This window comes from Sminthopsis crassicaudata, chromosome 2 (assembly GCF_048593235.1).
Source record: "Sminthopsis crassicaudata isolate SCR6 chromosome 2, ASM4859323v1, whole genome shotgun sequence".
Classification (NCBI taxonomy): domain Eukaryota; kingdom Metazoa; phylum Chordata; class Mammalia; order Dasyuromorphia; family Dasyuridae; genus Sminthopsis; species Sminthopsis crassicaudata.
In genome coordinates this window covers 347,090,301-347,628,388 of record NC_133618.1, presented here as the reverse complement: position 1 = coordinate 347,628,388, position 538,088 = coordinate 347,090,301, and the positions used below count along the sequence as shown (strand labels likewise).

At 34.0% G+C, this 538,088-nt stretch overlaps 1 protein-coding gene across 4 annotated transcripts; it reads right to left on the bottom strand.

Moving 5' to 3' along the window:
• Positions 1–165,436: 165,436 nt before the first annotated feature.
• On the bottom strand, positions 165,437–424,526 carry LOC141556502 (mirror-image polydactyly gene 1 protein-like). Of its 4 annotated transcripts, none has more exons than XM_074290702.1 (9): positions 353,229–354,073; positions 352,136–352,215; positions 327,805–328,032; positions 324,439–324,574; positions 322,397–322,502; positions 286,268–286,397; positions 234,018–234,051; positions 233,589–233,759; positions 165,437–165,527 (listed from the first exon to the last, which is right to left on the bottom strand). In XM_074290702.1, the coding sequence occupies exons 3-9, from the start codon at positions 327,882–327,884 to the stop codon at positions 165,456–165,458; spliced, it is 729 nt and encodes a 242-aa protein (XP_074146803.1). In that variant the 5' UTR covers positions 327,885–328,032; positions 352,136–352,215; positions 353,229–354,073; the 3' UTR covers positions 165,437–165,455. The 4 variants fall into 4 exon arrangements, with proteins under 4 accessions (XP_074146803.1, XP_074146802.1, XP_074146800.1 ...); XM_074290699.1 differs by lacking the exons at positions 352,136–352,215; positions 353,229–354,073 and adding exons at positions 416,019–416,177; positions 424,416–424,526 and having other exon boundaries at positions 165,438–165,527; XM_074290700.1 differs by lacking the exons at positions 352,136–352,215; positions 353,229–354,073 and adding exons at positions 416,019–416,177; positions 424,300–424,402 and having other exon boundaries at positions 165,438–165,527.
• Positions 424,527–538,088: the final 113,562 nt, after the last annotated feature.

The window sequence follows — 538,088 nt, the reverse complement described above, 5'->3', positions numbered from 1 at the left end:
ATTGGAAAAGATAAAGAATTCCCAAGAAAGTAGGATTTGTGAATAGGAAAAAGAAAATAACTCAGTAAAAAAAATTTAGTGAAATGGAAAAAAATTCCACAGAGCAAAATAATTCATTTATAAACTCAACTGGACATATACAAAAAGAACTAAAAAATGTGAATAAAGAAAATAATTCATTAAAAATCAGGACTGAATAGAAATGAATGATTCATTGAGACACCAAGAATTAGTCAAGCAAAATAAAAAAAAAAAAATGAAAAGCTGGAGAATAATGTCAAATATTTACTGGGAAAATTGACAGACCTGGAAAATAGATCTAGGAAAGATAATCTGAGGATCATTGGACTTCCCGAAAATTATAATGAAAAAAAGAGCTTAGATTCTATTTTACAAGAAATCATCAAAGATAACTGTCCAGAGATAATAGAAACAGAAGGGAAAATAGGCATTGAAAGAATTCAACAAACATCTTCTGAAAAAGACCCCCCCCAAAAAAAAATTCCACAGAATATAATGGCCAAGCTGCAGAATTATCAGACTAAGGAAAAAAATATTGCAAGCAGCCAGGAAAAAAACAATTCAAATATCGAGGTGCCACAATAAAGGTCACTCAAGATCTGGCTGCATCCACATTAAAGGATCAAAGGCCCTTGAATCTGATATTCTGAAAGGCAAAAGAATTTGGAATGCAGCCAAGAATAAACTACCCAGCCAAGTTTAGTATTTTTTTCCATGGAAGAAGATGGACATTTAATGAAACAGAGGATTTCCATTGTTTCTAAGAAAAAACAAAAAAAACAAAACAGATCTAAACAAAAAATTTGATCTCCAACCATAAGACTCAAGAGAAGCAGAAAAAGGTAAAAGGAACTCTTGAGAACTGTATTTTTGTTGTGGATGTACAGAAAGTCCACATGCATAATTTGATTTTACTGATATAACAGAAAAAAGGGAAGTAGAAAGGGAAAACGGGAAAAGGGGAGATAAAAGGAGGGAAACTACATCCCAGGAAGAGGCAAAGGAAATTTATCATATCTGAGGGAATTTAGAGAGGGGGAGGAACATTGTGTGAATCTTACTCTCATCAAAGTAGGCTCAAAGAGTCAAAAATTGACATATTTGTTTTTTAGAGAATTCTCTCTCACATCATTAAAAGGGGGGAGAGGAAAAGGGAAAAGGAATAGAGTAATAACAGAAGGATACAAGAAAGGGCAAGGGACTTAAAAGGAGGAGGGATACTAAAAAGGGAGGGCTGTGTGACACAAGTGGGGCCCATAAGTTTAGTACTGGGGAAGGGGTTCGGGGAGACATGGGAAAAAAAGCATAATCTGGGGATAACATGATGACAGGAAATACAGAATTAGTAAGTTTAACTGTAAATGTGAATGGGATGAACTCTCCCATTAAGTGGAGGCAGATAGCAGACTGGATCAAAAGTCAGAACCCTACAATATGTTGCTTACAGGAAACACATTTAATGCAGGGAGACACTTACAGAGTAAAGGTAAAAGGCTGGAGCAGAATCTATTATGATTCAAGTGAAGTCAAAAAAGCAGGGGTGGCCATCCTTATCTCAGATCAAGCAAAAGCAGAAATTGATCTAATTAAAAGGGATAAGGTAGGAAACTATATCCTGCTAAAGGGTAGCATAGACAATGAAGCGATATCAATACTAAACATATATGCACCAAGTAGTATAGCAGCTAACTTCCTAAAGGAGAAGTTAAGAGAGTTGCAAGAAGAAATAGACAGCAAAACTATAATAGTGGGAGATCTCAACCTTGCACTCTCAGATCTAGATAAATCAAACCATAAAACAAATAAGAAAGAAATTTGGAGGTAAATAGAACATTAGAAAAATTAGGTATGATAGATCTTTGGAGAAAACTGAATGGTGATAGAAAGGAATATACTTTCTTCTCAGCAGTTCATGGAACCTATAAAAAAATTGACCATATATTGATCATATATTAGGACATAAAGATCTCAAAATTAAATGCAGGAAGGCAGAAATAGTAAATGCTTTCTTCTCAGATCACAATGCAATAAAAACTACATTCAACAAGAAGTTGGGAGTAAATACCCATAAACTAATTGGAAACTAAATAACCTCATCTTAAAGAATGATTGGTTGAAACAGCAAATTATAGCAACAATTAATAATTTCACCCAAGATGACAATGATGAGATATCATACCAAAATTTGCAGGATGCAGCTAAAGCAATAAGAAGGGGAAATTTTATATCTTTAGAGGCTTACTTGAAAAAAATAGAGAAAGAGAAGATCAATGAATTGGGCCTGCAATTTAAAAAGCTAGAAAAAGACCAAATTAAAAACCCTCAACCAAATACTAAACTTGAAATTCTAAAATTAAAAGGAGAAATCAATAATATTGAAATTTTAAAAAATACTATTGAATTTATAAATAAAACTAAGAGTTGGTTTTATGAAAAAGCCAATAAAACGGATAAACTTTTGGTAAATCTGATCAGAAAAAGAAAAGAGGAAGATCAAATTGTTAGTCTTAAAAATGAAAAGGGGGAACTTTCCACCAATGAAGAGGAAATTAAAGCAATAATAAGGAGGTACTTTGCCCAACTTTATGCCAATAAATTTGATAATTTAAGTGAAATGGATGACCTATCTCCAAAAATATGGGCTTCCCAGATTAACAGAGAAGGAAGTAAATTGCTTAAATAGTCCCATTTCAGAAAAAGAAATAGAACAAGTTATTAATCAACTCCCTAAGAAAAAATCCCCAGGACCAGGTGGATTTACATGTGAATTCTACCAAACATTTAAAGAACAATTAACCCCAATGTTATATAAACTATTTGAAAAAATAAGGAATGAAGGAATCTTACTAAACTCCTTTTATGACACAGACATGGTACTGATACCTAAACCAGGTAGGTTGAAAACTGAGAAAGAAAACTATAGCCCAATATCCTTAATGAATATTGATGCTAAATCTTAAATAAGATACTAGCAAAAAATTTAGAAAATCATCCCCAGGATAATACACTATGATCAAGTGGGATTTATATCAGGAATGGAGGGCTGGTTTAATATTAGGAAAACTATTAGTATAATTGAACATATTAATAATCAAATTAACAAAAACATGTGATTATCTCAATATATGCAGAAAAAGCATTTGATAAAATACAACATCCATTCCTACTAAAAACGCTTGAGAGTATAGGAATAGATGGAATATTCCTTAAAATAGTGAGAAGCATATATTTAAGACCATCATTAAGCATAATATGTAATGGAGATAAACTGGAACTTTTCCTAGTAAGATCAGGAGTGAAACAAGGTTGCCCACTATAACCATTACTATTCAATATTGTATTAGAAATGCTAACCTTGGCAATAAGAGTCGAGAAAGAGATTAAAGGAATAAGAGTAGATAATGAGGAAATCAAACTGTCATTCTTTTCAGATGATATGATGGTATACTTAGAGAACCCCAGAGATTCTAATAGAAAGTTATTAGAAATAATTCACAACTTTAGCAAAGTTGCTGGATACAAAATAAATCCACATAAATCCTCAGCATTTTTATACATCACCAACAACATTCAACAGCAAGAGATACAAAGAGAAATTCCATTCAAAACAATTGTCAAGAGTAAAAGAGAGTAAAAGAAAAGTCAGGAATTATATGAGCAAAATTACAAAACACTTGCCACAAAAATAAAGTCAGAATTAAATAATTGGAAAGATATTAAGTTCTCTTGGATAGGCCGAGCAAATATAATAAAGATGACAATAATCCCTAAACTAATCTATTTATTTAGTGCTATACCAATCAGACTCCCAAGAAACTATTTTAATGAACTAGAAAAAATAACAACAAAATTCATATGGAAGAACAAAAGGTCGAGAATTTCAAGGGAATTAATGGAAAAAAAGTCAGATGAAGGTGACTTAGCTGTACCTGATCTAGACCTATATTATAAAGCAGCAGTCACCAAAACCATTTGGTATTGGCTAAGAAATTGACTAGTTGATCAGTGAAACAGGTTAGGTTTACAAGACAAAATAGTGTACAACTATAGCAATATAGTGTTTGACAAACTCAAAGATACCAACTTTTGGGATAAGAATTCATTATTTGAAAAAAACTTGGGAAAAGTGGAAATTAGTGTGGCAGAAATTATATATGGACCCATACAGCACCATATACCAAGATAAGATCAAGATGGGTCCATGATTTAGGCATAAAGAATGAGATCATAAATAAATTAGAGGAACATAGGATAGTTTACCTCTCAGATTTGTGGAGGAGGAAGGAATTTATGACCAAAGGAGAGCTAAAGATCATTATTGATCACAAAATAGAAGGTTTTGAGTACATCAAATTAAAAAGCTTTTGTGCAAACAAAACTAATGCAAACAAGATTAGAAGGGAAGTAACAAATTGGGAAAATATTTTTACAGGTAAAGGTTCTGATAAAGGCCTCATTTCCAAAATATATAGAGAACTGACTCTAATTTATAAGAAATCAAACCATTCTCCCATTGATAAATGGTCAAAGGATATCAATAGACAATTCTCAGAAGATGCAATTGAAACTATTTCCACTCATATGAAAGAGTGTTCCAAATCACTATTTTATGACAATTCTGAGACCTGTCAGATTGGCTAAGATGACAGGAAAAAATAATGATGAATGTTGGAGGAGATGTGGGAAAACTGGGACACTGATGCATTGTTGGTGGAGTTGTGAAAGAATCCAACCATTCTGGAGAGCAATTTGGAACTATGTCCAAAAGTTATCAAACTGTGCATACTCTTTCATACAGCAGTGCCACTACTGGGCTTATATCCCAAAGAAATACTAAAGAAGGGAAAGGGACCTGTATGTGCCAAAATGTTTGTCACAGCCCTTTTTGTGATGGCTAGAAACTGGAAAATGAATGGATACCCATCAATTGGAATATGGTTGGGTAAATTGTGGTATATGAATGTTATGGAATATTATTGTTCTTTAATAACCAGTAGGATGAATACAGAGGCTTGGAAAGACTTACATGAACTGATGCTGAGTGAAATGAGCAGAACCAGGTTATCATTATTCACTACAGCAACAATACAGTATGAGGATGTATTCTGATGGAAGTGGATATCTTTGACAAAGCGAAGATCTAATTCAGTTCCAACTGATAAGTGATGGACAGAATCAGCTACACCCAGAGAAGGAACAATGGCAAATGATTGTGAACTGTGTGCATTTTTGTTTTTCTTCCCAGGTTATTTTTACCTTCTGAATCCAATTCTTTCTGTGCAACAAGAGAAATGTTCGGTTCTGCATACATATATTGTATCTAGGATATACTATTACATATTTAACATGTATGAGACTACCTGCCATCTAGGGGAGGGGATGAAGGGAGGGAAAGGAAAAGTCGGAACAGAAGTGAGTGCAAGGGATAATGTTTAAAAAAATTACCCATGCATATGTACTATCAATAAAAAGTTACAATAAAAAATACTAAACATATATGTACTGAGTAGTATAGATTCCAAATTCCTGGAGAAGTTAAGAGAGTTGCAAGAAGAAACACACAGCAGAATTGTACTAGTAGAGGATCTCAATTCCTTCTATCAGAACTAAACAAATCTAGCCAAAAAATAAACAATAAAGAAGTAATGAGATAAACAGAATTTTAGAATAGTTAGGTATGCTACCTTTGGAGAAACCTGAATGGGGGTAGAAACGAATCCATTTTCTTCTCAGCAGTACATTGAACCTACACAAAAAAATTTACCATGCATTAGGCTATAAACCCCTCAAAATTAAATGCAGAAAGGCAGAAGTAGTAAATGCATCCTTTTCAGATCATGATGTAACAAAAATTACATGTATTAAAGAGCTGGGGGAAAATAGACCAAAATTTAATTGGAAATCAATTTAATCCTAAAGAATGAGGGGGTAAAACATCAAACCATAGAAACAATAATTTTATCAATAAAATGACAATAATGAGACAACATACCAACATTTATAGGATGTAGTCAAATAGCTATTAGATGTTTACTTGAAATAGAAAAAGAGAAGATCAATGAATTGGGCATGCAACTGAAAAAGTTAGAAAAATCATAAATTATAAACTCCCAACTAAATAACAAGTTAGAAATGTTGATACTCAAAGGAGAGGTTAATAAAATTGGGAATAAGAAAACTATTGAAATAGTAAAACAAACAAACAAACAAACAAACAAACAAAAAACAAACCTAAGAGCTATTTTACTTAAAAAAAAAACAAAATAGATAAACCCTTAGTTAATTTGATTAGAAAAAAGAAGAAAACCAAATTACAGTATCAAAAATGAAAACTATGAATTTACCACTAATGAAAAAGAAATTAAATCAATAATTAGGAGCTATTTTTCCCAAATGTGTGGCAGCAAATTCAACATTCCAACTGAAATTGATAAATATTTACAAAACTATAGATTGTCCAGATTAATAGAAGAGAAAAGAATTTACTTAATCTCATTTCAGAAAAAAATTAAACAAGCTATTAATCAACTCTCTAAGCAAAAATGTCCAGGATTAGATGCATTTACAAGTGAATTCTTTGAAACATTTATAGAAGAATTAATTCCAGCACTACAAAAGGTATGACACACATATGGTGCTGATACCTAAACCAGACATGGCCAAAACAGAGAAAGAAAATTATAGACTAATTTTCCCTAATGAATATTGATGCAAAACTCTTAAATAAAATTATTAGCAAAGAGATTACAGAAAGTAATCCCCAGGATAAGACACTATAACCAAATAGGATTTATAATGGGAATGCAGGACTGATTCAATATTAGGAAAACTATTAGCACAACCGACTACATCAATAGCCAAGCTAAGAAAAAATCATATGATTATATTAAGAGATATAGAAAAATATTTTACAAAATCTAATATCCATTTCTATTAAAAACACAAAGGAACATAAAGAATAAATAGAGTTTTCCTTAAAATAAGTAGCATCTATCTCCAAACATCATACATAATGGGGTAAACTAGAAGTAGTCCTGGTCAGATGAGGGGAGAAACATGGTTGCCCACTATCACCATTACTATTCAATATTGTACTAGAAATGTTTGTGTTAGCAATAAGCAAAGAAAAAGAAATAAAAAGAATTAAAGTAGGTACTGGGAAAACCAAATTATCACTCTTTGCAGATGATATAATCTGTATGATTCTGTAGTCAAAGTAAGCATATTTCATAAGTCCCTCATTAGTCTCTTCTCTCGGCCCTTAGATGTATTGGCCTATTTTTATTCTCTTCTCTCTTTCATGCTGTATGGATTACTAAAGGAATTTTCCTGAGTGAATGCCCATCATTGGAGAAAGGCTGCATAAATCATGGTATTCAATGTTACAGAATATTATTGTTCTATAAGAAGTGATCAGCAGGATGGATTTTATAAAGATCTGGAAAGACTTATATGAACTAATACTAAGTAAAGTGAGTAGAACCAAGAGAACATTGTATACAGCAATAGCAAGATTATGTAATAATCAGTTTCGATGGACTTGACATTTTTCAATAATGAGATGATTCAGGCCAATTACAATAGTTTTGTGATGGAGAGAGTCATCTGCATTTTATTTGCATATAGTTAATTGTATGTAAGTAGGGACTCCTTTTTTTTTACCTTTTTATCTCTATTGAGTTAGATATATTACTGCTATAAATTATTTAAGGATGCATAAAATAAATGTCAGAATAAAAGATACTCACTCCTCTCACCAGCATCTAATCCTCTTCCTCATCTTCCTTCCCCCTTCCTCATCTTCCTCGTCCTTGTTCTCTTTCTCCTACTTTGTTCCTATTTACCTTCATTTTTCAGTAATTGAATTTCAATAATTTTGCTATCCTATTAAAGGATTAAATCCCCCTACAGAGTTACAATTGAAAGGGAGTTAGATTTGTGGTAATGTTTGGTTTTGTGAAAAATAATTAAAATAAAAAAGTTTGATTTTATAAAGTTTATTTACTTCTTCATCTAAGAAAGTACCTAAAGGAAGAGTTTTTGTCATATCCAGGTTTTAATCCATGTTATGTTTTTATGTGGTGTGATAATTAATGTGAATAATTGCTTGATCTTATGCTGCCTTTTATGTTTTTCTGGTTGACTCCGATCTCTATGAAGTACAATGGATTTTCAGACACAACTCTGGATTCTTGAGACTTAATTATTTCCTATTAGATAAGCTTCTTGAGGATAGGGACTTAGCACAGAGCTTAACACAGTCACATTATTAAATGCTTACTAATTGAAGAAAAAATGTGAGGGAACTCGGAGGGCCTGGGCCTAAAACACCTTACTTTTATTTTCAGGGATTTTAAAGTTCCCTTTCTGGAACAAAGTTCCCTTTCTGGAAACAAAGTTTCCCCACTTTGAATATTTCTGAAGGGAGAACTCCTTTCTTGGAGACTCAGAATATAGTGATGCCAACAACACATGTTATCTATGCATTTTTTTTTCTCTCCATGTTTTTCTAAGAGGCTACACTGCAACAAAGTTTGCTGGACAACCTGATCCCTTATTACATGTCCATACTTTTCCCATTCTTTTTTGATTCAGATATGAAATTGAAGTCTTGAAATTTCTCATTGTATTTTTTTTATTATTATTTTCAAGTCAGGTGTATATTTAAGAGTTTTCTTGGTAGAGATGGAGGCAAGATGGAGAAATAAAAGCAGAAACTTGCCCAACCTCTCCCCCAAACTGCTATAAATTTCTTTAAATAATAACTCTAAACAAATTTTGGAGCATCAGAACACCTAAAAATATGGGGTAGAATATTTTCCAGCAAAAGACAACTTAGAAACTCAGCATAAAAGGTCTCTGACACTAGGGTAGGAGTGCCAGTGCAACCGCACACCTGAATCAGTGGCTGGCAGTACTGGAAACTTCCAGAACTTTCAGGTCAGAGACACCAAAGAAGACTTGAAAGGTCAGCAGAAAAGGTCTGTGAACCCAGAGTGGGAGCCCAGTATGCCCAGTATGCTCCCTGGCCCCAGCTTCTACTAGGTCCCAACATCAGTGAACAGCAATCTGAATCTGAATCAGCAGCAGTGCTAGAGGCTTCTGGACCTCTCTTAGTCAAGAGACACAAAAAGAACATGGAAGGTCAGTGGAAAGGGTCTGTGGCAACTAGATGGGAGTCTGGTGTGCATTCCCAGTGCACGCCTGATCAGTAGAGCTCAGTCCTCACTAGCACACTAGATATTATAGTTACAATGGGGCAGGGACATACTTAACAACTCCAGGGCAGAAAAGAGTGCTTGTGCTCAGATTACTAGAAGAAGTTCTGAAAATAGCTGCACAAAATCCCTGAAGCTTAGCACAGTGCACCCTCCACCATAGAAACAGAACCCTACTTTAACAAAGAGTTAAAAGTAGAGTAATAAGCTAGGGAAATGAGCAGGAAACAAACAAAAAAAACCCAATAAAGTTTCTGACCATTGAAACCAATTTGGTGAGAAGGATCAAAACACACACTCAGAAGATTATAACAAAGTCAAAGCTCCCACATCCAAAGACTCCAATAAAAATAAGAATTGGGCTCAGGATATGAAAGAGCATAAAAGAGACTTTGAAAATCAAGTAAGAGAGGTGGAGAAAAATTAGAAAAGAATTTAGATACAAAAGGCTAATGAGAGGAAGAATGCCTTTTTTATTTATTTTTATTAATTTTATAATTATAACTTTTTTTGACAGTATATATGCATGGGTAATTTTTTACAACATTATCCCTTGCACTCACTTCTATTCTGAATTTTCCCCTCCTTCCCTCCACCCCCTCCCTTAGATGGCAGGCAGTCCCATACATGTTAAATATGTTATAGTATAGTCTAGATACAATATATGTGTGCAGAACCGAATTTTTTGTTGCACAGGAAGAATTGGATTCAGAAGGTAAAAATAACCTGGGAAGAAAAACAAAAAAATGCAAACAGTTTATACTTATTTCCCAGTGTTCCTTCTCTGGGTGTAGCTGATTTTGTCCATCACTGATCAATTGGATCTGAGTTAAATCCTCTTTTTGTTGAAGATATCCACTTCCATCAGAATACATCTTCATACAGTATCGTTTTTGAAGTGTATAATGATCTCCTGGTTTTGCTCATTTCATTCAGCATCAGTTCATGTAAGCCCCTCCAAACCTCTCTGTATTTATCCTGCTGGTCATTTCTTACAGAAAAATAATATTCCATAACATTCATATACCATAATTTACCCAACCATTCTCCAATTGATGAGCTTCCATTCATTTTCCAGTTTCTAGCCACTACAAAAAGAGCTGCCACAAACATTTTGGCATATACAGGTCCCTTTCCTTTCTTTAGTATTTCTTTGGGATATAAGCCCAGTAGTAGCACTCCTGGATCAAAGAGTATGCACAGTTTGATAACTTTTTGGGCATAGTTCCAAATTGCTCTCCAGAATGGTTGGATTCTTTCCCCAGTTTTCCCACATCCCCTCCAACATTCATCATTATTTTTTCCTGTCATCTTAGCCAATCTGACAGGTATGTAGTGTAATCTCAGAGTTGTCTTAATTTGCATTTCTCTGAACAGTAGTGATTTGGAACACTCTTTAATATGAGTGGAAATAGTTTCAATTTCATCATCTGAAAATTGTCTGTTCATATCCTTAGACCATTTATCAATTGGAGAATGGCTTGATTTCTTATAAATTAGAGTCAATTATCTGTATATTTTGGAGATGAGACCTTTATCAGAACTTTTAATTGTAAAAATGTTTTCTCAATTTGTTACTTCCCTTCTAATCTTGTTTGCATTAGTTTTGTTTGTACAAAAGCTTTTTTTAATTTGATGTAATCAAAATTTTCTATTTTGTGATCAATAATGATCTCTACTTCTCTTTTGGTCACAAATTCCTTCCTCCTCTACAAGTCTGAGAGGTAAACTATCCTTTGTTTCTCTAATTTATTTATGATCTCGTTCTTTATGCCTAAATCATGGACCCATTTTGATCTTATCTTAGTATGTGGTGTTAAGCGTGGGTCCATGCCTACTTTCTGCCATACTAATAAGAATGCCTTAAAAAGCAAAATTGGCCATTTGGGAACCGAGGTACAAAAGCTCATTGAGGAAAATATTCCTTAAAAATACAATTGATCAAATGGAAGCTAATGACTTTATGAGAAATCAAGATATAATAAAACAAAACCAAAAAAAAAAAAAAAAGAAAAGAAAAAATGTGATATATCTCATTGGAAAAACAACTGACCTGGAAAATAAATGCAGAAGAGATAATTTTAAAATTATTGGTATATGTCATGATTTTTAAAAAGACATCATCTTTCAAGAAATTATCAAGGAAAACTGTCCTGATATTCTAGAACCAGAGGATACAATGGAAATTGAAAGAATTCAACTATCACCTTCTGAAAGAGATCTCAAAATGAAAACTCCCAGGATTACAGCCAAATTCTGGAATTCCCAGGTTAAGGAAAAAGTATTGTAAGCATCCAGAAAGAAACAATTCAACTATAGTGGAGTCACAGTCAGAATAACACAAAATTTAGCAGCTTCCACAAAGGCTTGGAATATATTTCAGAGAGCAATGGAGCTAGGATTGCTACCAAGAATTACTAACTCAGTAAAACTCAGTATAATCCTTTAATGGAAAAGTTGGTCTTTCAATGAAATGGAAGATTTTCAAGCATTCATGATGAAAAGGCCAGAATTGAGTGGAAAATTTGATTTTCAAAACAGGACTCTGGAGAAGCATAAGGAGGTGATCAGGAAATTTATATCATAAATGACTTAATATGGTTTATCTGTTTACATTCTTACATGATACTTGCAACTCATTAGAACATTCTAATTATTATGGCTTTTAGAAAGAGAAGATGTAAACAGAGAGCACAGGTATGAATTGAATATGAAGGAATGAGATCTTTTTAAAAATGATGAAATTAGGGGGTAAGAGAGGAATGTACTAGGAGAAAGAGGGAAAAGTGAAATGGTGCAAATTATCTGTCAAAAAAAGAGGCAAGAAAAAACTTTTTATAGTTGAGGGGGAAAAGGGAAGGACAATTGGCTCAAATAGGAAATAACATACATATTCAGTAGGATTATAGAAATCTACCTCTCTCATTGGAAAATAGAAGGGTATGGGAAGGCGGGGAAAGTGATAAAAGAGAGGGAGTATTAGGAGAGGGAGTGTTCAGTAGCAAAACACAAGAGGAGGGACAGGGTGAAAGCAAAGAGATAATAAATGGGGGAGGATACAATTAGTATTAGTAAATGTAAAAATATTTAAAAGCAAGTTTTTCTGATAAAAGGCTTCATTGTTCAAACACAGAGGGAACCGAGTCAAATTTATAAAAAAATTAAAGTCATGCCCCAAATTATAATCAAAAGTTATGATCTGTGCCCAAAGGGCTGCAAATTTGTGTACATCCTTTGACCTACTGATAGGGGTTGAGGTCCCTTTAAGATTCCTTTCTGATTTCCGAACCCCTATGGCTGAATATCTGGGCCCAACCCTCACCAGATCTGAGCTGGCTTGGGTTTTCTCAGCCCCCACAAACAGTTTCTTCCTTATCTGAAAAGCCCTCCAAGAACTTGGGGTATCGCCCACAATATCCTTTTAGGTACAAAAGAGCCAAGCTGGAGCTCTCTCTTTGCAGGAGCCCTTTCCCCCAACACATGGTATCCTTCCAGCTATGTAAGGGTTCCTGCCCGCACAGTGGCCACCTTTGGCCCTGGCATCTTTCTAACTGAACTTTACTTCAGAATTTCTACAATAAACCTTTTATTTATCAATCTAGGTTTTCGGGCCTGTAAATTCATTTACAGGGGATACTGCACCTCATAGGATCTTTGCGCCGACCAACGGGGTTCCCCCTTTCCTTTCTCTCATCACTACTAACATCACTATTAGGCATGAATACAAAAGGAGTTTTGAAAAAAAAAAAACAGAAAAGGAAAAAAAAGAAAACGACCCATATATACAAAAAACATCCATTGCAGCTCTCTTTTCAGGAAAAAAAATAATTAGAAATTGAGGGGATGCCCATTAATTGGGGAATAGCTCAATAAACTGTAGTATGTGTTTGTGATAAAATATTATTGATCTCTGGGAAATAATGGAAAAGGAAAAAAAACCTGGGAAGTCCTCCATGAACAAAGTGAAATATACTATATACAAATACCAATGTTCTAGGAGGACCAATTGAAAATGACTTTGTTATTCTCAGTAATTCAGCCATCCATTACTACTCTGAAGGACTTAAAATGAAAATTCCTATCTATAACTAGAAAAAGAATTGTGTCTGAATACAGATTGAAGAATTCTCTACTTCTTTATTTCTTTTTAATTTATTTTTTTGAAGATGTTTATTTCCATTAGGATGGGAGATCTATGTTTTCTTTCACAACTTGACATTTATGGAAATTTTTTGCACAACTTCATATGTGGTTTCTTAATTGTGGATGGGGATTTAAAAAAATTGTTTTGACTGTAACTGGGGAAAAACATTAAATAAGTAAATAGATGGATAAATTTTAAAAAAGTTTTGTTGGAATAAGTGGAGATATTGAGAGTTCTTCTTCCAGGTTAAGTAGCCATCTTGAAAGAAATCCATTGTTGGAGTTTGCAAGGCATGAGATGAGCTGATACTGACTGAAGAGACCAGGACCAGGAAAACATTTCACATAGTAGCAACAAGATCAACCATATAGACTTAGCCCTTCTCAGCAATTCAATGATCCCAGACAATTCCAATAAACCTTGGCTGGAAAACACTATCTGCATCCAAAGAGAGAACCATGGATACTGAATGTGGATTGAAATATACCACTTTCACCATCTTTTTTCTTCTGTTTGTTTTCTCATGGTTACCTTCTCTCCCGCCCTGTCCTTGCTCCAGTCTTTCTCTTCCCACCTGGAAATATGCAAAAATGAATGCACAAATATAACCTGATTAGTGAGAGTCCAGTCCATCATTATATGTGCATCATTTCTTACAGAATACTAGTATTCCATTACATTCATATACCACAATTTGTCCAGACATTCCCTAATTGATGGGTATCTTCTCAATTTCCAATTCCTGGTACCACAAAGAGAGCAACTATAAATATTCTTGTACATGTAGGCCCTTTTCCCTTTTTCATGATCTCTTTGGGGTACAATGACAGAAGTGGTATTGCTAGATCAAATGATCCCATCTTTCTATACTTTAAGACACCTACACTTATTTCATCATTCACATCATAATCTATATCCCTTTCACCCCTCATTTCTTTCGCAAGCCATCATCCCTGCCATATCATCATTCATTTTCTGGCTAATCTTCAGTCTCTTCAGTAAGAAATACTTGAGTTCAAAACACATACTACCTGCATGACCCCAGGCTTACTCTCTGTTAGCCTTTCATTCTTATATCTATCAAATGGGACTCATAATAACACCTACCTCCCTGGATTGTTGTGAAAATCAAATGAGATAATGTATGTGTATATGTGTGTGTGTGTGTGCACATATCTATCTATCTATATCTATATATAAAACAATTAACTTTAACACAAAAAGTGTATCTTGTATGTGCATCTTTAATCAGTCCTAGTGTAGGCCCTCATCACTTCATACCCAGAGTACTATAATAGCCTTCATGTCTCATATCTCTCTCTATTCTTAGCTCTTCCTCCCTTCAGCTAACAAAGTGATTTTTCTTCAATAAAGTTATGAACATGCCATCTTCTACTCAGCAAATTTGAGTGGCTTTTTGTTATCTCCAGAGTCAAATATAAAATCCTCTGTCTTTATAATCCTTTATTCACCTGGCCCCTTCTTTCACTTTACTCCCATCCACATTCTCAAAAAGATCCAAATACCCTAAACTACTTTCTATTTCTCACACAAAATGCTCTATTTCCTTAGTCTATGTTTTTTTTTTTTTTTTTTACTGGTTTCACATAGTTCATGATTGTAGTCTTCTCCTTCCTTACCTCTTCCTTGACTAAGATTTAGCTCAAATTCCATATTCTGTAGGAGATCTTCTTACTACTCTTTCTTCTTGAATGACCTTTCACTTATACTATATATATATATATATATATATATATATATATATATATATATATATATATATATATATATATATATATATATATATATATATATACACACACACACACACACACACACACATATACACATATATCTATACATAGATATATGTATATATATACATATATATTGTATATAAGTTATATACTATATATATATATATAGTATATAAGCTATTGCATATTTTTTCTATATTAGCATTTGAGATCTTTGAGAATTAGGACTATGTTTTTGCCTTTCTTTGTTTTGAGTGACCTGGGCATTCATAGGAGACACTGAATAGCTACTTCCTCTTCCACTTCTTATCCTCTAGATTGCCTCAGGTCTATGAAAAGTTACTCCTGGGGGCCTTCTAGGTTGGTGGCTGGTAAATGAGGGTTTTCCTATTTTTCATTTTGGGTATTATGAAATGAGTTTTACAGGATGAACATATATATAACTCTTGAGAATTTTATTGGTTATTGGAACAGTCAAAGAGGTCATATATGGAGGACTGTGATCTGGCTAACATTTCTTATATTTTCTTTCTCCTCAAACTCATTTTTTTCTTATGAACTTCTCTATTTCTTTTGAAAGGTACCACTACCTTCTTTTCTATTCATTCATTTATTCAGATTCATAATCTTGTATCATCTTTAATTCCTCACTCTTCTTCACTAAACATATCCAATTCATTACCAAATTCTATTTTTTTTCTATCACCACAGCATCATTCATATCTGTTAACCCTCCCTCTCTTCACAAATCCATCACTGCACTTCAGGCTCTCCGTACTTCTTGCCTATACATTACTGCAATAACCTTTTGATTAATACATTGTTTAAATCACCCCACCTTCAATCAATTATCTCATGTGAATTTGAATTTTTAAAGCTCAGGTTTGACTATATTACTTATTTATTCAAACTACAATGGCTCTCTATTGATTCTGGAATCAAATATTATTTCATTTTTATCTTTTCAAGATGTTTATATTTGTGTAAATTTTATGGTTGGTCATTGTTACTATAGAAATGTTTGCATAGAATTTAGTATATATATATATATATGTGTGTGTGTGTGTGTGTGTGTGTGTGTGTGTGTGTGTGTAATATACATATTTTTTTTAATGATGGAGTGGTCATCAAAAATGTCTTGATACCCCTGTTCTGGATGCTCCTTTCTCCAGATTGTCCTGTAACATTTCAGTAACTGCCAATGTCTTTCTTAGGTAGCATTTTAGCCAACGGTGTTTTGTTTGTTCAGTGGATCTTGTATACCCTCTAATTTGAACACCTGCTGAATAAAACTTGTCTTGCCAGCAAAATTTTTTAGAATTATGCAATCTCCACCCAGTCAACGGCAAGCAGTTGGGTAGAATTTCTTCTATACCTTTCAACATACTTAAGAAACAATTATAGCACTGACTGTATAAAAATATTTGCCAACTGTAATGTTAGTGAAGCAAGTTTAATCAAGTGAACTTGACTAATATTTTTATTAAAGAACATCTCAGTTTTTAAGAACTAAATAGATACTTTAAATACTATTAACCAGATTAACTTTAGTAATTCTTCAAGGAAAGAATTTTCTCATATATTTTAATGAAAAGTAGCTTAATTATATGCTTAATTTATAATAATACTATGTACTTGCATCCTGCCTATCTACACAGAGAGAGAAATATTTGATTATAGATCTATAATTTGGAGATAAGGATAGAAATTAGGCTTTGATTATTCATTGGTATAGGGCTCTTTCAGAAGAGTAAACTTCTTCTACCAATGCAAATAAGCACTTTCTTTGTCACTTTGTCACTTCTTTAGAGAGTGGCCTCAAGTACAGAGTGACCTCTTGTACAGAGTCACAAAATCAGTATATGTAAAAAATCAAAACTTGAACTCAGGTCTACCTGACTGAAAGGTTAGGTATCTATCTTTTACACCATGCTGCCCATCTAGATCCAAAGCTATAGCTTATATTTTTAAAAGTTTAAACAATCAAAAAAAATCTGTCACTATTGGATCATGAATCCACTTTCTTCAGATGCCATTTATTTTTACAATAAAAAAGGAATTAAGCCCTAAATGTAGAACAATATAGTAAAATTCACAGAAAAAAAGATGAAACAACCTTGATAAGTTAAAAATGTTAAGCATAATTCTAGACAATATTAATTTTCAAAGTATTCATTAAGTACCTTTCCACAGCTAGCCCCTAGCCTTTACCATATCATCAGGGACATATCAACTGACCCATAAATTTGAGGCTGAAGTCTATAATAAGGCCCTTTGCTGCTAAACAGATTTTTCTGACACACAGCAACACTTAATATTTTCCCATGAAAAGTAGCAGACATTGATTTTGTTTTCTCTAATCACATGGAATAATGTGGGGTGGAACGGGCAAGAGAAGGTTCAGAACCTGCTGTATTTGATATAGATGTGGCCCTAGGTTAGAGGATTTTCAGTAAAAGAAAAATACTATCTGGAATTCCCTCCATGCCCTTTCTGTTCTCACTGTAAAAACTAGGAAATTATTACTAAAGAATGAGAACTAAAGAGAGAAATTGGGTAAGGGGGCCAGGATGTATTTGCAATATGCAGTGCCAGTTCTGTCCCCCCATAAGCTATTTTGGGCAAAACTCCAGACTGATTTATCTGAAATTTGCAACTCAGGAACAGACTGAAAATAGCTTCCAGATTAGCCTTGAGAGGTAACCAGCAGCCAAAGTTGGGGGAAGGGGAGAGTCAGAAAGTAAATGAGGAGGAAATATTTTAAAAATAGTTGAAGCACAAAAGATTCCAGGAAAAAGTAATGAAATAAAATTTCTGACCATAAGCAGATAAACCAATAGAACAAATTCTAAAATTACAAAGATGGATAAATACTAAATCATAACAGATTGCAAAGCTCTCTTAACAAATACCATATGATAAATTTAAGAAAACCAAATCTTGAGGCAAGGAGGATTAACAGTAAAATTCAAAATGCTTGAAAAAATGATATACATAAGAGAAGAAATTAAGAGAGAGCTGGTTAGAATTTAGAGAGCTGGATACAGAAATAAAACAAATAGTAGGTTAAGGAAAAATAACCAAACATGAGACTAAAACTTCAAACTCCAAGGAATACAGTAATTAAATTGAACAATTTCAATGACAAACAAGTGGTAATTCAACTGGCCAGGATATCTTCAAATAAGAGGAAAATAAATTAAAATAACAAAAACTCTTTTGCAAATATTAGAAATTGCAGAAGAAGTTCGGGGGTAGTGGAGCCAGGATGGCAGAGTAAAGCCAGGAAGCAATATGAACTTTCTTAGTTTTCCTCAAAAACTAAATGTAACCAAGCCTCTGAACAGTCTGACAGAATGAAACCACTCTCCACCTTAAGACAGATTGAAAGGACTTCAAGAAAAGTCAGTTTCACTGGGGTGATTTTTACCCAGTTCAGACAGTGTCTGGGAAAGCCAGTGAGAGAGTCTTAATCACAGCAGATCAGCAACTAATCTCAGTTCTCACTTACTAGCAAAGCAGACCAGTGGGACAGCCCCCAATTCAAAAGTATAAGGCAAATTGCCAGTCTGGGAAACTAGGCTATTTCCTTGGGAGAGAAGGTAGGGTTACTCCCTGCTGTGAAAAAGACACCAAACACAAGGAGTCCTTATGCTCAAAGCCAGGACTCAGAACACTACAAGAAGCTTGGTACAACACCCTCTTTATGCCAGGATCAGAGCTCTATCATAAAAGGCACAAAAGAGGAAAAAAAAAAAGAACAAAACAGAAAGTGATCAAGAAACAAAAAACCCTAACCATAAAAAACTATTAGGGGGACAAGGAACACTAAAACACCAATACAAATGAAGAGAAAATACCCACAGTGGAAATCTCAAAGAGTGATATGAATTGGTCTCAAGCCTAAAGATGCTTTTTGAAAGTGTTCATAAAAGACATGAAAGGACAAATAAAAAAGGCAAAAAAAAAGTAAAGGTAGAGTCAACAGCTTGGAAAAGGAAGGGAAAATATTGTTTGAAGAAAATAATTCCTTAAAAAATACAATTGACCAAATTAAAAAAATCCACTGAAGAAAACACCACCTTGAAAAGTAGAATTAATCAAATGGAAAAAGAGATACAAAAGCTAACTGAAAAATCACACATTAAAAACTAATATGGGGCAAATGGAAACTAATGACTCTATGAGATATCAAGAATCAGTTAAACAAACTAAAAAGAAGGGGAAAACGAAAGAAAATTTAAAATTTAAAATACCTTATTAAAAAATCAGCTGACTTGGAAAATAGATCTAGGAGAGACAATTGAAAAATTATTGGTCATAATCAAAAAGGAGCCTGCATAGCATTCTTTAAGAGATCATTAAAAAAAACTGCCCCCATATTCTAGAAACAAAGGGAGAAAGAGTCATTGGAAGAAACCATCAAACACCTCTGGAAAAAGATCCCACAAGGAAAATTCCAAGGAAACATTATTGCAAAACTCCAGAATTGTTAATCTCAAGGAAAAAAATATCACATGCTTCCAGACAAAAACAATTCAAGTATCAAGGAGCAACAGTCAGGATTTCCCAGCATCTAGCAGCATCCATAATAAAGGACTTGGAATATCATATTCTGGAAGGACCCGGGGATACAAGAATTAACTAAGAATTAACTACCTAGTGAGACTGAGCATCATCTTTCAGGGAAGAAAATTGATCTTTAATGAAGTAAAAAACCTTTAATCATTTCTATTAAAAAATCTATAACTCTTGAGAATCTATAACCGAGAATCAGTTATTGGGGCAGTTAAAGAGGGCATACATGGATGGAAGGTGTGGATATGAAAGGACTCTGATGTGATGCTATCAAAGAAAAAGACATTAATGGGGGAAATAATGTACTAATGGGAGAAAAGGAAAGGAGAAGTAAAATGGGATAAATTACATCGAATGAAGAGGCACAAAAGACCTGTTACAATAAAGGAAAAAAAGGGATGGGGATGAGATTTGTCTGAATCTTAATTTCATCAATTTTGGTTCAAAGACAGAATAATATAATCACTCAGTTGGGTAGAAAAATTTCTCTTACCCTAGAAAAAAGTAGAAGAAAAAAGGAGAGGCTGGGTAAAAGAGAAGGCAGAAACATTAGGAGAAAGGAGTAAGAGAAGGGAAGAGGAGTGGTAGAAGAAAGGAAAGGTAGAGGTAGTGTTTTAGAAACAAAATACTACTAAAAAGAAACAAATTGGAAAGAGAACAAACGTATATTCAGGGGAAAAACAGGATGAAGGGAAATACAGAGCTGGTAATCATAACTATTTATGTGAATGGGATGAACTCCTATAAAATGAAAGTGAATAGCAGAGTGGATTAAAAAAAACACAACCTTGCAACATGTTGTTTACAAGAAGCACATTTGAAACAGAGAGATACATACAGAGTAAGGGTAAACTTGGAGCAGAGTTTATTATGCTGCAAGTGAGGCCAAAAAAAGTAGAGTTAGCAATTCTGATCTGAGATAAAGCAAAAGTAAAAATAGATATAATTAAAAGAGATAAGAAAGGAAACTCCAACTTGTTTTTTTTTTTAATAAAGCTTTTTCTTTTCTTTTATTATTAATGCTTTTAATTTTCAAGAAAGATCCATAATTTTCAACATTCACTCTTGCAAAACTTTGTGTTCCAATTTTTTTATGCTTTTCTTTCTCATACCATTTTCTAGATGACAATCTAATATATATTAAATATATGAAGTTCTTCTATACATAATATATATACAAATTTTCACAAGAAAAATCATATCAAAAAGGGAAAAAATGAGAAAGAAAACAAAATGCAAGCAAACAACAAAAGTGAAAATACTATATTGTGATTCACACTCAATCTCCATACTCCTCTCTCTGAGTGCATATGTCTCTCTCCATCACAAGGACACTGAAACTGGCCTGAATCACCTCACTGTTGAAAATGCCACATCCATTAGAACAGATCATCATCTAATCTTGTTGTTGCTGTGTACCATATTCTCTTGGTTCCACTCACTTCATTTAGCATCAGTTTATGTATGTCTCTCTAGGTCTTTCTGAAATAATCCTGCTGATAATTTCTTATAGAACAATAATATTCCATAATATTCACATACCACACTTATCCAGCCATTCTCCAACTGATGGGCTTCCTACTACAAAAAAAAGAGCTGCTATAAACATTTTTGAACATGTGAGTCCTTTTCCCTTTTTTATGATTTCTTTGGGATACAACCTCAGTAGGAAATTCCATATTGTTAAAGGGCACCAGAGATAATGAAATATTGATAATAAATGTAAGTGGTAGAGAATCCAAATTCTTAGTATTCATCCATTTTACTTAGATTATCAGATTTATTGGCACACAGTTGGTCAAATATCTCCAGATTATTGATTTTATTTCCTCTTCAATGGCAATAAGCTCACCCTTTTAATTTTTGATACTGGAAATTTGATTTTCTTCTTTCCTTTTTCTAATCAAATTAACAAAAAGTTTATCTATTTTGTTGATTTTTCAACAAAAACAAAACCAACTGTTATTTTTATTTATTATAATTTCAATAGTTTTCCTACTTTAAAATTTATTAATCTACCCTTTCATTCTCAGAATTTCAAATTTGATATTTATTTGAGATTTTTAGTTTGTTCTTTTCCTAGCTTTTTAATTGTATAACTAATTCATTAATCTTTTTTCTATTTTATTCAAGTAAGCATCTACTGATATGAAATTTCCATAAGAATTGCTTTGGCTGTAACCCATAAATTTTGGTATATTGTCTCATTATTGTCATTGTCTCTATGAAATTATTGTTCATTCTTTAGGTTTAGATTATTGGGTTTTCAACTAATTTTTCATCTATTTTCCCCAGGCATTTATTACATGTAATTTTTGTTGCATCAGGATCTGAAAAGAATATATTTCTGTCTTTCTGTGTCTGATTTTGAGATTTTTATGTCTTAATACATGGTCAATTTTTATGTAAGTTCCACGTATCACCAAAAAAAAGTATATTCCTTTCTACCCCCATTCAGTTTTCTCCAAAGGTCTATCATACCTATTTTTTCTAAAATTCTATTTATCTCCTAAATTTCTCTCTAATTTATATTGTGGTTCAATTTAATCTACTTCTTATAGTGTGAGTTTGAGACCTTCCTGGTATGTTCTTGCTTTCTGTTTCTTGCAACTTTCTTAACTTCTCTAGGAATATGGATATGATACAACTCAATGCATATATGTTTAGTATTGACATTATTTCATTTTCTATGGTATCCTTTAGCAAGACATAGTTTTCTTCCTTATCTCTTTTAGTAAGATCTATTTTTGCCTTTGCTTGATCTGAGATTAGCATCACTATCCCTGTTTTTTTTAAAACTTCAGCTAAAGTTATAATAGATCCTGCTCTAGCCTTTTACCAATTTTTTTGCTCTTTATGTGTCTTTCCACTAAATTCATATAGAAGAACAAATGATCAAAAATATCAAAGGAAATAAAGAGAGGAAATGTAGAAATGAATGAAGAGTAGAATATTAGGACCTCAAACTATATTATAAAGAAGCAAATAGAAAAACCATTCAATTAAAAATCAATTAACAGAACTAATTAGAGAAAAAAATAATTGAATTCATTAAACCAGTATTTAACCAATCTAAAAGCATAAATTACTTAGGAAAGACTTCTGTATCTGACAATTATCTGAGAAGAATTGCAAGAAAATTAGAAAAGTAATCTGGCAGAAATTAGGTACAATCTACATCCTTAATCTTAAATATTCTAAATCACATACCACAATAAATTCAAAATAAGTGGGACCTGATACTCCACCAAAAATGAGAATAGAATTAAATGATATACTTTTCACAGTTATGATCAGGAATATGAATAAAGGTTATAGGAGAAGACAACTAGATCATTTCAACGTGAATTTGAAATTTTTTTCATTAATGAAATTAGTAAGGCTAGAATAAGAAAGAAGTATATATTTCAGAAAAAAAATGCTTTTTGTATCAAATTTCTCTGGCAAGAATATGATATTTCAGATACATAGGCAAAAATCATAATTATCAAAGGTAAAAATAAATTTCTTACTGGGATATCATCAAAGAATATAAAAACTATTTTTAAAAAATTATAAATTATTAAAAAGTACATGAAAGGAAGATCCAGATCATTAATAAAAGAAATAAAAAGCAACATTCAGTTTTTACCTCACATAAGCAAATTAATGAAGAAATTGGCAAAAATATTTAAAGATGGTAATAGTCAATATTGGATCAATTGTGAGAAGACAAGCACACTGATGCAGTTAGTGGAGCTAACCATCCATTTTGGAATTATGCTAAGAAAATGACTAAAGTATCCATATTCTTTGATTTAGAGATTCCAAAGTAGAAACATACTCTAAGGAGGAAAATGACAAAAAGAAAGGCTCTATGTATGTCAAAATATTTAAAAGGGAACCTATTCTACAAAGAGAGAAAAACCAGATCCCAGTTAATTAGTATGTAAACATAACAGAATATCACTTTGCTGTAAGAAATGGTGAATATGATGAATACAAAGAAGCATGGAAAGAATTGAATAATGAATTGATGCGAAGTGGCAAAATATTATGTACAACAACTTTTATAATGAAAAAGAAAAGAAAAACAACACTAAAACTGAATGTTAAAAACTATAATGACAAACCTGGTGGGAGATTATGGTTGTGGGAATACTGCATAGGATGTCAGACTTTTTTTCTTTTTAAATAAAGTGGTGAGTTTTGCTCAACTTTTTCTTTTTTTCTTCATTGTAAGGATAGCTTTCCAGAAAGGGGAGTAGAATAGGATATATTAGGAAATGTAGTTGAGACAAAACCAAAAGACATCAAAAAAAAATCCCCACACATATTAGTCATAGTGTTTTAAATTAGTAAAGAAAAATGAATTTTAATAGCTTTTTACTTTTCCAAAAACATGCAAAGATAGTTTTTAACATTCACTTTTGTAAAACGTTGTGTTCCAATTTTTTTCTCTCCCATTCCACCTTCCCTAGACAGAAAGCAATTTTATATAGGTTAAACATATATAATGCTTCTAAACATATTTCCATATTCATCATGCTGTACAAAAAAAAATCAGTTCAAAAGGAAAAAATGTGAGAAAGAAAAAAAGCAAGCAAACAAAAAAGGTGAAAATACTATGCTTTGATCCACATTCAGTCTCTATAGTTCTTTCTCTGGATGCAGATACTCCATCACAAGTCTTTTGGGATTGCCTTGAATTACCTCATTGCTAAAAAGAGCAAGGTCCATCACAGTTGATCATCACATTATCTTGTTGCATGTACTCTTGATTCTACTCACTTCACCTAGCATCAGTTCATGTAAGTCTTTCCAAGCTTTTCTGAAATCAGCTGGCTAGTCATTTCTTATAGATAATATTCTATTGCATTCATATATAACTTATTCAGCCATTCCCCAACTGATGAGCATCCATTCAATGAAAAAAATAATTTTTAAGTTGTGTTTAGTACTCATCATCTTAGTGGGTAATCATAACATATTCATACAGTAATGCATTAGCAAAAGCTTGTATATTTATGAACACATTACATACAAGTATTAAAAGCTGTTACTTGGTGTCACAAAAGCCTTAGTATGGCTTTAAGATTTAATACTTATTAAAGCTATTATGTGACTATTGGTGAAAGTCATACTGGCAACAATCCAATGTAAATATCAACTCAGTGAAAGGTTTCAAATAAAAATTTTCCAAATGTCACAAACTTTTTTTCTCTATGAAACAGCTCTGCTCCAATCTGAAAGTTAAAAGATGCTAACTATCTATCCAGATTTCATAAAAAGCAAACAGCAATATTTTAGCTGAGTGTATGGTGAATCTTTAAAAAACATATTAATCACCCTTTAAGAAAAACAAGTGAGAAAGTCTTCCTTAAATATAATAATTTAAAACTATTGTTGTTGTAAAAAAAACCCTAAAGTTAATTATATTGGAATACCAAAATAAATAATTTTTTAAAGAGATGATAGCACACACAAAAAAATTTATGGGATGACAGAGATCAACAAATTGATTTTTCTTTATTTATCTAACAAAAGAATAAATTTATTCATTAAAATTCTGCATATACTAGTCTTTCTGGGGGATTAATGCTTAATGTGGGGGAAGTGCTCAGGTATCTGAAAAACAATAACAAAAAAGACACCCTCATCTTCTTTTGAATACTTCAAAAATTGTTAACATAATTGCCCAAGACACATTGCTGAGGATTTTAACTATTATATGGAAATACTCAAATGTATTTTAGTAAAGCAATGTTACAATAAAAAACACTAATAAAGATTTGAAAAAGTTAATCTCTGGATGAGTATATTGTGTTCTGTAGCCATTCAATACTTCATACAGAGACAACTGAGAAAGACAGAGACAGAGACAGAGAGAGACAGGAATAAACTGCTCACAAATATTCTGCAACATCTCCCTCTTTTTTAAATTGTATGTTTAAAAAAGTTGCAGCAATTATAGTTTTGTTAATTACCAGCTGTTGAAACAGATGTGTTGACTATTTGTATTTGCCAACAGCTGGGTGGGGAGAACAATTGATGCTCTCTAAGACCAACAACCAGCTGCTCTGTAATAATTACATCTAATCAATAATACCATCAGGAATGATAAAAACAACAAAAAAGCTTACAAATTTATTTCTAATAACCAAGGTAGTTTTAATATATATAAATAGGAAATATGCTTCTTGAGGAGGTGAATAATATTAATGTATTACAGGTGATTTAACTCAAAGACCCAGCAGAGTTCTTATCAGTTCTTAATTTATCAGCAAGCATCCAGGCAATTTATAGGAATTACAGAAACTTTAACATACAAATAAATCAAAATGGACAAAGGAAAATAAAACATTGGCTTTTTTTTACCCATTTAATAATTTTCAAAATTCAAGTTTTAAGTTATTTGAAGATAAATCAAATCTGCTATTTTCTATATTTTATCTCTGATGATGATTTGAAACAATAATTTTCAGCTAATTGATAACAATATTTTTCCTTTTGATATGCCTCATTGTCAACTGATTTTTCCTAATAGCTATAATTCCCAAGTGATTGATAATATCACATCTTAAACTTCAAAATATGAATTGAAATAAACCAATTAAGGTGCATTTTAAAATGTTTCCAAGTATCTGCAAGGAAAAAATTAGTAGCCATTTTGTTACATAAAAATTTTCAGGTTTCTAATAGTGGTAGGCATATAACTATGAATAAGAACCATCAGAATGGCTTACATTATGAAAACAGGCACAGTCATGATTTTTACAATGCTTATTTTACAATATTATTTGTACAATGCTTTACATTTCAGTATTGTTTACATTAAACTTTCATGTTAAAAAAAGGCAACAATAGAGAATCACTCAAACTATAGACAGTTCATCTCAGCCCAATAAAAGATAGGTCGACTGGATCTCTCACCTATTCTCCAATTAGTCTTCTCTTAAGGACACTGCCTTACTGAAAACAAGAATTAGAGTTGGTTGATAATACTCCTTTCAAGGAGATTCCTTAAATCTCTGTTGAGTCATCATAAGCAGCTTATACTCACAGATTTAAGAAGTCTACAAGTATATCAGTTTTTCATTAATCAACAAGCATTGGACAATTTATAAGGAACTGTAGAAACTTTAATAAAAAAAAAGAAATCTAAATTATCCAGCATTTAATATATGTTCCCCTTATTTTGAGAATATCATGAGGTAGGCATTCAGGAAATTAAAAATAAAAATGTGTATGGCAACTCTAGGCTTTTCTTGTGATATAAGAGCTCCTAGAAATAGGAACAGTTTAATATATACATAATTACCAACTAACAGAACAGAAAACACATTTTTAAAAAAGAAAACTACTTTTTTGTGTATGAATTAATCCTACCCCTACCATGTCTCCCACTGAGTTCCTTAAATCTCAAACAATTTAATTTTAAATATCTATATCTCTTGCTATGTGTAAGCTTAATTAAGTTAACAACGTTCACTTAATTAAATTGTTGAATCAGGATAAAACCTTATTTTTACAGGTTTGAACTTGTGAAAAAATTTAGATAATGTATTGTTACCCAATAAACATTTATTAAGAAGCTACTAAGTCCAGGCAGAGTATTGTGTGAGGGATACAAAGAAAGGAAAATGTATGGTCCCTGAAGGCACTAGAATCAATGCACTGTCATCAACAACAATTGTAAGAGTAAGAAACAAGTTTTGGGTTTCTGTCCCTGCTTTGTTTTTTGCTTTTAGCTTTTTTGTCCAAGTAGAAATGATGGAGAAGTAATTCATAAGATCATAGCTGATGGGGAAATGCAAATTAAGACAATTCTGAGGTGCCACTACACAACCTCTCAGATTGGTTAATATGATAGGAAAAGATAATGACAAATGTTGGAGGGATGTGGGAAAATTGGGACACTAATACATTGTTACTGGATTTGTGAACTGATCCAACTACTCTGGAGAACAATTTGGAACTGTGCTCAAAGAGTTATCAAACTTGCGTATCCTTTGATCCAGCAGTATTTCTACCGGGCTTATATTCCAAAGAGATCTTAAAAGAGGCAAAGAAACACATATGTGCAAAAATGTTTATGGCAGCCCTTTTTGTAGCAGCAAGAAACTAGAAACTGAGTGGATGTTCATCAGTTGCAGAATAGCTGAATAAATTATGGCATACAAATGATATGGAATACTATTTTTCTGTAAGAAACAATCAGCAGGATGATTTCAGAGAGGTTTGGAGAGACTTACAGTGTGAAATGAGCAGAACCAAGAAATCATTGTACATGGCAACATTATATGAGTATTATATGATGATTAATGCTGATGGATGTGGCTCTCTTCAACCAGTTCCAATAATCTTGTGATGAAGAGAGCCATTTGAACACAGAGAGAGGACTGTGTGTGGTTTACAACATAACATTTTCACTCTTTTTGTTGTTTGCATTTTATTTTCTTTCTCAGTTTTTCTGATCTGATTTGAATTTTTGTGTAGCAAAAATAACTGTATAAATATGTATGCATATATTGGATTTAACATATATTTCTACCATGTTTAACATACATTGAATTACTTGCCATCTAGGGGAGGGAGTAGGAGAAGGGGGGAATTGGAACAAAGGGTTTTGCAAGGGTTAATGTCACAATATTATCCATGCATTTGTTTTGAAAAAGAATAAGCTTTAATAAAAATTTTTTAAATAAAATTTTAAAAAATGAGATCTTTTAGAGAGAGGGAAAAAAACACTGTTGTAAAGATTTTTCCCAGCTTTATACTTCCCTTTTAATCTTATTTCTGTTAGGTTTGTTATGCAAAAACTTTTCAACTTAATGAAATCAAAGTTATTCATTTTGACTTTCATAATGTTCTCTAGTTCTTCCCTGGTCATAAATTTCTCCCTTTTTCAAAGATCTTATGGGTAAATTTTCTCTTGCTTTCCCTAATTTGCTTATAGTATTATCCTTTATGCCCAAGTCATGTACCCATTTTGACTTTATTTTGATATGTGTGAGATATAAGCCTTGCTAAGTTTCCAATATATTATTTTCTAGTTTTCCCAGGACTTTTTATAAAATAATGAGTTCTTATTCTAGAAGCTGGAATTTGGAGGGGGGGTTATCAAATATTAGATTACTCTTGTCATTAACTACTGTGTCATGTATATCTAACCTATTTTATTTATTTACCAATCTATTTCTTAGCCAGTACCACATGGTTTTGATGACTGCTGCTTTATAATATAATTTTAGGTTTGCTATGGCTAAGCACCATTCTTTGTATTTTTTCATTAATTCTCTTGATATACTTGACTTTTGTTCTTCCAGATGAATTTTGTTATTGTTTTTTCTAGTTCTATAAAATAATTTCTTGTAAATAATTGGCAGGATTTATTCTTTACCTATTTTTCCAAATAGTTTATCTAGTATTAGAATTAAATTGATCTTTAAATGTTTGTTAGAATTCACTTGTGAATCCATCTGGTCCTGGAGATTTTTTCTTAGGGAGTTCATTAATGGCTTGTTTAATTTCTTTTTCTAAAATGGGACAATATAGATAATTTATTTCTTCTGTTGATCTGGGAAATTTATATTTTTGTAAACATTCATCCATTACTTTTGTTATATCTGAGATCAAAATTGCTATCTCTGCATTTGTAATTTCAGCTGAAACATAATAAATTCTGTTCCAGACTTTTACTCTTTGGGTTTCTGTGCCAACTGTGTTTCTTGTAAACGATATATTGTAGGACTTTTTAAAATCTACTGCTATTAACTTCTGTTTTATGGGAGAGTTCATCCCATTCACATTCAAAGTTATGACTATCAGCTCTGTATTTCCCTCTATCCTATTTTTTCCCACTGTATATATTTTTGTTCTCTCTTTCCACAATATACCTTAGAAGTGATTTTTTTACCCACTCCACCCACTAGCTTATCTACTATTACTTCTCCCCCTTCTCTTAGTAGTGATTTTTTTTAACCCACCCTACCCACTCACCTTATTTTCTACCATCTCTTCATCCTTCTCTTACCTTTTTTCCTAGCTTTTCTACTCTTCCTTCAATCCCACCCCTCTTTCTCCCCCTACTTATGTACAGACATAGATAAATTTCTATACCCAACTGAATAATTAAGTCATTCCCTCTTAGAGCCCAAATTGATGAGATTTTCAGAAAATGTTCATCCCTCTTCCTTCTCTGCCTCTATTGTAATAGCATTTTTGTATCTCTTCCTGTGATTGCATTTGTCTTATTATACCTCCCCTTTTCTCTTTTTATAGTACAGATATTTCCCCACCATTAATGTCTTTTTTTTTAGCATCACATCAAAATCCATTTACAACCACATAACCTCCCCCACCACCATCCATGTGATGCTCCACTTTTGTCTGCCCCAGTGACTGATACAGTTTTCAAAAGTTACAGATGTTATTTTCCCATCTAGGGATGTAAAGAGTTTAGCCTTTAAATTATATCTATCTATCTATCTATCTATCTATCTATCTATCTATATGTATATGTATATGAATATATATATATATACGTATATGTATGTCCATCTATCTCTCTATATATGTATAAAACTATGTATTTATCTATCTATATAATAGATATGTATAAAACTATGTATCTATATCTGAATCTATCTTTGTTATTTTCCAGTTTACCCTTCTATGCTTCTCTCTTTTTTAAAAAGATTTTTATTTTCAAAACATATTTATACAAATTTTTTGCTGCACAAGAAAAATCAGAAAAGGAAAGAAAATGAGTAAGAAAATAAAATGCAAGTGAACAACAACAAAATGAGTGAAAATGTTATGTTGTGATCCACATTCAGTTCCCACTCTCTGGGTGTAGATGACACTCTTCACCAGAAGATCACTGAAATTGGCATTAATCATCCCATTCTTGGAAAGAGTCATGTTCATCAGAATTGATTATCCTATAACACTGATGTGGCCGTGTACAATGATCTCCTGGTTCTACTCATTTCACTTCACATCAATTCCTTTAACTATTTCCAGGCCTCTCTGAAATCATCCTTCTGATTATTTTTTATGGAAGAATAAATAATATTCTATAATATTTATATACCATAAATTCTTCAGTCATTTTCCAATTGATGGGCAGCCATTCAGTTTCTTGTCAGACAAAAAAGGGCTGCCACAAACATTTTTGCATATGTGGGTCCCTTTCCTTCCTTTAAGATCTCTTGGGGATATAGGCCAAATAGAAACACTGCTGGATCAAAGGGAATGCACAGTTTGATAACTTTTTGAGCATAGTTCCAAATTCCTCTCTAGAATGGCTGGATCTTTCACAGTTCTACCAACAATGTATGAGTGTCCCAGTTTTCCCACAATCCCTTCAAACATTCTTCATTATCTTTTCCTGTCATCTTAGCCAATCTAAGAGGTGTATCTCAGAGTTGTTTTAATTTGCATTTCTCTGATTAATAGTGATTTAAAGCACCTTTTCATAGGATTATAAATGGTTTTAATTTCTTCATCTGAAAATTGTCAGTTCATATCCTTTGATCATTTATCAATTGGAGAATAGTTTGAATCGTTATACATTTTAGAAATGAGGCCTTTATCAGAACCCTTAATGAAAATATTTTCCCAATTTTTTGCTTCCCTTCTAATCTTGTGTGTGTTAGTTTTGTTTGTATAAAAACTTTTTAACTTAATATAATCAAAATTATTTAACTGTTGTTCAGTTATGAGTCTCAGTTCTTCTTTTGACACAAATTCCTTCCTTCTCCACAAATCTGAGAGGTAAACTATTCTATGTTCTTCTAATTTGCTTATAATGTCTAAATCATGAACCCCATTTTGACCTTTTTTGGTATGTGGTGTTAGGTATAGGTCAATACCTAATTTCTTCCATACTAGTTTCCAATTTTTCTAGCAGTTTTTGTCAAATAGTGAATTCTTATCCCCCAAACTGGGGTCTTTGGGTTTGTCAAATACTAGATTTTGCTTGCTGATGCATCAGATGCTTGCTGATGATTTTAAATAGATGCTACTGATCATTTTGAAGAAAAGTGCATTTATTCCAATGCTCCCTAGTGTTTTTAATAGGAATGGGTGTTGGAATTTATCAAATGCTTTTTCTGCATCTATTAAGATAATCATATTATATAATATATAACAGCCAGAATGTTGATGTGAGACAAAAAGAGAGGTCCCCATATCAAAAAGAAATTCAATGATCTTACCTGCCACAATCAAAGACACCTGAGTTTGGCTATCATGTATGAGGAATACTGGCCAAACCCTGAGCCTGTCACTCCTGGAACTGAGGAGATTGGAGGGCGAAGCCTGAGGTGGCAGTTTTTCCCCTTTCTAGGCAGTTTCTCTTCCAGTGCCCCTCCTGGTTGCATTTAGACCAAAGGCCAGGAGGTTTCCTCCATGCCACTGCATGCCCAATGGTCCTATCTGTTATACCTGAAGCACAAACTCCTATGTTTCTTGGACATGGCAGCAGCCAAAATTTGGGCCTGTTCTTTATCACTCTGACTCTGTGGTCTTTCTCCTTTGCTGCAGTTTGGTCCTTGTTATTAAAGACTCCAAAAGCTGTTTCTAACAGCTGGGTCTGGGGGCTTTGGGGGCCCAAGGCTAATTTCTGCAGCTTCCTCCATATATCTGGGGCATATTGGTTAATAAAATGCATGCTGAGGACAGTGGTTTCCTCTGGAGAAGTGAGGTCCAGATTAGTATATTTTTTTAGAGCTTCTACAAGGTGGCCCTGAAAGAGTGCAGGATTTTCCTCAGTTCTTTGGATAATTTCCCTAAGTTTATCATAATTAACCTGTTTCTTAATTCCCCTCTTCATTCCTTCAGTAAAATAGGTTAAAAGATGATTCTCCTCTCTCTATCACTACTTACCTCCTAGTAGTTCCACCTGGGGTCTGAGACAGGGAGAGCAATAGCCCCTGGGGGTTCTACCAGAAGAAAAGGATGCAGCCATGTCATCTCCAAACTTTTGGGTCAGATCCCAGATTCTTTTTTTCTCCTTTATGGGACAACAGGAGGATATAATGATATTAACATTTATCCAAGAAAGATCAAATTGGAGGGCAATGATCTCAAACCCCTCAATATACTTGGTAGGGTCCTCAGAGTAACAGCCAAGTTTTTCCTTAATTTAGGAAAACTATGACATTGAAAGGGGCACCTGTACCCTGAGTGTACTTCCTCAAGAGTCTGCTACTTCTCTTGAGGGGCATGGATGATAGAAGGGATGGCTGAATCGGGATCCTGAGGAGGAGAAAAAGGGGTCCCACCCTTTGTATGAGAAAGGCTAAAGAGTGGGGGCTAGGCAATTTCAGAATCTTGTTCAGGAGATGAGGGAGATTGAGTTGAAGAAATACTGTTGGATCCAAGGTTCTGTCTTTGAAAAGAGTTGGTTCTGAAAGGGGTTTTCATGCCTTCTGATAAGGACTGCATGGACAATCCTGTGTCCCTAAAGGAGTGGAAAGGAGGGAGGTATTTAAAAGATTAGTATCTAATTTTTATTCTCCTCCAGCAAATTTTACCAGCAATGCTGTCTTAATTTAGTATCTTGAGACAAGTCATGAAAGCTTGGACATAGGGAACTTCAGTCCACTTGCCTTGCCTTTAGCAAAACAAATCAAGCTGCTGGATAGTGCTATAGTTAATTGAGCCATTAATGGGCTATTTTTCTTGTTTCCCCCAAAATATATTGAGGTCAGGAAGTATTGTAAAAGAAAATACTTACTTCTGAGATCTTTCAGACCAAATTTGTCTGTTTTTTAAGAGACAGCTTAAAGGAGAGTCTTTAGGGATAGAGACAGAGGTGGATTGTGCCATTTTGTCACAAGTCATAGATTTTCCAAATCTTATAGTGTCCCATCCTTTCTGGCTTCCCTAAAGAGGAAGACAGGTGACAGAAGTCCCCTGGTTAAGGATACTTCTGCTAAAAGATGCAGGAACTCCAAATCTAGGCATCCCTAGTAAAGGAGGTCTGCTGAATGTAGAGCTCCCAATAGCCCCAAACCTTCCCAGGTATTTGGATTGTCTCAGCTATAAAATAGACAATAGAGGCAAGAGGAGGCTTACCTCGGCCAGGAGGATGTAAAATTTCAGGGATCCCTGTAATGGGCTACCAAATGTTGAGGGGTGTGATACTCTAACAGCAATGGGGTCCCCAGGCCAGTGTTGCAGATTTTGTGAAATAATTTGCAGTCCCAATCAGCAAGTGAGGTTTGGCAAAATGGGTTTATTCTAACTGAAAAACTCTTGCTCTCAGTGGGCTTCTTCCTAATTAGAAAGATAGTAAAGATTGAGGCACAGAGTTTTGATTTTATTTAGCCTTCTTTGATTTGGGATTAGGGGCTAATTTCCAAATCAATAAGAGTGGTGATTGTTTCCCAGACCAATTGGAGATGGGAATTTCCTGTGGGAACCAGGTAGTTTTCCCAGAGCTGGAAGGGATTGAGATTTAGGATTTTTCCAACCCAGGCCCATCCCCAAAGGATCTGGGGGACACAGTTCTATTACATCAATAAGCTTTGACCATTTATCAATTGGAGAATGGCTTGAATTCTTATAAATTTGAGTCAATTCTCTACATATTTTTAGAAATAAGGTCTTTATCAGAAACCTTAAATGTAAAAACGATTCCCTAATTTATTGCTTCCCTTCTGATCTTGTCTACATTAGTTTTGTTTGTACAGAAACTTTTTAACTTAATATAATTAAAATTATTTATTTGGTGTTCAATTGAGTTCCAGTACTTCTTTGGACACAAATTCCTTTCATTTCCACAGATCTGAGAGGTAAACTATCCTATGCTCTTCTATTTTGCCAATAAGATCACTCTTTGTGTCTAAATCATCATGAACCCATTTTGACTTTATCTTGATATGTGTTGTTATGTGTGGGTCAATATCTAGTTTCTTCCATACTGGTTGCCAATTTTCCCGCAGTTTTTGTCAAATAGTGAATTCTTATCCCCAAAGCTGTAGTCAAAGACTACTAGTAGTAAAACGCTTGGCAATTGTCAATGCTATAAAATTACCCATGCATATATCTTGTAAATAAAAAGCTATAATAATAATAATAAAAAGACTACTACTAGTAGTATTGTCATTTTTATTATATTCACTTGGCCTATCCCTGAGCATTTTTTTTAATCCCTGAGCATTTGATATTTTTCTAATGTTTAGATCTGACTTTATTTGTGTGGAAAGTATTTTGTAGTTGTGTTCATATAGTTCCTGACTTTCCCTTGGCAGATAGAGTCGCAAATATTTTATATTATCAACAGTTATTTTATTTGTTTGTTTGTTTGTTTGTTTTTTTGCTGAGGCAATTGGGGTCACATAGGGTCACACAACTAGGAAGTGTTATGTGTCTGAGACAAGATTTGAACTCAGGTCCTCCTGGTGCTCCATCCACTGCATCTCCTAGCTGCCCCTTGACAGTTATTTTAAATGAAATTTCTTTTTATATGTCTTGCTCCTGGACTTTGTTGGTAATGTATAAAAATGCTGATGATTTATGTGGATTTATTTTGTATTCTGAAATTTTGCTAAAGCTGTGAATAGTCTCTAGTAGTTTTTTAGTTGATTCTCTAGGGTTCTCTAAGTGTACCATCATATCATCTGCAAAGAGTGATAATTTGGTTTCCTTGTTACTCTAATTTCTTTAATCAGTTTTTCTTCTCTTAGTGCCAAAGCTAACATTTCTAATACAATATTGAATAGTAATAGTAATTGTGTAATTGTGTAAGTAAACTTGTTTCACTCCTGATCTTACTAGGAATGGTCCTAGTTTGTCCCCATTACATATGATGCTTGCTATTTAAAAGTGGTTTTAAATAGATATTACTGATCATTTTAAGGAAAAGTCCATTTATTCCTATACTTTCTAGTGTTTTTAATAGGAATGAGTATTGGATTTTATAAAATGTTTTTTCTGCATCTATTAAGATAACCATGTGATTTTTGTTTGTTTATTAATATAGTCAATTATGCTAATTGTTTTCCTAATATTAAACCAGCCCTGAATTTCTGGTATGAATTTTACTTGGCCATAGTGTATTATCTGGGGATGATTTTCTGTAATCTTTTTGCTAATATTTTATTTAAAATTTTTGAATCAATATTCATTAGGGAGATTGTTCTATAATTTTCTTTCTCTGTTTTCACCTTGGCTTAGCTATCATACCATGTCTGTATCATAAAAGGAATTTGGTAGGATTCCTTTTTTCCCTACTTTTTAAAATAATTTGCTTAGTATTAGAATCAACTGTTCTTTAAATGTGTGGCAGAATTCACATGTAAATCCATCTGGCCCTGGAGATTTTTTTCTTAGGGAGTTGATTAACAGTGTGTTCTATTTCTTTTTCTAAAATAGGACTATGTAAATAATTTATTTCCTCTTCTGTTAATCTATGTAATCTATATTTTTTGGTAGATATTTCTCCATTTCATTTAGATTATCAAATTTATTGACATATAGTTGGGCTAAATAACTCCTAATTATTGCTCTAATTTTCTGTTCATTGGTGGAAAGTTCTCCCTTTTCATTTTTGAGACTAACAATTTGATTTTCTTCTTTCCTTTTTCTGATAAAAAAAATAATTTCTATTAGTTTCCTTTATTTTTGTTTTTTATTTTTTCTTTATTTTTCTTTATTTTCTTTATTTCTCTATACTCTATTTATTTTCTTTATTTCTCTAAATTTTCATTTTTAGATTTCAATATTTAAATGTCCTCTTTTTACATAACATTCCTTAATGGTTTGTCTGTTTTACTGATCTATTTTTTTAAAAAAAATTCATCACCTCAATACGGTTTTTTTATTTTCAATAAAATTCTTTCTCAAGTACCTTATTACATTCTGTGAGAAAAAAAATGCTGAAGATTTTGTGTTTTAGAATAAAAATTCTTAGGATTTGGCTGTTGACTTTGGTTACTATTATGTGGTTTACATGTAAGAGTATTTATTATAAGGGGTTATTCTTTAATTGGGCTGCAAATATGTTTTCTGGAGAAGTTAGTCAAAATGACAAAGTACTTGAGAGATGAAAGATTTATGCTAATGAAACACTTTATGTTAAGGTTCTAATGGCCTCTTTCAGACTAGCTGTCTTTAACCATCTATAAATTTGTAACTTTAACTAAGATTTTCATCAGTTGCAGTAATATAAACTAAACTCTTGCAATAACTTGTTAGTTATTGCCTCCCTCTTCATACTTCAATGTATCCTTTATTCAGCTAACAATGATTTTCCTAAAGTGCAAGTGTAGCCGTGTCACCAAACTCCATTGGCTCCCTATTAATTGCAGGATCAAATATAAAATATAAATTCTTTTTACTTTTTAAATCTCTTCCCAGCCTGGCCCATTTCCATCTTTCTAGTCTTTTTATATTTTACAACTCTCCATGTATACCAGGATTCTATGATAACTGGCTTTTGTGATGTTCTTTGAAAAAGATATTCCATCTCCTGACTATGTAGTTTCAGTGCTATTTGCTTTGCCTGCAATTCATTGTGATATCAAACTCAAATAGAAATGGGGGCTCACTAGACAGAAAATAAGGATTCTGCAAGATGCATATTGATTAATTTTTAACATGTAATGTTATCTGTTCTATTATATTTTTATTTCTTTTGTTAAAGATTTCCCACTTATATGTTAAAATTTTTTTCAGATTGCATGTTTGACACCTTTATGCTATACTCTGCCCTACCATCTTCTTTCAAGTCTCAGTTAAAATGCCATCTTCCTGCAAGAAGCCTTTTCTAGTCTCCCCTTAATGCCAATATCCTCATTTTGAGATTATACCCATTATACACTAAATATATCTTGTAGATCCCTAGTTGTTTGCATTTTGTCTCCCCAATTCAAGTGCAAGCTTCTTGAAGGTAGGAATTATTTTTGCCTTTCTTTTTATTATTAGCACTTAGCATAGTGCCTGGCACATAATAAGTGTTTATTAAATTCTTGCTGACTGAATGACAATATTCCTGATCACAGTACTCCTATGCGTCAATATCTGTCCTTTGTACCCATTTTTATGTAGTCACAGTTTTATCAGAATTAACAGTCAGGACTTTACCATGAGACAGACAGTGATTTTCACTAGCCAGATTGTGAGTGGGGCATGTGTGTGTGTGTGTGTGTGTGTGTGTGTGTGTGTGTGTGTGTGTGTAATGACAGTGTTCTAGGTCCTGGAAACTTCACAGAGATTCACTCAATATTTTCTCAAGATGTTCAGTCTGCAAAAAGGTTACTTCTCAAATGATATGCTATTTAAATGTAACAAGAAGTATCCTTAGATACAAGAAAAGTTTCTTTGTGGCAATTGTGGAATTGGCTTCCACTCCAGAAAAAGAATATGAAGTAACTAGATTTATGAAATGTGGCATTTTCTAAAATTTATACACAGATCTTTAGCGATTCTAACTGCACTAAAAATAAGAAACTTATGGTATGAGATACTAAATCAGGGAGCACAATACATAGAGGCAGCACCTTATAGTGGTCAGAGTATAAAATTTGGAGTCATGAATATTGGATTTAAAAGAAATGTGACTGGATGGAGTACATTTCTCATATCTGTATTATGATTTGTAACTTATTACTTTAAAATATTTATTTAGTGTTTAAATAGATAATGGAGCTTCTTTTAGCCTAACAAGACACAAAATATTTGACATTTAAAAATGATTTTTAGATGAGCTATAAAATGGTTTAGTTACAAAATAGGACAGAAAATGTATGTGGACATAAATAAAACTTTGTAAAGTTTGTAAAATTGTTAACTTTGTAAAGAAAGTAAGAGACATATCTCTTTCAGATGTGAAAAGTTTAGTGGCTAAAAGAGGCAAAGAAAGAACTAACAACATAAAATGCAAATGTGAAGAAAAAGTTTTCAGAGACACAAAATATTGGTTTAAGGACACAGGCTTCAAGATATTGTGGTCCTTTCACTCATTTGTACATAGATTAGTTTTTTAGTCTTAAGAAGTTAAAACCAAAAAAAGTAAAATTCACTTTATCTTTTTAGGGATTATGGAAAGAATAAGTAAGAGGAATGAGTAGTTCATATTTTGTAATGGGCCAGAACTCTGGAGAAATATACTTGAGGCAAGGATTCTTATAACAAGGTGTTAACTCAGTGGGATTGATAAGACAGTGGTTATCTAGTTTGGCATGGTGATTAATAGTTTTCTAGTTCAATATAATTTATTACAATCATACAACAAATAATGGTTCCCTAGTGATATAATGATTGGCTTATACTCAGTATGATGAAGTGATTTAATTTTAATAAGAGTATATAAACTGGGGACAAACTCAGCCACGGAAGAGAAGACTTGATCAGCTTCATGGTGGCTCTCCTGCCTTCATCACTTCTTCAGTAAGACCAAGGACTCAGGATGGTCCCAAGATCTTCCAGAGAGCTAGTCTGGACACTATATTTTAATTCATCCCGGTATAGAGGTTATAGAAAGCAACGGTATGTTTTGTCACCACAACTTGGGGGCTCTAGAAAGCAGGATATTACATTTGGATGTGCAGACTGCTGACTGGATGGTTGACTGAGACTGCTGATACAGACTTGGAGACTGAAGGAGACTTTATCCCTGATTAATTCTCATGGTAATTATTCTTCTGAGACCAAGGCTGGTCCAAAGGGCCTCCAGGAAGCTAGCCAGAACATTACAATGTTTTGTTTTGAATTCACAAGGTTTAGAAGCTTTATTGAGAACCAGGAAGCATTAAGTTAAGCCATTGAAAGTGAGGTAAAGCACTTAGTTGGAGTGGTAAAGGATGGGAAAGAAAGAAGCCAGCTCTAAAAAAGCCAACTGGGATGAAGAAACCAACCAGTTTAACTGACATGAAGGCTTAAATTGCTAATTTCTGATTTGTTAAAGAAAGAGTGATTCTCTTCAGAAGACAGCACAATTGTTTTTTAGTGCCATCTACACTGTAAGGAAGAAAGGAAGGTGTTTTCACACTTCTCAGAAGTATGATATTTGCTTGAGTGCAACCTTTTCTCTGGTTACATTGTGAGGGATCACATAGAGGCATGTCACACCCCTACTACAGTAGAACAGGAAAAAACAAGTTCAGTGTCATGCACACCTATATTGTTGCTTTCCCAAAATATGGGATTCTAAGGCTCTCAACAATGTTATACTCAATCTCTAGTTGATTGGCAGATGGGTTAGCTTATGGATAGATTCAAGCTTGTGAAATCTTATTAGTTCATTTTTTTCTGCTCAATATTAACTACAGTGGACAAAAACTATATTATGTTCGTTCCATTTCTCCACATCCAAAAAATACTGACTAGGCTTCAGGGCACTAGCTTGTCATGGTTAATTACGACAGAAACTCTAGATATTCAGAAAGCATTTTTCAATCTGTGTTGTAAGGTGAAATACTGAGATAAATAAATGTTTTGAAGTGTGAGGTAAATAGTTTGTTTATATTTTTAGGACTAGGTCTACTCCAAAATGGTCAGGGTTAGCTGAAATCTTTTAGGTATAAGCTAAATGCTTTATTTAAGCTACATTTTGGTAATCCAAGTGCACTTTCCAGTACATTTACCATGTTAGACTTTTCTCCTCTTTTTGATGTATTATTAGGTATGATAAGTTACTTTGTTGAGGAGGGTGAATTTCAATTAAACTCTATATTCTTAATTTACTGCTAAATCCTCCTTGTTATCTTTGTTTCAATAGATATTTCATTGTGTAGCCCATTACTTCCCCCTCCATATTCTACATCTTGACCTAACATTTTTATGGTTTCGTGATTTTGTTCACTTTTGAACCCTTTTGGGATGAGCTGATGATGGCGGTATATAGACTGATAAGCAAGAAGGGGTGAGATGTATCAGGGTTTATCGATTATAGAACATTCTCCTCTAGGAGGTCTAGGGCACCTCCAAATCCTTTGAGCTTTAAGCAGTGGCTTAAGCAGTTCTCTGGCGAGTAAGCTTGTTATTTAATTACTTTGGTTTACAGCTAAGCATAGTGGAGTCTGTAATCCCAGTTTGTACCTTAGCTTTAGTGTCTTCAGCAGGGGTAAAGTCACATTAGTTGCATATTTTAATATCAACTAAGGCATATTACAGCACAGTTGAGTTTTAACCTTATTGGGTAAATCTTTTGCTTAAACAGACTTTTCCCCGTTCTGTTAATTTGGGTTAATCATATGACTGCCATGGCTGGCATGAGATTTACCAACCCTTTTTATTATAACTTAGTCAAACTTTTGCTTATTGTTCAATGTTAGTCACTACTGTATCCCTTGGGAGCGTGGTTATACAAGGTGCCATGGGCTATTCTAAGGAGTGTGCCTTTAAACTTAGGTCAAGTTTTAAGGGCATTCTCACCGGATTGTGGAAATTTGTATGTGTAGGTCTAATAAAAATTAACAGTAGGCTAGGACCAAATAGTATAATGATTTGATTATAAAGGATTCTTGAAATAGCCTTATTAACAGAGTTCTCCTCACAAAAGCAGGTAACTCTAGGGGAAAATCAATAAGAAAATCAAAGGTAATTTCTCTTTACTTATGACAGCAAAACCATTCAAAAAGCTGAGCAAATTTGGTACCCATGATTTTCTAGAGCATTTCTTTTTTTATAATTTTTTCTTTTTTAATTAATTTTATAATTCTAATTTTTTTGACAGTACATATGACTGGGTAACTTTTTTTTTTTAACATTATCCCTTGTACTCACTTCTTTTCTGAATTTTCCCCTCTCTCCCTCTACCCCCTCCCCTATATGACAGGCAATCCCATACATGTTAAATGTGTTACAGTATATCCTAGATACAATATATCTGTGTAAAACCAAATTTTTTAATTAGGGGGCATTTCTGATGAAAGTTCTTGGGGAAAAAGGACCCTACCAACTTAAACATAAATAATATACACTTTCATATTACTTTAAATAACAAGTCAATTAGGTAATGGTACACATCGGAGTGATAATATTATTTTGAAGAGGACATGAATTCATATTATTACATTAACTTCTGTCAAAAAAGTTTTAATATAAGTGAATTTCGTGGCAATGAATATAGTTTATAAGAATAATTTTGCTATAATAAATTATTTCTAAGCCTCAATCTGGTCCAATTTATTTCAATCAATATTTGACATAATAAAATAATTTGAAATGTGCCTTAAATTTTGTTATACCATAATGACATGACCTATAAAATAAATGAAAGAGAAATTATGCAAGAAATAGTTTGTACAATAGTAAAGATAAATATCTGTCCAAGTTTTCAACAAAGATCATGTTTTTGTTTGAAAAATTTATCATTCAAATATAGAAGTCTCAAATACACAAAAACTTTTAGTACATTGTATAATTGTTTTTTTCAATATGTCTTTAGATTAGAATATTTGGAACCTAATGTTTTGGTTTTTTTTATAGCTTTTTATTGACAAAACATATGCATGGGTAATTTTTCAACATTGACCCTTGCAATAACTTCTGTTCCAACTTTTCCCCTTCTTCCCTCCATCTCTTCCCCTAGATGGCAGGTAGTCCCATACATGTTAAATATGTTAAAAGTATATGTTAAATACAATATATGTATACATATTTATACAGTTATCTTGCTGCACAAGAAAAACTGGATTTAGAAAGAAGTTAAAAATAAACTGGGAAGAAAAACAAAAATGCAGACAAACAATAACAGAAAGAGTGGAAATGCTATGTTGTGGTCCACACTCATTTTCCAGTGTTCTTTTACTTGGTGTAGTTGATTCTGTTCAATACTGATCAATTGGAACCGATCAAATGGAATGATTAAATGGAATCCTCATATAGTATTGTTATTGAAGTGTATAATGATTTTCTGGTTCTGCTCATTTCATTTAGCATCAGTTCATGTAAATCTCTCCAAGCCTCTGTATTCATCCTGCTGGTCATTTTTTACAGAGCAATAATATTCCATAACATTCATATACCACTCAGCTATTCTACAACAGATTGGCATGCATTCAATTTCCAGTTTCTGGCCACTACGAAAAGGGCTGTCACAAACATTTTGGCACATACACATCCCTTTTCCTTCTTTAGTGTTTCTTTGGGATATAAGCCCAGTAGTAGCACTGCTGGATCAAAGGGTATGCACAGTTTGATAACTTTTTGGGCAGAGTTCCAAATTGCTCTCCAGAATGGCTGGATTGTTTCACAACTCTACCAACAATGCATCAGTGTCCCAGTTTTCCCACATCCCCTCCAACATTCATCATTATTTGTTCCTGTCATCTTAGCCAATCTGACAGGTGTGTAGTGATATCTCAGAGTTGTCTTAATTTATATTCCTCTGATCAAATTTGGAACACCTTTTCATATGAGAAGAAATAATTTCAATTTTATCATCCAAAAATTCTCTGTTTATAACCTTTGACCATTTATCAACTGCAGAATGGATTGATTTCTTATAAATTAGAGTTAATTCTCTATATAATTTTTAAATGAGGTCTTTATCAGAACCTTTAACTATAAAAATGTTTTCCCAGTTTATTGCTTCCCTTCTAATCTTGTCTGCATTAGTTTTGTTTGTACAAAATATTTTAACTTGATATAATCAAAATTTACTATTTTGTGATCAATAATGATCTCTAGCTCTTCTTGGGTTACAGATTCCTTATTCCTCCACAGATCTAAGAGGTAAACTATCCTATGTTCTTCTACTTTATTTATAATCTTATGCTTTACATCTAGATCATGAACCCATTTTGATCTTATGCATGGTGTTATGTTTTATGGTGTATAGTGTTAAGTTTGGGTTAATGTTTAGTTTCTGCCATACTAATTTCCAATTTTCCCAGAAGTTTTTGGCAAATAGTGAATTCTCATCTCAAAAGTTGGGGTCTTTCCCAAGAAATTATTTTAATGACCTAGAAAAAATAACAACAGAATTCATATGGAACAACAAAAGGTCGAGAATTTCAAGGGAAGTAATGAAAAAAAAAATAAATGAAGGTGGTCTACCTGTACCTGATCTAGAACTATATTATAAAGCAACAGTCGCCAAAACCATTTGGTATTGGCTAAGAAATAGACTAGTTGATCAGTGGAATAGGTTAGGTTCACAGGGCAAGATAGTGAATAAAAATAGCAATCTAGTGTTTCACAAACCCAAACATCCCAACTTTTGGGATAAGAATTCATCATTTGACAAAAATTGCTGGGAAAACTGGAAATTAGTATGGCAGAAACTAGGCATGGACCCACATTTAACACCACATACTAAGAGAAGATTAAAATGGGTCCAAGATTTAGGCATAAAGGAAGAAATCATAAATAAATTGGAGGAACATGGGATGGTTTACCTCTCAGACTTGTGGAGGAGGAAGGAGTTTGTGTCCAAGGGAGAGACCATTATTGATTACAAAATAGAAAATTTTGATTACACCAAATAAAAAATTTTCTGCACGAACAAAACTAATGCAAACAAGATTAGAAGGGCAGTAACAAATTGGGAAAACATTTTTCCAGGTAAAGATTCTGATAAAGGCCTCATCTCCAAAATATACAGAGAATTGACTTTAATTTATAAGAAATCAAGCCATTCTCCAATTGATAAATGGTCAAAGGATATGAACAGACAATTTTAAGATGATGAAATTGAAACTATTTCCACTCATATGAAAGAGTGTTCAAAATCACTATTGATCAGAGAAATGCAAATTAAGACAACTCTGAGATATCATTACATACCTGTCAGATTGGCTAAGATGACAGGAACAAATAATGATGAATGTTGGAGGGGATGTGGGAAAACTGGGACACTAATACATTGTTGGTGGAGTTGTGAACGAATCCAACCATTCTGGAGAGCAATCTGGAATTATGCCCTCCTGGGCTTATATCCCAAGGAAATATTAAAGAAGGGAAAGGGATCTGTATGTGCCACTTTCCGTAGTGGCTAGAAACTGGAAAATGAATGGATGTCCATCAGTTGGAGAATGGTTGGGTAAATTATGGTATATGAATGTTATGGAATATTATTGTTCTGTAAGAAATGACCAGCAGGAGGAATACAGAGAGGCTTGGAGAGACTTACATCAATTGATGCTGAGTGAAATGAGCAGAACCAGCAGATCATTATACACTTCAACAATGAGGTGTATTCTGATGGAAGTGGATATCTTCAACGTAGAGAAGAGCTAATTTAATTCCAATTGATCAATGATGGACAGAATTAGCTACACCCCGAGAAGAAACATAGGGAAATGAGTGTAAACTGTGAGCATTTTTTTGTTTGTTTGTTTGTTTTTCTTCCCAGATTATATTTAGCTTCCGAATACAATTCTTCCTTTGCAACAACAACAACAACAACAAAATTCAGTTCTGCACATATATATTGTACCTAGGATATACTATAAGATATTTAATATGTATGGGAATGCCTGTCATCTAGGGGAGGGGGTGGAGGGAAGGAGGGGAAAAATGTGGAATAGAAGGGAGTACAACGGATAATGTTGTAAAAAAAAATTACCTATGAATATGTACTGTCAAAGAAAATGTTATAATTATAAAAATTAAAAAAAAAAAGAAACCTAGAGGGAAAAAAGGACCTAAATCATAAAGTTGTAAGATAATGCTCTTTGCAGATCTTCAAAGCACCATATAAATATTACCTATGATTATTGCAAGGATTCTTCATGTGATAATGTCATGAAAATCTTTGGCCATCTACTGTGGTCTATGGACCCACCTCTTGTTTTTAAATGCATGAAATAAAATTCAGAGAATTACAAAAAAAAAAAGTTGGAATCTTTCAGTTTGTCAAACACTAGATTGCTATATTTATTAAATATTTTGTCCTATGAACCTAACCTATTCCATTGATCAACTTGTCTATTTCTTAGACAATACCAAATGGTTTTGGCGATTTCTGCTTTATAATATTGTTTTAGATCAGCTACAGCTAGGCCACCTTCATTTGATTTTTTCTTCATTAGTTCCTGTTAGGATTCTGACAAGGTGCTAAGTCACTGGAATGGATATAATTATCTAATTTAGCATAGTAACAATTCTCTAGTTCAGTAATGTATTTCCTATAATTCCATGAGATTCACACCTTTAAGAGAGTGTACTTTTAAGGAGCTCCCACAAGCCCAGGGAGTACCCAAAAGCCCATTCTCTGAGAGGATATAAAAAGCCAGGATTCAGAGCCAGGATTGAGTCAAGGAGAGGACTTCCAGGAGAACTTCAGGGAAGCTCAAGGAGATTCAGAGAGCCAGGATTTCAGTGGAGAGATTCGCAAGTCCAGGAGATTTACAAGTCTAAAGGAAAAACCTTGGACTTCTGAGAGATTCACAACTAGGATTGACTTCTGGAAAACCCACAATCCCATACTCTTGGAGGTAGAGTCTGATTCATTCCCATGTCTACCTTCGTGCTGGCTAGAGGCACTCAGACAAGAGCTCTCGGGAAACAAAGAGAGAAAGAGGTCTCTAAGAAAACTAGCTGAGCCCCAAGTGAAGGAGACAAGATTTGAAGGAGAAAAAAAAACTTGAAGGAGTTATGATTTGGAAAGAGACAGTAAAGGACTTTTAATTCCTGGCTGCATTTTGGAGTGATTGAACTGAACTGAAACTAAGGCTGCCTCCAGAAGCTCACCAAGGCATCTGCTCCCAGAGACGGATGATAATTTAGAGGAACAGAACATCACAAGTTCCCTTGAAATTCTTGATCTTTTGTTCTTCCAGACAAATTTTGTTTTTATTTTTTCTAGGTCACTAAAATAGTTTCTTGGGAGTTTGATTGGTATAGCACTGAATAGATAAATTAGTTTAGGGAGTATTATCATCTTTATTATATTCACTTGACCTAGGCAATCCAAGGGCAACTAATAGTTTTCCAGTTGTTTAGATCTGACTTTATTTGTATGGGAAATGTCTTGTTGTTTTGCTTATATAGTTCCTGACTTTCCCTTGGCAAATATATTCCCAAATATTTTATATTATCGACAGTTATTTTAAATAGAATTTAGCTTTATATCTCTTGCAGTTGGATTTTGTTAGTGATGTATAAAAATGTTGATGATTTATGTGGATTTATTTTGTTTCCTGCAACTTTCTAAAGTTGTGGATTATTTCTAATAGTTTTTTTAGTAGCTTCTCTGGGGTTCTCTAAGTATACCATCATATCATCTGCAAAGAATGAAATTTGGTTTCCTTATTACCTACTCTAATTCCTTTAATCTTTTTTTCATCTCTTATTGCCAAAGCTAACATTTCTAATATAATATTAAATAATAATGGTGGTAGTGGACAACTTTGTTTCACTCCTGATCTTATTGGGAATGGTCCAGTTTATCTCCATTACATATGAGACTTATTGATAGTTTTAAATAGATGCTACAGACTATTTTAAGGAAAAGTCTATTTATTCCTACACTCTCTACTGTGTTTTAATAGGAATGGGTGCTGGATTTTATCAATTGCTTTTTCTGCATCTATTGAGATGATTATATGATTTTTGTTAATTTGGTTACTGATATAATCAATTATGTTAATAGTTTTCCTCATATTGAACCAACCCTGAATTCCTGGTATAAATCCAACTTGGTAATGGTGCATTATCCTGGAAATGGTTTTCTGTATTCTTTTTGCTAATATTTTATTTAGGATTTTTGCATCAATATTCAATAGGGCAATTGGCTATAATTTTCTTTATTTCAGTCCTACCTGATTTAATATGGTTCAAGACAATGTTTGTGTCATAGAAGCAATTTGGTAGGATTCCTTCAATCCTTGTTTTTCAAATAGTTTATATAGTATTGGAGTTAATTGTTCTTTAAATGTTTGGTAGAATTCACATGGTCCTGGGGATTTTTTCTTAGGGAGATGGTTAATAGCTTGTTCTATTTCTTTTTCTGAGATGGGACTATTTAGACTATTTACTTCTTCCTCTGTTAATCTGGGACACCTATATTTTTGAAGGTATTCATCCATCTCATTTAAATTATCAAATTTATTGGCATAAAGTTGTGCAAAATAACTCCTAATTATTGCTCTAATTTCCTCTGCATTAGTGGCAAGTTCTCCCTTTTCATTTTTAAGACTAACAATTTGTTCTTCCGCTTTCACTTTTCTCATCAAATTTACCAAGGGTTTATCTATTTTGTTGGTTTTTTTCATAGAACTAATTCTTAGTTTTATTTATCAATTCAATAGTTTTTTCACTTTCAATTTTATTAATCTCTCCTTTTATTTTTAGAATTTCAAGATTAGTGTTTGATTTAGAGTTTTTAATTTATGCTTTTTCTATCTTTTTAAATTGCAAGCCTAATTCCTTGATTTTCTCTTTCTCTACTTTATGCAAGTAAGCATCTAGAGATATAAAATTTCCCTTTATTACTGCTTTGGCTGCATCCAACACATTTTGCTATGTTGTCTCATTGTTGTCATTCTCTTGGGTGAAATTATTAATTGTATCTATAATTTGCTGTTTCAATCATTCATTTTCTTTTTTTTATTAATTTTATAATTATAACATTTTTTGACAATACATATACATAGGTAATTTTTTACAACATTATCCCTTGCACTCCCATATGTTCTGAATTTTCCCTTCCTTCCTTCCACCTCCTCCCCTAGATGACAGGCATTCCCATACATATTAAATACGTTATAGTATATCCTAGATAAAATATATGTATGCAGAATGGAATTTTTTTTTTTTTTTTTTTTTTTGCAAAGGAAAAATTGGATTCGCAAGGTAAAAACAACCTGGGAAGAAAAACAAAAAATGCAAAGAGTTTACACTCATTTCCCACGTGTTCCTTCTCTGGATTCTGTCCATCATTGATCAATTGGAACTGAATTAGATCTTCTCTATTTTGAAGATATCCACTTACGTCAGAAAACATCCTCATACAGTATTGTTGAAGGGTATAGTGATCTCTTAGTTCTGCTTATTTCACTCAGCATCAGTTGATGTCTCTCCAAGCCTCTCTGTATTCATCCTGCTGGTCATTTCTTACAGAACAATAATATTCCATAACATTCATATGCCATAATTTACCCAACCATTCTCCAATTGATGGGCATCCATTCATTTTCCAGTTTCTAGCCACTACGGAAAGTGGCACATACAGGTCCCTTTCCCTTCTTTAATATTTCCTTGGGATATAAGCCCAGGAGGGCATAATTCCAGATTGCTCTCCAGAATGGTTGGATTCATTCACAACTCCACCAACAATGCATTAGTGTCCCAGTTTTCCCACATCCCCTCCAACATTCATCCTTCTTTTTTCCTGTCATCTTAGCCAATCTGGCAGGTGTGTAGTGGTATCTCAGAGTTGTCTTAATTTGAATTTCTCTGATCAATAGTGATTTGCAACACTCTTTTATATGAGTGGAAATAGTTTCAATTTCATCATCTGAAAATTGTCTGTTCATATCCTTTGACCATTTATCAATTGGAGAATGTCTTGATTTCTTATAAATTAGAGTCAATTCTCTGTATATTTTGGAGATGAGGCCTGTATCAGAACCTTTAACTGTAAAACTGTTTTCCCAATTTGTTACTTCCCTTCTAATCTTGTTTGCATTTCTTGTTTTTTTTTTGTACAAAAGCTTTTTAATTTGATGTAATCAAAATGTTCTATTTTGTGATCAATAATGATCTCTAGTTCTCGTTGGTCACAAACTCCTTCCTCCTCCACAAGTCTGAGAGGTAAACTATCCTATGTTCCTCTAATTTGTTTATGATCTCTTTCTTTATGCTAAATCATGGACCCATTTTGATCTTATCTTAGTATGGATCCATGCATAGTTTCTGCCATACTAATTTCCCCCAGTTTTCCAAGCAGTTTTTGTCAAATAATGAATTTTTATCCCAAAAGTTTGGATCGTTGGGTTTGTCAAACACTAGATTGCTATTTTTAATCACTATCTTTTCCTGTGAACCTAACCTTAAAATGATCAACTAGTCAATAAATACCAATACCAAATGGTTTTGATGACTGCTGCTTTATAGTTTTACATCAGGCTAGGCCACCTTCATTTGATTTTTTTTTTTCATTAATTCCCTTGAAATTCTCGATTTTTTGTTCTTCCATATGAATTTTGTTATTTTTTTCTAGGTCATTAAAATAGTTTCTTGGGAGTCTGATTGGTACAGCACTAAATAAATAGATTAGTTTAGGGAGTATTGCCATCTTTATTATCTTCACTCGGCCTATCCAAGAGCACTTAATATTTTTCCAATTATTTAAATCTGACTTTATTTTTGTGGCAAGTGTTCTGTAATTTTGCTCATATAATTCTTGACTTTCCTTTAGTAGATATATTCCCAAATATTTTATATTATCGACAGTTATTTTAAATGGAATTTCTCTTTGCATCTCTTGTTGTTGGATTTTGTTGGTAATTTATAAAAATGCTGAGGATTTATGTGGATTTATTTTGTATCCAGCAACTTTACTGAAGTTATGAATTATTTCTAATAGCTTTATAGCAGAATCTTTGGGGTTCTCTAAGTATACCATCTGCAAAGAGTTATAGATTGGTTTCCTCATTACCTACTCTTATTCCTTTAATCTCATTCTCGGCTCCTATTGCCGAGGCTAGGGTTTCTCGTACAATATTGAATAGTAATGGTGATAGTGGGCAACCTTGTTTCATTCTTGATATTACTGGGAAAGGTTCCAGTTTATCGCTATTACATATGATGTTTAATGACGGTTTTAAATATGTGCTCGTTATTATTTTAAGGAATAGTCCATTTGTTTTTAGTAGGAATGGATGTTGGCTTTTATCAAATGCTTTTTTAGCATCTATTGAGATGATCATATGGTTTTTGTTAATATGGTTATTGATATAGTCGATTATGCTAATACTTTTCCTAATATTAAACCAGCCCTTCATTCCTGGTATAAATCCCACTTGGTCATAGTGTATTATCCTGGGGATGATTTTCTATAGTCTTTTTGCTAATATTTTATTTAAGATTTTAGCATCAATATTCATTAGGGAGATTGGTCTATAATTTTCTTTCTCTGTTTTCAACCTACCTGGTTTAGGCATCAGTACCATGTCTGTGCCGTAAAAGGAATTTGGTAGGACTCCTTCAATCCCTATTTTTTCAAATAGTTTATATAGCATTGGAGTTAATTGTTCTTTAAATGTTTGGTAGAATTCACATGTAAATCCATCTGGTCCTGGGGATTTTTTCTTAGGGAGTTGGTTAAAAGCTTGTTCTATTTCTTTTTCTGAGATGAGACTATTTAGACTATTTACTTCTTCCTCTGTTAATCTGGGCAAGCTATGTTTTTGAAGGTATTCTTCCATTTCATTTAAGTTATCGAATTTATTGGCATAAAGTTGGGCAAAGCAACTCCTAATTATTGTTCCAATTTCCTCTTCATTAGTAGTGAGTTCTCCCTTTTCATTTTCAAGACTAACAATTTGCTTTTTCTCTTTCCTTTTTTTAAATCAGGGGGGCGGAGCCAAGATGGCGGAGAAGAAACACATGACTCTGTGAACGTCCTCACTCCCTCACAACTAATTAGATAAATTAAGCCTCAGAAAAAGCCCTGGACTGATAGATACCACAAGGACTGGAAGCACGACTTACCAGCTGAAGAGAATCTGGAGTTTCAACAGAAAAGGTCAGTTCCCAGGGGAGGAAGAAGAGAGGCCAGCACAGACGGCTGGGTGCTAGCATACTGCACCGACTGTGCTGGGAAGGGCTCTGGGATCAGAGAAGCCACTGAGATAAAGGAATCTGGCACAGGTCATTAGCTCTTCTCTGCTTATTATATAGCAGTTTAGAAGAGAAAGCTAAAATACCTTAAAAATTCAGATAGATTAGATTTTCCAGGACCCTGGGGGTGACTCAGCAGATCTCGGCACCAGGGGGCGTGGCCTCAGCTACCTCCTGAGAATAGTTAAGAGATTGACAAGTGGGTGGATACGGCCCAAGGCAAGACACACTGCCTAGTTTAGCTGGAGGGAGTGGAACTCAGCTCCAGGAAGTCCCAGAGAAGCAGAACCTTTGAACTAGGGACTGCGGTTTCTGGCAGACACTTCCAGTTTGAGCGCAGGGGCTTTTCACGTCACCTGCAGCAAACATCCACGCCTCACCGGGACGCATAGGCTAGGCTTTGTGTCGCCTTTACTGTTCAGTCTTAAACCTCAGGGAAGCCGCTAAAACACAGCGCCCTTGGGGCACATCAGTGCTAATCACCTCTGAGGCACTTCCAGGGAGGGGGTGAGGAACTCTCTCCCAGAGCTCTATCTTAGCTCAGGCGCTAGAACGGCTGCATCCATCCGGTCTGGGAGGAAGCTGGTAAAGAAGTAAATAAATAATTTCCTACCCCAGGGACAGACCCCAAAAGATTTTTTAAATATGAACAAAAAAGCCAGAAAAACCATAGATTCCTTCTACACAGAGAAGAAGCGGGTATCCAACCCCGAGGAAGTTAACAGCAGAGAGACAGCAGATAACAACCTAAAGGGGAATGATTCCTGCCCCCCATCACATAACTCTCTCCTTGAAGAGACTATTAAAAAATTAAGGGAGTTTGAAGAAAAATGGGGAAAGGAAAGGGAAGCTATGATAGAGAATAACAATGTCCTGAAATTGGAGTTGGAAAAAATAAAGAATTCACAGTAGATGCAGGGAAACAAAATTTGTGAATTAGAAAAGATTAAAAAATCACAGGAAAGTAGGATTTCTGAATTGGAAAAGATAAAAAAGTCTCAAGAAAATAGAATTTCTGAATTGGAAAAAGAAAATAATTCTCAAAAAAAAATTAGGGAAATGGAAAAAAATTCAATAGAGCAAAATAATTCATTTAAAAACGCAATTGGGCATATACAAAAAGAACTAAAAACTGTGAAAGAAGAAAATAACTCCTTAAAAGTCAGGATGGAACAAATAGAAATGAATGATTCACAGAGAACCCAAGAATCAGTCAAACAAAACAAAAAAAAATGAGAAGCTGGAGAACAACGTAAAATACTTACTGGGAAAATCTATAGACCTGGAAAATAGATCTAGGAGAGATAATCTGCGGATCATTGGACTTCCAGAAAATTATGACCAAAAAAAGAGCCTAGATTCTATTTTACAGGAAATTATCAAAGAGAACTGTCCAGAGATAATAGAAACAGAAGGGAAAGTAGATGTGGAAAGAATTCATCGAACTCCTTCTGAAATAGACCCTAAAAAAAGAACACCACGGAATATTGTGGCTAAGCTGCAGAATTACCACACAAAGGAGAAAATCCTGCAAGCAGCTAGAAAAAAACAATTTAAATACCAAGGTGCCACAATAAGGGTCACTCAAGATCTGGCTGCCTCCACATTAAAAGATAGAAGGGCCTGGAACCTGATATTCCTTTTTTTAAATCAGGTTTACTAAGGGTTTGTCTATTTTGTTGGTTTTTTTCATAGAACCAACTCTTAGTTTTATTAATTAATTCAATAGTTTTTTTAAATTTCAATTTTATTAATCTCATCTTTTATTTTTTGAATTTCAAGTTTTGTGTTTGTCTGGGGGTTTTTAATTTGTTCCTTTTCTAGCAATTTTAGTTGTAAGCCCAATTCATTGGCCCTCTCTTTCTCTATTTTACGCAAGTAGACCTCTAGAGATATAAAACTTCCCCTTATTACTGCTTTAGCTGTATCCCACCCATTTTGGTATGATGTCTCATTATTGTCATTTTCTTGGGTGAAGTTATTAATTATGTCCATGATTTGTTGTTTCACCCAATCATTCTTTAGTGTGAGATTATTTAGTTTCCAAATTTTTTTTGCTCTATTTTCCCCTGGCTTTTTAATGAATGTAATTTTGATTGCATTGTGGTCTGAAAAGGATGCATTTACTATTTCTGCCTTACTGCATTTGATTTTGAGGTTTTTATGTCCTAATATATGGTCAGTTCTTTTGTAGGCTTCATGAACTGCTGAGAAGAAAGTGTACTCCTTTCTGTCTCCTTTTAGCTTTCTCCAAAGATCTATCATATTAAACTTTTCTAGTATTCTATTTACCTCTTTGACTTCTTTCTTATTTATTTTGTGGTTTGATTTATCTAATTCTGAGAGTGCAAGGTTGAGATCTCCCACTATTATAGTTTTGCTGTCTATTTCTTTTTGGAGCTCTCTTAATTTCTCTTTTAAGAATTTAGATGCTGCACTACTTGGTGTGAATGTGTTTAATATTGATACAGTTTCATTGTCTATGCTACCCCTTAGCAAGATATAGTACCCTTTCTTATCTCTTTTGATTAAATCAATTTTTGCTTTTGCTTGATCTGAGATGAGATTGGCTACCTCTGCTTTTTTGGCTTCACCTGAAGCATAGTAGATTCTGCTCCAATCTTTTACTTTTATTCTGTATGTATCACCCTGTTTCAGGTGTGTTTCCTCTAAACAACATATTGTAGGATTCTGGCTTTTAATCCAGTTTGCTAACCTCTTCCTCTTTATGGAAGAGTTTAGCCCATTCACACTTATGGTTAAAATGATTAATTCTATATTGCTTGCCATCCTGTTAACCCCTGTTTATGCTTTTCTTCTTTCCTTCCCTCTTACACCCCTCCCCAGTATTAAACTTGTGAGCATCACTTGCTTTTCACAGTCCTCCCTTTTTAGTATCCCTCTCCCACCTTAAAGTTCCTCTGCCTATTTTACCCCTTTTCCTCACAATTTCTGTATTCCCTTCCCCTTAGCTTACTCCTTCCCTTTTCACTTTTTCCCTCCCACTTTTCAATGAAGTGGAAAGAGTTTCACCATAAATCGAATATATCTATTGATACACACTATGTTCATCCCCCTCCTTTCTTTCTCTCAGATATAATAGGCTACTTTTGCCTCTTCATAAGATGTAGTACTACCACTTTACCCTTTTTTATGATATAATTTCCTTTCCACCTCTAGTTTCTAGAATAAATTATATATGTGTTCTTTATATATCTTTCTAGCAGAAATATAGTTCTCAAGATTTCTGTTTCCCTTTTTAGAAATCTCTTGAATTCTGTATTTGGAAATCAAACTTTTTGTGTAGATCTGGTTTTTTCATCAAGAATTCATTTATTTCGTTAAATGTTTATCTTCTTCCCTGGAAAAAGATGCTCATTTTTGCTGGGTAAGTTATTCTTGGCTGCATACCAAGTTCCTTAGCCTTTTGGAATATCATATTCCAGGCCCTTCGCACCTTTAATGTGGACGCTGTTAGATCCTAGGTTATCCTTCTTGTGGCTCCTCCATATCTGAATTGGTTTTTGCTAGCGGCTTGCAACATTGTTTCCTTTGTCTGATGGTTCTTGAACTTGGCCACTATATTTCTTAGCATTTTGATTTTAGGGTCCCTTTCAATAGGTGATAGATGAATTTTTTCAGTGTCTATTTTTCCCTCTGTTTCTAAAATGTCTGGGCAGTTCTTTTTGATAATTTCCTGGAATATAATGTCCAGGCTCTTTTTTTCCTCATATTTTTCAGGGAGTCCAATTATTCTCAGATTATCTGTCCTGGATCTATTTTCCAGGTCTGTTGTCTTCCCAAGAAGATACTTGACATTCTTTTCCATTGTTTCATTTTTCTGGTTTTGCTTGACTGATTCTTGGTTTCTTCTTGAGTCATTCAGTTCTACTTGTTCGATTCTGATTTTCAATGATGTATTTTCTTCACTCACTTTTAAAATACCTTTTTGTAATTGTCTAATTGAGTTTTTAAGCGAGCTTTTTTTCTTCTATGGAATTTTTTTTCATTTCATCAATTTTATTTTTTAGAGAGTTATTTTCTTTTTCCAACTCACTAATCCTGTTTTCCTTGGAGTTGTTTACCTTTTCCAATTCACTAATTTTGTTTCTCAACGATTTGATTTCTTTATCCACTCTGTCTTTAAATTCGTGAGATAACTACTCCAGACTCTCTTGCCAAGCTTCCCTTTCCTTTTCCAACTTCTCTTCTACCTTTTTTTGTGAGAGCCTTTTATGATTTCCTCTATGAGAGTTTTGTGTATTGAGGAGCAGATCATATCCCCTTTTGGCAATTCCTCTGGAGACAGTCTATTTTTAGTCTCCTCAGGGTTGGAAGTCTGCTCTCTATCCATATAGAAACTGTCAATGGTTAGAGCCCTTTTAAATTTTTTGTTCTTTTTGTCAGACCAGAATCAAAGAAAATAAACTGACAAGAAAAACAATTGTTCTGCTTTTGTGTGTGGGGGGGGTGGTAATGAGGGTTGATGGTGTTACTGGGCTTCCTCTACACATTTCGGGAGACAGCAGCGAGATACTAACAGGATAGCAATGGCTACTCTGCTTCTGCATTCTGAGGCTCTGAAGCTCTAAGAATGCACTGAGTCACTGTAGGGTGGGGGTGGCCAGGTCCTGAGAGATGCTAGCTTTCTGGGGTTTTATTCTTTACCTCCAGTGTTTACAGCTTCTCTGCTGATCCTGACTTGCTGCCAAAATGGAATATCCACCCTGGGGTAAAGGTTGTTCCATGGAAATGGCAGAGATTGCACCCCTCCCCCCTCTGGTCTGAGCAGTGTGAGCTGCCTTGCTCTCACTGCTTGCCCGCAGCCTGAGCCCAGTCTGTTTATCCCCGCCCCCGAGCAAAAACAGACCTTTTTCTGGCGAATTTCAAGGATGTCTTCTGTTAGTAATTATTTGTGGGTTTTTTTTCCCACTCAAGCATTAAATCCGAGGCTTGTTGTGAAGTAAATTCTTAGAGAAAACGTGGAGTTCAAGCAGCTGTCTGCCTCCTCTTCGCTATTTTGGCCGAAAGTCCCCATTCATTCTTTATGATGAGATTATTTCATTTCCAATTACTTTTTGGTCTATTTTTCCCTAGCTTTTTATTGAATGTAATTTTTATTGCATCGTGATAGGAAAAGGCTGCATTTACTAATTCTGCCTTTCTGCATTTGAATTTGAAGTCTTCATGTCCTAGTATATGGTCAATTTTTGTATAGGTTTAATGAACTGCCAAGAAGAAAGTGTACTCCTTTCTGTCTCCATTTAGCTTTCTCCAAAGATCTATCATACCTAACTTTCTAGTGTTCTATTTATTTCTTTAACTTCTTTCTTATTTATTTGGTGGCTTGATTTATCTAGTTCTGAGAGTGCAAGATTGAGACCTCCTATTATTATAGTTTTGCTGTCTATTTCTTTCTTCTTGCAGTTCTCTTAACTTCTTTTTTAGGAATTTAGATGTTATACCACTTGGGCATATATGTTTAGTATTGATATTGCTTCATTATATATGCCACCCTTTAGCAAGATATAGTGCCTTTCATTATCTTTTTTAATTAGATCAATTTTTGCTTTTGCTTGATCTGAGATCAGGATGGCTACCCTTGCTTTTCTGACTTCACCTGAAGCATAGCAGATTCTACTCCAGACTTTTACCTTTACTCTGTATGTATCACCCTTCTTCAAGTGTGTTTCCTATAAACCACACACCGTAAGATTCTGGCTTTTAATCCAGTCTGCTATCCACTTCTGCATTATGGAGGAGTTTACCCCATTCACATATTGTGTTATCTTGTTAACCACTAATTATGCTTTTCTCTTTCCTTTCACCCTTACCCCATTCCTAATATTAAATTTATGAACACCATTTGCCTCATGCAGCCCTCCCTATTTAGAATCCCTTCCTCCCCCTTAAAATCCCTCTCCATTTCTTAAATCTTTCCCTTATAATTTCTGTATTTCCTTCTATATAGCCTATTCCTTCCCTTTTCTCTCACTTTTCAATGAGTGGGAGAAGTTTCTCTGCAAACCGAATATGTCTAATATTGTCTCTTTGCTCCAATCCTGACGAGAGTAAGATTCACATAGTACCTCCACTTTTCCTTTTTTTTTTTTTTTTTTTTTTTTTTTTGGTACAATTTCCTTTAGATGCTTTTTTATATTATAATAGTAAAACCAAATTATACATGTACTCTTTATGTATACATACGCATAACATAAATACAGTTCTCAAGAGTTCTTTTTACCTTTTTATTCTTCTCTTGAATCCTATATTTGGAGGTCAAACTTTTTGTTTAACTCTGTTTTTTTTTTTTTTTTTTTTTTTTTTTTTTTTTTATCAGAAATAAAAGGAATTTACCTATTTCATTGAATGTCCATCTTCTTCCCTGGAAGAAAATGTTCAGTTTGGCTGGGTAAGTTATTCTTGGCTGCATACCAAGTTCCTTTGCCTTTCGGAATATCAGATTCCAGGCCCTTTGATCCTTTAATGTGGATGCTGCTAGATCCCGAGCTATACTTATTGTGGCTCCTCTGTATTTGAATTGTTTTTTTCTGGCTACTTGTATTATTTTTTCCTTGGTCTGATAGTTCTGGAATTTAGCTGCAATAGTTCTTGGAGTTTTAATTTTGGGATCTCTTTCAGAAGGTGATTGATGAAATTTTTCAATGCCTATTTTATCTTCTGTTTCTATAATATCTGGGCACCTTCTTTCATTATTTCCTGAAAAATAGTGTCTAAGCTCTTTTTTTCATCATGATTTTCAGGACGTCCAATATTCCATTAGATTATCTCACCTAGATCTATATTTCCAGGTCTGTTGTTTTCCCAAATAGGTATTTAACATTTTTCCCTTTTTTTTTTTTTTTTTTTTTTTTTTTTTTTTTTGGTTTTGCTTGATTGATTCTTGTTGTCTCCTTGAGTTATTCATTTCTATTTGTTTAATTCTGATTTTTAATGAATTATTTTTTCATTTACTTTTTTATTTGTTTTTGCACTTCTCTGATTGAGTTTTTAAATGAGTTGTTTTGTTCTATGGAATTTTTTTTTTCCATTTCACCAATATTGTTTTTTAAAGAGTTATTTTCTATGTATTCTGATGGAAGTGGATATCTTTGACCTATAAAGAAGATCCAACTCACTTCCAGTTGATCAATGATGGACAGAAACAGCTACACCCAAAGAAGGAACACTGGGAAGTGAATGTAAATTGTTAGCACTCCTGTCTATCTACCCAGGTTACTTATACCTTCAGTATCTAATACTTAATGTGCAACAAGAAAATGGTATTTACACACATATATTGTATCTAGGTTATATTGTAACACATGTAAAATGTATGGGATTGCCTGTCATCAAGGGGAGGGAGTAGAGGGAGGGAGGGGATAATTTGGAAAAATGAATACAAGGGATAATGTTAAAAAAAATTACTCATGCATATATACTGTCAAAAATATATAAATAAATATCTTGATTTGGTTCAAAAAAAAAAGTTATTTTCTTTTTCCAGTTCACAAATTCTGTTTTCCAGGGAGTTTTTTTTTTCTTTTTCCACTCTATCTTTTAATGAATTACATGCCCTCTTGTAAAGCTTCCCTTTCCTTTCCCCATTTTTCTTCTAGCTCTCTTAAAGAGACTTTTAAATTGTATTGGCTTGATTTCTTATAAATTAAAGTCAATTCTCTGTATATTTTGGAGATGAGGCCTTTATCAGAACCTTTACCTGGAAAAATGTTTTCCCAATTTGTTACTTCCCTTCTAATCTTGTTTGCATTAGTTTTGTTTGTGCAGAAAATTTTTAATTTGGTGTAATCAAATTTTTCTATTTTGTGATCAGTAATGGTCTCTAGCTCTCCCTTGGACACAAACTCCTTCCTCCTCCACAATTCTTATCCCAAAAGTTGGGATGTTTGGGTTTGTCAAACACTAGATTGCTATTTTTATTCACTATCTTGCCCTGTGAACCTAACCTATTCCACTGATCAACTAGTCTATTTCTTAACTAATACATATTAAATATCTTATAGTATATCCTAGGTACAATATTTATGTGCAGAACCTAATTTTGTTGTTATTGTTGTTGCAAAGGAAGGATTGTTTTCAGAAGGTAAAAATAATCTGGGAAGAGAAACAAAACAAAACAAACAAACAAAAAAAACAATGCTCACAGTTTTCACTCATTTCCCAGTGTTCCTTTTCTGGATGTAGCTGATTCGGTCCATCATTGATCAATTGGAATTGGATTAGCTCTTTCTCTATGTTGAAGATATCCACTTCCATCAGAGTACATCCTCATACAGTATCATTGTTGAAGTGTATAATGATCCCCTAGTTCTGCTCGTTTCACTCAGCATCAGTTGATGTAAGTCTCTCTAAGCCTCTCTGTATTGCTCCTGTTAGTAATTTCTTACACAACAATAATATTCCATAACATTCATATACTATAATTTACCCAACCATTCTCCAGTTGACGGACATCCATTCATTTTCCAGTTTCTAGCCACTACAAAAAGGGCTGCCACAAACATTTTGGCACATACAGGTCCCTTTCCCTTCTTTAGTAGTTCCTTGGGGTATAAGCCCAGGAGTAGCACTGCTGGGTCAAAGGGTATGCACATTTTGATAACTTTTTGGACATAATTCCAGATTGCTCTCCAGAATGGTTGGATTCTTCACAACTCCACCAACAATGTATTAGTGTCCCAGTTTTCCCACAGTCCCTCCAACATTCATCACTATTTGTTCCTGTCATTTTAGCTAATCTGACAGGTGTGTAATATCTCAGAGTTGTCTTAATTTGCATTTCTCTGATCAATAGTGATTTGGAACACTTTCATATGCGTGGAAATAGTTTCAATTTCATCATCTGAAAACTGTCTGTTCATATCCTTTGACCATTTATCAATTGGAGAATGGCTTGATTTCTTATAAATTAAAGTCAATTCTCTGTATATTTTGGAGATGAGGCCTTTATCAGAACCTTTACCTGGAAAAATGTTTTCCCAATTTGTTACTTCCCTTCTAATCTTGTTTGCATTAGTTTTGTTCGTGCAGAAAATTTTTAATTTGGTGTAATCAAAATTTTCTATTTTGTGATCAGTAATGGTCTCTAGCTCTCCCTTGGACACAAACTCCTTCCTCCTCCACAAGTCTGAGAGGTAAACCATCCCATGTTCCTCCAATTTATTTATGATTTCTTTCTTTATGCCTAAATCTTGGACCCATTTTGATCTTCTCTTAGTATGTGGTGTTAAATGTGGGTCCATGCTTACTTTCTGCCATACTAATTTCCAGTTTTCCCAGCAGTTTTTGTCAAATAATAAATTCTTATCCCCAAAGTTGGGATGTTTGGATTTGTCAAATACTAGATTGCTATTTTTATTCACTATCTTGCCCTGTGAATCTAATCTATTCCACTGATCATCTAGTCTATTTCTTAGCCAATACCAAATGGTTTTGGCGACTGTTGCTTTATAATATAGTTCTAGATCAGGTACAGCTAGACCACCTTCATTTAATTTTTTTTTCATTACTTCCCTTGAAATTCTCGACCTTTTGTTGTTCCATATGAATTCTGTTCTTATTTTTTCTAGGTCATTAAAATAAGTTTCTTGGGAGTCTGATTGGTATAGCAGTAAATAAATAGATTAGTTTAGGGAGTATTGTCATCTTAATTATATTCGCTTGGCCTATCCAAGAGCACTGAATGTCTTTCCAATTATTTAAATCTGACTTTGTTTTTGTGGCAAGTGTTTCGTAATTTTGCTCATATAATTCCTGACTCTCCTTTGGTAGATATATTCCCAAATATTTTATACTATCGACAGTTATTTTGAATAGAATTTCTCTTTGTATCCCTTGCAGTTGGATTGTGTTGGTAATGTATAAAAATGCTGGGGATTTATGTAGATTTATTTTGTATCCTGCAACTTGCTAAAATTCTGAATTATTTCTAATAGCTTTTTAGCAGAGTCTTTGGGGTTCTCTAAGTATACCATCATATCATCTGCAAGGAGTGATAGTTTGATTCCCTCATTTCCTACTCTAATTACTTAAATCTCTTTCTTGGCTCTTATTGCCGAGGCTAGCATTTCTAGTACTATATTGAATAGTAATGGTTATAGTGGGCAACCTTGTTTCACTCCTGATCTTACAGGGAAAGGTTCTAGTTTATCGCCATTACATATGATGTTTACTGACGGTTTTAAATATATGCTCATTATTATTTTAAGGAATAGTCCATTTATTCCTATACTCTCAAGCGTTTTTTAGTAGGAATGGATGTTGGATTTTATCAAATGCTTTTTCTGCATCTATTGAGATGATCATATGGTTTTTATTAATTTGATTATTAATATGGTCAATTATAGTAATAGTTTTCCTAATATTAAACCAGCCTTGCATTTCTGGTATAAATACCACTTGGTCAAAGTGGATTATGCTGGGGATGATTTTCTGAAGTCTTTCTGCTAATGTCTTATTGAAGATTTTAGCATCAATATTCATTAAGGAAATTGGTCTATAGTTTTCTTTCTCAGTTTTTGATCTACCTGGTTTAGGTATCAGTACCATGTCTGTGTCCTAAATGGAATTTGGTAGGACTCCTTCAATCCCTATTTTTTCAAACAGTATATAGCATTGGAATTAGTTGTTCTTTATATGTTTGGTAGAATTCACATGTGGGTCCTGGGGATTTTTTCTTAGCGAGTTGGTTAATAGCTTGTTCTATTTCTTTTTCTGAGATGGGACTATTTAGTCTATTTAGACTATTTAGCCTGAGATGGGACTATTTCTTCCTCTTTTAATCTGGGCAAGCTATATTTTTGAAGGTATTCTTCCATTTCATGTAAGTTATCGAATTTATTGGCATAAAGTTGAGCAAAGTAGCTCCTAACTATTGTTCTAATTTCCTCTTCATTAGTAATGAGTTCTCCCTTTTCATTTTCAAGATTAACAATTTGCTTTTTCTCTTTCCTTTTTTTAAAATCAGGTTTACTAAGGGTTTGTCTATTTTGTTGGTTTTTTCATAGAACCAACTCTTAGTTTTATTAATTAATTCAATAGTTTTTTTACTTTCAATTTTATTAATCTCACCTTCTATTTTTTGAATTTCAAGTTTCGTGTTTATCTGGGGGTTTTTAATTTGTTCCTTTTCTAGCAATTTTAGTTGTAAGCCCAATTTGTTGGCCCTCTCTTTCTCTATTTTATGCAAGTAGGCCTCTAGACGTATAAAACTTCCTCTTATTACTGCTTTGGCTATATCCCACACATTTTGGTATGATGTCTCATTATTGTCATTTTCTTGGGTGAAGTTATTAATTATGTCTATGATTTGCTGTTTTACCCAATCATTCTTTAGTATAAGATTATTTAGTTGCCAATTGTTTTTTGGTCTATTTTCCCCTGGCTTTTTATTAAATGTAATTTTAATTGCATTGTGGTCTAAAAAGGATGCATTTAGTATTTCTGCCTTACTGCATTTGATTTTGAGGTTTTTATGCCCTAGTATATGATCAATTTTTGTATAGGTTCCATGAACTGCTGAGAAGAAAGTATATTCCTTTCTGCCTCCATTTAGCTTTCACCAAAGATCTATCATATCAAACTTTTCTTGTATTCTATTTACCTCTTTGACTTCTTTCTTATTTATTTTGTGGTTTGATTTATCTAATTCTGAGAGTGCAAGGTTGAGATCTCCCGCTATTATAGTTTTGCTATCTATTTCCTCTTGCAGCTCTCTTAATTTCTCTTTTAAGAATTTAGATGCTGCACCACTTGGTGCATATATGTTTAATATTAATACTGCTTTGACTTCCGGCCAAGATGGTGGTGTGGAGGCAGACAGCTGCTTGAGCTCCATGCTTTCTCTCAGGGCTTACTTCATGACAAGCCTCAAAATTAATGCTTGACTGGAAAAGAAACCCACAAATAATCACCAACAGAAGAAATCCTTGAAATTCGCCAGAAAAGATCTGTGTTTGCTCGGGGGAGAGTCGAACAGACTGTGCACAGACTGAGGGCAGGCAAGCCAGAGCAAGACAGGCAACTCACACAGCTCAGACTGGAGGGGGGAGGGGTACAATCTCTGCAGTTTCTGCAAAAAGACTTTTACCCCAGTGTGCATATTCCATCTTGGCAGCAAGCCAGGAGCAGCAGAGAGGGTGTAAACACCAGACGTGAAGATTAAAACCCCAGAAAGCTAGCATCTTTCAAAACCCGGCCACTCCCAACCCCCATCTGGAGTGACTCAGCACGTTCTCAGAGCCTCAGATTGCAGACACAGCGAAGACGTAGCGCAGCTATCACTGTCCTATTAGTGGCTCTCTGCTGCCCTACCCCCAGTCTGTAGAGGAAGCCCATTAACACCATCCAGCCCCATCCCCCACCAAAACAGACCAGTTGTTTCTCTTGTCAATTTGTTTTCTTTGATTCCGCTCTTGACAAAATGAACAAAAAATTCAAAAGGGCTCTAACCATTAACAGCTTCTGTATGGAGAGAGAGCAGACTTCAAATACTGAGGAGACTAAAAACAGACCGTCCCCAGAGGAATCCTCTAAGGGGGATATGATCTGCTCCTCAATACAAAAGAATCTCATAGAGGAAATAAAAAAGGCTCTCACAAGACAGCTAGAAGAGAAATTGGAAAAGGGAAGGGAAGCTTGGAAAGAGAGCCTGGAGAAGTTATCCAGAGTGGATAAAGAGATCAAATCATTGAGAAACAAACTTAGTGAATTGGAAAAGGTAAACAACTCCAAGGAAAACAGGATTAGTGAATTGGAAAAGGTAAACAACTCCAAGGAAAACAGGATTAGTGAGCTGGATAAAGAAATCAGCTCTCTAAAAAATAAAATGGATAAAATGGAAAAAAAAATTGCATAGAAGAAAAAAACTCACTTAAAAACACAACTGGACAATTACGAAAAGATATAAAAAAAAGTGAGTGAAGAAAATACATCATTGAAAATTAGACTCGAACAAGTAGAAATTAATGACTCTAGGAGAAACCAAGAAGTAGTCAAGCAAAACCAGAGGAACGAAACAATTGAAAAGAATGTCACGTACCTTATTAGAAAGACCTGGAAAACAGATCCAGGAGAGAGAATTTGAGAATAATCGGACTCCCTGAAAAATGTGAGGAAAAAAAGAGCTTGGACACTATTTTCGAGGAAATTATCAAAGAGAACTGCCCAGACATTTTGGAAACAGAGGGAAAAATAGACACTGAAAAAATTCATCAATCACCTACTGAAAGGGACCCTAAAATCAAAACACAAGAAATATGGTGGGCAAGTTCAAGAATTATCAAAGGAAAATAATATTGGAAGCTGCTAGAGAAAAGCAATTCAGATATGGAGGATCCAAAATAAGGTTAACCCAGGATCTAGCAGCGTCCACATTAAAAAGAATGAAGGGCCTGGAACATGATATTCCAAAAGGCTAAGCAACTTGGTATGCAGCCAAGAATAACTTACCCAGCAAAAATAAGCATCGTTTTCCAGGGAAGAAGATAGACATTTAACTAAATAAATGAATTCCATCTATTCTTGATGAAAAAACCAGACCTACATAAAAGGTTTGATCTTTAAATTAGAAATCAAGAGATTTCTAAAAAGGGAAAAAGAAATCTTGAGAACTATACTTTTGCCATAAAAATATATAAAAAACATATGTATAATTTGTCCTAGAAACTAGAGGTAGAAAGGAAATTATATCATAAAAAAGTGTAAATTGGTGGTACTACATCTCATGAAGAGGCAAAGGTAACCTATTATATCTGAGAGAAAGAAAGGAGGGAGATGAACATAGTGTGTATCAATAGACATATTCCATTTATGGTGAAACTTCTTCCACATCATTGAAAAGTGAGAGGGAAGGAGTAAGCTAAGGGGAAGGGAATACAGAAATTTCAAGGAAAAGGGGTAAAATAGGGGGAGGAACTTTAAGGTGGGAGAGGGATACTAAAAAGGGAGGACTGTGAAAAGCAAGTAGTGTTCACAAGTTTAATACTGAGTAGGGGGGTAAGAGGAAAGGAAAGGAGAAAAGCATAAGCAGGGGTTAACAGGATGGCAAGCAATATAGAATTAGTCATTCTAACCATAAATGTGAATGGTGTAAACTGCCTCATAAAGAGGAAGCAGTTAGCAGACTGGATTAAAAGTCAGAATCCTACTATATGCTGTTTACAGGAAACACACCTGAACCAGGGTGATACATTCAAACTAAAAGTAAAAGGGTGGAGCAGAATCTACTATGCTTCAGGCAAAGCCAAAAAAGCAGGGGTAGCCCTCCTCATCTCAGATCAAGCAAAAACAAAAATTGATCTAATTAAAAGAGATAAGGAAGGACATTATATCCTTTTTAAGAACAGCCAGATTGTTACTTCCAGCCAAGATGGCGGCGTGGAGGCAGAGAGCTGCTTGAGCTCCTCCTTTTCTCTCAGAACTTACTTCATGACAAGCCTATGACTTAATGCTTGACCCAGAAAGAAATTCACAAATAATCACCAAGAGAAGACATCCTTGAAAGTTGCCAGAAAAGGTCTGTGTTTGCTCGGGGGAGGGTCAATCAGACTGGGCACAGACTGAGGGCAGGCAGCCAGAGCAAGACAGGCAGCTCACACAGCTCAGACCAGAGGGGGAGGGATGTGATCTCTGCTGTTTCTGTGAAAGGGCTTTTGCCCCAGTGTGGATGCTCCGTCTTGGCAGCAAGCCAGGAGCAGCGGTTGTGGCTTTCAGAGTATAATGAACTATGTAGAGTACAAGCCCAACAAAATAGGTAAATTGGAGTTAATATACAAATCACCTGTTGTCAACTAACAGATGTAGGTTCTTATGCAGCATATGAGCAAATTGCTTCTGCTGCTATAAAAGCATGGCGCTTTATCCCAAGTAAATAGGACAGAGGATAGGTTTTCAAAAAATAGTACAAGATTCCAATGAACCCTTTGCTGATTTTGTGGGATGTCTACAGACAACTGTCATACAAACTATTGGTGAAAATGCAGCAACTAAAATTATGATAAGGAAACTAAGCTAAAGAAAATACTAATGAGGTTTATAAAAGAATTATACTAGGACTACACAAGGATGCTCCTTTAGAGAAGATCATAAGATGCTGTGCCACAGTGGGCACAAATACATTTTATAGCCAGGATATGATGCAGACTTCCCAAGATCTGAACATGGGAAGACAAGGTCCCTTTTGGCAAGGAAATTTCAGAGAGACTCATCAATTCTTTCAATGTGGTAAAAGTAGGGCATCTGAAAGCTCAATGTTAGCATAAAGACAGAGTGAGAAAACAGGGTGGGAGAACAAGGTCCAAAACCCCACTTCCAAAATGCAAAAGAGACTTCCATTAGGCATAAGAATATAGACTGATTCAGGGAAATGGGATGAGGGGCCCATCCCCAGGGCCCAAAACAAAACAAAAATATTTGGGGCATCATGTCAGCCAATGCTATACCCAGAGAGACTTTAGAAGTTCAGTACCCATACATGACCAAACAGCCACAAAGCAATCTGATGGGAAAAAGGGATTACACAATCAATCATCCAAGAAGCAACCTGATGGGAGAAAGGGATTACAATTAGGAGAATAGAGTTTTATATAGTTGGGAATACTGAGATACCCCCTGTAGAGGTGAAATCTGTTCCTCTCCAGCCACCAGGCACAGTAGGCTTGACCATTTCAATGTCAATGCTGTAAAATTAGCCATGCGTATATTTTGTAAATTAAAAAAAACTATAATAAAAAATAAATATGTATGTCTATATTTGATCTAAATATTTTATTTTACCATGTTTCACATATATTCTGAAGCAGAATGGTTAATGAAGAGACAGGAAATGAAATCTGCCTCACCATTCAAACGAGTACACCTTATCAACCACTATTTTTCCTGAGACTATGATGGAAACTGATCAGGACCCAGCCTGGGAGCCCCAGGAAAAACAATAAACCAGACCACTAGTTCTATTTCTAGCCTACTCATCTAAATGAACTCATCATCAGAAACTACTGAACAACTCTTACCAATGGACAGGTAGCTGAGAGAGCACCAAAAATAATGCATCCCCATCCCTCTAACTGACCCCCACTGGCTGGGATCACTGCTTTTCTTTAAAGCCTATTTATAATTGTGGCATTCACTGGAAGAAATCCTTATGGAGATACTAATCTTTTAATTACCCCTGAAAGTACTTTTCCTGTTCTGCAGCCACAGATGTAAAAAGTGGATGCCCCTCAGTTGGGGAATGGCTAAATAATCTACAAATATGAATGTAATGTTGTTCTACCTGAATGTTACATATGCTACATATGTATGTAAATATTGTTCTATAAGAAATGATGATCAGGCTAATTTCAGAAAAGCCTGGGAAGATTTAAATGAACTGATGCTTAGTGAAAGAAGTAAAACTAAGAGACTATTGTACACATTAATAAGAAAATCATGCAATGATCAACTGTGATGGATTTGGCTCTTTTTAATAACACAATGTTTTCAAGGCTATTCCAATAGACTTGTGATTGAAAAGGCCATTTGCAAGAGAGAGACAACTATAAAGACTGAATGTGGATCAAAGCATAATATCACCTTTTTGGTTGTTTGCTTGATTGTTTGGTTTTTTTCCTTTCTCTTGTTTTTTTTTTTTTTTTTTTTTTTTTTTTGATCTGATTTATTTATTTATTCTTTTTGTTCAGCTTGGCAAATATGGAAATATGTTTAGAAAAATTGCACACATTTAACCTATATCAGATTGCTTGCTGACTTAGGGAAGAGAGGAGAAAGAAGGAGAAAAACCTGGAACACAAGCTTTTTGTGAAGATGAATATTGAAAGCTATGTTTGCATACATTTGGAAAGATAAAATACCATTAAAAATTAAAAAAAATAGTTCCATCTACACTTTCTAATGTTTTAAATAATAATAGCTGTTTTATTTTGTCTAAGGATGTTTTTTTTTTTTCCCTACATTTATTGTAAATGCTGCCTGTTGTTGTTTTTATTATTGTTCCAGTCAATTATGCTTTTAGTGTTCCTAATACTTGCATTTCTAGTAAAAAGGCCTCCTGGTCATAGTGTATGATTTTTTGCTATAATCTCTTTATTGCTATTTTTTCTAATATAAAAGGAATTTGGTAGATAGGTTTCCCCCCACTCCCCAGAGGCTGGAGTTAAGTGACTTGCCCAGGGTCATGCAGCTAGGAAGTGCTAAGTGTCTGAGACCAGATTTGAACTTGGGTCCTTCTGAATTCAGGGCTGGTGCTCTATCCACTGTGCCACCTACCTGCCCCCGGTAGATAGTTTTCTTTACCTATTTTTCCAAATCGTTTCTATAGTATTAGGATTAATTGTTCTGGACTTCTGGGGGTGGAGCCAAGATGGTGGAGAGGACACACATTTCTTTCTGACTTCTCCTATACCCCTCAGACTAATTAGCAAATCCAGCCTCTGAATTAGCTCTGGAGTGGCAGAACCCACAAATATTCAGAATGTAACAAATTACAAGCAGAAGATAATTTCAAAGATTGACACAAAAGCTCTGTTTTAATTGAAAACAGGAGGAAGACAGAAAAGCACAAGTAGGCTGAGCACAAATGCAAGAGTAGACTGCACAGAGTTCTGGGGCTGGATGGTGAGGAATCCACACACATTGGAGAATCTACAGGGAGGAATCTACAGTAATCTACAGCAGTGTTGCCCAATCTGTCCTGGTTGCAAGGCAGTAGATCAGCATAGAAGTTAAAAAATATCCAACACAAACACAAATGGTAAATAGTGAACCCTGAAATCCCAGAAATGCAACAGACCTGACTGTGCCCACCCAGCACCAGGAGTGAATCAGCATAGTCGAGGCTGCTTATAGAGGAAGCTGCTGCATATAGAAAAAGCTTGAAAAACCTCCCCTGTCCTAAAAGCAAACCTTAATTTAAAAAAAAAAAATGAGTAAAAAATTAAAGAGAACTCTGACAATAGACAGCTTTTATGGTGAAAGAAAAGAAGAGATTTCAAATCCTGAGGAGATTAAAGGCAGATTATCTCCAAATGAAGACCCAAAAGGTGATATAACCCGGTCCCCATTACACAAGGCTCTATTAGAAGAAATTTTAAAAGATCTTAAAAGAGAGCTAAAAGAAAAATGGGGAAAGGAATTGAAAACTTTTCAAGATAATTTGGAAAAGGAAGGCATATAAGTCATTAAAAGATCGATTTGATAAAATGGAAAAAGAAAACAACACTCAGAAAAACAGACTTTGTGAAACAGAAAAAGAAAATTACTCCTTAAAAAACAGAATTTGTGAAATGGAGAAAGAAAATAACTCCTTAAAAACAGAATTTTTTAAATGGAAAAAATTCAATAGAGCAAAATTATTCATTTAAAAATTCAATTGGACAAATATAAAGAGAAGTTTAAAAAAGTAAATGAAGAAAATAATTCACTAAAATTCAGAGAACAAATGGAAATAAAAGCCTCAATGAGACAACAAAAATCAGTCAAGCAAAACCAAAAAAATGAAAAAACAGAAAAAAATATAAAATACCTAATTGGGAAAACTACTGACCTAGAAAATAGATCTAAGACAGGCAATCTAAGGACTATTGGACTCCCTGAAATAGAATTTAAAAAAAAGCCCAGACACTATTTTTTAGGAAATCATCAAAGAAAACTGCCCGGATGTCATAGAATCAGAAGATAAAATGACCATCGAAAGAATTCACCAAACACTTCCTGAAAGAGACTCCAAAATTAAAACCCCAAGGAATATCATGCTACATTTCAAATCTATCAGACCAAGGAAAATATTACAAACAGCCAGAAAGAAATCATTCAAATACCAAAGAGCCACAATAAAGATTAATCTGGACCTAGCAACTTCCACTTTAAAGGATCAAAGGGCGTGGCATCTGATATTCCAAAAGTAGAAGGAACTTGGAATGCAGCCAAGAATAAATTACCCTGCATTTTTTTTTTTTTTTTTTTTTTTTTTTTTTAGGGAAGAAGGTGGACATTCAAGGAAACTGATGAATTCCATTTATTTTTGATGAAAAGACCAGAGCTAAGCAAAAAATTTGACTTCCAAATACAGAAGAAGAAATAAATTATTTAAATAGTCCCATTTTAGAAAAAGAAATAGAACATGCTATTATTCAACTTCCTAAGAATAAATCCCCAAGACCAGATGGATTTACATGTGAATTCTATGAAACCTTTAAAGAACAATTAACTTCAATAGTATATAAACTATTTGAAAAAATAGGGAATGAAGAAGTCCTACCAAATTCCTTTTATGACACAGTCTTGGTACTGATACCTAAACCAGGTAGGACAAAAGTAGAGAAAGAAAATTATAGACCAACCTTCCCAATGAATATTGATGCAAAAATCTTCAATAAAATATTAGCAAAGAGATTACCAAAAATTATCCCCAATACACCACGGCCAAGAAGGATTTATACCAGGAATGTAGGGTTGGTTCAATATTAGGAAAACTATTAGCATAATTGACTATATCAATAACTAAATTAACAAAAACCATATGATTATCTCAATACATGCAGAAAAAGCATTTGATAAAATTCAACACCCAGTCCTATTAAAAACACTAGAGAGTATAGGAATAAATGGACTTTTCCTTAAAACAATCAGTAGCATCTATTTAAAACCATCAGCAAGCATCATATGTAATGGAATAAACTGGTACCATTCTCAATAAGATCAGGGGTGATACAAGGTAGGCCACTATCACCATTACTATTCAATATTGAATTAGAAATGTTAGCTTTGGCAATAAGACAAGAAAAAGATATTAAAGGAATTAGAGTAGGTAATGAGGAAACCAAATTATCACTCTTTGCAGATGATATGATGGAATGCTAGAGAATCAACTAAAAACTACTAGAAGCAATTCACAACTTTAGCAAAGTTGCAGGATACAAAATAAATCCACAGAAAACATCAGCATTCTTATATATCACTGACAAAATCCAACAGTAAGAGACACAAAGAAAAATTCCATTTAAAATAATTATTGATAGTATAAAATATTTGGGAATCTATCTGCCAAGGGAAAGTTAGGAACTGCATAAGCAACACTATAAAACACTTTCCACACAAATAAAGTCAGATTTAAATAATTGGAAATATATCAAGTGCTCTTTGATAGGTCAAGCGAATATAATAAAGTTGACAATAGTTCCTAAACTAATCTATTTAGTGCTATATCAATAAAACTCCCAAGAAACTATTTTACTGACTTAGAAAAAAATCAAAACAAAATTAATCTGGAAGAACAAAAGATCAACAATTTTAAAGGAATTAATGAAGAAAAAATTGAATGAAGGTAGCCAAACTGTACCAGATCTAAAAGTATAATATAAAGCAGTAGTCATCAAAACCATTTGATATTGGCTAAGAAATATATTATTTGATCATTGGAATAGGTTAGGTTCACAGGACAAAATAGTCAATAACTATAGCAATCTAGTCTTTTACAAACCCAAAGACCCCAGCTTTTGGGATAAGAATTCACTATTTGACAAAACCTGCTTGGAAAATTGGAAACCAATATGGCATAAAACCATACCTAACACCGTACACCAAGATCACATTGAAATGGGCTCATGATCTAGACATAAAGAATAACACTATAAAAAAATTAAAAGAAAATAGGATAATTTACTTCTCAAATTTGTGGAGAAGGAAGGAATTTGTGAACAAAGAAAAATTAGAGATCATTATTGATCACAAAACAGATAATTTTGATTATATTATTTGTACAAATAAAACTAATGTAGACAAGATTAGAAGGGAAGCAATAAACTGGAAAAACATTTTTACATCCATAGGATCTGATAAAAGCCTCATTTTAAAAATATATAGGTAATTGACTCAAATTTATAAGAAATCAAGCCATTCTCCAATTTTTTTTCGATGTCCATTTTGGTATTAAATTGGGGAATTTTAATTTGTTCTTTCTCTACTTTTGTCAGTTATATACCCAATTTGTTGATCTGTTGTTTTTTTTACTGATAAGAGATATAAAATTTCTCTAAATACCTTTTGATGCATGCCACAGATTTTGGTATATTGTCTCATTGTCATTCTCTCTAATGGGCTTATAAATTGTTTTTATGATATATTATTTGACCCACTCATTCTTTAAGATTAGATTATTTAATTCCCAAATTATTTTCAGTGTTTAGCATCATTGTCAATGCTTCCCTTAAATATAATTTAGTTTAATACGATCTATTTTTGCTTTTGCTTTGTCTGAGATCATGTTTACTATCTTAGTCTTTTTTACATTATCTGAAGCATGATAGATTCTGCCTCAACCCTCCTCCTTTTTTTTTTTTTTTAACTCTGAGTATCTATTTCAAGTGTGTTTCTTATTGTTGGAATATTGTTGGATTCTGTTTTCTAATTCATTCTACTGTATGCTTCCTTTTTTATGGGGGGTTGCATTCCATTCACAGTAATTAATGTGATTACCCTTAACTCTTTTTTCTATTTATCCTCTTTTATTTCTTTTTATGCCATCTGTACTCTAATACTTGTTTCCTTCTGACTACTGCCTCTATTTATCTTCAATTTTATTCGTCTATTAACCATCTTATCCTCTTTCTTTTTGACTTCTCTGTTCTACATCCAATTGAGTGTGTGTGTGTGTGTGTGTGTGTGTGTGTGTGTGTATTTTTCCTCCTCTTTGAACCAATTTAGATGAGAGTGAATTTGAAGCACATATTATATTCCAATACTTCTGACTTATTTAACATAGCTTTGAAATCCAATCCTGTATGACCTGATCATGGTTCTATGATTTTGGATGCTTTCTTTCCACTTGCTTGAAATGATTTTTCCTTAACTTGAGAGCTCTGGGATTTGTTTTTAATATATTTGGAAGTTATCTTGGTTCTCTTGCAGGTGGTGATTGATTTTTTTAAAATTTAATTTTTTCCCTCTGATTCTAGGATATTGGGGCACTTTTCCTTTGTAATCTCTTGAAATGTGCTGTCTAGGTTTTTTGATCCTGGATGTTTTCACATCATTTATCTTATTCTGAATTTGTGGCTATCTTCCCTGTCATCAAAGTAAGTTTTCATGGATTTTTTGTTTGTATGTTAATTTTCCAGCCATTTTCTTGGTTAAAGAAAAGCCCTTTATACAAATACACTAGTGTTAGATACATGAATTGGTCCAATGACTGCAAAACAATTCTCCACTGGATTAAAAGGTTATTAAAGACACGAACTCCCCCAAAACCTGAAATTCTCACTGGACTGAATAACAATCGAGATATTTAATCCTACACAAAAGTCAGACAGAGCTCCATCAACAATAAGAAAAGAATCTCTTAAGCAAAATGAATACCAGTGACTGGTATTCAGTCTTGATACATGTGGCCTGAAAGGTTTCCTTGAGAAAGCCTCAGGGAAATGGTGTCAGGCAGTATGATCAGGGAATTGTTTATCAGTGGTGTCTGTAACAATGGCTGAAGGGCTCTGAAATCCTAATACGTTGTCCAAGATGTCAGAGAAGACCATAAATCTCAAAGATCTGAGTTTGGGGAAGTACTCACAAGTCAGAATCAGAACAAGAATCTAGAGGGCCATGGCCAAGCAGGATAGATAATGCTGCCCAAAATCTGGTCCTGCCATAAAATGATAATATAGAAACTAAGGTTGGGGAGATGAATAAGTCAAAGAAAATACCAATTAGCCTAAAATAATTGCAAATCTAACTCCATAACAAGTTCATATAGAGATTCAGTGAGAAAAAGGAGGATTTTCCAAGACACTGCACAGATGTGTGAAAAGATGTTAAGTCCCAAATCCTCCAGAACTCTGAAGATCATGACATCTTCCTCTAATAAAGGGGGTAAACAGTTAAGATAAAAGCATTCTCCTATCCTTCACATAATTCCTTCTTAAGATTTTGTCTGTAATATTCTCTTCCTCCTTTGTGCTTTTTGGAATCTCTAATACCAACTAGTGTGATGATTTTATACCTGCATCAGAGGGCATAACCAAGATCCTCAATCAATATGAACACATTTCCTGATTCAATTAAGGTGGTGTTCAGGCCTTATTCATATTTAGTGACAAGAGAACTGTGTTCTGAACTTATAAATATATCAGAACTAAGTGATCCCCTTTGAGGGAAGATTTTTTAATCTACCTATGCATTTGACTTCTTAGATCAATTGCCAAATCGTTCTGTTTCTACCTATGCAACATTTATTTATTTTTATAATTATAAATTTTTTGATAGTACATATGCATGAATAATTTTTATAACAATATCCCTTGTATTCATTTTTCCAAATTTTCCCCTCCCTTCCTCTACTCCCTCCCTTAGATGACACGCAATACTATATATATTAAATGTGTTACAGTATAACCTAGATGCAATATATGTGTGTAAATCCAATTTTCTTGTTGCACGTTAAGAATTGGATTCCAAAGATATAAGTAACCTGCGTAGAAAGACAGTATTGCTAACAGTTTACATTCAATTCCCAGTGTTCTTCTCTGGGTGTAGCTGTTGTTGTACATCATTGATCAACTGGAAGTGAGTTGGATCTTCTTTATGTTGAAGATATCCACTTCCATAAGAATATATCTTCATACAGTACTGTTGTTGAAGTGTATAGTGATCTTCTGGTTCTGCTCATTTCACTTAGCATCAGTTCATGTAAGTCTCTCCAAATCTCTCTGTATTCATCCTGCTGGTCATTTCTTATATTCTTATGCAATAACATTCCATAACATTCATATACCAAAATTTATCTAACCATTCTCCAATTGATGGACATCCATTCATTTTCCAGTTTCTAGTTACTACAAAAAGAGCTGGCACAAACATTTTGGCACATACAGGTCCCTTTCTCATCTTTAGTATTTCTTTGGGATATAAGCACTGCTGGGTCAAAGGGTATGCACAGTTTAATAACTTTTTGGGCATAATTCCAGATTGCTCTCCAGAATGGCTGGATTCTTTCACAACTCCACCAACAATGTATTAGTGTCCCAGTTTTCACACATCCTCTCCAACATTCATCATTTATTCCTGTCATCATAGCCAATATGACAGGTGTGTAGTGGTATCTCAGAGTTGTCTTAATTTGCATTTATCTGATCAGTAGAGATTTCGAACACTCTTTTATATGAGTGGATATAATTTCAATTTCATCATCTGAGAATTGTCTGTTCATATCCTTTGACCATTTATCAATGGGAGAATGGTTTGATTTCTTTTAAATTAGGGTCAGTTCTCTATATATTTTGGAAGTGAGGCCTTTATCAGAACCTTTAACTGTAAAAATATTTTCCTAATTTGTTACTTCCCTTCTAATCTTATTTGCATTAGTTTTGTTTGTACAAAAGCTTTTTAATTTGATGTAATCAAAATTTTCTATTTTGTGATCAATAATGATCTCTAGTTCTCCTTTGGTCATAAATTCCTTCCTCTTCCACAGGTCTGAGAGGTAGACTATCCTCTGTTCCTCTAATCTATTTATGATCTCATTCTTTATGCCTAAATCATGGATCCATTTTGATCTTATCTTGGTATATGCTGTTAAATATGGGTCCATATCTAATTTCTGCCATACTAATTTCCAATTTTCCCAACAGTTTTTTTCAAATAATGAATTCTTATGCCAAATGTTGGTATCTTTGGGTTTGTCAAATACTGGATTGCTATAGTTGTACCTATTTTGTCCTGTGTATCTAATCTGTTCCACAGATTGACTAGTCTATTTCTTAGCCAATACCAAATAGTTTTGGTGACTGCTGCTTTATAATATAGCTTTAGATCAGGTACAGCTAGACCACCTTCATCTGACGTTTTTTTCCATTTCACTATTTTTTTTTAGTGAGTTATTTTCTTTCTCCAAATCACAAATCCTATTTTCTTGGGAATTTTTTATTTTTTCCAATTCAGAAATCCTACTTTCCTGTGATTTTTTAACCTTTTCTAATTCACAAATTTTGTTTCCCTGCATCTCCTGTGAATTCTTTATTTTTTCCAACTCAAATTTCACAACATTGTTATTCTCTATCATGGCTTCTCTTTCCTTTCCCCATTTTTCTTTAAACTCTCTTAACTTTTTAATAGTCTCTTCTAGGAGAGAGTTATGTGATGGGGGGGGCAGGTATCTTTCCCCTTTAGGGTGTTATCTGGAGACTCTCTGCTGTTAGCCTTCTTGGGGTTGGATACCTGCTCTTTTTCTATATAGAAGGTGTCAATCGTTCTCTTCAGCTTCTTACTCATTGTTAAGCTGCCCTTGGGTAAGAAATTTATCAGCTTCCTCCCAGACCGGGGGTAAAATGCAACAACCCTGTGACTGGGCTAAGAGAGAGCTCTGGGACAGAGTTCCTCTCCCTCCTCCCTGGAAATGCCTCAGAGGTGGTTGGCACTGCTGCACTGTGAGGAGTGCCCAGTGAGGACCCCTGCTGTGTGGCCTAGCGACTGCTCTGAGGTTTAAGGCTGAACAGTGAAAGTGTCACAAACCCCAGCCAAAGCCTCCTGTGGGGCCGTAGATATTAGTAGCTGATGTGAAAAGCCCCTGCACTCAAACTGGAAGTGTCTGCCTGGAAAACACAGTCCTTGCCATGGAGGTTCGTTGCTGCTAGAATTCCGCTGCCTTAGGCTGAGCCCCGCACTATGTGTACTAGAGGCTGCCCCGGGCTGTATCCTCCACTGTTCAGGTTCTTAACTGCCCCAAGGAAAAGCCCCGGACAGCAGAAAGTAGCTGCATATCAGTGCTGAGATTGGTGTTAGGTCAATTCTGGATTGGGGTGGTTCTAGCATATGGCTTTATATTTTAAAATGGTTTGATTTCTCTTCTGATCTGCTGTTTTATAAGCAGAGTAGAGCTATCAGCCTGTGCTGATTCCTCTATCTCAGTGGCTTCTCTGATCCCAGAGTTTCCCCAGCCTGTTTGGCACAGTGTACTAGCACCTAACCCTGTCCCTGCTGATCTTTTTTTCCTCCCCTTGGAACTGACCTTTTCTGTTGAAATTCCAGATTCTCCTCACCTAGTAAGTTGTGCTTCTAATCCTTGTGGTTTTTATCAGTCCAGCATTATTTTTGAGTCTGATTTAACTAGTTGGTATTGAGGGAAGAAAGGAGCTTACAAATTCACGTGTATTTTCACTGCCATCTTGGCTCCGCCCCCTGAAACATTTATTGTAATAATCTCCTATGTGATTCTCTAAATTCAACTCTTTTCCCACTCTAGTCTATTTTTCATGCTATTGTCAAAATAATTTTCTTTAAATAGATATCCCACTATGTTATAATCTTACTCAATGAATTTCAGTGGTTCCATGTTGTTTCTAGGATAAAATACAAATATCATTTTTTTAAATTTTAGAAGCACTTATTTTCTCTTCTTTTCCCCTCCCCATTGCATAAATATATAAAAAAGACTTCCCAAATACAATTTGTAAAATACAAATATCATTTAAAAAATTAAAGACCTACCCAACTTTGCATCATCCTACATTTCTAGCTTCTAGGATTCAGTGAAATTGACCTTTCTTTTTCTCATGTGATACTCTATGGTTCTGTGCCTCTATAATGATTTTTCCTTATGCCTATAATGTATTTTCCCAACTCTCTCTACTCTTCCAAGACAACTCAAGTCTCACCTTTTACATGAAATTTTTCCTCATCCACCCAATTGCTAGCGTTCTCCCTCAAAATTGCTTCTGCCTGTTGTTCAGTCATCTATCAATTGTGTATGACTCTTGATTCCGTTTATGTATTTCTTGGCAAAGATACTGATGAAATTTTGATATTCCTTATAATTAATTTTATAGTTGAGAAAACTGAGACAAACAGGGCTGAATGACTTGCCAAGGTCCACACAGCTAGTAAGTGTGCCAGATTGAATTTAGGAAAATTATTCTTCCTGACTCTTAGCTTGATTATTTTTCCACTGTGCCTTATGTTATATCTAACTATATTTTATTGATTTGCAATTATTCTGTTTATACCTATACTTAGTGAGGCATTTTCTGCCTTTTGTTATTCAGTCAGTTTCAATCATGTCCAATTCTTCAGGACATCATCTGGGATTTTCTTAGCAGAGATACTGGAGTTATTTGCTATTTCCTTTTCTAGTCCATTTTACAGATGAGAAAATAGGGTGAAGCAATTTGCCTAGGATCATACTGGTAGTGTCTGAGACCAGATATGAATTTGGGAAGCTGAGTTTTCCTGATTCTAGGCTTGACACTTCATCCACTATGCAACCCCAGATTTTATGTCTAACTATCTTTTCTTCATTTATAGTTATTCTGCTTATATGTGCATATTCATATGATACTTTGAGGTTTTCAAAGAGATTTAACTATTACTTGATCCTTATAACAATCCTTTGAGGCAACTAATATACATAAGATTCTTCACATTTTACAGATAAATAAAGATAAATAACCTGAGATTTGTTTATACTAGTAGAAAGCATCTCAAGACAGGATTTGAGGCCAGTTTTTCCTGACTCCAAGATTGGTGCATTCTACTCTATGAAATTCCCTTGCAGTCAATTCTGAGTGATTATAATCAAAGTTTTACTTTAGTGTAGATTGATTTTTTTTGGCTAGAATCTAATAAAATTTTTATAGTCTGATTGAACAAGTAGAAGCCTTTTTAATTCTCCAAGTAGTCTTTCTTATATGCAATTTATTAAAAGCCTTCCATTTGATTTTTCTTTTCTTGGTTAAAGAAAAGCCCTTTACACTAATACATTAGTGTTGAGTTTTATAAATACCTAGAAGAAAGAAGACATGAGATAAAATATGAAATAAAAAATTAAATATAAGATTTGAAGAAAATAATTGGAAGGAGAATAATTATCATACAGGAGAAAATAGCAAACATTGTCCAAGAAATTAAACTCTGAAAAGTGGAAAAGACCAAACATAAGAAATCAATGACTTTATGAAATAATAAGAAATATTAGAAAAACATCAAAAGAATGTTTTTTTCTAAAGAAGAAAATGTAGGATATGAAAAAATTGACCTGGAAAATAAAAAAAAGGAGATTTAATTTAAAAATAATTAATTCCTGATTATCATGTGGAAAATGAAATTGGAGACATTTCTACAAATCATAAATAAAAACTACCCAGACCTACTAGAACCAAGTATACAAATAAAGATAGAAAGAATTCACTAATTATCTCTTGAAAAGTCATAGTAATGTCACAGCTTCCATAATCAAAGAAAAAATACTATAAAAATCCAGTAAGAGACAGTTCAAGTATCAAAGAACTATAGTCAGAATCACACAGCCTTGACAGCTTCTTACCAGAGATCTTATAATATTGTAAAAGGCAAAAAAAATTGCTTACAATTAATAAAAATAACCCTGCAAAACTGAGTATAGTCTTCCAAGATGAAAAATGAAATTTTATTAGAATAAAAGGCTTTCATATATTTTGGATGAAAAGATAAGAGCTGAGCAGAAACTTAGAAATATAAATGCAAGGGTTTAAAGAAGTCTACAAAGATTAATTTATTTTACAAATTGGAGTTATATAATTAGTGCTAACATTCTAAAAAGGGGAGAAAAATAAGTATTCATTACAAAATTTAATGTCTTTAACAGGCATCGAGAGAGTTAAATACAAAAAAAATAGTGGTCCTGGAAATAGAGAGGATCTGATGTAAAACTTTTGAGAAGAAAAATAAGGGAGAGTGAAATAAATATACTAATATATAAAGAAAGAAGAGGAATGAAACTTGCTAATTCCAACATAATTCTCATAATGCTAATTCTAATAGAAGAGGTATATATAGAAATGGAGGAAGAACCAAGAGGACTGGGCAATCTAATAAACTTTATGTAACTGAATCTCATTTTGATCCCACCTAAATTTGTTATATTTTTCCAGTCTAATTTCTCTGATTCCATTGTCCCATAAAATGACTCAAAACACAGGTTCAAAGGAAATGGAGAAATGGGAGAGAAGGAGAAACTCTTTCACGCTCTAAGAATAACTCCCTCTAAGGGCCTTGGCTCCAAGTTTGGAATCCTCAGTTTCTCAACTGCTAGATTACTCCACTTCAAAACTAGTTACTGTTTTTATGTGCAGACCCAAACATATATTTTTATTTCACCTAATCACAAAATATTTCTTTGTGTAGTATCATGTTTTCATACAATATTTAAAATACTTAAAATACTATAATCCTTTCAGATTAATACATGATTTATTCATACATTCTGGTGGGGTTGGAAAAAATGGGAGTTTATCTATAGGGAGTAGGAAGGAAAAGAATAAGAAATTATATAGCACCAAGAACGTGCCAGGCATTGTACTAAGTAGTTTTGAAAACAGTATTAATTTTTGAGGTGAGAGAGCTGTGATGATTCCCATTTTACAGGTGTGGAAATGAGTCAAAGATTATGTGACCTGTGCAGGGTCATATAGCTAGTAAATGTCTGAGGCCAGATATAAAGTCAGGTCTTTCTGATTCCAGGTCCACCATGGCAGCAGTTGACTCCAATTAGGAGTGGAGATGTAGAACTTCTGTGTGAGGAATAGAAAAAAGTCTAGTTTCTAGACTATAGAAAGAGAAGGAAAATATGACAAAGCTAGGAAAGTTATTTGGGACCAAGTTACAAAAAAAGCTTTAAATGCTAGATTTTATATTTTATTCTAGAGGGAACTGGGAGCTGTGAGAATTATTGAACAGAAGAGTGACATGTTCTGATGAAATACATCCTTTCAGTAGAGAAGTAAGGACTATGAATGTGTAATATGGTACAAACTATCAAACATGATCAGAGTATGTGTGTGTTGGAGTGTTTTTCTTTGTTATGTTACTCATGGCTATTGGATGTAGGGGTAGGGAAGAGAATTGACTAGATATTATTATGGAATAAAAACAAAAAGAAACAACAAAATAGAACAAAACATATGCCCCCCCTTGCCTTTTGCCTCTTATTTTGTTTTTTATATCTTCTATAATTTTCTACTTTCTTTTGAATTAAAGGTAAAAAACAAAACCTCTTATGTTGAAAAATAAAAAAGCTAATGCATTGTTTTAAGATGAAAAAATTTTTTTACATTCTCACACTCAAGTTAAGGAGTGGTCAATGAACTTATAACTGCTTATAAGACAAAATGACAAATGAAAATTTTCTAAGGACATTTTATACTTTTCTAATGGTAGAAATGACAGTTTATAAAACACTGGTTAGAAATACAAGGCTGAGATAATAGCTCAGAGGTGAAGCATTTGACTGTAGATGAAGAAATCAGTACAATCTAATGGGAACTGTCACCAGAGAAGACCAAACTTGTTTTCATAATATGTGTTAAGTTATCTGAGCTAGTACTATTGAAAACAAATATCCTTATCACTGGGGTTCCCCTCTTTTATCTTTTTAAAAACTTCCTTACCATTGGTATTTGGAAATACTGGAAATATATTAACGCTGTTCTGTAATTTCACAGTTCTATCTGACAAGCACTTTTTTCCTTTCTTAATGAAACATTTTATTTTATCAATAACTTCCAGTGTTATATTAAATAATTTTTATTTACCTAGCATAAGAAGGATGATTTTACTAAAGTTCTTAGTTTAAATTTATAATAGATTCTTTTTATCATTTCTCCTTTTGTACTAACTGTAAGTTGATTCAATTATTTTCATCAAAATCTGCCTCTTCCAGAGAAGAAACATTATTATTTTTTCAATTCTTTTAAATCTGTCAACAGCTGAGAAATCTGCATCAAGGCAGATGCCAACATCAATATTGTATCACTTCAGAAGCTGATTGCTCTCCTTCTTTTTTCAGCTACTGTGGTGAAACATTATCTTAGACAGTCTCTTTCTGCATGGTATAAACACTGCCACTTGCCTCTATTTGATAAACTAAGAGGTCTGTAACTTAATTTTTCAATTCTATTGAGAGGCTATCAACACTAGTAAATTGAACCATCGTATATGATAAGAATTGATCTTCCTTTTCTTATCAGCACCTCCATGGATGTCTTTTGGCACACAAAATCAAATATTGTTACATTATATCCTTATTTTAGAGGTTTATTTCATGGAGACTATAGATAATGATATCATAACCTTAAAAGTCAAAGAAAATGTAGACAAAGGCAGTTTGTCCTGGAGGTTTTGAAACGCAGTGTGAAATACTTTTCCATATAGAATCAGAGAAGGTATGTGTTTTATTTGTGATCTATGGGGACATATAAAAAAACTGAATGGAAGACAGAGAAGAAGAAATTAATATGTAAATTTTTCCTTATCAAAACTAATGAAAATCTGTTGTACAAAAAAACCTTTATAAAGAAAATTAGATGTGAGAGATGGCAATCTACTTTATTTCCTGAGACTAAATTTAACTATTCTCTTGAGGAGAAACATGAAGATTTTTAAGAGACATGAATTAGTATTTAGAAGGACCTGAATGGTGAGACATAGTTTACAAACAAATGAAAAGGAGACACTTAGTAAATAGTTATATGTATTTGTTCATTATTAATTTACTTTGTTGATAAATTATATATACTAAATTATTTGAATATTTATTTATATAGGAATGTGTAATCATTATTGGGAAAAGAGTTTCTCTTCGTATAATGTCAAGGCTTGTGTGAATTGATGAAGAATGAAGTAAGTAGAAATAAAGAAGAACATACTTGATGATAATAATTTAAACAACAGAAAACATCGACCGAATGACATCTGAATTTTGATTAATTATAATGATCAATTTTGCTCCAGAGAAAAGCCAATGAATCTATAAAATATTTATTAAGTGACTATTATGTGCTAAGCAGTGTGATAAGTGTTGGAGATTAAAAAAACAACAACAACTCTCCAGGAGTCTAAATTCTATTTATTTAATTACATTCTACACAATCAGAGGATGGAATTGAATGATTAAAAGATATGGCCATTTTATTAATGAAAAATAAATCATCTAACTTATCAATGGATCATTCTAAGAAACTAAAAATAAGACCCTGTCAAAAGTGTTAGATTGAATGGTGATTCATTCAAGTGAAAAGGTGACTCATCTCTAAAACTTGCTATGTCCTTCAAGTTGTTCAATGGCTAACACAATGCAAATGATTCACAAATGATGTTAATGTAATGTATTTATTTGGTATATTTTTATATTCTATATCAAGTTTTAAGAATGAATAAAATCCAGAGAAAGAAATGAAATAGTTCTATTGTCAATAAGCAAAATTGGTCTATTTTTATATTGGCTAAAGTGCAACTTGACTGGTTTCATAGAAATCATTTGTTACTATACAACTATATAAGAGCTCCCTCTACATAGACTACCCAATATGTCTTATGTCTTTCAAAATATTCTACTGGAAGCAATTTCACAAAATAAAATTATAAAACTAGTATTAAAGACTGTCATTTTGACAGTAAGTGTAAGAAAAGGGAACCTAAATATAGAAATGCATAAATATTGCAAATAATCACAACATTTAAAATAAATTTAAAATTGAATTAAAATTAATTTTTGTGGTTACTTCATTACTTTAAATCTTTACTAAATATTTAGAATTGAGTATGAGATGTAATTAGCTAAATCACAATTAGAGGGAAAGAAATTATTAAACTACAGGAAAATATATATTTACAGATGTAAATAAAATGTTTAAAAATTAATCATTTATATAGATAAATATGAGTACAGCAAGAAGGGTATACTGATTTTGTACTAGAAGCTAAAGAATATACCACACAAGATTATCTCAATAAATATTAGGCTGTATTTGATGTCAAGTTGGAGTATAAAATCAGTTCAAATTGTGTTTATGTGTCACCACAAAAAGCATTCACATATTTATTATCTTTTCAAGTTTGCACTTGTCAATATGCACTTATACATATGTATATGTGCTATATAAATACAAGGTATTAATTAGAATCCTATTAAATACTCAAAAAGAAATGTGTTTGAAACTAAGAACAAAAGTATTGTTAATGATTAGCTATCCAAAAAGGTTTAACTTTCCTTCTCTTTTCTGCATTATAGAAGCCGACCACTATCATGCAGGTCTGTGCCATTCTTAGGCCACTTTCAGGCAGATTGAGAAAAGCTGGAAAGTAAACACAGGTGTTCTAAAACTGGAGCCTGCTGTCATGGACAACCGCAAACACCCTTAACTCTCTGATATGGCAACACCCCTTTCCTGCCTTCTGTTTTTTAAGTAATGTCCCAAAAGAAAATGTCAAATGTTTCACCTTTCAACACCTCAAAATAACTTGGAGTTTAAAGTATTGTTTTGCAAATCTCCAGCAAATAGATAAAATTTTCATCCCTTTTCAAATGTATCCAATTAAACATTACTCATGTAAAATAAAATGTAAAACTTTTTGGGGGGCAGGTAAGAGAAGAATTTCCTTCACTTAAAAAAAAAAAACAAAAAAAAACAACTATTTCATACCCTTGGGGATTGAATGGATTATTTCTATATAGCCAAGTTTAAATTACTTGCTTGGTGGTCTAATTTTGCCTAGGAAGTGCCTGAGCTAATTCTTGTAGGTTTAACATAAGTAAATCTGAATTAAACAATAACAGGATAAAGAAAGTTATCTGTATACGTCTATTCATTGTATTATATGAAGAAATGCAGATGCTGAGATTAAGAGCTTTTGACATATGGAACATATTATGCGGTTAAGTATACAAAACCCAGTAAATATTGCATCTAATATATAGAGGTAGATGCAATCCTAAGTTTTTGCAGAAAATGTTGAAAATATAAAGGAAAACTCTTTATCAAATATAATTTAAGTTCTTATTCATGATAAAAATATAGTATTGAATGTATGCCTCTTATAGCCAAAAGCAAAGATCCCTTTTTAAAATCTGCTATCAAATAGTTATCTAGTTTCAAGTGAACACCATCATTCTCATTCTGTACCTATTTATAACTTTGAATATAAGAATATGAAAATACAAAAACAAAAAAAGTCATGAAAACCGAGTATATCATGTCTAATAGTCATAAAACTAAAAGTACAAAGTTATTTACCTTATTCAAGAAATGAGCACTGCTAAGAAGGCAGTCAGATCTAGGTTAATCTCCAAATAACTTCTTTTAAAGGCTGCTTTTATGTGGGAGTGGTATCAGTCTCAACTTCAGAATTCCACAAATGTTTTTCTGTTTCATTCAATACTCATACTGAACATTTTTTTAAAAAAGAAAAAGCACTATGCATCAGATTCTGTGTGCCCTGTGACCTAACATATATAAACATGGGAATTATTCTGTGAGATCAAACTTCTGTGCATCTTAGGCCACAAGCAGGGTTGTGATTTTTGTTGTTTAAATAGGGAGAAAAGTTTGTTCTTTAATATAACATGCTGTTAAGAAAATGAAATCAATACTGGACAATGAAACAATTAACATTAAAATAGAAAAATACCTTTATTTTAATATATATATATGTACATATATATATATATAATACTTATAAACATAATAGAATATGTTAGTGAGTCAGCTTTGCAAATTATTCTCCATGTTTTTAGTTATGGTTTGTGTTACCATTTAATATCACATCAACATTGCATATCAAATTAGTTCTAGACAGTTTATTCCTGACCAGACTACATGAGATGTTAGGAGATCTAATTTGTTGTGTCAGCATAAGTTTATATATATAAAAGTTAACTTGAATAAAAAAGTATTAAATATTACATTATACTTTATATAATACATACAGAATTCATGGTAAGTTGATTTTTACATGCATTTCATTTACTTAACAGCAAAACTATTATTTACATTTTGGGACTTCAGGAAGATATTTGACTAAAAAGAATGGATTTTGAATAATCCTTTAATTTTGAATATTCATGGGTTTTAAATATTATTTCTTGTGTTTATTGAAAATGAATTAATTGCATGAAAGTTTTTAGATACAAGTACAAGATATATACATATACATATATATATTATATATACATATATAAAATCATAATGCCCACATCCTGATGCTAACTAATTAGTTTTATTAAAAAATGCTTCAGGAGGAAACATTTTTTGCTATTCTTAAAACAAAAATAAACTAGAAAAATATTTTAGTTCAAATTAAATTCCTATTTAGGTCTAACAGAAATAATAAAAAAAAAAGGTTCCCATGAGTTTTAAATGATTTTGCACAATTAAGAAAAAAAGTATGAGAAATTAAATCTTTTAAGTCTATTTTTAAAAGCAGATAAAGCAATGCCAATACAAATCACAGAAATTAAATGTGCAAAAATGTTGTTCCTGAGCTTGGTATTCCAAATATCAAAAGATGTTACTGTGGACCTTTAAAAACATAAATTTATAAAAGAAACCCTTCTTTGGTGTGCACAGCTATAATAATAACAAAAGTCTTTCAAATTTTTAAGCAAATACATGACATTTGAAACAAACTAGAGCCAAGCATAGTTGTAATGGCTATGAGATTCTGAAATGCATTTTCTAAAAAGGAACTATAAAATGTCAAAATGATCGGGACCGCCATTTATCTGAAAAAAAAGAAACAGACCTAGGGTAAATTTTCAAGATTTTTGAAGACAATATGAGAAAATGTCATAAAAATAAAATATTGGAATCTAATTTTAGTCTTTTGTTTTAAATGTAAAATCATAAATCAAGAGTTTTTAAATATGTGGTACTACACGTCACTAAGAAAGAGTAATTTTCCACTTCCCCCTCCTTTTTTGTCAAAATTAAAATCCATGCTGTCTAATCCTTAGAGTCAATCTGTAATTAAGGGGATTTGATGAGAGACCAAGCACTGAATTAATGATAAATTTTAATATGTTTTAATGCATCAACATAATAAAAAAAATCCAACCAACACTGAACAACACAATTGATTCTTTGTTTTTCATATATACAGTATAGAATATGGGATGCCTACTAGGAAACTAAATTTAAGTATGTATAGCAGGGACTTTTTTCATCATCTTTGCTGTTGGTAACAAATTCAATGTTAGAGAATCTAATATCTGTGCTTCCTAAAAACTGTCTTTATTTGAAACTTGACACAGTGCTTTAAAAAGATTAAGGGAAAAAGATTTATTTTGTAGCAAAAGCTACATTATTTTATTTAACCATTTTTATTGAAATTTTTCTATTATTAAGGATTCAAGTGCTTTTTTTCAACATCCAAGCTAACTGTCTCAAATCTTGAGATTGAAAGATAGTTCAATCTTGGCAGGCAGTAGAAGTTTGATTAATTCCATTTGGGGTTATGATTAATATTTTGATGGTTAGAAGTGTAAATATTTTATTCTTTAAAAAAATTCAAAAACTAATTGTTTTCATGTTAATTAAGTACATGTACATTGTGCTATATGTTTCAGAGCATTAACTACATGGTACTTTATAAATAATAAAGGTGTGTGTGCATATATGTATATGAAACTAGTAGTTGGTCTGGATGTGACATTGACAGATGTGTTCTAGAATACTGATCCACCCCATTTTCAGAGGAGCCTGTGAGTTCCTCTTTTTTGAAGAGCAACAAGAGGACCATGCCTTGATCCTTGTTCCTTTGCTTATGCATCTTCAATGGAATTAATGGGCTCAAATTATAACTATCTACTATACCTAAAATATTAATGGTCTAATAGTCTAATCTTTTTGGATTCAAGATAAATGCCACTTTCCCTAATCACTTTAAAGAGGAGGGTAACAATTTACAAGCTTAGCTATCTACCAAATATACACACATATACACACACGCATTTATGTATCCATGCATACACATCATACAAAAAAATGAGCAAGAAAACTCATCTATCCAAACAAATACTGAACAGAAATCAGAGGAATTAGCTGAAAGAATATATAAGAGTAGATGAACACTTCATCTAGGAGTTTAATAAATTCTCACTTGGACTAAGGAGGGAAAGACCTTTAGTAAAACTTGCTTTCAGAATTGTCTAGGCTTAAAGGCACTGGATGTTAAGGGGCAAATTAGGTGCTGAGTTCCCCATATTTCTGTGACTCCAATGAAATCCCCCATTAACCACTCAAGAGTTTGCCTTTCTCTTTAGCTCTCTTTTGAACTTCACTTATGAAAGTCTCTACAATTTACACAGTCTGAAGAGACAGATGCCTCTCAACTAAACAGGATTCACATCCATCTCCTTTTATTTTAGAAAATATTTTATTTTATTTTTGTTAAATAACAAGATACTTCAAATTATCTCAAGTTAAAAGTTGGTTTATAATAATGACACAAATATAGAAATTGCTTTAAATAGAAGGAAAAAGAAAATTATTTTTCTCGATAATGCACATCTACTTAAAAACACTAGTCCAAATGAAAATTTTAATGAAAGAAAAAGTATGGTTAACTCACTATGTGCATGATATTAAAAACATTAGGAATGTTAAGGCCTTAATTTCTGAAAAATGAATATTGAGTTTTTTAAATCATTGCTAAAATTATAAACCCTTAAATTTTTTATTATCAAAAATATTTACTGTACAGTTTCATATTAGCCTTTGTATACTCAGTGTAATAACATGGTCTCTATTTCTAGAAGGACTTTTGGTCAAATCTTGCCTCTAACATGATCTGGCTTTGTGATCCTGGAAAAATCATTTATCCTTTTAGTGGTCTAGGAAATTTTCTAAGATTACAAATTACAGAAGAGCTGCAAACTGACATTGTTAGTGAGAGTTTCCTTACCTGAACTCATCTGCACAGGTGAAATCACAGGTCTGGAAAATACTGAGTTTATAGAACAGTTCCTAGAACATAATGGGCATTTAACAAATGCATGGCTGAGATACATTATTTCCTAATGTAATATGATGCTATTATAGTGATGGACATGTTTGTTATAAATGCTAGACCTTGGAATATGATTTTGATGAGGTTTTAACCATCTCAGTGGAATTGTGTTGATTTTATATGAAAACTGAGTATTATAAATTAGTTATTGCTACTGCTGGTGTCTTCTTGCTATTTTGTTTTAAATTTAATTTGCTTCTTTAATTTTTTAAATAACGCTTTTCTTAACTTGAAATAAATTAACTTCTAGAATTGGAAAAAGTCTAGTCATATTTTATATCTAACATGATAAACTCAATAAAGTTCAATGACTATATTTCATTGTTAGCTTTTAAGAGTTCATTTTCATTTGAACAATTTGACAATCTATTTTCACAATTAATTTCTGAAAATCTCGGTTAGATATTGACTATTTCTTACTGCGTGAGATTTGTTAATATTTTTCTTATGAGATATGCTCACAGTATCCTTAAACATAAGTAGAATTGCAAATTCTTTATTTAGAAAGAGAATAAAAACAGCTGTGATTTTCACTTGCCAGAATGTGTTACCAAATTATAAGGGCTTTATTACTAACTGATAAATATAATAAATCCAAGAAAAAAGATTAAGTAGAGAATAATGACCTCTTCCAGTAGAGTGGAAACTCTTTGAGAACAGGGATTATTTTTGTCTTTTTCTGAATTCTCAGTGTTTTGCACAGAGACTATTATAGTAGGTTCAATAAATGCATGTTGACTTGAATTGACTTAGTCTCCTAGGCTTACTTTTTTAAATTTCAATTTATTTACCTCCTAAATTGAAGAGAATCTTGAGAATATCTAGCTCTAAAATAGGGCTGCAATATTATGACAAGTTGGGATAGAAAGAAAAGACTTAATTTTACCTTTAATTTTTACTTAGAAGCAAGTACAATGAAAATACTAGGGTGATGTCACAGGAAGATGTAGGCAATCTTGCAGGATGAAAGGCATAAAATACCTTTCTTTATACATGTGTACTGATTACATGTGTCCAATATGTGTTCTCTGTAAGTGTACCCTCTGTGTCTCCGTACAGTGGAGTCTATGAGAAAGTATCCCTTAGCTTTAAGGAAGAAAATGATCTCTACTGAAATTTTTCTTGGTATTCATTTTTATCATAACTATTTGATTTTATTTAACTTAATTCTTTGCCTAAAGAGAAAAGAAAAAAGGAAATTTGAGGCTTGTGAATTATGGTTTCCAGCAGATGCAGACCCACAGAGCACTTTCAACCTAGGGTGGATATTATAGAAGCCCTTCATATGAGAGGGAAATATTCTATATACTACAATGATACTTCATTTTTTAAATGAATTATAAAATAAGATATGAATTGTTGCATCTTAATACTCAAAGTAATTCCCCTTGACACATGGAGGAGCATTTAATTTTCTTAACAAATATGTTCCCCAGTTATAACTTGACAGGTTAGTTTCTTACTTGTGAAATAGTAAGAAGGTACTATGAATTTTCAAATTCCTCTTCCTTAATAAGAGCCACCTTCATTTTGAAAAGTGTAGTACTATGTCCTCTATTATTTTAAAATCTTGTGAGGCTATATAATGTGTATGAAAATATTTCATGTGTATAAATCTTAAACCTTCAATAAATATAGATAAACATGAACTATTGTTTAAAAAATAGAGAAAAATAATTTGAAAAATGTGAAATTATTCCACTTATAAAAATATTGTGATGGCTGATCACATGCATTTGAAGGACAAAGAGACAGGTAAAAAGCTTCACATGTGGGTTTTTCTAACTTGGAAAATATCTGAGAATCTTGACATTCTACTATAATGATTATAGAATTTTGAAGTTCTTGGTCCTGGGCTCAAAATCATAACTTGAAAAATATTGGGAACATAACATTTAATTTTTTGACATGCTGACTGAAGTAAGCATGTAATGAGATTAATTGTAAAGTTTGCCAAGAATTTTTTTGTTGTTGTTGCTGCCAGTTCCTACAATGACATTTTACAAATTTCATTTAATTCCCCAAATCTTGAATAAAATAAATTTGATTAAAGTAGATTCCAAATTGTTAGAAAAGAAAAGAATTGAGAAAACACAGGAACTACTTCCATGTTTTCGGCCAGTTTAAACAGGCCTATGATGCAAAGAAAAACAAGGTTTGGTCTCTGTGACTTTGAAAGTGCATTAAGGCTTCTGTGTCTCTCTTACCTCGGCCTCTAGTCTCTTAGAAAGCTCAAAGTAGACTAACAATAGTATATAAAACTTGGATAAACAGGAAAGATTTTTGGGGAGAGGGAGAATTCATTCTCAAACCATCCCCCAAGTCTCCTCAATGTCTATCCTCAACCTGAAGTTGATTCTCTTGGAAATAGATACACTTAGAGGCTATTTTAAAATAAGCAGGTCATGAATAGGCCAGTTGAGGAATTTTGCTATTTAAGATTTCTGAAACGTCTTCAGTACTCAAGTACTCCATTTTTATTGGCTTTTATCAATTTTTTTAAACCATTTTTAATCAATTTGGCAGCAAAAATAATAATAAAAGTAACTGGTGAATCATGAAATTCTTTAATTTGAAGCCAAAATAAAATGAGATGTGTCACAGAAAATGAAAATATGAAAAAAATTAGGACAAATTATGTAGATTGTTGAGAGTGAAGAAGAAAAATATTGGATCTCCTAGGACTGCATTAAAAGTGTAAAATGTTAAACTACTCTATTTTTAGATTTTACTCTATTTTAAATTGCTCTTCTATCTAATAATATATTGAAATGAAATTATAATTACTTGAAAGTGGTAAATAAAACTTGAAAACACTAATTAACACAAAAACAAATACCTGTTTTTTTTAAAGATCATTTGAAAGAATAAACCTACTACATGAAAGACATATAGAGATTATAAAAAAATACACTTAATAAAAAACTTGAAGTAAGAATTTTTTCCTTCTATGGAATTCAGATATTTAGTGAATGTATTGTGACTGCACAAGAGAATCAATATACAAAATACTGATAAAACAGTTGATAATCTAAAAATTTTCTTGAGAATATCACTAGTAAATTTACAGTGATTTAGAACTGACTCACCATTTGCAATTGATTGTATAAATTATTTTCATCAAGAAACTATGTAGAAAAAAAAAAAGAAACTATGCATAAGTTGATTTGGGGGAGTCAAGATGGAGGAATAAGCAGTAAATTCACCTCCAAACAATGTTTCAAAGCAAATCCTGGAATAATAGAACCAGTAAAAAGATAGGTGAAACAATCTTTTAGCCCAAGAAACTTGGAAGATAGGAAAGAAAAGTATATCTCATTTGAATAAAAGGAGAGTGTAGTCTAGGACAGCCAGCCAAACTAGCAGCCAGCAGTCAGCAGCAAGCCCAACCTTAGTAAACTAATGGGAAATCCCAAGCCCCACTGTGGTGAAGCAGGCAAACAGCCAGGACCTCAGATTCCCCCCATATGCCTTAGCATACTTAGGGGAACCAGCATTCTCCAGTTCTGAGAACAGCCACCTGCTTCAGTATATTCTGGGGCAAACAGTGGCGAAACCATCATATGCTTCAGCACATTGCCAGTCAAACCAGTAGCTATCAACCTACTGATAAGCACTGATAGTGCTTAACCAATTATATAGACACCAGAACCTCTATTGCAGCACAACCCTAGGCAAAGAGGCAGCCTCCCGAGGCCAGACCACCACATGTTTCAGTGTAACCTCAGGGAAATGCAGAAACACCCCTTCCAAACTCCCACTACTCCAGCTCAGAATTAGGTAAGCTACCAGCATTATGGCCTCCAGCAGCACCAGCCACCCTCCAACCCACTCCCTCACACAGCATCAGTAGTCCTTTTTGGGCCAATACAGCATCAGGTAAATAAAGCACAGAGCACAAGAATAAAACAGTGCTCTTTCCATGCTCAAATTTAAAAGAAGAAAAAATGAAGCAGAAAAAAAAAAGATGATCAAAAACCACCAACAAAAAAAGAATGTCACCACAGAAAATTATTATGGTGACAAGGAGGACAAACACAAATGAAGACCACAAAGTCAAAACAACTATGGGCAAATCCCCAAGAAAAATGGGAAGTGGCCTCATCTTATGCACGATAATTATAAAAAACAGAGTCAACAGCTTGGAAAACAAAAACAACTACTTAAAAAAGTAGAATTGCTGAAATAGGAAAGAAGTACAAAAGCTAACTGAAGAAAACAAGTGTAAAACAAGTAAGTGGAAGCTACAAACTACAAGAGAAATCAAGAATCAATCAAACAAATTCAAATAAATGAAAAAAAAAAAGTAGAAGAAATAAAACATCTCATGGGGTGAACAACTGACCTGGAAAACAGAACAAGGAGAGATAATGTCAGAATCACTGAACCATACTCAAGAGGACAATATTTTTCAAGAAATTATCAAAGAAAACTGTCCTGGTATTTCTGGAACTAGAGGGCAAAATAGATATTGAAAGAATCTAATCACCTTGGGAAAGAGATCCTAATACAAAAACTCCAAGGAAGATTTATAGCCAAGTTACAGAACTATCAGATAAAGGAAAAAATTCTGCATGAAGCTGAAAGAAACAATTCAAATATTGGGGTGTCACAATTAAGATTACACAGGCTTTAGCAGCTGCAGTATTAGAGGATCTGAGGTCAAGAAACACAATACTCTGGAAGACAAAGGAGCTAGGACTACAACAAAGATCTCCTTCCTGGCAAAATTAAGCATACTACTTTGAGGGGAAAATGGTTATTCAACAGAAGGATTTCAAGCTTTCATTAAAAAAAGACCAGAACTGAACGAAAAAATTTGATCTACAATATCAAGACCCAAGAAAAGGGAAAAAGGAGGAAAAACCATAAGGGATTCAATGGAATTGAACTGTTTACATCCCTACATGAGAAGATGATACTTGTAATTTAAAAATTCTAGTTTATGTATGGATTCTAATTATCTAAGTCCAAGATTCCACTTCCTTTTACTCCAGAATGCTTGAAAATGGAATCGTTAGCACAAGTCAGAGGCCACTGCTCCTTGACTAATTCTGCTACATATGTGGCCAAGTCTTCTATTGTCTTCATCAGAGAAATTAGGGATTTTCAGTGAAAATGTTCCTAGACTGGATTTATCTGAGTGTAAGGTTTATATATGTCTCCAGTAAAGTCTCTCTGCCTTTCAGGGTATCTAGATATAATATGACTTGTTGAAGCAATTTTATCTACCAAGTTGGAATTATCTTTGAGTTTTCTCTCTAAAGCCACATTGGTATTTGAGTTGAGAAAGTTTAGTTTCCATGAAAATCTAGGTAGTTGGGAAGGTCCATATTTGGCCTAATGAAAATAGACTCAGTGGTTTCCTTCAAGCATATTTTTTTCCAAGAAATATTTTTGTAGATGAAATCCCAACATATTTTCAACCCAAACCTCAATTGTGATTTTTTTTTATCACACATTTCTATTCATTAATGCAGGAAGCATATACAATTCCAACTCAAATGGAGGACTGGGGATGAGTTTTGAAATAATATATCTTACCTGATTTTTTTCATTATTATTGAATGTTTGAAAAAGTCTAATGATTAAAAAAACATATTCTTAGGGGATAGTCTTTATCTCATTCCCATATATACTTTTCTATAGTCTCCAATTCTATTACTCTCAGAGTTACATGAAAAAACCCATCATTATTTGATTCCAAAATTGCAAATTAGAAGTACTAATGAACTTCAACCATATTTATCAGCAGATGGTGGTAAATATAAAACAGTGCTTTTATATATGTATGTGCATATATATATAAATACACAAGACAAGATATATCTATAGATTATATATATATGCATATATATATACACATACATATATATAAATCATGTTTTGTATCTGTAAATAGATAACTATCAGGAAAGGAAAGTTGGGAAAAGGAGACTTTTAAGGTTAACATTTCAGGAAGAAAGCAGTCAGGTAGGTTGAGTTATTCTCTTTCCTTGGATTTTAATTAAAGTTAATCTAAAATAATTACCTTCATCAAATTATTTCTCCTATTCTTTTTATTCTATGCAATGTCTTCAATGTATTATGAATGCTCTTTTTTCTCTTTCATTTACATTATTTTTCTTTGCTGATTTTTCTATAAGATTTTTCTTGTATCTTTTCTTTCCAGTTTTTTTTTTTAATATTCTCTTATTTACCCTTCTCTGTTCCCAGTTTTTCTATAATTATTGTAGCCGTCCCCATCCTCTCAGTGACCAGGCTTATAACCTCAGTGAAATACAAAATTTCTTACTCTCATTCCTCATGTATTCAACCTGTTGCCAAATCTTGTTGTTTCTACCAAGAAGACCATATAAAGGCTTTTTACAACTTCTTTTATATATGTCCTGCTCTCTCAATTCAGACATCAAGTCTGATTAAGGCCTTCATCACTTTCACATAATGTTATTTCAGTAATAGACTTTTGATGACTTTTTGTCTAAAGCTCTTTCCAATTCAACACAACACCCACTCAGCTGCCAACATGATTTTTCTAAAATGAAATTCTAACCATTATATCCACACCCTCAATCCCATGCCTGCTCAATGAACACTACTGTCTTCTTATTACTCCCAAGAACAAATGTAATCATCTTTGGCAATTAAAAAGCTTTAAAACTTAGCCTCTTCCTATATTTCTATTCTTCTTACTAAACCTTATTTATTTCCCCAAACGTGACTTTTTTTTAAAGCAATCCAAGTTTTCTGACAGTTTCATCACTCATCTTTGCATTGTACTTCTTCACCCATATCCTCTCCCCAGTCTCTTATTTTCTCTGACTTCCTTTAAGATTCAGTTCAAATCTCACCTACTCCAGGAACTTCCTTGTTTCCTCTAGCTGTTAGTGCCTTCTTTTTGCAGCATATTTTCCATCTTCCCAGTCATTTATATGCTATCTTCTGCATTAGAATATAAGCTCCTTGAAAGCAGAGACTATCTTTTTGTTTTTATTTGTAAACCTAGAACTTAGCAATGACTGTAAGTGCTTCTTGACTTGACTTCATTTCCTATAGATGACAGACAAATATTAACTTTGTATTAAAATTAGTTGGTTCTTGCAAATCCAATGGAAGTGTTTAAATATTTTGACTGTGGGTTTGAGAAAATAATTTCAATAATTTTCTTTTCATTTATAAAAGTAGCATAAAAACAAAAGTAAAATATAATGTGATGGTAATTTCAAAAATAATGAAATTTTATGATAGTTAATATGTTAAATGAAAACAAGATAATAACATAGCATAGGACATTTGTGTTATGTTGCTGAATGTAGCTCCTGAGGCCTATCCATAGTGATTGTACTAAAATATTTAAGGGAAAAATGCAAAAGTATTCAAAAGAAATTATATTAAATTTTCCTTCTATGAAAGTCCATTGAATCATGTAAGAAGAATATTGTCATCCTATAATAAGGATTTTTTAGAAAACTTGTATTTCAAAGATTATAGAGAACTTTCCAGAAACAGTGTAGGGCTAGAACTATCTTCATAGGAATATTACAATTTTTTTCCTTAGACTTAATTTTGAATCAAACCAGTGAAGGTGACTAAGCCTTTCAAATAGCATGATCTCTTAGAAGGATTTCCTGTGTGAGCACAAGAATACTGTTTGACACCAGAAGGTAGAAGAAAATATTACCTGGCCAACAAAAATTTTATACTCTTGGCCAATTATTTAATTTGTGGTTTGAAAGTACAGTTTCCTTTGCTTAGCTTAATTAAATGATGGCCTGTTTTTCTGCCTACCTGCACAAAATAGATGGGAACAATTATAGTCAAATTGATATACCTTATAAATAAACATACCACCTGTAACAGTCCTAATTAAATCACATGATGCATATCCATTAATTTCAGAGAAACTCAAAAAACAAAGTTTTGTATTTAGACATCTATTACTTAGAAACTACTGATTCATTCTAAGGAACTTCAGTCTATATTACAGAAATTTATGATGGGATTGATATCTTGCATCCCAGATTATATCTATGGCTTGCCATTAGTTGGAATGGTCTGTTTTCTCTGTTGCTTACTGCAGCTAAATTTTGGCAGTCAACTAATTTACAACCTCAAATACTTTGCTATACTAATGATCTTCAACAATAGTAGCAACCAAAACAGAAATGAAACATGCTGGCGTAAATGGAAAGGCAGAACCAAGATGACAGAGAATATACAGGTAATTATGTGAGTTCTTCCCGGCATCCTTCAGATCAACACCAGATCAGATTAGAAGGGAAACAATAAACCAAATAAACATTTTTATATTCAACAGTTCTAATAAAGGTCTCATTTATAAAACATATAGAGAATTGATCCAAATTTATAAATATTCAAGCCATTCTCCTTTTGATAAATGGTCAAAGGTTATGCACAATTTGCAGATGAAGAAATTAAAATCATATCTAGGCATATAAAAAAGGTACTCTTAATCATTATTGATAAGAGAAATGCAAATTTAGACAACTTTGAGATACAACTACACACCTCTCAGATTGGCTAAGATGACAGGTTTGAGCTGGGTTTGGAGAAAGAAACCACAAATATTTGGAGTATAACAAATTTCCAGCAGAAGATATTTTGGAAGAACTTCAGAAAAGGTCTGTTTCAATCGGGCATGGGGAGGTAACCAAGTGCAGGGCAGTGCAGAGACTCAGAGAGGTGTGATGTCTGCAAGCTGGGAAATCTACTGGAAGACTTTTAGCCAAAATGGAGTATTCATGCTGCTGTATGGATACTCCATCTTAGTTCAGAAGCCAGGGGACCAGCAAATTAGCTGTGAGACATGCTAGGCAAACACAAAAGGCAAAAAGAGAGCCTCTGATCCCAGAATAATGCAGGGTTTGACCACACCTAAACAGCAGTGGAAAGAAGTCAATAGAATTGGCCCAGAGAAGTGTAAAGCCGCTGTTGTTTGTAGAGGAAGCTTGGAACAATCTCCCCTTTGTCTTTTTTTACAAAGGTTTTTATTTTTCAAAACACATGAACAGATAATTCTGCAACATTAGTCTTTGAAAAACCTGGCTTTTCAGGTTTCCCCCCACTTCTTCCACCCTCCTTCACTAGATGGCAAGTAGTCCAATATACGTTAAACATGGTAGAAATATATGATGAATCCAATATAAACATAAATATTTATACACTTATCTGGTTTTAAATATATGCTCCTGACTATTTTAAGGAATAGTCCGTTTATTCCTATACTCTCAAGTATTTTTAGTAGGAATGGATGTTGTATTTTATCAAATGCTTTTTCTGCATCTATTGATATGCTCATTTGGTTTTTGTTAACTTGATTATTAATATGGTCAATTATACTAATAGTTTTCCTAATACTAAACCAGCCCTGCATTCCTGGTACAAATCCTACTTGATCGTGGTGTATAATCCTGAGGATGATTTTCTGAAGTCTTTTTGCTAATATCTTATATAAGATTTTACCATCAATATTCATTAAGGAGATTGGTCTATAGTTTTTTTTTTTTTCTCTCCATTTTCAACCTACCTGGTTTAAGGTATCAGTACCATGTCTGTGTCATAAAAGGAGTTTGGTAGGACTCCTTCATTCCCTATTTCTGCCTTCCTGCATTTAATTTTGAGATCTTTATGTCCTAATAGATGGTCAATTTTTGTATAGGTTCTCTGAACTGCTGAGAAGAAAGTATACTCCTTTCTATCACCATTCCAGTTTTCTCCAAAGATCTATCATTCCTAATTTTTCTAATGTTCTTTTTACCTCCTCAATTTCTTTCTTATTTGTTTTGTTGTTTGATTTATCTAGTTCTGAGAGTGCAAGGTTTAGATCTCCCACTATTATAGTTTTGCTGTCTATTTGTTCTTGCAACTCTCTTAACTTCTCCTTTAGAAAGTTAGATGCTATACCACTTGGTACATATATGTTTAGTATTGATATAGCTTCATTGTCTATGCTACCTTTTAGCAGGATATAGTTTCCTTCCTTATCTTTTTTAATTAGATCAATTTCTGCTTTTGCTTGATCTGAGATAAGGATGGCCACCCCTGCTTTTTTTACTTCACTTGAAGCATAATAGATTCTGCTCCAGCCTTTTACCTTTACTCTGCATCTCCCTGCTTTAAATGTGTTTCCTATTTGTGTCCAAAGGAGAACTAGAGACCATTATTGATCACAAAATAGAAAATTTTGATTACACCAAATTAAAAACTTTCTGCACAAACAAAACTAATGCAAACAAGATTAGAAGGGAAGTAACAAATTGGGAAAACATTTTTCCAGGTAAAGGTTCTGATAAAGGCCTCATCTCCAAAATATACAGAGAATTGACTTTAATTTATAAGAAATCAAGCTATTCTCCATGAATATTGGAGGGGCTGTGGGAAAACTAGGACACTGATGCATTGTTGGTGGAGTTTTGAAAGAATCCAACCATTCTGGAGAGCAATCTGGAATTATGCCCCAAAAGTTATCAAAATGTGCATACCCTTTGACCCAGCAGTGCTACTACTGGGCTTATATCCCAAGGAAATAGTAAAGAAGGGAAAGGGACCTGTATGTGCCAAAATGTTTGTGGCAGCCCTTTTTGTAGTGGCTAGAAACTGGAAAATGAATGGATGTCCGTCAACTGGAGAATGGTTGGGTTAATTATGGTATATGAATGTTATGGAATATTATTGTTCTGTAAGAAATGACCAGCAGGAGGAATACAGAGAGGCTTGGAGAGATTTACATCAACTGATACTGAGTGAAACGAGCAAAACTAGGAGATCATTATACACTTCAACAATGATACTGTATGAGGATGTATTCTGATGGAAGTGGATATCTTCAACATAGGGAAGAGCTAATCCAATTCCAATTGTTCAGTAATGGACAGAATCAGCTACATCCAGAAAAGCAACACTGGGAAATGAGTGTAAACTGTGAGCATTATTATTATTATTATTTTTTGTTTTTGTTTTTCTTCCCAGATTATTTTTACCTTCCAAGTACAATACTTCCTTTGCAACAATAACAACAATAAAATTGGGTTCTGCACATATATATTGTACCTAGCATATACTATAAGAGATTTAATATGTATGTGAATGCCTGCCATCTAGGGGAAGGGGTAGAGGGAAGGAGGGGAAAAATTCGGAACAGAAGGGAGTACAAGGGATAATGTAAAAAAAAAAAAATACCTATGTATATGTACTGTCAAAAAATGTTATAATTATAAAAATTAATTTAAAAAACTGTTAAGCACTGCAAAAAAAATGTGTTTCCTATAAGCCACATATTTTAGGGTTCTGACTTTCGATCCCTTCTGCTATCTGCCTCTGCTTAATGCGAGAGTTCATCCCATTCACATTTACAGTTAAAATTACTAATTCTGTATTTCCTGCCATCATATTATCCCCAGATTATGCTTTTTTGCCTTTTTCTCCCCTGAACTCCTTCCCAAGTATTAAACTTATGGGCCCCACTTGTGTCACGCAGTCCTCCCTTTTTATTATCCCTCCCCCCCTCCTTTTAAATTCCTTCCCCTTTTTAGTACCCTTCCCTTATGACTCTTTTCCTTTTCCCTTTTACTTTAAGGAGGTGAGAGAGAATTCTCTGAAAAACAAATATGTCAATTATTAATTCTTTGAGCCTACTCTGATGAGAGTAAGATTCACACAATGTTCCTCCCCCTCTCTAATTTCCCTGAGATGTGGTCAATTTTCTTTGCCTCTTCCTGAGATGTATTTTCCCTCTTTTTATCTCGCCTTTTCCCATTTTCTGATACTATCCCCTTTCCCTTTTACTTCCCTTTTTTATGTTATATCAGTAAAATCAAATTATACATGTGGACTTTCTGTATATCCAAAACAGAAATACAGTTCTCAAGAGTTCCTTTTACCTTTTTCTGATTCTCTTGAATCTTGTGGTTGGAGATCAATTTTTTTGTTTAGATCTGTTGTTTTTTTTTTGTTGTTGTTGTTTGTTTTGTTTTTTTTTTTTCTTAGAAACAAATGGAATTCTTAAATGTCCATCTTCTTCCATGGAAGAAAGTGCTAAATTTAGCTGGGTAGTATATTCTTGGCTGCATTCCAAGTTCTTTTGCCTTTCAGAATATTAGATTCCAGGCCCTTCGATCCTTTAATGTGGATGCAGCCCAGTCTTCAATGACCCTTATTGTGGCACCTCGATATTTGAACTGTTTTTTCCTGGCAGCTTGAAATATTTTTTCCTTAGTCTGATACTTCTGCAGCTTAGTCGCAATATTCCGTGGAGTTGTTTGTTTGTTTATTTTTTTGTTTTAAGGTCTTTTTCAGAAGGTGTTTGATGAATTCTTTCAATGCCTATTTTCCCTTATGTTTCAATTATCTCTGGACAGTTCTCTTTGATGATTTCCTGTAAAATAGAATGTAGGCTCTTTTTTTCATCATAATTTTTGCAAAGTCCAATGATCCTCAGATTATCTCTCCTAGATCTGTTTTCCAGGTCTATAGATTTTCCCAGTAAATATTTGATGTTATTCTCCAGCTTTTCATTTTTTTGATTTTATTTGACTGATTCTTGGCGTCTCGATGAATCATTCATTTCTATTTGTTCTGTCCTGATTTTCAATGAGTTATTTTCTTCATTCACATTTTTTAGTTCCTTTTGTATATGTCCAATTGAGTTTTTAAATGAATTATTTTGCTTTGTGGAATTTTTTTCATTTCACTAATTTTTTTTAATGAGTTATTTTCTTTTTCCAATTCACAAATCCTACTTTCTTGAGAATTCTTTATCTTTTCCAATTCAGAAATTCTCCTTTCCTGTGATTTTTTAACCTTTTCCAATTCACAAATTTTGTTTCTCTGCATTTCCTGTGAATTCTTTATCTTTTCAATTCAAATTTCAGGACACTGTTACTCTCTAGCATAGCTTCTCTTTCCTTTGCCCATTTATCTTCTAACTCTCTTTTCAGGTCTTTAATAGTCTCTTCTAGGAGAGAGTTATGTGATGGGGGCCAGGTATCATTCCCCTTCAGGGTATTATCTGGAGACTGTCTACTGTTAGCCTCCTCAGGATTAGAGATGCACTCTTTTTCTATATAGAAGCTGTCAATTATTCTCTTCAATTTCTTACTCCTTTTTTATAACCTGCGGGGTCTGCTTTCTGATTAAGGGGTTCCCAGCTTCCTCTACAGAAAAGAGATATGGAAGGCAGCTGTCTTGTGAATGGGGTGGAACAGGTACGAGGGGTGCTCTGGGAGAGAGTTCCTTCCTCCTCCACAGGAAGTGATTCAGAGCTGGGCTGTGGGTATGCCCAGTGAAGAACCCCCGCTTTGTAGCCTAGTAACTGCCCTAAAACTAGAGGCTGAGGAGTGAAAGCGTCACAACCCCGGCCAAAGGACCCCCCCCCCCCCCCCCCCCCCCGTGGGGCCATGGTGACTGGCAAATAGTCCCAGTGCACAGACCGGAAGTATCTCTGCCCCGGGAAGCACAGTCACTGTTGCAGGAGCTTCCCTGCTAGGGAAGTTCCACTGCCTCAGGCTGAGCCCCCCACTGTGGGATTAGAGGCTGCCCCAGTCTCTATCCCCCTCACTGCCCTTCAGGTTCTTAATTGCCCCAAGGAAAAGCCCCAGACAGCAGAAGGCGTGTAGTGATTTGTGCTGTCTCACTTCTGGGGTAGTTATAGGCAGTTTCTGATGGTTTTTTTTTTGTTTGTTTGTTTGTTTTGTTTTGTTTTTTAAAGTGGCTTGACTTCTCTGCTGGTCTGCTCTTTTGCAAGCAGAATAGAGCTATCAGCCTATGCCAGAATCCTCTGTCTCTGTAGCTCTAACCCCAGAGGCCTCTCTAGCCCCATAGGCATAGTAAGCTAGCCCTTAGTCTCTCTCCATCTGTGCTGGTCCTTTTCCCCCTCCCTTCTGACAAAGTTCCAGATTCTCTTCAGCTGGTAAGTTGTTGTGTTTCTAATCTTCGTGATTTTTACCAGTCCAGTGTTATTTTTGAGGCTGAAGTAAATAGTTGGTATTGAGGGTAAGAGAGAGCCTAGAAGTTCATGTGTATCTTCTCTGCCATCTTGGCTCCACCCCTCTGTAAATTCTTTTACAGAGAACCTCTGCACTTCCAGAAAGGAGTCCCTAAAACTCCCTATCCTTGTGCTGGATCCCAAAGGGCTGCAGGGAAGCCAAACTTCTCCATTTGGTTCCCTGAACCCTGAACCTGCCACTAGACTTTATCATTTAACTCCCTGACCACCAGAAACTTTAATTTCATTTTGGTTCCCTAAATCTAAACCTCATCACAATAATCTTCCTCAAAAGTATCCAGTGTTGCGCTGGATGCAACTTTAAATTCAAATTGTAGAGACTAAATGAATTAATTAGAGTTTTCAGAAAAATAAAAAAAAAATCTGTATAATAAATATTGTTAATGTATGCAATAATAATGCAGGGAATTCTCCTTTATAGGAAAAAAAGAAAATAATTTAAAATAACTTTCAAATTCCACAAGTGAATATAAAAAAACACCTTCAAATCCCACATTAGGAAATGGTCTCTATTCTACCCAGATCATACTTTCTTCTTTCTAGTAAACAGTTCATAGAACATGACCTTGTCTGTATTTCAATATGAAGTCTGGAGGCCATAACTTCATTAAAAACACATGCCACTTTAAGTCTCTTGAGTCTTGTTAACTCAAGAGTCCACAGACTAGGAGAAAATAGTCTCAAGTCATATGATTAATGTATTTCAGCTATTTAGCAGAATGTATGGATATTAATTAACACAAAATAAAAATCATAAGATTTAACAAAATCTTATGTCCTTCTCATTTACTTACCCCACAACTACTGGAAAACAAACCATCAAACAAACAACTGTATCATTTTGGATCAGGGTACTAACTTCTACAATTTTGCCAAGTTATGCTCAGTTATGCTCAAATAAGCAATTAATTAAACAAATAAACAAAATACAAATTGCAAGTCATTTACAACATTATTTACAAGAGACAAGAACAATATTTAGAGAGAAAAAATGTAGCAAATAAATGTCTTCCAAGTATAGGCACTGGGAAAAGAGGAGTTAAACAACTTCATTGTCCTTTTGTTTATCTTAAGGAACAACATCAGACAGCAATTTCCAGCCATTTCCATCAGTCTTTTTCTTTTTTTAAATTAATGAGCAGAGTGAACCTGCAATATTCAGAATATATAAGCTCATATCATAATATGCCTACAGGGATTTCTCTTGGAATAGTATTGTATCAATACCTATGCATTTAATCAGCTCCAAACCTGGATTCCAACTGTTCTACCTCAGCTGTTGTACTTGTTGTGATTTCATGCTCAGCTTCTTATTAACTTGATGTGTCCATGGAGAGACTTCTCGGATAATCTCTCAAGTCAGGGAGAACACAAAATTGTCTGTCTGGGACTATACTTCCCAGAATTCATAGTTAGATTTCAAAACTTTGCCCACAGGGAATGTCTGAGTGTCCAGTTACACTAGAAATAAAAGTTCTTTGAAGGCAGGGCCTGTTTGTTTTTTATCTTTGTATCCTTCAGCGCCTAGCACAGTTCCTTTTACTCATTAGGAAAATTTTGTTCCACTGCATTTTCTTTTTGTAATAGTTTGGTTGTTTTTTAACCCCTACCTGTCTCAGTCTAAATTTGTTCAAATTTGAAAACCTTCTTTAATATGTAAAGTGATTTACCTTATTAAATAACAACTGCTTTATGATTAAATTGTAGAGAAACACATAAGAATAATTTTAAATGGAGATTTGCAAATATAAGGAGGAATTTTTGTTTAACAAATTCATATCCAAATTTTATAATGGATCACATGTATTTATCACATGCAATTAATGAAAGTACACTTGTCCTCAAATAGTATAGTTTTTTCTACAACTACCTGTAAAGCAAATTTACTTTCTATTTTATATATAAATGTATATTTTGTTTAAAAAGTAATTTCTCTATAAAATTTATTCATAAAAAAATTCAATGACCTTGGGAAAATTTTTAAAAAGAATTGAAATATTTTTCTTCAGCTACCCCTTTTTTATGATCAGGTATGGATTATGCAATTCGTTCTCTTAGCTAAATAAATGCTGGCAATTATGATCTTCATTTGTTTGTTTTCTTTTCAAAATAAAGAAAGCAGCTTAACATCAAAAAGTTATGAAACAAAATGTTTAAATACATTAATAAAATCTAATTTACAATTAAAATTAAATAAAATTGCCTGTGTTTTCCAGAATGGGACCATAAAATCCTTTAGGGAGACAAAATTAATCATAAGCAAAAATTTTGGAATCTCAGAAAGATAACATAGAATGATGAAGGCTTTAAAAGCACCAACTATTTCTTTCAGAAATAAGAAACATGGAATTATTGTTCTATTCTTGCAAATGAACTCCCATATGCAAGCTGTGTCTGTTTGTGTGTGTGTATATTGTTCATGTAGATTATGTGTGTCTTCAGAAGTGTGTCTCGGTATGATTTACAAAGACGCATGAAATAGCTCCAGAGTTTCATTTGTTCAAGCTCTTCAACCATTTTCCACCAAAGAGGAGGGTCGTATGCAAATGGGTTTGATCTCTCAAATATATTAATAATAAGGAAAAAACACACATATGCCTTGAATTGGTGGGCTCATGTATTCTTTTTTTAAGTAGTCTTCAGTGAAAAGCAATGAATTTGTACTCAATGATCCCAACTCAAATCTCAGCTTTGCTATTATTTACCTACGTAAATAGAGTAAATCATATGAAATTTCTGGGCCTCTGTATCCTTACCTATAAAATGAAGAGTTGGATGATGTGGTTCCTTCCAATTTTAAAGCTATGATTCTATATTTCTTAGAATTCTTTGAGTCATAGTTCTTATTAAATTGAGTCAATTATATCCTAGTATATGTTTATTCTTATATCTTGTACTCATTTCAATTCTAAGCAGTTTGACTGGAATTCATTATATTTTCAAACATCTTAGGGTCTACTAATCACATAACTTTTAAAAGGATGGGCATTTCATCACCATCAAATATTAGTGGTCAAATTCTTCCACTCAATTAGCTAATGTTTCTATTTCTATTCTAAAATTTCCCCCCAAAACACAATCTGTCCCCTCAATATTTATAGGAAAAAAACAGTTATTAAGTGATTGTCTCAGTTGTCTAAGCTAATGAAAAGAGATCAAATATACAAACAATTCATGCATCAATGAAAAACTTTATTTCAAGCTCATCTATAAATATTTAACCAGATTTTCTTCTTTTAGTCATTGACTATCTTTGGTGGAAGTGATAATAAGTGATAGGGGGTGAGGAGCAAAGAAGCAATTATGTAATTCCTACTATGTGTCAGGCACTGTTTTAAGTGTTTTACAAATATTATCTGGCTTTAATAGATAGCAAATAGAAAAAATCCACAGGCTATATTCTTCTCAATAAGTTAATTTATATACCAAAAAATTCATTAAGGAAAGAATGGAAACTATTTAAAACTGAAAAAAAAGCATATGTTTAGAATGTTCTTAAATTTTGGACAATCGAATATCTCACTACATTTTTGGGGTTCCCTAATAAATGAGGAATTTTATAAAGCTTAATTACACTTTAATTTTTAAAAGAACTTGGATTTCTAAATTAAGACAAGTTGACTGAAAATTATAATCTGCTACTAAACCTCAAGCATAAATTTTTATACCCTTTTTCTCTCTCAAATAAGGGATACTGACTCAAGTCATTCATATCTTTAATAAAAAGTTTTTTGATATCTGATATAGTTCTTGTCTTTGAATACTACTCCACAACAATTAACCTTCAACAGAAAGCTAAACAAAGATACAAAATAATTTTCATGCATATAAAATGGCAAATAGGAAATAAATGAGTGTGTCTGTGGAAAATGATGAAATCCTTAGAAAAAAACATTTGGCTCTCTGGAGAATATTAATCATCCAATGGATATCAAGGGCCAAAAGCTGTTGAAAATTTAAATTTTTAAACAAAGCATAAATATCTCTACTTTATTTAAAAAAAAAAGAGGAAGAAGCTATTAGTTCTGTGTAACAGACAGTGTTTGGTTCAGCTCAATCTTGAATATGATGATCTCAGTAATACTTCTTGAACTGAAAAAGAATTCCCAGAAAAGATTCTGGTGCTCTTTTAACCAAAGTATTAATCACAGAAATTGAGGTGGAATGAATCTCCGAGATTTAGCTTAACCCTTCATTTTACAAATAAGGAAATAGACTTAGCAATTTGTCTGAAGCCACACAGCTAGAGTTGTGAAAAGAATTTGTCTTCCATGTATTTTTATTACTATTATATGGCTCTTTAATATTTATCAGATTAAAATAGTTTTAGGTGAATATAATTTATCTATTCATTTCCAAAAATTTGAGTATTAAATCATTTGATATCATTTATGAAAATGTTATATGTAGTTATACTGAACTTAAAAATTTTTTTAATTTAATTAATTTAAAAGATATGATGTCAGAAAATAATTTCTAATGAAGCATACTATATACTAAAGTTATTTTTACTTATGTTAATGACAAATACTTTACAATTATTTACAATAGCCACAAAATCTCTAAATTATAATTCTATAAAAATGTTTGTACTTAGTTAATTTAATTATAAGAATATAGAAATTTCATCACAAGTGACACAAGTTGAAAGCCCAATAAAGTGCTCATGATATTACTTTGAAAATCTGATTAATGAAATAAATGCTTTCAAAAATAGTTTTCAAGTAACAACTCTAATATTAATGATAAGGATATGTTTCAATGATCATGCTATTGAAGTATCATTCCAAGATTCTAGTTTAGCTATACCTAGAATGTCAGGTTATCTAAGTCATAAATACTTGGAAAGTGCGTGAGAATAATATCATTGCATTCAGAATTGGAAGAGTCAAAACTATCAGGTAATGAAGTGGCTTACTTCTATTTCTTTCTATAACTAAGCTTCCTTTTCTAGCCATGAAAATAATCATTGTATTCTGGTATTTGCAAGAAGTCCTAAGTAAAATAAGACTGCAATAATATCTATTTTCTCAATGTGCTCATTTTTTTAGATTGGGAAAAAACCCCAGAAATATATATACAAAATACCCTATTTGGAAATATATATGTTTATGCATTTGTATGTATGCATATACATATATATACACACACACACACATATATATATATATATATATATATATATATATATACATACATGTTTTATACACACATATAACAAGAAATAAAGATATATACCTATCTAAAACGGAACTGGACTTCTATAATTTTTATTAATTATAATGTCATAATGACAGAGTAGGGTTTATAAATATGAAATATCAAGTTTGTCTTAACATTTGAAAAAAGTCAAAGTATATTTATTGTTTTTGCTTTTTTTAACCTCTTCTTAGCAATTAAATTTTTTTAAAATACTTTTTTCAAAAAGTATCAAATATATGAATACCAATACAGGTTATGTTATTATTGATCTATGAGATACTTATGAGTAGAGATCCACATTTAAAGATACATGTTAATTTGATTAGTCTCAACTAAACCACAAACACAAAATGAATAAAAGTAATGGCAAAAAATTTCCATAAAAATGCCTCAACAATTCTAAGAATATATTATTCTATGTTGTTTTTGTGCATGCACACAAACACACACACACACACACACACACACACACACAAATAAAATAATACCATAACAGAAGGGTTCTGTATCTGTGTTTAAAGAAGGGGTTGTTGGCAAACATCACAGCTCACTTCTGCTGAAATGTACACAACTGATATATGCAGCACAGAAAGCTGGCACCAAAGACTTATAACCTTAATTTGCCTGTAAGAAGGAATGGAGATTTACCTTCAGAGCACGTGAATCCCATTAAGTAAAGAAGCCATAGCATATTTTTTTTTTAATAACAAGCCACACAGATTAATGTAAATAACGCAATCATTTTTTTCTAAAAGAGAAAGTATTTTGGCAAAAGAATAATTTCTGAAAAAGCAATGTTTAATCTAAAGATAAAATAATACTGAAGAAATAGTGTTTTTATACGATTTCATTTTTCTTAATTCCTTTTTAATTCATTAAAATGAACCTTTTTATTATAATAAAAAAGAAATTAAGGAAACCATATAAAATAGTTTAGATTATTATCTAATTAAATGAATTGTTTACCTTTATCTGATATTTGCTTAAATAAAAACATATTCTTCAATTCCAATAATTTTAGAGAAATTACATCAAAATCTTAATAAAACATTTTATTCTGATTATCACTTTTTATTAATTTTATTTTCACTTTTAAATATAAAATATATGTATGTGTAATTTACATACTTAGAAACTTTTAAGATTCATTATTATGGAGCAAGTTCGCAATAAATACCTGGGTAAATTATTTTAAAAGCCAAATCTTAACTATAGGACTCAGAAACAGAAAAAAATTGATGTAACCTGGTTCTCATATGCACTTATATTCACTTCCAAATAAGTAAAAAGCCACCAAACAACTGTTATTTCAGTATAGATTCTTGATAATTTAAAGAATATAAATATTTAAAAAACCAGAAAATTAAAAATCAAATATAGCAATTCATAACATACACATAAAGCTATATGTCTAATTAATGATTATGTTTCTGAAACCATAATATTTAAAGTATATCATAGGAAGTATTTAAATAAAAATAGTAGTGAATGATTTCACTTAGTGTAGTTTTAGAATTTTTCCAGGCATTTAAGTTTAGCTTATTTTAGCTTGCAAGAATGAATAAATGAAAACAACTGCAACACCTTTATTAAGTGCTTACTATATGCTAAGCAATTGAGATACAGATAGAAAGAAGAGATAATCTCTACTCTCAAGGATCGCATATTCTATTTACCAGATATATGCATGGTAATTTTATAACACTGGCAATTGCCAAACCTTTTGTTCCAATTTTTCCTCTCCTTCCTCTCCCCCCCCCCCATGGCAGGTTAACCAATACATGTTTAATATATTAAAGTATAAATTAAATACAATATATGTATACATGACCAAACAGTTGTTTTGCTGTCCAAAAAGAATCGGACTTTGAAATACTGAACAATTAGCCTGTGAAGGAAATTCAAAATGCAGGCGGACAAAATTAGAGGAACTGGGAATTCTATGTAGTGGTTCATGGTCATCTCCCAGAGTTCTTTTGCTGGGTGTAGCTGGATCAGTTCATTACTGCTCTATTGGAACTGATTTGGTTCATCTCATTGTTGAAAATGGCCACATCCATCAGAATTGATCATCATATAGTATTGTTGTTGAAGTATATAATGATCCCCTGGTCCTGCTCATTTCACTCAGCATCAGATCATATAAGTCTCTCCAGGCATTTCTGAAATCATCCTGTTGGTCATTTCTTACAGAACAATAATATTCCACGATATTCATATACCACAATTTATTCAGCCATTCTCCAATTGATGGACATCCATGTAGTTTCCAGTTTCTGGCCACTACAAAGAGGGCTTCCACAAAAATTCTTGCACATACAGGTCCCTTTTCCCTTCTTTAAGATTTCTTTGGGATATAAGTCTAGTAGTAATACTGCTGGATCAAAGAGTATGCACAGTTTGATAACTTTTTGAGCACAGTTCCAAATTGTTTCCAGAAGAGCAATCAGGAATTATGCCCAAAAAGTTATCAAAATGTGCATACCCTTTGACCCAGAAGTGCTACTACTGGGCTAATATCCCAAGGAAATAGTAAAGAAGGGAAAGGGACCTGTATGTGCCAAAATGTTTGTGACAGCCCTTTTTGTAGTGGCTAGAAACTGGAAAATGAATGGATGTCCGTCAATTGGAGAATGGTTGGGTAAATTATGGTATATGAATGTTATGGAATATTATTGTTCTGTAAGAAATGACCAATAGGAGGAATACAGAGAGGCTTGGAGAGACTTACATGAACTGATGCTGAGTGAAATGAGCAGAACTAGGAGATCATTATACATTTCAACAATGATACTGTATGAGGATGTATTCTGATGGAAGTGGATATCTTCAACATAGAGAAGAGCTAATCCAATTCCAATTGATCAATGATGGACAGAATCAGCTACACCCAGAAAAGGAACACTGGGAAATGAGTGTAAATTGTGAGCATTTTTGTTGTTGTTGTTGTTTTTCTTTCCAGATTATTTTTACCTTCTGAATACAATTCTTCCTTTGCAACAACAACAACAAAAAAATTCGGTTCTGCATATATATATATATATATATATATATATATATATATATATATATATATATATATATATATATATATATATGTATATATATATAGTAATATAAGATATTTAATATGTATGGAAATGCCTGCCATCTAGGGGAGGGGGTGAAGGGAAGGAGGGGAAAAATTCGGAACAGAAGGGAGTACAAGGGATAATGTTGTAAAAAAATTACCTATGCATATGTACTGTCAAAAATGTTATAATTATAAAATTAATTTTAAAAAAAGGAAAAAAAATTGTTCTCCAGAATGGCTGGATGTATTCACAATTCCACCAACAATGTATCAGTGTCCCTGTTTTCCCATATCCCCTATAACATTCTTCATTATCTTTCCCTGTCATTTTAGCCAATCTGACAGGTGTGTAGTGCTATCTCAGAGTTGTCTTAATTTGCATTTCTCTGATTAATAATGACTTGGAGCATCTTTTCATATGGCTAGAAATACTTTCAATTTCTTCATCTGAGAATTGTCTGTTCATAAGTGACCACATATTCTAATAGCACAAAGAGGAGATTTCAACTTCAAATGTGATGGAGAAGGCAGTGATCTTTGGGATTCAAAGGCAAAGCAGATGGTAATGCCTCTTCCTTACACCATGTCCACTAATAAAACCACATCAATTTCTGATATTGAACCAATTGGCAGCACTTAGGTGTAGCTAAGTTCTACTGAATATAAATAACTATCTTTTTAAAAAAAATGACAATTACATCTCTCTCTCTCTCTCTCTCTCATTCTGTTTTTCCTGTTCCACTGTCTATTACTTTTATTATTTAAAATAAGTTTTCTTGATGATGCATTTTTAAATTCTCCCTTCCCCCCAAAAGCTACCAGAAAGCCATCCTATATATTTTTAAACCTTTTAAAGAATATTAAAAGCATGTTTTTAAAGAAAAACAGAAGAGAAAAAATCATCAAAAGTGATCAACAAAAAGAAAAAGAATGAAAACATATGCAACATATTACACTTCTGAACCTACTATCTGTGCATATATCACATATTTCTTCTTTGGAGCATACATTTATTCTTTCTAATTTTGCAATATACACTTTTGATCATTTTGTGGCTGTTCTGTCATTTGAATTATTATAGTCATTGTGTATATTGCTCTCTTGACTCTGCTTACTTCAATTTGCATCAATTAATGTAGACTTTTTTCTTTTTCTTTTCCAAATTTATTAAATTCTTTATTTCTTATAGCATAGTAACATTCCATTACATTCATATACCCCAATTTGATTTTGGTTTACAGACATCTATATTGTTACTATTTTGCTATCACTAAAAAATGCTGCTAAGGGTATTTAGTGAATTGTATAAATGTTTTGGTGTATATATTTTCAAAGTTTATTCAAAATAAGTTAGCAATCATATTTGCCCATCCTTTTCATAACCTAAAAAGTAGTTAACTTGGGCTTGATGAGTCTTGAACTCATCGATGACAGGTAGGTGATCTCTCTTAATACTTCAACTCCCTATTAGCTATTTCTGTTTTGTCTACTCTTAATCAAAGATATAATCTTTGCAGAGAAAATGGAAGGCAAGAGAACTGCCCTTTAAGAGAATCCCATTCACATCTGAAGTTCTACTTTTTCTTTTTTTTGCTGAGGCAATTGGGGTTAAATGACTTGCCCAGGGTCACAAAGCTAGGAAGTGTTAAGTGTCTGAGAACAGATTTAAACTCAGGTCCTCCTGACTTCAGGGCTGGTGCTTTATCTACTGCACTACCTAGATGCCCTGGTCCTACTTATTCTTTTGCATTTGTGTTTGGTGAATAAACATAAAGCACCTAGGTGCACAGAAGATAGAATATTAGACTTGGAGTCAGAAAGGCCTGGGAGAGTCTGAGACAGTCCTTCTTCAGACTATGTAACCCTGAGCAAGTTAAATAACCTCTAAGCCTCAATTTCCTCTTCAATAAAATGAAGATTATTGAGAGGATCAAATAAGATAATATACAATGTGCTACATAAATATCATATTAATATTATTATTGACTGCTCCCTTATATTTTGTCTCCTGAAAAAAATTTCTTGGTATTTTCACTGTCATATTTATTTCTAAAATATAGGTAGACATGTATATAGCATTTATCTTGGTGGATATATGTAGGTAGGTGTTATGGGCCAGGACTCTGAACTTGACACAAGGATTCTTACAAGGTGTTAAGTCAGTGGAATCGATAAAGACAATGGTTGTCTAGTTTAGCATGGTGATTAATAGTTCTCTAGTTCAGTACAGGTACTTAGTACTTAATATAGTTCTACAGGATTCACACCTATGATAATCTAATTATAAGAGAGCATGTAAGTTGGGAGCCTCAGCCAGATTCAGAGCCAGACAAGACAGAACTAGAAGCCGGAGCTCAAGATCTTGGAACCAAGAAAAAAGATTCATTCCATCTTCATCAGGCTCCTGGTGGCCTGGCCTCCTGCACTTCCCCCACTGAGGCTCCCAGCTTGCATGCTAAGTTCTGAGCCAGAGACAGACTCAGAAATGACCCAAAGACACATTCATTCCATCGTCCACTTTTGTGGTGGCTGGAGGCTGAAGCACAAGCCCTCAGACTCAGAGAGATTCATTTCATCTCACACCATTGTGGGGGCTGGCCTCCTGCACTTCCCCCACTAAGACTAAGGCTAGTCTGAAAGGCTCTCCAGAAAGCTGACCTAGCCCCAGACAAGGATTGTGAAGGAGATAATAAAGGATTTGGGCTTTAATTCCTGGCTATTCTTATGGTGCTTACTTTGCTGGAAGGAAGGCTGGTCCAAGACCAACCGAGAACCTTACAAATAGGTTTCTCTCTCCCTCTTCCTTCCTGTTTAACTACCTTTCTTTGATTAAGCTTAAAAGACTACAGGCAAATATTTTAGTACCAGTTTTCATTAGGTGTATCATGTCCTTAAGGAAATAACGTGCACATGAATAACTCTAGCATAAAAAGGCCCTCTCACAGAGATATTAATTACTGTTACTATGCCTTTAAGAGATGAGGAATATATTTTTAAAAAGTGATAATTAAGCATACTTTTTGAAAGAGTCTGAAGACATGTTTTGAGAGAAATAAGTTTAACTTTCATTCTTTGGAAAAAACATTCTATGGCAATGACATCAGTGTTCTTGAGAAGCCAGAAGCTGCACTTTTGATATACTCCATATAAAGATCTTTATCCCAACTCACCCTTCCCTGTCTTTAAATGAGCTTGGCTACCTCATTATCATGATGATCATCATCAATAGCAACAACAGCAGCAACAACCATTTATTAAGTGTTACTTTGTTCAAGAACTGGCTACCTCATCATTTTTCTGATTCATGGAGATTAAAGTACACAGATGTAGATGTTTATCTACATTTTTTCAGAACAATTACTTCCAATCATATCTCGCCCATACTTTACTTATGAAATTATAATAAGTGTAACAAACAAAATCATTGGACCAGTGGTTTGGGGATATTTGCATTATCCCTCTTAAAGGACTCTTCTTAGTTTTGGATCCAAAGGAATGTGTCACTTGGGTTTAATCCTGGGAGGACTCAGCCCTGAAAAGAAAGTTCTTTCTCTTTTTCTAGCTCTGTAGTTTTATACTCCTTAGAACCTTGGGGAAAATTACTTGAAGCATTGGTTAGGCTGTTTTCCACAAAAAGGAGATGGGGAATAGAAAGGCATATAAGGTATAGAATATCTATTCATTTCCAACTCCTCTCCCTCAGTACAATTTAAACAAATATGCATTGACAGAAAAACTTGCATTATTTTTCTGGAGGAGCAATTGCTAAAAGCAGAGTAATTCTCAGAACAGCCAATTCTGGCCACTGAATGCTCTCTGTTGACCTTGGGAGGATCCCTGACAACTGCCTTCCCCTTTCCCCAGATAGTCTGCAAAGGAAGCAGCTGCACAAGCAGGAGATCCAGGATTGGTCTAACAATGAGCTTTGCTTGCCAAAGTAATTACCATCCCTTGATGACTGTTGTAATATACTATTGCCCTATGGTCAATGCCTTCCAATATCTTATTTCTCCCTGTATCCCTGTATTAACCAATCACAGACATTTAAGAACTATCCCTGGTCCTTATCTCCTTTTCAGTTATTCTAATCCTCCTCAGTCCCATTCTACTTATGAGGACATAAGTATAATTCACTATAATTCCTTCCACCCTTTCCACTGTGCCCTCTAGAATTTCCATTCTCTAGTAAAATAACTTCATTCATCCTGGGTTTCTTTCTCTCATACTTCTTGCATCTACCAGCCTAAAATGAAACATTCATTGAGAAATGTTTCCCTGATGCTATGGTATTTCAAAGTATTTTTTCTGGCTTTGATTATACTTTCTCTCATCTCCCCAAAAAGGCAGTTGGAATACCCTTTATTTTACAGCTATCTTCAGACTTTCCCTATACCATCATCACTCAACAACCTCCTTTTATTTCGAGTGCACTTAGTCAAAAATTTCCACTCAAAGTCATAGTGACTGTTTCATACCAGTCTTTCAGTCACTCTCTCTCCTTTTGCAAGAAGTTCATCATTTGGATCATCTTTTTCTCCTCAATAACTTATTCTCTTATACTAGAATATTTCAATTCCATATTGATGATTTTTCAAAGCCTCAAAACACTCCAGTTCTGAATCCACTTAAATTTTGAATTCAAAAACAGTTCCACATATGGATAATCATGAATCATTCTCACAAAAGTTTTTTAATTAGAAATTCAGATATTCCTTTATGTAACATCCTATCAATCCATCTCTCCCTATACTTCACTCTTCTTTAACCTCACTTTCTCAGACCATGCTTGAATCTGACTTAATTTTCTTCCATATCCAATTTCAACTCTTATCAATTAGCTATTTTGCTTATACTATTCTCAGCTTGCTCTCATGTCTGTCATTGATCATCTCTTATCAAACTTTAAACCTGAATTACTCTCAATATCTTCATCTTTTGCTTCTTTTTACAAACTATTGAATGTAGCTGGAGGAAGTTGTATAAAAGGTACATTATAAATTTATGTCAAGCTCTGTTGTGAAGATGGTGGGAAAAAAAAGTCAGGGACTCACCCGAGCTCTCCCAAATTTTCTTCCAAACAATTTTTAAAAATACCTCAAAGTGGGGCAGCTAGGTGGTATACCAACCCTGAAGTCAGGAGGACCTGAGTTCAAGTCTGGTCTCAGACACTTAGCACTTCCTAGTTGTGTTGCCCTGGACAACTCACTTAACCCCAATTGCCTCAGCGAAAAAAACCAAACCAAAACAAAACAAAACAAAAAAAACCCCAACAACAACCTCAAAGAAAATTCTAAAGATAATTTAGAAGATTGGCATGAAAGGTCTATCTCACAGCAGGCCTTTGAAATGAATGAATCGATGGCTACAATGGTAGCTAATGGAAATCTCAGTTCTACAGAAAGTAAAGGGGAATTGGTCTCAGGGTCCAAAAGAATTCTAGGAAGGGCTCAAAATGGATTTTAAAAATAAAATAAGAGAAATAGAGGGAAAATGGGAAGAGAAATGACAGTGATGCAAGAAAATAATGAAAATGAAGAGTTAATAGGTTAATAAAGGAAAAGCAAAAAATACTGAAGAAAATAAAACCTTAAAAACCAGAATATGTCAAATGATAAAAGAGGTACAGAAAGGCAATGATGAGAAGAATGCCTTAAAAATATATTGTTGGTGGAATTGTGAACAGATCCAGTCATTCTGGAGAGCAATTTGGAACTATGCTCAAAAAGTTATCAAACTGTTATACCCTTTGTTCCAGAAGTGTTTCTACTGGGCTAATATACCAAAGATATTTTAAAGGAGGGAAAGGGATACACATGTGCAAAAATGTTTGTGGTATCCCTCGTTGTAGTGGCAAGAAACTGAAAACTGAATCAATGCCTCTCAATTAGAGAATAGCTGAATAAATTGTGGGATATGAATGTTATAGAATATTATTGTTTTATAAGAAATGACCAGCAGGATGATTTTAGAGAGGCCTGGAAAAACTTGCATGAACTAATGCGGAGTGAAATAAACAGAACTAGGAGATCATTGTACGTGGCAACAGCAAGATTATACAATGATCAATTCTGATGGATGTGGCTCTCTTCAACAATAAGATGATTCAAACCAGTTCCAATTGTTCAAAGATGAAGAGAGCCATCTACACCCAAAGAGAGAACAGTGGGAAGTGAATGTGGTTCACAACATAGAATTTTCACTCTTTTTGTTGTTATTTGCTTGCATATTATTTTGCCTCACTTTTTTTTAACTGGATTGATTTGATTTTTCTTGTGCAGCATAATAATTGTATAAATATGTATATCTCTACCATGTTTAACATATATTGGACAACTTGCCATTTAGGGGAAGGCATGTGAGGAAGGGGGAAAATTGGAACACAAGTTTTGGTAAGAACTAATGTTGAAAAATTGTCCATGCATATATTTTGAAAAATAAAAAGCTTTAATAAAAAAAATAGAGATCCCCAAATAAAAATTCCCAGGAATCTTATAGCCAAATTCCAGAGTTCCTAGGTCAAGGTCAAAATGTTGCAAGCAATTAGAAAGAAACAATTAAAATATCATAGAACCATAGTCAGGATAACATAAGTTTTATCAGTTTATACATTAAAAGATCTGATGGCTTAGAATATGGAAGGTAAAGAAGCTAGGATTATAAGCAAGAATCCTCTACCCAGCAAAACTCAGCACATACTAAGTCAGGAAGAAAATAGATATTTGATGAAACAGAGGACTAACATTTCTGATGAAAAAACCAGAGCTAAATAGAAAAACTTGACTTTCAAGTAGAAGATACAAGAGAAGTATAAAAAGGTAAATAGAAAAGAGAAAGCATTAAGAATTGGATAAGATTAAATTGGTTATATTCCAATGTGAGAAGATGATATTGTAATGGTTAAGAATTTTCTTCTTATTAGAATGGTTAAAAGGACTGTACATCAAGGGCAGGGAGATGGGTTAAATATGATGGGATGACTATCTTAAAAATAAAATAAGAGGTGAAAAAGAGAAGGGAGAAAGGAGAGGCAGAATGTGGTAAATTTTCTCACATGAAAGAAGCTCAAAAGAGATTTTACATAGAAGGGAAATAGTGGGAGTAGTTCTTGAACTTTACTCTCATTAGAAGTGGCTGAAAAGAGAAGTAACACATGTTACTTCAGTATAGAAATCCATCTTACTCTTATGAGAAAGTAGGGAAAAGGGATAAGAGAAGGTGGGGATGTTAAAAGAAAGGGGGACAGGCTGGGAAAGGTGGTAGAGAGAAACAAAACACTTTTTTAGTATGGAAAAGAAGATAAGAGAGTGTAGGATAAATGGGAAAAGTAGGATAGAAATAAATACAGTTCATAATCATAACTGGAAAATTTTTATAGCAAGTTTGCATGATAAAAGATCTCATTTCTCAAATATATAGGGAATTGAAGCAAATTCATGAAAATTAAATAAATTATCAAAGGATATGAATAAGTAATATCTTCATTCTTTTTATATTATATTTCTATATCTATAGCTTCTTATAGTCAAATAAAAAATGAGATCAATATTGATGAGAGAAAATTACAATCACAGAGGTACCATCCAATACGTACAGATTGGTTACTATGACAGAAAAATAAATGATAAATGTTGAAGGAAGTGGGAAAATTGAGACACTAATGAACTGCTAGTGCAATTATGAATTGAACCATTTGTAGGGCAATTTGGAAATATGTATAAAGTGATGTATAAAATCATACATACATTTCTTTCTTTCCTTTTTTTATTAATTTTTATAATTATAACATTTTTGACAGTACATATGCATAGGTAATTTTTTTACAACATTATCCCTTGTACTCCCTTCTATTCCAAGTTTTTCCCCTCCTTCCCTCCACACCCCCTCCCCTAGATGGCAGGCATTCGCATACATATTAAATATCTTATACGAAATCCCAAGTACAATATATATGTACAGAACTGAATTTTGTTGTTGTTGTTGTTGCAAAGGAAGAATAGTATTTGGAAGCTAAAAATAATCTGGGAAGAAAAAGAAACAAACAAAAAAATGCTCACAGTTTACACTCATTTCCCAGTGTTCCTTTTCTGGGTGTAGCTGATTCTGTCCATCATTGATCAATTGGAATTGGATTAGCTCTTCTCTATGTTGAAGATATCCACTTCCATCAGAATACATCCTCATAGAGGATCTCCTAGTTCTGCTCATTTCACTCAGCATCAGTTCATGTAAGTCTCTCCAAGCCTCTCTGTATTCCTCCTGTTGGTCATTTCTTACAGAACAATATTATTCCATAACATTCATATACCATAATTAACCCAACCATTCCCCAATTGACGGACATCCATTCATTTTCCAGTTTCTAGCCACTACAAAAAGGGCTGTTGTTAGGATTACTAAGTGAGAACTCAGGTTGTCTGGACAGTGACAAGGTGAGAATTCAGGTTTTCTGGACAATTACAAGGTGAGAACTCAGGTTGACTTGATAGAGGGGGCAAGCTCATTGGCTGGGGTGGTTCTTCCCAGAAGCCCTTGCATTATCCCACGCCCATTCTCTGGGAGAATAAAAGAGAGGACTCTCAGAGAAAGAAGAAGACTCTCTGCATTACATCAGGCCTGACGGGGCTCTCTGCAGGAAGGGAAGTCACTTCTAAGGACAAGAGTTAACAGCAACTGCCTGGAGACAACGGTTCACTACAGGAAGAAGAATCTGTCTTAAAGATTTGAGTAGACACAGCAGATCTCTTCCCAGAGAGCGATCCGGCAGCTTCTAGAGACGACAGCACGCTACATTTGGCGCCCAACGTGGGGCCAGGACTTTTGCTTATCCTGACAAGAGGAGCTAGACCAGACCTTCGCAATTTGGCGCCCGAACAGGGACAGACACGGTCCTGATTCCAGTGGAAAAGCCTCCCATCCAGATCTCAGTCTCTCTGACCCAGAACCGTGAGTAACGAGGAAACTTTGTTAAAGATTAAGTGAGCGTGCTAATAGATAAATAAGGAACTTGTTAAGGGCTAAATCAGCAATCTCTAATAGTGAAATGGGGCAAACACCTTCTGTTCAAGGAAAATGTTTGGAGAGCATCATCAAGGTTATGAAAAGCCAAGGCTTGATTATAATTTTAGAGGAGATTACTGAACTTTTAAGAACTGTGAAGGTCATATGTCCTTCTTTTTCTCTGGAAGAAGAATTGGATCCAGATGAGTGGAAATTAGTAGGAGAGCAATTAGGTGAACAGTACAATTACCTTTGTGACATTTTACCCTTTGGTTCCAGACCAAACTCAGTTTCCAAAGATACAATTCATACCTACAATTTAATCCAAATGGCTTTAAAAAATGTTATTCTAAAGGAAGAGATGAAGGAGCAAAATGGGGAAGTGTCAACTAAACTAGGTGAAAAGGATGAATCAGATAACAATGAAGTTAAGTACAATTCTGAGCAACAGCCACAAGAGCACCTCCCATCTCCTCCCTCAATTAACCCTTCAGGGGTGGAGCAAGAAGAAGGAGAGGAAGAGGCAGAAACACAAACAGAATTGTCTGTGAAGCAGCCTAAGCCTATGACAAGATTAGAAAAAACATTGGTTAAAGCTAAGAGAGAAGGACAGGATATAAGTGATTTTATACATGCATATCCTGTGATTGAAAATACTGACTCTGTAGGTAAAAAAAAGGAGAAGATATGCACCTTTAGATTTGAATACAATTAAGGATTTGAAAAAAGTTGTACCCTTTATGGGGCTACATCAGCTTATGTCAAAATGTTACTAGATGGTTTGTCTTATGAAGTCCTAACCCCGAATGATTGGAAATCCATAGCAAGGACATGTCTGGAACCTGGAGAAAATTTATTATGGCTTTCGGAATTTCATGAATTATGTAAAATTCAAGTCAGATGCAATTTGGAAATAGGAGTTAACACACAATTCACTTTTGAGCACTTAGCTGGTGAAGGTCAGTATGGAGAGAATTCGGAACAGATTAATTATACCATGACAATATATGAACAAATTGCTAAGGCTGCGATAAAAGCTTGGGGTGTCCTTCCTGGACAGAAAGATCGTGGAGAGGCTTTCACTAAAATACAGCAAGGTCCCAATGAACCTTTTGCAGATTTTGTGGGACGTTTGCAAACTGCTGTCAAAAGAACTATTGGAGAAAATTCAGCTACAGAAATAATGACCAGACATCTGGCTAAGGAAAATGCCAATGAGATTTGCAAAAGAATTATATGGGGATTAGACAAAGATGCTCCTTTAGAGGAGATCATAAGACGCTGTGCTACAGTGGGAACAAATGCTTTTTACACCCGGACAATGATGAACATGGAAAGACAGGGTCCCTCCTGGCAAAGGCCTTCTAGAGAAACTCGGCGATGTTTTCAATGTGGAAAAATTGGGCATCTAAGAGCTCAGTGTAGGTATGGAGATACCGTGAAAAGACAGGGTGAAAGAAGACCTAAAACCCCATGTCCAAAATGCAACAGAGGACTCCATTGGGCATCAGAGTGTAGAATAATTCAGGGAAATGGGATGAGGGGCCCAGGTCCAGGGCCCCAGGCAAAAAAGACTTGGGGCATAATGGCAGCTGATGTTACACCCAAAGAGCCTTTAGAAGGTCAGGACTCTGATTTGATCAACCAGCAGAAAAGCAATCACATGGCAGAAAGGGATTACCTGATAAGTGAGCCAAAAGGCAATCAGATTGCAAAAATGGATTACACTTGGGGAGAATACAGGCCTTTTAAACCAACAGGGCTGTGTCCAGTGCAAACAATTCCAATGTAATTGCCAGATGATGAGAAGAGATTTAGAAAGTGGTAAATAGAAGGTAATTAGATAGGTTAACTGCTTGGGAGAGAGGGTTTGCTTGTATTTCTTCAGCAGGAGAAGGAATCAAATGGGTGCCAATGAGTCATATTCGCCTTGTCCATCAGAGAGAGACAGAAAAAGAGAAAGACCTCAAAATAAAGGAGAAGATCTAAGAAACATTTTACACCGAAAGAGCATGGCTAATAAAAAGACTGTTAAAGAACTTTAAAACCAGCAGGGATCATTGGACTTCCTCACACAAGATGAGACTAATGGACAATGGACTTATGGACATTTATAAATTTTCAATTTATGATTATTTGATTATGTTATTTGTCATATACTTCTAGCATGTATTATGTTACTATGTTACTATGTGCTTATGTAATTTATGTAATTATGTGTAATACTTCCCATATTGATGGATTTATGTTTCAAGGTCATGACTGTCCTATGTTCTAAATCAAAAGAAAGGGGGAGATGTTAGGATTACTAAGTGAGAACTCAGGTTGTCTGGACAGTGACAAGGTGAGAATTCAGGTTTTCTGGACAATTACAAGGTGAGAACTCAGGTTGACTTGATAGAGGGGGCAAGCTCATTGGCTGGGGTGGTTCTTCCCAGAAGCCCTTGCATTATCCCACGCCCATTCTCTGAGAGAATAAAAGAGAGGACTCTCAGAGAAAGAAGAAGACTCTCTGCATTACATCAGGCCTGACGGGGCTCTCTGCAGGAAGGGAAGTCACTTCTAAGGACAAGAGTTAACAGCAACTGCCTGGAGACAACGGTTCACTACAGGAAGAAGAATCTGTCTTAAAGATTTGAGTAGACACAGCAGATCTCTTCCCAGAGAGCGATCCGGCAGCTTCTAGAGACGACAGCACGCTACATTTGGCGCCCAACGTGGGGCCAGGACTTTTGCTTATCCTGACAAGAGGAGCTAGACCAGACCTTCACAGGCTGTCACAAACATTTTGGCACAAACAGGTCCCTTTCCTTCGTCAGTATTTGTTGGGATATAAGCCCAGAAGTAGCACTGCTGGGTCAAAGGGTATGCATAGTTTGATAACTTTTTGGGCATAATTCCAGATTGCTCTCCAAAATGGTTGGATTCTTTCACAACTCCACCAGTTTTACCACAGCCCTTCCAACATTCATCGTTATTTGTTCCTATCATCTTAGCCAATCTGACAGGTGTGTAATGATATGTCAGAGTTGTCTTAATTTGAATTTCTCTGATCAATAGTGATTTGGAACACTCTTTCATATGAGTGGAAATAGTTTTAATTTCATCATCTGAAAATTGTTCATATCCTTTGACCATTTATCAATTGGAGAATAGCTTGATTTCTTATAAATTAAAGTCAATTCTCTATATATTTTGGAGATGAGGCCTTTATCAGAACCTTTAACTGTAAAAATGTTTTCCCAATTTGTTACTTCCCTTCTAATCTTGTTTGCATTAGTTTTGTTTGTGCAGAAACTTTTTAATTTGGTGTAATCAAAATTTTCTATTTTGTGCTCAATAATGGTCTCTAGTTCTCTTTTGGACACAAATTCCTTCCTCCTCCACAAGTCTGAGAGGTAAACTATCCTATGTTCCTCTAATTTATTTATGATCTCATTCTTTATGCCTAAATCTTGGACCCATTTTGATCTTATCTTAGCATGTGGTGTTAAATGTGGGTACATTTCTGCCATACTAATTTCCAGTTTTCCCAGCAGTTTTTGTCAAATAATGAATTCTTATCCCAAAAGTTGGGATCTTTGGGTTTGTCAAACACTAGAATGCTATTTTTATTCACTATCTTGCCCTGTGAACCTAACCTATTCCACTGATCAACTAGTCTATTTCTTAACCAATACCAAATGGTTTTGGTGACTGTTGCTTTATAATATAGTTCTAGATCAGGTACAGCTAGACCACCTTCACTTAATTTTTTTTTTCATTACTTCCCTTGAAATTCTCGACCTTTTGTTCTTCCATATGAATTCTGTTGTTATTTTTTCTAGGTCATTAAAATAGTTTCTTGGGAGTGTGATTGGTTTAGCACTAAATAAATAGATTAGTTTAGGGAGTATTGTCATCTTAATTATATTCGCTCGGCCTATCCAAGAGCACTCAATATCTTTCCAATTATTTAAATTTGACTTTATTTTTATGGCAAGTGTTTTGTAATTTTGCTCATATAATACCTGACTTTCCTTTGGTAGATATATTCACAAATATTTTATACTATAAACAGTTACTTTGAATGGAATCTCTCTTTGTATTTCTTGCTGTTGGATTGTGTTGGTAATGTATAAAAATGCTGAGGATTTTTGTGGATTTATTTTGTTTCCTGCAACTTTGATAAAGTTCTGAATTATTTCTAACAGCTTTTTACCAGAGTCTTTGGAGTTCTCTAAGTATACCATTATGTCATCTGCAAAGAGTGATAGTTTGATTTCCTCATTTCCTACTCTAATTCCTTGAATCTCTTCCTCGGCTTTTATTGCCAAGGCTAGCGTTTCTAGTGCTATATTGAATAGTAATGGTGATAGTGGGCAACTCCTGATCTTACAGGGAAAGGTTCCAGTTTATCGCCATTACATATGATGCTTACTGATGGTTTTAAATATATGCTCATTATTATTCTAAGGTATAGTCCATTTATTCCTATACTCTCAAGCATTTTTACTAGGAATGGATGTTGGATTTTATCAAATGCTTTTTCTGTATCTATTGAGATGATCATATGGTTTTTATTAATTTGATTAGTAATATGGTCAATTATACTAATAGTTTTCCTAATATTAAACCAGCCCTGCATTCCTGATATAAATCCCACTTGGTCATAGTGTATTATCCTAGGGATGATTTTCTGAAATTTTTTTGCTAATATCTTATTTAAGATTTTAGCATCAATATTCATTAAGGAAATTGGTCTATAGTTTTCTTTTTCAGTTTTCAATCTACCTGGTTTAGGTATCAGTACCATGTCTGTGTCATAAAAGGAATTTAGTAGGACAGCTTCATTCCTATTTTTTCAAATAGTTTATATAGCATTGGAGTTAGTTGTTCTTTAAATGTTTGGTAGAATTCACCTGTAAATCCATCTGGTCCTGGCGACTTTTTCTTAGGGAGTTGATTAACAGCTTGTTCTACTTCTTTTTCTGAGATGGGACTATTTAGACTACTTTCTTCTTCCTCTGTCAATCTGGGCAAGCTATATTTTTGAAGGTATTCTTAAGTTATCTAATTTATTGGCATAAAGTTGAGCAAAGTACCTCCTAACTATTGTTCTAATTTCCTCTTCATTAGTGGTGAGTTCTCCCTTTTCATTTTCAAGACTAACAATTTGCTTTTTCTCTTTCCTTTTTTTAATCAGCTTTACTAAGGGTTTGTCTATTTTGTTGGTTCTTTCATAGAACCAACTCTTAGTAATTAATTCAATAGTATTTTTACTTTCAATTTTATTAATCTCTCCTTTTATTTTTAGAATTTCAAGTTTTGTGTTTGTCTGGGGGTTTTTAATTTGTTCCTTTTCTAGCAATTTTTGTTGTAAGCCCAATTTGTTGGCCCTCTCTTTCTCTATTTTATGCAAGTAGGCCTCTAGACGTATAAAACTTCCTCTTTGGCTATATCCCACACATTCTGGTATGATATCTCATTATTTTCATTTTCTTGGGTGAAGTTATTAATTATGTCTATGATTTGCTGTTTTACCTAATCATTCTTTAGTATAAGATTATTTAGTTGTCAATTGTTTTTTGGTCTATTTTCCCCTGGCTTTTTATTAAATGTAATTTTAATTGCATTGTCGTCTAAAAAGGATGCATTTAGTATTTCTGCCTTACTGCATTTGATTTTGAGGTTTTTATGCCCTAGTATATGATCAGTTTTTGCTGTTGTCCTCACAGTCTGTAGAGGAAGCCCAGTAACACAATCCAGCCCTATCCCCCCCACCCCAAAAGCAGACCATTTGTTTTTCTTCTTAGTTTGTTTTCTTTGATTCTGCTCTGACAAAATAAGCAAAAAACTTAAAAAGACTCTAACCATTGATAGATTCTATATGGATAAGGAGCAGACTTTAAACCCTGGGTAAACTAAAAACAGACTGTCTCCAGAGGAACCACCAAAGGGGGATATGATTTGCTCCTCAATACACAAAACAGTCATAGAAGAAATCAAAAAGGCTCTTACAAGAGAGCTAGAAGAGAAATGGGAAAAGGAAAGGAAAGTTGGCAAGAGTCTGGATAAGTCATTTAAAGACAGAGTGGATAAAGAAATCAAATATTTGAAAAACAAAGTTAATGAGTTGGAAAAAGAAAATAAAACAAAATAATAAAATTGGTGAAATGGAAAAAAATTCCATAGAACAAAACAATTTACTTAAAAACTCAATTGGCAATTACAAAAAGATATAAAAAAAGTAAGTGAAGAAAATACATCATTGAAAATCAGAATCGAACAAATAGAAGTGAGGAGACACCAAGAAACAGTCAAGCAAAACTAAAAAAAGAAACAATAGGAAAAAAATGTCAAGTACCTTCTTGGGAAGACAACAGATCTGGAAAATAGATCCAAGAGAGACAATCTGAGAATAATTGGACTCCCTGAAAAATATGAGAAAAAAAAGAGCCTGGACACTATTTTCCAGGAAATTATCAAAGAGAACTGTCCAGACGTTTTAGAAACAGAGGGTAAAATAGACATTTAAGGAATTCATCAATCACCTACTTAAAGGGACCCTAAAATCAAAATGCCAAGAAATATAGTGGCCAAGTTCAAGAACCATCAGATGAAGAAAAAAATATTGCAAGCTGCTAGAAAAAAAAATGAATTCAAATATGAAGGAGGCATAATAAGGATTACCCAGGATCTAGCAGCATCCACATTAAAGGATCAAAGGGTCTGGAATATAATATTCCAGAAGACTAAGGAACTTGGTATGCAGCCAAGAATAACTTACCCAGCAAAAATGAGCATCTTTTTCCAGGGAAAAAGATGGACATTCAATAAAATAAATGAATTACATCTATTCTTGAAGAAAAAAAATGGATCTACACAAAAAAGTTTTATGTCCAAATACAGAACTCAAGAGATTTCTAAAAAGGTAAAAAGAAATCTTGAGAACTATATTTCTGCCAGAAAGATATATAAAGAACACATGAATAATTTGTTCTAGAAACTAGAGATGGAAAGGAAACTATACCAGAAAAAAGGGTAAAGCGGTGGTACTACATCTCACAAAGAGGCAAAGGTAACCTATTATATCTGAGAAAAAGAATGAAGGGCGATGAACATAGTGTGTATCATATTCTCATGATAATTGGCTTAAAGAGAAAAATATAGACATATTCAATTTATGATAAAACTCCTTCCACTTCATTGAAAAGTGGAAGGTGAAAAGTGAAAAGGGAAGAAGTAAGCTAAGTAGAAAGGAATACAGAAATTGTGAGGAAAAGGGGTAATATAGGGGGAGAAAATTTAAGGTGGGCAAGGGATACTAAAAAGGCAGTGATGTGAGAAGGAAGTGGTGTTCACTAGTTTAATACTGGGGAGGGGGTAAAGGGGAAGGAAAGGAGAAAAGCTTATGCAGGGGTTAACATGATGGTAAGTAATACAGGATTAGTCATTTTAACCATAAATGTGAATGGGGTAAACTTCCCCATAAAGAGAAAGCAGTTAGCAGACTGAATTAAAAGCCAGAATCCTACAATATGTTGTTTATAGGAAACACACCTAAAACAGGGTAATACATTCAGAATAAAGATAAAAGGTTGGAGCAGAATCTACCATGCTTCAGGTGAAGCCAAAAAAGCAGGGGTAACCATCCTCATCTCAGATCAAGCAAAAGCAAAAATTGATTGAATTAAAAGAGATAAGGAAGGGAACTATATCCTGCTAAAGGGCAGCATCAATAATGAAGCAGTATCAATATTAAACATATATGCACCAAGTAGTGCAGCATCTAAATTCTTAAAAGAGAAATTAAGAGAGCTCCAAGAAGAAATAGACAGCAAAACTATAAAAGTGGAAGATCTCAACCTTGCACTCTCAGAATTAGATAAATCTAAAATAAAATAAATAAGAAAGAAGTCAAAGAGGTAAATATAATACGAAAAATTAGATATAATAGTTCTTTGGAGAAAACTAAAAGGAGAGAGAAAGGAGTACACTTTCTTCTCAGCAGTTCATGGAATCTATACAAAAATTGACCATATATTAGGACATAAAAACCTGAAAATCAAATGCAATTTAGGGCAGAAATTGTTAATGCATCCTTTTCAGACCATAATGCAATCAAAATTACATTCAATAAAAAGCCAGGGGAAAATAGACCAAAAAATAATTGGAAACTAAATAATCTCATCCTAAAGAATGATTGGGTGAAACCGTAAATCATAGACATAATTAATAACTTCACCCAAGAAAATGATAATAATGAGATATCATACCAAAATATGTGGGATATAGCCAAAGAAGAAATAAGGGGAAATTTTATATCTCTAGAGGCCTACTTGCATAAAATAGAGAAAGGGAAGGTCAACGAATTGGGCTTACAACTAAAAATGCTAGAAAAGGAACAAATTAAAAACACCCAGACAAACACAAAACTTGAAATTCTAAAAATAAAAGGAGAGATTAATAAAGTTGAAAGTAAAAAAAAAAATTATTGAATTAATTAATAAAACTAAGAGTTGGTTCTAAGAAAAAACCAACAAAATAGACAAACCAGTTAATCTGTTTAAAAAAAGTAAAGAAGAAAATCAAATTGTTAGTCTTAAAAATGAAAAGGGAGAACTCGCCACTAATGAAGAAGAAATTAGAACAATAATTAGTAGTTACTTTGCTCAACTTTATGCCAATGAATTCAATAACTTAAATGAAATAGAAGAATAGCTTGCCCAGATTAACAAAGGAAGAAGGAAATAGTCTAAATAGTCCCATCTCAGAAAAAGAAATAGACCAAGCTATTAACCAACTCCCTAAGAAAAAATCCCCAGGACCAGATGGATTTACATGTGGATTCTACCAATTAACTCCAATGATATATAAACTGTTTGAAAAAAATAGGGATTGAAGGAGTCCTACCAAATTCCTTTTATGACACAGACATGGTACTGATATGTAAGCCAGATAGGTTGAAAATAGAGGGAGAAAATTATACACCAATATTACTCCCTAATGAATATTGATGCTAAAATCTTCAATAAAATATTAGCAAAAAGACTACAGAAAATCATCCCCAGGATAATACACTATGACCAAGTAGGATCTGTACCAGGAATGCAGGGTTGGTTCGATATTATAGGAAAACTATTAGCATAATCAGCTATATCAATAAACAAATTAATAAAAACCATATGATCATCTCAATAGATACAGAAAAAGCATTTGAAAAAATACAACATCCATTCCTACTAAAAACACTTGAGAATATAGGAATAAATGGACTATTCCTTAAAATAATCAAGAGAATATATTTAAAACCATCAGTAAACATCAGATGTAATGGCGATAAACTGGAAACTTTCCCAGTGAGATCACGAGTGAAACAATGTTGCCCACTATCACCATTACTATTCAATATTGTATTAGAAATGCTAGCCTAGACAATAAGAGTCGAGAAAGAGATTAAAGGAATTAGAGCAGGTAATGAGGAAACCAAACTATCACTCTTTGCAAATGATATGATGATATACTTAGAGAACCCCAAAGATTCTGCTAAAAAGCTATTAGAAATAATTCATAACATTAGCAAACTTGCAGGATTCAAAATGAATCTACATAAATCCTCAGCATTTTTATACATTACCAACAAAATCCAACAGCAAGAGACAGAAAGAGAAATTCCATTCAAAATAACTGTCCATAGCATAAAATATTTGGGAATCTATCTACTAAAGGAAAGTCAGGAATTATATGAACAAAATTACAAAACACTTGCCACAAAAATAAAATCAGATTTAAATAATTAGAAAAATATTAAGTGCTCTTGGATAGGCCGAGTGAATATAATCAAGATGACAAACTCCCTAAACTAATCTATTTATTTAGTGCTATACCAATCATACTCTCAAGAAACTATTTTAATGACCTAGAAAAAATAACAACAAAATTCATATGGAACAAAAGGTCAAGAATTTCAAGGGAATTAATGAAAAAAAAATCAAATGAAGGTGGCCTAATTGTACTTGATCTAAAACTATATTATAAAGCAGTCACCAAAACCATTTGGTATTGACTAAGAAATAGACTAGTTGATCAGTGGAATAGGTTAGGTTCACAGGACAAAATAGTGAATAACTATAGCAATCTAGTGTTTGACAAATCCAAAAATCCCACCTTTTGGGATAAGAATTCATTATTTGACAAAAACTGCTGTGAAAACTGGAAATTAGTATGGTAGAAATTAGACATGGAACCACACTTAACACCACATAGCAAGATAAGATCAAAATGGGTTCATGAGGTAGGCATAAAGAACACGATCATAAATAAATTAGAGGAACATAGGATAGTTTACCTCTCAGAGTTGCGGAGGAGGAAGAAATTTGTGACCAAAGGAGAACTAGAGACGATTATTGATCACAAAATAGAAAATTTTGATTACATCAAATTAAAAAGCTTTTTTACAAACAAAACTAATGCAAACAAGATTAGAAGGGAAGTAACAAATTAGGAAAACATTTTTACAGTTATAGGTTCTGATAAAGGCCTCATCTCCAAAATATACAGAGAACTGACTTTAATTTATAAGAAATCAAGCTATTCTCCAATTGATAAATGTCAAAGGATATGAACAGACAATTTTCAGATGATGAAATTGAAACTATTTCCACTCATATGAAAGAGTGTTCCAAATCACTATTGATCAGAGAAATGCAAATTAAGACAACTCTGAGATATCACTATACACCTGTCAGATTGGCTAAGATGACAGGAACAAATAACGATGAATGTTGTAGGGGATTTGGGAAAACTGGGACACTGATGCATTGTTGGTGGAGTTGCGAAAGAATCCAACCATTCTGGAGAGCAATCTGGAATTATGCCCAAAAAGTTATCAAACTATGCATACCCTTTGATTCAGAAGTACTTCTACTGGGCTTACATCCTAAAGAGGTACTAAAGAAGGGAAAGGGACTTGTATGTGCCAAAATGTTTGAGACAGCCCTATTTTGTAGTGGCTAGAAACTGGAAAATGAATGGATGCCCATCAATTGGAGAATGGTTGGGTAAATTATGGTATATGAATGTTATGGAATATTATTGTTGTATAAGAAATGACCAGCAGGATAAATACAGAGAGGCTTGGAGAGACTTACATGAACTGATGCTAAGTGAAATGAGCAGGACCAGGAGATCATTATACACTTCAACAACAATACAATATGAGGATATATTCTGATGGAAGTGAATATCTTTAACAAAGAGAAGATCTAATTCAGATCCAATTGATCAATGATGGACAGAATCAGCTACACCCAGAGAAGGAACACTGGGAAATGAGTGTAAACTGAACAGCTACACCCAGCGAAAGAACTCTGGGAGATGACTATGAACCACTACATAGAATTCCCAATCCCTCTATTTTTTTCCACCTGTATTTTTGATTTCCTTCACAGGCTAATTGTACATTATTTCAAAGTCCGATTCTTTTTGTACAGCAAAATAACTGTTTGGATATGTATACATATATTGTATTTAACTTATACTTTAACATATTTAACATGTATTGGTCAACCTGCCATCTGGGGGAAGGGGTGAGGGGAAGGAGGGGAAAAGTTGGAACAAAAGGTTTTGCAATTGTCAATGCTGAAAAATTAACCATGTACATATTTTGTAAATTAAAAGGTATAATAAAAAAAGAAAATTAAAAAAAATCTGAACTGTTTAGTTCACTTTGCATTAAAAAATATTAGTTGATTTTTTCTATTTATATTTTGCTGTCTGTTTCTAGAATATTAGGGCACTATTCCTTGATAATTTCTTGAATGATATGTACCATGTTCTCTTTTTGAACATGGATTTCAGGTAGTCCAAAAATTCTCAAACTATCTTTCTCTAATTTATTTTCTGGTTCAGTTGTTTTTCCAAAGAGATATTGCTCATTTTCTTCTATTTTTTCATCCTTTTGATTTTGTTTCATTGTTTTTTTGAATGTCTCATGGACCCATCAGTTTCCATTAGCCCAATTTTGTTTTTAAGGAAATATTTTCTCCTATGAACTTTTGCATATCTTTTCTATTTTATTTGGATGATGGAAGGGAAAAGGCAAAAGAGAAGTTACAGATTACTTAAAGGTTTCAAATATGTTTATCTGGGAAGATGATGAAGCAATGGAAATAGGAAATTTGGGAGAAAGTGGGAGAGTTTGGAATTGAGGAATGGATAAGTTCACTTTGAGACATTTTAAATTTTAGATATTAACAAGATATCCAGATCAGCATTAAAATGAGAGCCCCTTGAGAGTAGGACAATTTTTCTTTTATTCCATTGTGTTTCTTAGTCAGTCAGTCAATAATAAATACTTATTAAGTATTTACTATGTGCCAGAGAATTTGATATTAACTAGGGATGCAAAAACAATGGAAGAGATAGTCCCTGTCACTAAGGTAATAACAATTTAACTCTAGAAGAAAGCAATAAAAATAAAGACTGCAGTTTTAAAACTATCTCATAAGACAAATGTTGGAGGGGATGTGGGGAAATTGGGACACTAATACATTGCTGGTGGAGTTGTGAAAGAATCCAGCCATTCTGGAGAGCAATCTGGAATTATGCCCAAAAAGTTATCAAACTGTGCATACCCTTTGACCCAGCAGCGCTACTACTGGGATTATATCCCAAAGAAATACTAAAGAGTGGAAAGAGACATATATGTGCCAAAATGTTTGTGGCAGCTCTTTTTGTTGTAGCTAGAAATTGGAAGATGAATGGATGTCCATCAGTTGGAGAATGGTTGGGTAAATTGTGGTATATGAAGGTTATGGAATATTATTGCTCGGTAAGAAATGACCAGCAGGAGGAATATAGAGAGGCCTGGAGAGACTTAAATCAACTGATGCTGAGTGAAATGAGCAGAACCAGAAGATCACTGTACACTTCAACAACAATACTGTATGAGGATGTATTCTGATGGAAGTGGAAATCTTCAACATAAAGAAGATCCAACTCACTTCCAGTTGATCAATGATGGACAGAGGTAGCTACACCCAGAGAAGAAACACTGGGAGGGGAATGAAAATTGTTAGCACTAATATCTGTCTGCCCAGGTTGCATATACCTTTGGATTCTAATGTTTATTGTGCAACAAGAAAATGATATTCGCACACATGTATTGTACCTAGACTATATTGTAACACATGTAAAATGTATAGTATTGCCTGTCGACGGGGGGAGGGAACAGAGGGAGGGGGGGTAATTTGGAAAAATGAATAGAAGGGATAATATTATAAAATATATATATATATATATATAAACTATCTCATAACACCTAAAGGTTTTGTTTGTTTGTTTCTTGGTTTTTGTTTTTTGCTAATATCTAGCCCACTTTTCTTTTACAATGTTTTCAACACAAAAGATATATATGTGAAATTATAAATTTGCTTCCATTATTAATGTAAATTAATCTGAGACTAAATATTTTGATCCTTTGTGTACAGATATAACCTTGTAATGCTGAATCCTGGAGTAATCTTATGTCTAGGAAAATAGAATTATGTCAATAAGTGTAATATTCTTTTCTAAAACGTAATATTCTTGGGTGGAAGGTTTCTTGGGGAGCTTCTGGGAGCAGTCTTCCTTTCAGTTCAGTAATCACCCCAAATGCAGCCAGGAGTTAAAAGTCCAAATCCTTTATTGTCTCCTTCAATGTCTTATCTCCTTCACTTGGGGCTCGGCTAGTTTTTCTGGAGGCCTTCCGGATCATGGTTGTTGTCCACAGGACAGCCTGCCACCACTTCTCTGTCTTACTTAGTTGTAACGTGCTCTCCTGGCAGTTACAATTACTAGTCTGTCCTAGACCCACCAGAGCACCTTTGACCACTGTCCTTTGCAGTGTGAGCTCTACCCGGCTCGCCTCCTCTGAGGCCTTCTAAGGTCTCTGGCCACAATCTCTTGAATCTATAGCTTAATAACCGGTAGCGCACTCAAGAACAACCACGTGTAATCTTAAAAGCCTTTATTATACCTACTCATATAATGCCCTAACTGATGCCCTGACTTGTTGGTTCCCGAGTGAACACCTGGTCAGAAGACCCATGTGTTCACTACCAAAACCCTTACCTCTTTTGGCTACCCATCTTGGCTTGGCCACCCAGGCTGGGGAGCCAGGGTGAACAGCATGAGGTTAAAGAGAGCGGTTGCTGCCTGCAGTGGGCTTACATAGGGCCTGTGAGGTCACACACACAGCCAATCAGCGAGAGAGTCACCCATTACAAAACTATCTCAATATGGCCAGGATCCCGCCCAAGGGCAGTCCTAATATCTACAGAAATTACTTCTGGGCCTCAATCTCCCGATGCACTGTGTCCGCCCATTTAAAGGGCCCTTACAATTCCCTTTCTCTTGTTTTGCGGGAACCGCACATCTCACCAAGCTAAACTTTTAGCACCAGCTATAGTTCACTTGATCCATGAGATGACAGAGTGTTATGCCCAAGGAGGTACAAAGCAGCAGATCAGTAAACAGAAGTATGACAATGAGAACCAGGCTCAACAGTGGCCCAAATGTTCAACCCATTCATCAAAGTCATACTCGAGATAATAAGCCAAAGAGGTTGGATGCCAATGAGGTAGGATGTCAACACTGAGGTGGGAAGTCAACAAGGTAAAACATCACAATTCTAGTTAACAAATATCAGTAGGTAGGTTGTCACAATTCTAGTTACATTTATCACAGTTCTAGACCAATTCTAGTTTCTTTCAATTTTCTGTTGCACTTTTCACACTCCTAGAACAATTCTAACTTATCACAATTCTCAATTGCACTTGTCACAATCCTAGAGCAATTCTAGTTTATCACAATTCTCAATTGCACTTTTCACAATTCTAGAACAATTCTAGCTTATCACAATTCTCTATTGCACTTTTCACAATCCTAGAGCAATTCTAGTTTATCACAATTCTCAATTGCACTTTTCACAATTCTAGAACAATTCTAGCTTATCACAATTCTCTATTGCACTTTTCACAATCGTAGAGCAATTCTAGCTTATCACAATTCTCTATTGCACTTTTCACAATTCTAGAACAATTCTAGTTTCACAGGTGCACATAAGCAGTCATGTCCAGTAACATTGTCTCAATCACAATGGCAGGTGGGTGTGTTGGTTTTTCACCCACTAATTTAAAAGCATAGTCCTTCAATAGAAAGCATAGGGCAAAGCCTCTTCCCAGGCCACCATATGGCAAGTGGCCACGGGAGAAGCAAGCAGGCCCATTGTCCATTTACAGTCTTTATATTGCGTATCACCCAAAACAGTCCATTTCAGCTGCAACACTGGAACTGTGTCTGGTGTCTCTGGTCACGGTCAGGAGGGGCATTGCTGCCATCAGCGTCTGAAGGGCTGCTGACATCTGGCTGGTCTCTCTGGACTGTTGTCTGGTCCTTCTCTTGGATCCCCAGGTTACAAATGTCTCTGGTGGGGATGAACTCTGCTGCTGGATCTGCACCTAGGAAGGAATGTCCCCGGGGCCCAACTTGGGCCTTTCCAAATGCCATCCAGGCCTTTCCACATCACAGTGGAAACAAAGTTGTTGTCAAAAAGATTAACAAGTCAGACAAAAGTCAGTCTGTCACTTAGCTGCACTTTCTGTGTATGCCCGAAGTGCATTGCTAAGGTAAAATGCAAAGAATTTAAAAATGTAAAACCAAAATAGATTAAAAATATAAAACCAAAATAACTTTAAAATTTAAAATCAAAAATGTTTAAAAATGTAAAATCAAAATTTAAAAATTGTAAGCAATCACATATCCCAAAATTCCCTTCTCTTGTTTAGAAGAGAAAATCTTGGGGATAGTCTGTGCAGTAATGACTTTACTAGAACACTCGGCTATATCCCTGAATTCTTTTGCCTAAAAATCAAAGTTTGAGTTTCTGATACCGAATTGTACTTCAGGAGTGTGAATCAATAAATCTGATATTTTCCTCCTGGGTCAAAGATCACACACTGTCTATTTATTCTAGTGATTAAAACAGCAATTTTCCAACCCATTCTAAACATAAACACTGTTTTATAAGTACCCGTAGGGGGTTGGGAAATCAAGCTCACCTGTGGAAGTGGAAAATCCACGAGGTAAGAAAAGAGGAGTTCCAACTCTCCAAAGACGATCCTAGCAGTTTTACAAGTATAAAACTCCACTCTCTCTAACTGCAAGGTCTTGTCCCTGTAAGGTTTCTTAGAAATTAACTGAACTGTATTTTTAAAACTTTTCTGATTATACTCAATACCCCACAATTCCTTTTTGCCTTGGGGCATAAAGCCTACTCCTGTCCTTTGAAATGAAGACACAGGAGTTTTAAATGGATTAATGGGCAGTGCTGATGGTATTATCGCCCTTCCTTTTCCTCCTCCCCCTTCTCCCTTGGCCCAAAAAGGTGAGGCAGAGGGAAGAGGATTTGGAAAATTCCCCAAAGGCTGATTTAAAATCCAACCTGAGCTTTGCACATAAAAAGAACTAAACTTCTTCTCAATGAAAGAGTCATCAATAAATTCCTTAAAACAACAATGCACGAGGTAAACCAGCAAAACGCTAAGAAGAATTTCTACAACTTTAGTCCATGTGGTTCGTTTATTTCCTTCTTTAGTTTCAGCCACTGGTTTGAACTCTTCCTGTTCTATCTGTAGTAACCTAGCTTTTTCTTCTTTCTCTATCTCAATCTGTAGTTTAACCTGCAATTCCAGCAACTCTTGCTGTGGCATTTTGTACTCTATACTGTCATACATACGCACTAGCTCTAGGTTGCTCCCTCTCTGAGCTATATTTACTGGGTGTGGGGATAGCCTTCTGGGAGCTTGATTACAAGCTTCCTGCTGTTCTTCAGTGGTGATCTTTGTTAAAAGATCTTCCATCTGGCTCTTTAACCTCTTTATATAATAAGCATTATGTTCACCTGTGTCCTTGAGTCTGATCCCAGAGTTACCTGGGTCCATATTGCTTCTCTGTCTTCCCTCTTAAGTGGCGTTTCTACCGGATCTTTCAGAATCTTAATTCTGAATATTAAATATTTTCAAAACCTGATAATTCCTGATGCGTCCACCACGTTGGGCGCCATTTGTAACGTGCTCTCCTGGCAGTTACAATTACTAGTCTGTCCTAGACCCACCAGAGCACCTTTGACCACTGTCCTTTGCAGTGTGAGCTCTACCCGGCTCGCCTCCTCTGAGGCCTTCTAAGGTCTCTGGCCACAATCTCTTGAATCTATAGCTTAATAACCGGTAGCGCACTCAAGAACAACCACGTGTAATCTTAAAAGCCTTTATTATACCTACTCATATAATGCCCTAACTGATGCCCTGACTTGTTGGTTCCCGAGTGAACACCTGGTCAGAAAACCCATGTGTTCACTACCAAAACCCTTACCTCTTTTGGCTACCCATCTTGGCTTGGCCACCCAGGCTGGGGAGCCAGGGTGAACAGCATGAGGTTAAAGAGAGCGGTTGCTGCCTGCAGTGGGCTTACATAGGGCCTGTGAGGTCACACACACAGCCAATCAGCGAGAGAGTCACCCATTACAAAACTATCTCAATATGGCCAGGATCCCGCCCAAGGGCAGTCCTAATATCTACAGAAATTACTTCTGGGCCTCAATCTCCCGATGCACTGTGTCCGCCCATTTAAAGGGCCCTTACACTTAGTTCTCCCAGACTTCCTTCTCTGGCTTCTGAATCTTCCCGACTGCCTTCTCTGGCTTCTGAATCTCTCCAACAGCTTTCTCTGGCTTCTGAATTTCCTGACTTCCAAAAGTATGTGCTTGAGCCTCCAGCCACAACAAAGGTAGAAGATGGAATGAATCTGTCTCAGCCTCTAAGAGCTTCTAGTGCACTTGTGCTTTCTGGCCCTGAGAGCTCCTCCTTATATGTTCCACACTGAGTATACACCAAACATTATATCTCTAGGGAACCATTATTTGTTGTAGGATTAAATCAATGCTAAACTAGATTTAATGATTCCACTTACTTAACATCTTGTTTCAAGTTCTGGCCCATAACAAACAAGATCATTGTAATGAATTGCTTCTTAAGTAAGCTTCAATAGATTTTCTTAAAATCCACAAATATATATATTATATATATATATATATATATATATATATATATATATATATATATATATATATATATAAAATATCAAAATCTATGTTTAATGATAAGGTTAAACAGAAGCAAGGCAAAAAATATGAAACTCAAACTTTAGGAACATCTGCCTTAGAATTCCTTAACATTTTTCTATAAAAAAAAAAACAACAAACCGAAAACAATCAAACCCACATTTACCATATACAAGTATAAAATGGCTTAAATTAAGGCATAGTCCAATTGGCTGAAGCAGGTTCCAACTCAGGTATCTTCCTGGCACAAGAGCTCACTTGCATCATGTTATCCCATGGCAACATGCTCACAAAAGGACAGGAACATGAGGAGGAAAAGGTCCATTTGGTATTGTTCCCAGGTTGTTATCAGTTCGTTTTAACACAAGAGAAATACACAAACAGGTTGAAGGACTTTGGAGACATTTTTTCCTTCCTTTAGCTAGAAAATCCATCCCTCCTCTCCAGAGAACTAATGGCAGACTAAGGCTGTTCAAAAATCCTCAATGCTGGTATTTTTTTTCAGAAGTTTATGATTTTACCCAAAGCCTATGATATTCTGAGAAGCTCGGTCATGAATGAGACAATGAAGAAGTACCTGAAAGGCAGAGCCCTAAATAGTAACTATAATGTTGAAAAGTACTCATCTCTACTTCCAGCCAAGATGGCTGCATGGAGGCAGACAGCTGCTTGAGCTCCTCGTTTTCTCTCAGAACTTACTTCATGACAAGCCTCAGACTTAATGCTTGACCCAGAAAGAAATCCACAAATAATCACCAAGAGAAGACATCCTTGAAAGTCGCCAGAAAAGGTCTGTGTTTGCTCGGGGGAGGGTCAATCAGACTGGGCACAGACTGAAGGCAGGCCAGCCAGAGCCAGACAGGAAGCTCACACAGCTCAGACCAGAGGGGGAGGGGTACAATCTCTGCTGTTTATGCAAAAAGGCTTTTACCCCACTATGGATACTCCGTCTTGGCAGCAAGCCAGGAGCAGCAGAGAGGGTGTAAACACCGGAGGTGAAGATTAAAACCCCAGAAAGCCAGCGTCTCTCAGAACCCAGCTAACCCCAACCCCCACCTGGACTGACTCAGCACGTTCTCAGAGCCTGAGAACACAGACTCAGTACAGTCATTGCTTTCTGTTAGTGGCTCTCTGCTGCCCTAGTCTGTAGAGGAAGCCCATTAATACCATCCAGCCCCATCCCCCGCAAAACAGACCAATTGTTTCTCTTGTCAGTTTGTTTTCTTCCATTCCTACTCTGACAAAATGAACAAAAAATTCAAAAGGGCTCTAACCATTGACAGCTTTTGTATGGAGAGAGAGCAGACTTCAAACACTGAGGAGACTAAAAACAGACTGTCCCCAGATGAATGCCCTAAGAGGGATATGAGCTGCTCCTCAATACAAAAGAACCTCATAGAGGAAATCAAAAAGGCTCTCACAAGAGAGCTGGAAGAGAAATGGGAAAAGGAAAAGGAAGCTTGGCAAGAGAGCCTGGAGAAGTCATCCCATGCATTCAAAGACAGAGTGGATAAAGAAATCAAATCATTGAGAAACAAGATTAGTGAGCTGGAAAAGGTAAACTCCAAGGAAAACAGGATTAGTGAGCTGGAAAAAGAAAACAGCTCTCTAAAAAATAAAATGGATAAAATGGAAAAAAATTCCATAGAAGATAGAAACTCAATTGGACAATTACAAAGAGATATAAAAAAAGTGAGTGAAGAAAATACATCATTGAAAATTAGACTGGAACAAGTAGAAATGAATGACTCAAGGAGAAACCAAGAGGTAGTCAAACAAAACCAGAGAAATGAAACAATTGAAAAGAATGTCAAGTACCTTACTAGAAAGACAACAGACCTGGAAAACAGATCCAGGAGAGACAATTTGAGAATAATCGGACTCCCTGAAAAATGTGAGGATAAAAAGAGCTTGGACACCATTTTCGAGGAAATTATCAAAGAGAACTGCCCAGACATTCTGGAAACAGAGGGTAAAATAGACATTGAAAAAATTAATCGATCACCTACTGAAAGGGACCCTAAAATCAAAATGTCAGGAAATATAGTGGCCAAGTTCAAGAGCCATCAGACAAAGGAAAAGATATTGGAAGCTGCTAGAAAAAAGCAATTCAGATATGGAGGATCCACAATAAGGATAACCCAGGATCTAGCAGCATCCACATTAAAAGAACGAAGGGCCTGGAACATGATGTTCCGAAAGGCTAAGGAACTTAGTATGCAGCCAAGAATAACTTACCCAGCAAGAATGAGCATCGTTTTCCAAGGAAGATGGACATTTAACAAAATAAATGAATTCCATCTATTTTTAATGAAAAAACCAGACCTACATAAAAGGTTTGATCTTCAAATACAGAACTCAAGAGATTTCTAAAAAGGTAAAAAGAAATCTTGAGAACTATACTTCTGCCAAAAAAATATGTAAAGAACATATGTACAATTTGTCTTAGAAACTAGAGGTGGAAAGGAAATTATATCATAAAAAAGTGTAAAGTGGTGGTACTACATCTCATGAAGAGGCAAAGGTAACCTATTATATCTGAGAGAAAGGAGGGAGATGAACATAGTGTGTATCAATAGGCATATTCGATGTATGGTGAAACTTCTTCCACTTCATTGAAAAGTGAAAGGGAAGGAGTAAGCTAAGGGGAAGGGAATACAGAAATTTTGAGGAAAAGGGGTAAAATAAGGGGAGGATCTTTAAAGAGGGGGAGGGATCCTAAAAAGGGAGGGCTGTGAAAAGCAAGTGGTGTTCACCAGTTTAATACTGGGTAGGGGGGTAAGAGGGAAGGAAAGGGGAAAAGCATAAGCAGGGGTTAATAGGATGGCAAGCAATATAGAATTAGTCCTTCTAACCATAAATGTGAATGGGGCAAACTGCCTCATAAAGAGGAAGCAGTTAGCAGACTGGATTAAAAGTCAGAAACCTACTATATGTTGTTTACAGGAAACACACCTGAAACAGGGTGAGACATTCAAACTAAAAGTAAAAGGGTGGAGCAGAATCTATTATGCTTCAGGCAAAACCAAAAAGCAGGAGTAGCCATCCTCATCTCAGATCAAGCAAAAACAAAAATTAATCTAATTAAAAGAGATAAGGAAGGGCATTATATCCTGCTAAAGGGCAGCATCAATAATGAAGCAGTATCAATATTAAACATATATGCACCAAGTGGTGCAGCATCTAAATTCTTAAAAGAGAAATTAAGAGAGCTGCAAGAGGAAATAGATAGTAAAACTATAATAGTGGGAGATCTCAACCTTGCACTCTCAGAATTAGATAAATCAAACCACAAAATATATAAGAAAGAAGTCAAAGAGGTAAATAGAATACTAGAAAAGTTTGATATGAGAGATCTTTGGCAAAAGCTAAATGGAGAAAGAAAGGAATATACTTTCTTCTCAGCAGTTCATGGAAGCTATACAAAAATTGATCATATACTAGGGCATAAAAACCTCAAAATCAAATGCAGTAAGGCAGAAATAGTAAATGCATCCTTTTCAGACCATAATGCAATCAAAATTACATTTAATAAAAAGCCAGGGGAAAATAGACCAAAAAATAATTGGAAACTAAATAATCTTATACTAAAGAATGATTGGGTAAAACAGCAAATCATAGACATAATTAATAACTTCACCCAAGAAAATGACAATAATGAGACATCATACCAAAATGTGTGGGATACAGCCAAAGCAGTAATAAGGGGAAGTTTTATATCTCTACAGGCCTACTTGCATAAAATAGAGAAAGAGAGGGCCAACAAATTGGGCTTACAACAAAAATTGCTAGAAAAGGAACAAATTAAAAACCCCCAGACAAACACAAAACTTGAAATTCAAAAAATAAAAGGTGAGATTAATAAAATAGAAATTAAAAAACTATTGAATTAATTAATAAAACTAAGAGTTGGTTCTATGAAAAAACCAACAAAACAGACAAATCCTTAGTAAATCTGATTAAAAAAAGGAAAGAGAAAAAGCAAATTTTTAGTCTTGAAAATGAAAAGGGTGAACTCACCACTAATGAAGAGGAAATTAGAACAATAGTTAGGAGCTACTTTGCTCAACTTTATGCCGATAAATTCGATAACTTAAATGAAATGGAAGAATACCTTCAAAAATATAACTTGCCCAGATTAACAGAGGAAGAAGAAAGTAGTCTAAATAGTCCCATCTCAGAAAAAGAAATAGACCAAGCTATTAACCAACTTCCTAAGAAAAAGTCCCCAGGACCAGATGGATTTACAGGTGAATTCTACCAAACATTTAAAGAACAACTAACTTGAATGCTATGTAAACTATTTGAAAAAATAGGGATTGAAGGAGTCCTACCAAATTCCTTCTATGACACAGACATGGTACTGATACCTAAACCAGGTCGATCGAAAACTGAGAAAGAAAACTATAGACCAATTTCCTTAATGAATATTGATGCTAAAATCTTAAATAAGATATTAGCAAATAGACTTCAGAAAATCATCCCCAGGATAATACACTATGACCAAGTGGGATTTATACCAGGAATGCAGGGATGGTTTAATATTAGGAAAACTATTAGTATAATTGACCATATTAATAATCAAATTAATAAAAACCATATGATCATCTCAATAGATACAGAAAAAGCATTTGATAAAATCCAACATCCATTCCTACTAAAAACGCTTGAGAGTATAGGAATAAATGGACCATTCCTTAAAATAATAAGGAGCACATATTTAAAACCTTCAGTAAACATCATATCCAATGGCGATAAACTAGAACCTTTCCCTATAAGATCAGGAGTGAAACAAGGTGAAACTATCACCATTACTTTTCAATATAGTACTAGAAACTCTAGCCTTGGCAATAAGAGCTGACAAAACGATTCAAGGAATTAGAGTAGGAAATGAGGAAATCAAATTATCACTTTTCGCAGATGACATGATGGTATACTTAGAGAACCCCAAAGACTCTGCTAAAAAGCTATTAGAAATAATTCTGAATTTTAGCAAAGTCGCAGGATACAAAATAAATCTACATAAATCCTCAGCATTTTTATACATTACCAACACAATCCAACAGCAAGAGATACAAAGAGAAATTCCATTCAAAATAACGGTCGATAGTATAATATTTGGGAATATATCTACCAAAGGAGAGTCAGGAATTATATGAGCAAAATTACAAAACACTTGCCACAAAAACAAAGTGAGATTTAAATAATTGGAAAGACATTCAGTGCTCTTGGATAGGCCGAGCAAATATAATTAAGATGACAATACTCCCTAAACTAATCTATTTATTTACTGCTATACCAATCAGACTTCCAAGAAACTATTTAAATAACCTAGAAAAAATAACAATAAAATTCATATGGAACAACAAAAGGTCGAGAATTTCAAGGGAAGTAATGAAAAGAAAAATTAAGTGAAGGTGGTCTAGCTGTACCTGATGTAGAACTATATTATAAAGCAACAGTCACCAAAACCATTTGGTATTGGCTAAGAAATAGACTAGTTGATCAATGGCATAGGTTAGGTTCACAGGGCAAGATAGTGAATAAAAATAGCAATCTAGTGTTTGACAAACCCAAAGATCCCAAATTTTGGGATAAGAATTCATTATTTGACAAAAACTGCTGGGAAAACTGGAAATTAGTATGGCAGAAACTAGGCATGGACCCACATTTAACACCACATACTAAGATTAGATCAAAATGGGTCCAAGATTTAGGCATAAAGAACGAAATCATAAATAAATTGGAGGAACATGGGATGGTTTACCTCTCAGACTTGTGGAGGAGGAAGGAATTTGTGTCCAAAAGAGAACTAGAGACCATTATTGATCAGAAAATAGAAAATTTTGATTACACCAAATTAAAAAGTTTCTGTACAAACAAACTAATGCAAACAAGATTAGAAGGGAAGTAACAAATTGGGAAAACATTTTTACAGTTAAAGGTTCTGATAAAGGCCTCATCTCCAAAATATACAGAGAATTGACTTTAATTTATAAGAAATCAAGCCATTCTCCAATTGATAAATGATCAAAGGATATGAACAGACAATTTTCAGATGATGAAATTAAAACTATTTCCACTCATATGAAAGGGTGTTCCAAATCACTATTGATCAGAGAAATGCAAATTAAGACAACTCTGAGATATCATTACACACACTTCAGATTGGCTAAGATGACAGGAACAAATAACGATGAATGTTGGAGGGGCTGTGGGAAAACTGGGACACTGATGCATTGTTGGTGGAGTTGTGAAAGAATCCAGCCATTCTGGAGAGCAATCTGGAATTATGCCCAAAAAGTTATCAAAATGTGCATACCCTTTGACCCAGCCATACTACTACTGGGCTTATATCCCAAGGCAATATTAAAGAAGGGAAAGGGACCTGTATGTGCCAAAATGTTTGTGGCAGCCCTTTTCATAGTGGCTAGAAGCTGGAAGATGAATGGATGTCCATCAATTGGAGAATGGTTGGGTAAATTATGGTATATGAATGTTATGGAATATTATTGTTCTGTAAGAAATGACCAACAGGAGAAATACACAGAGGCTTGGAGAGACTTACATCAACTGATGCTAAGTGAAATGAGCAGAACCAGAAGATCATTATACACTTCAACAATGATACTGTACGAGGATGTATGCTGATGGAAGTGGATATCTTCAACATAGAGAAGAGCTAATCCAATTCCAATTGATTAATGATGGACAGAATCAGCTACATCCAGAAAAGGAACACTGGGAAATGAGTGTAAACTGTTATTTTTACCTTCTGAATCCAGTTCTTCCTGTGCAACAAGAAATTCGGTTCTACACACATATATTGTATCTAGAATATACTGTAATATATTTAACATGTATAAGACTACCTGCCATCTGGGGGAGGGGGTTGGGGGAGGAAGGGAAAAAAATCTGAATAGAAGTAAGTGCAAGGGATAATGTTGTAAAAAATTACCCATGCATATGTACTGTCAAAAAAAAGTTATAATTATAAAATAAAATAAAAATTAAATAAAAAAAAAAAAAGAAAAGTACTCATCTTAAGACTAGTTGCATGAAAAATAAACTAAATGTCAAGGTGACAATTTTTACAATAAAAACTGTAAAGTTCTGTTGTTTCCAGAGACTGCCGATCATTCTATGGGAGGTGATCTGCTGTTTCAACTCAATCTTTCAGCCAGATTCTTATTCCTTTAGCAAGCTGCCAATTCTGACCTAGAGTAGAGACTTCTCTCCCTTGCTCAATATTGCTTCTTTTATCCTCCCAAAGAATGGGCGTGGAATAACTCAGGGGCTTCAGCTAAAGAAAATCTGGAATTTCAACAGAAAAACTCTGTTCCGAGGGGAGGAAAAAAAAGATCAGCACAGACTGGGTTGGATGCTAGCACACTGTGCCGATCGGGCTGGGGAGAACTCTGAGATCAGAGAACCCACTGAGATAGAGGAATCTGGCACAGGCTGATAGCTCTTCTCTGCGTATAAAACAGCAGATCAACAGAACTTTGCATATTGGTGCCCAACGTGGGGCAAGGACTTTTGCTATCCTGACAAGGACTGATTCTGAGCCTTCAGAGGAGCTAAAATGGACCTTCACAAAAAACAAACAAAACCAATAAAAAATAGAAATAAATTTTACCCCTTTTAAGTGAACAACATATGTGAGCATTCACTGGATGGCAGTTATCCTTGGAGAGTATTAATCTCTTGTTCAGTTATTATATTCATAGGATCATAGTTGATTCCTCCTGATTTAAATGTTTTATTTACTAATATAAATATTATAATGTCAACAACGTTGTAAATTACTTAAATGTTTGTTTTTTATTTTCTTGTGGAACATGTGTTCCTCAAAATTTTTAAAATACCAATCAAATCATAGTCAAATCTTTAAACATAGGAGGAAGAAAACTTAAATTACATATATACATTATATATATATATATATATATATGTATATATATATATATATATACATATATATATATACTCAAAGTAACAGCATATGTTATAACAACCACTTATTCTCAAAAAATGTACCACAAAGCACAGGATAACATTGAATATTTCATAGGAGTTCTATAAAGAATTATAATAAATATGTGTATTTTTGTGCATAATATGTATGCATAGATGACTTTGGAAAGAGAAAAGAATACCAGACAACTATCACTAGAGCCATAACTAGGAAAGGGTGACTAGGGATTTGCTGAAAGGTAAAGTATTTGCCAAAAGATAGAACAGTTTTATCTAAAGTAACATATGAGGTAACTGATCCAAGAATATATACACACATATGTATACATACATACACATTTACATACACATATATAATGATGTTCAAGATACTGTGACAAGAGAAGAACATGATGTTCCCTTTAAAATAAGGGATACTTCTTTGACTTACCGAGGACTAGTTAAATATCACAATCTGTTGGCAAAATAAAGATATGTGGATATCTTTTCTCCTATCTGGATAACCTTCTGGATAAAAGAATGGTTAGTCAAATCTTAAAAGCACACACATAAAACATTCTTATTGTGCCATTATAATAGTACCCCAAATTTTCATGAAAATAAATTCTTCAATTAATCATTTTAAGCTTTGAAAAGCTACTATGCAAATCAGTCTAGAAATTGGGAATGTATTCCTTCTGAATAAAAGTATAAAGGGAAGTAATAGAATTCATGGCAATTCTCAGAGAAAGGACAGCTCAGGCCCCAGAATGGGAGCAGGCAATATCCAGGGTCCCAGCAGCAGCAGATAAAGAGATAAAGGTCCCAGAAGAAAAGGAAGGTTCAGTAAAGTCTTTTGTTTATTGCATTGTTCATTGTGGAGTACTTATACATTATTGCTGGTATAAAACCTAGCAATCATTGAAATAAGAAGGGCTAGTTTTTTTTTTATTCATTTATTCATTCATTCATTCATTCATTCATTCATTTATTTATTTATTTTGACTAGGCAATTGGGGTTAAGTAACTTGTCCTGGATCACACAGCTAAGTGTTAAATATCTGAGGTTGGATTTGAAATCAAGGTCTTCCTGACTTTAGGGCCAGTGTTCTATAGGATAGTTAATCCTAAAGCCTATTCCACACAAGCTAAGCTAGTTTTTCTTTTAAAAGATATTCAAAGTGCCTTCCACTCTAAAAGGATTAAGGTTCAGAGTATATTTGATATAGCTTTCTGGTACAGCTGGAGTTCCTCCTAGGCATTTAACCAGAGATCAGTAGGATGACCAATACCAATACAAAAAAAGTGTGCTTGGGCTCAATCAAGACTATATCATAGATGAACATCTCTTTCCTGCCTTGAATGTCTACCTTCTGGTATGGACTTAGACCTAACTAGTAAGAGACTTGTCTAAGAATGGGTTAGCCCTCAACAAACACTTGACATAAAGTAGTCTTCTGAAAAGGATATTTCATTTAAAATTTGATAAAATGACTATATTTTTACATATAATGTTAAGAATTTTAAAAATCATGGTAAGAGTAAACGTCACTTCTCTAATTCATACATCTAACTAAAATTTTACAATTACATGCTACTAGAAATATGCTTTATGAAGAGTTTTATTTAAAAGGATTTCAAAATAATGGACCTAATTTACCTATAATATTATTACAACTTTATCAACTTGCATTTGTTTAAAATAAACTGAAAATTCCTAAAATTTTCTTAAGAGATACTTTGGGAATTTCTCCCATGAGATTATGAAACAAGCTCCTAATAAAAAATACAAATCATTTCCCCTCCTCTTTCAAAGCAATCCAAGGTTTTGAAATCAAATATTTAAATTCTAGAAAGTGATTTGAAAATTTGATTTATGTGAGCCTTGAGCTTAGTTATGACAGATGAATCAATAAGTTTTATGTATATGTAGAAGCATTATCTTAGAAGATGAAATGCAGCCTTGATGCAGAGAATGTTCCTTTTCAAATTTATTTAATCTTTTGGATAAAGATACCTCTAATGTGGGAACTTTAATAATCTATATTTATATATTTTTAACTTTTGATGCTTTTTGTTTACATAAGTCAGAGAGATGAATTTATTACTTTAAAAAATAGCAGACCCTTATGTTTCTAAAGTTAAAATTGAGTTTAAAGAAAACAGTAATTTTTTAAAAATTTGCTTAAACTCTATTTTGTAAGCTCCCCTTGAGGAAATTGGATTAAGGTCATCAATAGAATTACTTAATTTCATATATAAAGGCAAGTTAAGATTTCTTTCTTATTAGAGAGAGATGGTAAGTTTTTTCCCTGTTCAAAATTATCCATGATCTATTTAGTACCCATATAAATTTTTACCTCTTGTAATTATAAAGTAAATTTTTTTTCAAAATCATGAAACTTACTAATCTACTGTTTTGTAATTCAAATTTAATTTATTTAGTTAAATGGGGAAATGAGATAAAAGGGACAAAATACAGTTCCTGTGCTCAGGTATATTAGTAATCATACTTTAATCGTTTCAAAGGACAGAGCTGACTTTGTAGGAAAAAAAAAAAATCTTCCAATATGTTGAAAAAGGGGGGGGGGGAGAAACGTGGTAGCATTACAAAGGCAATAGAGTATTTTTAAAAAGTGCCAATTTGCAAGCAAAATAATTTTAATTTTTTTTCCACAGCCTTAACAGAGGCTACATGCTGAAAGTATAAGCCTACCAAGACCAGATATTTTGTATTGTGGTTTTTTTAATGCTCTACAAGTTGAAAACATATCTGAAAATTTTTTTTAAGTTTTTCTCATCATTATAAATTCAGTAACCAACAACAAAAATAATTAAACATACAAATCAAAGGGTGATCAGATTTCTTGACTTAGCACTTTATATCACCCCTATTACCTGTTCACTGTGCCAAAAAAAAATCCCTTTGTAATACTTGTATGACTACTACCTTCATTCAACTAACAGTGAGTTATTAAAGGAGTTTCCATTTTGTGAAGGGGCAAATCTAGCTTGTCTTCATTAGCTTCCTGACTTTGTTATTGACTTTATGGATTTTAAAATCATAGCTAAAAATCATATCCTAAAACTTCCTCTAGGATTTAGCATTGTGGTCTGCTTATCTTATAAAATCCAACCTCAAGGCTCACTCTCTTCTAACATTGGTGATTACAGCTTCCATTTTGTGAAGCAGATATGACAGTCTTTGTTTATTTCTTTATAGGTTCTGTTTCCAATTTTGTAGATCTCAAAATACCTTTTTATTTACCTTCTCCCTTCCCCTTGCTCTTTCTACTGACTTTTGTATGTTGCTTTGTTCCACTTGAATGTAAAACCCTTAAAGTAGGAATTCTTTCTACTCTTCTCCTCCCCCTCTCTCCATTTAATATATAGCACAATACCTGGAACATAAGAAGTACATAATAAATTCTGCTTTTCTTCCTACACTCATAAAACTTTAAGAATCTAAACTCTTAACTATTATAACAATGAAGAAGCTAATATGCAAAAGTTTTTTTTAGTTCTATAACTTTTGGTTCTTTTCCTTCTTTCTATTTTTCTTTTTTAAAGTTACAGTATGTACACATCTCTGGTTCTATTTATTTAATACTTCAGAACATTGTATGGGTTCATTCATAATACTAACAGTAGTGACATTTAGGTTTCATATTTTATGGTATTATATGATACTAATGTGTGGCGCAAGCAAGCAATGTGGTTTCTCAGAAATTGTCTGCTAAAGTAAGAGAAGCCTTAGGCCTCAATTTTGCTTTTTTTTTTTTTTTTTTTAAATGTAACCTTGAAGAAATGAAACTCTGTGTAGTTTCCTCATCTCTAGTTAGCTCATAATCGCCCCACCCACCATATAAGGGAAAAGTAACTGCAAGAGCCAATTTAGACTAAAAGCTTTGCATAAGGGGATTTTGTGGAGAGGTTGGGTAGTGCTTGCTTATTTAAATGAGCTCTCCTTCTGTGAACTCAGCCTCCTCCTTCTGGAATTCTCAGAGGAAAGGACTGCCCACTTCTCACAAGACTCTAAGAAAAACTTTCTACCTTCACTTTGAGAGATTTCTGAGTAGTCAATTTGGATTAGGGTCTCTAACGCCACACACTAATATATCATAATCTTTTCAGATGTTCTCTAACTGTTTTTGTTATAGCAGCACTATATATCCTATTACTATTTTATATCATAGAGAGTAATACTGATTCAAACATGTTATTTTTATATTTTTGAGATAGAATTTCTTAGCAAACTGCTTGTAAGGAGGTTTAATCAGTACTGTGATTTGTTGAATATTACATTCAAAATTATCTGTAGCAATTTGTAATTCTTCCAGTAATTCATTGTCTATCTTCCACATATTCAACAATACTGAAATATGCATATATTGTTAGCTATTTCATTTCATGCCATTTTAGCATAACTCTAAATTTATGCTTTTGCTACCTTAGCTGATTAAGTTAGTTGTTTATTTTTTAATTATAAGGGCAAAGTTGAGATTACAAAAATCACTCAATAAACAAGATAGTAGAGGAACTGCCAATGATATGATCCTGTTTGTAAAATCCTGTTTGACTTTTAAAGCCAAGAAAGGCACCTGGTAGCTCAGAGAACAGAATGCTGGTTGGAAGAAGGTATACAATCCAAATTTGGCTTCTGATGCTTATTAACTATACAAGTCTGGGCAAGTTATTCATTCTATTTACCTCAGTTTCTTCAACTGTAAAACAGGAATAATAAGAGCACCTATCTCCTAACACTGTTGTGAAAATAAAATGAAATAATCATAAAGTACTTAGTACTTTAGTACTTAGTAAAGTTCTTGCCACATAACAATTTTTTTAAAATCACTCTTTTTTTTAACACTTTATAAATTTCCCCTTTCTATCTTTCTAGTGTTATAACACTTTGAGATACTTTGCAATCCAGTGACAATGGTCTCATATAAAATACTCATCTCCAGAACCCAGAATTTTCATTGGCAAGGATTGTTATTGTGCTTTTCTTTGTAGCTCCTACTTTTCTGCATTTTGCTTATTAACTGACAGCACTTACATTTTACAAATTTCTTCAAATCTGAAATCTAAAAAAAAAAAAATGTGTGTGTGTGTGTGTGTGTGTGTGTGTGTGTGTGTGTCTATGTATACACTAGGTAAAAGCTTCAAGAATGAAAAACAGAGAGGATTCTTTAAAGCTGGTAGGGTAGGGGGCGGAGCCAAGATGGCGGAGAAGATACACACGACTCTGTGAACGTCCTTACTCCCTCACAAACAATTAGATAAATCAGCCTCAAAAATAGCACTGGACTAATAGAGACCACAAGGACTGGAAGCACGACTTACCAGCTGAAGAGAATCTGGAGTTTCAACAGAAAAGGTCAGTTCCCAGGGGAGGAAGAAGAGAGGCCAGCACAGACGGCTGGGTGCTAGCATACTGCACTGATCGCGCTGGGAAGGGCTCTGGGATCAGAGAAGCCACTGAGATAAAGGAATCTGGCACAGGCTGTTAGCTCTTCTCTGCTTATAATACAGCAGTTCAGAAGAGAAATCTAAGCCACTTTAAAAATTCAAAGATAGATTAGATCTTCCCTGATCCTGGGGGTGACTCAGCAGATCTCGGCACTGGGGGTGTGGCCCCTAGCTCCCACCTGAGACTAGTTAAGAGATTGAGAAGTGGGCAGATACGGCCCAAGGCAACACACACTGCCTGTCTCAGCTGAAGGCTGTGGAAATCAGCCCCAGAAGTCCCAGAGAAGCGGAACCTTTGAACTAGGGACTGCGGTTTCTGGCAGACACTTCCAGTTTGAGTGCAGGGGCTTTTCACGTCACCTGCAGCAAACATCCACGCCCCACCGGGACACATAGGCTAGGCTTTGTGTCTCCTTTACTGTTCAGTCTCAAACCTCAGGGAAGCCACTAGGACACAGCGCCCTCAAAGCACAGCAGTGCTAGTCACCTCTGAGGCACTTCCAGGGAGGGGGTGGGGAACTCTCTCCCAGAGCTCTCTCTTAGCTCAGGCGCAGGAGCCGCTACATCAATCCGGTCTGGGAGGAAGCTGGTAAAGAAATAAATAAATAAACTTCTTACCCCAGGGACAGACCCCAAAAGATTTTTTAAGTATGAGCAAAAAGCCCAAAAAAACTATAGATTCTTTCTACACAGAGAAAGAGCGGGTATCCAACCCCGAGGAAGTTAACAGCAGAGAGTCAGCAGATAACAACCTAAAGGGGAATGATTCCTGCCCCCCATCACATAACTCTCTCCTAGAAGACACTATTAAAAAGCTAAGAGAGTTTGAAGAAAAATGGGGAAAGGAAAGGGAAGCTATGATAGAGAATAACAACATCCTGAAATTGGAGTTGGAAAAAATAAAGAATTCACAGGAGATGCAGAGAAACAAAGTTTGTGAATTAGAAAAGATTAAAAAATCACAGGAAAGTAGGATTTCTGAATTGGAGAAGATAAAAAAGTCTCAAGAAAATAGAATTTCTGAATTGGGAAAAAAAACAATTCTCAAAAAAAAATTAGGGAAATGGAAAAAAATTCAATAGAGCAAAATAATTCATTTAAAAACGCAATTGGGCATATACAAAAAGAACTAAAAACTGTGAAAGAAGAAAATAACTCCTTAAAAGTCAGGATGGAACAAATAGAAATGAATGATTCACAGAGAACCCAAGAATCAGTCACACAAAACAAAAAAAAAATGATAAGCTGGAGAACAACGTAAAATACTTACTGGGAAAATCTATAGACCTGGAAAATAGATCTAGGAGAGATAATCTGCGGATCATTGGACTTCCCGAAAACTATGATCAAAAAAAGAGCCTAGATTCTATTTTACAATCAAAGAGAACTGTCCAGAGATAATAGAAACAGAAGGGAAAGTAGATGTGGAAAGAATTCATCGAACTCCTTCTGAAATAGACCCTAAAAAAAGAACACCATGGAATATTATGGCTAAGCTGCAGAATTACCACACAAAGGAGAAAATCTTGCAAGCAGCTAGAAAAAAAACAATTTAAATACCAAAGTGCCACAATAAGGATCACTCAAGATCTGGCTGCCTCCACATTAAAATATAGAAGGGCCTGGAACCTGATATTCTGTAAGGCAAAAGATCAAGGACTGCAACCAAGAATGAACTACCCAGCTAAGTTTAGCATATTTTTCCATGGAAGAAGATGGTCATTCAATGAAATAGAGGAATTCTATATGTTTCTAAGAAAAAAACCAGACTTAAACAAAAAATTTTATCTACATCCACAAGACTGAAGAGAAACAGAAAAAGGTACACAGAACCCTTGAGAACTGTAACTCTGTTGTGGGTATATAAACAGTACTCATGGGTAATTTGATTTTACTGATATAAAAGAAAAAAAGGGGGGTGTAGTAAAGGGAAGGAGGTCGTTTCAGAAAAAGGGAAAGGAATGATAAAAAGAGGGAAACTACATCCCAGGAAGAGGCATAGAAAATACACCATATCTGAGGGAATTTAGTGAGGGGGAGAATCATTGTGTGAATCTTACTCTCATCAGAAGAGGCTCAAAGAGTAAATAATTGACATATTTGATTTTCAGAGAATTTTCTCTCACCTCATTAAAAGGGGGGAGAGGAAAAGGGAAAAGGGACTTGGAGGGAGGGGGGAGGGATATTAAAAAAAGGGAGGGCTGTGCGTCACAAGGGGGGTCTGTAAATTAAATAGCGGGGAAGGGGATCAGGGGGGTCAAGGGAAAAAGCATAATCTGGGGATAATATGATGGCAGGAAATACAGAATTAGTAATTTTAACTGTAAATGTGAATGGGATGAACGCTCCCATCAAACGGAGACAGATAGCAGATTGGATCAAAAATCAGAACCCTACAATATGTTGTCTGCAGGAAACACACTTAAAGCAGGGAGATACATACAGAGTAAAGGTAAAAGGTTGGAACAGAGCCTATTATGCTTCAGGTAAAGCCAAAAAAACAGGGGTAGCTATCCTTATCTCAGATCAAGCAAAAGCAGAAGTTGATCTAGTTAAAAAAGATAAGGAAGGAAACTATATCCTGCTGAAAGGTAGCATAAATAATGAAGCCATATCAATACTAAACATATATGTACCAAGTGGTATAGCATCTAACTTTCTAAAGGAAAAGTTAAGAGAATTGCAAGAAGAAATAGACAGTAAAACTATAATAGTGGGAGATCTCAACCTTGCACTCTCAGCTTTAGACAAATCAAACCACAAAACAAATAAGAAAGAAATTTAAAAAATAAATAGAACATTAGAAAAACTAGGTATGATAGACCTTTGGAGAAAACTGAATGGCAATAGAAAGGAATATACTTTCTTCTCAGCAGTTCATGGATCCTATACAAAAATTGACCATATATTAGGACATAAAGATCTCAAAATTAAATGTAGGAAGGCAGAAATAATAAATGCCTTCTTCTCAGATCACAATGCAATAAAAGCTACATTCAGTAAAAAGTTAGGGGTAAATAGACCAAAAAGTCATTGGAAAATGAACGATCTCATCTTAAAGAATGACTGGGTGAAACAGCAAATTATAGAAACAATTAATAATTTCACCCAAGATAATGACAATGATGAGACATCATACCAAAATCTGTGGGATGCAGCTAAAGCAGTAATAAGGGGAAATTTTATATCTTTAGAGGCTTATTTGAAGAAAATAGAGAAAGAGAAAATTAACGAATTGGGCCTGCAACTTAAAAAGCTAGAAAAAGACCAAATTAAAAACCCCCAACCAAAAATTAAACTTGAAATACAAAAATTAAAAGGAGAAATCAATAATATTGAAAGTTAAAAAAAACTATTGAATTAATAAATAAAACCAAGAGTTGGTTTTATGAAAAAGCCAATAAAATAGATAAACCTTTGGTAAATTTGATCAGAAAAAAGAAAGAGGAAAATCAAATTGTTAGTCTTACAAATGAACAGGGGGATCTTTCCACCAATGAAGAGGAAATTAGAAAAATAATAAGGAGTTACTTTGCCCAACTTTATGCCAATAAATTTGATAATTTAAGTGAAATGGATGACTTCCTTCAAAAATATAGGCTTCCTAGATTAACAGAGGAGGAAATAAATTGCTTAAATAGTCCCATTTCAGAAAAAGAAATAGAACAAGCTATTAATAAACTCCCCAGGAAAAATTCCCCAGGACCAGATGGATTCACATGTGAATTCTACCAAACATTTAAAGAACAATTAGCCCCAATGTTATATAAATTATTTGAAAAAATAGGGGATGAAGGAGTCCTACCAAACTCCTTTTATGACACAGACATGGTACTGATACCTAAACCAGGTCGATCGAAAACTGAGAAAGAAAATTATAGACCAATTTCCTTAATGAATATTGATGCTAAAATCTTAAATAAGATTTAAAAAAAAGACTTCAGAAAATCATCTCCAGGATAATGCACTATGATCAAGTAGGATTTATTCCAGGAATGTAGGGCTGGTTTAATATTAGGAAAACTATTAATATAATTGACCATATTAATAATCAAATTAATAAGAACCATATGATCATCTCAATAGATGCAGAAAAAGCATTTGACAAAATCCAACATCCATTCCTACTCAAAAACTCTTGAGAGTATAGGAATAAATGGACTATTCCTTAGAATAATCAGGAGCATATATTTAAGACCGTCAGTAAGCATAATATGCAATAGAAATAAACTGCAACCTTTCCCAGTAAGATCAGGAGTGAAACAAGGTTGCCCACTATCACCATTACTATTCAATATGGTACTAGAAACGCTAGCCTCGGCAATAAGAGCAGAGAAAGAGATTCAAGGAATTAGAGTAGGAAATGAGGAAATCCAACTGTCACTCTTTGCAGATGACATGATGGTATACTTACAGAACCCCAAAGACTCTGCTAAAAAGCTATTAGAAATAATTCAAAATTTCAGCAACGTGGCAGGATACAAAATAAATCCACATAAATCCTCAGCATTTTTATATATCACTAACAAAATGCAACAGCAAGAGATACAAAGAGAAATTCCATTCCAAACAAATGTTGAGAGTATAAAGTATTTGGGAATCCATCTACCAAAGAAAAGTCAGGAATTATATGAGAAAAATTACAAAACACTTGCCACAAAAATAAAGTCAGATTTAAATAATTGGAAAGACATTCAGTGCTCTTGGATAGGCCGAGCGAATATAATAAAGATGACAATACTCCCCAAACTAATCTATTTATTTAGTGCTATACCAATCAGACTCCCAAGAAACTATTTCAATGACCTAGAAAAAATAACAACAAAATTTATATGGAAGAATAAAAGGTCGAGAATTGCAAGGGAACTAATGAAAAAAAAAGTCAGAGGAAGGTGGTCTAAGTGTACCTGATCTAAAGCTATATTATATAGCAGCAGTCACCAAAACCATTTGGTATTGGCTAAGAAATAGACCGGTAGATCAGTGGAACAGATTAGGTACAAAGGAAAAAAAGGGTATATCTATAGCAATCTAATCTTTGACAAACCCAAAGATACCAACATTAGGGATAAAAATTTATTATTTGGAAAAAACTGTTGGGAAAACTGGAAATTAATATGGCAGAAATTAGATATGGATCCACACTTAACCATAGACCATATGCCAAGATAAGATCAAAATGGGTCCATGATTTAGGCATAAAGAGTGAGATAATAAATAGATTAGAGGAACAGAGGATAGTCTACCTCTCAGACTTTTGGAGGAGGAAGGAATTTATGACCAGAGGAGAACTAGAGATCATTATTGATCACAAAATACAAGATTTTGATTACATCAAACTAAAAAGTTTCTGTACAAACAATACTAATGCAAACAAGATTAGAAGGGAAGTAACAAATTGGGAAAATATTTTTAAAAGCAAAGGTTCTGACAAAGGTCTCATTTCCAAAATATATAGAGAACTGACCCTAATTTATAAGAAACCGAACCATTCTCCAATTGATAAATGGTCAAAGGATATGAACAGACAATTCTCAGATGAAGAAATTGAAACTATATCCACTCATATGAAAGAGTGTTCCAAATCACTACTGATCAGAGAAATGCAAATTAAGACAACTCTGAGATACCACGACACACCTGTCAGATTGGCTAAGATGACAGGAACAAATAATGATGAATGTTGGAGGGGATGTGGGAAAACTGGGACACTAATACATTGCTGGTGGAGTTGTGAAAGAATCCAGCCATTCTGGAGAGCAATTTGGAACTATGCCCAAAAAGTTATAAAACTGTGCATACCCTTTGACCCAGCAGTACTACTACTGGGCTTATATCCCAAAGAAATACTAAAGAGCGGAGAGAGACCTATATGTGCCAAATTGTTTGTGGCAGCTCTTTTTGTTGTAGCTAGAAACTGGAAGATGAATGGATGTCCATCAGTTGGAGAATGGTTGGGTAAATTATGGTATATGAAGGTTATGGAATATTATTGCTCTGTAAGAAATGACCAGCAGGAGGAATACAGAGAGGCTTGGAGAGACTTACATCAACTGATGCTGAGTGAAATGAGCAGAACCAGAAGATCACTGTACACTTCAACAACAATACTGTATGAGGATGTATTCTGATGGAAGTGGAAATCTTCAACATAAAGAAGAGCCAACTCACTTCCAGTTGATCAATGATGGACAGAGGTAGCTACACCCAGAGAAGAAACACTGGGAAGTGAATGTAAATTGTTAGCACTAATATCTGTCTGCCCAGGTTACATGTACCTTCGGAATCTAATGCTTATTGTGCAACAAGAAAATGGTATTTACACACATGTATTGTATCTAGGTTATATTGTAACACATTTAAAATGTATGGGATTGCCTGTCATGGGGGGGGGGAGGGAGCAAAGGGAGGGGGGGATAATTTGGAAAAATGAATACAAGGGATAATATTATAAAAAAAATTTAAAAAAAAAAGCTGGTAGGGTAGGTCAGAAAACTTTCATCTCTCCAAATTTCCTCCACAAAAATAACAACAAACAGAAATTCACCTCAGGGCAGCAGAAATAAACATGGGGCAAAGCAGTTGTTCTGCTAAGACAATTTGGGAAGACTCCAGAAAAGACCTTCCCTTCCCTGAGCTTTTCTTCACCAAGTGCAAATACCTTCAGGCTCAATCTGAAGAATCAATACACATTAAGCCCTGAAGCAACTGTGGTGAGAAGCAAGGACTTACATCTTGAGGACAGTGTGAGGGTCTGATAGCTAAGTAGAAGATTGAAGGACCTTCCACATCTGAGGAAAACTAAGCACAGCTGTACTGAGCAGATATGTCCTAGGCTGTATGGAGAAAGAACTAGCAACATACTTGGCGAGTGCTGTAGCAGAGGAGTAGGAATTCTTACTTTTAGTTCCAGGGCAGAGACAAAACACTTAATATAATATTACAAGAAATTATCGGGGAAAAATGCCTTGAAATGCTAGACATCCTCAAAGAACCAGGATGCAAAAATTGTTTTCACATTTACCCATTTTTCTTATTTTAGTTACACTGGCTTTTTTCTTGATTTTTTTTGGATTGGTCTTTTTCTCCCTAAAATCAAAAAAATTATGAAAAGAAAGTCAATCAACTTGAAACAGAGAATCTAAAACTTTTTTGGCTTTCTTTATAGTAGCATTTAATTTTGAAAATACATGCAAAGATACTTTTCAACATTCACCTTGCAAAATATTGTGGTCTAAATTTTTCTCCTTCCCTTTACACTTTCCTCTTCTCCTAAATAGCAAGCAATTCAATATAAACTGAACATGTGCAAAAGAATCAAAACCTTGAGGAAGAAAATAATTTCTTGAAAACTAGAATGGGGAAAAGGAAATCTAATGATGTTCTAAGACACCAAGCAATCATAAAACAAAATGAAAAGAATGAAAAAAAAAAAAAGAGAAAGTGAAACATCTCATCAGAAAAATATTTTATACAAAAACTATATAGAGAATATATATACAATATATAGAGAATATGTACAAAACTTTTATATATAGATATATAGAAATAAAAAAGTCTATTTTAATTTCTGTGACCCTCTCTATCACCTTGTTTTATCACAAATTCTTCTACTATCCATAGATTCAAAATGTAATTTTTTTCATGATCCTATGATTTTGTCACCTTTATAAATTTTAATAATGTTAAATTACTCCATTTATTTCATTGCCTAAACAAAGTGCCTAGCACATAAGAGTCATTTCATAGATAACTGACTGGGCTATATCTAATTTTTGGCACACTGATTTCCTATTTTGCCAATAATTTTTGTCAAATAGAGCTGCTCTCCATTCTCCAGAATATTAGTTTCTTTCAAGACTCAGCTCAATTCCCACCTTATCTAAGAGTGCTTTATGGTCTTCCATTCCCCACTTCTGGTCCCTTTTAATTAGGGAACATCAAGCTGACAAGTAGTGACACATTGAGGTTCATTAACTTGGATAGGAAAACACTGCATCTATATTTGCTGTAAACCATTAATCAAATTTTAGTATCTCTTTCCATTATGGATAAAAGCAACAAATCACAATAGTATTATAGCCTTTGTGACTTTGTGTAGAGAGCCAGAACTCTGGAGAAGCATACTTGAAACTCATTGGAATTGATAAGACAATGGTTATTTAGTTTAACATGTGAGTTCTCTAGTTAAGTATGATTGATTTAATCCTATAACAAGGTGTTAACTCAGTAGAATTGATAAGACAATGGTTATCTAGTTTACATATACTTAGTATTTAGCATGATGATGTAATAATTCTACAATTGATGTAATTGTAATAGAGTATTTAAACTGAGGACAAAGTCAGCCACAGAGATTCCATCTTTGATCACCCTCATGATGGTTCTCCTGCCTCCTGAATTCCTCCATTGAAACCAAGGACCATTTGGAGGATCTCCAGAGAGTTAACCAGAACAATACATTTTGGCACCTAACATGGGGATAAAGATTTACATTCAGCAGTCCAGACTGACACGATCCTGAGTTCAGTAGAAAAGTCTCCATGACCTGGAAATTAGGGTAAGTACAAAAATAGACAAGCAGGAAACTTTGTTAAGGGCTAAACAAATGCTTAGAAAAGAGCCTTTCTCACCCAAAGGGAAGTGTGCAGAATGTATAGCTAAGCTAATAAAACACCCAAGGTTGGAAGCAGAACAATGAATTCTTAGAAACTTTACAATACACGTCTCCTTGCTTCTCCGAGGAAGAATTAGAGGTGAATAAGTGAAAACTAGTAGGAAAGCAACTAATTGAATATTACAATGATAATGGTGGTGCTGATTCAATTCCTAAAGAAAAAAAAATGTGTGTATATATATATATATATATATATATATACACACACACACACACACACATACACACACATATATATAAAGCAATACAATTGGCTTTAAGGAATTACATAAGTATTAGAATAAGGAAAAAGAAGAAAGAGAAGGGGATACTACTGATACTGATGCTGAAAAGCATGAAAAATTAGATAAGAAAGAAGTACAATGCTGATTAAATTAAGGAATGTGGCCCTTCACAACAGGAGCCATTAAAGTATTCCCCATTCCCTGACCTAACCCCCTCAATTAACTCTTCAAGGGTAGAGGAGGGAGGAGGAAAAGGGAGAGGGGCAATCACATAATCAGCACCACCCATGAAGCAACTTTGTTCAACCCTATGACAAGATTACAAAAGGCACTAGTAAAAGCTAAAAAAGAAGGACAGGACATATATGATTTAAGAAGAAGCATACCATGTTATTCAAGAGTTTGAATCTTCAAGTCAAGAAAGGAGAAGATATACTCCTTTTGATATGAAAATTTTCAAAGATCTGGAAAAGGGATACACTCTTTTTGGGGCTACATCATCTTATGTTAAGATGGCATTAGAGAATTTGGCTTTTGAAAATTTAACCCCTAATGATTGGAAATCTATAACAAGGACATGTTTAGAACCTGGACAAAACTTTTTGTGGCTTTCAGAGTATAGTGAATGCTATAGAATACAAGACCAAAGGGGCAAACTGGAGTTAATAAACCAATCAACTTTGATCAATTAGCAGGTACTGGTCATTATGCAGACAATTTAGTGCAGATTAATTACCTTTTGATACCACATAAGCAAATTGCTGCTGCTATCAAAGCATGGGGCACCCTCCCAGAAAAACAAGATAAAGGGGAAGCCTTCATGAAAATAGAGCAAGGTCCAAATGAACCCTTTGCTGATTTTGTGGGATGTCTGCAGATAGCTGTCATATGAACTATTGGTGAAAATGCAGCAATAGAAATAATGATAAAACAACTTGCTACAGAAAATACTAATGAGGTTTGTAGAAGAATTATAATAGGACTACACAAGAATGCTCCTTTAGATGAGCACAAATACCTTTTGTACCCAGGCTATGATGCAGAACATGGGAAGACAGGGTGCATTTTGGCAAGGGATTTTCAGAGAAACTGGAAATGTGGTAACGTAGGGCATCTGAAAGCTTAATGTTGGCATAGAGATAGAGTGAGAAGATAGGGTGAGGGAGTAAGACCCAAAACTCTATGTCCAAAATGCAACAGAGGCTTCCATTGGGCATCAGAATGTAGATTGACTCAGGGAAATGAGAAGTGGGGCCCAGCTCCAGGGCCCCAGGCAAAAAAATAGGTGGGGAATGATGGCAACTGTAGTTACACCCAGAGAGTCTTTAGAACTTTAGTACTCTGATATGATCAATCAGCTGAAAAGCAACCTGATGAGGAAAAGGGATTGCAATTCGGAAGAATACAGGTTTTATAATCCAACAGAAGGGCAATGTCCAGTGCAAGCAGCTCTAATATAATCGTCAGGTAATGTGGAGAGATCCAGAAAGTGGTAAAGGGAACAGATCAGATAGATTAACTTCTTGGGGGAGAGGGTTTGCTTGTATCTCTACAGATGGAGAAAGAAACAGATGGGTGCCAAGGAACTGTATTTGCCTTGTCCATCAGAGAGAGACAGTAAAAGAGAAAAGCCTAGAAATAAAGGAGAAAACTCAAGAAACATTAGTTGGTTGTTATGTTGAAAGAGCATGACAGTTAACCCAATGTGTTTGGCAATTGACTCAAGAATATTAAAAATTGTTGATAAGACTGTTAGAGAACTTCAAAACTGGCAGGAATAATTGGATTCCTTAACATATGATAAGATTGTTGCAGGACTTGAAAACTTTCAGGAATCATTGAATTTCCTAACACATAATAAGACTATTGCAGGACTTCAAAACTGGCAGGAATCTTTAGATTCCCTGATATATGAAATAATGGACAATAGATAAATAGACAAATAACTATTTCTAGGACTCATGGACATGTATAATTTCTCATGTTGATTCATGTTATTTGTTACATCACTACTAACCTGTTCACTACTATTAGGTTCACAGGACAAAATATTCAATCTAGTGTTTGACATTAGACCCCAACTTTTGGGGGAAGAATGCACTATTTGACAAAAACTGCTGGGAAAACTGGAAATTGGTATGGCAGAAACTAGGTATTGACCCACATTTAACACTGTACACCAAAATAAGGTCAAAATGGATTCTTGATTTAGACATAAAGAATGAGATTATAAATAAATTAGAGAAGAACATAGGATAGTTTACCTCTCAGACCTGTGGAGGAGGAAGGAATTTGTGATCAAAGAAGAATTAGAGATCATTATTGATCACAAAATAGAAAAATTTGATTACATTAAGTTAAAAAGCTTTTGCACACACACAAAAAATTAATGCAGACAAAATTAGAAGGAAGCAACACACTGGGAAAACATTTTTGCAGTCAAATTATATGAAAAATAATTAAAATAAGAATAGCAAATTATAAAGAATGCTAGAAATCATAAAGAAAATTTTTAAAAAGTGGAGTCTTCACTTCAAACATAGACAATTGGCAAATATAACAAAAATATTAAGGGTTAATGTTGAAGGATATGAATACATTGTTAGTGAGGCTGTGAAGTGATATAACAATTTTGGAAAGGTTACTAAAATGATCTTATCCTTTGACCAAGGAATTCCACTTTAGGAATCAGTGACAAAAAAAAAAAAGGAATCTATATACACCAAAATATCTATAGTGGATCTTTTAGTACTAATAAAAAGTTTGTGGAAATAAAACAGATACCCACTGACTGGAGGATAGCTAAATAATTGGAAGATGGCTAAAATATGAATGTAAGAGAATTTATTCCAGCTGTTTCATTTATGTCTGACCTTCATGATGCTATTTGAGGTTTCCTTGGCAAAGATATTATATTGGTTTGTCATTTCCTTGCCCAATTTTTTTTCCTGGCATAAGGAGTTAAGTGATTTTCCCAAGATTCACAGAGTTAGGAAGTGGCTGAGGCTAGATTTGAATTCATGTTTTCCTGACTCTAGGCCCAATGCTCTATGAAGGCAATATAAATATTAATATGCTATAAAAATTAACATAATAAATATGGAGAATGTTAAGATTTAAATTACTACAACATTCTAAATGGAAAGAACAACAGAACTGACATTGAAAATATTATATTGAAATCATAATGACTGAGACAGATCAAAGAGGAGAGACAGAAGAAAATTCATTCTACTCTGAAAGAAGTAGGGAACTATGGATACATAAAACTATGTTAATATCACAGCTTTTGTTTCACAAAAACAAGTATTATTTGTTTTGTGAAGTTGTATGTATGTTTCTTCTTTCAATCTTCATTAAAAGAAACATCACTGAGGAAATAGATAAAACAGTGGGAAAAGATGATATAAATGCAAAAGATCAATAATATTTTGTTTAAATAACTATTTTTTTGCTTAGAAAATGATTTAAAATGAGATTTTAAAGTACAGATTAGTTTGGTGGTCTTATTTGTAACATAGTAGGTGTAAGAGCAACATAAGCATCACTCTATCATAAGAGAGGTATTGTGAGATCTTATTCCCTTAAAAGGGAAAGGTTTAAAAACTAACCCCCAAATAAAATATATTGCAACAAAATTTTTATACTTCGAGTTGCTATATTTATATATGTTCTCCAAAAAAAAGATAAAAGTTCCAAGATGAGCTGCTATGTAGAGCTTACAAAATATATATTGACAAGTACAACCAAATTTGGCTGTATGTTTACATGTAGGCATGTATATTTTTGTCTATTTTATCATAAAGTTTATACATGGGGTAGAGGAAGGAAGAAAAGGCAAAGGAAAGCACTCAGTATTTAAACTTGTTTTATTGTTTGCTATTTATTCACTTAGGAAAATATATACTAAAAAATACCAAATATTTGAATTTACACTATATATTTGCAAATAAACAAAAAAAGTAGTTTGAATGTTTGTTTAATAATTTAATGAATGATTCTGAGATTATGTACAATGTGTCCTTTAATATTATAAAAGCTTTTTCTTGATATTTATTGAAAATCTTTTCTAATACTTATCTAAATACTAGAATTGAGATTACATTTAATTGGAGAAAAATGAAACATTTGTAGGAAAGGACAAAAATGATAGCAGCATAGAGTAGTGTACAATAGATGACCTAGGGATTTTTCTGGCTGAAGGGAAAGACTATAACTCAGAAAGGATCAGTCCTCTCCTCAAGACATTACTCATAAACACAAAATAAGGAAGGCATAATTAAGTAATAATGTACATAAATATATGAAAATATCTGGGAATCCTGAAATTAAGAAAAATTAACCTGCTTAACCATTATTTTTAAGGTTTATGAATTTCAATTGTGCTTCATGTTTTGTCATACCTTTTTTATTTTTGCTTCCTCTTTATTCTTTATCCAAGTCATTTCCAAAGTTGTCAAATAGCACAAGGCCAAACATAGATCCTGGAGCATTGCACTAGAGATAATTTTCCAAGATGAATTATTAATGATGTGAATTCAAGATCTGTCTTTCAACCATTTACAAAGTTACTTAACTATTTTATCATATAAAAGAAAAAAAATGTCTCTTTTCTATAGGAAAAGCAGCATGAAGCATTTGCTGAAACGTTTTGCTACAATTCTGATAAACTCTACCTAGAACTTTTCCCAATCTAATGCTCTAATGATCCGGTCAAAAACAGGAAATGAAATTACTCAGGTATCACCCATTTTTGTGAATAAATCTTTTTTTTCTGATTTTTCACAAATCTTGTCTTTTAATAATATAAAGCAAGATTTCCGGGGCAGAGCCAAGATGGAGGAGACAACACACATTTCTCTCTGATCTTCTCTACAACCCTCAGACTAATTAGCAAATTCAGCCTCTAAATTAGCTCTAGACTGGCAGAATCCACAAATATTGGAAGTGCAAAAAATTATCAGCAAAAGATAAAATGCCAGAAAAGGTCTGTTTCAATTGGAAATGGGAGGGAGGCAAGCTAACACAAGACTGCATCTCCCTGCGACTCTGTACTGGCATTTGCCAGTGTTTGCCAGCATAGACAATGCAGAGTTGCAGGGCAATGCAGTTTTTGTGTAGCAGAGAATCTACTGGGAGGAAACAGATCAGAAAGGGTCTATTTTGATAGGAAATGGGAAGGAGACAGCCTAACACAATGACCTGAGTACAAACGCCAGTGCAGATGGTATTTATGGGGAGGAATCTACACCAGTGTTGGCCACTCTGCCCTGGTTGCAAGCCAGTAGATCAGCAGAGAAGTTATAAAACATCCAAAACAAACACAAAAGATCAATAGTGAACCCTGAAATCTCACAGGACCTGGCCACATCCACTCAGCACCAAGAGTGAATCAGCATGACACAGTTCAGCCACAACCACTTGAAAAACCTCTCTGCCCTAAAAGCAGACCTTAACTTAAAAAAATGAGTAAAAAGATAAAGAGGACTCTAACAATTGAAAGCTTCTATGATGAAAGAGAAGAACAGATTTCAAACCCTGAGTAAACTAAAGACAGATTGTCTCCAGATGAAGCCCCAAAAGGTGATATCACCTGATCCTCATCACACAAGATTCTCCTAGAAGAAATTAAAAAGGATCTTAAAAGAGACCTAGAAGAAAAATGGGGAAAAGAAACTAAAACTTTGCAAGAGGGTTTGGAAAAGGTCATTAAAAGATAGATTTGATAAAATGGAAAAAGAAAGCAATCCCAGTAAAACAGAATTTGTAAAACAGAAAAAAAAATAACTCCTTAAAAGTAGAATTTGTGAAATGGAAAAATAAAATAACTCCTTAAAAAACAGAATTTGTGAAATGGAAAAAAAATTCCATAGAACAAAACAACTCATTCAAAAATTCAATTGGATAAATACAAAAATAAGTTTAAAAAAAAGTAAAAGAAGAAAATAATTCACTAAAATTCAGAATTGAATGTCAATGAGACAATGAGACAACAAGAATCAGTCATATAAAATCAAAAACATGAAAAAAAAAAACAGAAAAAAAATGTAAAATACCTAATTGGGGAAACAACCAACCTGAAAAATAGATCTAGAGAGACAATCTAAGGATGATTGGACTCCTTGAAATGCATGATGAAAAAAGAGCCTAGACACTATCTTTCTGAAAATCAACAAAGACAATTGCTCAGAAATCATAAATTCAGAAGATAAAATGACCATTCAAAGAATTTACCAAATGCTTCCTGAAACAGACCCCAAAATTAGAACCCCAAGGAATATCATGGCTAAATTTCAGAACTATCAAACCAAGGAAAAAAACATAACAAGCAGCCAGGAAAAAAACAAACAAACAAACAGACAAACAAACAATTCAAATACCAAAGAGTCACAATAAGGATTACTCAGGACCTATCAGCTTTCACTTTAAATGATTGAAGTGGCCTAGAATCTGATATTGCAAAAGGCAAAGGATCTTGGAATGCAGCCAAGAATAAATTACCCTGCTAAACTAAGCATTTTCTTTCAGGGAAAAAGATAAACATTCAAAGAAACTGGTGAATTCCATGTATTTTTGATGAAAAGACCAAAGCTAAATAAAAAATATGACCTCCAAATACAGAACTCAAGAGAAGCATAAAAAGGTAAAAAGAAAAAAAAACTCTTGAGAACTATATTTCTATTATGAGTATACATAGTATATATAGCAAGTACATGTATAATCTGATTTTACTGTTACAAAAAAGAAACTAGAGGGGGACAGGGGATTGTAACAGAAATAATTGGGGAAAGTGGAGGTAAAATGAAGGTAGCTATATCTCAGGAAGAGACAAAGAAAATATATTATAATTAAGAGAAAGAATGGAGGGTGATGAATATTGTATGAATTTTGCTCTCAACAGATCTGGCCCAAAGATATAATTGGTTTCACTGAGAAATATCTTTTATCTTATAGAAAAGTAGGAGGGGAAAGAAGAAAATGGAAGGGGTAGGCTAAATTGAAGGGAAAAGAGAAATAGTGGGGGAAAGAAACACTGCTCATAAGTAAAATACTGGGAAGGAGGGAAAGGGAAAAAGGAAAAGAGAAAAGTATAATTTGGGGTTAATAAGATGGCAGGAAATACAGAATTAGTAGTTTTAACTATAAATGTGAATAGGGTGAACTCTTCCATAAAACTTAGGCAGATAGTAGACTGAATTAAAAGACAGAATCCTACTATATGTTGTTTACAAGAAACACATTTAAAGCAGAGTGATACATAGAGAGTAAAGGTAAAAGACTGGAGCAGAATCTATTATGCTTCAGGTGAAGTAAAAAAAGTATGAGCAGCCATCCTTATCTTAGATCAAGCAAAAGCAAAAATAGATCTAATTAAAAGAGATAAGGAAGGAAATTATATCTTGCTAAAGGGTTCCATAGATAATGAAGCAATCTCAATATTAAACATATATGCACCAAGTGGTGTAGTATCTAAATTCCTAAAGGAGAAGTTAAGAGAGTAGCAAGAAGGAATGGACAGCAAAACTATAAGAGTGGGAGAACTCAACCTTACTCTCTCAGAACTAGATAAATCAAACCACAAAATAAATAAGAAAGAAGGTTAAAGGGTAATTAGAATATTAGAAAAATTAGATATGATAAATTTTTGGAGAAAATTGAATGGAGACAGAAAGGAGCACACTTTCTTCTCAGCAATTCATGGAACCAATACAAAAATTGACCATATATTAGGACATCAAAATCAAATGCAGACAGGCAGAAATAGTAAATGCATTTTTTTCAGATCACAATGCCAAAAAAATTACATTCAATAAAGGGCCAGTGGAAAATAGATCAAAAAGAAATTGGAAAGTAAATAATCTCACAATCAATAATTTTATCCAATGGAATGACAATAATGAGACAACATATCAAAATTTGTGGGATACAGCCAAAGCGGTTATTAGAGAAAATTTTATATATCTAGATGCTTACTTGCATAAAACAGAGAAAGAGAAGATCAATAAATTGGGATTGCAACTAAAAAACCTATAAAAAGAATAAATTTAAAACTCCCAATTGAATACCAAATTTGAAATTCTAAAAATAAAAGAAGAGATCAATAAAATTCAAACTAAAAAAAACCCTACTGAATTAATACATAAAACTAAGAGTTGGTTTTATGAAAAAAAAAAAAAACCAGCAAAATAGATAAAGCTTTAGTTAATTTGATTAGAAAAAGGAAAGAGGAAAATCAAATTGTTAGTCTCAAAAATGAAAAAGGAGAACTATCCACCAAATGAAGAGGAAACTAGAGCAATTATAAGGAGTTTCTTTGCCCATAAAGTATGCCAATAAATTTGATAACCTAAGTGAAATGGATGAATACCTACAAAAATATAGGTTGCCCAGATTAACAGTGGAGAAAGTAAATTGCTTAGATAGTCCCATTTTAGAAAAAGAAATAGAACAAGATATTAATCAATTCCCTAAGAAAAAATCCCCAGGACCAGATGAATTTACATGTGAATTCTACCAAAAATTTAAAGAACAATTAACTCCAATATTATATAAACTATTTGAAAAAATAGGGAATTAAGGACTCCTTTTATGACACAAATATGGTACTAATACCTAAACTAGGTAAAACGAAAACAGAGAAAGAAAATTATAGACCAATCTTCCTGATAAATATTGATACAAAAAATGAGATAAAATATTAGCAAAAAGATTACATAAAATCATGCCCCGGAATAATACATCATGACCAAGAAGAATTTATACCAGGAATTCAGGGCTGGTTCAATATTAGGAAAACCATTAACTTATTGACTATATCAATAACTAAATTAACAAAAACAATATGATTATTTCAATAAATGCAGAAAAAGCATTTGATAAAATCCAATGTCCATTCCTAATAAAAACACAAGAGAGTACAAGAATAAATGGATTTTTCCTTGAAACAATCAGTAGCATCTATTTAAAACCATCAGCAAGCATCATATGTAATGGCGATAAACTAGAATCATTTCCAATAAGATCAGGGATGAAACGAGGTTGCCCACTCTCATCATTATTATTCAATTTTGTATTAGAAATGCTAGCTTGGGCAATAAAAGAAGAAAAAGAGATTAAAAGAATTAGAGTAGGTAATGAGGAAACCAAATTATCACTCTTTGTAGATGATATGATGGTATAAGAACCCCAGAGAATCAACTAAAAAGCTATTAGAAATAATCCACAACATTAGCAAAGTTGCAGGATACAAAATAAATCCACATAAATCCTCAGCAGTCTTATACATCACTAACAAAATCCAATAGCAAGAAATACAAAGAGAAATTCCATTTAACATGTATTGGTCTACCTGCATCTGGAGGAGGGGGTGGGGGAAGGAGGGGGGAAATTGGAACAAAAGGTTTTGCAAGGGTCAATGCTGAAAAATTACCCATGCCTATATCTTGTAAATAAAAAGCTATAATTTAAAAAAGCAAAAAAATACTGTTAATAATATTAAATATTTGCGAATTTATCTGCCAAGGAAAAATTAGGAACTATATAAGCAAAACTACAAAACACTTTCTACATAAATAAAGTCAGATCTAAGCAATTGGAAAAAAATATGAAGTGCTTGTGGATAGGTCAAGAGAACATAATAAAGATGACAATACTCCTTAAACTAATATATTTATTTAGTGCTATACCTATCAAACTCCCAAGAAACTATCTTATTGACCTAGAAAAAATGACAACAAAATTCATCTGAAAGAACAAAAAGGCAAGACTTTCAAAGGAATTAAGAGAAACACAATTGAAGGTGGCCTAGCTGGACCAGATCTAAAACTATATTATAAAGCAGTTGTTCATCAAAACCATTTTGTACTGGCTAAGAGATAGAGAGATCAGTGGAATAGGATAGGTTCAAAGGACAAAATAGTCAATGACTATAAAAACCTTGTATTTGAAAAACCCAAAGACCTCAGCTTTTGGGATAAGAATTCACTATTTGACAAAAACTGCTGGGAAAATTGGAAACTGGTATGGTAGAAAGTAGGCATAGACCCATACCTAACACCATATACCAAGATCAGGTCAAAATGGGTTCATGATCTAGACATAAAAAATGATATTATAAAAAAATTAGAAGAACATAGGATAGTCTACCTCTTAGATTTGTGGAGGAGGAAGAAATTTGTGACCAAAGAAGAACTAGAGATTATTATTGATCATAAAATAGATAATTTTATTACATTAAGTTTAAAAAGTTTTTGTACAAACAAAACTAATGCAAACAAGATTAGAAGGGAAGCAATAAACTGGGAAAACATTTTTACATACAAAGATCTGATAAAGGCTTCATTTCTAAAATATTTAGACAATTGACTCAAAATTATAATAGTTCAAGCTATTGTCCAATTGAGAAATGGTCAAAGGATATGAACAATTTTCAGATGAAGAAATTGAAACTATTTGTAGCCACATGAAAAGGTGCTCCAAATCACTATTTGCAAAGTAAGAAAACTCTGAGATACCACTACACGCCTGTCAGATTGGCTAAGATGGACAAGATAAGATAATGATGAATGTTGGAGGGGATATATGGTACTGATACATTGTTGGTGGAACTGTGAATTGATCCAACTATTCTGGAGAACAATTTGGAAGTGTGCTCAAAAAGTTATTAAACTGTGCATGCCCTTTGATCCAGTAGTGTTTCTACTGGGATAGTGTTTCTACTGATACTAAGTGAAATGAGCAGAACCAGGAGATCATTATACACGGCAACAACAAGATTATACAATGATCAATTCTGATGGGCATGGCTTTCTTCAAGAATGAGATGATTCAAACCAGTTCCATTTGTTCAGAGATGAAGAGAGCCATCTACACCCAGAGAGAGAACCATGGGAACAGTGTGGAACACAACATAGCATTCTCACTCTTTCTGTTGTTATTTGCTTGCATCTTTTCTTTCTCAGTTTTTCTTTTTCTTCCTTTTTGAACTGATTTTTCTTGTACAAGATAACTGTATAAATATGTATACATATATAGGATTTAACATGTATTTCAACATATTTACCATATATTGGACTACCTGCCAGTTAGGGAAGGGGGTGAGGGGAAAGAGGGGAAAATTTGGAACAAAAGGTTTTGCAAGGATTAATATTGGAAAAATTACCCATGATTTGTAAATAAAAAGCTTTAATTAAAAACAAATAATAATAATATAGACCATAAATTTTCCAAGAATCAACTTTATTGGTTGTTAAATGTCAGATTCTCCTCTTTATCTTTTTAAAAGTTGGAACGATATTTTTCTTTTTTAATAGGTAGAAAATATTTCTCTAAAATATTCAAATATAAATCAATTAATCAATCAATAAAAGCCCAGAGTAGTTTATCCAATAAAATCACAAGGCCTTTCATTAACTAAGGTTGTATCACCTATTTCAACTAACCTAGATTTAACAGAATCAATTATATTTCCTTTTTTTGGGAGGACATTATTTCCCTATTATGTATTTTTAAAAATCTCTTTCATGCTGAAAAGGTGACTTCTTGGCAGAGAAAACAGAAGTAAAAGACAATTTCATATCTGTAATCAGTAGGATAGATACTGTTGATACAAATCTGATTTACTCCTTAAGAGGACCAGAAAATTCCAATATGCTTGGAATATAAAAGATGAAATTTTATGTCCAACACTCATAGATGCTATAGAGTAGGTTACAGCAGTCCTAGTAAGATTTAGAACTGAAATTTAAAAAGTGGTGCTAATTCTTTTACTTACTAAGTTAAAAAAAATTAGTTTGAAGGAAGAGAGAGAATTATTCTCCCTTATGTAGTACTACTTGGTGTTCTAGGAGGCATAGAATTATTCTCTCTCTTCCTTCAAACTAAATTTTTTTAACTTAGTAAGTAAAAGAATTAGCACCACTTTTTAAATTTCATTCTTTCTGTCTCATTCTTTGGGTTAGAAATGGAGAGAATGTAAAAACAAAAATATGGACTCAACTAGGTCTAGAAAGTATCCCCTTAGTAACTGGGTTATTATGAAATTAAAAGTATAAATTGAATTGGGGACACTTCTTTTTTAATATATTGTCACAGTAGTTCCAACTATTTAAATTGTCCTTTAGTTCCTTAAGGAACACTTTGTAGTCTACACAAGTCTTTTGTGTGCTTTGGTAGTTACTTTCCAAGATATTTTAGGCATTTTATAGTTTACATAGCTATATCTATTTATATCTACATCTGTATCTGTATGTTTCCACTTCTACTTTTGCTTCATGGATTTTGTGATTATCCTACAGAAAGGAAGTTGATTGTTGAAGGTTTACTTTGTAGTCTAAGACTTTTGATTAGCATATTTGCTGATTCCTGGAATTTTCAAAGGTTGTCATTATATCATTATAGGGTTGTTTTTATCTTCTCTTTCTATCTTTAATATATTTGTATTGTCTTATTGATATATTAATATTTCCACAATGATATCAAATAATAATTTAGAAATTGAAGCTCCTTGATTTCCTCCTATATTTATTGGAAAAGGTTCTAGTGTATCCCCATTGCATAAGATTGTCAGTTTAGATTTTGGATAGATGGCTTCTTTGAAATTTTTTAAAAGACTCTCGTTTACCTACAATTTGTACTATTGGGTTGTTTTTGTTTGTTTGTTTGTTTTTAATTTGATGTAGACATTTTCTGCATGTATAAAGATAATCATTTAGTTTGGAATACTGAATGTTTTCCTAATGATGAACCAACATTCCTCATTTGCATCCCACTAGATCACAATGAATGATGCTGTACAAGAAGTAGTCTGGTATAAAATTGAGTCAATATTCATTAATAAAATTGGTATTTTCTGTGTTTTATCATTCTCAAGGATCTATTATTAGGAGTATATTAGTCTTAGAGAAGGATTCTAGTTAGGGTGTTTTATTTCTTGACAATAATGTGTGAAGTATGGAAACAAAATGTTCTCTGAAAGTTTAATAGAATTTCATATGAAATAATCAAGACCAAAACAAAACAAAAAAGAAAGCTTTTAGAAAATATGTTTGAATCTAAATTCAGATAATCTGTTTCCTCTCTAAAGATTGATAGCATTTTTTCATTATAAATCCTTTAGAACTGTCTTAGATCTTTATCTTAATTAGAGTATGTAAGTCTATCTTAATAAGTCTATCAAAATCATTCTTTGTAGAGAGCATCAGATAATGGAAGAACACTGGGTAAGGTAGAGGGAATCTGCTGACAATGTCTGATTTGGCTCCCCACCTCCCTTTGGTGGTCTCACCTTTCCTGAGAAGTCAATGAGGGCATGTCCACCTGTGTTCTACTTGAAGCAAGGGATACTTAGAGCAAGAGGCATTTACATAGCAAGATGCTTATAATTAGCACTTGCTTAGTGTGATTGATGATATAATGGTTCTCTAGTTAGCACATGCTTAGTGTGCTGTAATGATGTAATCACATTGAGCTATTTAAGGGCTGAGAAGACTGGAAATAGAGACATTCCATCTTTGACCATCCTGGTGGCTCTCCTGACTACTTCACTCCTCCATTAAAACAAAGGCTGGTCCCAAGATCCTCCAGAAAGCTAGTCCGGACACTACAATTCATATAATACATTACTGTATACAAAGTTCTCTTTGTTCTGCTCACTTCTCTTTGTATCAGTTCATGTAAATCTATATCTTTTCCCTAAAATCATCCTGCTTGTCATTTCTGGTAGCACAAATGTACTATCAATATCACATACCACAATTTGTTCACTCACTTCTTAATTGATGGACATCCCTCAATTTCAAAATGTTCGCCACTCACAAAAAGAGCAGCAAAAAACAATTTTGGTCAAATATTTCCTTTTTCCTTTGCTTTGATTCTTTTCAGTTACTGACCTAGTAGTGGTAGTAGAGAATCAAAGAGTTTTATATCCCTTTAGGCATAGTTTCAAATGGTTGGATTAACTGATAACTGCACCAGCAATGCATTAAACCCAATTTTTCCACAGCTTCTCCAGCATTGGATATTTCCCTTTTTAGTCATCTTATTGAATCTGATATGTGCAAAGTGAATTTCTCTAATAGTTACTAGTGATTTAGATAATTTTTTCATGTTATAATTAATAGCTTTGATTTCTTTTATAAAATGCTTGCTCATATCCTTTGATCAACGGGGAATGATTCTTACTTTCATAAATTTGATTCATTTCCCTATATAATTGGGAAACTAGGCTTCCATCAGGCAAAATGATTGCAAAAACTTTCCCCTGATTTCCTGCTTTCCTTCTAAATTGAGCTATATTTTGTTCCTGCAAAAGCCTTTTAATTGCATTTAATCAAATAAAAATTAATGGATAGATCTTTCAGAAATAAAGGTGGGAGAGTAACCAGTATATAGCAATAACTTCCCCATATTCAACTCCAAATAACCATAACATCCCAAAATGAATCCTGGAACAGCATAACCCACAAAAAGATGAGAGGAAATCATTTTGTAGCCCAAGAAACATGGGAGATCATCACAAAAAGTCTGTTTCACTTGGGCAAAAAGAGAAAATATTCCAGGACAAGAATCATCTCAGCAAACAAGTAGTAAATCCTAAGCCCCTATATGGTAGAGCAGGCAAAGACCAATACAAGGACCCCCCCAAAATTCTGGCACAGCCAACAAAATGGACAAACTCCAACTCTGAGAATCCAATTCTACAAGTGCCAACAATGCCAAACATGAGGGTACATCGTGGTCCTCAATAACATCAGTGAAGCATCAGTTAGTAGGCAAAGCATAAGAAACCTGAGACAGTGCCCCTTATTTTCTGAAAAACAGAAAGAAGAACACAAACACCAAAAAGAATCTGACCACAAAAAAAGATATTATGGTGACAGGAAGATCAAGACACCTATGGGCAAAACTTCAAAGAAAAACTTCAAAGTGGTCTCAAGTCCAGAAAGAATTGAGGGAAGAACTCAAAAGTAGTTTAAAATTCATATAAGAGAGATAGAACAAAAACTGGAAAAAGAAATAAGAATAATACAAAAGAACTATGAAGAAAAAGTTAATAGCTTAGAAAATTGCTTAAAAAGTGGAAATGCTCAAATGGAAAAATAAACTAAAAAGCTCACTGATAAAAACAACTCCTTAAAAGTTAGAATTAGGCAAGTGGAAGCTAATGACTCCATGAGACATCATGAATCAAACAAACAAGTTCAAAAGAATGAAGAAATAAAAGAAAATGTAAAATATATCATGGGGGGGGGAAAGAACACTGACCTAGAAAATGGATCCAGGAGAGGCAATGTTACAATCATTGGACTACCTGAAAGCCATAATAAAAAAGAAGACCTGAACAGCGTTTTTCAAGAAATTATTGGGGGGAGGATTTTGAGAAGATGGCAGAGTAGGTTGGTAAATTTAAAGCTCTCCCAATGTCCCCCACAAATGAAACAAATTTGTGCTAGACCGGTGAAAAACCAGGAAGACTTGGGTCAGAACAGGGGTCCTCCTAATATAACCCAAAAGATCTGAAGAAAGACCCTAGCCCCTAATTAACTTATCTGAAGTGGAAATACCTCCAGGCTAATTCCACAGAAACATAAAATGGGGATCCTTTATGCTATCTTCTTGTGGCTGGAGCCTCAGAAGGAGCCATAGAGACTTTTACCTATCAGACTATTTGCAAAGTGTGGGTTTGAGTCCTGGAAGAATAAATCTTGGCTGATTGGGACCATCAAGCCCAGCTGTGCTGCTGAGATGTAATCTTGGGTGAGAAGGAACAAGCACTTGTTGAGTACAGAAGCTGCAGGGCAGGGCCACTGCTTTCTATGTGCACTTGCAGGAGGGTGGAACTCTTGGTTTGGGGTTCCTAATCAGAGGGAAGAGCTGAATGGAAGCTTGAGGCACCATTTCCATGCATCCCATGATTAGAGGTGCTTACACTAATACCTCTTATAAAAAAAAATGAACTGGCAAAGAAGAAAAAAACTCACCATTGAACCATATTATGGGAACAGGGAAGGCTGGGCTTCATCTTTAGAGGAGGCCACTTTAGTAAAAAACAAAATAAAAACAAACAAACAAACTACCCTAAAGTATAACATGACATGGCTCCCCACCAGAATTTATGAAAGAACTCAAAAAACAATTAGAAAATGAAATGAGAGACATTGAGGAAAAACTAAAGAAAAAAATTAAAACTTCAAGAAAAACTTAGAAAAATATGAAAAAAGCTAACCAATTAAAAAAGGAGGTACAGAGTCTCATAGATGAAAATAATGCTTTGAAAATTAGAATCAGTCAAGGGAAGTCAGTAAACTATGAGAGATCAAGAAATAACAAAACAGATTATAAGGAATGAGAAAAGAGAACAGAGTATTAAAAATTTCATAAGAAAAACAGATCTGGAGAAACAGATCAAAAAGAGAAAATATAAGAATGATTGGACTGCCAGAAAGTTATGACCAAAAAGAGAACCTTGACACAATAATGCAGGAAATAAAAAAAATATCCACCAATCACCATCTCAAAGAGAACCTTTGTGGAAATCAAATAGGATATTGTTGCCAAATTTCAAAACCCCCAAGACCAAAGAGAAACTTCTGCAAGAAACAAGAAAAAAACAACTCAAATATGTTGGAGCTACAATTAGAATTATACAAGACTTATCAGTAGCTACAATAAAAGCCCACAGGTCTTAGAATCATATCTAATAGCAAGCAAAAGAACTAGGCCTGAGGCCAAAAATATCATATCTAACAAAATTATCTATAACTTTAAGAAAAAAAATCAACATTCAATGAACTTGCACAATTTTAGAACTTTTTATCAATTAAACCTGAACTTAATAGGAAATTTAACATATAGGAGCCAATATCAAAGAGCAATTTTAAAGAATTCAATATGGACAAACTGTTTAAACATGGAAAAGTTTATGATTTTTTTTACATGGAAAATATAGGGGCAGTTAGGTGGCTCAGTAGATAAAGCACCAGCCCTTAAGTCAGGAGGACCTGAATTCAAATCTAGCCTCAGACACTTAAAGTTGTGTGACCCTGGACAAGTCATTTAATTCCAACTGCCTCAGTCAAAAAAAAAAAGAGAGAGAAAGAAAGAAATTATATTCTTTATGTTTAAGATTTACATCAACAATAGGGTAAGCTTGAAAGAAAGACTGGCAGAGTAAAGGTAAAAATAGCAATCATGTAATACAAATGAGGTGCAGAGAAAGAATAGGCACAGAGGTGTTAGAGTGGGGAGGAGAGTTCATAGTTCTAAAACTTATTCACATCGGAAATTGGTTCAATTGGTAGCACTAAATATATGCCATAAGGGTATAGTACCAAAAAAAATCTATGAAGAAATAAGGTGGTAGGCATACATGGATGGGAAAGCAAAGGGTAAGGGAAGAAGACAATGGAGGGGGAGGTTAAGTAACAATGAGCCACGTTATGAAGCAGAATTTAATGAATGAGTCAGCAGGGATAGAAAAGACATGTGGGGTATGTGTGTGTGTGAATGTATATGTATGTATATTATCTATATATGTATACATAAAATATCTTTTCTTAACTGTACCTTGCTTGAAGATGATGGGGAATGAAAGGGAGATATGTATGTGTCTATGTGTGTGTGTATATGTGTGTGTACATATATATATATATGTGTGTGTGTGTGTGTGTGTGTGTGTGTGTGTGTGTATGTACACACACATATGTATATATAAAAATATCCTTTCTTAACTATACCATGCTTGGGGGTGGTATGAGGGATGAAAAGGGGGGAAAGAGTAAAGTAAATAAGGTGCACAGCAGAGAACAAAAGAACAAAGAAGTAAAGGAAAGACAGTACCCATAAGTAGAATTTTTCTACTAATATATATACTTTCTTTTTTTTTTTGAATGAATGAATTATGTATTTATTAAATGCTTACTATGTACAAAGTACTATACCAAGTGTTAAGGATAGAAATAGAAAAGCAAGACACTAAGCTCACATTCTAATGGAGGAGACTATCTACTCTCTCTCTCTCTCTCCATATACATATATATATATATACATATATATATATGTATATATGTGTATATATATATATATATATATATATATATATATATATATATATATATATACTTTCTTAAATTAGTATTTGTTATTATACATTTTAAATTCTCCCTGATGTTCTGCTGGGACATGACAATGTTCTCTTTTGTTTTGTTTCATGTTTTGTATTACTTTTTTGTTTTTCTTTTATTCTTCAGATAAAATAAATTTGGGAAAAATAAAATTAATTATCTAGGAAAACAACACAAATAAATAAAATAAAATAAATTATCTAGGAAACTGCCCTGATGTCCTGGATCCAGAGGGACAAATAACCATTGAAAGAAGCAATCAATCCCTGAGGAAAAAGATCCCCCCCAAAAAACTCCAGTGAACAATTTAGCCAAATTTCAGAACTATCAGGTCAAAGAAAAAAATACTGCAAGTGTTCAAAAAGAAACAATTTAAATCAGGATTGCCAGCCAAAATTAGGATTACAGCAGACTTAGTAGTTGCAACATGAGGTGATAGAACAAGATATTCCAGAAGGCAAAGGAGCCCATAGGATTACGATCAAGTGTTATGTTCTGTTGTCTCCAGAGACTGCCAATCACTCTCTGGGAGGAGATCTGCTCTCTCAACTCAATCTCTCGGCCACCAACTCTGACCTAGAGTAGAGACTCCTCAATCTCTTGAGTGCCGCCCTCTTTTATCCTCCCAGAGAATGGGAGTGGGATAACGCAAGGGCTTGTGGGAAAGTTACTTCTACCAATGAATTTGCTCCTTTTAAACATTAAGCTCCTCCCCAGAAGTTCAAAGGGGTAAAACTCCCTTTAAAGGCTGGAACTAGAGAATTGTTTAAATACCGACTTAGCACTTAGTAAGAATCTAACATCTCCCCCTTTCTTTTGATTTAGAACATAGGGTGATCATGACCTTGAAACATAAATCCATTAATATGGGAGGTATTACACATAATTACATAGATTACATAAATACATAGTAACATAGTAACATAATACATACTAGAAGTATGTAAATAACATGATCAAATAATCCTGAATTGAGAATTTATAAATGTCCATAAGTCCATTGTCCATTAGTTTCAACTTGTGTTAGGAAATCCAATGATTCCTGCTGGTTTTAAAGTTCTATAACAGTCTTTTTATTAGCCATGCTCTTTCAGTGTCAGATGTTTCTTAGATTTTCTCCTTTGTTTTGAGGTCTTTCTCTTTTTCTGTCTCTCTCTGATGGACCAGGTGAATATGACTCGTTGGCACCCATCTGATTCCTTCTCCATCTGAAGAAATACAAGCAAACCCTCTCCCCCAGGCAGTTAACCTTTCTGGTCCCCTCCATTCACCACTTTCTGGGTCTCTCAACATCACCTGGCGATTATATAAGGACAGTGGAGCTACTCACACTGGACACTGCTTTTTGTGGGTTATAAAAACTGTCTGCCGGAGCCAGTGCATCTTTGTCAAAAATTAGAAAATTAATGGTATAGAGAACTAAATTTAGAAGTTCTCTAGGATTGCCTGTAGCTCCCCCTTTCTTTTGTTTTTATTTTTGTTTCTTCTCTCTACTATTGCCTGACTTTGTGGATTAAAAGGTATTCCAGTGGTGTGTAAAATCTGATACTGTGCACAAAAGTGTGCAAAATAGACGTATATGCAGGTCCATTATCTGTTTTTATTTCTTGTGGCACACCCATAATTGCAAATGCTTGGATAAGAAATTCAGTGACCACTCGGACTGTCTCTTTTGCTGTTGGCACTGCAAAAGTGAATCCTGAAAAGGTATCTACTACTACAGACAGATGACCAAAAGATTTATAATGGGTCACATCCATTTGCCAGATTTCATTGGGTCTCAAACCACAAGGATTCTTCCCTGGAGGGAGTGTAGGAGGGTGAAAAGGAAGGCAACCTGTATAGCTCTTTACTATGCTCCTAGCTTCCTCTCTTGTTATTCCAAATTGTAAATGTAAAGCTTGAGCAGCCTGATGAGATTTAGATTCTTGTGCTTTCTGAAATAAAGGAGTATTGGCTAACATAATTAAAAGGCTATCTGACTTTGAATTTCCATCAAAAATAGGACCTGGAAGTCCACTATGTGAGTGGACATGCAAGATATAAATCTTGCCTGGATGCTTTCTTGAAGTTCCTTAAGGAACTGATAAATATTAGAGGCTGCAAATTTTATTTGGGCTCTGGCAATTCTTTGTACTACACCTACTGAATAGGCTGAATCAGTAATTATAGTTACGTCTCCTGGGTAATAAGTAAGAGCTAGCATGATAGCAAATAATTCATTCTGTTGAGTGGACTGAAAAGGAGTCCTGACTACTCTCTTTATGGTTAAATCATGAGAGTATACAGCACAAATATTTTCTTTGGAGGCATCTGTAAAGATTGTTGGTCCTTTAAGAGGAACCTTAGAAAGCTTTTCTTCAAAAATCCATCGCCAATTATGTAGTAGCCAGGTTATCTTTAATGGAGACCCATGTACAAAATTTGGAGCTGTGGCCAATAAAATATGCCATTCTGGGATGGTCTCACAGCATACATTAATTTGTGCCTTAGTATAGAATGTGTATATATTTTCAGGACTTATCCCAGATAATTGTATTACTCACTTAATAGCCTTTAATAAAATTCCAGCCACAAGCACTGGATAAGGAGTAAGGCTTTGTTCTGCTTGTGCTGGGAGGTTCACCCACTCAATCACACTGTCTCCTTGATGAAGGACTGCTGTGGATGCCTCTTTTGTAGCAAAAACTGATATTTCCAAGGGTTTTTGAGTGACTCTTTCAACCACATTGGATAAAGCCAGTTCAACTTCTCTCAAAGCCTCTTGTGCTTCTTTTGTAAGCTGGCGTGGTGAATTTAAAGCACTGTCTCCCCTTAAAATGTCATATAGAGGTTGCAGTTAATTGGTAGTTAAGCCTAACACTGGACGCATCCATTGGATATCTCCTATTAATTTTTGGAAATCATTTAAGGTGTTCAACTTCTCTGTTTTTAAAGAAAGCTTTTTACTGTAAGTGTCTTAGGATATACTTCATATCCTAAATATTGAAAAGGAGCATGTCTTTGAATTTTTTCTGTAGCTATATGCAGTTTGTAGTACTTTAGTGTTTCCATGGTCTTTTGTAGACATGCTTCTAACATTTGTTCCTCAGGTGCACATTCCAAAATACCATCCATATAATGTAACAATATTACTTTTGGAAATGCTTTTCTTAATGGAGCAAGAGCAGCAGCAACATACATTTGGCACATAGTAGGGCTGTTTGTCATTCCCTGTGGCAAAACTGTCCATTCATATCTTTTATAAGGCTCAGCCAAATTAACACTAGGCACTGAAAAAGCAAATCTTTTCATATCCTCCTTATCTAGAGGGATAGAATAGAAACAATCCTTAATGTCTATAACCCACAGAGGTCCACAGAGGCCATTCTCTTGGCAACTGAATAGGAGATGGAAGTCCAGGTTGAAGAGTTCCCATAGTTTCCATCTGTTTATTTACTCTTCTTAGATCAGTTAACATCCTCCATTTTTCACCACAAATACTGGGGAATTCCAAGGACTTAGAGAAGGCCACAAGTGTCCTTGGTCAAGTTGTTAATTCACTATGTCTAATTAGGCCTGAATTTTATCACTTCTTAAGGGCCACTGTTCTACCCCCCTGGTGAATCTTCCACTGAATAGGAACCCGTGAAAGTGCAGGTAGGCCTTCAACAGCAGTCCTGCCTAAAAAGCTGAAGTGCTTATTTGTAATCCTATCTGCTGTAAAATGTCTCTTCCCCATAGTTTGACGGGGATTTTTTCAACCACAAAAGGAGTAAAAACTCTTGTTTCACCTTCAAATATCCATCTCAAAGGCATCTGATGCTATTGATGCTCCTACCCCAGATATGTAAATGTCTGCCTTAATCTTTGGCCAGTGACTGGGCCAACTGGTACCTCTAATACCTCTAATAATTGGTACCTCTGCACCCATGTCTACCAATCCTTCAAATGGTTTTCTATTTATATAAATAGTGAGCATAGGTCGATCAGCTGTCACAGCTGCTGTCCAATATATTCTTGGATTTTGTTCACTGAAGTCAGAATCTGGGCGACTATCACCAGTTACTTATTAGGGATACGTAACAATAAGCCTGATGCTACTACTTCTCCTGGTTGATAAATTCCATGTTGTCTACCTCTGTTAGTGACTGGGATATTAGCTACATATTCTCCAGTTTCCCACATCAGTGTATGGATGGACACTGTTTTATAAGCACTCTCAGAAGGTGAAATGGTCAAGCCTACTATGCCTGGAGGCAAAGGATCCATAGGCTGAACAGGAACAGATTTCACTTTTCCAGGGAGTATCTCAGTAGTCTCTACTGCACACAACTCTATTTTTCCTAATTTCAATCCCTTTTTTCCATCTGATTGCCTTTTGGCTGATTGATCATGTCTTAAAATTCTCTGGATGTAACCTTGGCTGCCATCATGCCCCACTTGGGTGGCTGAAGCTGGGCCCCGCCTCTCATTTCCCTGCGTCAATCTACATTCGGAGGCCCAGTGGAGACCCTTATGACACTTTGGATATGGAGTTTTAGGTCTTCTCTCATCCTGTCTTCTCACTCTATCTCCATATCTACACTGAGCTCTTAGATGTCCAATTTTTCCACATTGAAAACATCGCCGAGTTTCTCTAGAAGTCCCTTGCCAGGAGGGACTCTGTCTTTCCATGTTCATAATAGTCCAGGTGTAAAAAGCATTTGTTCCCACTGTGGCACATCATCTTATGATCTCCTCTAAAAAAGCATCTTTGTCTAATTCCCATATAATTCTTTTGCAAATCTCATTGGCATTTTCCTTAGCCAGATGTCTGGTCATTATTTCTGCAGCTGCATTTTCTCCAATAGTTCTTTTGACAATAGTTTGCAAACGTCCCACAAAATCTGCAAAAGGTTCATTGAGACCTTGCTCTATTTTAGTGAAAGCCCCTCCCCCCCCGATCTTTCTGTCCGGGGAGGACATCCCAAGCTTTTATTGCAGCCTTAGCAATTTGATCATACACTGTCATTGGATATTTAACCTGTTCTGAATTCTCTCTATAGTGACCTTCACCAGCTAATTGCTCAAAAGTGAATTGTGTGTTAACTCCTATTTCCAAATTGCATCTGACTTGGATTTTACATAATTCATGAAACTCCACAAGCCACAATAAGTTTTGTCCAGGTTCTAGACATGTCCTTGCTATGGATTTTAATCATTCAGGGTTAGGACTTCATAAGAAATGCTGGAACTCTGTCTTTCCAGAAATCAGCTGTAGTCAGGATCACTAAACATCTTTATTCTTGATCTTTTACAGTCAAGGTCAGGGGGTTAGGCCTAGCAACCTCACACACACCTTCTTCCCTCAAACGCCAGGAGAGACTGAGTCAGCTTCTGTGTCTCAATTCCTCTTCCTCCTCCTACTCCTCCCACACACGTCACTGCCTTCTCTTTGTCCCACCAATCAAGTCAGCACAGAACAGCTGGGGAGGGTCAACCTTCAAACAAGTTAATAGGGAACTGTCCAATTGGCAATTAGTCTCATGTGCTTCATTATCCAAGTGCATTGCTCAGTTCTAGCCCTTTACAGTCTAGGTTTTAGACATGTCCTTGCTATGGATTTCCAATCATTCGGGGTTAGGACTTCATAAGACAAACCATCTAGTAACATTTTACAATAAGCTGATGTAGCCCCATAAAGGGTACAACCTTTTTCAAATCTTTAATTTTATTCAAATCTAAAGGTGCATATCTTCTCCTTTTTTGACATACAGAATCAATCTCTTCAATCACATGATATGCATGTATAAAATCACTTATATCCTGTCCTTCTCTCTTAGCTTTAACCATTACTTCTTCTAATCTTGTCATAGGCTGCTTCACAGGCGATTCTGTTTGTGTTTCTGCCTCTTCCCCTCCTCCTTCTTCCTCCACCCCGAAGGTGGAGGCTGATGTGGGCCTGTCAATAATCTGCTCTCTAGACGGGGTTGAAGCTTCTTCAGGAGAATCAGAGTCATCAGACCCTAATTCCTCATTTAAATCCCCTTGCTCTTGGGCAAGATCTTGATCTTTCTTTTTTTCCTCACACTTCCTCCTCTGTTCATTTTTAAAACTTTTCCTTCTCCTACAACTTGCTCGATAGCTTAAGGCTAATTAAACTACATTGTAGATATAAAATACCTCTGCAGAAATTGAACGAGGCCCGTTTTTTTGTGTGAAATTCCTTCATTTCAAGTCCCACTAGCTTCCAGTTATCTACATTTATTTTTCCTTCCTCTAAGAACCAAGGGGACGTGCATCTTAATGCAGCCAAGAGTTTAGCAATCTGTACCCAGGTTACAAGTAAACTCTGCTCCTCAATTATCTTAATTATACTCTCTATAGTACCACTCCTGAATGGGGCTGGAACTGAGGCTGCCGCTGGGGCTGGGGCTGAGTTGGCTGAGGTTGAGGGAATGTCTTTAGCTAGCATCTGCCCCATTTCATCTATAAGAGATTGCTGGTTTAGCCCTTAACAAGGTAAGTTCCTTATTTGTCTATTAGAACACTCAATCTTTTAACAAAGTTTCCTTGTTACTCAAGGTTATTTCTGCGTCAGAAAGTCTTTTCCACTGGAATCAGGATTGTGTTTGTCCCTGTTCAGGCGCCAAATTGCAAAGGTCTGGTCTAGCTCCTCTGAAGGGCTTGTCCTTGTCAGGATAAGCAAAAGTCCTTGCCCCACATTGGGCATCAATATGTAATGTTCTGTTGTCTCCAGAGACTGCCGATCTCCTCTCTGGGAGGAGATCTGCTCTCTCGACTCAATCTCTCGGCTGCCAACTCTGACCTAGAGTTAAAGACACCTCAACCTCTTGAGTGCCACTCTCTTTTATCCTCCCAGAGAATGGGTGTGGGATAATGCAAGGGCTTGTGGGAAGATTACTTTTACCAATGAACTTGCTCCTTTTAAACATTAAGCTCCTCCCCAGAAGTTCAAAGGGGTAAAACTCCCTTTAAAGGCCGGAACTAGAGAATTGTTTAAGTACCGACTTAGAACTTAGTAAGAACCTAATATCTCATTATTTCATTAGCTCTTAGTAAGAACCTAACAATCAAGAAACAATTACCTGAGGGGGTAGAACCAAGATGGTGGAGAAGACACACAAAGCATTCTAAGCTCCTCTCATTCCCTCACTACTAATCACCAAATTCAGCCTCAAAAATGGTGCTTGAGGTAAAATCCACTAATATTGGAAGTACAACAACTAACCAGCCAGAGATAATTTGGAAGATTGGCAGAAAAGGTTTGTCCTGATCAGCGGGAGCAGGCCAGTGCAGGCAGGAAGACAGAAACAAAGACTAGCATACTGAGCGGAGGGGGAGGGGAGTCTCTACAGGTGGAGATTTTACAGGGAGTATTCTACCACATGCTGGCTGCTCTGCTTTGGTTGCAAAGCAGTAGATCAGCAAAGAAGTTACAAAAAGACCAAAAGACTCCAAAAAATGCCAGAATCTAACAGGATCTGACTATATCCACACAGCACCAGAAGTGACTCAGCATGGCCCACAGCACAGCTGTGCAATTGCATTCTGCAGCATGGGGCTTTTGCCTAGGGTACTCACACTAATGATGACCGGGGGATTCTGCCCTGGACAGCCACAAATCTGCATAGCAAGAGGGCTCTGCCCAGGGCAGCCACAACTCTGCATAGCAAGAGGGCTCTGCTGGGGGAAACAGAACTTAGCCAGTACTGCTGTGCTTCACAGGGCAGCTGCTGATCTGCACAAAGCAGGATTCTGCCTGGTGCAGTGACACTTTTGCTGCTCAGCCACTAGCCCCAGGGCAACCACTGATCTGCACAGACAGACTATTCCCAGGGTAGAGACATGTGTAGGGCAGAGCACTTCTGCAACTCAGCCTCTCTTAGCAGCCCCATGCTCTGCTCTGCAGAGGAATCTGCTAATCTCCTTGCCCTAAAGGCAGACCCTAAAGGCTTTTTAAAAAATGAGTAAAAAGGCTAAGTGTATACTAATGATCAATAGCTTCTATACAGAAAGAGAGCAGACACTATCCAGAGAAAACCACAAAGGGGGAATGTAACCTGGTTCCCAGGGTCTCCTAGAAGAAATTATAAAAGATCTTAAAAGACAGCTAGAAAACAAATGAGGAAAGGCAAGAGAAGCTCTGCAAGAGAGTACAGAAAAGGCATATAATTTACTTAAAGAAAAATTTGATAAAGTGTAAAAAGAAAACTTCCTGAAATGTGAACTGGAAAAGGTAAAGAACACCCAGGGAAACAGATTTTGTGAACTGGAAAAGATAAAGAACTCCCAGGAAAGTAGGATTTGCTAATTGGAAAAGATAAAGAACTCCAAAGTAAAATTTGTGAATTGGAAAAAGAAAATAACTCAGTTAAAATATACATATACATATATATGTATGTGTGTATATATATATATATATATGTATATATATATATATATATATATATATATGTATGTATTAGTGAAATAGAAAAAAAAATCCATAGACCAAAACAACTTACTTAAAAACTCAATTGGATATATACAAAAAGAAATAAAAAAGCTAATGAATAAAATAACTCATTAAAAATCAGAACTGAACAAATAGAAATGAATGATTCATTGAGACATCAAGAAGCAGTCAAGCAAAACCAAAAAAATGAAAAAAAAAATTAAAAATGTTAAATACCTAATGGGGAAAACAATCTATTTGGAAAATAGAGCTAGGAGAGATAATGTAAGGATTATTGGACTTCCTGAAAATTATGATGAAAAAAAGAGCCTAGATAGTATTTTACAGGAAATCATCAAAGAGAACTGCCCAGATGTAATAGAATCAGAAGGTAAAATAGGTATTGAAAGAATTCATCTAACACCTTCTGAAAAAGACCCTAAAATAAAAATCTCAAGGAATATTGTGACTAAATTTCAGAAGTATCAGACTAAATTAAAAATCTTACAAGCAGCCAGAAAAAAAATAAATAAATACCGAGAAGCCACAATAAGGATCACTCAGGATCTAGCTGCTTCCACAGAATCAAGGGGCTTGGAATCTGATATTTCAAAAGACAAAAGAACTTGGAATGCAGCCAAGAATAAAATATCCAGCTAAGTTGAGCATTTTCTTCCAGGGAAGAAGATGCGCATTTAATGAACCAGGCAAACTGCACTTGTTTCTAATGAAAAAAAAAAAAAAAAAAACACAACTAAACAAAAAATTTGACTTCCAAATATAGGACTCAAGAGAAGCAGAAAAAGGTAAAAAGAACTCTTGAGAACAGTTTTTTCGTTATGGACATACATAAAGAGTGCATATATAATAGTAGAAAGTAGATAGTATCAGGAAGTAGAAATGGAAAGGGGATAGTATCAGAAAAAGGGAAAAGGGGAGAAAAAATGAGGAAAACTACATCCCACAAAGAGGCAAAGGAAACCTATCATATCTGAGAGAATTGAGAGAAGGGAAGGAAAATTGTGTGAATCTTACTCTCATCAGATTAGGTTCAAAGAGAAAATATCTGACATATTTCGTTTACAGAGAAACTTCTCTCACCTCATTGAAAAGTGGGAGAGAAAATTGTAACTGCTCTCCTGGCAGTTACAATTACTAGTCTGTCCTAGGCCCACCAGAGTACCTTTGACCACTGACCTTTGCAGTGTGAACTCTACCCGGCTCGCCTCCTCTGAGGCCTTCTAAGGTCTCTGGCCACAATCTCTTGAATCTATAGCTTAATAACCGGTAGCGCACTCAAGAACAACCATGTGTAATCTTAAAAGCCTTTATTATACCTACTCACATAATGCCCTGACTGATGCCCTGACTTGTTGGTTCCCGAGTGAACACCTGGTCAGAAGTCCCATGTGTTCACTACCAAAACCCTTACCTCTTTTGGCTATCCATCTTGGCTTGGCCACCCAGGCTAGGAAGCCAAGGTGAAGAACGCCAGGTTAAAGAGGGCGATTGCTTCCTGCAGTGGGCTTACTTAGGGCCTGTGAGGTCACACACACAGCCAATCAGCGAGAGAGTCACCCATTACGAAGCTATCACAGTATGGACAGGATCCCACCCAAGGGCAGTCCTAATATCCACAGAAATTACTTCCGGGCCTCAATGATGTGCTGTGGTGCAGCCCATTTAAAGGCCCCTTACAAAAAGGGAAAAGGAAAAGAGTAATAAGGGAAAGGTATAAGAAAGGGGAAGGAAAGAGGAAAAGCTGCCTGAAGCAAATGGTGCCCATAGGTTTAATATTGGGGAGGGAGATAAGGGAGGTAACAAAAAAAGCATAATCTGGGGATAATAATATGTCAGGAAATGCAGAATTAGTCATAGTCATTTTAACCATAAATGTGAATGGGATGAACTCTCCCATAAAACGTAAGCAGCTAGCAGACTGAATTAAAAGACAGAATCCTACAATATATTGTTTACAAGAAACACATTTAAAGCAGGGTGATACATAACAAAATCTATTATGCTTCAGGTGATTTCAAAAAAGCAGCGGTACCCATCCTTATCTCAGATCAAGCAAAGGCAAAATCTGATGTAATTATAAGAGATAAGGACGGAAACTATATCCTGTTAAAGGTAGCATACACAATGAAACAATATCAATACTAAATATATATGCACTTAGTAGTATAGCATATAAATTCCTGAAGGTGAAGTTAAGAGAGTTGCAAGAAGAAATAGACAGCAAAACTATAATAGTGAGAGATCTCAACCTTCCACTCTCAGAATTAGATAAATCAAACCACAAAACAAAGAAGAAAGAAGTTAAAGAGGTAAAGGGAATATTAGAAAAGTTAGGCATGATAGATCTTTGGAGAAAACTAAATGGAGAAAGAAAGGAATACACTTTCTTCTCAGCAGTTCATGGAACCTATACAAAAATTGACCATATATTAGGACATAAAGACCTCAAAATTAAATGCAGAAAGGCAGAAATAGTAAATGCATTCATTACAGATCATAATACAATAAAAACCACATTCAAAAAAAAAGTTAGTGGTAAATAGACAAAAAAATAATTGGAAACTAAGCAATCTCATCCTAAAGAATGATAAAAAATGATAAAAAAAACAATAATTGCACCCAAGAAAATGACAACAATGACACTGACTATATCAACAACCAAATTAACAAAAAACATATGATAATCTCAATAGATGCAGAAAAAAGCATTTGACAAAATCCAACATCTATTCCTAATAAAAACACTTGAGAGTATAGGAATAAATGGGCTTTTCCTTAAAATAATCAGTAGCATCGATTTAAAACCATCAGTACGCATCATATGTAATGGGGATAAACTGGAACCATTCCCAGGAGTGAAACAAGGTTGTCCACTATCACCATTACTATTCAATGTTGTATTAGAAATGCTAGCTTCGGCAATAAGGCTTGAGAAAGAAATTAAAGAAATTAGAGTAGGTAATGAGGAAATCAAACTATCACTCTTTGCTGATGATATGATGGTATATTTAGAGAATCCCAGAGATTCTACTAAAAAGCTTTTAGAAATAATTCACCCCTTTATCAAAGTTGCAGGACACAAAATAAACTCACATAAGTCATCAGCATTTTTATATATCACTAACAAAATCCAACAATTAGAGTTACAAAGAGAAATTCCATTTAAAGTAACTACCGATAGTATATTTCAGAATCTATCTACCAAGGGAAAATCAGAAACTATATGAGCAAAACTACAAAACACTTTCCACACAAATTAAGTCTGATCTAACCAATTGGAAAAATATTAAATGCTCTTGGATAAGGCGAGCAAATATAATAAAAATGACAATTCTACCTAAACTAATCTATTTATTTAGCGCTATACCAGATTCCAAAAAACTATTTAATGACCTAGAAAAAATAACAACAAAATTCATATGGAAAAACAAAAAGTCAAGAATTTCAAGGGAACTAATGAAAAAAACAATCAAATGAAGGTGGCCTAACTGTTCCAGATCTAAAACTATATTATAAAGCAGTGGTCACAAAAAACATTTGATATTGGCTAAGAAATAGACTAGTTGTTCAGTGGAATAAGTTAGGTTCAAAGGACAAAACAGTCAATAGCCTTAATAATCTAGTGTTTGATAAACCCAAAGACCTCAGCTTTTGTGATAAGAATTCACTTTTTGACAAAAACTGCTGGAAAAATTGGAAATTAGTATGGCAGAAACTAGGCATGGACCCACACTTAACACCATACAACAAGATAAGGTCAAAATGGGTTCATTATCAAGGCATAAAGAATGAGATTATAAATAAAGTAGAAGAAAATAGGATAGTTTACCTCTAAGACCTGTGGAAGAGGAAGGAATTTGTGACCAAAGAAGAACTAGAGATCATTATTGATCACAAAATAGAAAACTGAAAACCTTTTGTACAAACAAAACTAATGCAGAAAAGATTAGAAGGGAAACAATAAACTGGGAAAATAGTTTTACAGTCAAAGGTTCTGATAAAGGCCTCATTTCCAAAATACATATAGATATATAGAGATATGATAAATAGAAATTTATAAAAAATCAAGCCATTCTCCAATTGATAAATGTAGTCAAAGGATATGAACAATTTTCAGATGAAGAAAATGAAACTATTATGAAGAGATGCTTCAAGTCATTATTAATCAGAGAAATGCAAAATAAGACAACTCTGAGATAATACCACATACCTGTCAGATTGGCTAGGATGACAGGAAAAGATAATGCTGAATGTTGGAGGGAATGTGGGAAAACTGGAACACTGATACATTGTTGGTGGAATTGTGAACACATCCAGCCATTCTGGAGAGTGATGTGGAACTATGCTCAAAAAGTTATCAAACTGTACAAAACCTTTGATCCAGCAGTGTTACTACTGGGCTTTTATCCCAAAGAGATCTTAAAGAAGGGAAAGGGACCTGTGTGTGCAAAAATGTTTGTGGCAGCCCTCTTTGTAATGGCCAAAAACTGGAAACTGAGTGGATGCCCATCAATTGGAGAATGGCTGAATAAATTGTGATATATTAATGTTTTGGAATATTATTGCTCTGTAAGGAATGACCAGCAGGATGATTTCAGAAAGGCATGGAGAGACTTACATAAACTGATGAGGAGTGAAATGAGCAAGACCAGGAGATCATTATATACTTCAACAACAATACTATATGATGATCAATTCTTTTTTTTTTATTTTATTTAGAATTTTTTTCACAGTATATATGCATGAGTAATTTTTTTTTTTAGGGTTTTTTTTTATTTTATATATATATATATATATTTTATAATATTATCCCTTGTATTCATTTTTCCAAATTACCCCCCCTCCCTCTATTCCCTCCCCCCGACGACAGGCAATACCATACATTTTAGATGTGTTACAATATAGTCTAGGTACAATACATGTGTGTGAATATCATTTTCTTGTTGCACAATAAACATTAGAATCCGAAGGTACATGCAACCTGGGCAGACAGATATTAGTGCTAACAATTTACATTCCCCTCCCAGTGTTTCTTCTCTGGGTGTAGCTACCTCTGTCCATCATTGATCAACTGGAAGTGAGTTGGATCTTCTTCATGTTGAAGATTTCCACTTCCATCAGAATACATCCTCATACAGTATTGTTGTTGAAGTGTACAGTGATCTTCTGGTTCTGCTCATCTCACTCAGCATCAGTTGATTTAAGTCTCTCCAGGCCTCTCTATATTCCTCCTGCTGGTCATTTCTTACCGAGCAATAATATTCCATAACCTTCATATACCACAATTTACCCAACCATTCTCCAACTGATGGACATCCATTCATCTTCCAGTTTCTAGCTACTACAAAAAGAGTTGCCACAAACATTTTGGCACATATATGTTTCTTTCCGCTCTTTAGTATTTCTTGGGATATAATCCCAGTAGTAGCGCTGCTGGGTCAAAGGGTATGCACAGTTTGATAACTTTTTGGGCATAATTCCAGATTGCTCTCCAGAATGGCTGGATTCTTTCACAACTCCACCAGCAATGTATTAGTGTCCCAATTTCCCCACATCCCCTCCAACATTTGTCATTATTTGTTCCTGTCATCTTAGCCAATCTGACAGGTGTGTAGTGGTATCTCAGAGTGGTCTTAATTTGCATTTCTCTGATCAGTAGTGATTTGGAACACTCTTTCATGTGAGTGGATATAGTTTCAATTTCTTCCTCTGAGAATTGTCTGTTCATATCCTTTGACCATTTATCAATTGGAGAATGGTTCGGTTTCTTATAAATTATGGTCAGTTCTCTATATATTTTGGAAATGAGACCTTTGTCAGAACCTTTGTTTTTAAAAATATTTTCCCAATTTGTTACTTCCCTTCTAATCTTGTTTGCATTAGTATTATTTGTACAGAAACTTTTTAGTTTGATGTAATCAAAATCTTCTATTTTGTGATCAATAATGATCTCTAGTTCTCCTCTGGTCATAAATTCCTTCCTCCTCCACAAGTCTGAGAGGTAGATTATCCTCTGTTCCTCTAATCTATTTATTATCTCCCTCTTTATGCCTAAATCATGGACCCATTTTGATCTTATCTTGGTATATGGTGTTAAGTGTGGATCCACATGAGTAAATTTTTATATTATTATCCCTTGTATTCATTTTTCCAAATTACCCCCCTCTCCCTCCATTCCCTCCCCCCGATGACAGGCAATCCCATACATTTTACATGTATTATAATAAAACCTAGATACAATATATGTGTGTAAATACCATTTTCTTGTTGCACATTAAGTATTAGATTCCGAAGGTATAGGTAGGTAGATAGACAGTAGTGCTAACAATTTACATTCACTTCCCAGTGTTCCATCTCTGGGTGCAGTTCTTTCTGTCCATCATTGGTCAACTGGAAGTGAGTTGGATCTTCTTTATGTTGAAGATATCCACTTCCATCAGAATACCTCTTCATACAGCATTGAAGTGTACAGCGATCTTCTGGTTCTATTCATTTCACTCAGCATCAGTTGATGTAAGTCTCTCCAAGCCTCTCTGTATTCCTCCTGCTGGTCATTTCTTACAGAACAGTAGTATTCCATAACCTTCATATACCATAATTTACCCAACCATTCTCCAATTGATGGGCATATGATGATCAATTCTGATGGATATGGCTTTCTTCAACAATAAGATGAAGCAAATCAGTTTCATTTGTTCAGTAGTGAATAGAGAGCCAGGTATATCCAGTGAAAGAACTCTGGAAATGAGTATGAACCACTACATAGCATTTCCAATCCCTCTGTTTTTGTCCACTTGCATTTTTGATTTCCTTTTCAAGTTAATTTTACATTATTCGATTCTTGTGCAGCAAAATAACTGTATGGATATATATATATATATATATATATATATATATATATATATATATATATATATATATACATATATATATATATAACATATATTGTATTTAACATATACTTTAACATATTTAATATGTATTGGTCTACCTGCCATTTGAGGGTGGGGGTGGGGGAAAGATGGGAAAAATTGGAACAAAAGGTTTTGCAGTTGTCAATGCTGAAAAATTACTGATGTGTATAACTTGTAAATAAAAAGCTAAAACAATAAAAAAAAAAGAAAGAAAGAAACAAGTATCCAACAAAATCAAGCATAATACTTCAAGGGAAAAAACATTCACTGAATTAGAGAGATTTTGAGGTTTCATAAGGAGAAGATCAGAATTGAAGAAAAAATTTTGAATTCCAATATCAAGAGCTTAAAAAGATAAAGGGAAGAGAAAACTTAAAATAGTCAATGAAGCTGAACTATATCCTTTTGTTCATATCCTTTGACCTCGCATAGGAAAATACTACTAGTAATTTTAAAAATCGTATCATTAATGGTACAGCTGGAAGGACTATACGCAGAGAGAGAGTATAAGAGAGAATGGTATAAAACAAATTAACTAAGAGATGAAAAAGAATACACTGAAGAAATAGAGAAATAAAATGGAGGTAAATCATTTCCTAAGAAAAAGTGCAAAAAACCTATTACAATGGAGGGAACAATCCAAGATGAGCAGTAGGTATTGCTCAAACCTTACTCTCATCAGTCTTGGCTTAAAGAGGGAATAATATACACAATAAATTGAATATAAAAATCTGTCTTACCTGACAGGAAAACAGAAGGGGAGGAGATTGTGTAAATGTTGGGAGGATGTGGACTAACAAAAGGGAGGACATAGCAGGAGAGGCAGTATACAGAAGCAAAACAGGAGAGAAGGAAAAAGGTAAAAAGGAAGAGAGAAAAAACAGGAGGAAAAATAAGATTTAGGGAAATACATAATTGATAATCATATTATGAATGTGATTAGGATGAACTCTCTCCTAAAATAGAAGCAGATAGCATAGTGTGCCAAAACCCACAATGTTACAATATATTGTTTACAAGAAATACACTTGAAGTCAAGGGATACACACAGAAGAAAAGTAAGAGGCTGGAACAGAATCTATTGTGTTTCAGCTGAAGTAAAAAAAGCAGGGGTAGCAATCCTGATCTCAGACAAAGCAAAAACAAAAATAAAATTAATTAAAAGAGATAAGGAAGCTAAATTTTGCTAAAAGGTACCATAGACAATGAAGTTATATTAATATTAAAGATATATGTGCTAAGTGATATAAAATCCAAATTCTTAAGAATTTAATTTTAAGTTACAGTTTCATGACAGAGAGCATTGTGAAATGTAAAATATATAACTTTGATTATATTAATTTTAAAAGCTTTTGCATGAACAAAACCACTGTAACCAAGAAAAGCAGAAAGCTAAGAAACAATCTTTATAGCAAATGTCCTGATTCAAATATATAGAAAACTAAATCAAATTTATAAGAATACTTGCAATTCCCCAAATGATAAATGGTAAAAGAATATGAACAAGCAGTTTTCAGTAAAGAAATTGAAATTATAAGCATATGAAAAAGTGCTCTAAGTTATTTTTGTTAAGAGAAATACAATTCTTTTGTACTACCTCACACCTAAAAGACTGACTAGTATGACAAAAAAAAAAAAAAAAAAAAGGAAAATGGTAAATTTTAGAAAGAATGTGGGAAACTGGGTTACTAATGCATTGCTCTGGAATTGTGAACTGATCCAACTATTCTGGAGAGCAATTTGAATTATGCCCAATGGCAACCAAACTGCCCACATCTGATCCAGTAATGTCATTAATAGGCTTGTAACCCAAAGAGATTGCAGTGAGAGGAAAAGACCTACATGTGCAAAATTAAACCCTTTTAGCAACTCTTTTCTTGGTGCAATATATTAGAAACTGAGTAGAAGCTCATTAATTAGGGAATGGTTGGACAAGCTGTGGAATATGAATGTAATAGAATCCTGTTGTGCAAAGAAATTATGAACAGGCAGATTTCAGAAAAAAACTTGGAAGACTTGTACAAACTGATGCAAAGTGAAATGAGCAGAAGCAGGAAAACATTGTGTGATGATTAGCAACAGAATGAGCCAAAACAAGCACAAATGACTAAAAAAAAAAGAAAATGCTATCTACATCCAGAAAAGGAACTGTTGAATTCTGAATGCAGATCAAAGCATACTTTTTCCACTTATTTTATTCTTGCTCATGTTTATTTTTCTTTTGATTTGTTTCTTCTTTCACAACTGTGGCTAATAAAGAAATATGTTTTATATGATAACACATGTATAACCTGTATCAAATTCCCTACCATTTTAGAAGGAGGAAGATTCCTATAGAGGCAGTGAGAAAAATTTGGCACTTAAAATCTTGTAAAAGTGAAGGGAAAAAATTGTCTTGACATGTAATGGGAAGAAATACTATTTAAAAAATTAACAGGCAGCAAGGTAGAATTGCAGAAAGAATTTTGAGCATTGTCAGGGAGATGCGTTTTCCTAAGTTCAAATCTAACCTAACAATACTAGTTGTGTGACCTTGGAAAGTTACTTGACTGTGTTTTCCTCAGTTTTTTCTTCTGCAAAATGACTTGGAGAAAGAAATGGCAAACTACTACAGTATCTATGCCAATAACCTCCACATGTTATCACAAAAAGTCAGGCACAACTTAAAATGATTGGACAAAACTCTAAATTACCTTATTTTACTTCCCCTAATTTCCTTTTATCTCTTGTTTAATTATAAACTCTTAAGAGTATTTTGGAAAGATCGCAGAGTAGGTCAGAAAATTCCAAGCTCTCCAGATTTCCTTCACAGAGAAAACAAAATTGTACTTCAAGATGAATGTAAGCAAGTGAAAAACAAATTAGACTTGGGGCAGAACAGGGGCTCTCCTGGGATAACTGAAGAAGACTCTAAGAAAGACCCCAGACCAATGGTTTGGCCATTGTGAAATGTGAACATCTCCAGACTATCTCTAGCTTAATTTGAAGGTAGCCTCAGCTCTAACTACATGCTGGAGTGATTGTCTGCTAGGTAAAAGTTAAACTTTTACCTAGCAGACAATCACTCCAGAAAGTGTGAGAGAACCTTGGCTGATAAGAAATTCCAGGCCCAGCTGGGTTTCTAAGATGCCACCCTGAGCAAGAGGGAATCATTCCCTATATCACTTATACCCTGAATGCAGAAGCAGTGGAACAAGGAAGCTGCTGGATAAAAATACCTATAAGAGAGTGGAATTCTTGGCTTTGGAAGGAAATCAAAAAGCACTCTCCTTCCCTACCCTAAGATTAAAGGTGATTATACTAACAAACTCTTTAATAAACAGACAAAGGAGAAAGAACCCAACTATAGAAAATTGCTATGGAAATAGGGAAGAGTGGGGTTCATCTTCAGAGAAGTATACTGAACTAAAAAAGTCTCTCCTACTTCAAATAGTAATGTTATATAGTTATCATCCCAAAAAAGAATTCAAAGAAGAAATTTTAAAAGATTTTAAAAATAAAGTGAGACTGAAAAAAAACCCTAAAAAATAATTCCCCCCAAAAAACCCTAAACAATCCAAGAAAAACAAGATTATGGAAAGTCTACCAATTTAAAAAAGGGAATCCAGAGTCTTAAGGAAGAAAACAACTCTGAAAATTAGAATTGGCCAAGAGGAAGCCAGTAAAGTTATAATATAATATAAAGAATGTAAAACAGAAGAGCACATAAGACATCTCATAAGAAAAAGAACATCTGAAGAATGATCAAGAAGAGAAAATGTAAGAATAATTGGATTATCTGAAAGCCATCACCAAAAAAGAATTTTAATATACAATATATATATATATATATATATACTTATATGTAATATATACAAATATATATATGTAGTATATACAAATATATAAGAAATAATCAAAGAAAATCTTCCTACAAGAGGGAAAACAGAAATAAAAAAAAATCCGCCAGTCATTACCTAAAAGAGATCTTACAAGGAAAAGATACAGGAATTGTTAACTTTTGAAACTCCCAGATTAAAAAGAAAATCTTACAAGCAGAAACAACAAAAATTTCAAATTTGCTAGAACAATTAGAGTTACACAAGACCTGTTGGTGGTAATGATAAAAAAAACCATAAGTCCTGGAACATTATATATTGACAATCAAAAAAATTAGGATTACTGTCAAAAATATTATATCCAGCAATATTAAGTATAATATTGAATAAAAAAAATAAAAATTCATTGAACTGCCAGATTTTCAGGATTTTGTTGTAAACCTGAACTAAATAGAAAATATAACGTTTAAGTACCAATGTCAAATACTAATCACAAGGAACTAAATAAATAAGGACAAATTTTTTTTTAACGTAGAAATGTAAACAATTTCTAAGATTGTCATTAGTATTTGAGTGGCCTAAAAGAAAGAATAGGGTAGAGTTGAGTGTAATGTAATTATTAAAAGCAAAACCATGTAGGAAAAGGTAAGAACAGTAATTATGCTATAAAAAAGTGTTGAGAGCAAGAACTGACGCAGAGGAATTAGAAGAGCAGGGAGGACTGGTAATTCTGAAATCCTTGTCACATCAAGAATGATTTAGAGAAGGAACCATATATATCAAGAAGGGCATTTTATACACATAGATGTAATGTTCAGGCTAGCTTTCTGGAGGTCCTCCAGACAGTTCTTGGTCTCAGCAGGATAGACACCACAAAAATGGTCAAGAATAGAGTCTAGAGTCTTTATTATCTCCTTCACAGTCTGTGTCTGTCACAGTCTGACCCAGTCTTGATCTTAATGGAGGAGTGCAGGAGCCAGGAGAGCCACCAGAAAGATGGTCAAAGATAGTATGTCTCATTTCCAGTCCTCTAAGCCCTTATACACCTTAGTATAATTACATCATTACAGCATACTGAATATGTGTGAACTAGAGAACCATTACATTACCATACCTTAGCATATAAATATATTAAGTATATATGTGAACTAGAGAACCCTCATCTCATCATTTCTACTAAGTTAACATCTTGTTGTAAGTATCCTTGTTTCATGTATACTTCTCCAAAGCTCTTGCCCTCTACATCTCTACACACACACACACACACACACACACACACACACACACAACTCAAGAAGGGTATAGCATTCTCCAAAATCTATAAAGAAATAAGAGGGAGAGGGAATAAGATAATGCGAACTATAAAAGGGTTGAGTAGATTTATGGGTATAAGATATATAGATCACTGGGAAAGAGAAAAAGAGGAAGGAAAAGAACAAAGGGAGAAAATTCTAGAGGGATTCTTGGGATGGGATCAAATCAAAGCAAGACAAGTTAGTGGGGAGAAATAAAGTAAAAGAGTTACCAGGGATGGGAAAGGAGAGAATGTGAATACATGTACACATGTATGTATATGCGTCTATATCTATATCTATCTATATACAGACATAAATATATCTGTGTTGTAGTCTAATTAGGGAGGTGAAGGGGAAGAAAGGGGGAAAAAGAATAAAATAAAAAATGCACAGCAGAAAGCAAAAGAAAGCCTACAAGGAAGCAAAGATGACAATTTAAAATACAATGGGTTTTATTATTATACATGCTATCTTAAAATTGAATTGTTACATATTTTGAATCCTCTTTTATGTTCTGCTTCATGACAATTTTTCCCTTTACTTAATTTTTTCTATTTTCTACTTGTTTTAAATAAAAGTGAATAAATAAAGAATAAACTTTCTTATCCACAGATCTGACAGGTAATTTTTTTCATGTTCTAGTTTATTTATAATACTACCTCTTTTTTCATTCATTTTTACCTTTGGTCAAAGACTATTCAGTCTGTACCCATTTTCTACCAAATCTGCTTGTCAGAAACTGTTATGAAATTGTATACATATACATATATATGTATATATGCATATGAAAATGATATATAATAAATGCATTTTTCTTCACAAGCAGATTCCTAAATAGTTTATATTATGTGAAATAATTTTTAAAAAATATTAATACTTTTTATTTACCAGATATAAGCATGGGTAATTTTACATATTGACAATTGCCAAAACTTTTGTTCTAATTTTTCCCCTCCTTCCCCCCACGCAGATGGCAGGTTGACCAATACATGTTAAATATGTTAAACTATAAATTAAATAAAATATATGTATACATGTCCAAACAGTTGTTTTGCTGTACACAAAGAATCGGACTTTGAAATAGTGTACCATTAGCCTGTTAAGGAAATCAAAAATGCAGGTGGACAAAAATAGGGGTATTGGGAATTCTATGTAGTGGCTCATAGTCATCTCCCAGAGTTCTTTCACTGGGCATAACTAGTTCAGTTCATTACTGCTCTATTGGAACTGATTTGGTTCATCTCATTGTTGAAAATGGCCACATCCATCAGAATTGATCATTACATAGTACTATTGTTGAAGTATATAACAATCTCCTGGTCCTACTCATTTCACTCAGCATCAGTTCATGTAAGTCTCTCCAGGCCTTTCTGAAATCATCCTGTTGGCCATTTCTTACAGAACAATAAAATTCCATAGTATTAACATGCCATAATTTATTCAGCCATTCTCCAACTGATGGGCATCCAGGTAGTTTCCAGTTTCTGGCCACTACAAAGAGGGCTGCCACAAACATTCTTGCACATCCTCTTTTTAAGATCTCTTTGGGGTATAAGCCAAGTAATAACACTGCTGGGTCAAAGAGTATGCAGAGCTTGATAACTTTTGGAGTATAGTTCCAAATTGCTCTCCATAATGGCTAGATGTATTTACAATGCCACCAACAATGTATCAGTGTCCCTATTTTCCCACATCCCCTACAACATTCTGCATTATCTTTCCGTGTCATTCTAGCCAATCTGACAAGTGTGTAGTGGTATCTCAGAGTTGTCTTAATTTACATTTCTCTGATCAGTAATGATTTGGAACACTTTCATATGAGTGGATATAGTTTCAATTCCTTCATCTGAGAATTGTCTGTTCATATACTTTGACCATTTATTAATTGAAGAATGGCTTCGTTTCTTACAAATTAGAGTAAATACTCTGTATATTTTGGAGATGAGGCCTTTATCAGAACCTTTGACTGTAAAAATGTTTTCCCAATTTGTAACTTCCCTTCTAATCTTGTTTGCATTAGTTTTGTTTGTACAAAAGCTTTTTAATTTGATATAATCAAAGTTTTCTACATTGTGATCAATAATGATCTCTAGTTCTTCTTTGGACATAAATTCATTCCTCTTCCATAGGTTTGAAAGGTAAACTACCCTAAGTTCCTCTAATTTATTTATGATCTCATTTTTATGTTTAGGTCATGAATCCATGTTGACCTGACCTTGGTGTACAGTGTTAAGTGTGAGTCAATGCCTAGTTTCTGCCATATTAATTTCCAATTTTCCCAAAACTTTTTGCAAAACATTGAGTTCATATCCCAAAAGCTGGGGTCCTTGGGTTTGTCAAACACTAGATTGCTATTTTTATTCACTATCTTGTCCTGTGAACCTAACCTGTTCCACTGATCAACTACTCTATTTCTTAGCCAATACCAAATGGTTTTGGTGCCTGCTGCTTTATAATATAGTTCTAGATCAGGTACAGCTAGGCCACCTTCATTTGATGTTTTTTTCATTACTTCCCTTGAAATTCTCGACCTTTAGTTGTTCCATATGAATTTTGTTGTTATTTTTTTTCTAGGTCACTAAATTAGTTTCTTGAGATTCTGATTGGTATAGCAGTAAATAAATAGATTAGTTTAGGGAGTATTGTCATCTTGATTATATTCGCTCAACCTATCCAAGAGCACTTAATGTCTTTCCAATTATTTAAATCTCACTTTATTTTTGTGGCAAGTGTTTTGTAATTTTGCTCATATAATTCCTGACTTTCCTTTGGTAGATATATTCCCAAATATTTTATTCTATTGACAGTTATTTTGAATGGAATTTCTCTTTGTATCTCTTGCTGTTGGATTGTGTTGGTAATGTATAAAAATGCTGAAGATTTATATGGATTTATTTTGTATCCTGCAACTTTTCTAAAGCTATGAATTATTTCTAATAGCTTTTTAGTAGAGTCTCTCTCTAAGAGGGTTCTCTAAGTATACCATCATATCATCTGCAAAGAGTGATAGTTTGATTTCCTCATTTCCTACTCTAATTCCTTTAATCTCTTTCGCAGCTCTTATTGCCTAGGCTAGCATTTCTAGTATAATATTGAATAGTAATGGGGATAGTGGGCAATCTTGTTTCACTACTGATCTTACTGGGAAAGGTTCCAGTTTATTGCCATTAAATATGATGTTTACTTACAGTTCTAAATATTTGCTCCTGATTATTTTAAGGAACACTCCATTTATTCCTATCCTCTCAAGTGTTTTTAGTAGGAATGGATGTTGGGTTTTATCAAATGCTTTTTCTGCATCTATTGAGATGATCATATGGTTTTTGTTAATTTGTTTATTAATATAGTCGACTATGCTAATAGTTTTCCTAATATTGAACCAGCCCTGCATTCCTGGTATAAATCCAACCTGGTCACAGTGCATTAGCATGGGGATGATTTTTGTGTAGTCTTTTTGCTAATATTTTATTTAAAATTTTAGCATCGATATTCATTAGGGAGATTGGTCTATAATTTTTTTTCTCTGTTTTCAGCCTACCTGGTTTAAATGTCAGTACCATGTCTGTGTCATAAAAGGAATTTGGTAGGACTCCTTCAATGCCTATTTTTTCAAATACTTTATATAGCATTGGAGTTAGTTGTTCTTTAAATGTTTGGTAGAATTCACATGTAAATCCATCTGGACCTGGGGATTTTTTCTTGGCGAGTTGGTTATTAGCCTGTTCTATTTCTTTTTCTGAAATGGGACTATTTAGACTATTTACTTCTTCCTCTGTTAATCTGAGCAAGCTATGCTTTTGAAGGTATTCTTCCATTTCATTTAAGTTATCAAATTTATTGGCATAAAGTTGGGCAAATTAGCCTCTAATTATTGTTCTAATTTCCTCTTCATTAGTAGCAAGTTCTCCCTTTTCATTTTTTTATTTAATTTTTATTTTATTTTATAATTATAACTTTTTTTTTGACAGTACATATGCATGGGTAATTTTTTACAACATTATCCCTTGCACTTACTTCTATTCAGATTTTTTCCCTTCCTCCCCCAACCCCCTCCCCCAGATGGCAGGCAGTCTTATACATGTTAAATATATTAAAGTATATTCTAGATACAATATATGTGTGTAGAACCGAATTTCTTGTTGCACAGGAAGAACTGGATTCAGAAGGTAAAAATAACAGTTTACACTCATTTCCCAGTATTCCTTTTCTGGATGTAGCTGATTCTGTCCATCATTAATCAATTGGAATTGGATTAGCTCTTCTCTATGTTGAAGATATCCACTTCCATCAGCATACATCCTCGTACAGTATCATTGTTGAAGTGTATAATGATCTTCTGGTTCTGCTCATTTCACTTAGCATCAGTTGATGTAAGTCTCTCCAAGCCTCTCTGTATTTCTCCTGTTGGTCATTTCTTACAGAACAATAATATTCCATAACATTCATATACCATAATTTACCCAACCATTCTCCAATTGATGGACATCCATTCATCTTCCAGCTTCTAGCCACTATGAAAAGGGCTGCCACAAACATTTTGGCACATACAGGTCCCTTTCCCTTCTTTAATATTGCCTTGGGATATAAGCCCAGTAGTAGTATGGCTGGGTCAAAGGGTATGCACATTTTGATAACTTTTTGGGCATAATTCCAGATTGCTCTCCAGAATGGCTGGATTCTTTCACAACTCCACCAACAATGATCAGTGTCCCAGTTTTCCCACAGCCCCTCCAACATTCATCGTTATTTGTTCCTGTCATCTTAGCCAATCTGAAGTGTGTGTAATGATATCTCAGAGTTGTCTTAATTTGCATTTCTCTGATCAATAGTGATTTGGAACACCCTTTCATATGAGTGGAAATAGTTTTAATTTCATCATCTGAAAATTGTCTGTTCATATCCTTTGACCATTTATCAATTGGAGAATGGCTTGATTTCTTATAAATTAAAGTCAATTCTCTGTATATTTTGGAGATGAGGCCTTTATCAGAACCTTTAACTGTAAAAATGTTTTCCCAATTTGTTACTTCCCTTCTAATCTTGTTTGCATTAGTTTTGTTTGTGCAGAAAATTTTAAATTTGGTGTAATCAAAATGTTCTATTTTCTGATCAATAATGGTCTCTAGTTCTCCCTTGGACACAAACTCCTTCCTCCTCCACAAGTCTGAGAGGTAGACTATCCCATGTTCCTCCAATTTATTTATGATTTCTTTCTTTATGCCTAAATCTTGGACCCATTTTGATCTAATCTTAGTATGTGGTGTTAAATGTGGGTCCATGCCTAGTTTCTGCCATACTAATTTCCAGTTTTCCCAGCAGTTTTTGTCAAATAATGAATTCTTATCCCAAAAGTTGGTATCTTTGGGTTTGTCAAACACTAGATTGCTATTTTTATTCACTATCTTGCCCTGTGAACCTAACCTATGCCATTGATCAACTAGTCTATTTCTTAGCCAATACCAAATAGTTTTGGTGACTGTTGCTTTATAATATAGTTCTAGATCAGGTACAGCTAGACCACCTTCACTTAATTTCTTTTTTCATTACTTCCCTTGAAATTCTCGACCTTTTGTTGTTCCATATGAATTCTGTTATTTTTTCTAGGTTATTTAAATAGTTTCTTGGAAGTCTGATTGGTATAGCAGTAAATAAATAGATTAGTTTAGGGAGTATTGTCATCTTAATTATATTCGCTCGGCCTATCCAAGAGCACTGAATGTCTTTCTAGTTATTTAAATCTCACTTTATTTTTGTGGTAAGTGTTTTGTAATTTTGCTCATATAATTCCTGACTTTCCTTTCGTAGATATATTCCCAAATATTTTATACTATCGACCGTTATTTTGAATGGAATTTCTCTTTGTATCTCTTGCTGTTGGATTGTGTTGGTAATGTATAAAAATGCTGAGGATTTATGTGGATTTATTTTGTATCCTGCAACTTTGCTAAAGTTATGAATTATTTCTAATAGCTTTTTAGCAGAGTCTTTGGGGTTCTCTAAGTATACCATCATGTCATCTGCGAAAAGTGATAATTTGATTTCCTCATTTCCTACTCTAATTCTTTGAATCTTTTTCTCAGCTCTTATTGCCGAGGCTAGAGTTTCTAGTACTATATTGAAAAGTAATGGTGATAGTGGGCAACCTTGTTTCACTCCTGATCTTATAGGGAAAGGTTCTAGTTTATCGCTATTACATATGATGTTTACTGAAGGTTTTAAATATATGCTCCTGATTATTTTAAGGAATAGTCCATTTATCCCTATACTCTCAAGCATTTTTAGTAGGAATGGATGTTGGATTTTATCAAATGCTTTCCCTGCATCTATTGAGATGATCATATGGTTCTTATTAATTTGATTATTAATATGGTCAATTATATTAATAGTTTTCCTAATATTAAACCAGCCCTGCATTCCTGGTATAAATCCCACTTGGTCATAGTGTATTATCCTGAGGATGATTTTCTGAAGTCTATTTGCTAATATCTTAAGATTTTAGCATCAATATTCATTAAGGAAATTGGTCTATAGTTTTCTTTCTCAGTTTTCCATCTACCTGGTTTAGGTATCAGTACCATGTCTGTGTCATAGAAGGAATTTGGTAGGACTCCTTCAATCCCTATTTTTCAAATAGTTTACATAGCATTGGAGTTAGTTGTTCTTTAAATGTTTGGTAGAATTCACATGTAAATCCATCTGGTCCTGGGGCCTTTTTCTTAGGAAGTTGGTTAATAGCTTGGTCTATTTCTTTTTCTGAGATGGGACTATTTAGACTACTTTCTTCTTTCTCTGTTAATCTGGGCAAGTTTTATTTTTGAAGGTATTCTTCCATTTCATTTAAGTTATCGAATTTATCGGCATAAAGTTGAGCAAAGTAGCTCCTAACTATTGTTCTAATTTCCTCTTCATTAGTGGTGAGTTCACCCTTTTCATTTTCAAGATTAACAATTTGCTTTTTCTCTTTCCTTTTTTTAATCAGGTTTACTAAGGATTTGCCTATTTTGTTGGTTTTTTCATAGAACCAACTCTTAGTTTTATTAATTAATTCAATAGTTTTTTTACTTTCAATTTTATTAATCTCACCTTTTATTTTTTGTATTTCAAGTTTTGTGTTTGTCTGGAGGTTTTTAATTTGTCCTTTTCTAGCAATTTTAGTTGTAAGCCCAATTCGTTGGCCCTCTCTTTCTCTATTTTATGCAAGTAGGCCTGTAGAGATATAAAACTTCCCCTTATTACTGCTTTGGCTGTATCCCACCCATTTTGGTATGATGTCTCATTATTGTCATTTTCTTGGGTGAAGTTATTAATTATGTCTATGATTTGCTGTTTTACCCAATCATTCTTTAGTATAAGATTATTTAGTTTCCAATTATTTTTTGGTCTATTTTCCCCTGGCTTTTTATTAAATGTAATTTTGATTGCATTATGGTCTGAAAAGGATGCATTTACTATTTCTGCCTTACTGCATTTGATTTTGAGGTTTTTATGCCCTAGTATATGATCAATTTTTGTATAGCTTCCATGAACTGCTGAGAAGAAAGTATATTCCGTTCTTTCTCCATTTAGCTTTCGCCAAAGATCTCTCATATCAAACTTTTCTAGTATTCTATTTACCTCTTTGACTTCTTTCTTATTTATTTTGTGGTTTGATTTATCTAATTCTGAGAGTGCAAGGTTGAGATCTCCCACTATTATAGTTTTACTATCTATTTCCTCTTGCAGCTCTCTTAATTTCTCTTTTAAGAATTTAGATGCTGCACCACTTGGTGCATATATGTTTAATATTGATACTGCTTCATTATTGATGCTGCCCTTTAGCAGGATATAATGCCCTTCCTTATCTCTTTTAATTAGATCAATTTTTGTTTTTGCTTGATCTGAGATGAGGATGGCTACTCCTGCTTTTTTGGTTTTGCCTGAAGCATAATAGATTCTGCTCCACCCTTTTACTTTTAGTTTGAATGTCTCACCCTGGTTCAGGTGTGTTTCCTGTAAACAACATATAGTAGGATTCTGACTTTTAATCCAGTCTGCTAACTGCTTCCTCTTTATGAGGCAGTTTGCCCCATTCACACTTATGGTTAGAAGGACTAATTCTATATTGCTTGCCATCCTATTAACCCCTGCTTATGCTTTTCCCCTTTCCTTCCCTCTTCCCCCCCCACCCAGTATTAAACTGGTGAACACCACTTGTTTTTCACAGCCCTCCCTTTTTAGGATCCCTTCCCTACCTTAAAGATCCTCCCCTTATTTTACCCCTTTTCCTCGAAATTTCTGTATTCCCTTCCCCTTAGCTTACTCCTTCCCTTTCACTTTTCAATGAAGTGGAAGAAGGTTCACCATACATCGAATTTGTCTATTGATACACACTATGTTCATCTTCCTCCTTTCTTTCTCTCAGATATAATAGGTTACCTTTGCCTCTTCATGAGATGTAGTACACCACTTTACACTTTTTTATGATATAATTTCCTTTCCACCTCTAGTTTCTAAGACAAATTGTACATATGTTCTTTACATATTTTTTTGGCAGAAGTATAGTTCTCAAGATTTCTTTTTACCTTTTTAGAAATCTCTTGAGTTCTGTATTTGAAGATCAAACCTTTTATGTAGGTCTGGTTTTTTCATTAAAAATAGATGGAATTCATTTATTTTGTTAAATGTCCATCTTCTTCCTTGGAAAACGATGGTCATTCTTGCTGGGTAAGTTATTCTTGGCTGCATACCAAGTTCCTTAGCCTTTTGGAATATCATGTTCCAGGCCCTTCGTTCTTTTAATGTGGACGCTGCTAGATCCTGGGTTATCCTTATTGTGGATCTTCCATATCTGAATTGCTTTTTTCTAGCAGCTTCCAATATCTTTTCCTTTGTCTGATGGTTCTTGAACTTGGCCACTATATTTCTTGACGTTTTGATTTTAGGGTCCCTTTCAGTAGGTGATTGATGAATTTTTTTCAATGTCTATTTTACCCTCTGTTTCCAGAATGTCTGGGCAGTTCTCTTTGATAATTTCCTCGAAAATGGTGTCCAAGCTCTTTTTTTCCTCACATTTTTCAGGGAGTCCAATTATTCTCAAATTGTCTCTCCTGGATCTGTTTTCCAGGTCTGTTGTCTTTCTAGTAAGGTACTTGATATTCTTTTCAATTGTTTCATTTCTCTGGTTTTGTGACTACCTCTTGGTTTCTCCTTGAGTCATTCATTTCTACTTGTTCCAGTCTAATTTTCAATGATGTATTTTCTTCACTCACTTTTTTTATATCTCTTTGTAATTGTCCAATTGAGTTTTTATCTTCTATGGAATTTTTTTCCATTTTATCCATTTTATTTTTTAGAGAGCTGTTTTCTTTTTCCAGCTCACTAATCCTGTTTTCCTTGGAGTTGTTTACCTTTTCCAGCTCACTAATCTTGTTTCTCAATGAATTGATTTCTTTATCCACTCTGTCTGAATGCATGGGATGACTGCTCCAGGCTCTCTTGCCAAGCCTCCCTTTCCTTTTCCCATTTCTCTTCCAGCTCTCTTGTGAGAGCCTTTTTGATTTCCTCTATGAGATTCTTTTGTATTGAGGAGTAGTTCATATCCCTCTTAGGGGGTTCATCTGGGGACAGACTGTTTTTAGTCTCCTCAGTGTTTGAATTCTGCTCTCTCTCCATACAAAAGCTGTCAATGATTAGAGCCCTTTTGAAGTTTTTGTTCATTTTGTCAGAGTAGGAATGGAAGAAAACAAACTGACAAGAGAAACAATTGGTCTGTTTTGTGGGGGATGGGGCTGGATGGTATTAATGGGCTTCTTCTACAGACTGGGGGTAGGGCAGCAGAGAGCCACTAACAGAACAGCAATGACTGTACTGAGTCTGCACTCTGAGGCTCTGAGAACGTGCTGAGTCAGTCCAGGTGGGGGCTGGGGGTTGCCGGGTTCTGAGAGACGCTGGCTTTCTGGAGTTTTAATCTTCACCTCTGGTGTTTACACCCTCTCTGCTGCTTCTGGCTTGCTGCCAAGACAGAGTATCCATAATGGGGTAAAAGCCTTTTTGCATAAACAGCAGAGATCATACCCCTCCCCCTCCGGTCTGAGCTGTGTGAGCTGCCTGTCTCGCTCTGGCTTGCCTGCCCTCAGTCTGTGCCCAGTCTGATTGACCCTCCCCTGAGTAAACACAGACCTTTTCTGGCGACTTTCAAGGATGTCTTTTCTTGGTGATTATTTGTGGATTTCTTTCTGGGTCAAGCATTAAGTCTGAGGCTTGTCATGAGGTAAGTTCTGAGAGAAAACGAGGAGCTCAAGCAGGTGTCTGCCTCCACACCGCCATCTTGGCCAGAAACTCCCTTTTCATTTTTAAGAGTAATAATTTGATTTTCTTCTTTCTTTTTTTTAATCAGATTTACTAAGTGTTTCTTTATTTTATTTTGTTGGGTTTTTTTTTATAAAACCAACTCTTAGTTTTATTAATTAATTCAATAGTTGTTTTTTTTACTTTCAATTTTATTAATCTCACCTTTTATTTTTAGAATTTCAAGTTTCAAGTTTGTCTGTGGGGTTTTAATTTGTTTCTTTTCTAGCATTTTTAGTTGTAAGCCCAATTCATTGACCTTCTCTTTCTCTATTTTATGCAAGTAGGCCTCTAGAGATATACAATTTCCCCTTATTACTGCTTTGGCTGTATCCCACAAATTTTGGTATGATGTTTCATTACTGTCATTTTCTTAGTTGAAGTCATTATGTCTATGATTTGCTGTTCCCAATCATTCTTTAGTATGAGATTATTTATTTTCCAATTATTTTTTGGTTTATTTTCACCTGGATTTTTATTGAATGTAATTTTCATTGCACTGTGGTCCGAAAAGGATACATTTACTATTTCTGCCTTACTGCAATTGATTTTGAGGTTTTATGCCCTAGTATATAATCAATTTGTGTATAAGTTCCATGAACTGCTGAGAAGAAAGTTTCCTCCTTTCTGTCTCCATTTAGCGTTCTCCAAAGATCTATCATATCAAACTTTCCTAGTATTCTATTTATCTCTTTGGTTTCTTTCTTATTTATTTTGCGGTTTGATTTATCTTATTCTGAGAGTGGAAGGTGGAGATCTCCCACTATTATAGTTTTGCTGTCTATTTCTTCTTGCAGCTCTCTTAATTTCTCTTTTAAGAATTTAGATGCTGCACCACTTGGTGTGTATATGTTTAGTATTGATACTGCTTCATTATCTAGGCTACCCTCTAGCAAGATATAATGCCCTTCCTTATCTCTTTTAATTAGATCATTTTTGGGGGGGTTGATCTGAGGTGAGGATGGCTACCTCGGCTTTTTTGGCTTCACCTGAAGCATAGTAGATTCTGCTTGACCCTTTTACCTTTATTCTGATTGTATCACCCTGTTTCAGGTGTGTTTCCTGTAAACAACATATTGTAAGATTCTGACTTTTAATCCAGTCTGCTAACTGCTTCCTCTTTATGAGGGAGTTTAATCCATTCACATTTATGGTTAAAATGACTAATTCTATATTGCTTGTCATCCTGTTAACCCCTGCTTATGCTTTTCTCTTTTCCTTCCTTCTTACCCCTTCTTCCCCAGCATTAAACTTGCTTTTCACAGCCCTCCCTTTTTAGTATCTCTCCCCCACCTTAAAGATCCCCCCCTATTTTACTCCTTTTCCTCACAATTTCTGTATTCCCTTCCCCTTAGCTTACTCCTTCCCTCCCACTTTTCAATGAAGTGGAAGGAGTTTCATCATAAATGGGATATGTCTATTGATACACACTATGTTCATCCCCCTCCTTTATTTCTCTCAAATATAATAGGTTACCTTTGCCTCTTCATGAGAGGTAGCACCACCACTTTACCCTTTTTGATGATATAATATCCTTTCTACCTCTAGTTTCTAGAACAAATTATACATGTGTTCTTTACATATCTTTATGGCAGAAATATAATTCTCAAGATTTATTTTTACCTTTTTAGAAATCTCTTTAGTTCTGTATTTGAAGATCAAACTTTTTGTGTAGATCCGGTTTTTTTTATCAAGAATAGATGGAATTCATTTATTTTGTTAAATGTCCATCTTCTTCCCTGGAAAAAGACGCTCATTTTTGCTGGGCATGTTATTTTTGGCTGCATACCAAGTTCCTGAGCCTTTTGAAATATCATATTCCAGGCTCTTTGTTCCTTTAATATGGATGCTGCTAGATCCTGGGTTATCCTTATTGTGGGTCCTCCATATCTGAATTGATTTTTTTTTTTTTGCAGCTTACAATATTTTTTCCTTAGTCTGATGGTTCTTGAACTTGGCCACTATATTTTTTGGTGTTTTCATTTTAGGGTCCCTTTCAGTAGGTGATCAGTGAATGTTTTTAATGTCTATTTTACCCTGTGTTTCTTAAACGTCTGGGCAGTTCTCTTTGATAATTTCCTGAAAAATAGTGTCCAGGCTCTTTTTTTCCTCACATTTTTCAGGGAGTCCAATTATTCTCAAATTGTCTCTCTTGGATCTGTTTTCCAGGTCTGTTGTCTTCCCAATAAGGTACTTGACTTTCTTTTCCATTGTTTCATTTTCCTTGTTTTGCTTGACTACTTCTTGGTTTCTCCATTCTACTGGATCGATTCTGATTTTCAATGATGTATTTTCTTCATTCACTTTTTTTTTATATCTTTTTGTAGTTGCACAATTGAGTTTTTAAGGGAGTTTTTTTTCTTCTGTGGAATTTTTTTCCACTTCATCAATTTTATTTTTTAGAGAGCTGTTTTTCCAACTCACTAATTTTATTTATCAATGATTTGATTTCTTTATCCACTCTGGATGACTTCTCCAGACTCTCTTGCCAAGCTTCCCTTTCCTTTTTCCATTTCTCTTCTAGCTCTCTTGTGAGAGCCTTTTTGATTTCCTCTATGAGGGTCTTGTGAATTGAGGAGCAGATCATATTCCCCCTTAGGGGATTCCTCTGGAGACAATTTGCTTTTAGTGTCCTCAGGGTTTTAAGTCTATTCTCTATCCATACAGAAACTGTCAATGGTTAGAGCTCTTTTAAATTTTTTGTTCATTTTGTCAGAGCGGAATTGAAGAAAATAAATTGACAAGAAAAACAATTGATCTATTTCTGGGGGGGGGGATGGGGTTGGATGGTGTTACTGGGCTGACTCTGACTTCGGGAGACAGCAGAGAGGCATTAACAGGACATCAATGTCTGTGCTGAGTCTTTTGCAGCTGAGTCACTCCACGTGGTGGTGGGGTAGCCATGTCTGAGAGACACTAGTTTTCAGGGGGTTTTATTCTTTACCTCCTGTGTTTACACCTTCTCTGATGATCCTGGCTTGCTGCCAAGATGGAATATCCACATTGAGGTAAAGGTCGTTCTGTAGAAATGGCAGAGATCTGCCTGTCTCCCTCTCACTGCTTGCCCTCAGCCTGCGTCCAGTCTGTTTGTCCCTTTCCCAAGCAAACACAGACCTTTTCTGATGAATTTCAAGCATGTCTTCTGTTGGTAATTATTTGTGTTTTTTTTTTTTTTTTCCGGTCAAGCATTAATTCTGAGGCTTGTCATGAATAAATTCTGAGAGAAAACGCGGACCTCAAGCAGCTGTGTGCCTCCTCTCCGCCATCTTGGCTGGAAGTCCACCCAATCATTTTTTAACATGAGATTATTTAGTTTCCAATTACTTTTTGGTCTATTTACCCCTAACTTTTTATTGAATGTAGTTTTTATTGCATTGTGATCTGAAAAGAAAGCCTTTACTATTTCTGCCTTCCTGCATTTAATTTTGAGATCTTGATGTCATAATATATGGTCCTTTTTGTATAGGTTCCATGAACTGCTGAGAAGAAAATATACTCCTTTCTATTACATTGTTTTCTCCAAAGATCTGTCATACTTCATCTTCCTAATATTCTATTTACCTCTTTAATTTCTTTCTTATTTGTTTTGTGGTTTGATTTAATCTAATTCTGAGACTGCAAGGTTGTGATCTCCCACTATTATAGTTTTGTTGTCTATTTCTTCTCATTTAGGAAGTTAGATGGTATATCACTTGTTGCATATATATTTAGTATTGATATTGCTTTATTGTCTACGCTAACCTTCAGCAAGATATAGTTTCCTCCCTTAACTTATTTGATTAGATCAAATTTTGCTTTTGCTTGATCTGGGATAAGGATGGCTACCCCTGCTTTTTTGACGTCAGCTGAAGCATAATATATTACTCATTAAAATTACTCATTCTGGATTTCCTGCCACCATATTATCCCCAGATAATATTTTTTCCCTCACCCCCCTGAACCCCTTCCCCAGTATTAAACTTATGAGCCCCACTTTCGTCACACAGCCCTCCCTCTTTAGCTTCCCTCCCTCCTCCCTTTAAATCCCTTTCCTTTCTTGTACATTTCCCTTATTGCTCTTTTCCTTTTCCCTTTTCCTCTCCCCCTTTTTAATGAGGTGAGAGAGAATTTTCTGTAAAACCTATATGTCAATTATTTTCTTTTTGAGCCAATTCTGATAAAAGTAAGTTTTACACAATGTTACTCACCCTCTCTAACTTCCCTCAGATATTATAAGTTTTCTTTGCCTCTTTGTAGGATGTAGTTTCCCTCTTTTTATCTCCCCTTTCCCCTTTTTCTTATACTATCCCCTTTCCATTTCTATTTCCCTTTTTTTGTTATATGAATAAAACAAAATTATACATGTAGTCTTAATGTATATCCACAAAAGAAATAGAATTCTCAAGAGCTCCTTTTACCTTTTTCTGCTTCTCTTGAGTCCTATGATTAGAGATAAACTTTTTTGTTTAGATCTGGTTTTTTCCTTAGAAACAAATGGAATTCATCTGTTTCATTAAATGTTCATCTTCTTCCATGGAAGAAAATACTAAACTTAGCTGGGTAGTTTATTCTTGGCTTCATTCCAAGTTCTTTTGCTTTTCAGAATATCAGACTCCAGGCCCTTCGATCCTTTAATGTAGAGGCAGCCAGATCTTGAGGGACTTTTATTGTGGCACCTTGGTATTTGAATTGTTTTTTTCCTGGCTGCTTGTAATATTTTTTCCTTAGTCTGATAGTTCTGAAATTTGGAAACAATGTTCTGTGAAGTTTTTTGTTTGTTTGTTTGTTTTTATTAGGGTCTTTTTTCAGAAGGTGTTTGATGAATTCTTTCACTGCCTATTTTACCTTCTGCTTCTATTACCTCAGGGCAGCTCTCTTTGATGATTTCCTGTAAAATAGTATCTAGGCTCTTTTTTTCATCATAATTTTCGGGAAGTCTAATAATCCTCAGATTATCTCTCCTAGATCTATTTTCCAGGTCTGCTGTTTTGTCAAGAAGATATTTGAAATTTTTCTCGAGATTTTCATTTTTTGGGTTTTGCTTGATTGATTCTTTGTATCTCAATGAATCATTCATTTCTATTTGTTCAGTTCTGATTTTTAATGAGTTATTTTCTTCATTAGCTTCTTCTTGTATATGTCCAATTGAGTTTTTAAATGAGTTGTTTTGCTCTATGGAATTTTTTTCCATTTCACTAAATTTGTTTTTTAGTGAGTTATTTTCTTTTTCCAATTCACAAATCCTACTTTCTTGGGAATTCTTTATCTTTTCCAATTTACAGATGCTACTTTACTGCAATTTCTTTACCTTTTTCCAATTCCCTAATTCTGTTTCCCTGCATTTCCCATGAATTCTTTACCTTTTCTAATTTGCATTTCAGGAAGTTGTTTACCTTTTCCTATTCACATTTCAGGGCAAGGAGGTTACCAGCTTCCTCTGCAGAACAAGGATGGGTATATGGACAGTAACTGTCCTCTCAATGGGCTGCAAGGAATGGCTGAGCTGCGAGAGTGCTCTGGAAAGAGCTCCACACAGAAATGAGTAGGCCTGGGTAACGAGGGCAGGGCTGTGTAAGTGCTTTTTCAAGGAGCCCCGCTATGAGGATTAGCAACTGCCTTAGGGCTAGAGATTAAGTAGCAAAATTATCACTGCCCCCCACAAAAGCCCACTTTTCGTATTAGCTGTTGCCCTATCCCTCACAGAACCGGAAGTGTCTCTGCCTGGGCAGTGTTGTCCAAGCTGGGAAAAGTCCACTACCCCAGGATGAGCCCCTCACTGTGCAGATGAGAGGCTGCCCCAGGCTTTGTCCCTACTGTGCAGGTTTGTGACTGCCCCCCAAGAATAGCCCCCAACTGCAGAATGCCTCAAAGAGCTCTGTTATGGTCTGTGCTGAGTCACTTCCGGTCCTGGGTGGGTGCAGCCAGATCCTATTCTGGGGTCCCTCAGTGTACCCTCTACCCTAGGCTCTAATTTCTCTGCTAGTCCACTACTCTTCCATCAAAGCATACCAGACAGGTTATGGCAGAGAGGTCTATGCAAACCTTCCAACCCCAAAGGCTACCTTTGCTCCTGATTCTATCCCTGCCCTGCTCCAGGCTGCTTCTGCCACTCAGGTCAAACCTTTTCTGGTGATATTACAGATTATCTTCAACTGGTGAGTTGTTGTACTTCCAATCTTCGTGAACCTTACCAATCTAGTGCTATTTTAAAAGTTGGAAATTAGGGTATGAGAGGAGTTCAGATTCTCACTTGTGTCTTCTCCAACATCTTGGCTCTGCTGTGAAGTCATTTTAAATGGAATTTATTTTCCTATTACTTCTTACTGGATTTTGTTGATAGTATATAAAAATGCTGAGAATTTAAGTGGGTTTATTTTATATCCTGTTGTTATGGGCCAGAACTTGAAACAAGGTGCTAATGTACTTAGTTCACACCTTTAAAGGAGCTCAGACCTTTAGAGAGCATATATAATGAGGAGATTCACAAGTCAGGAAGAAATATAAGAAATAAGCTCTCAGGGTTAAGCCCACAGAAACCCACAAGCCCACTCTCTGGGAGGAGTCAAGAAACTGAACTGAAACTAAGGCTGTCTCCAGAAGCTCAACAAGAAACCTGCTCCCAGAGAACATTATAATTTAGAGAAGAGAATATTATATTTTGGCACCTAACGTTGGGCAGACATAATCCTGATTTTCAGTGGAAAAAAACCTCTGATCCTGATTCAGTGGAAAAGTCTCCTCAACCCAGAAATTAGGGTGAGTACAAGGAAACTTTGTTAAAGGGCTAAAATAGTATTTCAATTAAAATGGGACAGATGTTTAGAAATCAGCCTGCTTTATAGGAAACCAAACCATTCTCCAATTGATAAATGGTCAAAGGATATGAACAGACAATTCTCAGATGATGAAATTGAAACTATTTCCACTCATATGAAAGAGTGTTCCAAATCACTACTGATCAGAGAAATGAAAATTAAGACAACTCTGAGATACCACTACACACCTGTCAGATTGGCTAAGATGACAGGAACAAATAATGATGAATGTTGGAGGGGATGTGGGAAAACTGGGACACTGATACATTGTTGGTGGAGTTGTGAAAGAATCCAGCCATTCTGGAGAGCAATTTGGAACTATGCCCAAAAAGTTGTCAAACTGTGCATACCCTTCGACCCAGCATTGCTGTTATTGGGATTATATCCCAAAGAAATACTAAAGAGGGGAAAGGGACCTGTATGTGCCAAAATGTTTGTGGCAGCCCTTTTTGTTGTAGCTAGAAACTGGAAGTTGAATGGATGTCCATCAATTGGAGAATGGTTGGGTAAATTGTGGTATATGAAGGTTATGGAATATTATTGCTCTGTAAGAAATGACCAGCAGGAGGAATACAGAGAGGCTTGGAGAGACTTACATCAACTGATGCTGAGTGAAATGAGCAGAACCAGAAGATCACTGTACACTTCAACAACAATACTGTATGAGGATGTATTCTGATGGAAGTGGATATCTTCAACATAAAGAAGATCCAACTCACTTCCAGTTGATCATTGATGGACAGAAATAACTATACCCAGAGAAGGAACACTGGGAAGCGAATGTAAATTGTTAGCACTACTGTCTATCTACCCAGGTTACTTATACCTTCAGAAGCTAATAATTAATGTGCAACAAGAAAATGGTATTTACACACATATATTGTATCTAGGTTATATTGTAATACATGTAAAATGTATGGGATTACCTGCCATTGGGGGGAGGGAATGGAGGGAGGAAGGGGATAATTTGGAAAAATGAATAAAAAAAAATAAAAAAAAGAAATCAGCCTGCTTTTCCAGTTCAAGGAAAATGTGTAGAGAGCATGCATTGTCAGGATTATAAAAAGCCAAGATTTTATTATAATTTGGGAGCAGATCACTGAAATTTTAGAAACTGTACAATACATATCTCCTTGGTTTTCTATGGAAAAAGAATTGGATCCAGAGGAGTGGAAATTAGTAGGAGAGCAACTTTGATAATACTACAATACAAATGGACCTGATTCAATTTCCAAAGATACACTTGCTACATATAATTTAATACAACTGGCTTTAGGAAATTATATAAGTTATAGAATAGGAAGAAGAATAAAGACCAGGAGGGGGAGGATCCAACTAAACTGGGTGAAAAGGAAGAAGAATCAGATAAGAATGGAGTTAAGTGAAATTTTAAGTATTCACTTCACAACAGGAGCATTTCCCATCTTCTCCTCCCTCAATTAATCCTTCTTGGGTGGAGGAAGAAGGAGGAGAGGAAGAGCAGTGACACATTCAGCTTCATCTATCAAACAGCCTATGACAAGATTAGAAAAGGCATTGGTTAAGGCAAAAAATGAAGGAGAGGATATATCTGATTTAAAAATAAATGCATATCCTGTGATTGAAGAGCTTGACTCTTCAGGTCAAAAGAAAAGATACACTCCTTTTGATCGGAAAAAAATGAGGATTTGAAAAAGGGTTGCACTCTTTATGGAGTTACATCTTTTGTTAAGATGTTACTTGATGATTTTTCTTATGAAATCCTAACCCCCAGTGATTGGAAATCCATAGCAAGGACGTGTTTAGAACCTGGACAAAAATGAATTATGTAGGATTCAAGCCCAATGCAATAAGCAAACAGGAGTTAAAAAATAAATCACTTTTGACCAACTAGCAGGTGAAGGTCAGTATGGAGAGAATTCAGCACAGATTAATTATCCCACAACAGTATATAAGCAAATTTCTAAGGCTGCAATAAAAGGTTGGGGTTTTCTCCCAGAAAAAGATGAAGATAAAGCCTTCACAAAAATAGAGTAAGGCCCCAATGAATCCTTTGTGAATTTTGTGGGACATTTGCAAACAGCTGTCACAAGAACCATTGGAGAAAATGCAGCTACAGAAATAATGACCAGACATCTGGCTAAGGAAAATGACAATGAGGTTTGCAGAAGAATTATATGGGGACTACACAAAGATGCTCCTTTAGAAAAGATCATAAGATACTGTACCACAGTGGGCACAAATGCTTATTATACCCAGATTGTAATATCCTGTTGTCTCTCAATTGTAATCCTTCTCTGGGAGGAGGTTTCTTTTCTCTGTGAATCCTTTTCTCTGTGAGCAAGTTTCTTGGGAGGCTTCTGGAGCCTCCAGCCAGAGCGAAGGTAGAATCTCGAATCCTCCTCTTCCTGAATCCTGGCTCTGAATTTCCTCCAGCTTCCCTGAAGTTCTCCTAGGCAGTCTTGTCTTTGACCCAATCCAGACTACTTCCTTCCAAACTGCTCCTCCTTTTATCCTCCCAGAGAATGGGCTTGTGGGAACTCCTTACTGACCAATGAGCAATCTCCTTTAAAGTATTCCTTCAAAGGTGTAAACTCCTTTAAAGAGTTGAATTAAAGGTATGAACTCTGCCAAGTACCGACTCACCACCTAGTTAGAACCTAACACCAGACTATGATGAACATGGAATGACAGAGTCTCTTTTGGCAAAGGACTTCTAGAGAGAATCGTCGATGTTTTCAGTGTGGAAAAATAGGACCTTTGAGAGCTCAGAGTAGATATAGAGATAAAGTGAGAAGACAAGCTGAGAGAAGACCTAAAACCCTATGTCCAAAATGTCACAAGTGTTTCCATTGGGCCTCAGAATGTATATTGACCCAGGGAAATAAGAGGCAGAGCCCAGCTCCAAGATACCATACAAAAGATAGGTGGGGCATGATGGCAGCTGAGTTTACATCCAGAGAGTCTTTAGAAGGTCAGGACTCTGATGTGATCTATCAGCTAAAAAGCAATCACATGGCAGAAAGGGATTACATGATCAATCAACAGAAAAGCAATCAGATAGAAGAAAGGGATTATACTTGGGGAAAATACAGGCCTTTTAAATCAACAGGGCAGTGTCCAGTGCAAACAGCTCCAATGTAATTGCCAAATGATGAGGAGAGATTTAGAAAATGGTAAAAAGAAAGGACTAGATAGGGTAACTACCTGGGAGAGAGGGTTTGCTTGTATTTTTACAGACAGAGAAGGAAACAGATGGGTGGCAATGAGCATCTGGAGAGAGATAGAAAAAGAAAAACCTCGAAACAACGGAGAAAATCTAAGAAACATCTGACACTGAAAGAGCATGGCTGATAATGAGATGGTCGCAGGACTTGAAAACCGGTAGGAATCATTGGATTCCTTGAGATGAAAAATTGTTGATAAAAACTGTTGCAGGACTTGAAAACCAGCAGGAAGCTGGTTTCCCTAACAGAAGATGAGATTATTGCAGGACTTCAAAATTATTGGATTCCTGATACGTGAACTAATGGACAATAAATTCCTTTTGGACTATTTCTAGACTGGACTATTATGGACATGTATAATTCCTCATGCTGATTCATGTTTTTTGTTTTTTTGTTTTTTTTCTTTACTATGAGCCTGTGTTATGTTACTATGTGCTTATGTAATTTATGCAATTATGTGTAATACCTCCCATATTGATGGATTTATATACACCTGTTTTAAGAGTGAATCCCTTCAGAAACTTGCTAATCTGATTTGATTTCCCATTTCCTTTGACGTTTTCATCTCCCTTCCTGAGAAGTCAGGAAGGGCGTGATAACCTTCTTTTTTGGGATTCTCACCTCCTTGAGAAGTCAGGGAGGTCATGACCACCTTATGTTCTAAATCAAAAGAAAATGGGAGATGTTATGGGCCAGAACTTGAAACAAGGTGATAATGTACCTAGTTCACACCTTTAAATGAGTCACACCTTTAGAGAGAATATATAATGAGGAGATTCACAAGTCAGACAGAAATATAAGCACCAAAGAAGCTCTCAGGGCCAACACCACAGAAACCTGTGACAAGCCTCAGAGTTAACGCTTGACGGAGAAAGAAATCCACAAATAATCACCAAGAGAAGACATCCTTGAAATTCGCCAGAAAAGATCTGTGTTTGCTCGGGGAGGGTCAATCAGACTGGGCACAGACTGAGGGCAGGCAAGCCAGAGCAAGACAGGCAACTCACACACAGCTCAGACCAGAGGGGGAGGGGTACGATCTCTGCTGTTTATGCAAAAAGGCTTTTACCCCACTATGGATACTCCATCTTGGCAGCAAGCCAGGATCAACAGAGAGGGTGTAAACACTGGAGGTGAAGATTAAAACCCCGGAAGGCTAGTGTCTCTCAGAACCCGGCTACCCCCAACCTCCACCTGGACTGACTCAGCATATTCTCAGAGCCTCAGAGCACCAGAGTGCAGACTCAGCGCAGCCATCTCTGTCCTGTTAGTGCCTCACTGCTACCCTCCCCCCCCCAGTCTGTAGAGGAAGCCCATTAATACCATACAACCCCATCCCCCCAAAAACAAACCAATTGTTTCTCTTTGTCAATTTGTTTTCTTCCATTCCCGCTCTGACAAAATGAACAAAAAAATTCAAAAGGGCTCTAACCATTGACAGCTTATGTATGGAGAGAGAGCAGACTTCAAACACTGAGGAGACTAAAAACAGACTGTCCCCAGAGGAATCCCCTAAGGGGGATATGATCTGCTCCTCAATACAAAAGAATTTCATAGAGGAAATCAAAAAGGCTCTCACAAGAGAGCTAGAAGAGAAATGGGAAGCTTGTTAAGAGAGCCTGGAGAAGTCATGCTGCCCATTTAAAGACAGAGTGGATAAAGAAATCAAATCATTGAGAAACAAGATTAGTTAGATGGAAAAAGAAAACAGCTCTTTAAAAAATAAAATGGATAAAATGGAAAAAAATTCCACAGAAGATAAAAACTCAATTGGACAATTACAAAAAGATATAAAAAAGTGGGTGAAGAAAATACATCATTGAAAATTAGACTCGAACAAGTAGAAATGAATGATTCAAGGAGAAACCAAGAGGTAGTCAAGCAAAACCAGAGAAATGAAACAATTGAAAAAAATGTCAAGTACCTTATTAGAAAGACAATAGACCTGGAAAACAGATCCAGGAGAGACAATTTGAGAATAATTGGACTCCCTGAAAAATATGAGGAAAAAAAGAACCTGGACACTATTTTCCAGAAAATTATCAAAGATCAGATTAATAAAACTGAAAGTAAAAAAACTATTGAATTAATTAATAAAACTAAGAATTGGTTCTATGAAAAAACCAACAAAATAGACAAACCCTTAGTAAACCTGATTTAAAAAAGGAAAGATAAAAAGCAAATTGTTAGTCTTGAAAATGAAAAGGGTGAACTCACCACTAATGAAGAGGAAATTAGAACAATAGTTAGGAGCTACTTTGCTCAACTTTATGCCAATAAATTCGATAACTTAAATGAAATGGAAGAATACCTTCAAAAATATAGCTTGCCCAGATTAACAAAGGAAGAAGTAAGTAGCCTAAATAGTCCCATCTCAGAAAAAGAAATAGACCAAGCTATTAACCAACTCCCTAAAAAAAAAATCCCCAGGACCAGATGGATTTACATGTGAATTCTACCAAACATTTAAAAAACAACTAACTCCAATGCTATATAAACTATTTGAAAAAATAGGGATTGAAGGAATCCTACAAAATTCCTTTTATGACACAGACATGGTACTGATACCTAAACCAGGTAGATTGAAAACTGAGAAAGAAAACTATAGACCAATTTCCTTAATGAATATTGATGCTAAAATCTGAAATAAGATATTAGCAAAAAGACTTCAGAAAATCATCCCCAGAGTAATACACTATGATCAAGTAGGATTTATACCAGGAATGCAGGGCTGGTTTAATATTAGGAAAACTATTAGTATAATTGACCATATTAATAATGAAATTAATAAAAAACATATGTTCATCTCAATAGATGCAGAAAAAACATTTGATAAAATCCAACATCCATTCCTACTAAAAACTAAAAATGCTTGAGAGTATAGGAATAAATGGACTATTCCTTAAAATAATCAGGAGCATATATTTAAAACCTTCAGTAAACATCATATGTAATGGCGATAAACTAGAACCTTTCCCTTTAAGATCAGGAGTGAAACAAGGTTGCCCACTATCACCATTACTTTTCAATATAGTACTAGAAACTCTAGCCTCGGCAATAAGAGCTGAGAAAGAGATTCAAAGAATTAGAGTAGGAAATGAGGAAATCAAATTATCACTCTTTACAGATGATATGATGGTATACTTAGAGAACCCCAAAGACTCTTCTAAAAAGCTATTAGAAATAATTCAGAATTTTAGCAAAGTTGCAGGATACAAAATAAATCTACATAAATCCTCAGCATTTTTATACATTACCAACACAATCCAACAGCAAGAGATACAAAGAGAAATTCCATTCAAAATAACGGTCGATAGTATAAAATATTTGGGAATATATCTACGAAAGGAAAGTCAGGAATTATATGAGCAAAACTACAAAACACTTGCCACAAAAATAAAGTCAGATTCAAATAACTGGAAAGACATTAAGTGCTCTTGGATAGGCCGAGCGAATATAATAAAGATGACAATACTCCCCAAACTAATCTATTTATTTAGTGCTATACCAATCAGACTCCTAAGAAACTATTTTAATGACCTAGAAAAAATAACAACAGAATTCATATGGAACAACAAAAAGTCAAGAATTTCAAGGGAAGTAATGAAAAAAAATTAAATGAAGGTGGTCTAGCTGTACCTGATCTAGAACTATATTATAAAAAAACAGCCACCAAAACCATTTGGTATTGGCTAAGAAATAGACTAGTTGATCAGTGGCATAGGTTAGGTTCACAGGGCAAGATAGTGAATAAAAATAGCAATCTAGTGTTTGACAAACCCAAAGATGCCAACTTTTGGGATAAGAATTCATTATTTGACAAAAACTGCTGGGAAAACTGGAAATTAGTATGGCAGAAACTAGGCATGGACCCACATTTAACACCACATACTAAGATTAGATCAAAATGGGTCCAAGATTTAGGCATAAAGAAAGAAATCATAAATAAATTGGAGGAACATGGGATAGTCTACCTCTTAGACTTGTGGAGGAGGAAGGAGTTTGTGTCCAAGGGAGAACTAGAGACCATTATTGATCAGAAAATAGAACATTTTGATTACACCAAATTTAAAATTTTCTGCACAAACAAAACTAATGCAAACAAGATTAGAAGGGAAGTAACAAATTGGGAAAACATTTTTACAGTTAAAGGTTCTGATAAAGGCCTCATCTCCAAAATATACAGAGAATTGACTTTAATTTATAAGAAATCAAGCCATTCTCCAATTGATAAATGATCAAAGGATATGAACAGACAATTTTCAGATGATGAAATTGAAACTATTTCCGCTCATATGAAAGAGTGTTCCAAATCACTATTGATCAGAGAAATGCAAATTAAGACAACTCTGAGATATCATTATACACCTGTCAGATTGGATAAGATGACAGGAACAAATAATGATGAATGTTGGAGGGGATGTGGGAAAACTGGGACACTAATACATTGTTGGTGGAGTTGTGAAAGAATCCAACCATTCTGGAGAGCAATCTGGAATTATGCCCAAAAAGTTATCAAAATGTGCATATCCTTTGACCCAGCCATACTACTACTGGGCTTATATCCCAAGGAAATACTAAAGAAGGGAAAGGGACCTGTATGTGCCAAAATGTTTGTGGCAGCCCTTTTCATAGTGGCTAGAAACTGGAAAATGAATGGATGTCCATCAATTGGAGAATAGTTGGGTAAATTATGGTATATGAATGTTATGGAATATTATTGTTCTGTAAGAAATGACCAACAGGAGGAATACAGAGAGGCTTGGAGAGACTTACATGAACTGATGCTGAGTGAAACGAGCAGAACTAGGAGATCATTATACACTTCAACAATGATACTGTATGAGGATGTATTCTGATGGAAGTGGATATCTTCAACATAGAGAAGAGCTAATCCAACTCCAATTGATCAATGATGGACAGAATCAGCTACATCCAGAAAAGGAACACTGGGAAATGAGTATAAACTGTGAGCACTGTTTTGTTTTGTTTTTCTTCCCAGATTATTTTTAGCTTCCGAATACAACTTCATTTGCAACAACAACAACAACAAAATTCGGTTCTGCACATATATATTGTACCTAGGATATACTATAAGATATTTAATATGTATGGGAATGCCTGCCATCTAGGGGAGGAGGGGAAAAATTTGGAACAGAAGGGAGTACAACGGATAATGTTGTAAAAAAAAAATTACCTATGAATATGTACTGTTAAAGAAAATGTTATAATTATAAAAATTAATTTAAAAAAAATTTTTAAAAAATAAAGTTTTCCTAATATTGAACCAGTTCTGAAATCCTGGTATTAAATCCAACCTGGTGAGAGTGAATAATTTTGGTGATATACTGCTATAATTTCCTTACAAGTAATTTTTAAAATTTTTGAATCAATATTCATTAGGAAATTGGTCTTAGTTTGCTTTCTCTGTTTTGGCTTTTTCTGGCTTAGATGTCAACATGATATTTATGTCACAAAAAGAATTTTGTAGGACTTTTATATTTATTTTTCAAAATTGTTTATAAAGTATTGGGATAAATGTTCTTTTAATGTTTCATAGAATTCATGTGTAAATCCATCTGGTCTTGAGTAATTTTTTCTTAAGACCTTCAGTGACATTTTGTTCAATTTCATTCTCAAAGATAAGGTTATTTATATACTCTATTTTCTTATCTGTTAATCTGAAAAATTTGTGTTTTTGTAAATAGACATTTATTTCACTTAGATAGACACTTTTATTGGCATATAACTGGGCAATAACAGCTTTCATTTCATCTTCATTTGGGTGCATTTTCGTTTTTTCTTTTTGATCCTAGTAATTTGGTTTTCTTTCTTTTTTATCAATAGATAATTAGATATCAAATTAGCCAATGATTTGTCTATTTGTTGAGAGGTTTTTGTTTGTTTACATTTGTCAGGTGACAGTTTTAAATAGTGTTCAATTCTTTGCTACCACAAAGTGAAATGCTGTGAATATTTTTGTACACATAGGTACTTTTCTTTTAAAATATTTATCTTTCATGATCTCTTTGATCAAACTAGCTAGATGAAAAAATATACAGTTTTTTTCAGTCCTTTTTTTTTAAGATTTTCTTTTCTTTTTTATATTTTCCAAATACATGCAAAGATAATTTTCAGCATTCACCTTTGCAAAATCTTGTTTTCCAAATTTTTCTCCCTTTAATATATAATAATATTAATATATATGTATATACATATATATATATATGTATATATATATATATGTATGTATATGTAAAAAGAAATTGCTCCCCTCTGCCCATGACTCAGAAATGGTTATTAGGCAATGGAGTTGCCAAACAATTGTTCCTCAAGACTCCCACTCTCTCTTGACCTTTCTGTCCTTGAACTGTAACCTAGAAGAGGTTATAAGCAATGGAATTGCCAAATAACATATGGTCCTACTTTCAGGGCTAGCCCACTCTGTAATGTAATATTTTTAACATTTGCCTAGTTTTCTTACCATGCCTGACTTGAGAATTCCCAAAGTTGCTATTTTTGTTTTCACCAACTAATCCCACTACTGGTGGTTTTTCCACATGTACTCCAGACTAGCCTCTGAAAATAACCCTACTCTACCAATTTTTTCATACATCTGTCATTCTAATCTCCTATGCTATCTTGAAGAGGAATACTGTCTCATACTGACTCTTTTGTTGAAACTTCCATTCCAAAATTTGACCTGAAATATTACTTTAAAGATTGTTGTAGAGAAATGTTTAGGAGAGTTTGAGTGATTGTTATTCTATTTCACCATCTTGGTTTTGTCTACAGAAGTGTCTCCTTTAATTTTAAATATCTTTGCTTATGCTTACATGGGTTTGTTTTTTAAGTACCTTGCTAATTTTATTTTTTTTCAGATGGGCACCTTTATTTGTTTTTTATTATTATCATTATTAAAGCTTTTTATTTTCAAAATATATGCATGGATAATTTTTCAACACTGACTTTTGCAAAACCTTGTATTCCAAATCTTCCTTTCCTTCCTCCATCCCCTCCCCTAGATGGCAAATAACCTATATATATATATATATATATATATATATATATATATATATATATATATATATATATATATATATATATATATATACACACACATAATATGTATATGTATATATATACATATACATATATGTATATATATATGTATATGCATGTATATGTATATATTTATACAGTTATCTTGCTGCACAAGAAAAATCAGATCAAAAAGGGAAAAAAATGAGAAAGAAAACAAAATGGCTTGCTAATTTTAAAATGCATATTCAGTTCATTAAGTCTATTTTTTCTACTTTGTTAATATGTTTATAGAAAAATGATTTTTTTTTCCTTTGAGTGCTGTTTTTCGGAATATCAGGTTCTAGGCCCTTCCATCTTTTAATGTGGAGGCAGCCAGATCTTGAGTGACCCTTATTGTGGCACGTTGGTATTTAAATTGTTTTTTTCCTAGCTGCTTGCAAGGTTTTCCCCTTTGTGTGGTAATTCTGCAGCTTAGCCACAATATTCCGTGGTGTTCTTTTTTTAGGGTCTATTTGAGACGGAGTTCAATGAATTCTTTCGATGTCTATTTTCCCTTCTGTTTCTATTATCTCTGGACAGTTTTCTTTGATGATTTCCTGTAAAATAGAATCTAGGCTCTTTTTTTGGTCATAGTTTTTGGGAAGTCTAATGATCCTCAGATGCTCTCTCCTAGATCTATTTTCCAGGTCTATAGATTTTCCCAGTAAGTATTTGACGTTATTCTCCAGCTTTTCTTTTTTTTTTCTTTTTTTTTTTTTTTTTTTTTTTTGTTTTGTTTTGTTTTGTTTTGTTTGACTGATTCTTGGGTTCTCAATGAATCATTCATTTCTATTTGTTCCGTCCTGAATTTTAAGGAGTTATTTTCTTCATTCACTGTTTTTAGTTCTTTTTGTATATGCCCAATTGCGTTTTTAAATGAATTATTTTGCTCTATTGAATTTTTTCCATTTCCCTAATTTTTTTTTAGAGAATAATTTTCTTTTTCCAATTCAGAAATCCTATTTTCTTGAGACTTTTTTATCTTTTCCAATTCAGAAATCCTACTTTCTTGAGATTTTTTAACCTTTTCTAATTCACAAATTTTGTTTCCCTACACCTCCTGTGAATTCTTTATTTTTTCCAACTCAAATTTCAGGACGTTGTTATTCTCTATCATAGCTTCTCTTTCCTTCCCCCATTTTTCTTCAAACTCTCTTAATTTTTTAATAGTCTCTTCTAGGAGAGAGTTATGTGATGGGGGGCAGGTATCGTTCCCTTTAGGCTGTTATCTGCTAACTCTCTGCTGTTAACTTCCTCGGGGTTGGAAACCTGCTCTTTCTCTGTGTAGAAAGAATCGATCATTCTTCTTGGCTTTTTACTCATATTTAAAAAATCTTTTGGGGTCTGTCCCTGGGGTAAGAAGTTTATTTATTTATTTCTTTACCAGCTTCCTCCCAGACCAGATGGATGCAGTGGCTCCTGTGCCTGAGCTAAGAGAGAGCTCTGGGAGAGAGTTCCCCTCCCCCTCCCTGGAAGTGCCTCAGAGGTACTTTGAGTGCTGTTTTACCTGCATTCTAAAATTTAGGTATAATCTTTCATTCTTATCATTTTCTTTCACATAACTATTAATTGTTTCTATGGTTTGTTCTTTGATTCACTTATTATTTAGTATTTTGCTGTTAAGTCTATCTTGGTCTGTGTCCTTTGTTTCTGGTCCCTAAATCAATACTATTTTTATTGCATTAATTATTATTTCTGTCTTTTTTTTTCAATTCCATGTAATATTTTTGTGCTCAGAAATACTAATATGCTTTATCAATCCCTTTAAAAGGATGCCTTCTTTCTTTCCTCCCTTTCAATTAAGCCTGTTCATTCCTTTTGTTAAATTACATTTTTGTTCCCCTTTTCAGAGAGGATTTCTCTCATTCTATTCATTCTGTCTTTGCCTTCAATTGCCCATAGATTTCCTCTTTTTGTGCCTCATTCTCAGAAAAATACAATTTCTTACTGATAACAGAGAAGACACTATCCTACAGTAGAATCTTACCCTATTTTCCCTGATTATGCTACCTACCTCTGACCTACTCCTTCTTCCTGATCAACTTTCTTCCCCATTTATCTCAAAATCTCCCAGGATATATGCTCTCCTACTACCCCAGACACCAGGTACCCACAGGAATTCCAACTTACTCACCATCACCACCCAGACATGATGAGTGGACTTTTCAAGCACCAAATCTTCTTAGGCAACAAGAAGCACATTGTCCCCATATCCTTTCATGAAACATCTCTTTTCACGCAAAGAATCATTTACAGTGAAATCTCCTACACTAACACAAGATCACCTTATTTTACTCTCAGTCTTTCAGTTCTTAATCTTCCTCCTCAATCACTTTCCTTTTCTTCCTGAGATACCAGGGAACTCACTTTCCCCTTATTGTGAGCTCTCAATTTGACCTAGATACACATCACATACCCTCTCTATGACCTCTCCAATTCCCCCATTTTATAAAGTAGTTTTACATATGCAATGGATTCATCTCTAGGTGGGATGCTTTGTGGATCCACTTATAATACCCCATGCTTGCCTCTCCACCATCCCTTCCACTTGACTCCTGCCTTCATCGCTGTCACCTCTTAATATATTGTTGCACAATTTTTATTTTACCTAATATTTCTATGTTAATATTCTTTAGATATATTATCTAAACTTTCTTTTTCTGGTTGGTCTCTCTAATTTAGACATGAAGACCTACCTATATCATAGAGTGATCTGGAAAGCTCTCTTTTTATCCTATGTTTGTAAAGATTTTATGTAATATTAGAATTAAGTACTCCTTGAATATCAGAGAATTCACTTGTAAGTTTATTTTTTCTAAAGTTTTTGTATTCCTTAGAGTTTATTTATGACTTGTTCAATTTCTTCTTTCTAATAAGTATTATTAAAATAATCTATTTCATCTTCCATTATTCTGGATAATTTATATTTTTAAGTATTCATTACATCTAAGTTATCAATTTAGGGGGCATACATAATTAGGCAAAGTAGTTTGTGATATATTCCTTTCTTTCAACTATTGTGATTATTCCTTTTTTATTTTTTTAAATGAATTTTATTTTCATTTATATTTTAAAAAATCAAATTGAATTACTGTTTATCTATTTCATTGCTTTTTTCAAAACAAAAAGCTCCTGGTTTTATTTTTCAATTTGATATACTTTATTTTTACTTTTAATTTTATTAACCTTTCCTATGGTTTTCAAAACTTCTATTTTGCTATTCAGTTGTGGGATATTTGTTGCTTGTCTATTTTTTTAGCTGCAAATGAAATTTTTTTATTCATTTTTTAATTTTTATTTTTTTATTAATGAAAGTGTAGAGAAAAAGTTCTTACTATGAGATCCATGAACTTTTTTTTTGAAAAAAAATTGGTGAAAATATTTCAACATCATTAGTTTCTTTTGCAATCAAATTTATTTTCATTTTGTGTAATTAATAACATTATTCTGAAAACAGATATCCATAGACTTCACCAGACTGGGAAAGGTAACCAAGGCAAAAAAAAGGTGAATCACTTTTCATTTGAAGAAATGAGCTTTCCCCTCAAGACTGCTTTAACTGAATCCCATAAGTTTTGGCATATCATTTCATTGTTTTCATTTACTTTGATAATTTTTTTCCATTTTAAATTGTTTATTAGTTGCCAGTGATTTTCTTAATCCAAGTGTCTTTATTGACTATAAATTTTATTATATCACACAAAAAACATTTTTTTATTTTTACACATTTGTAAATAAGGGTTTTCTGTCCCAATTTTTGTAAAAGTGTCATTCATAGGTAAGAAAATATGAGCTCCTTTCTATTTATAATCAACAATCATCAAGAGATCTATCATTTCTAATTTGAAATGTCACTTAGTACATGAATGACTTCTCTTCCCAAAATACCAATTTTTTTGTTGCTACTCAAGTAATCTATAATGGTTTTCCAATATCTCCATCATCAACTTTGTAATTTTTTAAAAATCTGGCCCAACTACATCATATAAACATATATCCAAAAACATTAAAGTATACCTTGCAACATGCAATCTGGTCAAGTTAGTCTCTTAACTGTCTCCCAAATGTGTCCTGCTTATTTCTATCTCCTTGCATTTTTTTTTCTTTTCTTTTTTGTAATTATCTCTTTCCTGCATCGTTTCATGATCACAAATAATTAATTATGATCATCATCATCATCATCATGTAATTGAAGATAATAGTTGCTAGAATTTATAAGGCACTTTAAGATACAAATTACTTCACATATATCATTTCATTTGATTCTAACATCATAAAACACTAATTAAATATAACACTAATTAAATCATAAGGGATAAGAACTGAATTTGTGGTTTCATTTCTATAAGAAACTCCAACTTAAAAATTCTTCTGAAAATGATATACCCAGAACAAAAGGGAATACATATTCCACATGGGGCCTGACCAGGGTAGAGTTCTCAAAAGGATTTTCAATTGTCACTTTCCTACATTGGAATACTATGCCATCTTAATGAAGGTTAAAAGAATATTAGCTTTTCTACTATCACAGAACACTGAAGCAAGGTTTCAGTGTTCTTGAATAGGAAAAAAAATTACATCTTTATTTGGACATAATTGGTTTCCTTTATAATGTTCATTGTTATTTTATGTGATTAGAAACCTTATTCTAAGCAGGAGACCATAAGTTTCATCAGATTGGGAAAGGGTCGATGACCACACATACACTAAGAACTCCAGCTCTCGATTTTTTACCAGATGAACTTCCAACCACTTCATCTTGTACTTGAGGTGATTATTTGAATCCAAGTCCATTTAACCCTATTAAGTTTTAAAAGATTTGATCTAACATCCCATCCTATCAAGATCTATTTGGATTCCAATATTTGGCTATCAGTTCTATTTTTGTATCATTTTCAAATCATGTAGGCTTTTATGGAAGGCATTATGAAAAATATCAGAATTGTATAGGAGCAAACAGATTACTGGGATACTCTACAAGAGAACTTAGTTGGCCTAAAATCAGTAATTATTGTACTTTGGGTCCAACTATTAAACTAGTTTAAAAATCATTTTGACTATTGTCAAGGCCACATTTCACCATCTTATCCACAAAAAATTAGCATAATTAAGTTTTATTAAATTCTTTGCTAAAAACTAATTAAATTCTATATTGGATTTTTCCACACCTACTGAACTATTAACACTAACAAAAAAAAGGAAATTATTTTCTTCTGTTTTAACAAAACTATGAATAAGATTACAGCTTTGTGATTACTATTTCTCCAGATGTTCTCTAAACCCCAGCTTCTTAAATTATGGGTAACAATCCTATATGAGGTCTCATAATTGAATATGGGGGATTGTAAAATTATGATTTATTATCAGTATTTGGATCCCTATTTTATATACCTATATACCTGGGGTCATATAAAAATTTCTCAGGTACAAAGGAGTTGTGAGAAAAAGTTTAAAAATCCTACTCTAAATAAACCTTTCATAATATCTTCTAGAATTTCATAAAAACTCAAAATTAAATTCAATGTCCTCTAGCCTCCAATAAATTTGTTCTATGAAAATCAGGAAATTCTCCCTTCTCTGCTATTCTATTATTGCTCAGGTTTTCTTTCATCTTTCAGAGATCATTGATCTATTCAAACAATAGATTTGCTTATTATAGCTGATTCTTATCTATTATGGAAACACTTAAAAGATATTTTAAGATTTCATCACGTCCTAGTCAACTGGAGGTCTTGTATTTAATAGGAAGAAACAGAATTATTTCCTTAATTTTTTTTTCATTTTGAACCATTAAGCCAAACCTACTTTCTCCACAAATAGAGTGAATTAGCCAATCAAAAGAACAGAGATCTAGAGCCAAGAGGAGCCTTTGATGTAATCCATCCCCATTCTCACTGCCCCCCCCCCCCGACTCACCCTATAGATAAGAAATGAGATCAAGAAAGTTTATAAGTGATTTATTTAGAGATAATAAGTGCTTTGAATTCATTTCAGGTCAGATTTTCCTGACTCTAAGTCCAACATTGTATTTATTATATTATGCTGCCAATAGATAGGTAGGTAGATAAAAAAGTAGAAAGATTGAAGATAAGGAGGTGGATAAATGATACATACACACACATACACAAATATATATATATTAAGATATGTTTAAAACATATATTTTTATGATAGATATAAAATATCTGCGTTTTGTTTTCTTATTAGGAGCAATTTATATGGTTCTATCTTCTAAAAGTACTTACTGACCACATTCTTAAACTAAATGAACTATGCACAAGCAGCTGAACATTACTGATAATTTAGTGACTAAATAAGTAGTGATATTTTTGGACTATAACTACTGCTTATAAACTAGTATATCCATTTAGCATAAAAATACATTTTAAAAGGGGAGGTATAATATGTAAACATAAATATACCAGGCCTATTACATAAAAAAAGTTATCTGAAAATCAAAGTTGTTCAAAACAAAGTTGATTTTATATCCAACTGATTATTTTTTCTGTTAAAGAGGGAGAAAATTATTATGAACTTTTTCCAGATAAACAGAAACTCACCTTAGACAAAGCAGCATCACGTTCCTCTATCACTGCCTTCATTTTCTCAGTAGTTATTTTCTCTTTACATTCCTTGATCTTGTATATTCGATTCATAATTACAGCTCCATTACTCTGGATAGCACTCCCTGTGTCTGCATTGTTTATTCTGTTCAGTAATTCCTGTAATGTCTACCAACAGCATTATATGTTAGTCCTACATGAAGTTTTAATATATTTTATTTAATATAGATTTTAATTAATAGGCACATGTGAATAGTAAATTGATGGAATGAAGTTATTGAATTTTCATATTGCAGCAAAGATGTACATTATTAGTGTGTCAATTTTTCTTTTTCCCACTTCTTAGTTCTTGAAACCCACTCAATTGAACTTAAGCCTCTAAGATACACGACTGACATCAAAAAATCTCCTCAGAGAATGGCTTACCATGTCATTTTCTTCAGGGTTAATATTTTCTAGCCTAGAAAAAAAAAGAACATAGAAAGCCTGATCAGTAGCATTTCCTTAGTGCAGCAAAATGAGTTCGCTTTTTAAATCTTTAGAACCTCAAGTAATTTCATTCGACTAGTCTTTAGAGTCAACCATAACACTGAACATATTAAAGTGCCACCTGCTCGACTTCATCTTTCAATAATACTCCATATCTTCAGCACTGACTTCAGACTGTTAAGTTATTAATGTTTACTACTATATATGACTACAAGGATCAATTGTTCATATGTGCTTAGATGAAGAAAGTTCCCCAGCGATAGAAGTATTGGACCTCATCATTATATTTATTCCTGGACTGCCTTTCTTTTCCTTAAAGAAACTGTATTTCTTTCCTCTTTTTTAGAGCACCTCAAATAAAATAAGGTAGTGTTTTTAATTTTAAGTTTAATTATATTCCCCTGATAGCTTTAGCTGAAAAGCTCTTTGTCTTTGTTAAAAACAAATAAATAAAAATGTAAAAGTTAAAGGATGGCTGAAAGGTTTTGACCATTACAGATAACTAAGACTATGCTTTCTCCCTCCCCATTTTATAACACTGAAATAGAAAGCAAACTAATTTCCTATATATATCAGTTTTCCTTTGAAATAACCATCCTGACCAATGAATTTAGTTTAAAAAAAGCCTCTCAAGTACAAAAAGGGGAAAATACAACTAGACAACAGTTTATTTGAAAAGGAAATATATAAACTAAGATTTTAGAGGACAAGGTAGATTAGAGGATGTTCTCAAGGACAGAATTCTTATAACAAAGGATTCAAGTGAGGGAGAAAACAATGAATTGGATAAAACAGTAATTTCCAAATTAAATGGCTCTTTTCTTACAAAAAAATGTTACACTTTTCTATACTTTTTATATTAAAATTTATGCCAATATTTCCTTTTAATTGATTATTTTTAAAATTGAGAATTTATTTTAAAGTGTATAGGAAATCTCAAAACACAGTAAATATAATCACTGAAGCATTCATTGATAAAATTTTATAAATTTTCATATTTATAACTCAAAAACACTAATTATATAATATTATTGTAATACATAAACTTCCTTTTTGGGCATGAATTTATATTGCTATTTGCAAGTTTTTTTTCCCAACTACTGATATCAGCATTTTGTCATAGCAACAGACTGAAGCAAAAAACCATGTTTCACATCAAACTTAACATATTCATAAAATGTTTATTAATTTAGTGGGTACATCAGAACTCTTTTTTATACATAGACAAAATGCAACAAAACTTCCAAAGTTATGAGCTTTTTGAAAACAATCTTTCATAAGATTACATTATTATTTAATTTGTGCAGATCTATTAAGACAAAAATAACATTTACACATAGTAAATGTGTTTCTTTTTTAATGGTATTTAGAAATAACTAAGACTTTGAAATGAAATTAAAATTATTTCTATAGATGAGTGGTTAATAAGGATGTCTTCAACAGCAAGACAGTACTGTAGATAAATAAAATGCTAGATCTGGAACAGAAAGACCTGAAATTAATTATGGTCTAAGAGACCTACTTACTTTGTGACCTTGTCTGTTAGCCTTGATGAATTTCAGTTTCCCCAAATGCAAAATAGGGATGATAATAACACTTACCTCCAAAGGGTGTTATGGGAATGAAATAATTATAAAGTGTATATAGTAGTACATAGACTATATGTCATAAATTTCCTCCCTTTTAAATTTAGCTATTTGCTTTTCTGGATGAGAATATGGATTTGAGGATCTTGCAATTAGAATATTCAAATTTTCACAAATATTTGCTAATGTTTACATTGCAGTAACATAGTTTTGTTATCAAATAAATTTGTTTCAGCTTTAGGATACTGTGAATTGCAGCATCATGTTTTTTCATTTCAAATGTCCTTCAAAATACACACAATAAGGTCAGTGCTTCACAATAATATAAAGTTTTTTATACTTTTCTCCAAATCAGCACCCATTTATGCAAAGAGATTAGCTTTAAAAGGTTGATTATTTCTGCAAGAATGTGACATTTTATTTAATTTTTCACTCAAATTAATTCATATGTTACTACTTATGGAAAATACACTGTGTCCAGAATAAATGGTAGGAAGGGATATTGCATTTTTAGAAATGTACATATTATCTTGGTATCACTTGAGCTCTGTCCCTGTAGAGCCTAATACAATTCTCCAACATAAGATTTTTCTTTAAAAAATATATTGAAATTTTCTCTTCATATGGAATTGTTACCAACAGGATTTCAAGACAATGAATCTTTCCTAATATCAATTCCAAACATATTATACAACCAACTGAATATTTTTAAGTATAACCATTGTCTCATCAATTCCACTGACTTAACATCTTATAAGAATCCTTGTTTCAGAGTTCTGGCCCATAACACAAATAAACTAAAATTTAATTGTTGAAAAGTTCAAACAACTATTTTCAGTTATTTTTGAATTATTTTATTGTTTTAAATTGCCAGTTTACCTTATTATAGAATGATGTACTTTTATCTTCTACATAATGATTGTTTAGAGGGAGCTAGGTCATGCAGTGGATAGAACACCAACCCTGAAGTCAGGAGGACCTCAGTTCAAATATGATCTCAAACACTTAATACTTCCTAGCTGTATGACCCTGGATAAGTCACTTAACCCAAACTGCCTCAGAAAAAAAAAAATTAAGATTGTTTAAATTTATACTTCACATTCAAGTGAAGCAAGCATAAGGATATCACACTTCATCTATCTTATGAATTTATCCTAAAGCTACAATAGCAAAATGTATTTGTATCAACAAACTTTGATGTTGTTTATGAATATATATTTTATAAAATGGTTCTACATTCAATGAGAGCAAATTCATTTAATTTAATACCTTTTCCTATTGACCTTGGGGAAGTTATTTTCATTGAAAACACAGGATGTATTGTTGCAGATATTTAACTTGAAAATATAAGATAGCTTTTAGAAAATGTACAATAGTCTTATGTCCTCTGACAAGAGTACTACACAGTAGGTCTCCTTGTTAAGCTAATCTTTTCTAACTGTGCTCTTGATCCCATCCATTGCTTTCTCTCTGTCTCTTCTTTTCCTTCTCTCTCTTTCTTCCTTCTCACTGCCTTTCTCCTTTTTCTTTTCCTTTTCATGCTCAGTTTTCCAACATCCTTATTCTGTATTCCCACCAAACTATATTCCATAGGCTAGCCCTCACATAATCTGGTTATTAGTAATTCATATTCAAGAATGGAATGATGTTAGGATTCTTACAAGGTGCTAAGTCACTGGAATGAATAGAGACAATAATTATCTAATTTAAGGATGGTTCAATATGATTGATCTGATCCTACAAGGAGATGTTATGGGCCAGAACTTGAGACAAGGTAATGTACTTGGTTCATACATTTAAAGAAGTTCATACCTTTAAAGGAGTTTACACCTTTAAAAGAGTTCGCTCATTGGTTCACACATTAGACTTCACACCTTTAGAGAGCATATAAAAGGACAAGCCCACTCATGGACTTAAAGGAGATTCCGAACTATGATTGACTTCCAAGAGATTCACAAGGGAGAAACCCACAAGCCAAGGCTCTGGAAGGAAGATTCAAAATTCATTCCCATTTCCACCGTTGTGCTGGCTGGAGAGATTTGGACAAGAGCTCTTGGGAACCAAGAAGAAAGGAAGGCCTCCAGAACACTAGCCGAGCCCCAAGTGAAGGAGGTAAGATTTGGAAAGAGACTGTCTCTGGAAGGAGGAATTGAGGCAAATTTATAAAAAGATAAGTCATGCTTCAAATGATAAATGACCAAAAGATATGAGCTATGTTTAAAAGGCTATAACTTAATGCATAATGTCCTTTCACCTAACAATATCACTACTAGGCCTGAAGACCAAAAGAGATTGTTTTAAAAGGAAAAAGATCTATATGTACAAAACATTTGTATCAGCTTTCTTCTTCTTCTTCTTCTTCTTCTTCTTCTTCTTCTTCTTCTTCTTCTTCTTCTTCTTCTTCTTCTTCTTCTTCTTCTTCTTCTTCTTCTTGTTCTTTCTTCTTCTTCTTCTTTTTTTTTTTTTTTTTTTGCTGAGGCAATTGTGGTTAAGCAACTTGCCCAGGGTCACACAGCTAGGAAGTATTAAGTGTCTGAGGTCGCATTTGAACTCAGGTCCTCCTGACTTCAGGGCCAGCACTCTATCCACTGCAACATCTAGCTGCCTCAGAAGCTTTCTTCTTGGGGCAAAAAGTTGGAAACTGAGGAAGTGCTCATCAATTGGGAAATAGCTGAATAAATTGTGGTATGTGATTGTCATGGAATATTATTGTTCTATGGGCAATAATTAGAATACTGAATATAGTATATACAAAATAATATCAATATTTTGGGATGACTAGCTGGAAATGACTTAGATATTCTCAGAAGTACAATTATCTGAAGAATGATGCAAAATTCAATTCATATTAATTGCTTCTGAAAACAGATTGAGGTATAACCTCCCCCCCCTTCTTTCTCTTTAACTTTATTTCTCATGAGGGTCTTTTTTAATTAAGGAGAGAGATCTATGTTTCACAACATCATTTTTATGCAAATGTTTTTCATAACTTCACATGTGGTTTATTAATGAGGAGTAGGGATAAGGAAGATAATCTGGAACTCAAAAATTTTTTGAAATGTAAAAAAAATGTTTTAAATGTAACTGGGGAAAAATATTGAATACATAAATTTAAGAAAAGAATGGAGTATGTTCCAGGGGAAGAGTCAAGATGGCATAGTGAAGCCAGGAAGCTGCTCAAGTTCTCCCAGATTCCCTTGAAAACCACATGAAATCAAGGCTCTGCATATAGTCTGATGGAATGAAACCACTCTCCAGCTCAAGGTAGATTGGAAGGACTTCAAGAAAAATCAATCTGGCTGGGGTGTAAGGAGTATTCAGTCTATCTTAAATGCTATCTGGGAAAACCAGTGAGAGGGTCTTAATTATAACAGATAAGCAACTGAGACTCTAAGTCCTGGGTCAGTAGCATAGCAGACCAATCCCAGCTCAGAAGGCAAATGTACTCAACCCCCCACTTGACAAACAGTTTGGGAGGTGAAAGTCTCTGTGGTTCCAGTTGAGACTCCAGCCACAACCATATAGCCCAAGGGATCTCCAAGTTAATCCCTGCCCAGAGTCTTTCTTAAAGATCTTGATGAATTGTATCAAGAGGACCCCTGTATTCCCCCAAATCTTCTGGGTTTTTCACAAGTCTATATTCATTGGGGCACACATTTGTTCTATTTGTGAAGAAAATTGGGAGACTCTGAAATTTACCAACTTATTCTGCCATCCTTCCTAAAATCTCAAGAGAAAATAAACATGCAAGCTGTCAGACAAAAACAATTCAAGTATCAAGGAGCAATAGTCAGTATTATTCAGCACTGGCAATGTCTACGCTTAAGGATCAGAGGGCCTGGCATACCATGTCTGAAGGGCAAAGGCCCTAAGATTACAATCAAAAATTAAGTACTCACTGAGATGGAACATCATCTTTTATGGAATGAGATGAATCGTCAATGAAGTAAGAGACTATCAATCTGTTTTTATTGAAAAAAACAGAACAAGGCAGAGCAAAGATGGCCAAGAGCAGACACAACTTTCTGTAACCTCCTCTAACCTCTCAAACCAACAGCAGATTAAGTCTCTAAACTGGTTTTGAAGTCAAAGAATGCACAAATATTTGAAATACAACATATTTCTAGAAGAAGATACTTTGGAAGAACTTCAGAACAGATCTATTTTATAGGGACAGGGGGACAGTCTGCTGAGCCCAGACAGACATAGAGGGAGACCGGGCAAGAAGCTGCAGTGGAGAGTCAGAGCATTGTAGCTTCCATGCACCTGGGGATCTTCTGTGAGCCTTTTTAGCCACTCTGTCTTGCTTGAAATCAAGTGGTTTGGCAATTGTAAATCACTAGGCCCCAGAAGAATGCCAGACTGAGCTGCCATTATCCAGCACTGGAAATCAATCAGCAAAACTAATAAAGGATCTTAAAAGAGAGATAGAAGAAAAATGAGGAAATGAAATGAAATCATTGCAATAAGGAATGGAAAAAGAATACAATGAACAAAAAAAGTTAATTAGTCAATTGCAAAAGGAGGTAAAGAAGGTAACTGAAGAAAATAATACACTAAAAATCAGAATTGAACAAATGGAAGTGAATGACGCAATAAGATATAAAAAATCAGACAAACAAAAACAAAAACAAATGAAAAAATAGAAGAAAATATGAAATATCTTCTAGGAAAATCAACTGACCTGTAAAATAGATGTAGGAAAGACAATCTAAGGATTATTGGGCTTTCTGAAAGCTATGATGAAAAAAAGAAGCTAGATGCTATCTTACAGGAAATCATAAAAGAAAACTGTCTGATATTTTAGAATCAGAAGATAAAATAGCCATCGAAAGAATCCACTGATAACCTCCTGAAACAGACCCCAAAATTAAATCCCCAAGGAATATTATTGCTAAATTTCAGAACTATTGTACCAAGGAAAAGATATTGCAAGCAGCCAGAAAGAAACAATTTAACTACAGAACCACAATTAGGATTACTCAGGTAAGTAGGTAGGTAAGATAGTAAGGTACTAGCTTCCACCTTAAAGGATCAAAGGGCCTGGAATCTGCTATTCTAAAAAGCAAAGAAACTAGGATTACAGCCAAGAATAAGTTATCTAGCTAAAATGAGCATTATCTTTCAGGGAAGAAGATGGACATTTCTCCTATTTCTAATGAAAAGACCAGGACTGAACAAAAATTTTGATTTCCAAACACAGAACTCAAGAGAAACATATTTCTATTATAGGTATGCTTAGAGAATGTGGGTATAATTTGATTTATTATGATAATATTAAAAAGAAATTAGATGTGGAAAGGGGATCATACTGGAAGAAGAGGAAAAAAGAGGTAAAATGAGGGAAATTACATATCAAGAAGAGGCAAAAAAAAGCCCTATTATAATTGAGGGATAGAAGGGAGGGGGATGAGCATTGTGTGAATCCTACTCTCATCAGATTTGGCTGACATATAAGAAATATTTGGTATCAAAAAGAAACTTGGCTCACCTTATAGAGAAGTAAGAGGGAAAGGGGGAAAAGAAAGGGAAAGATGAATAGAAGAGTAAACATAAGAATTAGGGGAAAGGTGTAAGAAGGGGGAGGGGCTCTAAAGAAGAAAGACTGTTTGAGGGAGGTGGTCATCAAAAGCAAAATACTGGAGAGGGGGGAAGAGGGATAGCAAAGAGAAAAGCATAACGTAGGGTAAATAACATGGTAGGAAATACAGAAGTAGTTATTTTAACTGTGAATGTGAATGGGATGAATGCCCCATAAAAATGAAGCAGATAGTAGACTGGATAAAAAGCCAGAATCCTATAATATGTTGTTTATAAGAAACACATTTAAAGCATAGTGATACATACAGAGTGAAGGTAAAGGGCTGGAGTAGAATATATTATGCTTCAGATGAAAGGAAAAAAGCAGGGGTAGCAATCCTGATTTCAGCTCAAGTAAAAGCAAAGATAGATCTAATTAAAAGAGATAAGGAAGGAAAACTATATCTTACTAAAGGGTATCATAGGTAATAAAGAAATGTCAATATTAAACATATATATAGTAAGTGGTATAGTGTGGAAATTCCTAGAGGAGAAGTTAGGAGAGATGCAAGAAGAAATAGACAGTAAAACTATACTAGTGGGGGATATCAATATTGCTCTCTCAGAAGTAGATAAATTGAACCACAAAATAAGTAAGAAATGAATTAAGGAGATAAACAAAATGTTAGAAAAGTTAGGTATGATAGATCTTTGGAGAAAATTAAATGGAGATAGAAAGGAGTTTACTTTTTCTCAGCAGTTTATGAAATTTATACAAATATTGATCATGTATTAGGGCATAAAACCCTCAAAATCAAATGCAAAAAAGGCAGAAATAATAAATGCATTTTTTCAGATCATGATGCAATAAAAAGTCATATGCAATATAAGGCCAGGAGAAAATAGACCAAAACGTAATTGGAGATTAAATAATCTCATCCTAAAGGATGAATGGGTGAAACAGCAACCTATAGACACTATTAATAATTTCATTCAAGAGAATGACAATAATGAGACAACATATCAAAATTTGTGGGATGCAGCCAAAGTGGTAATAAGAGGAAATTTTATATCTGTAGATGCTTACTTGCATAAAATAAGAAAAAGAGAAAAACCTAGAAAAAGAAGAAATTTAAAATTCTCAAATACCAAACTTGAAATTCTAAAAATAAAAGGAGAAATTAATAAAACTGAAAGTAAAAAAAAAAACTATTTAATTAATAAATAAAACTAAAGTTGATTTTATGGAAAAAAATAAAAAAGGCAAACCTTTAGTTAATTTGATCAGAAAAAGGAAAGAGGGAAATCAAACTGTTAGTCTCAAAAATGAAAATTTTTCCACCAATGAAGAGGAAATTAGAACAAAAATTAGAAGTTACTTTGCCCAACTTTATGCCGATTAAATTGATAACCTAAGCGAAATGGAGGAATAGCTACAAAAATATAGATTGCCCAGATTAACAGAAGAGGAAATAAAATACCTAAATAGTCCCATGTTAGAAAAAGAAATAGAACGAGCTATTAATCAACTCCCTAAGAAAAAATTCCCAAGAACAGATGGATTTAAATGTGAATTCTACCAAACATTTAAAGAACAAGTAACTCTAATATTCTATAAACTATATGAAAAATAGGGAACGAAAGAGTCCTACTAAATTCCATTTATGACACAGACATGGTACTGATACCTAAATCAGGTAGGACAAAAACAGAGAAAGAAAATTATAGACCAATCTCCTTAATGAATATTGATGCAAAAATATTGAATAAAATACAAGCAAAAAGATTAAAGAAAATTACCCCCAGGATAATACACCATTACCAAGTAGGATTTACAATAGGAATGCCAGGCTGGATCAATATTAAGAAAACTATTAGAATAATTGACTATATCAATACCAAATTAACAAAAAACATAATTATTGGGGGGTGAAGCCAAGATGGCAGAGATGACACACATTTCTCTCTGACCTTCTTTACAACCCTCACAATAATTAAGAAACCCAGCCTCGGAATTAGCTCTGGATGGGTGGAACCCACAAATCTTGGGAATGCAACAAACTACCAGCAGAAAATAATTTAAAAGATTTCCAGAAAAGATCTCTTTCAATTGGAAATGGGAGGGAGGCAGCCAGCACAAGCAGCTGAGACCAAATTCCAGCACAGATAGTTCAGTGTCCAGGGACAGAGAATCTACAGGAAGAAAACAGACCAGAAAAGATCTGTTTCAATCAGAAATGGGAGAGAGGAAGCAAAGAACAAACAGCTGAACCACAATAGCCAGCACAGATAGAGAAGCCCCAGGGCAGAACAGTCTCAGTGTGCCTGGGGGACTTCCATGGGGCAGAGAGTTTGTGGGAGGAAGCCAACCAGAGAAGATCTGCTACAATTGGAAGCAGGTTAGGCAGCTCAGAAAGCTCAGAATCTGGGAGCAGTGCAGTCTCAGAGTGCCTGAGCAGACTCTGACCACAAAAACCACTGGCACAGAGCCCCAGGCTATTACTAACAACTCCATGTGGCAGAGTCAGCACCAGGAGTCAATGAGCACTGACCCAGCAAAGCTGCCCTTGCTTGGAAAACCTCTCCCACCCTAAAGGGAGTCCTTAACTTTTAAAAAAAATGAGTAAAAAAGTAAAGAAGACTCTAACAATTGACAGCTTTTATGGTAAAAGAGAAGAACAGATTCAAACCCTGAGGAGACTACAAGCAGATTGTCTCCAGATGAAACTCCAAGGGGTGAAATAAGCTGGTCTGAATCACACAAGGCTGTCCTAGAAGAACTTAGAAAGGATCTTAAAAGAGAGCTAGAGGAAAAATGGGGAAAGGAAAAGAAAACCTTGCAGGAAAGTTTGGAAAAGGCAACACAAAATGGGAATAGTGATATGGAAAAGGCATATAATTCATTAAAAGATAGATTTGATAGACTGGAAAAAGAAAACAACTCCCAGAAAAAGAGAAATTTTTGAAACAGAAAAAGAAAATAACTTCTTAAAAAACAAAATTTGTCAAATGGAAAAAGAAAATAACTCCCTAAAAAACAGAATTTGTGAAATGGAAAAAAAATTCCATAGAACAAAACAACTCATTCAAAAATTCAATAGGACAAATACAAAAAGAAGTTAAAAAAAAGTAAATGAAGAAAATAACTCACTAAAATTCAGAATTGAACAAATGAATGTGAATGATTCAATGAGACAAGAAGAATCAGTCAAGCAAAATAAAAAAAATGAAAAAATAGAAAATAATTTAAAATACCTAATGGGGAAAAAATCGACCTGGAGAATAGTTCTAGGAGAGACAATCTAAGCATTATTGGACTCCCTGAAATACATGATGCAAAAAAGAGCCTAGACACTATTTTTCAGGGAATCATCAAAGAGAACTGCCCAGATGTCACAGAAACAGAAGGTAAAATAGACATTGGAAAAAAATTCATCGGTCACCTACAGAAAGAGATCCCAAAATTAAAACTCCAAGAAATATTATGGCTAAATTCCATAAATTCAAAACAAGGAAAATACTACAAACAGTCAGAAAAAAAAGCAATTCAAATAACGAGGGGCCACAATAAGCATCACTTAGGATGTAGCAGCTTCTACATTAAAGGACTGAAGGGCCTGGAATTTGATATTTTGAAAGGCAAAGGAACTTGGTATGCAGCCAAGAATAAACTACCCTGCTAAATTGAGCATTTTCTTCCAGGAAAGAAATTTCAATATTTATTGAAATAGGTGAATTCCAGATATTTCTGACAAAAAAAAAAAAAAAAAATTGGCTTCCAAATACAAGACTCAAGAGAAGCATAAAAAGCATAAAAAGAACTGTATTTCTGTTATGGGTATACATAAAGAGTACATGTATAATTTGGTTTACTGTAATAATATAAAAAAGTATCTAGAGGTGGAAAGGAAATTGTACCAGAAAAAAGGGAAAAGTGGAGGTAAAAAAAGGGAAACTACATTTCACAAAAAGGCAAAGTAAACTTATTATATCTGAGGGAAAGAAGGGAGTAGGATGATCATAGAGTGAATCATATTCTCATCAGTATTAGCTCAAAGACAAATTATTAGATATATTCAGTTTATCCAAAAAATTCTCCCTCCTCTGAAAAGTAGGAGGGGAAAAGGGAAAAAGTAGGATAAATAGAAGGGAATACAGAAATTGAAAGAGAAAGGTTTAAGATATGGGGAGGGACTCTAAAGGCAAAGGAGGGATCTTAAAGAGGGAGGGTTGCATGAAGCAAGTGGTGATCATAATTTTAATACTGGGGAGGGAGGTAAGGAGAAAAGGAAAGAGAAAAGCATAATCTGGGGTTAATAAGATGGCAGGAAATACAGAATTAGTAATTTTAACCATAAATCTGAATGGGGTAAACTCCCTCATAAAGTAGAGGCAGATTGCAGACTGGATTAAAAGTCAGAATCCTACAATATGTTGTCTACAGGAAATACACTTGAAGCAGGGCGATACATACAGAGTAAAGGTAAAAGTGTGGAGCACAATCTAATGTGCTTCAGGTGAAGTAAAAAAAAGCAAGGGTAGCCAGCCTGATCTCAGATCAACTAAAAGCAAAAATTGATCTAATTAAAAGAGATAAGGAAAGGCATTATATCTTGCCAAAGGGAAGCATAGATAATGAAGCAATATCAATACTAAACATACATGCTCCAAGTGGTATAGCATCTAAATTGCTAAAGGAGAAGTTAAGAGAGTTGCAAGAAGAAATAGACAACAAAACTATAAAAGTGGGAGATCTCAACCTTGCACTCTCAGACCTAGATAAATAAAACCACAAAATAAATAAGAAAGAAGTTAAAGAGGTAAATAGAACACTAGAAAAGTTAGGAATGATAAATTTTTGAAGAAAACTAAATGGAGACAAAAAAGAGTACACTTTCTTCCCAGCAGTCCACGGCACCTATACAAAAACTGACCATATATTAGGACATAAAGACCTCAAATTCAAATTCAGAAAGGCAAAAATAGTAAATGCATCCTTTTCAGATCATAAAACAATAAAAAGCCAGGGGAAAACAGACTAAAAAGTAATTGGAAATTAAATAATCACATCCTAGAATCACAGACACAATTAACAATTTCACCCAAGAGAATGACATTAATCACATGACATACCAAAATGTGTGGGATGCAGCCAAAGAGGCAATAAGGGGAAATTTTAGATTTCTAGAGGCCTACTTGCTTAAAAGAGAGAAAGAGAAAAAATTAGGCTTGCAACTAAAAAAGCTAAACAAAGAGCAAATTAAAAACCCCCAATCAAAAACTAAACTTGAAATTCTAAAAATAAAAGGAGAGATTAATAAAACTGAAAGTAAAAAAAATATTGAATTAATAAATAAAACTAAGAGTTGATTCTATGAACAAACTACCAAAATAGATAAAACCCTGGTAAATTTGATTAGAAAAAGGAAAGAAGAAAATTAAATTGTTAGTCTTAAAAATGAAATGGGAGAACATTCCACTAATGAAGAGGAAATTAGAGTAATAATTAGGAGTTACTTTGCTAAACTTTATGCCAATATATTTGATACCTTAAATGAAATAGATAAATACCTTCAAAATACAGGATGCCCAGATTAACAGGTTGGTTAAATTGGTTAAATAGTCCCTGTAAAGGGCTGAAACTAAGTAGCACTGAGGTCCAAGCACTTGAGGCTAATTACCAACTGGACAATACTAAAATTAAAAGGAGAAATCAATAATATTGACAGTAAAAAAAAAAAAAAAACTATTGAATTAGTAAATAAAACCAAGAGTTGGTTTTATGAAAAAGCCAATAAAATAGATAAACCTTTGGTAAATCTGGTCAGAAAAAGGAAAGAGGAAAATCAAATTGTTAGTCTTACAAATGAAAAGGGGGATCTTTCCACCAATGAAGAGGAAATTAGAGAAATAATGAGTTACTTTGCCCAACTTATGCCAATAAATTTGATAACTTAAGTGAAATGGATGACTACCTCCAAAAATATAGGCTTCCTAGATGAACAGAGGAGGAGATAAATTGCTTAAATAGTCCCATTTCAGAAAAAGAAATAGAACAAGCTATTAATCAACTCCCCAGGAAAAAATCCCCAGGACCAGATGGATTTACATGTGAATTCTACCAAACATTTAAAGAACAATTAGCCCCAAAGTTATATAAACTATTTGAAAAAATAGGAGTTAGAGTCCTACCAAACTCCTTTTATGACATGGACATGGTACTGATACCTAAGCCAGGTCGATCAAAATCTGAGAAAGAAAACTATAGACCAATTTCCTTAATGAATATTGATGCTAAAATCTTAAATAAGATATTAGCAAAAATACTTCAGAAAATCATCCCCAGGATAATACACTATGATCAAGTAGGAGATTTATACCAGGAATGCAGGGCTGGTTTACTATTAGGAAAAGTATTAGCATAATTGACCATATTAATAATCAAATTAATAAAAACCATATGATCATCTCAACTGATGCAGAAAAAGCATTTGATAAAATCCAACATCCATTCCTACTAAAAACGCTTGAGAGTATAGGAATAAATGGACTATTCCTCAGGAAAAGATAATGAAGAATGTTGGCAAGGATGTGAGAAAACTGGGACAATGATGCACTGTTGGTGGAGTTGTTAATGAATCCAACCATTCTGGAGAGCAATTTGAAACTGTACTGAAAAAGCTAACAAACTGTGCATACTCTTTGACCCAGCAGTGTTTCTACTGGGCCTATATCCCAAAGAGATCTTAAAAGAGGGAAAGGGACCTATATATGCAAAAATGTTTGTGGCAGACCTCTTTGTAGTGGCAAAAACCTGGAATGAGTGGATGCCCATCAACTGGAGAATGGCTGAATAAATTATGGCATATGAATGCTCTGGAACGCTAAGTGAAATGAGCAGAACCAGGTGATCATTATACATGGCAACAAGACTATACAATGATCAAATCTAATGGACATGGCTCTCTTCAACAATGAGATGATTCAAACTGGTTCCAATTGTTCAGTGATAGAGAAAGCCTGATATATAGAGAGAGAAATGACTGTGAAAACTGAGTGTGAACCACATCTTTTGATGTTTGCTTGCATTTTGTTTTCCTTCTCGGGTTTTTTCTTTCTAGATCTGATTTTTCTTGTGTAGCAAGATAACCATACAAATATGTGTACATATTTATGTATTTATGTATACATATTTTAGATTTAACATATATTTTAACATATTTAACATGTATTGGACTACATCTAGGGGAGAGGGAAAAATTTGAAACAAAGTTTTGCAGGGGTCAGTGTTGAAAAACTAAGCATTCATGTTTTGTAAATAAAAAGCTTTAATAAAAAATAAAATAATAATAAATAAAAATATTTTAAAAATAAAAAAAATATTTAAAAAATAAAATAATAAAAAAGCTTTAATAAAAAAAAGAGAGAAAAAAAGAACGAAACCAAAAATTTGATCTTCAAACACAGAACTTAAGAGAAACATAGAAATGTAGACAGAGAAAAAGGTATTATTTAAAGGTTAAACTGTTTATATTCCTAAATGGAACAATGATATCTATAACTCTTGAGAACTGCATATTGAGTCAATTAGAAGGGGCATACATGGACAAAGGATGTTGTGAATGAATCAGAGGGTGATCAATTCTGATGGACATGGAACTTTTTAACAATGAGATCATTCAGAACAGTTCCAATGATCTTGTGATGAAGAGAGCCATCTGCAGAAACTGAGTATAGATCACAACAGAGCATCTTCAATTTTTTTTTGATATTTATTTGCATTTTTATTTTCTTTCTCATTTTTCCCTTTTTGATTTGATTTTTCTTGTGCAGCAAGATAATTGTATAAATGTGTATGCATATATTGGATTTAATATATATTTTACCATGTTTAACATAGATTAGTTGCTATTTAGGGGAGAGGGTGGCGAAAAATTGGAACATGAGATTTTGCAAGGGTTAATGTTAAAGAATTATCCATAAATATCTTTTAAAATTTAAAAACCTTTAATAAAAGTAAATAAATAATTTAAAGGGATAAGGAAAGAAATCATATCTTATTAAAGGGTAACATAGACAATGAAGTAACATCAATACTAAATGTATATACACCAAGTAGTAGATTATCTAAATTCTAAAAGAAATTAAGTCAATTATATCCAATAAAGGGTCGTGGAAAGATGCACTAAACACCAATTGGAACTTAAAAAATTTAATTCTAAAGAATGAATGGGTTAAGCAACAAATCATAAAAACAATCAATATTTTACCTAAGAGAATGACAGTAATGAGACAACATACCAAAACCTATGGGATAGAGCCAAAGCAGTTCTTACAGAAATTTTTATATCTCTAAACAGTTATATTAATAAATTAGAGAAAGAGAAGCTCAATGAATTGGGCATGTACCTAAAAAAGCTAGAAAAAAACAAATTAAAAACTTCTAATTAAATACCAAATTAGTAATTTTGTAACTTAAACTAATTCCAATACTATGTAAACTATTTGGAAAAACAGAGAAAGAAGAAGTACTGCCAATGACCTTCTATGACGCAAATATGGTACTGATTGTCTACAATTATGGTACTGATCTAAACAATTGGAAAAATATCAATTGCTTATGGGTAGGCCAAGCTAATACAATAAAAATTACAATTCTGCCTAAATTGGTCCACTTATTCAGTACCATACCAATCAAACTGCCAAAAAGTCATTTTATAAAGCTAGAAAAAAATAACAAAATTCATCCGGAAGAACAAAAGAAGAATATCAAGGGAATTAATGAAAAAAATTTTACAAAGGATGGTGGCCTAGCAGTACCAGACCTAAAAGTATTATAAAGCAGCAGTCATCAAAACCATTTGGTGTTGATTAACAAATAAAGTGGTAGATAAGTGGAGTAGGTTAGATACACATGATACAATAATTAATGGCAATAGTAATCTAGTATTTGATAAACCCCAAAACTTCAGCTTTTGAGATAAGAACTCACTACTACATAAAAATTTCTGGGAAAACTGGAAATTAATGCCAGAATCTCAGTGTAGATCTATATCACACAATCTGTACCAAAATAAGGTCAAAATGAATACATAATTTGTCTGTAAAGGGTGATACCATAAGTACATTAGGAGAGCAAGAGATAGTTTATCTATCAGATCTTTGGAGAAGGGGGAATTTATGACCAAAAAAGAACTAGAGAATATTATGAAATGCAAAATGTATAATTTTGATTACATTAAATTTTAAAGATTTCATACAAACAAAACTAAAGCAGCCAAGATTAGAAGGTTAGGAGAAAGTTGGGAACTATTTTATAGCCAATGTTTCTGATAAAGGCCTCATTTCTAAAATATTAAAAAGAACTATATCAAATTTATAAGAATACAAGCTATTTCCCAATTGATAACTGGTCAACAGGATATGAATAGACAATTTTCAGATAATGAATTTAAAGATATTTATAGTCATATGAAAAGATGCTCTAAATCACTACTGATTAGAAAAATGCAAATTAAAACAACTCTGAGGTTGTATCTCATACAACCTCATCTCATACCTCTCAGATTGGCTAAGAGGATAGGAAAAGATAATGGTAAACTTTGGAAGAAATGGAAGAAAATTAACACACTAGCATTGTTGGTGGAATTGTGAAATGATCAAGTTATTCTGGAGAGAAATTTGGAACTATACCCAAAGGGCCATCAAACTGTGCATACTGCTTGATCCAGCAGTGCTACTACAAGGTCAGTATTCCAAGGAAATCATAAAGGAGGGAAAAGAATCCACATATGCAAAAATGCTTATAGTATTCTTTTTGTGGTGGCAAAGAATTGCAAAGTGAGTAGATGACCATCAGTTGGAGAATGCCTGAATAATAATGGTATATGAAAGTAATGGAATATTATTGTTCTATAAAAAAAAATAATGAACAAACTGATTTTAGAAAGGCCTGGAAAGATTTACACAAACAGATGTTGAGTGAAGCAATTAAAATCAATAACAAAATGTACAAATTAACAGCAAGATTGTGTAGTAATCAATTAAGAAAGACTTGGTTCTTATCAGTGGCTCAGTAATCTAAGGCAATTCCAATAAACTTTGGATAGAAAACGTCATCTGCACATCTGCATCCAGAGAGAGAAGTTGGAGAATGAATGTAAATCAACAAATGTTATGTTTTCTTTTTTTTTCTTTTTTTTTTCCTATTATGGTTTTTTCCTTTTGTTCCGATTTTTCTCTTCCAACATAATTCATAAAGAAATATGTATTAAAAAAAACCAATGTATAACCAGAAAAATAAAAATAAAAGTAAAAAACAAAACAAAACACATAGATGAATGTTTTGAATGAAAAAGAATGAAATGAAATAATTCATAAATTTAACACTTAATAAAAAAGATGTTTAGTCACAGCATGAAAAGGAGAGTCAATAGGAATATAAGCATTCGAATAGGGGAGATATAGTTCCCATCATCTTCATACAAAAATGTGTCTGGTCAGCACAGAAATGGAACATCCAGCAAATCTTAAGGGCTCCTTATTCCTTAGTATCTAAAATGCCCTAATGAGGAATCCTTGTTAAGGAGTACTTGGCTTGTTTTAGCCTGCTGGGCCAAGAAAGTCTCAGGTAAAACTTCCTTTCCTTTTATGGAAACAGAATAGTGATATGTATATCAAGAAAGTCTTTTAGAGACTGCTTTTTTAGCACCTCATCCCACAATGACAAGGTGCTAACAGTACTCTAGAAGGCCTTCTACTATTTATATTGCTTGGAAGGAAGGAAGGAAGGAAGGAAGGAAGGAAGGAAGGAAGGAAGGAAGGAAGGAAGGAAGGAACCACAGAAACTTTCTATAGGAATAGGAAATGCTGGGGTTCATCTTCAGAGGACACTGAAATTTAAAAAAGAAAAAAAAAGTTTCTTCTACTCCCAAAGAGTAACGTCAAATAGATCTCAGCCTAGAGAGAATTAATGAACTCAAAAAAAAAATTTAAAAACCAAATATCAAACATTGAAGATAAATTAAAACTAAAAACCATCCAAGAAAAACAAGATTATGAAAAAAAAAAACTGACCAACTAGAAAAGGAGATACAGAGTCTCAAAGACAAAAAATAATTCATTGAAAATTAGCACTGGGTACAGGCAGCTAGATGGCACAGTATCATATATATAAAGTATCAACCCTTAAGTCAGGAAGACCTGAGTTCAAATCTTGCCTCAGACACTTAATGCTTTCTTGCTATGTGACCCTAGGAAAGTCAAATTTTAGTCTTCACATATAGGCATTTAAAATTTTCTTATCTATTTTATTAAAAAACAGAATTTGAAAAAGAAAAATAGAAAAGGAATACAAAACAAAACAGAACAGAACATAGCATTGTCATGTGCCCAGGAAAACATCAGCGAGGGTTCAAAATATATAACAATAAATTATCAGTTCAAGAAAATATATAACAGTTGAACAAATTATATTCACGAGTATCTATCTTTTCTTTACTTCCTTGTAGGTTGTTCTTTTGTTCTCTGCTGTGCACCTTTTTTTACATCCCCTTACTCAGTTCTAATTTTATTTTCATAATATTTTGTTTTTCTTGAATGGCTTTTAGTTTTAGTTTTTACTCAATGTCATTTGATTTTTTAAATCTTTTTTGAGGTTTTTTCAGTTGTTATTGCTGAGGCAAGTGGGGTCAAGTGATTTGCCTAAAAAGAAGCTTAAAGTAGAAATATGAATTGGTCTCATGCCCCAAAAATCTTCTAGAAAGAGTTTCAACATGATTTTTTAAAAGTTCTATATTTTATTTTTCCCCATTTACTTATTTTTAAAAGTTGAGTTCCAAATTCTCTCCCTCTTTTCTTCCTCCCATCATTGAGAAGCCAAGTAATTTCATATTAGTCATGTTGTAAAAAAAAATACAGACTAAAGGGGGAAAAAAGTAAAATAAAAGAAAAAAGTATGCTGGAATCTGTATTCAGACTCCATCAGTTCATTCTCTGGAGATGGATATCATTTTTCATTATAAGTCCTTCAGAGTTGTCTTGTGTCACTGCACTGCCAAGAATAGCTAAGTTATTTGAAATGATTTTCATGTATTACTTGTACACAAGATTCTCATGGTTCAGCTCCTTTCATTTTGCATTAGTTCATGTAAGTCTTTCCAGGTTTTTCTGAGATTTGGAACATAATATAACATATATATTATATAATATAAAGAACTGATGGAATCTGAATACAGATTCCAGCATACTTTTTCTTTTACTTTCTTTCTTTAGTCTGTGTTTTTTTACAACATGACTAATATGGAATGGTGTGAGGAAGAAATTTAATATACAAATAACATATAATATTATATATAACATATATTTGAAATATAACTCTAATATAATATAACTTATTCAATCATTCCTCAATTAGTTGCCATCCTCTCAATTTCCAATTCTCATAAAGGACATTAAAATCAAATAAAACCAGGAGAAGAAAAATTAGGAAAAGAGATAATAATTATGCAAAAGAATCATGAAAAAGGAATCAAGAATCTGGTAACAAATGCACACAAAATGGGAAAATGTACAAAAATGAAGAAAACAACTCCTTGAAAAGTAAAATTAGCAAATAGAAAAGGAGATTTAAAAATCCAATGAAGAAAATAACTTTAAAAGTATAATTGGCTAAAAAATCTAACTGATGGGTAAATTATGGTATATGAAGGTTATGGAATATTATTGCTCTGTAAGAAATGATCAGCAGGAGGAATACAGAGAGGCCTGGAGAGACTTACATCAACTGATGTTGAGTGAAATGAACAGAACCAGAAGATCACTATACACTTCAACAACAATACTGTATGAGGATGTATTCTGATGGAAGTGGAAATCTTCAACATAAAGAAGATCCAACTCACTTCCAGTTGATCAATGATGGACAGAAATAACTACACCCAGAGAAGGAACACTGGGAAGTGAATGTAAATTGTTAGCACTACTGTCTATCTACCCAGGTTACTTATACCTTCGGAATCTAATACTTAATGTGCAACAAGAAAATGGTATTTACACGCATATATTGTATCTAGGTTATATTGTAACACATGTAAAATGTATGGGATTGCCTGTCATCGGGGGGAGGAAGTGGAGGGAGGGGGGGATAATTTGGAAAAATGAATACAAGGGATAATATTATTTTAAAAAATTACTCATGCATATATACTATGGGAAAAAATTCTAAATAAAATTTTAAAAAAATCTAACTGAGAAAAACAACACCTTAAAAGTTAGAATTGAGCAAGAACAATAATATTTCATGTAACATAACTCATTCAGATATTCCCCAACTGATGGGCATCAACTCAGTTTCCAGTTCCTTGCCACTTCAAAAAAGGACTGCTACAAACATTATTGCACATATGGGTCCTTTTCCCTTTTTTTATGATCTCTGGGTTGCAGGCCCAACAGAGACATTGCTAGATCAAAAGGTATGCACAGCTTGATAACTCTTCAGGCATAGTTTCAAATTGCTCTCCAGAACATTGGATTAGTTCACAAATCCACCAACAATATATTAGTATCCCAGTTTTCCCACATCCCCTCCAACATTTTTATCATTTTTTTTCTAGTCATCTTAGTCAATCTGAGAAGTGTGCAGTCGTACCTCAGAGTTGTCTTAATTTGTATTTCTCTGAACAGTGATTTAGAGCATTTTTTCATGTCTAGAAATGGTTTTAATTTCTTTATCTGAAAAATGTGTATTCATGTTATAATTCTCGTATTCTTGTAAATCTGACTCAATTCTCTACATATTTTAGAAATGAGGTCTTTATGAGAACCCTTGGATGTTAAAAAAAAAAAAAATTCCCGCAGGTTTCTGCTTCCCTTCTAGTCTTGTCTACATTGGTTTTGTTTGGAAACTTTTAAATTTAATATAATCAAAATTATCCTTTTTGCATTTCATAATGTTCTCTAGTTTTAATTTGGCCATAAATGCCTCCCTTCTCCATAAATCTGAGAGGCAGACTATCCTTTGTTGTTCTAATTTGCTTATAGTATCACTCTTTTTTTGTCTAAATAATGAAATCAATGCCAAGTTTCTGCCATGCTAGAAAATTCAGTTTTTAAATATGAGACTCAAGAGAAACATCAAAAGGTAAACAGGAAAGAAAAAACATAAGTTATTAAATAAGATTAAATTGTTTCTTATACCTACACCTTTAACTCAAGAACAGTATCTCTATTAGGGCAGATAAGCAGATAGGAAGAGAATGCATACTCAGAAAGTACAAATCTAAGTTGACTTTGATGTTATAAGACTAAAAAGTAATTAAGAAGTTTGAAAGAAGATTGCGCTGGGAGAAGAGGAAAGGAAGAATCAGAATGGGATAAATTACATTACATAAAGAGGCACAAAATAACCTATTACAATGAAGGGGGGAAATGTATAGAGGTGAGCATTGTTTGAACTTTACTCTCATTGGTTTTGGCTTAAAGAGGAAATAACATACACAATCAGTTGGGTAAAGAAATCTATCTAATCCTATAGAAAAGTAGGAATGTAGAAGGATAAGAAAAAGGGGGACTGACAGAAGGGAAAGCAGATTGAGGAAGGTGGTGGTAAGAAGCAAAATATTGGTGAGGAGAATTATAGTGAAAGAAGAAACAAAAATATCAACAGGGAAAATAGGATAGAGGGTAGTATACCATTAGAAATCATAACTGTGATTGTGAATAGGATGATCTCTCCCATAAGACAGAAGCCAATAGCAGAGGGGATTAAAAACTGGAATCCTAACATAGTAATTTACAAGAAATACACTTGAAGTAGAGAGACATATAAAATAAAAGTAAAAGGCTGGGGAACAATATATTATGCTTCAACTGAAGTTAAAAAAAATCATAACCTCAGAAGTAAAGGGGGCACCTAGGTGGTGGAGTGGATAGAGCACCAGCCCTGAATTCAGGAGGACCCGAGTTCAAATCTGGCCTCAGACACTTAACACTTCCTAGCAGTGTAACCCCTAGGCGTCACTTAACCCAATTGCTTCAATGAGAGAGAGAGAGAGAGAGAGAGAGAGAGAGAGAGAGAGAGAGAGAGGGAGAGGGAGAGGGAGAGGGAGAGGGAGAGGGAGAGGGAGAGGGAGAGGGAGAGGGAGAGGGAGAGGGAGAGGGAGAGGGAGAGGGAGAGGGAGAGGGAGAGGGAGAGGGAGAGGGAGAGGGAGAGGGAGAGGGAGAGGGAGAGGGAGAGGGAGAGGGAGAGGGAGAGGGAGAGGGAGAGGGAGAGGGAGAGGGAGAGGGAGAGAGGGAGGGAGAGGGAGAGAGGGAGGGAGGGAGGGAGGGAGGGAGGGAGGGAGGAGAGGAAAGAAACTACATCTTGCAAAGAAAAGTAAGCAAAGCCAGGAGAATATTGTATATACCAATAGCAATACCATACCATGGTCAACTATAATTTGACTTAGCTCCTCTTCAGCAATACATTGTTCCAAGACAATTCTAAAAGATTCATGACAGAAAATTCTATACACATCCAAAGAAAGAATTAGTGAAATCTGAATGAAGATTAACCATTTTCACTTTGTTTCTTCTTTCACAATATGACTAATATAGAAAAAATGTTTTACATAATTGCACATATGTAATCTGTATCAAACTGCTTACTTTCTTGGGGGAGTGGTGAGAGCAAGGGAGAGGGGAAATGTGGAACTCAAAATTTTATTTTAAAAAGGTAAAATTATTTTAACATATAATTGGAAAAAATTAAATACTATGAAAAACAATTACAGTGACAGGTGAAACAACTTTATTTCATTCCCTTTAATCTACTGTACGATGCCAGACATTGTTTATGGCATCAATAGCCAAATGGCATTGTTGTTTGGCAGTTGGATAGATAAATTGAGGATGACTTGAATTCAAATCCAACCTTAGACACTTATGATCTATGTAAACTTGGAAATCATTTGATCTTTATCTACCTAATCTTTGTAGAGATAATAACAAGTGCTTTGCAAACATTAAAGCTCTACATGAATATCAGCTTTATTGTTATCATTACCACCATACTCATCAACATATTTTTAAAGAGAATTAGCATAGCTGACATAATATCTTCTTTCATCTCCATAATCAAGGAGAAAATAACTTTCACCTCTCAAAAGATATGATAATTTGGTAAACAGAATGTCTTGGGATAGCTTCAAATGTTTCAGTTTGTCCCTATTTAAAGACAAAAAAACTCAAAAAAAAAAAAACAAAAAAACCCTAAGGAGCCTACACAGGTAATCTAATCTCAAGGAGCCATTATTCCTCTTTATTCAGTGTCTCTCTTTTAATCTTCCTCCTAACTATCTGTGGAATGTGGAATGTAGTGATGAGTCTATTGGAACCTTGGTGTGACAGTAGCTCAGTCCAACCATAACAATCCCATATGTCCAATTTGGATTATATTTTACAGGATGTTATAGAATTTGATGAAACTGAAATATACTCTTATTGCCCTATACTACACTGTGTGATAAAGCATTATCACTATTTTAATAGGCTGATGATCAATTACTTCCTCATTAACTTGATGGAGAAGCCATACCCAAAGATCTCTCCAAGCAGGATACCATTTTCCTCCCACCATCCTTAGAACACTTATTTGCATTTATAGCTATATTTGCCTAGAGTGCAACTGAAATTGTCTTCATATCCTCCTTTAATTTCTCCAATTGATTTGCCTACATTTCTCTGACAGTATGACAGAGGAAACAAAAAGCTAAAGCTAAAATCAAATAGGAAGAGATACATTCAGAATAGGGGATCTAATTGACCTGAAAGCAGACTTATCACAAGGCATGGAAAGTTCTTATCCTTACTCCTTCTCCCATTAGATCCAATCTATCAAACCCATCTTTTAAAATGTTATCCCCTTTCTTATAGACTCTCATGAGATGAGAATTCATCTCTATAAGCACAACTCCTATCCCAATGACCTAAACATGGATGGACAAAGATCATTATTGTTGTAACTAACTTTGCCAAAACAAGTCTTCCTTAATATGCCTGAACTTTTAAAACTCTGATAGTAAAAAGGAATTCTAAATCAACTCCATTTAGCTGCATGCTCATTAACCATTCTCCTAATGGCTCATTAGGTTGCTACTTAGACTTGTAATTTCTCAAGATACTAGATAATGAAAAGTCATCCACCTTCTGCCCCTTGCCCCTTATCACCTAGTCAGTGTAGTAATATGGCAAATCAGACTGTGACAGATTTTTACTTTTCATCTTTATTTCCACTTAGGTCCTTTCCATTATCCATGCTATCACACATTTTCCCGTAAACAAAAAAATTGGTCTGCCTGCTACCTGCTAGTGTTCTTTGACATCATTAGCATCACCCTTTTCATCAGGTCCACTAACTAACTGCCCTCTTATCTTCATTACATGATCATTAAAAACAAAGAGCTCTCTCTTTAATTGCTGAATGTGCTAAGCCAGTTTACTTTCTTTTTTTTTTTACAATTATCTTTTTTTAAATAATATTATCCCTTGTATTCATTTTTCCAAATTATCCTCCCCATCCCTCCACTCCCTCCCCCCGATGACAGGCAATCCCATACATTTTACATGTGTTACAATATAACCTAGATACAATATATGTGTGTAAATACCATTTTCTTGTTGCACATTAAGTATTAGATTCCAAAGGTATAAGTAACCTGGGTAGGTAGACAGTAGTGCTAACAATTTACATTCACTTCCCAGTGTTCCTTCTCTGGGTGTAGTTATTTCTGTCCATCATTGATCAACTGGAAGTGAGTTGGATCTTCTTTATGTTGAAGATATCCACTTCCATCAGAATACCTTTTCATACAGCATTGAAGTGTACAGTGATCTTCTGGTTCTGTTCATTTCACTCAGCATCAGTTGATGTAAGTCTCTCCAGGCCTCTCTGTATTCCTCCTGCTGGTCATTTCTTACAGAGCAATAATATTCCATAACCTTCATATACCATAATTTACCCAACCATTCTCCAATTGATGGACATGCATTCAACTTCCAGTTTCTAGCTACAACAAAAAGAGCTGCCACAAACATTTTGGCACATACAGGTCCCTTTCCGCTCTTTAGTATTTCTTTGGGATATAATCCCAATAGCAGCAATGCTGGGTCAAAGGGTATGCACAGTTTGATAACTTTTTGGGCATAGTTCCAAATTGCTCTCCAGAATGGCTGGATTCTTTCACAACTCCACCAACAATGTATCAGTGTCCCAGTTTTCCCACATCCCCTCCAACATTCATCATTATTTGTTCCTGTCATCTTAGCCAATCTGACAGGTGTGTAGTGGTATCTCAGAGTTGTCTTAATTTGCATTTCTCTGATCAGTAGTGATTTGGAACACTCTTTCATATGAGTGGAAATAGTTTCAATTTCATCATCTGAGAATTGTCTGTTCATATCCTTTGACCATTTATCAATTGGAGAATGGTTTGATTTCTTATAAATTAGGGTCAGTTCTCTATATATTTTGGAAATGAGACCTTTGTCAGAACCTTTACTTTTAAAATTATTTTCCCAATTTGTTACTTCCCTTCTAATCTTGTTTGCATTAGTATTGTTTGTACAGAAACTTTTTAGTTTGATGTAATCAAAATCTTCTGTTTTGTGATCAATAATGATCTCTAGTTCTCCTCTGGTCATAAATTCCTTCCTCCTCCACAGGTCTGAGAGGTAGACTATTCTCTGTTTCTCTAATCTATTTATTATCTCATTCTTTATGCCTAAATCATGGACCCATTTTGATCTTATCTTGGTATATGGTGTTAAGTGTGGATCCATATCTAATTTCTGCCATACTAATTTCCAGTTTTCCCAACAGTTTTTTCCAAATAATGAATTTTTGTCCCTAATGTTGGTATCTTTGAGTTTGTCAAAGATTAGATTGCTATAGATGTACCCTTTTTTGTCCTTTGTATCTAATCTGTTCCACTGATCTACCGGTCTATTTCTTAGCCAATACCAAATGGTTTTGGTGACTGCTGCTATATGATATAGCTTTAGATCAGCTATTTAGATAGCTTAGACCACATTCCTCTGACTTTTTTTTTTTTTTCATTAGTTCCCTTGCAATTCTCGACCTTTTATTCTTCCATATGAATTTTGTTGTTATTTTTTCCAGGTCATTAAAATAGTTTCTTGGGAGTCTGATTGGTATAGCACTAAATAAATAGATTAGTTTGGGGAGTATTGTCATCTTTATTATATTTGCTCGGCCTATCCAAGAGCACTGAATGTCTTTCCAATTATTTAAATCTGACTTTATTTGTGTGGCAAGTGTTTTGTAATTTTTCTCATATAATTCCTGACTATTCTTTGGTAGTTGGATTCCCAAATACTTTATACTCTCAACATTTGTTTGGAATGGAATTTCTCTTTGTATCTCTTGCTGTTGCATTTTGTTGGTGATATATAAAAATGCTGAGGATTTATGTGGATTTATTTTGTATCCTGCCACTTTGCTAAAATTCTGAATTATTTCTAATAGCTTTTTAGCAGAGTCTTTGGGGTTCTCTAAGTATTCCATCATGTCATCTGCAAAGAGTGATAGTTTGATTTCCTCATTTCCTACTCTAATTCCTTGAATCTCTTTCTCGGCTCTTATTGCCAAGGCTAGCGTTTCTAGTACTATATTGAATAGTAATGGTGATAGTGGGCAACCTTGTTTCACTCCTGATCTTACTGGGAAAGGTTGCAGTTTATTTCTATTGCATATTATGCTTACTGATGGTCTTAAATATATGCTCCTGATTATTCTAAGGAGTAGTCCATTTATTCCTATACTCTCAAGAGTTTTTAGTAGGAATGGATGTTGGATTTTGTCAAATGCTTTTTCTGCATCTATTGAGATGATCATATGGTTTTTATTAATTTGATTATTAATATGGTCAATTATACTAATAGTTTTCCTAATATTAAACCAGCCCTGCATTCCTGGTATAAATCCTACTTGATCATAGTATACTATCCTGGGGATGATTTTCTGAAATCTTTTTTAAGCCAGTTTACTTTCATTGCGTTCATACTATCAAATTTCTCACAAAATATTAAAAATAAGGAATATTTTATTTAGTATCATCTTTATTCACTTATGCATAATCCTTCTTTCACTTTGACAATGATGTGAGCCACAATAACAGTGTGATCTAATTCTGCCTCAATTTTCACCAAAAGCAGTAGCACAAGACTGACAAAGGCCAGTGTGGTCCAAATTAGAGCATGGATGAAATGGAGCACTCAGCAAACAGTAGTGCTTAAAGGAGAATCAACAACCTCATACAACTTTTCTTATGTACACATGGCATCCTTCATCTCCATATAGAAATATATCTATTTAGCATGGTAGGATATGATAACTTGAACCACAAAAGCACATCAAGTAAAAGTATAAAAGTCTGAAGGGAACTGAATACATTTATTCTGGCCTCATTTGTTCCTTAGGTAACAACAACACATGGATCTTGGCTTCTTGGGCCAATCAAGATTAGATGACTGCTTGCTTTTTAAGGAAATAACCCACCTAGCCTTTTTGATGGAGGAACTAAGTAGATGTTGTTCTTACTTACAAGGTATCATCTTATACTCTTCTTTATTAAGTCAAAATCACAGAGGAAAAAAATGCTCATTTCAAATCCTTATAACCACTTACTTCTGTACTCTTAACATACTGATTCTGACCTCAATAATCTACCAAAAGTCTCTCTTCAAAATTACTAAAAATTTCCATTCCTTAACTACAACATCAAGGCAGCAACATCTGGATAACCTAGTGATATGGACATGGATTTGAATAGTGACAATAAGGCTGGCTATATACTTTTGGAAGTCAATTCCATAGAAATGAGCATTACATGGATTCACTAGAGTTGATGAGAAAACTAAGAGAATTTAGAAAAAGTGGAAGGCCCAGGAAATACTCTTTGAGAGAATAGAACTAGGTGATGAGGAGACAAAAAAAAAGCATTTATAAAGTCCAGATAACATCCAGAACAAGCAATATCATGGATGGCAATGGAGAAGTGATATATTGGAAGATGAGGTAGTTATTCATGTTAAGAGCTACAGAGACTTGACTGCTAAAAATAATAAGACTAAAATAACTAAGAAAAGCCCACAAAGTTGTCTAAATGATTTCTTAAAATTTAAGTTTTTTCATTGTTACTACCCTGCTCAAAAAATGTGAGAGTTTTCTTACTACCTCTGGGATACAATAAAAATTCCCTAATTAGTTTCTCCCACACAATCCATCTAGAATTCACAGACTTGACATGCCACCTAATTTGGACACTAATAAATAGACTGAATATTCCATTAACTCAATGACAGCTCCTGTCTTCATATCTTCACATAGTATTACCTGCCTCTCATATTTTGTCTTCCTTAATTAAGTTCAAGTGTCAACTCTTAATGGAATCCTTCACTGATTCACTCATAAATCAAGTGTTCTCTCCTTCCTTAAAATATCTTGTATTTACTTATTCATGGTATATGTTGAACCTCCCCCCAAACGAATATAAATTCATTTCAGAGCAACTATTTGATTTTGTTTTTACATCCATAGCACTTAGCATAGTGCCCAGCGCATAATGTTCAATTAACATATATTTGAAGTGTCAAATATTTTGTTTTGTATTCAAAACCAGTTTCCTAAGTCATATTTTTCCATTTCACTTCACTCCACTGCCTTTAATTTGTTTCAGGAAAGAAGGCTTTATAGGTGACATTATTATCTCAAATTATGAAGCATTTTTGAGAAACAATAAAGTCTCAGATTTTTATATTCTATGATGGGCACAAAATCCTCTGTACTGTGATATATTTTTTGAGTTAGAATTCTTAACATATAATGGAAACTAGAAATCTATATCAAAAGTGAATTTAAAGATTGATAAATTAGGTCCATTCTGTATACTAATTATAATAATTATATAGTAAGAGCAATAAACTGAAATAAATGTTTATAAGAACTTAAAAATATTCAAATGAAAAAACTGTAGTATTCAGATTTACTTTTTAATTCAAGATATTTAATGGTAGTTTTGGGAAATATTGATAGCCAAATATAATCCCCTATTTGCAAGGATTTTAAATCTTTAAATACTAGGTAGTCTATGTAAGGTAGTGATAAACCTGTAAATTATTACATGATATTAATATAAAATTAACCACATGCAAGCTTGACAATTTCGAATTATTCTGCATTATTTTCAACTCTACATATTCATGACAATTAGTAAGAATTTTGCTGAAGTAAATGTCTCTGGGCTCAAGTTTCAATTGATTTCCAATACAGTGCAAATTCTGCCTGACAACCTTACACTCTAAGTCAAGAGATCCATGCATGAAATGTCACATTTCTCAATTTATCACTAAATCAGTCAATGCCTGCCTTTTTTCTGAACCCACAGTCATTCACCTTGTACAGTGTGTGGACAGAAGTTCTGACCTCAAATAATGAAATGAACTAATGACCCTTAAAAACCCAGAGTGCTTGTTATTCTCTAAGTATTATCTTTGCCAGTATTATATGTTAAAAATAAAATTTTAAAGAAATTTTTAAAAAAATTCAAATAGTTTGTAAGCATGTGCAGTGTAAATTATTTTTAATTTGTATCCTAATTTATTTTGTAGATCAAGAGAAAGAAACATATAATGGACAAATATTAGAAAAGTCAGAAAACCTTACAGAAGAAGGGGATCTAGATCAGATTAACAGCAAAAAAAGAGAAAGACAAGAAGTAATTGGGGGAAAAGATGAGGAAGGGAATCATACAACTTGGTTAAAAATTTTACTTCTTCCTCATAATGAGCTGATTTTTTAATATTAGGACTTCCCATTAAAACATACACCTCCGGATACAAAGCCAAGGATTGTAGAGAGCCAAAAGGGAAGAAAATCTATGAAGCTTTATAAAATCTGGTAATCTTTTTCCCTAGTAATTTGAACTCCTATGGCACTTATAATGTGCACATACAAATTGTGACTGTGAATTTTATTATCTTAACATATGGATGTGAGCTTCCTTGGTGGAAGAGAGCCTTTAAAACTTCATTTTGTTCTATTAAGCCAAATACTTTTTAAAAAATCAACAAAAAATAAAGACAGTGGTGTCCTGTATTCCTCTGAACTTTTTAAGATACAAAGATGTGATCTTGTTTGGAAAATTGTTTAAAAATCTCCTAGTCATATTTTCATCAAGCATTCCCTTGGTAGATATAGCTTATTCTCAGTAATATTTTTATACATGTAATAAATAAAGTAGGCATGTGGTACAGTAATTCCATTTGTGATTTTTTTCTAGTCATTTGTTATCATTGTAAAGAAAGAATCTCTTGAAATCTCAAATTTTTATTGTCTTAAGTATGAATTTCCTTTACATAGATTTGATCTGGTGCATCCATTTATCTATCTTTGTCTTCTTTCATTTTTTTTTCACTTTCTTATATAGTTCATTGGGAACAGAGGTGTTATTTATTATCACTGATGTGGAAAATATTTTAGTCTACCAGATCTGTTCCTTATTCTTTTTGTTTCTTCCCAGCCAGTACTGTTATGAGAGCAAAAGATAGAATCATGTGTTTGTCTCTTTTAATACTCAGTAAATGCTTATAGATCCACTTCATATATTTCAGTAAATGAAATAATGAATTCAAAGTGTTGAATGAATGATAACTTGTTTACTGCATGTTTAGATTCTAACAAATGGAAAAAGAAAGTTAGTAGTTAAATGAGGAAATCAAGCAATAAACAAACTTTGGCATCTTTGCTCTTTGTATGAGCTTATGACCTTATGAACAAGATTGTTTCTTGGGAGTCTAGCCAAGACTAGGAAAAAAACAAAACGAAATAACAACCTCATATCTCTATGAGAACAACTTCAAAGTCAGCCATAGCTAAATTAGACTCTTCCTTATTTCTCCATCCCCTTCTTCTTCCTCCCATCAACCAATTATAAAGCTCAAAAAATCTTCAAATATATATTGTAAAAATATGCTTTGTTGGTACCTATACAAAAATTGACTGATGTATTAAAAATCTCACAATCAAAAGCTGAAAGGCAGAAATAGCAAAATATATCCTTTTCAGATCATGGCCAAAAATTATTTTGAAACTAATCTAATCTTAAAAAAATGCGTGTACAAAACAACAAATCATAGAAACAATCAATAATTTCATCCAAGATAATGATAATAATGAGATGACATACCAAAACATATGGGATGCAGCCAAAGCAGTTCTTAGAGGAAATTTTATATTGCAAGATTCTTATATGAAAAAATCAGAGGAAGAAAAGCTCAATGAATTGGGCATACTACTAGAAAAAAAATTAAATACAAATAAAAATTAATGAAGAATAAGTAATTATGAAACTCAAAGGACAAATTAATAAAATTGAAAGTAAGAAAGCTATTGAACTAATAAAACTAAGAGTTGGTTTTATTAAAAAAGAAAACAGATAACTTTTTGGATAATTTGATTAGAAGAATAAAAGAAAACCAAATTACCAATATCAAAAACGAAAAGGTTGAACTTAGCACCAATGAAAAAGAAATCAAAGAAACAATTTGGAGCTATTTTGTCCAATTGTATGTCAATATATCTGACAATCGAAATGGATTAATATGTATAAAAATTTAGATTGTCCAGTTTAAGATATGGAAATTTAGAAAAAAGAAATTGGACACGCAATTAATGAACTCCCTACGAAAAAATTTCCAGGGCCAGATAAAGTGAATTCTACCAAACATTTAAAGAATAATTAATTCCAATACTATATAAACTTTTTGGAAAAATAGAAAAAGAAGGAGTCTACCATTTTTATGACACAGATATGGTGCTGATACCTAAATCAGGAAGGTCCAAAATAGAGAAAAAATTATAGACTAATTGTCCTAATGAATATTGATGCAAAAATCTTAAACAAAATATTAGCAAAGAGATTGCAATTTATCACCAGAATCATACTCTATGATCAACTGTTATGACCATGTATAGAGGACTGGTTCAATATCAGGAAAACTATCTGCATAATTGACTATCAATAACCAAATTAACATATCTCAATATAACTATCTCAATAGAAGGAGAAAAAGCATTTGACAAAATGCAACAAAATGAAACAAAATGCAAAACCCTAATTAAAAATATAGAGAGCATAGGAATGAATGGAGTTTTTCTTAAAATATTAAATAACATCTATCTAAAAGCATCAGCAAGTGTTATATGTAATTGGGATAAGATGGAAGTATTTCCAATAAGATCAAAAGTGAAATAAAGTTGCCTACTATCACCACTATTATTCCATACTGTACTAGAAATGTTAGCTTGAGCAATAAAAAAAAGAAATTGAAAAAATGAGAGTAGATAATGAACAAACAAAACTACCACTCTGCAAATAAGATGGCATATTTAGAGAATCCTAGAGAATCAACAAACAACTACTAGAAAAAATTGAACAATTTTAGCAAAATTGGATATAAAATAAATCCACATAAATCATTGGGCATTTCATGTGTTATCAACAAGCCCAGCAGCAAGAGAAAGAAAAAGAAATCCCAAAGAAAACAATTGTAGCAATACAAAATATTTGGCAATCTACCTACCAAGACAAAGTCAGGAACTCTATGAACACAATTACAAAACAATTCACGCAAATAAACTTAGATCTATGGCTAAGATGACAGGAAAATATAATGACGGATGTTGGAGGGGATATGGGAAAACTGGGACATTGTTACATTGTTGGTGGAACTGTGAATGAATCCAACTGTTCTGGAGAGCAATTTGGAACTATGCTCAAAAAGTTATCAAACTGTGCATACTCTTTGACTACTGGGCTTATATCCCAAAAAAAAACTTAAAGGAGAGAAAGGGACCCACATGTGTAAAAATGTTTGTAGCAGCCCTTTTCATAGTTGTCTAGAAACTAGAAATTGAATGGATGCCCAAAAATTGGAGAATAGCTGAATAAATTATGATATATGAATGTTATGCAATATTATTGTTTTGTAAGAAATGACCAACAGGATGATTTCAGAGAGGCCTGGAGAGACTTACATGAATTGATGCCAAGTGAAATTAGCAGAACCAGGAGATAATTATATATGGCAACAAGAAGACTATATGATGATCAATTCTGATGGATGTGGCTCTCTTCAACAATGAGTTGATTCAAACAAGTTCTAATGTCTTATGATAAAGAGAGCCATCTACACACAGAGAGAAGACTATGGGAATTGAGTGTGGACTACAACATAGCATTTTCACTCTTTCTGTTATTATTTGCTTGCATTGTTGTTTTCCTTCTCAGATTTTTATTTTCTTTCGAGATCTGATTTTTCTTATGCAGCAAGATAACTGTTTAAATATGTATATATATATTGTATTTAACGTGTAATTTAACATATTTAGCAAGTATTGAACTACCTGCCATCTAGGGGAAGGAGTGGGGGGTAGGAGGAGAAAATTTGGAACAGAAGATTTTGCAAGGGTCAATGTTGAAAAAATTACCTATGCATATGTTTTGTAAATAAAAAGATAATAAAAAAAATAAAGTTAGATGTAAACAATTGGAAGAATATCAAGTGCTCATGAGTAAGCCAAGATAATACAATAAAATTGACAATTTCTACCTAAATTAATCAAACTACCAAGAAATTATAGAATTAAGAAAAAATAACAAAATTTCTCTGGAAGAACAAAAGGTCAAGAATTCAAGGGAATTAATGGAAAAAATTGGAAAGAAAAGTGGCCTAGCAGCACAAGACTTAAAACTGTATTATGAAGTGGGAGTGATCAAAACCATTTAGTACTGGCTAAGAAATGGAATAGTGGGGGCAGCTAGATGGTACAGTGCATAGAACACCAACCATGAAGTCAGGAGAATCTGTGTTCAAATGCAGCCTCAAACACTTAAGACTTCCTAGCTGTGTGACCCTGGGCAAGTCACTTAAACCCAATTGCCTCAGCCAAAAAAAAAATAATAAATAAAGAAATAAATAAAATTAAAAAATAAAGAAATAGAGCAGTGGATCAATGAATCAAATAGGTTAAGAAACAATAATCAAAGATAATCCCAAAGAAACAAATTTCTGAAAGAAGAACTATTTTGACAAAAATGCTGAGAAAAGTGGAAAACAGTATGGCAGACACTAGGCACTGACCAACATCAAACATTATACCAAGATAAGGTCAAAATGTATTCCTGATTTAGACATAAAGGGTTATATTATAAACAAATTAAGAGAACAAGGAATAATCTCAGATCTGTGGCCAAAAAAGAAATAGAGAACATTATAAAATGCAAAATGGATAACTTTGAGTGCATTAAATTAAAAATGGCTTTGCACAAACAAAACCAATGCAGTCAAGATTAGAAGGAAAGGAGTAATCTGGGGGGGAAAATTTTACAGCCAGTGTTTTTGAAAAAGGTCTCATTTTTAATTGATATAGGGAGCTGACTCAAATTTCTAAGAATACAAGCTATTCTCTAATTGATAAGTGGTCAAAGGATATGAATAGACAATTTTCAGATGAAGAAATTAATTTCTAGTCATATGAAAAAATGCTCTAAAACATTATTGATTAGAGGAATGCAAATTAAGACAACTTCGAAGTTGTATTGCTCTAAATACACACCTCTAAGATTGGTTAAATTCACAGAAAAAGATGATAAATGTTGGAGGAGATGTGGGAAAACTGGGATACTAATACATTGTTGGTGGAGTTGGGAATTGATCCAGAAATTCTGGAGATAAATTTCGAAATATGCCCAAAAGAACTATAAAATTGTGGAATCTCTTTAATCCAGCAATGTTTCTATGGGATCTGTAATCCAAAGAGATCACAAAAGAGTAATAACGACCCACATGTACGAAAAGGTTTGTGGCAGCCCCTTTTGTAGTGGCAAAGAACTGGAAATTGAGTGGATGCCCATCATTTGGGGAATGGCTGAATAAATTATGTCATATAAATATTAATGTTCTCTAAGAAATGGTTAACAGACTGATTTTTTTTAAAAACCTAGAAAGACATACATGAATGGATGCTGACTGAAGTAAGCAGAACCAAGAGAACATCGTATACACAGTAACAAAATTATGCAATGAACATTTGTGATGGACTTGGCTCTTTTCAACAATGAGATGATCCAAAGCAATTCCAATAGATTCATGATGAAAAGAACCATTCATTTCATAAAGAGAACTATAGAGACTGAATGTGGATAAAAGTATAGTATTTTCACTTTTATGTTGCTATGTGCTTGGTTTTTTTGTCTTTCTTATGACTTTTTTTCCCTTTTGATCTGATTTTTCTTGTGCAGCATGACAAATTTTGAAATATGTTTAAATGAATGTTGAAAACTATCTTTACATGTATTTGGAAAACTAAAATTTTATTAAAGAAAAAAATAATGTCTTGCTTCCCCAGGAATAACCACACTCTAGTCCCAGTAACAAGTGGTATAATACATCAGACTTATAACTTTTCCTGAACAATAAGGCAAAAATGGAATGTTTGTAGTCATACTTTTACAGCTTCCACATTATCATCCTAAGCTGAACTCAGATTTGGAGATTCATAATATACTTTCTGTGTATAGACTTCCTGAGGTCTTGGTTAACTATATTGATTATTATTTAATATATTTAATTTGAACAGAAATTGTTGTCTATGGAGTGTTCTTTTTCTCCCTAGGATGCTGACTTTCTACCTAATCAGTTCTATGAAGAGGCTTTTGTCACCAACTATGTAGGAAGTAAAATTCATAGCAGAAATTGTCCACGTCTCCTTATTTTAAAATTTCTATTACTCAAAAAAAAATTAGTTCTCATTGAAATTGATACAGTAAGTAGCCCCAATTCAAGTAAATAACCTCATTGATGTTGGGGTAAGAACATACAGTAAAAAGATAAAAAAGAAGGCCAAAAGTATCTTGTCAGGATTCTTGATGGAGAATTCACAGAAGAAATTAACAAGAATCATGTAGAATTAGAAAAGTTTTAGCCTATATTACTAAAAAGTGACTTTGTAATTCAAAGTAAAAACAAAAACAAAAAATATTTAAAACTGTTTCCACGTGTATTAGGAAAAATATCTTAAAAATTAAATAAAACAAAACAAAATTAAGGGTCACAATAAAGTAATGGAACTGATTTCCCTATATGTCTTATAAACTGACTTTAAATGCAATTCCAAAACAATTTCTCCATCAATGAAATACATTCCTTCCTAAAATGAGGTAATATTCATTTAAATAAAAATAATTCATTTTAAACAATGAGATTACTTCTCTTCATTTTCTACCATGCTCCCCAAAGGCATTATGTCTGATCATAAGTAATTTATAATTGAATCAGAAGCATGAATTGTACACAATTAACTAAAATAAATGAAAAAAATTATTAATTGCATAAATTAAGCAATACCCTGAAAATTTCAAGAAAGGAAGAATGATTTCTTACCAAGAGGATCAGAGAGCTTCCTGAAGGGAATGGCAATTTAGAAAGATCACAAAAGAGAGAAGACAATCAAAAAGTAGATATAAACACCAGACAGAGTGCTAAGAATACAAATGCAATAGCAAAGCCCTCAAAGTATTCTTTTTTTATTAATTTTATAATTTTAACATTTTTTGGCAGTACATATGCATAGATAATTATTTTTTTTATAACATTATCCATTGTACTCCCTTCTCTTCCGAATTATTCCCCTCCTTCTCTCCACCCCCTCCCCTAGATGGCAGGCATTCCCATACATATTAAATATCTTATAGTATATGCTTGGTACAATGTATATTGCAGAACCGAATTTTGTTGTTGTTGTTGTTGCAAAGGACGAATTGTATTCAGAAGATAAAAATAATCTGGGAAGAAAATAAAATGCTAACAGTTTACACTCATTTCCCAGTATTCCTTTTCTGGGTATAGCTGATTCTGTCCATCATTGATCAATTGGAATTGGATTAGCTCTTCTCTGTGTTGAAGATATCCACTTCCATCAGAATACATCCTCATACAATATCACTGTTGAAGTGTATAATGATCTCCTAGTTCTGCTTGTTTCACTCAGCATTAGTTGATGTCTCTCCAAGCCTCTCTGACCAACTCCTGTTGGTCATTTCTTACAGAGCAATAATATTCCATAGCCTTCATATACCATAATTTACGCAACCATTCTCCAATTGATGGACATCCATTCATTTTCCAGATTCTAGCCACCACAAAAAGTGCTACCACAAACATTTTGGCACATACAGGTTCCTTTCTCTTCTTTAGTATTTCCTTGGGATATAAGCCCAGGAGTAGCACTGCTGGGTCAAAGGGTATGCACATTTTGATAACTTTTTGGGCATAATTCCTGATTGTTCTCCAGAATGGCTGGATTCTTTGACAACTGCACCAACAATGCATCAGTGTCCCAGTTTTCCCACATCCCCTCCAACATTCATCGTTATTTGTTCCTGTCATCTTAGCCAATCTGACAGGTATGTAGTGGTATCTTAATTTGCATTTCTCTGATCAATAGTGATTTGGAACACCCTTTCATATGAGTGGAAATAGTTTTAATTTCATCATCTGAAAAATGTCTGTTCATATCCTTTGACCATTTATCAATTGGAGAATGGCTTGATTTCTTATAAATTAAAGTCAATTCTCTGTATGTTTTGGAGATGAGGCCTTTATCAGAACCTTTAACTGTAAAAATGTTTTCCCAATTTGTTACTTCCCTTCTAATCTTGTTTGCATTAGTTTTGTTTGTGCAGAAACTTTTTAATTTCATGTAATCAAATTTTTCTATTTTGTGATCACTAATATCTCTAGTTCTCCTTTGGACACAAATTCCTTCCTCCTCCACAAGTCTGAGAGGTAAACTATCCTATGTTCCTCTAATTTATTTATGATCTCATTCTTTATGCCTAAATCTTGGACCCATTTTGATCTTATCTTAGTATGTGGTGTTAAATGTGGGTCCATGCCTAGTTTCTGCCATACTAATTTCCAGTTTTCCCAGCAGTTTTTGTCAAATAATGAATTCTTATCCCAAAAGTTGGCATCTTTGGGTTTGTCAAACACTAGATTGCTATTTTTATTCACTATCTTGCCTGTGAACCTAACCTATTTCACTGATCAACTAGTCTATTTCTTAGCCAATACCAAATGGTTTTGGTGACTGTTGCTTTATAATATAGTTCTAGATCCGGTACAGCTAGACCACCTTCATTTAATTTTTTTTTCATTACTTCCCTTGAAATTCTCAACCTTTTGTTGTTCCATATGAATTTGGTTGTTATTTTTTCTAGGTTATTAAAATAGTTTCTTAGGAGTCTGATTGGTATAGCACTAAATAAATAGATTAGTTTAGGGAGTATTATCATCTTGATTATATACGCTTGGCCCATCCAAGAGTACTCAATGTCTTTCCAAATATTTAAACCTGACTTTATTTTTGTGGCAAGTGTTTTGTAGTTTTGCTCATATAATTCCTGACTTTCCTTTGGTAGATACATTCCCAAATATTTTATACTGTCGAGAGTTATTTTGAATGGAATTTCTCTTTGTATCTCTTGCTGATGGATTGTGTTGATAATGTATAAAAATGCTGAGGATTTATGTGGATTTATTTTGTATCTTACAACTTTGCTAAAGTTCTGAATTATTTTTAATAGCTTTTTTAGCAGAGTCTTTGGGGTTCTCTAAGTATACCATCATGTCATCTGCAAAGAGTGATAGTTTGATTTCCTCATTTCCTACTCTAATTCCTTGAATCTCTTTCTTGACTCTTATTGCCGAGGCTAGAGTTTCTAGTATATATTGAATAGTAATGGTGATAGTGGGCAACCTTGTTTCACTCCTGATCTTACAGGGAAAGGTTCCAGTTTATCGCCATTACATATGATGTTAATGACAGTTTTAAATATATGCTCCTTATTATTTTAAGGAATAGTCCATTTATCCCTATACTCTCAAGCATTTTCAGTAGGAATGGGTGTTGGATTTTATCAAATGCTTTTTCTGCATCTATTGAGATGATCATATGGTTTTTATTAATTTCATTATTAATATGGACAATTATACTGATAGTTTTCCTAATATTAAACCAGCCCTGCATTCCTGGTATAAATCCTACTTGATCATGGTGTATTATCCTGGGAATGATTTTCTGAAATCTTTTTGCTAATATCTTATTTAAGATTTTAGCATCAATATTCATTAAGGAGATTGGTCTATAGTTTTCTTTCTCAGTTTTCAATCTACCTGGTTTAGGTATCAGTACCATCTGTGTCATAAAAGAAATTTGGTGGTAGGACTCCTTCAATCCCTATTTTTTCAAATAGTTTATATAGCATTGGAGTTAGTTCTTTAAATGTTTGGTAGAATTCATATGTAAATCCATCTGGTCCTGGGGATTTTTTCTTAGGGAGTTGGTTAACAGCTTGTTCTATTTCTTTTTCTGAGATGGGACTATTTAGACTACTTACTTCCTCTGTTAATCTGGGCAAGCTATATTTTTGAAGGTATTCTTCCATTTCATTTAAGTTATCTAATTTATTGGCATAAAGTTGAGCAAAGTAGCTCCTAACTATTGTTCTAATTTCCTCTTCATTAGTGGTGAGTTCTCCTTTTTCATTTTCAAGACTAACAATTTGCTTTTTTTCTTTCCTTTTTTTAAATCAGGTTTACTAAGGGTTTGTCTATTTTGTTGGTTTATTCATAGAACAACTCTTAGTTTTATTAATTAATTCAATAGTTTTTTTACTTTCAATTTTATTAATCTCACCTTTTATATTTAGAATTTCAAGTTTTGTGTTTGGGGGTTTTTAATTTGTTCCTTTTCTAGCAATTTTAGTTGTAAGCCCAATTCATTGACCCTCTCTTTCTCTATTTTATGCAAGTAGGCCTCTAGAGATCTAAAACTTCCCCTTATTACTGCTTTGGCTGTATCCCACACATTTTGGTATGATGTCTCATTATTGTCATTTTCTTGGGTGAAGTTATTAATTATGTCTATGATTTGCTGTTTTACCCAATCATTCTTTAGTATAAGATTATATTTTTGAAGGTATTCTTCCATTTCATTTAAGTTATCTAATAAGATTATAAGATTTATAAGATTATATAGTTTCCAATTATTTTTTGGTGTATTTTCCCATGGCTTTTTATTAAATGTAATCTTAATTGCATTGTGGTCTGAAAAGGATGCATTTACTATTTCTGCCTTACTGCATTTGATATTGAGGTTTTTATGCCCTAGTATATGATCAATTTTTGTATAGGTTCCATGAACTGCTGAGAAGAAAGTATACTCCTTTTTGTCTCCATTTAGCTTTTGCCAAAGATCAATCATATCAAACTTTTCTCGTATTCTATTTACCTCTTTGACTTCTTTCTTGTTTATTTTGTGGTTTGATTTATCTAATTCTGAGAGTGCAAGATTGAGATCTCCCACTATTATAGTTTTGCTGTCTATTTCTTTTTGCAGCTTTCTTAATTTCTCTTTTAAGAATTTAGATGCTGTACCACTGGGTGCATATATGTTTAATATTGATACTGCTACATTATCTATGCTACCCTTTAGCAGGATATAATGCCCTTCCTTATCTCTTTTAATTAGATCAATTTTTGTGTTTGCTTGATCTGAGGGGAGGATGGCTACCCTTGCTTTGCTGGCTTCACCTGAAGCATAGTAGATTCTGCTCCACCCTTTTACTTTTAGTTTGAATGTATCACCCTGTTTCAGGTGTGTTTCCTGTAAACAACATATAGTAGAATTCTGGCTTTTAATCCAGTCTGCTAACTGCTTCCTCTTTATGAGGGAGTTTACCCCATTCACATTTATGGTTAGAATGACTAATTCTATATTGCTTGTCCTCATGTTAACCTCTGCTTATGCTTTTCTCCTTTCCTTCCCTCTTGCCCCCCTACCCAGTATTAAACTTGTGAACACCACTTGCTTTTCACATCCTTCCCTTTTTAGTATCCCTCCCCCACCTTAAAGTTTCTCCCCCTATTTTACCACTTTTCTTCACAATTTCTGTATTTCCTTCCCTTTAGCTTACTCCTTCCCTCTCACTTTTCAATGAAGTGGAAGAAGTTTCACCATAAATCAAATATGTGTATTGAAACACACTATGTTCACCTCCCTCCTTTCTTTCTCTCAGATATAATAGGTAACCTTTGCCTCTTCATGAGATGTAGTACCACCACTTTACCCTTTTTTATGATATAATTTCCTTTCCACCTCTAGTTTCTAGGACAAATTATACATGTGTTCTTTACATATCTTTATGGCAGAAATATAGTTCTCAAGATTTCTTTTTACCTTTTTAGAAATCTCTTTAGTTCTGTATTTGAAGATCAAACATTTTGTGTAGATCTGGTTTTTTCATCAAGAATAGATGGAATTCATTTATTTTGTTAAATGACCATCTTCTTCCCTGGAAAAAAGACACTCATTTTTGCTGGGCAAGTTATTTTTGGCTGCATACCAAGTTCCTTAGGCTTTCGGAATATCATATTTCAGGCCCTTCCTTCTTTTAATGTGGACACTGCTATATCCTGGGTTATCCTTATTGTGGCTCCTCCATATCTGAATTGCTTTTTTCTAGCAGCTTCCTTCGTCTGATGGTTCTTGAATTTGGCCAGCATATTTCTTGGCGTTTTGATTTTAGGGTCCCTTTCAGTAGGTGATCGAATAATTTTTTCAATGTCTATTTTACCTTCAGTATCCAAAACGTCTGGGCAGTTCTCTTTGATAATTTTCTGGAAAATAGTGTCCAGGTTCTTTTTTTCCTCATATTTTTCAGGGAGTCCAATTATTCTCAAATTGTCTCTCCTGGATCTGTTTTCCAGGTCTGTTGTCTTTCCAATAAGGTACTTGACATTCTTTTCAATTGTTTTGTTTTTCTGGTTTTGCTTGACTACTTCTTGGTTTCACCTTGAGTCATTCATTTCTACTTGTTCCAGTCTAATTTTCAATGATGTGCTTTCTTCACTCACTTTTTTTATATCTCTTTGTAATTGTCCAATTGAGTTTTTATCTTCTATGGAATTTTTTTCCATTTTATCCATTGTACTTTTTAGAGAGCTGTTTTCTTTTTCCAGCTGTTTTCCTTGGAGTTATTTACCTTTCCTAATTCACTAATTTTATTTCTCAATGATTTGTTTTCTTTATCCACTCTGTCTTTAAATGCATGGAATGACTTCTCCAGGCTCTCTTGCCAAGCTTCCCTTTCCTTTTCCCATTTCTCTTCTAGCTGTCTTGTGAGAGCTTTTTTGATTTCCTCTATGAGATTCTTTTGTATTGAGGAGCAGATCATATCCCCCTTAGGGGATTCCTCTGGGGACAATCTGATTTTAGTCTCCTCAATGTTAGAAGTCTGCTCTATTTCCCTACAGAAGCTGTCAATGGTTAGAGCCCTTTTAAATTTTTTGTTCATTTTTTCAGAGCGGCAATGGAAGAAAACAAATTGACAAGAGAAACAATTGGTCTGTTTCTGGGGGGTGGGAGGATAGGGCTAGAATGTGTTACTGGGTTTTCTCTACAGACTGTGGGAGAGAGCAGCGAGGCACTAACAGGACAGTGATGGCTGTGCTGTGTTTGTGCTCTGAAGCGCTAAGAATGAGCTGAGTCACTCCGGGTGGGGATGAAGGTGGCCGGGTCCTGAGAGATGCTAGCTTTCTAGGGTTTTATTCTTTATCTCCGGTGTTTACACCCTCTCCACTGCTCCTGGCTTGCTGCCAAGAGGGAACATCCACACTGGGGTACAAGTCTTTTAGCAGAAACGGCAGAGATCACACCCCTCCCCCTCCAGTCTGCAGTGTGAGCTGCCTGTCTTGCTCTGGCTGCCTGCCCTCTGTCTGTGCCCAGTCTGTTCGACCCTCCCCGGAGCAAACACAGACCTTCTCTGGCGAATTTCAAGGATGTCTTCTGTTGATGATTATTTATGGGTTTCTTTTTCGGTCAAGCATTAACTCCAAGGCTTGTCATGAAGTAAGTCCTAAGAGAAAGTGCGGAGCTCAAGCAGCTGTCTGCCTCCACGCCACCATCTTGGCCGGAAGTCGCCCTCAAAGTATTAATATTCTAGCAGAGGGAAGCAACAAATAAAAGGGAGGTGGCCATGGAAGGAAAGTGAAGATTAATATAGGATGTTAAGCCTCATGGTAAATCTAGGGCTTTTAACAGTATAGGAGGGGGCAGCTAGGTGGTGCAGTGGATAGAGCACCAGCCCTAAATTCAGGAAGACCCGAGTTCAAATCTGGTCTCGGACACTTAACACTTCCTAGCTGTGTGACCCTGGGCAAGTCACTTAACCCCAGCCTCAAAACAAAACAAAACAAAACAAAACAAAACAAAACAAAACAAAACAAAACAAAAAAAAAAAAAAAAAACCAGTATAGGAGTCCATGAATGACTACCAAGCAGAATTATATGGTGAATAGTCCAGCCAGAATGGCTGAAGAATTGAGTGTGTGGATAGAAGGGAATATTTAAAATAAAACTGTAAAGGAAGATTGGAATCAAATTATTTAGGATCTAGAAACATGCTAAGGAATTATTTATTCGGCAGTGGATATTCCCAAAGAAGAGTGACATGATCAGACTTTGTGCTGTGGAATGTTTTCTTAGGAAGAAAAACAAAGTTAGAATTAAAAAGGACTGGATGTTGCCAGATCTTTTTTTGAGATAAAATCAATAAGATTTATCAGTCAGTTGATTAATTTGGAGGCTAAGATAAAGGGAAGTCAAGAATAACTCAGTTGATTAGAAGAATAGCAAATCATCTTCACTGAAGTGATAATTAAAATCATGAAAGAATATGACACAGTTAACAGAGAAAATGTAATGGAGAAAAGAATAATTTACAAAGATGTGCACAATAATCTTAAACAAAAAATATAAACACACGCACAACATATATATCTGTATGTTTATATTTATGTCATGTATCACCTCTTCCTCTACTCTTGGCTTTTCAAGTTAAATAATTTATCATCAGCATGGTAGCTGACCTTGATGCTCTTTTTACCCTCATTGAAGGCATTTGACAATGTTGCTAAAAAAAATCATGCCAAAAAAGCATGGGAGAGAATGAAAAAAAAATCTTGCTTCACTCATTGGTGCTTGGGAAAATGCAAAAGTCTGTACAAATAAGTCATCATGAAAATGATATATAATACTGATGGATTTTTCCAGGTTACCAAATTTTGCCAAAATTTCCTACAAATATTCACAACTGAAAATATCATAGTTCTTGGTGAGATTGATGAATACTGTGTACAGACATCTGTTCTAATCCTGGCATTTCTCTATGAGCTATCAAGCAGCAAACACCACATCAACTATTCCTTATCTCTTTCTAAAGCTACACTGGCTCTCAAATAGATGACCATCTTCTGAGTAAAGGATGACTATTTTCTGGGTAAAGAACTCTGGCAACAATCTTGCTGATGATAACTAATAAAGAGCCCTCCCTGTGATTGTCACAAGACAAGGTATTTCCTTTGCCTTTATAGAAATGAACGATGGAAACATCCTTGAAGTCCTGCAGGATGACCTATGTAACATGGAAAAGTTCAGTGAGCCTTTTATATGAACAGCAAACCACCTGTCCTGTAAATCTTAGCTGGAGTAGAATCAGCACTAGGGTTATTATTATCAATGTAAAAATGAATTCTATCTGCCTTCTTACTAAGCCAAGAATCCTGCATCTCTCTAAACTTTGCTTGCACTTTACTTTTGATAAAGTTAAACACTTCTTTCTTAGAGGAGGATGAACTATCTTGATTGTAAATCCTGTGGAGCTCTCATTTTTCATTTAGCAGTTTCTGAATTTCCTCATCATTTTCAACTAACAGTCTTCATATTTGTAAGTATTCTGGCCCATAAGAGTAAATGAAGTAGTTTACATCAAATCACTGAACGTTGCACAATAGTCCTTTTTGGCTCCACTGTTGCCAACCTTATGTTGGCTCAGCTTTTCCTCTAAATTAACAACAAATTGTTCCTGCTCAGAGAAGTGCATTAATCTGTTGACATTAAAGTCTTCTAATATTCCTTTTGCACAAGTCTATTCTTTCCAAGGACTCCTTGCCATATCTGCTACTTTGTGTCTACTCTTGCATTAGTCACCCAGACTTATAAGTTTCAGCATGTTGATAATGAAGGTCTTCATACCTTCATAAAATTTTTCTATGATCTCATCAGGATTTGTCACAGTCAAAGCATATGCATTGATGATGGTGATATGGCACTTTACTTCAAGTTGCAGTTACATTGTCATGAGCCTGTCATTCACTCATGGTAGACATACAAGCTTGTTGACTAGATTAGTTATGATTATAAAACCTACACCAGCTTCATGGTGCTCCCCTTCACTGCAGCCACTCCAGAAAAACCTATATACAGCTATGATACAGGTAAGGTGGCCTTCATTTTGTCAGCCTTTGATACCTATTGATTTCTTTCACAATGACAAGTGTTTGTCTTTCAGGTTTACTGGATATAGCAATGATGAATGAATTCATCTTCACAAAAGATTTTGTACATTATCTTGTCTTTCTACCACAGAGTAAGATTTTAAGATTTCCTCCTGGCACAGTAAATTGAATGAACCAACCAATCTTTAGAGTACCTTTTCTAGCCCCTTAATCATGCCAGAAAGCAAACAGTGGCTTTAAAATGGCTACTCAGATACCTAGGAGACTGCCAAATCCCAAGTTGCTTCAGTCCAGTGAGAAGATGACCTTATGGCCATCTGTGTGCAGGGTTGTGACTACAAATCCTACTATATCTGCACCTGCTGTTTCATCACTTGCCTGTCACCACATGACTTTGACATAGGTAAAAATAGGCTTTTAACTTGAGCATGAATTGGACTTAAGTGAGAGAGTTTCACAAAGTTGTCTGCCTCACTCACACTTCCAGAGCCATCAAAGTCTATTGTCAAGACAAAAGTTAAGTATTGGCAAGGAAAAACCTTGGTATCAGTATCAGTTTCAGCCACCTTCATAGCTGTCACAACAAATTTTTCTCATCTTCCTATTCTGCTGGAGGATGTCTTCACATCCTTGGGGAAAGGACCTCTTTAACTAATTGAAAGATTGAGACCTTTCAGTTACCCTCAACCTGGTTTGGTGAATCTGCTGAAGTGGTTTACCATGGTTTACCATGATCAAGACTTGGGTGAATCACTGGACATCAAAGGTAGAAAGCAACCCTGTAAAGAGCTTGGCATCCCTCATACCAGAGGTGATAGTCTTCCTTGAACACACTCTACATCCTGGATGAAGGATAATGGAGAAAGAAAAAAAGAACATATAGATTATTCTTCCAAAGGAATTTTAATGCTACAGAAACTTATTAATATGATCCATTTCAAAGTGATTCATTAATAGATGAACTGCTATATATTTCTTTTAAGTTAGATCAATTGACAAATTGAACTAATTGTTTCAACAAAATATTATGCCTGGGTTTTTTTTAGTTTTATGTGTGTTTATTTTGTCTACCCAAGCAAAGTTTAAGTTCTTTGAAGGTAAAGGAATCACTTATAAGATCAATGCACTTAAAATAGAAGAGAATTTTGAAAACATATAGTAAAATTATATTTATAGATTAGGAAACCAGGGCCTTTTTTGGTTCACCCAGCTGGTAAAGAAGAAAACAGAAATCTGAATCCAACTTCCACAATTATAAAGATAGTTTCTTTTCTATTATATCCTGCTAATTCTGTAAGTAATAAGTAGAGTGAAAATTCCTTACTTCAGGTCTATGGCTTTGTTTAAAAAAAAAAAGAAAAAAGAAAAAAAAAAGTTTAAGAAATCCTGAAGTGAATCCTGAGAAGGTATGTAGGGAAAACTAAGACTGTTCTTTTCTCATGAGATGGAATTGGAAAGAGTATAAGAAATGAATAATTGCCTTTTGGTTAATTATGTAACATTGGACTAATACAATTTATTTTTGTAGAAATATTATTTTAGAAAATATTAAAACTTTCAGGGACAAAGACAAGATGGAAGAATAGAGAAAGCATTCAGCTGAGCTCTCCACTCCAAACAATTTAAAAATAATACCTCAAGTTGATTCTAGAGTGGCAGAGACAACAAAAGGGCAAAGAGACATTTTTCCAGATCAAGACAGCATAGGAAAATAGAGCGATTACAGAGGGATGAAGGCTGGCTCAAAACTCATGTGGACGAAACACGAAAGATATGAACCAGGTAATGGTGTCAGAGGAGCAGCAGCATCTTTGAGAGCTCTCAACCCAGAATTGATAAGGGGCCCAGAAAACTGATCAAAGAGACTACAGGAGACCTCTATCCTAGAATTAAAAGCAGAACTAGACACTGTTTGGCAAATCCAATTCTTATACTCTCTTCTAGGTCATAGTTCAAACATGGAGAAGAATACTATCAGTCAAGAGAGAGTGGAAGCTCTGAGGAATATAATACTTATTTTGGTCAATAGGGATCAAGGATGAAGGACATCATCACTTTTGTTCTAAGAGATCAGAGATCTTGAAGAAAAATATCATTTTGGGGAACCAAAGAAGCAGGAGGTCTAGGGAGCAATATTGATTGCAGTCTCAAAGAATCTCAAAGGATTCTTCCTGAGTAAGGACATATCATCTTAGATCACAATATGATAGTAGCATCAAAAACTTGCAAATCCCCAGAGCTAGTCTGAAAAGAGAAATACAAAAAAGCCTAAAGTTTGCGACATTGTTCTCCCAACCCTTCACCCTTCCCACCAATGAGAGGAAGAGAGTCTATTATTAACATAAAGTTCCAAATCAAGAAGCAGTGTGGGAAAATGAGTATATAACAATAACAAGAGAAGAACCTAGCCATAAAAAGCTATTATGATGACAGATAAAATCAAGAGATAAACTCAGAAGAAGCCATTGAAGTCAAAATAGTTAAAAGCAAAAATGGCTCAAAGGGGAAAAAAATGTAAATTGGAAAAAAAAAAACCTAGGAGAAACTTTTAAAAATTCAAATTCAAATAAGAATGGTAGATATAAAATTAGATAAAGAAATGAAATCAAAGGAAAAGAATATGAAAAAATTAATAGGCTGGTAAAAGAGGCACAAAAATACTGAAGAAAATAATACCCTGAAAAGCAAAATTGCTCAAATACAAATGGAAGTGCAAAATCTCACTAAAGAAAATAATTCCTAAAAAAACAGAAAATAGAAATAGAATTTAGAAATAAAACAAAGTTAGAAGATTTTTTTAAATAAAAGAAATTGTGAAATATATATTTGGAAAAATAAAGAACTAAGCTGGAAAATACATAGAGATAGTTTAAGAATTATTGAAACCCAAGGTGAAAAAAAAGAGCATAGATATATCAAGAAATCATCTAGGGTATATCAGTGGAACAAAATATATAATTTATAGCAGTGTGTATATGTATATGTATGTATGTATAATTTATTTGTATTTTACAAAGGAAAAGACTTAAAAAGTTTGGAATAAGAATTCATTGTTTTATAAACATTTATGGGAAAATGGAAAAGCAATATGGCATAAATTAATCATTAAACCAATATTTTACACCTTTTACCAAGATAAGGTCAAAATGTATACATGATCTAAATATAAAAAGAGATATTAAGAAAATAGAACATAATACTTTTTAAACTTTTGGATAGATGAATAGTTTATGAATAAACAAGAGATCACATTTTGGGGGTAATATGGATAATTCCAAATATGTTAAAGTAAAAAGCATTTGAACAAATAAAACAAAACTCAAAGATCAGAAGAAAAGCAGAAAATTGAAAGGCAACAGTATAGGCCATTTCTCACATAAAAGTCCCCTCTATTAAATATAAGGAACTTTGCCAAATCTATGAGTCATTCCCCAATTGTTACGTGCTCAAAAGAAATGAACAAGTAATCAAAACAATTTATGCTCATGTAAAAAATGCTCTAAATATACTGATTAAAGAAATGCAAATATAAAACAACCCTGAAATATCATCTTATACCATCAGATTGGCTAAAAATGATTGAAGACAAAAGTGACAAATGTTGGAGGAGATATGGAAAAATTGGAACAGTAATCCATTGTTGGTTGACCTGTGAACTGATCCAATCATTTTGGAGAGCAATGTGGAATTATGTCCAAAGTGTTATTAAACTCTTTGACTCAGCAATACCACTGCTAGGTCTATTTGCCAAGGCAATCAGAGAAAAGGAAAATTACACACACACACACACACACACACACACACACACACACACACACACACACACACACACACACATGAATGTATTCCAAAATGTGTAAAGCAGCTTTCTTTGTTGTGGCAAAGAACTGGAAGTTGCAGGGATGTCCAGCAATTGGAGAATGGATGAACACATTTTAGTATATGATCGTGATGGAATACTACTGTGTTACAATAAATGATAAACTTGATGACCTTAGGAAAACACAGACTAGCACAAAATAATGAAAAGGGAAATGAATAACAAGAGAATGATGTATAAAATAACAGCAATAACTTTGAATGAATAAATCATTTTGACTATCATAAATGCCCAAATCAACTATAAAGGTATTATGAAGGAAGGTGCTATCTATATAGAATTATTTTAATATATCCAAACATATATATATATATATATATATATATATATATATATATATATATATGTGTGTGTGTGTGTGTGTGTGTGTGTGTGTGTGTACATATATATATATATATTCACATATATACATATTTGTGTCTAATGGTAGCCATTTCTAAGTTGAGAAGGAGGAAAAAAGAGAAAAGTTTGCATGACTTTATTATATATTTAAAAGAAATAGCAAGTTGTACCCAATAGATATGCAGTTTTGGGTATAATCATATTTTTATTATATAATGTTATAGAAATGCTTGTTTTATTCCACAAATTAAAAATTAAATAAATCAAAACAATTTTTAAAAGAATAAAGATTATTTCTTCATCAAGGAAAACTGATATGATATCCACAAACCAGAGGGTAAAATAGAAATTTAAAGTATTACCAGCAAGACATCTCAAAATGCAAATTCCAGGAATATTACAGCCAAAATTCAGAGATCTCAAGTCAAAGAGAAAAAGCTTCAAGCAGCCAGAAAGAAATTTAAAGGTGCAAATATTTGAAATAAGAACTCAACATATGATAAAAATTTATGGGAAAAGTAGAAAGATCAGCAAAATCCAGGCATAGACCAAGATCTCACAATATATATCAAAGGGATAAAATGGGTAATATCATAAGTAAATTGATCCTGTCAGATCATGGATAAAAGAAAAATGCATGACCAAACAAATAAGAGAGAGAGGATCATAATAAATAAAAAAGATTACATGAAATTTAAAAACTTTTACACACACAAAATTAATGCAGCTGAAATTAGAAGGAAACTAGGAAAATGGAGGGAAAACATAAAGCATTTCTCTAATAAAGATATAGTTTCTCAAAGATATAGGGAATTGAGCCAAATTAATAAAAATAAAAATTATTCCCCAGTTGATAAATGATCAAAGGATATGCACTAGTATTTTTAAGAAGAAGAAATCAAAACTATCAATGGTTTCATAGAAAAATGCTCTAAATCACTTCTGAGAAAATTAAATTTTTGCATTAAAGAAATGCAAATTAAAACAATTCAGTGATACTGTCTCACACCTATCAGACCAGGTAACATGTTGTTGGTCCTTCATTCTTGAAGAGGACCATGACATCAGAGAGGTGATGCCATGACATGCAAGTGAATTGGATTTAAGTGAGGGAGGGCTGTGCAAGGTCACCTGCCTCATTTTCCCCCACAGAGACAGGGTCCAGTGGCCAGATACAGATTAGAGTGACTGGAGATGGTCCTGGATGAAATGGGAGACCTTCATCTTTTTAAGTGAAAGTCTTCAACAGTCTGTTTTACCTATTCAGTGATTAAAGTTGCAATAGAGGCAAAGAATCTCCTCTTTCACCTACTCAAAAAAAAGTCTAAATAATTAGTTAAATTAATCTGGAAGGGGAAGACCTAAATGGTTTCTACTCAAAACATGACAGAAAAGGAAAATGACAATGTTAGAGATGTGAAAGAAGTAGGACATCAAAGTACTGTTGGTATAATTATGAACTGCAGTAGCCATTTTGCTCAATTTGAAACTACACCTAAAATGCTATAAAACTTTGTACATAGTTACCGAAATATTATAAAGATAATCAATGGTGAAAGATTTAACTACTTTGAAGAAAACAATGATGTAAGACAATTCCAAAAAGACCCATTTTGAAAAATGTTATCTACCTACAGAGAGAGAACTGATGAACTCTAAAAGGAGATGAAAGCATATTTTTTATTTTGTGTTTTCTTTTCAAATATGGTTAATATGGAAATATGGTTTGCATGACATCATATGTAAAACTGCTTGCCTTTTCAAGGACTGAGGAAGGGCAGGAATATAGAAATAATTTAAAACTAAAAAAATTTTAAGTAATTCTTAAAAAACTTAAAGACATATGAAGAAAGTTGCTTATCTGCATTCAAAAAAGAACTGATAAACAGAAGTATAGAATAATTTTACATATGTATACCTAGTTGTGTTTAGTAGAAACCAATTTGCTGGGATGAGGAGTAAGGAAATATAATAAAGAAATTTACATGGTGACATTATTATATATTCAAAGGGAATAGTATGCTGTATATTGCAGATTTGTGGTTTCATATTCAATTACCTTTTTTGTTGTGTGATGTGCTTGTTTTGTTCCAAGAATTAAGAATAAAATGATTTTTGAAAAATGTTTTAAATGTAATATAAAATAGTTAATGAAATAAATTTTAAAATTTCAAAAATAAAAATAATGAAATATTATTAGTCTGAGTAAGATATAGGAGATATTATTAGTCTGAGTAAGATATATGAAGATCTAGGAGAAAATAATTAAGTGAAGAGGAGCAATAATACTACTAAGCAGGTAACAGGGAAAGTAGGACTACAGGGCTAAACAGAAATTAAGTTGAGAGTTAAGAAATAGTTTCTTAAGATGGTTGCATACATACTCTTTCAGAGATTTCTCAAGTTCCTTGGCTCGTGAAATGGCTTCATCTTTCTCCTCATTGGCTAACTGGAGTCTAGACATGATAGCTTCATCACGTTCCCTCTGTGCAAAATAGATTTCTTCAACCAGAGCTGTAAAAATAATTCATACTTAAAAACATTAAAAGAGACATAGATTTCAATGTAAAAGGAACAATAAACTCTGTTTTAATAAATGCATGTATATCCAATTGAACTGATCTAAAAGAAATGTAATTCCTATAGAAAGCATCATTATAAATAATTACTGCAAGAGTTTTAGAATTGAAGCACTGAAAGAATAAGCTAAATCTATATTTTGCATATGCATTCAATTCAGAAAAACAAACAGAACATAAAACACATTCTTGAAGAGTCCTTTAAATTGTAAAACTTCAGATTTCTCCTAGGACATTATTTGAAAAGACATTTTCAAATGTATATGAAATGCATATAGGGAGACGGAGCCAAGATGGCAGAGAAGGCACACGCTCTTTAAGCTCCTCTCTCTTGCCCTCACTACCAATCTTTGAATTTAGCCTCAAAAATAGTGTTTGACTGGTGAAATTCATGAAGATTAAAGGAGCAATGCTTACCAGCTGAAGATAATCTGGAAGACCGCCAGAACAGGTTTGTCTGAGGGGCCAGAATAGACAAGTGGCAGACAGGGAAATAGGAAAGTTTGGCATCCTGAGCGGATCAGGGACAGGGGTAGCCTCTGTGATTAGAAGAGCAGTGGAAATGATCCGCCATAGACTGACTGCTTTGCCTTGATTATAAAGCAGGGGACCAGCACAGAGATTAGAGCTGGAGGTACAGGGTATTCTAAAAAAACGCCAGAACTGTACCCCCCCCCCCCCGCAACTGGAAGTGACTCAGGATGTAACTGTGCAGCTACATGCTGAAGCTTGGCCAGCGCAGTAGCAAATCTACACAGCAGGGAGGTGCATCCTGGGGAAGCCTCTAATCTGCACAGTAGGGGGCTCAGCCTGGGACAACAGAACCTCCTGTAGCAAAACTGTGCTTCTGTAGCAGAGACACTTCCAGTCTAGGGCAGAGAAACTTACAGTCCAAGCAGGGCTATTCAGCTGGTCAGCTGTTAATACCCACAGCCCCACAGCTGCTTCGGATTGGGGTACTGACACTTTCACTGCTCACACTCTTGCCTCAAGGCAGTCGTTAATCTGCACAGCTGGGTTCTTAGCAGGGCATACCCCACAGCCAGGCTGTTCAGACCTGAGTCACTTCCATTGGGGAACTATTTTCCAGAGCACTCCCATACCTGGCCCACTCCTTGTAGCTGGTTGACAGGCCGGCCATACACCTATCCCTGTTCTGCAGAGGAAGTTGATAACCTCCTGGCCCTAAAGGTAGACCCTACAGGCTTTAAAAAATGAGTAAAAAAAATTAAAGACGATTGATAGCTTTTATACAGTAAGAGAGCAGGTTTTCAACCCCGAGGAGACTAATAGCAGACAGTCTCCAGACAATTGTTGGTCCCCAACACAAAAGGCTCTCCTAGAAGAGACTATTAAAAATCTTAAAAGGGAGCTAGAAGAAAAATGGGGAAAGGAAAGAGAAGCTAAGCAAGAGAATAACAACTTCTGAAAGGTAAACTGGAAAAGGTAAAAAAAATCACAGGAAGTGCAGAGAAACAGAATTTGTGAATTGGAACAGATAAAGACTCCCAGGAAAGTAGAATTTGTGAATTAGAAAAAGAAAATAACTCACTAAAAAAAATTGGTGAAATGGAAAAAAATTCCATAGAGCAAAAAAAAAACTCATTTAAAAACTCAACTGGAAATATACAAAAAGAAGTTTAAAAAAACTAATGAAGAAAATAACTGATTGAAAATCAGAACTGAACAAATAGAAACGAATGATTCCCTAAGACATCAAGAATCAGTCAAGCAAAACCAAAAAAATGAAAAAAATAAATGATACTTCTGAAGGGGGATCCTATAAGCAATTAGGAAAACAAAAGATAGTCTACCTGTCAAATCTGTGGAGAAGGAAGGTGATCAAAGATGAATTAAAGAACATTATGAAATGCAAAATGGCTAATTCTGCTTAAAGTAAATTGATTTTTGTACAAACAAAATCAATGTAGCCAAGATTAGAATGTAAGCAGAAAACTAAGAAAAAATTTAACAAACAAGGGTTCTGATAAAGGCCTAATTTCTAAAACATAGAGAACTGACTCAAATTTATAAAAACACAACCCATTCTCCAATTGATTATTAGTCAAATAATATGAGCAGACAATTTCCAGATGAAGAAAATAAAGTCATGGGAAAAGATTATTTAACTATTTGATCCCGCAGTGTTTCTACTGTGTGTCTATCCCAAAGAGATCATAAAAAAGGGAAGGAGACCCACATATGCAAATATGTTTGTAGCAGCCCTTTTTGTGATGGCAAGGAAATGGAAATTGCATGGATGCCCATCAGTTGGGGAATGGCAGAATCAGTTATGGTATATGAATGTAATAGAACATTATTTGTAAAGAGCTGAAACTCTGAATAGGTGCACTGGAATCAGACAACCAAGCACTTAAGGCTAATTATCTATTGGACAATACTCTATTAGCATATGCTTGGAAAATGACTCTTCTCACTATTCTGTGATGGTTCCATCTTTTGGTATATACAGATAATCATAGGAGGGATTAGGGGGTGGAGTAAGACAAGCCAGAGTCACTTTGGAGGAGGACTACAAGAAGGAAGGTTGGTGGCGAGCCTCCTGGAGGTCTGTCTGTTCCTATCACTTCTCCCCTTAAAGACCAAGGACTTTTGCTTATCCTGATTCCAACTGATTCTGAGGCCTCCAAGGAATTAACCTGGACTTCACATTTGGTGCCCAACATGTGAACCAAGGACCCTAATTTCACTGAAGAAGTCCCAGGTTACTAGGAAATAGGGTAAAAATTTTAATAGACAAACAAGGAACTTACTTTGCTAAGAGCTAAACTAGGTAACACTCATTTTCTAGCTGAAATGGGGCAAATATTAGGAAAAGATTCTCCCCCACCCCCACTCCCAACTCCAACCCTACCCTGAAGGAGATCTACAGGAAGCATACTAAGACTGATAAAGAGACAGGGTTTAATAGTAACTTGGGAGGATATTGATGGATTCTTGGATACATTAGAATGTATGTCCCCTTAGTTCTTCAAGGAAGAAGAAATAAAGGAAGATAATTGGAAATTAGTAGGAGATCAACTATGTGACTATTATAATGATAATGGTCCTGATTCAATTTCCAAGGAAATATTATATATATGTATATATATATATATATATATATATATAAATACACACACACACACACACACACATATATATATACATATATATATATAAAACATAATACAATTGGCTTTAAAGAATCCCACATGTTATAGAAAAAAGAAAAGTTTTAAGAACAGCCAGATGAGGAAGTGTGAAGAAAAAAAGGAAGACAAAGGACAGATTAATGGCAATATCACCAGAGAGCATGAGGATTTAAGTGAATTTGAAGGACATGGTGATTCTCACTCTCTTAACCAAGCTTCAACCCCTCCTACACCAGAGCAGGTCCTAGACACCTCCCCATCAATTTCACCTTCCAGGATGGAGGAAGGAGGAGGAGTGGGAGAGGCAATGATATCACCAGCACCGCTTCCCCCAGCAATCACCCCCTCCTATGACTAGATTACAAAAGGCAGTACTTAAAGCCACAGAAGAAGGACAGAATACAGCTGATTTGAGAATAGAAATGTATACTATGATTCAACAGTTTAACTCTTCAGGTCAAGAAAGTAGAAGATACACTCCATTTGATCTAAAAATCCTCAAAAACATGAAAAAGGTTTACATTCTTTATAGGCCTACATCATCTTATGTTAAGATGTTATTACAGAATTTGGTTTATGAAGTCTTAACCCCTAGGGACTGGAAATCTATAGCAAGGACATGCTTAGAACCTGGACAAAACTTGTTGTGGCTTTCTGAACATAGTGAGCTCTGTAGGATACAAGCCCAACAAAATAGTCAAAGTGGAGTTAATACTCCAATCACCTATGACCAACTAACAGGTGTAGGTTCTTATGCAGACACAATACAGATTAATTACCCCATAGCAGCATATGAGTAAATTGCTTCTGCTGCTATCAAAGCATGGGGTTTTATCCCAGGTAAACAGGACAAAGGAGAGGCCTTCATAAAAATAGCACAAGGGCCAAATGAACCCTTTGCTCATTTTGTGGGAAGTTTGCAGACAGCTGTCATAGGAACTATTGGTGAAAATGCAGCAACAGAAATTATAAGATAACTTGCTTAAGAAAATTCTAATGAAGTTTGTAGAAGAATTATACAAGGACTACATAAGGATGCTCCTTTAGAGGAGATAATAAGACACTGTGCCTCAGTGGACACAAATAACTTTTACAGCCAGGCTATGATGCAGACTTCCCAAGATCCAAACATGGGAAGACAGGGTCCCTTTTGGCAAGGGACTTCCAGAGAGACTTGTCAATGCTTTCAATGTGGTAAAGTAAAGCATTTGAAAGCTCAATGTTGGCATAGAGAGTGAGAAAACAGGGTGGGATAACAAGACCCAAAACCCCATGTCCAAAAAGCAATAGAGGCTTTCATTGGGTATCAGAATGTAGACTGATTCAGGGAAATGGGATGAGGGGCCCAGCCCCAGGGCCCAACGCAAAAATTACTTGGGGCATGATGGCAGCCAATGCTACACCCTAAAAGTCTTTAGAGGATCAATACCCAGACATGACCAATAATCCAGGAAGCAACATAATGGGAGAAAGGGATTATTACAATTGAAGAGAATAGAGTTGTACGCAGCTGGGACAACTGAGATACTTCCTGGACAAGTGAAATCTGTTCCTCTCCAGCCTATTGATCCTTTGCCTCCAGGAACAGTAGACTTGACCATTTCACCTTCTGAGAGTACTTACAAAAACAGTGTTCCTACTGATGTGGGAAACTGGGGAATGTGTAGATAATATCCCAGTCACTAATACAGGTAGACAATGTGACTTTTCAATCAGCAGAAGTAGTAGCATCAAGTTTACTGATACAGACTTCTAATAGAGGGCAATCTGGTGTTAGATGTCCAGATTCTGACTCCAACCAACAAAATCCAGGAATGTACTGAGCAGCAGCTGTGACAGCTCACTATCTATATAAAAGGCATTAGAAGGATTGACAGACACAGGTACAGATCGTACAGTCATTAGAGGTGCCAACGGGCCCAATCACTGGCCCAAGATTAAGGCAAACACTTACATGTCTGGTGTAGGAGGATCAATAACAGCTGAAGTTAGTGCTACCCCTTTGGGATGGACTTCTGAAGACGAAACAGGAGTTTTTACTCCTTTTATAGTGGAAAAAATCCCCATCAATTTGTGGAGAAGAGACATTTTAAAATAATTAGGATTGTAAATGAGTACTTCCTTTTTTTTAGGCAGGGCTGCTGTTGAAGGCCTGCCAACACTTTCACCTGTTCCTATCCAATGGAAAACTGATACACCAGTGTGGATAGAACAGTGGATAGAAGCGAAAAAATTCAGGCCTTATTAGATATAGTACAGGAGCAACTTGACCAAGGATACTTACAACCTTCTCTAAGTCCTTGGAATTCCCCTGTATTTGTTTTAAGAAATCTGGAAAATGGAGGATGTTGACTGATATAAGAAAGGTAAATAAACAGATGGAAACTATGGGAACTATTTAGCCTGGACTTCCATCTCCTACACAATTGCCTAGAGAATGGTCTCTTTGGGTTATAGGCATTAAGGATTGTTTCTATTCTGTCCCTCTAGATAAGGAGGATATGAAAAGATTTGCCTTTTCAGTGCCCAGCATTAACTAAGCTGAGCCTTATAAAAGATATGAATGGACAGTTTTGCTACAGGGAATGTAAAACAGCCCTACTATATGTCAAATGTATGTTGCTGCTCCTCTTACTCCAGTATGAAAAGCATTTCCAAAAGTGATGTCATTATATATTGGGATGTGTACCTGAGGAACAAATATTAGAAGCTTGTCTACAAAAGACCATAGAAGCTCTAAGGAATTACAAATTACACATAGCTCCAGAAAAAATTCAAAGACATGCTCCTTTTCAATATTTGGGATATGAAATATACCCTAAGGTGCTTACAGTACAAAAACTTTCCTTAAGAACAGAGAAGCTAAACACCTTAAATGACTTTCAGAAATTGATAGGAAATAATAGATGTGTCCAGTGTTAGGCTTGACTACCTGTCAATTGCAACAATTATATGACATTCTAAAGGGAGACAGTGCTTTAAACTTACCACGCCAACTTACAAAAGAAGCTCAAGAGGCTTTGAGAGAAGTTGAACTGGCTTTATCCAATGTGGTTCAAAGAGTCACTCAAAAATCCTTGGAAATATCCATTTTTGCTACACAAGAGGCACCCACAACAATCCTTCATCAGGGAGACAGTGTGATAGAGTGGGTGAACCTCCCAGCACAACCAGAACAAAGCCTTATTCCTTACCCAGTGCTTGTGGCTAAAATTTTATTAAAGGCCATTAAGTAAGCAGTACAATTATCTGGGATAAGACCTGACAAGATATACACCTTTTATACTAATGCAGAAATTAATGTATGCTGTGAAACCATCCCAGAGTGTAAAGTTTTATTAGCCATGCCTCCAAATTTTACACATGGGTCTCCAGTAAAGATAACAAGACTATTACACAATTGGTGATGGATTCTTGAAGAAAAGGTTTCTAATGTTCCTCTTAAAGGACCAACTAGCTTTACAGATGCATCCAAACATAATATTTGTGCTGTATATTCTCGTGGCTTAATTATAAAGAGAGCAGTCAGAACTCCTTTTCAGTCAACTCAGCAGAATGAATTGTATGCAATCATTCTAGCTCTTATTATCCAGGAGATATAAAAATAATATCTGATTTGGCCTATTTAATAGGTGTGGTACAAAAAATTGCCACAGCCCAAATAAAATTTGTAGCTTCTTAATATGTATATCAGCTCTTTAAGAACTTCAAGAGCAAGTGAGAAAGCATCCAGGTAAGATTTATATCTTGCATGTCCACTCTCATAGTGGACTTCCAAGTCCTGTTTTTGATGGTAATTCAAAGGCAGATAGCCTTCTAAACATGTTGGCCAATACTCCTTTATTTCAGGAAGCACAAGAATCTCATTCTAAATATCATCAGGCTGCTCGAGCTTTATGTTTACAATTTGGAATAAAAAGAGAGGAAGCTAGGAGCATAGTAAAAGCCTGTACAGCCTGCCTTCCTTTCCATGATTCTACACAGCCTCCAGGGAAGAACCCTCGTGGTTTGAAACCCAATGAAAAACCCCTCAGGAATCATTGGACTTTCTGAGAAATGATGAGACTTCAAAAACTTGTGAGGATCATTGGATTCCCTGGATCAATGGATAATAGATTGGTTTTGAACTATCTCTTGGCTGCTGAAGAGGCCTATGTGTAATTGTAATTTACATACCCTCCTTCTAGGACTTCTGGAAATCTTTTACAATACCATGTTGATTTATATTGTTTGTTATATCATTACTTGCATATACAATTCATGTTTGTTACACCACAATGAGCCTGCACCAGCTGTGGGGAGAGTCTGTGCTTTATTGTATGTGCTTCTGTAATATCTCCCATGCTGATGGGTTTGTGCATACCTACTTCTGGTAAGACCCTTCAGCCCAGAAACCTGCTAACAATATCTGGCTTGACTCCCCACTTCCCTTTGGTGTTTGTATCTCTCTTCCTGAGAACTCATGGGGGGTGTGATCACCTCCTTTTTGGGATTCTCACCTCCCTCAGGGATGGCATGACCACTTGTGTTCTAAAACAAAAGAAAGTGGGAGATGTAAAAGGCTGAAATTCTGAATAGGTGCACTGGAATGAGACAACCGCACACTTGAAGCTAATTACCTATTGGGCAATATTCTATTAGCATATGCTTGGAAAATGGCCCTTCTCACTATTCTGTGCTGGTTTGATTTTTTTGGTGTATGTAGATAATCGTAGGAGAGATTAGTGGGTGAAATAAGACAAGCCAGAGTCACTTTGGAGGAGGATGACAAGAAGGGAGGTTGGTGGCGAGCCTTGTGGAGGTTTGTCTGTCCTCTTCACTTCTCCCCCTAAAGACCAAGGACTTTTGCTTATCCTGACTCCGGCTGATTCTGAGGCCTCCAGGGAATAAACCTGGACTTCACAATTATTGTTCTATAAGAAATGATAAACAGTCTGATTTCAGAAGACCCTGGAAAAAACTTATGTAAACTGATGCTGAGTGAAGTGAGCAGAATCAAGAGAATTTTTCACAGTAACAAGATTATGTGATGATCAACTGCGATGGACTTAGCTCTTCTCAACAATGCTGTGATTCAACCAATTTCAATAAGACTTGGGATGGAAAATGCCATCCACATCAAGAGAGAAACTTAAGATTATCAGGATGAAGCCCTGATCCCTCTAATGGCTTTGTTTAAATATTATAGTTTTCACTATTAATGGGTAAGTACATAAAAACCAAACAAAATACTTTCCCACAAATACAATCGGATTTAAACATTTGGAAAAATATAAATTGTTCATGGCTAGGCTGGACTAATACAGTAAAAATGACAATTCTGCCTAAATTGTTCTACTTGTTCAGTGCCATATCAATCAAAGATTACAAACATTATTTTATAGAACTAGAAAAAGTAGTAAAATTTATCTGGAAGAATAAAATGTCAAGAATATCAAGGAAATTATGAAAAAAAATGCAAAGGACGCTATTTTAGCAGTACCAAATCTAAAACTATATTATAAAGCAGTAGTCATCAAAAGCATTTGGTACTGACTAAGAAATAGATCAGAGAATCAGTGGAATAGATACAAATGACACAATAAACAAGACTTATAGTAATCCATTATTTGATAAACTCCCAAACTTCCGCATATGAATAAGAACTCACTATTTGACAAAAATTGCTGGGAAAACTGGAAAATAATATTTTAGAAACTTGGCATAGACCTACATCTCCTACCCCATATCAAAGGTGATTTGAGCAAAAAGGATAATACCACAAAGAAATCAGAACAAGGGAAAATTTACCTATCAGATCATTGGAGAATGGAGGAATTTATGACCAAAGAAGAACTACAGAACAATATGAAAGGCTAAGTGGACAACTTTGATTACATTAAATTAAAAAAGTTTCGCACAAACAAAACCAGCAGAAACAAAATTAAAAGGGAAGCACAAAGCTGAGAAAAAATCTTTTCAACTAATATTTCTGATAAAGGTCTCAATTCTTTTATTTATTATTATTATAGCTTTTTATTTACAAAACATATGCACAGGTAATTTTTTAACATTGACCCTTGCAAAACCTTCTGTTCCAACTTTTCTTCTCCTTCTCTCACCCCCTCCCCTAGATGTCAGGTAGTCTAATACATGTTAAATAAGTTAAGTTATATGTTAAATCCAATATATGTATACACATTTATACCATTATCTTGCTACATAAGGAAAATGGGAATCTAGAAAGAAAGAAAAAACTTGAGAAAGAAAACAAAAATGCAAGCAAACAATAGCAGAAAGAATGGAAACGCTATGTTGTGGTCCACACTCATTTCCCATAGTTCTCTCCTGAGTGTACTTGATTCTCTTCTTTACTGAATTGGAACTGGTTTGAATCATCTCATTGTTGAAGAGAACCACATCCATTAGAGCTGATCATCATATAAGCCTGTTGTGGCTGTGTATAATGATCTCCTGGTTTGCTTATTTCATTTAGCATCAATTCATTTAAGTCTCTCCAGACCTCCCTGAACCCATCCTGCTGGTCATTTCTTATAGAACAATAATATTCCATAACATTCATATACTACCATGTATTCAGCCATCCTCTAATTGATGGGCTTCCATTCAATTTCCAGTTTCTAGCCACTACAAAAAGGGCTGCCACAGCCATTTTTGCACATTTTTGCACCCTTTCCCTTCTTTAAGATCTCTTTGGGATATAAGCCCAGCAGTAACTAGTAACTGCTAGATCAAAAGGTATGCATAATTTGATAAGTTTTTAAAGCATAGTTCCTAATTGCTCTCCAGAATGGCTGGATCTATTCATAATTCCACCAACAATGTATCAGTGTCCTAGTTTTCCCACATCCCCTCCAACATTCATCATTATCTTTTCCTGTTATCTTAGCCAATCTGAGAGATGTATCTCAGAGTTGTCTTAATTTGCATTTCTCTGATCAATAATTGTAGAGGACCACAGATAGTCTGGTTTGGCTCCCCATTTCCCTTTGGTGCCCACCTCCCTTCCTGAGAAGTCAGATGCTGTGCTGGGATGATGTAATGCTACCACAGTTAGCACTTGCACAGCATGCTGTGGTGAAATGGTGATATAATGGTTCTACAGTTGGCACATGTTTAGTATGCTATAGTGATGTAATCCTACTAAGATATTTAAGTACTGAGAGAACTTGAAATAAACAGACTCCATCTTTACCAACCTTGTGAGTCTCCTACCTTCATCACTCCTTCACTAAGACCAAGGACTCAGGCTGGTACCAAGGTCCTCTCTCTAGAGTCTAGATGGTATATTTTGGCACTTTAGCATGGGGGCTCTAGAAAGTAATGGTACATTTTATCATCCCAACTTGGGGGCTCTAGAAAGCACATTACATTTGGCACCCAACATGGAGCCCTTAGAAATTCAGGGCCCTGCAAAGCAGGGCACAAATTAGCTGAACTGACAGGATCAACTGAGTTCAGTGGAGAAGTTCCTGTGACCCGGAAATAGGATTAATATAAAAATAGGCAAGCAACAAGATTTGATAATGACTAAATTAGTCAATTTCATTTTTCAGCCAAAATGAGGCAGATAGGAAGAAATGAGCCTCCCTTCCCAGGGAAGTATGAAGCATACTTAGGTTAACAGAGAAGAAAAGTTTATTGGTAACTCAAAAGATGAATGAGTTCTCAGGTGCTCAGAAGAGCATGTTTCATTGGTTTTTTAAGGGAGTGAGATTAGAGCCAGCGAGGTGGAAGTTAATAGGAGAACTAACTGAATACAATGGGTTAAAACTGATTTTAAGGAATCTTAAAAGTTTTAAAACATGGAAAGATTTTAACTTGGGCAGCCAGATAAGGAAGTCTGAGGAGAAAAACAAGCAGAGAGTTAGCGCCCGAAGAGTACAGCACCCAGAGCAGAGCTAAGGAAGTCCTTTTTTTTTTTTTTTTTTTTTTTTTCTTAGCAATTTGCTGATTTATTTTGCTTGTTACTGTTCTAAGAGATCTGCAGTTGGGTGGGAAAAGAGTTAAATATCTTAAAAACCATGGCAAGTTGGGTAGAAAAGGAATTAAGTGCATTAAGTACCTTGCTGATGGGAAGGGATGTGGTGCTTTTCACATTCAAAGCTGAGTTTTAATTCTGCCTACAGCCCAGCATGCATCCTTAGGGTATTCCCCATCTCCAGACCCTCCTCCCTCAACTCTGCCTTCCTGGGTGGGAGGAGGAGGAGAAGTGGGAGGGGAAATGACACCATCAACACCGCCAATGAGCAATTTTGCCCACCCCCTATGTGCTCATTATGCGAGGCCCGGGTTCGGCTCCAGGGAGCCAGGCCAAAAACACTTGGGAAATGATGGCAACCACTGTTACACCCAGACACTCTTGAAAGTTCAGTATTCCAACATGATCAGTAAGCTGAGAAGCAACCTGATGGAGGAAAGGGATTACAATTAAGGAGAATAGAGCTGTATGCCACTGGGACTACTGAGATATATCCTGGAGAACTGAAAACTCTCTGTCCGGCCTATAGATCCCTTGCCTCCACACATAGTAGGATTGACCATTTAACCTCCTTTGACTCCCAACAACATAATCCAGGAATATTTTGGACTGCAGCTATTACAACTGACTATCCTATGCTTACTATCTATGTAAATGGAATACCATTGAAAGAGTTGGTAGACACGGGTACAGATTGTACAGTCATAAGAGGTGCCTTTTGGCCCACTCATTGGCCAAAGATTAAGGCAGACACCTATATGTCTGGTATAGAAAGATCAATAACAGCTGAAATTAGTGCTATCCCTTTGAGATGGATATTTGAAGGTAAAACAGGAGTTTTTACTCCTTTTATAGTAAATAAAATCCCCATAAATCTATGGGGAAGAAGTATCTTAGAACAGTTAGGAATACAATTTTAGGCAGGGCTGCTGTTTAAGGACTACCTGCACTGTCACCTGTTCCCATTCAATGGAAAACTGATACACCAGAGTGGATGGAAAAGTGGCCCTTAAAAAGTGAAAAAATTCAGGCCTTATTGAATATAATACAGGAGCACCTTGACCAAGGACATTTACAACCTTAAGTCCTTGGAATTCCTCTATATTTGCTTTTTAAAAAAGGAAGGAAGGAAGGAAGGAAGGAAGGAAGGAAGGAAGGAAGGAAGGAAGGAAGGAAGGAAGGAAGGAAGGAAGGAAGGAAGGAAGGAAGGAAGGAAGGAAGGAAGGAAGGAAGGAAGGAAGGAAGGAAGGAAGGAAGGAAGGAAGGAAGGAAGGAAGGAAGGAAGGAAGGAAGGAAGGAGGGAAGGAGGGAAGGAGGGAAGGAAGGAGGAAGAAAAAGAAAGAATTCTGGAAAATGGAGGATGTTGACTGATTTGAGAAAAGTGAATGAATAGATGGAAATTATGGAACTCTTCAGCCTAGACTTCCATCTCCTACTCAATTGCCTAGGGAATGGCCTTTTGGGGTGATAGAAGTAAAGACTGTTTCTATTTTATCCCTCTGGATAAAGAATATATGGAAAGATTTGTCAATTCAGTGCCCAGCATTAATTTAGCTGAGCCTTATAAAAAATTTGAATGGACGGTTTTGCAACAGGGAATGAAAAATGACCCTACTGTGTGTCAAAGGTATGTGGCTGCTGCTCTTACTCCAGTAAAAAAAAAAAAAAAAAAAAAAAAAAAAAAACCTTTCCAAAAGTTATGTTGTTACATTACATAGATGATATGTTGGGGTGTGCACCTAAGGAGCAAATGTTAGAAGCATGTGTACAAAAGATCATAGAAACATTAAGGAATTACAAATTGTATATAGCCCCACAAAAAAAGTCATATTTAAGATATGAAGTATATCTTTTTTTTTATATATATATATATATATATTTTATAATATTATCCCTTGTATTCATTTTTCCAAATTACCCCCCCTCCCTCTATTCCCTCCCCCCGACGACAGGCAATACCATACATTTTACATGTGTTACAATATAGTCTAGGTACAATACATGTGTGTGCGTATCATTTTCTTGTTGCACAATAAACATTAGAATCCGAAGGTACATGCAACCTGGGCAGACAGATATTAGTGCTAACAATTTACATTCCCCTCCCAGTGTTTCTTCTCTGGGTGCAGCTACCCCTGTCCATCATTGATCAACTGGAAGTGAGTTGGATCTTCTTTATGTTGAAGATTTCCACTTATGAAGTATATCTTAAGGTACTTACAGTACAAAAATTTTCTTTAAGAACAGAGAAATAGAACCTCTTAAATGACTTTCAGAAATTGATAGGAGATATCCAATAGCTGTGTCCAGTGTTAGGCTTAACTACATACCAATTACAACCATTATATGACATCTTAAGAGGAGACACTATTTCAGACTCACTATACCAGCTTACAAAAGAAGCTCAAGAGGCTTTGAGAGAGGTTGAACTGGCTTTATCCAATGTAGTTCAAAGAGTCACTCAAAAACCCTTGGAAATATCTGTTTTTGCTACAAAAGAGGAATCCACAGCAGTCCTTCATCAAGGACACAGTATGATTGAGTGGGTGATCCTCAAACACAACCAGACCAAAGCCTTATCCTTACCCAGTGCTTGTGACTAGAATCTTATTAAAGGCCATTAAGCAAGTAGTACAATTATCTGGGATAAGACCTGACAAGATATACACCTTTTATACCTATGCATAAATTAATGCATGCTGTGAAACCATCCCAAATGGCAAGTTTTATTGGCCACAGCTCCAAATTTCACACACGGGTCTTCACTAAAGATAATCTGGCTATTGGCAATGGATTTTTGAAGAAAAAATTTCTAAGGTTCCTCTTAAAGGACCAACTATCTTTACAGATACATGCAAATATAACATTTGTGCTGTATGCTCTCATGACTTAATTATAAAAAGAATAGTCAGGCCTATTCAGTAAGTGTGGTAGAAATAACTGCCACAATCCAAATAAAATTTGTAGCCTCTAATATATATCAGCTCTTTAAGGAACTTTAAGAGCAAGTAAGAAAGCATCCAGGTAAGATTTATATCTTGGATGTCCACTTTCATAGTGGACTTCCAGGACGTATTTTTTTATTGAAATTCAAAGGCAGATTAGCTAACCATGTTAGCTAATATTCCTCTATTTCAGGAAACCTAAGAATCTTATTCTAAATATCATCAGACTGCTCGAGCTTTAAGTTTGACATAACAAAAGAGGAAGCTAGGAGCATAATAAAAGCCTGTACAGATTTCCTTCCTTTCTACACTCCTACAATCCTTCCAGGGAAGAACCCTCATGGTTTGAGACCCAATGAGAATTGGCAAATGGATGTGACCCATTTTAAATCTTTTGGTTGTCAAGTCTTTTATTCATGTTGTAATGGACACCTTTTATGGACTTGCTTTTGCAATACCAGCAGCAAAAGAGACAGCTCAAGTGGTCACTGAATTCCTTATACAAGCTTTTGCAATTTTGGGTGTGCCACAAGCAATAAAAACAGATAATGAACCTGCATATACTTCTAAACATTTTGCACAGTTTTGTGCACAGTATCAGATTTTACATATCACTGCCATAATTTTTAATCCTCAGGGATAGGGACAGAGAGGAGAAACAGAGACATCAAGATGGTCCTCCAGAAACAAAAGTAAGGGGGAGTGCCAGGTAACTTAGCCCTTTATACTATTATTTTTTTTTTATTTTTGATGGAGATGCACAGGCTCCAGCAAACAGGTTTCATAACCCACCAGAAGGGCAGTGCCAAGTGTGAGCAGCTCCAATATCTTTAAATAATTGCCATGATCTGGAGAGATCCAAAAAGTGGTGAATGAAAGAGACCAGATAGGTTAACTGCTTGGGGGAGAGAGTTTGGTTATATCTCTACAGATGGAGAAAGAATCAGATGGGTGCCAATGAGCCATATTCACCTTGTCTGTCAGAGACAGGCAGAAAAAGAGAAGATCCTTGAAATGAAGGAGAAGGCCCAAGAAACACTGGGTGGTTCCATCTCTGACTCCATGTGCCACTGAAAGAACATGGCAATTAACCCTGTATATGGCAATTGACTCATGAATATCAAAAATGCAGGACTTCAAAACCTGCAAGAATCATGGAATTCCCTGAAACATGATAAGACTGATGCAGGATTTCAAAACTTGGAGGAATTACTGGATTCCCTGATGTATGATGAGATTATTGCAGGACTTCAAAACTTGCAGGAATCTAGGATTCCCTTGACACATGAAATGATGGACAATAGTTCGGTCCTATTTCTTGGCTGCTGAAGGAGGTGTATGTGTGATTATTTATATGCCCTCCTTCTAAGGCTCATGGAAATCTGATATGATACCTTGTTGATTCATATTGTTTGTGACATCACTACTTTCATGTGTGATTCTTCATGCTGATTCATATTGTTTGATACATCATTATTTGCTTTGGCAATCCTCATGTTGATTCATGTTGTTTGTTACATCACTACTAGCTTGTGTTATATTACTACATGCTGCTGTAATGCCTCCCGTACTGATGGATTTATATATGCCTATTTCAACTAAAACAAAAACAAAAACAAACAAACAAAAAAAAAAAAAAGGCAGGAGATGTAGAGGGCTGCAGATACTGGGGGAACTCTGGGTAAGGCATAAGACCTTAGAGGGAACCTGCCAACAATGTCTGATTTGGCTCCCCATTTCCATTTGGTGCCCACCTCCCTTCCTGAAAAGTCACAACTTCCTCTCATCTTTCCTGAAAAGTCAGGGAGGGCATGACCACCTGTGTTCTACTTTAAGTAAGAGATACTTATTTTAGAGGAATTTACATATCCTTATCAGGATGTTATAGTTATCATATGTGCAGTGTGCTGTGGTGATGTAATGCTACCACAGTTAGCACTTGCACAGTGTGCTGTGGTACTATAATAGTTCTATAGTTGGCACATGTTCAGTGTGCTGTAGGGATGTAATCCTATTTAAGGAATGAGCACCTGAAATAAACAGACTCTTTGTTTGACCATCTTTGTGAGTCTCCTGCCTTTGACCATCTTTGTGAGTCTCCTGCCTTAATCACTCCTCCCTTAAGACCAAGAACTCGGGGTTGGTCCTGATGTCCTCCAGAGAGCTAGTCCAGATGGTATGTTTTGGTACTCCAGAGTGAGGAATCTAGAAAGCACACATCAAATAATGATTTGGAGCACCTTTTCATATGACTAGAAATAGTTTCAATTTCTTCATCTGAAAATTCTGTTCATATGCTTTGACCATTTATCATTCAGAGAATGACTTGATTTCTTATAAATTTGAGTTAATGCTCTCTATATTTTGGACATTAGACCTTTATCAGAATCTCTGAATGTAAAGACATTTTCCCAGTTTATTGTTTCCCTTTTAATCTTGTCTGCATTCATTTTGTTTGTACAAAAACTTTTTAACTTAATATAAGTGAAATTTTCTATTTTGTGGTCAATAATGATCTCTAGTTCTTCTTTGTCACAAATTCCTTCCTCCTCTACAGGTCTGAGAGGTTAAACTATCTTATGTTTTTGTAATTTATTTATAATCTCATCCTTTATGCCTAGATCATGAACCCATTTTGGCTTGATCTTGGCATGTGGTATTAAGTATGAGTCAATGCCTAGTTTTTTCCATGCTAGTATCCAATTTTCCCAGAAATTTTTGTCAAACAGTGAATTCTTATTCCAAAAGTTTTGTCAAACACAAGATTGCTATAGTTACTGACTATTTTGTCCTGTGATCATAACCTATTCCACTGATAAACTACTGTTTCTTAGCCAGTACCAAACGGTTTTGATGACTGCTTCTTTATAATATAGTTTTAGATCTGGTACAGCTAGGCCACCTTCATTTGCTTTTTTTTTTTTTTTTTCCATTAGTTCCCTTGAAATTCTTGAAGTTTGTTCTACCAGATGAATTTTGTTGTTATTTTTTTTTCTAGGTCAGTAACATAGTTTCTTGGGAGTTTGCTTGGCCTAGGACTAAATAAATAGATGAGTTTCGGTAGTATTGTCATCTTTATTATATTTGCTTGGCCTATTCAAGAGGATATTAATATTTTCCCAATTATTCAGATCTGACTTTATTTTGTGTGGAAAGTGTTTTGTAGTTCTGCTCATACAGTTTCTGACTTTCCCTTGGCAGATAGATTCCCAAATATTTTACATTATTGACAGTTATTTTAAATGGAATTTCTCTTTGTATCTCTTGCTATTGGATTTTGTTAGTGATGTATAAAATGTGATGATTTATATGGATTTATTTTGTATTCTGCAACTTTACTAAAATTGTGGATTATTTCTAATAGCTTTTTAGTAGATTCTCTGGGGTTCTCTAAGTATACTATCATATCATCTGCAAAGAATGATAATTTGGTTTCCTCATTACCTCCTCTAATTCTTTTAATTTCTTTTTCCATTTCTTATTGCCAAAACTAGCATTTCTAATTCAATATTGAATAATAATGGTGATAGTGGGCAACCTTATTTCACTCCTGATCTTATTAGCAATGGTTCCAGTTTATCTACTTACATATGATGCTTACTTATGGTTTTGAATAGATGATACTATTTTAAGGAAAAGTCCATTTATTCCTATACTATCCAGTGTTTTTAATAGGAATGGGTGTTGGATTTCATCAAATGCTTTTCCTGCATCTATTGAGATGATCATATAGTTTGGTTATTCATATAGTCAATTATGCTAATAGTTTTCCTAATATTGAACCAGCCCTGCATTCATGGTATAAATCCTACTTGGTCATAGTGTATTATCCTGGGGATGATTTTCTGTAATCTCTTTGCTAATATTTTACTTAAATTTTTGCATCAATATTCATTAGGGAGATTGGTCTATAATTTTCCTTCTCTGATTTCATCTTAACTGGCTTAGGTATCAGTACCATATGTGTGTCATAAAAAGAATTTGGTAGGTCTCCCTCATTTCCTATTTTTTCAAATAATTTATACAGTATATTAATTGTTCTTTAAACGTTTGGTAGAATTCACATATAAATCCATCTGGTTCTGGGGATTTTTTCTTAGGGAGTTAATGATTTGTTCTATTTCTTTTTTCCAAGATGGGACCATTTAAGCAATTTACTTCCTCCTCTCTTAATCTGGGCAATTTATATTTTTGTAGGTGTTGCTCCATTTCACTTAGGTTATTGAATTTTTTGGCATAAAATTGGGTAAAATAACTCCTAATTATTTTTTTTGTTAAAAATTGTTTTAATATATAATTGAGGTAAAATAATTATATACCTACATGTTTTATATGTGAATGTTCAAAATAAATAATGTTAGAGAAAAACAAAAACAAATGAGTCTTGTTAACTGGTTTGAGCTGGCTCCAGCACACCTGTTATAAGCCTATTTCTGCATTTATTTACACTGTCCTGTAGTTGAACTCAATTCAATTCAACAAATATATTTTGAAGTGATCCAATTTTCCTTTCTGTGCTATTTTAACAAAGACAAAAGAAAAAAACACCTATTTTCTTTGGAAAACAATAACAAAGACAATAAAAACAAATAACTTTGTCCTCAGCGTTTAAATTGTAGCCCAAAATGATCTTTCCCTCTTCCAGTTTTCCTGAAGTTCTTTGAATTTTTTGAGTAACTCCTAATTATTGCTCTAATTTCCTCTTCATTAGTGAAGAGTTCTCCCTTTTTTTTTTAAAGACTAACAATTTGATTTTCGTCTTTCCTTTTTTTTAATCAAATTTACCAAAGGTTTATCTATTTTGTTGTTTTTTAAATCAAACCAACTCTTAGTTTTATTTATTAATTCAAGTTTTTTTTTTAATTTTCAATTTTATTAATCTCTCCATTTACTTTTAGAATGTGAAGTTTAGTATATGATTGGGGGATTTTAATTTGCTTTTTTATCTAGCTTTTTTAATTGGAAGCCCAATTTACTGATCTTCTCTTTCTCTATTTTATGCAAGTAAGCCTCTATAGATATAAAATTTCCCCTTATTACTGCTTTGCTGCATCCCACAAATTTTGGTATGTTGTCTCATTATTTTTATTCTCTTGGATGAAATTATTGCATCATGATCTGAAAAGAATGCTATTTCTGCCTTTTTTCATTTGATTTCGAGGTCCTTATATCTTAATATATGGTCAATCTTTGCATAGATTTCATGAACTCCCGAGAAGAAAGTATACTCTTTTCTGTTTCCATTCAGTTTTCTCCAAAGATCTATCTAACTTTTCTAGTATTCTATTTGCATCTTTAACTTATTTCTTATTTATTTTGTGGTTTGATTTATCTAGTTCTGAGAGTGCCAGGTTGAGATCTCCTACTATTATAGTTTTGCTGTTTATTTCTTCTTGCAGCTCTCTTAACTTCTCCTTTAGGAATTTAGATACTCTACCAGTTGGTGCATATATGTTTAATATTGATATTGCTTCACTATCTATAGTACCCTTTAGGAAGATATAGTTTCCTTCCTTAGCTTGTTTAATTAGATCAATTTTTGCTTTGGCTTGATCTGAGATCAGGATGGCTACCCCTGCTTTTTTTTACCTTCCCTGAAGCATAATAGATTCTGCTCAAGCCTTTTACCTTTACTCTGTATCACACTGCTTTAAATGTGTTTCCTGTATGTTATTTACAGGATTGTGGCTTTTAATCAAGTCTGCTATCCGCCTCTGCTTTATGAGAGAATTCACTCCATTCATATTTATAGTTAAAACTACTAATTCTGTATTTCCTGCCATCTTATTGTTCCCAGATTATACTTTTCTCTTTCCTTTCCCCCTTAACCCCCTCCCCAGTATTAAATTTATGGGTACCACTTGCCTCAAGCAGCCCTGCCCCTTTAGAATCCCTCCCCATTTGAGTATCTCCCCCTTCCTTATGCTTTTCCTCTACTATTTAACTATTCCCTTCTATTTAGCCTACCCCTTCCCTTTTCATTTTCCCCCTCCCACTTTTCAATGAGGTGAGAGAAGTATCTCTGTAAACCAATTATGTCTAATATTTTCTCTTTGAGCCAAATCTGATGAGAGTAAGATTCACACAATGTTCATTCCCCTCCCTTCTTTCCAGGTTTCTTTTGCCTCTTTGTGAGATGCAATTTCCTTCTTTTTACCTCCACTTTTCCCTTTTTATGGTATAATACCCTTCCCACCTCTAGTTCCTTTTTTATATTATAATGGTAAAATCAAATTATACACACACTCTCTATGTATGCCCATAACAGAAATACAGTTCTCAAGATTCATTTTACCTTTTCATGCTTCTCTTGAATCCTATATTTGGAGGTCAAATTTTTTGTTTAACTGTGTTTTTTTTCATCAGAAATAATTCACCTATTTCATTGAATGCCCATCTTCTTCCCTGGAAGAAAATACTCAATTTAGCTGGGTAATTTATTGTTGGCTGCATTCCAAGTTCCTTTGCCTTTCAGAATATCAGATTCCAAACCCTTCAATCCTTTAAAATGGAAACGGCTAGATCCTGGGTGATTGTTATTGTGGCTCCTTGGTATTTGAATTGTTTTTTTTTTTTCCTGGATGCTTGTAATATTTTTCCTTGATATGATAGTTCTGAAATTTAGCCACAATATTTCTTGGAGTTTTAATTTTTAGCGTCTCAGTAGGTGTTCAATGAATTCTACAACATCTGGACAGTTCTCTTTGATGATTTTCTGAAAAATAGTGAGTAGGCTCTTTTTTTCATCATGATTTTCAGGGAATCCAATAATCCTTACATTCTCTCTCCTAGATCTATTTTACAGGTCTGTTGTTTTCCAAAGCAGGTATTTTTTTTCTATTTTTTCATTTATTTGGTTTAGTTGACTGACTCTTGATGTCTCAAGACATTCATTTCCATTTGTTCAATTCTGATTTTTGATGAATTATTTTCTTCATTTAGTTTTTTTACTTCCTTTTTTAATTTTCCAATTGAGTTTTTAAAAAGAGTTGTTTTGTTCTATGGAATTTTTTTTCCATTTCACAAATTTTTTTAAGGAGTTATTTTACTTTTCCAATTCACAAATTCTGTTTTCCTGGGAATTCTTTATATTTTCCATTTTGCATTTCAGGGAGTTTTTTTTTTCCCACTTTATCAGATCTTTCTTTTAATGAATTATATGCCTTTTCCAGACCCTCTTTCCTTTACTTACCCCATTTTTCTTGTAACTCTCTTTTAAGATTTTTTAGTTTTTTCTAGGAGAATATTGTGTGGTGGGAACCAGGTTATATCACTCTTTGTGGCTTCATCTGGAGACAATCTGCTTTTAGTCTCCTCAGGGTTTGAAATTGGTTCTCTTTCACTATAGAAGCTGTCTATAGTTAGAGCTTGCTTTGCCTTTTTACTCATTTAAAAAAAATTGGATCTGCTTTTAGGGCAAAGAGGTTCCAATGGAACAGGAAGCAACAGCACCTGTGCTGGGATCATGCTGAGTCACTCCTGGTGCTGGGTGGGTGTGGCCAGTTCTGACAAAACTCTGGTACTTTGATATATAAAACATCGAGATACAATGTTTGTGTTGAATGTTTTATAACTTTTATGTTTGTGTTGAATGTTTTTATAATTTCTCTGCTGATCTAGTGGCTTGCAATCAGGGCAGAATAGCCAACACTATGATAGTTCTCCATGTAGATTCTCCACCCCACAGAGACTGTACCCAATCCCTGTCTGCTCAGCGTGCAGTGGCCTCTGTGTCTGTGCCTGGCTTCCTCCTATCCCCCTGCCTGATCAAAACAGACCTTTTCTGCTGATTTTCTATTATATTCTGCTGCTAATTTGCTGCACTCCAAATATTTGTGAATTCTTTCAGTCTATCACTATTTCAGAGGCTGAATTTCATATTTACTGTGAGGGTAGAAGCAGAGCTCAGAAAGAAGTGTGTGTCCTCTCCACCATCTTGGCTCTGCCCCCCAAAGGTCTCAATTCTAAAATATATAAAGAACTGTGTCAAATTTATAAGAATACAAGTCATTTCTCAATTGATAAATGGTCAAAGGATGTGAACAGGTAACTTTCAGATGATGAATTTAAAGCCAGCTATACTCATATGAAAAAATGTTCTACATCAATAGTTGATTTGAGAAATTCAACTCAAAATAAGTCTGAGGTACTACCTCATATGTCTAAGATTGGCTAAGATGATAGGAAAGGATAATGATAAATGTTGGAGAGGGTATGGGAAAACTGGAATACCAATGCATTGTTGGTGGAGTTGTGAAAAGATCTAACCATTCTGGAGAACAATCTGGAAGTATGCCCAAAAGGGCTTTCAAACTGTGCATATCCTTTGACACACTAGTGCCATTACTGGGTCTATATCCCAAGGAAATCATAAAAGAGGGAAAAGGACTCACATGTGCAAAAATATTTGTAGCATCTCTTTTTGTGGTAGAAAAGAATTGAAAATAGAGTGAATGCCCATCAGTTGGGAAATGGCTGAAGAAATTGTACATGGGGTACATGTAGGTAATGGAATATTATTCTATAAAAAGTGATGAACAAGCTAATTATTCAATCTTAAAAAAGAAATGATTAGAACAAGGAAAACCTTATACATAATATATAAAATATATTGAGGATCTAGAATTATGTGATAATTAACAAGGACTGATTCAGCTTTTTGCAGCAAAACAATAACCCAAGAGAAGTATAAAAGATTCATGGAGGAAAATGCTACTGAAAATCAAATAAAGAACTAAATGATTGAATACAGATCAAAACATGATTTTTTTTCACTTATTATATTCTTTCTCACATTTTTCTTTTGATCTGTTTCTTCTTTCAAATATTTTTTGCATGATAGTACATGTACAAACCAAATCAAACTGCCTACCATCTTCAGAAGAAGGGAGGAAAGGAGGAAGAAAAATTTGAAACTTGGTATCTTGTAAAAAACGAATGCTAAAAATTTTCTTGACATATAATTTGGGAAAAAATACAATTTGAAAAGAAAATAAATAAAAGGTAAAATAGACAATGAAGCAATATCAATGCTAAATATATGCATCAAGTTATATAGCACTGAAATTTTTAAAGAAGTTAAATGAATTATGAGAAGAACTAGATAGCAAAACTGTACTAATGGTGACGTCAATTGTCCCCACTCAGAACTTGATAAATATAAAGAAAAAATAAGTAAGAAATGAAGTTAGGAGATAACGAGAATTTTAGAAAAGTAAGATATGACAGACCTTAGAAGAAAACTGAATGGAACCAGAAAGAAATATACTTTTTTTCTCAACAGCATAAGCCACCTACACAAAAATTGGGCTTGTATAAGAGGGGATTCTGGGAAGATAGAAGAGTAGGTCAGAACATTCCAAGCTCTCTAGATTTCCCCTACAAATAAAACAAAATTGTACATCAGGAAAAAACAGGTAACGATTAGGGCAGAACAGTGATTCTCCCAGGTTAAATAGAGAAAGACAATAGGATACAAATTTGGCCCCTGTGAAGTAAAAACATATGCAGGCTAGTTCTATAGAAACAGCAATCATTGAGTCCTGGAGCTAGTCCTAGAGCTAGATGAGTTAGGGACAAGAATTGGCTTCAGGCACTGGGATTTTCATCTGTTAAGAGAGTATGAAGAGACTTCTCCATCTGAATCAGGGAAGATTAAGGAAACCTCTTATGATAAGGACTGACAGACCAGTGAAGTTACTAAGACACTGCCTTGGGCAGGAAGGAATCAGCATACACATCTGGAGAATGCAGAAGGAGTGGAATCATGAGCAGAATTCTTGGTCTTGTGTTCCAGACCAGAGGGGAGAAAAAAAAAAAAAAAAAAAAAAAAAAAACAGGCAAAGAAGAAAGACCCCAACCATATAAAGGTACTGTAGTAATATGGAAGACTAGGGTTCATTTACAAAGGCAAATACTGAAGAAAAAGTAATGGCTCTTCTATGCTAAAAAGTAATGTCAAATGGTCACCTGTCCAAAAAGAATTCACAGAAAAACTCAAAAACTTTAAAAATCAACTGAGAGAGATTGAAGGGAAAAATAAAAATAATCCAAAAAAAAAATCAAGAAGATTATGATAAGAAAGTCAAATAAATAGAAAAGGAGATCCGTAGTCTAAAAGAAGAAAATAACTCTGTAAAAACTAGAATCGGGCAAGGGGAAGCCAGCAAAGTTATATATAAAAGCTAAATAAAGCAAAATGTAAAGAATGAAAAATAGACAATATGATATATCTCATAAGAAAAAACAACAGATCTGGAAAACCAATGAAGAGAAAACATAAGACCACCTGAAATATACATATATGTATATTATGTGCACATATGCATACATATATATAATGTACACAAATATATCCACATGTAATTGTGGTCTTTTTGCAAGGGAAAGATGGGGAAGAAAGAGCAAAAAAAAGAATAAAGTAAAAAGTGTTCAGCAGAGAACAGGAAAAAATCTACAAAGAAGCTAAGAAAAGATGGACAGCTCTGAACACAATATGTAGTATTTATTATATAGACCTTGAAATGGAAATTTATTGTCTCACTTGCAATCTTCTCTTATGCTCTGCTGTGCACACAGTAATATGTTTCTTTTTATATTTTATATTTGGGTTTTTAATAAAAAATATTTATGGAATTTTATTAGAAATTTTTGTTATAAAAGAAGGGCCAGTGAGTTTGGGAGGGGTGTGTGTGTGTGTGTTTGTGGGTAATATATATATATATATATATATATACACATACACACACATATATGTATATATACATATATATGTATATATATATGTAACACACACATATATATATGTATATATATATATACACATATATATGTATATATATATGTAACACATATATAGACATAGATATATTTTAAAGCAACAACATACTATCATCTATTGTATGCTGTTATATAACATAATATGTATTATATTACATATTATGTTATTATATGTGACATATAATAACACATTACATATTATATGTATTGTATGCTATTATATAACATATAATATATATGAATTGGTTATTTCAGCCTGAACAAGAACGTCCTCCATAATGTGAACCTCAGTCTCCTTATTGGAGACTCATCTTTTTCTACAGGATGCTTCCAAAACAACCTTATTCCAAATCCAAGAAAAAAAAGCAAGATTTTTTTAATTGTAAAAAATTAAAGATGAGAAATTTTAAACTCATCATATAATCCTCAATAATTAGATGATTTGGGAAAAGTATAATTAATTTGTATTTTGGAAACACAGTTCCTGAATGAAAAAAAAAAGTATTAAAAACTTCACTTACCAAAAAGCATGAATATTATGAGTTTAAAACTGTAAAATTATAGAAATGTATTTATATCTTGGGTGCAATTCTAGCAGTAAAAAATTTGGAATCAACAAGTTAAAGTTATTAAGAATTTCCTAATTTTTATTAGAAATGAAGGTCATCAAAAACTTTTTTTTTTCCCCAGTGCTCAGTACTTTTAAGGAGATCAATATGTAACTCTCAAACATTTTTTGTTTTTAGTAAAGAAAATTTAATTGTAAACAGTGAACTTTTTGAAGGTAGATGACTATTACAAAGTACACTAGAAAATCAATATAGCATTTTAGTTGGAATTTGCTCATTAAACACTCACAGCCCTAATGCAAATTATGATGGAATGAATAAAGCAAATACGCATGCTTCTTTCTTTTTATTAAATGTGAAATCTACTGTTAATTACATCTGGTATGTCATACAAACTTTTCTCCTTAACTATTAAATAGGAGCTTTAACAAAAGTCATTAGAGATTCTCTTTCTTTGACTTGTATAAATTTCAATATTTGTTCAGTAAAGGTTCACAGCAGTTAAATTACATTAACAAATATTATTAGCTACTATGTAAGCCAACCAAGTAAAATACTTATATTGTAGGTAAAACAAACCATTAGGTGTTTACAATAATATTTGGATATCTCCATTTTTAAATATGCTTATCAAATATCCTATAATGCTTAATCAAATGAAAGAGACTCAAGGTATATTTTTTCTCCAAATATTCAAATTTATTTAGTAAGCTAATTGTTTTCTAATGCAGACAAAAGTAAATATGAAAAAGCTGAACTATAATGAGCATGAGTTTAGTGAATTTTGCAAAGCAGAGCACATATTTTCTTAGTAAAACTCAATTTTAAAAAAAATTTTGGCAAACTCATGTAACACTTTTAAAACTACCTTTAAAATATAGTACGAAAGAAACATGTAGGTTAAACATTGGTTTATGATTCTTCAGACAATGCAACTTTGAGAGAAGGAGACGCTAGGAATAAAAATTTGTTTGCTGACAACCTAAATGTTGCCTGAATAAATAGAAATAAAACCAAATGGAAGAGAAAAGGAAAGAAATAATTAGGATTTGAAATATCTACTTCATTACATCAAATATCTACCCCAAACAACCAGTACACTACAATATTCCAAACAAATACAAATATTAATAAAGGATGTCCCCCAAAATAAACACAATTGTGACAGTTCATAGAACCAATTCTGCATTTGCTAATTCTCCCAATTCAATGTTTTTCAACAAAAATGAACAAATGAGACAAAAATCTTTTCCAAATTTATAAATCTTTCATAACACTGAATATTTTCCTATAAAGAAGAAATAATATATTTCCCAACCAAAATTTCTGATAAAATCCTAAGTATATACCAAAAACTGTAAAGTTTCTATAACTTTTTAAAGTAATTATTTCAATTCTTTGTTGAAATTCATTACTGTATCTTCATGTCAATAATATGAGCATTCTTTTCATGAATGTTTAAATTTTAATAGCAGTGATTTTTCAATATCTTATGACTTAAGATTTCTCCCAAGAGTGAGATGACTATAATGCTTTAATAGTGCAGCCTAGGTCAGGAGGATTTTGGTGGTTGTTTTTTGGGGGGGAGGGATTGTTTCTTTTTTTAGTTTGATCCATATAATGTTTTAAAATAAATAAATAAATAAAATGTTTAAATTAGAAGATAAAAATGTATTCTTAGCTAAAAATCTATTGCAGAAATAAAAATAGCTATAGTATTTACATATAATTTGTGTAAAATTTCTATAATATGCAAACCTAAAAATATGTAATTTAAAATTGTCTTTCAATCCCTCACTCAAGTAACATCAATATATTGAGTATTTTTTTTTTAATTTCATTTTGGATTTCTTTGGTAGGTTCTCCCTTATAATAGTTTTTCCAAAGAAAGACCCAGAAGCAGAAATCTGATGAAACTAATCAGGTAACAGGGTTTTTTCTCCTTTAAAAAAAAAAAAAGTAAATATGCCTATTAATTAATTTTCCTATTCATTCATATCTTTTTTCCCTTTTTTCAGAAGATGAGCAAAAACAGATATGAACCAAAATGTTTTACAGAAAGGGATATTATTATTGTATGTTACTTTTTAAAAATGAAAAAACATGCTGTTTTCCAGAAAGCCAAATTCTTCTTTTTTAATAATTAGGATCACTAATGAAAAAATCACTAAGAAAAACTGAATGAGAGAATTTAACAAACTAGATATGAAGAGTAGTTTTCACAATTTAAAATGAAAAAAATTAAAAATCATTCAGTGATATTAATTTATGGCCATTACAGATTAATGTAAGATAGCAGATTATACATAAATTGTAATATAGGCACTTAATACTCTAATTCTGTTTTTAAAACAATGGTATGAATTTTAGAGGTAAAACAGATGAATTATACTATCCTGGATATTTCAAAACAGCATCAGAAAAAAAATCTGTTTCAAAAATACCCACTATTTAGATACTATTATTTGAATCACATTTTACTTGAAAAAATAAGGTTATTTAAAACAACATAGAAGTACATTTAAACTTTATATCTCTACTAAGACTTTAAGTGTCAGGTTACTGAAAAATGTATTCAAATGATTTAATTATTTTTTTGTGAAACATTTACTTGGTAGTATATCTTTGAAACTTCAAATACAGTACTTAACCTAAATTACTTATGACCATTTCATATCAGCCTAAATTCAAAAGCAAAACTGTTTTAGGTTCTACAATTTGAATGTAGTTGTCCATAATGAATTGATTGAATATTCAAGTTTTTATCCAGGAAAAAAAAAAATTCTCCCTTTTTGTTGAAGAATGGCCCAGTCTCCCTTCAGGCATTATGTGACATAGCACTTCTATAATTAATCCAAAATCATTTTCATAAATTTAAAGAATTGAGGTAGAAATATATTGACAATATTCTAAAGATGTAAATATGTTGAATTTCAAACATGATTTTCTTCATCTTCTTTTAGCCTTATCAAATGTGCAGATTTTTTTAAATTTAAAAATCGCTGTACTTAGTTGACAAAAAAATGTTTATAATAAGTCTAAACTTATCATTTTGGCTTAATAAATTAATTCAAGTGATTATATTATTTTTAATATAGTCCTGTATTTTTTTTAAAAACCTGTACTGCATTTAGGATATGCTTATGTTTTGATAAACATTATCTAAAATAGAGTGAAAAATAAACACTAACATTTTCCTAGAAGAAAAGTACAACTTTCACAATAAAACTTTTAATTGGTCTAATATTTACATTCTAAATAATCTTTATGTTGAATATAAACTATATGCCCAATCTTTTAACATTAACTTCAATTGAAATATATAAATTTAAACTACATATCTGAAGATTTTCCCTTGTTCCTTTTTAATAAATATTAATCAAAATATGCCTATCTTTTTATACCAATCATCTACAAATTAATAACTGCTTGAAGATTTGACATTTTTAGAAATAATATTAAATATTAAGGGTTTAAAATTGGACCTGGAAAAAAATTAAGAAATAATGGGCTTCACAATGAATAATTACAATAAAAATATTAATTAGTGAATATATAACAATGAAAACTACTTAAAATAAGTAGAAATAGATATAACATATATTAGATTTCTGAATATATACTAATTAAATGTTTATTCATTCATATAATATATATATGTGTGGCATATAGTTTATAACCATGTTTTATATATATATGTGTGTGTGTGTATGTGTGTATATGTGTGTATCTATCTATCTATCTATCTATCTATCTATCTATATATATATATTAATAAACAAGAATTGGAGACTATGAAGTTATTTTGGCTAAAGCCCAATACTGGCTATATTTGAGTTTAATTGGAAGAGGATCTCAAATTCATCCTTTCCATGAGTTATCAGGAACCTGGATTTCTCTTTGTACCAAAGGTTAATAAGAAATGTGTCTGCAAAAGTCAAACAGCATTAAATACCAAAAACTGATTATTATTCCACAGGAGTTGTTCTGTCATTCACAATCTCTTCATGCTTCAACCTTCCTCAGCTAATCTTTAATGGATGACATGGAAGAACAAAAAATAACTAATATCTAGAGCAGGGACTCTGAAATGTGCTTTTCAGGAAATGGAAAAGTGACTTTAAAAAAATCTGAAATACAGCTTATCACTACATTAAGGTGTAAACAAGATTATTTTATCATGAATCAATAAGTATTCTTATATAAAATTTTTAAAAGTACCTGGATTATAGTGGACATTGAGGGAAGAGACCCAGGGAATGGAATAGACTAATACAGTACCTACTATGTGTCAGGCATTATGTTACTTTTACATGACAAAATAATTAAGATGAAATAACCTGAAAATGAATTGTAATTTATGGAACTAAGGCTGTTCACAAAAATGAAATGATTAAATGAACATTCATATGCATGTATAATGTGCATGCATAGACATAAACGATCCCAATTAATTGTCAAAGGTGAAGGGATACAAGTAAGGTATTTTGCAAATCTTAAAGCATTACTTAAATTTGTTGTTATGATAATGGAAATAAAATTTAGCATTAACAAGATGAAAGCAAGTAATATTTGAATACCTAAAATCTAAAAGGTTTCCACTATGTATGTTTGTATGGATGTGTGTATACACACACATATATACATATATACACATTTAAAAGTACAATGTTTTGAAACTAAATTAACAAAATTTTACAATAATGTGACACTATTCTTATATTCATAGAATTATATAATTAACAACATTTTAGAGTTGCAAGTGACCACAGAGATTATCCTATTTAATTACAAAGGAATACAGACATGCTTGTACTTCACCTATAATTATTTTAGAGAAGCGACATGGCGATTTAAAACATAAAAACTTTACAATTTTATCTATCACTATTTTCTAAGGTATTAAATTTAAAATGATACATTTAGAACTATCATTTTATCTATAATTTAGGAGTTCATGCTATAACTAACACCTTCTGAACTGACAAATTAAGCCATATCTCAGTGCTGTTATAGACACTAGGAGGTACCACGGTATTTTTAGAAACTCCATTAACTCTTTTTTAGAACATTATTTTGATACATTTTAGTATAGAGAAATAGTAATCTATCAAATAGTATCCTGAAAGTCTGAAAAAACAAAAACAATTGTAAAATAATTTAAATCTTGTTAGAATCTTACCTAAACTGACACTTTTTTTCTTTCAATAACACCTCAAAAAGCCTTATTTTAATTTACCATTTTATTATATTTTGATATTGGAAAAAAATGAGGATCACAATGAAATATTCATGATGCATTTTCCCCTTGAAGTATTTGTTTACAATTTGATATTTAGATAGTCTGTTCAGACTACAATAATTAGGCACATATTTTGAGCCAGGTAAATGCTATATATTTCAAATCATCAGGATGCTATTGTCTCTTTGCTCTCCAAAAATTTAATGAAAATTACATTATGATTTTGTAAATTATATTGTTCATCTTATTTAACTATACATCTATGGGCTCAAATTGTTTTCCAATTAGAATAAATCTTAATCATGTTAACGAGTATCTCATGTGATGTATTTTCAGTTATATTTTCTCTAAAAGTTAGCTTTGCAGTGATAAAAATCATTAACAGTGCAATGGAACTTTCATTCAACTTGTTTTAACTTGTAAATAAGAACTGTACATTCCACCACTTATTCTGATGACATAAATGATGACATTACAATGATTTTAAAATTAGAAGCTAAAAGAGAAAAAAGTTAAAGAACCTAACAATTTAAAGAAATTTAAAGCTTTCCTTACATGAAGAGAATTTTTTTAATCAAATGAAAGAATGGCATTCTTAAAGGCATGCTATGATTATATTAATCAAAGATTAGTATTGTTTGAAATGAGGGGGAAACAGCAAGAAATTACACACACACACACACACACACACACACACACACACACACTTCACATTACTGACACACCTATTCACAGTGGTTTTCTACATAAATCAGGGATGATTTTTTTTTCTGCTGAGGCAATTGGAGTTAAGTGACTTGTCCAGGGTCACACAGGCAAGTAATGGTAAGTGTCTGAGGCCACATTTGAACTCAGGTGCCCCTGACTTCAGGGCTGGTGCTCTATAAACTACACCAGCTCAATATCTGAAGTTGGGGGAAAAAACACATATTGCAACAGTAAAGGAAGACTTATAGTAGAAAGAATACTGGGAAAAAAAAGTAAAGACACTTGTTTCAAATCTGAGTATTAATTAGCACTGGTATTACTTGTATCAATTTTGTGTGAGTTTACCTCTTTAGTTGGGAGGAAAAGGAGGAGAGGGGGAGAGGGAGAAAGAAGGTGGGGGAAGAAGGAGAAACAGGAGATGAAAGAAAAAGGAAGAAGAACTAGAAAAGTAGGAAGAGGAGGAGGAAGAGAAGGAGAAGAAAAGAAGAAGAATCACTTTCACTGGCAGACAAATTAACATACCAAACAAATTATTTTGATCGCACTAAATTTTTAGAAAGTAAAAGGGAATATCTGTAGTTTTATTATAATACTATAATAGCTGATAAGCAAAGAAGGGCAATAGGAAGTAATTTTTGGGTAAAAATCAACAAGATGAACAGAAATTAGGATTGAAACATAATTTCTCAGCCAGGATTAAAATGCAGAAATGTTAACACATATAATAAACTTGTTCTGTTTCTCTGTTCTGGAAGAGAGATACTTGATACTTTGTATTATCATTATTTGTATACATGTTTTTTTATAACTCCCCTACAATTTTCACTAAGAATTCTGATCACTCTACTTTTCCTCAGTCTGCCATCCCAGGCCATTATAGAAGGTCTGGTTTTTCTTTCAACCGTTCATTATCTACTGATATGATGAAGTACTCATTGATAAATGATAATCCTGTTATTCTTCCCTAATTCATTCTTTATCATCATTTCAACCTCCCTCTCATCTTCTTCTTCTCTCATTTTACTAAAATAAATAAATAAATAAACCATTTGTTCTGACCTTCTATTTTCCCCTGCTCCACAACTCTATTCCCTTCCTCTAGTCTCAGAAAGAGTTGTCCATTTTCTTTGCTCAATCAACCCTCAGACACAGCAATTTATTCCAAGCGAGCTTTCTTTTTCTCTCCTCTCTCCTCTCTCCTCTCTCCCCTCTCCCCTCTCCCCTTTCCCCTCTCTCTCTCTCTCTCTCTCTACCTCCCTTGTCCCCTCTCTTTTATTTATATCTTATTAATTCTATCTCACAAGATTCCTCACATATCCTCCCCTTCACTCATATGACTGCTCACGTCAGGGGCACTGAAATAAATTTCTAATTGCTCTCTCCCTGCTTCTAGTCTTTCCTTTCTAGAATGTATCTTCCAAAAACAAAGCAAAACAAATAAAAAAAAAACTATCTGAAACTATAGGTCTGTTTATGTTATTCCCTAATTCAAAAACTTCAATATCACCTTATTCCCTCTAGTGTGAAAATCTGGTACTTAAAATCTTTTGTGTGTCACCATCTTATGTCTATACTTCAATGGAAGAGCTCCTAAATAGTAAAAAAAAAAAAAAAAAAAAAAAAAAAAAGGCAAATGTATAATCCAGTGGACTATAACCTTGAGGGCAAGAAGTGTTATTTCAGTTTGGATTTTTGTCTTTTTATTACCAACATACAACAAAGTTCCTTACACATAAAAGATGCTTAATAAATGTCTATTGAATTTTAATAAATTTTTATTAAGTAATACTCTATGATGAAAATAAATACAAAGATAAAATAAAAAGAGTTTGATCTGAGAACTCTTGCAGAGGAAAACAAGATCTGACAATGTCAACATTACAAATTCCATAAATTTTGGCATTTCTTCTCCTGACATATATAAAAGGTTATTATACGGCTAAGTTGCTTTAAGACCAAAATAGGTCAAATAAAACTCTAATATTTTCACCAAAATTTAATTTTTTTTAACAATTAAGATATCTGCAAAGCCTTAAGAATGAATCGCCAAAGAAACCTCAGTCTTACAATTTTTGCCCTTTCTTGCAATTTAAGTGAGATTTTATTTTAACATATTTTCCTTTCCTATTGAGGTTGTAATATATTTATTATCAAATATACACTAACTTTTTTTTATTTTATAAATGCCTATACAGATGTTTATGATGTGCTTTTCTGAAGCTATTTTCTTATTTTGGCAGAAAAAACCTAAGCAATAATAATATAAACATTTCATCCATTTTCTGTCTCATATGTACTAGTGTTATAATTCAAACATCATCTTCCAATGATTTTTTTTCTTTCCTTTGCAAAATACTAACATACCAAAAAAATGTAATAGTTTTGCATGCAGACAAATGACAGAGCTAGTATAAAGTAGATTGTATTTGGACAATATGTAAAGGTTCAAAAGTTCATTTGAGGATCAGTTTTATTGAACTTCTTGAGCCACTGAAGAAAGCCTCAAGGCTTTCTTGAGGATTTTATTACTCTCTACTTCTAGTAGACTATACAACATTCTCTCATTTTAAGTAGATTATTCTCATTTCTGTCAGACAGAGAAGCTATATGCATGAAAATAAATATATACATATATATATACTTTAGAAAATTGTGGTTTTCATGTTTAAAAAGTTGTTTTGCATATTAAAATGTCTATTTTAAGGTTATTTTATTTATACAAAATCAACTGATAATCACATACTTATGAAAGAAATATTTTAAAATTAATTAAAATTTATTAATATAAATTAATATATTTAATTTTGATATTATTTAAGATGATTTAGTTAAATCATATACTAACTAAAAAACAAATCTAAATATCTCAGTATTTTACAAGAGACAAAATCATATTTAGCCTTTAGCTTATCTCTCATTTCTCATATAAATAAATAAATAAATACCAATAAATATCCAGTCTTAGTTAAATGGTATATGTCATATGATAATCACTTGTTAAGTTTCTGCTTTATATGTGAAATAATTGTAGGGACAGTAATTTTTCGTAATTTTTCAAATAGAATGGGATAATAGAATACTAATTTTGGAGGCAGAAACCCAGTTCTATATTAATTTTGTAGATCATGGCAAATTATGTAATCTCCATGGGATTTAATTTCTTCACATGTCAACAGGGAGATAATGAGAATTATTGTAAGGAAAGCATTTTGTAACACTATATAAATGTAACTTGTTATTGTTAATTCCATAACACAGAGAGATAATATCTCAAAATAAACATACGACTTGGAATAAAATCAAAATTATTTGCATAAATGATTAGAAGCCAGAGTGACGAGAAATTAGTTTGTAACCATATTTTTAAACTCCTCGTTTTCACAGTAACATTTTTATATGTATAATTCCCATATTCCCATCGTAAGACTTTTTGATTTTTTTATCAAATACATGGGAGTTTGACATTAAGGGAAAAGCCAATCCATCTGGTATTCAGCTGGGGAGTGTATTTCTTTGTTTTATTTTCCTAGTGATATTTCTTTTCTAGCAACATTTTATAGGCAAGATATTCTTCTTACCTATAAAATGATACTAAGTGCTGCAGCCCCACATTATACGCTCAAATTAGATTGTTTAGTGAGAATTTCCTACTATAAAAAAACCTTTATTCTTGTGTTTTTTTCTAGTCACTTTTATAGACATCGTAATTAAAAATCAATTAATTAACATAACATTAAATAATAATTAACATAAAAAGTTAATTAATGTTGAAAATGTTAAGCTAAATAATATCCTCATGAACCAGTTCTCAAAAGTCTCTCTACTTATGTGTTTGTATGAAAAAGACTTATAACTTTGTAGGATTATTTAATGTTACAGTAAATAAAAAAAAAGTTCAATTTAAATTGCATTTATATATCTTTTTAAAAAATATATCTTTGTGCTGAAGTTATGCATCAAATCCTTTAAAAAGCAATAATTTCCGATCATACCCTTTCACTTTTAAAATCACATTTTAACCTTCTTTTAGAAAAGCATTATTTTCTTCCTTATCACACACTTCATCAAATAAAAATTCAATAACTACAGAAAACAAAATTTTGATCCACTAAATGTTTCATTTTGGCAATGAATGTGACTATTTCCATACAAAGGAGAAATATTTCTCTGAACAAGCTAAAACAATAAATGGTATGTGAACTGCTGGTTGAAAGGTAGAGGCAGTGGTAATCATTATTTCGTCTTGTTTGTTTAAGCCTTTCCAACAAAACAAACAACCTTTTTGTGATTGGATTGACATGGTGTTAACAATGCATTTAATGCCCAAATCAGTATGAATACAGGTAAAGCTCTCACTAATACCAGTACCAGGATGTTAAAGCCACCTATTTTCTAAGCAACTCTAAATAGCAGTCCCCCCCCCCCCAACCAAAATTTGTGCTTCATCACAAATCCCTCCTCCTTTAGCAAACAAGCTAGTACTCACTGAGCCACGTCATATAACATTCTCAAGTATCATTCATATGACCATCTGTCAAATACTTATCTACTATACCTGCTGTCTTTTCAGCAATTTTAGCTTCTGTCGCTCTCTCTAGGAGTTCCAGTTCAAGCTTTAGTGTTTTCAATTCTTTACCTTCTTGAGCCAGTTTTTCTTGAAGCTGAAAACATGTTGAAATGAAGTTTCTTATCTGATTGGCTTACAGAACATAGATAATCAACTCCAAAGAAAAAGTTTATATTTTCCCTCAAATGTATTAATTGCGCATATTATTTCTAAATATTATAAAAATTATAATATTTGATACTAATTAAGAGTTGTTTATAGAAATTCCGAACAAAACCAAAATTTTTTGTCAAAGCAAAAAAAATATGAAAATGAATAAAGTACTAATAAGAATCATATTTGTTAAAGAAACAAAAAGAATCATGAACATAATAGTGAATATACCTCAGGAACTAATCAAAATCAGTTTTTTACTTTTAGAAAATTATTCACTAACTATAGTACTAACTATACTTTAAAAAAATGAGAAAGTGACTCTTTTACAACCTCTCTTATTAATTGAATCCAAAATCTCATAACTCTTAAAGTTAAAAAGTTAATCCTGAAGTCTAATCTAAATCTTTATTGCTGCTATTCAAGGGTTTTCTTGTCCTATCTATCCCAAATGGAAATACTAGCACAATGCCTGCTACACAGCAGACGTACAATAAATATTTGTAGATTGACTCAAAGAATGAGCTGCTTTTCTCTCTCCCTCATATGAAATTGCTCAATATATTTCAAGACTCTTATTAAGTTCTCCCTTAGTGTTTTTTTTTTCCTTTTTTAAAAAATTTTCTAGACTAATCAATGCTATTGTTCTCTTTGAACAGGGATTAAATATTTTTGTGTCATGAATCCTTCTGCAGTCTACTGAAGCCTATGTATCCTCTTCTCAGAATAATTTTTAAATGCATAAAATAAAATACGCAAGATTACAAAGGAAACAAATTATGTTACGATATAGTCCTCAATATAGTAAGGAAAAAAAAAGGCTGATATGGTTCATGGTAATCTATTCATATGAGGTTATGAAAACTATTCTTTATAGAAAGTCTCAACTTTCTCCACAATGACCTTCAGTTACAAAACATAAAGAGAATATAGTATTCTAAAATATGCATGACTAATTCTAAGCAGACTAAGAGGCAGCATGGTGTAGTGAATAAGGAACTGTCATCAGAGTAAGATCAAAGCTGAAATCTCACCTCTGACACAAAACGGCTTTGTGACTGTGGGCAAGTCATTTGGCTACTGAAGAGCTCTAAAGAATTTTCAAAAACTTAAATTTCAAAGTAATTACAGGTCTGCATTGGTAAAAAGGATTCCTCACTAGGAACTTTCTATATCAATGAAATCATAAGTCCATTTTAAAAAATTATGCTGGATATAAAAAAATACGTAAATTGAAACTTTTGTTTGCCATTTTATAAATGGGGTCTCTGCAAGTAGAGTAATACAGTTCCAATTATCAGAAATGCAATAACCTTGATAAAGATATGAATGATACAACAAAGTAAAAATGAAAAAATATAACAGACAGAAATATCAGAATAGAAAGAATGTGTAGAAACAGTAAATAGAATAAAAAAGATCTGTTAAAGTAATAAAACTGGTATAAGATTCAAAGAAAGTGGTGAAACAAAACGATAAGTTTCTTTAATTCCATAAAAATAAAATCACCTAAGAAAAACAAAGAAAAGGGAAAATTTTGCCAAATTTCAATACATTAAAACTCAATTACAAATACTAGAAAGGTAAAACATAAGGCAGAAATTAAAATACTTTTTAAAAAAGTAATTTGAAACTAGTTTTTGTACATTTTACATAGTTCTAAAAGAAACACAGTAATAAATCAATAAAATTTTTGTTAATTACATGTTTAGAGTATTTTATACTTTATACATATGCTAACAGACTAAAAAGTAAACCTGTAGAGCTATTGTTAAAGTGTAAAAATAAAACAAATAATAAAGCTAAATTATAAAGGATTAAAAGATAGACAGTAAGTTATAGGATGTTATACAGTTTTCAGATTACCTATAATGTACCTTTTTATTGGTTGTCCTGAGAATATTCAATTCTTTTAGAAGGAGTGATATCATCTTGTCTTTATCTATATTTTCTGTAATTTGAAAAGGTGCCATAAAATCAAAGAGTAGATCACTGCTTTTCTGTTCTATAATACTGCAATAATAAAGAAAACAAAAAAGAATCAAAAGATGTATGGTTATCATCATCATAAACTGAATCATTATAACTGAATATATCATTATACTAGAATGTTTTAATTTTTCTAAAAAGGAAGATATGATGAAAAATTATAAAGATATAAAGCTTTCTTATAAATATTCATAAGAGAAATTCAAAATATAAATTTGGCTTAATTCAAGAGGTTCAAAGTTTTATTATTGCTATTATTTAAAATGTACTAGGCTCTGATAACCATAAAAAAATCAAATCAAAATAACTTTAATAATTGTAATTTAAAATGCATAATACAAGAAGAAAAAGAACCTAAAATAATAACTATCTTTTATTAGTCACTAAGTTAGAAAATGAAGGAAGTTTTCTATAAGTAATTCTATCTTAGAAAAATATTTATGACAACTGACCACTAAACCCAGATCAATCCTTTTATAATTCAAACCATTTGGCTTGTCTGCTAGGTGTGACTAAATCAAGAGGTAGGACAGAATATGGCCTGTGAATACAACAGAAGATGCAATAATTATAGAAGTCTGTCCAAGTTTCCACTACATCCCATCTCTTGGTGACAAGTTCCCAAAAATTTTCTGGAGGACTTTTCAAAATAATTTCAAAATAGTCCTAAAAAAAAGATTTTAAAATAAATAAAATATATAACAATGTAAATAATAATTTTAAATGGTTGGACAATAATTTCCTGAGAAATTAGTAAAAAAAAAAAATAATAATTTCTAACCCAACCCTTTGCCTTAATTCTGCTCCTACTTTGCTATTATTAATTAATTAATTAATTAATTAATTAATATTTTACTATTACTTAATCTCCCCTAACTCCCCACTCTACCCTCCAGCTCCTGGATCTCTCCTTTAGTTTCTTTCCTCACTCTTTGCTTCTCTGTCTACCCAATCCCTCTCCTTTTATTTCTTTATAGATTTTTGGAGGATACTATATCCTTCGTAGCATATATATATATATAGTGCCTGTTGAACTCATTCCCAATGGGAGTAGATTTTCAGAACTATGAGCCCTCCTTTACCCTTTAATGCCTCTGTTATCTATTTTATCTCTGCACTTCATTTGCATAACAAAATTACTATTTTTACCTTAACTCTGCCCCAATCTTTCTTTTGAGCTTTCATATTATTGATGTTAATCTTAAACATATACTATACATTTCCCATGTAAAAACAAACAAACAATTTCTCCATGTTGAGTTTCTTGAACTTGATTTTTGACATTGGCTCTTATATGTTAAATTTTCTATTAAGTCTGCCTTTGATTGATGGAAAGTCCTGAAAATCAACAAACTCATTGAATATCTCTTTTTTTTTCTCATTCAATATTATGCATAAATTTGTTGGATATAATATTTTTGGCCAAAAGTCTTATTCTTTTGATTGTCAGTCTTTTATTGTGGCTGCTGATAAATCCTGTAGAATTCTAATTGTAACTCCAGTATTTTTAATTTTTTTTCTTATTTCTTGAAAATTTTTCTCTTTGATCTGGGGGTTTCAAAATTGGGCAATAATATTCTTATGTGTTTTCCACAGAGTATCTCATTGAGGTAGTGATCAGTGGATTTTTTTTTTATATTTGGCCAAAAGTCTTATTCTTTTGATTGTCAGTCTTTTATTGTGGCTGCTGATAAATCCTGTAGAATTCTAATTGTAACTCCAGTATTTTTTAATTTTTTTTCTTGTTTCTTGAAAATTTTTCTCTTTGATCTGGGGGTTTCAAAATTTGGCAATAATATTCTTATGTGTTTTCCACAGAGTATCTCATTGAGGTAGTGATCAGTGGATTTTTTTTTTTTTTATTTCTACTTTCCCCTCATTTTTTATCATTTCAGGACAATTTTCTTGGATTATTTCCTGTATTATAGATTTTCTTTCTGGTCACAACTTTTAGGCAGAATGATTATTCTTCTGTTTTCTCTTCTTGATCTGTTCTTCATATCTATTGTCTTTCTTATGTTTCAATTTCTGTTCTATTTTTTTCATTCTTTATAATCTATTTTGTTATTTCTTGGTTTCTCATAGCTTCACTGGCTTTCCCTTGACCAATTCTAATTTTAGAGTTATTTTCATCTTTGAGACTCTTATCTCTTTTTCTAGTTAGTTAACATTTTTTCCCCATAATGTTCTTGTTTTTATTGGATGGTTTATATTTTTTTTATTATTATTATTTTTTACTTATAGCTTTTCCTCAATGTCTTTCTTTTGATTTTTACATTCTTTTTTGAGTTTTTCTATAAATTTTCTCTGGGCAGGGAACCATTTCACATTACTCTTTGGGGCAAAAGTTTCTTTTACTTTGGTGTCCTCCTCTGAAGATGAACCCTGATCTTCCTTGTTCCCACAGTATGCTTCTATGTGGGGTTCTTTCTTGTTTGCTGATTCATTTTTTTTTAAATAAAAGGAGTAAGCACCTCTAATCTGAGATTGAGGAGAAGGTGCTTCACGCTTATCTTCAGCTCTCCTGTCAGACTAGGAACCCCAAATTGATAGCTCCACCCTCCAGCAAGTACCTACAGCCAGCATCTCTGCCAGCTACTTCTGCAATCACAGGTGTGAGTCTTCCTTCTCCCCCAGGGCCTCCAATGGACCTGACATTCCTAATTAGCTGAGGTTCTTTCAATTTTCCTGGACTTAGACCCGGATTTCACAAACAGTTTGGGAGGTGAAAGTTTCTGTGGTTCCCATTGAGGTTCCAGCCACACTCAGCTAGCCTCAGGGAATATTGGGGCCACTAGCTGTTTATGCAGAGCTAGTCCAGAATGTTTACACTTCACCTGGGTTAATCTCAGTCCCAGGTCTTTCTTCAAATCTTCTCCAGTTGTATCAGGAGGACCCCAGGTCTATCCCAAGTCTTGTATGTTTGCCCTGAGGTGCAAATTTGTTCTATTTGTGGGGAAATTGGGAGAGCTTGAAATTTACCAACTTATTCCACCAGCTTCCCACAATCCTCCAAAAAACTGTTTCTGGAATAAAATAATTGCAAAGTCCAGGAGTATTATTACCAAGAGCATCAGGTTCACTGATTAGATCATAATATATCCAAAGAAATGATGGAATACCATGCCAGAGACCTCAAATTCAAAAATGCAAATAAAAACTGCAATAGTAGAAATACAACCCAAACTGAACAGATTATACATTTTCCCCTATTCTTAACTTCTGATATTAAATTTAAAGCATTTAATACTCACTTCAATTTTTCAATGTTAAAGTATGCAGTATCATCCTCTGGGTGGAAGTCAATGACTTGAAAGCTCCTCTGGTTATCCATCAGAAGTTTTGTCTTCTCAAAGTCTGTTTTGCTAGTTTATTATGTTCATGGTACATGCATCCAGCAGTACTGGCAACAAGTTAGTCATCTGGCTGTGAATTTTTCTTTTTCAATATAGTCTCTTGTTCATGGCAACTTTGGACTATATCTGTATAACAAAAATATTGAAATTAAAAATGCAATTTGATCAAATTTAAGGTTGAAAATATGAATACATCTGATTTTTAGAGAAGCTCTTTTAGTTTTGCATACAATGCTTGGTTCTGATGATGCTATCAGAGAAACAGAATAAAACTACCACAACCACTCTTTGTATTCACATAAAGAAGGACTAATAAACACTGGATTATATGCCAGAAAATGTGAACTTTACTCCTTGCTTTATATTAATGAAGGTGACTTACTACATACATACATACTTACATATACATACACACACGCACACACATATGCACTTGCATGTATTTTGCCTAGTCACCTAGAAGTTACGTAATATATATTTCCTAAGGATTTAATGTTAAAGTTTTGGAGGTTCACTATCAATATAATATTCAAAAAGTCAACACATGAGCAAATCAAATAAATATATATAAGTGCTGACCACAGTGATAGCTTCTGTGATTCTAATACAAATGATTTTTGGTTTTCAAATGGTGACTAAAACTCTCTTAATTCTTATGGTAGCAGAGCTGTGGGACAAAAAAGGAGTCTGAGGAGAATTGGATAGGATTCTAGTCTTCTATGCAAAGAATATTATTTCTTATGTGGAATCTCCAAATAAGAACATGCTGAAAAAAATAAGCTATCATAATTTTCATGTGTTCAATATCATTCCAAAATATTTTAACCACTATATGCAACTAAAAATAACACAAAGACAATTGACATTTTCTTCAAGGAGATTATTAAAAATCTTGTAGGAGAGATATAAATATAAAAACAATAATAAAAATCACATTTATGAGAATTATAAGAAAAAAATTTCTGTAATAAAGAAACTTTCTGTATAACTGTATAAAGAGGACTAAACAAAGTTAGTCTAGGATGGTGTATCAGTGTAATGCCCTTATGATGCATTATGGTATTGAAATATGAGAAAGAAAGAAAGAAAGAAAGAAAGAAAGAAAGAAAGAAAGAAAGAAAGAAAGAAAGAAAGAAAGAAAGAAAGAAAGAAAGAAAGAAAGAAAGAAAGAAAGAAAGAAAGAAAGAAAGAAAGAAAGAAAGAAAGAAAGAAAGAAAGAAAGAAAGAAAGAAAGAAAGAAAGAAAGAAAGAAAGAAAGAAAGAAAGAAAGAAAGAAAGAAAGAAAGAAAGAAAGAAAGAAAGAAAGAAAGAAAGAAAGAAAGTTTTGATTTCAGAGTAATTCAGTAAAAGGCAAATAGAATTTCATCATCATAATTCAATGTTATTATATATCTATAACGATATCTGATACATACTGCAATTCAAGAAATCATACATCTGAAAACTGTTTTGGTCTATTACAACAGTATTAATTTTTCTGTACCTACAAGATTTTCATATTTTTCCATCTCCCCCACAAGTTAACACTGGCAGCACATAATTTGTTTATTCCACTAGAATATCTTTTACCTGAAGTTGACTATATCCTTAACAAAGCAAAAGAAAAAAATTACTGAAATGTAGCTCTATATTGATTTATATAAAAAGCAACTACAAAACTACAAAATATAATTATAAACACTATCTATAAAATATGCTTACCTAACAAAGTCATATACATAAAATGGCTTATTTTCAAGGAGCTATTTAAGTAAAAACTTCATAAGTTAGTCATAAAACTTAAGAGCTAGAAGGGACCTTGAAGATCAAAGTCTACAGTCATTTTACAAATGAGGAAAATCAGACCTGAGAGATCAAGAAATCGCTTTTATTGGTCATCCTATCTGGGGCCTTCTCATTCTGTACCAACTTTCTTAATACCTCATCAGCTCTAATGATTATCTGTATGCAGATAACTGACATTATATACCTAACTCTAGTCTTACTAGGGAATCTTTCTGTGTCAATATATACTTATTGAATTTTTCAAATCAGATGTCCTGAAGACATCTGAAAATCAACATGAGTAAAACAAATTCATTTCCCGCCAGCTCCTCCCCTCTTTCAAACTTCCTATTTTTGTCAATGATGCCCAATTCTTCCAGTTTCTCAAGTTCATAATCTTAGCAATATCTTCAATAATACAGTCCATTTTGGAGTCCATTTTTCAATAATTTGCCAAGTATTGTATTTTTCTTTATCTGTATCTTTTAACTTTACTTGCATAACAACAATTATAACTGAAGTTATTATGATCCCTCAGCCAAACCATTTCAATGTCCTCTTAACTGGTATCCTGGTATCCAACATAAAATCCTCCACACATTTGTCAAATTATTTCCTTCATGTGCATATCTGACTATCACACTCCTATTCAACATTAAACTCCAATGATTCCCTGTTATTTCTGGGATAAAATATAAAGTCCTGTGTTTGATTTTAATGTCTTTCCAAACTTTGTCCCTATCTTTCTAAACTTAATGCACATCATTCCTTTTCCCATACTCAGAGATTCACTCATTCATGGTATTCTATTTGATAAAGAATGTCTACAAAACAATAAGGTTCTGCAAAATATATAATGGCAGATTTGAAATTCAAATATACATATTGAGAAACTCTGACATAATTGAAGCAAGAGAAAATAACACTAGTAAATCATATTATGAATACCATATAAAATAGACTGATCTTATACATGAATTGCTGAAGTAGAAAAGATTTCTCAAGGAAAATATGAATGAAAAACTCTGAATATTATGTTTCTGGAATAATAAAAAATGCTTGAAATTACTTGAAACTGAAGGCAAAGACTGATATAATCTATAGATTGCTGTAGAGAAAAACCCTAGTTTTAAATACCTAATTAGTGGTTAAATGTCCAAATTTCATTAACAAAATATATAAAAGGCTGCCAATATCAAAGTCACACCACATTCAGTGTAACAAATAGAATGCTATCAAACTAGTCAACATTTATAAGAAACAAAAATACTAGAACTTTTCATTCTAAAATTCATGAATGATAAAAGATAAAGTAGAATTTACATGAATGATACTTAAGTCATTCAAGCAAAAAAACAAAAACATAAAACATAACATAACAACCATCTCAAACAAGAGAAGTGAATTTAAAACAAGTTAAAAAGAAAAATTAAGCAGTAAAATCAATGTTGTTACTTTTTTTGCTAATTGACACTGAGGTCCAAAAAGAGAATCTCTAGAGACAAAAATGAACCATGGAGTTAAAGATTTAGCAGACTTAAAAGAGATGGAAAAATGAAGAAGTGAATTTATATTCCACATAATAAAAATCCTATCATTCTTTAAGTAAATCATTCTTTGTGATTATAATTACTGTTGTTGTGGTTGCAGCTGAGGGAATAAGGGGAAAATCCAGATTAAAATAGATAAAAAAGACAAAAACACAAGTTAGAATTATATTCTAGGCCTTTACTCAAGAGTATGAGGAAATTATTTTTCTGGTTTCTGGTTCTGCCTGGGGATCTGTGTTAAAAAAAAAAATAAGGATGGAATAGTTGAAGAAAAATAATTTGGATGAAAGCACTGGGAGTCGGACAGATGTCATTCTAGGATGGTAAGAGAAATACACATGGGGGAGAGAAAAGAAAATGGGAGTGATGGAGGTCTGCAACGAGCTTCATTTTAGGGAGTGGGCATTTCAACAAAGCAAGGATTATTCTTACCAGAACTATATTACACTTCAGATAATCAGGATTATATACATCCCAGGGATCTGAGAGGTATGCCATATCAAAGGTAGTGGGAACTTTTTAGATACATTCTCAGAGCCTGGAATTTGTTTTACTTATTTCTAATTCTTCTCTTAATCTGTCTTCCTTATATCCCCCTCTCCCTATTTCCTCTTATTTGCTTGTTAAGTTGAATGCATTTTTATGTCTAGCTCTTCATGACTTTGTGACCTTTGACAGGTTCAGATGAAAGTGAAGTTGAAGAGTTGTTCATTTCTTCCTTGCTTGCAGTCATTTTCTTATGCCCCCAATTACATAAATTATTAAATTTTACCCACTGTCTTCTTACCTTTTTCCCTTCCTTTTTCTTTGAGATAATTTTTAAAAAATACTGCCAAGATTACAGTAATATATTTAACACTTTGGCATCGTCCATTATTTTTAGAATAGAGATTTTCTAGAAGTCTTCCAGATTCAATCACTCCTTCATTTATTTTATTTTGCTTTAGCTGTTTCTCTTTTAGTTTTTATCTCATACCATTGTTTTAATGGTATGAAACTTCTTGTATGAGACTTCTTGATCACAGAGTTCAATATTGAGCATGAACCTTAAAGTTATTTCAGTAATAAAAGATTCCTTAGAAAACCTTAAGGACCTCACCCCCAAGAAATAGAATGTATTAATAGCAGTAATCTAATCCTTCCACTTCACTCAATTCCCTTCCCTCACAGGCAGTTTTCATTCATAATTTATTTGAAAAAGACATCCAGACTTTTAGCACAGTTTTCAGATTTTGTTTTGCAATCTTCCAAGTCAGTTAATTTAAAATACTTTATGCTTTTTTCTTTTTCTTTTTTTGCAGCTTTTTGGCTTTTTAGTTAAATTTTTTTAGTTTCATGGAGAATAAACTTTTGTTTGGTCCATTCTAATTTTCATGGAATTTTTTACTCAGGTTAGATTTTACACTTCTTGTACTAAGCTATTAATGCTTCTAAATGTTTCCTCTGGAACTCTTATTTAAATTTTATTTTAAAACTATTGTCTAATTTCTTCTAGGAATCCAATTGATCTTGAAGTCAAACTGTTTTCTTAGAGACTTTATTTGTAGATGTTATAGAGCTTTTCTGTTTTTCTGACGTTGTCTTGAAGCAACTTTGCTCCACAATAGTTTTTACTGTGGATGGATTTTTTGTTTACTCATTTTTTCCAGGCTTCCTTCATAAATTGGGACTCTGTGCTAGGCCCAGGCTCAATAAATTTAGAGGAAGGAATTTTGGAGGCTTGTTGAAACCTGATGTGTAGTCTCCAATGTCCTTTCTCCAGGTATTAAGTGTTTATTCTTCAAGAATCTCAAGGGCAATTCCAGACAGGGAGTGCAAATTTTCCATACATCCTAAGCCATTTGTCTAGGATGATGTCTGATTTAAGCCTTAAAGGCCAATTTTACAAGCTACTGATCCTGGTGGGTTGGGCTTACTGGGCTTACTTCTGGCTGAAGCTCAGTTTTGATGACAGCACAAGTATTGTCCCCATCTTATCAGCTAATTGTAAGGCTTTATACTTTCAAAGTAATAAAACTACAGTTTTATTAGAGCGAACTCCCTGTTTTGATTATTCAAGTACAAGACGTAGCTTAGATCTATGGGATGAATCAGAGAACTTCCTGTGGAATACAGTTGCTACCTATAATTTCTGGCAATGGCAATTTCATTACATTGATAAAAAGCCACAGAATCTGAATGCAGTCCATGTTGGGTCTGGGACTCCACTCCATACTCAAAATGACATAGTTGGCAGAATGCTTCTACGATGCTTTCTACTATGAAACTCAGGACTCAAATCTGCAACTACTCTTTAGCCTGGTGCATAAAATAGGGACCAGCCTATTAATATGGTTCCCACCTTCTAATTTATCAGAAGAAAAACAAATAGCTTGACACAAATAATCAGAGTTAAGCAAAACATATTTCTCCGTCCAAAAATAATTGTCTCAATAGATACTCTGATTCCATCACCTCTCTAGACAGAGGCCTCATGAAGAAGATATTACTTAAGAACAACACTGAAGGAAACCAAAGATTAAGGCAGAGATGAGAAAGAATGAAAAATAGCTTATGCAAAGCTATAGAGACAGAAACAAAGTGCATGAAGAGGAATCATGCTGAATTGAGGTAGAAAGGCATAATAACTAGTTTATGAAAGCTCCATTTTCCAGAAAAAAATTGTTTTAGATCCTAAATACAATAGGAAGCTACTGAAAATTACTGAATAATACGTTTAGATATGAACTCTGGGAAAATCACAGTGGTGGCCATTTGGATGATGGACTAAAATATGGAGAGATTAGAGGAAGTTAAACCAAATAGGTAAGTACTACAATTAGTAGAGTTAAAAAGTAATGAGCAAAAAGATTAGGTTTGGGAAGAAAAATGAGTACTTTTTTGGACATATTGAATCTGACATTCATAGCATAATCAGTTTCAAATATTAAACAGTTAATGATGGGCGGGCTGGAACTTGGGAGAAAGATGATGGCTAGATACATAGATCTAGAGGTCATCTGTATATAAGTAAATATAATTAAATCTATGGGAGTTTATGAGAGTTATAAAGGGAATATAGGAAGAAGAAAAGACTAGTACAAAGCCTTTGAGTATATTCGCAATTAGTTTGGGTGCAATTTGGATAATAATCAAGCAAAAGAACTTAAGTAATAATGATCAAGGAAGAACTGGAAATTCATCTCTTTCTTCTGACTTTCTCCTCATAAAGCTCAAATTTCATGTTTATGAATGTCTTGATATTTGCATCTTGGCAAGTAAACTCTCCCTACCAATACATATACCCAAGTTTAATATCCATGGTCACAAATCCAGTAAATGAAAACAGGCAAGACTTGAACTCAGGTCCAAATGACACTATATTCAGCCTATTTATTCTTATATTCTCACTTCCTTAGATGGCCTTAGATGACCTCTTGTCACCATAAGAATATCTTTGAGAAAACATCCTTCTCTAGATCTAGAATCACAATGGGTTTCTTATTTAGGCTTTTCATATTTACTCATCATTTTTGTGTTTGGTTTGAAGCTTGCGTGCTGATCCAGAATTCACCTGGAGGAATGTTTTGAATTTTTGTCCCTTCCTCACCCACTTCCAAGAAGTTTAAAGTTCCTTTTATTCTAAAAATTCAGCTTTGAAGAACATATTATTTTGGGGGTAGATCATGCTCAGCCTGGCTTTTTAGAATATCATATTATAATAGTCTTTGTTTTTTTCATAGTAGGGCTAAGCAATTTAAATTTATTTTCAATGAGAGTTAAATGTGTTTCTCTTGGCTATTAGAAATATTTGTTATTTGACCTTAAACTCTAAATTTTTTCCATTTGATTCCATATTTGGCACCACTTCCTAGGTTAAGCCATTAACTTAAAGACTAATATCTAATAACATATAGATTAATTATCATGTTCTGTTTCCAATTCTAGACCCTTTTAAAAAAATTTCCCATAGGCTAATATGCATATTTTTCTGGGAGATTTATGATGATTATGTTATCTTGGCACATTCTTTTCTCAAGCTCAGTCTCTTTGATTTGATAAGAACTTGTATACTTTGATTCCTTTGGTTCTTTTGGCTCTGGTTTGTCAATTTTTCTTTCAAATCTGTATTTTTGAGCTTCCTATTTTCTTTTTGAGTTTTTGCTATCTTGGAAAAATGGTTATTATTCTAAACTATTCTTTTGTATGCTAAATTCTTTGAAGGCTTCAATTTCCATCCTAATTTCAGATTTAATTTCCATCCTCTTTTCTTCATTATCTTTTTCTAATTCTCTTGAAACATTCTAAAAGTTTTTTTTGGTTTTGTTTTGCTATTGATTCATAATTTCTCTTCTTTTTTCCACTGGGGGCTTTTAATTCATTTGCACTGGACCAACTCAATTCATAACTCTGTGAACTAGTTTCAAATTAGGTTCAGCCTTCTCATCTTAGAGACATCTCTATTTTCATAGCCTCATCTTTTTAACTAGTGAGTTCCTTTTCAGAAACTCCACTGAGGAAACATCTATACTATCCAGGCTCACATCTACTTTGAATCAGCTCTTAGCTCTTAGGACTGCTTTCTGGTCATTGAAGTGAAAGAATCCCCACATAAAGCTCCACAGGGAGGCCAGTGAGGGCACGCTGTTTTTGAGCAGGATCTGACTCAGGCCAGTTCCTTAATATTTAATGTTCAGTGCTATGACAAAATGGGATATGGGGTCATTCAACAGTTGACAATCTATTGCAAAGAAAGGATATGAAGAACAACTTAAATTGATACAGCTGAGCAAGATGCCCCCACCTTGGTGTTGCCCATCATAGTCTGCTAGGCAAGCATCAGAGAAAACATGGAGTTCTCATTATTTTGTACTCAGGCAAATAAGAAGTGATATTACCGGCCTAAGTCATTAATCATCAAAATCAATTAAGTTTCAACAGATGATATCAATACCTTTTAAGGGAAAACTAGCCAAACTTGCATACGAATGAGGGATTAGGCCATTTCCACTCACAAGTAAAGTATGACACAGAACCAGCAGCAGAAGAAATATAAATCCATAACTCAGCCCAATACTGCTTCTTCAAATTAGAAAGTTTTTGCATTTAGGAGAGGTATTTTCTATCATCTTTGTTTCTAAACTTTTAAGAATATGCAGTCTTTCTTAGTCTTCCATATTTGAGAGTTTTTTTTTTTCATTTTGATTCCCCTTGACCTACAAGTACTTGCATACTTAAGAGCCTCCTTTAAAAGAAGATAATGATTTTTAAGCTTGATTTATTTAGAAACTAAGAGTTCTTGATTGTTTTGGGGCCCTTCTCATGACAATTATTTTTTTTTTTTTTTTTTTTTTTTTTTTAATTTTTTTTATTTTATTTTATAATTATAACATTTTTTGACAGTACATATGCATGGGTAATTTTTTACAACATTATCCCTTGCATTTACTTCTATTCAGATTTTTTCCCTTCCTCCCCCAACCCCCTCCCCCAGATGGCAAGCAGTCCTATATATGTTAAATATATTACAGTATAATTTAGATACAATATATGTGTGTAGAACCGAATTTTTTGTTGCACAGGAAGAATTGGATTCAGAAGGTAAAAATAACAGTTTACATTCATTTCCCAGTGTTCCTTTTCTGGATGTAGCTGTTTCTGTCCATCATTAATCAATTGGAATTGGATTAGCTCTTCTCTATGTTGAAGAAATCCATTTCCATCAGCATACATCCTCGTACAGTATCATTGTTGAAGTGTATAATGATCTTCTGGTTCTGCTCGTTTCACTCAGCATCAGTTGATGTAAGTCTCTCCAAGCCTCTCTGTATTTCTCCTGTTGGTCATTTCTTATAGAACAATAATATTCCATAACATTCATATACCATAGTTTACCCAACCATTCTCCAATTGATGGACATCCATTCATCTTCCAGCTTCTAGCCACTATGAAAAGGGCTGCCACAAACATTTTGGCACATACAGGACCCTTTCCCTTCTCTAGTAGATCCTTGGGGTATAAGCCCAGTAGTAGTATGGCTGGGTCAAAGGGTATGCACATTTTGATAACTTTTTGGGCATAATTCCAGATTGCTCTCCAGAATGGTTGGATTCTTTCACAACTCCACCAACAATGCATCAGTGTCCCAGTTTTCCCACAGCCCCTCCAACATTCATCGTTATTTGTTCCTGTCATCTTAGCCAATCTGACAGGTGTGTAATGATACCTCAGAGTTGTCTTAATTTGCATTTCTCTGATCAATAGTGATTTGGAACACTCTTTCATATGAGTGGAAATAGTTTTAATTTCATCATCTGAAAATTGTCTGTTCATATCCTTTGACCATTTATCAATTGGAGAATGGCTTGATTTCTTATAAATTAAAGTCAATTCTCTGTATATTTTGGAGATGAGGCCTTTATCAGAACCTTTAACTATAAAAATTTTTTCCCAATTTGTTACTTCCCTTCTAATCTTGTTTGCATTAGTTTTGTTTGTGCAGAAACTTTTTAATTTGGTGTAATCAAAATGTTCTATTTTGTGATCAATAATGGTTTCTAGTTCTCCCTTGGACACAAACTCCTTCCTCCTCCACAAGTCTGAGAGGTAAACCATCCCATGTTCCTCCAATTTATTTATGATTTCGTTCTTTATGCCTAAATCTTGGACCCATTTTGATCTAATCTTAGTATGTGGTGTTAAATGTGGGTCCATGCCTAGTTTCTGCCATACTAATTTCCAGTTTTCCCAGCAGTTTTTGTCAAATAATGAATTCTTATCCCAAAATTTGGGATCTTTGGGTTTGTCAAAGATTAGATTGCTATTTTTATTCACTATCTTGTCCTGTGAACCTAACCTATGCCACTGATCAACTAGTCTATTTCTTAGCCAATACCAAATGGTTTTGGTGACTGTTGCTTTATAATATAGCTTTAAATCAGGTACACTTAGACCACCTTCCTCTGACTTTTTTTTCATTAGTTCCCTTGCAATTCTCGACCTTTTATTCTTCCATATGAATTTTGTTGTTATTTTTTCTAGGTCATTAAAATAGTTTCTTGGGAGTCTGATTGGTATAGCACTAAATAAATAGATTAGTTTGGGGAGTATTGTCATCTTTATTATATTCGCTCGGCCTATCCAAGAACATTGAATGTCTTTCCAATTATTTAAATCTGACTTTATTTTTGTGGCAAGTGTTTTGTAATTTTGTTCATATAATTCCTGACTCTCCTTTGGTAGATATATTCCCAAATATTTGATACTATCGACTGTTATTTTGAATGGAATTTCTCTTTGTATCTCTTGCTGTTGGATTGTGTTGGTAATGTATAAAAATCCTGAGGATTTATGTGGATTTATTTTGTATCCTGCAACTTTGCTAAAATTCTGAATTATTTCTAATAGCTTTTTAGCAGAGTCTTTGGGGTTCTCTAAGTATACCATCATGTCATCTGCGAAAAGTGACAATTTGATTTCTTCATTTCCTACTCTAATTCCTTGAATCTCTTTCTCGGCTCTTATTGCCAAGGCTAGAGTTTCTAGTACTATATTGAATAGTAATGGTGATAGTGGGCAACCTTGTTTCACTCCTGATCTTACAGGGAAAGGTTCTAGTTTATCACCATTACATATGATGTTTACTGAAGGTTTTAAATATATGCTCCTTATTATTTTAAGGAATAGTCCATTTATTCCTATACTCTCAAGCGTTTTTAGTAGGAATGGATGTTGGATTTTATCAAATGCCTTTTCTGCATCTATTGAGATGATCATATGGTTTTTATTAATTTGATTATTAATATGGTCAATTATACTAATAGTTTTCCTAATATTAAACCAGCCCTGCATTCCTGGTATAAATCCCACTTGGTCATAGTGTATTATCCTGGGGATGATTTTCTGAAGTCTATTTGCTAATATCTTATTTAAGATTTTAGCATCAATATTCATTAAGGAAATTGGTCTATAGTTTTCTTTCTCAGTTTTCGATCTACCTGGTTTAGGTATCAGTACCATGTCTGTGTCATAGAAGGAATTTGGTAGGACTCCTTCAATCCCTATTTTTCCAAATAGTTTACATAGCATTGGAGTTAGTTGTTCTTTAAATGTTTGGTAGAATTCACCTGTAAATCCATCTGGTCCTGGGGACTTTTTCTTAGGAAGTTGGTTAATAGCTTGGTCTATTTCTTTTTCTGAGATGGGACTATTTAGACTACTTACTTCTTCCTCTGTTAATCTGGGCAAGCTATATTTTTGAAGGTATTCTTCCATTTCATTTAAGTTATTGAATTTATCGGCATAAAGTTGAGCAAAGTAGCTCCTAACTATTGTTCTAATTTCCTCTTCATTAGTGGTGAGTTCACCCTTTTCATTTTCAAGACTATCAATTTGCTTTTTCTCTTTCCTTTTTTTAATCAGGTTTACTAAGGGTTTGTCTATTTTGTTGGTTTTTTCATAAAACCAACTCTTAGTTTTATTAATTAATTCAATAGTTTTTTTACTTTCAATTTTATTAATCTCACCTTTTATTTTTTGAATTTCAAGTTTTGTGTTTGTCTGGGGGTTTTTAATTTGTTCCTTTTCTAGCAATTTTAGTTGTAAACCTAATTCGTTGGCCCTCTCTTTCTCTATTTTATGCAGGTAGGCCTGTAGAGATATAAAACTTCCCCTAATTACTGCTTTGGCTGTATCCCACACATTTTGGTATGATGTCTCATTATTGTCATTTTCTTGGGTGAAGTTATTAATTATGTCTATGATTTGCTGTTTTACCCAATCATTCTTTAGTATAAGATTATTTAGTTTCCAATTATTTTTTGGTCTATTTTCCCCTGGCTTTTTATTAAATGTTATTTTGATTGCATTATGGTCTGAAAAGGATGCATTTACTATTTCTGCCTTACTGCATTTGATTTTGAGATTTTTATGCCCTAGTATATGATCAATTTTTGTATAGGTTCCATGAACTGCTGAGAAGAAAGTATATTCCTTTCTGTCTCCATTTAGCTTTCGCCAAAGATCTATCATATCAAACTTTTCTAGTATTCTATTTATCTCTTTGACTTCTTTCTTATTTATTTTGTGGTTTGATTTATCTAATTCTGATAGTGCAAGGTTGAGATCTCCCGCTATTATAGTTTTGCTATCTATTTCCTCTTGCAGTTCTCTTAATTTCTCTTTTAAGAATTTAGATGCTGCACCACTTGGTGCATACATGTTTAATATTGATACTGCTTCACTATTGATGCTTCCCTTTAGCAGGATATAATGCCCTTCCTTATCTCTTTTAATTAGATCAATTTTTGTTTTTGCTTGATCTGAGATGAGGATGGCTACTCCTGCTTTTTTGGTTTTGCCTGAAGCATAATAGATTCTGCTCCACCCTTTTACTTTTAGTTTGAATGTCTCATCCTGTTTCAGGTGTGTTTCCTGTAAACAACATATAGTAGGATTCTGACTTTTAATCCAGTCTGCTAACTGCTTCCTCTTTATGAGGCAGTTTGCCCCATTCACATTTATGGTTAGAAGGACTAATTCTATATTGCTTGCCATCCTATTAACCCCTGCTTATGCTTTTCCCCTTTCCTTCCCTTTTACCCTCCTATCCAGTATTAAACTGGTAAACACCACTTGCTTTTCACTGCCCTCCCTTTTTAGGATCCCTCCCCCACCTTAAAGATCCTCCCCTTATTCTACCCCTTTTCCTCGAAATTACTGTATTCCCTTCCCCTTAGCTTACTCCTTCCCTTTCACTTTTCAATGAAGTGGAAGAAGTTTCACCATAAATCGAATATGTCTATTGATACACGCTATGTTCATCTCCCTCCTTTCTTTCTCTCAGATATAATAGGTTACCTTTGCCTCTTCATGAGATGTAGTACCACCACTTTATACTTTTTAATGATATAATCTCCTTTCCACCTCTAGTTTCTAAGACAAATTGTACATATGTTCTTTACATATTTTTTTGACAGAGGTATAGTTCTCAAGATTTCTTTTTACCTTTTTTAGAAGTCTCTTGAGTTCTGTATTTGAAGATCAAACCTCTTATGTAGGTCTGGTTTTTTCATCAAAAATAGATGGAATTCATTTATTTCGTTAAATGTCCATCTTCTTCCCTGGAAAACAATGCTCATTCTTGCTGGGTAAGTTATTCTTGGCTGCATACCAAGTTCCTTAGCCTTTCGGAATATCATGTTCCAGGCCCTGCGTTCTTTTAATGTGGATGCTGCTAGATCCTGTGTTATCCTTATTGTGGATCCTCCATATCTGAATTGTTTTTTTCTAGCAGCTTCCAATATCTTTTCCTTTGTCTGATGGTTCTTGAACTTGGCCACTATATTTCTTGGCGTTTTGATTTTAGGGTCCCTTTCAGTAGGTGATCGATGAATTTTCTCAATGTCTATTTTACCCTCTGTTTCCAAAACGTCTGGGCAGTTCTCTTTGATAATTTCCTCGAAAATGGTGTCCAAGCTCTTTTTTTCCTCCCATTTTTCAGGGAGTCCGATTATTCTCAAATTGTCTCTCCTGGATCTGTTTTCCAGGTCTGTTGTCTTTCTGGTAAGGTACTTGACAGTCTTTTCAATTGTTTCATTTCTCTGGTTTTGCTTGACTCCCTCTTGGTTTCTCCTTGAGTCATTCATTTCTACTTGTTCCAGTCTAATTTTCAATGATGTATTTTCTTCACTCAATTTTTTTATATCTCTTTGTAATTGTCCAATTGAGTTTTTATCTTCTATGGAATTTTTTTCCATTTTATCCATTTTATTTTTTAGAGAGCTGATTTCTTTTTCCAGCTCTCTAATCCTGTTTTCCTTGGAGTTGTTTACCTTTTCCAGCTCACTAATCTTGTTTCTCAATGATTTGATTTCTTTATCCATTCTGTCTTTGAATGCATGGGATGACTTCTCCAGGCTCTCTTGCAAAGCTTCCCTTTCCTTTTCCCATTTCTCTTCCAGCTCTCTTGTGAGAGCCTTTTTGATTTCCTCTATGAGGTTCTTTTGTATTGAGGAGCAGCTTATATCCCTCCCAGGGGATACATCTGGGGACATTCTGTTCCTAGTCTCCTCAGCATTTGAAGTCTGCTCCCTCTCCACACAGAAGCTGTCAATGGTTAGAGCCCTTTTGAATTTTTTATTCATTTTGTCAGAGTAGGAATCAAAGAAAACAAACTGACAAGAGAAACAATTGGTCTGTTTTGCGGGGGATAGGGCTGGATGTTATTAATGGGCTTCCTCTACAGACTGGGGGTAGGGCAGCAGAGAGCCACTAACAGAACAGCAATGACTGTACTGAGTCTGTGCTCTGAGGCTCTGAGAAAGCACTGAGTCAGTCCAGGTGGGGGTTGGGGGTGGCCGGGCTCTGAGAGACGCTGGCTTTCTGGGGTTTTAATCTTCACCTCCGGTGTTTACACCCTCTCCACCGCTCCTGGCTTGCTGCCAAGACGGAGCATCCACTCTGGGGCAAAAGCCCTTTCACAGAAACGGCAGAGATCACACCCCTCCCCCTCCGATCTGAGCTGTGTGAGCTGCCTGTCTTGCTCTGGCTGTCTGCCCTCAGTCTGCGCCCAGTCTGATTGACCCTCCCCCGAACAAACACAGACCTTTTCTGGCGACTTTCAAGGATGTCTTCTCTTGGTGATAATTTGTGGATTTCTTTCTGGGTCAAGCATTAAGTCAGAGGCTTGTCGTGAAGTAAGTTCTGAGAGAAAACGAGGAGCTCAAGCAGCTGTCTGCCTCCACGCCGCCATCTTGGCCGGAAGTCCCGACAATTATTTTAAAATGCATAAAATAAAATATATGATTACAATCAAAATGACTTAATTTTAAAAATTACTTTAAATTTTTTAAATTGCTGGTTTTCACCTTGATTTGATTAGGAAGTCTAAGAGGAGTCATGTTGGATATGTTTTATTTTATTCATGAATTCTTTCGTACTACTTATACTATTCTTTTTTAAGTGGTATTTTATTTTTCCAAATATATGTATAGTTTTCAATTTTTAATTTTTGTAAAACATTGTGTTACAAATTTTTCTTCCTCTCTCACCTCCCCAAGATAACAAATAATCTGATATACCTTTAAAAAGTGCAGTTTTTTAAAACATATTTCCATATCATGCTGTACAAGAAAAAAATCAGATAAAAAGAGAAAAAAATTCAAGAAAGGAAAAAAAAACAAGAAAACAAACAAACAACAACAAAGATAAAAATACTGTGCTCTGATCCACTTTCAATCTCCATAGTTCTCTCTCTACATGAGGATGGCATTTTCCATCCCAAGTCTATAATCATTCTATTCTAATGTAGTTATCTGCTATTTTATGGGTGAGCAAAATATACTCTTTTGCAGTTATTTATATGGGACATCCTCTTCAAGATACTTTCCTAACTAACATCTGCATTTGAATTTGTAGGCTAAATCCCTAGAGGAGATGCCCAGTGAATGGGCTCCCTAGATCCTACTGTTGTATTAACCATTAGCAAAGGCATTTAATACCATTTAATACAATGGTAATGACAATCAGTATAAAACATTTCCCCAAAAGACTTAGTGTATTTTCCCAAAAAACTACATATAATATCCATGGAAAGCACAAGAATAATATACAGATATACATATATTTATGTCTACATATGAATGGTAATAGGTAAAATTATATCTGATACTACAAGGATTCAGAGGCTTTTGAAAATATATTTATTGTAATCAATGCATACAGGCAGTTCTTGATTTACTCAAGTGGATCATTCTGTAGACCTCTATAAAAAGCGATTTTTTGCAACAATGTGAATTTGTCCTGATGGTAGGGAAGGAAGGAAAGGAGAGAGATAGGAAGAGGATCAGTACATGATTCAAGCATATTAGGCTTAGGACAGATATATATATATATATATATATATATATATATATATACTGTAGACTGATAAAAGGCAAATGGGAACTAACACATAGTTGCATGAAAAGACAGGAAGACAGAATGGGTAAGAGGAGTTGGGCTTTCACTTGGGAGTATTTTTTAAAGGAATTGGATTTTTTTGTCTTTTGTGGGAGGGCAGGAGGTCCCTGAATGAGAAGCTGAAGAGTATATATAGAGAGAGCATAGTACTGTAGATAAAAGTTAACATAGGTAATTTTTTTTGGAATATGGATTTCTTTCATTATTCTTTACCTAAAATCGAATTTGCATAATACAAATATTATATAAACTGCATAAAAATATAAAGTTATATAATATAAATATTATATATATATAAATATAAACTTATATAATATAAATATTACATATATAAATATAAATATTATATAAAATTATATAAACTGCACAAATATTATATAAATTGCATAATACAAATATTATATAAACTGTTTGCAGTTGGTTTCTTTTGTAATTGTATGCATTTAAAAACATGCTGAAAAGGAATCTATTTGTTCCTTATAGCAACACTGTAACTATAGTAGGTACTATAATTATCCTTAATTTACAGTTAAGGAAATTGAGGCAGGAAGAGGTTAAGTTACTTTCCCAGTATTACACAACTAATAAGTGTTTATGGTCATTTTTGAACTCAGGTTTCCTAAATTCCAGTCCGTGCCCTCTATCTCCAATGGCCACGCAGCTGGTTGCCTAAACTCCTGCTTCAGTGAATCCTCAAAAATCCTCTCCTGTAATAGATCATCTCTAATGGGCAAAAAGCTGACTAGGTCTCCCAGGATCAGCTTCTTTCTTTAGCCTATAGTGAGGACTTCTCTATATAAAGCTGTCTCCTCATATGGGCGATTATCTCTTCACATCCTTATTGGTCTTAGAAAATATGTCTCTGCTCCTACCAAAACACAAAGAAAATGCCCTTCCCCTCACCAACTGCCTTTTTGTGCAGATATGGAATTTGTCTCCACAAAGCTGACTGAACTCCCTTCTGAAAGGTCTGTTTCTTTTATAAAGAGGTCAATCATATCATATTTCTGGAATAGTGTCTGTTACCTTCACTCACAGCCAAAGCCATATAATCCTCTCAAATTCATTAAAGATTATGGTGTTAGGATAATTAGTGAAGTAAATTGTCTAAGGAAAAGTGAACTAGTCTAAGTTGGAAAAACAATGGATTAAAGCTCTTATTATTATCAGGCCCATACTTTACTGTTTTATTTCAATCCAGGGTGATATACATATGCATACATACATATTCAAGAATAAGTTGTAATATAATTATTAGACTAAGAGATAAGAAATGGCATGTCTCAGAATCAAACCATCACCAACACTTGGACCATTTCCTCCATTCCTATTCTCATGAAGATCGTCCAGTACCACTGAACCCAATAGGCCTGGGAATAGCTGTGCCCTCAATCTAAGACTATCAGTCCAAATTCTAGCTCAGTCCTCCAAATTAATAGTGATAGAATAGAAAAAATTTGAGTTTTTAAATATTTCATGTAGGTAAACCCAATAGCTTTGAGAACAGTAGTGCTCTTATATCACTGACATTATTTCCATCCCACCCCAAAAATGACAAGGAAACAAACCTTATGGAATGAGGTGGTCATCAGAAACACCAATTGCTGACTAATTGCCACCTGGGGCACAAAAGCCATCCTCATTGAAGCAGCAAGAATCGCTGAAGGAGAACAAAAATTGGCATTGGCCAGGCAAGTCAAATCACCCTAACATCTTGAGATCTACCTCTATTCAGACTGAGCCTAAGAGCCCCTGGAACATCAGTATCCGAGTAGACTACCTGCAATGAAAACATTCCAGTATTTTCATCCATTATTCATGGAATTAAGTCTTGTAGAAATGCAACCTGCCAACTCCTGGCAACTATTTTTGCATCTAGAGAACACTTTGATGATCACCAGCCAGACCTCCCCAACTGCCATTTAACAAATACCACCTTCTCAGCAGCCTAAGCTATTAAAAGCTCAAGAAGATAAAGCTCTTGGAATTATCAAATGATTCAATATCAGAAATAATATGGTTTTATCAAGAGAAATAATGATAAAGAAAACACATCTGGAGGTGAATAAGCAGTTTTAAGAAGACATCAAAGCTAAATCTGATTGGAGAAATGCAAATGAAGACAACCCTAATAATAACTGATTAAAATTTTTTGAAAAAAATTCTTAAGAGAAGTATTAATGTTAATCATGTTTGTAAGTAACTCACTGTATGTGCATGTGAACATATATACACTTTTTCTGGTATTAAAAAGCAACTCCACAATTCATTATTACAAAGACTATCACCATCATGTTAGCTAGAGAAAACCTCCATTCTTCTTTATACATGTCTCTCTCAGTTCCTCTTTAAAAGCATCTTTAGATTCTGAACACATCAAAATAAAAGAATCACTAGTCAGATGCTAAGTGGGATTCACTGAAACACAATGTTAGTTCTAATGGGTGGATGATTGTGTTTGGTCTTTTGAAACTTTGAAGTATAGGTAAGTCTTGATCACACAAATTAATAAATCCTAAAGCTGGAGTTAACAATAACCATTACACCCAAATTCTGCAGCTTAGCCCAGCCAATTTTTCAAAAGGTCAGGTTGTGAACTGGAGAAGATCAGGGAGGTCCACAGCATAGCTTTGTTGCCAGGCATCTCTCGTCTGGATTGTTGCAGGCATTTATTAGTATTCGTCAGCAGACTCAACAAAGCAAACAAGAAATTCAAGCACGAATAATAAAATGAAATGCTGCTATATAACCCTTTGTCATTCAGCAAATATGGGACTTTTTAGCTACATTGTTCCTAAACCTGGGTTACTACTTTAATTTTTCTCCACAGTGCTGCTGAATAAGTATGCATGTGTTAAATGCAGAACTCCCTTAACAACTGCAGGACTGCCATTTAATCTGTTGGTGGATGGACCATTTCCTGTGGGAACCCTAGCTATGATTTCAAGACCCACCAAATAAATCTCAGATTAAGCTTCCAAATGAAACCTGCCTTTGGAAGATAAAAAATGTCAAGATGGCTATAGACAGTAAAATTATACATTATGTAGGTGTTGCATGATGACTCAGATGTCCTCTTTTTTTTGTTTACATATTCCCAGTTATCACAACTACACAAAGTATTCATCAATGTCACACTTTCTTAATATTAGAGTCATCATTAAAACTGTTTGACCAAAGACCTTAAAGTGTTTAAGCAGCAGCTCAAAAAGTGTATTTGTGCAAAGTCAAAGAATAAATTTACATATCAGCAGCAGCTCATAAGGGAGAGGTAAATATTCTGTTTATAACTCATAATTAAGGTTAGTTTAAATAACAGGTTTTATGCTATTAACACAGTCTATGTATAATTATTAAATAATTTTCAAATTGAAAATGGTTGTTTTTTATTCAAATTTATCTTCTCCAAAAAACAAATGAATAAAAAGATAAATCCCCTTTCACTAGTTAGGCTCTTAGTAAAATGTTGCACACTGTGACAAATACACTGTTATGTCTAACATTTTAAGATATAAAAATGCCTCAAAATTTGGCAGAATAATCTTAGAATCTGTTCATTTGGGATGGCCACTCTTGGTAAGAATTAAAAAGAAAAAAGTTGCTCTTGGTAATATCGAGCCAATAAAAAAATTCACATAGAATAAATGGTCTATTAAAGATGCAAGTGAACCCTCTGATGATAGTCTATTGCATTCCCTAGAGATCAAGGACTAGTTTTCTAATGAATTTTTGGTATGTATTTGATCACCTGTTCTAATGCACTCCTGTTCTGATCTATACTAGTTGATAATAAAATACAGGTCATGGTTTCTGGTCACAAACAATCATATATGCTATAGTATAAATATTGTTCAATATGATTATTTTGAAAATGACAGAGAAAGGAAGACTATGACCATCATTTGTTCTATTATGTCACTAACATTTATGTAATAAAAGGGAAGAGTTTCAAATTGTACAAATTCTTCACACAATTTTACTTAGTAATATATCTATAATATACTTAATACTAGGTATATCTACATATAGATCTATGTTCATACAATGAATGCAAGATGAAACATTTGTTCACACAAAAGGAATAAGCTCTGAACCTTTGAGTAGGAAGTGTTTGCTCGGTTTTTCCAATCTTACAGAGTCAATGTATTTTGGTTAGTTCAGCAAAACCAGTAGTTAATGAGATTTCATTGTCCTAAAAAGGCTGAACTTGATATTTCTGAACTTTGGAGAAAAGAAAAGAATATATTTAAAGAAATAAATTTAATATAATATGTATTTTACATTCTCATGTTATAAAGTTGTTCATATAAACTTAATTCTTAGGATGCTATATAAGATACTACACTGACTACCTGCCTATCAATCTATCCTTAAAATAGCTATGTTAGCTATTTAAGTAACAATAAATATAATAGTGAAATAAGTTTAACTTAATATTGTTCATTGCTAAAAATTAACAGATTTCCCAAAACAAAGCTAATCACTATAAATTCAATATTAATATGAAAAATACAACATACATTATAATTACTTTTGGGCCTTTTTAAATATAACAACAGCATTTACAAAGAAGCAAAAAATTCCTCCAAACTGCAGATCAGAACAATGAAATACAAAATAACTTTTATCTTCAAAATGTCAAGGTACAGGCTTATCTGCTTTAAATTTTACATTTATTTTCCTTGTGCAAATTTCAAAATGACAAAAAAATTTCTGGAACCAATCACTCAAATTATTTTAAGCAAAATGACAGTATGGATTCATTAAGTACTTTAAAAAATACTGGTACAATATTATAAGTTCTATAATTTTTTTCAACTTTGACATTTTACAAAAATAAATATAATTAATAAGCAAACATTTAGATAAAAATCTAGGGCTCTAATTTTGTTAAGAATAGTAACATGAGTACAGGGATTCTCCAAATAACTCTCCCAACAGTCCATGAACTTGGAAATTGGGGGAGGGGAAAAGAGCAAGAAAGAATAATGTATCTTTTTAAAAATATAATTGTTTTTCTTTCTAATCTTATATATTTCATTTAGTGCTTTTAAAAACATAATTCTTAAAGAGAATTCATTAGATTTGACCAGATTGCCAAAAGGATTCATGATACAAAAATGGTTAAAAATCACTACACTAATAAAATGTTAACTAGTAAAAGCATGGATTAAAATCCTTAATAAACTTAAAAATGTAAATCAATCTTTGTGGATTCAAAGTACTAAAATCAAAACAATCCTAAAAATGAATTAGATTCTAAGAGAAGAATTTCTACACTATTATACTATTTAATATCACATTCTAATCAATTTTCCTACTAATTAACACAAATTATTAATAACAGAAATTATTTATATGTTAAAAATTTGATCTTCTTTGAAATGAAGATTCCTATTGTTTTGTTTTGATCAGCTTTTATATTTAAACCTAAGGTAATATCATGTTATAAGAGGTAGAAAAATCAGATATCCCCAGAAGCCAAATTGATTTAATAAATGTATTTAAAGGAATGGATTTCTTTTCCATAATGGACTATATCCTCAATCGTTTTTCAATTGGAGCCTGCACATTTCCTCTGGAAATGAATCACTCTTTTTTGGCCAGCTGCCAATGGTCCTGAACCACTCTCAAGCATTCTTAGATGATAATGCATGAGAAGCCACTATCACTCTATTAAACTAGGTCCTGTGGAGATAAACAGTAAATTTAATCAGTCCGAAGACATGTCTTTTTTAACCTCTCCTAAGGCACATGGATAATGAAATATAATCAAATTCATATTTGCTATAAAATGCATCTAGGGTACCATTAGTGTTAAGATTTTGAATTGAAATAAAAAATTTAATACAGGTAAAAGTTTGTTTTACTGTAAATGAATACCATTAGTTCTATATGCTATCACCTATAATAATAAGGTATGCCCTGTATCAAGTACTTATAAATTTTAAAAGCATCCCTATTTCAGGTATATGATCATATACATAATAGAATTTAAATAAATTTTAAATATTTCTCTTTAATAATATTAACACATTTAAGTCATTTTGAGGTAGATACATAAGAGATTTATCATGAAAGACCACATTTTGAAGAATTAAAATTATAATACTATCAATGAAAAATTATCCATAAATACCATAAGATATATCATTAAAGAGATGTATTGAAAAGAAGATGGAACATTCACAAAGTCAGAGTGAAGAATAATGGGCACATAAGCCACATATTGCAGTAGCTCTTTCAGAAAATTTATAAGAAAATGTATGCATGAGTCGCACAGGAGAAAAGGAATATAGAGTTCCACCCTTAGATGGAATAGCCACAAATGAGAAGATCACAAATAAAAGTTTATAAAACACAAAGTATTGGGTTCTTTTAATTGCTTACTTAGAGAGAGAGATGGTACTCTGTTCAGTGAAAACAGTAATTTCAATTTTTACCTTAAGGTAATCTACTCAGCAGATGCAAGTTAACCTAACTATTGTTTTCAATGTCATCTCATGTCAGTAATTTATTTCTTGAAATATTTTGTCACATGTAATTACTGCTAATTATTTTTTCTTGAGTCTGGAAACCTAAAACATTTTCAATGTTCTTTTCCCTATTTTCTTCTAGTCTGACTTAAAAATAATACAGCAACAATTTATTTTTCATAGTACATGTATACCACATTTTTAGCTTCAACACCCATTCTTTAAGTCATCCAAATTATGGCAACTGAAAAGTGATTACTAGCAGAAAAATATTCAAGAGGGTGATAGTGTAGAAAATGTGATATAAAGACAAAAAGACATAATTAAACATATTTTAAATAAAATTTAATATAGCAAAGCAACACAGCTTTATTATCACATACTAAAAACCAGGAATTATCTTAAAGAAATTCAGGGAATTAAAATGTATTATCTAAGCTTTGAAAAACTTTATATCTTCATTTTGTGACAGACGGAAAATATTTAATATATAGCAGACTTAAAAGTTTGTTTTGGTTAGTCAATATAGCACAGTTAACCTTTTTAACCTTACTTAGTACATACTGACCCCTAAAGGTTTTAAATTTTAATAAACTGCATATTTTTAAATCCCTTAAAATGAGAACTAATATGTGACCACACTATCAAGTGAAATACAAAACTATTCACTATCAGAGATGTCTATTCAAAAATTGTATTAGTAATTGTCATCAGACTATAGAATAACTTTAAAACATGTAGCTAAAAAAACAGAATTTTCTTCCTATTATTGTTTAAAAAAAAAATCTTTGAAATTCAGAAAAAGCCAGGAATTTCAATACTGATCCATGATGACATTTCCCTTCCTTCAATGAGAACACTTATTTATTACAAAATAATAAAAGCTTATAATCATTTTAACCCAAAGATATTCCATTCATGTCCTATGTAGGCTGAACTTTTGAAGTGATAGCATTTTTTTTATTTATAATACATTTTATAAGATAGGTATATGTTGTATTCATATATGTCAAGTTTTTGGTCACCTTAATTTTTTGACAGAGTAAGCAGAAGTTGAGTGAACATTCATTAGACAAATTTTTAAAAATACATTGGTATATGTGAGGAAAAGTTACCTGATTCGCGAGATCAACTTGCTGGAAGGGAGAACTAGATAATAAAAGTTTCAGTAGTATAGCAAAAAGCATCCCTTAAAAGAAAATTAAGGAGATACTTTTTGTCCTTAAAATATATTCTAAAATTTCTATTTACTAAATGTTGTTACCCCCTCACCTGTTTTTACATGTCACCAGGTAAAATGAATAGCCCCCTAATCACATATTCACGCACATGCACACACACACACACACACACACACACACACACACACACACACACACACACACACACATATACACACACACAGAATCTTTAATATATTTGCAAGAACAAATATATTCCGCAATCCTTGCATAAGTACAATACCTGGGGTTATATATTAATACCTTAAAAGTTCTTACCTTTTGACCAGTTCTCCATTTGTACTTCTGAACTTGTTTGATCTGGCATGGTCACTGATTGTTGCTCCAAGATTTTAAAGCTAAGGTAAAGTCAACTCTACTTAAAACAATGTATCAGAACAAGCCTGTTTCTTAGCTTTGTTTAAAACAGAATTTATAAGACAAATGGTTTTCTAAAATATTTTATTAGGGCAGCAAATTGGTTATTCTTATATTTGATGCTAAATAGTTTTTTTCTCAGGAAAGAGATTCTTTACAGTTACATTTATTCAATAGTAATTGCTCAATTTTTTAAAAATGAACTCATTACTTTAGTTGGAATATACTTTAATTTACCCAATGGTTTAATGAATTTTTAAAAAAATTACAATTTGTGAAAAATTCCCCTTTTAAACCTTTAACTTAAGATATTTAGATTAAAAATTGCAATAGATATTTTAAAGTGACTCAGATTTATTTTAAATTTTTTGAAAAAGAAAGCAATTCCATACATCAAATATTTTCATATACCTTTAGAACTTCAAACTATAATTTTTTAAACTTTTTACATGATCATAGTAGTAATATAGAATAGAAATTTAAAATGTATATAAGTAAAACTAAGCAATGTTTTTAGTATGACACATTAATTTTTAAAAATTTTATCCAAACTTAAAAATACAATTTGGTACCTATTATAATTTTCCAAGAAAACTGTATCATATATGTTCAAAAGTTGAGAGTATTAATAGAGTAAAACATTAATTCTCCTACAAAATTTTAAATAGTATTAAAAGTTTGCATTTCAAACCATGATTACATTTTAAATATATCATTGCAAGATGGCAAAAAAGAATCAATTATTAAATGTGGTCTTTTATAATACTAAGAATACAAAAAACCTACTCACTCATCTTCCTTTTGCAAGGACTGAACAATCTTATTTCTAAACTTCTAATTTTTTTAAAAAGTCATGTAGATTATGGGTAAGATTTCTTTAAGCCATCTTTTATTATAAACATGTAGGAAGTATTACATTTAAAGAATTATGAACATGAACAAAAACTATTTTTATACATTTTAGTTTTCTAACAGTGAAAAAAATTGCAGTTACCTCATATATAGTACACAGAGTTCTTTACAAAAGTCCTCAAATGAAGCTGTAAGCTTTTCCTTTTCTAATTATTTATAACTGTTGATTTGAAGTTGGCAATCTTTTTCTAAGTTACACATTTGCTTTTGGATTAACTGAAAATATATAAGGTTATTAATATCAAAGAAATGTTTCAGTCAGTGAAACCATTTCCCTACATATTGCCCAAAAGGTTAATAATAATTGGACTCTTTTAATAATAGATTCATATAGCAAGACATGAAGAAAATACAGTATTTAATAAGCTCTGGAGTATTTAAAACCATGTCTTAAGGGCCTTAATGTGCGAGTAATATACTACTTAAAAATATAATTTTATCCTTCTACAATATACAGTCATTATTCCTTGCCATTTACCCAGCTAATGAATGCCAGCAATTAGTAAAATGTAATCCCATTGCACAATCATTTTAATGCTTTTAGCACTCAGAAAAGTAAACACCAAATTAATACTGCTCAAGCCATATCAGATCCTTGTTGGAAGCAAGCAATTATAGTTCAGCTCCTCAGGTGTAATTAAATGATTGCAATGATTTAGTTCCATAAATGCAAGTTAATTCATAAGCAAGCAACAAATATACTGGGAGTAATTACAAAAAACATTGACAAGTGTAAAGGAGGGCATGTTCTTTTACTGTATGTACCTGATATAGGAAAATGCTGCCCTCTCCTGGACATTCTAGTGAATGTCACCGAACCAAAAAAAACTACTTGTGGAGCTATCATCCTCACTATGAAGATATGAGTATTAATGTATATATTGCATATATGTGTTTATGTTTATGTGTGTATGTGTATGTATATATATATATACACATATATATATAATGAGTATTAATATAACATACTACCAACTGTATATATCTTTTATAAAATCATATAAAATTTGCTGATGTTCAGCAAAAATATCTATTTAACATTAAACATAAAATTATTAAAATATTTTACAATTTTTCTATATGTTAGCTTAACAACTGAAAAGCAAAAACTTTAAGCTAAACATTTAACTCTCTGGGGATTCTAATTCATACTTAAGTGGTTGTACTAATAAATTTTTTAAATTAAATTTTATGTTCTTTCATAAACTAAATCCAAATAATAAGACAATAAATCTTAATTTTAATAAGAAAAAATACAATAAAAATCATCTCCAGGAAATATAGTCTACAAACTGCAATTAACTCAGTTCAGAATAATTTCTTGTATATTAAAGACAACTGAGTAATATTAAAGCATAATTTGGAGATCTGGAAAGAAAGAAGAAATTATATGTAATACATGTTCGACCCTCAGAAGAAAGATACTTGATAGAAATAATTAGAGTATTACAAAATTATCTGGACAGGAAAGAAGAGTTTATATTTTAAATAGTAAAAAAAAAGATAATATTCTGCTATTGATTAAAAAAAACTGGAAAAAGACAACGAAGTCACGTGGAAATTTATTGTATTTAGCACTATGAGAAATCACAATCTTACCTCTGACTTGCTTCAAAAGATGCTCTCTAATAATATACATTCTAAAAAAAAGTGTGGCAAATGTTCAGAGCTCCACCACAACTACTGCCACAAATGTTTAGCTTTACTAAGATTTGGTGGGCATCAAATATTCTTATCTAATTATTTTTCTCGTGCATAAACATAAATAAGCTTGATAACAAGTACAGTACAAACTGTAAAAATCAAATAGGTCAAATTACTGAGTCCTGTTACTAAGTTTAAAGCTTTTGTAATGTCAAAGGCTTATTTTCCTATTAAAATCTTGTACATTGTAAGTTAATTGCTTTTGGAAACTACTTATTATTCATGTAAAAATTAATGTGCCAATGTATTTAAATCCTCTTAAATGCCCATTCATGCATCTTCCTACTTTTACTACCAAGGAAATCTGTCAAATGGTATCAATGCAAAATGGTCTTTAAAGAAAGTTTATAAAGATCTTTTCCTGCTAACTAGATTTTCATATTTAACAAATTTACTTAAATTCCCTTAATTTTTTAAGCTGCATTTAATAAATTCACAAAGTAAAAAATTAGACTCCATGGTCTGCCATTTGTATTCCAGCTGACTTGATGAATATTAATAACAGTGTTACCCTGATTAAATAGGCTTCATAAGAAATCCCTGTGAATCCTATAGCTCAGACATCTCATTTTTCTAACTCTTTATGAATTTGGATTTAGACATTAAACTAGAAAAACTCTTTCAAAAAGATTTAATGGAACATTTGCATATTCTTAAAAATACTTCTACTAATCACTCAAGTAATTAAAATGTATATGTATTATGTTAATGCCATTTTATTGTTCCAAACCTTGAGTAAACAAGTAAACATTAAAATATATTTATTTTAAACATCAACTTTTCCAAGAACATAAGAATTAAAATCCATCATAAAATATTATCTGCCTTTATGTTAAGGCAGATAATAGATGACAAAAGCATTTTTAAATATATAGAATTTTTAAAAATTTTTTCAAAATTCAAAATTTTCAAAAAAAATCATTTTTATCTTATTCTTCTCAAATAAAAAAATATTTGTTTACTTTAACATTAATATGTTTAACAATATTCAATCGTATCAACAGTGTTTAAAAAAAAACTCTTTAAAATCTCTATGCATATAGCAAATATCAAAATTGATGGGATTTTCTACCACAAGAAAAACAAAACTTGTTTTAAAAAAAATTCACTTCTATACTTTATTTTAAAATTTTAAAATATGAATATAAATCATTCCATAAAAGTATACATTGGATTGACTTCTTTCATTTCTTTTAACTGTCAAGTTAGTCTTAATTTGCAAATAAAATAATTGTTCATATAGAAAAAAAATTAATCATGACTATTTCTCACTATGAAAAGAAGTTAAATTCATAGTCAACAAAAATCTGAACACTTACACACGCACACACACACACACACACACACACACACACACATACCCTACATCCCAGGAATTATGAACATTTAAAAAATGAGTTGTTCTTTTCTGCTTTTGGAGTACTAAAAAGTTTTTAATTAATTTAATTAAAAACTAAAAAGTTTCCCAATTGATTCAAAATTTCCTAAGTTTTTCCAATAGTCTTTTGCTAATTAACAATATATTCTTTTTGGGGAAAAAATAACTAATGTCTATTTTCAAGAGACATTTAGTTTAGCATTTTAAGCTTTTCTCATAATGCAAAATAGCTATTTTTAAATTTGTTTTTGAGAGGAAATACCTTTTGCACCTTTCCTCTGTGAATTGTGCATCTTGGCAAAAGATCTTGGCTAACAAGATTGGATAGCATGTTCTTCCAGCTTTCTTTTTAGTTTAATTATGTGAGTTGGCTCTTGAGTATAAAACTAGGAAAAAAGTCTAGGTCTGTTATAGTACTGTATCTGTAATAAAGGTGTCTATATTAAAAATAATTTGTATTTGAATGCGCAAGTGACTCTAAAGTTAAATGAAATTTTGACATTCCCAATAGCCTGAGAAATGTTAATAATTTTCTCACTAACAATTCTTTATTAAAGCTCTTTTAAAAACAACTTTAAAACTGTATTTTATATAATGAAAAATTTCATTTTATGACATTCCATTTCTGGATGGAACTGTGTAATCTACATTAGATCAGTGATTGTTGGACATTTCCAGGCCATGATAAAACTTCAAAAAGACTAATAATAATAAATATTAATTAATGATAATAAAATTTCTTTTAATAAAAGAAAGTTAGAAAAAATAAAAAATATATACTTCAATTGGCATGTACACTCTTCAGCAAGCATGGAGTCTGGCCTGGAAAGTAGGGGGGGTAGAGTACAGAAGAATGATTTTTGACCAGCACTCTACAGAGTGTTCAGAGGAACAGGCTGCTTCTTTGCAATTTTCTTTTAGTATTATTTTGAGAAACAGTGCATTAATGTGTTCTTTTTTGAATAAAATTCTGTGACTATATATTTAATCTACATACCATACTTCAAGTGCTAATGCATATATTTTAATAATATTTAAATAAAATGATGAAAAAAGTCTATTTCAAAATAGAAGCATAAGCAACTCAACATTAAAAAGATTTGGTGAAGATTGCAACAGCTTTAAAATGTCTAATAAGAATTTTAAATTTAAGAGTCCAAATGTGATTAACTGTTCCCTTGTTTAGTAAGCAAATAATATTCAATATTTTATCTACATGTGACTTGGCAATGGTTCAAGGCAAAAGTCTCTATTTTCCAGGAATTTGTAAGCTGAAAAAAAAAAAAAACTTCTTAGGAATCAATTTGTTTTGCTTGACAATTAGGGTATACCTATCACTCAATTGTATTAAATCTATTATTCACTAACATTCACTCTATAAATACATATATTTGAGGGAAGGGGAAGAGAGAAAGGAAAAGTTTATACAGTCTACTGATAAGGAAGAAAAGCTTGAAAACTAAAGTATTTTCTGAGAGTAAATATGACACCAGGATCTTCTAAAATATTCTGAAACGTTTTGCCCTAGGCCAAGCTAACCTAAATCACTTAATCTAGGAGGATACAGTACATAAAAACAAAATTAGCTTTTAGAATAGTTTCCCCAGGGAACAAACAGCCTGTTTTCTTAAGATTCAAATGTGGATGCCAAGTTCTGATGCAAGGGCACACTTCTTCAAACAAAGATTTACATTTCCATCCATCCAATAAAAAACTGTTGGCAAATCAAAAACCCACAATTGTTCAAAGCAAGTCAAATCTATGTATAAGTCCAATTGGTATGAACACTATCTTCAATTAAAAAACAATTACCACACAAAAAAATTTTCCCAAAATACTTCTTCTAATGAAACATCATAATAACTAAAATCTAATAGTTCTAATTCACACTGCTTTAAGTTTGCCTTAGAGCAAAAAAATCATTTAATGATTTTTTTCACATACTCTACTATAAATACTCATATAAAAAAGTTTAGAAGAGAAAGAACAACTCTGTACTTTTTAAATGGACTAGTAAAATGCCATGTTTCAAAAACCCAAGTGCAGTGTTGTGTTCTGTTCATTTTTACCATTCACAAAAAAGAGTATATATAACAAAAGAATAACTATAAAAGTTTCATAGAAGTGTTTTCCAATTAAAATAATTAAATAAGAATTTGATGTTAATACGATTAGAAAAATTCATGACTAATTAACCTTCCTCAGAATGTGGGGTAATGATCAATACCAATTTAGGTAGTGATCTTTAATGAAATGTTTCATGATTCTATCCTTGACTCAGTCAAAGCAATTCTATCAGTGACTAAAAAATGTTTATTAACACATAAAAAATGAAAAATTGGAAGCTGATAATTTTTTAAAGGATATTTTCAACTACTCATCAGACTGATAGGGCCAAAGCACCTGGGCTAAATAGAAGAGGAAAGCAGATAAACCAAACACAAACTGAAGAAATATTAATGATAGGTCTAAGGAGGTCCTGTCTGAAACAAAAATTTACATTATTAATGTGCAAGGCAAATCATCCATTAACTTCAAAAGGAAGTACCAAATAGGCTGGGAAAATGAGGAAATAAAAAAAGAACTTGACAACAAAAAAGCTACTACAATGACAGGGAAGCATAAGACACAAACAGAAGACAATGACTTGAAAAGAACTATAAGCAAAACTCAAAGAAAAAATGCAGAACAGACACAAAATGAGGAAGAATTCAAAAGCGAAAGGAAAAAAAAGAGGGTGGTACAAAAGTTAGAGCACCAGCCCTGGAGTCAGAAGGATCTGAGTTCTAAAACTACCAGTCACTTGACACTAGCAGAGCAAATCACTTAATCCTTATTGCCTTCTCCCCAAAAGGGAGGGAGGGGGAATGCTTCAAAACAGTAAAAATGGATTAATAAAACAGAGGATCTTAAAATATTCCTGAGAAATAATCAGAATTGAATATAAAATTTGACATTTAAATTATAATCCTTAAAAGGAAAGCATAAAAAGATACACATGAGATAGAAATCTTAAGGAAATAAAGAATGTCTCTATATGGGACAATGACAGTAAGCCCCCATGATTTTATCATCACTAGGACTGTTGAAAGGAGTATATTTGGACAGAGAGCTTGGATATGATTCTATTATGTTAGGATGAGAGAAGAAGGGAGAAAAGAAAAAAAGGAAAGGCAGTGTGATTTATGGGAAACAAAAAACAATAATGAACTTTGTAGTTAAGTGTCTTGTCCCAAATCCATCCCTGTATTAAGAAACATGCAAGTCTTAATTTTTCTGATCTTTGCCTTATCTAAACAATGAGGAGTTTGGACTAAGAGTTCTTTAAGACTACTGTTATGAGAAGCAGCAGTCTTTTTGACCTGAACTCAAGACCTGCCATTGACATATTAGCTGTGTGACTGAAAGAAAGTTATTTATCCAGTTAGACCACAGATAATTCTGAGACTACAGAGAAGGAGTAGGACTCATTGGAAGAGGATGTTTCCTAATCTAGAGCTTTCTACACTGATAAAGAAAATGAGACATTTCTTGACTTTTTCCTTCAGATGCTTTAATTACCTTGTAAAAGTCCATATTTTGTACTGGTATATATTTTGTTTTCTCTAATAAAATATAAAATAAAAATATGCTTCTTTTTTTCCATTTTAGCACAGTGTCTGACAGTAGATTTTTAATAAATGCTTATTGATTAACTAGTTACATACAAACAAGGAAAATCAACAAAATTTCTGAGAAATGCTTTTTGCACGTAGAGAAACCAATCCTTTTTTGCAGGTGAATGGATCAATCCAGATGAAGAAGCAGTAGCATCTCTATTCTAATATGCTAAAGGTACTGCAGAGAAGTAGTGTCAAACTCAAATAGAAATAGATCTCTAAAGGCCACGTATTGACTTAGGAAACCACTAATTAAAATCTGTTTTACTGTATTTTGTTTATTTTATAAAAAACATTTCTTAATTATATTTTAATCTCGTTTAAACAACCTGAAATCTTGAGAACTGCATGCTGTCATTTGGGCAAGACTTTGACACCCTTATTATAAAAAATAAAGTGAATGTATTAAGAAAACAAAACACTTTCTTGTCATCATATACTTACATGGTTAAGACACAAATATTTTGGCCCAAATTATTCAGATACTTGGGTTATATTAACTCTTTACTTCACTTCAAAGAAAGAAGCAACATGTCATAGTGAAAAGAATAAAGGATTTTGAATCAGGTAATGAATTTGAATCCATGACTACTACTTATTATTTGTTTGACCCTAGACAATCTCTAAGCCTTCTTGTTCTGTAAAATATAAGAAGTCTAGATTAATTCTTTTTCTTTGCTTTCTTTCTTTTGTTTTTTTAGCTGAGGCAGCTAGGGGTCACTAAGTGTCTGAGGTAAAATTTGAACTTGAGCCTGCCTGACTTCAGGACTAAATTATTGATAAGATTTTTTTAAACTCTAAAATCTGTGGTCTTATTTCCAACATAAAACTAAATTATACAATGAATATTTTAATTTGATTTTTTTTCTGATATCACAGAAAGTGCTAGAAAAGATAAGAGGCAAATTAGTTCAACAAACATTTATTAAGCATCTCTGATAGGCCCTATAAGCAAAAAAAAAAAAAGGGGGGGGGAACAATCCCTTATCTTCATAATATTATAATCTCCTGAAGAAGTTAACCAAACACAAATTAATTTGAGAAAAGAAAGAGCAATAATAACAAAGAAAATCAGGAAAGGAATTTTACATGAAGTTGTAACTTGAAGGTAACTAAAAATTTTAAGATGGGGGACAATCTGTGCAAAATGCTGGAGATGAAATGCCAAGTAGAAGGAAGAACCATGAGTCCAAGTTATCTTGAAAAGAAAATTACTGTAGAGGAATGAGACAGGATGGAGACAAATAGTGAATGGATCTTTTAAATTCAAAACTAAAGGCTTTATATCTTGTTCTTAAACTGGTAAGAAATGACTAAAGCTTTCTCAATAGGAACAAGGTAAGAACTCTACTACAGAAATATGAAATATGAAAGCTGGGTAAAAATGGATATAGACTGGAGATCAATTAGGAGGTTATCAAGCAATCTATGCAAAAAGATATCAGGGAGGCTCTGAAGGTTGATGGCTATATAAGCATGAACAGAGAGAAAGACAGGAGAGACATTATGTAGGTTAAATGGACATTACTTGACATATGATTAGATACTGAGAGAGAATAAAAACCAAGAAGAATAACCCTGAATTATAATATATAGTACACAATTTATAGTATTTTCATTCTGTACAACCAGAACCCTAAACGTAAAGAAGAATGAAAGAGTGTTGGGTTGGAGGGGAGATTAATAAATTTTACTATTAAGATGTAGGATAGTTTGAACTGAAATGTCTATGGAATATCCAAATGAAGAGGTCAAGAAAGTGCTCAGTGATGTGTGTACACTTGAACCTTAGAAGAGAGACTAAAGCTAGGTATATAGATATATGAACATGGGAGTTGTGATATTACCAAGAGAGAAGAGGGTATAAGGAAGAGCTTTGAGGACATGAAAGATGATCCAGCATTGAACACTAGTATAAAGTAGGAATATAAGTAAGAAGAGAACCAGGAGAAAGAAATGTCATGAAAGCTGAGAAAAAAGACAATATCTAAGAGAAGAACAAATAGTTTCAACTGCTTCATATTGACAAGAATAAAAATAGATTAAAAGCCATTGGATTTAACAATTTAGAGTTTATTGATAACTCTGAAAAGGGTAATTATAGTCCAAGTATGAGGCCATAAATCAGATGTCAAAATGAAGATAACTTTTTTTCTACAAGTTGTCCTGAAATGGGTAAGAGATAAGCAGTAGAATGTGAGACTTCTTGTCTCCTTGTTTGCTCTTAAACAAGGAAATACATCAATCTATTTGTAAATCACAAGGAAATAAGGATAAAATAAAGAGATGTTCAGATATTTACACTCCTGAAGGAGATTAGAAGGAATTAGGTAGAAGACAAAAGTTGAGGAAGGGCTGGCCTTGCAAGGAAAAAATACAAATCTTTTTATAGAATAGAACAAAGAAGGATATGGGGAATGATGGGTTTTTAAGGTATAGAATATGGGAACAGAGCTCTCACTCTATTTTCTTAGTAAAATAGATAATTTTCTCTTAGAATGAAAGCTGATACTTAGGAGGCTAGAGAAAGAATAGCTACTGTGGTGCATACTATATAGAAAAACAGAATAAAAAGTAGAGCAGCATCCAAATTCCTAGAAAATTTAAGAGAGCTGCAAGAAGAAATAGACAGCAAAACTATACTAGTGGAGGATCTCAATCTTGCTCTCTCAGAATTAAATAAGTCAAAACACAAAAACAAGAAAGAAGTTTAGGAGGTATACAGAATTCTAGAAAAGTGAGGTATGCTAAATCTTTGGAGAAAACTGAATGCAACAGAAAGTAATATACTTTTTTCTTGGCAGTAAATGGAACATAGACAAAAATTGACCATGTGTTAGGGGCATAAAAACCTCAAAATCAAATGTAGAAAGGCAGAAATAGTAAATGCATCTTTTTCAGATCATGATGCAATAAAAATTACATGTAATAAAGGACCAGAGAAAATAGACAAAAAATTATTTGGAAAGTAAACAATCTAATTCTAAAGAATGAGAAACAACAAATCATAGACACAATTGATAATTTCATCCAAGAGAATGAGAATAATGAGACAACATACCAAAATTTATGGGATGCAGCCAAAGCGGTTCTTAGGAGAAGTTTTATATTTCTACATGCTTATTTCCATAAAACAGACAAAGAGAAGATCAAGGAATTAAGCACACAACTAAAAAAACTAGAAGAAGAACAAATTTTTAAAACCCAAATAAATTGAAAGTAAGAAACTAATGAAGTAATAAACAAAACTAAGAGTTAGTTTTATGAAAAAAAAAGTAGATAAGCCCATAGTTAATTTGATTAGAAAAAGGAAAGAAGTAAATTGTCATCAAAAACGAAAAGGGTAAACTTTCCACCAAAGAAGGAGCAATTAGAACAATAATTAGGAGCTACTTTGCCCAACAGTATGCCAATAACTCTGATAATTTAAATGAAATGGAGGAAAACTCACAAAAATATAGATTGCCCAGATTAATAGAAGAAGAAATAAATTACTTAAATAGTTCCATGTTAGAAAAAGAAATTAAACAACCTATTAATCAACTGTCTAAGAAAAACTCTCCACAGCCATATTGACATGTGAATTCTACCAAACATTTAAAGAAGAATTAATTCTAATACTATGCAAACTATTTGGAAAAATTGGGAAAGGAGTCTTACCAAATTCCTTTTATGACATAGATATGGTACTAATTATTAAACTTGGTAGGGTCAAAACAGAGAAAAAAAATGTAGACCAATTTCTCGAATGAATATTGATGCAAAAATTTTAAATATTAGCAAATAGATTACAAATTATCCCTAGGATAATACACCATGACCAAATAGTATTTAAACCAGAAATACAGGGTTGGTTTGATATTAGGAAAACTATTAGCATAACCAAATTAACAAAAAAAAATCATATTATTATCTCAATAGATGCAGAAAAGGCATTTGACAAAATCCAACACCCACTCCTATAAAAACACTAAAGAGTATAGAACAAATGGAGTTTTCCTTAAGATGATGAGTAACATCCATTTAAAACCATCAGCAAGCATGAGATGTAATGGGAATAAACTAGAACCATTCTCAATAAGATTTGGGGTGAAACTAGGTTGCTCACTATCACCATTACTATTCAGTATCAGAAATGTTAGTTTAGCAATAAGAAATGGAAAAGAAATTAAAGGAATTAGAATAGATAATGAGGAAAACAGATTATCACTCTTTGCAGATGATATGATGGTATACTTATAAAATCCAATTAAAAAACTACTAGAAACAATTCACAACTTTAGCAATTACAGGATACAAAATGAATCCACATAAATCATGAGCATTTTTATGTCACCAACAGATTCTAGCAGCAAGTGATACAAAGAGGAATTCCATTTAAAATAATATAAAATATTTGGGAATCTATCTTCCAAGGCAAAGGCAAGAACTATATGAACACTTTTATAAAATACATTCCACACAAATAAAGTCAGATTTAATCAACTGGAAAAATATCAAGTGCTCATGGGAAAATTAACCTATTTATTCAGTGCCATACCAATCAAACTTCCAAAAATTATTTTACAGAACCAGAAAATTAACAAAGTTCATATGCAAGAACAAAATCTCAAGAATTTCAAGGGATTTAATGAAAGAAATGCAAATGAAAGTGGACTACCTGTACCAGACAGAAAACTATATTATAAAGTACCAATCATCAAAGCCATTTGGTACTAGCTAGTCGATCAGTGGAATAGGTTAGGTTCACTGAACAAAACAGGCAATGACTATAGTAATTCAGTGTTTGGTAAATCCAAAGACCTCAGCTTCTGGAATAAGAACTCACAATTTGACAAAAATTGCTGAGAACATTGGAAATTACTATAGCAGAAACTACACTTGACCCACACCTAACACTCTATACTAAAATAAGGTCAAAATGGGTTCATGATTTAGACATAAAAGTGATATTATAAGCAAATTAGAAAAGCAAAAAAAAATCTAACTCTCTGATCTGTGGAGAAGGAAGAAATTTGTGGTCAAAGAAGAACTAGAGTACATTATAGACTGCAAAATAGATCATTTTGATTATATTAAATTAAAAGGATTTTGTACAAACAAAGCCAATGCAGGTGAGATTAGAAGGGAAGCAATAAACTGGGGGAGAAATTTTTATATGCAAGGGTTCTGATAAAAGTCTCATTTTTAAAATATATAGAGAATTAAATCAAATTTATAAGAATGTAAGCCATTCTCCAACTGAGAAATGTTCAAAGGATATGAACAATTTTCAGATGAATAAATTAAAACCATTTATAATCATATGAAAAAATGCTCTAAATCACTACTATTCAGAAAAATGCAAATAAAGAACTTAAAGGTAACAAAAAATTTTAAAATGGGGGGCAATCTGTGCAAAATGCTGGAGATGAAATGCCAAGTAGAAGGAAGAACCATGAGTCCAAGTTGTCTTGAAAAGAAAATTACTGTAGAGGAATGAGACAGGATGGAGACAAATAGTGAATGGATCTTTTAAATTCAAAACTAAAGGCTTTGTATTTTGTTACAACCTTTTTTTGGTGTTTTCACCCCTTTTTTTGAGGAGTCAGGGAAGTTGTGATTACCTCATTTTTGGGGTTCTCACTTTGAGAAGTCAGGAAGTGTGGACCACTTTATGTTCTAAAATGAAAGCGGGAGGGGTTCTCACCTCCTTGAGAAGTCAGGGAGAATGTGACCACCTTATGTTCTAAAACAAAAGAAAGTGGGAGATGTTATGGGCCAGAGCTCTGAAACAAGGATTCTGACAAAGTATTAAGTCAGTAGAATTGATGAGACAATGGTTCTCTAAGTTAAGTATGATTGATTTAATCTTACAACAAATAATGGTTTCCTAGCAATATAATGATTGGTTTATACTCAGTGTAGAGTGTATATATATATATAAATGATCACACCCTCCTTGACTGAGGTCTCAAGAAGGGAGATGAAAACCAAAGGAAAGTAAGGAATCAAACCAGATTAGTGGGTTTCTGAAGGGTCTCTTTTAAAACAGGTATACATAAATCCATCAACATGGGAGTCATTACATAAACACATAGTAACACAGGCTAGTCATGATGTAACAAACATGAATCAACATGAGGAATTATACATGTCCATAAGTCCCAGACATAGTCCAAAACCAATCTATTCTCCATTACTTCATGTGTCAGGAATCCAAAAATTTCTGCAGGGTTTGAAGTCCTGCATCAGTCTTATCATGTCTCAAAGAATCCATTGATTCCTGCTGGTTTTGAAGTTCTATGACAGTCTCATTATCAGCCATGCTCTTTCAGTGTCAGATGTTTCTTAGGTCTTCTCCTTTGTTTCTAAGTGTTTCTCTTTATCTGTCTCTCTCCAGGTGCTCATTGGCACCTATCTGATTCCTTTTCCATCTGTAGTGATACAAGTAAACCCTTTCTCCCAAGCAGTTAACCTATCTAGTCCCCTTCATTTACCACTTTCTAGATCGATCCTCATCACCTGGCAATTATATTGCAGGGGCTCATACTGGACACTGCCCTTCTAGTGGGTAAAAAAGCCTATATTCTCCCTAATTATAATCCCTTTCTCCCATCTGATTGCTTCTCTGTTGATTGATCATGTCAGAGTCCTGAACCTCTAAAGATTCTCTGGGTGTAAACTCAGCTGCCATCATGCCCCACCCATTTTTTGAGGCTCAGTGGAAGCCCTTGTTGCATTTTGTACATAGGGTTTTGGGTCTTATTCTCTCAACCTGTTTTCTCACTCTATTTTTATGACTACATTGAGCTTTCAGATGCCCTACTTTACCACACTGAAAGCATTGACAAGTCTCTCTGGAAGTCCCTTTGCCAAGAGGGACCCTGTCTTCCCATGTTCTGCATCATAGCCTGGGTATAAAAGGCATTTGTGCCCACTGTGGCACAGCATCTTATGATCTCCTCTAAAGGAGCATCCTTGTGTAGTCCAAGAAAAATTCTTCTACAACCTCATTAGCATTTTCTTTAGCGAATTGTCTTATCATTATTCCTGTAGCTGCATTTTCTCCAATTGTTCATATGACAGCTGTCTGCAAACGTCCCACAAAATCAGCAAAGGGTTCATTGGGACCTTGCTCTATTTTTGTGAAGGCTTCCCCTCAATCTTGCTTTCCTGGGAGGCAGCCCCATGCTTTTATAGCAGCAGCAACAATTTGCTCATATGCTATCAAAAGATAATTAATCTGTGCTGAAGTGTCTGCATACTGATCTTTACCTGATAGTTGGTCAAAGGTGATTTGTATATTAACTCCAGTTTACCTGTTTCCTTAGGCTTCTATCCTACATAGTTCACTATACTCTGAAAGCCACAACAAGTTTTGTCCAGGTTCTAAACATGTCCTTGCTATAGATTTCCAATCACTAGGGGTTAAAATTTCATAAGTCAAATTCTCTAATATCATCTTAACATAAGATGATGTAGCTGCATAAAGAGTGCAACCCTTTTTCAAATTCTTGATTTTTTCCAGATCAAAAGAAGTGTATCTTCTCCTTTGTTGATATGAAGAGTCAAACTCTTTAATAACAGGGTATGAATTTATCAAATCAGATAGATTCTGTCCTTTTGTAATCTTGTTATAGGCTGCTTCATAGGTGGTGCTGATTGTGTCACTGCCTCTCTCCCTCCTTCTTCTCTCTCCCCACCCATGAAGGGTTATTTGAGGGGAGTAGATCATGGGTTAGGGAATATCCTAATGGCTCCTGCAGTGAAGCACCTCATGTCTTCATTTCATCAGAATTGTACTTAACTCCTTTTTTGTCTAATTCTTCACCCTTTTCATCTAGTTTGTCAATATCCTCCCCTTCTTGCACTTTCTTCTTTTTCCTTATTCTAATACTTACTTATATAATTCCTTAAAGCCAATTGTATTAAGTTATATATGTAAAGTGTTTCTTTAGGCATTGAATCAGGGCCATTATCATTATAGTATTCATATAGTAGCTTTCCTACTAATTTCCACTCATCTGGATCTAATTATTTTTCCTTAGAGAACCAAGGAAATGTGTATTGTAATGTTTCTAAAAGTTCAATGATCTGCTCCCAAGTTAAAATCAAACCTTGGCTTTTAATGAGTTTAACTATGCTTTTGATAAATTTTCCTTGAGATGGAAAAGAAGGCTTCTTTCTAAACATCTGTCCCTTTTTAGCTGAAGCACTAGTTTAGCCCTTTAAAAAGTTTCCTTCTTGTACTGACCCTAATTTCTGGGTCACAGATATAGCTTCTTAGTCCCTGTTCGGGCATCAAAATGTAATGTTCTCATTTGATTTTCTGGTGGTCTTGGGAGCAGCCTTCGTTTCAGCAGAGTAATCACCACGAGAAAAGCTAGGTGTTAAAATCCAAATTCTTTACTGTTTCCTTCACCTGGTACTCAGCTAGCTTTCTCATGACCTTCAGAGGGGACTTGGAGAAAATGCATGACAGGCCTGCCAACACATGATGTGAGATGGAATGAATGAATCTGTCTCTCAATCCCCCAAGGAGAGCCATCAGGAGCCTGACCAAAGATGGAATGAATCTCTCTCCTTGGCTCTAAGAGCTTGAGCCTCCAGTCTTTTGTCTTCTCTAGCCCTCACTCTGGCTGAGGCTCCCAGCTTATATGCTCTACACTGAGCATAAACTAAATATTATATCACTAGGAAACCATTATTTGTTGTAAGATTAAATCAATCATACTGAACTTAGAGAACTATTAAGCACCATGCTAAACTAGATAATTGTCTCATCAATTCTACTGACTTAACATCTTGTCAGAAACCTTGTTTCAGAGTTCTGGTCCACAACAGCTAGCATTTATGCAATCCCTATGCATAATTTCCAATTATTATCTCATTTGATTCTCACAACTCTGTGAGGTAGGTGTGTTTTGCCGAGGGGGAAAACTAAGACAAATAGAAGTTGATTTGTTCAATATCACAGTTAATCTGAGGCTGAATTTGACCTAGGATTTTTCTGACTCTGGGCACAATGCTCTGTCTTCAACAAATCTTAGCTGCCTAAATACATATGGTTCTGAAATTTGATACTTGTTTATCACTAAACTGAGTTTGTATCAATGCTGTTCAATGTGGACTTAATAATTGTTACTACATTTATTCTTTTTTACTTTTCTCATCTTTTTTGATAGTGTTCAGATAGAAACAGTCATAGGACAAATCACTATCCTGATACTGCTTCTTAATATTTTGTGTACTATTGTTCAAATAAATATAATAAATTATTCTTGTCATCAAATTAGAATCTTTCATCCTATCTTCTTTCTTTCTCTCTGTCTCTCAGAATAATTCATTTCAATTGTCTAGTGGGACTTTTGTCTTTAAAAAAAAAAAAAGAAATAATAAAACTGGGAGAAATTATATTCTGGAATTGATTGGGGTAAATGGGGTGGAAATGATGGGAAACAAGGGAAAGTAGTCACCCCAACCTACAGTTATGATAGAAAAAGAATGAATGGAAATTTGGGTGTAGTCTAATATATAGCTTAGATTGAAGGAAAGCAGATTTCAAATCGTTCAGGGGGAAAGAAACTATCTCTCTTGGGAGACAGACCTAGTGGTGGTACTGGTAGGTGAAAGGTATGTATAGTATTATAGCCCATTGGACATAGTTCCAAATTTCCTTACAGAATGATTAATTAGTTCACAATTCTACCAACAATTCATTAATGTCTCATTTTTCCTATATCCCCTCCACAATAATTTTCCACAATAATATATTATAATAATATTTAATAATATATTATATAATAAATACATAATATTATGTATTAATTATAACAATAATTAATAAAACAGAAGTTCTATTAATCAATCTAATAGGTATGAGGTAGTACCTAAGAATTGTTTTAATTTATATTTCCCCAAATAATAGGGAGTTAAAACATTTTTTTGGTAGAACTATAGATAGCTTTGATTACTTCATGTGAAAACTCTTCATATATTTTGATCATTTATCAACTGGAGAAGTGCTTTCATTTTTATAAATTTGACTCCATTTTCTGTTTGAGAAATGAGGCCCTTATCAGAGAAACTTGCTTCAAATTTTTTTCAAATACACTAGCTAATTATATCTCCCTCCATCTTATTTCAACCCCCTCCCATTCATTCTACTCTCTCTTCTTTCAGTGTATTCCTCCTCAAGTAGTTTGCTTCTGACTACTTCCTTCCTTCCCCAAACTAGTATCTTATCCTCTTCCCCCCTACTTTCTATACCCAATTGAAGGTGCATATTACTCTCTCTTTAAGTGAGTTCTGATGAGAGCAAGGTTCATTCACTCATTACTTTCTTCCTCTTCCCCTCCACTGTAAAAGCTTCCTCTTGACTCTTTTATAAAGCATAATAATTTACACTATCTACCTTTTCTTTTCCTGTTCTCTCAGCATTTTGGGGGACATCATCCCTTCACATTCAACTCATACCTGTATCCTCTGTCTATATATACCCCTTCAAACTGCTCTAATAATGACATAATTTTTATGAGTTACAAGTATCATATTCCCAAGAAGGAATATAAACAGTTTAACCTTATTAAATTCTTTATGCTTAACCTTTTCTTTTTAGCTTTTTATGCTTCTCTAGTCTTGTATTTAAAAGTCAAAGTCAAATTTTCCATTCTGCTTTAGTCTTTTCATCAAGAATCCTTGAAAATCCTTTATTTCATTGAATGTCTATTTTTCCTCCTGAACGATTATACTCAGTCCTAGCTCCTCTGTCCTCTGGAATATTATATCACAAACCCCCCTGCCCTTTAATGTAAAAGCTGCTAAATCTTGTTATCCTGACTGTGTCCTTATTATATTTAAGTTTCCTTTTGGATGCTTGCGATATTTTCTTCTTGACTTGGAAATTCCATAATTTGGCTAGAATACTCCTGGAGGTTTTCATTGTGGGATCTCTTTCCAGATTTTTTCAATTTCTATTTTCCTTCTGTAGGTCTTGAAAGATATCTAGGCGCTCTCTCTCTCTCTCTTTTTTTTTTTTTTTTTTTTTTGGATCATGGCTTTCAGGTAGTTCAAAAATTAGTAACCCTGCATCTATTTTCCAGGGCAGTTGTTTTTCCAATGCAATATTTCCCATTATAGTCTAGTTTTTAATTTTTTTTGTTTTATTTTGTATCTTGATTTCTCATAAAGTCATTGGCTTCCATTTGCTAAATTTTAATTTTTAAGAAATTATTTTCTTTAATATGCTTTTGTACCTTCTTTTCCATTTGACCAATTCTATTTTTTTAAGGATTTTTTTTACTCCAGTGAATTTTGTGACTCTTTTTCCATTTAGCCAATTCTGCTTTTTAAGGCATTCTTCTCTTCAATATATTTTTAACTTCCTTTACCATTTGACCTCTCATGTTTTGAAAGTATTATTTTCTTCATTATTGTTTATATCTCATTTACCAAGCTACTATTTTTTCATGATTTTCTTCCATCACGCTATAATTTCTCTTCCCAATTTTTTCTTCTACCTCTCTTATTTGATTTTCAAGTCCTTTTTGGATTCTTCCATGGGCTGAGACCAATTCATATTTTTCTTGGAGAATCTGGATGGAAGAGCTTTTAATTTTGTTATCTTCTTCTGTGTGTTTTGATGTTCCTTGTCACAGAACAACAGCTCTTCCATACTTTTCATCCCTCTTCAAACCTCCCATGATTCTTCTTCCCCACCCCATCTGAGATCCTTGATTCATATATTCCTCTTTTTTATCACTGTTCAGTCACATTTCCAAGTGCCTGTTTATCAATGAAACTACTTTTATAAATTAACATCTTGGTTTTGGCGCAACTACTCTTTAATTATTCAGTTTTATTTTCTCCCAATCACTGAATGACTGAATTTTAATGGCTTAAAGTTGATTTGGAGATCATTGACACAATTATTATATTTTTAAATTAGACTAGTCTCAGTAATTTGACACAGGAGAGACATTTAGGAGACAATTTAAAAGATCTCTAATTTAAGCTATTATAGGCAACAAACAATCTAAATACTAACTCATAAAGTTCTAAATTTTAAAGAAAAAAGATTTAGTAGAAATAAAGATGATTTGTAATTAACAAAAAATACCTCTATTATATACTGCCAATCTTTTTAATTCCTCTTGCTTAAAATTAACAAGTTCAAATAAACCAAAGGAAGCTATTACTCTGACATATGAAATCTCAGCTAAAGAATTTGTATCTAGGGAACTTTTGTTTCTTTAGGTTGAAACCTAAATGCTGTGAAAAAGATATATAATAGAGGTAGGGGGAAGAAAGAGAGAAATTTTGGAACACAAGAAAGGCAAATGTTTAAAATTATTTGCATATGTTTTGAAAAGATTTCTTTAAAAAATAAAAGGAAAAAGGTATAATAAATAACTTAGTTCAAGTCATCTAACTTCAAATTCTTTAGTATGATTTTCTTTGCCTCATGTTTGCAACACAAACACTAAACATGTGGCTAATAATAGATTGGAGTTATTAGGCAGTGGTCTTTCCTGAAGTGAAAAACAAGTAATAAAGATAAATGTGATAAAAAGCATACCTGGAAATATCATTGGAATAGTATCTAAAACAATAACAATTAAACCCAAGTAATTCTAACTCATTCTAACCTAATTAAAGTTAAAACAGAAGAAGAAAATTAGGAAAGCCATAAAAGATTCAGTATAAATAAGAAAAATCTTTGTCTTCTAAAAAAATTATTTTAGTCCAAATTTTACTGGAATGACCAAAGAATCTTTTCATTAAATATGTGCTTAACTTTTGTGGGAGAACTAATCAGTATTCCCAATTTCTACGCTTTCCCATTATACTACCAAATTATGCTAAGGTCAGGCCCTGTGTGGCTCAGGGAGGTGAATGACCATTATTAAAACAAAACAAAACAAAAACAAAAACAAAAAAGCTGGAGATATATCTAGGAGCAAAACAAAGGTTTATTATACTTTTGAGAAAAGCATCCATCATACAAAATAGTTAAACATTTTAACTCTTTAAAAATTAGCTTCAAATTTGACTTATAACTTTCTGAATATCATATTATCACTCTATATTTGTAATGCATTAAAAATCTACCACCAAAATTAAAATAATATGATCATAAAAAGTAGATTAAACATTAGAAAAAAAAAAAAAAAACAAAAACTATTCATATACTAGCAGATGTGGACCAAAACGCTAATATTCTGAAGCAAAATCAAACTACTTACTTTTTTTTAATCAAATGTTTTGTCACCTAAAAAGGTCAATACTCATAGTATTCCCCTTCAACGAATTTTAAGTATTCCTTACCACAAAGATGGGGAACAATAAGCCCACAGAGGTTCTTGAAATCATTTGGTCTATCCCTGTCAAGGCAACTGCTGGTTATGATAGAAAGAAAGCTAGGTACAACAACCTCCCACTGCTTAATTTTGTATAGCCCACACATGATGTTATAAATATCCAAATGGCCCTTAGCAAAAAAAATAATAATAACAATAATAAGTTCTCCACCCCTGTCTTAGAGCTTAATGAGATGCCTGATAATTGAGCTTTTTTAAAACCTCTGAACTGGTGACATAGAAGCAATTCAACTTAAATTTTTACTTAGGAAATCAATAGATTTCCAAGAAATATATAACTGTACAGAGGAAAAAATAATTAAGTAGAGGAGATGGTGCTTGTTGAAAAGCTGGGTACCTGGCCATATAAGCCATATTCTAAGAAGCAGTTATAAAAGCCAGGAGAGAAAACTATCTGATACATCCTAAGATAGGAATAGTTTCTTGATAGTTAGACCAGATTGTGTACAACTTCCTTTTTAATCCATAAAGGAGAATTAAAAAAAAAAAAAAAAAAAAAAAAAAAAAAGCTAGAAAAAAAAGTTTATTAGTTGGCAAAAAACTTAGTAAGGAAAAATTAAAAATATCACCAATTATCTAGCATTTCTTTATAGTTTATAGAGGACTTTAAATGAATCAATTCTTACAATGCATCAACCTGAAAAAAATATTATCCACATTTTATAGATGAGGAAACTAGTTGTAGACTAGGATTAAATTACAGAAATAATGATTTAAATTACTTCATTCTGAAGTTAGCTATGTGATAAAATTAAAAAAAACAAAATAACTTTCCAAAAAAAGTATTTTATATGTAAAGTAGCTATAAGGGAATCAAGGAAGTCAGCTGTAATGGTAGAAAGGCAAATCAAAAGTCATCTTCAGTAGCCTTACTTTATCAGAATTAAAACTATATTATAAAGCAGCAGACATCAAAACCATTTGGTACTCACTAAGAAATAGAGTAGTAGATCACTGGAATAAGTTTGATTCACAAGCTACATTAGTCAATAACTATAGTAATCTAGTGCTTGAAAAATGCAAAAACTCCAGCTTCTGGGATAAGACTTGCTATTTGACAAATAACTGCAAAGAAAACTGGAAAATAATATGGAAGAAAGTAGATACTGACCAACACTTAACGTCTAATGCCAAGATAAGGTATAAATGGATTCATGACTTGGACATAAAGGGTGATACTATAAGCAAATTAGGAGAAGGGATAGTCTAGTTCTCAGATCTTTGGAGAAGGAAGGAATTTATGGCCAAAAGAACTAGAGAAAATGATGAAATACAAAGTGAATAATTTTTATTATATTAAATTTAAAAGTTTTTGTACAAACAAAACAAATGCAGAAAAGATTAGAAGGGAAGCAATAAACTGGGGAAAAAATTTTTACCATTCAAGGGTTCTGATAAAGGTTCCATTTCTAAAATATTGAGAGAATTGACCCAAATTTATAAGAATTCAAGCCATTTTCCAATTGATAAATGGTCAAAAGATATAAACAATTTTCAAATGATAAAATTAAAGTTGTTTCTAGTCATATGGAAAAAATGTTTGAAATCCCTAATTGATTTTGGGAATGTAAATTAAGACAATTCTGTGGTACTAACTTTATAGCTCTTAGATTGGCTAAAATGACAGGAAAAAATAATGGTAAATGTTGGAGGGAAATGTGAGAAAACTGGAATATTAATGCATCGTTGGTGGAGTTATGAAATCATCCAAACATTGTGGAGAACTATTTGGAATTATGCCCAAAGGGCTATCAAACTGTGCAAAAAACCCTTTGATCAAGTAGTGCCACTACTGGATCTATATCTCAAGGAGATCATAAAAAAAAGGAAAAAGGATCCAAATGTGGAAAAATATTTGTAGCACTCCTTTTTGTAGAGACAAGGAACTAGACATTGAGTAGATGTCCATAAGTTGGGGAAAGGCTAAATAAATTATGATAGCATATGAATGTAATGGAACATTATTGTTCTATAAAAAATGCTGAGCAGGCTGACTTCAGAAAAATCTGGAAAGACTTCCATGATCTGATACTAACTGAAGTGAGTAGAACCAAGAGAACATTGTATACAGTAACAACAAGATTATGTGATGATTAACTATGATGGGCTTGGTTCTTTTCAACAATGAGGTGATTGAGATGGGGAGGATGGAGCCAAGATGGTGGACAAGACACCCAACATTATTATAAGCTCCTCTCATAGCCTCACTACTAATTACCAAATTCAGCCTCAAAAATAGTGCTTGACTGGTAAAATTCATAAAGATTGGAAGTACAACAACTTAGCAGCCTAAAATAATCAGGAAGATCGCCAGAAAAGGTTTGTGCTGATCAGCTGGAACAGACTACCACAAGCAGGGAGATGGAACCACAGGCTAGCAAGCATACTGAACAGACCTGGCCAGAGACGGTCTCTGTGGCTGGAAAATTTACAGGGAGGACTCTTGGTCGCTCTGCTTTGGTTGCAAAGGAGTAGATCAGCAGACAAGTTAAAGCCAAAGGTAGAGTGTACTCCAAAAAAATCTAACAGGATTTGGCTACACTCACCCAAAACAGGAAGTGAGTGACTGAGCACAGACCACAGCACAGCTTTGTAGCCCCATTCTGTAGCATAGGGCTTTTGCTCGGGGCAGTCACAAATCTGCAGGCAGTGGGGCTCAGCCCTGGGCAACCTCTAATCTGCACAGCAGGGGGTTCTGCCTGGGGCAATAGAACTTCTGGCAGTGGGACTGTGCTTCCCAGGGCAGAGACACTTCCAGTGCAGGGCTCTTCCCAGCTTAACTGCCAATCCCCACCACAGGGTTCAGCCTGGGGCAATGATACTTTCCCTGCTCAGCCCCTAGCCCCAGGGCAATCACTAATCTGGGGCCCTTCACAGGGTACTTCTGGAGCTCAGCAGCTCTTTGCAGTCCCTCTGCAGGAGTGTGAGTGTGTGTGTGTGTGTGTGTGTGTGTGTGTGTGTGTGTGTGTGTGTGTGTGTGTGTGTGTGTATAGATAGATAGATAGATAGATAGGTCCCAGCTCTGCAGAGAAAGCTGGTACCTCCTTGCCCTGAAGGCAGTCCCTAAGGACTTAAAAAAAAAAAATTAGTAAAAAAGCCAAACAGACCATCCATAGCTTCTACACAAAAAGAGAGGAGGTTTTCAACCCTGAGGAGAATAACAGCAGACAGTCTCCAGACAAAACCCCAAAGAGGGATGTAACCTAATCCCCATCACATAAGGTTCTCCTAGAAGAAATTTTAAAATCTTAAAAGAGAGCTAGAAGAAAAATGGGGAAAAGAAAGAGAAGCTATGCAAGAAAGTACAGAAAAGGCTTATAACTAACATAAAGAAAAATTTGATAAAGTGGAAAAAGAAAACAACTTCCTGAAATGTGAATTGGAAAAGGTGAAGAACTCCCAGGAAAGTATGATTTGTGAGATGGAAAAAATAAAGAACTCCTAAAAAAGTAGGATTTCTCAATTGTAAAAAGAAAATAACTCAGTTAAAAAATTAGCGAAATGGAAAAAAATTCCATAGAACAAAACAACTCACTTAAAACTCAATTGGAAATATAACAAAAATTAAAAAAAAAAAACTAATGAAGAAAATAACTCATTAAAATAACACATTTGTTCAGAACTGAACAAATAGAAATGAATGATTCATTGAGACATCAAGAATCAGTCATGCAAAACCAAAAAATAGAAAAAAAAATTTAAATATCTACTAGGAAAAACAACAGATCTGGAAAATAGATCTAGGAGAGATAATCTGAGGATTGTTGGACTTCCTGAAAATTATGATGATAAAAAAAGAGCCTACATATTATTTTACAGGAAATCACTACAGAGAACTGCTCAGATGTTATAGAATCAGAAGGTAAAATAGACATTGAAAGAATTCATCAAACACCTTCTGAAAAAGAACCTAAAATAAAAACTCCAAGGAATATTGTGGCTAAATTTCAGAACTATCAGACTAAAGAAAAAGTATTACAAGCAACCAGAATTAAAAAAAATTCAAATACTGAGGAGCCACAATAAAGATCACTCAAGATCTAGCTCCTTCCACATTAAAAGATCAAAGGGCCTGGAATCTGATATTCCAAAAGGCAAAAGTACTTGGAATGCAACCAAGAATAAACTACCCAGCTAAGCTGAGTGTTTTCTTCCAGGGAAGAAGATGGACATTTAATGAGACAAATGAATTCCATTTGTTTCTAAGGAAAAACACAGAACAAAACGAAAAATTTCACCTCCAACTATAGGACTCAAGAGAAGCAGAAAATGGTAAAAAGAACTCTTGAGAAGTGTATTTCTGTTATGGATATATTTAAAGATTATGATCTGATTTTGCTGATATAACATAAAAAGGGAAGTAGAAATGGAAAGGGGATAGTTTCAGAAAAAGGGAAAAGGGGAGGTAAAAAGAGGGAAACTACATCCCATGAACAGGCAAAGGCAACCTATCTGAGAGAATTTAGAGGGAGAGGAAGATTATGTGAATCTTATTCTCATCACAGTTGGCTCAAATAGAAAATAACTGACTTATTTGGTTTACAAAGAAGCTTTTCTCACTCATTAAAAAATGGAAGATGAAAAGGGAAAAGGAAAAGAGTAATAAGGGAAAAATACAAGAAAGGAAAAGAGATTCAAAGTGGGGGGTGGGAGGGATTCTAAAGATGGAAAGCTACATGAGGGTGCCCATAACTTTAATATTGGGGAAGGGGGGAAGTGGGGATAAGAAAAAGAAAAACATAATCTAGAGATAATAAGATGGCAGGAAAATTCAGAATTAGTACTTTTAACTGTAAATGTGAATGGGATGAACTCTCCCATTAAGCAGAGGCAGATAACAGACTAGATCAAAAGCCAGAACCCTACAATATGTTGTTTACAGGAAACACATTTAAAGCAGAAAGATACATACAAAGTAAAGATAAAAAGCTGGAGTAGAATCTATTATGCTTCAAGTGAGTCAAAAAGGCAGGGATAGCCATCCTTACCTCAGATCAAGCAAAAGTAAAACTGATCTAATTAAAAGAGATAAGAAAGAAAACTATATCTTGCTAAAGGGCAGCATAGACAATGAAGCAATATCAATACTAAACATATATGCACCAAGTGGTATAGCATCTAACTTCATAAAGGAGCCGTTAAGAGAGTTACAAGAAGAAAGAGACAGCAAAACTATAATAGTGGGAGATCTCAACCTTGCACTCTCAGAATTCCATAAACCAAACCACAAAACAAATAAGAAAGAAATTAAAGAGGTAAATAGAATATTAGAAAAATTGGGTTTGATAGATCTTTGGAAAAAACTGAATGGAGACAGACAGGATTACACTTTCTTTTCAGCAGGTCATGGAATCTATACAAAAATTGAACATATATTAGGACATAAAAGCCTCAAAATTAAATGCATAAAGGCAGAAATAGTAAATGCATCTGTTTCATATCATGATGCAATAAAATTATATTCAACAAAAAGCTAGGGGAAAGTACACCAAAAAGTAATTGGAAATTAAATAATCTCATCCTAAAAAATAATTAGGTGAAATAGCAAATTATAGAAACAATTAATAATTTCACCCAAGATAATGACAATGATGAGACATCATAACAAAATTTGTGGAATGCAGCCAAAGCAGTAATAAGGGGAAATTTTATATCTTTAGAGGGTTATTTGAACAAAATAGAGAAAGAGAAGATTAATGAATTGGACCTGCAACTTAAAAAGCTAGAAAAAGACCAAATTAAAAACCCCCAACCAAAAATCAAACTTGAAATACTAAAATTAAAAGGAGAAATCAATAATATTGAAAGTAAAAAAAAAAAAAACTATTGAATTAATAAATAAAACCAAGAGTTGGTTTTTATGAAAAAGCGAATAAAATAGATAAACCTTTGGTAAATCTGATTAGAAAAAGGAAAGAGGAAAAGCAAATGTTTAGTCTTAAAAATGAAAAGGGAGAACTTTCCTCAGAAAATTAGAGCAATAATAAGGACTTACTTTGCCCGACCCTATGTCAATAAATTTGATAACCTAAGTGAAATGGATGACCACCTTCAAAAATATAGGCTTCCCAGATTAACAGAGGAAGAAATAAATTTCTTAAATAGTCCCATTTCAGAAAAAGAAATAGAACAAGCTATTAATTAACTCCCTAAGAAAAATCCCCAGGACCAGATGGATTTACAAGGGAATTCTACCAAACAGTTAAAGAACAATTAACTCCAATGTTATATAAACTATATTTTAAAATAGGGAATGAAGGAATCCTACCGAATTCCTTTTATGACACAGACATGGTACTGATATTTAAACCAGGTAGGTTGAAAACAGAGAAAGAAAATTACAGACCAATCTCCCTAATGAATATTGATGCTAAAATCTTAAATAAAATATTAGCAAAAAGACTACAGAAAATCATCTTCAGGATAATATACCATGACCAAGTAGGTTTTATACCAGGAATGAAGGGCTGGTTCAATATTAGGAAAACTATTAGTATAATTGACCATATCAATAACCAAAATAACAAAAATGATATGATCATCTCAATATGCAAAAAAAGCATTTGATAAAATCCAACATCCATTCCTATTAAAAACACTTGAGAGTATAGGAATAAATGAACTCTTTCTTAAAATAATCGGTAGCATCCATTTAAAACCATTAGTAAGCATCATACCTGACTATACCTGAGTGGGCCTTGTGGAGAAGAGAACGCAGGTTTTTCTTCTCAGGAGAAGAGAAAGAGGCAGGGGTCTTTGTTGCTTTATTGCTAATCCCTAATGCAAGAAACGAGGGATCTCTGGTATCATGACAAGATCTTAAGTATCTTCAGAGGACTTTCCACCATTTAACTGCTTTTAGAGCTTTTACTGGACAATCCTCCTTGTATAGGCAATCCTTGCTGTTATTCAGTTGTTTCAGTCACTGACTTTTTTGTATGATCTCATTTGGGGTTTTCTTGGTAAAGATACTTAAGTGATTTGCCATTTCCTTTCCCAGCTCATTTTAGAGATGAGTCACTAAAGCTAAAATAATTACGTGACTTGCCCAGGGATACATAGCTAATGTGTATCTGAAGCAGGATTTGAATTCAAGAAAATAAGTTTTTCTAATGTTAGGGCCAGCATTTTATATATTGAGCCATCTAACTGTCTCCAGACAGGCACTATAGAAAGGAAAAGAGAAGAAGGAAAAAAAAAAAAAGAAAACAACAATATCATGGGACACATCCACTACCCACACACAAACAATATTATATTCTCTACCATTATTATACCACCACTACTACCGCAAAGAATGACTATAATCAGGAGAAAAGAAGAAAAATGTGGAGAAAAAAAACAAGAGATTCCAGGTTTTTGGTACTGTCTTTGGAGGTATCAAGTCTCAAGTATCAATAATCTCATTATGGTGGATGATATCAAAGCTATGAAACTCATAGTTGTTGTCTAAAGTAAACCAATACAAGGCTAGGAATACAGAACAGATAACATTTCTTACACTGTCACAAATTTCCTATTCTGACCTAAATGCAGGAGCAGCTCCCAACATCAGGGCCATAGCACAGACATTTCTGGCACAGACAATAATTCTTCATCCTACATCATTGGCCCTCTGGAATAAAATGACTAAGAAGCAATAAGCTTCTTACATGCAATCTATCCTGAGACTTAAGATAGTGAGGCTTTTCTGCCTTTCCAATTACTAAGAATTCCCTCAGCAGCTCATCTTCCCTGAGAATCACATGAGGGGAATGATATTAGTGTATTCAAAGTGAAGTAATCCTAACTAGGAAAATAAAATGCAGATGATGACTACATTAATGTAAATGAATACTAAAATGAAGCCAAACAGTATAAGACAAATGGTCGATCTTGGTTTCAAAGACAATAAAAGAAATTTATTTCTCTCCTTTCCTTGAAAAGGAGAATTACTATAGAGATAGGATATCACATATATTATCCGATACAATCACTTTCAATTGGTTTTGCTGAACTTAACTATATCCATATATAATTGTTAAAAAAAAAAATAGGAAGCATAAGTACATTAGTTAAAAAAAGAATAATGTTGGGTAAGATGTGAGCTTTAATATGAAGTTGTAAAGAAAGTATTTACACAGATTAAATCACAGATCTTCCAAAATATCAAAATAAATCTTAGTTATTGGGGCATGATGCAAAAGATTATGATCATGGATTTTTTCTTCATAAGTAAAACTAAATTTTGTTTAGTCAATCCCATGGCCTGAAATTCTACTCCCAACTCTAACTACATGTTTTGAGAATGCATATGACTTCTCACAAAGAGAACTAAGTAAGAAAGTGAAAAGATCTATGCAAAATCATAATTTTCATCATTAAGATCCATATCCAGGGCAGCTAGGTAGCGCAGTGGATAGAGCACCAGCCTTGAATTCAGGAGGAGCCGAGTTCAAATCTGGTCTCAGACACTACACTTCCTAGCTGTGTGACCCTGGGCAAGTCACTTAACCCCAGCCTCAGAAAAGAAAAGAAAAAAAAAAAAATCCATATCCTAATAAGGGTGCGTCAATAGTACAATTATTGTATTCAAAGAATAACAAATTAATCAGTTTGAATTGTAGTTAAATTATAAATATAAAAGTTTTTTAATTGTATTTTTGATTTATATGTAGTATCAGTATTTTGATATCAATTACAATATAGTAGTAATTATGAGCCTATAGATTAAATCTCATTTGCATGCAACTCCATCTAGTGGCTAAACATACAGTCACAATAAATTTGGTGGAAAAGAAAAGGCAATGAAAAATAAAGCAATTTAATGTTCATAATATATAATCATCTACAATGCCTTAACCCATATGCCTACTAAATTATTTAAACTTTCACTGATATTGTCACTACTATTTATAAGAATTTGAAAAATCAAAGTACTTTCATAGAAATATTTTGATTAACATGATTTGGTTTTGCTTTGCTTTTTGCTTATTTACATGAGAAATTAAAGACAAAAAACTAAATGTCCTACCAAGTTACTGAAATTAAATTACAGAAAACAATGAGATGACTAAGAATCTCCTCCACAAAATTGTCCTGCTCTCCCTCAGAGCTATAAATAATTATCTCATTTGATCTCATAGCACTTTAAATCCCTATTATGTACTTATATTCTGTCTTTTCTCTTCATTATCTACTGTAATCTTTTGGATAAAGGCCAAGTCTTATCCATCTTGTCATTTTTCAAAATGAGTAATACAAATTAGTGCATGATATAGCAGTGGTCCTCAAACTTTTTTAAATAGGGGGCCTCAGATTGTTGAAGGGCTGGACTGTAGTAAAAACAAAAACTCACACTCTGTCTCCGCCCCTCAGCTCATTTGCCATAACAAGGTGAGCCACATAAACGTCCTCAGTGGGCCACATCTGGTCCTCAGGCTGTAGTTTGAGAACCCCTGATATAGAGGTCTAAATACTGAATGAATTTATTTAATCATTTTACTTCTATAATAAAATTCTTTTTTCCTCAATTTTATGAGAAAATTTTGGATTATATTTTCTTTTCTGTGAAAAGTAGAAATGTTAACCAAATGAAACTCTACTAAAAAAAAAAAAAGAGTATCATTACTGTCATTCAGTTAGTCATGATTAGCTGGATGTCTTTTATTAATCTTACCCTGATTATTGAGTAAAATGTTTTCTAAAAAAGCCTCATAATTTTATAATAAAATGAACAAATATTAACTAAAACAAGGATTTTTTTGTCATAAACTACTGCTCTACAGTGTAAAACTTTGTTCTACAAAGACCAATATAATAAGTTGAGTGTAAGAAAAAAAAAAAAAAAAAAAAAAAAAAGGACCTATGTTACACTTCTTTTTCAACTCTCAAGATGGCCTAAGGATCACTCGTACCCATAATTTTAATACTGAATTTGCAGTCACCATGTATAGCAAGCATGTAAAAATGCACTTTTCACTGAACAACTTTAAATAAATTAAAGGACAGTATAAGTAGCCAACAAAGAAGTTAGTATTATATAATGCTTTTTTTAAATAATAGGTAAAATAAGCAGAAGCTAAAACAGAAAGATCTAGATGTGGTAAAAAATCCTCCTTTATAACATACAGGCAGGTACCAATATAAAACTAGATTTAAAGATACTGTAGTTAAATAAGCAGCTTTGGTGATAGAGCCAAAAACGTAGGTCCATTTAATAGAGTTTGTTGACTTTCTCTCACTGATTATCTATATTGTAAACTGCAAAGATATTTAATGATATGCTGATTCTTAATCTGGATTTATATAAATGATATACATACATACATATATATCATACACACACATGTATATATATCATACACATATATATATATATATATATATATATATATATATATATATACATATATATATATATATATATATATATATATATATGTATGTATATAATCACATTTGCTCCATTCATACAGTAGCATCGTATCCCAGTTCAATTTCCATCATGACCTCCTGCCTGGATTATTGAAATAATTGCCTCATTGATTTTCCTGATTCCACTTTCTCTCCATGTTCATCCATCCTCTACATAGTTACCGAATTGATACGTAAAAGCACATAAATAACCATATCATTCCCCTGTTCAAGGAGTTTCAAGAGCTGCCTAAAGTCTGTAGGATAAAATACACATACTTTATTTGACATTTAGTAACCTTCATAATCTAGCTCAGCCCATCTTTTCAGGCTTATTTCAAATTATTCTACCTTGAATACTTTATGCTTTAGGCAGTGATCTATCTGCTATTCTCTCTACAAGATATTTCATTCTTGCTATTCCTTTTATACAAGTTGCTCTCAAAGCTTAAAGTATCTTCCCTCAGGATTTCATCCAATAAAAGAGAAAAAATTTTAAAGGATATAATAGGTATCTCTAAGTATCTGAAAGGCTATCATTTTAGAAAAGGGATAAGGATAATTGTTCAGAAAGGAAAGAAACTAGTGCCTACTATGGACCAAGAACTGAGCTAAGTGTTTTATAAATATTATCTTAGCTGATTTTCACAATTCTGAGAGGCAAGTGCTGTTATCATTCTTATTTTAGTTTACAAACCAAGTCAAGTACAAGTTATGTGACATACTCAGGGTCACATATCTACATAGCATCAGCCACATTTGAACTTATTTTTCTGACACTAGACCCAATAATCTGTCCACTGATCCAGTTCCTGACAAAGGACATCTATTTTAGAGCTAAAATGGAACTTTGGCAGACCGAGTCTAAACTCATTTTATTTTACCAAACAATTTTTTCAATTATCAATTACTTATTTTTTCTCCCTCTTACTTCCCCAATTCATGTACATTCCCTTAGATTCCAGTTCTTTTTCTATGAAAACAAAAACCATTATAAACATTCTCTCTTTCCTCATCTCTGTCTCCTGGTTTCATGACTTCTTTAATTTCTAGGCTAAAATCCCAGTTTCTATTCTCTGAGTGTTAGTGTCTACCCTTTGTTGGTTATGTTGATTTTATCTTGTGTTTATCATCTTTGTATGTAGTTGTTTATATGCTGCCTTCCTCATCACTCCTTGAAAAGCAAACTATTTTTGCTTTTCTTTGAATTCTCAGTAAATGGAACTGAACTGGAAGATGGCAGTAGGGGGGAGAAGGGGAGGGGAAGGAAAGGACACAGTCAATTATATAGTATTTATTATGTTCCAAATAATGTGAAAAGAACTTTAAATATATATATATATATATATATATATATCATTTGATCCTCACCACAATCCTGCAACACAGATGCTATTATTATACCCATTTTTATAGTTGAGGAAACTGGAGCAAACAGAGGTTAAGTCATTTGCTCAGGGTTGCAACTGGGGCCAAAACCAAAGCTTCCTGATCAAAGGCACTCTATCCACTTTGTTACCCAGCTGCCCAGCATTCAATAAATACATGTTGATTCCATTTGTTCATATAGATCATTTTCTTTGATCTCTTTAAGGTATCTTTAGTAACAGAATCACTAAGCCAAACAATACACGACAGTTAATGACTTTGGGGCCCAGTTCCAAACTTTTCCAGAATGATTGGACAAATTCAAAGTTTCATTAATGGTTCCGATTAAAAATCATCATAGCCTAGAGTGTCTCTGACATTTATTATTTTTTTAAACAACTTTTCCAATACAATGAATATCAGGCTGATGACAACAGTCATGATTTTTATTTCTCAAATTATTAATTTGAAGCATTTTTTCATGTACTGATATAATTATAAAAGCGATATCAGATTTCTTTCTCTAAAAACTTAATTATTCATATGCTTTGACCATTCATCAATTAGGGAAACTTAATCATATAAATTTGTTTGTTTTGTTTTATTTGAGGAAATTGGAGTTAAGTGCCTTGCTCAGCATCACAGAGCTAGGAAGTATTAAGTGTCTGAGACCAGATTTGAACTCAAGTCCTCCTGTGCTCTATCCAATGAGCATCTAGTTGTCCCTTCATATAAATTTGAATCAGCTCTTTATATATCATAGAAACAAAATCCACATATTATTGTTCTATAAGAAAAGATCAACAGAATGATTTCATAAAGGCCTAGAGAGATTTACATGAACTGATACTAAGTGAAGTGAGCAGAACTAAGAGATCATTGTACACAGCAACAAGATTATGTTATGATCAATTCTGATAGATATGGCTCTTTCAACAATAAGGAGATACAGGCCAATTCCATTAGAATTGTGATGGAGAGAACCATCTGCAACCAGAAAGAGGACTCTGAGGACTGAATGTGGATCACAAAATAGTAATTTCATCTTTTTTGTTGTTATTTGCCTGCTCTTTGTTTTCTTTCTCATTTTTTTCCTTTTTGATCTGACTTTTCTTGTGCAGTATGACAATTATGGGAATATGTGTAGAAGAATTGCACATATTTAACATACAATGGATTACTAGGGGAGAAGTGGGGAAAAGGAAAATTTGGAACACAAGGTTTTGCAAAGGTGAATGTTGAAAACTATGTATATATTTTGAAAATAAAAAAGCCAAGAAAGAAAAGAAAAGAAAAGAAAAGAAAAGAAAAGAAAAGAAAAGAAAAGAAAGAAAGAAAGAAAGAAAGAAAGAAAGAAAGAAAGAAAGAAAGAAAGAAAGAAAGAAAGAAAGAAAGAAAGAAAGAAAGAAAGAAAGAAAGAAAATCCAAATCAGAGAAATTTAACAGGAAGAAAATTTTCCTCTTAACTTTAGCTATGTTGGCTTTGTAGGGGAAAAAATTTAATTTTACATCAACAAAATGTCAATTTGATCTTCTGTTATAACTCTTGTTTGATTGTGATCATGAAAGGTAATTGTTCTCTTGTTCCTCTGTTTATGATATCACTCTTTATATTCTTTAAATTCCATCCTTGACCAGCCTTGTGGTGGCTGTCCTGCCTCCTGCATTCCTGCACTAAGATCAAGGCTAGTCCCCAGGTCCTCCAGAGACTACAATGGCTGTCTTTAAAGCCTTTCTATCATGGTAGAACCTGTCAAAGCTTACATTTCAGTGTATAGCCTTTAAAAACTTGGGGTCATCTCTATGCTAAAATGAGGCATCAGAGTAAGATTCTATGGATGGATTCTCTGTTTACTCAGGTAAAGATGTCAAGGCCTTTCATAAACATTCACTCATAATAGCATATGTTATATAGATTATGAAATAAGCAGAATTATATCCATTTTGACATTCAAAAAACCCAGAAAATCAAGTAATAGTCAATACATAATTCTATGAACGAAATCTTTGATGATCTCAGAAACAAAGTCAATGAGTCTTGCTTTAGACATTGTTTAAATGTAGCAGATCTTAATAAAAGATACATGATTTTGTGGGTTTTTTCAAAATTTTTCTCCACCACTAAAAGTGGCTTCCCTTGTATTCTTCTGTATATACATACATATATGTGTGTGTATGTGTGTGTGTATATATATATATATATATATATATATATATATATATATATATATATATATATATATATATATATATATATATATAGAATGTGTGTGTGTCTGTGATTATATGATTTAGAAGCATTGTTTTGACAAGGTGTCCAAAGAATTAATCTGATTGCCATGGAGCCCATTACATACAAAAAAAGGTGAAGAAAGCTGGCTCTATTCCACTATATATCATTGAGTTTCAGATTTTCAAAGAGTAACAAGTAGAAAGCAGGGGAAAAAAAGAAAGAGAAAAAAACCTGTGTGAAATGATTTATGATCTTAGAAAAAAATGGAGGCTATACTTTTGAAGATTTATGTTCAAGATAAGAATCATTTTTGCAAACCAATGTGTACATTAATTGTAAGATTTTTTTCATACACTATATTTGACAACAAAATGATTTGATAGCAATTAAAATTGGGGCTTTTTCCATAAAAATTAATTTAAATTAACTATGAAAGAAAGTTCTTCACATACCATGAAAATTAAGGATTACTATATATACATTCTAGACAAATAATATGCAATATAAATCAATCAATTTTTACATAGTACAAAAAGTAGAAAAGACAATGCAATACTATGGCTAGGGTTTCTTACAAGTAAAGAATTATAAAGAAACAATAACACAAGAGTTTTTATGAATAAACCCCTTAAGCAGTTTCTTACTTATCAAAGTGAATTAAGATAATCTTACCCACTGTGCCAGCTCATGGCATTGAATAAAATGTATTACTTTGGAAAATATGAAGCATCCAGAATGGCAATCGATTAAACATAAATTAGAGTCACTGCATAAATTTCCATTGAGCTTCTAAACAATTCATATTCCTTATTTCAATACTTCAAAAATTATTATATTACTAATTAGCTTCAAGATTTACAGAGGATAGCAGAGGGAAGGAGGCAGTTAATACTTACAAACTACTTTGGAGAAACTACACAATACAAAAGGATTCTAAATACCTTTAGATTATAATACACATAGACCACTGGATCTAAATATCCATGGAAATTAATGCTGGAACATGCAATTGCAATACCCATAATAAAAAAAGAAAGAAAAAAAATATCATTCAAATGACATTCAAGAAAACAAGTTCTTTCCATAATTGTTAAAATATTGTTATATCACATGTTCTTTTTAAAGATAAAAGATGTCATCTTACCTTGACATTGTGTTACTAAAAATATTTTCAGTACTCACTTGAAAGGGTGTTATTTCCTAAAAATTAAAAACCACTTTGAATTTCCTAGCATAAAAACATTATATCTATAATTCATGTGTTAGGTTCTTACTAAGTGGGAAGTTGGTACTTGGCAATTCTCTAGCTCAGAGTTCACACCTTTAGTTCAAACCTTTACATTTTTAAACTTCTGAAAAGGAGTTTACACCCCTTTAAAAAGGACCAAATTCATTGGTTGTAAGTAGTTCACACAAGCCCCTGAAGTACCCACAAGCCCATTCTCTGGGAGGATAAAAGGAGAAGTTAGAATCTGGAAGATTCAGTCTAGATTGCAATAAGAACAAGACTTCCTGGGAGAACTTCAGGGAAGCTTGAGGAGATTCAGAGCCATGATTTAGGAAGAAGAGATTCTACCTTCGCTCTGGCTGTAGGCTCCAGAAGCCTCCCAAGAAACCTGCTCACAGAGGAAAAGATTTTACATAAAAGAAACCTCCTCCCAGAGAAGGATTACAATTGAGAGACAACAGAACATTACATTTATGCATCTAATCTGTATACACACACACACACACACACACACACACACACACACACACACACATACACACAATCTACAAATCACTCTCATAACCCAAAACTTTCCATTAGAGTGAAACAGCCTGATAAAATAGAAAAACTCTCAAATTTTATGAGTTCTTGAGTATATGATATCTCTATATTTGTCGGATCAGGATTTCTGGGATCTCTTCATAGGAAGTCTAAAGAGTCAACCTACAAAATAATTGTACAATTTTACTCAGAAAAGAAATTTCAAAGGTAACTAGCAACATATAAATTACATGCTTCAGTATGAAACCAATCAATCTTATAGAAGATGGACTACCAAACACATGGACTATCAATTTACCAACCTATCAAAAATGAATCCTATACAATAAAAATAGAATCCTTAATAATATCCCAAAACACATAAGATGTACATTATTAACAGTTCAATAGATTTCCTCAGCTGAATGGAGTCTACTTGGACCATAATAATAAGAAGCCAATAGTTATATAATATAAGGAATTTGAAGAAAAATGTAACTTTAAAAAAAAAAACTAATCATACTTCAAATTTATTCAAGAAAACTGTCCTCAAATATCAGAAGTAAAAATGAAGCAGGGGGGCGGAGCCAAGATGGCGGAGAAGCTAGAGGGAACTTTCTAAACTCTCTAATTCCCTTTATACCAAGTATTTAATTCAGCCTCAAAAACATGCTTGATGGTAAAACCCCAAAGATTGGAAATACAACAACTTAACCAGCAGAAGAGAATCTGGAATATTGCCAGAAAAGGTTTGACCTGAGGTGTTGGGAGCAGACCGGCACAGACCAGCGCAGAGCAGGGAGAGAAACAGGAGCAGGGAGGCCTCTGTGATTGGAAGGTTTACACAGAGCTCTCTGCTGTAGTCTGACTGCTTTGCTTTAGTGGCGGAGTAGGGGACCAGCAGAGAAGTTGGAGCCTGGGATAGTGGGTACGCTGAGGGACGCCAAAGCCAGAGAGGCTCTGGCTGCACCCACCCAGGATCTGAAGTGGCCTAGGGCAGACCATAACACAGCTCTTCGCCGCATTTGGCAGCAAGGGGCTCATGGGGAGCAGTCACACACAGCAGGGGCACAACCCAGGGCAGCCTTTCATCTGTATTGTGAGGAGCTCACGGGGAGGAGGGAGGGGGTAGTGGAATTTTCCCCAGCCCCACTGCGCTCCCCCAGGCAGGGACACTTGCGGTGTGGTGAGGAACATGAGGATCAGCAAATACTCAAAGTGAGCATTTGTGGGGGGGCAGTGATACTTTTTCTCCTTAACCACTAGCTCCAAGGTGGTCACTAATCCTCACAGCTGGGCTCCTAGTAGGTCCCTATGGAGCTCTTCCCAGGGCTTTCCCTAAGCTCAGCCATTCCTAGCAGCCAATTGAGAGGGCAAATACAGCCCATAAATCTATCCTCCCCATGCAGAGGAAGCTGGCAATCTCCTTGCCCTGAAGGCAGACCCTGAAGGCTTTAAAAAAAATGAGCAAAAAAATGAAGAAAATGATTGAAAGCTTCTAAGCAGAAAAAGAGCTGATTTCCAAACCTGAAGAAGCTAATAGTAGACAACCTCTGGACAATTCCCCAAATAACGCTCTCCTAGAAGAAACTTAAAAATTTGAAGAGAGAATTAGAAGAAAAATGGGGAAAGGAAAGAGAAGTTATGCTAGAGAATAGCAATGTCCTGAAATGTGAATTGGAAAAGGTAAAGAATTCACAGGAAGTGCAGGGAAACAGAATTAAGGAGTTGGAAAAAAAATTTGAAGAGAGAATTAGAAGAAAAATGGGGAAAGGAAAGAGAAGCTATGCTAGAGAATAGCAATGTCCTGAAATGTGAATTGGAAAAGGTAAAGAATTCACAGGAAGTGCAGGGAAACAATTAAGGAGTTGGAAAAGGTAAAGAAATCACAGGAAAGTAGGATCTGTGAATTGGAAAAGATAAAGAATTCCCAAGAAAGAAGGATTTGTGAATTGGAAAAAAAAATAACTCAATAAAAAACAAATTTAGTGAAATGGAAAAAAATTCCATGAAGCAAAACAACTCATTTAAAAACTCAATTGGACACATACAATGACAAGTTAAAAAAACTAATGAAGAAAATGACTCATTAAAAATCAGAACTGAACAAATAGAAATGAATGATTCACTGAGACACCAAGAATCAGTCAAGCAAGGCCCAAAAAATGAAAAACTGCAGAAAAATGTCAGCTATCTACTTGACAAAACGACAGACCTGGAAAATAAATCTAGGAGAGACAATCTGAGGATTACTGGATTCCCAAAAATTATGATGAAAAAAGGAGCCTAGATATTATTTTACAAGAAATCATCAAAGAGAACTGCCCAGAGGTAATAGAACCAGAAGGTAAAATAGACATTGAAAGAATTCATCAAACACCTTCTGAAAAAGACCCTAAAAAAAAAAAAAGAAAAGAAAAGAAAAGAAAAGAAAAAACTCCACCGAACATTGTGGCCAAATTTCAGAACTATCAGACTAAGGAAAAAATACTACAAGCAGCCAGGACAAAAACAATTCAAATACCAAGGTGCCACAATAAGGGTCACTCAAGATCTGGCTGCCTCTACATTAAAGGATTGAAGGGCCTGGAATCTGATATTCCAAAAGGCAAAAGAACTTGGAATGCAGCCAAGAATAAACTACCCAGCTAAGTTGAGTATTTCCTTCAATGGAAGAAGATGGACATTTAATAAAACATGAATTCCATATGTTTCTAAGTAAAAAACCAGATCTAAAGAAAAAAATTTATCTCCAATCGTAGGACTCAAGAGAAGCAGAAAAAGGTAAAAGGGACCCTTGAGAACTGTATTTCTGTTGTGGATATGCATTAAGACTACATGTATAATTTGATTTTAAGGATATAACAAAAAAAAGGGAAGTAGAAATAGAAAGGGGATAGTGTAAGAAAAAGGGGAAAGGGGAGATAAAAAGAGGGAAAAAACATCCCACAAAGAGGCAAAGAAAACCTATCATATTTGAGGGAAGTAAGATAGGGGGAGAAACATTGTGTGAACCTTACTCCTATCAGAATTGGCTCAAAGAGAAAATAATGAACATATTAGTTTTACAGAAAATTCTTTCTCACCTCATTAAAAAGAGGGAAAGGAAAAAGGAAAAGGAAAAGAGCAATAAGGAAAGGGAATAAGAAAGGGAAAGGGATTTTAAGGGAGGAGGGAGGGCTGCGTGACGCATGTGGGGCTCATAAGTTTAATACTGGGAAAGGGGTTCAGTGGGGATAAGGGAAAAAAGTATAATCAGGGGTTTTATGATGGCAGCAAATACAGAATTAGTAATTTTAACTGTAAATGTGAATGGGATGAACTCTCCCATTAAGCAGAGGCAGATAGCAGACTGGATCAAAAGTCAGAACCCTACAATATGTTGTTTACAGGAAATACATTTAAAGCAGGGAGATACTTAAAGAGTAAAGGTAAAAGGCTGGAGCAGAATCTATTACGCTTCAAGTGAAGAAAAAAAGCAGGAGAAGCCATCCTTATCTCAGATCGAGCAAAAGCAAAAATTGATCTAATCAAAAGAGATATGGAAGGAAACTATATCTTGCTAAAGGGTAGCATAGAAAATGAAGCCATTTCAATACTAAACATATATGCACCAAGTGGTATAGCATCTAACTTCCTAAAAGAGAAGTTAAGAGAGTTGCAATAAGAAATAAACAGCAAAACTATAATAGTGGGAGATCCCAACCTTGCACTTTCAGAATTAGATAAATCAAACCACAAAACAAATAAGAAAAAATTAAAGAGGTAAATAGAATATTAGTAAAATTAGGTATGATAGATCTTTGGAGAAAGCTGAATGGTGACAGAAAGGAGTACACTTTCTTCTCAGCAGTTCATGGAACCTATACAAAAATTGACCATATGTTAGGACATAAAGATCTCAAAATTAAATGCATGAAGGCAGAAATAGTAAAGGCTTTCTTTTCAGATCACAATGCAATACAAACTACATTCACCAAAAAGTTAGGGGAAAATAGATCAAAAAGTAATTGGAAACTAAATAATCTCAACTTAAAGAATGATTGGATGAAACAGCAAATTATAGACACAATTAATAATTTCACTCAAGATAATAACAATGATGAGACATGATACTAAAATTTGTGGGATGCAGCTAAAGCAGTAATAAGAGGAAATTTTATATCTTTGGAGCTTACTTGAAGAAAATAGAGAAAGAGAAGATCAATGAATTGGGCTTACAACTTAAAAAGCTAGAAAAAGACCAAATTGAAAACCCCCCAATCAAATACTAAACTTGAAATTCTAAAATTAAAAGGAGAAATTAATAATATTGAAAGTAAAAATACTATTGAACTAATGAATAAAACTAAGAGTGGGTTTTATGAAAAAAAAAACAATAAAATAGATAAACCTTTGGTAAATCTGATTAGAAAAAGGAGAGAGGAAAATCAAATTGTTAGTCTTGAAAATGAAAAGGGGGAACTGTCCACCAATGAGGAGGAAATTAGAGAAATAATAAGGAGTTACTTTGCCCAACTTTATGCCAATAAATTTGATAACCTAAGTGAAATGGAGGACTACCTCCAAAAATATAGGCTTTCCAGATTAACAGAGGAGGAAGTAAATTACTTAAATAGTTCCATTTCAGAAAAAGAAATAGAGCAAGCTATTAATCAACTCCCTAAGAAAAAATCTCCAGGACCAGATAGATTCACAGGTGAATTCTAACAAACATTCAAAGAACAATTAGCTCCAATGTTATAAAAACTATTTGAAAAAGGGAATTAAGGAGTCCTACCAAATTCCTTTTATGACACAGACATGGTACTGATACCCAAACCAGGTACACTGAAAACGGAGAAAGAAAACTATAGACCAATCTCCTTAATGAATATTGATGCTAAAATCTTAAGTAAGATATTAGCAAAAAAAAAAAAAAAAAAAAAAAAAAAAAAACTCCAGAAAATCATCCCCAGGATAATACATCATGATCTGGTTCAATATTAAGAAAACTATCAATATAATTGACTATATTAATAATCAAATTAACAAAAAATCATATGATTATCTCAATAGATGCAGAAAAAGCATTTGATAAAATTCAACATCCATTCCTATGAAAAACACTTGAGAGTATAGGAATAAATGGACTTTTCCTTAAGATAATCAGTAGCATCTATTTAAAACCATCAATAAGCATCATATGTAATGGAGAAAGATTGCAACCATTCCCATTAAGATCAAGGGTGAAACAAGGTTGTCCACTATGACCATTACTATTCAATATTGTATTAGAAACGCTAGCTTTGGCATTAAGAGCCGAGAAAGAGATTCAAGGAATTATAGTAGGTAATGATGAAACCAAATTATCACTCTTTGGGGATGATATGATGATATACATAGAGAACCCCAAAGATTCAACTAAAAAGCTATTAGAAATAATCCACACCTTTAGCAAAGTTGCAGGATACAAAATAAATCTACATAAATCATCAGCATTCTTATATGTCACTAACAAAGTCCAACAGTTAAGAGTTACAGAGAGAAATTCCATTTAAAGTAACTACTGATAGTATAAAATATTTAGGAATCTATCTGCCAAGGGAAAATCAGAAACTATATGAGCAAAACTACAAAACACTTTCACACAAATTAAATCCCATCTACCAATTGGAAAAATATTAAATGCTCTTGGATAGGGCAAGCAAATATAATAAAGATGACAATACTACCTAAACTAATCTATTTATTTAGCGCTATACCAATCAGACTCCCAAAAAACTATTTTAATGACCTAGAAAAATAACAACAAAGTTCATATGAATAAAGAAAAGGTCAAGAATTTCAAGGGAATTAATAAAAAAAATTTAAATGAAGGTGGCCTAGCTGTACCAGATCTAAAATTATATTATAAAGCAGTGGTCACAAAAACCATTTGGTATTGGCTAAGAAATGGACCAGTTGATCAGTGGAATAGGTTAGGTCCAAATGACAAAATAATTAATAACTCTAACAACCTAGTGTTTGACAAAGCCAAGGACCCCAGCCTTTGGGATAAGAACTCAATGTTTGACAAAAATTCTTGGGAAAATAGGAAATTAATATGGCAGAAACTAGGCAATGATCCACACTTAACAAGGTACACTAAGGTCAGGTCAAAATGGGTTCATGACCTAGGAATAAAGAATGAGATTATAAATAAATTAGAAGAACATACCTCTCAGACCTGTGGAAGAGGAATGAATTCATGACCAAAGAAGAACTAGAGATCATTATTGATCACAAAATAGAAAGCTTTGATTATATCAAATTGAAAAGTTTTTGTACAAACAAAATCAATGCAGATAAGATTAGAAAGGAAACAATAAACTGGGAAAACAGTTTTACAGTCAAAGGTTCAAATAAAGGCCTCATTTCCATAATATATAGAGAATTGACTCTAATATATAAGAAATCAAGCCAATCTCCAATTGATAAATGGTCAAAGGATATGAATAGACAATTTTCAGATGATGAAATTGAAACTATTTCCACTCATATGAAAGAGTGTTGCAAATCACTATTGATCAGAGAAATTCAAATTAAGACAACTCTGAGATACCACTACAAACCTGTCAGATTGTCTAGAATGACAGGGAAAGGTAATGCAGAATGTTGGAGCGGATTTGGGAAAATAGGGACACTGATACATTGTTGGTGGAACTGTGAATACATCCAGCTATTCTGGAGAGCAATTTGGAACTATGCTCAAAAAGTTATCAAATGGTGCATACCCTTTGATCCAGCAGCGTTGCTACTGGGTTTGTATCCCAAAGAGATCTTAAAGAAGGGAAAGGGACCTGTATGTGCAAGAATGTTTGTGGCAGCCCTCTTTATGGTGGCCAGAAACTGGAAAGTACGTGAATGCCCATCAATTGGAGATTGGCTGAATAAATTTTGGTACATGAATAATATGGAATATTATTGTTCTGTAAGAAATGACCAACAGGATGATTTCAGAAAGGCCTGGAGAGACTTACATGAACTGATGATAAGTGAAATGAGCAGGACCATTATATAATTCAACAACAATACTGTATGATGATCAATTCTGATGTACGTGGCCCTCTCCAACAATGAGATGAACCAAATCAGTTCCAACAGAGCAGTAATGAACTGAACCAGTTACACTCAGCGAAAGAACTCTGGGAGATGACTATGAACCACTACATAGAATTTCCAATCCCTCTAATTTTGTCCCCTTGCATTTTGGATTTCCTTCACAGGCTAAATGTACATTCTTTCAAAGTTCGATTCTTTTTGTTCAGCAAAACAACTGTTTGATCATGTATACATATATTGTATTTAATTTATACTCTAACATATTTAACATGTATTGGTCAACCTGCCATCTGGGGGGGAGGGGAAAAATTGGAACAAATGGTTTGGCAATTGTCATTGTTGTAAAAATTACCCATGCAAATATCTGGTAAATAAAAACTATTAGATATGGGGAAAAATTTAAAAAGATGAAGCAGAGGCAGGGGTGAGGAGGGAGGACTGTAGGACAGAAAGTTTAATTCACCACAAAATATGAGAGTTCAAAACTACAATGCTAAACAACATACATTGAATTGTGACTAGCATTCAGGATCAGTAATTATCCATCACAGGTTTTGTCAGTTATAAATCTGATAAGGATTTGGTAATTTGACCTATTAAATGTTTTTGGTTTTTGCTCACAAATTATCCTTTTATTGATAAAGCTAATATGCCAGCAGAAATTAATCCATAGTTAGCAACTCAAATGTTTAATAAACAGTTTGAAGGATATAACTTCCTGCTTTTTAAAGTTTTTATTAAAACATTTTATTTTTAAAACATATGCATAAGTTATTTTCAACATTCAAAATCTTATATTCCAAAGTTTATTTCCCTCTCTTCCCCTCACCACATTCCCTAGACAGAAAATAATCCAACAGAAGTTATACATGTGCAATTCTTCTATACATATTTTGACAATTATCTTGCTACACAAGAAAAATCAGATCAAAAAGAAAAAAATGAGAACGAAAACAAAATGAAAACAAACAACAATAAAAAAGTGAAAATACTATGTTTGATCCACATTCTCCTTTCTGGGTGCAGAGACCATTACCACAAGACCACTGGAAACAGTCTGAATCACTTCCCACTTGAAAAAAAGCCACATCTGTCAGAACTAATCATCATATAATCTTGCTATTACTGTGTACAAGGTTCTACTGGCACTTCACTTAGCATCAGTTCATGTAAGTCTCTCCAGGCCTCTCTGAAAACATCCAATGATCATTTCTTATGGAACAATAATATTCCATAACATTTATATACCATTCTCCAACTGATGGGAATCCATTCAGCTTCCAGATTCTTGTCACTACAAAAAAGGCTGCCACAAACATTTTGCATAGGTCTTTTTTCCTGATCTCTTTGGAATACAGTAGAGATACTGCTAGATGAAAGAGTATGCACAATTTTATAATCCTATGGGCATAGTTCCAAATTGGACTCCAGAATGGTTGGATCAGTTCATAACTCCACTAATAAGGTGGACACTAATAATAATATCAATTAACTAATTAATAATAATATTAGTGTCTCAATTTTCCCACATCCCCTCCAACATTCATCATCTTTTCTTGCCATCTTAACACAGAGTGGTCTTAATTTGCATTTCTCTGATCAATAATGATTTAGAGCATTTTTTCATGTAACTAGAAATTATTTTAATTTCTTCATCTTAAAATTGTTTATATCCTTTGACCATGTATCAATTGGAGGATGGCTTGAACTATTATTAATAGTTTTAGAAATGAGAACTTTTATCAGAACCCCAGTTCTGATTTCCGCCCCCAGTTTTCTGCTTCCTTTTTTATCTTGCCAGCATTGGTTTTGTGTGTACAAAAACTTTTTGACTTAATATAATCAAAATTTTCTATTTTGCATTTCATAATGTACTCCAGTTCTTCTTTGGCCACAAATTCTTTTCTTTTACACAGATCTCAGAGGTAGACTATCCTTTGTTCTCCTAATTTGCTTATAATCACTCTTATTGTCTAAAACATGATCCCATTCTGATCTTATCTTCAAATAAGACATTAGGTGTAAAGCCTATATTTAGTTGCTGCATACTAATTTCTAATTTTCTGAGCAATTTTTGTCAAATAGTGAGTTATTGTAGAAGCTAGGGTCTTTGAGGTAATCAAACAGTAGATTATCATAGTGATTGGTTATTTCTCTTGTGAACCTAATCTATTCCACTGATTGACTACTTTTTCTTAGCCAGAATAAAATGATTTGGATGATCATTGCTTTATAATATATCTTTAGGTCTGATTTAGGGAAGTCATCTTCATTTTCATTTTTTCATTAATTCCCTTAAAATTCTTGACCTTTTGTTCTTCCAGTTGAACTTCATCATTTTTGCTAGCTCTGTAAAATAAATTTTTGGCAGTTTGTTTAGTATGGCACTGAATAACTAGATTAATTTAGGTTGTGTGCTGTCATTTTTATTAAATTGGCTCAGTCCACCCATGAGAACTAGATATTTTTCCTATTGATTAAATCCTACTTTATTTGTAAGCAAGGTGTTTTGTACTTGTGTTCATATAGTTCCTAACTTTGACTTGGGAGGTAGACCCCCCCAGTTTAGAATGGAATTTCTCTTTTTATCAATTACTGCTGGACTTTGTTGGTAACATATAAAAATACTGATTTATGTGGATTTATGTTGCATTGCAACTCTGCTAAAGTTGTGAATTGCTTCTAGTAGTACTTTAGTTGATTCTCTAAGTATACCATCATATCATCTTCAAAGAATGATAATTTGCATAGCTCATTACTTACTCTGAAGTCCTTTAATTTATTTATTTTTCTTCTCTTATTGCTGTAGCTAGCATTTCTAATACAATACTGAATAGTAATAGTGATAGTGAGCAACCCTGTTTCACCCTGGATCTTACTGGGAATGCTTTTATTTCATACCCATTACATATGATACTTGCTGATGGTTTTAAATAGATTCTACTGATCATTTTAAGGAAAACTCCAGTTATTCCTGTACTCTCTAGTGTTTTTAATAGGAATTAGTGGGACTTCCGGCCCAGATGGCGGCGTGGAGGCAGACAGCTGCTTGAGCTCCGCGTTTTCTCTCAGGACTTACTTCACGACAAGACTCGGAGTTAATGCTTGACCAGAAAAGAAACCCACAAATAATCACCAACAGAAGACATCCTTGAAATTTGCCAGAGAAGGTCTGTGTTTGCTGGGAGAGGGTCGAACAGACTGGGTGCAGACAGAGGGCAGGCAGCCAAAGCAAGACAGGCAGCTCACCCTGAAGACCAGAGGGGGAGGGGTGTGATCTCTGCCGTTTCTGCTAAAAGACTTGTACCCCAGTATGGATGTTCCCTCTTGGAGCAAGCCAGGAGCAGCAGAGAAGGTGTAAACACCAGAGGTAAAGAATAAAACCCCAGAAAGCTAGCATTTCTCAGGACCCAGGCACTTCCACCCCTACCCGGAGTGACTCAGCACATTCTTAGAGCCTCAGATGGCAGACAGAGCACAGCCATCACTGCTGTTAATACCTCGATGCTGTCTCCCTCAGTCTGTAGAGGAAGCTCATTAACCCCATCCAGCCCCATCCCCCCTAAAAAACAGACCAACTGTTTCTCTTGTCAATTTATTTTCTTCCATTCCTGCTCTGACAAAATGAACAAAAAATTTAAAAGGGCTCTAACCATTGACAGCTTCTGTATGGAGAGAGAGCAGACTTCAAATACTGAGAGCACTAAAAGCAGATTGTCCCCAGAGGAATCCTCTAAGGGGAATATGATCTGCTCCTCAATACAAAAGACTCTCATAGAGGAAATCAAAAAGGCTTTCACAAGAGAGCTAGAAGAGAAATGGGAAAAGGAAAAGAAAGCTTGTCAAGAGAGCCTGGAGGAGTCATTCCACGCATTTAAAGACAGAGTGGATAAAGAAAACAAATCATTGAGAAATAAAATTAATGAATTAGAAAAGGTAAACAACTCCAAGAAAACAGGATTGGTGAGCTGGAAAAAGAAAACAGCTCTCTAAAAAATAAAATGGATAAAATGGAAAAAAATTCCATAGAAGATAAAAACTCAATTGGACAATTACAAAAAGATATAAAAAAAAGTGAGTGAAGAAAGCACATCATTGAAAATTAGACTGGAACAAGTAGAAATGAATGACTCAAGCAGAAACCAAGAAGTAGTCAAGCAAAACCAGAAAAACGAAACAATTGAAAAGAATGTCAAGTACCTTATTGGAAAGATAACAGACCTGGAAAACAGATGCAGGAGAGACAATTTGAGAATAATTGGACTCCCTGAAAAATATGAGGAAAAAAAGAACCTGGACACTATTTTCCAAGAAATTATCAAAGAGAACTGCCCAGATGTTTTGGAAACCGAGGGTAAAAGAGACATTGAAAAAATTCATCGATCACCTACTGAAAGGGACCCTAAAATCAAAACGCCAAGAAATATACTGGCCAAATTCAAGAACCATTAGACAAAGGAAAAAATACTGGAAGCCGATAGAAAAAAGCAATTCAGATATGGAGGAGCCATAATAAGGATAACCCAGGATCTAGCAGCGTCCACATTAAAAGAACGAAGGGCCTGGAATATAATATTCCGAAAGGCTAAGGAACTTGGTATGCAGCCAAGAATAACTTAGCCAGGAAAAATGAGCATCATTTTCCAGGGAAAAAGATGGACATTTAACAAAATAAATGAATTCCATCTATTCTTGATGAAAAAACCAGATCTACACAAAATGTTTGATCTTCAAATACAGAACTAAAGAGATTTCTAAAAAGGTAAAAAGAAATCTTGAAAACTATATTTCTGCCATAAAGATATGTAAAGAATACATGTATAATTTGTCCTAAAAACTAGAGGTGGAAAGGAAATTATATCATAAAAAAGAGTAAAGCGGTGGTACTACATCTCATGAAGAATCAAAGGTAACCTATTATATCTGAGAGAAAGAAAAGAGGGGGATGAACATAGTGTGTATCAATAGACATATTCAATTTATGGTGAAACTTCTTCCACTTCACTAAAAAGTGAGAGGGGAAGTAGTAAGCTAAGGGGAAGGGAATACAGAAATTGTGAGGAAAAGGGGTAAAATAGGGGGGAGAAACTTTAAGGTGGGGGAGGGATACTAAAAAGGGAAGGGTGTAAAAAGCAAGTGGTGTTCACAAGCTTAATACTGGGTAGGAGGGAAAGAGGGAAGGAAAGGAGAAAAGCATAAGCAAAGGTTAACAAAATGGCAAGCAATATAGAATTAGTCATTCTAACCATAAATGTGAATGGGGTAAACTCCCTCATAAAGAGGAAGCAGTTAGAAGACTGGATTAAAAGCCAGAATCCTACTATATGTTGTTTATAGAAAACATACCTGAAACAAAGTGATACCTTCAGAATAAAGGTAAAAGTGTGGAGAAGAATCTACTATGCTTCAGGTAAAGCCAAAAAAGGAGGTTAGCCATCCTCATCTCAGATCAAGCAAAAACAAAAATTGATTTAATTAAAAGAGATAAGGAAGGGCATTATATCTTGCTATAGGGTAGCATAGATAATGAAGCAGTATCAATATTAAACATACGCATCAAGTGGTGCGGCATCTAAATTCTTAAAAGAAAAATTAAGAGAGCTGCAAGAAGAAATAGACAGCAAAACTATAATAGTAGGAGATCTCAATCTTGCACTCTCAGAATTAGATAAATCAAACCACAAAATAAATAAGAAAGAAGTAAAAAAAAAAAAAAGGTAAATAGAATACTAGAAAAGTTTCATGTGATAGATCTTTGGCGAAAGCTAAATGGAGACAGAAAGGAGTACACTTTCTTCTCAGCAGTTCATGGAACCTATATAAAAATTGACCATATACTTACTAGGACATAAAAACCTCAAAATCAAATGCAATAAGGCAGAAATAGTAAATGCATTCTTTTCAGACCACAATTCAATTAAAATTACATTTAATAAAAAGCCAGGGGAAAACAGACCAAAAACTAATTGGAAACTAAATAATCTTATACTAAAGAATGATTGGATAAAACAGCAAATCATAGACATAATTAATAACTTCACCCAAAATGACAATAATGAGACATCATACCAAAATGTGTGGGATACAGCAAAGCAGTAATAAGGGGAAGTTTTATATCTCTAGAGGCCTACTTGCATAAAATAGAGAAAGAGACGGTTAACGAATTGGGCTTACAACTAAAATTGCTAGAAAAGGAACAAATTAATAAAAAACCCCAGACAAACATGAAACTTGAAATTCTAAAAATAAAAGGTGAGATTAATAAAATTGAAAGTAAAAAAAGCTATTGAATTAATTAATAAAACTAAGAGTTGGTTTTATAAAAAAAAAAAAAAAACCAACAAAATAGACAAACCTTTAGTAAATCTGATTTAAAAAAAAAGGAAAGAGAAAAAGCAAATTGTTAGTCTTGAAAATGAAAAGGGAGAACTCACCACTGATGAAGAGGAAATTAGAACAATAGTTAGGGGCTACTTTGCTCAACTTTATGCCAATAAATTCGATAACTTAAATGAAATGGAAGAATACCTTCAAAAATATAGCTTGCCCAGATTAACAGAGGAAGAAGTAGTCTAAATAGTCCCATCTCAGAAAAAGAAATAGAACAAGATATTAACCAACTCCCTAAGAAAAAAATCCCCAGGACCAGATGGATTTACATGTGAATTCTACCAAACATTTAAAGAACAACTAACTGCAATGCCATATAAACTATTTGAAAAAATAGGGATTGAAGGAGTCCTACCAAATTCCTTTTATAACACAGACATGGTACTGATACCTAAACCAAGTAGACTGAAAACTGAGAAAGAAAACTATAGACCAATCTCCTTAATTAATATTGATGCTAAAATCTTAAATAAGATATTAGCAAAAAGACTTCAGAAAATCGTCCCCCAGATAATGCACTATAATCAAGTAGGATTTATGGAATCAGGGATGCAGGGCTGGTTTAATATTAAGAAAACTATTAGTATAATTGACCATATTAATAATCAAAATAATAAAAACCATATGATCATCTCAATAGATGCAGAAAAAGCATTTGATAAAATCCAACATCCATTCCTATTAAAAATGCTTGAGAGTATAGGAACAAATGGACTATTCCTTAAAATAATGAGCATATATTTAAAACCGTCAGTAAACATCATATGTAATAATGGCAATAAACCGGAACCTTTCCCTGTAAGATCAGGAGTGAAACAAGGTTGCCCACTATCACCATTACTATTCAATATAGTACTAGAAACGCTAGCCTCGGCAAGAAGAGTCAAGAAAGAGATTCAAGGAATTAGAGTAGGAAATGAGGAAATCAAACTATCACTCTTTGCAGATGACATGATGGTATACTTAGAGAACCTTCTTAGAGAGACTCTGCTAAAAAGCTATTAGAAATAATTCAGAACTTTAGCAAAGTTGCAGGATACAAAATAAATCCACATAAATCCTCAGCATTTTTATACATTACCAACACAATCCAAGAGCAAGAGATACAAAGAGAAATTCCATTCAAAATAACTGTCGATAGTATAAAATATTTGGGAATATATCTACCAAAGAAAAGTCAAGAATTATATGAGCAAAATTACAAAACACTTGCCACAAAAATAAAGTCAGATTTAAGTAATTGGAAAGACATTGAGTGCTCTTGGATAGGCCGAGCGAATATAATTAAGATGACAATACTGCCTAAACTAATCTATTTTTTTAGTGCTATACCAATCAGACTCCGAAGAAACTATTTTAATAACCTAGAAAATATAACAACAGAATTCATATGGAACAACAAAAGGTGGAGAATTTCAAGGGAAGTAATGAAAAAAAAAATTAAATTAAGATGGTCTAGCTGTACCTGATCTAGAACTATATTATAAAGCAACAGTCATCAAAACCATTTGGTATTGGCTAAGAAATAGACTAGTTGATCAGTGGAATAGGTTAGGTTCACAGGGCAAGACAGTGAATAAAAATAGCATCTAGTGTTTGACAAACCCAAAGATCCCAACTTTTGGGATAAGAATTCATTATTTAACAAAAACTGCTGGGAAAACTGGAAATTAGTATAGCAGAAACTAGGCATGGACCCACATTTAACATCACATACTAAGATAAGATCAGAATGGGTCCAAGATTTAGGCATAAAGAATGAGATTATAAATAAATTAGATGAACATGGGATAGTTTACCTGTCAGACTTGTGGAGGAGGAAGGAATTTGTGACTAAAGGAGAACTAGAGATCATTATTGATCACAAAATAGAAAATTTTGAGTACATTAAATTAAAAGTCTTTTGTACAAACAAAACTAATGCAAATAAGATTAGAAGGGAAGTAACAAATTGGGAAAATATTTTTACAGTTAAAGGTTCTGATAAAGGTCTCATTTCCAAAATATATAGAGAACTGACTCTAATTTATAAGAAATCAAGCCATTCTCCAATTGATAAATGGTCAAAGGATATAAACAGACAATTTTCAAATGATGAATTTGAAACTATTTCCACTCATATGAAAGAATGTTCCAAATCACTATTGATCAGAGAAATGCAAATTAAGACAACTCTGAGGTACCACTACACATCTGTCAGATTGGTTAAGATGACAGGAACAAATAATGATGAATGTTGGAGGAGATGTGGGAAAACTGGGACACTGATGCATTGTTGGTGGAGTTGTGAAAGAATCCAGTAATTCTGGAGAGCAATCTGGAATTATGCCCAAAAAGTTATCAAAATGTGCATACCCTTTGATCCAGCAGTGCTACTACTGGGCTTATATCCCAACGAAAGAAGGGAAAGAGACCTGTATGTGCCAAAATGTTTGTGGCAGCCCTTTTTGTAGTGGCTAGAACCTGGAAAATGAATGGATGTCCATCAATTGGAGAATGGTTGAGTAAATTATGGTGTATGAATGTTATGGAATATTATTGTTCTGTAAGAAATTACCAACAGGAGGAATACAGAGAGGTTTGCAGAAACTTACATCAACTGATGCTGAGTGAAACGTGCAGAACCAGGAGATCATTATACACTTTGATACTGTATGAGGATGTATTCTGATGGAAGTGGATAACATATAGAAGATCTAATCCAGTTCCAATTGATCAATGATGGACAGAATCAGCTATACCCAGAAAAGGAACACTGAGAAATGAGTGTAAACTGTTAGCATTTGCTTTGTTTTGTTTCTCTGCACACATTATTTTTACCTTCCAAATACAATTCTTCCTTTGCAACAACAACAAAATTCGGTTCTGCACATATATATTGTACCAAGCATATACTATAAGATATTTAATATGTATGGGAATTCCTGCCATCTAGGGGAGGGGATGGAAGGAAGGAGGGGAAAAATTCAGAACAGAAGGGATTACAAGGGATAATGTTGTTTAAAAAAATTATCTATTCATATGTAGTGTCAAAAAAATGTTAAAATTATAAAATTAATTTTAAAAAATAGGAATAAGTGTTGAATTATGTCAAATGCTTTTTTTCTACTTCTGTGGAGGTAATCATGATTTTTGTTAGTTTGGTTATTGATATAGTCAATTAAACTAATAGGTTTCTTAATATTGAATCAGTTCTTCATTTCTGGCATAAATCCTAATCGGATTTATAAAACCTAATTGGTTATGCTGTATTATCTCTGGAGATAACTTGCTGTTTTTTATTTAAGATTTTTGCATCAATATTCACTAGAGAAATTGGTCTATAAGTTTCTTTCTGTTTTAATGCTGCTTGGTTAGGTATCAGCCCCATATCTATGTCATAAAAAGAATTTGGTTAGACTTCTTTTTTCCCGATTTTTCCAAATACATTGCATAATATGGAATAAATTGTTCGTTGAATTCACATGTAAATCTATCTCTGATTCTTAGGGAGTTGTATAATAGCTTGTTGACTTTCTTTTGCTAAAATGGGACTATTTAAGTAATTTATTTTCTCCTCTGTTAATCTGGGCAATTGATATTTTTGTAAGTATTCATCTATTTCATTTTAGATTATCAGATTTATTGGCATACACTTGGGCAAAATAGCTCCTAATTATTGCTTTTCATTGGTGGAAAGTTAATCCTTTTAAGTTTTGAAACTAACAATCTGATTTTCTTCTTTCTTTTTTCTAATCAATTTAAATAAAAATTAATCTATTTTGTTGGATTTTTCATAAAACCAACTCTTAGTTTTGTTTATGAGTTCAATAGTTTTCTTATTTTCAATTTTATTAATCTCCTCTTTTATTTTCCAAATTTCAAATTTGGTATTTAATTGGGGGGGAGTTAATTTGTTCTTTTTCTAGCTTTTTTAGTTGCATGTGCAATTCGTTGATTTTCTCTTTCTCTATTTTATGTAAGTAAGCATCTAGAGACATAAACTCTTTGGCTGCTTTGGCTGCATCCTATAAATTTTGGTATGGTACTTAGTCAATGATTTGTTGTTTCATCCACTCATTCTTTAGGATTAGATTGTTTATAGTTTCCAATAAATTTTTGGTCTATTATTCCCTGGACTTTTATTATATGTAATTTTTATTTTATCATGATCTGAAAAAGATAGATTTAATAGTTTTACCTTTATGCATTTGATTTGAGGTTTCATGCCCTAATTCATGGTCAATTTTTGTGTACTGCCAAAAAAAAATTATATTCCTTTTTGTCTCCATTCAATTTTCTCATACCTAACTTTTCTAAAATTCTATTTACCTCCTTAACTTCTTTCATATTTATTTTGTCATTTGATTTAACTAATTCTGAGAGAGTAAGAGTGATATCCCCCACTTTTTGCAGCTCTCTTAACTTCTCTAAGAATTTCAATGCTGTACCACTTGGTGTATATATGTTTAGTACTGATATTACTTTATTATCTATTTTAGCAAAATGTAGTTTCCCTCCTTATCTCTTTTAATTAGATCTATTTTTGCTTTTGCTTTATCTAAGATCAGGATTTTTTATTTACTTCAGCTGAAGCATAATAGATTCTGCTCCAACCTTTTACCTTTGCTCTGCCCATATCACTCTCTTGAAATGTGTTTCTTGTAAACAACATATTGTAGGATTCTGACTTTTAATCCAGTCTGCTATTTGCTTCTGTTTATGAGAGAATTCATCCCTTTTGCATTCACCGTTAAATTTACTAACTCTATATTTCCCACCATCTTATTTTCCCCAAGTTATACGTTTCTCTTTCCTTTTCCTATTTCACTTCTGACCATCACCTCCCTCAAACGGCCATAACCTTTTACAATCCTTCCCCCTTTCTTATGCCTTTCCTTTATTACTTCTGGTTTCCTTTCTATTAGCCTCCTGCCTTGCTTTCCCCTTTCACCTCCTACTTCCCTATAAGGTGAGACAAGTTTTTCTGTGAGCTAAATATGACTAAAATTCTCTCTTTGACCCAAATTCAATAAGAGCAAAGTTTACACAGTGCTCATCCCCTTCTCTTCTTTTCCTCAATTATAATAGTTTTTTGTTTTTGTTTTTGCTTCTTCATAAGATGTAATTTACCCCATTTTACCTCCCTTTTCCTCTTCTTCCAGTATAATCTTCTTTCCATTTCTAATTTCTTTTATACATCACCACAAAAAATCAAATCATACCTACACCCTCTACATATACCCATATCAGAGATACAGTTCTCAATATTAAATATACCATATTCCCATATACAGATGTAAGCTTTTTAACATTTAAAAGAAAGTTATTTTTTCCTTTCCTTTTTATCTTTTTATGCTTCTCTTAAGTTCTGTTTTTGAAGATCAAAATTTCTGTTCTGCTCTGGTCTCATTAGAAATAAATGAAATTCATCAGTTTGATTGAATGTCTATTTTTTTCCCTAAAAAATAATGCTTAATTTTGCTGGATAGTTGATTCTTAGCTACAATCCAAGTTCCTTTGCTCTTGAAAAATATCATATTTCAGATTCTTCGATCCTTTAAAGTAGAAGCTGCTGGGTCCGGGGTAATCTTGATTGTGGTTCCTCAATATTTGATTTTTTTTCTTTTTTTTTTTAAATTTTTTTTTAGTTTTTTTTAATAGTTTTTTATTTACCAGATATATGCATGGATAATTTTACAACATTGCCAACTGCCAAACCTTTTGTTCTAATTTTTCCCCTCCTCTCCCCCCACAGATGGCAGGTTGACCAATATATGTTAAATATGTTAAAGTATAAATTAAATACAATATATGTATACATGTCCAAACAGTTGTTTTGCTGTATGTACAAAAAGAATCAGACTTTGAAATAGTGTACCATTAGCCTGTGAAGGAAATCCAAAATGCAAGCGGACAAAAATAGAGAGATTGGGAGATGACTATGAATCACTACATAGAATTCCCAGAGTTCTTTTGCTGGGTGTAGCTGGTTCAGTTCATTACTTCTCTATTGGAACTGATTTGGTTCATCTCATTGTTGAAAATGGCCACATCCATCAGAATTGATCATCATATAGTATTGTTGTTGAAGTATACAATGATTTCCTGGTCCTACTCATTTCACTCAGCATCAGTTCATGTAAGTCTCTCCAGGCCTTTCTGAAATCATCCTGTTGGTCATTTCTTACAGAACAATAATATTCCCATAATATTCATATACCATAATTTATTCAGCCATTCTCCAACTGATGGGCATCCACGTAGTTTCCAGTTTCTGGACACTACAACGAAGGCTGTCACAAACTGAATTGTTTCTTTCTGGCTACTTGCAATATTTTCTTTTTAATCCAATAATTTTGAAATTTAGCTATGAAATTCTTTGGAATTTTGGGGTCTTTTTCAGGAGATGATTGGTGAATTCTTTCAATGGCCACTTTATCCTCTGGTCCTAGCATATCAGAGCAGGTTCTCCTTGATGATTTCCTGAAAGATGTTGTCTACTCTTTTTCTTTTCATCATGGTTTTCAGGAAGCTCAAAAATTCTTACATTGTATCTCCTGGATCTATTTTCTAAGTAAGTTGTTTTTCCAATATGGAATTTTATATTTTCTTCTATTTTTAAATTTATTTTTTTTTGTTTTGTTTGACTGAGTCTTTGTGTCTTATTAAATCACTCACTTCCATTTATTCAATTCTAATTATTTTCTTCAGCTAGGGTTTTTTAATCTCTTTTTGCATTTGGCCAAATGAACTTTTAAATGTTTTGTTCATTGGGTTTTTTCCATTTCACAAATTCGGTTTTTCAATGAGTTGTTTTTCCATATCATCAAATATCAAAAATTTTATTAGGAATTATATGATTTTTCCATTTCATCAATTTTATTTTGTAAGGAGTTATATACTTTTTTCCATTTCTCTAAATCTATTTTTAAAGGAGTTTTGTTTAAATAGTTTGTTTCCTTTTTCAAACTCTCCTACAAAGTTCTCATTTCCTTTTCTCATTTTTCTTCTCTCTTTTAAGATCTTTTCTGAATTCTTTCAAGAGAGCCTTGTGAGATGGAGACGAACTCATATCATCCTTTGGGGGTTCATCTGGAGACGATTTGCCTTTAGTATCCTCAGGGTTTGAGATCAGTTTTCTGTCTCTATAAAAGCTATCTATGGTCAGCACTCTGCTTTTTTGTTCATTTTTAAAAGTTGAGGTCTGCTCTTAGGGCAAAAGGGAGATTGTTCTAAGCTTCCTCTACAGTAGACAACAGCTTCATGCTGCCATGGGACCAGTATTACTGACTTCCTGTGGGGGCATGGATAAGTCCTGTGCTATTCTGGAGATCTGATACCCAGTATTGGGGTATAAGCAAGAAAAACTGCCAGTTGGCACTTATTTCTGAACATATAGGAGCATCAAACTCCTCTTATCTAGTAACTCTTCTTGCCCTTGTATACAGTTCTAGATCTCAGTTGAGAGACCTTGGAAGGCTCAGCTGGAAAAAAAATAACTTACTGTGAGTTTATACTTGGATTATCCTCTCAAGATTTGGTGTGATGCATTTTCTAGATATTTGTGGAGTAACCATTGGGAAATGTTGTACTAAACTACTTTTTTCCAGCTACATCTCTTGGCTGACCTTTCCCTTATTTCATTCCTTTGTCCTTTTTGCTCAATTAAACTGGAATTTATATAACTCTGTGATGTCTCAGTAGGTTAACTGGCAAATACAGTAAATATTTCTGTAGCTAGTTTCAATGGAATCAACACAAGTCATCAGCATTTCTATATGTTACCAACAAAGTCCAGCAGCAAGAGATATAAAGAAATTACATTTGAAATAATTATATATATATAATATAAAGTATATGGGAGTCTACTTCCCAAGGCAAAGTCAGGGCTATAGGAACACAACTACAAAACACTTTCCATACAAATAAAGTCATATCTAATCAACTGGAAAAATATCAAATGCTCATGGGTAGGCTGAGCTAATATGAGCTAAAAATTACAATAGTACCTTACTTATTCAGTGCCATATGAATCAAACTCCCAAGAAATTACTTTACAGAGCTGGGAAAAAATAATAAAGTTCATCTACAAGAACAAAAGGTCAAGAATTTCAAGGACATTAATGAAAAAATGCAAATGAAGGTGACCTAACTGTATCAGACCTAAAACTATATTATAAAAAGCAGTGTTCATCAAAACCATTTGGTACTGGCTAAGAAACAAGAGTAGTCAATCAATGGAATAAGTTAAGTTCACAGGACAAAATAGTCAATGACTATAGTAATCTATTGCTCGGCAAAGCCAAAGACACCAGCTTTTGGGATAAGTATTCATTATTTGACAAAAACTCTGGGAAAACTGAAAATTAGTATGGCAGAAACTAAGCCTTGATTCATATCTAATTCCATATATGAAGATAAGGTCAAAATGGGTTCATGTTAGACATAAAGAATGATATAATAAGCAAATTAGGAGAACAAAGAATAGTATACTTCTCAGATCTGTGGAGAAGGAAGGAATTTGTGGCCAAAGACTACATTATTGAATACAAAATAGTTAATTTTTATTATATTGTTAAAAAGTTTTTATACAAACAAAACCAATGCAAACAAGATTAGAAGCAAAGGAATAACCTGGAGAAATTTTGTTTTGTTTTTGTTTTTTTTACATTCAAGGGTTCTGATAAAGATCTCATTTCTAAAATACATAGAGAATTAACTCAGATTTTTAAGAATTTAAGCCATTTTCCAATTGATATATGATCAAAGCATAGGAACAGACAATTTTCAGATGAAGAAATTGAAATAGTTTCTAGTCACGTGAAAAGGTTCTCTATATTACTATTGATCAGAGATATGCAAATTAAGACAACTCTGAAGTACCACTACTTACCTCTCAGATTGGCTAAAATAACAGCAAAAGATAATGATGAATGTTGGAGAAGATGTAAAAAAACTGGGATACTAATACATTGTTGGTAGAATTGTGAATTGATACAACCATTCTGGAAAGCAATTTGGAACAATGCCCAAAGGGCTATCAAACTGCATATTCTTTGAACCAGCTGTGTTTCTACTAGGCTTATATCCCAAACAGACCATAAAGGAGGGAAAGGGACCCACATGTACAAAAATATTTGTGGCAGCCTTTTTCTTAGTAGCAAGAAACTGAAATTGAGTGAATGCCCATTAATTGGAGAATGGATGAATAAGTTATGGCATATGAATGTTATGGAATAGAATTGTTATATAAGAAATAATCAGCAGGATGACTTCAGAGAGGTCTGGAGAGACTTAAATGAACTGATGCTAAGTGAAGTGAGCACAACAAAGAGATAACTGTATATTGAAACCACAAGATTAAACGAAGATCAATTATGATGGACATGGCTCTTTTCAACAATGAAATGATTGAGGCCAATTCCAATGATCTTGTTATGAAGAGAGCCATCTACACCCAAAGAAAGGACTGAGGGAACTAAGTATAGATCATTACATAACATTTTCACTCTTTTTGTTGTTGTTTGCTTGAATTTTGTTTTCTTTTTCATTTTTATCTGTTTTTTCTTGTGCAACATGATAATTGTATAAATATGTATACATCTATTGAATTTAACATATATACATATTCAACATGTGTAACATATATTGGATTACTTGCCATTTAGAGAAGGAAGTGGGGGAAGAGAGGGGAAATTTTAAAATACAAGGTTTTGCAAGGGTCAATGTAAAAAAATTATCCATGCAAATATTTTGAAAATAGAAAGCTTTAATAAAAAAGAAAAGAAAAAGCTTTAATAAATGTGACAGAAGCAAGCTGCTAGTGGCTGCTAGGGATCTAATTCTGACCAGCAGAATAGATCCCTTCATGTGAGAAGCTGTTAACATACAAGGAGACTGAGAGGCAGTTGCATTCTCTGACCTCTCTCTTCTTCCCTCTTGCCTCTGATTTATTTCCTTCCTAATTCACAAGCAACAACTGTGTCAATAAAGGCTAATTTGCAATTCCTTCAGGTGCTATGATTCATAGCTGAGGAGGCTATGATTCACAGCTGTGGGGGCTTTTGAAGAACCAACCTGCTCCTTCACACTTAGGGATGGTCCTTAACAAATAAAAAAATAAAATAAAACAAAATTTAAATATTAAAAAAAACACTAAAAATTGCATCCTCTAGGCTAGTAATAATTAAGGGAACAAATTTCTTAATTCTAACTTAGGACCCCCTCTCTTTGAGGAGAACAGGAAAACGATCCTCTATCTCTATTTCCTGTTTTTCCTCTAAATTATATCCTTATACTTACATGAACTGAAACGGAATGAAACAAGAAGAACCAAGAGAATATTGTAGAAAGTAACAAGATTGTTTGATGATCAACTCTGATGGAGTTGGGATGGAAAATGCCAATTACATGCAGAGAATGAACTATGGAGACTAAATATGGATTGAAACATAACAGTTTCACTTTTAGTATTTTTGTTTCTTTTCTTTCTCACTTTTTTTGTTCTGATTTTTCTTATGTAGTATGACAAATATGAAAATATGTTCAAAATAAGTTCACATATTTAATATGTATAAGATTACTTGCTGTCTTGGAGAGGGTGAGGTAAGGGAGAGAGGAAGAAACATTTGGGAAAAATAGTCTTGCAAAAACGAATGTTATTACTTCTAGGTCTTTTGGCTAAGATCAACTAAAAAACTATTAGAAATAATTCACAACTTTAGCAAAATTGCAGGATACAAAATAAATCCACATAAATCATCAGCATATTTATATATCACTAACAAAGTCCAGCACCAAGGAATACAAAAAGAAATATCATTTAAAATAACTGTATTAATATAAAATATTTGGGAGTCTACCTCCCAAGGGAAAGTCAGGAATTATATGAACACAATTACAAAACACTTCCACATAAATAAAGTAAGATCTAATCAACTGAAAAAATATCAAATTCTCATGGATAGGCCGAGCTAATATAATAAAAATGATAATTCTACCTAAATTAATCTATTTATTCAGTGCCATACCAAACTCACAAGAAATTACTTCATAGAGCCAGAAAAATTATAATACACAAAATGCATCTGGAAAAACAAAAGGTCAAAAATTATTGTGATAGAAATGCCAAAACAAAAATTCAAAGGAGAAAGAATGTAAAACAGGAAAAAAAAAACATAATTTGGATATAAATTTAACTAGGATGCCAAGAAGAAATATAGCAAGATATTTTTTAAAGATATAAATAAATGCCAAAGCTGAAGGACAAAATTAGAAAAGAAATAAGATCTATGGAAGAAAGACTTGGAAAAAGAACTAACAGCTGAGCACAAGAAGTACAAAATCTTACCCAAGCAACAGACTCCTTGAACATTAGAATAGACCAAACAGAATGGAGTCAATGAGGACTTTTTTCCATGAGGAAAAAAGATTATATTAAAGCAAAATCAAAAGACTTTAAAAAAAATAGAAGTAAAAGGTATCTTATGTTAAAAACAACTTTAGTAGAAAAGAAATAAAGGAAAAGATAATTTTAGAATCACTAACTACTCCCAAGAAACTATTTTAATGACCTAGAAAAAATAACAACAAAATTTATATGGAAGAATAAAAGTTCAAGAATTTCAAGGGAATTAATGAAAAAAAAATTAAATGAAGGTTGCCTAACTGTATCTGACCTAAAATTATATTATAAAGCAACGGTCACCAAAACCATTTGGTATTGGCTAAGAAATAGATTAGTTGAACAGTGGAATAGGTTAGGTTCACAGGACAAAATAGTCAACCATTATATCAATCTACTATTTGACAAACCCAAAGATCCCAACTTTTGGGGTAAGAATTCACTATTTGAGAAAAAACTGGAGGAAAAACTGGAAATTAGTATGTCAGAAACTAGGCATGGACCCACACTTAACACTGTACACCAAGATAAGATCAAAATGGGTCCATGATTTAGGCTTAAAGAATGAGATTATAACTAAATTAAAGGAACATAGGATAGTTTACTTCTCAGACTTGGGGAGGAGGAAGGAATTTGTGACCAAAGAAGAACTAGAGATCATTATTGATCACAAAATAGAAAATTTTAATTATATCAAATTAAAAAGCCTTTGTTCAAACAAAACTAATGCAAACAAGATTAGAAGGGAAGAAATAAACTGGGAAAAATTTTTACAGTTAAAGGTTCTGATAAATATATATATATATATAATAATACATATATATTTTTATATATCATATATATAATAATATAATTATATAAAATAATTATAATAAAATAAATATATATAAATGAAAATATATAGAGAATTTACTCTAATTTATAAGAAATCAAGACATTCTCCAATTGATAAATGGTCAAAGTATATGAACAGACAATTTTCAGATGATGAAATTGAAACTATTTCTACTCATATGAAAGGGTGTTCCAAATCACTATTGATCAGAGAAATGCAAATTAAGACAACTCTGAGATACCACTACACACCTGTCAGATTGGCTAAGACAACAGGAAAAAATAATGATGAATGTTGGAGGGGATGCTGGAAAACTGGGACACTGATGCATTCTCGGTAGAGCTGTGAACAGATCCAAACATTCTGGAGAGCAATCTGGAATTATGCCCCAAAAGTTATCAAAAGCTGCATACCCTTTGATCCCAGCAGTGCTCTTACTGGGCTTATATCACAAAGAAATGCTAAAGAAGGGAAAGGAACCAGTATGTGCCAAAATGTTTGTGGCAGTCCTTTTTGTAGTGGCTAGAAATTGGAAAATGAACGGATGCCCATCAATTGGAGAATGGTTGGGTAAATTATGGTATATGGATGTTATGGAATATTATTGTTCTGTAAGAAATGACCAACAGGAGGAATACAGAGAGGCTTGGAGAGACTTACATCAATTGATGCTGAGTGAAACGAGCAGAACTAGGAGATCATTATACACTTCAACAATGATACTGTATGAGGATGTATTCTGATGGAAGTGGATATCTTCAACACAGAGAAGAGCTAATCCAATTCCAATTGATCAATGATGGACAGAATCAGCTATACCCAGAAAAGGAACACTGGGAAATGAGTGTAAACTGATAGTATTTTTTTTGTTTTTCTGCACAGGTTATTTTTACCTTCCAAATCCAATTCTTCCTTTGCAACAACAACAACAAAATTCAATTTTGCACATATATATTGTATCTAGGATATACTATAAGATATTTAATATGTATGGGAATGCCTGCCATCTAGGGGAGGGGGTGGAGGGAAGTAGGGGAAAATTCAGAACAGAAGGGAGAACAAGGGATAATGTTGTAAAAAATGTTAATTATAAAATTAATAAAAAAAAAAAAAAAGCAAAGAAAAGAAATACTAAAGAAGGGAAAGGGACCTGTATGTGCCAAAATATTTTTGGCAGTCCTTTTTGTAGTGGCTAGAAACTGGAAAATGAACAGATGCCCATCAATTGGAGAATGGTTGGGTAAATTGTAATATATGAATATTATGGAATATCATTGTTCTGTAAGAAATAACCAGCAGGATGAATACAGAGAGGCTTGGAAAGACTTACATGAACTGATGTTGAGTGAAATTTGCAGAATCAGAAGATCTTTATACACTTCAACAACAATACTGTATGAGGATGTACTCTGATGCAAGTGGATATCTTCGACAAAGAGAAGATCTATTTCAGTTCCAATTGATCAATGTTGGACGGAATCAGCTACACCTAAAGAAGGAACACAGGGAAATGAGTGGAAACTGTTTGCATTTTTGTTTTTCTTCCCAGGTTATTTTTACCTTCTGAATCCAATTCTTCCTATGCAACAAGAAATTCGGTTCTGCACACATATATTGTATCTAGATACACTATAACATATTTAACATGTATAAGACTGCCTGCCATCTAGGGGAGGGGGTGGAAGGAAGGAGGGGAAAATTTGGAACAGAAATGAATGCAAGGGATAATGTTGTAAAAAATTGCCTATGCATATGTATTGTCAAAAAAAAGTTATAATTATAAAACTAATTTTAAATTAAAAAAAAAAAAACATAGGTGCAGATCGTACAATCATTAGAGATGCCAATTGGCCAAAGATTAAGGCAGACACCTATATGTCCAGCTTAAAGAGGATCAATAGCAGTTGAACTTAGTGCTACCCCTTTGAGATGAACTTTTGAAAGTGAAACAGGAGTTTTTACTCCTTTTACAACTGAAAAAATCCCCATTAATCTATGGGGAAAAGACATTTTACAACAATTAGGATTACAAATGAGTACTTCAGTTTTTTAGGCAGGGCTGCTGTTGAAGGCCTGCCAACACTCTCAGTGGAGTGGAAAACTGATACACCAGTGTGGATAGAACAGTGGCCCTTAGCCAAAGATAAAATTCAAGCCTTATTAAATATAGTACAGGAGCAATTTGACCAAGGACACTTACAACCATCTCTAAGTCCTTGGAATTTCCCTATATTTGTTGTAAGAAACAAATCTGGAAAATGGAGGATGTTGACTGATTTAAGAAAAGTAAATGAACAGATGAAAACTATGGGAACTCTTTAGCCTGGACTTCCATCTCTTACTCAATTGCCTAGAGAATGGCCTCTTTGGGGTATACTCATTAAGATTTGCCTTTTCAGTGCCCAGCATTAACTTAGCTGAGCCTTATAAAAGATATGGACAGTTTTGCCACAGACAATGGAAAAAAGCCCTATATGTCAAATGCATATTGTTGCTGCTCTTACTCCAGTAAGAAAAGCATTTCCAAAAGTAATGTTATTACATTAGATGGATGATATATTGCAATGTGCACAGGAGGTCCACAAAAGACCATAGAAACACTAAGGAACTACAAATTGTATATAGCTACAGAAAAAAATTCAAGGACATGCTTCTTTTCAATATTTAGTATATGAAGTATACCCTAAGGTGCTTACAGTACAAAATCTTTCCTTAAGAACAGAGAAGCCAAACACCTTAAATGACTTTCAGAAATTGATAGGAGATATCCAATGGATGCATCCCATGTTAGGCTTGACTACCTATCAATTGCAACCATTGTATGACATTTTAAGGGAAAACAGTGCTATAAACTCACCACACCAGCTTACAAAAGAAGATCAAGAGGCTTTGAGAGAAATTGAACTGGCTTTATCCAATGTGGTTGAAAAAGTCACTCAAAAACCCTTGGAAATATCAGTTTTTGCTACACAAGAGGCACCCACAGCTGTCCTTCATCAAAGAGACAGTGTGATAGAGTGGGTGAACCTCCCAGCACAACCAGAAAAAAGCCTTACTCCTTACCCAGTGCTTGTGGCTAGAATTTTATTAAAGGCCATTAAGTGAGCATTGCAATTATCTGGGATAAGATCTGACAAGATATACAGCTTTTATACTAATGCACAAATTAATGTATGCTGTGAAACCATCCCAGAGTGGCAAATTTTATTAGCCACGATTCTGAATTTTACATATGGGTCTCCACTAAAGATAACCATGCTATTACGTAACTGGCATGAATTCTTGAAGAAAAGTTTCTAAAGTTCCTCTTAAAGGACCAACTATCTTTAGAGATTCATCCAAACATAATATTTGTGCTGTATACTGGAGACTAAACTATAAAGAGAGTAGTCAGAACTCCTTTTCAGTCCACTCAGCAGAAGGAATTGTATGCAATCATTCTAGCTCTTACTTATTATCCAGGAGACATAAATATAATATCTGATTCAGCCTATTCAGTAGATGTCGTACAAAGAATTGCCACAGCCCAATAAAATTTGTAGCCTCCAATATATATCAGCTCTTTAAGGAACTTCAAGAGCGAGTGAGAAAGCATCCAGGTAAGATTTATATCTTGCATGTCTCCTCTCCTAGTAGACTTCCTGGTCCTATATTTAATGGTAATTCAAAGGCAGATAGCCTTCTAACCCTGTTGGCCAATACTCCTTTATCTCAGGAAGCCCAAGAATCTCATTTTAAACATCATCAGGCTGCTCCAGCTTTATGTTTAAAATTTGGAATAATAAGAGAGGATGCTAGGAGCATAGAAATCCTGTATAGCTTGCCTTCCTTTCCACGCTCCTACACTGGCTCCAGGAAAGAACTCTTGTGGTTTGAGAGCAATAAAATTTGGCAAATGGATGTGACCCATTATAAATCTTTTGGTCGTCTGTCTTTTATCTATTTTGTGGTAGACACCTTTTCAGGATTCACTTTTGCAATACTAGCAGCAAAAGAGACAGCCACTAAATTCCTTATACAAGCATTTGCAATTATGGGTGTGCCACAAGCAATAAAAACAGATAATGGACCTGCATATACTTCTAAACATTTTGCATACTTTTGTGCACAGTATAAGATTTTCACACCACTGGCATACTCAAGGACAGGCAATAGTAGAGAGGAGAAACAGAGACATTAAGACGCTCCTCCAAAAACAAAAGAAAGGGGAAGCCACAAATAACCCTAGAGAACTTCTAAATCTAGTTCTATTAACTTCTAGTTAAATCTAGTTCTATTAACTTCTTAATCTTTGACAAAGATGCACTGGCTCTGGCAGACAGGTTTTATAACCCACGGGAAGGGCAGTGTCCAGTGGGAGCAGCTCCACTATCTTTAGATAATTGCCAGGTGATGTGGAGACCCCCACAAAGTAGTGAATGGAAGGGACAAATTAGATTAGCTGCTTAGGGGAGAAAGTTTGCTTGTATCTCTACAGATGGAGAAGGAATCAGATGGGTACCAAGAAGCCATATTTGCCTTGTCCATCAGAGAGAGATGAAGGAGAAGACCCAAGAAACATCGGGTGGTTCCATTGCTGACTGTGCCCACCACTGAAAGAGCATGGCAATTATGGCAATTGACTCATGGACACAAAAATTGTTGAACTTCAAAACCCTCAGGAATCATTGGATTCTCTGAGACATAATAAGACTGCTACAGGACTTCAAAAACTTGCAGGGATCATTATGAATGTAATGGATAATAGACTGGTTTTGGACTATCTTTTGGTTGCTGAAGGAGGCGTATATGTGATTGTTATTTACATACCTTCTTTCTAGGACTTCTGGAAATATTTTACAATACCATATTGATTCATATTGTTTGTTATATCACTACTTGCATGTACAGTTCATGTTTGTTACACCACATTGAGCCTGCACTGGCTGTGGGGAGAGTCATCACTAATAGCCTGTGCTTTATTGCTATGTGCTTGTGTAATACCTCCCATGCTGATGGGTTTGTGCATACCTGTCTCTAGTAAGACCCTTCAGCCCAGAAACCCACTAACACTATCTGGCTTGACTCCCATTTCCCTTAAGTGTTTTTCACCTCCTTTCCTGAGAAATCAGGGAGGGCGTGATCATTTCCTTTTGGGAGTTCTCACCTCCCTGAGAAGTCAGCGATGGCATGACCAACTGTGTTCTAAAACAAAAGAAAGTGGAAGGTTATGTAAAGGGCTGAAACTCTGAATAGGTGCACTTGAATTAGACAACCAAGCACTTAAAGCTAATTACCTATTCAACAAGGACTATTAGCATATGTTTGGAATTGCTCTTCTCACAGTTAATGCTGGCTCAATGTTTAGGGTTAAGAGAATTGTGGGTAAGGATTAGGGGGTGGAGAGAGATAGGCCAGAGAACTGCACTTGGCCACAGGACAAGGAAGAGAAAAGTGTGGAGATTCTGGACTCTAGAATCAAGGAGGGATCGTTGACAAACTCCTGGCAATTTTGTCCATCTCCTTCCCTTCTCCCCCTAAAGTCCAAAGACTTTTACTTATCCTAACTCTGGCTGATCCTGAGGCCTCCAGAGACCTAGCTTAGACTTTACAAAAAGGAACCAGTTTAAGAAGGAAAGTAGATTCAAGGGTAGATTAGCCAAAAGGAAAGTAAATTTTAACCAGAGAGGATGGATTGCAAAAAGGAAAGAAAGAAAGGGGAGCAGTGAATGAGAAAGTAGAGATAAAAAGTATTATCAACTAAAGGCCTCATTTCTAAAACATATAAAAAATTGACTCAAATTTATAATACAAGCCATTACCCAGCTGATAAGTGGTCAAAGAATATAGACAGTGTACAGATGAAGAAATTTAAACCCATTTCTAGTCATATGAAAAAATGTCAATTCATTATCAATTAGAGAAATGCAAATTAAGACAATTCTGAGGTACTACTTCACACCCCTCAAATTGTTTAAGATGACAAGAATAGATAATGATAAATGTTGAAGGTGACATGGGAAAACTGGCACATTAAATGATCTAATCATTTTGGAGAGCAATTTAGAATGTTCCCAAATGTCTATCGTACTGTGCATACTCTTTGACCCAGTAGATACAGATACAGATACTCTACTGAGTCTGTATCCCAAAGAGATCACAAAAGAGGAAAAAGAATCCATATATGGAAAAATGTTTGTTACAGGCCTTTTTTTAGTGGCAAGGAACTGGAAATTGAGTGGATGATCATCAGCTGGGGAATGGTTGATTAAGTTATGGTATATGAATGTGATGAAGTGTTTTGTGAAAAAATGATGAGCTGGCTGATTTCAGAAAAGTCAGGGAAATATGAGGGAAATGAGCAAAACCAAGAGAATACTACACACAGTAACAAAAGATTATGTGATGATTAATTCTAATGGATTTGGCTCTTTTCAACAATGAGATGATGACTCAAGGCATTTCCAATACACTTGTGATAGAAAGTGGCATCCGCATCCAGAGAGAGAACTATGGAGACTGAAAGTGGATCAAAGCATAGTATTTTCACTTTTTGTTGTTGTTTAGTTGATTTTTTTTCCTTTCTCGTGTTTTTTTTCCTTTTTGATCTGATTTTTCTTGTGCAGTCTGATGAATATGGAAATATGCTTAGAAGAATTGAATATGTTTAATCTATATTGGATTGCTAATAGGAAGGGGAAGGAAAAAAACTTGGAACACCGTTTTGCAAAAGTGAAAACTGTCTTTGTATGTATTTGGAAAAAGAAAACACTTAAAGTATTATCAACTTTTTAAAGGATTTTAGCAGATAAAAGAATGAGAGATATAAGACAACAGTTTGAAGGGTTGGAAGGATATTATGATTTTTTTTTTTCAGACAGGTGAGGGTAATTCAAAATAAACATGTAACAAATTCACAATGGCCACTCTCTTTGCCAAAAGGTAAATTTACTTAAGAGAAGAGGTTACCAACAAAATGAATTAATAAAATAGGTATTAGGAGTGGTAAATATGAAATAGAGTTGGGAGAACAATAGGATTACCAAGGAATGGAGTTTGGAAGAATCCATTAAAGTAATATGCCATAAAGTATGAGTAGGCCACTAACTGGTAGGCTAAATCCATAGAGCAGATTAAAAGGAGAAAGATGCCATTAAAGTATGAGGAGAGAGTACTCAAATCATGTTTAGTCCTGAAAAGATCTTATTAAAGATCTTCATCATGAGCACATTTTTTTTAATTAGGAGAAATATAAGTTTGGGGACTCCTCAAAGGAGGAGGGCAAGTAGCAAAGGAAAAATTAGGAAGCTCAGAGAGAGTAATGTAGGCCCAGTAGACCAAGTTCCAAACCTATGAAAAACTATGCTAATCAATATTTCAAAGCATGTTTAAAGATGCCCAGAGGTTGGAGGAATATAACAGAGGCTGATAAAGAATTCTATCCTTAAAGTCACTCTATACAAACTGGATAGTGTGGGAGTTGGTTATGCCAGATAATAGCTAGATGGGCTTCTTCCTCATATGAGAAGAGAATAAGTTCAAAGTCCACACCAAAAGGGAGACTTTTGGCATGTTTGAAGTCAGCTAATTGGGAGAGGCTAAAGATTCAAGAGAAAAGGAATAAGATTAAAGATACAATTCAACAGAGAAGACAGGAGGAGAAAAGTTAATATATAGGAGGTCACACAGGCAAAAAGAAGGACCACATAGTTGTCAAATACCACAGAAAAGGAAGAAAAACTGAGATTTTTTTTTTAGTCAAGAAAGGCAAGCTCCTATGTTGGAAGTAGGGATCGCTGCAACAGGAGGGCTTGTGGAGGGAAGAGATTTTGAATTATTTCTGTGGGGATTGAGTAAACCAATTTTTCAGTCAATTTTCAATCATGTATAACTCTTTGTGAGACCATTTTGAAAGTTTCTTTGCAAAGATTCTAGAATGCTTTGCTATTCCTTTTCCAACTTATTGCATGGAAGAAGAATTGAGGCAGACAGGGCTACACAGTTATAAGAATCTAAGGCTAGATTTGAATTCAAGAAGATGAATCTTTCTGACTCCAGTACTGACATTAAATCCACTGAGACACCAAACTGCCCAAATAATAGAATTAGGGAGGAATAAATTTTTAAAAATTGTCTTGCAATGACAATAGAATCAGTTATAAAGATGGATAAAATGTTATAACTAACCTTGTTTACCCTGTAGGGCCTAAGGGAACAATTCTACTCCCCACTAGAAGCAAGGAGCAAGACTATAGGGAGTCCTGGGTCTGAAGTCAGGAAGATGAGTTCCAAACCAACTTCAGACACTTAGGAGCTATATGACCTTAGGACAAATCACTTAATCAGTCTCCTTAACTGGAGAGTGTGCTTAATGCTAGCTAAACAATTCAAGTCACTGATAAAAATGTTCAACAGCACAATATCCCAATCAGTAATAGTAGAGTTCTTTCTAAATTGATATCAAACCGTTAATGACTTCTGTTTAAATATACAATTCAACTAATTACATATCCAACTGAAGGTAAAATTACCTAAATGAAGCATCTGACCACTATATATACATATATATATGCATATGACAAAAATATGTTATCCTAAGAATTATTGAGGACAGGTTACCAAAAAATAATAATCTAGCATTATTTTAGAGCCAAGTATCTAATTATATACCTAGAATAGATTCCCATGTAACTACTAAGAAAGGTGTTAGAAACATTGGCCAGAATTTCAATCCATGATCTTGTTTCAAATAATAGCCCACTCTGTTTACCATCCGGTAGTTTAAACCATTCTCCCCTTCCCCACCAAAAAAAAAAAAAAAAAAAAAGGACAAATTTTCATAAACTGTAAAGTTGTACCGTATTGTTTTTACTGCAATGTTGCTATGCTAATCAATATTTCAAAACGTGTTTTAAGACGCCGAGAGGTTGGAGGGATAGATAATAGAGGCTGATAAAGAATGCATCCTTAAAGTCACTCTAAACAAACAGCATAGTCTGGGAGTTGGTTATGCCAGATGGGGACCGTATTGTTTTTACTGCAAAGTTGCAAGCCCACGTCTTTCTGTTTATCTTAGTTGATTCATGGGTCAGATAGGAATTCACCAACAGAACAAGATATCATTACTTCATACATGAACTTATGATAATGTTCAAAAGTCACTACCACTCACATGGCCCCATTCATCCAAGCAGTTCCTGGAGTTCATCACCTTAACAAGTTGGAGATAGTTCTCTAAAGCTCAGGGAGAGATTCAATCATTTGCTAGAGAACACACGGTGGAAATGTTAGCCCACAAGGCTGGATCTCTCAAGGTCTCGCTTTACTAAGTGTCTGCCTGAAGCACTCCAACTTTTAAAATTCTGGGTTGCTTCCTCTTTGCCAAATGCTACTCAATAGGGAATTAAGGAGGAGAGGAAAGAGTGGGAAGACTGAAAAATATGTAATTTTCTCTTTCATAAAATCGCCACAAGAATCGCCCCCCCCCCGCCCCCATTCCCCCTCCCTTCCCCCATTTCCCTTCCCCCCCTTCCATTCCCCCTCCCCCCACCTCTCCCCATCATCACCGAAACCCGGCAGCAAAAGAGAACCAGTCGCATGGACTAGGTGACAGAGGACATGGCAGCGAATACCTGTCCTCGGTTACTCCTCCAAAGAGTCTCTCTAGGTAGGTCGGCCAGAGGCCAGAAACCTGCCGCCTCCCCCGGGCCCCACCATCCGCGCCCAATCCCTAGGCATAACCCTTTACCTGCGCTCCGCCCGCACCTCCCCCAGCCCCGCTGAGTTTCGCGCAGAGTTTTTCTATCCAGACGCCTCCCAATTGACCAATCGCGGCTCGAGGAAGGCCAGACCCGCCTTCTTCTCTCTCCTCCCCAATTCTTCTTCCTAGCTCAGCCGGAAAAAAAAAAAAAAGCTAAGGCAGGCAGATGGTGGAGCGTGCGCGATCGGAAAAAAGGCGAGGCAAAGGAATTTTGCCCGAGCATGCGCCGGGCCCTGAAGGGGAGGGGTGTAGAAGCGGTGAAAAAGAGAGAGGGGCCTAATGAAGAGGGCCTGAGAGAAGGGTTAACCCGAAGGAGCATGCGCGAATTGGGGTGTGTGGCTCTGTGGCATGAACAGGAGCTGGGAGCTTTGCATTAGTTCCGTTTGTTCTGATTCTTGGGTGGTCTAAAAAAGAGGGAAGTCTACAATGGAATACTCATCCTGAGGACCTGCTAAGGAGTACTTGTTTTTTATTTTGCTTGCTGATAAGAGGTTTCAGAAGACTTAAGAGATCAATAGAGCAGTGGGATCTCTCATGATTGTAACCCTAAGTGGCACGTTTTTAATTCCCTCCTGAGTACTTCTATTGAATGGGAATTAATTGTAAAAAATAATAATTAATTAATTAATTAAAAGATAAATTAAGGGATAAGATCTTGATTGGTTACACTGTAAGAATGGGTACTTGGACGGGCCTCTGCTTTTGCCATACCTCTGCCCTCATTCATCTAGGCCTTTCTCTTGTTTACTGGGATAGAGAGAGCTTAACTGCAGTTTCTGGCCCTGACTATTAATAATGACTTGCTTTGTTTGGCCATTGAATATCCCCTCAGGGTTCTTTAAGACCTTGTTGAACTTTTATGGTTTTTCTTCAAAAGTCTCTCTCAGAATCCTGAACCAGCTGAACTCTCCTGTGGTTAGACAACAATTCTGTTTAACCACTTAACATAAATTAGCTTGTACAAAGAAATATTAACTCATAGATAGTAGCAGGAACCAAAGTATAAATATTTCCCCCTAAAAGCTTAGGGGCATACTCTCCCTTACTACTAAATCCACTAAACGCTGTAGGGAATATGGACTGTAAACTTTGCTCAGTTTTGACATAGTCTTGGCCCCATCAAATTCCTGTCAACTGTGGCATGATTACCTTTCGAGTCCTCAGTTTCTGTTGGCCTAGTATTTTGTTTCTAGAAGCAACAAGGCTATGGCTCTAAAACCCAGCCTAAACTCAAACTCCACGATTGCTGATCTTTCAAAACTAATCCCTTGCCTTTGTAGCTGTTGTTCAGTCCTTCAGTCCACTCTTCTCTTTGTGACTCCAAGAACTATAGCCCTCCATGACCTTCTGTCTTCCCTATTCTCTCAAAGTTTTTTCAAGTTCATGTTCCATATTTTTGTGGCATTATATGTATGATCCTGGGCAAGTCACTTAACCTGTTTGGCTCAGTTTACTCATCTATAAAATGAGCTGAAGAAGGAATTGCAAACACTCCAATATCTCTGCCAAGAAAACCCCAAATGGAGTCACAAAAACTCAGACTGAAAAATCCTTCACCTAAAATAGCTTTTAAGCTGTCATTTATATAGCACTTTAAAGCTCCATGTTTTACAAGTATAAAATAATATATCCTCAAAATAACCTTAAAAGTAGATGCTAATGATGTGGTTAGTGCAGTACAGAGAGTTGTGAGAATTGGGGTGGAATCCCCTCAGCACTCGGATCCAATGTGAAAGAATTCATGAATGGCAAAGTCTGAATGGCAAAAGGGAAATTTATTGGCACTGAGAAGTCAGCTTTGCTAGGAAGACAGCTTCCTTAGTGGCAAGAGAAATAACAAAAGGTTATCATTGAGACGAGGGTCTGTTCACAGCAGGCAGGAGTCCTGGCAGGCAGCTTTGTCAAGAAGAGAGCTCCATTGGCAAAGCATAATTCCTACTTAGGACTTCTGCAAAAATTTGGAGTTCAGAAGAGTCTCTGAGGTACCTGGGGACCCTTATGTTTGGTACTGTGCAAATGCGATTGAGTGGATGGTAGATGGTGCTGCTGAAGGCCACAGGCATTTTGTACACAGCTTGTTCTGTGCTAGTTTCTGGCATGTGCAGAAGCTGGTAGGATGTTTTGCATTACACTGAAGTATGTGAAATTCTTAAATCTGGACTCTGCCTATTCTCCTGACTATGCTAAATCACATGGAGGGAGTAGGAGAGGGATGAGTATTGATGTTTTCCTGTTCCATTCCACTGGGGCTTAAGACCTCCTGATATTTTGCTGAGGTACAGCTTGCTGCTAGCTTGCTGTTCTGGATTGCATTTTTCTTTTATCTGAGTAAGACAGATATTCTTCCTGATCTTCCAAATTTCTTGGACTAAAATATTGTTTCATCTGATTTAAAAAATTTTTGTTAGTATTTTTATTATATTCAAAGACAGTTTTTAATATTCACCTTTGCAAAACTTTCTGTTCTAAATTTTTCTCTCTATTTCCCCTTTCCCACTCCTCAAGACAAGCAATCTAAGATAGGTTTAACATGTACAATTCTTTTAAATATATTTCAATATTCATTCAGAAGAAAGGGGAAAAAAACAAGCAAACAACTACAAAGATGAAAAGACTATGCTTTGATTCACAGCCTTCATACTTCTCTGCCTAGATGTGGATGGCACTTTCCATCACAAGTCTATTGGAACTGCCTTGAATAATCTCATTCTTGAAAAGACTCAAGTCCAACACAGCTTATCATCACATGATCTTGTTGTTACTATGCACAATGTTCTCTTGGTTCAACTCACTTCTCAAATATGTAAATAATTGAGTCAAATTTTTAAAATTCAAGTTATTTCCCAATTGATAAATAGTTGGAGAATATTAAGAGGCAGTTTTCAAAGAAATCAAAGTTATCTATAATCATATGAAAAAATGCTCTAATTCACTAGATTAGAGAAATGCAAATTAAAACAACTCTGAGTTACCACTTCACATCTATTAGATTTTTCAGTATGACAAAAAAAAAATGATAGATATTTGAGGAAATGTGAGAAAACAGGGAAACCAATACATTCTTGGTGGAGCTGTAAATTGATCAAACCATTCTGGAGAGCAATTTAGCCTATAAAATTGTGCATATCTTTTTTAATTCAGCAATACCACTGCTAGGGCTATGTTTCAAGGGTAAATTTTTTTAAAAAGACATTAAAAAACTCATTTGTACAAAATATACTAATCCTTGTGGTGCTTAAGAATTAGAAATAAAAGAGATGCCCATCAATTGGGAAATACCTAAATAAGCTGGGGATATATGATTGTGGTGAATTGTAATTGTGCTAAAGGGAATGACAAGCAGGATGATTTCAGACCCTATGTACGAGGGGTCCTCAAACTATGGCCTGCAGGCCAGATGCGGCCCATTGAGGACATTTATGCGGCCCACCGGGTTATGGCAAAATCAGACTGGAAGTGATGTTTAACCTAAACTCTCATTAGCAACGCACACTGGCACTGGGCTAAGGCTGCAGAGACAGAGTGTGAGGCAATACAGAGATGAGGTTAGTTCCCAGGCTGGGGTGTATGGTGTGGGGAAGGGAGAGAGATGCAGAAGATGGAGAACTGATGGCCTGCAGCCTTGTAAAGTAACAGAAGCCACCACAAAAGCCACCACAACAGACAGGTGCAAGGGATGTACAGTGCATGCTGCACATGTCACAGCAGCTTCAGGGGGAATATATGGGCTGTGTCTGGTGCATGGGTATAGTAACAGTTACTTGTTACTATAGTAACAAGTCCCAGTTTGACTCTATCATTGTCATCATGCTGTAATGACAATGTAACGGCTTCCTCTCTAGCACATGTTGTGGTACTGACTGCTATTGTCCCCTAGAATGAGGCTCTGGCCCTGTATCCATAGTGACCTCATGTCTGGCTGTTGTGGTCATCAGTTTTATCATTGTGTGTATGTTCTGTAGTTTCATAAAGAGATGGAATATTGCTAACATATGTCATCACCTTATAATCATGACCTAGTCCCCCCCACACTTACCCTGAGTATGAGGGGGTGCAGAGCTAGTGTAATCTTCTTCCCCCTCCAGATTCTTAAGGTCCTTATACACTTGTGCAGCTTCAAGTCACATTATGACCTCCCCTGGAAGCTCCAATATACAATTTGTCACTGAAGCTCATTCTGCACATACAATATATCACGCTTATATACATATATGCACAGTCTTGCCTGCGATTATGATAAATTACAAGTGCAGCACGTATGAACATACAACAATGAATCATGAGAATTGATCCCAGGATTCAGAGGAAGCCAGGGCATTTGGGAGGGCCTCCTGAGTAATGACTTGTCTGCAGTAAAGGTCTGAAGCGGGAGAGAGAATGCGGGAAACAGAGGCATCACAGTGCAGAGGCAGCTTGGAGGAAGTTGGGCATTGCAGTTTGTATGTCTCTGTGTGGGCAAAGTTATTGCTGGTATATTGTTTTTGTAGTGCTGTATATATATTGGTATTTTCCAAATAGCAATTTGGAATCCCTTAGAAATAATGATGTCAAGAAAAGGGAAAATTGACTTGGATTGTAGGATATTCAAAGAACAGTGGACTTATGATTACTTTTTCATGCAGTACAAGGAAAGTATGTCTGATATGCCAGAATATAGTGTCTGTGTTCAAAGAATATAATTTGTGTCAACTCTATGAACCTCAACATAAAGATAAATAAGATTTTTGGTTGGAGAAGTGAGAAAAGATAAAATATTAAAACTGAAAAATAGACAACTCAGCAAAATATTTTTGTGAAGCAGAAGCAGCTAAATATTTCATCACTGTGAGCAAGTTTTCAAGTTGCCAAGCTAATAGCATGCATTGGCAGACCATTTGTGGAGGGAGAATTTGTTAAAGAATGCCTTCTTTCTGTTGCCAAAGAGATATGTCCAGAGAAGGCCGATTTATTTAGTACAGTGAATCTTTCAGGACCTACAATTACACGGAGGATTGAAGAAATGGGAGACAATCTGCATCAGCATTTGCAAAACTACACACACAAAAAAAAATTCATATTTTTCTTTGACACTCGATGAAAGCAATGATGTTTGTGATTCTGCACAACTTCCAATTTTTATTCATGAGATGAATGATTATTTTGAAGTCATAAAAGAGCTTGCTGTACTGCAAAGCACCAAAGGAACAACCACAGGAGAGGATATCTATGAATGGTTTGGAGCTGGACTGAGCTAAACTAGCCAGCATGACAACTGATGATGCCCCTAGCATGGTGGGGCCTAAGAAATTGCTTGCATTAACCAAGGATGGACAAACATAACCATTCTCATCCAATAGCCATACACTGCCTCATCCACCAGCAAGTACTGTGTAGTAAATCACTGAAGTGGGACTCTGTTATGAAAATTAGTGGTATCTTATGTTAACTTCATTAGAGCTAATGTAATAAATCATAGACAATTTCAGGAATTTCTGTCTGAGCTAAATGTTGAGTATGAAGATGTTCTATATCACACAGAAGTCCATTGGCTGCGTCGAGGGAGGTTTTAAAATGTTTCTATGACTTACTTCCACAGACTTTTCTGCTTTCAAAAAACAAAGAAGTACCAGAGCTCAATGATGCAGAATGGAAATGGCACCTTGCCTTTCTGACAGATGTAATAGAGCTACTCAACAATTTCAATATGCAACTTCAAGGAAAAGGGAAGCTCATCTGTGATATGCAATCACATGTCAAAGCATTTGAAGTAAAATTAGGCCTCTTCATCAAACAAGTGAAGGAGGAAAACTTCTTCCATCTCCCCACAACTCAAAATTAGCAGAAAAACCGCTGATTGCATTCCCAAACAAAACATGTGGATTCATTGGAAAAATTGCAAAAGGAGTTCCAATTTAGATTTAAAGAGCTTCATCTCCATGAACAGGTCATACAGCTTTTCCATATTTCCATAACCCATTTTCTATTGACATTGAAAATGTGGATACAATTTACCAAATGGCTGAACTGCAGAATTGTGACTCTCTGAAAGAAGTATTCAAGTCAAGCAGCCTTCATAATTTCTATGCATCTCTCCCCTCTGAGATATATCCTCATCTCAGGAACCATGCACTCAAAATGGCAACCATCTTTGGCAGCACTTATGTCTGTGAACAGACTTTTTCTAGAATGAAACATTTGAAATCTCCAACCAGATCAAGACTAACCAATGCACATTTGCATCACTTGTTACCATCAGCAGTGACAAATATGGAACCAGACATTGACCATCTCATTAGCCAAAAGCAGGCCCATAGTTCCCACTGAAATTCTGATAAGTTTGTTGATTTAACTTTACTTCATTTTAAATACTGTATTTGTTCCCGTTTTGTTTCTTCGCTTCAAAATAAGATATATGCAGTGTGCATAGGAATTTGTTCATAGTTTTTAATTTTTACTATAGTCCGGCCCTCCAACAGTCTGAGGGACAGTGAACTGGCTCCCTATTTAAAAAGTTTGAGGACCACAGCTAGGGACCATAGCTCACCAGACCTTTTATTTTCCATGAACTTCTTTTTACTTATTTATTTTTATTTAATCAATTCATTTTTAATACATATCACTTTATGAATTATATTGGGGGAGAAAAATCAGAGCAAAATGGAAAACCATGGGAGAGGGGAAAAAACCAGAGAAAAAAGTGAACATAGCATGTCTTGATTTACATTCAATCTCCATAGTTGTTTTTCTGTATGCAGATGACATTTTCTGTTCAAAGTCTGTTGGGAATGCCTTGGATCACTGAACTATTGGGAAGAGACAAGCCTTTCACCATTGATCATTGCACATTCTTGCTGCTGTTGTGTACAATGTATTCCTGGTTCTACTTGCTTTGCTCAACATCAATTCATGTAAATCTTTCCAGGCCTTTCTAAAATCATCCTGTTCATTATTTTTTATAGAACAATAATATTACATTATCTTCATCTAGCTCTGGAGATTTTTTTTTAGGGAGTTTAATTTCTTTTTTCTAAATTGGGACTATTTGAGTAATTTATTTCTACTTCTGTTAATCTGAGCAATTTATATTTTTGTAAATATTCATCCATTTATGTTAAATTATAAGATATGCTGCCATACAGTTGGACAAAATTGGTGGTAAGTTCACTCTTTTCTTTTTTGATGTTGATGATTTCAATTTTTTTCTTTCCATTTTCTATTCAAATTAACCAAAGGTTTATCTATTTTGATGGGTTTTTCCCCATAAAACCAACTCTTAGTTTATTAATTAATTCACTAGGTTGTTTTCTGAGTTTCAATTTTATTAATCTCTCCTTTGAGTTTCAAATTTGGTATTTTATTGGGATTTTAAAATTTGTTCCTTTTCTAGCTTTTTTAGGTGCATGTCCAATTTATTGATCTCCTCTTTATTTTATTCATGTAGTTATTTAGAGATATAAAATTTCCCTTAAGAACTGCTTTGTCTGGGTCTCATAGGCTTTGGTATGTTGTCTCATTATTGTCATTCTCTTGGATGAAATTATGGATTGTTTCTGTGTTTTGATGTTTGACCTACCCATTCTTTAGAATTAGATTATTTAATTTTCCATTGGTTTTTAGTCTCTTTCCATGGTCTTTATTTAATATAATTTTTATTGTATTGTGATCTGAAAAGGAAGAATTTACTATTTCTGCCTTTCTGCATTTGATTGTGAAGTTTTATGCCCTAATACAAAGACAATTTTTGTGTAGATGCCATGAGAAAAATGTATATTTCTGTATCTATTCAGTTTTCTCCAGAGATCTGTCATAGCTAGATTTTCTAGAATGCTATTAAACTCTCTAATTTCTTTCTTGTTTGTTTTGTGGTTAGAGTTATCTCAATCTGAAAGGGGAAGGTTGAAGTCCTTCACCAATATGGTTTTGCTGTCTATTTCTTCCTATAATTGGCTTAATGTCTTCTCTAAGAATCTGTATGTTCTATCACTTGGTGCATATACATTTAGTATTATTACTACTTCATTGTTTATGGTACCCTTAAATAAGATATAATTTCCTTCCTTAGCTCTCTTAATTAGATCTATTTTTACTTTTGCTTTATCTGAAGACAGAATTGCTACCCTGTTTTGTTTTGTTTTTTCTTCAGCTGAAGCATAATAAATTTGGTTCCAGGCTTTTACCTTTATTCTATATGTGTCTCTCTGTGACAAATGTGTTTCTTGTAAACAACATATTGTAAGATTCTGTTTTTTAATCCATTCTGCTATTTGCTTCCATTTTATGGGACAGTTCATCCTATTCATATTCACAGTTATGATTACCAGATCTGTATTTCCTTCCAAATTATTTTCTCCACTGTATATATTTTTGTTCTCTCTTTCCACCCTGTCCATAGTGGTGTTTTGCAGTTTTTTTGACTCACCCCTCCCATTACCTTATCTTCTATCACCTCTGCACACTTCTCTCTCTCTCTCTCTTTTTTTTCTCTTTAGTGTTTCTGCCCTTCCTTCCATCTAACTCTTCATTTTCTTTACTCTTTCTTCTACTTTTTTATAGGGTAAGATAAATTTTTATCCCCAAATGAGAGATTAAGATATTCCCCCTCTGAGCCAAAACTGATGAGATTAAGTTTCAGACTATGCTCATCCTCTGCTTCTTTCCCTTAATTGTAATAGGTGTTTTGTGCCTTTTCATGTGATCTAATTCGTCCCATTATAATCTCCTCTTTCCTCTTCTTCCAGTACAGACTTTTCCTCACCACTTAATGTCTTTTTTTTTGATATCACATCAGAGTCCATTCACAAACACACATCCATATGATGTTCCCCCTTTGTCTGCCCCTGATACCATCCTCAAGAATTACAGATATCATTTTGCCATCTAGAGTTGTAAACATTTTAACCTTTAAATAATATATAATTTCCCCTTTTTTATCTTTTTATGCTTCCCTTGAGTTCTGTGTTTGAAGATTAGATTTTCTGTTTAGTTATGTTTTTTTTCAATAGAAATGATTAAAAGTTTATTACTTCAGTGAAGATCCATTGCCTCCCCTGAAAGATGATACTCAGTCTTGCTGAATAGTTAATTCTTGGTTGTAATCTTTGCCTTCCGGAATATGGTATTAGGCCTTCCAATCCTTTATCATAGAAGCTGCCATTTTATCCTCATCTGAGTTGGTGTTTTGTTTTCCCTGTCCCTGTTTCCTGTCATAGTAGCTTTCTATGGGCAAGGTTCTTTTCTATTTCTTGCTTACTTTTTTTTTTTTTTTTTTTTTTTTTTTTTACTTTTCTTTTGGTATTTCTTCTTTTTTACTTTTATCCTTGATCTCTCTGCCTAAGTCTGGCAAAATCTTAAGTATAATCAACTTGCATGGGAAGTGAATGCATTGTTAGTTCTTGGCATTACCTTTCTTTAAGTTTGTCATGAAAAGTGATCTTTTCCAACCCAATGCCTGATGTTAAAATTTCCAAATTTGTTGGCATAATGAGTGCAGCACTTTAATTTTAAGCTTCATTTTTTAGGATTTTGAATAGTTCAGTTGGTATTCCATATCTTCCACTAGCCTTATTGTTAGCAGTGCTTCCTAAATTCACTTGTCTTCACTTTTCAGGAGGTATATGGGACCACATTAGAAAAACAAAAAATATGAGACTATATTAATAAAAAACACAATTTTAAAAAAGCAATTATATGAAGCAATGCAGAAAAAGCTTTTGACAAATACAGCACCTCTTTATGTTAAAAACACTAAGAAGACTAAGGAAAAAATCTACATTTCCTTAATGTGATAAATAATATCTGTAATAACAAGCTCGTCTTATTTGTAATGTAGTAATACTAGAAAAATAAGATCAACCAGAGCCCATTATCTCTGGTATTATTTATTTGATACAGTTTCAGAAATTCTATTTATAACAATCAGGTAATAACAACAAAAAAAATTTTTTGAAAGATTGTGAATGTTAACTCTAGGCCTTCATTGCATTTGTGAATATCCTTCTTTCACTCTGCATTCACTATTGCCAGTCTCTGCTAATTCCCAGTCCCTAAGAGAAATCTCCAGTCACTGTCTTTTTCAGTGCTTAAACCAATTTTACCAAGCTTACCTCTGTCTGAGGTCTTCAGAGATGTCTGGTCATCATTTTATAGGAGTGCTGGAGAACAGTCATGTGCAAGCTCAAGGTCTTTTATTCACGTGTTCACATCCTGCTTAGCTGACTTCCTGCTGATTCCCTCTGAACACCAGGTCAAAGAGAACCTGCTATCTCGTCCCATGGCTTAAATAGGGTCTATGAGGTCACACAAACAGCCAATTAGAGAAGGAGACACCTTCTATCTCATTGTGGCCAGACTTCCCACTTACGGGGTAGTCTCTGTTTACTCCCAAAAATCACTTCTGGGAGTCTCAAGTATTATTGCCTCTTTACTTCCTGTTGCACTTGTATGTGACCCGACTCTTACAAAAAATTAAATGCAAATTAGGAAAGAATTTTTTTTAGATGATATAATGACTAACATAAAAAACCCCAGAGATTAAATTCTATTTAAACTTTAACAAAGTTGAAGGTTTAAGAAACAAATATGAAGATAAAGAAATATCTATTCAGGTGTAAATGAAGCATTTAATACCAGGAATTATGAGTCTGTGAGTAGCACAACTGCATATGAAAAGGCCAGTTATGACTGTATCACCTTTGCTTCAAGGTACAATTTTTGTTTTGTTTTGTTTTGTTTTGTTTTATATCAGATCCAATAGGAGTCTGGAAAATGTAACTAGGTGATTGTAAGGTTCCATAAGAGAGGCCAGGCAATCACAGTTAGGATGTAACTAACTATGGCCTATGGCCTGGAGAGCCCAGGACATGATTGGCTATGAGTACATAGGGACTATCTTCATGGATGGGATCTCCAGCAATTGCAAAAATCCTGAACACTCTGAAATCGAGTCAGGAATGTGAAGTATCTCCATCTCCGATTGGCTGTGCCTGTGACCTTATGGATATAAGCTCAGTGCGGGAGGAGCCTGAGCCTTTTCACCTAGAGGTCTGCCAAAGAGAAAGAGCTAAGAGAGTGAAGGAAGTCATAGAGTAGGATGTAAACCACGTGAATAAAGTTCTTAAGCTTGCCTGTATAAATTCTCGGGTGATCTGTTGTGCTTTAACTGCATCCATATGAGATAGCAACTAGAGGATTTCTGAAGGCCTCAGGAAGAGGGAAGCTTGATATTAATATTTACCAGAGATTTCTCTGACTCCTGGGAATTAGGGGAGACTGGCAATAGCAAATGCAATTATAGCATGTTGCATGTGGCTCCCAGAAGTGAGGGCTTTAGATTGTCAGGCCTTGAAATATTAATTATCAAAAAATTAATATTCAAGAAGGCACAACAGTTCCTCATCAGGAAGAGAAGGTAGAGATGCATTATGGGTCAAACTGTAACCAAACCCAAGAGTATAGTTGTAAATACAGAACAAGCTTATGAGTTAGAAACTAGAACGGGTGATTCTTTAATAAAAAACACACTAGAAGAAAAGGAGGAGAGTTCCCCAATTCCAAAGAGCATGTATTCCTCTTACCAGGATACGTGCCCTCAAGTGATCAAGGCAATAAAGAAAATTACCTCCTACACCCTTTAAGTACAGCTGAGCAAGAGAGGATGGATGAGGGATTAAACAGATAGAACAAAAGATGCAGGAACTTCAAGCAGAATCAGGAGACAAAGCAAAGGCTAGATTACAGCAATTAGAACAAGAAGTGCAACATTTCCAGCTAAAAGCTGAAGCAGAGAACAGAGAAAGGATTAAGTTAGAGCAGAGAGGAAAGCAAGAACTCTGGTCACAGGCTGAGCTGGAGAAGAGACAGGAGATTGCTTTGCAAAGACCAGCTGTTTTTCCTATAGAGCATAGAAAAAAGCCACCCTCTACATAGCTTTACAGTAAGGTTTAATAAAAGCAGCTGCTGAAGAGGAAGATAAAATGCTGTAGGATTCTGATTGGGGCCTACAGGCTTATCCTGTAGAGGACAATGGGGCAGGAGGTTGAACATATGTTCCCATCCCATTTAAAATGTTAAATGAGGTCAAATAAGCTTGTGAAAGCCATGCCAGAACTCGCCCAATACTATGCAAATTTTACAACTGATATCAAGTAGATATTCCCTTACCTGAATGATTGGAAATGTATTGCATCTGCTTGTTTTACTCCTGGTCAGCAGTTATATGGCTATCAGAATTTACTAAATCAGCTAGGAAATATGTTGTGGCCAATGACGATTAAGATCCAGAAGAGTCTGTACTTATAATTACCAGCACAGGCTATAATTCCACAACTCAGGCTCAGATATTATACATTGTGAGTGTGTTTGCACCTATTTCACAGTGTGCTATACAGACTTAGGAGAGAATAGATAAGGAGGGGCTGGTACAGCAATATCTTACTTCAATAAAACGGCACCTGAGAATCTATTCAAGATTATGTGTCCGGATTAAAAACAGCAGTTGACAGAGTTATAGGGAAAAATAGTGCTTCTGAACTTCTTTTCAGGCAACTGCTAAAAGAAGGAATGAATAAGGTATGCAGGCTTATAGTGGCTGGACTTTCTAAAGAAACTCCTATTGCCGAAAATATAGATAGATGCAAAGAAGCACATTATGAGGCTGTTAATGCCTCAGCTATAGTTCAGGGAATCACACAGAGACAGGAAGATAGAAGGAAAGAAATGCTATAACTGTGGCAGAAAAGGACATTTCCAAGCTCAATACCATAAGCAGCTAATAGGGGGCAGAAAATCCTTTTGCTTTGCTTGTGGCAAGATAGGCCATGTTGGCAAAATTTTGTAGGTCTAGGAAGAAAAATCATACTATGGTTCAGGGAAACTGGCAAGGGGGTCCCATGAGGACCCCCCCACATACTAGATAGATTAGGAACCTATCCAGAGAGGAGCTACAGGATTTGAAGAAAATTATGAGACCTTAATGAGGAATATGGACAGTACTTGGTGAATTCAGTTGAGGGCTTTAATATCAACCCATAGACCACTGCACGTGTTGAGGTACAACCCAAGGCTGGGGATAGATTAGTAATTGAACTCTTGGACTATGCATCTGTGATTGTACATACTATGATATTAAAACATATGGAACCATTTACCTTAGTTACCAATCCTCATCCATATCCTGTGAACTTAAAGAGAGATCATCCAATTGCCAAAGCACACCCCTTACATTCCTTTGGTGAGGTGAATTTTACTGAAATTATTGGGCAAGAAAAACCCATGTGTACTATTTATATAGAAAACAGGCTATCCCTAGGAATGATTGACACAGGGGCTGATATATCTGTTATAACAAAACTTGATTAGCCTCCTGAATGGCCACTACAAACCCAAATAGTAACAGTTAATGGAGTAGATGGAATGAAACATGCTTCCCACTCTAGTAGAATACTTCATTGGGAATCTGAAAATCAGAAAGGTATTTTTAGGCCTCTTGTCATTGCAGGGCTCAGAATCTCCTTGTGGGGAAGAGATTTACTGAAAGCCCTTTGGACAGCATTATACATTGAGGAAAATTAATAAGGGTCACTGAGAAGATCCTGGCAGTGCCACCCTTAAGATGGAAACATGACCGTCCAATATGGGTGGATCAGTGGTCCTTCTCAAATGAAAAACTTACTGTTTAGAGATCCATTATTATGGAACAAGAGAAATTAGGTCATATTGAGCCTTCCTTTAGTGCTTATAATTAGCACTTATTCACACTTATAATTAGGAAAAAGAACAAATCATGGTACATGTTAATTGATTTGAGAGCTGTGAATGCTGCCATGCAACCCATGGAAGCCTTACAAACAGGCCTCCTATTTACTAATATGGTGGTTATTGATATAAAGGATTATTTTTGTTCTATTCCTTTGCATCCTACAGACAGGGAGAAGTTTGCCTTTTCTGTTCCAGCAATTAATTTACAAGCTCCTGCCACTGGGTGGCAATGGAAAATATTACCACAAGGGATGGCTAACAGTCCCACCCTTTGTCAATGGTATGTAGACAAGGTTCTTGCTCCAGTTAGAAATTTTTATCCAAAAGTTTATATACTCCATTACACAGATGATATACTGGTGGCCACTAAAGAAAAGGAACAGTTGCAAAGTATTGTGCAACTCATTATTCAAATATTGGCTCAGCAGAACCTTGTAGTGGCACCACATAAAATACAAGCTAAGCCTCCATTTTTCTATCTTGGGCACATTCTTCAAGACCTTACTGTGTCTAAAGTGCCTCCTAAGTTGGATGAGAGCAAATATAAAACTCTTCATGACTTTCAACATTTAGTAGGAATTTTACAAAAGTTGAGGTCCCCTAATCCGATTCCCCCTTCTGTTATGCACCCTTTTTATGATATTTTAAAAGGTCCTTCTGCTCTGACATCACCACAATCATGGTCTGCAGAGGCTTGTGCAGTATTACAATCCATTCCCTTGTGTGCATGTATCCTACTTCTAGAATTGATCCTTTACAGCCTTTGATGTTGTCAGCATTTGTTGATAAGCCCTTTTTTTTCTGTTCCTCACCAAAGTGAGCACCCCACATAGTGACTGTACCCTACCAGACTTTCATGTATTCTGATCAATAGGATTGAAGGACTTTGTTCCTTCTTGTGGTAATGTTGCCAACAGGCCGTGCTTATCTCAGGAGGACCTCCTCAATTAGCTCTTGGTATACCAGAACAGTAGTAAGTACTTGCTATTGCTCAAGATAACTTAATGTGGACAATTCTGTCACAGCTTTGTCTTTTAGCAGCTTTGCATACTTCTCAGCCACTTAGACAATTGTACAAAAGATAAAGAGTAAGTATTGCCACTGGATCGCTTTCCTTAGAACCAGTGCAAGGCCCTAATGTTTTTACTGATGCTACCAAAGATTACAGGGTTACTATATACAGGGAGGACACTCAAGAAGAGACATACGTCCTTGACACCCCCTATGATTCTACATAGAAAAATGAGTTATATGCCATCATACATGCCATGCAACAGTATAAAGAGGCTATTAATATGATCAAAGTCTTTATGCCTGTCAAGCCATCCAACAGTTACCACATGCGTATATAAGTGACAGGCACTCTACCATCTCTGATCTTCTTCATCAGGCTCAAGAAGCTTTAAACAGCAGAACCGCACCTCTTTTTATAAAGCATGTTAGGTCTCATACTGATAGCACTGATACCATATTTGAAGGCAATAAGGTAGCTGATGCCCTCTTTTATCCTTTATGTGGCCAGTACTATGATTCCCCTGCCCATCAGGCACATGCTTCATTTCGTTTATCTGCCCACTCATTGTGGAGGCTGTATGGCATCTCTAAAGCAGATGCTGCAGCTATTGTTCATTGTGGTACTACTTGTACTCCTTTTCACCCTGCTCCTCGAAATACCACAACAAATCCTCTTGGTGATTCACCCAATGTCCTATGGCAAAAGGATTTAACTCAAGTTAAAAGGCAGTGCATCCATGTAACCGTGGATACAGTTCCTCAATTCCTCATGGCTTCACTCCAATCAAGAGAAGCAGTTAAGCATGTAATCAGCCATCTTTATCATTGCTTCTCCATTGCAGGAGTTCCATGTGCACTTAAGACAGATAATGGACCATCTTATACATCTGCTTTTAGGTCCTTTTGCACTGAATTTGGCATTGCCCATTCCACTGGCATCCCATATAACCCTATGGGCCAAGCCATTTTTGAATGGGCTAGTCGTACTTTTAAGATGCTCCTATCTAAGCAAGAAAAAGGAGTATTGAGGTTTACAAGACTCTCTTCACTATAGGGTAAAGTATCAGTGAACAAGTCACTTCTATTTAAGTTGGCTTGTCCTGAGATTACTTTTCATAGAATATGGAATATGGTGGATGGTTTTTGATGAGGTGCGAGAATTGAGGGTAAGAGCATCAAAGGGATTCCCTTTGGTCAGGATAGGTTTTGCGAAAGAATTTGCAAACCCAAATAAATACAGGCTCAAGGTTTGTGGTAAAAAAAACAAAACAAACAAACAAACAAAAAAAAAAAAAACAAAGGTTTATTTATTCTAAGAAAGCAATACACTAACAAGACAGCTTTTTTAGTGAACAAATTCCTAATTAGGAGTTTAGCAAGGGATTACACTGAGAAGAAAATATCTTCATCAATGGGCAAAATCCTGTTAGGACTTCTGCAAAGATGGGTTGACAAACCCTTGGATATATCAGGTTAGTCTTGGCCTACAGCTGGGGAGCAGTTTGAGTGACTATGCCCCAGGCTGAAATTTCCAATTGAATGAAATTACTTATCTTGAATGGGTGTGGCCCTCTCAGAGGCCAGGAGAGTTTGAGAGTCAGGAGCATCCTTCCCCCAAAAGTTCCTTTCCAACCCTACCCCCAAGATTAAAGGGAACACTATTGTATCAGCTTGATCCACTGCCAGGACAGAATGGGTTGTTTATTTAATCACTAGGATGATTCTGTATAGGACACCGCTGCTGACAAGCTGGGATATGCTTGGCTATTAGAATATCCTCTCTGTTGCAATTTTTGGACTTTCTTTTCAATGGGCAGCTGTTTTATCTGTCACCTCTACCCTGAGTGTTAGGTAAGAATTACTATGTTCTATCAAAAAGTATGTGCTCTCTCAAAAAATGTAGAGATGAGGCTAGGATTTAGGCTAGAATTGACAACAGGCTTACCAGTTAAGTTTCTTCAGGTTTGTCACTAATTTAAAGGCATTATCTATAGGTGGAAAACAGGGCAAAGCCTCTCCCCACCATATAAACAGTGAATAGCCATGGGAGAAGCACACAAGCAGATTGTCCATTTAACAGTCTGTTTATATTGCACATCACCCAAGACAGTCTATTTCAGCTGCTATACTGGAGCTGTGTCTGCTGTGTCTGGTGTCACAGTCAGGAGGGACATTGCTGCCATCAGCATCTGGAGGGCTGCTGACATCTGGCTGGTCCCTCTGGGCTGTCATCTGGTCCTTCTCTTCTTGGCTCTCCAGATCATGGGTGTTTCTGGTAGGGATCCACTCCTCTGCTGCTGGGTCTGCATCTGGAATAATAAGAGCATACTAACCTTGACCCGACCTGGGCCTTTCCAAATGCCATCTAAGCCCCTCCACATTACTTTGGAGAAAGGGCTCTTGTTCTTGATGGCCAATCTGTTAGTTAAATGCGCTTTCTGCATGTGTCAGAAGTGCATTGCTGGGGTAAGATCCAAGGAATGTGAAAATTTTAAATAATTATATGTATGTATCACGGCATTTAAGTGGGCCTGTGTGAGTCAGGAAGAGGGTGAAATTTATGACAATTCTGCATAGAACAAAAGGACATCAAGTTCATCCAAAATTGTGAATTGCCTTGGCCACATGTATTTCCTACTTTCTTTATAATGATTTTCCCTGCCTAACTCCTCTTAAGTGCCTGACTCTTTGTGTATTTGTAGGTGAAAATACTTCAGGTTTTAGAGAGAAATGTTTTCTAACTATTTTTCTTGCTATCTATATGATTCATATGGATTATTTGTACCCAATCCACAGTAGAACACTCTAAAATTTATTGGTCTGATCAACTATATAACATTGTAATTTGACTTTAATATGGTGATGTCATTTTGGTCCTCTTCCAATTTGAAAAATTCTTTTTCTTTTTTTTTTCTTTTTCCTTTTTCCCCTTTTCCTTTTATCTTTCTTTCCTTTCTTTTCTTTTCTCTCCTTAAGAAAAAAGCAACAACCTATTTTTGACTAGGAGGTACCAAACTAGGCTCCCACTATATACTGTTGTCATTTATGAGGAGATCAGTATGTTGATCTAGAAGGCCTTAACCTTTGCTAAGAAAAGAGCCAGGCCAAATTGGAAGAGTATTCAGCCATCCAGTGACCAGAAACCTTGTGAATTAGTGGCAGGTTCAGCAGATAGTAATCTTCAAAAGAGATATGCTTCACCGTTGAAGGCTTTGCCACCCTGTTTCTAGGTTAGCTTTCTAATTTTGGGCCTAGAAGGTTCTAAATTGACTGGAGAGGTTCTTTACAGTCAAATGTGTGATGCAGTAGATGGAACATGGGCCTAGAATCAAAAAGGTCTGAGTCCAAATTTGGATTAAAAGAAATTTTACTAGCTGTGTGTAGGTCACTGAACTTCTTTCTATATTAATTTCCTCAACTGTAAAACAGGGATGATAATAGCATCTACCATCTATCATTATAACAACCCAAGGTTGTTGTGAAGATTACATGAGATGATATTAATAAAGTGCTTGGGACAGTGCCTGAACTATTAGTAGGTAGATAATAAATTATTTGTTCTTTTCTTCTTTCATTCCTTTTATAGATTGATTCTTTCTTCCATGCTTCATCACAGATAATATGGACTGGTGCTGCTCTGGTATAAGGTGGTTTTTATTGGCAAACTTGAGGATCTGAACAGAGGAGTATCTGTCATAAAGGAAAACTGAAGCACAAAGGTACAATTAATTTATTAGTAAGACTAGTGATTGCTAGTGAGAGCTCAGGCTCCTCAGTAGCCAAGAAATGCATTTGACAATCAAAGAGCTTTTTATGCAGTTATTATGTAAGTTCCAATCATACTAACTAAATTTAAGACTATAATTTGTTCTATCACAAAGATGGAGGAGTGAGCTTACATTTGACTTGACTCATAATTAGGAAAGAAACAGAGATAGGAGAAAGAGGAATTCTGGGCTGTGGACTTAGTCCCAAAATCATAAATTCAATAATTATGAGATTTGCTACACAAAAAAATAAAGACAATAAATATGTCCACAGCTACTCTATGATATTATGATGGTGAGGAAAAATAGGTACAATTAGAAAAATCAAACATAGTAAAATAAACAAACTAAAACACACCAGAAGGTGGTACAGGTTTTACATGTGAACAATGAATCCAAAAATCCTCTTCAATCCTGATTGTAGTTAGAGTGGTTTTGGGCCCTTCCCAAGCAGCTTAAATTTCTCTATTTCTTTGGAAGTTCTTCAGGAATATTTTGTTTCTGGGGTGGCAGTCATGAAACAAAAACTCCAAAGGCCAGGTTTGAAATATAATTCCTGCATCATGAAGTTCTTTCTGTCTATTTTGTACTTGTCATATGTAAGATGCAATACATGTATCCCCAAGGAATTTTCTACACATTGTGGGGGGTAAGTTTTATTTTTATGAGAGGGTACAAATTTCACCTTGGTGTACTCCTGAAGTAGTGTTCAAGTCCATTGTGTATCCATTCAGGTGAAAATAAATAGGTGTTGGGAATCTGGGTGAATGGGGACACTAAAGAAAGCAGAACACAAATCTATAACTATAGAACAGGTACTTCAAAGAGAATAGAAGAGGCAATGAAGTAGGGGTAAGTATTATTAGATGTCTAGGTATAATATAAGAATGATTAATACATAAATCTTATGCATAGCAAAATACAAGTCTACAATCAGGACCTTGTTGCAGTTTTTTTTTTTTTTTTTAATAGACAAAATAAGAGTGGTACACTAATACCTTGTTTCCTAAGTGACTCATCAGTCTCTTAAGACAAAGGGTACTAAAGAATAAATATTGGGAATGCTTTTTTAATAGTAACTTAAATTGAAAGAGCATATATTTTTAAAGTCCCCTAACAAAAGACAAATTAGACCACAGGAGTTAGGAATAGCTGATGGGTGAGTAGGGTTCCTGCCTTCCTTTTTCTGGAAGGTAGAAGGCAATACAGGAAATAGTGGAAAAATCTTCTCTTCCTCATCAGCAAGATCTATTAATACAGAGACCATAGACCAAGAATATTCTGGAAGGTGCAGAGACAAGAAATTGCCAGGAAGTCATGACAATGAAACCCTTGATTGACACAAAAGATCATGTCCTAGCAAATTATCTGATACTTCTGATATTAACAAAAAGAATGTTGTACTGAAAGAGGGCTTATAGTAAAAGTTTGTGGTGATGGAATACACTCCTCTGTAAAAATTGTTTCCTAGCTTTCTGCTTTCCTTCTAATTTTAGTTATATCGGCTTTGTTTGTACAAAAACTTTAAAAATTTTAATATAATTAAAATTATTGGTCTTACGATGTTCTCTGTCTCTACTTTGATTATAAATTCTTCTCTACTTCATAGATCTGACATGCAAAGCATTGCTTGCTTTCCTGATTTATTTATGGTAACACTTTTACTGTCTAAATCATGTACCCATTTTCATCTTATCTTGGTATATGATGTTATCAATCTACCTATAGTGTAAAGTAATACTTATCAAAACTATCTGATATTGTCTAAGAAATAAAAAGGTTGATCAATGGAACAGACAAAATTTTACAGCAGCAAATAAACATAATAACCTTATGTTAAGATTTTGGGATAATAATTCATTATTTGGAAAAAATTGTTGGGAAAACTCTAAAGGAACTAGGCATAGACAATAATTTAGATCTTTTACTAAGATAAAGTCAAGATGGATACATGACCCACATATAAAAAGAGATTTTACAAGAAAATTAGAAGAATTAGGAGTATATTTATCAAACTTTTGGATATGAAAAAACAAGAGAGAGAGAGCAAAGTTAAGTGCAAAATGGGCAATTTTGCTTACATTTTCACATTTTTACAAAATATTTGTACAAATAAAACTAATGTAACCAAAATCAGAAAAAAATTAGAAAATTGGAGAAAAAAAGTTATAATTATCTTCTGATAAATCTGATAAAAGTTCTTGAGTGGAATGGAGAGATAAAGTGAAGAACTTACAGGAATGTTTAAATTCTTTTTCTGTATTTTATTTTTTATTATTTCTATGTCTCTGTGACCTACATAAATATGGTGTGTGCAAGTCAATATTTACTTAAAACTTTAGATATATTTATTTAACCAGAAATGATGACATTTATCCTTGTTCAATGTTATCAATATTTAGAATATTAGTTTAAATGATGTCAGCTCTGTAATCTGAAGTTTGAAGGTCTGATTGATGATTCCTCTGGGAGCCATGAAAACAAAGCATTCCATTCTATATGCCTTTAGTACCAATGTTTAACATTCAATTAGGGGAGAGGGCACCTATTTCTCAATGCTCCCCAACTTATGATGTAATCCTTTGTAACAGAAACCTTCCATTCCAATCTCTCTGAATAGCAACAACCAATTATATGCCTCCTCCCCTTCTCAATGCTCTCTTACTTGTGATGTAATCTCTTGTATAAAAGCTATGTATCTTTACTACTTTTTTAATCCTCCTACCATAAGCTTTCTCTTTCTTATCTCATGATGAGATGGCTCATCCTCCAGAGGTTTTCAGTAAACAACTTTTCTACTTTTTACTGAATGATCTCTGAGTAATCATTTTGGATAAGAGTCTTCTGCATCCCTCACAGTCTCATATTTAGAATATATAAAGAACTTTGTCAACTCTATAAGAATAGAAATTATTCCACAATTGATAAATGGTCAAAGGAGGTGAATAAGCAGTTTTCCAATAAAGAAATCAAAGCAATTTATAGCCATATGAAGAAAATACTCAAAATCAGAAAAATATAGATTTACATGAGATATTATTTTATACTTACTAGATTGACTAAAATGGTAAAAGACAAAAGTGACAAATGTTTAAAGTAATGTGGAAAAACTGGGACGCAAACTTATTGTGGGAATTGTGAACTTATTCAATTATTTTGAAGAACAATCTGGAATTATGCCTGAAAAAATTTATACTTATACTCTTTGACCCAGGAATACTCCTACTAGGCCTGTTGCCAAAGATAATTAGAAAAAAGGAAAAGAACCTATATATTCTAAAAATGTTTGTAGCATCAGTATTTGTGGTGGTAAAGAGCTGGAAATTGCAGAGATGTTTGTTAAGTGGGGAATGGCTGAACAAATTGTACTATATAATTGTGTTGTACTATAAAAAATGATGAGCTCAATGATTTTAGAAAAACATGTAAAGACTTGCACAAAATAACAAAAAGTGAAATGAGAAGAACCAAGTTAGCATTAATATTGTTTTACAAAAAAAATTGAATAAGTTATTTTGACTATTATACACCCAAGTTAACAATAAAGGACATGAAGAAAGATGCTATTTATATCCACAATTTTAAATATATATCTATTTGTGTTTAATGGTAGCCATTTCTGGGGTGAGGGGAGGAATGAAAAAAAAATGAAATTTGCATGAGAATTTTGTAGCGTATTTCAAAGAAATGGAAAGCTGTGCATATTAGATTTTCAACTTCATATGCAATCATCTTTTTTATTATATTACATTATGGAAATGCTTCTTTTATTCCATAAATTAAAAACAAGTTTAATAATAATATTAAAAAGAGTTTAGGTAGCTCAGTTGTGTTAACAGCTGAGTAATATTGCTATGGCAAAGTAAAAAAGTTTTCCTTCAATATGTGGTTAAATTTTTTTACTTTCTTGTAATGCTCTCTTCTCTAAATTGTAATGTTCCTTGGGAGCAGGTTTCTTGGGAAGCTTCTGGAGACAGCCTTCCTTTCAGTTCTCTGTAATAACCCCGAATGCTGCCAGGAATTAAAGTCCAGATCCTTTATTTTCTCTCTCCTTGGTTCCAAGAGCTCCCTCCAAATCTCTCCAGCCAGCTTCAGCCTCTCGTCCTCCCAACATCTCTAGCTAGCACAAAGGTGGAAGTTGGAATAAATCTTGACTCCTCCTCCCAGAGAGTGGGACTGTGGGTTTCTGTGGGGTTATGAATCTCTTGGAAGTCCATGAGTGGGCTTGTCCTTTCCTCCTTATATATGCTCTCTAAAGGTGTGAAATGTAATGTGTGAACTCCTTTAAAGATATGAATACCTTTAAAGGTGTGAACTAAGCACCTTGTTTCAAGTCCTGGCATCCATTCAGTTTCCAGTTTCTGGCCACTACAAAGAGGGCTGCCTCAAATATTCTTAGACATATAGGTCCCTTTTCCTTCTTTAAGATCTCTTTGGGATATAAGCCCAGTAATAACACTGCTGGGTCAAAGAGTATGCAGAGTTTGATAACTTTTTGATCATAGTTCCAAATTGCTCTCCAGAATGGCTGGATGTATTCACAATTCCACCAACAATGTATCAGTGTCCCTGTTTTCCCACATCCCGTCCAACATTCGAGCCAATCTGACAGGTGTGTAGTGGTATCTCAGAGTTGCCTAAATTTGTATTTCTCTGATTCATAATGACTTGGAGCATCTTTTCATATGGCTAGAAATAGTTTCAATTTCTTGATCTGAGAATTCTCTGTTCATCTCCTTTGACCATTTATCAATTGGAGAATGGCTTGATTTCTCATAAATTAGAGTCAATTCTCTTCATATTTTAGAAATGAGGTCTTTATCAGAACCTTTGACTATAAAAATATTTTCCCAGTTTATTGCTTCCTTCCTAATCTTATCTGCATTAGTTTTGTTTTTATAAAAACTTTTCAATTTGATATAATCAAAATTTTCTATTTTGTGATCAATAATGATCTCTACATTTTTGGTCATAAATTCTTTCCTTGTCCACAGGTCTGAGAGGTAAACTATCCTATGTTCCTCTAATTTATTTATAATCTCATTCTTTATGCCTAAATCTTGTACCCATTTTGATCTTATCTTAGTATGTGGTGGTTTTGTTAGTGATTTATGAGAATGTTGATAACTTATGTGGCTATATTTCGTATCCTGCAACTTTGCTAAAGGTGTGCATTATTTCTAATAGCTTTTTAGTAGAATCTCTGGGGTTCTCTAAATAAACCATCATATCATCAGCAAAGTGATCATTTGATTTCCTCACTACCTGATCTAATTCCTTTAATCTCTTTCTCAACTCTTATTGCCAAAGCTAGCATTTCTAATACAATATTTAATAGTAATGGTGATAGAGGGCAAACTTATTCCACTCCTAATCTTTGTGAATGGGTCCTCCAGTTTATCCCCATTACATATGATGCTTACTGAGGGTTTTAAATAGATGCTACTGATTATTTTATTTCTATACTCTCAAATGTTTTTAATGGGAATGGATGTTGGATTTTATCAAATGCTTTTTCTGCATCTTTTGAGATGATCATATGGTTTTTGTTAATTTGGTTATTAATATGGTCAATTATACTGATAGTTTTCCTAATATTGAACCAGCCCTGCATTCCTGATATAAATCCTACTTGATCATGGTGTATTATCCTGGAGATGATTTTCTGTAGTCTTTTTGCTAATATTTAAGATTTTAGCATCAATATTCATTAGGGAGATTGGTCTATAATTTTCTTTCTCTGTTTTCAACCTACCTGGTTTAAGTATCAGGATGATATCTGTGTCATAAAAGGAATTTGGTAGGACTCCTTCATTCCCTATTTTTTCAAATAGTTTATATAGCACTGGGGCTAATTGTTCTTTAAATATTTGGTAGAATTCACATGTAAATCCATCTGGTCCTGGGGATTTTTTCTTAGGAAGTTGATTAATAGCTTGTTGTATTTCTTTTTCTGAAATGGGACTATTTAAGGAATTTACTTCCTCCTCTGTTAATCTGGGAAGCCTATATTTTTGGAAGGTAAAGTAAATTTTTGGGTAAAGTAACTCCTTATTACTCTAATTTCCTCTTCTTGGTGAAAAGTTCTCCTTTTTCATTTTTAAGACGAATAATTTGATTTTCCTCTCTCCCTTTTCTAATCAGATTTACCAAAGGTTTATCAATTTTATTGTTTTTTTTTTCATAAAATCAACTCTTAGTTTTATTTATTAGTTCAATAGTTTTTTTTTTACTTTCAATATTATTAATTTCTCCTTTTAATTTTAGAATTTCAAGGTTAGTATTTGATTGGGGGTTTTTAAATTTGGTCTTTTTCTAGCTTTTTAAGTTGCAAGCCCAATTTATTGATCTTCTCTTTCTCTATTTTATTCAAGTAAGTCTCTAAAGATATAAAATTTCTCCTTATTGCCACTTTGGCTTCATCCCACAAATTTTGGTATGATGTCTCATCACTGTCATTATCTTGAGTGAAATTATTAATTGTGTCTATAATTTGCTGTTTCACCCAATCATTCTTTATGATGAGATTATTTAGTTTCCAATTACTTTCTGGTCTATTTACCCCTAACTTTTTGTTGAATGTAGTTTTTATTGCATCATGATCTGAAAAGAAAGCATTTACTATTTCTGCCTTCCTGCATTTAATTTTGAGGTCTTTATGTCCTAATATATGGTCAATTTTTGTATAGGTTCCATGAACTGCTGAGAAGAAAGTATACTCCTTTCTGTCACCATTCAGTTTTCTCCATAGATCTATCATACCTAATTTTTCTAATATTCTATTTACCTCTTTAATTTCTTTCTTAATTGTTTTTTGTTTGATTTATGTAATTCTGAGAGTGCAAGGTTGAGATCTCCCACTATTATAGTTTTGCTGTCTATTTCTTGCAACTTTCTTAATTTCTCCTTTAGGAAGTTAGATGCTATACCACTTGGTGCATATATGTTTAGTATTGATATTGCTTCATTGTCTATGCTACCCTTTAGCAAGATATAGTTTCCTTCCTTATCTCTTTTAATTAGGTCAATTTTTGCTTTTGCTTGATCTTAGATAAGGATGGCTACCCCTGCTTTTTTTATTTCACCTGAAGCATAATAGATTCTCCTCCAGCCTTTACTCTGTATGTATCTCCCTTCTTTACATGTGTTTCCTATAGACAACATATTGTAGGGTTTTTGCTTTTGATCCAGTCTGCTATCCACCTCCACTTAATGGGAGAGTTCATCCCATTCACATTTATAGTTAAAATTACTAATTCTGTATTTCCTGCCACCTTATTATCCCCAGATTACACTTTTCTTTTTCTTGCTCCCCCTAACCCCTTTTCCCAGTATTATGTATTATATATTATGTATTATGGGCCCCATTTGTGTCATGCTGCTCACCCTCTTTAGGATCCCTTCCTCCCTCCTTTGACTCTTCTCCTTTCTTATACTCTTCCCTTATTATTCTTTTTCGTTTCCCTTTTACTCTCCCACTTTTTAATGAGGTGAGAGAAAATTCTGTGTAAAACAAATATGTCAATTATTTTCTCTTTGAGCCAGCTCTGATGAGAGTTAGATTCACACAGTGTTCTTCCTCCTCTCTAAATTCCCTCATGGGATGTAGTTTCCCTCTTTATACCCCCCCTTTTCCATTTATACTTCTTTTTTTTAATGTTATATCAGTTAAATCAAATTATACATGTAGTCTTTATGTATATCCACAACAGAAATACAATTCTCAAGAGTTTCTTTTACCTTTTTCTGCTTCTCGAGTCCTGTGGTGGAATTCAAATTTTTTGTTTAGATCTGTTTTTTTCCTTAGAAACAAATAGAATTCATCTATTTCATTAAGTGTCCATCTTCTTCCATGGAAGAAAATGCTCAACTTAGCTGGGTAGTTAATAAACTACCTTGGCTGCATTCCAAGTTCTTTTGCCTTTTGGAATATCAGATTCCAGGCCCTTCAATCCTTTAATGTGGAGGCAGTCAGATCCTGAGTGACTCTTATTGTGGCACTTCAGTTTTTTCCTGGCTGCTTGTAATATTTTTTTCCTCAGTCTGATAGTTCTGAAATTTGGCCATAATGTTCCTTGGAGTTTTTATTTTAGAGGTTTTTTTTTTTAAGAAGGTGATGATGAATTCTTTCAATGCCTATTTTAATCTTCTGATTCTATTATATCTGGGCAGTTCTCTCTTTGATGATTTCCTATAGAATAGTATCTAGGCTCTTTTTTTCATCATAATTTTCGGGAAGTCCAATAATCCTCAGATTCTCTCTCCTAGATTTATTTTCTAGGTCTGTTGTTTTTCCAAGTAGATATTTAACTTTATTTTATAATTTTTCATTTTTTTTGGTTTTGCTTGACTGATTCTTGATGTCTCAATGAATCATTCATTTCTATTTGTTCAGTTATGATTTTTAATGAGTTATTTTCTTCATTAGCTTTTTTTTACTTCTTTTTGTATATGTACAATTGAGTTTTTAAATGAGTTGTTTTGCTCTATGGAATTTTTTCCCACTTCACTAATTTTTTTTAGCGAGCTAATTTCTTTTTCCAATTCACAAATCCTACTTTCTTGGGAATTCTTTATCTTTTCCAGTTCACAAATCCTACTTTCCTGTGATTTCTTTACCTTTTCCAATTCACAAAATCTGTTTCCCTGCACTTCCTGGGAATTCTTTACCTTTTACAATTCACATTTCAGGAAGTTGTTATTTTCTTGCATAGCTTCTCTTTCATTTCCATATTTTTCTTCTAACTCTCTTTTGAGATTTTTAATAGTATCTTCTAGGAGAGCATTATTTGGGGTATTGTCTGGAGGCCGTTTGCTATTGGTCTCCTCGGGGTTGAAAACCTGCTCTCTTTCTGCATAGAAGCTATCTATTGTCCTTTTGATTTTTTTTTACTCATTTTTTAAAGCCTGTAGGGTCTGCCTTCAGGGCAAGGAGGTTACCAACTTCCTCTGCACAGCAAGGATAGGTGCCAATGAAGGGTGAGGTACAGGAGTGCTCTGGGAACAAGTTCCCCCTGGAAGTGATTCAGACTTGGTTAGGACAGCCCAGCTGCAGAAGTGCCCAGTGAAGAACCCTGCTGTGCAAATTAGTGACTGCGCTTGGGCTTGAGAGACTGAGCAGCAAAAGTGTCACTGCCCCAAGCCAAAGCCCATTGTGGGGCTGTGGGTATTAGCAGCTGACCAGCTTCTAGCCCCGCAGGGACTGGAAGTATCTGCCCAGGGAAGCACAGTCGGGCTGAAGAAGTTCTATTGCCTCAGGCTGAGCCCCCCCCCCCCCCAAACTGTGCAGATTAGAGGCTGCCCAAGGCTGCACTCCCCTGCCGTGCAGATTTGTAACTACCCTGAGGAAAAGCCCTGTACTGCAGAATGGGGCTGCACAACTGTGTTGTGGTCTGTGCTGATTCACTTCTGGTTTTGGGTGGGTATAGCCAGGTCCTGTTAATTTCTGGCTTTTTTTTAGAGTACCCTCTGCCTTTGGCTTTAATTTCTCTGCTGGTCTGCTGTTTTGTAACCAAGCCAGAGCAATTAGCCTATGCCAGGGTCATCTCTGTAATTTTTTCATCCACAGAGGCCATCACCTCCCCTGGTCCACTCAGTTTGCTAGTCTGTCCTGCTAGTGCTGATCTGCTCCAGCTCCTCAGGACAACCCTTTTCTGATGAACTTCCAGATTATCTTTGGCTGGTGAATTGTACTTCTAGTCTTCGTGAATTTTACCAGTCAAGTGCTATTTTTGAGGCTGAATTTAATCATTGATCATGAGGGTATGAGAGGAGCTTAGAAAGTCACTTGTGCCTTCTCTGCCATCTTGGCTCTGTCCCCTTAGGTTCAGTCTTATTGGAGATATCTAAGAGATTACCTTAGTGGAGGTGACCCCAGCAAGCCTGGTCCCACACTCAATTCACCAATTGTAGTGCAATAAAGAGAAAATGAGACATAAAGGTCTGAGAGCAATCAGCTATTAGCAATACTAGCAACTGCCAATAAAATGAGATCTCAGGCTCCACACCAGCCATCTGACAAAGAAGCTTTTTATTCCATTGGTTACATAAGGTTTAGTGATGTAAACTAAACAAAGATAGGAAAGTGTGCTTACATTTGGTCACCTATGGTAATGAGAAAAATGTAAAATTGATCAACATCCTCTGGAAAGTTCTATGTCAGGTACCACCTAACAGTAGAGAGACCTGATGATAGGCAAACATCTCATGACCAGGTTGACTCATCTTTACTTTCTTTCTCCCTCATTTCTGTAAGTTTTTGTAGTTTAAGCTATAGCCTGTGGAACGGGGAAATTAAACTCTTTCAAAGTCAACCAGTGAAGCCTATAAAGTCAAATCTAAATCTGCTCCATAAGTATTGATTCCAGTGTTTAATTACAGTTCTTAATCATTAATCAATCAATAATCAATAATGTAAGTTTCTCAGAGGCACCTAGCCTTGAGGTTTCCATGCATCCAATGTCTTTGGTTATTGGATCCTCTTTCTAGGTCCGATCATAGTTAACTAGCAGCATTTGAATGGCTTCATATCATCATTAGATAGATGTGTATATGCTCTTACAGGGAGACATTTTGACTAGTAGGACACTAAGAAACTGAATGTTTTTTTCTAAGAGCTAGTTGAGCCTCTGGATGTCTGTTAACAAGAAGCACACTGATAAGAACTTGTGAGTTAAAGTATTACTTTCAAAACTTTTGATAGTAGTTACCACACTGAGGACTAATATGTCAGTATCAGTGTGATTTGAGGGAATAAACCCAAAGCTCATGTTATATCTCCACTGGATATATACCCCAAAACAGGCAGGCAACAAGCAATTATAATTATAATATTCGAAGCATTGTGGTAGGGTTACAAATATAAGCAAAGAGATGATTTTCCCCTCACATAAGGAGGAAAGACCTTGGAATTTCCTTGCTCTTCCTCTGAAGTCACATGTGTCTAAGAAATCACCTTGAATCTTGGATCTTTTTTCATCCATTCTTTTCCATTCTAGGTTCTTGGAGTTGGACATTCAATCCCAGGGATAAAGTAGTCTGCAAATTCAAGCTCAAATATTACAGTTAGCCTATCAGCAAAGTCCTGAGGAACAAAGACTAGTTAGTAATAATGCTGGCTTTGGACATCAACTTGGTGAAACCAGTATTATGTAGAAACTATATTGTGTGTCAAACCCTACCCAAACATCCTTTTCCCCATTGAGGTAATATAGAGAGGATTACACCCCTGAGGTTTCAGGGAAAATGAAAGGAAGTAAATACCAACCCCTTCAGTTTACCTGAGAACCCCAAGTGGGGTAAAAGGTAAAATGAGAGGAGGGGGGTGCCTAGAATTAACCGTGTTATATCAGGGAAAAAAACCCACTAATTTGTATTAGTCTTGAAATTAGGATGATATTGTGTTTCATTCTTGCTGAAGAATAGTATCCGTAGAGGGCTGGAACTCTGAAAAGGTGTACTGGAATCAAATACAGCAGGATGCTTATAGCTAACAGTTGAAACTTGCTCAGTGTGCTATAGTGGTGTAATTGTTTTGAGGTATTTAAGGGAGTCTTAGACTCAGAAGACTCTCTGAGCCACGGATACCGAGAAGACTCAAGACTCCCAATTCCAGACTCTGGACTTCCATCTTTGACCAGCCTCGTGGTAGCCCTCCTGCCATCATCACTTCTTCACCTATAAACCAAAGCCCATCCAGAGATCCTTCAGAAAGCTAGCCCAGACATTACATTTTGGCGTCCAACCACGGGGCCCTAGCAATGCAGGGTTTTTGCAAAGCAAGGCACAAATCAGTTCAACTAACACAATCGTAAGTTCAGTGGAGAAGTCCTTGTATAAAAATAGACAAGTAGGAAACTTTGGTAAGGGCTAAAGTAATATATTTGACTAATATATCAAAGCATGGGGCACCCTCCCAGGAAGACAAGATAGAAGAGAAGCTTTCATGAAAATAGTACAAGGTCCAAATGAATTATTTGTTGAATTCATGGGTGTCTGCAGACATGTCATACAAACTATTGGTGAAAATGGAGCAACAGAAATTATGATAAGACAACTTGCTAAGGGAAATGCTAATGAGGTCTGTAGAAGAATCATACTAGGACGACACAAGAATGCTACTTTAGATGAGATCATAAGATGCTGTGCCTCAGTGGCACATACCCAGGTTATGATGCAGACTTTTCAAGATCCGAACATGGGAAGACAGGGTCCCTTTTGGCAAGGGACTTCTTGAAAGACTCGTCAAAACTTTCAGTGTGGAAAATTATAGCATTTGAAAGCTCAATGTTGGCATAAAGATAAAGTGAAAAAACAGAGTGGGAGAACAGACCCCCAAACCCTGTATCCAAAAGTATCCAAAGTGCAACAAAGGCTTTCATTGGGCATCAAATTGTAGATGGATTCAGGGAAATGGGAAGCGGGGCTCAGCTCCAGGGCCCCATGGGGCATGATGGCAACTGATGTTACACCCAGAGAGTCTTTAGAAATTCAATACTCCAATATGAGGAATCAACCCAGAAGCACCCTGATGGCAGAAAGGGATTTCAATTGGGGAGAATAGAGCTGTATGCAGCTGGGACTACTGAGATATCCCTTGGAGAGGTAAAATCTGTCCCTGTCCAGCCTATAGATCCTTTGCCTCCAGGCACAGTTGGCTTGACTGTTTCACTTCCTAAGTGTGCTTGCAAAATAGTATCCATCCATACACTAATTTGGGAAACTGAGGAATGTGTAGATAATATCCCATTCACTAATACAGGTAGACAATGTGTGACTTATCACCCAGGAGAAGTAGTAGCATCAGATTTACTGATACATACTCCTGATAGGCAATTTTGGTGATATTTACTCAGATTTTGACTCCCAACAACAGAATCCAGGAGTATTCTTGACTGCAGCTATTACAGCTGACTATTCTATGCTCACTATCTATATAAATGGCATGCCATTGAAAGAGTTTGTAGACACACCTGTCAGATTGGCTAGAATGACAAGGAAAGATAATGTGCAACGTTGGAGGGGATGTGGGAAAACAGGGACACTGATACATTGTTGATGGAATTGTGAATACTTCTAGCCATTCTGGAGAGCAATTTGGAACTATGCTCAAAAAGTTATCAAACTGTGCATACCCTTTGACCCAGAAGTGTTACTGCTGGGCTTATATTCCAAAGAGATCTTAAAGAAGGGAAAAGGATCTGTATGTGCAAGAATGTTTGTGGCAGCCCTCTTTGTAGTGGCCAGAAACTGGAAACTGAGTGCATGCCCATCAACTGGAGAATTGCTGAATAAATTGTGGTATATGAATGTTATGGAATATTATTTTCTGTAAGAAATGACCAACAGGATGATTTCAGAAAGGCCTGGAGAGACTTACATGAACTGATGCTGAGTGAGATGAGCAGGACCAAGAGATCATTATATACTTCAACAACAATACTATATGATGATCAATTTTTCAACAATGAGATGAACCAAATCAATTCCAATAGAAGAGTAATGAACTGAACCAGCTACACTCAGCGAAAGAACTCTGGGAGATGACTATGAACCACTACACAGAATTCCAAATCCCTCTATTTTTGTCCATCTGCATTTTTTATTTCCTTCACAGGCTAATTGTACACTATTTCAAAGTCCGATTCTTTTTGTATAGCAAACAACTGTTTGGACATGTATACATATATTGTATTTAATTTATAGTTTAACATATTTAACATGTATTGGTCAACTTGCCATCTGGGGGTGGGGGAAGGAGGAGACAAATTGGAACAAAAGGTTTGGCAATTGTCAATGCTGTAAAATTACCCAAGCATATAGCTGGTAAATAAAAACTATAATTAATAAAAAAAAGTTGATAGACATGGGTGTTGATCATACAGTCATTAGAGGTGCCAGTTGGCCCAGTCATTGGCCAAAGATTAAGGCAGACACCCATATGTCTGGCATAGCAGCTGAAATCAGTGCTATTCATTTGAGATGGATATTTGAAGGTGAAACAAGAGTTTTTACTCCTTTTGTAGTAAATAAACTCCCCATCAATCTGTGGGGAAGAGACATTGTACAACAGTTCGGATTACAAATGAGTATTTCAGTTTTTAAGGCAGGGCTGATGTTGAAAGCCTACCTGCACTCTCACCTGTTCCGATTCAATGGAAAACTGATACACCAGTGTGGGTAGAACAGTGGCCTTTATATTGTGAAAAAATTCAGACCCTATTAGCAACTTGACAAGGACACTTATAACCTTATCTAAGTCCTTGGAATTCCCCTATATTTGTTGTTAAAAAGAAATCTGGAAAATGGAGGATGTTGACTGATTTAAGAAAAGTAAATGAACAGATGGAAACTATAGGAAATCTTCAGCCTGGACTTCCATCTCCTACTCAGTTGTCTAGAGAATGGCCTCTTTGAATTATAGACATTAAGGATTGTTTCTATTCTATCCCCCTAGATAAGAAGGATATGAAAAGATTTGCCTTTTCAGTACCCAGTGTTAATTTAGCTGAGCCTTATAAAAGATATGAATGGGTATTTTTGTCACAGGGAATGAAAAATAGCCCTAGTATGTGTCAAATATATGTGGTTGCTGCTCTTACTCTAGTAAGAAAAGCATTTCCAAAATGTTGTTACATTACATGGATAATATTTTATGGTGTGCATATAAGAAGCAAATGTTAGAAACCTGTCTACAAAAGACCATAGAAACACTAAGGAACTACAAATTGCATATAGCTCCAGATAAAATTCAAAGGCATGCTCCCTTTCAATATTTAGGATATGAAATATGTCCTAAGGAGCTAATTTTCTTTAAGAACAGAGAAGTTCAACACTTTAAATGACTTTCAGAAATTGATAGAAGATATCCAATGCATGTGTCCAGTGTTAGGCTTAACTATCTATCAGTTGCAACCATTATATGACATTTTAAGGGGAGACACTCCTTTAAACTCACCATGCCAGCTTACAAAAGAAACTCATGAGGCTTTGAGAGAGGTTGAACTGACTTTATCCAATGTTGTTGAAAGAGTTACTCAAAAACCCTTGGAAATATTAGTTTTTGCTACAAAAGAGGCATTCACAGCAGTCCTTCATCAAGGACACAGTATGATCAAGTGTGTGATCCTCCACGCACAACCAGAGCAAACACTTACTGCTTACCCAGTGCTTATGGCTAGAATGTTATTAAAGGCCATTAAACGTACATTAAAGTACAATTATCTGGGACAAGATGTGACAAGATATATACATTTTATACCAATGCACAAATTAATGTAGCTGTGAAAACATCCCAGAGAGTAAAATTTTATTGGCCACAGCTCCAAATTTTACACACAAGTCTCCATTAAAGATAATTTGACTATTACATAATTGGCAATGGATTTTTGAAGTAAAGGTTTCTAAGACTCCTCTTAAAGGACCAACTATCTTTATAGATGCATGGTAACATTTGTGCTATATACTCTCATGAAAGAGAGTAGTCAGAACTCCTTTTCAGTCCACTCAGCAAAATGAATTTTATGCAGTCATGCTAGCTCACTCTTATTATCCAGGAGATGTAAATATAATATTTGATTCGGCCTGTTCAGTAGGTGTGGTACAAGAATTGCCACAGTTCAAATAAAGTTTGTAGCTTCTAATATATATCAGCTCTTTAAGGAACTTCAAGAGCAGGTGAGAAAGCATCCAGGTAAGATTTATATCTTGCATGTCCACTGGACGTGGATTTCCAGGTCCTATTTTTTATGGAATTTTAAAGGCAGATAGCCTTCTAACCATGTTGGCCAATACTCCTTTATTTTAGGTGGCCCAAAAATCTCATTCTAAATATCTTCAGGCTGCTGGAGCATTACGTTTGCAATTTGAGATAACAAAAGAGGAAGGTAGGAGCATAGTAAAAGTCTGTACAGTTTGCCTTACTTCCCATGCTCCTACACTCCCTCCAGGAAAGGACCTTCATGGTTTGAGACCCAATGAAATTTGGCAAATGGATGTGACCCATTATAAATCTTTTGGTCATCTGCCTTTTATTCATGTGTAATAGACACCTTTTCAGGATTTACTTTTGCAATACCAGCAGCAAAAGAGACAGCCCGAGAAGTCACTGAATTCTTTATATAAGCTTTTGAAATTATGGGTGTATCACAAGCAATAAAAATAGATAATGGACCTGCATATACTTCTAAATATTTTGTACACTTTTGTGCACAGTATCAGATTTTATGCATCCCTGGCATACTTTTTAATCCTTAAGGACAAACCATAGTAGAGAAGAGAAATAGAGACATCAAGATGCTCCTTCCAAAGCAAAAGAAAGGGGGAGCCACAGTAACCCTAGAGAACTTTTAAATTTAGCTCTCTATACTATTAATTTTTTTATTTTAGATAAAGATGCACTGCTTTCAGCAGATACGTTTTATAACCTGCCAGAAGGGCAGTATTCAGTGCGAGCAGTTCCACTATCTTTGGATAATCGCCAGGTAATGTGGAGAGATCCAGAAAGTGGTGAATGGAATGGACCAGATAGGTTAACTTCTTGGGGGAGAGGGTTTGATAGTATCTCTATAGATGGAGAAGGAATCAGATGGGTTCTTCTCCATCATCTTCTCTGCTTTGTCCATCAAACAGAGATGGAGAAGACCCTTCAAACAAAGGAGAAGACCCAAGAAACATCTGGTGGTTCCATCACTGACTGTGCCTACCACTGAAAGAGCATGGCAGTTATGGCAATTGATTCATGGACATCAAAAATTGTTGATAAGACTTTTGCAGGCCTTCAAAATCCACAGGAATCATTGGATTCCCTGAGACATGATGAGACTGTTGTAGGACTTCAAAACTTCCAGGAATCATTGGATTCCTCGATACATGAAGTAATAGACAATAGATTGGTTTTGAACTATGTCTTGGCTGCTGAAGGAGGTGTATGTGTGATTATTTTATATACCCTCCTTTTAGGACTTATGGATATGTATATTCATATTGTTGATTCATGTTGTTTGTTACATCACTACTAGCCTGAATTATATTACATATTACTATGTGCTTGTGTAATACCTCCCATGCTGATGGATTTATGTGTACCTGTTTCAATTTTAGCCCAGTGGAAACCTGCTAACAATATCTGGTTTGGTGTTCTCACCTTCCTGAGAAATCAGGGAGGTTGTGATCACCTCTTTTTTGGTGTTTTCACCTTCTCTCCTGAGAAGTCATGGAGTGACCACCTCCTTTTTGGTATTTTCACCTCCCTTTCTGAGAAATCAGGGAGAGTGTGACCATCTATGTTCTAAAACAAAAGAAATCGAGAGATGTAGAGGGCTCTTAAAAGATGTACTGGAATCAAATACAGCAGGGTGCTTATAGTTAGGCACTTACTCAATGTGAGATAATGGTTTTACTTTATGTGCTATGGTGATGTAATGGCTTTCCTAACTGTTGGCAAATGCTAAGTGTATTGTAGTAATGTAATCATACTGAGTTATTTAAGGGAGTCTCAGACATAGAAGAGTCTCTCAGTCACAGACGCAGAGAAGACTTGAGACTCCAGATTCCAGAATCCGGACTCCATCTTTGAACTGCCTCATGGTAGCCCTCTTGCCTTTATCACTTCTCCACCTAAAGACCAAGGCCCGTCCAAAGATCCTCCAGAAAGCTAGGAGGACATTACAATTATCTAGTCTATAACAGCAACTCTATTTTACTGATTTGTTCAAGAAAAAGATAGAAAAATAACTTTCAAAATACCAAATGAACATGAATATAAACTTCCTATTTTTCTATGAAATGAAGGACAGTTTCTAAGATGAAGTCATTCATGAAAAGGAAGACTAGTTAGATGGCCCTCCTCTTAATTTGCCTCCTCAATTTCCCTTTTGAAGTAGCTTCCTGCCTATTCCTGCCAAAAATATTCCTGCCTAATAGTTCTTTAAATGCAGAGTCAGCAATCAATATCTTCCAAGCAAAAGTACCCAGAGGGACATTGGTCACAAACTTAGAAATCTGAAGGGAAAGGGAGAGACACCAAAGTGCAAAATGTATGGGAATTAGTTCAGATGTTTTTAGGGCCTGGAATAATCTGATGAGTTAGGAAAACTGGAAAGCAGGTTATAGTTTGAGTCGTTGATTGTCACTTTATATTTGAGGAGAAATTTATATTACAATAATCAACGTGCAAGTCATTTTCTTGGTTCAGTTTATCTTGTATCAGATAGTGCAAAGATTTCTAAATTTCCCTGTATTTCTGATGTTCATAATTTCTTAATGTTTTATTCATCTCCCACAATTTATAGCCAATTGGGAGAGGTCAGGAAAGATTAATAGGCTGAAAAGAGGATCATGGGAGCAAAATGGAAAAATAATCGTTTAAACTCATAATGTAATCTTAAAATAGGTAGACTATTGCTTCTTCTTAGTGATATTGATGTGGGATTGTACCTACCATACAGGAAAGATTTTTTTTCTTCTTTTTTTAAAACTATAGTTCATAAGATTCCATGACACATTCTTGGCATTAAAAGAAGATGCTGAGAGTCAGAAGAGGTACAGAGAATCGTTTTGTTGGGCTATCAGGAGAGTGAGGCAAGAGAAACCCTAACAGCTGCTGGAAAGGGCTGGTAAGCACTTATACTCCCATTTTCTTATTTCCTATTCTTTTTCTCTAGTGAATGAGCATCCCTCTGTCATTTATCCAAATTACTTAGTTCTTGTTTCACCCCCTATATCCCAATGGGATAGGAGATGAGCAAAGGAGAAAGAAGCTTATGGTTTCCTATTCATGGAAATTCTGAGGCATCAGTTACAAACTATTACCAATATGATTTCATTAGGTATTAATACAATTTTTGTATTTTACTAAACTGGAACACAAAGATCAAATGAAAGGATTGGCTATGAAATTGAAGCCAGTGCTACTGTAAGCTGAATGTAATAGAGTCATGGAATATAGGGGCTAGAGCAAAGAACCTGGATTTCAGAAAACATTCAGAAAATAAATTCTTCCTCTTACACTTCACTGTGTAACATTTGCTTAGATATCTAAAGTTTAAGTTTTACTAATTTGTAAAATGAACTGTTTTACATGATACTTCTGAGACTCAAAAGAGGTAATGTGTGAAATTTAAAATCTCATATAAATGTCAACTATTGCAAAGCATTTAACATAAAAGAAATCTAAAATAAATGGACTGCTAAAAGAATCTAAAATAAGAAGTAAAAAGAAAGTGATATTTCTGTGTTTTATTCAAACAGCAAACTTCCAGGCAATGGCAAGGCTAATCTCTAGATATTGAAAGAATTCAAAAAAAGTTATTTTAAGGTTATTTATTTATTTGTAAAATAATTGTAAACCAAGTGGACAAATGCCAAAACTAAGACCTTCGGTTTGATTTCTAAGCCAGGGAAATTTTTCATTAATGTTATACAAACCAAGCCAGCCTTTCCAACTTTACATGACACTTTAGGAGAGGTCAGAGAGAGAACCATTCTACGACCCAAGCTAGAGGGGCAAGCTAGATATGCAGCATCAAATCACTCATTCAGACTTGGAGGGAGTTCAATGATCAATGGGATTAACGGCTGTTGCTGCTTTTTGGTTACTGCAGCAGCACTAAAATCTCCAAACTTTACTCTTTCAGCCTTCAAGGTTAGTAAATTTCTTCCCTCAAATTCCTTAAAGAAACCGCTCTCCAGCCCTAATGTTCTTTGATTTTGAGAGGGGCCTAAGCCTCTTTTTCTAAAGTGAAGATGTCTTCAAAGGCTGGCAGAGCAGGAGGAGGCTTCGGAAGAGAAGCTCAACAGATCCTGACTGAAGGCTCAGCAGGTAAGGCAGACCTGGAAACTCCCTGAGAAGTGTTTCAGAGATTCTCACAATTTTCTTAGTAAAGCTTCATTTCTGGCTGCTTTCCAGGGGTTCTGCGCAAGCTCATTTGCTAATGCTTGTATTGGAAGTTTTTCTGGTTTGGGGATTGGCTAGCTCTTAGTGAATTAGGTAAAGAGCAATAATTCGCTCTGGTGTCAGATGCTGGCTTTATCTGTTTCTAGTAAGCGAAGAAAAAAATAAATGTGTCAGAAACCGTGCATTTATAATAATGATGATTCTTGTTTACTGTAGATTTTTTTAACTGGATAATTATCCAGGCAGCAAATGACTCTTCCTTTCACAAAGTATAATTGAAACTGATTCCTCTAGCAGAAACATTACAGGATTTTATGTGAATATTGTCATAGGATCTGCTTAGAGACACTGCAATGATTGGCATAAACTAAAACATAAATTTAATGTAATACACACACATACACACACATACTTCATGAAGAACTTTGAACACTAAAAAAGTATCCTCAAAATATTTAGCACTTTTTTTATTGGTAATGATTTACTTAAATTGTGGCTTGTAGATTATTACTGACATGGGAAATTGTACCATAATGTATGGGCTGATGAAAACTTTGTGTTGCATTGTATCATTTTAATAAAAAAATATTTACAGTAGCATTAATAATTACAATTTAGGCAGCTTCTGGTTCTGGAGTGAGGAAAATTAATCTTCCTGAGTTCAAAATTGACCTGTGACACAAACTGGGTGACCTTGGGCAAGTCAGTTAATCCTGTTTGCTTCAGTTTTCTCACTAGTAAAATGAGCTAGGGAAGAAAATGGTAAATTGTTCCAGTATCTTTGCCATGAAAATCTCAAATGGGGTCATGAAGAGCTGGGCATGACTGAACAAGAAAAACAAAAATAATGATACTATCTCTCAGTATATTAAGCTCATCGTTGTATGAACATTTTTTTACATAGATATCCACTTAAGTCATCTGAACTAGAATATGTACCTACACACACATATATATTGAATCCTGTATGTTTTGCACACATATAGTTTGAATTAGTAAAAGGCCATTATGTTATATTACATATATACTTAGTATATAATATAAAATGTTAATTTTAAATTAAATCAAATTAACATAGTGCTGCCTGGTAGATAGTTTAATTTTTTATTGTCTCTGTGTTAAAATCTGGGAGGGGGGGAAGAAAGGTAAGACAGTTTTTGGTCATGAAAACCTCACAGTCTAATGGATGTCACACCATGCAAGAAGCTATGTACAAAGGAGAGAGAAGGCAATAGAATTAAGAGAGATTAGGAAAAGCTTCCTATAGAAAGTGTAATTTTAGCTGAAACTTCAAGAAAGTCAAGGAAACAAGGAGGTGGAGATAGGGAGGAGAAATATTCCAGGCAAGAGAGCTGGAGAAAATGTCCAGAATTGGGAAATATAGTTCCTTATTTAAGGAACATTAAAGAGATCAGTCATTGTCACTGTGGGAAGGGCAAGGGATAATACAAAAGAAAACTGGAAAGTTGTGTGTTCAGTAAGAGGGGGCTGAGTTAGGAAGGGAGTTTATTGACCTGAGGGGAAGATGAATTGATCAGACTTGTGCTTTAGGAAAATCACTTTGATGGTTGAGTAGAGAATAGACTTCTCTATGTTGAAGATATCCACTTCCATCAGAATACATCCTCATACAGTATTGTTGTTGAAGTGTATAGTGATCTTCTGGTTCTGCTCATTTCACTCAGCATCAGTTCATGTAAGTCTCTCCAAACCTTTCTGAATTCATCCTGCTGGTCATTTCTTACGGAGCAATAATATTTCATAACCTTCATATATCATAATTTACCCAACCATTCTCCAGTTGATGGACATCCATTCATCTTCCAGTTTCTAACCACTACAAAAAGGGCTGCCACAAACATTTTGGCACATACAGGTCCCTTTTCCCTCTCTAGTATTTCTTTGGGATATATGCTGTGTAGTAGCAAGGCTGAATCAAAGGGTATGCAGAGTTTGATAACTTTTTGGGCATAATTCCAGATTGCTCTCCAGAATGGCCGGATTCTTTCATAACTCCACCAACAATGTATTAGTGTCTAAGTTTTCCCACATCCCCTCCAACATTCATCATTATTTATTCCTGTCATCTTAACCAATCTGACAGGTGTGTAGTGGTATCTCAGAGTTGTCTTAATTTGCATTTCTCTGATCAGTAGTGATTTGGAACACTCTTTCATATGAGTGCATATAGTTTCAATTTCATCATGTGAGAATTGTCTGTTCATATCCTTTGACTATTTATCAATTGGAGAATGGTTTGATTTCTTATAAATTAGAGTCAGTTCTCTATATATTTTGGAAATGAGACCTTTGTCAGAACCTTTAACTGTAAAAAATATTTTCCCAATTTGTTACTTCCCTTCTAATCTTGTTTGCATTCATATTGTTTGTACAGAAACTTTTTAGTTTGATGTAATCAAAATCTTCTATTTTGTGATCAATAATGATCTCTAGTTCTCCTCTGGTCATAAATTCCTTCCTCCTCCACAGGTTTGAGAGGTAGACTCTGTTCCTCTAATCTATGATCTCATTCTTTATGCCTAAATCATGGACCCATTTTGATCTTATCTTGGTATATGGTGTTAAGTGTGGATCCATATCTAATTTCTGGCATACTAATTTCCAGTTTTCCCAACAGTTTTTTTCAAATAATGAATTTTTATCCCAAATATTGCTATCTTTGGATTTGTCAAACACTAGATTGCTATAGTGTCACTATTTTGTCCTGTGAACCTAACCTACTCCACTGATCAACTAGTATATTTCTTAGCCAATACCAAATGGTTTTGGTGACTGCTGCTATATAATATAGCTTTATATCAGGTACACCTAGACCACATCTGACTTTTTTTTCATTAGTTCCCTTGAAATTCTTGACCTTTTATTCTTCCATATGAATTTTGTTGTTATTTTTCCTAGGTCATTAAAATAGTTTCTTGGGAGTCTGATTGGTATAGCACTAAATAAATAGATTAGTTTGGGGAGTATTGTCATCTTTACTATATTCGGTCAGACTATCCAAGAGCACTGAATGTCTTTCCAATTATTTAAATCTGACTTTATTTTTGTGGCAAGTGTTTTGTAATTTTGCTCATATAATTCCTGACTTTTCTTTGGTAGATGGATTCTCAAATATTTTATATTGTCAACATTTGTTTGGAATGGAATTTCTCTTTGTATCTCTTGCTGTTTCATATTTTTGGTGATGTATAAAAATGCTGAGGATTTATGTGGATTTATTTTGTATCCAGCAACTTTGCTAAAGTTGTGAGTTAAATAATCTCATCTTAAAGAATGATTGGGTGAAACAGCAAATTATAGACACAATTAATAATTTCACTCAAGATAATGACAATGATGAGACATCATATCAAAATTTGTGAGATGCAGTTAAAGTTGTAATAAGGGGAAATTTTATATCTTTAGAGGCTTACTTGAATAAAATAGAGAAAGAGAAGATCAATAAATTGGGCTTGCAACTTAAAAAGCTAGAAAAAGACCACATTAAAAATCCCCAATCAAATACTAAACTTGAAATTCTAAAATTAAAAGGAGAAATCAATAATATTGAAAGTAAAAAAAAAACTATTGAATTAATAAATAAAACCAAGAGTTGGTTTTATGAAAAAATCAATAAAATTAATAAAACTTTTATAAATCTAATCAGAAAAAGGAAAGAGGAAAATCAAATTGTTAGTCTTGAAAATGAAAAGGGGGAACTGTCCACCAATGAGGAGGAAATTAGAGAAATAATAAGCAGTTGCTTTGCCCAACTTTATGCCCATCAATTTGATAACATAAGTGAAATGGATGACTACCTCCAAAAATATAGGCTTCCCAGATTAACAGAGGAGGAAGTAAATTCCTTAAATAGTCCCATTTCAGAAAAAGAAATACAACAAGCTATTAATCAACTTCCTAAGAAAAAATCCCCAGGACCAGATGGATTTACATGTGAATTCTACCAAACATTTAAAGAACAATTAGCCCCAATGCTACATAAACTATTTGAAAAAATAGGGAATGAAGGAGTCCAACCAAATTCCTTTTATGACACAGACATGGTCCTGATACTTAAACCAGGTAGGTTGAAAACTGAGAAAGAAAACTATAGACCAATCTCCTTAATGAATATTAATGCTAAAATGTTAAATAATATATTAGCAAAAAGACTACAGAAAATCATCCCCATGGTAATACACCATGATCAAGTAGGATTAATACCAGGAATGCAGGGCTCGTGTAATATTAGGAAAACTATTAGTATAATTGACCATATTAATAATCAAATTAACAAAAACCATATGATCATCTCAATAGATACAGAAAAAGCATTTGATAAAATCCAATATCCATTCCTACTAAAAACCCTTGAGAGTATAGGAATAGATGGACTATTCCTTAAAAAAAAATAGCCAAAGGCATATATTTAAAACCCTCAGTAAGCATCATATGTAATGTTGATAAACCAGAACCTTTCCCATTAAGATCAGGGGTGAAACAAGGTTGCCCACTATCACCATCACTATTCAATATTGTATTAAAAATGCTAGCTTTGGCAATAAGAGTGGAGAAAGAGATTAAAAGAATTAGAGTAGGTAATGAGGAAACCAAACTATTACTCTTTGCAGATGATATGATTTTATACTTAGAGGACTCCAAAGACTCTGCTAAAAAGTTATTAGAAATAATCCACAACTTTAGCAAAGTTGAAGGATACAAAATAAATTTACATATATCCTCAGCATTTTTATTCATCACCAACAAAATCCAACAGCAAGAGAAACAAAGAGACATTCCATTCAGAACAACTGTCGAGAGTCTAAAATATTTTAGAATCATTCTACCAAAGTAAAGTCAGAAATTACATGAGCAAAATTACAAAATACTTGCCACAAAAATGAAGTCAGATTTAAATAATTGGAAAGACATTAAGTGTTCTTGGAGAGGCCGAGCAAATATAAAAAAGATGACAATACTCCCCAAACTAATTTATTTAGTGCTATGTCAATCAGACTCCCAAGAAACTATTTTAATGACCTAGAAAAAATAACAACAAAATTCATATGGAAGAACAAAAGATCAAGAATTTCAATGGAATTAGTGAAAAAAAAAATCAAATGGAGGTGGCCTAGCTGTACCTGGTCTAAAACTATATTATAAAGCAGCAGTCATGAAAACTATTTGGTATTGGCTAAGAAATAGACTTGTTGATCAGTGGAATAGGTTAGGTTAACAGGACAAAATAGTGAACAACTATAGCAATCTAGTGTTTGACAAACCCAAAGATCCCAACTATTGGGTTAAGGATTCATTATAATGAGAAAAACTGCTGGGAAAACTGGAAATTATTATGGCAGAAATTAAGCATGGACCCACACTTAACAGCACATATCAAGATAAGATCAAAATGGGTCCATGATTTAGGCATAAAGAATGAGATTATAAATAAATTAGAGGAACATGGGATAGTTTACCTGTCATATTTGTGGAGGAGGAAGGAATTTGTGACTAAAGGAGAACTAGAGATCATTATTGATCACAAAATAGAAAATTTTTATTACATTAAATTAAAAGGCTTTTGTACAAACAAAACTAATGCAAACAAGATTAGAAGGGAAGTAACAAATTGGGAAAATATTTTTACAGTTAAAGGTCTCATTTCCAAAATATATAGAGAACTGACTCTAATTTATAAGAAATCAAGTCATTCTCTAATTGATAAATGATCAAAGGATATGAACAGACAATTCTCACATGATCAAATTGAAAGTATATGCACTCATATGAAAGAGTGTTCCAAATCACTATTGATCAGAGAAATGCAAATTAAGACAACTCTGAGGTACCATTACACACCTGTCAGATTGGTTAAGATGACAGGAACAAATAATGATGAATGTTGGAGGGGATGTGGGAAAACTGGGACACTGATGAATTGTTGGTGGAGTTGTGAAAGAATTCAACCATTCTGGAGAGCAATCTGGAATTATGCACCAAAAGTTATCAAAATGTGCATACCCTTTGACCCAGCCATACTACTACTGGGATTATATCCCAAAGAAATACTAAAGAAGGGAAAGGGACCTGTATGTGCCAAAATGCTTGTGGCAGCCCTTTTTGTAGTGGCTAGAAACTGGAAAATGAATGGATGCCCATCAATTGGAGAATGGTTGGGTAAATTATGGTATATGAATGTTATGGAATATTATTGTTCTGTAAGAAATGACTAGCAGGATAAAAACAGAGAGGCGTGAAGAGACTTACATGAACTGACACTGAGTGAAATGAGCAAAACCAGGAGATCATTATACACTTCAACAATGATACTGTATGAGGATATATTCTCATGGAAGTGGATATCTTCAACAAAAAGAAGATCTAATTCAGTTCCAATTGATCAATGATGGACAGAATCAGCTACAGCCATAGAAGGAACACTGGGAATTGAATGTAAACTGTTTGCATTTTTGTCTTTCTTCCCAGGATATTTTTACCTTTTGAATCAAATTCTTCCTGTGCAACATGAAATTCGGTTCTGCACACATATACTGTATCTAGGATATACTATAATACATTTAACATATATGGGACTGCCTGTGATCTAGGGTAGGGGGTGGAGGGAAGGAGAGAAAAATTCGGAATAGAAGTAAGTACAAGGGATAATGTTGTAAAAAATTACCCATGCATATGTACTGTGAAAAAACATTATAATCATAAAATTAATTTTAAAAACTTAAAAAAATCTCAAAAAATAAAATAACATAAAATTACCAATTATTTAATATGTAATTAGTTCCTTTTAGTAATGGCTGAAAACAGAAATCATTGTACATTGCTTCTGGTTATGCTATGATACTAAATGGCTTTTATTTGTTATTCCAATTTTGAAATTTAATTATTTAAACCCCTCCACATCTGGAATTCCACATTGGTAGCTCCGGTAGCTAGAATTGTTGGAGCAGTTTTATAAGAAAAGGAAAGATAGCACTTAGATTTTTTAGTCATCAAGTGAAAAGTTTCTGGGAATAGGAAAGAGTTGTACTGCATTTTTAGGGAAGCTCTTGTTTACAGACTGTACAACATCATAAAACCTTTCAAAGCTGTAATTGATAAGAATCCTATGAACTTGGGCTTCTTTGGAAGATACTTGTGACCAAATATAAGGCCTTAATTCAGTAGAAGTTTCAATATTTCAATTACAAATATTTTTTTTAACTTATGTTCTATGCTAGGTGCTGAAGATAACAAGACAAAATAAAAGAATCATTTTCTCATGGATTTTACATTCTACTGGAACATAAAATGTGCACGAAATATATACAAAGCAATTTTGAGGGAGAGAGATAGGTGAAATCAGGCATAGACAAAAGTTCAGCTTTTCTTTGAGTAGATTTGAATGGAGAAAGGATATAGTACTATTAAAATCATGAGCTTAATTAAGGATTAGAAAATAGAATATATTTATCTGAGAGATGGTATAAAGTTGTGGAAAGATCATGAATCAGTAGTCTAGAGACTTGAAGTCTAATTCTGACTCAGGCACTAAGTTTCTAACCTCAGGCAAGTAACTTAAATTTTCCATACTTTTATCTTAATCTTGTGATTCTATAATGTGTTTTCATGTCCTTCATGGTTTTATCATATAGCATTAATTAAGTTGATAGTTCTCCCTAGAAGATAGGAAGTTCCAGCTATTAATTAAAATAGGTTTCGTGAATCAATCAATAAACATTTATTAAACACAATATTCCAGACACTGATGCAAAAATAAAAGGTAATAGTTCCTGCATCCTATCAGAGGGAGATAGCTTGCATGTATACAAATATATACAGAAAAAATGTAAAGTAAATAAAGTGTAATTTTCAAAGAGACAGCACTAATAACTTGAAGGACTCTTATGGACGAATCCTCAAATTATTTTATCTGTCCTCTGTGGTTATATAAAACATGCTTTGGCTTCAATCAAATATGTGGAAGTTTGAGGAACCAGTTTTTGCCATGTGTGCTTAAGGAGCTTGTATGATATAATGATGAAAATTCTTCCAATTGGTGGCAGAATTTGAAAAACTGAGTACACAAGGTTTTGCTGAGTTGTTAATGAATGGGCATGGAAATGAAGCAATCTGCACATACATTACCCTTTTTCATTTGCTGAATCATTCAGCGGGAAAATATTAAATTCTTACCAGGCTTAAAGGAGGCAGGATTTGAATTGCCATCCTGAGAATCAAGTAGAGGGAAGAAAGGTACCATGTTTTTAACTTGATAGTTGTGACAGTAAGTATGACTGACTTTCTCTCTTTGTTCCTGTTCTTTCCTAATTTTAGGCTAAAGAGTATTTTTAGATAAAAATGTAGGTAACCCTGTGAATTTTGGAAATTACCATGCTTCCATCAAATATTCCATCCATTGTTGGAGGTGAGTAGTAATAGTAGCAGTGCTTAAAATAAGTAGTAATGCCTGACAGCATGGGAAAGCCTACAAGGTATGTCAAAGACAAATAAGAATCATGGTAGTGTCAAGAAATATGATCTCCCATGTTCGAGAGGAGTACTAGCTATGGTTTTTAGAAAGGCACAAGTTCTGGGATCCTAGCTTAGTGGCCTGTCCAGAAAAAAGAGCTACACATAGTGGAACTACATGAAGACTCCATGAAGGGAAAAAAAGAGCTGTTAGTGAAGAAGTCATAACCTCCTTTACCACAAATATTCTCTATACATGTGCCTCATTATCATGATACTTTTCAAGTTTGTGTCTCTTTTCCCTTTCTATGATTAGTATTTGTGGGAGAATATGCCTTTGGTTTTAAGGGGATTGTTTTGTACCATTTGCTTTTATTAGAGCCATTTTAGTGAATACTGTTTTCTAAGTAAGTATTTTGTCTAGTTCTCTGATTGCTGATGGTGAGTTCACCAATGGGAACTTTTGCATGAAAATACTAGAAATCTAACTTATAAAGGGTCACTTTTAGATTTCAGAGAGAATAGTAATTAGCTACCTTCTGGTGACCCCAAATTTTGAGTGTAGGTTGAAAAGTGACTACAGAAAGGGTACTACAGTAGTAGGGTATTCTCTGAAGTAGTGAGGAAGAAAGAATATATTTTAGACATTAGGGAGAGCCAGTGCAAAGGCATAGAGACAGGAAATCATGTGTGAGGAATGGCAATAAAGTCAGTTTATTTGGATCATAATGAATGGGAAGTAATATATAATGAAATTGGTATAAGTAAGTTGGGATGAGATTGTAAAGTCTTTAAATAATAAACAGAGGACTTTGTATTTGATCCTTGAGGCAATAGGAAGCCAATGGAGTTTACTGAATTAGGTCAGAGAAAATTCAAGAAAATTACTTTGCTATTTATAAAGAAGATCAATTTGAGCAGGGAGACTTCAGACAGGGCAACAAAGATTATAACAATAGTACAGGTGAGAAGCTAGCTAAGTAATGTGGTAATCATGAAAATAGTGAAAATAGGACATTCATGAGAGATTTATGGATAGAAATAACAGGATTTGTCAATAGTTAAAAGATGAAAGAAAGTGAGGTGTTCCAAGTGCAGAACTTGGGATACTGGAATAAATTTTCTACTCTTAACAGAAATAGGAAACTGTAGGAAAGGTTTTGAGGGGAAAGATACATTTTTTGAGGGGAAATGTTACATTTGGGATGTCTCTATAACATCTAATTTTAAATATTCAATAGGCAATATAGTTGATGTGGAACTAAAACTCAGCTGAGAGACTGACTGGGGCTGGATGTCCCCAAAGTCTTTGTGCAATTTTAAGGTAAAAACTTCACAAAGTCCTTTGGGACATACTATGTATATATTTGAGAGTCATCTGAAAAGAGATAGATAATAATTAAACCCATAAGAGCTAGAAGTGTCACCAATTGAGAAAGTATATCAAGAAAAAAAAGTAGGGCCCAGGAGAAAGCCTGGAGGATACTCAGAATAAGAGAGGATCATATGATTGATAAATCAGCAAAGGAGACTGAGGAGTGGTAAGATGAGAACCAGGAGAGATTAATACCAGAAAAACGCAAAGAAGAAAATGTCTAGGAGGAAAGGGTGGACAACAGTGGTCCAAGTCAAAAACTTCAGAGAATTCAAAATGATGATGACTGAGAAAAGACTATCAGATTTGATGATTAAGCGAACATAGGTAACTTTGGAGAAAGCAGTTTTTTGATTTCAAAATGAATAGTTATGATTCACCTTTCCTGCTCTAATGTTTGGATTTTAAAATAATTTTCACATTGGTAAATGGAGGCAAGTTATCTGCTATATGTATATTCATTCTGTTTGTCTTGTATTTTACTGCTTTTGTCTGGTGGATTTAGGTTAGACAAAAAACAATTTATTTTTAAGAATTGAGAAATGCTAGTATTAGGCTAGTGAGGAAAAACTTAATTTTTTTCTCCTTTTATATTAAAAAAACCCTTCTAAGTCTATTCCTGATTTAAAATAGATCCAAAGTAGGACAAATAAATAGAAATAATAGTAATAATTATGATATTTATAAAACTCAGGGTTCTGGTCTTTTTTCAAATTCTACCAATGCTTTGCTCACCAAATGTATCAAATCTATAAAGTAATAACAAATGATGAAAGCAATAGTTAAACGTTTTATTTGTTGATGAATGTCTAAATAGGTTAAGAAAAACTAGAGAACAAATTGCATAGTTACATTTTGAATGAGAATAATCTAAATAATTTCAGTGTTTTTTTCTAGGCCTCATTGTGTGCTTTGCTCACTCACATAAGTTAAGCTCTTGTTTTGATCCATAGATGGTGCTGTCTTCCTGTATTTTGTATGTTGTTAGGAAGGAACTGTCTCTGAAAATAATTATTCTGAAAAGTGGATGTATTTCTGCCTAGATTCCTATGATTACAAGAGTATCTTGTTGTGTTGTTCAAAAATAGAAATGGGAGGAGGGAGACTGTGAATTGGGAAATTGTTAGGGATGAAAAACTTACCTGCATCAGACAGAAGAGATGAAAGACATCAGGATTTTTATGCTATGACTTGTTTTATTTACTTCCTCAAATGCCTAGAAGTCATGGAATGTCCAGTACTATTGGACCTTCTCCCTCTTTCTCCCTTTTTCTCTCCCACCAGGATCACACAGTTACTCAGTATCTGAGGCTGTCTCAGGTCATCCTGATTCAAGAGCTAGTGCCCTGTACTTCTTAAACCTAGGATACTGGGCTAGACTTAGATCAAGTGGGGAAAATGTCTTAATATAGAGAGTTTGTCCATACTTTTGCCTATCACAGACCCTCTTTCTACACAACAGATGATGAACACAGGTTAAATTAAGTTAAATTCATGTGAAAAATTATTTTTCTATTTAGTAACTTTTCAAGTAGAAAAATGTTTTAAAATATACCAAATGAGCAATTTTACACTTTTTTTGTTTTTGTGTTATTAAAGAATTAAATGAAAAGAGCAAATGGTACATTGGAAAGAACTCACATTCTAGAGCCAAAGGAATGAAGTTCAAATACTGCCTCTGATGCTATCTATGCAAGGAGAACCTTGGAGCCCCAGACCTCATTTTCCTTATCTGCACTATAAAGAAGTCCCAGATGGCTTCTGGAGCTCCAATATACTCTAGGTCTATTGTGTCAGGAATACAAATCTTCTTATCCACAAGATGGCAGGATGACTTTTTTTGTTCCTTTTAAAACAGATTTTAGTCATTGTGATGACTAAAATTATTCAAACTATATTTTAAATCAAGTTAATCAAATTGTTAAGCATCTTTAAAAGAAAATAAAATAGCAGGTGATAATTTAATTACATTTGCATGTCAATTCATACATCAACATCCTTAAGCATTAAAAAAATGCTTCCTATTTATCAGGAGAATAAATATTTTCTTCAACCAAATTAAGCATTCTCAGAGACAATTTGTAGAACACAAATAATAGAACATATGTGTGAAGTTCTATCATTCTAATCTGAGAAAAGATCCATTCCTATGTGCTAAAATACCACCACAAAACAGTAGCCACAAGTGTTTAAAATATTTAACTAAATTGCTCTCTATTTATTTATTTATTTCATAGCTTTTTATTTACCAGATAAATTTATATACCAGATAAATTATTTACCAGATAAATTACCATGGGTAATTTTACAGCATTGACAACTGCCAAACCTTTTGTTCCAATTTTTCCCCTTCTCCCCCTAACCCCTCCCCGTGATGGCAGGTTGACCGATACATGTTAAATATGTTAAAGTATAAAGTAAATACAATATCTATATACATGTCTAAACAGTTATTTTGCTGTACAGAAAGAGTCGGACTTTGAATTAGTATATAATTAGCCTGTGAAGGAAATAAAAAATACAGGCAGACAAAAATAGAGGGATACATAGAATTATTTTGATGGGTGTAGCTGGTTCAATTCATTACTGCTTTTTTGGAGCTGATTTGGTTCATATCATTATTGAAGATGGCCATGTCCATCAAAATATATCCTCATACAGTATTGTTGTTGAGGTATATGTTCTCTTGGTCCTGTTCATTTCACTCAGCATCAGTTCATGTAAGTCTCTCCAGGCCTTTCTGAAATCATCCTGTTGGTCATTTCTTACAGAACAATAAATATTCATATACCACAATTTATTCAGCCATTCTCCAATTGATGGGCATGCACTCAGTTTCCAGTTTCTGGCCACTACAAAGAGGACTGCCACAAATGTTTTTGCACAGACAGGTCCCTTTTCCTTCTTTAAGAACTCTTTGGGATATAAGCCCAGTAGTAACACTGCTGGATCAAAGGGTATGCACAGTTTGATAACTTTTTGAGCATAGTTCCAAATTGCTGTCCAGAATGGCTGGATGTATTTACAGTTCCACCAACAATGTATCAGTGTCCCTGTTTTCCCACATCCCCTCCAACATTCAAGCCAATCTGATAGGTGTGTAGTGGTATCTCAGAATTGTCTTAATTTACATTTCTCTGATTAATAATGACTTGGAGCATCTTTTCATATGGCTAGAAATAATTTCAATTTCTTCATCTGAGAATTGTATGTTCATCTCCTTTGACCATTTATCAATTGGAGAATGGCTTGATTTTTTATAAGTTAGAGGCAGTTCTCTATATGTATTTTGAAAATGAGGCCTTTTCCAAAATCTTTGACTGTAAAAATGTTTTCCCAGTTTATTGCTTCCCTTCTAATCTTATCTGCATTAGTTTTGTTTGTACAAAAACTTTTCAATTTGATATAATCAAAATTTTCTATTTTGTGATCAATAATGATATCTAGTTCTTCTTTGGTCATAAATTCATTCCTCTTCCACAGGTCTGAGAGGTAAACTATCCTATGTTCCTCTAGTTTATTTATAAATCATTCATTATGCCTAGGTCATGAACCTATTTTGACCTTATCTTGGTGTATGGTGTTAAGTGTGAGTCAATGGCTACTTTCTGCCTTACTAATTTCCAATTTCCCCAGCAATTTTTGTCAAACATTGAGTTCTTATCCCAAAAGCTGGGGTCTTTGGGTTTGTCAAACACTATATTGCTATAGTTATTTTTTTTAAATTTTTTATTTTATTTTATAATTATAACATTTTTTGACAGTACATATGCATGGGTAATTTTTTACAACATTATCCCTTGCACTTACTTCTATTCAGATTTTTTCCCTTCCTCCCCCAACCCCCTCCCCCAGATGGCAAGCAGTCTTATATATGTTAAATATATTACAGTATAATTTAGATACAATATATGTGTGTAGAACCGAATTTTTTGTTGCACAGGAAGAATTGGATTCAGAAGGTAAAAATAACAGTTTACATTCATTTCCCAGTGTTCCTTTTCTGGATGTAGCTGGTTCTGTCCATCATTAATCAATTGGAATTCTTCTCTATGTTGAAGAAATCCACTTCCATCAGCATACATCCTGGTACAGTATCATTGTTGAAGTGTATAATGATCTTCTGGTTCTGCTCGTTTCACTCAGCATCAGTTGATGTAAGTCTCTCCAAGCCTCTCTGTATTTCTCCTGTTGGTCATTTCTTATAGAACAATAATATTCCATAACATTCATATACCATAGTTTACCCAACCATTCTCCAATTGATGGACATCCATTCATCTTCCAGCTTCTAGCCACTATGAAAAGGGCTGCCACAAACATTTTGGCACATACAGGTCCCTTTCCCTTCTCTAGTAGTTCCTTGGGGTATAAGCCCAGTAGTAGTATGGCTGGGTCAAAGGGTATGCACATTTTGATAACTTTTTGGGCATAATTCCAGATTGCTCTCCAGAATGGTTGGATTCTTTCACAAATCCACCAACAATGCATCAGTGTCCCAATTTTCCCACATCCCCTCCAACATTCATCGTTATTTGTTCCTGTCATCTTAGCCAATCTGACAGGTGTGTAATGATACCTCAGAGTTGTCTTAATTTGCATTTCTCTGATCAATAGTGATTTGGAACACTCTTTCATATGAGTGGAAATAGTTTTAATTTCATCATCTGAAAATTGTCTGTTCATATCCTTTGACCATTTATCAATTGGGGAATGGCTTGATTTCTTATAAATTAAAGTCAATTCTCTGTATATTTTGGAGATGAGGCCTTTATCAGAACCTTTAACTGTAAAAATTTTTTCCCAATTTGTTACTTCCCTTCTAATCTTGTTTGCATTAGTTTTGTTTGTGCAGAAACTTTTTAATTTGGTGTAATCAAAATGTTCTATTTTGTGATCAATAATGGTCTCTAGTTCTCCCTTGGACACAAACTCCTTCCTCCTCCACAAGTCTGAGAGGTAAACCATCCCATGTTCCTCCAATTTATTTATGATTTCGTTCTTTATGCCTAAATCTTGGACCCATTTTGATCTAATCTTAGTATGTGGTGTTAAATGTGGGTCCATGCCTAGTTTCTGCCATACTAATTTCCAGTTTTCCCAGCAGTTTTTGTCAAATAGTGAATTCTTATCCCAAAATTTGGGATCTTTGGGTTTGTCAAAGATTAGATTGCTATTTTTATTCACTATCTTGCCCTGTAAACCTAACCTATGCCACTGATCAACTAGTCTGTTTCTTAGCCAATACCAAATGGTTTTGGTGATTGTTGTTTTATAATATAGCTTTAAATCAGGTACACTTAGACCACCTTCCTCTGACTTTTTTTTCATTAGTTCCCTTGCAATTCTCGACCTTTTATTCTTCCATATGAATTTTGTTGTTATTTTTTCTAGGTCATTAAAATAGTTTCTTGGGAGTCTGATTGGTATAGCACTAAATAAATAGATTAGTTTGGGGAGTATTGTCATCTTTATTATATTCGCTCGGCCTATCCAAGAACACTGAATGTCTTTCCAATTATTTAAATCTGACTTTATTTTTGTGGCAAGTGTTTTGTAATTTTGCTCATATAATTCCTGACTCTCCTTTGGTAGATATATTCCCAAATATTTGATACTATCGACTGTTATTTTGAATGGAATTTCTCTTTGTATCTCTTGCTGTTGGATTGTGTTGGTAATGTATAAAAATCCTGAGGATTTATGTGGATTTATTTTGTATCCTGCGACTTTGCTAAAATTCTGAATTATTTCTAATATAGTTGTTAATTATTTTGTCCTGTGATCATAACCTATTCCACTGATCAACTAATCTATTTCTTAGCCAATATGAAATGGTGGGTAACTGCTGCTTTACAATATAATTTTAGATCTGGTACAGCTAGGCCACCTTCATTTGATTTTTTTTTTCCATTAATTACCTTGAAATTCTTGACCTTTTGTTTTTCCATATGAACTTTGTTGTTATTTTTTCTATGTCATTAAAATAGGTTTTTTGGGAGTCTGATTGGTATAGTGCTAAATAAATAGATTAGCTTAGGTAGTATTGTCATCTTTATTATATTTGTTCACCCTCTCCAAGAGCATTTAATATTTTTCCAATTGGTTAGATCTGACTTTGTTTGTATAGTTTTGCTCATATAGTTTCTGATTTTCTCTTGGCAGATAGATTTCTAAATATTTTATACTATGGGTAGTTACTTTAAATGGAATTTCTCTTTGTAACTCTTTTGGATTTTGTTAGTGATATATAAGAATGCTGATGACTTATGTGGGTTTATTTTGTATCCTGAAACTTTGCTAAAGGTGTGGATTATTTCTAATAGCTTTTTAGTAGAATGTCTGGGCTCTTTATTTTTAAGTTCTATCCTTAATATCTTTGAATCACATATACTTTGATATTGTTCAATATTTTAATGCTCTCACAGACTGGGTACTTTCTCCACAGGTACAAATAACAGCCCATTTATTCCCTGTCATCCAATTCAATTCTTTGTTTATTTCCTCTAGTAAATCCTTCCTAGGAGGCTTGCCTAATATGTTAGGGAACATTATTTTATGTCTCAGCATTAATGAGTAACAGATAGTACAGTGTACAAACTGTTCTTACAGACCATAGATGTTATGGGCCAGAATACTGAACTTGAAACAAAGGATTCTTACAAGGTGCTAAGTCAGTGGAATTGATAAAGACAATGGTTACCTAAGTTAGCATGGTTCAGTATGATAGATTTAATCTTATAACAAATAATGGTTTCCTAGTGATATAGTAATTGATTTATACTCAGTATAGATCATATAAAGGTAGGAGTCTCATCCACGATTCATTCAGAGAGATTCACAGAGCCAGAGAAGACAAATGGACAGAAGGATGGAGGCTGAAGCACAAGCCCTTGAAACCAGATTCATCCCATCTCAGACCACCTTGGTGGCAGGCTCTCCTTCTTAGCTTCTCCACGGAACCCAAGACTCCAGAAGGCCTTTAAGAAAGCTAACAGGGTCCAAGGAAAGGAGACAAGACATTGAAAGAGATAATAAAGAATTTGGACTTTGGACTTTAACCCCTGGCTACTCTTATTGTGATTACTGAGCTGAAACGAAGACTGCTTCCTGAAGCCCCAAGAAAACCGAAACAGAGCATTACATTTTTGGCGCCCGAACAGGAACTAAGAATCTTCATTTCTGACCCACAAATTAGGGTGAGTACAAGAAGGAAACTTTGTAAAGGGCTAAAGTAGTATTGCAGTTAAAATGGGACAAATGTTTAGAAAGGAGATTTCTCCACCACAAGAAAATTTGTTGAAAGCTTGGTTAAACTTATAAAAAACCAAGGTTTGATTGTAACTTGGGAGCAGATCATTGAACTTTTAGAAACAGTACAGTACATATCTCCTTGGTTCTCTAAGGAAAAAGAATTAGATCTAGACAAGTGGAAATTAGTAGAACAACTATGTGAATACTACAATGATAATGGACCTGACTCAATTTCCAACTTTATACATACAACTTAATAAAACGGGCTTTAAGAAATTATATAAGTATTAGAATAAAAAAAAGAAGAAAGAGAAGGATGAGGAGAATCCAGATAAACTATGTGAAAAGGATGAAGAATCAGATAAGAATGGAGTTAAGTACAATTCTGAGTGTGGTGCTTCACAGCAGGCGCCATTAGGGCATTCTCCATCCCCTGACCTACCTCCCTCAATTAACCCTTCATGCATGAAGGGAGAAGGAGGAGGGGAAGGAACAGTGATACAATCAGCACTGCCTATGAAGCAGCCTATGACAAGATTGCAAAAGGCTTTAGTTAAAGCAAAAAAAGAAGGACAGGGTATATCTGATGTAAAAATAAATGCATACCCTGTGATTGAAAAGATTGACTCTTGGCAACAAAGGAACTTTTGAACTGGAAAAAAATTAGGGATTTGAAAAAAGGTTGCAGTCTTTATGGGGCTACATTGTCTTATGTTAAGATGTTACTAGAGAATTTTGCTTATGAAATCCTACCCCCAGTGATTGGAAATCTATAGTAAGGACATGTTTAGAACATGGACAAAACTTGTTGTGGCTTTCAGAGTATAGTGAATTATGCAGGGTAGAAGCCTAAGGAAATAGACAAACTGGAGTTAATATCCAAATCACCTTGACCAACCAGCAGGTGAAGGTCAGTATGCAGACAATTTAGCATAGATTAATTACCCCATAGCAATATATGAGCAAATTGCTGCTGCTGCTATAAAAGCTTTTCCCAGGGAAAGATCGAGGGGAAGCCTTCATGAAAATAGAACAAGGTCCCAATGAACGTTTTGCTGATTTTGTGGGACTTTTGCAAATAGCTGTCACAAGAACCATTGGAAAAAATGCAGCTACAAGAATTAGGATAAGATAACTGGCTAAGGAAAATGCTAAGGTCTATAGAAAAATTATATGGGGACTACACAAAGATGCTCCATTAGAGGAGATCATAAGATGCTGTGCCACAGTGGGCACAAATATTTTTTATACTCAGACTATGATGCAGAACATGGGAAAATGGGGTCCCTCTTGGCAAGGGACTTCCAGAGAGACTCATCAATGCTTTCAATGTGGGAAAGTTGGACATCTGAAAGCTCAATGTAGGCAAAGAGATAGAGTGAGAGCACAGGGTGAGAGAATAAGACTCAAAACCCTATGTACAAAATGCAATAAGGGCTTCCACTGGGCCTCAGAATGTAGATTGACCTAGAGAAATGAGAGTCGGGGCCCAGCCTCCAAGACCTCAAACAAAAAATGGGTGGAGCATGATAGCAGCCGAGGTTACACCCAGAGAGTCTTTAGAAGTTCAGAACTCTTAAGTGATCAATCAGCTAAAAAGAAATCAAATGGAGAAAGGGAATACAATTGGGGAGAATACAGGCTTTTTACCCCAACAGAAGGGCAGTATCCAGTGCGAGTGGCTCCAATGTAATTACTAGGTGATGAGGAGAGAGCTAGAAATGATAAATGGACAGGACTAGATAAGTTAGCTGCTTGGGAGAAGGGGTTTGCTTGTATTTCTACAGATGGAGAAGGAATCAGATGGGTGCCAATGAGCCATATTCACTTTATCAATCAGAGAGAGACAGAAAAAAGAGAAAAAAACTCAAAACTAAGGAGAGGACCTAAGAAACATCTGACACTGAAAGAGCAGGGCTGATAATGAGGCTGTTACAGAACTTCAAAACCAGCAGGAATCATTGTATTCCCTGAGATTAAAAAAAAAATTGATAAAACTGTTGCAGAACTTCAAAATCTGCAGGAATTATTGGATTCTCTGAAACATGATGAGACAGATGCAGGACATCAAAATCTGCAGGAATCACTGAATTCCCTAACACAAGATGAGACTATTGCAGGATTCAAAACTTGCAGGAATCATTGGATTCCCTACAACGTGAAGTAATGAACAATAGATTCCTTTTGGACTATTTCTAGGATTTATGGACATATATAATTCTTCATGTTGATTCATGTTATTTGTTACATCACTATTAGTGTGTTACTATGTGCTTATGTAATTTATATAATTACATAAAATACCTCCTATGTTGATATTATGTATACCTGTTTCAAATGAGACCCTTCAGAAACCCACTAATCTGATTTGATTTCCCATTTCCTTTGGTGTTTTTATCTCCCTTCCTGAATGTCAGGGAGGGCATGATCACCTCCTTTTATGGTGTTTTCACCCCTTTTTTGAGCAGTCAGGGAAGGTGTGATCACCTCCTTTTTGGGATTCTCACCTCCTTGAGAAGTCAGGGAGAGTGACCATCCTATGTTCTAAAACAAAAGAAAGAAAACCAAAACAGAGAACATTACACATAGATGTATTGTGAACCATTCTTGTGGCCCTATCAGTGGATCATACACTGGGCCATGTGATACGACTAAGTTTTGCTCCCCAGATTAGCCCTAGATTAATTTTTGAAGTACTTAAACTATGTGATTAAATTTCTTTTCCTACTTTTTGGTGTTCCTATATTCTCAAAACCATGTATTCAGTGCTGTTCTCTTGATCTTTTGGGATTTTTTTATTATTACAGCCTCACTTTTTCACCATGATCCAGTAGTTTTCTAATCTTTTATTTTTACTTCCCCAGTAAAAGCAAACAAACCCAAAAAAGTTACTTGTCCTATATTTTATTTTTCGGAGAACTCCTCGACTCCTAGGTAAGCTTTGATTTTTCAAAGCTTACCTAGGAGTCAAGGAGTGGATGTTTATTATTATTGTATAATCCTTTTTTAATATTTTTTCTTGATAATGAGACAATGATCTTAGGGTTTACATTTTAATAAGAAAAAGGGACTTGTAGTGATAGACAAGTTCAGGCAGAAGAGAGTATTTTTTAAAAATTAAAACTTTTTATTTACAAAACATATGCATGGGTAATTTTTCCAACATTGACCCTTACAAAACCTTCTGTTCCAAATTTTTGCCTCCTTCCTCCCATCCCCTCCCCTAGTTGGCAGGTAGTTCAATACATGTTAAATATGTTAAAATGCATGTTAAATACAATATATGCATAAGATATTTATATAGTTATCTTGCTGCTCAAGAAAAATCAGATCAAGAAGGAAGAAAAAGAAAAACTGAGAAAAAACAAAATGCAAGCAAATAATAACAGAGTTGTGTTCCACACTTTTTCCATGATTCTCTTTCTGAATATAGATGGCTCTCTTCATCACTGATCAAGTGGAACTGGTTTGAATCCTCTCATTGTTAAAGAGAGCCATGTCCATCAGAATTGATCATTGTATAGTCTTGTTGTTGTTGTGTGTAATGATCTCCTGTTTCTGCTCATTTCACTTAACATCCGTTTATGTAGATCTCTACAAACCTCTCTGAAATCATCCAGCTGGTTGTTTCTTTCAGAACAATAATATTCCATAGCATCCATATACCATAATTTATTCAGCCATTCTCTAATTGATGGGCATTCACTCTGTTTCCAGTTTCTTGCCACTACAAAGACGGCTGCCACAAACATTTTTGCATGTATGGGTCCCTTTCCCTCTTTTTTAAGATCTCTTTGGGATATAATCCTAGTAGAAACACTGTTGGATCAAAGGCACAGTTTGATAACTTTTTGAACATAGTTCCAAACTACTCTCCAGAATGGCTGGATCTGTTCATAGGTCTACCAACAATGTATCAGTGTCCCAGTTTTCCCACATCCCCTCCAACATTGGTCATTATTATTTCCTGTCATCTTAGCCAATCTAACATGTGTGCAGTGATATTTCAAAGTTGTCTTAATTTGCATTTCTCTGATCAATAATGATTTGGAGCATTTTTTTTATGTGACTACAAATAATTTCAATTTCTTCATCTGAAAATGCATATCCTTTATTTATCAATTGGAGAATGGCTTTAAGTAATATAAATTTAAGTCAATTCTCTATATATTTTAGAAATGAGCCCTTTATCAGATCCTTTGGATGTAAAAATATTTTCCCAGTTTATTGCTTTCCTTTTAATCTTGTCTGTATTTGTTTTGTTTGTATGATAATCAAAATTATCTATTTTGTGATCAATAATGATCTCTAATTCCTTCCTCCTCCACAAATCTGAGAAACTATCCTATGTTCTTCTAATTAGTTTATAATATCATTCCTTATGTCTAGACCATTTCGACCTGATCTTGGTATTCAGTATTAGGTATGTCTACCCCTATTTTCTGCCAATTTTTGAATTTTCCTAGCAGTTTTTGTCAAAAGTCAATTCTTATCCCAAAAGCTGGGGTCTTTGGGTTTGGGTTTGTAAAACAATAGATTGCTATAGACATTGACTATTTTGTTCTGCAAACCTAACCTATTCCACTGATTGACTTTTCTTAGCCAGTACCAAATGGTTTTGATAATTGCTGCTTTATAATATAGTTTTAGATCTGGTACAGCCACCTTCATTTTCTTTTCTCTTCATTAATTCCTTTGAAATTCTTGACCTTTTGTTCTTCTGAAATGAATTTTGTTGTAATTTTTTCAGTAAAACTTACTTGGGAGTTTGATTGGTATAGCACTAAATAAATAGATTAGTTTAGGTATTATTGTCATGTTTATTATATTTGTTTGATCTACCCAAGAGCACTTGATGTTTTTCTAATTGCTTAGACCCAATTTTATTTATGTGGAAAATGTTTTGTAGTTTTGCTTATATAGTTCCTGGCTTTCTCTTGGCAGATAGATTTCCAAATATTTTATCCTATCAATAGTTATTTAAATGGAATTTCTCTTTGTATCTCTTGATGTTGGATTTTGTTAGTGATGTATAAGAATGCTGATTATTTATGTTAATTTATTTGGTATCCTGTAGCTTTGCTAAAGTTGTGGATTGCTTCTAATAGTTTTTTAGTTGATTCTCTATGGTTCTCTAAGTATACCATCATATCATCTGCAAAGAGGGATAATTTGCTTTCCTTGTTATCTACTCAGAAGAGAGTATTTTGAGGCTGATAGTCCATTTAATTCACTGAAGAATCTCACTGATAGATATTATCATTATGCTTATGGTTCAGTGAAACTGATTTTCTTGCTTTCCTCATCTATGACATTCTTTCTTGGATTTCCACAACTCAGCACTTTGTACTCCATAGTTAGAATTCTCTCCCTTCTCCCATCATCTTTGCTTCTTAGAATACTTAGTTTCCTTTCAAGTTTAGCTCAAATGCATCCTTCTTACATGATGCCTTTCCTAATTTCTCCAATTGCTGTTGTAGCTCTGCCCCCATCAAATTACTTTGTATTTATTTTACATATTTTTATATATTTATATTTATATGTGTGCATATAATCTCTATTCATTGTAAACTGTTAGCAATACTGTCTATCTACCCAGGTTACTTATACCTTCGGAATCCAATATTTAACATGAAACAAGAAAATTGGATTTACACACATATATTGTATCTAGATTATACTGTAACACATGTAAAATGTATGGGATTGCCTGTCATCTAGGGGAGAGAGGGGAAAATTTGGAAAAATGAATACAAGGAATAATGTTTTTAAAAAATTACTCATGCATATATACTGTCAAAAATTTTATAATTATAAAATTAATTTTAAAAAATCTCTATTCGTAAGCTTCTTGAGGGCAATAACTCTTCTGTTTTTGTCTTTATTTCCTCAGCACCCAGCATCGTACTTAATATATTTTCATTGTTAAATTGTTTCATTCATATCTAACTCTTCATATCTGGAGTTTTCTTGGCAGAGATGCTGGAATGGTTTGCCATTTCCAATAAATACTTGTTGACTGATTAGCTGGAGATACCTTTGATAAATATGGGTTTGAAGCTTCCTTTAATATTAATAACCAGAAAGTTGTCAAAGTCATCTTTATTGTTACAACTTTCAAGGAATCTTGTGTGATTTGGATATATAAATTTGAGATATCTAATTGAAGGAGAACCTTTAAAGGATTTGCTTCCCAAATCAAATTTTAATTTTAAAATATATTCAGTAAATAGTAATCATAGTGGGATCATGTATTCTTAATAGCTTTCATTATAATATGATTGTGAATATTCAAGATCCTGTGGAATATCGTTTTTGTAAGTCTATTTCTTTTTTTTCCCCTCATTAGAGCTACTTTCAGGGTAGAGAATGCTTATTCTCAGAGAAGTTTGGTGTACATGGAAAAACTGGTTTTGTATTCCCAAGGTCTGCTACAGTTCCTGGAACATTTTGGTTACTTAATAAATGTTGTGATTGATTGATTATTGATATTCTTTTACTCTCTTCTTTTAGAGGAGTGGTAATAAAGTTCTGAATTTTTTTCTAGATGCTTTTTATATTTTCAGCATTGATTTCTGAAAGCCTCAAAATTATATTATCTCTAGTACAGACATCTTCTGTATATATTTTGTCTACTTCATCTACTTCTCCCATTTTACTTTTTGAGTGCTATTTCCATTTTGTTACATAATATTTTGTGTCTGTGATAGCAGAGTCCATGATTGTGGGGGCTCCATTATCTTAGAAGGTGAAAAGATTTTTTAATAAACATTTTTAAAGATTTTTCCCCATTTTTCATCTGCTTATTGTCTTCCTTGCCGTTTTATACTGACTGTTTAGATGAGTTTCTTCCCAATGTTACTTTGAACTGTCCCCACTCCCACCTAAGCACTACCACTTTTTCCTGTTTTATGAAGAAGTACATAATCTTCCATGGTTCTTCACTATAAAATAAAATTTCAAATAAATTCATATTAATAATATGCTATATTATTCTACTTGGTAGGAGATCATGCACTTTATGATAGAGTCAAATCAGCTGTTTGTATATAACTTCTTTAGTTTCCTTGTTAGAGCAATTTGCTTTGGTTAAATTTTCTTAAAAGAATTATTATAATTTAGTATCAATCTCCATTCTTTCATCTACTTTCCAGTTTTTGGCATTAACAACTTCTTAAATTTTTGGAGTTGTTTTGATCGGATCTCAATCTTTATTCTCACTTTAAGAATAAATTTTCTTTTAGTTTTGTATTAATTTTTGCAATTGAGAATTTTAACTGTACATGGACATCTAACTTGGGAATGATTCCAATTTTCAATAAAATAACCATTCATTTCCTTTTTGTTAAAGTAAAAATACTTTAATTTTTATTACATTTGTTGCTCAGCATATTTAGCACATTACAATTATGAAGAAAGTATTCATGGCATACGTGATTGATATATGTGATACTTTTATGTAGACTACAAGCTTTTGACATCTCTTTCCTTACTCCTGAATTGCATTTTTCCAACATATTTCTGCCAATATGCCTCTGAATACATCATCTTCTCAAAATTTCTCCACTTCATAGAATCTGAAATTATTTTTACAGTGGTCTTTTTGCAAATGCTTATTATGAGTCTTGAAATATAAAATAACTAAATATCTTATGAAATAATGTTTTATACTTCTCATATATCCATGATAAAAATCAGCTCTGCCATGAACTTATGAACCATCCTTCCATTTGCCTGCAATTTCTTTTGTATCCTCCTTTCATTTAGATTGTGAATGACCAGAGTAATAAATTTAGTTACTGTAATAGTTCCATTCATTGGGCAATGATCTTGCATTAATTGTATTTATAGTTGAGCTAATGTTTGTAAACAATCAAGAAAGTGTGTGTGATTCTGTCCTTTTTCTAGCACTTTTCCATTATCATTGCAGAAGCAAGAGGTGGAGATGAAGGGGGGATAGGCTGCACATGACATATCTTCTTTGAACTGAGGGCTATTTTAAATGTTTCCATTGTTTCAGGAATTTTCATGATTAAGGACTCAGTAACCATCTTTATCTGTAGTTAAGCTTATTGCCCAAAGCAAGTATAATTCATGTTAGAGTGATAGATGCACAATTTGCAATCTAGCCAGTTGTGAACCAGAGGTGCTTCCTCTGGGAGGCAACAGAAGAACATTTTGTCTTTCTTTAGCTCTATCACACTCATGTGCAGGGATTTGCTTTAATTCTCTTGTCATTGAGTGGATTCCAATGAAGCATGTGAGCAGTCCATCAGTTATCACAGATCTTGCTACAAAGTCAATTCATCTTTTTCTGTTGTTTCAGTCATGATTTTCTGATGACATTTTTCTGCAGTTTTTCTTTGTGATGTTTTCATCCCATTGTGTACTTTTTCATTGCCCTTTGTATGATCCTTAACCTTAGTTCTTCAGAGATTATAGGCATCTTGGAATTAAGAAGATGGGTCTTTGTTTTGGGAACTTGGAGCATATAAAAGTTAAATAACTTGCCTTGGTAACAGAGGAACTGAGATTATGAGAGCTTTGTTGTTTAGTTCTTTAAGCTACTTTATTTCCCTATGCTTAAATATAATGCTTTCTAAATTCAGCCAACATTTTTAATTAATTAATTTGTTTGTTGGTTTATTTTCACACACATTGTTTTATGAATCATGTTGGGAGAGAAAAATCAGAGCAAAAGGAAAAAAATATGGGATAGATAAAAAAACAGAAAAAAGTGAACAGAGCATGTGTTGATTTACATTCAGTCTCCTTAATTCTTTTTCTGGATTCAGATGACATTTTCTGTTTGAAGTCTATTGGAATTGTTTTGAAGCACCAAACCACTGAGAAAAACCAAGTTTTTCATAGTTGATCATAGCAATTCTTGCTGTTGTTGTGTACAATATATTGTTTGACTCAACATCAGTTCATGTAAATCTTTCCAGGCCTTTGTAAAATTAACTTGTTCATCATTTTTTATAGAACAACAATATTCGATTACTTTCACATACTTATTCAGCCATATCCCAATTGATGGATATTTATTTATTTTCCAATTCTTTCCAGTCAACATTTCTTAAACTCCTATGTTCCTAACTCACTATGTTCAAATCACTGCCCTTCATTTAAATAATCAAATTTTATCCTTAATCATTGATTATTTAAAATATGCAGAGGTTTCTAATGTATGATACTCTTGGAGAAATTTTACTATGTTAAACTTTCCAATATATGGTCACTTACATTCTTTTTTTTAATTTATTTTTTAAATTTTATAATTATAAAAATTTTTGACAGATGCATGAGTAATTTTTTTATAACATTATCCCTTGTATTCATTTTTCCAAATTTTTCCCTCCCTCCCTCTACTCCCTCCCCTAGACAGGCAATCCCATACATTTTACATGTGTTACAGTATAACCTAGATACAATATATGCGTGGAAATCCAATTTTCTTGTTGCACGTTAAGTATTAGATTCCGAAGGTATAAGTAACCTGGGTAGATAGAGAGTAGTGCTAACAATTTACATTCACTTCCCAGTGTTCCTTCTCTGGGTGTAGTTATTTCTGTCCATCATTGATCAACTGGAAGTGAGTTGGATCTTCTTTATGTTGAAGTCCATCAGAATACATCTTCATACAGCATTGTTGTTGAAGTGTACAGTGATCTTCTGGTTCTGTTAATTTCACTCAGCATCAGTTCATGTAAGTCTTTCCAAACCTTTCTGAATTCATCCTGGTCATTTCTTACAGAGCAATAATATTCCATAACATTCATACACCATAATTTACCCAACCATTCTCCAATTGATGGACATCAATTCATCTTCCAGTTTCTAGCTACAACAAAAAGAGCTGCCACAAACATTTTGGCACATACAGGTCCCTTTCTGCTCTTTAGTATTTCTTTGGGATACAAGCCCAGTAGGAGCACTGCTGGATCAAAGGGTATGCACAATTTGATAACTTTTTGAGCATAGTTCCAAATTGCTCTCCAGAATGGCCGGATTCTTTCACAGTTCCACCAACAATGTATTAGTGTCCCAGTTTTCCCACATCCCCTCCAACATTTATCATTATTTGTTCCTGTCATCTTAGCCAATCTGACAGGTGTGTAGTGGTATCTCAGAGTTGTCTTAATTTGCATTTCTCTGATCAGTGGTCACTTATATTCTTAAAGCAGTTGAGAAACTATTATTACAGCTGCCCTTCAAACTGTTCTGTGGTTGATTAATACTGTAATTGATTAATAGCTTTCTCCAGAGAATGATGTTTTTGTGGTTACTCTGCTAACACTAAAAATAGATCTAGGATACCTCATCCGCAAGAAGTAAGATGTGGTTTATAGATAGACATATGCTGACTAGACACTAGAAAATAATAGTAGGATAATGATTTCATTTTTCCTGACTGTGTTTATGAGAATCAATAGTTATATAGTTAGATCAGCAAGCTGCTTACCTTCATTACCTCAAATAATACTTTGAAAAAACTGGCATTTATACTAGTTGGCAGTTATGGGCAGAAGGAAGATCAAGGAGGGGGTAGGATTTAGATTCATCATGCCAAAATCCTTATAATCTTTGGGGAATTTCCTTCTATTTTCCTCATTAAATTTTACTTCAAGTTTGCTTTTTCTAAATAATGTATAATAAAAGTGTAAATTTCTTACCATGATCTTGTTTTCAAGATGAAAAAGATACAATTGAAACAGGAAAATAGTTGCTGGCATGATAATGTTTCTGATTTGGTAAATAAACAAATGACGTACAATTCACTCAGGAAGTTTTTCAGTGTATGTATGTAACATGTATGTAACAATAATGTAACAAAAATGTACATGAGGGAAATGGCCAAATTTGCTTGGGGAATCTGTTTCCCATGTGATGACACATCAAATAAAAGTCCTCAGTTCAGAGAACATGCAGGTTGTTTTTCCAACATATTATTATTTGTTTTGTTAAATATTTCTTAATTACATTTAAAATATTTAAAAACATTCCTTAAAATTTTTGTGAGTTCCAAATTCTCTTTCTTGCTTTCTCTGCTGGTCCTTCCTTCTCCTTAAAAAGGCAGGCAATTTGATATTGATTATATATATAAAAGTCATGCAAAACATATTTCCATATTAATCATTTTGTAAAAGAAAGCAGACAAAAAGAAGAAAAATAAAGAAAACAAAAATATGTATGTTTTAATCTGCAGTTCTTTCTCTGGAGGTAAATAGCATTTTTCATCATAGGTCCTTTGGAATTGTTTTGGATAATTGTCTTGATCAGAATAACTAAGTCTTTCATGGTTGATCATCTATGCAGAACTATCGTTACTGTTTATAATGTTCTGATTCAGCTCACTTCATTTAGAAGTCTTCCCAGGTTTTTCTTTTTTCTTTTTTTGAGGCTGGGGTTAAGTGACTTGACCAGGGTAACACAGCTAGGAAGTGTTAAGTGTCTGAGACCAGATTTGAACTCGGGTCCTCCTGAATTCAAGGCTGGTGCTCTATCCACTGCGCCACCTAGCTGCCCCCCCCCAGGTTTTTCTAAAACCATTTATGCAGGTTATCTTTTATTATATCCTGACTATATGTACTGTTTGGCAAAGGAAAAACTTTTAATTGCTTAGTAAGTTGGTCATGAGTGTGTACACAAAATATTCCAGTGTAGGAACATAATTTATTTCTTTCTTAGTGAGGAGTGAGGAAAAAATTCTTTAAGCGTCTATGTAGGGAGAAATTACTAAAGGTTACAATTGCTGGCCTTATCTCTCCATGTAGATCTGTGACTTTGGCATTTTGTCTCTGTGTTTCTCTTTTGATTTTGATTGTTGTTGTTGAGACATGTCTTTGCATTGGTTGGTTTTGTTTATTTATTTTTACTTGTTGCAAGAAAAAAGTGTTTCCAGAAATGACTGATGTTTAAAAAATATATACTGTTAAAATATTATAATTTGTGATCTTATGATGCTATGTACCCTTTGTTTCTAATTTCTTTTTCAGTATTTTACTTGAGATTCACATACTTTTGTTTTTCCGGATGAGTTAAATTATTGTATTTTTTGGTTCTATAAAGTAACTTCTTTTTAGCTTAACTCTGTAAACAAATTTATGTAATACTAACATTTTTTATTACACTAGAATAGTCCTAAAATGAATAATAAATTTCTCTCCAATTATTTATCTTCCTTTATTTTAGTGAAGCTTGTTTTATTTTGTTTTTTTTTTTTTGTAGTCAGAAAATATCTACTTTATTTATTTTATTTTTACAAAAATTTTATGCATAGGTAATTTTCCAGCATTGACAATTGCAAAACCTTTTGTTTTAACTTTTCCCCTCCTTCCTCCCACCCCTTCCCCCAGATGGCACATTGGCCAATACATGGTAAATATGTTAAAGTATAAGTTAAATACAATATATGTATAAATGTCCAAACAGTTATTGTGCTGAACAAAAAGAACCGGACTTTGAAACAGTGCACAATTAGCCCGTGAAGGAAGCTAAAAATGTAGGCAAACAAAAATATAGAAATTGGCAATTCTATGTAGTGGTTCATAGTCATCTCCCAGAGTTCTTTTTTTGGGTGTAGCTGGTTCAGTTCATTACTGCTCTATTGGGGCTGATTTGCCTCATCTCATTGTTGGAGTGGGCCTCATACATCAGAATAGATCATCATATAGTATTGTTGTTGAAGCATATAATGATCTCCTGGTTTTTCTCTCAGCATCATTTCATGTAAGTCTCTCCAGGACTTTCTGAAATCATCCTGTTGGTCATTTCTTACAGAACAATAATATACCATAATATTCATATACCACAATTTATTCAGCCATTCTCCAATTGATGGGCATCTACTCAGTTTCCAGTTTCTGGCCACTACAAAGAGGGCTGCCACAAACATTCTTGCACAAAGGGTCACTTTCCCTTCTTTAAAATCTCTTTGGGATATAAGCCTAATAGTACTGCTGCTGGATCAAACGGTATGCACAATTTGATAACTCTTTGAGCATAGTTCCAAATTGCTCTCCAGAATAGGTAAAGCTTGTTTTGTGATTATGTAAAGGTTTCTAGATAGATTAGCTCAAATACTTTATTAATTTTATACTTACTTTGAATGGAATTTATTGGGGCAGCTAGGCGGTGCAGTGGATAGAGTACCAGCCCTGAATTCAGGAGGACCTGAATTCAAATCTGGTCTCAGACACTTAACACTTCCTAGGTGTGTGACCCTGGGCAAGTCACTTAACCCCAGCCTCAAAAAAAAAAAAAATCAATAAATTGGTCTTGCAATTTAAAAAGCTAGAAAAAAGACCAAATTAACCCCCCCCAATCAAGTACTAAACTTGAAATTCTAAAATTAAAAGGAGAAATTAATAATATTGGAAGTTGGAAGTAAAACTATTATTGAACTAATAAATAAAACTAAGAGTTGGTTTTATGAAAAAAACAATAAAATAGATAAACCTTTGGTAAATCTGATTAGAAAAAGGAGAGAGGAAAATAAAATTGTTAGTCTTAAAAATGAAAGAGTGAAACTGTCCATCAATGAGGAGGAAATTAGAGAAATAATAAGCAGTTACTTTGCCAAACTTTATGCCAACAAATTCAATAACTTAAAAGAAATGGAGGACTACCTCCAAAAATATAGGCTTTCCAGATTAACAGAAGAAAAAGTAAATTGCCTAAATAGTCCCATTTCAGAAAAAGAAATAGAACAAGCTATTAATCAACTCCCTAAGAAAACATCTCCAGGACCAGATGGATTCACAGGTGAATTGTACCAAACATTAAAAGAACAATTAGCTCCACTGTTAAATAAACTATTTGAAAAAATAGGAAATGAAGGAGTCCAACCAAATTCCTTTTATGACACAGACATGGTACTGATACCTAAACCAGGTAGGTTGAAAACGGAGAAAGAAAACTATAGACCAATCTCCCTTATGAATATTGATGCTAAAATCTTAAATAAGATATTAGCAAAAAGACTACAGAAAATCATCCCCAGGATAATACATCATTATCAAGTAGGATTCATACCAGGAATGCAAGGCTGGTTCAATATTAGGAAAACTATTAGTATAATTGATCATATTAATAATCAAATTAACAAAAATCATATGATCATCTCAATAGATGCAGAAAAAGCATTTGATAAAATCCAACATGTATTTCTATTAAAAACACTTGAGAGTATAGGAATAAATGGACTTTTCCTTAAAATAATCAGTAGCATCTATTTAAAACCATCAATAAGCATCATATGTAATGGGGAAAGACTGCCACCATTCCCATTAAGATCAGGGGTGAAACAAGGTTGTCCACTATCACCATTACTATTCAATATTGTATTAGAAGTGCTAGCTTTGGCAATAAGAGTGGAGAAAGAGATTAAAAGAATTAGAGTAGGTAATGAGGAAACCAAATTCTCACTTTTTGCTGATGATATGATGGTATAATTAGAGTACCCCAAAGATTCTACCAAAAAGTTATTAGAAATAATTCACACCTTTAGCAAAGTTGCAGGATACAAAATTAACCCACATAAATCATCAGGATTCTTATATGTCACTAACAAAATCCAACAGAGTTACGTAGAGAAATTCCATTTAAAGTAACTACCAATAGTATAAAATATTTAGGAATCTATATGCCAAGGGAAAACCAGAAACTATATGAGCAAAACTACAAACCACTTTCCACACAAATTAAGTCTGATCTGAACAATTGGAAAAATATTAAATGCTCCTGGATAGGGTGAGCAAATATAATAAAGATGACAATACTACCTAAACTAATCCATTTATTTAGCATTATACCATACTCCCAAAAAACTATTTTTTCCCAAAAACTTCATAATTTAATAATACACATGAAGTTATTTACAAAGCTTACATTACAAATATTGCATCATATCATATCACATTACATTAGATCATATTATCTGATGCTATAAATTGCATAGAATTTACTTGTAAATTCCTTTGGCAAAGAGTTTGCTAGACATTTTCCCTGTAGATAGATATAGGGAATTCCTTGTGAAATTCTATTGCTGGGGGAAAAAAGGGTGAGGTTGAAAAATGGAGGGGGAAAGAGCTCCTGATGTCAGGTGGGAATCTCCAGCTAAGGTATTTTTGTTGACATTGTTTAGAATAATGAATTAGTCCAGGCACTGAAAGTATTTCTGGGGACTGAAAAGGCCTTGGGCATGCTGACTTTGAATCACAATTGATATTATTGGAAGCCTTGCTTTCAGTTGTTGCCAATTGTGATCAAATGAAATAAGCTAAGTAAAACACTTTGAAAACTTTAAAGCCTATATAAATCAGATTATTAATAGTATGACAAAAATTCTCATGTGGGTTGGGGGAATACTTTCAGCAATAGGTATGAGATATGGTGTCAATAATAAGTACTATTAGACACAAGGGTTTTCTAAGAACAAAACTGGCTGTTTTTGAATAGTGGTAAGAGCCTAGGCCCAAAAAGTCTCAGTTCTAATTCTGCCTTTATTAGTTCTGACTGTGTTACAATTTCTTCATTTGTAAAATGGGAATACCTATCTCAGAATTATTGATGGGATAGTAAAATGACAAAATGAGTGTGGAGGAAGTATAAAGCACTATACGAATCAGTTAATTAACATTTATCAATTAACTAATATTTATGTACCTGGCACTGTGGTAAGCTCCTAACATACAAGGAAAGGCCAAAAAAAAAAAAAATCCTGCTTTTAAGGAGTTTATAGTCTAATATGAAATATGCAAATTTGAAATTTTATTATTATTATTTTAGGTGGGGGAAATTGATAGGTTATAATATGGAATTCAGATTTCTGTTTGTATCCTTAAGTTCATTCTCTGACACTGATTTTATATTGAACATTGGTCCATTTCCTCAATTCTCCTTATCCTTAATTACAACTCATTGTTCATTAAAAAGATTCTATACATCTAAATCAAAGAGTTCTCAAGAATCATGTCTTTATTTAAAAAGCAATGAAAATCAAATGATTTTTTTTAAATTTTTTTATTATATATTTTTTTTATAATATTATCCCTTGTATTCATTTTTCCAAATTATCCCCCCCTCCCTCTATTCCCTCCCCCCGATGACAGGCAATCCCATACATTTTACATGTGTTACAATATAGTCTAGGTACAATACATGTGTGTAAATATCATTTTCTTGTTGCACAATAAATATTAGAATCTGAAGGTACATGCAACCTGGGCAGACAAATATTAGTGCTAACAATTTACATTCACTTCCCAGTGTTTCTTCTCTGGGTGTAGCTACCTCTGTCCATCATTGATCAACTGGAAGTGAGTTGGATCTTCTTTATGTTGAAGATTTCCACTTCCATCAGAATACATCCTCATACAGTATTGTTGTTGAAGTGTACAGTGATCTTCTGGTTCTGCTCATTTCACTCAGCATCAGTTGGTTTAAGTCTCTCCAGGCCTCTCTGTATTCCTCCTGCTGGTCATTTCTTACAGAGCAATAATATTCCATAACCTTCATATACCACAATTTACCCAACCATTCTCCAACTGATGGACATCCATTCATCTTCCAGTTTCTAGCTACAACAAAAAGAGCTGCCACAAACATTTTGGCACATATATGTCTCTTTCCGCTCTTTAGTATTTCTTTGGGATATAATCCCAGTAGTAGCGCTGCTGGGTCAAAGGGTATGCACAGTTTGATAACTTTTTGGGCATAATTCCAGATTGCTCTCCAGAATGGCTGGATTCTTTCGCAACTCCACCAGCAATGTATTAGTGTCCCAGTTTCCCCACATCCCCTCCAACATTCATCATTATTTGTTCCTGTCATCTTAGCCAATCTGACAGGTGTGTAGTGGTATCTCAGAGTGGTCTTAATTTGCATTTCTCTGATCAGTAGTGATTTGGAACACTCTTTCATGTGAGTGGATATAGTTTCAATTTCTTCCTCTGAGAATTGTCTGTTCATATCCTTTGACCATTTATCAATTGGAGAATGGTACGGTTTCTTATAAATTAGGGTCAGTTCTCCATATATTTTGGAAATGAGACCTTTGTCAGAACCTTTGTTTTTTAAAAATATTTTCCCAATTTGTTACTTCCCTTCTAATCTTGTTTGCATTAGTATTATTTGTACAGAAACTTTTTAGTTTGATGTAATCAAAATCTTCTATTTTGTGATCAATAATGATCTCTAGTTCTCCTCTGGTCATAAATTCCTTCCTCCTCCACAAGTCTGAGAGGTAGATTATCCTCTGTTCCTCTAATCTATGATCTCATTCTTTATGCCTAAATCATGGACCCATTTTGATCTTATCTTGGTATATGGTGTTAAGTGTGGATCCATATCTAATTTCTGGCATACTAATTTCCAGTTTTCCCAACAGTTTTTTTCAAATAATGAATTTTTATCCCTAACGTTGGAATCTTTGGGTTTGTCAAAGATTAGATTGCTATAGATGTACCCGTTTTTGTCCTTTGCATCTAATCTATTCCACTGATCTACCAGTCTATTTCTTAGCCAATACCAAATGGTTTTGGTGACTGCTGCTATATAATATAGCTTTAGATCAGGTACACTTAGACCACCTTCCTCTGAGTTTTTTTTTCATTAGTTCCCTTGCAATTCTCGACCTTTTATTCTTCCATATGAATTTTGTTGTTATTTTTTCTAGGTCATTGAAATAGTTTCTTGGGAGTCTGATTGGTATAGCACTAAATAAATAGATTAGTTTGGGGAGTATTGTCATCTTTATTATATTCGCTCGGCCTATCCAAGAGCACTGAATGTCTTTCCAATTATTTAAATCTGATTTTATTTCCAAAAAACTATTTTAATGACCTAGAAAAAATAACAACAAAGATTATATGGAAAAACAAAAAGTCAAGAATTTCAAGGGAATTAATGAAAAAAAAAATCAAATGAAGGTGGCCTAGCTGTACCAGATCTAAAATTATATTATAAAGCAGCAGTTACCAAAACCATTTGGTATTGGCTAAGAAATAGACTAGTTGATCAGTGGAATAGGTTCAGTCCAAAGGACAAAATACTCAATAACTCTAATAAGCTAGTCTTTGACAAACCCAAGGACCCCAGCCTTTGGGATAAGAACTCAATGTTTGACAAAAATTGCTGGAAAATTCGAAATTAATATGGCAGAAACTAGGCACTGACCCGCACTTAACACCATACACCAAGGTCAGGTCAAAATGGGTTCATGACCTAGGAATAAAAAATAAAATTATAAATAAATTAGAGGAACATGGAATAATTTACTTTTCAGACCTGTGGAAGAGGAATGAATTTATGTCCAAAGAAGAACTAGACATCATTTTTTGATCACAAAGTAGAAAACTTTGAGTATATGAAATTGAAAAATTTTTATACAAACAAAACTAATGCAGATAAGATTAGAAGGGAAACAATAAACTGAGAAAACATTTTTACAGTCAAATGTTCTGATAAAGGTCTCATTTCCAAAATATATAGAGAATTGACTCTAATTTATAAGAAATCAAGCCAATCTCCAATTGATAGATAAATGATCAAAGCAGATGAACAGACAATTCTTAGATGAAGAAATTGAGACTATTCCTAGTCATATGAAAAGATGCCCTAAGTCATTATTAATCAGAGAAATGCAAATTAAGACAACTCTGAGATACCACTACACACCTATCAGATTGGCTAGAATGACAGGGAAAGATAATGCAGAATGTTGGAGTGGATGTGGGAAAACAGGGACACTGATACATTGTTGGTGGATTTGTGAATACATCCAGCCATTCTGGAGAGCAATTTGGAACCATGCTCAAAAGTTATCAATCTGTGCATACCCTTTGACCCTGAAGTGTTACTACTGGGCTTATATCCCAAAGAGATCTTAAAGAAGGGAAAGGGACCTTTCCCTGCAAGAATATTTGTGGCAGCCCTTTTTGTGGTGGCCAGAAACTGGAAACTACGTGGATGCCCATCAGTTGAAGATTGGCTGAATAAATTGTGGTATATGAATATTATGGTATATTATTGTTCTGTAAGAAATGACCAACAGCATGATTTCAGAAAGGCCTGGAGAGACTTACATGAACTGATGCTGGAAGAAATGAGAAGGACCAGGAGATCATTGTATACTTCAACAACAATACTATATGATTACCAATTCTTTTTTTTTATTATTCATTTTTTCAAATTATCCCCTCCCTCCCTCCACTCCCTTTCCCCCGATGACAGGTAATCCCATACATTTTACATGTGTTACAATATAACCTAGATACAATATATGTGTGTAAATACCATTTTCTTGTTGCACATTAAGTATTAACTTCTGAAGGTATAGGTAACCTGGGTAGATAGACAGTAGTGCTAACAATTTACATTCACTTCCCAGTGTTCCTTCTCTGGGTGTAGTTATTTCTGTCCATCATTGATCAACTGGAAGTGAGTTGGATCTTCATTATGTTGAAGATATCCACTTCCATCAGAATACCTCTTCATACAGCATTGAAGTGTACAGCGGTCTTCTGGTTCTGTTCTTTTCACTCAGCATCAGTTGATGTAAGTCTCTCCAAGCCTCTCTGTATTCCTCCTGCTGGTCATTTCTTACAGAGCAATAATATTCCATAACATTCATATACCATAATTTACCCAACCATTCTCCAATTGATGCTCATCCATTCAACTTCCAGTTTCTAGCTACAACAAAAAGAGCTGCCACAAACATTTTGGCACATACAGGTCCCTTTCTGCTCTTTAGTATTTCTTTGGGATATAATCCCAATAACAGCAATGCTGGGTCAAAGGGTATGCACAGTTTGATAACTTTTTGGGCATAGTTCCAAATTGCTCTCCAGAATGGCTGGATTCTTTCACAACTCCACCAACAATGTATTAGTGTCCCAGTTTTCCCACATCCCCTCCAACATTCATCATTATTTGTTCCTGTCATCTTAGCCAATCTGACAGGTGTGTAGTGGTATCTCAGAGTTGTCTTAATTTGCATTTCTCTGATCAGTAGTGATTTGGAACACTCTTTCATATGAGTGGAAATAGTTTCAATTTCATCATCTGAGAATTGTCTGTTCATATCCCTTGACCATTTATCAATTGGAGAATGGTTTGGTTTCCTATAAAGTAGGGTCAGTTCTCTATATATTTTGGAAATGAGACCTTTGTCAGAACCTTTACTTTTAAAAATATTTTCCCAATTTGTTACTTCCCTTCTAATCTTGTTTGCATTAGTATTGTTTGTACAGAAACTTTTTAGTTTGATGTAATCAAAATCTTCTATTTTGTGATCAATAATGATCTCTAGTTCTCTGGTCATAAATTCTTTCCTCCTCCACAGGTCTGAGAGGTAGACTATTCTCTGTTCCTCTAATCTATTTATTATCTCATTCTTTATGCCTAAATCATGGACCCATTTTGATCTTATATGATGATCAATTCTGATGGATGTAGCCATTTTCAACAATGAAATGAATCAAATCATTTCCAATAGAGTAATAATTAACTGAACCAGTTACCAGCAAAAGAATTCTAGGAGATGACTATGGACATAGAATTCCCAATCCCTCTAATTTTGTCCTCCTGCAGTTTGGATTTCCTTCACAGGCTAATTGTACACTATTTCAAAGTCCGATTCTTTTTGTACAGCAAAACAACTGTTTGGACATGTATATGTATATTGTATTTAATTTATACTTTAACATAGTGAACATGTATTGTTCAACCTGCCATTGGGGAGGGAGGAAGGAGGGGAAAAATTAGAACAAATGGTTTGGCAATTGTCGTTGTTGTAAAATCACCCATGCATATATCTGGTAAATAAAAACTATTAAAAATAAAAAAATAATAATAGCTTTTTATTTCTCAAAATGCACACAAAGATAATTTTTAACATTTACCCTTGCAAGACCTTGTGTTCCAAATTTTTTCCCTCCTTCCCCCTTCTTTGTCTCTTAGGTAGCAAGTAATCCAATACATGTTAAATGTGTGCAATTCTTCTAAACATGTTTCTATATTTATTGTGCTACACAAAGAAAATCATATCAAAAGGGGAAAAAAGGAGAAAGAAAAAAACAAGCAAGCAAACAACAAAAAAGGTGAAAATACTATTTTGTGATGCACATTCAGTCCCCATAGTCCTCACTCTGAATGTGAATGGCTCTCTCTTTCACAAGTCTATTGGAATTGTTCTGAATCACCTCACTGTTGAGAAGTGCTAAGTCCATCACAGTTGATCATTACATAATTTTGTTGCGTATATAATGTTCTCTTGATTCTATTCACTTTACTTAGCATCTGTTCATGTAAGTCTCTCCAGGTTTTTTTGATATTAGCTTACTGATCATTTCTTATAGAATAATAATATTTTATTACATTCATATAGTATAATTTATTCAGCTATTCCCTAATTGATGGATATCCACTCTAATTCCTTGCCACTACAAAAAGGACTGCTGCAAACATTTTTTGCATGTGTGGATTTTTCTTCCTTTTTTATGATATTTTTGGGATACAGACTCAGTAGAGACATTGCTAGATCAAATGGTATGCAGTTTGATAACCCTATGGGCATGGTTCCAAATTGCTCTTATGAATGATTGGATCAGTTTACAACTCCACCAACAATGTATTAGCATCCCAGTTTTTCCACATCTCCTCATTTATCACTATGTTTTCCTGTCATCTTAGTTTAATCTGAGAGATGTGAAGTGGTATCTCAGAGTTGTCTTAATTTGCATTTCTCTGATCAATAGTGATTTAGATTGTTTTATTCGTATGACTAGAAATAGTTTTAATTTCTTCATCTGAAAATTGTTCATATCCTTTGAGCAATAATTTCCTTTTATTTTTCAATTTTGATTCTGTGATTTTACTTTTCTCTCTTTTTAAAAAAATCAGATTAGCTAAGATTTTATTTTATTAGTTAAACATGCTTAGATTTATGCATTACCATTTGAGTAAAGTATTTTGTTTATATCTGCTTTTCTGGTTTTTTTTTTTTTTTTTTTTTTTTTTTTTTTTAGGGGGTGCTATGTTGATTTTCTTATTTCAAAATATTTGCATATTTAGGTGTTTGATCTCTCTCTATGTATGTCTCTTTTGTCTCTCATAAAACTGTTTAGAATGCAGATTAACTTTTAAAAACTGATTTGTTTGGATCATAAACATTTAATATATTTTCTAATTGCTATCCTTTTCTTTTATAAGATAAATATAATGCTGGAGAAACTGAAGTGAGATAAATATTAGAGATTAAATAGATTATAAAATTAAATAGATCAGATTATAAAATTAGATAGATATAAGATTAGATAGATAGGTTATAAAAATATTTTATTTGAAAGGGAGGGATTGTGCTGGGGGCATGCTGCCCCCAGGGCTAATGTCCAAAGCATCCAGCAACCAATGTGATTTCTCAATGACATATATATATATATATATATATATATATATATATATATATATATATATATATATATATAGGTAGCTCAGCTATAGAGATAGACTGCAATGGCGAAGTCAGAGCCCTGAGAGTGAGAACAGACTATCAGTCTGGTTCTGACAGGGTGGGGGGAGGCACGGGACATTCTGATAAATTGGGATGGGGAGAGGCATCCACCATTCTGATGATGTCTAAGATAGAAGATCTTTCTCTTTATCTGGATTATCATGATTAGGAGGGAGGGGTAATGTTGCAGTATTGAGCAGAACAATTAGGAATTGAGACAGAACAATTCAGGGAAACTGAGTCAGGACAATTAGGGAAACTGAGTCAGGACAAAAAAAAAAAGGGAACCATGGCACAACATTCCACACTCTCTCTCTTCTGAATATTCAAATCATTGAATTACCTTCCTCTAGGTACCTTAGCACCCTAATTTTGACCAACCCTATGTGAAACCAAAATAAAACTAGAAAAATTCAAGGACTTATGGCAAGGACATAACCCTGATAACCATGGAGTTATTCAGCAATACAAAGGCTCCCTGTTGCAAGTATATCAGGTCTTCTGCTGTTCCAGAGCATCTCAGCCAGAGAAAACAGTTTGAGATAGACAGTTTATTGTGAGTTAGGTCTGTGGTCATTTGTTCACTTAACTCATCCTTTACTTATAGAGCAGCAGGGCTCAAGGCTCAAGGCTCATTCAGAGGGGCAACCCTCTCCAGGGGAGAAGAGTAAGGCTTGGAGTACCTCCACTGTCCCCGCCCAGAGGAACAGAAAGGGCTGCTTTTAGGGTACAGAAAGGATCCAGACTTCTGAGCAGAGTGTGTGAGTATGCAGTTAGAATATCAAACCCCAAACTTTTACAGGCCTGATATTAAACTGCAAGGTCCTTTGAGAATGCTGAAATACTAATTAAGGAACTGGGGTTACAGGAATGTAGAAACAGGTCAGAGAGACTGTCCCAAGACAGGTATCTGATTTCTGGTTGTTTCTGCAAAATAATCCCCAAAACTGAGTCTGCCAGGGCAATTCCAATAGAATAAGGGATTCTAAAGTTATAAAGCATAACTAACAAATCATAGTCCAATAAATTTAAAGACTTCCAATTCAATTTGAACTAATGAGATAATGGATGGGGCAGAAGTGTCTAAGGCAAAGTAAATAGGAACTAGGGGTTCCTATTCTTTCAGATATTTTGAGAAAAATCCACCAGTTCCCCCAGTTTCTTATCTCTTCCTCCCTTTTTTTCTCATGGAAATGAATTATCAAATAACCATCCCATATAAAAATCCCAAGAGTGAATCAAAATTCTTATACATTACAGGCTTGTACAGTAGGGTTTCCTAAAAATCCTTCAAACATAAGAGCAATAGTTACACAATTTTAACAATTTCCATCCCAAATCTTAAACACAGATTAATAGATGAGCCAGTCAGGGTTTAACTGGGTTTAACCCAGTCATGCATCAACCATCCCTAAATTCTCCATATCAGTCCAAAGTACACTAAGAAGAGGGGCAATGGTCTCTCAAAAACTTCATGTTGAGGATGGGTGGAGACACTCAGTCCATGGAGGGGGATGTGTAGAGGGCTGAAACTCTGAAAAAGGTATGCAAAAGAGCACTTAAGGCTAATAACCTAATTGATGTAAGATAATGGCTCTATTAGCATATATTTACATGATGGCTCTTCTCATGATTGTTGACTGTAGAATGGGTGGTAGTGAGGTAATCATAGGTAGGATTGGAGGGATGGGGGAGAAAAGTCAGAGACACTTGGTGGCAGGATGAGGAGGAGAGAGGCTGGAGACTCTGGGCTCTAGAATCCAGGATACATCTTTGGCAAGCAGAGTGGCAGCTTGCCTCCCTTCTTCACTTCATCACCTAAAGACTAAGGACTTTGATTTATCCTGACTCTGGCTGATCCTGAGGCATTCCAGACATTATATTTGGTGCCCCAACATGGACCAAGAACTGTAATTTCAGTGAAGAAGTCCCTGTGACCAGAAAATAGGGTATTAAATTAGACAAATAGGGAACTTTGTCAAGGGCTAAACTAGTAACTTTTGTTTTCTAGTTGAAATGGGGCAGATATTAGGAAAGATTCTCCCCCACCCCCACCAAGAAAGCTCTATAAAAAGCATACTTAGACCAATAAAGAGGCAAGGTTTGCTTGTAACTTGGGAGCAGATTGGTGGACTCTTGAAAACATTAGAATGCACATTCCTTTGGTTCTTCAAGGAAGAAGAAATAGAGGCAGATAATTGGAAACTAGTAGAAGATTAACTGTGAATATTACAATGATAATGGTCCTGATTCAATTTCTAAGGAAACATTCTATTTATACAACATAATACAAATGGTATTAAAGAATCCTGCAAGTTCTAGAAAAAAGAAAAGTTCTAAGGAGAACAGCCAGACAAGGAAGCATGAGGAGAAAGTGGAAGAGAAGGGCATTCCCCTTCTCTTCTGATAAATGGTCACTGATAAATAAAATGGTACTGATAAATGGTACTGTCAAAAGGCATGGGGTGAACTTAAAGGACTGGTGATTCTCACTTACAACCCAGCTTCACCACTGCCTACACCCAAGCAGGCTATTTACCCTCCCCCATCAACTTCACCCTCCTGGGTGGAGAAAGGAAGAGGAGTGGGAAGGGCTGTGATATCACCAGCACCTCCCCCAAGCAACCACACCCAACTCTGACTTGATTGCAAAAGGTACTACTTAAAGCCAAAGAGGAAGAGCAGAATGCAACTGATTTGAGAAGAGAAATGTATCCTGTGATCGAACAGCTTAATTTTTTAGCTCAAGAAAGGAGAAGATATACACCTTTTAATCTAGAAATTATCAAAGATCTGAAAAAGGTTTGCACTCCTTATGGATCTACATCATCATAAGTTAAGATGTTATTACAGAATTTGGCTTATGAAATTTTAACCCCTAGTGACTAGAAATATATAGCAAGGACATGCTTAGGAACCTGGACAAAACTTATTGTGACTTTCTGAATATAATGAACTCTGTAGTTAATACACCAATCACCTATGACCAACTAACAGGTGTAGGTTCTTATGCAGATAGTTCCGCACAGATTAATTACCCCATAGGATCATATGAGCAAATTGCTTCTGCTGCTATCAAAGCATAGGGCTTCCTCCCAGGAAAACAAGATAGAGGAGAAGCCATTACAAAAATAGAGAAAGGTCCAGATGAACCTTTTGCTGATTTTGCGGGATGTCTGCTATTGGTGAAAATGCAGCAACAAAATTATGATAAGGCAACTTGCAAAGAAAATGCTAATGATGTTTGTAGAAGAATTATACTAGGATTACATAAGGATGCTTCTTTAGAGGAGATCATAAGACACTGTGCCATAGTGGGCACAAATACTTGTTATACCCAGGCTATGATGTTATACCCAAGATCTGAACATGGGAAGACAGAACTTCTCTTTAATAAGCCATTGTTCTTAAGATCTTATACTCAAAGATAACTAAATCTAGCCTGCATAAGCTACAGTAAAATTATTTCCCACAATTTAAGAACTGCCCAAAAGAATACATTTTTTTTTTTACCTAAGTTTAAACTAGTTCTCCAAAACCTTTCCCCAAGTTTCAAAGCAATTAGCATAAACTACTTTGTCCTCCAAAGGCCTTACCTGCCCAGCCCAGCCCAGCCCAGGCTTGAATTTTAAACTGCTTCAAGGTAAAAACCCATCTGTCAGTTTTATAATAGCAAAGATTTTCTGCAACAAGTGAAGGAGTTAGAAACCACAAGCAATTTTTATACTAAGCACAGTTGCAACATTGAAATAACCAATTCTTAATCATTGTTCTTAAACATTTAGCAGAGCTCTTTAACCAACAAAACAGATGAGTCACAGAACACAGAATATAAATCACATAATAGACTGCACAATTACAACATTAAACAAAACATTTAACACATATAACCAGAAAGTGCCTAAAAAGGCACTAAGAATCAGATCAGAACAGATAAGTCTTAGAAAACATCCAAAACAGAGGGTATCATCCAGTGTCCTGGAATGATACCATTCTCAGAATTTAATGCCTGTTGGCATTTTATTATTCTGAGAATCCAGATGCTAGCACAAACAGATGGAACAGGTAAACAGATCAGAGTATGTCCTAAAATATACAGATTTACTCTCCCATGGCTGAAATGGAGATGTCCACTGTCAGTCATGGCTGCGGCTGAAAACAGCTCTCTTTCCTGGAGACTCTGGAGCAATCTAGAGGGCCAGCCCCTCCAGGCCAAGAACCCAGATCCTCAACCACCCTGAGGCCCAAGGCGGAGACCCAAAGGTCTCTAATCTCTAATCCTGCTCTCACTTTCTAATATCTTGATAGGAAGCCTCCAAAATATAATGCCAAAGAAACTGAGGCAAAATTAAAAATTAGAGAATTTTTAATATTTTATTTTGAAAGGGAGAGATTGTGCTGGGGGCAGGCTGCCCTCGGGGTTGATGTCCAAAGCATCCAGCAAACAATGTGATTTCTCAATGACATATATATTCAGGTGGCTCAGCTACAGGAGTAGACCCAGGTAGAGCGGGAATGGACTACTAATTTGGTTCTGACAGGATGGGGGGAGGCATGGGACATTCTGATAAGTTGGGATGGGGAGAGGCACCCAACATTCTGATGATGTCTAAGATAGAAGGTCTTTCTCCTCATCTGGATCGTCATCATTAGGGGGATGTGCTGGAACTCTGTCTTCCCAGAAATCAGCCAGAGTCAGGATAATCTAAAGTCTTTATTCTTGGTCTTTTCAGGTTGCTGTCAGGGGATAAGATCTAGCAATCTCCACACCTCCTCCTTCCTCTCCCTCCACCACCAGGAGAATGCCTCAATTTCCTCCTCCTACTCCACCCATACAAGTCACTTCCCCTTCTTTGTCCCACCAATGGAGCCAGCACAAAATAATAGTTGGGGAGGGTCATTCTTCAAACATCTTAATAGAGAATTGTCTCACATGCTCCATTATCCAAGTGCATTTGCTCAGTCCTATCCCTTTACAGGGAAGGATGGTGTTGCAGGATTGAGAAGAACAATTAGGAACTGAAGCAAAACAATTCAGGGAAACTGAGGCAGGACAATTTAGGGAAACTGAATGGACAATAAAAGGGAATTGTAGCACAACATAATATATTATTTCTATATCTTTTTTCCTTCACTTATTCATTAAGTTTTATTAATTTGTTTTTCATTTAACTCTGTATTGTTTCTCCAAGTTTCCCTTATCAATATTTTTATTATGTTGTAGACACTTAATAATTAGCTATTTGTTCTTTAGAATGTGATCAAATTTTGTAAATATACAGTACAAAGTTGAAAAATATGTGTAAACCTTACAATTCACAATGACTGATATCAAAGATTATTAGATTATTTTTCTAATTTTTTAAACTTTCTATTCAGATTATTAACTTTTTTCTTTTTATCTTTCTGTTGAGGGATGAGACATGTTAACAGTGTTTGGGGGTCCCTAGGCCGGTGTCACAGGTTTTGCGAATGAATTTGCAGTCCCAGTCTCCAAGTTATGGTTGGCAAAAGAGGTTTTATTGATACTGAGAGGCTCTCAGCAGGCTAAAATTTTAATTAGGAAATTAACAGAGAATTGAGAGACAGAATTTAAGTTTATTTAGTTTCTGCAGCCCAGAGCTAGGGATCGATCTCTGGCTGAATTATGGGTTGAAGGTGATGGTCTAGAGAGTACTTTCCAGATGAATTAAGGGTAGAGAGTGGTGGCCTGAAAGAGTAATCTCTTGGTGAATGGTGATTATCTCAGAAGTTTTCGGGGACAGAAACTAAAGAGTGATATCCAGATGAATTAAGGGTGTGTGTGTTTGGGGGTGGGAAGGTAAACCAGAGAATAATTTATTAAGTACTTTATGTGTCTTTCAATTACTGAGTGGTAAAACATTGATAATGGTTTGAAAGTTGTTTTAGCCTCACCTTTAAAAATTTAGAAGAAAGAGGGAATAAGTATGTAGGATATAAGCAGGCTATAAAGCAAAATATATTTCTTTTTCTTTGTATGAAACTATTTTAACTTAATGTCAATAGAGGTTAAATTAGTACAAACTTTTCTTATTAAAATAAATGTTTCCTTTTAAAATGGTTGATAATCATAATCAAGACAAAATTTGTTCTGTTATTTATTTTCAAAATGATTGTACGTGTTTAGCAGACTTTTGATTTAAATCCCTAGAGATATATTGGAGACAGATGTTTAGATGACTTCATGTTTAAAGTAATGTTATATTTGGACACAAGATTAAATTCTCCTTTAAATCTCTCATTATGTTAGATTGTGTATTAGGATGCAGAAACTAATCAATGAAATGCATTGGATTAATGCAATTTCTATTTTTTTTTAATACAATGTTCTTTTTAAATGGAATTCTATAGACTATAATAGGGCTGATTATGAAACAGCTGTTTACAAATGAAAATATTGTTTTTGGCTGGACAACTAAATGAGAAACAGATTTGAAAATTTCCATGAATTTGAATACAAATTTACCATATCATTTACACCATACCCTAAAAGTTTGGTAAAATATATAATGAGGTTGATCACACAAGTTTAGTTGTGAAAACTTTTTTTTTTAAATTATTTTCCTATTTTTTTTTCTTGTCTAAAATCAACATCATGACCAAAAAACATGATTGTTTCTAGTCCACTGAACAATCTCCTAAGAGTAACAATCTTATTTATTTCATGAGTAGAGATTAGGGGCAACTAGATTGTGCAGAGGCCTTAAAACTTTCTGTGTGACCTTGGGCAAGTCACTTAACTCCAGCTGCCTCACCACTCTGCTAAAATAAGTAGTGATTAGCAAAAATATCCAGTTGAAAACACATAGAGAATTACAAATTTCTCAAATTACACTTGAGAAAGGTAAAAAAATACTGAAAAGTCTTCTCGAAAAATAAAACAGGCTGATTTTTTTTTTTTTTAAACTGGTGCATTAGCTGGGCTTAGGATCTGACTTTAGCTACTTTCTAGCTATGTCATCCTGGGCAATTCACTTATTCTCTGTTTGTCTTGATTTCCTAATCTGTAAAATAGGGATAATAATGGTACCCAGATTATTCTGAGTATCAAATGAGGTGATAATTTAGCACAGTATGTAGCACTATTTTTTTGTTACTATGATGATGATGATGATGATGATGTAAATTTAAAAAAAATACTAAAGGCAATTATTAAAAAAAATGATACTCTGATGTTAATTTAAATTTAGTTGCTAAAGAAAATTTTAAAGATTTCTTTTATCTACAGAAAAAATTAAAGTTAAATCATGACCTTGTGGGCCTATTATACTTATTTTAATATAGTTTTTGGCAAAATTCAGAACAAACCAATTTTTTTAGAATGTTATAGCATACCTAATAATGGTAGATCCTTCTACTTAGGATCTAAGTTCCTTTTTTTAAAAAACCTACTTTTATTGTGTTTCTGCCAGTTTTCTTGACAGTTAAATTATATTTCCCTCAGTAGCTTTTTAAAAAATCATCTGAGATTAAATTTCTTTTCAATAAGATATCTGGCTTTAGAGCTACTAGAAATGGTTGGTAATAATTCAAACAAAAGAAAAGCAGGTAAAACCTGCATGTATAGAAGAAAAATGGAGGTATAGAAATGCAAAAAATACAACATAAGCATAATAGCCAATAAATCAAATACTAATATTCTCTTGAGGTTAATGGAAGTGTCTGCAGTGAATCATTAAACTTTAAAAATACCTGGAATATTTTTGTCTAGATTTATTTATTGACATAAACCTTACACACACACGCACATACACACACACACACACACACACACACACACACACACACACGGAAACTATAAATTTAAGGTAAAACTAATTTTTTGGATGTCCTGACTGACATTTATGAAATATGAGACTTTTTTTTAGCAACTTGGCCTTTGTTTTTGAGGGTGTATTTATATTATTTCATGCTTTAGATATACCACAAGTAACACTTAAAATTAGCTTATAATTGTGATTGCTTTTATCCCATATTCAAATATTTTATGTCTTGCTTGTTTCTTGTTTGCAAAAAATGAAACAAAGTGCAAATTAGGATGAATTTGATAGCTACTTAAAGGGATTTGTTTATATAATCTTTTTCAGAACAGCAACACAGCAATTTTTGTACCTGGGACAAACTTCAGAGATAATAACAGACATTAGAATAGGATTTCTGACCATTTGAGCAGGAAGTATACCACTAGGTGGTGCTGCTTATGCCCTTAAAATTCCTGCCTAAAGAAACTGGAGACTGAATGGATGCCCAGCATTTGGAGAATGGCTGAATAAGTTATGGTATATGAATGTTATAGAATGTTATTATTCTATAAGAAATGATCAGCAGGATGATTTCAGAGAAGCCTGGAGATACTTGCATGAACTGATGCTAAGTGAAATGAGCAGAACCATTGTACATGGCAGCAAAAAGATTATATGATGATCAATTCTGATAGACATGGCTTTTTTCAACAATGAGATGATTCAGGCAAGTTCCATGGTGTTGTGGTGAAGAAAGCCAGCTACATCCAGAGAGAGGACTGTGGGAACTGAATGTACACCACAACTTAATATTTTTACTTTTGTTGTTGTTGTTGACTTGCATTTTGTTATCTTTCTCATTTTTTTCTTTTTGATCTGATTTTTCTTGTGCAGCAGGATAATTGTGGAAATATGTATAGAAAAATATTTACCATATATTGGATTACTTGCTATCTACAGGAGGGAGTGGGGAAGGGGGGGAAATTGGAACACAAAGTTTGGCAAGGATCAATGTTGAAAAATCATCCATGCGTAGGTTTCCCTGACGATTTCCTGAAAGATGTTTACTCTTTTTCATCATCATAGTTTTCAGAAAGTCCAGTAATTCTTAGATTGTATCTCCTGGATCTATTTTCCAGGTCAGTTGTTTTTCCAATGTAGTATTTTACATTTTCTTCTATTTTTTTTTTTGTTTGACTAATTCTTTATATTTCATTGAGTCATTCATTTCCATTTATTCAATTCTAAGTTTTGGTGAATTATTTTTTTCAATTACCTTTTTTAGCTCCTTTTGCATTTGGCCAATCAAACTTTTAAATGAGTTGTTTTTGTACATTGGATTTTTTTTTCCATTTCAGAAATTCTATTTTTCAAGGAGTTGTTTTCTTTTTCCATTTCACAAAAGCTATTCTTTAAGAAGTGATTTTCTGAAGACAATTTCTGTGTTTCCTTTTCCAGAGCTCTCATTTGCTTTCCCCATTTTTCTTCCAACCCTCTTTTGAGATCTTTTTTGAATTTTTCCAAGAAAGCCTTGTGATTTAAAGACCAATTTGTATCACTCTTTGAGGCTTCATCTGGAGATGTTTTGGCCTTAGTGTCCTCAGGACTTGAGATCTGCACCTTTGTGTTTCCATAAAAGCTATCTATGGTCAGTGGTCTATTTGCTTTTTTTGCTTATTTTTAAAGATTGAGGTCTGCTCTTAGGGCAAGTGGTAGATTGTCCCAAGCTTCCTCTACAGGTGACAGCAGCTTCATGGTGCCCTGGGGCTGGTGCTGCCAGTTTCCTTCCCATGCTGAGTGGGCATGGTCAAGTCTTGCTTGTTATGCTGGCATTCAGGGGCTCACTATTTGTCTTCTGTAGTTATGTTAGAGGTCTCATAGCTGGTCTGTTGATTCACTGGCTTCTGAACCAGTACAAAGTAGCAAACGCTGCTGTATTTCTGCTATGAATCTCCCATTAGATTCTCCCAGCACAGGGAAGGCCCTCTGCCTTGCGTCTCCCTAAACTGCACTGCATTATTTTTGTGTTGGCCTGCAAACCCCTCCCTCCCTACAACTGCCTGGTGGAAACACATCTTTCCTGAAATTCCAAAATATCTTCTGCTGGAATTTTATTACGTTTCAAATATTTGTGGATTCTGTCACTCTAAAACCTATTTAGAGGCTTCATCTGGTATTAATCTGAGGGAAGCCAGAAAGAGCTCAAAGATCTGTCTATTCTCTGCCAATTTGGCTCTGCTCTCCTCCCCTCCAATACCTAGATCTATCAACAGTGCATTGGTAAGCCTATTCTCATACAGTCAAGAAAAAAGCATGAAGAAGGAAGATGCAATATCATATGTAAGAAACAAAATATATGCCAGTGTATATGAATAAGGAAGGGGAATAAAAAAATTGGAAAAGTAGGAAGAGGCAAAGTTATGAAGGATATTAAAAGACATAGGATTTAATATTTGATCCTTGAGGGGATAGTGAATCATTGGTTTTTTGAGTAGGAAAGTGTTAAGTTTGGACTTGTACTTTAGGAAACTTGCTTTGGCATATTAACTTGTAAACCATTATGAAAACAATAGATGAAAAAAATTTACTGGCAACCATGTTTAACAATAAAAATTGTTTTAGTCATTAAATAAAATTCATGAAAACTATAACATTATCATTTATATATTAATTAAATCAATTGTGTCATTCATTTACCAAACTTTTACAGAACTATTAAACTGGACAAAAATGTTAGCAGACAGAAAAGATCTTTGAAATGCACACATACACTACACTATACTAGAATTGTTGTCATCATCAAAGCTTTTCTTGTTTTTCAATTTCTATTGAAAAAAAATATAAAGACATATGAATGTAAGTTAATATGATGTAGAAGTTTAATAAATAATTAGAATTGCTAAGTTTCAAGGGGGAGGGAAAACAAGTATAGCTACACTATGTAGCTATGAAGTTAATATTTATATATAAAATAAAAAGGAGAGTGAAAATTGAAAATTTTAGCATACCCTTCCTCTTTCCTACTGGTCTTTCTGGTGTCTCTGATGCTGTCAGTATTAATGTATTTTTAGTATTAATAAAGAAAATAAATTCTCTTGATATTTTGTACATTGAGATGTTGCTCATCAGACTCACTTAGGCACGGTTTTCAAAACTAGGCAGCATCATTACTTGGCAAACCGCAGGGGATCCTTTGACAGAGATGCCTCCCTTAGACCTGTGCTTCTTTATGATATAAAAAGAGCCACCTCTTTTAGCCAGCTTCCTCACAATATAACCCAGTGGAAAAGTTGCCAAAGAGTCTGGGACATTTGGTCGGTCAGGCTAGATATAATAACCAGAGAGTTGATAAGATACTGGCTTCTGGCCATTCCACATTTGGATCAGGATGCTGTTTTGAATAGAGTCATCACTTTTTCCCTCTCATTCTGGCAAGAGCAGTTGTTATCAAGCATGACCCTAGGAGGCCACAGAAACAAAACAGTTTTGCCTATCTTCATTCTTTTGCATAAGAAATTTGTGCAAGGGAAGGACAATATAAAAGCATATTTTTTCTTTTAAAAAACAAAGCTGAAAAAAAAACTATCCTATATTATCTTGATATAATTCCATACCTTTTTCTCAGCTACTTCACTAAACAGGAACAATTCTTTTTTTTTTATTATTATTATATATATATATATATATATATTTTATAATATTATCCCTTGTATTCATTTTTCCAAATTACCCCCCCTCCCTCTATTCCCTCCCCCCGACGACAGGCAATACCATACATTTTACATGTGTTACAATATAGTCTAGGTACAATACATGTGTGTGAATATCATTTTCTTGTTGCACAATAAACATTAGAATCCGAAGGTACATGCAACCTGGGCAGACAGATATTAGTGCTAACAATTTTCATTCCCCTCCCAGTGTTTCTTCTCTGGGTGTAGCTACCTCTGACCATCATTGATCAACTGGAAGTGAGTTGGATCTACTTTATGTTGAAGATTTCCACTTCCATCAGAATACATCCTCATACAGTATTGTTGTTGAAGTGTACAGTGATCTTCTGGTTCTGCTCATCTCACTCAGCATCAGTTGATTTAAGTCTCTCCAGGCCTCTCTATATTCCTCCTGCTGGTCATTTCTTACCGAGCAATAATATTCCATAACCTTCATATACCACAATTTACCCAACCATTCTCCAACTGATGGACATCCATTCATCTTCCAGTTTCTAGCTACAACAAAAAGAGCTGCCACAAACATTTTGGCACATATAGGTCTCTTTCCGCTCTTTAGTATTTCTTTGGGATATAATCCCAGTAGTAGCGCTGCTGGGTCAAAGGGTATGCACAGTTTGATAACTTTTTGGGCATAATTCCAGATTGCTCTCCAGAATGGCTGGATTCTTTCACAACTCCACCAGCAATGTATTAGTGTCCCAATTTCCCCACATCCCCTCCAACATTTGTCATTATTTGTTCCTGTCATCTTAGCCAATCTGACAGGTGTGTAGTGGTATCTCAGAGTGGTCTTAATTTGCATTTCTCTGATCAGTAGTGATTTGGAACACTCTTTCATGTGAGTGGATATAGTTTCAATTTCTTCCTCTGAGAATTGTCTGTTCATATCCTTTGACCATTTATCAATTGGAGAATGGTTCGGTTTCTTATAAATTATGGTCAGTTCTCTATATATTTTGGAAATGAGACCTTTGTCAGAACCTTTGTTTTTAAAAATATTTTCCCAATTTGTTACTTCCCTTCTAATCTTGTTTGCATTAGTATTATTTGTACAGAAACTTTTTAGTTTGATGTAATCAAAATCTTCTATTTTGTGATCAATAATGATCTCTAGTTCTCCTCTGGTCATAAATTCCTTCCTCCTCCACAAGTCTGAGAGGTAGATTATCCTCTGTTCCTCTAATCTATTTATTATCTCCCTCTTTATGCCTAAATCATGGACCCATTTTGATCTTATCTTGGTATATGGTGTTAAGTGTGGATCCATATCTAATTTCTGCCATACTAATTTCCAGTTTTCCCAACAGTTTTTTCCGAATAATGAATTTTTATCCCTAATGTTGGAATCTTTGGGTTTGTCAAAGATTAGATTGCTATAGATGTACCCGTTTTTGTCCTTTGTATCTAATCTGTTCCACTGATCTACCGGTCTATTTCTTAGCCAATACCAAATGGTTTTGGTGACTGCTGCTATATAATATAGCTTTAGATCAGGTACACTTAGACCACCTTCCTCTGAGTTTTTTTTCATTAGTTCCCTTGCAATTCTTGACCTTTTATTCTTCCATATGAATTTTGTTGTTATTTTTTCTAGGTCATTAAAATAGTTTCTTGGGAGTCTGATTGGTATAGCACTAAATAAATAGATTAGTTTGGGGAGTATTGTCATCTTTATTATATTCGCTCGGCCTATCCAAGAGCACTGAATGTCTTTCCAATTATTTAAATCTGATTTTATTTTTGTGGCAAGTGTTTTGTAATTTTTCTCATATAATTCCTGACTTTTCTTTGGTAGATGGATTCCCAAATATTTTATACTCTCAACATTTGTTTGGAATGGAATTTCTCTTTGTATCTCTTGCTGTTGCATTTTGTTAGTGATATATAAAAATGCCGAGGATTTATGTGGATTTATTTTGTATCCTGCCACTTTGCTGAAATTTTGAATTATTTCTAGTAGCTTTTTAGCAGAGTCTTTGGGGTTCTCTAAGTATACCATCATGTCATCTGCGAAAAGTGATAGTTTAATTTCCTCATTTCCTACTCTAATTCCTTGAATCTCTTTCTCGGCTCTTATTGCCGAGGCTAGCGTTTCTAGTACTATATTGAATAGTAATGGTGATAGTGGGCAACCTTGTTTCACTCCTGATCTTACTGGGAAAGGTTGCAGTTTATTTCTATTGCATATTATGCTTACTGACGGTCTTAAATATATACTCCTGATTATTCTAAGGAATAATCCATTTATTCCTATACTCTCAAGAGTTTTTAGTAGGAATGGATGTTGGATTTTGTCAAATGCTTTTTCTGCATCTATTGAGATGATCATATGGTTCTTATTAATTTGATTATTAATATGGTCAATTATATTAATAGTTTTCCTAATATTAAACCAGCCCTGCATTCCTGGAATAAATCCTACTTGATCATAGTGTATTATCTTGGAGATGATTTTCTGAAGTCTTTTTGCTAATATCTTATTTAAGATTTTAGCATCAATATTCATTAAGGAGATTGGTCTATAATTTTCTTTCTCAGTTTTCGATCTACTAGGTTTAGGTATCAGTACCATGTCTGTGTCATAAAAGGAGTTTGGTAGGACTCCTTCATCCCCTATTTTTTCAAATAATTTATATAACATTGGGGCTAATTGTTCTTTAAATGTTTGGTAGAATTCACATGTGAATCCATCTGGTCCTGGGGATTTTTTCCTGGGGAGTTGATTAATAGCTTGTTCTATTTCTTTTTCTGAAATGGGACTATTTAAGCAATTTATCTCCTCCTCTGTTAATCTAGGGAGCCTATATTTTTGGAGAAAGTCATCCATTTCACTTAAGTTATCAAATTTATTGGCATAAAGTTGGGCAAAGTAACTCCTTATTATTTCTCTAATTTCCTCTTCATTGGTGGAAAGATCCCCCTTTTCATTTGTAAGACTATCAATTTGATTTTCCTCTTTCTTTTTTTTGATCAAATTTACCAAAGGTTTATCTATTTTATTGGCTTTTTCATAAAACCAACTCTTGGTTTTATTTATTAATTCAATAGTTTTTTTACTTTCAATTTTATTGATTTCTCCTTTTAATTTTTGTATTTCGAGTTTAATTTTTGGTTGGGGGTTTATAATTTGGTCTTTTTCTAGCCTTTTAAGTTATAAACCCAATTCGTTAATCTTCTCTTTCTCAATTTTCTTCAAATAAGCCTCTAAAGATATAAAATTTCCCCTTATTACTGCTTTAGCTGCATCCCAAAGATTTTGATATGATGTCTCATCATTATCATTATCTTGGGTGAAATTGTTAATTGTTTCTATAATTTACTCTTTCACCCAGTCATTCTTTAAGATGAGATTATTCAGTTTCCAATTACTTTTTGTAAACAGGAACAATTCTTAACCTGAGACATAATATCTAAAGGTTCCAGAATTGGTTGGGATAAAAAAAAAATTACATCTCCCCCACTAATTGAAATTTAGCACTGCTTTTAACTATGAATATAGGCAACAAACTATGATAGTATTAATAGTAATAATAATAGCTAAAATTTTATATAGTGCTTTAAGATTTTCAATGTGCTTTACAAATATCTCATTTGATCTTTACAACAATCCTGCACAATAGAAATCAGAGATATTTTCATATTATATTTTATTTGTTGCAGATGCCCTAAAAGTTTATACCTTCACCACAGCTTCAAAATAACTGTAGTCATTAGTCCTGCTCACTAGATCTCACATGATTGTCTACAGACAGTATTTCAGTATAGTTTCCTTTGTAATCTTGTATTTTTTTACTTTATTCCTTTAAAATTATTATTCTGAGAAAATGTGTATGGGTGTCTATCTGCCATTCTACCACCAAAGTAATGATTATCCTAAAGCATAAGTGTTTGACCATGTTACAGCTAGATTCAATTAATTCAAGTGATTCCCTATCATTTCCAGGATCAAATTTAAAATCCTGTGTTGGACATTCAAAGTCATTATCTCCTATTTCCCCACATCTTTTCATTGTTCCTATACCTTTCAACCCTCTGTCTCTCCCTCCTTTCCTCCACATAATTTCTTTGGTCTAATTACATTGTAAAACATTGCATCTCTTAGCTCTGGGCATCCACTTTCATCCTGGTCTTCTGGTTTCTTTCAAGTTCTAATTAAAATCCTACCTTCCACCTGGAGCTTTTCCTTTTTCTAATATATAGTTTGTTTTTCATAAGTTTCTTTGATTTCTCACCTATTAGAGCATGAGCTCCTCAAGATCAGGGGCTTTTGCCTTTCTTGTATCTTGGGCTTAGCACTGTATTTGAAAAATGTATATGCAAGCATAGTAACTGTTTAATATAAGCTTCTTAACAAACAGATCACTTTTCAAAAAGATAAGGAAACGAGATAAGGCTTCCACTGCTTCTGCTTTTGGTCAGTATATTTGTAGTCATTCATTTATGACTGGTTGCCACTGGAGTTCCATTCTCTCTCTATTCCACATAAATCTAAGACTGGAAAAACCATACTTTCCAGCAGCTCATGTGGCTGATGTAGGGCTTAGTTGTATGAATAAATTAGTCATAGGTAGATTGCTTTCTTTCCTTTTTTTTTTTTTTTTGGTAACCACTAGGTGGAGGTGTCTGGCAGTATTTGACTTTATATGAGAAATGGAAATTAAAAAGGACTCATTCTTTGGCTCCCACCTTAGGAATTTTGTGGTATTACTGGCTAGATATAGCTACATTTTTATCTTCTTTTGCCATGTGGTTCCTACTCCCTATTTAACACCTTTACTGCAGAGAAAACAGAAATCAGGGAAAAGAAGTAAATAAGAACACGTGATTCAATAGTCCTAGCCTTTCTCTGAATAATAATAATAATAATAACAACAACAGTAATAAAGGCCCTATCCAGTTTTAGTTTTGTGAAAAAGGGGAAAAGCCTCAGACCCAATTTAGTTCTGCTTTTCAGATAGCATATCAAAAAAATCACTTTGCTCAGACATCTTGGCTAAAGAAAACTAACATTTTGGACCAAAGTTTACAATTCTGTATGTTTTAGTTCACTAGCTTCCTCCACAATAATTCCTTTTGTACATATACATGAGTCAAAGACATTAAAATTGGTCACATTTTAAAAATAGGTCAGATTTTAAAAGTACTACTCAGAATAGAAAATAAATTACTTTTAAAGACTGAAAACTGTTTTATACACCCAACCAGAAAGGAAACATGGAAGGAAGAAAAAAAAAATCTTCACAGCCTACTTTTCTCAACCAAGAACAAGTTTGCTAATGATCGACTGACCAATCAATTAATAAACATTTATTAAGCACCTACTCTGTTAGGTACTGTGTTAAGTGCTGATTATATAAAGAAGAGGAAAGGCAGTCTTTGCTCTCAAGAAGCTCTTAGTCTAATGAGGAAAATAATAAGTAAATAAACATGTACAAATAAGTTATTTTAAAGGATTAGTAGGAAATAAATTGAAAAAGAAGAAACGCTTCTTATAAAAGCTAGGATTTTCATTGGGACTTATAAGGAAGCCAGAGAAAGGAGTTGTTAGAGATAAAGATTTGACACAATAGATAACATTGTTTTCCTGTCTATTTTTGTAGACCAACCCAGTCTACAGAAAAAACAAGCACAGGTCCTCTTTATATATCACATGGAAAGGCACTGCTTACTATTACTAGAACTTCAATTCAAAACCTCTTAACGAAATAGCAGTTCACTCTACTACTTGTGTTTGCACTTGCCCATAATCCTCCTCTGCAGGAGAGAACTCATAGCATTCCTTTGTATTACAATTCCCTCAATTCCTTGCAGGCAAAGAAGTCAATTTACTCTCAGAATTTCAAAATAAAATTTACTATAGTTTGAACTTGTTACTAGAATAGTCATTCTATTTTTATCTAAAGATACTTTATACCTTTTTTTTCAATTTACAAACATTGAAGAGGAATGCAAATTTTGTTATCATTTTTAATATATATATGCAATTTATTTTGTTTTCACATTTCATTATTGTAAAAAATAGAGAGCAATTAAATATGAATTTACATTTAAATAAAGTGTCTGGATATGTTAAGAAATTCTTATTGCATTATGTTGTTCATACTTTCCCCCATACTATTTAACTCTTATTTTCCCATATTCTAGAGACATTTTAAAAGATTTTCAATGTGTCTCAAATATGGTGCTTTAAAACATCATGCCAGTTATTATGTTTACATTTATAAGGTAAATTTGTTATGTGCATTCTCTGTTTTCTTCCTTGATTTTTATCCTGTATTTAACCCTTTATCTGGAAATTCTTCAAGGGTATATATTCTGACCTTATCTTTTATTTGCAGTTTTTTCCTTTACAATTTCAATCAATCCCATGCCTTCAACTACCATATCTATGCTGATGAATTCCAAATCTTTAAATCTAATGCTGACAGTTCTTCTGATTTTTAGACCTACATCTTGAATTGTCTATAGGATATCTTCAAGTGGATCTCAAGAGGAAGTTAGGTGGCACAGTGGATAGGATGCCAGGTCTTGAGTCAAGAAGAGTTATCTTCTTGGGTTCAGTTTTGGCCTCTGACACTAGTTGTGTGATCCTGGGCAAGTGTCTTAACTCTATTTGCCTCAGTTTCCTCATCTGTATAATGAGCTGAAGAAGTAAATGGCAAATCACTCCAGTATCTCTTTCAAGAAAATCCCAAACTGGGTCATGAAGAATTAGATATAATAGAAAATGACTCAACAAGAACAAAATCAATACCTCGGACTAAATACATAGAAAGCTTATTTCCTTTCCCCCTTGATACAGTCCTCCTAATTTGGCTCTCTCTATTTGTAGCATAAACAGTAAAAGTGATTATGGTGTAAAACATTCATAATCTTGGAGTAACCTCTTCCAAATTTTTCACCACTCATCCAATCAAATAACCTCAACATTTTATTATGTTCTTTGGCAGTTAGGCCTACTTAAATTTCCTCCTTTTCTAATATTGATCTATTGTTTGCCAATTCAACCTTATTCTCTCCACTCAAACCTTTCATTTTCTTTTCTTATTAACTCTTATTCCTTGCAAACTATATCTATCATCTGAACACTCTACTCCTACTCATAGGAATAGAGCTACTGAACAGAGCTGGAGGAAGAATAGTATCATTGAATTGTATGCTTTCATCGAATAGTATGATTTTATATTATGTAATTTAAATTGCATTATCATTTCATCAAAGCAATATTTTTATTCTTCCCTAATTTATCCTTGTCAGACCCTCATTGCTTCTGGATTATATTATTGCAATTATTCTTCCTATTGCAATTTTCTCACTACTTCAATCTTTCACACACAATGATGCCAAAATAATTTTCCCTAAGTGCAGATCTGAGTATATGACTCTTTTTTGCAATCAATTTCTGTGACTTCTTAATTGGCACTAGGATAACATATACACTCCTTTAAAACCCAATAGAATCTGGTCTCATTGAACATTAATGTCCCTACTGAAATCGTGATCCAGCAAAATTGTTTTACTCTCTGTACCTTATATATAACATTCTTACTTCCATTTCTGCGCCTTTGTACATACTATCTTCTGTGCTTGGAATTACTATCTTACAGAAGTCTACACATCCTTTATTAAGTAGTTCAATTGCCATTCTCTGCATGAAATTTTTTATCAATCTCCCAACCACAATTGCTTTCCCTTTAAACTACTTTCATTCACTATCTTTGTTTAATTGACTTGTTGTTTATGCTATATGTGTTATTTTTATACTTTATATTACTTATTATCTGTATCCTTTGAATTTAAGGTCTTTGCAAGTAGGATTTGTTTTATTCTTCTTCTTATTTATTATTATTATTTTATACTTGTATCATTAGTACCTAACTCAATTCCTAGCATGTAGTAGATATTAAGAGGGTTGTATCTTTAGCTTCAGTCCCACATTACAGTTGCCTGATGACTATTCCAAGACATTTCAAACTCAATATGTACAAAATAGAATTCATTGTCTTTCCTTCTCCTTGCCAAACTAGCTATCTTCCAAACTTCCTTTCTTGTTTTTAAAATTATACTTTATTAGTGTTACTTTCCAATTACATATGAAGATAATTTTCAACATCCATTTTTTAATTTATTTTATTAATTTTATAATTATAACATTTTTGACAGTGCATATGCATAGGTAATTTTTTACATTATCCCTTGTACTCCTTTCTTTCAACATTCATTTTTATAAGATTTTGAGTTCCAAATTTTTTTTCCCTCTCTCCTTTACCTCTCTCCTCCCCATGCTAGTAAGTAGTCTGACATAAGCTATATATGTACATTCATGTTTAACATATTTTCATATGAGTAACGTTGGGAAAGAAAAATCAGGGCAAAAGAGAAAAACCACAAACAAGAAAAAGACAATACAAAACAAACAAGATGAAAATAGAATGCTTCAATCTGTTTCAATAGTCCTTTCTCTGGTAGCAGATGGCATTTTCTATTCAAAGTTTATTGGAATCCCCTTGGCTGATCATCATACAATTTTGCTCATACTATGTATAGTATCCTCTTGGATCTGACCACTTTACTCAGCATCAGTTCATATAAGTCTTTCTAGGCTTTTCTGAAATTTATCTTGACTGCCTTGGTTTTGTTTCTGTGAAATCTCATTAATTTAAGGTAATCAAAATTATTCATTTTGTATTTTATGATGTTCTCTATTTCTTGAGTGGTGATAAATTCCTCTCTTCTCCAAAAGTCTGATAGGCAAACTATTCCTTGCTCTCCTGATTTACCCTTTATATCTAAATCATGTACCCATTTCACACCCTTAGTATATAGGATGTGAGAACTTGGTCTATGCCTATTTTCTATCATATAATTTTTCTAATTTTCCAAGCAATTTTTGTCAAATAATGAGTTCTTATCCCAGAAGCTGAACTCTTTGATTTTATCAATCACTAAATTACTTATAGCCATTGACTATTTTGTGTGTGTACCTAACATATTTCACAGATTCACCACTCTATTTCTTGGCCAGTAGCAAATGGTTTTAATGACTGACAATTTATAATATAGTTTCAGATCTAGTATGACTAGGCCATTCTCCTTTGCATTTTCCTTTCATTAATTCCCTTGATATTCTTAATCTTTTGTTTTGTTACTGTGTTCATATAGTTCCTGAGTTTGTCTTGGCAGGTAAACTCCCAAATTTGTAATATTAATAATAAAATAATACAGTTATTTAAATGGAATTTCTCTATCTCTTGCTGCTGGACTTTGGTGGTAAAAAGTAGAAATGCTAATGATTTATGTGATTTAATTTTATATCCTACAACTTTATTAAAGTTGTTAATTGTTTCAACTAGTTTTTAGTTGTTTCTCTAGGATTATCCAACTATACCATCATATTATTTGCAAAGTGATAGTTTTGTTTCCTCATTGCTTACTCTAATTCCTTTCACTTCTTTTTCTTCTCTTATTGCTAAAGCTACTATTTCTAGTATAATATTGAAGAGTAGTGGTAATAATGGGCATCCTTATTTCACACTTAATCTAAAAGGAAATGCTTCTATCTTCTCCCCATTACATATAATGCTTGTTGATGATTTTAAAGAGATGCTTTATCATTTTAGCAAAACTCTATTCATTCCTATACTTTCTCATGTTTGTGATAGGAATGGTGCTGTATTTTGTCAAAATGTTTTTCTGCATCTATTGAGATAATCATATGATTTGTTAGTTTTTTATTGATATGGTCAATTATATTGATAATTTTCCTGATATTCAACCAATTTTTTCAATGCATACTTGGCATAAATCCCAATTGATAATAATGTATTATCCTGGTGATGAGTTGCTGCAAATCTCTTTACTATAATTTTAATTTTTTTCCAACAATATTCATTAGGAAGATTGGTCTATAATTTTCTTTCTCTGTTTTCATTCTTTCTGGTTTAGATATCAAAACCACATTTGCATTATAAGAGAAATTTGGCAGAGTTCCTTCTTTATTTCCTTAAACAGTTTATTTAGTATTGTTCTTTAAATGTTTGGTAGAATTTGCTCACAAATTTATGTGGCCTCAGATACATACATACATACATACATACATATATATATATATATACATACATACATACATATATATATATATATATACACACATATATATATATATATATATATTTTTTTTTTTTTTAGGGCATTGATAACTTGTTCAATTTCTTTCTCTGGAATGGGGTTACTTGAGTATTTTATTTCTTCTTCTGTTAATCTGGCCAATTTATTTTTGGTAAATATTCATCCATTTAAATTACATATAGTTGGGCAAGATATGTCTTAATTATTATTTAATTTTGTCTTCCTTGAAGTTGAAAATTCAACTTTTTCATTTTTGGTACTGGCAATTTGGCTTTTTTCTTTCCTTTTTCTAATCAAATTAATTAAAGGCTAATCTATTTTATTGTTTTTTCATAAAACCAATTCTTAGTTTTATTAATTAGTTTAATAATTTTCTTACTTTCACTTTTATCAATCTTTCCTTTGATTTTTAGAATTTCTAATTTGGAATTTAATTGGGGGGCTTTTAATATGTTGTTTTCCTTGTTTTTTAGTTGCATGCCTGCCCCTTTGATTTTCTCTTTCTCTTTTTTATTCATGTAAACATTTACAGATATAAAATTTTCCCTAAGAGCTACTTTGACTGTATTCCATAAATTTGGGTATCTTGTCTCATAATTGTCATTCTCTTGGATGTAATTATTAATTTTCTATGATTTGCTGTTTGACCTACTCATTTTTTAGAGTTAAGTTGTTTAATTTTCCAATTAGTTTTTAATTTTCTTTCTTTGACCCTTTACTGTATGTAATTCTTATTGTACTATTATGTAAAAATGTTGTATTTAGTATTTCTGCATTTGATTGCGAGGTTTTTATGTCCTAATACTTGATCAGTTTCTATGTAAGTGTCAAGTTCCACTGAAAAGAAGGTATATTGTTTTTTATCCCCATTAATTTTCTCGAGGTCTTTCATATCTAAATTTCCTCAAATTCTATTCACCTACTTAATTTCTTCTTTGTTTATTTTAAGTTCGAGGAGGTCGAGCTTTCCCACTATTATAGTTTTGTTATAAATGACTTAACTTCTCCCTAAGAATCTTGATGCTCTACTAGTTGGCATAATATATGTGTTTAATATTGATATTAAGTCATTGTCTATTTTAAAAAATTAAATCTATTTTTGTGTTTGCTTTGAGATTTACCCTGCTTTTTTTAAAATTTCAGCTGAAGTATATACAATATATTCTGCTCTAACCTTTTACCTTTACTCTTTGGGTATCTTTCTGTTTCAAATGTGTTTTTTATAAACAACATTTTGTAGGATTCTAGTTTTTAATCCATTCTGTTATCTGCTTCCATTTTATGGGAGAAGCCATCCCATTCACATTTACAGTTATGATTACCAGCTCTCTATTTCCTTTCATCCTATTTTCTGTTGTGTTTATGCTTTTTTCTCTCCACAGAGTCCCTACTCATCAGTGTTTTGTTTCTGATCACCTCTTCCCTCAATCTGCCCTCCATTCTGTCATCCTTCCTGTTCTTACCCATTTCTCCTACTGTTTCTGCTCTCCCTTCTATTCTATTTCTCCTCCTATAGGGTAAGATAAATTTCTGTACACAACTGAGTGCATGTATTATTTTTTTTTGTGCCAAATCTGATGAAAGTAAGCTTTAGATGATGTTCATGCCCCTCCCTTCTTTTCCTCCATTATAATAGGGTTTTTGTGCCTCTTTAAGTGATTTAACTTATCCCATTTTATCTCCCCTTCCTTTTCTCCCAATATAATCCCTTTTCTACCCCTTAATGTCTTTTTAAAATATCACATCATAGTTACCTTATACCCACATCTTCTGTCTGTATACCTCTTTTAAAATGCTCTAATAAAAGACAATTCTCGAGAGTTACATTTCCCTTTAGAGATGTAAACTATTTAACTTTTAATAACATTTTAAAATTTTTATTTACCTTTTCTTTTTGCTTTTCTTGAGTTTTGTATTTGAAGATGAAAATTTGTTTCCTTCTGATCTTTTCATCAGAAATGATTGAAACTCCCCTACTTCATTGAAGGTCCATCTCCTTCCCTAAAAGATGAAGCTCAGTGTTGCTAGGTAGTTGATTCTTGGTAGTAATCCAAGCTATTTTGCCCTCAAAAATATTGTATTCCAGGCCCTCTAATTCTTGTTGTAGAAGCTGTTAAGACCTGGATAACCCTAACTGTAGTTCCTGGATATTTAAATAATTTCTTTCTGGCAGCTTGTGGTATTTTTCTCCTTGACTTTGTAGTTCTAGAATTTTGCTACAATAATAGCAAAATAGAGGTGTGTTTTTTTTTAATGGGATCTCTTAGAGGAAGTGATCAATAGATTCTTTCAATGACCACTTTGTGATCTGCTACTAATATATCAGAGCAGTTTTATTTGACGATCTCTTGAAAGATGCAATTCAGGTTCTTTTTTTTTTTTTTTTTTTTTTTTTTTGATCATGGCTTTCAGATAGTCCAATAAATTTAAACTTGTCTCTCCTAGATCTACTTCCAGATAGATTGTTTTTTCTATGAGGTATTTTACATTTCCCCCCTATTTTTTCATTCTTTTAGTTTGACTGATTCTTGATCTCCTAGAGTCATTAGCTTCCTTTGCCTAATTATAGTTTTTAATGTATTTTTTCTTTAGTTAGCTTTTCCATTTGGTTAATTGGTCAGTCTACTTTTATCTTTCCTTTTCTGAATTGCTGTTTGTTGCACACTTCTCATTTCTTTTCTCAATATTTCATCTATCTCTCTTATTTGACTTTTAAAATCCTTTATGAGCTCTCCCAAAAAGGCTCTTTGCGATTGAGACCAACCTATAATCTCCTTTATGGTTTCACATGTAGGCATTTTGTCTTCTTCTGAGTTGGTGTTTTGGTCTTCCTTGTCACCATAATAGCTTTTTATAGTTAACGTTCTTTTTTGTTTGTTTGTTTCTTGTTCATTTTCTCCCCACCACCATTTTGTGACTTTTAAAGTTGAGCTCTACTTCTGCATCATAAGGGATGCTGTCCCCAGCTTTTTGTACAACTTTTGAGTTTTGGCTTTGAGCACAGGGGCCTCTGGATATTTGATGATTTGCTCCCATGCTGGAGATAGCCTGACCAAAACATTCCAGTTGTTGTCTGGTTTCTCAGGCTGCAATTTGCTTTTTGTGCTGGGATTGGAAGTTCCAACGCTGTTGTTCTGTGATATTCTGTTGAGTAAGAATAAAGGGGTTTCAGATGCTGATCTCAGAAATCAGCATGACTATGGCTATGGTTATGACCTTTCCACTGGTTTTCCCTGACTCCATCTGTGCTGGGCTGTATTCTCCTTTTATCTTAATGAGACTGACTTTTCCTGAAGTACTTCCAAGCTATCATGAGTTGGAATTGTTTCATTCACTTTTTTTTGTAGGTTTTGTCATTTCAGAATCTGTTCAGAATCTTGGTTTATGTTGTTTCTGAGGGAGACTGGGGACATCTTGACTCTAAACATCCTTTTGTAATGGAACAACTATTCTTTAAGTCTCCAAGGTTTACAGATTTAGTATTACCCTGTACTCCTTATTATCCTTCACCCTCTCTCTCCAATTAGCTACAAAGTCTTGTCATTGCAACCTCCACAACATCTTTTGTACCCAACCCCTCTTTTAATGACATTTTATTTTTCCAAATACATACAAAGATAGTTTTAAACATCCCCTTTTGCAAAATTTTGTGTTCCAATTTTTTCTATTTTTTTCTCCCTTCTTCCCTCCCCAAGATAGCAATCTGAAATAGACTAAATATGGGCAATTCTTCCAAATACATTTCCATAATTCATCATGCTGCACAAGAAAAATCATATCAAAAGAGAAAATACACAAGAAAAAAAACCAAGCAAGCAATAACAACAACAATGAAAAGTGAAAATCTATGTTTTGATCCACATAATTCACATAATTCCACAATCTCTCTCTGGATGTGGATGGCACTTTCCATCCTAAGTCTATTGGGATTGCTTTGAATCACTTCATTATTGAAAAGAACCAAGCCCATGACAATTGATCATCACATAATCTTGTTGTCACTGTATACAATGTTCTCTTGGTTCTACTCACTTCACTTAGCATTAGTTTGTGTTAGTCTTTCAATAAAAGTGGGATTAATATGTTGAATAAATTCCAACCGACAATGATTGCAAAGCATCAATTATTCAATACAGTATACACAAACAAGATAAAATTTGAGTTTTTTTTATTTTTTATTATAGCTTTTTATTGACAGAACATATGCATGGGTAATTTTTCAACATTGTCCCTTGCAATCACTTCTTTTCCATTCCCTTCCGTCCCTTCATCCCCTCCCCTAGATGGTAGGCAGTCCCATACATATTTAACATGTTAAAGATATCTTAAATACAATATATGTGTACATATTTTTACAGTTCTCTTGTTGCACAAGAAAAATGGGATTTATAAAGGTAAAAATAAACTAGGAAGAAAAACAAAAATGCGAGCAGTCCATATTCATTTCCCAGTGCTCTTTCTCTGGATGTAGCTGATTCTGTTCATCACTGATCAATTGGAACTGAATTGCATCTTCTCATTGCCAAAGATAGCCATTTCCATCAGAATTGGTCCTCATCTAGTACTGTTGAGGTGTATAATGATTTCCTGGGTTCTGCTCATTTCATGTAGCATCAGTTCATGTAAGTCTCTCCACGCCTCTCTGTATTTATTCTGCTGGTCATTTCTTACAGAACAATAATATTCCATAACATTTATATACCATAATTTACCCGTCCATTCCTCAATTGATGGGCATCCATTCATTTTCCAGTTTCTAGCCACTACAAAACAGGGCTGTCACAAACATTTTGGCACATACAGGTCCCTTTCCCTTCTTTAGTACCTCTTTGGGATGTAAGCCCAGTAGTAGTACTGCTGGATCAAACGGTATGCACAGTTTGATAACTTTTGGGGCATAATTCCAGATTGTTCTCCAGAATGGTTGGATCTGTCCACAACTCCACCAACAATGCATCTATGTTCCAGTTTTCCCGAATCCCTTCCAACATTCATCATTATCTTTTCCTGTCATTTTAGCCAATCTGACAAGTGTGTAGTGGTATTTCAGAGTTGTCTTAATTTGCATTTCTCTGATCAATAGTGATTCACCCTTTCATATGTGTAGAAATAGTTTCAATTTCTTCATCTGAAAATTGTTTTTTTATATCCTTTGACCATTTATCAATTGGAGAATGGCTTGATTTCTTAGAAATTTGAGTCAATTCTCTATACATTTTGGAAAGGAAGTTATCAGAACCTTTAGCTGTAAAAACATTTTTGCAATTTATTGCTTCCCTTCTAATCTTGTTTGCATTAGTTTTGTTTGTACAAACCTTTTTAACTTGATATAATCAAAATTTTCTATTTTGTGATCAATAATGATCTCTAGTTCTTTTTTAATCACAAATTCCTTCCTCTTCCACAAGTCTGAGAGATAAACTATCCTATGGTCCTCTAATTTATTTATAATCTCATTCTTTATGTCTAAATCATGAACTCATTTTGATCTAATCTTGGTATACAGTATCTTGGTGTACCTGCCTAGTTTCTGCCGTATTAATTTCCAGTTTTTCTAGCAGTTTTTGTCAAATAGTGAATTTTTATCCCAAAAGTTGGGATCTTTGGCTTTGTCAAACACTAGATTGCTAGTTATTGACTATTTTGTCCTGTGAACCTAACCTGTTCCATTGATCAACTAGTCTATTTCCTATCCAATACCAAATGGTTTTGGTGACTGCTGTTTTATAATATAGTTTTAGATCATGTACAGCGAGGTCACCTTCATTTGATTTTTTTTCATTAATTCTCTTGAAATTCTTGATCTTTTGTTCTTCCATATGAATTTTGTTGTTATTTTTTCTAGGTCATTAAAATAGTTTCTTAGGAGTCTGATTGGGATAGTACTAAATAAATAGATTAGTTTAGGTAGTATTGTCATCTTTATTATATTTGCTTGGCTTATCCAAGAGCACTTAATATTTTTCCAGTTGCTTAGATCTGACTTTATTTGTGTGGAAAGTGTTGTAGTTTTGCTCATATAGTTCTTGACTTTCCTTTGGCAGATAGATTCCCAAATGTTTTATATTATTGACAGTTATTTTAAATGAAATTTCTCATTGTATCTCTTGTTGTTGGATTTTGTTGGTGATGTATAAAAATGCTAAGGATGTATGGGGATTTATTTTGTATCCTGTAACTTTGCTAAAGTTGTGGATTATTTCTAATAGCTTTTTAGTAAAATCTCTGGAGTTCTCTAAGTATACCATCATATATATATCATCTGCAAAGAGTGATAATTTGATTTCCTCATTACCTACTCTAATTCCTTTAATCTCTTTCTCCACTCGTATTGCTGAGGCTAGCATTTCTAAAACAATACTGTTTTGGTGATAATTTCTAAATTTCTAAAACAATACTGTATTGGTGATAATAGCCAATCTTGTTTCACTCCTGATCTCATTGGGAATGGTTCCAGTTTATCCTCATCACATATGATGCTTGCTGACAGTTTTAAATAGATGTTATTATTTTAAGGAAAAGTCCATTTATTCTGATATTCTCAAGTGTTTTTAATAAGAATGGATGTTGGATTTTATCAAATGTTTTTTCTGTATCTATTGAGATGATCATGTTGTTTTTGTTAATTTGGTTATTGATATAATGAATTATGCTAATAGTTTTTCTAATATTGAACCAGTCCTGCATTCCTGGTATAAATCCTATTTGGTCATGGTGTATTATCCTGGGGATGATTTTCTGTAACCTTTTTGCTAATATTTTATTTAAGATTTTTGCATCAATATTCATCAGGGAGATTGATCTATAATTTTCTTTCTCTGTTTTCAACCTACCTGATTTAGATATCAGTACCATGTCTGTGTAATAAATGAAATTTGGTAGGACTCCTTCAATCCCTATTTTTTCAAATAGTTTACGTAACATTGGAGTTAATTGTTCTTTCAATGTTTGGTAGAATTCACCTGTGAATCCATCTGGTCCTGGGGATTTTTTCCTGGGGAGTTGGTTAATAGCTTGTTCTATTTCTTTTCCTAAAATGGGTCTGTTTAACCAATTTACTTCTTCCTTTGTTAATCTGAACAAGCTATATTTTTTGAAGGTATTCATCCATTTCATTTAAGTTATTGAATTTATTGGCATAAAGCTGGGCAAAATAACTCCTCATTATTGCTGTAATTTCCTCTTCATTAGTGGAGAGTTCTCTCTCTTTTTATTAAGACTAACAATTTGATTTTCCTCTTTCCTTTTTCTAATCAAATTTACCAAGGGTTTATCTATTTTGTTGTTTTTTTTTTCATAGTACCAACTCTTAGTTTTATTTATATATTAAACATTTTTTACTTTCAATTTTATGAATCTCTCCTTTTATTTTTAGAATTTCATAGTGTTTTAATTTGCTCTTTTCCTAGCTTTTTTTTCATTTCAAGCCTAATTCCTTGATTTTCTCTTTCTCTATTTAGGCCTCTAGAGATATAAAATTTTCCCTTATTACCACTTTGGCTGCATCCCACTCATTTTGGTATGATGTCTCATTATTTTCATTCTTTGAGTGAAAATATTAATTGTGTTTGTGATTTGCTGTTTCACCCAATCATTCTTTAAGATGAAATTATTTAGTTTCCAATTATTTTTGGTCTATTTTCCCCTATTCAATGTAATTTTTATTGCATTGTGATCTGAAAAGGATGCATTTATTATTTCTGCCTTTCTGCATTTGAATTTGAGGTTTTTATGTCCTAATATATGTTCAATTTTTGTATACGTTCAATGAACTACCCCAAGGAAAGTGTATTCCAATCTGTCTCCATTTAGTTTTCCTCAAAGATTTCTCATATCTAAATGTTCTTGTATTCTATTGATCTCTTTGACTTCTTTCTTATTTATTTTGTGGTTTGATTTATCTAATTCTGAGAGTGCAAGGTTGAGATCTCCCACTACTATAGTTTTGCTGTCTATTTCTTCTTGCAACTCTCTTGACTTCTCCTTTAAGAACTTAGATGCTACATGACTTGGTGTATATATGTTTAATATTGATATTGCTTCATTATCTATGTTACCCTTTAGCAAGATATGGTGCCCTTCCTTATCTCTTTTTTAGAGTACATGATAGCTTCCTGGCAAGCCTCAGGGCCAGCCAGAGTCAGGACAAATTAAAGCCTTTGGTCTTTAGGGGGAGAAGTAATGGAGGCAAGCAAGCAAAATCCTGGATTCTGGAGTCCAGAGTCACCAACCTCCCTCTTCTTGTCCTGCTGCTAAATCACTCTGCCCTCTCTCCCCATGCCCACTAATCCTTGCCTATGATTATCTTAACACCAAACATTCAGCAAGTACCAATAGTGAGAAGAGCTATTATCCAATTATATGCTAATAGAATCATTATCTCATATCAAATGAGTAATTAGCCTTAAGTGCTTGGTTGTCTGATACAAGCATACCTTTTTGGAGTTTCAGCCCTCTACATTTCCCACTTTCTTTTGTTTTAGAACACAGGTGATCATGCCCTCCCTGAATTCTCAGGGAGGTGAGAAGCCCAAAAAGGCAGTGACCATGCTCTCCCTCACTTTTCAGGAAAGGGGGTGAAAACACCAAAAAGGAGGTGATCATGCCCCCTTTCCCTGAGTTCTTAAAGAGGTGAAAGCATTAAAAAGGAGATGATCATCCCCTCCCTGACTTCTCAGGAAGAGACATGAAAAACATCAAAGGGAAGTAGGAGTCAAGCCAGATATTATTAGTGGGTTTCTGGGCTGAAAGATTGTTATGTGATTTTAGATAAAAGTTCAGATTTGCTCCTATAAAATGATGCTCTCCAACACAATCAAAGATAAAAGTAAGATTTAATTATACAATACATGGAATAGATTGCTTACAATAACAACTAATACAGAAATAATATATAAAAGACAAAGAATAATGAGAATTATGATTAAAACAGCAGAAAAGGATAAAGAAAACATCACCAATCCAGGGAGCACCAAATGTTAAGTGTCTGGGGAGCCCTGTTCTGCCTCCTTCAAACCAGGTTGGGAAAAGTTTGTCCCAGTCATCTCTGTGGGTGAAGCTCCGAATAGAGAATGCTTTACCTGTCTTTTATAGGGGTCAGGACAAAGAAGGCTTTGAGCCAAATTGTGCATAAGATGTTATATAGGACAGGGAAGTGCCAGATGTGTCTTGAGGATGAAGCTAAACACCTGTGTGGCATGTTCCCAATCTCATAAGGTTAAAGAACAGTTAAGTTCCCATGAAGAGAGTCATGTCTTGCAGTGATTAGATTCACATGGTTCAAATGGAAATTAGGTTCATTAGGTTCACATAGTTCAAATGGAGATTAGGTTCACATGGAGAGAGTCACGATCTTACAATGATTTGAAATGAACTTACTAATAAAAGAACATTTCTTATTCAAGGGTCTTAGAAATAGCTATAAACAAACCCATGAGCATGGGAGGTATTACAAGCATGTAGCAATAAAGCACAGGCTAGCAATGATGACTCCCCCCACAGCCACTGCAGGCTCAATATGGTGTAACATTTTAAAATTAGATCAATTTTTGCTTTTGCTTGATCTGAGATCAGGATGGCTACCCCTGCTTTTTTGACTTCATCTGAAACATACTATATTCTGCTCCAACCTTTTGCCTTTACTCTGTATGTATTATTGCCCTTCGTCAAATGTGTTTCCTGTAAACAACATATTTTAGGATTTTGACTTTTAATCCAGTCTGCTATCTGCCTCTGCTTTATGGGGGGTATTTACCCCTTCACATTTTTTATTAAAATTACTCATTCTGAATTTCCTGCCATCTCCTTAACCTCAGAATATGCTTTTCTCTTTTCTTTCCTCCTTATTCCCCCATCCCAGTATTAAACTTGTGAGCAACTCTTGCCTCACATAGCCCTCCCTCTTTAAAATCCCTCCCCCCTACCTTAGATTCCCTCCCCTTTTTTTAAATCTTTTTCTTACAATTTCTATATTCCCTTCTGTTTAACTTCTTTCCTTTTTACTTTTCCCCTCCCACTTTTCAATGAGGTGGGAGAAGTTTCTCTGTAAATCAAATATGTGTAATATTTTTCTCTTAAACCAATTCTGATGAGAGTAAGATACACACTATATTCATCCTCCTCCCTTCTTTCTCTCAGATATAATAGGTTTCCTTTGCCTCTTCATGAGATGTAGTAACTCCACTTTTCCCTTTTTCTTTCCACCTCTACCTTCTTTGTACTGTTTATGTATCCTCATAACAGAAATACAGTTCCCAAGATTTCTTTTTACCTTTTTATGTTTCTCTTGAATCCTGTATTTGGAGGTCAAACTTTTTGTTTAGTTCTGTTTTTTTTTCATCAGAAATAAATAGAATTCATCGATTTCATTGAATGTCCATCTTCTTCCCTGGGAAAAAAAATGCTTATTTTGACTGGATTAATTATTCTTGGTTGCATCCCAAGTTCCTTAACCTTTCAGAATAGCAGACTCCAGACCCTGCGATTCTTTAATATGGATGCTGCTAGATCCAGAGTAATCCTTATTGTGGCTCCTCTGTATTTGAAGTGTTTTTTTTTTTTCCTAGCTGCTTGTAGTATTTTTAACTCGGTCTGATAGTTCTGGAATTTAGCCATAATATTTCTTGGAGTTTTGATTTTGGGATCTCTTTCAGTAGGTAATCGATGAATTCTTTCAATGTCTATTACCCTCTGTTTCTATAATGTCTGGGCAGTTCTTTTTGATGATTTCCTGAAAAATAGTGTCTAGGCTCTTTTTTTCATCATAATTTTTCAGGAGTCCAATAATCCTCAGATTATCTCTCATAGATCTCTTTTCCAGGTCTATTGTTTTCCCAAGTAGGTATTTAACAATTTTTCCATTGTTTCATTTTTTTGGTTTTGCTTGACTAATTTTTGGTATCAGCTCGAATCATTCATTTCCATTTGTTCAATTCTAATTTTTAATGAATTATTTTCTCTGTTTACTTTTTTTATTTCTTTTTGTAATTGTCCAATTGAGTTTTTAAATGAGTTGTTTAGTTCTATGGAATTTTTTTTCCATTTCACTAATTTTATTTTTTAGAGAGCTATTTTCTTTTTCTAATTCACTAATTCTGCTTTTCAGGGAGTTGATTTCTTTATCTACTCTATCTTTAAAGGAATAAGATGACTTATTCAGACCCTCTTGCCAAGGCTTCCCTTTCCTTTTCCCATTTTTCTTCAAGGTCTCTTGTAAGAGCCTTTTTAATTTTTTTCTATGAGAGCTTTGTGTGGTGGGAACCAGATCATATCCTCCTTTGGGGTTTCACCTAGAGATAATCTGTTTTTAGTCTCCTCAGGATTTAAAGTCTGCTATCAGTTTAGAAGCTACCTATAGTTAGAGCCTACTTTAACTTTTTACTCATTAAAAAAAAAAACAAAACCCAAAAAACAAAACAAAACAACAACAACAACAAACCTACCAGTCTGCTTTTAGGATAGTGTGGTATTACCAGCCTTCCTCTACAGACAACAGGAAGTAGCAATGAATCAACTGTGGGACAGCAATGGCTGCACTGGAATCAGCGGTTGTGCTTTGAGATAGTGCTGAGTCACTTCAGGTGTTAGGTAGATGTGGCCCTGATCCTAGAGACTCTAGCATTTTGGGGTCACAGTCTTTAGCCTTTGTGTTTATAGCTTCTCTGCTGATCTACTGGCTTCCTGCCAAAGCAACACACTGTGATAAAGTTTTCCCCACAAATTTTCGCTGGTTGAGACCATACCCTGCCCCACTCTGGTCTGCTTAGTGTGAGCTGCCTTCTGTGCCCTCACTGCCTGCTTGCCTGACCCTGTGCTTGGCCTAACTATCCCTGCCCCCAAGCAAAAACAGACCTTTTCTGATGAATTTTGAGAATATCTTCTGTTGGTAATGCATTATACTCCCAATATTCATGAGTTTTGATAGTCAAGGACCAATTTCAAGGCCTTTCATAAAAGAAGTAGTCTGCGGGCAAGGAAGAGCTTAGATAGACAGGTGTGCATTCTCCACTATTTTGGCTCCACCCCCCTAAAAATTATCCATTTTATAGTTTAGCAATACTTTGACTTTAGTAATATGATTTAAGGTCAGAATCTACTGCTTGCTAATTTTTTCATATTTATGTCCTAATATATGGTCAATTTTTGTATAGGTTCCATGAACTGCTGAGAAGAAAGTATACTCCTTTCTATCAACATTCAGTTTTCTCCAAAGATCTATCATACCTAATTTTTCTAATGTTCTATTTACCTCCTTAATTTCTTTCTTATTTGTTTTGTGGTTTGATTTATCTAATTCTGAGAGTGCAAGGTTGAGATCTCCCACTATTATAGTTTTGCTGTCTATTTCTTCTTGCAACTCTTTTAATTTCTCCTTTAGGAAGTTAGATGCTATACCACTTGGTGCATATATGTTTAGTACTGAAATGGCTTCATTGTCTATGCTACCTTTTAGCAGGATATAGTTTCCTTCCTTATCTCTTTTAATTAGATCAATTTCTGCTTTTGCTTGATCTGAGATAAGGATGGCTACCCCTGCTTTTTTTTGGTTTCACCTGAAGCATAATAGATTCTGCTCCAACCTTTTACCTTTACTCTGTATGTATCTCCCTGCTTTAAGTTTGTTTCCTGTAAACAACATATTGTAGGGTTCTGACTTTTGATCCGTCTCTGTTTGATGGGAGAGTTCATCCCATTCACATTTACAGTTAAAATTACTAATTCTGTATTTCCTGCCATCATACTATCCCCAGATTATGCTTTTTTCCCTTGATCCCCCTGAACCTCTTCCCCAATATTTAATTTATACACCCCACTTGTGTCACACAGCCCTCCCTTTTTAGTATCCCTCCTCCCTCCTTTTAAATCCTTCCCCTTTCTTGTACCCTTCCCTTATTATTCTTTTCCTTTTCCCTTTTCCTCTCCCCCCTACTTTCTTGAGAATTCTTTATCTTTTCCAATTCAGAAATCCTACTTTCCTGTGATTTTTTTAACCTTTTCCCATTCACAAATTTTGTTTCCCTGAATTTCCTTTGAATTCTTTATCATTTCCAATTCAAATTTCAGGACATTGTTACTCTCTAGAATAGCTTCTCTTTCCTTGCCCATTTGTCTTCTAACTCTCTTTTCAGGTCTTTAATAGTCTCTTCTAGGAGAGAGTTATATGATGGGGACCAGGTAACATTCCCCTTCAGGGTATTACCTGGAGACTGTCTGCTGTTAGCCTCCTCAGGGTTAGAGATCCACTCTTTTTCTATACAGAAGCTGTCAATCTTTCTCTTCAATTTCTTACTCATTTTTAATAACCTGTGTGGTCTGCTTTCTCGGTAGGGGGTTCCCAGCTTCTTCTACAGAACAGAGATATGGAAGGCAGCTGTCTTGTGAATGGGGTGGAAAAGGTACAAGGATGCTCTGGGAGAGAGTTCCCCTCCCCACCAGAGGTGATTCAGAGCCAGGCTGTGGGTGTGCCCAGTGAAGGACCCCCGCTTTGTAGCCTAGCGACTGCCCTAAGGCTACAGGCTGAACAGTGAAAGTGTCACAACCCCAGGCCAAAGCACCCCCCCCTCCCCGTGGGGCCTTGGATATTAGCCGCTGACCAGCAAATAGCCCCAGCACACAGACAGGAAATATCTCTGCCCCAGGAAGCACAGTCATTGTTGCAGGGTTCTCTACTGTGGAAGTTCCACTGCCTTGGGCCAAGCCCCCCACTATGAGATTAGAGGCTGCCCCGGGCTGTGTCCCCCCCACTGTCTTGCAAGTTCTTAATTGCCTCAAGGAAAAGCCCCAGATAGCAGAAGGCGTGCAGTGATTTGAGCTGTCTCACTTCTGGTTTTGGGTAATTATAGGGAGTTTCTGGCAAGTTTTTTTTTTTTTTTTTTTTTTTTTTTTTTTAAGTGGTTTAACTTCTCTGCTGGTCTGCTCTTTTGCAAGCAGAGTAGAGCTATCAGTCTATGCCAGAATCCTCTTTCTCGGTAGCTTTTCTAACCCCAGAGGCCAATTTCTAACGTCTCCAGG

Excerpts from the sequence above, each read along its gene's own strand:
- LOC141556502 (XM_074290699.1), bottom strand. The coding sequence starts at position 327,884 with ATGGATAACCAGAGGAGCTTTCAAGTCATTGACTTCCACCCAGAGGAT. Across the intron at positions 324,575-327,804 it reads TTTAACATTGAAAAATTGAA|TATTATAGAACAGAAAAGCA; the intron begins GTGAGTATTAAA and ends TTATTATTGCAG. Across the intron at positions 233,760-234,017 it reads ACCCTGAAGAAAATGACATG|ACATTACAGGAATTACTGAA; the intron begins GTAAGCCATTCT and ends TGCTGTTGGTAG.